Here is a 576,716-nt window from a genome sequence, read left to right on the forward strand (position 1 = left end):
GTACTTTTCTTCAACTTATTTATGGCAACGGTGATAGACACATTATTTTTGTTCTCTGTTAGATGGCATGTGGGTGCATTTAGATGAGCTTAGTCTGATTGCATTTATTTTAAGCACATACAACACTCTAAAGCAAACACTGAGGCTACCAGCTAAGTGCATGTGTGTGTGTGTGTGTGTGTGTGTGTGTGTCTGTGTGTGTGTGTGTGTGTAGATAAATAGATACATAGATACATAGACAGACAGACAGACAGACAGACAAACACACACACACACACACACACAGAGAGAGAGAGAGAGAGAGAGAGAGAGAGAGACAGACAGACAGACAGACAGACAGAGAGGAAGAGAGAGAGAGTCCAAGTTATTGTATTTTTTTCTGTCATCATTCCAAATATTGTCCCTATTTCTGGTTCTCCCTCTACGAGTCCATTACTTCATATTCTTTACTGCTGAGAGGGTGCTCCACAACCAACCTAATCCAACCTAATCCAACTAGCATTCCTCTTCTTTAGAGCACCATATTTCTACAAGATTAAGCACATCCTCTCTCACTGAGGCCAGACAAGGCAGTTACCAGATATGTATGTAGCAAAGGCCATGGAACAGCCCATGTATGTTCTTTGGTTGGTGGCATAGCCTATGGGAGCTCTGAGCTGTCCACATTAGTTGATATTTGTTCTTCTTAAAGAAGTGCAATTCCCTTCAGTTCCTTCTTTTCTTCCATAGGGATGACCGTATTCAGTCCAGTGTTTGGCTCTAAGTATCTAAATCTGTTTCAGTCGGTTTCTGGTATAACGTCTCAGAGGACAGCCATGCCAGGATGCTATCTGCAAGCAGAACATGACATCAGTAATAGTGTCGGGGTTTGATGCCTGCATGCGAGATGTCCCAAGTTGGTCATATCTCTGGATGGCCTTCCCTTCACTGACTGCTCCACTTTTGTCCCTGCATTTTCTTTAGCAGAAACAGTTATTGTTCAAGTATTTTGAAGATGGGTGGGTGACTGAATGCCTCAGATGTGGTGCTATCTACCTACTGGAGATGTTTAAGTTTTATTTTCCCACTTTTGGGCATTTTTGCTAAGGTCATCCCCATTGGGACTAGGAGGCCTTTCACATCCTTGTTGTCTGTGAGTTTCTAGAGCACCCCACACATGCACATTCTGTGGTATATTTTTAGTCATTCGCTTGGCAATCCAGACTTCTCTCCTATATCTCTCCATACCTGATCCTACCATCCCTTCCTCTAAACTCAGATAATTAATCAAGTGATACAAGATTTAATTTTTCTAATTTTGTCTTATAAAGGTTAAGATACTTCATTTTAACATAAGAAACAATATTTCAAATATTTATGAAAAGTTTTAAGATCAATCTTATGGGCTGAATAACTACCAAACTTACCAGGGTTAATGTCAACAAGTCATAAAATTATATTATAAGAATAAATATTTTAGCCATATAAAATGTTCTAAAGATAAAGTCTAGGAGCATATATGTTCGGTGTAGGACTCTATCATTGTGCTAAATTCCCAGCCTAGGAGCTAGATAGTTTTCAAGGCTAGTTTAAATTATAGATCTTGAAAATTATCCATATTTGGACACTAAATAAAATCAATGATATCCTCTTTTTTTTTCTTTGATAACAAGATAGAATTTATTATAATCACATTTTAGAGATGAAGAGGGCAAGTGTTTGAAGATCAGTATAAAAGAAGCATAACCATGATTCAATCTACATATTTAAAGGCAAAGTCATTCCTCTTGAGCAGTCCTGGAATCACATGCAGATTTTCATAGTTTTTGGTTCGGAAGCAAGGCATTTTCAACATAAAATGTTAAATAGCATTATGTATCCACATTTGATGCACAGCATTATTAAATTGCTGGCTAAAATAAAATTCCCTAAGTTTAAATCAATCCACAGTGTGTCTGTGTGTATATATATTAGTTATATATAAAGAATTGAAAACAGATAAACATGTCTCTATGAATGCCTGCTTTTATTTGATTGGTTTTTAAGGTTTTAGAAAATCGATTACTAAAGACACATATAGAGGGGTTTTCAGGTGTTAACAACAACATAAAGCAAATCCACACTTAAAACAAAGCAAATCCCATACTTAAATAAAACATTTCAAAGTTGCAGTACACTTATGACAAGGGTGCTGATCTAGTTCTGTTATGTGAGGGCAAGAGAAGATCTCTCTTTAATGTTCATGAGATTCTACTTGCAGGTAAAATATACTTTTTCTTATACTTTGATGCTTTAGAACAAGAAATATTCTTTTCTTAATTGAACAACTTTATTTTAAAAAACAGAGATAACTGTACACATTTTAAAAGCATTTTGAATAAAGTATATAAATACATTTTTATCAGTACTTAATTTTTTAAAGGTTTGTATAGTATGCATTAAAGTCTTACTAGTTACAATGAGCATAAAGTACATGTAACAGAAGATGTAATCTGAAAATAGTCAAAGATTTCTTGGTGTGTAAAGATTAAGTATAATGGTTTTTCTTTTCTTTTTTGTTTTTTTTTTTTTTTTTTTTTGGTCTTTGTTTTTCTTGAACTTCATATAGTCTGTGAGTTGTTTCTGGGGTGTTCAGAGCTTTCTGGGGTTATTAATCAATTATCAATGACTGCATATTATGTCTGTTCTTTTGTGACTGGGTTACCTCACTCAGGATGATATTCTCTAGATGTATCCATTTTCTTAAGAATTTCATAGAGTTATTGTTTCTGATAGCTGAGTAGTACTCAATTGTGTAAATATATCACAACTTTTGTATCCATTCATCTACTGAAGGACATCTAGGTTCTTTCCAGCTTCTGGTTATTATAAATAGGGCTGCTATGAACATTGTGGTACATGTATCTTTGTTGTACGTTAGAGCGTCTCTGGGGTATACGCCCAGAAGTGGAATAACTGAGTCATCAGGTAGTACTATGTCCAATTTTCTGAGGAATCACCGCACAGGTCTTTCACTTGCTTAGTTAGAGTCACACCAAGGTATTTTATATTGTTTATGACTAATGTGAAATTCCATAATTTCTTTCTCTGTATCTTTGTACTTTGAGTAGAAGAAGGCTACTGATTTGTTTGAGTTAATTTTATATCCAGCCACTATGCTGAACTTGTTTATCAGCTGTAGAAGTTCTTTGGTGGAATTTTTGGGGTCACTAACATACACTATCTTGTCATCTGAAAAGAGTGATGTTTTTATTTCTTCATGTTCAATTTGTATCCCTTTGATTTCCTTTTGCTGTCTAATTGCTCCAGCCAGGACTTCCATTACTTTGTTGAATAGGTAAGGGAATAGTGGTCAGCCTTGTCAAATCCCTGATTTTAGTGGGATTGCTTCACGTTTCTCACCATTAAGTTTGATGTCGGTTATTGGTTTGCTGTATATTGCTTTTATTATGTTTACGTATGGGTCTTGGATTCCTGTTCTTTCCAAGACTTTTAAGATGAAGGTATATTCAATTTTGTCAAATGCTTTCTCAGAATGTAGTGAGATGACCATGTGTTTTTTTTCCTTTGAATTTGTTTATATGGTGGATTGTGCTCATGGATTTCTGTATATTAAACCATCCCTACATCCTAGGGATGAAGCCTACCTGATCATGGTGAATGATGGTTTTGATGTGTTGTTGGATTCGGTGTGCAAGGATTTTGTTGAGTATTTTTGCATCAATGTTCATAAGTGAGATCTTTCTGAAATTCTCTTTTCTTGTAGGTCTTTGTGTGTTTTAGGAACAAGGGTTACTGTTGCCTGGAAAAATGAGTTAAGTGATGTTCCATCTGACTCTATTTTGTGGAATAGTTTGGAGAGTATTCGTATTAGGTCATCAATAAATGTCTAATAGAATTCTGCACTGAACCCATCTGGACTTCGGCTTTTGATGAATTCTTCTATTTCTTTAGGTGTTATGGGATTATTTAGATGGTTTTCCTGGTCCTGCTTTAACTTTAGTATCTGCTATCTGACTAGGAATTCATCCATTTCATCCAGATTTTACAGCTTTGTTGAGTATTGTCTTTTGTAGTAGGATCTGATGATTTCTTGAATTTCCTCAATTTCAGTTGCTATGTCTTCACTTTCATTTCTGATTTTGTTAATTTGGATACTCTCTCTTTGCCCTGGATCTCTACTGTTCCTGGTGGCAAATGGCTTGAGCATTTTTTCTGTATGCAAGGCCATTCTGGGTGGAAACCTAGTCCCTAAGGCAGAGTTCCTGCTCCTCTGAACCAATTGGGAGACCGTGCTTTCTGCGAGGTTCACCCAGAATTCCCTAAGCCCTGGCTACTTACAGCTCAGTCTCACCAGACCTGTGTCCCTGGATCTCTGCTGTTCCCTGTGGCAAATAGCCTCCTATGATATCCTCTTAAGATTGATGCCAGAGAAAGCATTCCATATAATAAAATCAAAATAAAAATGGTCATATTCACATACTTTGAGAGATACATACACTAATCAATGAATGATGACAGTCTCTAAATGGCAATATCTTTAGTAAATTGATTAGAGTTTGATTACATCTGTGGTTACTCAGAAAATGTGGCTGACTAGAATAATTTCATAATATTAGGTAGAAAGTCACAGTGTCAACATCTCTCTCCTTTACTAGATAACAATACCATTGTAGGCATACATTGAAGGAATGGCAAATGAAATACAGAGCTAAAGAGAGAATTCTGTTTTGATTGTTTGTTTGGTTTTTGTTTTGTTTTGTTTTTTTCCTGTCCTTGCAATTTTTTTCTTAAAATTTATTTAATCTTTTTTTTTTTACACGGTGGAGAATTTTTAACAAAAGGACTTTTAATGTCTGAGAAGTAATTAAAAAATGTTCAACATCCTTAGTCACCAGCAAAATGCACATCATAATAATTTTGAAATTCCATCTTATACCTGTCAAAATAGCTAAGATCAAAGACTCAAGTAACAGAACATGCTGGCCAGGATGTGGAGTTCAGGGAGATTCCTTTATTACTGGTTCGATTGCAGACTTGTAAAAATACTGAGGGAATCAATTTGGTGATTTCTCAGAAAATTGGGACAACTGTTCTACTCCAAGACTCAGATACACCACTCTTAGACATATACCAAAATATGCCCTACTATACCACAAGGAGGCATGCTCTCCCCTGTTCATAACATAATTAATTTTAAGATTCTATTAACCAGACCATTAGATCATTGAAAATACTTTCCTTAGAGTTAATTCCAAATGAAATCACACTACCAATTTTTCTTATCTATTTTTCTATAAAATAAATCTCTTGCTTCCTGTTCCCCCAAAATAGACTTTAGAAATGATCTCCTTTATTCTTAAATATAAATTACTGAAATTGTGGAAACCAAGGAATTTAAAAGATATCATCTTAACTGGATACAAATGGAATGCATGATAGGCATGAACAAGCTTCTGTCATAAAATACACAGCATAAAATAATTGGTTAGAATTTACTACCATTTACAAGAATTAAGTTTGTTGAAAATAATATGGTTTTAATTAAAATAAGAAAATTAGACAAAAATCCTATAAAATTGGTTTCTATTGCAATTTAACCATAAATTTTAGCTTTTTTTCCTGTTGCTGGGTTAAAATATCATGGGAAAATAATATAAGAAAAGGAGAGTTTAATTTTTCCATAGTGAGGTTTCATCAGTGGGAAGCTAAGAAAGTGATGGGTGTTTGAGGTGCTGATGACATTGTACATTCATTGTAATCAATAAGATTGTGTTTCCTAACTCTTAAATCTCTCTCTCATTTTTATTCACTTAAATATCCTTACCCATGGTGGAACAGTGATGTGTATAGCACCTTTCTACCTCAATTAACTAATCATGATAATACCGGAGAGACATATTCACAGGACAAATTGCCTGGAATATCTTTCGATAATGTTCACAGGCTTGTTTCCCATGTGAATCTAGATCCTATGAAGTCAAAAATATTAAGTATGTTAACATAAAAGTGATTAAAATTTATGTGAAAAAATAACAAAGCAATCTCTGACTTATGACTAATATGTAAGACAACATGATCATAAAATCAAATTACAGTTATAGTTTCCAAGCAACAAGTCCTTGATGTTTTCCAAAGATTTCAGTATGAAAATACAGTAATATTTGAGGTTATCAATTCCATAACAAGTGCCTATGAATAATATTTATTACCCTCTATATTATTACCTCATGTTCATTTTCTCATTCTACAGCTCTTTATATCCACGGCTAACAATAATCCAAAAATATTAAATTAATGGAAAGTTCCAAAAACAAACTTTCATAACTTTACAATAGCCTCCTCCTCTGCACAGTTCAATTGAATATGGCAGTGCCTCAATGTTTCTTTTTCAGAATGTGAATCTCTCTTTTGTCCATTGTCTTCTAAGTATATATCTTAGCCACCAATTTTCCTTTCCTTTGCCACTTGAAGAAGCAGATGGATACAGAAACTCTCCCAGTATCTCAGTGCCTTTGTTGAATAAACAGTGGTTTTATCTAAAAATGGCTCTAATGGAAAAGAGAAGGGATCTGAGTGACTCAGGCTTGCCACAGAAAAGGTACAAATTGTTTCTTTAAGTGAGTTAAGAAAGTCTTCTTATTTAAAGGTGTAAGAAACTGTACCCTTATTTCAACAACTGTGTCTAGTATGCAAGACATTCTGAGACAGAGGGACAATATTCCTAAGTGTCCCTTTTATTTCCTTGGATGAAGTGGTAGGATCAGTGTTAGACCCAAGCTGTATGAATACACAATTCTAGCTGAGCCCAGAGCATTTCTTTCTCTATTCTGTGGGTGTGGAATATTCAACCTCCATACAATCTACTCTTCCAAACTGACTGACTCAATCTGGTTTCTAGCAGTAACTGACTGAATTGTTCTGTCTAGCCTCAGACTCAGTTTGGTAATATAATCTAATCTTCTGGCTCCTTCTCATTCTCTGCCTCCTTTTGTCTTCACCTATGTCTTGATTTTTCTATTACTTTTCTCAGTAAAACTGTCCTTAGAAAACTGCCTTACACACACACACACACACACACACATACACACACACACATACACACACACATACACACACACACCAGCACCACCTGTTTTTCTCTCCCACACTGTTTTTAAATAGTTTCTCTTTCTTGGATGTGTTCTCCTGTGAGTTTGGCAATCCTATATCTCAATCATTCTGCCAAATTATTTTTGAATTGTCACACCTCGCTGCCCTTTGATTAGACTTTCAAACTTGAGTACTTCCTTCAATAAAACAAGATTTCCTTTATTGTTAGGTTTTAAAGGTATATACAAAGCAAGTCTGTATTCTAGCAAGATCATACTGTAATCCAAGGTGTATCTGCTTTCCTGTCAGATACACATTGCCATGGCCAGAGCAGCCATGTTGCTTAATTAAAATTCCTCTAAAATTCCTTCCCCATCCACCTACTCCCTTCTGCCTCCCCACCCTGCACTCACATTCCTCTAAAGTGGGACACGGAACTGTGACAGAACCAAGGCCTGTCCTCCTATTGATGCGCGATAAGGCCATCCTCTGTTACCTATGCCGCTGGAGCCATGAGTCCCTCATGTGTACTGTGTGGATGGTGGGTTAGTTCCTGGGAGCTCTGGGTGGGGGTGAGGGGTCTTGTTGGTTGATACTGTTGTTTGTTGTTCTTCTTATATGGTTGCAAACCCCTTCAGCTCCTTCAGTCCTTTCTCTAACTCCTCCATGCGGATCCTCATGATCAGTCTGTAAGCATCATCATTGGGGACCCCCTTCTTGGTCCAGTGGTTGGCTGTGAGCATCTGCCCATTTGTCAGGCTCTGGCACAGCCTTTCAGGAGACAGCTGTGTCAGGTTTCTGTCAGCAAGCACTTCTGCAATCTGCAGTATTGTGTAGGTTTGGTGACTGTATGTGGAATGGATTCCCAGGTGGGGCAGTCTCTAGGGATTTCTGGAGGGGAAACTAGAAAAGGGGATAACATTTGAAGTGGAAACATAAAAGCTATCCACTAAAAAATAAAATAAAACAAAAATTAAAAAAATAAAAATCACTGATAAAAAATCCACCAAAAAAAAATTTCCTCTAAAAATGTTTTACTGAACTTTTATCATGGTTCACTTTGTTTTTAACTTTGTATTGGTTCTTTGTAAATTCCATATTATGCACCCTAATCCCATTCATTTCCATCTTCCCTAATATGCAGCCCCCAGTTTACCTTGCTTACCACCAACAGAGGGAAAAAAAGGCTCTTTTTGGGAGCTGTAGTGTGTCTGGGATCTACCTAACCTGATCAGCTCACCAGTTCTTCTACTACCATGCCTTCAGTGCTGTCTCACCTACAACACCCACATCTAAGAATAGCTCTATCCTGCTGCCCAGGCAAGGAACAGGACCAGTTCTCCCAAGTGCTACAGCAGATTAGGCTAGGACCAGGTATTTAGGCTGCATATACCCAGGGTTGCTTTCCCTGCAATTTCTGTAGCTTGTGAAGTTCTACTCTTCTGAATATGCAGTTGGATAGAGGCTGTGAGTCAGCTTTCATACTCTTATGCCCTCTGGGTAAGATCTCCCATGATGCCCCGTGGGAGGTTGGTCTAGTTCTGCACACCCCTTAGACATCAACATCAAGAGTAGTCTTAGGAATGCTGTGCCCTCCTAGTCCATTATCAGCTATGGGAAGGGGTAATCTTAGGTGTGGTTTGCTAGTCTAAACCTTTGTACCACCAGACTAGTGGTAGTCTCAAGCTAGCTTCCTACCCAAGCCCCATTGTGCTGTTGTGTTAGTTGTTTGTAGTTGTTTCAGGCTTTTTCTCCCCTAAGGAAAGTTTAGGCTCCTAATTACCCAAATATTCATAGGTTAGAACATTGAGCATAAATTTAGCTCTCTTCTCTCTTTTACATACTGACACACATGTGACACAGCAGACACACCTGCAGTGTGCCTCAGGGCAGGTACTATACATAATTTTACTGTTGTTCATTGTTTACTTGTCCCTCCAAGGCTTCATTTTCGTATACCTGAATAACTCACCGGTCTGCCACTGTAGGAAGTTCCCTCTCATACACCAAAGACAATGTTATCTGCTTCTATCGTCACATGATGTACTTCACAGATATCTGTTATTTGTATGATTTGGGGTTTGAAAACAAACATGAGATTCATATATTCTAGTAATTCATGTGTATATCCTTACCTGCTATTAATAGAATAGTAAAAAAACATGGTAGTTCAATATTTCAAATATTTCAAAATCTACCTTGAACTGTATCTTGTAACACATATCCAGTTATATTGAAAAATATTTGGCTTACATATGGCTCAGAGTTCACATTATTAACTTCTGCACGTTTTTCAGGACTTATTGTCACATATTAATGGAGAGTATTAGCTCAGCTTTAGACTGGTGGCTTTAGAGATTTAATGGTGAATATTATGCCTTCTTAAAATAAACACACTATTTCAGGAGGCTCATTTAATACTAAATGTCATTAGGCAGTGGTTTAGACTGAATTAATGTAGATAAGATTATAAATGCTATTTTCTTATCTGTCATAAATGATTAATTTATTAATCTATTCAACAATTTACACCAGTACATTCTGATATCATTTCCCAATAATTTGTTTGTTATCCATTAATTTATTACCACCACATTTTGCTGTTTTAAAATGCATAGGTATTATATTCTAAAAGCTTGCTATTAAAAACTTTTATTTATGGAATATGCCAAAATATTTGGATGTCTTCCTTAGAGATCTAAATTTTTTATGAATTTCTTTCTAATTTTTATTTGCTATGCTCCAGAACTTAAGCATACATTTAATGATTTCAACAAAGCATTATTAAAAAAAGGATAAACAAAAAGGAAACCTTTAAATTACACTTTATTTTGAGGTAGTTCCTGATATCCTTTGAATTATCATTTTGAAGTACATAACAACATCTATAAGTACACATTTAGAAATGCTAATTAATATTAAAGAATATATGAGTATAAAATCTGAATTACAAGGTATAAATCTCATTATGAAGATTAAAGTTCATAAGGCATAAATCATTATGCATTTATAAAATTTATTACCCCTTATTTGTTAAAATATATATATAAGTTATAGTACCAATCTTAAAAAATATTAAATTTTTATACAAAAATGTATAGTAAAAGTTAAAACTATTCCAAAATTTATAAATTCCTCTCATGTTGACAGATACATTGTTGAAGAATGAAGATTACAACAATTGCCCAGTAATTTTATTTGATGTATAATTTGTTGATTGGATTATACAATCTGTATAATATATAATTCAGAAGATTATACAATCTTCTGAAGAGTAGCAAAATCTTTAACATGTAACGTTTATTTGCCTGAAGTGATGGTTGTCTCAAAGGCTAACTGCTATATAACCTCAGCCATTCTAGTTCTTTCTTAACTGGCTAGGTGGTTCAACTCAGGTGTTTTGGCTCAAATTCCTCCAAGCTGACTAATTCAAATTGGCTTCTCAAAACTTCTGATTAAATTGTTCTGCTTGTCTCCAAAGGAACTCTAACAATCTGTACTAATCTTCTGGCTCATTCTCCTCTGCCTTATTCTGTCTTCAGATATGTGCATGCTGTTCTCCCTTTAACCTGTGTATGTAACTCTGTCCTGGTAAAACAAAACTAAACAAAACTAAACAAAGCACCAAACTACCTCTGACCTCTACACACTGAACCACCCCAAACTCCACTATCTTTCAAACTAAGCAACTTGGCTGACTAGACCTCAGAGATCTGCAAATCTCTGTCCTGTGTGCTGGGATTAAATATTTATACCACCAGTCCTGGACCTAAGTGTTTCTTTACTTGAAACTTGCTTCAGAATAGGCTGATATTGAAGGCAGAGATCTGCTTGTCTCTGCCTTCTGGATCAGAGGCTTATCTGTATTCCAGCTGAATGATTCCTTGCTAGGCCAGCACTGTTGCTGTATTCAAATGCCTCTACAAATTTTAAATGTATTGTTAAATTAGAAATGACTTGGCATAAAAATTGTTGAAGTTTTTGTGCTAGTTTCAATGAGGAAATTTCCCCATTAACACAGAAAGTTGAGTACTTGTTCGCCACTAGGTAATGTTAGTTTCCTATGAGAATGTGGCTTGTAGGATCAAATACTGTCTTAATTGTTGTACTTACATGGCCATTGTTATTAGTGATATCAAAGTATGATACTCCGCTCCTCAGAATTGTCCTTGATGGCATTTGTATTGCTAAGTTCAGAGGGGGAAAAAACCTCCAAATTATGAGTTTTGTTTTACTTTATTATAAGGTATCTTAATTTATTATGTCAATGTTTTATTCATATAGATATTCATAGACTGAGATACTAGACAATAGTTAAAGGATATCGATTGAAGTAATTTGGAGATTACTCATTAGTATTTTAATAACTATATATTAATTTTCTAAAGTCAGTCGTATAATTTGGAACCTGCATTAAAATTCTTGTTATAAGATGTAGACATCTGACTCATTATGGTGTTGGCATCAGTTAATTGTGTTTTCTTTTTCAAGCTGTGATTTCCATTTTTGTTTCTGAGACAGATGATAGTTCTTTTCTTTTTTTTTTTTTTTTTCAAAGTTGACATCTGGTTTATTTAAGACATACTTTTTGAAAAAGAATAAATCTTCATAAGAATTTTCACAGCTTTTTAAAATCCAACATGCAAATCTGGTCCAGTTTCTGTGTGGTTGGTACAGGTTAATGTACACTGCAGAATATAGGCTTACATGGTTCCACTGTGTTTCTCTTCTACTCTTGGGCTATATAATGAGAGAGAGGGTATTACCTTGGCTGTCACAGGAACTATTCAAGCTCTGCTGTATCCTGGAGGAACAGAGCATTGGAATATCCTCAAATTAGGTGTCATCTCAAGTAGGAGGCTGTTCTTAGGATCTGAGTGACCAAGAAAACACAAATTGGGAATGAATGGGACTTAGGGGCTTTCTAAACCAGAACTTCACCTAGTGTCAGGCATCTCCTCCCTTCTTGGCCTTTCTAGGTAAATGTAAAATAGTTTCACATTTTTAGTAGATACCAAGGGCAGTAGCAATAGCCTGTATAATGTTTGGACAGTTTCATGTGTATATAAATGTGAATTTCCTAAGTTAAATCCTTCAGTAAATTTATGTTTGTTTATCAAGAATATGCATCCATATTCACACAAACACATATGCACATATGCATAATGTATATTTAATTTATGATTAATGTAGATATTACTTTCTAATTAAGTTATAATGGAAATATTAAATATAGAAAGGTTAGCTTATAAAATGCTGTATTAGCGGCAATCAAAACTATCTACATGAACTTGTAGCTTTAGTGAAAAGTCACACATACACACACACATATAATGTGCACTATAATGACATATATAGATATGTGAGACATGATACACAAACATACAATATATAATAAAATATACTAATGTATTTCAATGGAGTTTGATATGTGTTTGATAATGGTGGTAATTCATCATCCTAAAGTCCTAATCTATCAAAATCCTTAATGTCAGACATAGGGAACATCATTTTGAATTTTTTGTTATGGTAGTCCAAGAAGCTGAACAAACAATACCGGCTATTACTACTGACCTTTTTGTCTTCCTAAAATGTGAAACTATTTTATATTTACTTTAAAAGGCAAAGAAAGGAGTTGATGCCAAACAATAGTTAGAAGTTCTAATTTAAAAAACATCTAAGCACCAATTCGTGGTCTCTTTTTTTTAAATTACCCAGACCTTAGAAACATGAATGTATATCTTGTTTAGTGATGAGTATTTGGCGTATGCTACTCTAAATTTAGCTAAATACTTATAATTGGAGAGGTCATAAATCCTAGAGGTAAACCTACTACTACCATTTTCCTAAAGCAACAAAATTCTTACGCTGTTAGAAACACTTATTCTTAGACCTAAATGTAAATATAAACTCCATCATTTAATTTTTTTCAAAAGATTCTTTTGTAGCAGTTGGCTATTATTACAAAGAACTACAACTGATAAAAATGCAGAACATACATGAGTCTAGTATCAGTACTAGTCAGTACTTTTAGATTACAATCATTATACCTAAACCTCCTTGGTCATCACAGAAAAGGCAAGTGACTGTAGTAGCTAGAGTGTATGGATACTACTGTAAGTTAGTGATAGGAAAGCTGAACCAATGAAATCACAACAATATTGCTGCATAAACTAACCTGATTAAGACCACAATAATTGACATACTGAAACAGCTGAGCAAATCTCAAAGGACCATCCAGAGATAAAGAACTAGGAAAGAAGCAATGCCTGCTGAGAGAGGGAAAATCTCTTCTCTCTCTCTCTCTCTCTCTCTCTCTCTCTCTCTCTCTCTCTCTCTCTCTCTCTCTCTCTCTCTCTCTCTCCTTCTCTCTCTTTCTCTCCAGCCCTCCCTCCCTCCCTTCCTCTCTGTCTGTCTGTCTGTCTCTGTCACACACACACACACACACACACACATACACACACATACCATATTAGAATGAGACAAACATATACACAAACAGACAGAGACACAGAAAAAATGCAAGGCAGAGCAAGATGTGGTAGAGAGACAGAAGAGTAGTAGTGGGACTGGTAAAGAGACACAGAGAGAAATTCAGCAGACTATGAAATTCCAGAAGAAACTTCTTTATTGTATATGTTGCCTTACATTATTAAATGTAGAGATGATAGATTTGAGAGGAAATGCGGGTTAGACAATGGAAGAGCTGAATCATAAGAAAGAGAACTGGAAATTATATTTGCATAGGAAATTCTTATAAAAATAAAGTAAATAACAGTAAAACTTTAAACCCAACCTATTAGGGAAAGAAAGAATTCTATCTAGAGAATCAGGACAGATTTGTTACTCAGGGAGTAAATGAGTATTATTTTGACAATATCAAACCAGGGTCCTCTAGGATTATAGGAGGTACTCCAGCTTGGTATGAGAAACAAATGAAAGTAATAGTGATTTTGTGGTGGATCTTGGATCATGAGCACATAGCATATGCTACATCCACATTGTCATCCACTATCAAGAAGAGTATATAATTCAGAAGTTGTTTGACTCCTTCCAGAAACCTCAGACTAGTTTGTCTATGCTTTCATACTTTCCATTTTTTTAGTTGTTTCTGAATGTTTAGAGACTATAACATTACTGGATGTGAATGGCAGAACAAAAGAAATCTGCACAAACTTGCCCAGGCTATATGCTTTAGAAAATGTAAACAATGGAAGTTTTGCAAAAGGCCTAGGTTTCTGTCAATGGGTGAATTGACTGAAATAAATAAAAATGGGACATTCTTAAACAAGGACTGTTTTTTGTAATGAATGGAGATTATTACAGAAAAACACAAGTAATAAAAACAAAACAAAACAGAGTTGTCATGTAGTCCAATCTCAAAGAAATAAAACAATACCTAAACCTTGTGAATGTCCTCTGAAGTGTTATAAAAACAAAAGAAGAATAAATTTGCTCTGTGATTTTTTTTCTAGAAATACCATAACATTTCACCAATATGACTTTACAAACTTGAACTGAAAAAAGAACAACATATTATATATATATATATATATATATATATATATATATATATATATATATATATATATTATACATACATACATACATACACACACACACACACACTTTGGAATCAAATCCTTTCAGAAAGAACTCTAAAGCATCTCAAGAATAATAAAAGAAGGAGAAATAGATTACCATAAGAAAACTAATTAATTAGCCCATACTAAAGAACAGCACTTAAAATATAAACAGGAGTTATCACTATAGAAACTTGACCTTGTCTTATTTAGGAATATATGTGTATTTGTTTGTGTATGTCTGTTTGCCTGCCGGCATCTATGTATGCATGCATATATACATAAAAATTAGTAAAAATCCATGAATAGTAGAGAGAAACAGATAAAAATGTATGGAAGAGTTTGTACAGAAGAAAGAGGGAGATTATGTAATTATAGTATAATGTCAAAAAAAAAATCCTTAGTCATCAGGGAAATGAAAATCAAAACAGCCCTGAGATTCCACCTCACAACAATCAGAATGGCTAAGATCAAAAACTCAGGTGACAGCAGATACTGGGGAGGATGTGAAATAAAGGAACATGCCTACATTGTTGGTGAGATTGAAAACTGTTACAACCACTCTGGAAATTAGGCTGGTAGTTCCTTAGAAAATTGGGCATAGTACTACCTGAGGACCTACTTATAATAGGTTTGTGCCTGCTCCAAAATAAAACAAGGGCACATGCTCCAATATGTTCATAGCAGCCTTATTTATAATAGCCAGAAGCTGGAAAGGACCCAGATGTCTTTGAATTGAAGAATGGATACAGAATATCTGGTACATTCATGAAATTGAATACCACCCAGCTATTAAGAATAATGACTTCACAAAAATATTAGGCAAATAGATGGAACTAGAAAATATCATCTTCAGTGAGGCATGAACACACATGGTGGATATGTGCCCTAAAATCCAGAGTATCCAAGATTCAATTCACAGATCTCCTGAAGCTCAAGAGTAAGGAAGACCGAAGAGTGGATGCTTCAGTCCTTCTTAGAAGGAGGAACTAAATATTTACAGGAGGAAATAGAGAGACAATGTGTGGAGCAGAAACTGATGGAAAGGTCATAGAGACAGCCCTACCTGGGGACCTATCACATACACAGTCACCAACCCCAGATAATATTGTGGATGCCTAGAAGTGCATTTTGATAGGAACCTGATATAGCTGTTTCATGAGAAGCTGTGCTAGAGCCTGAGAAATACAGAGTCAGATGCTTTCAACTAACCATTGGACTGAAAGTAGGGTCCTCAATGAAGGAGTTAGAAAAAGGACAGAAGGAGCTGAAGGAGTTTGCAACCCCAGAGGAAAAACAACAATATCAACAAACCAGACCCCACAGAGGTCCCAGAGACTAAACCACCAACTAAAGAGTGCACATTGGGGGACCCATAACTCCAACCACATATGTAGCAGAGGATGGACTTATAGGGAATCAAGGAGAGGCCCTTGGCCCTATGAAGGATCAATGCCCCAGTGTTGGGGAATGCCAGGGCAGGATATGGGAAGGAGTAGGTGTTTGGGTGATTGGAGAAACACTCTCACTGATGCGGGCAGCAGGGAGAAATAGGGGGATTCCAGAAGGGAAACAAGGAGGGGGGCAACATTTAAAATGGAAGGAAAAAAAATATCCAGTTAAAAAAAATCATAAACAAAAAAAAAGAAAAATAATAAATTTTATTACAGACTTATGGAAAAAAAAAAACTTAGATGATGTTGTGGTTTGAATATGAATGGCCCCCATAGCCATCAAGATTTGAATGTTTGGTCACTGGGAGTAGAATTGTTAGCAAGCATGGCCCTGTGGGACTAGGTTTGGCCTTTTTGTAGAAAGTATGTCACTGATGTTATAGGCTTTAATTTTTGAATGCTTAAGGCAGGACCAGTGGTTGTGTCTCTTCCTGCTACCAGAACATCTGGACATAGAGCTCTCAGTTGATCTCTAGAGTTGTGATATATGAGGAGGACAGGCAAAAGATAAGGCAAGGCTTATGATTAAACAAAAAAAAAAAACAAATAGATAGTTGGGAACAAAGTTTTGGAAAGGGGAGAAATGAGAAAACAGGAGGAAAAAGGCAAGATAGAGGAAGACGATGAGGATCAATCTCCATGTGGCTTCAGTTAGCCACAGACAGCTATGAATAACATACAGGATGGATTACTAAAAGACAGTTTATCTTATTTAGGTGGACAAATTATATCACATCAATTGTCTCTAAGTTCATTGTGTGGATTGTTTTGTGAAGTGTAAATTTACTGATATAAATTACTAAGATAAATCTGATGTTTAAATTACAAAAAAAGAACTTAAAATGGAGAAAATTTTAGTTAAAAAATGGGATACATGCACACACAGTGAAACTTTTTTCTATGCTAAACTAGAACAATGTTATGTGATTGGTAGAAGGATGAATAATAAAATTTAAATACAATATATCAGACTGAAATTCAGGTCTATCATGTTTTACCCTTAGAGCAGAGGTGGGGGTGTGGATTGAAAAGGAAGGCTTTCAATGTGGAGATTGATTTATGATACTTAAAAAGAGAGGACCAACATGAAATCAGCATTAGAGAAAAAGTAAGGCTCTTCAATTATGTAAACATAAGCAAGGACACATTTGTGAAATATAATAAAATACATTATTCAGGATGTGTAAGAAGGAAAAAGAGAAGGAGAAGTGGAAGACAGAGGAAGAAAAGGAAAAAAAATGTTATTAACTTACATGGAAATATTTGTACTTAATGTATATGGACTATAAGATGTTTATGTGGTAATTATCATTTTGAAAAGGTATTAATATACCTAATCATTTTGACAAATTTGTAGAAAAATGAAAGCTCTATTAAGTTAAATATATCTCTTTTTCAATTGTAATTCATGTTTTTAAAATCTAAGTCATAACAAAATTACACCAGGATAGCTGATATACTTAACAGTAACCCATTGACAATTTCAGAAAGTGATCCGCATGTTAATAGACATAATTAAAATGCAATTTTGGTTGTGGACATTGGAAAGAAAGTTCTATTCATCACGGATGCTAAATATGTTTTTCTAGCATGTGTATGAATTTACAAATTTACCAAGTGCCAGCAGAACCTTTATTTATTAACAGTGTATTTCTACACATATGACAACATAAAAGAGCAGCTGTTATACCCATATCAAGTTATGATATTGAAGCTTCTATAAAACTCACCCAAAAGAAAACCCTAGATGTGATAGATCTGAACAATTTTTTGATAAATTTTTATCAAACGTTTTTCATAAAACATGTTGAATTATGGCTATTGTAAATTTCAAACGTTTACTCTATTATTGTTGTGAAAGAAAGCATAATGCAGAATCCAAATTCAATGCTCCCAAACCAATGTTATACAAAAAGAATGAACCTTTCCAATATATTATATGAAACTAGTATAATCTTCATAATAATATGATGAGGATATTCAGACTAATTACTTTAATTTCAGAATAACAAACTTTATTATCTTATATTCAAAATCCTCAATAAAATATGTGAAGAACTACTTCAATAATAAACCACAATATTTATGCTATGACAGAGGACCCAGATATACAAGTATATACTATATAATACAGAAATCAATCGTTAAGAGGATAACAATATGGATGACGAACAAAATTATAAAATTGTTTCAAATAATGTAGAAAATGCCTATAATAAAGTTCAAGATTTTTGTATTAAAATAATCACACAGAAATTTGTTAATTACACATTAAAGTTACAGAAAATAGATTCATATCTATTGAAAATATATTAGAAGACTTTAATGTAAAATCTATAGTAAGCCAAATGACTCAAATGCCACATGAAACATAATAGTTTTCAATAGAAAATTTTATCCAGAATAATTAGGAAAGAAGCTGAAACAAAGGGAATGAAAACAGGACACAAACCAGTGTGGTTGCTATCCTTTGTGTGATTCTTTGCTTACAATAATCTAATGATGGAATGAAAAGACATTTTGGTATAATAAAATAGAAAGATACAAATCTGCATACTAAAATCCATATCTCATCAATTTAAAAAAAAAAAAAAAAGTTGTGTCCAGGGCCTAAGTGAGAAAAGATGCACCTAACCCTTGAGAGACTTGAGGGAAGTCCTAGTTTGGGTCGGGCATCCTCTTGAAGACAGGGAGAGAAGGAATGGGATGAGGAACTATGGGAGGATGAACCAAGAGGGAAGCAAATATTGGACTATAAAAAAAATAAAAGTAATTAAAATATAGTAAAAAAAAAGATAAAGAAATCAAAACCGTAATCGAATTCTAAATAGTCTACTGGGAAATGAAACTAAACAAGCAGGTTAAAGAGATCTATACTGAAACAACAAACATTTAAGGAAAAGAACTATAGGCTTCTAAGAAATTCTGGTTGTGGGAGAGTCTTATGCCAGAGAAGCACAGCAATTGGTTAACCAATAGCAAGTGTACATCAATGTAAACACATTATACAGAGTAGGCAGTGTATTTTTCTAAAAATGTGTTTAACATGTATATGTGTAATATCAAAGTGATACAAAGAGATGAGTTTGAAAAATTAAAAATTTTTATGTAGAAACTTTTGGAGGGGCTGTGAGAAGGAACATCTTGTGTAAATACATCAACATGAACATAAAATAATAAAGTATATTAGAAAGTAGAAGAATATCCATATGACCACAAAACATTATTATTAAGGTGTCTCAAAAAATGTCATCTAAAGACTGAGTGTCATTACATCCAAGTTCTGATGTGTTTATGGAAATAGTTCAAAAATCTAATGTTAATATACAAACCAAAAAGACAATAGGCAGAACCATCACAAACAAAAAGATAAATAACTCAATGAGGCATTATAATATCTTTCTCCAAAGTATACTAGTGATTTGTAGTTTTGAAAGCAGTATAGCTTTGTCATGAAAACAAACGTAAACAAAATCCTTATAATAGAAATAAAGCCAATATCTGCAGCTATCCAACTATAGAAAAACAGGTATTGAAAGATACTAAACAAAAGATTATCAAAAGTTAAGTATACATCTTTTCAATTTTCCAAGACTGAGTACTCCTTAATGCACAAAACCATATACTATTTACTTAATAATTAATTCATAAAAAATATATTCACTTCCATCAGCAGTGGCCAAATCTAAGGGTTTAGAGCTGATCTTTTTTATTAATTTATTTATCTATTTTATAAAATATTATTATTGCTCATAGAGTTTGTTTCATAATAATATATGATGAATATTTTTTCTTTTTCCTTTTTTTTTCTAAGAAGGACTGAGGTTTCCACATCTCAATTGGAAATATAAAACACTGACCAGCCTAGAAGATACAGAGGAAACATTTCAAGGTATTGCTTTAGGAAAATAAAATTTTCTGATTGTATTCAAATACTCTAGAAAATTAAATAATAGTAATTATTGAAATTATATTGAGTTTAAACATTTTTAGACCAAAGGAAATGAAGCTGTGTAAGTATTTATTTCCTCAGATAAAAGGGTGAGATTCAAGCTGTAGGCAAACCATGCTAATACATAGCTTGGGCTGGCCACAGAGGGTTTTTCTCTTTCTGTTCTATCACTAAGGCTTGGCTTAGAAACCTCTAGCCCCTTAGCATCTAATCTTCCATAATTTCTGATCCAACCCGGCTACTCTTGGCTTCTGACTAAATTGCTCTGCCTGACCTCATTCTAAATTTGTCAATATTTTCTAATCTCTGTCTCTTTCTCACTCTCTGGTTTATTCTTTCTTCACCCGTGTCTCTCTGAAACTTGTTTCTGTAATAATGTCCCTATAAATCTGACATCCTCTCATGTTACACCCTTCAATAGCCTCCCTTTCCTGTGCAGTTATCTTGTGAGTTTGGCATAGCCAGCTGTGAATCAGTCCATCAAATCTTTCACTGATCCATCACTTTTTTGCCCTTCAATTAAATGGCACCTTTGAAGATGGCAGCTTCTTTCTACCAGCTACCCTTACCTTAATTGTTAGGAATTAAACATATGTAATAATTCATGTCTGCATTCCAGCCAGATTACATAGACAGAGATAGTCTTTGAATGTGCACTCTTGGCAGATTAACCATGTGGCTGAATTAAAATTTCTCTAAAATGCAGACAACATAAACAATGTTCAGTATAGGAGAAATGTATAGACCACTCACCAAAGTTACTGAGAAGTGATATATGTCCACTATTATATATTTATATAGCAAGCAAGGGGGCCCACTTAGGAAGAACCTAAATCTCTTTGTGTTTATCTCTTACTCCCTCATGTCTTCCCTCTCCCCTCTCTCTTGTTCTAACTCTATCTCTAACTCTATTTGATTCTTATGTTCTGTCTCTAATTATTACCTCAATTTATCTTTTACATTATTTAACTCTTGTTTTTAACTTTGTCCTTCTTTATTGTTAAGCATTTCATGGTCTGTGTGAGTTTTACTTTTTTTATTTTTTATTGTTTTTTTTAAATTTTAAATCAATTTTATTTTTCATTTTCACTGTATATACTCTTATTTTCCATTTTTTTATTAGATATTTTATGCATTTACATTTCAAATGTTATCCCTTCCCCCTTCTCCTATACTCCTTCCCCTGCTTCTAGGAAGATGTTCCTACTCCCACCTACTTTCTCCAACCTCATCACACTGGCATTATCCTATACCAGGGAAAAGAGCATTCACAGGTCGAAAAGCTTCTCCTCCTATTGATTCTAGACAATGCCAGCATTTGCTACATATGCGGCTGGAGCAATGGGTCCCTCCATGTGTACTCATTAGTTTCTTCATTGGTTGAATTGCTTAATCAAATAGTACTTCTATTTCTTGTTAGCTTACATTATTGACAAACCATGAAATCCTCATGGAAGATTTTGTTTGCTATCATGGTAAGTATTATCTACTTTGGAGAGTAGTGGAAGTGCATTTTGAATTTCACTAAAGTAAAATTGTTAATAAAAATTTGGGATGATCTTCCAAAGTATTTACTTAGATGACTTTTCCTGGATTATTAAATTTTAATGAGGCCATAGGCAGTATTTTCCGTTTTCAAGCAAAACAAAATCATTAATTTAAATTAATTAAATAAATAAATCATTAATTTAAATTAATTAAATAAATAATATACCATGCTCAAAGGAGAAACACACCATTTCCTCCTGATTCTTTACATACATCAATGCTCTCTTTTTTGTTAGTCAGAAAATGTTCCCAAAACCTTTCTGCTCTTTAACACATGAAATTTTTGATGGTAATTATTTTTTTTCTTTGACAGGCTACCCAATGATGCATTTTCAATATATTAATTACTGTCATGATGAGGACTTCCATGACAATAAAATAACTTGCTTTCCCACCGGACAAGTTAAATCAACTGCCAAATGTCCAATGTAGCTTTTTATTCCTCAGTTTAAGAACAAATTACACATTTAATGAATGTCTGTTATTATTTTACTTCATTCTAAATATTAGCTATATTCTTATCAACATGAATGCTATTTACTGTGGTTGTCTTATTGGCAATATATTTACCACAGTGCATATATGCAACTGTACATATGTTAACAAAACCGTATTTATTTTTCACTGTTTTAAAATACTTTACCCATACACTTATTTTTTTATATAAAGGAAGCTATTTGTGAAGACATTCGTTTTTCCTTCATTTCATTTATGGATCTCAGTGCCAGTAATGAAGCTGAACACTGCCTTCATCTTTATAGCAATAAAACATTTGGGTCATCTCTAACTCTACAGTGGAGGTTACCCTTTATTATGCACTAAATCCTTCCATATTCCTGACTCTGGTTTAGGTTTATTTTCACTTTGATTTGCCATTGCATCTCTTCAGATATGCCCAGTGCTGCCTGCTCTGTGAAAGTATCATAAATAAGCAGCGAGCGCATCACACTCAAGTTTCTGTCCAGGTCTTCCCTTTGTCTGTCTAGATAAATAGCAGGCATGTATTCTTCAGTCTTAAAATATCCAGTAATAGTTATAATTAAAGCCTTTTGAATTTATAGGTTAATTTAGAGAGATGAAATTTTTACAGCATTGAGTGTTTCATCTATAAACAATACTGCTTTGCCTTTCTAGTTTTTTTTTTTTCAAGCACTAAAATAGAGTTTTTTTTTTTTTTAATTGCCATACATAGATTTCTAACACTTAGTAATTTTACATTTATTCCTGTTATTCCATTTTTGGGGATTCTTGAATCTTAATTAGTGAAATGTTAGACACTTCTCTTCAGACCCATAATTAGGAGCTTTCAAAATTAGTTAAATTTAGTAAGGAATTTTGAGTGACATAATTGAATCTTGAAAGCTAATTATAACTTTCCTTTTTACTGCCAACCTAGCACTTACATTAACAATGTATGTAGACCTCAACACTCATTTTAAATCTCAAAATATTTTCAAATGTAATCATAACTTTGAAAGTGAAAGTTTAATACATTTTATCCATTTTGCTTGTGGTTTCCCCATTTTCATGGGAATGAATACTACCAACTAAATTAACTGTTCTTATTTCATTTTCTGTTTTTATATATCTTTAACTTTCACTGATTTTACCTATCTTAGTTATTTTTTAGGAAGAAGGAAATAACTTAAGATTCTTAATGAAGAAAATGTACTTGAGATACATAATGTCCTTTAATGGCAATGTAGCTACTTTATAAACATTAGTAACAACAGCACAATATTTATGAAAAAATAATTTATCTAAAATAGTTTTTATTCAGTACTGTAACAAACATATACATGTAACATTGCTGCTAGCTTTTCTTTGAAATATTTAGGTTGACAGGTTCTCTAGGATGCACAACACTTCTTGTTGTTCCCCAAAGTGTAGTATTTCATTTGCTGGTATTGTGACTGCAACTGTCTGGGTCTAAATAAGGCAAACATATTCTCCTCTGCTCTTTTGGCATAAAATGGGTGTAGCTTTAAACCTGTCAAGCAGCAGTAACTTTGCCCTCACTAGTGCCCTCCTATGGAATATGATTTCAAAGTCTTAGCCATCAGTGTTGTCCGTTCCAAAGGTGGAATATAAGGTTCTTTATCTGTGCTTCTGACAATGATGATATAAGTGCAACAACTTAATAGACTCAGAGAATAAGGGAGTGAAAAAGGAAAAATTGCCCCCTGAGTATGGGCAGTATTTAAAAAGGATACAAGCCATGAAATTCAGTAACCTTACGGAAATATATACATTTCCTAAATGACTGCTCTGTGCCACATCTGTACTCTATCTGCAGAGGCCAAAGGAGGGCATTGCATCACCTAAGGGTAGAGTTACAGACAGTTGTGAGGAGCCATGTTGAACCAGGCTCCTCTGAAGGAGTAGCCTTAGCCACTAAGCATCCTTTCATACCCTTTAATAAATTACTTTTAAATATATCTACCTCAAATTGCACAAACATCAATTTGATATGATTTAGGAACACTCATATCTTATTAAGTACATTGCGACTTTATTGGGATTGCTTTTAATGTAGTTGGACCATATGTAAAAAAATAAAACTTTAAAATATATTTTCCCACTTGAGTCAAAAGCATCAATTGAAAAGCAAATCTGGACCACAGTCACTCATGATGCCTTTGTTGTCCTTGTCATAAAACGCATACTGCTGACACGTACCATCTGCCTTCTGAAGGACTCTGTTTATTATGAACATGGGTTCTTTGGATTATATTTACATGAAGATTTTCTTTTGAATTTTACAAGTATTTCCTTTTCTTATTCAAATACTTATTATTTCCTTCATTTGAATTTTCATAAAAATATTCTTTTATAGTCATTGTTATTTTTTCAGAATGCTTATTTAAACAAATATAGAAATAAAAATTTATGTCCATAACTTAAAAAAACAAACTTTCAGTGAATGAAATCATAACTTACTAACTTAATAAGGCTAAATAACCAACATATAACCAATGTTGTATTGAAAGTACTAGATGCATTCTTTTAAAATTAGGAATAAGACTAGGGTTTACACATTTCCTTCTTATTAATTTGGTATTGAATTTTGTGACAGAGAAATTAAGCAAGAAAAAGAAAGAGGGGATAAACATGAGATGAATAAAATAGATTATCTCTCCTTAATATGATATTGTCCACTTTAAGAAATCTAAGGAGTACTGAGCAGGTTGCTGTGTCATTAAAACCTCTGGGATACAACCAGGAAGGTGTGACTTTAACTTTTCAGCACCTGTTTTTAAAAATACGCAAGGAGGAAGTTATTCTATGTAAAAAAGAATTGAATGTTGTAATATGATTTATTTTACTAATTTACTAATTAGCTTTAGCAGCTCTTATGAAGTCAAGCCATATGGAAATAATTACAGTGATTTAAAGACTAGATAATTGTTATTGCATGATCTCCATTTCCAGTGAGCCATTAAATATCTAAAACCTCATAAGAATCATTTCTGGCTTTTCTGAGTAAAATTAATACTTTCATAAAAGGCCTAATTATTTTTAATAATTATTACAAATACTGGTCATCTCAAAATAAATACCCAGTCAGGACTGACAGTCTAAGCTTTCATGCCAAACTGCTTGGAAGACTGAGGCATGTATCTGCATGAATAATCAAGGTCGGCTTGGCCAGCTGCAAAGTTTCCACAAAGTTAATGCTGTCAAAAAATTGGAGACCCAACCCAGCAGTAGAGAAGGAGGGAAAATGGAGTAAGCAAAGGAAGGAAAAAAGAAAGTTTTTTTGGGAGGAGAAATGTGTTTGTTATGTTAAAATAATAAAAACTTGAGTAAGACTCCAAAGTTTTACAAATTTGAACTGTAAAAGAACATAATCTTGTAAAGAGGGCATGAAACAAGTAGCTATGAAGACGTATGAAATCTTAATTACAAAATAAAACTAAATTTGTATGATCTCATACAATTAGCATTTACAGATAAGTCTGGTAGACCAAAATACAAGTACAGAATTATAGTCCAATTTATAAAACTTATGAATAATACTATTCTATAGTTGAAGATCTTAGCAAATATACTGTGTACAAAAATTGAAACTGTCTTTAATATAATATATTTAAAAATCTATTTTAGTGGATGACTTTAAAACCTTGGAAAATTCTATGACTAAGTAGAAGCCTTTGCTACAAGTATAACTTTTCATGCAACTTGGGCCATTCCACATTCAGTGAATCACAGTAGATTAAAAATAATCTATGTAGTCACATAACCTGGACACCGAGGAAGAAAGATTGTCATCTCTGATTAGTGTAGTCTACTATAACTTGTAATCTAGATTTTAAAAAATTTTTTATGTTAAATTTTGAGAAGGTAAGTTGGCCCCTCCCCCAACTGGAAGCCTTTCTTAACCTCTGGATATGGTCTCTTCTTTTTGTGCATTTCAACAAATTTCATTACTATTGGGTCCTGGGAGACTCTTTCTTTCCTAGCATCTGTGACTTTCTCATGGCTACCCTTAGTTCCAAATCCCCCATTTCTTCACACCTCTGTTCAAATTCCTGACCCTCTGTATATAATCTCATCTCCTCTCCAGTATAAAAGAAATACAGGGACAAATTGTGGAGCAGAGACTGAAGAAAAGATCATCCAGACACTGCCCCATCTGGGGATCCATCCCATATGCAGACACCAAACCCAGTCACTATTGCTGATGTCAAGAAGTCCTTACTGGCAGAAGCTATATATGGATGCCTCTTCAGAGGCTCTGCCAGAGTCATACAAATACAGTTGATGATTCCTGCAGCTAACCATTTGACTGAACACAGGGACAACAAAGAAAGAGCTACAGAAAGAATTGAAAAAAGCTGAAAGGGTCTGCAACCCCATGGAAAGAGAAACATTATCAACCAACCAACCAACCACCCTCCCCAGAACTTCCAGGGACAAAATAACCAACCAATGAGCACATATGGAGAGACCCATGACTCTAGTTGCATATTTAGGAGAAGATAATATTGTCTGCAATCCGTGGGAGAAGAGGACTTTGGTCCAGTGAAAGCACGTATTCCAGTGTAGGGTAATGCCAAGGCACTAGGTAGGAGAGGGTAATTGGGAGAGGAGTACCTTCATAGAAGTAAGTTTAGGGGGAGGGAGGATTGGAATGGGGGAAAAGAAGATAACATTTGTAATGTAAATACATAGAATATCCAAAAATAATTAATTTAAAAAAGATGCTTGAAACATCAGGATGAGCAAGGGAACCCCAATAATGGAGTTAGAGAAAGGACTGAAGGAGCCAAAGGGTTTGCAACTCCATAAGAACTAACCCCATATCAACTAACCATCACCCCCCTCAAAGTTCTCAGGGACTAATTTATCTACCAAAGTGTTGACACCCATGGCTCCAGCCCTATATGTAGCAGAGGATGGCACTGTCTGGCATCAATAGTAGGAGAAGCACTTTGTCCTGTGAAGGTTTTATATCCAGTGTAGGGGAATGCCAGGGGATTGAGGTGGGAGTGGGTAAGAGGGAGAGCATACTTAGAGAAGCAGAGAGAAAGAGGAAACAGGAGATGTTAAAATTTGAAAGGTAAATACTTAAAATACCCAATAAAATATCGTCTTGTGTATTTAAGGCCTTAAATATATTAGTCTTTAAGTTGTTAATGGGCACCTGGAAGCTACTTGTAAATGAGAGGTTTTGTTAGTATTCAACACATTTGAAATCTTAGTTTATATACATAAGTGAAAACAGTAAAGTATCTCAATAATGGTTTTATTCTACATCAATGAACATATAAATATATATGCCAAAATAAAATGCATTATTAAAAATTTATTTTTTAATTTTTATATGACTCCTGAAAATTAATATTACATAATAGCTATCTTGAGTTGTCATTCAATATCCAAACTATAAACAACTGTACTTTTCCAGAAAATGATTTGCTCATGTAAGAGAAGCTTGTTCTTAGTTTATATTGCATCTCTGTTGTGTCTACATATTTGTTTGAATGAGGAAAAAAATAAAAGTAGTTGTTTTTTATTTTGATAGAGACAGAAAACTTTATTCACTGTTGGTTTCTAACTTTTTTAAATAGAAAAGCTTAAGTATTCTCGATTCATGTGCTTTGAAATGTTGTAATCTCATCTGGAAATACAAGAAGTCTAGATTGAAGTTAGCTTTATATATTAACACATGTATAATATCAAGCTTTATTCCTTAAGAACCATATTCTCATCCCTTGAATTTTAAGGAAAATAAAACATCAATCAACAGGAGAGTTCAACCTCAACTTTTTGAATGAATAGCAATCAGAAAGGATTTTACAGCAGAAATCTTATGAAGGGCATAAGTATCTTGTCTTCTTTTTCAGGTGGCTTAGCAAAGGTGAAATACTTGTTATAATTATGTGCATTGTGATGAAAATGTCAATGGCTGTTCTCCAGGTGAGAACAGGTTTAAGAAGAATACATTCTAACAAAGCAATACTTGTCATAGTGAAGACAAAGAAAGAAAGAAAGAAAGAAAGAAAGAAAGAAAGAGAAAGAAAGAAAGAAAGAAGAAAAGAAGGAAAGGAAGGAAGGAAGGAAACAAAAGGAAGAGGCAAAAGTGCCAGTGGCTGGTCTAAAGTATTCTTGTTTGGACATCTATACAAGGCAAAATGTACTGACTTAGATTCTAAACTTATTGTCACACATATGTGGTTTCCTCTTAGCACTAGGAAGTACTGCATCTGCATCTTATGTTTCCTTGACTTTTGATAAATGCATACAGCATATGTTAATTTTTGTAACATTCATTTTTATATACAATAAAGTTTCATTCCAATGTTTATCAAACAAATATGTACTATTATTTTACATTCTGGCCACTTGTGAAGATCTACTAAATCCTTCATTCTACTAAAGGACTGGCTTTCATAAAAGATGAGTGTTTTTCAAAAATAAGTAATAACCTGTATGAAAGTATAATTTCCCCCAATACCAATATCATTGATATTATTAATATTAACTCATAAGCGGTCTCTGGAAAGGAAGAGACCAGAGGCCAATCTGATATGTTTCACAATCTCTATCATCTTAGCTTTTAAAGTAGTGTCTGTTGGTGGACATAGAACCTACCTGTTCAACTAGATAAACAGTCGAGGGAGATCCAGGGTTTCCTATGTCTCTACAGTAGATTTAGACTTACTAGTGTGCATCACACCTGAGTCTTGTTGAATGTGACAGACAGAATTTGTGTTTTCATGTTTGTGTGACACCTGCCTGCTGTAATGAGAAATCTACACACACAAACACACACACACATAAGTAACAATAATAAATAATATATATTATTTACCAGTTCAAATACTTCAAGTTAGCTCTGTGTGATGCCATCAGAATCAGAATAAAATTTTATTTATTATTAACGTTTTATAATAACGACATGTTGCAATGAGAGACACACATTTTGGTGCTGCTCTAGGATGAAGACCTGGCAACTGTACATGTGGAGACAACAGAAAGGACAACTAGAGCGCCAAGACTGAGAGGTGAAATATAAACTGTGATGGGTGAAAGAGATATTTACAGATTTTCTTTTATAGATTCAGTTCAAGATTTAGTAAAGGAGCAACATCCTTCACTAGGAAGTGGAAATCTGGAGTGGAAGCTGGTACATCTAGCTTTCCTTTAAGATTTCAATGATAGATCAAATAAATAAGTAAATAAATAAATAAATAAAATGCCTGTATAAAAAAATGAAGTACTCCAAATTAACTGTAAGCAAGTGACTTTTAGAGGGGTACTTTGCCAAAGATAAGCACATTTGGGTGATGACTATGCACTTCTAAAGCCTGAAGTCAATATTTAATGCTGGGCATATCCGTAGAGATTCGCTTTGCTTGCACACTCTAAAATGAAATGTTAAGCAACATAGTGCCAAGCCAACATTATTTCACTTTAATTTGAATTTAAGTAGGGTCTAAACACATATACAAGGGCTGAAATTAGGTTCTATAGCTTAACAGAGTGGTTAACAAATAGTTATTAAATGCTGCCTTATTCTATGCAAAATGCTAATTATTTTAAGGAGGAAACTGTACAGAATAGAAGATATGACAAGGAAGCCTGCTGTTAAATACCATATACAGGAAGTATTTAAATAGCTACATAATCAAATGGAGTACAGTTGATAAATACTATAAATGTTTTAAAGTTAAACAGATGAGCACTGTCAGCTAAAAACATAATGGCTGAGTCACGGATGCTGAATGAGTTGTTCAGGTAAACACAAGTTAAAGATTATTCCATGCAAAATAATCACAGTCATGGATATGTGCTGGAAATTTATCTACAGAGTTACCATGAGCTACTAAATAATACCGTAACATAAATAACTACTATACAGTGAAAGAATTAAGGCTGATTTGTAGTAAGAAGGCAATTCATAGATGTTCATTTATTGTTAATACTGTATTATGAGTGTGGTTATATATTGTTCTGGAGTTATAGGCAGTCTTGAGCTTCCCTTTTGGAAAAGTAGAATCTGAATTTATATTGCTAGAAAATCAGTACATGGTATTAACCTCAGAGCCATCCTCTATTATGAAAAGTAATATTTTGAAAATATCATCATAAATTATTTGACATTTTGTAAAGAATTACACATAATTTGAATACATAAATAAGAAAAGTTTACCAAGATGACAACAGATAGATGTTCTTCTACATATGGAGGTTATGAACAGGCGATAGAGCTTCCACATCTGTTCTAGCTTAATTTCACAGAGCTATACACATAAATACAGGGTGTTTCTATCAAGGGTCTAAGCATAAAAGTTCTGAATGGTAACCAAGAACCTGTTATATTTAAGACCTCATTTGCTAGCAGCTTTGGAAACAAGTAACTCTTTCACATCATGGTGCTTTCTATTGTCTAGTAGAGGTATTGCTGCCATGTTATAGTAACTCTATTTTAACTCTTTTTTTATTATCCATTTATTTATTTATTGATCTATTTATCTATCTATCTATCTATCTATCTATCTATCTATCTATCTATCATCTATCTAATCAAGTGTCCACAGGGAAGCTTTTACAGTAATAAGTTTCCAGACATAGTTTTATTTATCCTTTCAAACAGTCTGTTTTCAACCACTTCTTTTGCTCTCTCTCAAGTTTGTTTAAACCTTTATATCTAAGTATATTTCTCTATGCAAATATCTGATTAGATATAGCTTTAAATATAGTTCTGAAATGAAAGAAAATTGAAACACTAAAAATTCTTACAAGTTTGTACAAAGATTGATCTCACAAAGTCAGAAATCACAATAAAATCCACAATTTAGAATTTTAGGTATTTTATGTATGTAGAGGTTTGTTAAATTTCTCAAACTCAAAAACTGTTTTATTCCATTACTTAAGAAGTTTGTTGGGTATTCAGAACTTTCTGGGGCTAGTATCCAGTTATTAGTGACTGCATATCTGGTATGCAACTCAAAGACCTTATGAAGCTCAAAAAGAATGAAGGCCAATATGTGGAAGCTTCAGTCGTTCTTAGAAAAAAAATCATCATATATCATTATGTAACAAATTTTGTGAGCTATAATACTATTTTATAACAAATAAATTATAAAAAGTTTGTTCTTTGTTGTCATGTTATCATTTAAGTTGTTTTTTTCCCATCAGTTGAACTCTAATATAATCAATTTATGTAGCAGATTTGGGGGAGGCAGGACAACAACATCGAGGGTGTCTCCGTTATTGCGGCTTTTTGCCTGTGCGGAGCTTGCTGGCTGCCAATCTTCAGATATAATGGAGAGGACAGTAGAAGTGAGAGCACTTCTGAGATCCCTTGAACCTGACACTACCCACCCATGTGTTAGAGCAAAAGACGGATATTTGGGAGGGGATACCTCCCTCCCCTATCCCTCATGCAATCCAGCAAAAGGTCGACATTGGGAGGGGAGATTATGACAAAAATTAGTCTTCATAGATATTAGGTACATTTCAGGGCTGCTTTTGACTTGAAGGGATGGGTTCATCACTTTCCCTTTTGACTTTACAGATTATAGTAGCCCCAAAACTATGGGAACGTAGACACTGCAAAAAATAGGCTGTTCATAAATCTGATGAATTAATTTTAAATCTAATCTACAAGTCACATTATTGAAAATTGATGAAATGCAGCATAGTTTAAAGCAAAAACCTAAGATTAAGTATTATTTGCATCTCTTCCATCGTTTTTCAAAGTGAAGGGTGGATTTAACATTATAACTTCCATAAAGCTTTAGTATGAAGAATAAAGAAAGAAATTAATATACTGCTAAGAAAAATCTTCAAAATAACTGGAAAAAAACCTACAAGACACAACAGGCTTTCATGCATTCATCCTTGCTTACAGAAACTGCCTGATAGCATATCTGTTTTCTCTGAAGTTCAGTATGATAGCTTATATATCTGACAGGAGCTTTGCAGGTAAATACAGGAGTGGTAGGTTCTATATTAGTCTCCTGGGTGGTTTACAATAATAGTACAGCACCACACAACACTCAAGAACAGAGCAAACTGTACTTCTAACTATCATTCTATACTCTTTACATTTCCAGCCTCTTGTACTGTGAAATATGTGAAAGCAAAAGCAAAAGCAATCCAGCATTTTTCTCCCTATACTCTTTGTTTCAATAATTTGCATAAAAAGAAAGAAAAAACAACAGAGTTCTAACAATCAAACAAAAATGTTTTACATATATTTAACTTACTACAATTTTAAATAAAGAATGATACCATAAACACATGAACTAAAATTTTATTGCAATCTCTGTTAGCAGCAGAGTGAAATAAATTCATTGATTTCAGCCACTTTGAGTAAAGGGAGTGGGGGATGAATTGGCACGAGTTTATTGGGACCAAGAGGTAATAGGTCTTCATTTTTGTTAAATGGATAACAAACTGATTTTAGTAACATTATATAAACTATGGAAGCATTAAAGAGAAGAAGAATAGTTTTATTTTATTTTTTTAAAACGACTTTATTTTACAAAACAAAGATAAATGTACAGATTTTAAAAATTTTTTCCTTAAAATTATACATTTTTGTCAGTACTTTTTTTGAGATTTTAACATAATTTTTACATAAAACTATATGAATATATTTTTTAGTCAGTACTTGATTTTTTTCAAGGTTTGATAGTATGCCTTGAGAACTTAATAGTTACAATGAGCATAAAGTACATGTAAAACAAAATGTAATATGGAAATAGTTAAAGTTTTCTTGTTTTGTAAATATTTTTTTGTTTTGTTTTGTTTTCTATATTTCTTGGACTTCATACAGTCTGTGAGTTGTTTCTGGGGGAGTGCAAGCCTCTGGGATTAGCATCCCACTATCAGTGACTGCATATTATGTCTGTTCTTTTGTGACTTGGTTATCTCACTCAGGATGATATTCGCTAGATGCAGCCATTTTCTTAAAATTTGGGTTAAGTCATTGTTTCTGGTGGCTGAGTAGTATTCCATTGTGTCTATGTACCACAATTTTTGTATCCAATAATCTTATGAAGGGCATCTGGGTTTATTCCAGCTTCTGGCTATTATAAATAGAGCCGCTATGAACATTGTGGTGCATATATCTTTGTTGTGTATTAAAGTGTCTCTGGGGTATATGCCCAAAAGTGGAATAGCAGAGTCTTCATGTAGTACTATATCCAGTTTTCTGAGGTATTGTAAGACTGATTTCCAGAGTGGTTGTATTAGCTTGAAACCCCACCAAAAGGGGAAAAGTGTTCCTATTTCTCTGCAGCCTCGCCAGCATCTGCTCTCATCTGAGTTTTGGATCTTGGCCCATCTGACTGGTGAAAGGTGGAATCTCAGGGTTGTTTTAATTTGCATTTTCCTGATGGCTAAGGATGTCAAGCACTTCCTCAGAGTTTTCTCGGCCATTTGGTGTTCCTCAACTGAAAACGTTTTGTTTAGCTCTGTACTCTGGTGTCTAGCTTTGTGAGATCCTTGTATACCTTGGATATTAAGCCTCTATCTGATGTGATGTTGGTAAAGATCTTTTCCATTCTGTTGGTTGCCGTTTTGTTTTCTTGACGATGTCCTTAGCCTTACTGAAACTTTGCAATCTCATTAAGTCTCATTTGTTAATCTTTGACCTTAGAGCTTGAGCCATTAGTGTTTTGTTCAGGAAATTTTCTCCTGTGCCTATGTGTTCTAAGGTTTTCCCTACTTTCTCATCTAATAGTTTCAGTGTATCTGGTTTAATGTGGAGATCTTTGATCCACTTACACTTGAGCTTTGTACAACAAGATAAGTAAGGGTCTATTTTCATTCTTTTGCATGCTGAGTGCCAGTTGGACCAGCACCATTTGTTGAAAAGCTGTCCCATTTCAATTGAATGTTTATGGCTCCTTTGTCAAAAATCAGGTGACCATATACATGAGGGCTCATTTCTGGATCTTCTATTCTATTCTATTGATCCACATTCCTATTTCTGTACCAGTACCATGCAGTTTTCAGCACAATTGCCTTGTAATATAGCTTGAGGACAAGGAGATTGATTCCCGCAGATTTTTTTTTTTTTTTTTTTTTTTTTTTTTTTTGTTGTTGAGGATGGATTTCGCTATTCTAGGTCCTTTGTTATTCCATATGAATTTGCACATTGATCTTTCCAATTCCATGAAGAACTGGGTTGGAGTTTTGATGGGTATTGCATTGAATCTGTAGATTGCTTTTGGTAGGATGGCCATTTTTAAGATGTTGATTTTTCCAATGAATGAGCATGGGGGATCTTTCCATTTTCTGAGATCCTCCTCAATTTCTTTCTTTAGAGGTTTGAAGTTCTTGTCATACAGGTCCTTCACTTGCTTAGTTAGAGTCACACCAAGGTATTTCATAGTTTTTGTGACAATTGTGAATGGTATCTTTTCCCTAATTTCTTTCTCCACATGTTTGTCCTTTGAGTATAGGAAGGCTACTGATTTGTTTGAGTTAATTTTGTATCCAGCCACTTTGCTGAACTTGTTTATGAGCTGTAGAAGTTCTCTGTTGGAATTTTTGGGGTCACTCAAGTACACTATCATGTCATCGGCCAAAAATGATGTTTTTATCTCTTCCTATCCAATTTGTATCCCCTTGATCTCCTTTTGCTGTCTAATTGCTCCAGCCAGGACTTCCAGTACTATGTTGAATAGGCAGGGGGAGAATGGGTAGCCTTGTCGAGTCCCTGATTTTTCTGGGATTGCTTCAAGTTTCCCGCCATTAAGTTTGATGTTGGCTGTTGGTTTGCAGTATATTGCTTTTATTATGTTTAAGTATGGACCTTGGATTCCTGTTCTTTCCAGGACTTTTAACATGAAGTGGTATTGGATTTTGTCAAATGCTTTCTCAGCATCTACTGAGATAACCATGTGATTTTGACCTTTGAGTTTGTTTATATGGTGGATTACGTTGATGAATTTCAATGTTTTACCATCCCTGCATCCAGGTATAAAGCCTACTTAGTCATGATGAATGATCGTTTTGATGTGTTCTTGGATTCGGTTTGCAAGGATTTTGTTGAGTAGTTTTGCATCAATGTTCATAAGTGAGATTGGTCTGAAGTCCTCTTTCCTTGTAGGGTCTTTGTGTGGTTTAGGTAAGAGGATTATTGTAGCCTAAAAAAATGAGTTGGGTAATATTCCATCTGATTCTATCTTTTGGAATAGTTTGGAGAGTATTGATGTTATATCCCCAATAAATGATAAAATTCTGCACTGAACCCTTCTGGACCTGAGCTTTTTTTGGTTGGGAGGCTTTTGATGACTTCTTCTATTTCTTTAGGTGTTATAGGGTTATTTAGATGGTTTACTTGGTCCTGGTTTAACTTTGGGATCATGTATCTGTCTAGGAATCATCCATTTCCTCCAGATTTTCCAATTTTGTGGAGTATAAGTTTTTGTAGTAGGATCTGATGATTTCTTGAATTTCCTCAGTTTCAGTTGTTATGTCACCACTTTCCTATCTAATTTTGCTAATTTGGATACTCTCTTTTTGCCCTCTAGTTAGTCTGGCTAGGGGTTTATCAATCTTGTTGATTTTCTCAAAGAACCAACTCTTAGTTTTGTTGATTTTTTCAATGGTTCTTTTTGTTTATATTTGGTCTATTACTGCCCTAATTTTTATTATTTCTTGCCATCTACTCTTTTTGAGTATGTCTGCTTCCTTTTGTTCTAGGGCTTTTAGCTGTGCTGTCAGGTTGCTGATGTAGGCTCTCTTTAGTTTCTTTTTGGAAGCACTTAGGGCTATGAGTTTTCCTCTCAATACTGTTTTCATTGCATGCCATAGATTTGGGTATGTTGTGCTTTCGTTTTCGTTGAATTCTAGAAAATCCTTAATTTCTTTCTTTATTTCTTCTTTGACCCTGCTATCCTTTAACAGAGCGTTGTTTAGTTTCCATATGTATGTTGGCTTTTTGTTGTCTTTGTTGTTGTTAAAGACCAGCCGTAGACCATGGTGATCTGAGAGGATGCATGGGAGTATTTCAATCTTCTTATATCGATGGAGGCTCGTTCTGTGTCCAATTATGTGGTCAATTTTCGAGAAGGTGCCATGGGGTGGTGTGAAGAAGGTGTATTCTTTTACTTTAGGATAATATGTTCTGTATATATATATATATTAATTCTAGTTGGTTCAAAGTCTCTGCTAGTTTTGCAGTGTCCTTGTTAAGTTTCTGTTTCCCTGATCTGTCCATTGGTGAGAGTGGGGTATTAAAGTCTCCCACTATTATTGTGTGGGGTGAGATGTATTTTTTGAGCTTTAGTAGGGTTTCTTTTATGAATGTGGGTGATTTTTTATTTGGAGCATATATGTTAAGGATTGAGAGTTCCTTCTGACAGATTTCTCTGTTAATGAGTAAAAAGTGTCTTTCTTTATCTTTTTTGATAACTTTTGTTTGGAAATTTACTTTATTCGATATTAGAATAGCCACTCCAGCTTGCTTCTTGGAGCTGTTTGCTTGGAAGATTTTTTCCCACCCGTTTACTCTGAGATAGTGTCTGTCTCTTTCTCTGAGATGAGTTTCCTGTATGCAGCAAAAGGCTGGATTTTTTTTTATGTATCCAGTCTGATAGTCTATGTCTCTTTATTGCAGAGTTGAGTCCATTTATGTTAATAGATATCAAGAAATTGTTGTTTCTGTTTCCTGCCATTAATGCTTTTGTGGGTTGAGTTGTGTCTTAGTTTTTTTCTTCATTTAGTTTTCTTGTTTAGGAGTTTTCTTGTTCTTACTAGGCTGTATTTTCCCTCATTGTATTGGGTTTTCCACCTATAATTCGTTGTAGTGCTGGGTTTGTGGTCAGATATTGTGTGAATTTTGATTTGTCTTGAAGTATCTTCATTTCTCCATCGATGGTGATTGATAGTTTTGCTGGGTATAACAGCTTGTGTTGAGGGCCGAAGGCTGTGCCCTTACAAGATGGTACTGGTTTCAGGTGGAATGAATCAGCTAAAGTGTGGTAAATAACCACTGGGCACATGTGCAAAGAGTGGTGCGATCCAAGTCACCGCCCATCTCGGGGCGTCACGATGAGACCACTGACGGGCAGCCAATCATACTACGACATGCCACCCTTGGGGGTATATATTAGGGTGCCTTTTCCTGCCCGGTGTCTTCCTCTTCAACATACAATAAAGGTTGTTCGCAGAAGAATCCTGTTGTTGCACGCCTTTTCCTGCCAGCGGGAAGTGGGGTGCGTGACAAGCTTGGGCTGGCACTTGTGCTCTCTTCGGGAGTGCATGATATCTGTCCAGGCTCTTCTAGCTTTCATAGTCTCTGTTGAGAAATCGGGTGTGTGTCTGATTGGCCTGCCTTCATATATTACCTGACCTTTTTCCTTTACTGCTTTTAGTATTCTTTCTTTGCTTTGGGCAGTTGATGTTTTTACTATTATGTGTCGGGAGGTATTTCTTTTCTGGTCCAACCTATTTGGAGTTCTGAAGGCTTCTTTTATGCTCGTGGTCATCTCATTCTTGAGTGTAGGGAAGTTTTCTTCTACAATTTTGTTAAAGACATTTACTGTGCCTCTTAGTTGATACTCTTCTCCCTCTTCTATTCCTATTATCCTTAGGATAGGTCTTCTCATTGTGTCTTGGATTTCCTGGACATTTTGGGTTAGGAGCTTTTTGTTTTTTGCATCTTCTCTGGCTGTTTTGTCTATGTTTGCAATGTTGTCTTCTGCCCCTGAGATTCTCTCTTCGATCTCTTGTAATCTATTGGAAATGCTTGCTTCTGTGACTCCTGATTTCTTTTTTTGGTGTTTTGTCTCTAGGGTTATCTCTTTTAGCGTTTTCTTTATTGTGTCAATTTCTGTTTTAATTTCCCTCTTCTATTCCTTTATTTCTTTGGTTCTGTTTTCCTCTAGTTCTTTGAGTTCTTTGAGGTTTTTTCTTGTTTCTTCTTTAAAAGCTTCTGAATCTTTTTGCTTTTCCTCCCTTTCTTGTTTAAGTATCTCTATCAGCATTTTGAGGTATGATTTCAGGTCTGTGTCTTCTTTTTCTGGAGTGTTTGGAATTCCGATGTTTGCTGTTATGGGAGAGCTGGGTTCTGGTGTTGCTAGATTGTCTTGGTTTCCTTGGGATATACTCTTTTGCTTTCCTCTTGCCATTTTGTTGTCAGTGATATGTTCTTTCCTTTCCCTTGTATCTGGTCTGTGTCACTGGATCTCCACTGGTCCAAGTGTCAGATGGGCCAAACCCTGTTCTATGCCTCAGAGTCGTCGGGTGTGAACAGAAGTTCCAAAGTTCTGTTCCTGGTCACTGGCTCAGGCAGGGCAGGGCAGGGCAAGGCAGGGGGTGCACTTTCCGTGTGCAGTCCTCAGAGAACACTCTGCTCCCTGGCAGCCCAGGTCTCCCACCCACCAGTTGCTCAGCCTCTATGAGCCGCTGTTCCGGGTGGCAGATATTCCAGCCTCCGCTCTGTGTCCTCAGAAGAATAGTTTTAAATGCATGTTTATAAACCTTACAATACACATTTTCTACTTTTAATTAAAATAGTTTCTCACATAATAGATACTATTTACAGTTTTCCCTCTTACTACTCCATCCAGCTTCTCCCCTCCTCCTCTCTGATCTGGATCTACTTTCTTTCTATCTCTCAGGAAATTAAACAGAGGTATGTAGCAATAGGGGGTGGGGAACTATTGGTAGCCAACAGCAAGTTTCTAATATCAGGAAAGCAAGACCAAACTTAAATGACATTAGCTAAAATGTTCAACACCAGGGAGGGGAACCTGTAGAGACCATATCAAGAGGTTAGAATGCACCTGGCTAGGGATGGGACCAACCTTCTCCTCTTCTCAAAATTTTAACCTGTAATTACTCTTTTATAAAGAAAATATAGGGACAAAGTGTGGAGCATATACTGAAAAAAAGGGCCATTTAGAGACTACCTCACCCGGGAATCTATTTGCAGGCACTAGATCCACTTTCTATTGCTGATGCTAAGAAGTGCTTGCTGACAGGAGCCTTTTAAGGATGTATCCTGAGAGGCTCTGCCAGAACCTTATCAATACAGATGAAGATGTCTGCATCTGATCATCTGACTAAGCACAAGAACCACAAAAGTGTTAGAGAAAGGACTGAAGGAACTTAAGAGGTTTGCAACTCCATAGGAAGAGTAACAATGTGGGGCAGGTGGGTACTGAGTGCCCTGGTATTCTGTTGGTACAAGTGAAGCCTCAGGAATGATAAGTGAGATGGTAGAATGATTCCTAGTTGGAAATGCCCCAAGTCCTTCCTCAGCAGGTAGATGTGACCACAGGTCATGTAAGCTCCAGGCAGAAACAGGACCACCCCCAAACATGTAAATAAGGTCTTACCAAGCGCTCAGGCTAAGCCAATAGGAAATAATGTTTGTCAGACTCTGAACCATTTCAAAAGTGTATATATGGGGTCTTGTGTTGAGAGTAAAAAAGCATGTAAGAATCATTCCTCCACATGAGATCCATAGTTCTAAAGAGCTGATAAGACCTCCTATTGGGAAAAGATTTCCTTTCCAGAAGCTTCTTGCATCCAGCCTTGAAACCTCTCACTGGCTTGGTTCACCCTGGCCTAGTGCCCAGCAGAAGCAATGGAAACACAAGCCAGCCAAGCCCAGTAGTGGAGGTGGCAAAACCGTTTTCCTGTACTCAGTGGCAAAGCTGAAAAACCGGTTATCCCTTTTCCATTCAACTGAGCTTGCACTCAGCCAGCCAGACCCAGAGGCAGAGGTGGCAGAGGTCACTCTCTTCTATAGCCAGAGAGCTGCTTGGGACTTCTGGATGAGGTTCCACAGAACAAGATCAACCAACCAGAACCTCCCAGGACCTTCAAGGGTCTAAACTATAAACCAAAGAATTCACAGGTAAGGACCCATGGCTCCAGTCACATATGTAAGAGAAAATGGCATTGTCTGGCATCAGTGAAAAGAGAAACCCTTCGTCCAGTGAAGGGTAGGTTTCACAGTGTAGGGAAATACCAGGACAATGACTTGGGAGTTAGTATATAGGAGAGAAAGGACCCTCATAGAATCAGGGGAAGGAAGATGTGGTAGGGGGTTTCCAAAGAGTAAAATGGGAAAGAGAATAACAGTTGAAATGTAAATATAGAAAATATCCAACAAAAATAGAAAATAAATATTGGCTGGAGAGGTATCTCAGAGGTTAAAAGCACTGACTACTGTTACAGAGACTCTGAGTTCAATTCCGAACAATTATATGATGTACTCTACTGAAGAGAGCAACAGTGTGCTCACATACATAAATAAATGAATCTTAAGAAATAAAATAAAATAGATAATAATAAAATGAAATATAATGAGTTAAAACAAAAGCTTACACATTGGAGTTGAACAAAAACCGGAAAAAAGCAAACACAAAAGAATATACAATCTTCTCATTACCTGTCTTAGGTTTTCGATTCCTGCACAAAACACAACCAAGAAGCAAGTTGGGGAGGAAAGGGTTTATTCAGCTTACACTTCCACATGCTGTTTATCACCAAAGGCAGTCAGGACTGGAACTCAAGCAGGTCAGGAAGCAGGAGCTGATGCAGAGGTCATGGAAGGATGTTAGTTAATGACTTGCTTCTTTTGGCTTGCTAAGTTTGCTTTCTTATAGAAACCAGGTCGATCACCTCATGGATGGAACCACCCAAAGTGGGCTGAGCCCTCCCCCTTGATCACTAGTGGAGAAAATGCCTTACAGCTTGATTTCACAGAGGCATTTCCTCAACTGAGGGTGCTTTCTCTGTGATGACTCCAACTTTTGTCACATTGACACAAAACCAGCCAGTACAGCACTTTATGAGATTTCTCCATACTTTATCAAATCGTGAATATACAGCAAATCTCAACTGATACTACAAAATCAAAATAACACATTGCATGTTCTCAGAGCACCACTGATTAGAACCAAATGTCAGTACCAACACAACAGAATGTGTAGAAAATTAAAGAAACTCAACAACTCACTACTGAATGAAAACCATGTTAGAATAGAAATTAAAGACATTCTGGAATTAAATGAATGTAAATGCACAGCATACTCAAATGTATGGGATGCAATGAAAGTAGTTCTAAGAAACAAATAACACATAAACACACAAACACACACACAAGCATGCACACACACATGCACACACACATACACATGCACACAAATGTACCCCTACCTAAATGTGATTCTAGTAACTTAGTACCCCAAAAGCTCTAGAACAATAAGTGTATACGAGTGTAAATAAAAGGAATTAAATTTTTCTCTTCATATGCCCACACTTTCATCTATAAGTTATTATTATTTTGGAAATTTTTTAATTATAATTCTGTGTTTTATACATTTCCATTTTACTATATTCTGTTATTTCCTATTCATCACCAATAGTGTGCAATAAATAATGAATCTTAGAGCAAGATGATCGATTGATTCCTGATCAATGTCCAGGACTGTTCACTGACCAATATGGCTGCTTTCCTGCTATACAAGTTCCCTGTCCATTTCAAGGATAACTCATAAATTCAGGAAGGGCTAATCATTCATGAGTTAATCACAGCAGCTGTTAGAAAATAACCACAGTGTCACTATTTACACTTCCTAGGCTTTCTGCCCCTCTGACAAGCTGTACTAGATATTAGCAGAAAGCCTACAATCACTTCTGCAGTGTTAAATACTTTTTTTACTACCCCATCATTTTATTTATTTTAAATAATTTTAGATATTAATTATTCAGTTGTATAGGCATATCTTCTCTCACTGAGGCTAGACCAGGCAGTCCTCTGTTATATATTTATCAGAAACCTGAGACCAGCCAGTATTTGCTGCTTGGTTTGTGACTCAGTGTCTAAGAGATCTTGGGTTCTAGCTTTCTTAAGACTACTGGGGGTACCCTCCTCCTTAACTTCTTCCAGCCTTTTCCCCATTTCAACCACAAGGTCCCTGACTTCAGTCCATTTGTTTGGTGTTAGCATCTGCCTCAGTCTCAGTCATCAGCTTGTTGGCCTTATCAGAGGTCAGCTCCTGACTGTAAGCACACCACAGCATCAGTGAGCACCAGGTCCTGGAGCCTCCCATGAAATGAATTCCAGTTTAGATGGGTCAGTGGATTTCTTTCCCCCAGTCTACTTTCCCTCTTTCTATTTATCCTCCCTGAAGTTCTCCCAGACAGAAACAACCCCTGGGTTAGAGTTCCTGACTAGGATAGCAACTCCATTCCACATCCCTCAACCCCATTTCTAAACCCCATTCCCTGGCTTTATACTTGGGGTGACCTCCACAACTCCCTTTCACGAATGTTGGGCTTCTCACTTGAGGACACTCCCTTTGAGTCTTGAGATTCTCTCACCTCCCAGGTCTGTGGTACATGCTGTACTGTCATGCCACCTTCCACTCCCTGAGTATGTTTATTTTCATTCATTCTGCTGGTGCTCAGGGTTTCACTCCTGTTACCCCCACCAATACCTGATTAGGTTCCACTTTTTCTCTGCCCCTATCCTCCCATTTCTAATCTAGTTCCCTCCTTCCCTCTGCCCTCTGCTTTCTTCTCCCTCCCAAGTGGGATAGAAGAATCCTTACTTGGGTTCTTTGGCTAGTTAACTTCCTAGAGTTCTGTGGATTTTATCCTGGGTATTGTGGACTTTTATGGCTAATATCTACTTTTTAATGAGACCTTGAATATCCATTTGAGTCTGAGTTACTTTTCTTAGGATAATATTTTCTAGTTTTATTAATTTGCCTATAAAAGTCATAATCCCATTATTGTTAATAGTAGAATAGTATCCCATCGTGTTAATGTACACCATTCTCTCTGTTCATTCTTGGGGCATCTGGCTTGTTTTCAATATCACAAGTAAGGCTGCTATGATCATAGCAGAGCCCGTGCCCTTGTGGAATGGTGGGTTATCTTTTGGGTATATGCCCAGTAGTGGTATAGCTGGGTTTTCAGGTAGATCTATTTCCAATTTTCTGAGGAACTTCCAGATTGATTTCCAGAGAGGTTGTACCAGTTTGCAATCCCACAAGCAAAAGAGGAGTGTACCTCTTTCTCCACATTTTCACCAGCATCTGCTCTCACCTGAATTTTTGATCTTAGCCATTCAATTTCCATTCTAAATCTAGAACTGATAATTGCTTCAGAGAATCATAGGTTTATATTTCAAATGCTCAGCCGCAAGTGAGCCATCAATAAATCTACAGATCCAACCAAATATCAGGCAGCATGAAAGATGAGAAGACAGAAAATATCCATAAAAATGTAGTTTTTAATAAGTAAGGCCTGAAAATATATTTCTGGACATGGTATGTAAGAAAAAAACAGTCATCCTGTAATAAATAAATAAATAACTTGCTTACATAATTATTGGAATATTTTTCAATTGCAATATTTTATTTCTGTCTAATCAACAATTGACTATATCATTTAAAATGTATCTTAATTTGTTTTATTTTCTACATATAGTTTTCAGGAAGATGCCCATATGTATAAGAGAGTATGAAATAAGTAAAATATATTAAACATGGTTCAGGTCTGTAAAGTGATTTTGGGAGCCTAGCTCTGTAAACCCAGAAAAAAAAAATCCGTGGAAAAATGATGCTACCTAAAATTAAAAATAAAAGAACAAAGAAAAAAATTACACAAGAAAAAGAAACTGTGTAATTGCTATTATATCCCTTATATGATATACAATGCCTCCAATCCAAAAATGTTAAAATTGTGTATTGTCTAATGTTTTATTCATTGTGTCCATTGCTTATTTTGGAAAATTCACTAAATGAAAATAATTAATTTCAAACTACTAATTAACTATTTTGGAAACATATTAATGAAATTCAAATATTGATGAAAAATCTGCAATGCTATTTTCTCAGGTATATTAGTATCTATAGCAAAGAATGTTCATAATTGAATTCATATTTAAGAAAAACAAAACCAAAAACCCCTAATAAGTCAGGCTCTAGAAATGTCTCTTCTATATATAGTGTAAACAAATCTGAAGAAAGAAAATTATCCATGCTATATTCTAGTTGAATTACAAACTAAAATGAATTCCTCAATATTTATAACATCCTGTGCCAGACTCATTATTTTTGCTGTTTACACTGGATATTGAACGCTTTGAATATTTAAAACTATACATACTGTGTTCATATGACATAAATACAAATATACATATTTGTTTTATTTATTGTATTTTTCATTACAATTACAAACAAGTTTTAATATGTAATAATTACAATACTCTTACAAAAGTTTTATATTCCTATCAGAAATGTTTAAAATAATATCAAAGTAAAAAGGGTTTTGTATTGTGTGTGTGTGTGTGTATGTGCGTGTGTGTGTGTGTGTGTGTGTGTGTGTGTGTGTGTGTGTGTGTAGAGGGGGTGGTAGGGTTTAGACAGGTTCATTGTAATGGTTGGCCCAGGGAGTGGCACTATTTGAATGTGTGGTCTTGTTGGAGAAAATGTGTCACTGTGGGCATGGGCTTTAAGATCCTTGTCCTAGCTGCGGTTAAGTCAGTTTTCCTCTAGCTGCCTTCAGATGAGGATGGAGCACTCTCAACTCCTCCTGATCCATGCCTGCCTGGACTTAGTCTTTCTCTATATACTTAGAACTTGCTCTTTTTCAGGCTGGCTTAAATTCAGAGATATGTTTATCCTTGTCTTTTGAAAGTAAGACCTGTACCACATTGCCTGGACTTAAGTTTTCCATAGCCACTATGCCTCAAGATTCAGATCAAACCCTGTGTCTTTAAAGTTTTGATTTAGTTCATTCCAGACTAATTATTCAAGTAAAAAAAGTATCCAACTAATAAGACCTGATATGATATAACTGTTTCTTTTTCAGTGGCAAATGCATAAACGATAGGCTTAGCTGTGTAGGATCTTGCCATAAAAATAACAACTTTCTTAATCTGTTTATCACCTTGAATACCAGATTCAGCTCCATTTCACTTCCTCTTGCCCCTTTATTACTTGGACCATACATTTTATGTTTTTCCTGTCTTCTTGCTATGCTTGTTCAAAATGCTCTTTTGGAGACTTAACTGGAGAACAAAGTCTCTCTTGGGCTTTTTAGAACCTTTATTTGTCAATGAAAATAAAATAACAACTCTTTACACTACCCTAAGGTAGATGCTTCAGCAAAGGCAGAGCAACCCACATTTTTCAGTAAAAGAGCACAAGAACATTCTCTTGGTTACATATCAAAAAATTGTCCTTCTGAGGCCAGACAAGCCTCTGAGAAACTTGATTCAGCAGCTTTGGGAATACCCAGGAGGGCCCCACTCACTAAGAGAAGGGAAAAAGAGATGAGTGGAAACATTGTGGGAGAGACAGACTGAGAGATTGGCCGTGAGTGGGATATGTAGTAAAAAAGAAAAAGAAAGTAAAACTAAATTTAAAAATGAAGCCAAAATATACCTTCCATAGCCTTCAGCTGAAGTTACCATGTCCTGTCCTTAACTTTTTATCATCACATTTCTTTAAACCTGTTAATGTGCAGTTGCCACCTCTACTAGGTGAAACATACAATTTTATATCATTAATAAGGATTCTTTGCTGTCATTATAATTAATGTGTTTTCCCAGAAAGTTTAGGGACGTCATACTTTATTAAGCATAGAATTCTACATATATCCCTTATCGTGTTTTTCAGAGGGCATGATAGATATTCACAGCTCTTAAACCAATGAACCTAGCTTGGATTTAATTTATACATTGCTCAATTTATATACTGCCTTCTCAAATCTTAGATGTATAAAGATTAACAAAGTAATGCATAATTTGATTAATATACATATTTATTTTGTGACTTAAGAAAAAAGAATAAAGAGATTGCTTAAGTAGACCAAGAAGTCTCATCCCATTTAAATTTTAGTTAGAATATAATGCTTTAGGGTAAATAAGTTAATTATAACATGAGGACACAAAACATAAAACATTTGGCCTAAACAGATGTAGGGATTGAAAAAAAAAGCAGAATTATGGAGCTGTGGAAGTAGTGTGGTAACAATTTTATGAGGCATGTTTGGAAACAGTATTAAAATGACTGCATAAAATCAATCATGGTAAATTTTTTTGGTACAAACTATCATTGAGGTATTTATGAAATAAAAACACTTGACTAATATTTCCTAGTACCAAAGGAAATAAATGTTTTTGGTGAAAAGAAGTCTGCATTTATCCCATTGTGTAGGCTATTTTTTTCTAAAGTTTGAAATCTGTCCTTGAATTTCTTGGTGTGGACTTAATTAACTTATTTGTGTTTTCCCAAGTGGTAAAGGGAATGACATTGGCTTTCAGAAGTAACTGATGGCGGGGAACACAATGGAAACTGGCACAGGAAATAGAGGTCACCCTGTTACTTTCAATGGCTTGTTCAGCTTGCCTGCTCATGTGCACATGACCTCCTGCCCAGGGGTGGGTTTGTCCCTTCTACATTAAAGATTAATTGAGAAAATGCTATGCAGACTTGCCTCTAGACCAATCCAAAAGAGGAATCTTCTCAGGCCAGATATCTTATACCTAGATGAATTTATTGTGTGTCAAGCTGATAAAAAATTAACTAGCACATAACCCACAATTTCAAAGTCGACAGGGTAGTTCTTCCTCACACTTCATGATACAAAGTTAATATGCTTTGATGACATCAACCCTCTGATATATTTCCATAAGTACATAAAGATTCTAGATGAACATTATTAGATATTAAAAAGTATATACAATTTCAAACTACTATAAACTCTTTACATACATGCATGTGAGTGCGCACACACACAAACACACACACACACACACACACACACACACATGTATATCCTTACATTACCTAATATTTCTTGAATACATTGTAGACTGATTTTATTGAAAACCTTCTTAATGGTATCAGCCTTCAGGAATTTGGAATTGATTCTACTATTGATATACAAAAGTAAATGCTTAAATTATCTGAAGAGAGCTAAGGAAAGGGAAATTTGCTGATTATCTGCCTGAAGTTTCTCTAACCCAAGATGTCAGTGCACTCAATAATCATTGTAACAGAAGACAAATTGTTCTCCAAAAACATCTTTTAAAGCAGACTGGATCTACCAAGTCTTTTTAAGAGAGTATATACTTAATTACATAGTGAATGAGAGATGAAAAATACATGAGGTAAAAGGAAATAGGACATGGTATCACCTTTTAATGACTAATATTCCATCATTGGAATAAGATAATATATTCTACAGTGAGTCATATCATGGGGGTGATGCTTAATTATTTCACACTTTCTCTCAAATTATCTGTGAAAACATTAAAAATACTTCCTACATGTTTATGAAACAGTGCTAAGAGATAATCTTTTGTATCTGGCAAAACACTTTATAGAACTCGTTATGAGTACTATTGAGCAATTGTTCAATGCAGATTGCTTGTCTAACATGCACAAGGTTCTGGAATAAATTCACAGAATAACCAAATATTCCTAGGAAAATGGATGTATCTAGTGAATATCATCCTGAGTGAGATAACCCCATCATAACAGAACAGACATAATATGCAGTCACTGATAATTGGATATAACCCCAGATAGCTCTGAACACCCCAGAAACAACTCCCAGATGACATGAAGCTAAAAAGAAATCAACGAACCAAAAAAATAATAATAAGTGTATAGCACCGTCTCAGAGTGGAGTACACCTAGACCTTAAATCATTAATAACTTAAGAGCTAAGGAAATAGCCTTGTGGCAATTTTTGGTATTTAAAAATCATTATGTTTAATCTTTATACATCAAGAAAACATTGACTATTTCCATGTTACCTTTTATTTTACATGTACTTTATGCTGATGGTAACTAGTAAAATTTCAATGCATACTATCAAACCTTTAAAAAATTAAAGTACTGACAAAAATATATAGTTTTATACAAAAATGCTTTTATTTTTTTTAAACGACTTTATTTTACAAAACAAAGATGAATGTACAGATTTTAAACATTTTTTGCTTAAAATTATACATTTTTGTCAGTAATATTTTTTCAGACATTGAAATAATTTTTACATAAAACCATGTGAATATATTTTTTTCGTCAGAACTTGATTTTTTTCAAGGGCTTGACAGTATGCTTTTAAAATCTGTACATTTAACTCTGTTTTTTAAAATAAAGTTGTAAGAAAAAAAAAGAAAAGAAAACAATATAAATTTACCAATCTATAACACTAAAAATGTTGTTTATTTAAACTTTCTTGCACACTCTTATATGTGATTGTCAATAAGACCACCAAGACATTGTACAATTGAATGGTTCAAAATAGTTTGAATATTTGAGAATAGCATCATACAAGATCTGAATCTCCAAGCATCTTATTAAATCATTAAACTATAATTAGAAAAGGTGAAACCAAAACATTAAAGACTTATTACAAAAAAATCAGTTAGTATTTACTGTGGTAGATATAGGTTAAGGAAAAAATGTATGTTTAAATAAAGAATAAAATTGAAAGCATAACTTATTCATATGCTAAAAGATTATTTTATTGTTGACTTTCCTTATAAATCACAGGTCTATTGCAACAAACCCAAAGAGAAATTTGAGGGAAGTACAACACTATGTCTTCTGGTAACGTGAGTGCTGGCTTGTTAATAACAGAGAGAATGGTATCTTGCAAGCTGACCAGTCAAGCATTGAAGAAAAATGACTCAATATATTTTAAAAATCTGTGCAGTTTCTCTCCAATTATTTTTTAATGTGCCTTTTGAAAAATTGTCAGGAGTGAAAGTTAGCAGACTTTTTTTATGACCATTACATTTTGTATCCTGTCAAATGCTGGGTAGCACAGTTGTGAATAGGAGAGCAGAGATGGGGATGGTTTGCAGGATGGAACTGCGGATGGCAGCTCATGCTCTTGTCAGACAGAAAGCAAATGTAAAAGCTGGTATGTGATTCAAAATTAAATGTCTTCAGAATGTGTGGTCAACATGACCTGCTGTCAGAAACGGGATTTAAATACAAGAAAAACAATATTTTTGAGAAGCCAAACACTAAAACATGTATTATTGTAAAAAGATTTAGTTACCTTGTGTTTGACAGTTTTGTTTGGTTTTGTTTTTGCTTTTTTTTTTTTTTTTTTTTTTTTTTGTTACAGTGAAAGAATTCAAGTGGTAATTTTCACACTGCTAGTAAAGTTCATTTGGTCTTATAATTGTGGAAGTTTCAGTTCAAGATAGTATAAACCCTTTGTTACCAGGCTTCCAAAAATGTACCTCGTTGACACGGGAGTATGTGATTAGATATACTGTCTGAGGTACTGTTAGCATGCAATAAAGCAAAAGGAAGAGGTGGTATTTTCATATCCCCATTAATCATACCCTCCTATCTCCTAATGTCTCTACCAATGCCCAGAGATACAACACTGAAAAAGGAAACGTTAATACCTAAACACTTAAGTGAGTTTGAGTGTCAATCTGTATCAACTGGTATGTGTTATTATATTTTACATTTGTACTTCATCATGACAGACTTTAGTGCATTTAAAGTTGTACATATGAGTACATAATATGTGTATATAATATATTTACATGATTTGTAATTAATATTTATGATATTAAGAGTCTAAGACACTTTGCTTAGGGAAGCACATGATTTATTCAATACCAATAGGTTATTCAATAAATTTGTTTGTCTAAGACCAATTAGTCTGACTTAAAAACAGATAAACATGTGTACATGTAACACATTACATATGTATAATATGTAATATAAAGACAGAGTGGGTATATTTAGGAATATATACATATATACAACATGAGTATGAATGCATTTATAAAACACTCTGTTATCCTTAAAAAATACATTATGAGAAATAAACTAGAGCTGATAAAACTAGGAATTTTTATTAAATAGTATCGAGACAATGATTTCCACACAAAATAAGAAGATGTTTTCAAAGAAGCAAATATCTGATGTTCTCCATTTGTAGATTAAACAACTTAATTACCCTTTTAACAAAACTCCAAAATAAAAACTCATGTTTCTTAAAATGTAATATTACTAATAAAAAATCGTAGATTCTAACAAAAATATCATTAATTAAAACTAAAAATTGAGTAAATAAGCAAATAAACTATAGCTAACTACCTTGTCTTGTTTACAATGTGAGTTTATTATACTTTGCATATGGTTATTATTTCACCTAATATGCCAGTTTAGCCTACTTTACTACTTCTACCACCAAAGACACACACACACACACACACACACACACACACACACACACACATACAAATACTGACTAAAATAATTTTAGCTCAAATCATTCAGATACAAATGCACAATTTATAACAACATTAAAAATCCAGGAAAAAAATTTAAAATATTGTTATTACTACATCCCACTACAACAGTTTCTGAGTCACCAATAGGAACAATCCCTTTTGTACTAATGACAATGATTAAAGAAACAAAGTAAAAGTCAGTATGAGTACTTGACAAGGTGTAGCACTTGAAATTGGATAGGTCTAAGATTATTTCCAAACAGAAACACACTAATTATACCAGGTGGTGGAAGAAAGAAATATGCAGAGGCAGTAGTATCCACACAGGACAGAAGCAGGAGGGTTGGTGGAGTAAACTGTGTCTGAATTCTTAGAGGTTTCCTGGAGTGACTACATCATGGAAGTTGGCACCAGTGTGGGATAAAAGGTTAAGCCACTTTTTAATATTTACCACAACATATGTATGCATCATGTTGAATCTAACACTATTCTTATAGTTAGGCAGTATAAATGTATTATCTTAATAAAAGCCACATTACCACAATTTTATTTTTTAAACACTCACTTTAGAAATGATATTTTTTAATCTGTAAACAAACAAGTAGACATATTTTAAATTGAACCTTTGAAAGATAAATTAATCAGAATAAATGATATAAAAATCAACCTGTGTCTTAATTTGTAAATTATAGAAACTAATATTTCTTTAGTTTACAAGAAGTAAAAATTAAAGGTGGAAGTAAAAATTAAAGAAGGCAGTTACTGAAGAGCCTGATATTATTAAAGTATAGGAGGAAACTAAAATATACAGAAAAATTGACTCAGCCTAATATATACTGAAAAAAATCACAAAATTATTTTTGGCATTTCCTCTAGGCCAGGTGATCTTAATGACTTAATTGTGTTTTCTCATTAATTCATTTTTTTACCTATGCATTTTCATATAGCATAGTATCTTAGTTTTACATACATACTCAACCATATATATTTTGTAACTATGGTCATCATCTCTCCTACAAAAATCTACATGACTTAGCTTCTATACTAAGCAAATAAATTGTGTGTGTGTGTGTGTGTGTGTGTGTGTGTGTGTGTGTGTGTGTGTGTGTGCACGCGCGCGCGTGCCTATTGGTCAATCTTTTAAGGAGTTATATAAAACTATGTGTAGCAGTTTCGCCTTAGAGTTAGCTATGTCTTTCTACAAAGGGGTGTTTAAGTCTTGAAAATTTTGTCTTAACATTCAGAGAAGCAAAACATGGTTTTAGAATGTGCAAAAAATCTGAAAGACATAATATACTTTTAGAAGAATAACTTCACTATACTTTGTTTCTATTAGTTCTGATATATAGGGGGAAAAGCAGCAATCAACATGTTTCAGAATGGCAAGGTTCATAAAAACTTAGGTAAGGAGAGATGTTTCAACCTTATCAAAATTAAATATAAACTCTTATAAGATACAAGAATGATTTGCTGTTTAGAGGGGAAAACATGATCCAAAACCCAAAGGAAATTTGAAATTTATCATAGTTTTAAATAGTTCATTGTAAATCCACCTCCACCACCAAATAAAATACTTAGAAACAACCTAACCAAGGAAATAAAAAATCTTTATAATGAAAACATTAAGAAACCAAGGTTGATTTCGTAGTAGAAAAAGGCCAGACCACCTTCAGAACTCAGGATGTTAACAGATATTAAGGAACACCAATTGTTGTTTCTTGTTATTTTTGTTGTTAGAGGTATAATTATGTTTGCGTGACTTTCTTCTTTTGTTTTTCTTGTAAGAAAGAATCTTTTCTTGCTTTTCCTAGGGTGTTGTTTCCCTCCTTCTGTTGGGTGCTCCCCCAACCAAACACCCACTCCCACCTTACTGCCCTAGCATTCCCGTACATTTGGGCATCAAGCTTCCAAAGAACTAAGAGCATCTCCTCTCATTGATACCAGATAAGGCCATCCTTTGATATATATGCATCTGGAGCCATGAGTCTCTCCCTGCATGCTCTTTGGATGATAGTTTAGTCTCTGGGCCCTCTGGATCTTTTGGTTGGTTGTTACCCTTGATGTTCCTACGGCTTCTTCAGTACTTCCTCTGACTCCTCCATTGGGCTCCCTGTGCTCAATCCAATGATTGGCTGTAAGCATCAACATCTGTATTGCACAGGCTATGGCAGAGACTTTCAGGGAACAACTCTACCAGAATCCTGTCAGCAAGTGCTTTTCGGCATCAGCAATAGTGTCTGGGTCTGGTGTCTGCAGATGGGATGGGTCCCTCTTGTTCATATATAATAAGACAAAAATCATAAGATTTCATTTTTATCACTAAAGTAATCTGATGTCATGCCATTTTATAGTTGAGAATGGTATATATATATATATATATATATATATATATATATATACATAATATACATATACATCATATACATATACATATACACATACACATATACACATATACATATATACACATATACACATACACATATACACATAAACATACACACATACATCATATACATATACATCATATATATCTATATCTACATATGCATATATGAGTAATCATCGCATATTGAATATGAGTAGAGCTAATTCAAGCATCATCACCACCATGAAAATCTGCAAGGGTGATAGAACAGAAAATAGAAATTTTAAGATGATGTAAGTATGTTTATAGACCAAAATACTCAAACAAAACTACAAAATAGCATAAGAATACATGAAGAAAATATTAGGAAAGTTCTTACTATCCTGATAGTATAAGTATTGAATTTAATTACCACATTAGACATTATAGATATTATTTAATATTAACCTTTATCCTATTACCTCTTAATAAAACCATAACCGTATATGCACACATACACAGCTAAACTGTCACATGAACTGCTAAATGTGTTTTACTATTTACATAATTCCAAATGGCTGAAAGTTTTATAGTTATCCAGAAAAAATAGAGCTTACTATTTTTTATTATTGGATTAATATTTCTATTCATCAGATCATATGAAGACACTAATGTAGTGTCTTCATTTCATTCACCACAACCTTGCTTCTCAAACTGCCAGCAATATACACACATCAATGACAGGTTAATGTTCAAGCATTTCCCCAAACAAATTGTCTCTATAGAGATATGAGTCACCTTTGAATTTCTCCATGTAAAATAATACCTTATTATTCTCAAGTGGGGAGGAAAATTACTGTTCATGAAAATAAAGCTTACTATGTGCAAAAATATGATATACTGTAAAAATTATTTTATATGGTCAATGCAAGATTAAAATTTGAGTATAATAATTTATTTCCATAAATATAAGGAACATCAGGTTTCTTTTTTTAATGACTTTATTTTACAAAACAAAGATAAATATAGAGATTTTAAACATTTTTTGCTTAAAATTATACATTTTTGTCAGTACTGTTTTTTCAGATATTAAAATAATTTTTACATAAACCTCTGTGAATATAATTTTTAGTCAGTACTTGATTTTTCCAAGGGCTTGACAGTATGCATTGAAAACCTAATAGTTACAATGAGTGTAAAGTACATGCAAAATGCAATGCAACATGGAAATAGTCAAAGTCTTCTTGTTTTGTAAATATATTTTTTTTTGTTTTCTTTATTTCTTGGGCTTCATACAGTCTGTGAGTTGTTTCTGGGGGAGTGCAAGCCTCTGGGGTTAGCATCCCAAAATCAGTGACTGCATACTATGTCTGTTCTTTTGTGACTGGGTTATCTCACTCAGGAAGATATTCTCTAGATGCAGCCATTTTCTTAAGAATTTGGTTAAGTCATTGTTTCTGGTGGCTGAGTAGTATTCCATTGTGTATATGTACCACAATTTTTGTATCCATTCATCTTCTGAAGGACATCTGGGTTCTTTCCAGCTTCTGGCTATTATAAATAGAGCTGCTATGAACATTGTGGTGCATATATCTTTGATGTGTATTAAAGTGTCTCTGGGGTATATGCCCAGAAGTGGAATAGCTGGGTCTTCAGGTAGTACTATATCCAATTTTCTGAGGTATCGCCAGACTGATTTCCAGAGTGGTTGTATTAATTTGCAACCCCACCAACAGTGGAGAAGTGTTCCTCTTTCTCCGCAGCCTTGCCAGCATCTGCTGTCATCTGAGTTTTGGATCTTGGCCAATCTGTCTGGTGTGAGGTGGAATCTTAGGGTTGTTTTGATTTGCATTTCCCTGATGGCTAAGAATGTGGAGCACTTCCTCAGATGTTTCTAGGCCATTCGGTGTTCCTCAACTGAGAACGTTTTGTTTAGCTCTGTACCCCATTTTTTAATAGGGTTATTTGATTATCTGGTGTCTAGCTTTTTGAGTTCCTTGTATACCTTGGATATTAGGCCTCTATCTGATGTGGTGTTGGTAAAGATCTTTTCCCATTCTGTTGGTTGCCTTTTTGTTTTCTTGACAATTTTCTTAGTCTTACAGAAACTTTGCAATCTCATTAAGTCCCATTTGTTAATCTTTGACCTTAGAGCTTGAGCCATTGGTGTTTTGTTCAGGAAATTTTCTCCTGTGCCTATGTGTTCTAAGGTTTTCCCTATTTTCTCATCTAATAGTTTCAGTGTATCTGGTTTAATGTGGAGATCTTTGATCCACTTACACTTGAGCTTTGTACAAGGAGATAAGAAAGGGTCTATTTTCATTCTTTTGCATTCTGAGTGCCAGTTGAACCAGCACCATTTGTTGAATAGGCTGTCCTTTTTCCATTAAAGAACATCAGGTTTCTACATACATCTAAAATATGTGAACAAAAATGTTCTAAATACTATACTCTAAGACATTCTTTCAGGTTAACTAAAATTTTAGTTACAGAAAGAAATAATGTACCAATTTCCAAATTAATTGTGTTACAAATTGATGACTTACAGATTAGTTTATTTATCATTACAAAAATTTAAATTACTTTATTGCTTATAATACTTCCAAAATACAGTTATAAATGATGGGTATTTTGATTTTAGAAAGTTGGTTCTCATCCATATTATCAATTTTCATCTCAAGTTTCCATGCATTCTTTTAATTTTATGGGAAGAGGATACCAGTGAGAATAATAAAATTCTTTTAAAAAATACAAAAACAAAAGTTGGACCAGGCAAGGATACCAAGAAAAGGCAAAAGAATAAAGAATCCATTTCAATATCACACTCAGAAATCCTATAAAGAACACCAAACTGAAAGCCATAATATAAAGGCCACATATCAGACAAAAATCTGTGCAGACCCTGTCCTTGATGCTTCAGTCTATGATTCATGTGCTTTTTGGCTTGGCTAAGTTTGAGGGCCTTATTCTTGGTTTCTCCATCTTTTCTGGCTCTTAATATGTTTTTGCCTCTTCTTCTGTGGGTTTCCTTGTGGTCCGAGGTGATGTATCTGATGCAAATATCACATTTAGAGCTGATTGTTCCAAAGTCTCTGTCTCCTTCTCCCACCTGACTCTTTCTCTCTCTACATGACGTCTGACTATTGTTCTCCTTATTCATGCTCACTGTTGCAGGGAGAAGTGTCATAAAAAATGGAGTAGGAGGAGGAAGATGTGGAGCAGGCAAAGAAAGAGAGAGAGAGGGAGGGAGGGAGGGAGAGAGGGATGGAGGGTTAGGGAGGGAGGGAGATGGGAAGGAGGGTGGGAGGAAAGAAGAAAAGAAGGAAGGAAGGAAGGAAAGAAGGAAGGAAGGAAGGAAGGAAGGAAGGAAGGAAGGAAGGAAGGAAGGAAGGAAAGCAGGCAGATGGAAGGGAAGAAAGGGGGAAGCCTAGATTTGCTAGGTACTGCATTTTGATACTTTTATCTACAAACAGTTACATACTTAGCCCGGTTTCCAGATATCTTTTCTTCATGCAGAAACACCTGAAAATAAAATATATATAAGTATGTTTCTACAATATCTATGCTTATAAATTGATAATATATTGCATCTACCAAGCTGAATAATGTGTTAACAAGACAAAATATCATTGAACATATAAGACACATCAGAAATTTGTCCTTAGGGAAGAACCTTTCATACAAAAGGCAAAAATTTCCTGGTGTTGTTTACTTTGTTTCCTTCCTGGGTTCACTCATAAATGTTGATCAGACCCACTGATAGCTCTTAATCTCTGAAATCAATATTACTAATATCATACAAGTATATGCTATCATTATTTCTGGTGATATATTGGGTGAGCGAACAAAATTTTAAAATGAAAGAATTGAGAATTGCTCCATTTAATGCACGAATTAAAAGGATTCTACAGCTGTATTCTCTTCAGTACTGAAATGGTGCCTATCTGCACATTATAGTGACTGATGAGCTATGAATGGTGCTATACTTCCAAAGGGTTCCTCCAATGACAAATAAAAACAGTGACAAACCAATACTGGAGCAAAAGCCTACAAATAGACTATAAAATTTCTCATCCTTATGACAGATCAGGTGGGTTTGGAAGAATGCAAAATAACAAATACAAATGTAAATTCTCACGCTTATAGAAAAAAAATATACACAGAGAGAAAGAGCCCTGATATCATTGGAGGAAAACACTAACAATACCCTGAAATCACTCGTGATACTGGTGATAGTTTAGACAAAGGAGAAGTAGAGTCTAGCTTGTTGCAGCAGAGTGAAGTTAAACACAAGATTTACAAGGTGAAACCTATATATGTTCCCAAAATGTGAGAAAAAATGTTACATGATCTTCTTTTATTTTTCAAGGCAAATGCTTTCTATGAAGGTAAAACAGTCCAATTCTGGAGAATTTAATAACCTCCCAGAGGGTATAAAGTTATGATCTATGCATTACAGAAAATATGTATTTATAAGGAAAAGTACAGTATGTAAGATTTACTTGTATTTTATTATTGAAGAGAAGACAATTTAGATATGATAAGTCTAATAAAAACGAAGAAGCTAATAGGTTCTTGAAGTAGTTGGTCATCAAGTATCTTTAAATTCATTCTTAATATCAGAAACTTTGTTGTAGTAAAAATGTAGTGAATTCTGGCAACAAAACTAATGTGCTGAACCAGAGTCTGATGATAATGTAGAATGAAGAAGAACGTCATCTAGATCTATGGGATTCTGTAGCTTAGTGGCTATTTTAGCAATGTTGATGTGAAAACTCATAATCCATACATCATGTGAGAGATACTCACAAGCAATAAAGTAAGCATATGTTTCAAAGTGTTCTTGAATCCAGAAATGATAAACTCATTAGTAGACAGTTCAAGATGTCTGTGGTTAGACAAATACAGTCTTTTTTTTATTCCTAAATACACAATGTTCCTAAATGTGAACATACTATTCTTAAATATAAATTTAGAGCATCCTGAATGCAAACACCTAAGGAACTGCAATTGTGCCTAGCCCTTATGTTGCAATGTCTAAAAACAGTGAACTCGGGAATCTGGGCAAAGCAAACTAAAGAACTTTGTTTAATCTTTACACACCAAGATAACTTTGGCTATTTCCATGTTATGTTTTGTTTTACATGTAATTTATGCTTATTGCAACTAGTAAGATTTCAATGCATATTGTCAAGTCTTTAAAAACATCAAGTACTGACAAAAATATATTCATATAGTTTTAGGACAAAATGCTTTTAAAAATCTGTACATATATCTCTGTTTTATTAAGATAATATAAAAAATTGAAAAAATAAAAGAACTATGGTGTTCTTTGTAAAAATCATTTGATATGCTTGATGTTTCATTGAGATAAATGTGATTTTTAAGACTGGATATCATTATTTAAAGGCACATTTTATGACCCTAATTATCCCTGTGGTATCACTGAAATATTAGAAAAGGGGAAAACTTAGGCAACATTCCTTAAATTTTCTGATGTTACTATTGGTATTTTATTAGTTTTACTGAAAAGGCATTCATTCCAGAACAGTTTGCCTCTCAGCAGAATGTCATAAATGCTACCTGAAGGGAAAATACTGTGGCTCATTTATGAACTCCTGTTAATGAACACTGTTAGTAAAAGGTAAAAACCAAAAATTATCTTAGACTCATATTAATAGTGTTAAAGGGGAATGAATAATAAGCAAATTTGACCCTTTCAAAATAATAAAAGTTTCAAAATATTTTATCAATGTAAACCTGAAAATCTGAATTTTTGAGTAATGTTCCAAAGACAATTTCCATTGGTTTTATTATAGTTCAGTAGATTCTTTTGGTTCATAGTGACCAATGAATACATGTTCATAGTTAAAATTTTGAAATAAAAATTACAAGTTAATCCCATATCAATTTGTTTTATAGGTAACTCTCAAAAAGTTCTTCACTGACAATGAAGAAATAATAATTAATAAAACTATACATAACTAAAACTCGGTTTAGTGAATGATTTACAATTCTATAAGAGAATACAGTTACAAAAATATACACATATATTTGTATATATTGCATACCCTTGACTAATGTACATACTGTATGATTATTATATTGTATAATTAATATATTATGTATAATAGATAATATATCATAGATATACATATTAATCAAGAATATGTATGCCACCATGGATTGATAACTCTCCCAAGGAGCCATTGAATATCTAACAAAAATCCCTGTGATAGACTGTGATGCCTCTAGTCAAGTTGATTTTCAGGGTAACTAAAAATGTATTGATTGTTCTTGTGCTTAGTTGCTTCCAACAAGTTGAAAGTAACTTCTTGCATGCTGTGTGTGGAATAACACACTCCCAACTTGGGACTCAGAAGATCAGAGAATGGTATGACTCAAAGGAACCTTCTCCCTGATATTAAGCTCTCATAGTCCTTGAATGTCTGTTTCTAACTTTAATAAGTCATCCAACATAAATACTCCTGTCTTTGGACTTGTCATGCTCCCAAAGGCTTTTGTTAACTCACAGTAAAAAATTAATAGCCATCATAGCTTCTGAACCAAGAATTATATCATGGAATTCATTTTTGTATGGGAATATTTCTCAAATCACAGTGGAATTGACAGATGAAGTTATATATATATATAGCCATATAAAGCTACTAGTATTAATATACGATATATTTTTATATACCTGAAGATATAAATACTAAGGAAAGGTTGTCTTAGTTTGCTTTAAATTTATTTCACCATGATCAGATGTGAGTTGGAAATTTTGTGTGATCCCTTCCAGACACTTGAAATTATAATATTTATCACTTCTATAATCTACTTTTTTCTGGTTCAAAATAAATTATTCTCTCATACAATATATCCTGAGCACAGTTGCCCCTTCCTTCCCCCTTCAGGCTCTCCACTCCCTCCCTGCTTTCCCAAATATTCACCCCATTCATGTCCCTTCAGAATAGATTGACTAGGCCTCGAAGAGACAAACACCAAATGGGACAAACCAGATCCAATAATTCAAGGCAAAGATCTCATTTCAATGTTGAAAAAGGCAACCCAACAAAAGTAATAGAGTCACAAGAGTCAGAGATATAGCCACCCCTCCTGTCACTAAACAAGCAAGCTAGGAGCCATAACATAAGAAAGGAAAATCTGCTGCACACTCTCAAAGGGCCTGTGCATGTTAGGCAATGTCTGTTAGGCAACTAAGCGTATAAATCTGCTTAGTTGATTAGGTGAGTCATGATGTCCTGGTATGCTCAATCCCCTCTGACTCCTACAATATCTCCCCCTCTACCTCAGGATTCACTGACAATAATCTCTTTTTAACACACTCCTGGTGCATTCCTCTCTTCCTCTTGATTTCTTTTTTCTCTCCTCTGTTTTCTTTTTCCCCTTCTTCCGCCCTTTCTTCCTGTTCTGCTTCAACCTGTCACCTCTGTCCCTTCATTCTTTATCTCCTTTACTCATCCTTTCCCCCACTATTCCTGCTCTCTACCTGAAATCCTGCTTTTCCACAAGTAACTTTCACTGTGAGTTCACTTTCCTCCATATTTCCTAAGACTTTCCACACTTTGGATAATGCTCACAGGGAACATAGAAAACCCTCAGCAGTAATCACTCTTTCCCTCTTCAGGTGTGAAACAATATTCCCTAGTACATTTCAACATTTCCACTTACCGCTATGAAATAAATATTCTTAATTCATATATTTTTTCCGATTCCAAAGTTATAGAAAGAGTAGAGCAAACTACAAATGAGGAAAAAAAAAACTTTAGCAAGATCATTAGGTAAAATCTGTTCAGAGTGACATTAAGGGACTTTTAATGTCAGGATAGCATAATTTAACAAATAAACTGTCAGAAAGCACAGTATAAAAGTGTTATGACATTTAAAAACATTTTATATGATTCTAAAAGCAAATGAGAGAAAACAAAATTATAGCAATTACAGTTAATATAGACTTTAGAGAAAAATCTCTTTTTAATAACAACAGAGCCTTTTCTCACAATCCATCCCAATCACAGCTTCCCCTTTGTTCCTCCCAGCATCCTCAGGTTTCCAAGCACTTCTGTCTCCCACAAGTCCCCTCGCTGTCTCCTCCAGCAATCATATGAAGCTTGGATGGTCAAGGAGGGCCAAGAGGAAGAAAAGATTCCCAAGAACAGGCTAATAATTAAGAGACACTCTCATAAATTTCAAAAAAAAAAAATATGATGTCATTAAAGTTAGCATATTTAAATTTTGTTATTGTTAATTAAAATAAATATTTTTTTGATATTTCCTCCTAATCTGTCTGTTGCCATGACCTCTCTACTTTGCTTTCTCAAATGTTTCTGGTTCTATTTTTATTATTATTGTTATACATGTGTCAATAAATTAAACTTGCAGAGTTTACTTAATGTGGTTTACATACATATGCCTGGATAGATATTTAAGGGGCCCATGCTTCGTGAAGAATGATTTTTCCTCTTGGTTGTCTAAAATTGCCTGGGGTCCTTAGTCTAGGCCCAATGATATTTCCTCTTTCACATTAGGATTTGAATTGGTGTTTCATTATTCAGGATATGTTTAGACAGCTATATTAAGATTTCTTGGGTACTTCTTTCTGGACCTATTTTAGGAGAAATTCTAGTAATAGCATATTAAGTACTTTAACTCTTGTAACCCTTTCCCATCCTTTTTGATCCCTCCTCAATGATGTTCTAAGCCTTAGTTTAGGCATCCCATTGTAGATGTATCAGTTGAAACTGAACAAACCATAGTGAACATTTGTTTTGTACATTTGAACAGGTATGGCATATTGACTGAGCTTAATCTGCTAAAAAGAAACAAACAATCAAAACCCCTCTTTCATGAGTGATGAGACAGATTTATCTCTGTGTACAAGCATATGTAAATTGGATTAGTTTAATAAATTAATGGCAGCTATAGACTGTATCCTGTGATAAAACATTCTGTTGCCAAGTTTTGTGGCTGGGTTGATGTTTTAGTCCATTGTTAGAACACCTGTCTCGTAGGGAAAGTTGGTTGATTCAGAATCTTCATCCCCCTCTAGGAAGTGCTGTCACTAGGGACACTCTCCTAGATTCCAGGGCGTTTCCACTGTACTAAGTTTCCACATCACTCCCAAACACCTCCCAATTCCAGTTATCCTTATAAGGATTCTGTCCCTACACACTGCCCTACTCATGATCCCTTCCCATTTTCTAACAGTTCACGTGAAGATTTTATTCTATTTATCATTTCCTTGGAAGACTTCCTTTTGGGGCCTGGAGTGAAGGAGTGGATCTCAGGAAAATTCGGCCTGGGAGTATTAATGGCTGGAGTATAGGAAATGAGACAGCAGTAGGAATGTAATGCATAAAAGAAGATTAACCACTCACCAGAAATCCTAGTCACAGAATGTAGGAGTGAGAGGCAGGTGTCTCTCTATAACTTCAAGCCTAAACTGTGTTACAAAGCCAGTTTCAGGACAGCTTTGGTACATATATAGACCCTGTCTTAAGAAAAAATTTAAAAAGTTGAGTGACAGTTACAAATTAAAAATAAACCCATATAAAAAGGAACTATAAACTATCCATTTTATTTGAAGAAAACTGTCATTTCATTACATCTTCATTCACTGATCTTATGTATGATAAGAATAGGAAATGGAGGATTGTAATCATTTCAGTGATGCTGAAGAAAGTGGATGAACATCACGAGGAGAGAGATTCTTCATTTATTTCTGCAGATCAGCTGCTCTTAACTGGGCATTTTCATGATTCATACCTGTGTCAAACATGATAATTTATAGCATGTTTTAACACTCACATAAAGTTTTATGTAGTTCTAATTATAGCATAAATGCTTTTTATTATTTACCATAAATACAGGTACACACAACTTATGTTGTGTATAACTTTATGACACACAAACATGCTCAAATCAAAAAGTCTGTAAAAGTATTGAATTTATATTTACAACACAATTTTCACAATGTTTTCTTTAAACTGAAAGTGTGTTCTTTCTTCGTAATGCACTCATAGGAAGAATTGCAGCATTTACACTTACAGTTAACTGCCACAATTATTCCACATGCTTTGCAAAACTATTATATTTCTAGCACTTGTATGCATGTATTAATATAAATTATCCATTTTACAGCATGCGCCATGAAGAAATTAAGCTTTTCCATGGGAATCTTTTGTTTTATTATTGATTCAAAACAAGGCAATAAGACAATACAATACAATACATATATGTGCAAATAGCATTGATTCATGATAAAATATCTTATTAATTAAAATATTATTAAACTTAAAATTACCTTCATTGGTGGGAGGAATGACAGGCAAAACTTTTTGTCATTGCACTACTTATTTCAAACAATTTCTCAAATATTTAGTTATTGTATTATTTATCCATGATATAACATAGCAATGTCAAATGAAGTTCAAACAATGAAGATGACTTCTGATTTTGTTCCAAGATCTTAAATGTAAAAGTATAGATAGAGTTACAGAACAGAACTAATGTGAAGACTCCTGGATTAGTGAACTAAGAATAAATAGTTTCTGAACATGAAGACTTAGAAAGAATAAAAGGAAGAACCACTTGAAAATAAAAGAAGCTAGTGCAAAAAAATTGGTTAGAATGCTCAAAGAAAGTAAATATGATTTAGTTGAAATTTCAAAAACTGTTGCTAACTGTCTCTATTGCTTTTCTCCTTGGTAGTTATATCAAATGATGAGGATAGATTATGAACAGATTTGACACTGTAATGGTGTTATAGCATTATTATTTATTAAATGTTTCAAATATTTACACTGCCAATTATATCTGTAACATTCCACATTACATCTACCATTGAAGTAAATATATAGCTAAGTTGCATATTTTAATGCAATGTCATAATTTTATTTTTCCATTTAATTTTTTGGTTATTTTATTTATTAACATTTCAAATGTTATCTACCTCTCCATTTTTCCCTCCCACAACCCCCTTCTTCCCGTTTTTATTCCCTCTGTCTCTATAAGGTTGCTCCCCTGCCTGCTCACACACTCTGCCTCAGGGCCCTAGTATTCCACTACCCTGGGTCATTGAGTCTCCACAGAACTGAGGAGATAACCCACCTCAAAAATATGCCAAAAAGTGATTGTGGACAGAAGCGTGATATAGTGGATTCCTGAGAGTTTATGCCAGAGGCAATACAGATGCTGATGCTGGCAGCCCAACATTGAAAAGACCATGGGCATTTCAATGGAGAAAATATGGCAAGGACTGAAGGAGTCATAGTAATTTTTATTAAATAAAAGATAGTGGAGAGTTAGTTGGTCACACAGTTTTCATTCACTTTAAAGAGCAAAAGGCCTGGTGAGAACAAGTTCCAACTAGCCAGGGGGGCAGAGAGATCTCTATGGAGCTCACAGAAAGTGTGCACCTGCCTGTCTTGTTCTAGGGACAAAGGAACCTGGCATCGAGGCCTTTGTTGCCAGCCTGCATCTTTTGGGTGCACAACAGGCACTAAGACCATCTGCCACCAGGAATGATGGTGACACAGGGACACAGGACAGGTACAAGGGAAAGGTGAGAACCAATAACTGAAAACAAGATGGCAAGAGGAAAGTGAAAGAACATACCCCAGGGAAGTCAAGAAAACCTGGCAACACCAGAACCCAGCTCCCCAATCACAACAAACAGAAGAATACCAAACACTCCAGAAAAAGAAGGCTCAGACAAGAAATCCTACCTCAACATGATGATAGAGATCCTTAAACAAGAACGGGAGGAAAAGCATAAAGAATTAGAAGCTTTTAAAGAAAAAACAAGAAAAACACTCAAAGAACTCAAAGAACTAGAAGAAAACAGAACCAAAGAGATGAAGGAATGGAAGAAAGAATTTAAAACAGAAACTGACACAATAAAGAAAACACTAAAAGAGACAACCCAAGAGGTAGAAATCCTAAAAAAGAAATCAGGAGTCACAGATGCAAGCATTTCCAACAGACTAAAAGAGATGGAAGAGAGAACCTTGGAGGCCAAAGACAACATTGAAAACATAGACAAAACAGTCAGAGAAGATGCAAAAAGCCAAAAAGCACCTAACCCAAAATGTTCAAAAGATACAGGACACAATGAGAAGACAAAACATAAAAATAATAGGAATAGAAGACGGTAAAGAATATAAACTAAGAGGCACAGAAAATATCTTCAACAGAATCATGGAAGAAAACTTCCCTACCGTTAAGAATGAGATGACCACAAGCATAAAAGAACCCTACAGAACACCAAATAGGTTGGACCAAAAAAGAAATTCCTCCCGACACATAATAGTCAAAACACCAAATGCCCAAATCAAAGAAAGAATACTAAAAGCAGTAAGGGGAAAAGGTCATGTAACTTATAAAGGCAGACCAATCAGAATAACACCTGATTTCACAACAGAGACTATGAAAGATAGAAGAGCCTGGACAGACATCATGCAGAAATTAAGAGAGCACAAGTGCCAGCCCAAGCTGCTATGCCAAGCAAAGATTTCAATCACCATAGATGGAGAGATGAAGATATTTCAAGACAAATCCAAATTTACACAATATCTGACCACAAACCCAGAACTACAAGGAATTATATGGGGAAAACCCAATACAATGAGGGGAACCACCTCATAGTAAAAATAAGAAAACTCCTAAGCAAGAAAACCATAAGAAGACATACAGGCAAAATTCAACCTACAAAAGCAATAATAGCAGAAAACAGCAACCACTATTCCTTGATATCTATTTACATAAATGGACTCAACTCCCCAATAAAAAGATATGGTCTATCAGATTGAATACATAAACAAAACCCAGCATTTTGCTGCATACAGGAAACTCATCTTAGAGACATAGACAGACACTATCTCAGAGTAAGAGGTTGGGAAAAAATCTTCCAAGCAAACAGCCAAAAGAAAAAGGCTGGAGTGGCCATTCTAATATCAAAGAAATTAGATTTTCAAACAAAAGTTATCAAAAAAGTTAAGGGGGGACACTTTTTACTCATTACAGGGGAAATTTGTCATTAGGAACTCTCAATCCTTAACATATATGTTCCAAGTACAAAAGCACCCATATTCATAAAAGAAACATTATTAAAGCTCAAAAATTCATTTCACCCCACACAATAATAGGGGGTGACTTTAATAACCCACTCTCACCAATGGACAGATCATGGAAACAGAAAATAAACAAGGGCACTGTAAAACTATAAGAGACTATAAATCAACTGTAATTAATAGATATTTACAGAACATATCATCCTAAAACAAAAGAATATACCTTTTTCTCAGCACCTCACAGGACCTTCTTGAAAATTCACAGCATAATTGGACACAGAATGAGCCTCAATTGATATAAGTAGATGTGAAATACTTGCATGCAGCCTTTCTTATCACCATGGTTTAAGGCTGGTCTTTAATAACATCAAAGACAATAACAAGCCCATATACACATAGAAACTAAACAAAGCTCTATTAAACAATAGCAGGGTCAAAGAAGAAATAAAGAAAGAACTTAAGGATTTTCTAGAATTCAATGAAATTTTGTCTAGATTTTCTAGAATTCTAGACATACCCAAACCAATGTGATGCAATAAAAGCAGTACTGAGAGGAAAACTCAGTTCTTGAGTGCTTCCAAAAAGAATTGTGAGAGAATATACATTAGAAATCTGACAGCACAGTTGAAACCTCTAGAAAAAAAGGAAGCAGATACACCCAAAAGGAGAAGATGGCAAGAAATATTCAAACACAGGGCATAAATAGACCAAAGAGAAACAAAAAGAACCATTCAAAGAATCTATGAAACCAAGAGCTGGTTCTTTGAGAAAATTAACAAGATTGATAAACCCTTAGCCAGACTAAGAGAGGGCAAAGAGAGAATATCCAATTTAAGAAAATCAGAAAGGAAAGTGGAGAAATAACAACTGAAACTGAAGAAATTCAAGAAATCATCAGATCGTACTACAAAAGCCTATACTCAACAAAGCTGGAAATTCTGGAGGAAATAATGAATTCCTAGACAGATACAAGATACCAAAGTTAAACCAGGACCAGGTAAACCATTTATATAATCCCATAACAACTAAAGAAATAGAAGCAGTCATCAAAGTCTCCCAACCAAAAAAGAGCAGGTCCAGATGGGTCCAGTGCAGAGTTTATTAGACATTTATTGACAACCTAATACAAATACTCCCCAAACTATTACACAAATAGAATCAGATGGAACACTACCTGTCTCATATTTTGAGGCTGCAATAACCCTTGATCCTAAACCACACAAAGAACCTATAAGGGAAGAAAACTTCAGACAATCTCACTTATGAACATTGATGCAAAAATACTCAACAAAATAATTACAAACTGAATAAAAGTACACATCAAAATGATCAGTCACCATGATCAAGTAGGCTTCATTCCTGGGATGCAGGGATGTTTAAATATGAGGAAATCCATCAATGCAATCCACCATATAAACAAACTCAAAGAAAAAACCACATGGTCATCTCTCTAGATGCTGAGAAAGCATTTGACAAAATTCAACACCCCTTCATGTTAAAAGTCTTGGAAAGAACAGGAATCCAAGGCCAATACCTAAACATGATAAAAGCAATATACAGCAAACCAAGAGTCAACATCAAACTTAACAGTGGGAAACTTGAATCAATCCCACTAAAATCAGGCACTCGACAAGACTGTGCACTCTCCCCCTACCTATTCAACATATTATTGGAAGCCCTGGCCAGAGCAATTAGATAGCAAAAGGAAATCAAAGAGATAAAAATTGAAAAGGAAGAAGTAAAAACATCACTATTTGCAGATGACATGATAGTGTACTTAAGCGACCCCACAAATTCCATCAGAGAACTCCTACAGCTGATAAACAAGTTCAGCAATGTAGCTGGATATAAAATTAACTCAAACAAATCAGTAGCCTTCCTATATTCAAAAGACAAATGTGGAGAAAGAAATTAGGGAAAAGATACCCTCTACAATAGTCACAAACAATATGAAATACCTTAGAGTGACTCTCACTAAGCAAAAGAAGGACATGTATGACAAGAACTTCAAATCTCTCAAGAAGTAAATTGAAGAAGTTATCAGAAAATACAAAGATCTCCCATGCTCATGGATTGAAAGGATCAAAATTGTAAAAATGGCCATCATACCAAAATCGATCTACAGATTCAATGCAATCCCCATCAAAATTCCAACCCAGTTCTTCATTGAGTTGAAAAGAGGAATATGAAATTTCATTTGGAATAACAAAACCTAGAATAGCAAAATCCATCCTCAACAACAAGAAAAAAACTGAGGGAATCACCATTTCTGACCTTGAGCTATATTACAAGGCAATTGTGATGAAAACTGCATGGTACTGGTACAGTAATAAGCACGTGGATAGATGGAATAAAAAATAATATCCAGAAATGAGCTCTCATAGGTATAGTAACCTGATTTTTGACAAAGGAATTGTAAACAGTCAATGGAAAAAGAACAGCCTATTCAACAATTGGTGCTGGTCCAACTAGCTCTCAACATGCAGAAGAACGAAAATAGACCCTTTCTTCACCCTTTGTACAAAACTCAATTGTAAGTGAATCAAAGATCTCCACATTAAACCAGGTACACTGAAACTATTAGATGAGAAAATAGGGAAAATCTTAGAACACATAGGCACAGGAGAAAATTTCCTGAACAGAACACCAATGGCTCAAGCTCTAAAGTTAAAGATTGATAAATGGGACTTAATGAGATTGCAAAGTTTCTGTAAGGCTAAAGACACTCAAGAAAACAAAACAGCAGCCCAAAGAGTGGTAAAAGATCTTTACCAACCCCACATCAGATATAGGCTTTATATCCAAGGTATACAAAGAACTCAAAAAGCTAGACACCAGAGAATCAAAAAACCCTATTAAAAATGGGGTACAGAGCCAAACAAAACGTTCTCAATTGAGGAATATTGAATGGCTGAGAAACATCTAAGGAAGTGCTCCACATCCTTAGTCATCAGTAAAATGTAAATCAGAACAACCCTGAGATTCTACCTCACACCAGTCAAATTGGCCAAGATCCAAAACTCAGAGGACAGCAGTTTCTGCCGAAGATGTGGAGAAAAAGAACACTTCTCCACTGTTGGTGTGGTTGTGAAATGATACAACCACTCTGGAAATCCGTCTGGCGATTTCTCAGAAAATTGGACATAGTACTACCTGAATATCCAGCTATTCCACTTCTGGGCATATACCCCAGAGACACTTCAATATACAACAAAGACACAAGCACTACAATGTTCATATCAGCTCTATTTATAATAGCCAGAAGCTGGAAAGAACCCAGATGTCCTTCAGTAGATGAATGCATGCAATAATGTGATATATTTATACAATGGAGTACTACTCAGCTATCAGAAACAATGACATAATGAAATTACTAAGAAAATGGCTGCATCTAGAGAATATCATCCTGAGCGAGATAACCCAGTCACAAAAGAACAGACATAATATGCAGTCACTGATAATGGGATACTAACTCCAGAAAGCTCTGAACACCCCAGAAACAAGTCACAGACTGTGTGAAGTTCAAGAAAATAAAAGTAGGTCAGCTTTTCACCCTGTGTATGCATTAGCTCAGCTACACTGCTTTGTGGGATTGTGATGCTTTGGCTGTGATCTGAGAATGATACCTTTATTTCATGTTTGTGGACCAAGATCTTACTTTCTAGACAACAACTGTGCTCTTCTTATTGTTTCAGCTTTTAACTGTTTTTTTTTTTTTTTATATTTTAAAGGCACTGTACTCAGATTAGCTTTTAATTTTCATCAAAAAATAAAAAGTTCATTTCTAATTACAAAAAAGGAATTTGAAAAAAGGAAAAAAAAAAACTTAGAATTATTTGACCTAAACACACACACACACACACACATTCACACACACACACACACAAACACACACACACACAGTCATGAATTTTTATTACATTCTCAATATTTGTAGATTGTCATTTTAGTGTTACATAATCAATCACATATATAAAATAATGACAAAGTTATTAATTTTAATCACTTAGAATGTCTTCAGTCAGATAAACTAAAACATATCTAATGTTATTTTAAGTTAGTGGTTAACAAACTGGGGGCCACAAACCGATTTGTGAAGAGATATTTTCACTTGGGTTACCTATTCTACATATCAGCTAACTACTATTTACCACTTATAAAATTTGCTAAACTACAGTCATAAAGTAGCAACATAATAATTCTATGTTTGGGGATTAATAAATCTTAAGGAAGTATATTGGAGTATAGCAGCCATATAAATGATGAAACAAGTTATTTAAAGTGATATGCTACCAGTCATTATTGCCCTTTTGTTCAAGAGGTTTCATCATACATATGTTTCGAATGTATAATATTTTGCTTTATTATATAGACATTGTATATGATACATATGGATAAAATTAGATTCAGATCTGAAACATTTGTTTCTATTTTATATTAATGATTCAGTGTCATAGTATTACTAAACAAGAGAAAATTACAATAATAACCATAAATTTTGCTGCATTAATGGCTCTTCTAAGGCTGGAGAACTTAAGTCATAATCATTTGCTTCTATCTAGAGACACTATTTTTCCTCATGTGTATCTTAAAATTGGACCTAATATATCTAATGAATCACACTATGCTTAGTATTAAATAGCACCCATGGGAACATGTGTAAGAATTAAGAGCTACCATTTCTCTAACTAAAACAATATTATTTTATAAAGTGTAAAAATTACAAAATCAAAAAGAAAATTGAAATCTTAGCAAAGATAAGTGGATTTAATAATTAGTGACATATTCCATCATTATTATTTCAATAACATTTAAGAAGTACTATAACTTCACTAAAAATCTCTTCCATAAAAGAGAAGTGTTGTAAATTTTCTATAATTGTTTTTCCTTGATGTATTAAAAGGGAGTCAACCTCTTTAAACCCTAGATTCAAAACTATGAATATCAAAGAAAGACAATAAACAGACTATAATCAGGTAAATTCAAAACTAAATTATAAAGAAATTATGTGAATTGCATATTCAACACTAAAAGGAACAAAGAAAGTTGAGGCAAAAAAAATGCATCAAGGATAGACTGGGATGTACCAATGTAATATATCTCTAGTTTAACAATTCTGAGCCCTAGTTTTACAAAATACTCTTTATTGTTCAAAATTATTCCTGGGGAGACATGAGAAAATCTCTACATATCCCAAATAGAGAATCAGGACCAGAACAACTTAAGTTACCAATGACTTTGATTGAGATGATTTACAAGAGACAGAATAACCCAAAAATGTCTGCATAAACAACAATAATAACCTTCATTGGAAGTTATATCTAATTTAATAATAGTGGTGCACATGTCATAGGAGTAACCAATTATTCTCTGTTTGAACTTAAGGAATCCTTGTCAAGATGGCACAGTTATAAGGTCTGAGAAACTGTAGCTAGTCAGGTCTTAGTCCCTACAGAAGTCCACACTCCTATTACTCTGCTAATGGGACATACTGTTAAACTGGCTTCTTACAATTTCTCACTATACCCATAGATTATTGCATCTCTCAAATCACACCAAAGAGGCTTTTTTTTCCTATAGAGATGGTGACTAACACAGTATCCTGCATCTGGTTATTGATTGTTGCCTGTGAAAAACTCTGTACTATTAAATACTCCGCCTCCCTCCCAAGCCTCAGGGATAACTGTGGAAGAAAGGGAGGAAAGACTGTAAACAAAAGACAAAGATAAAAGGCTATGAAAGAAAAAGAGGCTAGGAAGTTAAATGTTTTCTAAATGGAATAATCATACTTGTTAGTCTATAGCAGCTGTGGTTGAATGCAAAAATTCTAAACATGCTTAAAATTTCCAGAGAAATTGAAAAGGTAGACATAAAGTCATATCCCTACTTAAGGAGATACTGGTAATTATAGCAGCTGAAAAAGAGAAACTTACTTTAAGGTATTAACCATGGTAATAAGTGCAACATACTCCAGTGATTGGCCACACAACCAAGAGTATATAGACAGTGGTACTTTGAATTTAAATGAGTTTATATAAAATATCTTAAAAGAGGATAAAATATTTGATGAGTAATGGAAATGATAAGACAAATTGGAAGAGGAATGGAAACAGGGCTTACTACGACCAAAGTTATGTATGAAATTTTCAAGGACTAAAAAATAATTCACAAAAGAAGCAAATTCAAAAAATTCAAAATAAGACAAGCTCACAAATTAGTAAAAGCATAGAGTAGTATTTGCTTCTCAAACATTTAACTTTTTAAAAATTTTAGCTAATAATGTCTAGCTATACTTTATTCAAATCATGTTTTAAAGAACTCATCAAGGCCATACCTCCTCAAATTGTCATTCCCTGGGCCTAGCATATAAAAGTGATTACACTGGTGAATCTATTTATTTAAAGACTTATTTCATAGTATTTTTAAAAGGGTCACATGGCTACCTCTTGCATCAACTTGTTTGAGAGGGGGTAGTACCTGATTTAGATGTGTCTGGGCTGGTCAGATCAAAAAGCGTATACATTAAGCATATCTATCTGGTGCTATATAACAAATATAATAATAATAATAAATTTAATAATGTCTACATTCTCAATAGTTTAGATGGGTTCATATGCTATTGCACATTAATAGTTATAAAATATTCATGTCTCTTTTTATTCATTCAGCTCATTCTTGTAACAGTTGCTTCTTCTTATATTACACTTCAAATCAATTTAAGTAAAAAGCAATTTAACCAGAAGCCAGTGATAAAATATGACTTATTTAACATTTCAAAAGCAATACAAAACATTACTACCTCTGAAAACCATGAAAAGATTAAATCTTAACTTAAGAGAGATAATAAATAGCATATTCAAAGCTGAGGCATAAAAAACAACTTAGAAAGATATTACGATAAAGGTAACCTCTCAAAGAGTAAAATCATCTTATGTCTAAGGAAAATCACTTTACCAATATGCATCATCTAATTGCAAAGAGAGTCATTTACCCTATATTATGCATCCTTTGAAATCTAAAGATTTCATCCATAAATAAATCTACTTTACATCACAAAAAATGAGTGTAATGTTTTGGTGGCCATATATTGAATTCACATAAATAAACTGAATCTGTCATGAAATAAATATATAAAATTCATTTGTAATATAACTGAAAGGCCAGAGAAGAGCAAGCAATTCATCTGATGCTGGAACATTGTTTTTCAATGCTCACATATTGTCTTCATCTACCTTCCAAAGTAATCAGAAATTGAAATGATTATGAGGTCGTATATTTTTATTTTGTTACATGTACAAATGATTGTCTCATGTTTCAAATCTGTTCTTAATTCTGAAAAACATATATATAATACTTTATATAGATAAAAATAATAATTTGGTAGGAAGTTAAAATTTTAAATTGAATATCATCTTCCTCCAGATCCTTGATGCTCAACCTGTGTTACAGATTTGCACTATACATATAGCCTAAGAGATCATGACTGTCTCTCATGTCAGCGAAACGTTAGATAATGTCAAGTATGGATCTGCCTAGGTTGCTTCATTATCACTCATAATCTCCAGAATATTCTGCTGAGTGAAATACATCTATTAAATGAATTGTTTTCGTCATTGAATTTTTCCATCTCTCATCAATTAATTGACAAAATCTCATCTGTATTTCTCTCTCTTCTTACACAAAAAAATAGGGCTGCGGATTCTTACCACAGATGGTTAAATTTCAAATTACCTACTTGATAACAATATTATGTAAAGACACTTTCTGTATCTACATTTATTTTCTATTATTTGATTTTAAGAAATAATTCAATGCTGCATTTTTGATAAATGGAGCTTCCTCAAATTCTTCTCTCATATATTATATATCAGGATGACTGTTTCCCCTGTGTGCTATCCCATAGTTGGTCTCTCTCACATCCCTACTGTTCCAGATCCACTCTGTCTTCTGTCTCCTCTCACACAAACACACATTTCCCAGGGACAGCAACTAAATACTGCATAACAAGCTACAAGAAGACAAGGCTGCCATCATCACATCAAGGCTGAACTAGACAACTCAGAAAGGAGAAAAGAGTGTCATATATAAGAAAAGAGTAAGGGATAGTCTGTAATTGGCTGTAAGTTCACAGGTAAATAAATTAAGGAAAAGAAAAAAATTCAGGGACAACCTTCCCTCTCCTGCTATTAGGATTCTCACAAGAACACCAATGTAGTCAGGTATAACATATATGCACAGGACCTAGGTCGGAAATCTACAATATTTCTGATCTCTGAAAATGCCCGTGATGCCTGGTCACTAGATTTTATGGACATGTTCCTTTGGTATCCCTGATTTCTCTTGTTTCTGTAATCCTTCCTACCTTTCCTTAGATGGATTAACTGAGTTATGAGTTCTGTCTAATATTTAGCTATGGAACTCGGCATCTGTTCTCACCTATTGCTAGATAAAATCTCTCTGAGATCTTTGATAATGATTATTCTAGGCTCTGGTCTCAGAATACTTTGTACACATGACAAACTGTTGTATAAAAAGTTTGAGCATTACTCAGGTGTTAAAAACAAGGACATCATAAAATTTATAGACGAATGTATAGGACTAGAAAAATGATCCTGAGTGAGGGAACACAGTTGTCAAAGGACAATCATGACATGTATTCACTTATAAGTGGAAATTAACTGTAAAATAAAGTAAAAGAAAATCATGCTATGGTTCATAGTACTTTTTCATGCAACATACATTAATTTTATAGTACTTTTTATTGGATATTTTCTCTATTTATATTTTAAGTGCTATCCCCTTTCAAGGTTTCCCATACAAAAACCCCTATCCTATTCCTCCTCCCACTGCTTTTATGTGGTTGCCACTCAATCTCCCCCTCTTACCTACTCTCCTCTGCCTCCTGACCTGGCATTCCCCTATGCTGAGGCATAGAGACTTCACAGGATCAAGGGCCTCTCCTCCCACTGATGCCTAACAAGGCCATTTCTGCTACGTATGCTGCTGTGAGCAGAGTTCCCTCCATGTGTACTATTTGGTTGGTGTTTTAGTCCCTGGGAGCTCTGGGGAATATGAATGTTTGAAATTGTTGTTCTTCCTGTGGATTGCAAATGTCACTTCCTAAGGACAATTTGTTTATATCAATTATTTTTAATCAGAGATATAATGGTAAGGCTCATCCTTAATATTTGACACCTGACCTTGTCTGTTTCACCACATTCATGTATGTTTTTAAGTAGGTGCACATTTGTGTGTTTGATTTGGATGTAAGATCAAATGCTACTCCAATTTCACTTGCTCAAAATATATAATTTATTTCATGAACAACATGATAAAACTGCCATTATTTAATTTGTGTTTATTCACAGTATTGCCTCTGTCAAAAGATGAATAATGAATAGTTTTGTTTACTTTTCTACATGTATACTGCATTAACATCATTTCCATCCATACATTACTTTAATTCTTTCCATGTCTCTCTAATTCCATTTTAAATTCATGATACCTACTTCCTTATTGATTATTGCTACACATGTATGCACAGAGGCACATGTGTACATGCACATACACACATCAAACATACACAAGCATCCTACTGAGTTCATTTAGTATTATATGTATGAATAAATAATTATGGCTGACCATTTTGCGTGGGATAATCTATCAGGAGATTTCTCTCTGAAGAGGACAAATTCTCCTTTCATAATAGCTGTTAATTACCTATAACACTTAATCGAGGGTGGGGCTTCAATGATGAATGGTGAGAGGTACATTTATCTGTTGATGTAAGAGTAAATCTTAGACTGGAAGGAGACATTATACTGGTTTAGGTGAGTTATTTTATATTGGATATAGACATAATGGTTTGGGAGAGTGATTTTAAACTGGAAGTAGACATTGTACTGGTTCTCAACCTAAAGGGCCAGTAAATATCTTCACCAAAATTATAAAAGAAAACTTCCCTAACCTAAAAAAAGACATGCCTATGAACATAAAAGAAGCCTACATAACTCCAAATAGATTTGATTAGAAAAAAAATTCTGTCTGACACATAATAGTAAAAAAAAAAAAAAAAAAAAAAAAAAAAAAAAAAAAACAAATGCACAAAACAAAGAAGGAATATTAAATGTAGTAAGGAAAAAACAGATCAAGTAACATAAAAGGGCACATCAACATAAAATTGCACCAGAATTCTCAACAGACTCTAAAAGGCAGCGATCCTGGGCAGATGTCATACCGCCCCTGAAAGTACAGAAATCACAGGGAAGGCTACTATACCCAGCAATACTCTCAATTACCATAGATGGAGAAATCAAGATATTGCATGACAAAACTAAATATACACAATATCTTTCCACAAATCCAGCTCCAGAAAAGATAATAGATGAAAAACTCCAACACAAGGAGGGAAAATACACCCTTGGGGGTGGGACAAAACAGTAATCTTTCTACAAACTCAAATGAGGATACCTGTACAAACATTCCAACTTTAATAACAAAAATAACAGGAAATGGAAATAACAATCACTCTTTCTTAACATCTCTTAACATTAATGGACTCATTTTTCTAATAAGAAGACATAGACTAACAGACTGAATAGATAAACAAGACACAGCATTTTGTTGCATGCAGGAAAAGTACCTCAGTGACAAAGACACACAGTACCTCAGAATAAAAGGCTGGAAAAAAATTTTCCAAGCAAATGGTCCCAAGAAACAAGCTGGACTAGCCATTCTAATATTTAATAAAATTGATTTTCAATCAAAAGTTATTTTACAAAAAGATAAGGGTGGACTCTTCAAACTCATGAAAGGAAAAAAAATCTACCAAGATGAATTCTCAATTCTGAACACCTATGCTCCAAATGCAAGGGCATCCACATTCATAAAAGAATCTTTACTAAAGCTCAAAGCACACATAGAACCTCACACAATAACTGAAGGATATTTTATCACTCCACTCTTACCAAAGGATAAGTAATGGAAACTCAAATTTAACACAGACAAAATAACACTAAAAGAAGTTATGAACCAAATGTACTTAATAATTATCTATAGAACATTTCACCACAAAGTAAAATAATATATCTTCTTAGCATGCCATAATACCTTCTACAAAATTGATATGATAGGACACACACACACACACACACACACACACACACACACACACACACACACGCATCAAGCAATACAAAAATATTTAAATAATCCCTTGTATCCTATTAGATCACCTCAAACGAATGCTGGTCTTCACTAACAGCAAAAACAATGGAAATTTCGCATATGCTTGGACACGTGCTCCACTATGTTCATAACATCTTATTTATAATTGCCAGAAGGTGGAAAGAACCGAGATGTCCTTCAACAGAAGAATGAATACAGAAAATATGGTACATTTACACAGTGGTGTACTACATATTTATTAAAAAGAATGATTTTAGTAAATTCTTAGGCAAATATATGGAACTAGAAAATATCTTCCTGGGTGAGGTAGCCCAGTCACAAGAAAACACACATGGTATGCTCTCACTGAAAAGTGGATAGTAGCCCAAAACCTCAGAATACTCAAGATACAATTCACATACTATAGGAAGCTCAAGAAGAAAGAAAACCAAAATGTAGAAGCTCAAGTCCTTCTTAGAAAGGAGAACAAACTACTTACAGGAGGAAGTACAGGAAGAAAGAGTGGAGCAGAGACTGAAAAAAGGGTCATCCAGAGACTGCCCCACCTGGAAATCCATCCCATGTGCAGCCACCAAATCTATTCTTTACTGTCAATGCTAAAATGCGCTTGCCGACAGGAGCCTGATTATCTCCTGAGAGGCTTTGCCAGAGCCAAACTGATCCACAAGAGGATGTTTGCAGCTAAACATCAGAGTGAGCATGTAGGATCCCAATGGAGGAGTTAGAGAAAGGACTGAAGAAGCTTATGTTTTTGGCAACCCCATCAGAAGGACAACAATATCCAACAACTAGACCTCTCTGATCTCCCAGGGATTAAACCAGCAACCAAACAGTGCACATAGAGGTACCATGACTCTTGCTATATATGTAGCAGAGGATGGCATTGTCAGGCATCAGTAGGAGTAGAAGTCCTAGTCCTATGAAGGTTCATTTCCCCTGTGTAGGGGAATGCTAGAATGTTTAGGTGGGAGTGGGTGGGTTGGAGGGGAAGCATACTCATAGAAGCAGGGGGGTGTATAGAAGAGGGTGAACCAGGAAAGGGGATTGCATTAGAAATGTAAATACATAAAATAGGTAAGAAAAAATAAAGAAAAAAAGAAAAATCCCAATTATAATTTCTTCTCCTACTCTTATGTGGTTCTCTGCCCCATCCCTCTGTCAGATTCTATTCCTGTTTCTTGCTAAATAGCAAAGAACAGTCTTCTAAAGCATAACAACCTACTACTACAACATAAAATGCAGTAACATGAAGCGGGAAGCAATAATTTAAAAATCAATGTTTCATGTGGCAACTCAAAAGTAAACAAGTCTCAGGTATAGACAAAAGTTTCCAAGACACTCTTGCTCTCATGGTCTAGTCCCATCAAAATACTTAGTTAAATAACTATTATATATACAAATAGGAGCTGGAGTTGATATATGTAGGTCCTGTGCTTCCTGCTTAAATCTCTGTGAGCTCATAGATGCCTTTCATTGTAAAGTTGAAGTGTTTTCTCCTGATGTCCTTTGCATTTTCTAGATCTTATAGTCTTTCTGTCTCCTGTTTTGCAAGTTCACCTAAGTTCTGAAGGGAGGTATTTGGTGGAGACCTCTGAACTAGACACACAGACACAAATCCATTCTCTGGGTGTGTCTGTCTGTCTCTGCTTCTCTCTCCTCTTTCTCTTTCCACCTCCTCTGCCACCTCCCACTCTCCCTCCTCCTTCTCTCTCTGCATACTATCCAGTTGTATATCTCTACAACTGGACCCATCATCTAGCAGAGTTAGTCTCTGTGATGATGACTAGTTAAGGCTCAGATATATGAGTATAGAAGAATATAATTAAAAATCATTATAGAATGTGAGTGCCGGTGTTTGTGCATGCAGGAGTGTGTGCGTGTGCATGCATACCTGTGTCTGTTGTTTTGACCTGTCATGTTAGTTTTACCCTATGTCTTCTTGTTATCTAGTTTCTAGTTCTTGATTAGAAAACTAATGTTGGGTATGCAATCCTTTTGTTGGAATAAGTCTTAAGTAAAAATTGTCCTCTGAAGGCTACCGACAGAAACATGTACACGAACCTAGGCAGATGGGCAGAAAACAGTTGACCTACAATCTTTTCTCAGGTTTATGTAAAAAAAAATTACTGAAACCTTTCTGAATTTTGTACTTATTCAATTTTTGAAGCTGTTAATACACTTATAATAAGTGAAAATTTGCCATAGTTTTGACAGCAAATTGAGTAAATTATGGCTGCCTAAGGAAAGTATGCAATTTTATAAATTGTAGGATATATATGAAATCTGAGACGAGATGAACATGGGACAATTTTTATGGCTTCAAGAAAGCAGCCATTTAGCTCGACAATAACATTTCTCTTTCATAGCAAAGTGTATAACTATAAAATTCTGTTGCTTGGAATAACTTAAAAACATTATAAATGACATGTGTTAAAATATTAAAGAGCTTTTTGTTGAAGTAATTTTAATCTTTATAATTTTCTGGTAATAAAGTTAGCATAGCCATTGTAGAATAAAATGTAAAGAATGTATAAAAACTAGTGCCTTTCATTGCTATGTCTCCTCCCAATGTCCTTGTCGAATATAAAAAAATAATTTAACATAACATTAGGTTTTATGGTGTTATAAAAATTATATGAGAGGCTTGTTCCAGTTTTGTAAAAATTAGCTCATGTTGCGAATTTCTACAAGGGGCACTGATTATGTTCACCTTAGACTCCAAAAGACAAAATGCAGGTCTCTTTAGCTTACCTGCTGAATTCAGCATTTATACCTGGCTGGATTTCTAATTAGAAAAATAAATAAAACATGAAACATAAATAAGAAGGGTTAATGAAAACCACATACTGTGACTAATCTAAAAGACTATTTCAGAAATAACACTCCCAGGTTAACAAAAAAAAAAAATCTGAGGACTAAAGTGAGTAAAACTATACTTTAAGAATAAGTAATTTCCATGTAAAGCACAAACTTAATAATGCCACAGATTATATAATGTTATACTTTCTGTTCAACTTCATGGAATGTATCATTTTACAGTCTTGAATAAAAAGTAGAACAAAATCTTTTCTGGATTTTCCCCATTAGCTCTATAATGTCCTGTGTGTCATTCTTCAAGATAATTTTGAGTATACACTTGTGAATCATAAATTTCTTTCTTATATGTGAAATAGTAAACAGAATTTTGTACTAGTTTGATTTTTCTCATTCTTTTGACCAAATAACTAATAAAAACAAATTAACAAAAAATTAGTTTATTATGGATTAGTGTTCAGGGAGATATCATGGTCATGATGGTAAAGAAATTGTAGTGAGAATTCCAGGCGCTGGCTCACACTGTATAGACTCCCAGGAAAGAAGGAATGAATGAACCCACCTTGTTTTTTTTGTTTTTTTTGTTTTTTTTTTTTTTTTTTTTTTTTTTTTTTTTTTTTTTTCTCTAAACTCAAACTGGTATTCCATTCTAAGGGACTGTATTATGTACATTCTTTGAAGTTTTTGATTCTTTTGATGAACATCCCTGGCAAAAAAAAATTATATTGTATTCCTATAAACATGTGTATTTTCCTGGTTATTGTAAATCCAGCCATTTTGACATGATTAACTATCACAAGATCTAAGATATAAAGAGTAGTTTATACAAAGGCTATTTTTTACTTTATGGCTAATACCCACATATAAGTGAGTACATTATATGATTCTGAGACTGGATGACATCACTCAGGATGAAATTTTTTTTTTCCTTGCAACTTTATTTTTAAAAGACAGAATTACAAGTACAGATTATTGGTTTTGTTGATTCTTTGAATGGTTTTTTTTGTTTCTATTTGGTCAATTTCTGCCCAAAATTTGATTATTTCTTGCCATCTGTTCCTCTTGGTTGATTCTGCTTCCTTTTGTTCTAGAGCTTTCACCTGTGCTATCAAGTTGCTAGTGTATGGTCTCTCCAGGTTTTTTCTTTCTTTCTTTTTTTTTTTTTTTTTTTTTTGAAGCTCTCAGCGCTATGAGTTTTCCTCTCAGTACTGCTTTCATTGCATCCCATAGGTTTGGGTATGTAGTGTTTTCCTTTTCATTGAATTCTAGAAAATTCTTAATTTCTTTCTTTATTTCTTCTTTGAGCCTGCTATTGTTTAATAGAGCATTGTTTAGTTTCCATGTGTACAGGGGCTTTTTGTTGTCTTTGTTGTAATTCAAGACCAGCCTTAGACCATAGTGATGTGAAAGAATGCAGAGAAGTATTTCTATCATCTTATATCGATTGAGGCTTGTTCTGTGTCCAATTATGTGGTCAATGTTCAAGAAGGTGCCATGGGGTGCTGAGAAGAAGGTGTATTCTTTTGTTTTAGGATGATATGTTCTCCCCAGAAACAACTCACAGACTATGTGAAGTTCAAGAAAAAAAAAGAAAAAAAAAAAAGGAAAGAAAAGAAAAGAAAGGAAAAGAAAAACATTAAGTTTACTCCTTACACACCAAGAAAACATTGATTAATTCTAGGTTACATCCTGTTTTACATGTACTTTATGCTCATTGTAACTAGTAAGATCTTAATGTACACTATCTAACCTTTAAAAAAAAAAGCAAAACAATGACAAAAATGTATTCGTATACTTTTATGCAAAAATGCACAAAATTTGTACATTTATCTTTGCTTTTTAAAATAAAGTTCTTCAATAAAAAACAAGTACAGATTATTAAAAGCATTTAGCATAAATCTATATGAATATATATTATTTTTTAAATTATTTAAATTTTTAGTCTAAAATTAAAGGCTTTTATTTTGACATTTGATACATATCTTTTTATTTTATTCTTTTCTTTTTTTACAAATTTTTAAAAACAAAGACAAATATAAAGATTTTAAGCATTTTTGCATAAAAATATGTAAATACATTTTTGTCAGTACTTGATTTTTTTTAAAGGTTTGATAATATGCATTAAAATCTTACTAGTTACAATGAGTATAAAGTACCTGTAAAACAAACTGTAACCTGAAAATAGTCAAAGTTTTCTTGGTGTGTAGAGATTAAGCATAATAGTTTTTAATTTTCTTTTTTTTTCTTAAACTTCAAATCCTCTGTGAGTTGTTTCTGGGATGATGAGAGCTTTCTGGGGTTAGTGTCCAATTATCAATGACTACATATTATGACTGTTCTTTTGTGACTGGTTTACATCACTCAGGATGATATTCTCTAGATGCATCCATTTTCTTAAGAATTTCATAAAATCATTGTTTCTGATAGCTGAGTATTACTCCACTGTGTAAATATACCACAATGTATCCATTCACCTGCTGAAGGACATCTGGGTTCTTTCCAGTTTCTGACTATTATAAATAAGGCTGCTATGAACATTGTGGTGCATGTGATTTTCCTGTATGTTGGAGCTTCTCTGGGGTATATGCCCAGAAGTGCAATAACTGGGTCTTCAGGAAATACAATGTCCAATTTTCTGAAAATCACCAGACTGATTTCCAGAGTGGTCATACCAGTTAACAACCTGACCAACAGTGGAGAAGTATTCCTTTTTCTCCACATCCCCGCCAGCATCTGCTGTCATCTGACTTTTTGATCTTAGCCATTCTGGTTGGTGTGAGGTGGAATCTCAGGGTTTTTTGGATTTGCATTTTCCTGATGGATATTGATGTGCAGCACTTCCTTAGAGGCTTCTCAGCCATTCAATATTCCTCAATTGAAAACTTTTTGTTTAGCTCTGTACTCCATTTTTTAACAGGGTTGTTTGATTCTCTAGTGTATAACTTCTTAAGTTCTTTGTATACCTTTGATATTAGGCCTCTATCAGATGTGGGGTTGGTAAAGATCTTTTCCCAATATGTTGGCTGCCTTTTTGCTTCCTTGACAGTATCCTTAAGTTCCATTTTTCAATCTTTGACCTTAGAGCATGAGCCGTTGGTGTTCTGTTCAGGAAATTTTCTTTTGTGCCTATGTGTTCAAAGGTTTTCCCTACATTCTCTTATAATAATTTCAGTGTACATTGTTTAATGTGGAGCTCTTTCATCCACTTGCACTTGAAATTTTTACAAGGAGATAAGAAAGGGTCTATTTTCATTCGTCATCATGCTGAGTGCCTGTTGGACCAACACCATATGTTAAAGAGGCTGTCCTTTTTCCATTGAATGTTTGAAGCTCCTTTGTCAAAATCAGGTGACGATATACATGAGGGCTCAGTTATAGATCTTATACTCTACTTTATTGATTCACGTGCCTTTCTCTTTACCAGTACCATGCACTTTTAGAATAATTGCCTGGTAATATAGCTTGAGGTCAGGGATAGTGATTCCCGCAGATGTTTTCTTATTGAGGAAGGATTTCACTCTTTTAGGTCTGTTGTTATTTCAGATGAAATTGCACATTGCTCTTGCCAACTCTTTGAAGAATTGGGTTGGAATTTAGATGGGGATTGCATTGAATCTGTAGATTGCTTTTGGTAAGATGGGCATTTTTACAATGTTGATCCTTTTGGTAGGATGGCAATATTTAAAATATTGATCCTTCCAATCCATGAGCATGGGAGATCTTTCCATTTTCTGATAACTTCCTCAATTTGCTTCTTTAGAGGTTTGAATTCCTTGTCATACAGGTCCTTCACTTGCTTAGTGAGAGTCATACCAAGGTATTTCATATTGTTTGTGGCTATTGTGAAGGGTATCTTTTCCATAATTTCATTCTCCACAAGTTTTTCCTTTGAGTAGAGGAAGGCTACTGATTTGTTTGAATTAATTTTATATATGGCCACTTTGCTGAACTTGTTTATCAACTGTAGGAGTTTTTTGGTGGAATTTGTGTGGTCACTTAAGTACACTATCATGTCATCTGCAAATAGTGATGTTCTTACTTCTTCCTTTCCAATTTGTATCCCTTTGATTTCCTTTTACTGTCTAATTGCTCTGGCCAGGACTTCCAGTACTATGTTGAATAGGTAGGGGGAGAGTGTGCAACCTTGTTGAGTCCCTGGTTTTAGTGGGATTGCTTCAAGTTTAACATCATTAAGTTTGATGTTGGCTGTTGGTTTGCTGGATATTGCTTTTATTATGTTCCGGTAAGGGCCTTTGGTTCCTGTTCTTTCCAGGACTTTTAACATGAAAGGGTGTTGAATTTTGTCAAATGCTTTCTCAACATCTAGTGAGATATCCATGTGTTTTTTTTAATATGGTGGATTTCATTGACAGATTTCCATGTATTAAACCATCCCTAAATCCCAGGGGTGAAGCCTACTTGACCATGTTAAATGATTGTTTTGATGTATTTTTTGATTTAGAATGTAAAAATATTGTTGAGTTATTTTGCATAAATGTTCATAAGTGAGATTGGTCTGAAGTTCTCTTTTCATGTAGGGTCTTTGTGTGGTTTAGTTTAGAGGGGTATTGTGGCCTAAAAAATGAGTTAGGTAGTGTTTCATCTGACTCTATTTTGAGAAATAGTTTAGATAGTATTGGTATTAGGTCATCAATAAATGTCTGATAAAATTCTGCACTGAACCCATCTGGACCTGGGCTTATTTTGGTTGGGAGGCTTTTGATGACTGCTTCTATTTCTTTAGGTGTTTTGGGATTATTTGAATGCTTTACCTGTTCCTGGTTTAACTTTAGTAACTTGTATCTGTCTAGCAATTCATTCATTTCCTCCAGATTTTCCAGCTTTGTTGAGGATAGGCTTTTGTAGTTAGACCTCGTGAATTCTTGAATTTCTTCAGTTTCAGATGTCATGGCTCCAGTTTTATTTCAGATTTTGTTAATTTGGATACTCTCCCTTTGCCCTCTAGTTATTCTGGCTAAGGGTATATCAATCTTGTTAATATTCTCAAAGAACCAGCTCTTGGTTTTGTTGATTCTTTGAATGGTTTTTTTGTTTCTATTTGGTCAATTTCTACTCTGAGATTGATTTTTTTCTTTCCATCTACTCCTCTTGGGTGTATCTGCTTCTTTTTGTTCTAGAGCTTTCAACTGTGCTGTCAAGTTGCCAGTGTATGCTCCCTCCATTTTCTTTTTGGAAGCATTCAGAGCTAAGAGTTTTCCTCTCAGTACTGCTTTCATTGGATCCCATAGGTTTGGGTATGTGGTGTTTTAATTTTCATTAAATTCTAGAAAATCCTTAATTCATTTCTTTATTTCTTCTTTGACCATGCTATTGTTTAATAGAGCATTGTTTAGTTTCCATGTGTATATGGGCTTTTTGTTGTCTTTGTTGTTATTTAAGACCATCATTAGACCATGGTGGTCTGTTAGGATGCATGGGAGTATTTCAATCTTCTTATAGTTATTGAGGCTTATTATGTGACCGATTATATGGTCAATTTTGGAGAAGGTGCCGAGAGGTGCTGAGAAGAAGGTGAATGCTTTTGTTTTGGGATTATGTGTTCTGTAGATGTCTATTAATTCTAATTGGTTCATAACCTCTGCTAGTTTCACTGTGTCTTTGTTCAGTTTCTGTTTCCATGATCAGTCCATTGATGAGAGTAGGGTGTTGAGGTCTCTATTATTGTGTGGGATGCAATGTATTTTTTGAGCTTTAGTAGGGTTTCTTTTTGACTATGGGTGCTCTTGTATTTGGATTACATATGTTAAGGATTGAGAGTTCCTCCTGACAAATTTACCCTGTTATTAGTAAAAGACCTTATCTCTTTTGATAACTGTTGGTTGAAAATCTGCTTTATTTGATATTAGAAAGGCCATCCAGCTTTCCTCTTGGGGATGATTTCTTGGAAGGTTTTTTCCCAACCTTTTACTCTGAGATAGTGTCTGTCTATGTCTCTGAGATGAATTTCCTGTATGCAGCAAAATGCTTGGTTTTGTTTATATATCCAATCTGATAGCCCATAACTTTTTATTGGGGAATTGATTCCATTTATGTTAACTTATGATATTAAGGAATACTGGTTGCTGTTTCCTCCTGTTTTTGCTTTTGGAGGTAGATTTGTGCCTGTGTGTCTTTCTTCTTTTGGTTTTCTTGCTTAGGTACTTCCTTGTTTCTACCAAGATGTAGTTTCCCTCCTTGTATTGGTTTTTCTACCTACAATTGGTTGTAGTGCTGATTTTGTGGACAGATATTGCGTAAATTAATTTTGTTTTGGAATATCTTGGTCTCTTCATCTATGGTGATTAGGAGTTTTGCTGGGTATAGCAGCTTGGACTGACACTTGTGTTCTCTTAAGGGTCTGCATGATTTCTGTCCAAGGTCTTCTAGCTTTCTTGGTCTCTGCTGAGAAGTTGGGCATGATTCTGATTTGTCTGCCTTTATATGTTACATGACCTTTTTCCCTTACTACTTTTAGTATTCTTTCTTTGCTTTGGGCAGTTGGCATTTTGACTATTATGTGTAGGGAGAAATTTCTTTTCTGGTCCACTCTATTTGGAACTCTGTAGGCTTCTTTCATGCTCATGGTCATCTCATTCTTAAGGGTAGGAAAGTTTTCCTCTACAATTTTGTTGAAGGTATTTACTGTGTCTCTTAGTTGACATTCTTCGCCCTCTTTTATTCCTATTACTGTTAGGTTTGGTTTCTCATTGTGTCCTGTATCTCCTGAACTTTTTGTCTTAGGAGCTTTTTGGCTTTTTCATCTTCTCTGTTTTGTCTATGTTTCCAATGTCGGTCCCCGAGATTCTTTCTTCCATCTCTTGTAGTCTGTTGGAGATGCTTGTATCTGTAACTCCTGATTTCTTTTTTAGGATTTTTACTTCTAGGGTTGTCTCTTTTATTGTTTTCTTTATTGTTTCCATCTCCATTTTAAATTCCTTCTTCCATTCCTTCATCTCTTTGGTTCTGTTTTCCTCTAGTTCTTTGATTTTTTTTTTTTTTTTTTAGTTTTTTCTTGTTTCCTCTTTAAAAGCTTCTGATTCTTTATGCTTTTTCTCCTGTTCTTGTTTAATGATCTCTATCATCAACTTGAGGTATGATTACAGGTCTGATTATTCTTTTTCTGGAGTGTTTGGCATTCTTCTGTTTGCTGTGATGGGAGAGTTGTGTTCTGGTATTGCCAGGTTGTCTCAGTTTCCCTGGGGTATGTTCTTTTGCTTTCCTCTTGCCATGTTGTTGTCTTTGATTACATGTGGTCTTGTTGTCAGTAATTGGTTCCTGTGTCTTCAGTGTACCTGGATATCCTCTGGCCCTGGTGGCAAATGGTCTGAGTGCCTGTTCTTTAATTTCCATCCATGTTCACCTCCACAGACACAAAGATCCTATGTAGCAATGAGAGCTCAAGGAAAGAAACTTGAACCTCACTGAGAAGGGGAAATCCATTAGGCCATGTGGTTGGGTGGGATGGGGGGGACTGGATAGGGGAGAGGATGGGAATAGGAACAGGGAAATCAGGTTTGGGGAGGATGAAGGAGAGAGTATACAGAGAAACAACTGGATTGGTGGCATTTATAGTATAATCTAAAAGGTCTTAAAGCAATGGAGATGCATAGGAATCAGTGAGGGTGATCTTAGCTAAGCCTCTAAGAATAAAGTATATGGAGGCCAAAACAGCTATCTCTTTTAGCCTCACAGGACTTTTTTTTGGGAGAAGGGGCATGGATGAGATGTGTCAATTTAATACTTGATCAATTTAATACATCACATTAAGTTGGTAAATAAATCCAACTTTAAAATATTTTAGGTTTCATTGCTTTTGTAATTAAAGAACTTTATTTAAAATGACAGAGATTCATGTACAGATTTTAAAGGCATTTTTGCATAAATCTATATTAATATATTTTTGTCAATACAAAATTTTGATTTTTTTAAAGGTTTGATAATATGTATTGAAAACATACTAGTTATAATAAGCATAAAGTATGTATAATTCAGAAGGTATAAAACATGGAAATAGTTTAAGTTTTCTTGGTATGTAAAGATTAAACAAATGATTTTTAAACACCAAGGATTTCCCCAAGGTTATCCTCTTAGCTCTTGAATTATTAATGATTTAAGGTATAGGTGTACCTATCAAACTCTGAGAGGGTGCTGTACACCCTCTTATTTTTTTCTAAGAAGAACTGAGGCTTCCATGTTTTGGCCTTCCTTCTTTTTAAGCTTCATATAGTCTGTAAGTTGTTTCTTGGGTATTCAGAGATTTCTGGGACTAGTATCCAATTTCCAGTGACTGCATATTATTTCTGTTTACAAAATTCCTTGGCATCAAGTGGATGGAACTAGAGAATATCATCCTGAGTAAGGTAAGGCAGTCACAATGAACAGACATAATATGCAAGCACACAGGACTTTTAATGAACAGTTTGGTTCACCAGCCTAGGCAAAAAACATTCACCCTACAATTTTTCCTGACTATAAGATGTAAGGGGTGGCGGTAATGGATCAGAAATTAAGGGATAGAACAAGCAGTCACTAGTCTAGCTTGAGACCCATGTATTGAGAGAAAACCTGCACATCACATTGTTAATGATACTCAGCTGTGCTTGTAGACATGAGCCTAGCATATCCATCACCAGAGAGACTTCACCCAGCAACAGGTGGAATCATATTTAGAGACCCACAGCCAAAAAAAGAAAAAAGAGCTTGAGAAATCTAAGATGGGGAGAAAGATTTGTTAGAGTCAAGGAGGTAAATGAAAGCACAAGAAAATCAACTCAATTGACTAACAGCAGCCCAAAGGGGCTCACAGAGACTGAACTGCCAACCAGAGAGCATGCTTGGAATTGACTTAGGCCCTCAGCACATATCTAACAGTTGTGTAGCTTATACTTCATATAGGAATCTTAACAGTAGGGACGAGGCTATCTCTGATCTCTGTTGCCTGCTGTTGGTATGATTTCTCCTACGTGGGCGGCTGAGTCTAACCCCAATAATAGAAGATAAAGCCAGTATAACAGCAACTTGATAAGACAGTGATGTTTATATCCAGAAGAGGTTTCCCCTTTTATGAAGAGAGAGAAGCAGTGAATTTGGGAAAGGGGGAGGGGCAAGTGGAAAATGTGATTAAAGAGAAGGGCAATGGATCAAGTTCAGAATGCAAAGTAAAGTAAGTAAATTAATTAAATAAAACAATGCTTTCAGATTGTGTGATTAATAAAAGCAGTCATATTAATGCTTTTTACAAAACTAAAAAGTGATGGTGGATTCTACTTTGTAAATCATTTGCAACAAATGAAAGCCTGGCGCTTTATGAAATTAATGTGTGCATGTTTGTAAGTGTTGTAAACATCATTTTAAATTTTTTTGCATATTCTCTGTATTTACATTTCAAATGTTATACCCTCCTCCCACTCCCCTCCCTCCTCTACCTCCACTTGGTTCCATGAATGTGCTCCCTCTCCCAAATACCCTCTCTACCTTATTGCCTTAGGTAATGATGATGTTGTCCTTCCCATGAGGGTGCAAATATTTCAGCTATTTCAGTCCTTTCTTTAACTTTTTATCATTGGGGTCCCCATATTAAGTCAATGTTTAGCTGCAAGCATCCACATCTGTATCTGTATGATTATGAAAGAGCCTCTAAGGAGACATCTATGTCTCGTTGTTGCCAGTAAACACTTCTTGGTCCAATAGTGCTTAGGTTTGGTGGCTGCATATGTGGTGGTTCTTCAGGTGAGGCGGCAGTCTCTTTAGATCTTTCTTTCAACTTTCAACCCCTGCTCCTCTATTTGAGCTTGCATTTCTTCCCTTTTTTGTTCTCCCTTCTAAGAAGGAGTAAGGTATCCACATTCTGCTCTTCCTTCTTTTTGAGCTTTCTAAGTTCTGTGGATGGTTTCTTGGGTATTGCGAGCTCTTTTTTATTGGGGGAGGGGTCTAGTATCCACTTATAAGTGGATACCATGAGTTTTCTTTTTTGACTGGGTTACCTCGTTCAGGATGATTGCTTCAAGTTCTATTCATATGTCTAGGAATATCATGAATGTGTTGTTTTTAATAGTTGTGTCTGTGTACCACAATTTCTGAATCCATTCATCTGTAGGGACATCTGGGTTCTTTCCAGGTTCTGTCTATTATGAATAAGGTTGCTATGAACATTGTTGAGCATGTGTTCTTGTAGCTAATTTTGGGTGTATACCCAGGAGTTGTATAGCTGGGTCCTCAGGTGGCACTATGTCCAATTTCTGAGGATCTGCCAGACTGATTTCCAGAGTGGTTGCACGAGTTTACAACCCCACCAACAGTGGAGGATTTTCCATAAAATTTATTGAAAGTTCTTTAGTAATAGTCTCTCATCTACTTTGCTCTCATAACCATAACATCTGTGAGTTAGCACATTCATTTTCTATTTATTGACAAAATTTCATAACGTTTCCTAAGGACTTAACATTATATACATAGATTGGTATAAACTCTCCCTAGCAAATGTTTTTGTGCACCATATGGTGATTATATGGAGACCTATTATTTCTGAACAAGGTCCAAAGAAATATAGGCTACAGCACTCTATGTAAAATATTTTTATCCCATACCATTTTTTCAAGACTTGGCGAGTGTTTCACAATGGGAAATAAAGAGATTGTAAAGGGCATAGGTCATGGCAGACAAAAAGAAAAACCCATTTTTCAGACAAATATCTATTTTACATATCAATGCACAGTAGTGTACATCATTCACAAGACTCATGCAGTCACAGATCATAATTAAAAATATAATAATAATGTGCATAATGTTCTACCTCTAATCCAGAAAAACTGGTTAGTGATTGATGTTCAGAAGGAAGATAAGATTTCTTTAACTATGTGGCACCTGGTGTACTGCCTATACTCCAGTGGAAGGTAACAGATTCAAGTATGTATTGGAATTGATTTTAACATCAAGAAAAGACATAGAACATAAGGTAAGGTAAGAAAAGGAGAAAGATCTAGGCTTATTGCGATTAGGTACATTTTGATCGAAGTACATACAATAATTTATCTACTTATATTTAAAATATTATATGCTGCTTTCTATTTCTAGAACATGTATATAAGGAAATAAGCTGCAATTATGATTATATATATATATATATATATACAGAGAAAGAGAGTAACATTCTATAATTTTTACATTCAAGTTAAACAAATATATATCAATACATCTGTCTCTTTGTATCATACTGTATATACACTTTAATCATTTAAATGAACATGTCTATCATTTATTGATTAACATTTTAATATAAACATAGTGTTTTAATTTTTAGTCTTTGTACTGCTTTATGCATGAACTTAAAGTCGACTTACTTTAGCAGATAGACTTAATTCAAATGTCGTGTAATTAATAAATTTTGAATGATCTTACATAAATATACTATTTTAAAATGATTTTGTTATCAAAATTTTCAGATTTTTTCATTATATTTCTGTATTGTACTATATTATTGATGCTATTTTTTTGTATTTTTCTAACAATGTAATAGTTATGAAGCTAGAAAACTTCAGGCAATGTCATGATTATTTAATTTTAAATATTGTAAAATTATGCATGCACAGTTATAAATCAAAATATGCATCACAAAAGAAAAAAATTATCCAGGCTTGATTTTCTGATATATATATAAAATTCTTGCTTGCAATTGTTAATGTTTTAGTATGCATTGAAAATCAATCTGACAAAAATTTTGAACTTCTTGATTTAGCAGCCTAAGTAAAGATACAAAGTTTTCAAATAACCACACACCAATATATTGTATATTTTTAATATTTTGATTATTACAATAGCTACTCATTATATAAAGTTGAAATTAAAAAGTATTTGCTCCAACTGAAACCTAACTGTGAGACTTTTCAGTACAATATGGAGATATTTTCATGACCTGTTTATATATTAGGCTTGTGTTGTTAGATTTTGCTCATATACATTGTAAAATGCTCATTAAATAGACTTATTCTCACAAAATTCAAACTACTCTTGTAATTTTCAGCAAAAATGATTTGTAGAAAATGTAATCAAATATTGCATGTAAATGAAGAAAACTTGTGGTTTATATCATAGCCTTAAAATGGATAATTCTGCTTTTCTGTGTTTTATGGACTTTTTAGATTTAGAATGAAATTTCATCTTCCTATCTTCCCAGAATATTATGAGAAAGAAAGTGAAATCTACTAAAATAACAAGGCTTTAATAATGTAGCTGTATATTTTCAATTCTAATATAAAATTTATCTTTTGTACAGACTGTTTTTACTTTCTTTTGCTTATAACTTGATAAGTATAAAATAATGAATAAATTAAACTTTGATTTGGAACTATGATCCTGATTGTACAAAGCCAAACAAGCAATACTGTGTGTGTGTGTGTGTGTGTGTGTGTGTGTGTGTGTGTGTGTGTGTGTGTTTTCTTTTGGATCTATGTATTCTACTTTTCTGTGACTTCTGTAAAAAATTTCTAAAAACACAGTTTCTTATAATAACAGAGATCTATCAGTTTATACTTCGACATATTCAAATTATACTACAAGTATCACTGAACTCAAATCTAGGTTTCTACAAGACCTTTAAAATTCCTTTAGGAGACAATCTTTTACTTTTTTTTCTACAGGATGTAAAGTTTTCTATATCTATAGGCTCATTATCCTGCACCAGTATATTCCCATTGTCACTTTTTAAAACCCTTTTATTTATTGGATGTTCTCCACATTTACATTTCAGATGTTATCCCTTTCTCACAATACCAACCCCTCTCCCCCTTCCATTGCCTGCATGAAGGTGCTCCATCCGCCAACCTCCCTCTCCCACTTCAGCACCTCCGCTGTCCCCTGCATTAGGAAAACCAGCCTTCACTTTACCAAAGGCCTCTCCTCCCATTGATGACAGAATATGCTACCCTCTGCTGAATATGTACTTCAGACCATGGGTCTTTCCATGGAATTCATTGGTTGGTGTTTTAGTCCCTGGAAGCTGTGGTGGGTTTGCTTAGTTGAAAATTTTGTTCTTCCCATGGGGTTCCAGACCCTTTCAGCTTCTTCAGTCCTTTCTTTAGGTCCTTCATTGGGGTCCTCATGTTCAGTCTGATGGTTAGCTGCAAGTATCTTCCTCTGTATTAGTATGGCTCTGGCAGAGCCTCTGAGGAGACGTCCATATCAGGTTCTTGCCAGTAAGCACTACTTGGCATCAGCAATAGTGCTTGGGTTTATTGAGTTCATGTGGTGTGTATTCCCAGGTTGGACATTCTCTGAATGATCTTTTCTCCAACCCCTGCTCTTTTATTTGTCTATTTACTCCCAGGAATGTTTTATTCTTCCTTATAAGAAAGACTGAAGCATCCACTTTCTGGCCCTCCTTTTCTTTGAGCTACATAAATTCTGTGAATGGTTTCTTGGGAATTCCGAGATTGTCACTGGTTTCTAACTCTCTTTGTTTTGAAAAACCTATGTGGTGTAATTGGTTCGATAGAAATTCCAAGAAGGTACTTGCATCTGTGTGATTTCTCTGCATCACACTGCCAAGATTCTATATAACACATTCAGGAGCATAAAACAAGTAGAAACTAACACACAAAAATACATAACTTCATTATTGCATCTATAGCTGTCGTTGAAAAAAGAAGCCATGAGCAGAAATGACATAAATAGATCTACATATGGGCAGGTGTGAGGCGATGGTGAAATAATACTCCACTGTTGAAAATTTTGGAAAGATTATCTGTCATTAAAAACATTCGATCTAGAGGTTCCATAGCATAGGTTATTTAGAGTATTGAAAAACAATAAAAAATAATATTTCAAAAAGTCTTATAAAATATGACAAAAACTCAGTAAGGTAGGAGTAGCAGCAATGGTGGGAAAAGTAAAAAGGTGGTGTTGGGCTGTAAACAGGAATGAAGTAGTTTTATGTCTTTTATAAAGACACTACTGTCATTCATGTGACTTTTGAATTTGGGATGGTCTATAAATGTTCATTCTCTATCACTGAGCTACTGAGGACAAGTAGAAATTGGTCACCTATAAACTCAGAGATATTTCCTTCATAGCAATGCAGATATTTTAACTTGATTAATAGACCAGAACCAGGGAACTGAATTCAACTTGGAGACAGTTGGCCTATGCTATGACCATTCATAAAAGTTCTGACAGAAACAAATGTTATTTACAACAGGGACGTTAGCAAAGTGTGTAGAAGTTCATTATATTGTGTGAAACAGATAAACAGATTCTCACTCACTGCACACAACCTGAGCTGAAGGCTGAGACTCTGTTACCTGAACAAATTTTATTTTTTACCTTAAGGGTAAGCTGGCATTTTTAATGCCAACTGATAGAAGAAATGATTAGTAAATTTTCCCCTGAAAGATACTAGTGCCAATTCTTTATCAATTACTTGTTATGCACGGTTCTCATTTGTTGATGTTAATGATAAATATGATTCCACACATAATATTTACCAAATCTGCAGATCTTGAGAGAAATTACTCACTGTCTCTAAGCCTTTGTGATTCTTCTATTAAGAATTAATAATAATCCCTTCGCTAAAGGATAATGACAAAGATTAAAACAATTCATATAAAAATCATTTATCAACTTCCTGACCACATGATGCATGTAGCTATTAAATGCCACTGTTATGTCACTTGTTGGTTCATTATTTGATCCTCCCGGTAGCAAGGTATTTTTATTTTCTGTAAATTTGACAATGAATGACAAATCTGAATATGAGGACAGATTTTGAAGTGCAGAAGACCTCTTTTCTCTCTTTTTTTGAGAAGAGTTAGCTAATATCTATTGACTGACATGCTGTGAAATTATATTTTCAAGAACATGTATTGCTACATTTAAAATTCCTACTTTAAGTATGACATAAACAATTGGCAGAGAAAAGAATATAGACCAACTTCTGTCATGGCCATAGATGCAAAACACTCAGTTAAGTGCTTGCAAACAAGAACACATAAAAAAAAATACCCTCTACAAGGAGCAAGTAGGTTTCATTGCAGAGATTGAGAGATGGTTCAATATATGAAACTTTGTCAATGCAAGAACCACATAAGCATTTCATTAGGCAGAAAAAAGAACTTTGTTAAAATTTAATACCACTTTAATGAAGAGATTAGTGTCATACCTAAACATAATAAAGACAATTTACAGTAAGCCTATAGCCAACATCAAAGTAAATGGAGAGAAACAAAAGCAAGCCTATATTAAAATTAAAACAGGAAAGTATGTGCACTTTCTTCATAACTATTAAATATAGTGTTTGAAGTTTTAGCTAAAGTAATCAAATAACTGATGGAGAGAACAGTGATACAAATTGGAAATAAAAAAGTCAAAGTATTCTTCCTTGCACATGATAGGATAATATGTAAGTGACCATTAAGTTCTAACAGTGAGCTCCTGCAGCTCTTAACACCTTCACCATGTATTATTAACTAACAAAAGAAAACAAAAACAATAGTAGCAACAACAAAAGGAGCCGTAATATGTACAAATGACATACCACAGACTGACAGAGAAAACAGGGAAATGCAGTAGTCTCACATATTATAAAATATCTTAGAGAATCTCCAGCCAAATGGGTGAAATGTTTGTATAATAAACACCTCAAGCTGTTGAAGACACAAATTAAAAAAAGATATCAGAAGAGAGAAAGATTTTCCATGCTCATGAATAGAAATTTTAACAGAAAAATTGGCTATCCTACCATAGCTGACTTTTGATACCTTGAGGATCTTCCTTTTTTCCAATCTTTTTCTGCCACTTTTTTAACCCCATAACTAGATAACACACAAAAAAGAATAGAGAGGATGGGATGAAAGCATCATCCTTGAATGAAGTCAGGGGTGAAAAGGGGGTAATGACATTATGAGACTACTATCTGCTGATTAGAGACATCACGTTTCTTGTGGCAAGTTTGATTTTACAATCAGGATATATACTTTTTCTTTGTTGTTTCTCCTCTGCACACAACTACTTAACAAAACCATGATCACCAGCAACCAACAATGCAACATGCCCCTGAAGCCATAGCATTAATGTACACTCTAAAAGGTCCATAGAATTCCAAATGTCACACAATCACAGAAACCAGCTGCAGCAGGAAAAATCACAACATGATTTTGTTCACAAGGCAAATCATATTTTTGCTGCTTTGGAAAATTTGGAGACACATATCCCACTCCTGAGTTTAAAACAAAAATATATTATCATAATTTCTTACTAATTCCTACCAAAAGCAAGCTAAAGATTAAATACAAACGCCACCATAATTCCAACCCAATGTTTATAGACCTAGAAACAACAATTATATGTTCATAATTCTCAATTCTCAAGTCAAATGTAAATAACACATGAATGCTAATACCATAAACACAGATATTGGAATTGAACTGAGGATACAGACATAAATTTAAGGATCAAAAATTAAGATTACAGCAGATGCTGGAGAGGATGCGGAGAGAGAGGAACACTTCTCCACTGTTGGTGGGGTTGTAAACTGGTATAACCACTCTGGAAATCAGTCTGGCGATTCCTCAGTAAATTGTACATAGTACTACCTGAAGACCCGGTTATTCCACTTCTGGGCATATACGCCAAAGAAGCTCCAACATACAACAAAGACACATGTACCACAATGTTCATAGCAGCCCTATTTCTAATAGCCAGAAACTGGAAGGAAACTCAGATATCTTTCAGTAGATGAATAGATACAAAAATTGTGGTATATGTACCCAATGGAGTATATATTAGCATCTAAAGAGAGGTGGATCTACCATCCTACAAAGATGTCATATTTGATTGTATCAAAAATATCAAAATAAAACCATATACACTAAACCTGATAAGGAGAATAGCCTTGTAGAAAAACCTTGAATGAACTGGCACATCAGACAACAACATTTTTTTAAAAGAACACTATTGGCACAGGAACTAAGTATCAACATAAATAAATGGGACCTCATGAATCCCAATGGCTTTTGTAAGACAAAGTACATTATCAGTTGAACAAAGTGGAACCCTACAGAATGAGATTCTTTTTTTTACCTACTTAACATCTGATAGAGGACTAATATCCAAAATACATAAAGAACTCAAGAAATTATATATAAACAAAATGAAATAAACAAATTTAAAAAGAAAGAGTAATGCATCTAAAGAGAATTCTCAATAGAGGAATCTCAAGTGGCGGAGAAACACTTAAAGAAATTTTAGGAATTCTCTATCCATTAGGAAAATATAAACCAAATCTGCTTTGAAATCATGTCTTATACCTGTCACAAGTTATTGACTTCATGCTGTAGTGGTTGAAAATGAGATTACTACTTCATTCTTGGTGGAAATGGAAATTTATACAGCCAGAATTGACATCAATATGGTGGTTGTTCAGAAAGTTGAGAATTGATCTACTTGAAAACCCATAATATTCCTACCCATATACCAAAGTGTGGTCTATCCTACTACAAAGATACTTGCTAACCATGTTCCTTGCAGCTTTACTCAGAATAGCTAGAAGCTGAAAACAAACTCGATGTCCCTTATCAGAAGAATTGATTAAAATAATAAAAAAACAATGTGGTACATATACACAATGTATATTGCTCAGGTGTTTATCAAAAATCACATCATGAAACTTTCAGGAAAATATATGGAACTAGACATTACCATTCTTAGTGAAGTTACACAGACACAGAAAGATAAATTACATGCATATTCACTTATAAGGGGATTTAGATGTTACGTAAATGATAGCCATGCCACTATATGTAAACCTACAAAGGTTAGGTAAAGAAATCAGGCAGGTATCTCCATGTAAGGGAGATTATACAGAAGATTTGGCATATGTAATGTAGGCAGCAGGAAATCCAAGCAAGGAAATTAGGTGGGACCAATGATGGGGTAGAAGAAGAGTGGGGGAGAGAGAGTTGTGATTAGGGAAGATTTTGTGGTAGTATTGAAACTTTCTGGAAACTGCCAATGTGATTTAAAGAAGACTCTTCAAAATGGGGGAGACAGAGCCTCAACTGGATATGCCTTATACATTTAGTTAAGTTGTAGGCCAAGAGGCTTTGCATAGAAATTATAAAATAATCCATCCTGTATGCAAAGATAACTTCTGCATAGAGGAGGACAAGATCAACACAATTCATTGAGCACTTTGAAGTCCAGAAAGTCCTCATGCCTAAATACTAGTCTCTTTGGTGCAAAAGGATAGATAGAAAACTTTGGGCACAAATGCAGCCACAGAACCTTTGATTTAGAATCTGTTCTCTTACAAAAAAATATGACAGTTAAATGGTGACACAGATTTTAATACATGTGTGTTGCCAACCAATGTCCACTACAAGGTCCAGTACACACCTATACACACACACACACACACACACACACACACACACACACACACACACACACAAAACCAACACTACTTAAGATAACCAAGAGCCAGAGAATAGATAGCAGAAAAAATTGGGGTAAAACAATCGCAACTTTGTAACAAAAGAACTTGATAAATTAACCTAACTACAGTCTGCCTTACTCAAATACCAGTGTTGTGTGCAGTCATGGGAACAGATGGAGATACCCACAGCCAGATGTTACATGGTGAGAACATATAAATTGGAGGTCATCATCACATTTTTTCCCTAGACCTCAAGGAATCCCATGGAAGAAGACACAGAAAACTTGTAAGAGGATAGAAGATACCAAGAGTACAAGTGCTTCTAAATCAACTAAACAAGATGCATATGAGCTTATAGAGAATGAAGCAACAAACACAGGCCTCATATGTGTCTCTGTCAGGTCCTCTATATATCATATGTACATAAATTCATATATCTATATGCATATATACACAAACATATTCATATATATATATGTGTGTGTGTGTGTGTGTGTGTGTGTGTGTGTGTGTGTTTTTCCTCGTGAGATATAGATTACAATCTTGGTCTAGATATGCTGCCTAGGATAAACACAAAAATTTTTACATTCTGGAGAAACTATTATTGTGTATTTGCATGAGATTGTCACTGATGACAGTGATGTATGTTTTGCTTAAGGCACGTGCAGAGTAAAAACTGGGTTAAGTTTACAAATTCAACTTAGAACAGGCAAAATTCAGATGTAGTCAAAATTCTGTGTTAATTGTTTTAGAAATTTAGGGTTATGTGCTCAGTTGAGCAGCCACCTCATATGACCCATGCCCAGTACTCGTGAATGATGAAAAGTGGACCACCCTGCATATTAGGTATGCATGTTTGTACTTAAGAAGGAAAGAAAATCACTATAACAAGAGGGCTGAACCACTCTTTCCAGGGCAAAACCACAGCTTTTCGAATCACTTGGAAATAGAAGTTTAAAGGCATATATTAATCTAGGTACTGAGCTTACCATTTGGTTTAGAACCAGATTGGATCAGGAATATTGTAATCTCTAGGACTCGGTTGCCTACTGTACTCTCGTAGATGTTATTCTTGTCTTTTTATAGCTTTATGAAGTTAGAATTGGGAACTAGAGTGTACAATTTGAATTTCTTATATGGCTGTGAAATAATCACCGCAATCAAGGTAATTGACAGCTTGTCACTTCACATCGTTATTACGCCACTTTATTGTTCTTTTTATGGTTCTGGAGACGTGTCTTACAATATCAAATGCAGCTCAATGTTGTTAATTACAGTTACATTGCTATACATTGATGTTCTGATTTTATTTGTCTTTATAGTGAAATCCATGTATCGCTTGACCAAAATTTCTTGTTCCCCTTGATTCTGGTTCTACTACTGTTCACTTCTGAGACTAGATAATGTTCAGTCCACATACAAGACAGATAACTATGATTTGTCTGAGTCTCATTTAACTCTTCCTGTGTATTGTTCTCCATGTTCTCCTTGCTGTACCATACCAGGGAATTTCCTCCTTGTATGAGTCTGAATGGGATTCTCTTATTTGGTCAACAGCATATGCTTTATACACCTCTGTGATTCTTAGACACATTCTAAATCCTGGCAACTGAAAATAATGCTGTACTGAACTGGAAAGACAGACATCTTTCTAAGATGTTGATTTCATTTTCTTTAGATCATACCCAGGAGGGCATCATGATGTTTTCATCACAAATGGGGGAACACAGTCCACATTGCCTGCTATGTTCCCCATATCATTAGATTTTCTCCCTGGGAGCATAGAAGGTTCTTCTTCCATTTCATCCTCAACAAAGCATAAAAACTTGGTCATTTTTATGCTTGTGACTTTATAGGAACAAGGTGATATTGCATTAAATTTTTAATTTGCATTTTCTTGAAAATTAATGATATTTAGTTGTTGTATTAATATGTGTGTTAGGGAAATTTCTTTGAGCTTTTATATCTTAAATTGTGGTTTATCAACTTCAGAGTGTGTGAACTTTTGTTATAACTTTGTATTACTAATCTTTATCACATACAGCTGCAGAGATACTCTCTGCCACTCTGCCACAAAGTACACATTTCTTCTTCCTGTTGATTATGTGCTTTGCAGAAGAGCCTGGTAATTTAAAGTGATACAGATCATTCATTTTGTCCTTAACTTCATTGGTTTTGAAGTTATCCTTTCCACAGAACTTTGCCAAATGCTCAACCATTAAGCTTGCTTTGGTTACATACTTTAACACTCTAAGTCATGCATTCAAGTAGTCAACATGTATTTAGTTATCTTACATTGAATTTTTAAGGTCAATTCTTCTCCATGTAAATATTCAATTTATGTAATTTTATTCATCAAAAAGATTATCTTCCTCACATATTTAATCCTGAATACACTAAGTACCCAAATCATCAGATGACTTCGCTTTGAACTTCCTGTTCTGTTCTTTAATGTTTTAATCATAATAGATCTGCAGCATATATTGCATCCTGAGATATAACAATAGCTTTGTTCCTATTTTTCAATATTAATTTGCCTATTATGATCATACACTAACACACACACACACACACACACACGTGTGTGTGTGTGTGTTATTTATTTATAATATGGAAATTAAATTTTAAACATTTGTAAATCTTTTCAGACAGCCTTCATGGTTAATTATTGTTACTTATTATATGATACATAATCAATATTATCATTTGTCTCTGTGCTTGGTTTGTTTCACTAATATACATGTTTCAGTGCAGCAGTCATTTGCCATTAGGTAATGCTATACCTGTAGATTTCATCATTGTGTATACTATAAAGAGGACTTTAAAAAAATTGTTTTATGGTCTATTTTACTGTTTACAATAAAAAGGAAACCAATTAATGGGGTTATAACCTTAAAATTTACTCATTTTATTTAATAGCTCCAAAACTACTGTTTTGCTTCTTTATTTTCTGATGTGTAACAGATCACATGAAAAAGGATAGAAGTGTATATTTGTGCTTATTAGTAATTTTTAGAGTGTTTTGGCTATGTTTTCAGATACAGTGTCAAAAATGTGAAGAATTGACATTCATGTTTGTTTTATTCTGAACATTTGATATTAAAGAGGCAATAGGTTTGTACACATATATTACTGATTAGACAATCATGTATATGTATATGTGTGTGTGTGTGTGTGTGTGTGTGTGTGTGTGTGTGTGTGTGTGTATGCTGCTTCATTGTGAATAGTTTTACTCAAAATGCAATGATTCAAAAAAAAAAAACTGATTACCTTTATGTTATCATTAAGCTACATAAGTTTTCAATTTTATTGTTAAGAGTGAACAAAATCCCTAAAGTAACTTGTGGATTCAAATCTCTTAAATGAAATAATTTTCAAGTGTTGTAATAATTTCCAAGATTTATATATTAAAATGTGTGTCTTTTTAATGCATGTTTTATTTATATAAAACAGTGTATTCACAATGCTGTGGGGATAGGTCAGAGAGTCAAAGCACTTGCTTTTAGTGCAGAGTACATGGGTCTGGTTTCTAATATGTATAGAGTAGCTCAAAAGTACTAAGATCTAATTTTAAGTGTTACAGTATGTGCTGATCTACCAAACATGCACATAGTGGACATAAAGTAGATTAATGACAACAATTTAAAATGATTTATTACCTCAGATATTTTAGTAAAAATGAATAAAATCCTTTGATCCCATGCAGTTGTTTATTAGATTTTCTTATTGTATATCCATTTTATCATCCTTTTATTGTGTCCTTCCTTTTCTAATATGTTTCTGTGTCTTCTTTCATATTTTAATCTATATGTCACACATGAAATAAAATGTAATATTTCTGTCTTTTATGTCACATTTTTCTTTTTTTCCCATTTTTTTAAAAAAAGATTTATTTATTTTTTGTATGTGAGTACACTGTAGCTATCTTCAGACAAACCAGAGGAGGGCATTAGATTCCATTACAGATGGTTGTGAGCCACCATGTGGTTGCTGGAAATTGAACTCAGGACCTCTGAAAGAGCAGCCAGTGCTCTTAACCACTGAGCTATCTCTCCAGCCGGACCATTTCCATTTTAAGCATAAAATTTTAATGTCTCTCCTTTGAGGCAGGCAAAGTCACCTTTTACAGTTCCCCAAAGGTTACCTGACACCTTTGTACACAAGGATCTGATTCAATATTGTGCTGGCTTAGGATACAAAAAGGCACATAAAGTTGAGGCTTAGACTACCCTGGGCTGGACTTGGACAGAGGGGGAGCAGGGAGTGGTTTGGGGAGATGGGAACCATGTGGGCTTGAGCTCTTGTTGACAGAGGTAGTTGGTCATGGGTAGGTCCTGAAGTGCAGAAGGCACGGCAAACCCTCAGGCAGGGTAGCAGCTGCTGTGGTGACCACCGTCTGCCCAGTTCAACAGTTCGTTACTCTGAAACCATAGCTCGATCTCCCTCTGGGCTCCGTCCACAGAATGGATGGATGACATTCCTGCTGATGTGAACACTGAAGTCACCCCTGATTGTACCAGGGGCTGCCTCTGTTGAGTCGGTATGTCTTATCATGGCCCTTGAGATGTGGACCACATTGTGGCCTTCCCAGACCATGGCCACCACAGGCCCGGAGCTCATGTAGCTGATAAGGGTTGGGTAGAATGGCTTCTTCTGTAGGTCTCGGTAATGCTCAGCAAGGATGTTCTCTGGTGCCTGCAACATCTTCATCCCCACCAGCTTGAAGCCCCGCCTCTCAAAGAGCTGAATCACAGTTCCTACTAGTCTCCACTGTACCCCATCTGGCTTCACAGCAACCAGGGTTCGCTCTTGGGGCCAGGGGGGCCCTCCGGAACTGGAGCACACCAGCAGGCACTGAAAGCGTGGCCAGCACAACAGCACCCGCAGCGCGGCGCGCCCGAACAGGCAGCCACATTTTTCTGATTATAAACTTCGGATCCATCTACTTTGCTACATAACAGACACTTATTTCTAAGGCTATGATATGTTTTCTAGATGCAGCACAGACACTAATATTTTTGCCATTTATCCATTGATAATGGCCACCTTCTGTGAGCACACCACAACCTCAGTAAAAGGACTTGGGGCCTACCCTTGAGATGGCTCCCACTTTGTCCCAGTTGCTGGACCTTCTTTTCCTCAGGCCCTTCTTCATTTCTATCCATGCAGTTCCATCAGACACGAGTGATTACAGGTCAGACGTTTGACTGTGGAAGAGCAACCCCATACCTCACTTGATGCCCTGTCTTTCGGCTGGAGATGGGCTCTACAAGTTCTTTCTTCCACTTAGGGCATTTCATGTAGAGACCTTCCCTTTGAGCCCCTCCCCCCACTCAGTTTCCCTTTTCTTACAGGTCCTTCCCTCTCTCCCCCTTTGTGGTTGCTTTTTTCTCCTACACAGGTAGGACAAAGGTGTGCTCACTTGAGCCTTTCAGCTTCTTCACCTTTTTGATTTTGTGGACTGTATCTTGGATATTCTACACTTTTTTTTTTCATTTTTATTTTTTGGCTAATATGTACTTGTTAGTGAGTATATACAGTGCATGTCCTTTGGAATCTAAATTACCTCACTCGGGATATTTTCTAGTTCCATCCATTTGCCTGTAAAACTCAAGAGTTCCTCATTCTTAATAGCTGAGTAGTATTCCATTATGTAAGTGAACCACATTTTCAGTATTCATTCTTCTGTTGTGGGACACCTGGGTTGTTTTACAACAACTAAGGCCACTATGAATATAGTGAAACAATTGCCCCTGTGGTACAGTAGAACATATTTTGTCTATATTCCCAAGAGTCGTGTTGCTGAGTTTTCAAGTAGATCTGTTTTTTGATTTTCTGAGGAACTTCCAAACTGATGTCCAGAGTGGTTGTACCAGTTTGCATTCCCACCAGCATTGGTGGAGCGTTCCTTTTTCTTCGTATCTTTGCCAACATGTGCTGTCTCCTGAGGTGTTGGTATTAGCCATTCTGATTGGTGTAAGATGGAATCTCAAGGTTGTTTTGACTTGCATTTCTCTGATCACCAGGGACTTTGAACATTTCTTTAGGTGCTTCTCAGCCCTTTGAGATTCCTTTGTTTTAAATTCTCAGTTTAATTCTATACCACATTTTTTGATTGGGTTCTTAGTTTTATTTTTGGTGGTTACCTTCTTGAATAACTTTATATTTTGGATATTAGCCTTCTATCCAATGTGATCTTAGTAAAGACTTTTTCCCAGTCTAGAGGCTTCCAATTTGTCTTATTAACCATGTCTTTTTCCTGGGCTGGCATGGCTGGCATTTGTGTTCTCTTAGACTCTGCATGACCTCTTATCAGGTTCTTCTGGCTTTCATAGTCTCAGGAGAGATGTCTGGTGTAATTCTGATAGGTGTAACTTGTATGTTACTTCGCCCTTTTCCCTTGTAGCTTTTAATATTCTTATCATTTTAACTATGACATGATGTGTAGAGATTATTTTCTGATCAAATGTATTTTCCTTATGTGTGGTATGCATATCTTTTTCAAGATATGTTTTTCTTTTTTTTAATTTTATTTTTTTTCAGTCCAGACATTATTTCCCTTCTGGTCCATGCTCTGTTCTACATCCCACACCTCCTCCCTTCCCCTGCTGACCACCATGACGATGTCTCCCCACCCCCACCACAGCACTGAAATCCCTATGGCTTCTAGTCTCTTGAGGGTTAGGTGCATCTTCTCTAATTGAGCCCAGACGCAGTAATTCTCTACTATATATATTCAGATCCTCATATCAGCTGGTAAATGTTGCCGGTTACGTGGCTCAGGGTCTGAGAGATCTTGTGGGTCCAGATTAGCTTTGAAGGCTGGTCATTTTATATGTTTGGCTTTCTTCTCAGCTTCTTCCTATGTTTCCCTAATTCCACCACGGGAGTCAGCAGCTTCTGTTCATTGTTTGGGTACAAATATCAGCTAAAATTTCATTGAAAAATTATTTTACTTTTGCATTGAATTTATACTTCTACTTAATGAAGTTGCAGATTTGCTCTTTCAATCAGTTCAGAGACTTCCTCACAGCTATAGTAATATTGCTTTCCATATTGATACCTAAATATAATTACTCAATGATTTTTCCATCACTAATTTTCTTTCTTCTAGTGGATCTATTTGAATATGTATATAAGTGCTATTTTTTATTTATTGTGCATTTAATTTCCAATAGTTCTTATTTTCCCATTCCTAAACCCTTTGTGAACTCCTCATCTGTAATGTTAAATCTCTTTCAGATTTTTAATTAGATTCATACCTTATTTATTTGTTTAAATCTTATTAAAAGCAGTGGTACATTAAAATTCCAGTCAGTACAATTATTTTTCTTGCATTACAGCCATATTTCTTGCATTTTTTACTTAAAGATTTTTTACTTAAGGGGGATGTAGATTTGTGATGTAGTTATTGTTTTGGATAGATTTTTTTTTTCAACACAGTGAATGAATGTTGTGTTGGAAAGATTAAGATACCTAATAGTCAAAGTTTCTTTACTGCTAAGGATAACCGTATTTTTTTATTTAAAATCCCTCAGAGGATAGAAAGCATTTTATTCAAAACTATTAATTATACATTTTTCGGGTATTGTTGCCTAGATTTATTTTTTTCTTTCGTTTTTACTTATTTTATTATAAGATAAATACTGGCTTCATGGTAGTTTTGAAGTGATTCTTTTAGTGCTTTGAATACTTTAAGGATGATATACTATAGATCTTCTTTGAAGTCTGGTAGAATTATGCTGTGAGTCCATATGGTTCTGTTCTCTTTATTTAGCAAGATTTTTGTTACTGTTTCAATCCCCTCATCAATCATGAGTCTGTTTAGATTGATGATCTTTTCTTGGTTTAGCTCTGGTTGTTTGAATGAATCAAGAAATTGAATCATTACTTTTAGATTTTCAACATAATAGAGAAGAGGTTCCTTATGCTATTCGGACTCTCTTTGGTGTGTCTGCTTCACTGTTTCCCTATTCATTTTTGTTTCAGCTATTAAGCCAAGAAACTGTCAATCTTATTTATCTTCTCAAACAATGCTAATTTGATTCTGTGTTTTGTTTTTATTTCATTAATTTCTTCTCTAATTTTGTTAATTAAAGAATTAGATTCCATAATACTGAGATAATAGAGGACCACTTCCAAAAAACTACAATAATATGTATATTAATAAAATATGGTAATTTGTTAAAAATGACTATTTGGGTCAATGTGAAGAATGAGCAACTTAGTGAAAAATTAGCAACTTTGATCTATAAGCATGAATAAGAACAAGCCAGATAGATCTTGAAGCAGTTATGGAAAGACCTTGTGTCACTCAAAAGCATGGAATTAGTGAAGAGGTTACAAAATGTAATAAACTTAGAAACACATTGTTTGAAAGACCTTGTAGAGAGAATTTCTCATGCACTGTTAATAAAAATCTGACAGCTCTTTAGTCTTCTTTAGCTCCTCCATTGTGGTCCTCATGCTCAGTCCAATGGTTAGCTGCAAGCATCTTCATCTGTATCAATATAGCTCTGGCAGAACCTCTCAGGAGACATCCATACAGGTTCCTGTCAGCAAGCACTTCTTGGTGGATGGCATTGTCGGGACAGGTATGTGTATTACACAGAGAAACCCTGTCATGAAATAAACAACTAATAATACAATACAGTAAAATTAAGGTATACTATTTTTGGTAATAATAATGCTAGGACCTGTATGCTCTCTAACAATTTCCCATAATCCCAGTACCATGGTTGAAAAATCTCCTGTCACATAGTTGATGAGAGAAACATTACCAGCTCTCTAAACAGTATAGGATAATGCCATTGCCTTTGTTTGCCTTCCAGACCTAGAACCTAAGTCCCTATTATATTATATTATTTATGACACACTTCAAATACAGCTGTCATACCTATAAACCACTACCTATAATGACCACCATTAACCTGAAGCATTTAGTACATAAAATAGAAACAACATTTTCAAAGTTGAAGGACAAATATACAGACCAAACCCAGACACTATTGCAGATGCCAAGAAGTGCTAGCTGAGAATAGTCAGCTATAACTGTCTCCTGAGAGGCTCTGTCAGAGCATGGCAGATACAGAACAACAATATCAACCTACCAAACTCTCCCAGAGCTCCCAGGCACTAAAGCACCTGCATGGCTCCAGCTGCATATGTAGCAGAGGATGGTCTTCTTTGACATCAATGAGAGGAGAAGCCCTTGGTCTTGTGAAGGCTTGCTTACCCAGTGTAGGGGAATGCCATGGTGATGAGGTGGGAGTGGGTGAATGGGTGGATGAGCAACCTCATATAAGAAGAGGTAGGTCTTATTGGATGGGGGTTTGTGGAGGGGAAATCAGGAAAGTGGATAACATTTTAAATGTAAATAAATAAATTATCCAATTAAAAAAAGATGTGTGTGTGTGTGTGTGTGTGTGTGTGTGTGTGTGTGAAAATATTGAAACACATATATAAAGGTCATGGGTGCTTTGGAAAGAATTTAAAACAAACAAACTAAAGAATAAATACAACCAGATGTTTCTGGAAGAGATGTAGGGCAGACTCTAGAAAGAAAAGCAGCAGGGGAAGTCTGTGGAGCTGCAGTCAATCAGTCTTATGTTTTTGCTTCTCTGTGATAGATGTTCAAAGGCACATTTTCTTAAAAGTATCAGTGATAACCAGTATGAGTTTATTTGCAAATGTTAGCTTGTTTGCTCATCCTCTTACTATGTCATGGCCATGGCAGCAAATCTTTTATACATACAAATAGGCATTTTTCTTCATACTCCATGCTTCATTAAATAGAAAGAATCAGTGTTAGAATGAAATGTCAAAAAAAAAAAAAAAATCATTCACTGTCTTATGATAAACATGTAAAAGGTAAGACCATCAAGCTTATGGTAGCAAACTGAATGTTGCATTCTTATGCAAATATAAGAAATAATAAGCAACCAAACATAGACTTCCATTCTAAGAATGTGTGAGACAAATGAACAGAATGTGACACAAACTAGGGCTGTGCTTCTAGGAGATAAGGAGTGAACATCCTTTGATAAAAGTAAAATATGTTAGAAATAATACGAAAAATGAAAGGATGTCATATAAATTGTACCAAATTCTATCTGTGAAACTAGGCAAATTACATTATTCTTTATAGCATTCTTCTCGTTCCTTCACAATTCATTCCATTCTTCAGGGTTTAGTGTCAGAACTTATTTCATATTTACTTCTGGCCAAAGTTCTGGAAAAAATCTCTTGCTTGGGTGGAGTTACTCTTTTTAAACACACACAGAATCATAATTAAATCAAATGACACGGCAATGTATCAACACTGATATCAGAATATAGATTCAAGTTAGCTATTGAATTCAAAAGGAAACACAAATGGCTGGAGGGTACAGAGGGCCATGAAGGAGGAAGGACAAGGACTTTCAGAACTCAAGGAATGCAGCCCAAAGGTTAGTCCAAATCAAAGAGGGGGCCTTTCAGTTGAGGTAAGATCATGAGAATTATATGCCCTGAGGACTTCCTGTTGTTATGGAGTTGTGTTCTGGTTGTGGCCCTCAGTCTCCTCTTAATCCAAGTACTATAGGAAAACTCAAGGGGACTCCGAGCAGTATCTCTGACACTCAAACTAGTAGTGATTGATCTCTTTCACGCATTGCTGCTGGGGCAGATTTATGATTCAACCACCACCTTAAGAAGAATTTAGAGATATAGATTATCATCAATGACCATCACGCTTAGAAAGCATTTAAAAAATTTAGATTGTTAATGAAACTAGGTTAAGGTGGTCTTGCTACTGGCACTGAGGTAGAACATCTTAGGCAAAGATTTTAAATGCCAACCTCAGTAAATTAAGCTTCATTTCCTCAGAGTAAAGTCTGCTCAGTAACTTCCATAATTGCTGGCTAAGACTCTTCCCTGACCCCCATCAGTTACTCTCAGCAAGGAACCCTACCAACTGCATGACATTGTTTATCCACTCCTCTGGATGTCCAGCTGGGAATTTGCAGGAAGAATTGCTCAACAGTTAAGAGCAGCAACTCTTCTTTCTGACCCAAGCTCAGCTCACAGCAGCCACTTTAATTTGCAACTGCTATTCCAGAGAATACTGGAACCTCTTCTTACTACTGGTCTGAAGTCACAAACACAGTTTGAAATACGAAGGAGTGAATGAATGAGTAGACTGATTTTTGTTCCTTCTTGATTGCAACAGCTTCCATTCAGTTCATCCACTAGAACATAGTGCCCCATACTCTATTACCTGTTCTTGAATCATGGATTGTCTTTCATCAATTTTAACAATTCTATCCATTTCACCTATGTGGGTAGGATTGGACTGTGCAATCTTTACTGTGACTAATACAACAGGTGACAGAGAAGGTTACCTCTATGTAAATTACACTTTGTGGTAACTGTTAGAACAGCTGTTTGAAGCCCTCCATCCACATACCTGTTCTCCATTCAGATCTCTCAAGCTTTTATCAAATATCATACTGCTATTGTCCAGTACTCTCTGGTAAAAACAGGGTCCCCATAATGATGAGTGGTCTCCCCATTGTCTTATTTACCTCCCAGTTCTCTCATCTTCCTCTCTAGGGTGAGTCTGAGGGTGCTTGTGTCTTGCATCTGTTTCTCTTCTGCTTTGAGTGCTATGTATACAATGGTATTCCTTCAGCTCTACCATTGAGTCTTCACTTGTGTTGGTTAGGTTTTGAATCACAGCCTGTCATCTCAAGCACCTGCATGTTTTTTGTTTTTTTACTTTGATTAATACAAAACTCATCCCTAAGTTGTTTCCTTTGTTTCAGAATTTTTGCTTCTAATAATTCTGGATGGCAGATGCAGAGCAATGTAACTGATACTCCTCCATATTTGCATAGTCCCATTTTCACTAGCATTTAAATTATTTGGACTGACTGATAAACTTGAACTTTATTTGTATACATGTATCTATTTCCAGGATTGAACTACTTGGATAGTCAATAAGCAGACCAGTTCGTGTGAAATACTGATTCTTCCTCTCTCAGCAGTCTTTAACTTTCTGTTGCTGTTCATCCATGGCTTGTGTCACCTGCTTTTGTCATTGTTCCAATCCTGTTCAGGCAGACATATTGCTGAGCTTGCATGGAGGTAGCTTCTGTGACACATTAAGGAGACACCACTTCACAACAGATTCTCTTGTCCTCTGACTTTTCTAATCTTTCTCTCCTTTTTTCATGACAATCTTTCTGCACCTGCTTGAGTGATGTTCTCTGAGTCTCAGATATAGATGTATGTAGATGTTTCAGCTGGGGATAGGCTCCCCATATCTGCAGCTATTGTTTATAAATCTTCTAGATGGGAAGACCTGATGTCTGTGAATCCAGCAATGGAGCAAAAGAGGTGCATGAGTGAAAGTCAGTCTGGAATAAATTAGAAGATTCTTTCTGGTCACTGCTACTATTACTACTATTAGTACTACTAATACTGGTAATGATAATAATAAATTTACAAAACATAAAATGGCATAAATCATAAAACTGAAAGAAAATATAGGAGTAACAACAATAGGACTTCAGTATACATTAGCTTACCACTATTTAAAGAATTGCACTGAAAGAGACTATCCCATTCATATGACACTGTAGTAATAATGTTATTTAAATATAGTCACTAATTTAAATTTAACATATTTAAATAACATGTAAGAAAGTAAATAGATGATAGAAACACATTTATGTCACAGTATTTGTGAATGAGTACATTCATAAACTAAGTCTGAAATGTTACTTTTATAATGCTCAGTCTTCTGTGTTTTCCATAACCTGAGAATGATTTTTCTTTATTTGTTGAATCACTGCCTTTTGCATCTAATTTGTGCTATGGAACAAAATTCATGTAACAATAATGTTAATTAGCATTTAAAACACAACTAAGGCTAAGACAAGTGTTTCAAAGGTAGCCAAGGCTAAGCTTTGCTTGCCAATAGTAATCACGTACATACAGACATTTAAATACCATAAAACAAAGATCTGTGTTCATGTTTTCCTTTGAGAAAAGTGTGGATTAAAGTGACTCACTGCTTCTCTTTTGTGATTTCACCCTGTTAATGATCTTCTCAGTCCCACACAGAAACCAAGTACAATGGAGAGAAAAGCTACATTGCTGTGTTTAGAAAACTCATGACATGTTTCTTTTATTGAGGTCACAGTCAAGAGTAAATGTAGCTGTCATTCAGAGTCATGTAGGTGTTTACATTCAGTTTTATTTAGGTCTTCATGACCTAATCTCCACAGTAACGTAAGTGACAAGCTGACATCTTATTGTAATAATAAATAATACCATAACAAGTATGTGGAGTGTAATTCATTACTAATTAAGTATAGGTTTGTTAAATGGACTTTTGACCATTAGTATTTATAATCAGAGCAATGGCTTTTATATTAATTGGCAGTTAAATTTTTCTTAAATAAAAGTCATTTACAAGTGTTTTGAAAGTTTAAACTACTAAGCTTATTGTGATAAAAGATATAGTTTGTAAGTTAGACATATTATAAGTGGTTAAGGCAAATTTCTTTTATTTCTTAAAATGAAGAAATATGTCACACTCCTAACCTTCTCTAATGCTGCAGAAATGCAGCATTTTAAAACAGCAGTATAGCCTTTGGGTAATACAATTGCTCAGGAGAATTTACCTCCATCTCCGTGAGCAGCTATCCAATTGGATTACTGTATGTCATATTAAAATTTAAGAGCATTTAATGCCTCAAAACAGAATTATTTGTCATTTTAACTGATAATAAATAAATCTCAGTTCATTGAATTATGCCTAATAAAAGCAATATTACACATAAATAGCAGTCTCTGTTCTACACATTTGCATCTCTTTGCAATCTGAAAAACAACTGGCATAAAATAAATCTTCATCAATTGAATTATTTGTGATAAAAGCAATATTGCATAAACACCAGTGTCTGTATGATGAGATCTCTTAATGCAAACCTGACTTTGGAAATTAGTTCAACATGAAAGGAAAAAAACATCAAAACTATATTGAGGTAGCATGTCTTATACATTTACAAGAAAGTAAATCAGGCATTACTGGGTAAAGAAGACCTTTGGGCAGCTTGAAAGATGTCTTTAAAAAATAAGATGAAGCCACAGAGCTAAATAACAAATTAGAAATAAGATGAAAGTAGTGATCTTTATTTTTATCTTGCTTATAGTTATTTCCACTAAAATACACACACACACACACACACACACACACACACACACACACACACACATACCACATGCACTATCTCTTTGTTTCTTACATTCACACACATAAAAGTTTGGAATACCAAAGTCTCAAATTTAAACTTTAAACTTTGAAAAATAGAAAGTATAAATTGTTTTCCTTGGATAACAATTGGATACAAATAAAATTACCATAAGTTACATTTTTATTTTTAAAAAATATATGTGTTTTTAATGGTACATTTAGTATTTTGATGATGGTCTGCTATTTCACAGTTGGGTTTGTCTATGGACAACCTTTATGAACAGAGAACTGATGTATATTCTGAAAGCTTGACAAACCACTAACCAGTTATCTAGCTTTTCAGTAACAAGAGGCAGAAAGAAAAATGTCAGTGCTCTCAATCTTGTCCCTTGTAAGACTTGTGTGAAAAAAAATTGCAAATAATTTATTGCTTTCTTCTACATTTTCTGGCACCTGCATCATGATAAAAATGTATGGGAATTTCTACTCTTTTATTCAAAGTCATTTGTGAAAACTGATTTGTAATATACAGTTAACAATGAAACACAACTCTTCAATGTGCTTTAAAATCCAGCAGAACAGTTTGTTTATCAGAAATTTCTAGGTTTTGAAACTCTGCCCATCATCTATATCCCATACCATGTGGGAATAAATTAACATTTTTATAATGTTTAGAAAGAACTTTCTGCTGCATAATGTTCAATTCCCCCCCAAAAAGAGAATAATATTATTTACCTTCTCTAAATACACTTTTCTTACTGTTAATTTTTGATTATCTTTAATCTTTTTTTATACTGCAGTTGTTATTCACCCTCCTGTTCTGCCTTCTAACAGTGCCTCATCCCATTCCTCCTCTTACCCAAGTCTCATGAGGATGCCCCTGTGAGGCCTCCCCACTCCCTGGGGCCTCAAGTCTCCCACTGAGGCTAGACCAAGGAACCCTCTGATGTTTATGTGTCAGGGGCCTCTAACTAGAGCCTTTATACTGCCTTGTTGGTGGCTCAGTGTCTGAGGGATCTTGGAAGTCCTGGTTAGTTGAAACTGCAGTCTTCCTGTGGATTCTCCCTCCTCCTCAACTTATTCCAGTCTTTCCCTAATTCAACCACAGGGGACCTCGAATTCAGTCCTTTGGCTGGGTATGTAAGTAACAGCATCTATCTTGGTCAACTGTTTATCTGGCCTATTGAAAGGCAGTCATGTCAGCTAATGTCAGACTTTTGTCTGTAAGCACACCATAGCATTGGTAATAGTCTCAGGCCTTGGAGCCACCCTTTGAAATGGGTCACAATTTGGACTGATCACTGGAGCTCCTTTCCCTCAGTCACTTCTCCATGTTTGTCCCTACAGTTATTTTAGACAGGAACAATTCTGGGACAGAGTTTTTGACTGTGGGATGGCAACCCCATCCCTCCACTTGATGACCTATCTACTATAGGTGGATTCTACAAGTTCCCTCTCCCCATCCTTGGATATTTTATCTAAGCCCCCCCCTGCCTTTGAGTCCTGAGAGTATCACCTCCCAGGTCCCTGGTAAATTTTAGATGCCCCCCCCACCTCTCACCTCCTGAGGTTGTATATTTCCATTCATTCTGCTGGCCCTCAGGACTCCACTCCTGCCACCCCCCCCCACACCTGATCATGTTTTTAATAGAACAAAGTTAATATTTGAATACCTTAATTCTTTTAAATCTATGAAATAATAATATAAAATTAGGTGTACACTACAGGTAGATTTTAGAAAATACATATTGTCACATGAAACAGTTTCACTTATGAAATATTTGATAACAAAATAGTTCTATATGCATCATAATTGAAAACATTTTCATATTTTATTTGAAGTTTATATTCAGCATAATATATTGTTACCCAAATAATCAACTTATAATTTTTCTTCTTTTTTGAAAAGTTATTTTTCCATTTAAGTGTGTGTGTGTGTGTGTGTGTGTGTGTGTGTGTGTTTGTATGCCAGTGTATGTATGTGCCTGTGTGATGTGAGTGTATGTGTATGCATGTAACCATATTGGATAATGGTTCTTGTTAGTGCCTGCAACCAGAGGCAAGAATCAGTCAAGAAATATGCTGGACCTAGTGATTATGAACTGCCCTATTTGAGTGTGAGGAAACAAATTGTGGTTCTATAGAAGAGAAGTAGTTGTTGACAATAACTGGGACATTCCTCCAGGATATCTTCAAATTCTTTCCATAAATTTACCTTTTATTATTTTACATCATTTATTGAAACTGGCATATTTCTATTTTTTTCTTTAACTTGTTTATGTAACAAAAGATTTTGATGTACTAAGTAGTGTTCACTGATTCACTATGTCACAGATAATCTGTAATGCTGACTTTATCAGTACTTAATATCAGATACATGATTTTGTTGTGGCAAGTACAAAAATTTTCAGAATGACAACTTGTTTTCAGGTTCTCTGTGATAGTTATTTGTTCAGAACAATTGAATAGCTGGTGAAATGATTTTTGGTCATAGTAACTTCAACAGTAATTCTGATGAACAATGCCGACATTGATGTTTTGAGTGAATTTATATCTAGATGAAATAAAGTTGCCTGTCTAAATTATTTCCTTTAGAAATAATTATACTCTTTTTAAAGCCCCATCATAGAAGCCTTGGATACTAAGCTTTATTTTCTACCAGCACCAGTCAACTATCTCTAAGTCTCAGACCTCTAATCATTAGCGATTCCTCTGTAACATCATTTTAGAAATGGTTTCCAAGAGTGAGATTGCAGATTGCTCCTGTTAATCAGTGGAAGAACAGGAAGAACAGGTGATAACAACAACCACTGTGCAGAGTGGAGGCTCCCACAAGTAAATGGCTGCAAGTAAGGGCACAGAAAACACAACCCCGAGGCAGTGCTGGCAGACAAAAATGATTCTTAGCATAGGATATTGGCTCTAATGTTTGGGTCAATGCCAAAGAACTTGGAAACAATGTTCAGAATAAAAACCCACTTAATCAACCTACAGCAGGACCTGTAGATTAAGAGCTGCCAGAAATGGGAAATTGGACTGGGAACTGTGCGCACCACCCTTCCCTTCTGTTTCTGCTTGAAAATAGAATCTGGAAACGTTGCCAGGTGGAAGTAGAATTCAAGGTCAGGCCCCTCATGCATCCTATTAAGGCATGAACTATACATCCTTCCATGATGAGGAAGAATGTGGAAAAGAAGCAGTAACTGTTTTCTCTAAGGAAAAAAGAACCAAAGTTGGGAAACTTAGAACTGGCATACTTAGTTTGTTGCCAGTACTACATAAAAGAAATAGGAGCAGACAGGAGAACATGAAAAGATGGCCTCTCCATGTACTATTCTCTGTACGGAAGGATTCAAAGAAAAGAAGACACAAATGTTAAAAAAAAAGACACATAGTGAATCCAAAGGTAAATCTTAACAAACCAGATCTAATATTGCTAATAGTCAAATGAATTGTATTATTTAAAAAAAACATGCAAAAAACCAAATACTTTCCTGAATATTTTAAAATTTACCATGCCACTTGCTACTACGTTTGACAAAAAACTATAGAGTATTATAATTGAAAATTTTTGAGATATCCCTAGTTGTTAAAATCATTTAAAAATATCCAAACTTAAAAATCAAATGCAATTTAAGAATATGAAAAAACTTAATCTTCATGTGTCTATGACAAATGTGGGCCCAAAGAAAACTTCAATTTTAAATACAATAGCATAAAACCATAAAATTATTAGCTAGGTTATTGATTATAGACACTCATATGTTTAAACAACTCTACATATGCATGTATGAATAACCTATGCAAGAAACCTCATTTTAATTTCTAAAAATACACCTTAAGATGATAGTGTCATAATTATATTTTAAATTATCTTTTGAACTTTACATTGTTTAATTTCATTCTTTTCAATGCCTTTACTTTCTCCCAGAGCCTTGCAAAAGCTAAACTTTTTTTGACTAATAAGCATTTATAATGAGATTTAAGTCAGTCTACAATATATAAATATATAGTTTGCATAGAAGATTTAAAATAATCAATAGTCCTGGACTTACATAGTTCAAACATACTTTACAACTGTATTATCAGTATAATGCAAGATATATAAATACAATATAAAAAAGTACATTGGGCTTCTGTAGAATCAATAGTCATTTAAAAAAGCAACAGTATTTTTAAACCTCAACTATAAAACAGACATTCTCAAGGAAATAAATGTTAGAGCTGAATTCAAGCTGAATAAATTCTAATACAAAAACCATTAATGATTCTTCATAGATATTTTGGTAAATGCCTTAGTTACTCTTCTGTTGCTCTAAAAAGGCAATTATAACACAAGAAAGTATTAGTGATTACTTACCATTAGAGGATTAATCCATTGTTATCAAGACAGGAAGCATTGTGACAGACTGGCCTAAGACTAACAGCTTGATCCACAGGCTGTGAACAGGCACACACACACACACACACACACACACACAGAGAGAGAGAGAGAGAGAGAGAGAGAGAGAGAGAGAGAGAGAGAGAGAGAGAGAGAGAGAGGAGAAAGAGAGAAGAAAGGGAGAAGGAAGGGATGGAGTGGGGGAAGGATAGAAATGGGGAAGGGAAAGCAAAAAAGAGAGAGACCTTGAACAATATCTTACCTCTTATTCCTTTCCAAACAATATTAATTCCAGTTATTGAGGACCAAACATTCAAACCTTTGACCCAGCTGTGGGGTATTCTCATTCAAACAACAATATTCTACTATCTGGGTCTATAAGCCTAAGGCATAGAAAAATGCCAAATGTTTTTAGTCCAGTTTCAAAATTCCCCATGGTCTCTTCCATCTTTGACAGACTCAAGGCAGTTTAAAAATCAAAAATGTTTTCTGAGACTTAAGGCAATCTTATAACTTCAACGCAAATATAAAACTTTCTATGTATAATATCAATTATCCAAAATACACATTACTATTTCTACGGGGAAGAAAAAAGTTATCAAGAGGAAATACTGAGCTGAAACAACAACAAAACCCAGAAAGAAAAACTATAAAATCTGCTGCCTTCATATCAAGATGTAAAACTCTCAACTACTGCTCCAGTGCTAAGTCCATGTGGTTCTAAAACTGTCAACAAGACTCTGATTAAATGTCTTTTACATTGTTGTTGATGTTTTGGTTTGTTTTTGGTAGTAGTTGCTTTGGTCATGTTATCCCTTCAGAACAGATTTGCCTTAGTCATGGTATCCCCTTACAATAGAGCAATTACTACAACAAAAGGTGATATCAGAGAATTGCATACTTCTGTGACAGGTGTGATTGTAGTGTTGTTTGAAGGACAAAGGAGATCTGGGGGATTTTGCACTTGAAGAGCAGTTGAAATCTTTTAACTGATCTTAATGCTTAATGGGTCATCCAAGTAGGAGCCTCCAGGACCATTGTGCTTTGAATGATCTGGAATGATCTAGATTTCAAAAGGCAGGTTGAACTGGTTTCAGAGGTAAACATAATAAAAATTCTCCTGCATCCTCTTGCTATTTCGATGGCAAAAAAAAAAAAAAAAAAAAAAAAAAAAAAAAAAAAAAAGCTTTGATGCTTGCCCTAAAAGTATGCCTAGATGTGAGAGTTGGCCTACTACTGATTACTTAACAAGTTACTCTTATGCTAAAGTACAATGAAATGAAAAAAAATTATGCCAAGAGGAATACAAAATGTACATTTTGAGGAGGAAAGAAAGAAGCAACAGAAGAACTAAGCCTTGTGTTCAATGAGTTAATAAAGTTTAAAAGAAATGCTAGTTCAAAACAGAATGAAGGATAAGGATCTCTCAAAGCAAAACCACATTCAGCTAAGCCTCAGGCTTATGAAAAGGAATTAAAGGAAAGCTTAAGCAACAAAGAAAAACATGAACAACTGAAAGTTTGTGCAAATGGAACTCAAGGATTAACCCAGGTTCCACATATAATAGGAAGAACTCAGAGCTTTGGACATGTGATTATGGATTAGGAGTCAAGTAGGATATCCATGAATTATCAAATATGCCTTTATGTTTCTGGCAATGATGATTTTTAGAGTATGTTTCTGAAACAGTAAACAAGTTCCAAATTAAATAGTTTCTTCTTTAAGTGTTGCCCTAGTCATGGAGATTTCTCACAGCAATAGAACAATTAAGGCAATCAGTAATTAACTAACAAAAATTATCTATCTACAGAGGAGCAATGTGATAATAAAAAAAAAATGGAGCTAACTGGAAAATATATGTTCTATTCTTCAAATTGGATTAAGCCAGTCGCAAATTGGTATATAAAAAGTAAAACAATTTTCAAGTGTTATTTTACACCTTATTTTGAGCAATTTCTGTATTCCTAATTGAGTCCAATACTCAGAAATAACTTGTCAAATTTAAATATACTGTTGGCTACATTAAAGTGAATTGAACTATATAAACTTAAAATGAATGTAACAGTTGGGTCAAGAACTAGAAATCTGTGAAAACCAAAACATTTCCAAAGTTAAGAGATAATGAGGTGGTTAAATACAATTGCCCAGCAAGGGATATCTTTAGGAGTCAAGGAGGAATGGCAGAAACTTTCACATACATGGTATCTTAGCCAGGGTTTCTATTCCTACTGAAAACCTCATGACAAAGAAGCAAGTTGAGGAGGAAAGCGTTTATCCAGCTTACACTTCAATAATGCCCTTCATCACCAAAGGAAGTCAGGTTTGGAACCCAAGCAGGTCAGGAAGCAGGAGCTGATGCAGAAGCCATAGAGGGATGTTGCTTACTGGCTTGCTTCCCCTGGTTTTCTCAACCTGCTTCCTTATAGAACCCAGGACTTCTAGAGCTGCTTCCTTATAGAGCCCAGGGATAGCACCACCCACAATGGGCTGGGCCCTCCCTCCTTGATCACTAGTTGAAAAAATGCCTTACAGCTGGATCTCATGGAGGCATTTCCTCAACTGAGGCTCCTTTCTCTGTGATAAATCCAGCCTGTGTTAAGTTGACACAAAACCAGCCAATGCACATGGTGTCACTCTTCTGATTCCAATGGGCTATATAGTGCAGTTAAATTAATATTAGAGAGTTTTTCTTTTTCTTTTTTATTTTTTTAATCTCTCAGTCTGAAATTCAAGTCTAGGCTTTAGGATACCCCCCACACCTTTATTATTTATAAGTAATAAATTTTGTTCTAAGACCAGTTGTTGCTTTAAAAGTCACTCACAGAGTCCAGAACATCTGCCCTGCCCCAAAAGTATTTTTTTCCAACTGACAAATTATTTAGCCTGGTCTATGTTACATTTTAATCTTTGAAATTAAGCAATGATTTCATTATTTCCCCATTCCCTGTGCTCCTTCCTACTTTCATGAATACCTACCCTGGCGCTAGCTCAATCCCTTGTACTGTATCCTATGTTATACAGAATCTGTGTTTGAAATGTATTCCTCCTTGTTCAGGTTAGAAATCTCAGCAATTTATAAATAAAGCCTTCTTACTTGACTGCAAGTAACAAGTTCTCACAGTTGACAGGTGACAAAATGCAGGTACTGTTATACTTATATTAAACCCTGTCAGATCTTTACCCACCCACACTCAAAAAGAATGTCAGAGTGACAGAAGTGACAGCAAGAAAAGGCAAATCAGGTGACCAGGCCACTGGGAGTGACATTTGCCATGTCCCAGTGGGTGCCAGTTGGTTTGGCATCTAGGGCTGCCAGGTCCCATAAGGATCATCATTGCCTTGTGAATGCCAGATGATGAAGTTCCTAGGTCATTAGGAAGGAATACTGTCACTGAAGGCAATGCCCAGAGAGGACCTTAGCACATAAAGTCCTTTTTAAGAGGTTAAAGTTTAATTTTTATTAGCATCTACTCTCTGATTCTAGAAGTATTAACGTATTAGAAATATAAGCTTGGATTGTAATCACAAAGAGTGTATAATTATGTCTAAAGATACAATGGAAATGAATGAGATCCTGGAAAGTAAAATTGGTTTTGTACATGCAAGAGTTAGGAGAGGCCAGTGAAATTTAATTAGCAAAATTCTGTGCTTCTCAGAGTAAAAATGCTATCTAAAGATTCCAGGATCAAATCTTCAGACTGAAATCAACTGAAAAGTATATATGAAAAAATCCTCATAAGAGGTAATAAAAAAAGAGGTAATATAAACTGTTAGATGAATAACAATAAACTATTAAAAATTACATATTTTAGCATAACAACATAACATAGGCAAATGGTGAGATATATATCAAATTCATTTTGTACATAAGAATGGCCCTTTGCTATTAAATTCACCCAATTATTCAGTAAAATCTTTAAAAATTCCAGAGTATATTCATTTTGTGTGAAAAGTATAAATGGCTGAGTAGTACTCCATTGTGTAAATGTACTACAAATTTGTATCCATTCATCTACTGAAGGACATCTGGGATCTTTCCCGCTTCAGGCTATTATAAATAGGGCTACAATGAACATTGTGGTACATGTATCTTTGTTGTATGTTGGAACATCTCTGGGGTAAATGCCCAGAAGTGGAATAACTGGGTCTTCAGGTAGTACTATGTCCATTTTTCTGAGGAACTGCCAGATTGATTTCCAGAGTGGTTGTATCAGGTTACAACCCCACCAGCAGTGAAGAAGTGTTCCTCTTTCTCCACATCCTCTCCAGCTAGTTAATCCATAGGGGTCAGCAGCTTCTGTCCATTGGTTGGGTGCAACCTTGACCTATTTTTAGTAGCTGAATTTTTTATTAAATTTTAATAAAATAGATTTTGATTATAATTGCATTTCTGATTTAAGTTTTACTTTTTTTGCTTAAGTTTGCTTATTTTAGAGAAAGAGGAAGAGAGAATGTAAAGTTGTCTGTAGGCTTTTGATGGAAGTGATGAGGTCTGACAGAAGGTGTAAAGAGAAGAAGAGAATGAAAGTAGACAAAACAAACAATGTTCTGCCTCTTCTCTTTCCTGAACCTACTTTCTACATTCTCCCCATCTCTCTTCAACCCTCTCTGTGGAATTTTGTGTTGTCCTCCTGAGATCTCAAAGTGTATTTATTTAGTATGACCTTTAAGAGGTTCTACCGTGCTAACTAGCATTTGCTTCCTCATCCCTCTTCTCTCCAAGACACTTGTAAATATGCTCCCTCTCTGCACAAGTGCACTTGGGTCTGTTTGACTTTTAAAATCATTTCTCTAGCTGTTTATCTTTTCTCACCACAACTGAATATTTTAATATAGACCTTATACATGGTCCTATTTTAAAAGGCTCTGAAAATGAGTTTCTCAGCTTTTCTATCATCAGTCCCTGGGCTAGGGAGTATTCTACACAGTTTTCATATACATACATACATACATACATACATACATACATACATACATACATATATGTGCATGTGTGTGTGTGTGTGTGTGTGTGTGTGTGTGTGTGTGTTGTGCTATTATTCTAATCCACAAGTTTTTTTGCCCTTAAAACTTAGGACATTTTTAGGAGTTAGCCATTTAACCATGGAATTATGACTGGAAATAACAACAGCTTAAATGATCATATCAGTTGACAAGCCATTTTGACATGTAAAAGGAGTTGTTCTGACTAAAATATTTTCAGTTTTCCACTATGGATAATCAGAGTATCATAAAATAATGTCTGTTTTTCTTCCATCTTATATTTTCCTCATTTCTAGCTATAAGGGCAATTTATCAAATGATTATTTACTCATTTCCTTACTTTCGTCTTGGATTTTTATATTTTTCTCTCAAAAGATGATTTTACTAATTATAAAATGTGTAGGTTTTGAATCTGATTAATTGCAATATTCCAACACTAAAATCACATGTACATTGATATCTAAAGATATTATTCGGTATCAGCACAAACTGTCATTGACCTATTTTTTTAGCATTATTTTTTTGCATGTAGAAATAATCAAAATTAGCTTAATGAAACATGAGTTTCAGCTTCTGGTTTTGATTCTTTCAGGAAATATAAGAAAATTCACTAATCCACAAGGTACAAACAAATTTCTGTCTACAGTTTTTAATTCTGTAACTAATTTGCACCTATTTTAATTATGTGGCAATTTACATTTTTACACAATATTTTAAGCTATTTTCATTTTTTACAATGTCATTATACTTAAGCTCATCTCAGTGGTTGTTAGACATGATGCTTCTGGAGGACATATTCCTTAAACTATTGCTGTGACACCATGTAGGATAACATAATTGAAAGTGGGGCTAGTGAACATTTTGCAAGAAATATTTAGTTTGCAACAGTCAGTAGTTAATCGAAATCAAACATGTAATGCATATGAATTGCTTCTGGCAGAACTGAGAAGTCTTGCAATATGGGACTTGATTGTAACTTCAATGCACACAGCAAGGACACTGTGCACCTTTGTGCTGCACATTGTTGCCCATAATATACAATGCCACCTAAGGTTATCAAAGCACCACAACTAAGATTGAGACTGTTGCATCCTAAGGCTTACAGTATTTTAATGTACAAAAGGAGCTACTGTGTTCAATAAAAAGAATGCTGGTTATGGACAGTGCAAATAGAAACATTTAAAAAAACCTCTATAAAGAAGGAAAGAGAAAGCAGCAGAAGATGAACTGATAGCAAGGTGTATAAAGGCACATCCGTTGGGAGAGAGCACTGAACCAGGTACTTTTGTGCCAGGAAACATTCATGAACCCCAAAAACACTCCAAGGAGCTGATTCCTATGAGGTCACATTTAGATCCCTTTATTCAAACTCCAGCTTGGGCCGCACACTGTCTTTGATGCACAAGAATGTGAGGGGGTCCCGAGCCCAGTTTCAGGCAAGTGTTATAGAGGCAAGAAGGAGATATCTAGACTGGCACATATCTGATTGGGAGTCTATTAGGGCCTTTAAAATTATTAATTGGTTGATTCTTGGACCTAAACCATATCTTACTTCTGTTTTCCTCCTGATCTGCAGTTGTTAGGAAGTGAACTATTAGGGGTAGGCTTGTAACCTGGAGGTGAAGAGTTGTTGGGGAATAACCTGGAAAACTGGTGCTAGACTCAGGTCTAATTAGGAGGTAATCTGGAAACAGGTTTTAGGAGCTAGTTTGTTAGTTAACCGAAGTTCAACCTTATCTCAAGTTCTCTAAAATGGAGTCTGAACCCAAACATTCTAGTCTCTTCATAACAGAAAACTTTGTCTTTTGAGGATGAGTTGGTGTGGAAAGTGTTCTTGGATGGCATCATCCTTTGGCCTGAAATATGTAGTAGGAAAAAACAAGTGGAAAGGGAAGAATAATTGTTGACATCTGGTTACTTCTGATAAATTCCATAGTGAATAAAAGCCATTCTTCAAGCCTCAGAAATTCGTGTATGTGCATTAGCTAGGTGAGAATGTTAAAACACATTTATTTGGTCTCAGATCCATAAATTAGCATACCTGCCCCTTAGATTCACCATAAACCTTACCCTACCTTTCCAAAAACGTTCCTGTTGCATTTCTAACTAGCAGTGGAAAGCAAGATAAAGGTTGCTTTTTGAATGTTTTGTGTTTGAAGACTTTTTCAGGCTCTTCATGAATCTATCCCGTCTTTTAAATCTCTGAGTTCTTGTCTACTTTATCATTTCTCTCAGTCCTTGACACGGATCATTTATTTTTGATCTCTAGAAGTATATATGGCCTGACATTTTTTTCACATCGAATCAAATAAACACAAACAATAATGTAATATTTTCAAAGTTTATAAGTTAAAACTTCAATCCCTTTTAGTGAAAGGCTAATGAAAATTATATGCATATGCAAATTCTATCAATGTTTCAGAAAATACATATTATTTCAAGTTTAAGGACCAAAAGTAAAGATACTATGAAAACTCACTCTAAAACTCACATTTAATTTGTGTGTGTATGTGTGTGTGTGTGTGTGTGTGTTTGTGTGTGTGTGTGTGTATGTGTGTGTGTGTGTGTGTGTGTGTGTGTGCATGTGCAGTGGAACTTTATTGCTGGTATTCAGGAGAGTAGGAAGGCCATTAGGTCCACTACCATGTTGTTCTAGCCATATTCATTGTCATCCTAGGAAATGAGTTTTGCAAAGTTGTCATTGAAAGCAACGCCAGCTTCGGCATCAAAGGTGGGAGTTGATGTTGAAGTTGCAAGAGACAACCTGGTCCTCAGTGTAGCCCATGATGCCCTTTAGTGGGCCCTCAGCTGCCTGCTTCACCACCTTCTTGATGTCATCATACTTGGCAGATTTCTCCAGGCAGCATGCTGGATCCATAACATATAAACTGGGGGTAGGAACATGAAAGGCCATGCCAGTGAGCTTCCCATTCAGCTCTGGGATTACATTGCCACAGGCTTGCCAGCACCTTTGCATGCAGGCATGATGTTCTGCACCCCGCACCCACAGCTTTCCAGCTAGGCCATCCTCAGTCTTCTGAGTGGAAGTGATGGCATGGACTGTGGTCATGAGCCCTTCCACAATGCCAAAGTTGCCATGGATAACCTTAGCCAGGAGGGCTAAGCAGTTGGTGATGCAGGACGCATTGTTGACAATCTTGAGGGAGTTGTCATATTTCTAGTGGTTCACACCCATCACAAACATAGGTGAAGATGATGACTCTTTTGGCTCCACACTTCAAGTGGGCCCTGACCTTCCTCATGGTGGAGAAGATGACTCCATGACATACTTAGCACCAGCATCACCCCATTTGATGTCAGTGGGATCTCGCTCCTGGAAGGTGGTAATGGGATTCCCATTGATGACAAGCTTTCCATTCTCAGCATTGACTGTGCCCTTGAATTTGCCATGGGTAGAGTCACACTGGAACTTGCAGAACATGTATTTGAGGTCAATAAAGGAGTCATTGATGGCAACAATCTCAGCTTTGCCAGATGCAGAGCTGAAGGCAGCCCTGATAACCAGGTGTCCAATTTGACAACATCTATCTACACTGACCTTCACCATCTTGTCTAAGGGATGAGGCTGACACTGAACAAGAAGATGCTGCCGTCTTTGGAACAGGGAGGAACAAAGCACTTACTGCATACTTTCTGTGGTTTATAGTTTTAATTTTCTTTCTATATACACTTAGCAGGAAAACTGCACCCTCATGTTTTGAGTGTTTGAAGTTCAGAGTTCAGAATTTTAACATAGTTCAGAATTTTAATATAGACTTTTAAAATATTTGCTTTACCTTTTCACTCTAAAGAAAGCACATATAAAAGAAACCAAGTAGACAGAGCTCTGTTGTCTGTCTCTGGTTTGCTTTACTAACTTAGTTGGTTTCTGGTAGATCCTCTTCACGAAGCTTTCTTTCATTATGCACTGTTTTGTATGGAGCATGTGTGTTTCTTTGCCATTAACTTTTCCCTTCAGGTGACACAAATGTTTCTTAGAGTGGCATTATGAGACATGGTAGACTAGTTATTAGCCTAGAAAAGGAGGTTGGGTCTTCAGGAGCCCTCTAGATGGATAAGCACATCCTTCCTAGTATGGTCAGGTGGTTCACATAAGTGGGAATTATTGCATTGGAGCAGGTCCAAGTCTTCAACACATCCCAGTTTCCTATCAAGTGAGAGCCTTCTGTAGGCATACAGGAGCATCACATCCCTTAGATCTTTCTTTAAAGTGTTGGTTAGATTATTTTTTCTGTCAACTACAATCCATCGCTTCAGTAAGCATACACCTGCAATGGTCAAAATGTCTGTGTTTGGTTCCATTAATAAAGACTATTTGCATTCAGAAAGTGCCAAGTCTTAAAATTAAGGATGTTTTCCAAATATAGTCTTCTGGGAAAGACCAAGCAATATAATAATGGAAAACCTTGAGGACCGAGGCTGTGAAGGAACCCTTCCTTTAGCTTGTAAACCTCTCTCTACTGACAGCCTGAAGGATTTTTGCCAAGATTCTCAATGCCTTGTTTGCAATGAAATCATAGTTCTTAAGAGGGGCTTGGAAATATATACGCTTAAACTGTATGAAATCCACCAGCAAATATGACTTTCAGACTTTTTCTTAAAGAAATATATTTAGGTTTGCTGAAAAACATTCGTACATAATAATTCTGAAAATTCATATTTGGTTTTTACTTCTTTGTTTTGAATTTTCATGTTGCATTCTTTGCGAATGAAGGGATTATCAGGGATTCTTTTCTGAAGTGCTGATAGTATCAGGACACATGCTTTTGAAGTGTCATTCGATTACGCCTTTTTCTATTACTTTTTTTTCTACCTTTGCCTGGCAATATAATTGCTAATATAGATCTGCCTATGTATTTATCTTACACATAAGATTATACAATACTTTACTTATAATATGCTTGCCATTTATCATACTTTTTCTTTTAAAATTATGCTTTATATTGTTTTTATTTTTAGGGAAGAAAAGTTTTTCAGTTTACAACACAGGTGATATTTTCCTGTAAATTTGTGAATTAAACTGTATAGTTTCAAGATACACAGTATTTTATTCTAATTGTTATGGATGTAAAATTTGATTTTTATTTTATCTTGGTGAGGATTATTTGAAGGTTATTTTGAATAACTTTAACAAAGAGAATGCTGTATTAGGTAATGTAGAAAATGTCATATACTTGGCAGAAAGTGAAAAATTTTTAAGTTCTGAAACTAAGTAGAAATCAATATAGAGAAACTACAAAGAAAGAATCACATTAGAACCAGGTAACATGTTCAGTTACAGAGAATATGTTCTTTTCCTCACCCTGTGACACATTTCCTATTGTTATTTTGTTGCTTGTGGACTTTCATTGTGTATGACAAGTTTGTCATTATAATATGAATATTTTTATTTTAGTACACTAACCTATTTCTGCTTTTCTAAATGCTCTACATGGTTATTATATTTTAAAAGCTTATTAATTTGAATGAATAGTTAGTTGTTATTTTTTCTTTCCGTCCTAGTTATTTTAAACACCATAAAATATGTAATATGTATCAACATCAGTATCTCAGTTTCTGTAGGCTCAAAGCAATAAAGCCAAGGCACCAGCATATGGAATATGGAAAAGGATATGGAATAAAGAACTCCTTTCTTCTATGCTAGAGTTAAATTCCTCATATTTACTAATAGCTCATGTATGTCATTTTAAGAAGCCTTTGTTTCTGATCACAATCAGGACCCCTTTCCTCAATCTGTTTTTACCTCAAAAAATGCTTTGCTATTTGATTGACTCAAGGTTTTTGTCTTTCCTCTTTTAGTGTGGATGGCAATCGTGGTTTGGTTGTATGTATTTCAAAAAGACAACTGTGAAGGAGAAAGAGATGGAATTTGATACTTAGCTCCAAGGTCAAAATGCTCCATAGCTCCCTATAATTACAACTTCAAATGACCCAGTATCCTGTTATGGCCTCTAAAGAAAAGCATAAGGTGTACCAATGCACTCTTTTCCCCTCTCCAATTACAAATATATTTATTTGTTCAAGGATTATAACAATTTTTAAAATATGACTTTTTTATACCGTATGTTGGTCCAATGTTCTTCTCATCAAATTTTTAACAGTTTTGACTCAATGACTCACATCTGTAAAACAACAACAAAATTTATAAAAAGAAACACAAAACAATATTTTATTCTTTTCTTTTATTATAGATAAGTTTCTTTCCATTTAAAGCAATCTTTGTGGTTTTAAATGAGACAAATATCTGTGGTATTTTATGTTAAAGATGGTGGCAAGACTAAGTGTATTGTTTGTATTCCTGTATTATAGAACTAGTTTTTTAGGCTATGTTCAACCCTTAGCAACTTTTATAAACCCCCAAATAGTCAGATGTGGTTATATGGGAAAGAAACCATGTATAAAACACAGTCTAAGCTTAAATGTTGAAATGAGCATTGTCGTATGAGACTCCTTTAAGTACTCTCTCTGTGATTCCTTAATAGCTTCTGTGAGATTTTAGGCAGTGTTTGGTAATTTGGTCATGGAGCACTGGAGTTGCTGTTGTCCTAGTGGCGAATACGGTAGGTACTATCATACAGCCTGTGTTTAAGAGGAAGATTCAGTTGCAGTTCATGACTTTCTGTATTTAAGCTCATTTATTAAGTTATTGTTAAACTTTGAAATGTATCTGGAGGGTAAGGATCTCTGTGTATCTTGTTCACAGTGCGAGGTGAGTGAGGAGGAGTTGTCCGCCACTCCTGGGATGATCATTTAGCTGGGGTCTGAGTTCAGCACATTTCAGATATCTTTCAGTCTACTTTCAGCTATGTGAGTCCTGCTGTGCTCCCACTACTGAGCCCCCAGGTTCATGTTCTACTTATTTTAGAGGCACAGTAGAGACAGCCTGATACCACACACATTCAAGAGAGGCTGAGCTCCAATGAGACTCTAGAGGAAGGAGGCTCTGAATGCAATCTATGGTCTTGTGTGTTCTTTTTCAGGATCCTTCTCATTAGGATTCAGTACTGTTAAAGATACAATGTGTATTCTCAGATTAATGTGCATACATTTATGCTGATACTCTTCATAATTTTAATTAGTTTTTTTAATTTAATTACATTTAAATGTTATCCCCATTCCCAGTTTCTCCACTGCAATATCCCTATCCTCTCTCCCCTTATCTTGCTTCTATGAGGATGCTCCCTTTCCCACCCACTAGAGCAACCTAGTCATCATGAACTATAAAGAATCCGAGAACTGAGCTAACATTTACTTTTTCTTCACTTACAAGAGAAATTGAATTCCGGCTACCTGAGGTCTTCCTGTAAACCAGGCTGCTTTGGGCTCAACCAGTAACAGGTAGTTCTTCTATCTACTTTTGTATCTCCTTCCCTACTTTAATTCTAATTCATTCATTTTTTAAAACTATGACAAAATTATTTAACTCACCATATGGTTGATAAGAAGATTTAAATAGTTAATCATAGAGTCATAGGAAATCGAAGACCATTGATAAATCTTTTATGCAAATGAAAAGATCAAGGAATTTTACAAAATAACATTAATTACAAAATTTGGACTCAATTTATAACACTGCAAAAAAGAATAGCTCTAATTTTTTTAACTATTAGAATTCATCGAACTCAATCTTTATCTATACGAGCTATATTACATGGTTGCAAAAAATTTTTTTAAAGTGTTATTGTTCTTAAGTATTTACCCAAGCATTATATAATTTATTATAATTATTATTTTATATGTCTGCTATACTGAAACTGACTCTGACCTTTCATTGAAAATGTCATAGAATATTATAAAGCAAACTTCATGTAAATTGTCCACCATCATTATTTAAATTCTCTTGCTTAAACCAAATTAGTTATCCTATATAGAAAAATAACTCTCGAAATCTTTCTCATAAGTCCTATCACAGTTTATATATTGCTTCTCCCTTCTTTTTAGAGAGAATTTAGGACTCTATTACTCTTTTATGAAGAGTGATTATTAGCATGTTATTATTGCTTGTTGGTGTTTACTGTGCAAGTGCCTTTAAACCAAAGGGCTACAAAGACACACTGCTTTTGTAGCACATACTTGGTGCTGCTGACAGGCAGTCAGCCCACAGCTACTACTAAGTAGACATCACTAGGATGTCTCTAGAGGAACCTCTTCTCTTTTGTATGGAACAAAGCTATTTCAGTGACATTCATTACAATATCAGATTCAATGTCAAGTTTCAATTAAATACCTTGCCTCCGGGACTGTCATATGACTCAATTCTACCATAGGTAATTTTAAAGATGTTACATGAGGGAATGGGGAGGAAAATTCTTCACTTTCCTCACTATTCAGCCACAATGTTTTCTCTTCCCTCTGGGCTATATACTTTTAGATGATAATAGCTTCCAAAAAGGTTCTATGAAGGAACTGCGGGTTTGGACAATGAGAGGAAAATAATTATGTATCTACTGATAATTATCATTACTAGAAGAGTTAATATTTGGATTATCTTTCATTTTTCTGTTTCTTGAAAATAAATTTATTGTGAATAGATTTAATTTTATATTTTTATGATTTATAGATACAATGTTCTATTAAATAACAAGTAAAATGCTTTTGATTTAGTACTTACAAATTCAATGGTGAATGATATAAGAATCTTACATATATAAATGTTTGTACAATGGTAGTCTGCTTCTGTAACCATAAAGATTTTTATTATCATCTCTTCCTAGCTTGACATACATTAGCTCAATTTTAAAGTTGATGTATTAATAAAAAGTAGCGAAGTACATTGAATTTTTATTGAACTTTATGGTCAAATATATATTTTGAGAAATTTGGTAAGGAGTACCTAGGAAAGCTCTGGCTCAGAACTTTTAGGGTATGAAGATGAAGAGAAGTGAGCAGAAGCAAATGGACAATGAAGGCATTGAAATGCTTCACCGAGAATGGATACATTGTAACAAAAATACATTATTTTCTACAATCAGAGATACATTGTAACAAAATGCCTTACTTTGTACAATCAATAGATACAAGAAAAGAAAAAGATAAAACATGGGCAAATTCACTATGTCAATTCCTTTGACATGCTAAGGAAAATGATATAGAGAATATTTAGAGGAATTGTTATTGTTTTACTTTTACTTAATGATGATTTTGACTCACTGAACAGGCAAGCCAAAGAGGCAGGCAATGGCATAAGGATTAGAGTGTGAGTTTCCTATTACAGGGAACTGAGAAAACTCAGAAAATTAGTATTAGAGGGAATTACATATGTTTGTGTATCATTAATGTCAAAATACTTTAATAACAGTTAAATTATGTAGGAGATAACACATAGTAGTCTTTCTTAGATTAAATTATATAGTATGCATACTAATACTTTTACTGTAATAGATTGAATTAAGTATGAAATCTGTTTTTTTTTATTTAACATGGTTCTTGTATGAAATGCACTCATAATAAATTTAATGCATTTAATCCACAATAAAATGCTTCTATATACAAAGAGCCTTTTCTTTTATAATAGTGCTGATGTCACCTTCCCATGAGCACAGTAGTGATATTTATGTGAGACAAATTGAGAATTTTCTCATTAGATATTTCAGCAGATTAATCTCCATATCATCACTGACAAAACAGAAGTCTCATTAGAACTGCGAAAACAAAACTGTTAGTTATAAAGAAGACTTGGGCCACACACTGACATCGAGCTGAGCCTATTTGCCATTTACTGCGCTTAGCAATGGTCAGTCGAACACTATGTGGCTATTCAAGGTGTTTTGAATCTCGGTTGTGTCCCTTACTGCCGCAGAGAGTGCACATTTCCATTAAGTTATTCTCAGTCACTCAAGCGACATTCCAGAGACTAGATGTTAATTATCTGTTTCTGCAGTTTGGCTCATAGCAACTTTTGACAAGAATGAGAATACCATCCAAGTATGAGAAGCTAATTATCACAGTCAATATCCTGTGGGTAAATCAGATGAAAACAAGTATATGTAATGCCACAGTAAAGTTGCAACCTCTTTCATTACAGTGAGCTAGTCTGGTAGTACAGATATTTATTAATTAAAGATATCTCTATAAAAATCTGCAGAGCTTAAAAGGAAAGGAATCTAATTTCCCTTTAAGTCACTCACCAGAATAAAGATGGAACATGATTCTGAAAGATAACTGTATTCCCAAAGTAAAATTATATCTAAACATGTTCTAAATATTTGTTGTATTTTTCTCATATATTTTATCAACGATATATAAAATTTAAACATACATTTTTATGATAATTTTATCAACATATTTAAAGCTATACATAAGCACTGATAGAGTGACTATGTTTGTAATATGTGGGGACATATCATATTACCTTACATGTTCTAAACTGTAGGTAAAAATATTTTGTATCTTTTAGTTCTTAATGACTTTCACAAAATTTGGACTTATTTATTCTGTATTGGATATATGATGGTACAGACACAAGTAAATATATAAAAATGTGTTTGAATCTCTGGTTCCCTACACTATACACATATGCTCACACATATTCATGTACATTTATATACACATACAACACTTACATAAAATGATACTGTCATTTTTATTCAAAATCATGAAAACAAACAATTTTATTGGAAATTATGTCAGGCAGGCAAAAAAAAACCAATAATATGCTAATTAATGAGGACTGATGGAATAAATAATTTTAACAATGAAAATTATATTATTTCATAAGAGAGTACTTTTGAACTGTTTTAAGGAAAAGAAAATCATTCTAATTTAGAGTTAATACAAGTGCTCATATGGTGAAAAATAAGTCATAGAACTGAGTGCATTTTTATAATCACACATGGAAATATTATTGAGTTTAAAATATAAGCCGGTAACCTTATAGCATTCCACATGCTTTGTCCTTTAAATATCCACAGCAAGATCAAGAATAATAGTAAAACAATAATAACATGTGCCTTTTGAGGCATAACCTGATGTCTAGCTCCTACTGCTCATTAGAAAATACAAAATTATCAAGAGATATTTTTACTTTCACTCAACCCCACAAGTCAAGTTTGGAAGCACATGATTATAAGAATATTTTCTATTTTTCAACTGCTATCATAGCCTTTGTTGGAATATAAATTCTTCATCAAGAATTTAAGTTTAGGATTTAGGTTCTTTTCTTAATTTTTTTTTTCTGTTTTCGTTTCTGTTGCTGTGATAAAGCACTAGTACCAAAATCAACTTAGATATTTAGCTTCCAGATCCAGGTCACTGTTACCACTGAGGGAAATGAAGACAGAAATTCAGCTCAGGAACTCAAAGGCAGATCCACATGCTACTCCACTCAGCATGAGCTCTAAAGGAAATCTCATTTCCCAGGTAAAGATAGAACACAGGAAGCGTGAAGGATGCTGATTGCTGCTGGCTCATGAAGGCTTGTCTTTAGCTAGTTTTCCTTTGTAACCCAAGACCATTGTGGAGGGAAATTTTGCTGCCTATAGAAGACTGGTTCCTTTTATGACAGTTACAAAATAAGGCAATTCTTCCACAGACATTCCAGACATGAATCTGATCTTGCCTGTTCTTCAGTGGAGGGTTTCTTCTCAAATTAGTTTTTGGCTGTGTGAAGTTGAGATCTAAAGTGTATGCCTAGGAGCTGTACAGCTGGGTCCAGTTTTCTCAGAAACCTCCACTCTGTATCAGCTTGAAACCCCACCAATAATGGAGGACCATTTCTTTTTGTCTACATCCTTACTAGCATCAGCTGTCACTTGAATTTTTGATCTTAGCCATTCTGACTGGTGTAAGGTGGTTTCTCAGGGTTGTTTTGATTTGCATTTCTTTGAAGGTTAAGGATGTTGAACATTTCTTTCGGTGCTTCTCAGCCATTCAAGTGTCCTCAGTTGAGAATTCTTTATTTAGCTCTGCACCCCGTTTTTAATAAGGTTATTTGGTTTGCTGGATGATAACTTTGTTCAAAGAAGAAATAAAGAAATACATTTTCAACTCTTTGACTTTAGTTATAATTACAATTTTAGCAACAAATCTAATTAATAGCTATCTCCTCGTTATAAATACAAATACATCTTTGGAACAGGACTCTCAAATTGAGATTATTTACATTGATACATATGTGTGTGTGTGTGTGTGTGTGTGTGTGTGTGTGTGTGTGTAATTAGTTTATAATTTTGTACTTTTGATTATAGCACTCAAGAGAAAGTATATCACTATGAGTTCCAGGTCAGGAAGGTCTCCAGAGTGACACTTTTTAAAAATATATGTTATTTAAATTACAAAATTATGACTATACTTTACCCAAACTTTTAAAAAAGCTTCTCATTTCAGTGGAGAACTGTTTAAGGCCTTTGTAAAGTGACTGTCTTTGTTAAATAACTTTTAAAACTATTCTAGGATCATAGCTGTTAATTTTTATAGTGTTACTTATTGAGTTCTTTAATTCAATATATATATATATATATATATATATATATATATATATATATATATATATATATAATTTTATATGAATACCATAATACAGCAATTCTTGCAAGTTTTTGTTGGCTATACTCTGTGCTTTATTTCAGAATTCTTAAATATTTTGGGAGTACTGCTTAATTTATGCTGTTAGTATGCACACACATGCTTCTAAGGGTGCAAATCAATATGCATGTATTTACATCAAGGTCAGAGACCAACTCTGTGGATCAGTTTCAGGAGGCCTTCCTATCTCCTTATGAATAGCAGCTCCAGTTACCCTGGAGACCGCCAGCTGGGTGAGACTGGATGGGCTGCACACTCCAAGGATTTTCCTGTGTTTGCTTTACCAGTGCTATGACTCTAAATATATACCATCCTTCAGTTTTAAAATGTGGGTTCTTAGTGTTGAATTTAAGGTCTTTTTAAATTGTAGGTTACATGCGTTTTACAGGAGTCATTCTCCCAAATGTGTAATGGTCCTTATAATTTATTATAATGTTTAAACATTACTTATTGTTTTTATAATCTAAATTTTTCTTGTTAAAAATTATAAATCTAACCATTACTAATACTAACTAACATATAAGAAGTTATAATTTTATACAATGTATATGTAATGATCATTTATGTTTCCTTAAGGTCGAGCTGATTGATTTTCCTTTTTTTTTTTTTTTGTTTGTTTTTGTTATGTTTTGTTTAGAATCAACAGGTAATTCAATCGCTTGGTACAGCAACTATCATCCTAATTTTGTAAGCTTTACTAAATACAACTCCTCTGGTGGTGAATCCTGGAAGGTCCGCTATCTAAACCGGGGATAAATTGTTAGCTACATTTTGTCATTCAAGTTCTCCCTGTTCAAAAACCAAGTTCTTTTCCCTGCCTCTTCATTTCACCTCTCAATCCCGGATGGCCTCACTCAGTGATTGGTTCCTAGAAATTTTTATTCATTAGGGGAAGGTTCACAGGAAATCAACTATGTATGTCCTAGGCTTGCCCTCTTGGAAAAACAGAATTAGTATCAAAGTACAAACAGCACCAGGGCTATCACAACATGCCCCTCTCCCTTTTGGTGCAGTTAGCAGGTTATTTTCTCATAATATAAATTGAGAATAGTTACTACCATTTTGTAATTTGAAATACAAAATACACCTAACACCCAGTCCATCATTTTAATCAATTTAATAGAATACTCTCTTATTGATCTTAACTTAAAGAAGGCTTAAAAATCTATGTTGTGTCCTGGTTAGCTTGTATACTATCTGAAAACCAACCTCTTAATATATTGTTTCAATGCTAAATAGCTTGGGTTGGCTATGAGACTATAACTAGTCTTTCAACCTTGTCAGATATCCAAGAATGACCAATATTATCTGAAAATACAGGAAGCCTATGTAACACAGTTTCCAGAATTGAGACAAATTGTAGTGACAGCTGCCTACCTATATTGCCTCAGTATGTCAGATAGTTAGAGCATCAGTCTTCAACCTTCTTGTCCAGGATATCTGACAGGCCTTGAAAAACAGGAATTATTAATGACTAACTTATTCTGTCACGGCAGAACTAAGCTGTCCTAACCTCTAACCTGTGTTCTCTCAAGAATGGTACAGATCTATGGGAGAAATAGGCAATTACTGTCCAGTGGCCACTAGCCATAAGATACAACCTCAGTAAGAGGTCCAAATGCTCAGCTGTTTCTCTGAGACAATGAATTGGGAGCTGTTCAGAGCAGATGTGTCTGAACAACATTTGAATATATAACATTAAATGTCACATTATGTGGATTTCTGATGTTTTAGAAAACTATATGTAAAGTGATCTGAACTGTTGTCTGTTAACTCACTCAGATATTTATAAATATATCTTGCAAACACTTTAACAATTACCTCGAGCTTAAAAAACAACACGTATATAAAGAGAGGCCTAGGTTTAGATGGTGGATCTGCCAGAATTAACCACCAGAGAAGTTATATTTAGTATAGCTTGCAAAATTAAGATACTAGTTACTGTGACTAGTGGTTGAGTTACCTGTTGATTCTAAACTAAGTGGTATATTCCTTCATACAGTGACTCAAAATGAGTTCCAGAGAAGGGAACTTTCAGCCTGATCCAGTCAGAGCAGATATCAGAGAGAAAAACTATTATTGGTTTGGCCATTTTAAGGCCAAACATCTCCCTCACTTTCCCTACCTCCCCCAAAGATCCATCAATGCCCATATACAAATGGAAGTTGTTATAACAAATCATTGCCCCATTCCCTGAGCTTGGGGGTTTGCAGGTAGTTATTCTAAGTTTTCTTTCTAGGGAATTTAGAAATGGGCATAATTTGAAAAAGGAAGAAGTAGCTAGAATTGTTTGTGTAGAGATAATCTCATTTGATAAAAATCTCTATAACAGTTACTAAGTTGAAGTCATCATTTCTTATTTTGGTACAGAATTTATTTTGATGCAAATTTAAGGTTTTTATTGGTATAAATTTTGTATTGATGTACATTGGGATTGATATTCTTACTCTCATGTAACATTGTGCTTATATAACACATTTAGGAATACAAGGCTTAGACTCAGTCCTTCTATAACTATTATTACAAACTATTTTTAAATGATTAAAAAATATGTGTTAAGGGCCAAACAAATTCTTGGCTTTGGGTTAATTGCTAGGGTGCTTGATTTGTTTTTCTGCATGAAAAGACCATTTTTAGGTTGAATGTTTTAATAAAAAAAAACCCTGAATTTGAATATATATACATATAGATATATACACATATATACATACATATATCTTCTAGATATATTTTATCATTAAGCTGTCTAATGGTTACTATTATAAAGCTATTTTTATCTGAGTTAATTGAAATTCCAATTAGGTATCTAATTTCTGTAGAGCAGGTCCTATAGGAGCCAGGTTACTATTCCAAATACATCTGCTGAGATATGCGCACATGGTTGTTTTATATAACCATCCTAGATTTTCAGTTTTCTTACGTGTTCAAAATATGCTTTGAATTAAGAAGCAAATTATGTAAAAAGTATTACTAATAAATTCATTGATAATTTATTAATTTTTATTAAACTTATTTCACTCTGTTTTTATTAAACTTGAAGGCTGTGACCTCTCTGTAAATTCTACTTCCATTAAGTTAATTAAAGAATGGAAATAGCAAAGGTGAAGGTGGAATGCATGTAAATTGCTTATTGTATGTTAAATAAGTGGGTAATGTTAGAAGTGCCCACATTGTTAAAAATTAATGCAGATCTGTCCTTTGCCCATAAAAAGTCATAATTATCAGATTTTTAGGAAGTCTGTATTTTAAAATTTAATGATAATTTTAATACAGCCCATTCTTTTGGACTTGTATAATGAGTTAGTTTTACATATGACTATATGTTATAAGTTATATTGTTTTCCACCAATAACTAAGAAATTCTTTACTTGGGCATCTAGTCAAAAAATGATTAAAGAAAACTTCCAGCTGTTATATTACTGTGCCCATACGCATCCTATTCTACCTTGCCTAGGTTTTTTGTTTGTTTGTTTGTTTATTTGTGTTTTTTAACATGGGCATGCACACATTTTCATAATTTTTTAAACAAGGGAACATAACAGATATTTACAAAGCATTTATGTGTTTTTAAAGAAATAATAAAAGCATCAGTGTAAGAATTATATTTTGTATAATATACAGATACTAAGCTATTTTATAAAGAAGCCTAAGCATCCTTGGATTTGAGTGTCTTTGAGGGTCCACCCCATCATTTCTCTGTGAAAACAAAGGGGAGAGATTTTGTTAAACAGTTTTTGCCTTTATACTAATAGAAATCACTCATTTTGATGTTTCACAATAACTTTTTCATTATTAATACATATGTATGCTTAAAATACTTGTTTCACATAAAAGCACAACTTCCTTTATATACAAACATGCTATATAAAGGTGTTCTGTCCTACTTAGAAGAGGGAACAAAATAATCAAGGAAAGTAGAGGGCAGGAGGGACTTTGGAGGAAGAGAGGACAGGGAGGGGAAAAAGAGGGGTGGAATCAGATATATGAGGAATTGAAGAAGATGTCAGGAAACTGAACAGAGGTGTATAGCAATGGATGATGGGGAACTGGGGATAGCAACCAGAAAGTCTCAGATGCCAGGAAAGCAGGAGCATCCCAGGACTCCAGGGGGAATGTCATTAGCTAAAATATCTCACAAAGGGGAGGGAGAACCTGTCAAGATCATATCTGGAGGTTAGCCATATTCTTGGTTAAAGGATGGGGCCATTCACCCATCTCCAAAATTTTAACTCAGAATTGCTCTTGTCTAAAGGAAATACAGAGGCAAAGAATGGAACAGGCATTGAAAGAAAGGCCATCTAGAGACTTCCCCACCTGGTGATACATCTCATATGCAGATAGATACCAAACCCAGACACTATTGCTGATGCCAAGAAGCGCTTGCTGACAAGAGTCTTTTATAGATGTCTTTTAAGAGCTTTTGCCAGAGCCTGACAAACACAGATGAAAATTCAAGCATCAGCCATCTGATTGAGCAGCTGCATCGGTAGCAGAGGATTGCCTTATCTGGTGTCAATGAGAGGGGAGGCCCTGGGTCCTGTGAATGCTTGATGCCCCAGTGTAGAGAAATGCTAGGACAGGGAGACAGGAGTGAGTGGGGAATACCCTCATAGAAGCAGGGTAAGGGGGTTGGAGATACGGGGTTTGCAGTGGGGCAACCAGAATGGGGATAACTGTCAAGAGCTATAATAGGGCAAGCTAATAGCTATCAGGTGATCATCCTGAGATGGCTGGCCTCAGATTATTATATAATCTGTGTCAGTTGAGCCCTTAATCAGCAAGGCTATAAGGAGAGTCATTTTAGGAAAGATTCCCGCTATCAATCTGCCTTTCCTGTTATTATTAATCGTTTATAATGCTCACTAAGTAGTAAGCACACCCATTTGGAGCAGATCTACGAGAAGATGCACTGCCTTGTAGCTATGCTGTAGGGACAACAGGTGACATCCTCAGTCTTAACGATGATTCTCTAAGAAGTCCTAAAATTATAACTGATCTTTTGTAGTGAGACTGCCAGTAGGTCATTTCTGATAGTCAGAACTGCAGTGAGAACTCTGCCAGTCTCCCAAGTGTCAGCAGTTAATTGCTCTTAGATAGTAACCAGACCTTCTCCTAGTCAGAGCACATTCCAAGAGATTGCGAAACAATTAACCAAAGGGAATAAAAAGGAACTATGTAACGATTTATTGTAAGTGCTAGGGGAGAAGAAGAAGAATTGATTGGGTTCATCTATATGGAATGACACTAATAACTTAGTTATGATTTTAGACCTACAGGGAACCTGTGGAGCTGAGACAGGTGATGGATGTTTAGCCAGATAATTACTCCTAATGGATATGCATATAAAATTTCCCTGTTGTAAACTTCTATTACAATTCATGATTTGGTTTTTTTGTGTGAACTTGTAATGAGCTTTTTAACATGTGACTATGCATTCTGAAAGACATATAAGTACTAAGGACTAAGAGAAAAGTATACTTATTCCATTGCTAGAATTCTTGCTTATCCCCACTTAAAGGAAGTTTTCCCTTTCTCGGCTTAGGATCTTTCTGTTTTTAGCATTAGATAGCTCTCATAGGAAACATTTTATAACATATTAAAAATAATATAATCACATTTTAAAAATGATTTTATTTGATATTACGTATTTACATTTCAAATGTTATCTTTTCCTCCTCCACCATTTTTTTCCTCCCTATCCTTTAGTTTTATGAAGATGCTCTTACTCCCAACCACTCACTCCTACCTCATTACCCTGGCATTCCCCTACACTGAACCAAAGGCTTCTCCTCCTAATGTTGCCAGTCAATGCCATCCTCTGGACATATGTGGCTGGAGCCATGGGTCTTTCCATGTGTACTCTTTGGTTAGTGTTTTAGTCCCAGGGAGCTGTGGCGGGTTTGGTTGGTTAATATTGTTCTTCCCATGGGGTTGCCAACCTTTTCAGTTCCTTCAGACCTTTTTGAAGCTCCTCCATTGGAATTCCTGTACTCACTCTAATGATTATCTACGACCACCATCACCTGTATCAGTGTGGCTCTGGCAGACCCTCTGAGGGAGACATCAATATTAGGCACCGATTAGCAAACACTTTTTGCCATCAGCAATAGTGACTGGGTTTGGTGGCTGCATATGGGTTGAATTCCCAGGTGAGGCAGTCTTTGGCTGACCTTTCCTTCAGTCCCTGATCCATTCTTTGTCCTTGTATTTCTACCCATGAGTATTTTTTTTTCCTCTCTAAGAAAGACTGAAGCACCCACATTTTGGTCTTCTTTTGTTTTGAACTTTATATGGTCTGTGAATTGTTTCTTGGTTATTTCCAGTTTGGGGGCTAGTATCTGCTTATCAGTGAATGCATACCTTGTGTGTGATTTTGTGACTGGGTTACCTCACTCAGGATGATATTTTATAGCTTCATCCATTTTCTTAAGGCAAATGGGACCTCATAAAATTGCAAAGCTTTGGTAAGGCAAAGAACACTGTCAACAGGACAAAACAGCATCCAACAGATTGGAAAAGATTTTTGCCAATCCTACATCACATAGAGAGCTAATATCCAATATATATATAAAGAATTCCAAATGTTAGACTTCAGAGAATCAAATAATCCTATTTAAAAATGGGTAAGTAACTAAATAAAGAATTCTCAACTGATGAATATTGAATGGCTGAGAAGCACCTAGAAATGCTCAAAATTCCTTAGTGATCAGAGAAATGCAAATCAAAACAACCAGAGATTCTACCTCATACAACTGAGAAAGGCTAAGATAAAAAAACTCAGGTGACAGCCGGTACTGGTAAAGAGGTAAAGAAAGAACACTCCTTCATTACTGGTGGGATTTCAAGATGATAGAACCACTCTGGAAATCAGTCTGGGAGTTCCTCAGAAAATCGACATAATATTAACTGAGGACCAAGCTACACAGCTCCTGGGCATACAACCAAAAAATGCTCCAACATAAAACAAGGACATATGCTCCATCATGTTCATAGCCACCTATTTATAATAGTTAGAAGCTGGAAAGAGCCCAGATGTCCTTCAACAGAGGAATGTATACAGAAAATGTGGTAAATTTGCAAAATAGAGTACTACTCAGCTATTAAAAGCAATGACTACATGAAATTCTTATAATCACTGTTCTAAGTGTCCCTTTTTTCTTCCTGAGACTTCTGACTAGCAGGCTGAAGGTAAGAGCCCAGGAGTTCCTGCTGAAAGTTTGTTAGGGTGCCGGTGTCAGTCCCCTAAACCAGCCGCTTTTTATCCTCAGAAAGTGCAAGAAAGGTTTTAGTACTTTTGAGAAGTAACCATCAGCTTTTCGGAGCAGTTAGAGAGCTAGGATACCCTGAAACCCTCAGACTTTTAAGCCATCCCCAGAATTCTACTCTGTGCTCTCAACCACTCCCCTCCCTGGGCCTGGGGTCTCTCAGCAGATACCATTTGAAATGTAAATAAGTAAATTATCCAATTAAAAAAAAGAAAGTTAGATTAAAAAGTTAGCTTAAAAGTATACTAAAATCTGATGTCTAACTAAAAGTTACAATTATTTAAAATATATAGTTGCCAAATGGACTAGATATAAACATTAATTTTAGAGCTAAATTCTGTTCTGATGTTACCTCCAATGTTTACATCTTCAGGTACATCCATGTACACAAGTTGAATACATTTTAATAGACTGTATTTTCAGTGTTAATAGCATTAGACCACAAATTTCTATTATTTCAGCTTTTTTCTCATTCAAATTAAAATGTAATTTTTTTACCCATTGTCATTTTTATGATAACCATGGAAAGAATATCAGGCATTATGAAACCTTCAGTAATCCCCCTTCTGGATTGTAACTTACTTTCAACTGGTCTCTAAATAGTGCACAATTTTCAAACCTCTCTTTCCAAGCAATCAGCTGAGTTATATTTCAATGTTGTGATCTACACTAGCCAAACAGTCCAAAACTGATCGTACATTTGGACTAAATTAGCACTATTCCCTATGGGTTTCAGTTGTATATGGTCAGACACTTTCTGAAAACTCTAAAGGAGTATTTCCAGAAACATATTCCTTATATTGTGTAATTCTGTATCCTTCTTATACAGCTTAATGAAACTACATGTCATGCCATTTCTTCCTGTTGGGAACAAGTCAATACCTCTCAGCACATCCATATGGTTTGCACTGTCTTCCATAGTGACTTGGTAGCCCTTCAAGGAAAGCTGATTTTACTTAAGAGTTCTGCCAAAATACCAATATAAATGTGATAGTGAGTTAAATATGCTACAGTGAATCACACAGGACTTCTTTGATCAAATGTCGAAATTATCTCAGGAAAAAATTAAAAAAAAATAGCAGAGTGAGTTTGCTTATATTTGAAGTAAAACTAAGCAACTATACGGAATCAAAACTTATATGTCAACACAATGCAATATAATATTACAGTTTTATCTATTTTGCTTTTAATCTGTCATGGACCCTGTCTAATTGATTTATTTATTATAGGATATGTACAAGATAAATATTCACAGTATTGGGTATACCCTGGTAGTGGGGAATCATTGAAATGTATTCTCTCAGAAAAATAGGTTTATGGCTTAGATTAGTGTGTTCACCTTTTAACATAGAGAAAATCAAAATGATATATTTACATGAAAATATTTGTTTATAATTTATGTTCACTTCTGTCACCTAATTTTGAATGTTTGTGATTACCTGAAACTGTACAATGTTTCAATGAAATTCATTGAAATGTTATTTTTATTGCTGTGGATGAATTATTTGAGATATTTTGGGGTGATTCTTTATTTACTGTTGAATTTTCAGGGTTTTTTGTGGATTCCTCAATAATTATGAACAACTATAGAATTCTTCTAGTAGTCATTATTTGTAATTCTTTGTTTATAAATCAGACCCTGCCAATTTTTCTTCCACCATGTTGCCATGTCCGATATATTCCCATTGTCCTACTCATTAAATGCATCCATTTCTGAGTAAAGCTCTTTTACATCAGATTGCTTGATATCCTGAGGATTATATTACAATGGATTCAGGAGATTTTATGCTACTATAGCTTGTGTTGAGCTTACCATGTGCCATTTAACACTGAACTGTGTCTAGTTGTGCTCTCTCTCTCTCTCTCTCTCTCTCTCTCTCTCTCTCTCTCTCTCTCTCTCTCTCTTTGTGTGTGTGTGTGTGTGTGTGTGTGTGTGTGTGTGTGTGTGCGTTTTCTATAAAGAAGGGCTTTTCCTGAGAACTGATAGGAATACTTATGTGTGATATAAAGTTAATATTTATACTGTTATAAGGAATGAGGCTGGACTAGCAATATGACAATAATAGTTTCTTTTCCAATGCCTATGATTTCAGTACTCACAGGAAGCTGGCTACTTTTCCATAATGAGATAACATTTCCTTCATGTTTAAAGGGCAGTCTATGTAGTTAAAACAGTCACTGACCACCCCTGATGTATGAAAAGCTATTAGCTTCCATAAGAAACAAGTTCCTTTATTATCTGCCCAATGAAGAGAAGTCAGTCTTGGAACCATATACACACCAGCAAAAATTGACTCAGCACACACACACACACACACACACACACACACACACATACACACCCACATAAACACACAATCATTATTAATAATCATAAAAATGAAGCTGTCAAGTTGAAATTGAATAGCATGGACAGGGTTCAAGAAAACGGATATAAAGTGTGTGGACACAGAAATGAGAAAGGAAAATTATGTAGCTCTACTTCAAACAAAAGCATCGTAAAAATGAATCAACTCTTATAATAAAGGTTTAAGGACACCAAAGGCCTCTTCTCCCATTGATGCCAGACAATGCTATTCTCTGCTACATATGCAACTGGAGCCATAGGTCTCTTCATGTGTGCTCAATGGTTGGTTGATCCAGTGAAGGCACATTTTGCCTGTGTAGGGGAATGCCAAGGCACTGAAGAGGTGAGGGTAGTTGGAAGAGAGAGCACGTTCATGAAAACAAGTGGAGGGTAAGGGGAGATGAGAGCAGGGGGAGGAGAGATAGGTGCAGGGGGAGGAAAGAGGCTAACATTTGAAATATAAATACAAAGAATTTCAAATAAAGTAAAAGTCAAAAATAAAATAAAAGATGTAAGGACACTTTTCTCTCATTTGTGAAAGAAGATATATTTTATTCATTTACATTTCAAATTATATTTCCCTTCTAGGTTACCTTTCCACCAACCACCCCATCCAATTCTGCCTCCTCCTTGCTTGGTCTCTATGAGAGTGCTCTTCCCATTATTTACCCACTCCCTCCTCACCCCTCTATCTTGGGGCATCCTTCTCCATGGATGTCAGATCAGGCCATTCTCTGGGGTATCTGCATGTGGAGTCCAGGCTCCCTCCATGCATACTCTCTGGTTGATGGCTTAGTCACTGGGAATTTTGGGTAGTCTAGTTAGTTGATATTGTTCTACCTATGGGGGTGCATTTCCCTTCAGCTCCTTCAGTCCTTGCACTAGCTCTTCCACTGAGGTGCCTGGGCTCAGTTGGATGCTTGGCTGTAATTTTTATCGATATGCTTAAGAACGTAGGTCTCTTCCTTCTACAGAAGACATTTCAGCACAGATACTATTTTAACTGTTTCAAGGACTATATCTGTCTATCTATATCACTTTTTTTAAACAACTTTATTTTAAAGAGCAAAGATAAATGTACAGATGTTAAGAATTTTTTGCATAAAAGTATATAACACATTTTTTCCAGTACTTGTTTTTTTTTTTTTTTTTTTTAAAAGGTCTGATAGTGTGATGAATATCCCACCAGTTACAATGAGCAAAAAGCACATGCAAAACAAGATGCAACCTGGAAATAGTCAAAGTTTTCTTGGTGTGTAAAGATATTTTCTTTTTAACAATGAGCAGACAGTACATGTAATTCAGGGTACAACCCAGATTTTGTCAATGTATTCTTGGTGGGTTAGGATTGAGCATGACTATTTTTTTTTGTTTTGTTTTCTTTTTTTCTTGGATTTCATACAGTCTGTGAGTTGTTTCTGGGGAAGTGCGAGCCTCTGGGGTTAGCTTCCCACTATCAGTGACTGCATATTATGTCTGTTCTTTTGTCACTGGGTTATCTCACTCAGGATGATATTCTCTAGATGCAGCCATTTTCTTAAGAATTTGGTCAAGTCATTGTTTCTGGTGGCTGAGTAGTATTCCATTGTGTAAATGTACCACAATTTTGTATCCATTCATCTTCTGAAGGACATCTGGGTTCTTTCCAGCTTCTGACTATTATAAATAGAGCTGCTATGAACATTGTGGTGCATATATCTTTGTTGTGTATTAAAGTGTCTCTGGGGTATATGCCCAGAAGTGGAATAGCTGAGTCTTCATGTAGTACTATATCCAGTTTTCTGAGGTATCGCCAGACTGATTTCCAGAGTGGTTGTATTAGTTTGCAAAGCCACCAACAGTGGAGAAGTGTTCCTCTTTCTCCACAACCTCGCCAGCATCTGTTGTCATCTGAGTTTTGGATCTTGGCCAATCTGACTGGTGTGAGGTGGAATCTCAGGGTTGTTTTGATTTGCATTTCCCTGATGGCTAAGGATGTCAAGCACTTCCTCAGATGTTTCTCAGCCATTCGATATTCCTCAGCTTAGAATGTTTTGTTTAGCTCTGTACCCCATTTTTAATGGGGTTGTTTGATTCTCTGTTGTCTAGCTTTTTGAGTTCTTTGTATACCTTAGATATTAGGCCTCTATCTGATGTGGAGTTGGTAAAGATCTTTTTCCATTCTGTTGGCTGCTGTTTTATTTTCTTGACAATGTCCTTAGCCTTACAGAAACTTTGCAATCTATATCACTTTTTATTTCAATTATTGTTACTGTCTTTTCATGAAACGATATTTTATTTTAATGCTATAGAAACTCAGAGTTCTCTGAAGTTATTTTTTTTCCTAATTGGAACTGAAACAATCAGTTACATACATAAACACATAAACATCTTAGATCACAACATAAACAAAATACAGGAGTTTAATCCTTTGTCCTTATTTTCCCCTAAGCATATTCTTTCCTGCAGTGAATGTGAACTTCAGAGACACAAGCTTCTCAGTAAAGTCTTGCTCATCACAAAACACATATTTTATACATGATAATAATTAATAACCATGTGGTAGTTTTAAATAGGTATAATCTCATTTGACTCATATGCTTAAAATCATTGGAACATAGGGAGCATTTCTACTAGAATATGTGGCCTTTTTGGAGTAGGTGAGGCTTGTCAGAGTAAGTGGGTCACTGGTAGGGCCTTGGTGTCTTATATGCTCAAGCTCTGCTCAGGGAGACACACAGTCTCTTTGTGGTGTTTCAGATCAAGATGTAGGACTCTCAGGTTTCTACAGCACCATATTTTCCTGCACACTGCCATGCTCCCATTATGATGATGATGGACTAAACCTCTGAAGCTGTAAGCCAGCCCCAATTAATCCCCTCCCCCCCTTTTTTTAAATAGTAAGAGTTGCCTTGGTCATGGTGTCTCAGCAATAAAACTAAGATAAATCCTATCTCTTGTTTTTTCTACAAAATTTAATTAAATATGTTTAATTATTGAGTACTGATTTCACAGTTTTTTTTACTATAAACATTTTATTGGAAGATACAAATTATATTTATATATGTATCTCTCGATCAGTGAGATGAAAGATATACTGAAATTGAAAATTATTTTTTATTTCTCCCTTTCTGCCTCTGCCTCTTTCTTCATCTCTATCTCTCCCTCTACTCCCAGTCTCTCTCTCTGTATAAGCAATGTGTATATATATATATATATACACAAGTGTATCTAGGTACAGTTATGCATGCTTACATGGACCAGATAAAGGTGCCAGGCACTCATCTCATTTGTTTGACACTTAATTCCTTTAAAATAGATTCTTTCACTGAATCTGGAGTTAGGTTGGTCAAGTAGAAGTACCAGCACTTTTCCTGGCTTTGTGTTTCAGAGATCTGGGGTAACAAATGCAAACTTCAATACACTTGCCCTTTAATATGGCTTCTGGGTTTGAACGGAGATCTCCTGCTTCTGCAAACAGTGCTCTTATCTGTTGAGTCACCACCCATTTCTCCCCATATTCTCCGAGATCTTTATAAGAATCTGAAGCTTATATTCAAATAGCAAAGGGTATGAATGAAATATATCACGATCAATATTTAACAATACATGTTACGAGAAAAACGTTTACAGACTGTGTGAAGTTCAAGAAAAAAAAAATAAAAGAAAAAACCATTATGTTTACTCCTTACACACCAAGGAAACCTTGACTAATTTCAGGTTACATCCTGTTTTACATGTACTTTATGCTCATTGTAACTATTAAGATCTTAATGCACTCTATCAAACCTTATTAAAAAAAAAAACAAAAAACCCAAGCAATGACAAAAATGTATTTGTATACTTTTATGCAAAAATGTTTAAAATTTGTATATTTATCTTTGTTCTTTAAAAAAAATTCTTCAATTAAAAAAAGAAAAAACCATTATTTTTCGGGTGAGGTATCATATACTTTGCTAGGTGATTAAAACTGCATTTGGCAACTCTTAAAAGCACCTGGGAAAAACACCTAAAAATAGAAAGCAGTCACACTTCACACTTTCCATCTCAATTTGGAAAAATGAATTTGAATGTAATGTTGAAATGAAGCAGAAGACACATTTCTCCTTGCTACACAGAGGATAAGTAAAAATATAAATGGCTGAACCTCAGGCGTGCAATACATTTCAAATTAAATGCATGCTTGCATGGTGAAGAAGGAATGGACTTGACGCACTATCCCTTTAAGCTTGCTTTAACACTAACTAAAAGTTCACACATCTTACAATATAAAAAAACAACAATTCTATCTATGGTTTGCATTTTGAAATTCTATTACCTCAGTTACTGACTTTACATTTTATTCATTGGGAAAAAAGTACAGATTTTTATAAACAAATATTTACTTTATACAAACAAGCCTTTAAGGTTTTTTTTTTTTTAATTTTTATTGCCAACCGTCTACATTTGGAGTCCCCTGCCCACTCTATCCAAAAGATTCATTCTAATTCATGTTTTTTCCTCTCAGTAACTGAACTTCACTGCCTCAAACATTTTTCCTCTCTTACAATTTTATTTTATTTCTTTTTAAAAACAGGATACATTTACAGATTTTTAAAGGCATTATGGCATAACACTATATGAATATTTTTGTCAGTACATATATCCTTTAGAAGTTTTATAGCATACATTGAAATCCCTCTACATGCCTTTAAGATTCTTTTTTTAATTGAACAACTTTATTTTAAAAAACAAAGATACCCTCGTACCTAAACCACACAAAGACCCTACAAGGAAAGAGAACTTCAGACCAATCTCACTTATGAACATTGATGTAAAAATACTCAACAAAATACTTGCAAACCGAATCCAAGAACACATCAAAACAATCATTCATCATGACCAAGTAGGCTTCATCCCTGGGATGCAGGGATGGTTTAACATAAGGAAATCCATCAACGTAATCCACCATATAAATAAACTCAAAGACCAAAATCACATGGTCATCTCACTAGATGCTGAGAAAGAATTTGACAAAATCCAACACCCCTTTATGTTAAAAGTCCTGGAAAGAACAGGAATCCAAGGCCCATGCTTAAACATAATAAAAGCAATATACAGCAAACCAACAGCCAACATCAAACTTAATGGCGAGAAACTTGAAGCAATCCCACTAAATCAGGGACTCGACAAGGCTGCCCACTCTCCCCCTACCTATTTAACATAGTACTGGAAGTCCTGGCTGGAGCAATTAGACAGCAAAAAGAGATCAAGGAGATACAAATCGGAAAGGAAGAGATAAAAACATCACTCTTTGCAGATGACATGATAGTGTACTTGAGTGACCCCAAAAATTCAACCAGAGAACTCCTACAGCTGATAAACAAGTTCAGCACAGTGGCAGGATACAAAATTAACTCAAACAAATCAGTAGCCTTCTTATACTCAAAGGACAAACATGTGGAGAAAGAAATTAGGGAAAAGGTACCCTTCACAATTGTCACAAAAACTATGAAATACCTTGGTGTGACTCTAACTAAGCAAATGAAGGACCTGTATGACAAGAACTTCAAACCTCTAAAGAAAGAAATTGAGGAGGATCTCAGAAAATGAAAAGATCTCCCATGCTCATGGATTGGAAAAATCAACATCTTAAAAATGGCCATCCTACCAAAAGCAATCTATAGATTCAATGCAATACCCATCAAAATTCCAACCCAGTTCTTCATGGAATTGGAAAGATCAATGAGCAATTCCATATGGAATAACAAAAGACCTAGAATAGCAAAATCCATCCTCAACAACAAAAAAAAATCTGCGGGAATCACTATCCCTGACCTCAAGCTATATTACAAGAAATTGTGCTGAAAACTGCATGGTACTGGTACAGAAATAGGCATGTGGATCAATGGAATAAAATAGAAGATCGAGAAATGAGCCCTCATATATATGGTCACCTGATTTATGACAAAGGAGCAGTAAACATTCAATGGAAAAAGGACAGCCTGTTCAACAAATGGTGCTGGTCCAACTGGCACTCAGCATGCAAAAGAATGAAAATAGACCCTTTCTTATTTCCTTGTACAAAGCTCAAGTGTAAGTGGATCAAAGATCTCCACATTAAACCAGATACACTGAAACAATTAGATGAGAAAGTAGGGAAAACCTTAGAACACATAGGCACAGGAGAAAATTTCCTGAACAAAACAACAATGGCTCAAGCTCTAAGGTCAAAGATTAACAAATGGGACTTAATGAAATTACAAAGTTTCTGTAAGGCTAAGGACATCATCAAGAAAACAAAACGGCAACCAACAGAATGGGAAAAGATCTTTACCAACACCACATCAGATAGAGGCCTAATATCCAAGGTGGACAAGGAACTCAAAAAGCTAGACACCAGAGAATCAAATAACCCTATTAAAAAATGGGGTACAAAACTAAACAAAACATTTTCAGTTGAGGAACACCAAATGGCCGAGAAACATCTGAGGAAGTGCTCCACATCCTTAGCCATCAGGGAAATGCAAATCAAAACAACCCTGAGATTCCACCTCACACCAGACAGATTGGCCAAGATCCAAAACTCAGATGACAGCAGATGCTGGCGAGGCTGCGGAGAAAGAGGAACACTTCTCCACTGTTGGTGGGGTTGCAAGCTTATACAAACACTCTGGAAATCTGTCTGGCGATACCTCAGAAAATTGGATATAGTACTACCTGAAGACCAAGCTATTCCACTTCTGGGCATATACCCCAGAGACACTTTAATACACAACAAAGATATATGCACCACAATGTTCATAGCGGTTCTATTTATAATAGCCAGAAGCTGGAAGGAACCCAGATGTCCTTCAGAAGATGAATGGATACAAAAATTGTGGTACACATACACAATGGAATACTACTTAGCCACCAGAAACAATGACTTAACCAAATTCTTAAGAAAATGGCTCTATCTAGAGAATATCATCCTGAGTGAGTTAACCCAGTCACAAAAGAACAGACATAATATGCAGTCACTGATAGTGGGATGCTAACCCCAGAGGCTTGCACTCCCCCAGAAAAAACTCACAGACTGTATGAAGTCCAAGAAATAAAGAAAACAAAACAAAACAAAAAAAAAATATTTACAAAACAAGAAAACTTTAACTATTTCCACGTTACATTTTGTTTTACATGTAGTTTAGCTCATTGTAACTCTTAAGTGTTCAAGGCATACAACCAAACCTTGAAAAAATCAAGTACTGACTAAAATATATATTCATATAGTTTTATATAAAACTTATGTTAAAATCTGAAAAAAAGTACTGACAAAAAATGTATAATTTTAAGCAAAAAATGTTTAAATTCTGTACATTTATCTTTGTTTTGTAAAATAAAGTTGTTTTAAAAAAATAAAAAAATAAAATGCTATTCCTAGGTTTAAAAAAAAAAACAAAAAAACAAAGATATATGTACAGATTTTAAAGGCATTTTTGTATAAAATTATATGAATACTTTTTTGTCAGTACTTGATTTTTTTAAAGGTTTGATAGTATGTATTAAAATCTCACTAGTTACAATGAGCCTAAAGTACAAGTAAATCAAAATGTAACCTGGAAATAGTCAAAGTTTTTTTGGTGTATAAAGATTAAGCATAATGGTTTTTAATTTTTTTTTTTTTGGCCTTAGTTTTTTCTTGACATTCATATACTCTGTGAGTTGTTTCTGGGGTTTTCAGAACTTTCTGGGGTTAGTATCTAATTATCAGTGACTGCACATTATATCTATTCTTTCGTGACGGGGTTATCTCACTCAGGATGATATTCTCTAGATGCATCCATTTTCTTAAGAATTTCATAAAGTCAGTGTTTCTGATAGATGAATAGTACCCCACTGTGTAAATATACCATAATTTTTGTATCTATTCATCTACTGAAGGACATCTGGGTAATTTCCAGCTTCTGGCTATGATAAATAGAGCTGATATGAACACTGTAGTGCATATGACTTTGATGTATATTGGAGTGGAATAGCTGGATCTTCAGGTAGTACTATGTCCAATTTTCTGAGGAATTGCCAGACTGATTTCCAGAAAGGTTGTACCAGTTTACAACCCCACCAACAATGGAGAAGTGTTCCTCTTTCTCTGCATCCTAGCCAGCATCTGGCTGTCATCTGAATATTTGATCTTAGCCATTCTGACTGGTGTGAGGTTGAATCTCAGGACTGTTTCCATGTGCATTTCCCTGATGACTAAGGATGTCGAGCACTTCCTTAGATTCTTCTCAGCCATTTGATATTCCTCAATTAAGAACATTTTGTTTAGCTCTGTGCCTCATTTTTAATGGGATTGTTTGATTCTCTGGTGTCTACCTTTTGAGTTCTTTGTATACCTTTGATATTAGGCCTCTATCTGATGTGGGGTTGGTAAAGAACTTTTCCCAATCTGTTAGCTATTTTCTTGACAGTGTCCTTCACCTTACATAAACTTTGCATTCTCATTAAGTCTCATTTGTCAATCTTTGACCTTAGAGCATGAGCCATTGGTGTTCTGTTCAGGAAATTTTCTTTTGTGCCTATGTGTTCTAAGGTATTCCCTACTTTCTCATCTAATAGTTTCAGTGTACCTGTTTTAATGTGGAGATCTTTGATCCACTTGCACTTGAACTTTGTACAAGGACATAAGAAAGGGTCTATTTTCATTCTTATGCATGCTGAGCGCCAGTTGGACCAACACCATTTGTTGAATAAAGCCATTTGCCTTTAAGATTCTTTATTCTTCAAAATTTATTTTAGAATTTTTATCTGTTAGCTACACCTGATGGCAGTTACATAACTAACCTTTGTTTGTCCAAATCTTTTTACTGTGCCTTTATTTTATGTTTTAATTAGGTGATTTGTGGTTTCCAGAACATTGGTACTGTACTTTTCTATCACATGATATTTACAAAGATAAGCAGTCATTACCCAATGGGAGCTATTAAAATTATTGCATCAACAGCAGGTTTTATGTGACTACATCATTTGCACGTATTTAAGGGATAGTGCAGAGAAAGAACAAGTTTTTGCACCATTCTTTTGCAGAGACTGAATTAAAAAAAAAAAAGAAAAGACTTTTTGTAAAATGTTTAAGGCACCATATTCTAGTCAACAAAAACAGGAACAATACACTATATTTTCCTTATCATTGTTGTATCTATAGCACGTTTTGCATGAATAAGTGAAAGATAAATCAGCTGATGGTATTGGAAACACAGAATACAGAGAAAGCTGTGAGATGGAGAAATTAGGTTAAAATGAGTGAAGATAATCTATAAAATCTACTATGTAAAACAATACGACTTTGAAATTTAACATTTGTCAAAAAGCTATGTACCAAATTAATTTGTTGATTCTTATTCCATACTTCCAATATTACTAAAGATTTTCAAGGGGATTTCTTCCGAGTTAAGAAATGCACAGTAAGCCAATAACATGTTATTCTTAATATTTATGCATGAGTATACAAGCAATGGGCTAAGCCAGAAAGATGGTTGAGCTCTTGATACTTCTGTTGCCCAGGATTTCTGCACAAATGGCACAACACAAACTCTCCATAATTGCCAGAGCATCAGCAGGCACTTACTCAAGGGATTGCTATAAAGAGTTTGATGTCTCAGCTTTTCTCCCCTCTGCAGAGAGACCTATGCTTGAATTAAAGCTGGCTAAACAGATAAAGCTTGAACTTTTCAACTGCAAGGTAGGTACAGGAATTGCTCCTTTTTCTACTGAGACAGGCATTAAAATTTTACTACATACCACCAATTGAGTTTTTCAGTACTAAATAGCAGGAAGGCCATTGTGCAACTGTCTGCAGTATCAATGAAAATGAGAGAGATAAATAGTCATCCAAAATGGCTCACACAAAAAATCTTCTATCAAGTGGTAAAGTACTTGTTTTGCTTTGGTGAGGTTTCTGACCCTTTGTTATTTCCACCACCCTGGAACAGAAGTGCCTTACGTTAAAGAAGGAGAATAAAAGTCTTGAATGGAAATTACACAAGTAAAACTCTGAGTCTACATGGCTAGGCCAGATGTGCATACTTATTATATTTATCTCAATAGTAGAATTTTATGGAAAATGGTAAAAGTGTATTAAAGAATGCAGATAGGTCACTTCACATTAACATCAAAACCTATGTATGTTACACTGAGACTGTGACAGGGTGTATGCAGAAGTAGTTTTGTTGTAAGCTTTATTTTTATTTCTTTACTTTTTTTGTTCATGAAGTTAATGGTGCTGATAAATGGAATTGAAGCCCTGACACTAAGTGACAGGCTGCTTCTGTTAAATCTGCTCTCTTATCCTCGGTACCTTGAATCCCTAATGTGCACAGATATTCTAATAGTCGGCTTTGGTGATTTTATGTGATTCCGAAAGCATAATAAAGGAAATGCCACTTCTGCTCAAACAAAGAAATATAAAACGCACTAGGAAAATAGATACTTTTTTTTCTTAACAAACTTTACCACAAGAAGTTTAATATGATCAATTTCTTTCAAAACAAAAACCAGTAAAAAGAACAGTGCTGTTCAATAAAGGTATTTGTTTCTTTTTAAAGAACTGATTTGGAATATCAAGGTATTATATTTTTGTTCAATCATACTTGTTTCCAGGGAAGAGCACCAAGCACAGGTGTCTGTACATTACCAGGAAGCATCGTGGAGATTTTCTATGTACTTTCTAATTCAAATTAACAATATCTATAATATACATGGCTCAAATTTGTCTGTTATATGTTAAAGAACCATTAGCAACACAACTTGATCAAGGCTGCTTATGACATTTTCCTATTAGCTTTACATGTGGGGATAACAATATTTACACCTCATTTCCCAAACATTTTATTGGGTGATAATAAATATATGGAATTAAGCAGATAATGATTTAAAGCTATCATTTCAATCCAATTTCGTCTCCATAATTTTTATTTGGAAAACTACTGTAAACTTTGTTAACTTCACATCTCCGTTGCAGCTTTTAATTAAAACATTTATTTAATTAAACACGTTCTTAGGTAACTATACATATATATGACAAGCATCCTGATTGCTCCCACCCCTACAGGCTCATCACATTGTCTCTCCCATCTACAAATCATTTGTAAGCATTCAAATTTATTTGTTTTGTTTTATGAGCAACTGGGTTTAACCAAATTATATGTGAACATTAGTTTGGAGCTATCCATTGGTCCTAGTGTGCTAAGTAGTGGGCCCACAAATGTATACATATGTATTTCATTCCCTGCAACCTAAAAATAACCAGCATTCCAAAAGGCAGGATAGGCCAGTTCCTCTTCAATCTTTGATATGTGAGGGGTAGGGCCCAGAGCATGTAACCACATTTGCTATAGGTTGACAGATGCAGTGGTGGTGTGTAGTCCCTAGAGTGGCATTTTGTCCTACCTTATGCTATCTTCTAAATTTTATATAATTCCCACCCCTTTATCTGTAATGTTCTGTGAGATTTTTAGGCATGAAAGAAACACCAGTTTTAGGACTAACCCCACAACCTTTTGCCCATTATGTACCTTGGGCAGTTGTGAGTCTCTGAATTCATTATCATTCATTGTATGAAGAGACTTCCCAGATGAAGGTTGGGAACTTCTTTTATGAGCGTGAATATTTAGAATGTAATTTATCACTATGTCACATTAGTTAAAAACATGAATAAAATGTATCCTGCCTGGATCTAACAACCTCCTTAGAACAGGGTTGTTACCTGAGGTTATAGAGTTATCCCCTTGCTGGACAAATTCTATGCTGTCCTTTCTCTCTGATCAAACACATTATAGGGGTACAAATGGAGAACATCCCTGGCTCAATTTGAGCCTTCATTGACTCTATCCTATATAACCAAGGATGTGCTGTGTTCTGCAATATAATCTTATTCTCTCTGTCTTAAGGGCTGCCTTATGCTTTAATACCAATGCCAGTTTTAGATTTTTTTTAACGAGAGTAATAAGGATGATGGAGTTTGTTGAATTTTATATTAATATTTAAAAAACGAGATTAATGCCATGTAGGAGTGCGAGAGTGGGTGCATTTTATCTGCTGATTCAAGAATTAAAAAGACAGAAAAATTCATTGCAAGAAATCGTGTTGGGTCATAACATAGACAACAGAAAATTCTAGGGGACCTTGTAAAGCTTAGTCTTGTTATTAAGGAACGGTAAGAGTAGTCCTCAAGTGGAAGCTGAGAATTATATTTTAGAGTTTGAAAAAAAAATTTCAGTACGGATAAGCTGTCAGTTTTACAGTTTCCCAGGGAGGGACAAGGAAGAACATAGGCTGGCATGGAGATCAGGGCCATGAAGGGAATAGGACCTTAATAAAGGAACAAGGTGGCTCAAGGGGTTAGTTAGGAAGTTTAAAACATACTTAGAGTATGGTCAGCATCGGAAATAAAAATGCATTAAAAAATACTTTCACACTTCAGGGTCCTTACTGAAATGATGGGCCAATCGTTTCTGACCTCTTAGGAAGTCCACTAAGCAACAGAGAACCTGGGAGAAAAAGTGATTATCTTTGGGACAACTCAATTTGCAGGGGGTGGTTGTTTATCCTGGTGCTTGACATGCCCCACTGGATTAACCCCCTAAAGTGTGAAGGGTTTAAAGTCTTTACAATATCGCCCCCTCAACTAATGCTGGCTTTATTTCAAATACAGATGATTATGGTGGAGCGGTGTATGCTTCAGAAAGGGGTAGCAGACTTCAAACCTGCTTCTGAATGTGGCCTTTGAACTTAGGCCAGGATTTTGCTGCCCACGTTTTTTCATTTATCTCAACCAAAAACCTGGAAAGTGATTGGAACATCCACATTTTTAAAGAGAACCTTATTATTTTGAAAAATGGCAAAAGATACAATTTCCAGGGTCACCAACACTGTCATGTTTGCATAAAATATCCCTCTAAGAAGGGAATCCTTTATGATATTTCAATACATCTTTGAATAACAGTTTTATAAGCATTGTGAATGATTTTAAAAACCATGCAAACCAGGCATGAAGGCACCTGCCTGTAATCCCAGTACAAGTTAGAAATTATAACAATTAGTAAAAAATCAGGCCATAAATTTGAGGAAGAATGGGGAGAGGCCTATGGGAGTGTCTGGAAGGAAGAGTGTGAAGGAAGAAGCTTCGTAATTATAATCACACACTCACACTCACACACATATACACACACACTCACACACTCACACTCACACACATACACACACACTCTCACACACTCACACTCACACACACACACTCACACACTCACACTCACACACATACACACACTCTCACACACTCACACTCACTCACACATACACACACACACATGCATACACACACAAACAAATTTAACAAAGAATAATATGTGCCTTAAAAAGAGGCAGAAATGCAAATTATTTTATTTTCATATTCAAATTACATTTTTGTAAGAATTATGTCTTAGTGCAATATATGTTATACTCTGATAAAATTAAAAATTTTCCTTTGCCATGAAACTTTTAAATATCAAATATTATATGTGCATAATTAATAATTAATAAAAATATTTTTATATTTTGAAATATATTGTTAATTGTAAGGACATACAGTTTCACTGGAATGGACTTTTAAGAAAGAAGGGTTCAGACAGGTGTGGAAGTCAATACCTTTTTTTTACAATTTTATTGGATATTCTCTGTATTTACATTTCAAATGTTATGCCCTTCCCACCCCCACTCCCCTCCCTTCTCCCCCTCAACTTCATTCCATGAAAGTGATCCCTCACCCAATCACCCTCTCCACCTCAGTGCCTTGGCTGGGTGATGGTGTTCCAGTGTGCAGGATGCCGAGGCAGGCATATCTCTGAGAATTTGAAATTAGCTGATCTATAAAGGCATTTCCAGGGTAGCCTTGGCTGCAGAGTTCACAAAAAGGAAGAAAAGAAGAAAGAAAGAACAAAGAAAGGAAAGACAAAAGAAGGAATGAAAACAAAAATGAAAGGAAAAAGAGAAGTAAAGCTGAGAGGTCTCTTTATTCAATATAACTGATTGCCAAGGCAACACTGAGTGTGACACCAGTTCTTTCTCAACTCTGTGTTTGCATAGCATTCTGTGGCTTTCATAACTTCTAATAACAAGCAGCTTAGCCCAAGAAAATGAGTCACTAGAAATAAAAAGTCATTTGTTACACAACTGCCATTCTGTTTTTTCAACTCTGTTATGAGCTACACAAATTAATGTTGTATGCCAGCATCTCTACTGCTTGCTTTCAACAAAATTTAGGAATGCCAACTAATTATTCAGTCGATTAATATACCACCAGATTGAAAACAATATTTTACATTTAGAAAGTTCAAGTTCTTAAAAATAAGACAATAAATTAATATGTAAAGGGAAAAGGAACTCAAGAATGTCCCTGACAAAAATTATCTACAAAGACCTGTATTGACCATACCAAGACACCAGTGAAAAAATAAAAAATCTAATCCTTATCCAGATAAAGAAGAATTGAAAGCATTCATCTCAAGTGTTATAGCTGCTAGTGAGTAGGATACATTGTCATAAACATTTTATAACACTGCATTAAATAAACAATAGCTACTGTTGGCAAAGTTAATCAATAAGTAAATGTGTAAGTCAAATTGACTAACGACATAATAGCCTGTTTTCAAAGGATGTTTTAAATTAACTGTAATTCATGGTGGTACAATTAGCTAACAAAAACAGATGACTTAACAAGTTAGCAGGATCGATCAGCTATGAGGAATGCAGACATGCTGAATTTGGTTGTATTGCTCTCCTCTGGCTTTAATAGCACCCTTCTGTGTGTGCTACCTAGTTGCCATCTTATAAACACTGAGATGATATTTGTTGTTTTGTTCAAATAGTCATCTGTTAATTGAGACTCAATATGAGTCTTTATAGATTGTTTTAGACCTTCTATGGCTGTGAAGACATACAATAGACACAGAAACTTTGAAAGAGGGAAGTATAAAAGTGATAATAACTTACAGCACAGAGGATTCATCCATTGTCATCATGGTGGGAAGCATGGTTGCATGTGGATAGGCATGGTCTGGGAGAATTAGCTAAGATTTCTATATCTGGGTTTCTAGGCAGCATCCAAAAAGAGCAGTGATACACCTCCTCCATCAAGGTCATACCTACTAGAAGGCTGTGCCTTCTAATGCCACTCCTTAAATATTTAATTACAATTGCCAGAGTGCTTTGGGGACATTATTAGGGCTATTCAAGTTACCATATTGATTAACTATCATTTTAACCCTGTATTTTTATTATATATTATTCTATAACAGAAAAGTCATTGAGTTATTATATAACAACTGGCTCCTGTTTTTTGTTACAATTAATTAGTAGGAACTAAAGTCAGCTGGACTCCTGCTAGGTGTTCCTGGTTCATGATGATGGACAGGCAGGGCTGAAATCTCTGTCTTATTAAGAAAACTAATGTAACATGCTTCATTGTATTATCTCAGATTTTAGAATGTAAACTCACATGGAAATACGTCTCTTCCACGGAATAAATATGTTAGAATAGACATTTATTAATCCATTAATAAATGATGGGGTTGTAAACTGGTACAACCACTCTGGAAATCAGTCTGGCAGTTCCTCAGAAAATTGGATATAGTAATACCTGAAGATCCAGTTATTCCACTTCTGGGCATATACCCCAGAGATGCTCCAACATACAATAAAGACACATGCACCACAATGTTCATAGCAGACCTATTTATAATAGCCAGAAGCTGGAAAGAACCTAGATGTTCTTCAGTAGATGAATGGATACAAAAATTGTGGTATATTTACACAATGTAGTTAATACTACTCAGCTATCAGAAACATTGACTTCATGAAATTCTTAAGAAAATGGATACATCTAGAGAATATCATCCTGAGTGAGGTCCCCCAGTCATAAAAGAACACACATAATATGCAGTCACTGATACTTAGATACTAACCCCAGAAAGCTCTGAACACCCCAGAAACAACTCACAGACTATATGAAGCTCAAGAAAAACAAAGCCCCCCCCCAAAAAAAATATTAAAGCCTCAGTCCTTCTTAGGAAAAAAATAAATGTATAGTAACTTCTCAGAGTGTGGTACACCTGGACCTTAAATCACTAATAATGCAAGAGGTAAGATAATAGCCTTGTGGCAATTTTTGGTAACCACAGATGATACTGCTTTCTCTATACTCAACAAGAAATCTGTTTCCATGTTATGTTCTGTCCTAAATGTACTTCATGCTTAATGCTAACTAATGGGATTTCAATGCATGCTATCAAATCTATAAAAGAATTAAGTACTGACAAAAATATTCATATAATATTATGCCAAAATACCTTTAAAATATGTATATGTTTCCCTCATTTTTAAAAATAAAGTGGTAAGAAAAATCCATCAAGAAAAAAGAGACTATGAATTTGAAATAGGACAAGGAGAAGAACATGGAAACACTGAGGTGAATAAGGGGTTAGGGAAGCTAAGTAACTAGATAGATAATAGATAGATCAATTGATCAATCAATTGATCGATAGATAGACAGATATATGATAGATAGATGATAAATAGATAGATGATAAATAGATGATAGATATATACATAGATGATAGAAGAATAGATAACAGATGATAGATTATAGATAGGTAGATATATTGATTAATTGATCAATCGATAGATTGATGGATCAAACTATTAATAGATAGATATGTGATAGATAGATAGGTAGATAGATTGATCAATCAAAAAATTGATAAATTGATCGATCAATTGGTATATACATGATAGATAATAGATAGATGATAGATAGATAGATGATTGATAGATAAATAAATAGATAATAGGCAGATAAGTAGATAGATAGATAAATAAATAAATAGATATTTAGATAGATAGAGATATTGTTAGGATGAAGCCATATTCTGCATTATTAATATTTAATTGTATTAATGATTGTATTTGCTACAGAATCTCAAAGCTATATGGTTAGAAAAGATAAGTCAAGTTTAATGGAACTAAGTCTCATATTGGGGCATCTCAGTCAAAGAATGATTAAGTTATAGTCAACAATATCACAACAGGTAAACAAATAATCACAGAATATAAAGTTTTGGTGGACACTATAAACAGAATATTAAAAATAATTTTCTTATTTTCATTTTTAATTGACTGAGTGTACCAGGACAAACTTGAGAAAAATGTTTTGAAATTTCTTTAGAAATAAAGATTATTCAAAATAATTCTAAATAAGTTATGTATCTTTAATTAAGAGCTCACAATACTTTTGAGATGCCAAGTTGAAAAGAGGTATCCATTAGATAAAGAACAACCTATAGGGTGATGATTTTACAAATAGCCCAGAAAGTAGTGAGGAACAGAACTTCCGGAGCAGTACGGGGAAGTTGGGTGCTGGATTCTGGAGTCACTTTTATGTATATGCACATATGCACACAGAGATAAATGTTCATACACTTAAATAAAAATATAATTTTAAAATAAATGCATATTAAACATACATTTTCACTGAAGAAAGCACTTTATACTGGATGCATGTATTTTTTTTAACATGGCAAAAGTTGTATTCGCTCTTATTTGGGTGGTGTTATGTATGTATCGCTGCTTTATTTTCTGTTGAATCTTTCCTCAGTATTGGATTCTATTAGGCCTTGATATGTAAGTTCACATTTCCTATGCATCTTTATTAGGTGTTCTGCAGGTCATGTGAGAGTGCTAGGATTAAAGTGATATGCTACCCTCCTGGATATCATAGTTCATTATTTTTTCAACTGGACACAAAGCTAAACACATGTAGGAAGAAGTAATCTAGTTGATAGAATATCTCCCATCATTGCCTTAAGGCAAGTCTTTAAGACATTCTGTTGATTTCTGATTGATGTGGGAGCACAAAGTCCACTATGGGCACTTAGGTAGGTGATTCTGGAGTTTTAAAAATATGTAAATTGAAGAGTCCATGGGCACATATATGCTTCATAGTTTCAATTTCTGCCTAGCGTTTCTACCTTAATTACTCTCAGTTATGGAGTTTGGCCTAAGAATCATCAAATGAAATGAAACCTTTCCTCATCAAGTGGCTTGTCTTCCTTTTTTTTTTTTGTTTGTTTGTTTATTTATTAATTAAGTCACTTATTTATATTTAGATTGCAGCTTCTTCCTTGTCTTCTCTAAGTCCCTCCCTGTCTCCTCCCCCCCTACCCACTACTCACTTCCTTCTCTGAAAAGGGAGGCCTCCCATGGATATCAGTTTGCCCTGGCAGACCAAGTTGCAGTATGTCTCCATGCATCTTCTCCTAGTGAGGCTAGAGTATTCAGCCCATTTAGGAGGAAGATCCAAATGCAGGCAACACAGGCAGAGATAGCCTTTGCTCCCACTTTAGGAGTCACAAAGTAAAATCTCTTACATATTGGCAGAGGGCCAATTCTTTCTCATATATGCTATCTGGTTGACAGTTGGCCTCTTTGAACCACTGTGAACTCAGGTTAGTTATTTCAGTAAATTTTTTTGTAATATTCTTTATGATATGATCATATAAGTGCATTTCTTTGAGGGCCAGCTGTGTGCAAGCCTGTTTAGGACCATGTTCTTCCTCTTTCCATTTTTCCCCTCAGGGTATTCAAACACCCTGCATACCAGGGTGGAAGGATAAAACAGAGTCCAAACAGGTGAGGTCTGCAGGATCTTCCCAGCTCATCCCTCTTGTTCCAGTTCCCACCTTCTCCCCAAACCAGTTCCCTCCCTTCATTCACTCCAGACACCTAATCTATTTGCAATTATCAGTGAGATTTAAGTTTCTTCTCCTTAGTGCTTCCCTGTTACTTAGCTTTTTTGGGTCTGTGGTTATCTTGTACTTTTTATGATTAATATACATTTTCTAGTTACAACAATGTGCCTGCAAATTTCATGATGCCAATGTTATTAATGGCTGAGTGGCACTCTTGTGTAAACTTACCAAATTTTTTATTATCTATTATTCAGTCAAGGTAAATCTAGGTTGTTTTTAGTTTGGAGCAATTACAAATAAAGCTGCTATAAACATAGTCAAGCAACTGCCTTTGTGGTATGGTAGAACATCCCAGTGGTGGTATGAAATATTGAGGTAGAACTATTCCAACTTTTCTGAGAAACTAGCAAAGTGGTTTCCAAAGTGATTGTATAAGTTTGTATTCCAACCACATAGAAGTGTTCACCTTGTTCCACATACTCTACTCACCAGTAGGAGCTGGTGTTAGTTTTTGATGAGAGTTATTGTGATTAGTATAAGATGGAATCTCTGGGTCGATTTGATTTGCATTTCCTGATAACTAAGAATGTTCAACACTTCTTTAAGTGCCTCTCAGTCATTAGAAATCTCTCAGTTGAGAATTCTGTTTAAATCTGTATCTCATTGTTTAATTGGGTTTTTCTGTTTGTTGATGTCTAGTTTATTGAGACTTAAATATTTTGGATATCAGTTCTGTGTCAGATGTGGAATTGGTGACAATCTTCTCCCATTCTGTAGACTGCCATTTTGTCCTTATGGTGGTATATTTTGCCTTACAGAAGTTTTCAGTTTCATGGGGTGGGTCCCATTTAATATAATGGTCATATGACTTTTTATTGTATTGCTGTTATATAAATTTGTATAATGGATAGCAATAGTATTAGATATAAAGCATGTGTTTTTATATTTTTAATATTTTAGTATCACTGATGAAGATATTGATGTTGGTGTTTTACATTACCAATTAACATATTGTAGAAGTGATATGTATTAAATGGACTTTAGGTTATTTTTATATCTGTTATTTGCAAACAGGAAGTACACCTAAATAACAAATATTACTGTTGAGGGCCAAAGGCTGCGCCCTTACAAGATGGTGCTGGTTTCAGGTGCTATGAATCAGCTAAAGTGTGGTAAATAACCAAGGGGAACATGTGCAAAGAGTGGTGCGAGCCAAGTCACCGCCCATCTCGGGGCATCACGATCAGACCACTGGGGGGCAGCCAATCACACAGCGACACACCACCCTTGGGGGTATAAATTAGGGTGCCTTTTACAGCCCGGTGTCTTCCTCTTCAACATACAATAAAGGTTGTTCACAGAAGAATCCTGTTGTTGCACGCCTTTTCCTGCTGGCGGGAAGTGGGGCGCGCGACAAGTGGTGCCAAAACCCGGGAGTGCCGAGGGGACCCTTCAGTTCGCTGAAGTGGATTCAGAACTACGAAAAGATAAATGGTAAGCACCGAGAGACATGTCTATCTCTGCAATTTACGGGGTGCCAAAAGAACGTGCCAAAAACTTAGGCATGTCTCTTCTTGGATTTTCTCCGGAAATATAAGGGTTATTAATTGCATTTATGGTAACTGTCGTAACATTACTGTTGTGGAAGTTATCTAGACAAAAAGTTATCACGCAGCACCAACAGGGTGGGTCAGAAATGGAGCGTAATGAAAGAGGGAGTGCGCAAGAAAAAATTAAAAGAGGTAGGCTCAGAGAGACATGTTCAAAACAAGTCAGAAACGGAGAGATGGAAGAAAAAATTAAAAGAGGTAGTCTCCGAGAGACTACTTCAAAACAAGTCAGAAATGGAGAGATGGTGGAAAAACTGCCGAGAAAAGAAGGGAGCACACCAGAAAAAACTATAAGTAGTAGTCTCTGAGAGACATGTTCAAAACAAGTCAGAAACAGAGAAATGGCGGAAAAACAACTGAGAGAAGAGAGGATTTCCTCTGGGGAAACAGAGTACAAGTTTCCCGGAGAGGATACTTTGTATCCGCTAAAAGAGCAAAAAGCTTTAGAGCTCACAGAAGAAAAATTAGAGGATGAATTGTTTGAATCTGTGGAGGAAGATTTAGAGGAGGAAGCAACAGAATGTGAGGCGGAGCGGTTTCAGCCCGGACTGAGGACTCCTGTTGCACAACCGGAAGCTCTTAAAGCAGCCACCGCCTCTGTTCCTCCGCCTCACTCAGAGAGGAAGTGTGAGTTCTTTTGTACGCCAGAGACATGCCATACCATCAGGCAAGTGTTTCCCATGTGCGAGGATGATCACTCTGAACACAAGCAAGTTAAAGAGTTGGCAGAGTCAGTCAGAGTTTATAGAGTCATTGCTAATTATATAAAAAACCTGGATAGGCTAATGCCAACTGGATTGCCGGTTGCTGGCCTATTTCCCAGCCAAAGAGTAATTTGTTTATTCCAGCCCAACCTAAGTGGTCACATTTTTGTATAAGAAAAAGAGATTCAGCCCTGCATCCTTAGACTGGCTGTCAATCTCGGGAAGTACGTTGGGCAGTTAATGGCCTCTTTAATTTTTCTCCTAATATAAAAACTGTTTATTCCTGTTCCAGTGGATGCCCCCAGTAGCTTAAGTTTGTTTAGGGAAAGGAGAGATTTCGAGATTTCTGCCGTCATTGTCGGCTTGATTGTCAAAGTTGCGGTGGCTGTCTTGGTTACAGCCTCGGCTCTTGCACTCTCAACATCAGTACAAACGGTGCAAACTATCAATGAGCTTTACCAGGCACAGCCTTAAATCAATTGTCAGCCACAGAGGCAGATGCTGTTGATTTTCATACCTCTGCTAGTGCCCAGTTAAAGGGCAGATTAATGATTGTTAATTAACGCCTCGACCTGGTAGAGGAAAGATTAGATTTTCTCTTTCAATTGGGCCAATTGGGACGTGAGAGAAAATTGGGGGCGCTTTGCATTACCAGCGTAAAATATGAAAATTTTACCCAAGCAGCTAATCTGTCTAGATTGTACCTTGCAGAAAATTGGTCAGCAGGATTTGAGGAGACTCTCGAGGCTTTGAGGGCAGCAGTGTTGGCTATCAACTCAAGTGGACCTGTCTTTGACAGAAGGCCTCTCCACCTGGATCTCTTCGATTTTCTCCTATATTAAGGAATGGGTGGGGGTGGGTCTTTTTTGTGCAATATTTTGCTGTGGGTTGGTGTTCCTGCTGTGGTTGGTTTGCAGACTCCAGTCTCAACAGAAACGTGACAAGGTTGTTATCACTCAAGCACTTGTGGCCATTGAACAAGGGCCCTCCCCTAAAATTTGGTTATCTATGCTCAAGAATTAGTCGGCTTCTGAGTTCTCTGCTCTTGCACCCCACGGATTTATGGATCCATTGCACTGGGACGAAAGAGACTCAGCGGTCATTGATCAGCCCTTGCACATCGCTGAGGTTTCCTCATTGCATGCGATAGGGTGATCATGACTTCCCCACTAATTCATTTTTTGGCTGGCTGGCATGCACCCCACTTCCCGCCGGTAGGAAAAGGCATGCAACCACAGGATTCTTCTTCGAACAACCTTTATTGTACAATACTCTGAGCAGGGGATATCCCTGAGCAGGGGAATTCTCCTTTGAGTAGGGGACTTCTCATCCTGGGAGAGAAAAGCATTGCTTATATATGCCCAGGAGACTCGTGTCGCTACCTGATTGGTGCGCCCTCCAGTAACTCAATAGTATGCCCCGAAAGTGGGCTATGAGGTACGTGGCACATGCACATTAAGTCTCTTGGCTGGGCAACAGCTGTTTGCTGAGTTCTCGGCGGGAAGCCGGCGCCATGTTTGGGTGTGGCACAAATGGCTCCCTACAGCTGGCCTCTTTTGTAGAGTTCGCCCTAGGCCATTTAGCAGTTGTTGTCGCACAGCACTGTGGTATCCAGAGATGGGCAACTTTCCTCATGCACAGACCAATCTAAGACATAAGGTCACCCTATGACGGATAAGGCTGCAACATTGGAGGAATGACCTAAGACAGGAGCCACAGCAGATAGACATAACTACAGAGGCCTAGACCAGCCTTGTTCTAGTAAAACAAAAAGGGGGAAATGTTGAGGGCCAAAGGCTGTGCCCTTACAAGATGGTGCTGGTTTCAGGTGCCAAGAATCAGCTAAAGTGTGGTAAATAACCACTGGGCACATGTGCAAAGAGTGGTGCGAGCCAAGTCACCACCCATCTCGTGGTGCCATGATCAGACCACTGGCGGGCAGTCAATCACACAGCGACATACCACCCTTGGGGGCTATAAATTAGGGTGCCTTTTCCTGCCCGGTGTCTTCCTCTTCAACATAAAATAAAGGTTGTTCACAGAAGAATCCCGCTGTTGCACGCCTTTTCCTGCTGGCGGGAAGTGGGGCGCGAAACATATTACTAAAAATAACTAAGAGGAGGAAGATAAAAAGCCATTTATTACAAAGTAAACTATGATGCCATTTTTGTTTTTAGTAACTGTAATGTGTTAATTGTGTCTGTTTGCAAGTGACTCTTTCTAAGAAGCCTGGATTCACTTGGTGCTGCTCTTTGCCCCCAGCTGGCATTTTGCCTTACTTTGTGAACAAAGAGGTCCCAGGACTTACTTGTATTCAAATGTCTTTATCAATAATTTTTTTTCTCAGAAAATAATCTAGATTGATATTATTTGGCTAACACTGGACTGAGACTTCAGTTATATGTCTGAAAAATTACACCACTTGGGATATAAGTTCTCTTAGCTTCATGTAGCTGTAACACAAAATCTAAATTAGTTGACCTAAATGGGGAAAGAAAATTTTGATCTACAGCTTTGGTGTTTCATTCCTTGTCTGATTTATTTTATTTTTTATTTGTCACACAGCTGCACATAATGCTAGCAGCATGTAGAAGAATAAAGTTACTTAACCTTTTTTAAAGAAGAAGAGAAAGATAGACAGAAATCCCACAATGCCTTGTGAAGGCCTTTCAAAATCTATATTATTATGTGCAGGGCCTGAACTTCAGTGATCAACACTAACAATGCAACAAGAAAGATCATTTAAAGTATTAATTTATAAATGTCTGAAGGATCAATGAACCTAAAAAAAAAAATCCTATAAGAATCTATAATCTTGTGCTATACATATTGTATTGGGGTTTAGAGAAAATATGGTTGAAAAGGAAATGTTTGAATAAACCAAATTGAGAATCAGCTACTGAAACATCATCCTGAATGTGATGATCAGAACAGCATCCATATTATCTAGGAAAGCACACATCTGATAAAGATGAAAGTAAGTTTACCATAAGCAATTTGAATTTTAATATATGTACAATAGTAAACCACGGAGGATGTTCATATCTTCATAGTTTACTATCTAGGTTTTTTTTTGTTTGTCTATAGAAATTTATAATTCTGAACAACATAGCATTTCATAATGCTTGACAAAGCAGCTTACATTATTTACTCTGAGTTATATACTTGTTAAATAATCTCTAAGAAAAAGCATGCCATTTATTGACATTTTCAAACTAAAAGCATACGCTTTTGAATTCCGTATAAGTTTATGTCCTTTTATGGTTAGAGAATTTTCTAAATGTGAAAGTTAGGTTTCTTAATGCATATCTGTAATGTTAACGTCTTGAGTAGTGTGAGAGACATACTTAACTATGTATATTCGGAGAGGTCTTTAGAATGCAGTTAAGAATTATGATTGTTTGGTAAATTTTAGAATTGGGTTCTTCTCTATGTCCTAGACCTCTTAAATCATGGTTTTAACTAGTTTACCATTACCAGAAATTAGTTCTCATTTATTGAGAGGACCTAAAGTCCAATTTAGATGGCTAATCATTTTCCATAGGACATGAATGTAAATGCCAATTTTATTTCCTCAATGAAATGATGCAATGGTCGCTAAACCCAAGCTGTGTGAATACATCATTCAGGTGAACCCAGAGTAGTTCTTTCTTTGTTATCACTATTTCTGTTCCTAGACTTGGAACACTCTAACCCCTGTACAATCTAATCTCCTAAACCAAGTGATTCAATAAGGCTTCTTTCAGCTTCTGACTGAATTGCTCTGCCTGACCTCATACTAACTTTCTTCTGATATGCTGGAAATACTCTGTTTTTCTGTTTTATCCTGTCTTCACCTGTGACTAGCTTGTGGCCTCTGCAAACTGTGTATAAAACTGCCATATAGACATGTTGTGTCAGATATATACTTCTAGCTGTAGCCCCATGTCTCAGCCTTCTGGTATGGTTCCACCCCATCCACTTTCTACAGATAATGATGTATATACCTGGGTAGAAAGATGAAGGGGAATCAGGAATTGTTGGAATTTACAGGTTCCAGGGAGTGGACAGAAATAGGGGAAAACTTTTCTGAGTCTCTTAGTGCTACATTACCTTCTGATGATCTTCGGTAAAACTGCCCTCTTAAAGGATTTTATCTTGTGCACATACCTTTATTCGGGTTGGGTATGTATGTATACACGCTATGGGCAATGTAAAGGGGCTATATATAAAATTTGGAGAACAGGAAGGAGTTTTCAGATTTTTCAGGGTTAATGAAATCATTGACTAGAGTTTTAAGTACTGATTGCCACATTTGTATGGAGAGGCATTTCAGAAATTCCAGGTACTTGCTGATCTAGTTCTTAATGGGAAAGAGAACAGGTAGATTTGAAAAGGCCTATATGACCATCCTCAAGTAGAGTGTGTCGGGAGCAGGAAAAGTTCTGCTAGATAAAGGAGACTTCCATTTTGTGATAATCTCAGAGGAGATATGAGGACATGGTAGACTGTGATCTTAATGATCAGGGGTTTCCACACACATACACCACCACTTTCTCTTTCTTGCTGCTATTAATTAGCCCCTCTTTCCTTTCCTGTTCTAGAGTGAGTTCTACATATCCTATCTCTGACTCATTTGGTCAAATCATTCTCTGATTTGTCACTTTCTCCTTAGTCAATTATAGGTTACCATGTCTGCTTCTTTAGCTAAACTAACTTTACTTTCATCATTTGTGGTTAAAGTTGTGTACTAAGGGTATGTCTGTATCCCAGCCATAGGGATTAAAGGTATCTTTATATTCCAGCTGGATCCCACAGAACTAGATGGTTCTTGGAAGTTATCCTCTGCCAGAACAGCCATGTTATTGCATTAAAATTTCTCTGCACATAAATGCTACTATATACCCTTGGTTATATTTTGCTGTTGCATATAAGAATATAAAACTTTCCTCCACTGTACCTTGGCCATGTAAGTGTCCATAGCTCCATTAGCTGGAGTTCAAACCTTTATCTCAAAAGTCTTTGTTACTGAACCACTAAATCAAATTACACCATATAAAACCCTAGGTTTTTAAAAGTCTATGTCCTTGTCAATTTGTAAACACAGTTGCATCATTCAGTTCATCCCAAATTCTCCTTAATATTTTAACTGCTAAAACATTGTTGGTGAGATTGCAAGCTGGTATAACCACTCTGGAAATCAGTCTGGCAGTTTCTCAGAAATTTGAACATAGTACTAATTGAGGACCACCAACTATAACAATTCATTCTTCAAAGCCACAATTATGCTTATACCTAGTCCACACAAACACCCTACAAAGAATGAGAACTCCAGACCAATTTTCTTCATGCACATTGATGCAGAAATACTAAATAAAATTCTTGCAAACCAACTCTAAGAACACATCAAAATGATCATTCAACATGATCAAGTAGGCTTTACCCCAGGGATGCAGGGATAGTTCAATATAGAGAAATTCATCAATGTAATCTACTATATAAACAAACTAAAAGACAAACACACACATAAACATGATCATCTCATTAGATGCTGAGAAAGCATTTGGTAAAATTCAGTACAACACCCCTTCATATTTAAAGTCTTAAATGATCAGGAATTCAAGGCTCATACCTAAACCCAGTAAAAGCAATATATACATCAAGCCAGTAGCCAACATCAAACTAAATGGTGAGAAACTTGAACTAACCCCACTAAAGTTAGGGACTAGATAAATCTGCCCACTCTCTCCCTACCTATTCAGTATAGCACTAAAATATTAGAGTAATAAAGAGCAAAACTAAGTCAAAGGGATACAAGTCAGAAAGGAAAAAGAATCAAATATCACTATTTGCAGATGAAATGATAGTAGTATAATTAAGTGACCCTTAAAACTTTACCAGAGAACTACAGTTGATAAATGACTTTAGCAAAGTGGCTGGATATAAAATTAACTCAAACAAATCAGTAGCCTTCCTTTACCCAAAGGATAAACAGGCTAAGAAAGAAATTAGAGAAAAGACAACCTTCACAATAGTTCCAAACAATATGAAGTACATTAGTGTGACTGTAACAGAGCAAGTGAAATATCTATATGACAAGAACTCCATGTCTCTGAAGAAGAAAATTGAAGAATATCTCAGAAGGAAGAAAGATCTCCCATGGTCATGGATTAGAAGGATCAACATTGTAAAAATGGCCATCTTGCCAAAATCTATCTACAAATTCAGTGAAACCCCCATCAAAATTCCAACTCATTTCTTCAAAGAGTTAGAAAGAGCAATATGAAAATTCATTTAGAATAACAACAAAATAAAACAGAATAGCAGAAACAATTCTTTGTTAAGCTCTTAAATGTTTTCATTTTTATTCTTTTTATTGGATATTCTTGGTATTTACAATTGAGGTGTTATCCCCTTTTTACAAAGCCCCCCTCTCCTTCCATTGACTCCATGAAGGTGCTCCCTCTCCCAAACTCCCTCTTCTACCTCAGTGACTTAGCATTCCCCTACAATAAAAAAACCTCCAGGGGAATCACAATCCCTAACCTCAAGCTATAGTACAGATTGTTCTTGATAAAAACCACATGGTATTGGAACAGAGACAGGCAGGTAGATCAATGGAACAAAATTAAAGACCCAGAAATGAATCCATACACCTTTGAGCACTTAATCTTTGACAAAGGAGCTAAACCCATTCAATAAAAAAAGGACAGCATCTTCAACTGCTGGTTTAACTGTCAGTCAGCATGCTGAAGAATGCAAATCAATCTGTTCTATCTCTGTTTAAGAAGCTCAAGTCCAAATGGATAAGAGATCTGCACATGAAACCAGGAACATTGAAACTATTAGAAGAAAAAATGGGAAAGAGCTTAGGACACATAGGCAAAGGGGAAAATTTCCTGAACAGAACACCAATGACTTATGCTCTAAGATCAAGAATCGGCAAATGGGACCTCATGAAATGTTTAGGTAAGGGTAAAGACACTGTTAAAAGGAAAAAAGGCAGCCAACAGATTGGAAAAGGAGCTTTACCAATCCTGGGTCTGATAGAGGGCTAATATACAAATCAGGAAGGTATACTTCAGAGAACCAAATAATCTGATTTAAAAATGGGGTACAGAGTTTAACAAAGAATTATAAACTGATGAATACAGAATGTCTGAGAAAACCTAAAGAGAAACTCAGAATTTCTAGTCATCAGGGAAATGAAAAGCAAAACAGCATTGAGATTCTACCTCACACCTGACATAATGGCTAAGATTAAAACATCTGGTAATAGATGCTGGCGAGTATGCAGAGAAACAGGAACACTCCTCCACTGTTGGTGCAGTTTTAAGTTGGTACAACCACTCTCAAAATCAGTCTCGCAGTTTCTCAGGAAATTGGACATAGAACCACCTGAAGACCCAATTTTTCCACTCCTGGGCATATATCCTAGGAAAATAGATGGAACTGGAAGCTTTTGTCCTGAGGGAGGTAACCAGTCCAAAAAAAAAAAAAAAAAAAATCATGGTATGCACTCAAGGAGAAGCGGATACTAGCCCCAAAAGCTCAGAATCCCCAAAAAATAATTCACAGACCTCTTAAAGTTCAAAACTAAGGATGTCCAGAATATAGATGCCCCCATCTGTCTTAGAAGCGAGAACAAAAATAATTATGGTAGGAAATACTGGGACAAATAGAGGATCAGGAAACGGAGAAAAGATCATCCAGAGACTGATTTATCTGGGGATCCATCCAATATGCAGCCATCAAATAAATGCACTATGGCTGATGCCAAGAAGTGCTTACTGATAGGAGCCTGATGTGGATGCCTTCTCAGAGACTCTGTCAGAGCCATACCTATACAGAGGAGGATGCTTGCAGCTAACCATCTGACTGAACCCATTAAAGGAACTAGAGAAAAGACTGAAGGAGCTGAAAGGGTCTGCAACCCCACAGGATAAACAAAATGTTCAACTAAAAAAAAAAAAAAAAAAAAAAAAAAAACTCAACACTACTCCCAGAGACTAAAATACTAACCAATGAGTTCTATGGTGCGACCCATGGCTGCAGGTACATATCACTTTCTGGCATCAATGGGAGGAGATTTTTTTGGTCCAGTGAAGCCTTGTTTTTCCAGGGTAGGGGAGTGCTAAGGTGCTGAGATAGGAGTGGGTGGTTGGACATAGGAGCACCTTCATGGAAGCAAAGGGAGGGGTAGAGGATGGTATTAGGGGAAAAAGGGATAACATTTGAAATGTAAATACAGAGAATATACAATAAAAATTTTAATTAAAGAAGAGGAACATTTCCATTTTGAAAATAGAAGAAAAGCAAAACAATGTAGCATCATAGCTGTTCTTTGTGGAACTTGGCTAAAAAAAATTGGAAACCAAAGCTTGAGTTGTTTTGTGTGTATGCCTTTCTACGGGCAGCTCTTTAGACACTCTCAATGGGCAGCTATGCTGTCTGCTTACGTCTTACTCTGGAAGCCATTCATGTGTGTACCCGGGGGCTCTACTATTGCTCTGGCTTATTTATATAATATCACAACTCTCTCAAGCTTGCTTATGAGATTCTATTGCTGTTAAATCTTTCTGACTGCCAAATGAATTCACTAAACAATTCCATAGGTGGTAATGCCTGAAAAGGGAATGAGTGACCCAAGGACCTTTCATTGTAGGATAACTTTGGATCTTTAACTTTCTATGTAGGTTGACATTTGGTTGATACCTGAGGTGTCTTAAAGTCACCTATTGTGGTGTAAATGAATTGGGTTTATTTCAACAGTGCCAATCTCCATAGTAATCATACTTTCCTTGGACTCAACATTAAGCCTTCTTATCTTCTGGATAAACTTCAAGTTTTTCAAATTATTCTGCTTAGCTTTCCTTTTCAAAATACCTCAAGATATCCAATAAAAATCCATACAATTGTTTGAATTCTGTGTTGCCTTGAAGTTTTCTCAGTCTGATTAATAAATACAGCACAGTTAAATTAAGCCTCCTATTGAGAGATTCTAACTCACTCCACTGTGGAACAGGAAGCCAAGTTAGGCTATAAGTTACAATTTTTCAGATAGATAGTCCAGCCTTCCAAAACAAAAGAAAACAAACAAACAATAACAACAAAACGGCAAATGTGCAACCAATCTGCAGCTGCCCAAATGTCTGGACAGGGGCATAGAGCAGGTAATCTAACTTTAATCCCAGGAAACGGCAGGATGCAAGGATACAACTTACACTAATAAGTTGTACTCTGATTTCCACATGGAGCCATTTTATATGCAAACACACACACACACACACCAGTAAGTAAGTAAGCTAGAAAATACAAGTAAATAAATAAAAGAGGAGATTTTCTCAGCTTTGCCTAGATTGCCTTTCATCTTAACAGATAACCAATGAAGGTTTCCTTTGCTGTTCACAATTCATTCAGAATTTTTATCTTTTAGGTTAGCACAAAAACTATTAATTAATCTTTGATCAAAATATTATATTATTTCCATAGCCAATTACTATAAGCTTTTCTACTCCCTAAAATGAATTTCAAAGAGATTTAAGCAACTAATTTTTTTTTGCTAGTGCACTTATATGTCTGTTAGGAAATACCCACAAAAAAACTAACTCCAGAGGCAGGGTAGAAATGTGCCTTTCCAAGTTACATTTTGTTTTACACGTACTTTATGCTCATTGTAATTATTAAGTTTTCAATGCATACTATCAAACCTTTAAAAAAATCAAGTACTGACTAAAAAATATATTCATACAGTTTTATGTAAAAATTATTTTAAAATCTGAAAAAAAAAGTACTGACAAAAATGTATAATTTTATGCAAACAATGCTTAAAATCTGTACATTTATCTTTGTTTTGTAAAATAAAGTTGTTAAAAAAAAAAAGAAATGTGCCTTTCACCTAGTGAGTAGATGTGTTTTTACAAGTGTGCAGGTGTTAATCCAGAACAACATGACACTCTGGAGGGAATAGAATTTCAGAAAAGCTCACCAAAGCATTGCTTCTCTTAAGGTAAGATGGAGAACAAGAGTGGGAACTTAAAGAAGAGTACAAGCAAGAGGAGGGGGTGGAAGAGGGAGTGGGAGAGGGAGAGGGAGAAGAGAAGAGAGCTTGGTGATGGGGAGAAATGAACCCATCTATGGAGAGTTCAACCAGTTCCCTGCAAGATGATCTACTGGGTGACATTTCTTTATAATATGTATTTTGGGGTTACACTAAACATCAAAACAAAAGCAAATAAATACCCAATATCTTGTCATAATGTATTTGATATATAGATATATCTTAACAGGTAGATATGTAGATTGATATATATATATATATAACTTTTTCAAAGATTCTTGAGAGTTTTTCAAATAAGGACTATTTTTCTCTAGCTCCTGGGAATCATCTCTCACATGCCAAACAGTCACAAAAGATACCACCCTGTAAGGCAGGTTATTATGGAAATTGGGGTTACAGATTGACCCAACCCTCCTTTTCAAAGACTTGAAGTTAGTTTTAGTAAATTCACTGCTGCCCATGCTATATTCTCTTTCTGCTATTGGATTATTCCTAAATAAATGTGTTACCTGTTTACTTTTCCTGCTGCACCTTTTAATGTCATTAATTCACAAAATTATGTTCACAAATTACCACTTCTACTTCAAGATTTTGACAAGACTGTTAATATAGAAAATACCAATAAATAATATCAGAGAAAAACTGTGTTAGAACAGTCACTTCTTGTTTTCATTAATATGTCCTGAAGTGGGTGTTCATATTCATATATACTCCAGACCTGATTATAATAATTTTTAATATTTTAGAATGATAGGAAATATTTATTTCAGTAGCAGTGGCCTGTGATGACTGTGTTCATTTTATCCTTCTGTTTTACTCATAATTGTTTAAATTTGCCATGAATATAAAGCAAATACCTTGCAATGAAGATCAATAATAACAACATTGAGAATCACATTCTATTGATACGATTCTGCTTTCAGAAGCAGACTTAGCCCACAATTTGAAACTCTAAAGTAGAATGAAAACAGTTCACAATTACTGTAATTTAGAATTTAACTCACATTCAGTTTTAGAATGGGTAGAAAAATAGACGCCTGCATGAAATTGACCTCACTGCATGTGTTTGGAAGTATCTTTTAAAATGTAAAATCAACATTGCTATTCTAGTCACAGCAAAGCATTTTCTAAAATGTCATATTAGACTCATTACCTGCAGAATGACAAGGCTCTCAAATGTGATTGTTTTTTTTTCCCTCATAAGAAAGGCAAAAATTACCAGTGCTTGTGAGCTTAAAATAAGATATGATTGGAGTGAGATAAATTAGTTCTGATGAATATGCATTATGCATATATATATATATATATATATATATATATATATATATATATATATATATCAAGAATGCTTTATCTCCATTTTAACCGTTATTTAGCAGAATAAATTTTAATTTTGAACATACTTATATTAACTATATTTATACACGAATGTTGTTACTAAATTATAATTTAAGGAAACTGTTAACACCATTTAATAAAGATAAAAATTCTCCCTCCTCCTACTAGCTATTTGCTTTAGTTATGCTCATAATTTTGTCAAAGTTTTATCCCAGTTTTGTGATAATTTCCATGAGAACACAATTAAACTTTTCATATCTGGTCTATATTTCCCTGGGTTATCATTCAGTATGGTGCTGTCTTTGCATTTAGTTTCCCAATTCAATTCAGAGTTAATAGAAAGGAAGAATGGTGACCACTGGAACTGCATTTTTAAAAAGAATTTAAAATGAAGCTTTACATTTCGAAGGAATTCTTTTTTTAAAATTTTACTTTTTATTAATTGTTTGTCTTTTTAACTCAATATTCTCTGTATTTACATTTCAAACGTTATCCCGTTCCCACCACTTCCATCCTTGCCCCTTCCACTTGCCTCCAGGAAGATGTTTCCTCTCCCAACCACCCTCTTCTACCTCAGTGCCCTGGCATTCCCCTACACTAGAAAAACAAGCCTTCAGTGGAACAAAGGCCTCTCCCCCCATTGATGACAGATAATGCTATCCTCTGCTGCAATGTAACAAGCCACGCTCTGTCTGCAGCACACATTCCCCACCATCTGTAGGCTGTCTAAGCTATTGCTGTCTTTGGGTTATGCTAACAAGATTTTTCTAGCCCATGAAACTACTGGTGCACAGCAGAATGCTTAGGCAAGTTACAGAAAACATTTTCAAATCAGCTAAATATTTAAAGAAAATAGAAACACTTTATTTGAAGTGATTATGTTTTCAAAGTAAGAATATTACAAGGTTTGATTCACCTTCAACGGCTGAATGAATAATTGCCCACTTTCATTACCTCCAATCTGTTTTGAAATTATTTCACATTTTGCCTCTTTTTCCCACCATAAGAGTTTACATGGACTTGATCACCTGTTCCTTCAGATTTCTATATTGTTTATCCTTCGTTTTGTGTTGCTTCTTTACCTGTTGCAAAGTACTTGCCCAATTTCCTATCCTTAAAAATGTATGTTTTTATTAATTTTTCATAAAATATATTTTGATCATATTTTCCCTTTATAACTCATCCAAGATTTTTCCCTTTTCCCCATTTACCACAAATCTTTCTGCTTTATTTTCTTTAGAAAATAGTCAAACAAACAAAACCAATGAAAAATGACAATGAAATAACAACATCACAAATACACAGCAAACTTACACACTCATAATAAACATCTGTAACAGAAACCACAAAAATAAAATTAAAAGATCAATGGCACCAATAATTGACTTAGTAACTATTATCCACATACATGTATATATATATATATATATATATATATATATATATATATATATATATATACACAAATTTTCCATTCTAGGTCTGTGCTATTCCACTCAAGGTAATTATTTTCTAGTTCAAACAGTTTATCTGTGGATATTATTTTTGGATTGATTGATTTCCACTTTTAGGTATTGCACTACTTTACTAATTTTTCCACTTCTTTTTGTATTTTCGTGTATATCTTTAATGAATTAATTTATTTCCTCTTCAACTATCTCTAACATATTTATTAAAGGCCATTTTGAAGCTTCCCTCTTGAGATGTATTTATGTTTCATTTGTTAGGGTCTAAAGAAGTAGAGTTCCTCGACATGCTTTCCTAGCTGTTGTTGATTGTACTTTTACTCTAGATTTGGATAATTGTTTCTAGGCACTGAATTCTAGAGCATAGAGTTCTCATGAAGCTGTGATGGCTATATGTTGCCTCATAAGAAATTCTTCTTGGATCCTGTTAGTTGAGGCCACTGAGTGTTCTTAGAAGAATTTCTAATTATTGGGAGCTGACATTTTAAGAATATGACTTGCTTAGAAAGGGGAGGAGCTCAGGATTACATAGTGTGGAAGGGGGTAAATTTGCTAGATATTTCTCATCATTTTACTAATAGTGATGAATTGCTTGGAAGACTAAAAGAAACAATCTGTGTACTGTGCTTTCAACTAACGTTCTCTGAGCTCTGGGAAAACACACAATACTATAGGATGCCTATGTTGTATACCTCTCACGAGTATCGAAGAAGAATGGGTATTCCAGCATGATCTGCTTAGTCCCTGGGGAATAAAGGCAGAGACTGAGGCAATCAGCTCATAACAGGTAGTCTTCAAGTCAGTGAGGATGGAAGTAATGAATTACATTTTGAAAAGAGGAGGAATGCTGTTTTTTAAAACGTTATTTAATCTTTTATTTACACACCAGATTTTATCCCCCTTCCAGTCCATCTCTGACTGTTCCACGCCAATGCCTCCTCCCCATGCCCTGTCTCCAAGAGGCTTCTACCCCCTCACTTTCTCCCATACCCCCATGCCACCAGACCTTCCCACTCCCTGGGGCATTCAGTCTCTTGAGGGGTAGGTGCATTTTCTCTATCTGAACCCAGACACAGCAGTCCTCTACTATATATGTGTTAGGTGCCACATAACATCTGGTGTATGCTGCCTGGTTGATGGCCCAGTGTCTGAGATCTCCATGTCCAGATTAATTGAGACTCCTGGTGCTCTTACAGGATGGCCCTACTTTTTCAAGCTTTTCCCTAATTCAACGACAGGGATCAGCAGCTTCTGTCCATTGGTTGGATGTGAATATCTGCATCTGACTTCTTCAGCTGCTTGTTAGGTAATTCAGAGGGCAGTCTTGAGAGGTTCCGTTTTCTGAGCACTTCATAGCCTCAAAAATAGTCTGAGGTCTTGGGGCTTCCCCTTGAGCTGCATCCCACTTTGAGCCTGTCACTGGACCGTCTTTTCCTTAGGCTCTTCTCCATTTCCATCCCTGCCTTTCTTTCAGACAGGAACAATTATGGGTCAGAGTTTTGACAGTGGGATGGCAACCCTATCTCTCACTGCTCTACAAGTTCCCTCTCCCCACTGTAGGGAATTTCAACTAAGGTCCCTCCTTTTGTGTCCTAAGAGACTCTCACATCCCAGGTTTCTGGTATATTCAGTAGGATCCCTCCACCTCCTATATCTTGCAGGTTGCCTGTTTCCATTCTTTTTGTTAGCCCTCGGGGCTTTAGTCCTTTTCCCCCACCCAATACCTGACCATGTTCTCCGGATCCCTTCCTTGTCCCTTTTCCCACTTAGGTTCCTCCCTCATTCCTACCTCCTGTGATGGCTTAGTCCCTTCCAAGTCAGACTGAGGCTTTCTCACTTGGGCCCCTCAGCTTGTTAAACCTTTTGAGTTCTGTGGAATGTATATTGGATATTCTGTACTTTTTTGACTAATATTCACTTAATAGTGAGTACAGACCTGTACTTTTTTGCAGGTCTACGTTAACTCACTCAAGATGATTCAAAACATAAAAGACTCCTTCATCTAGGAAATCTAGGACATAATTATAGACAAAATCTAAGAATAATTGAAATAGAGAAATGTTGTTTTTTATTATTTATTTAAAAGAAACTGACTTTATGAATTTTTTTAGAAATCTTGTATCAGCTGTTTTAAAATCAAAAATCCTAACTGTTCAATTTTACCACTAAAGACTCAGAAGCCAAATTGCTAGGGTGAAAACCTGCTCACTCAGAGAGGCAGAGACAGCACCCAAGTGACAAATGCCCTAAAGGAAATGGCCCTTTCTCTTCTACAGTATTCTAAATACCCTTCAACTCAAATATCTTCCTTTCTATTTCCAGTGTTTTCTTATGTTCACTTCCTGACTCTCTGTCAACTACTTTCTTGCTCTGCCTCTTGCCTTTTTATTGACTTTATTTAGTTTGTGCTTACAGAAAGTGAAAGGTATGTGCTAGGCTGGATCCACACTACATCTCCATGTTTACAGTAAGCAGAGAGCTCTCGGGTTAAAGGGCTGCTAGGGCTGAACCACAGGAAAAGAAGCTATTGACAGTTCACAAGCTTGGCTTTCACAATGTGATCAAGTGTTCTGTAACAAGGGAGAATGCGGATCTGAAGGTCTCTTACCTGTTTTGCTGGTTTACTTGCTTCTCCACCGGCTTGGCAATTAGCTGGCTGAAAATTATAAGGAACTAAATGCAACTTTTAGACTATTACAAACAGAAATGTGTTTGTTCTATTAAATACATGCAATAAGTTAATTTATTGAAACAACAGAATGAATAAATCTGTAAATTATACAGTGATAATAACCCCAAAATACAGGATCTCACCCATGGGATTAACACAACACAGTATGCAGTGTATTTGACACTGAGACTAGAAGATGTGGATTGAAAACATGTGACAGTATTTTTCTCTGTTAGTGTTCTAAGCAATTCATCATTTTTCTTAAAATGAGGAGAAATATCCAATTTATATTTGTAAGTATTATTCTTTTTCTTCATTTAAATCTCCTTTACCCATTTAAATCTCCTTTACCTAATTACAAGTCATTCAAAATCACATATAATTTTCATTCTGTTAAAGTTTTGGGTAAATTTTCTTTCTATTTCCAGATTTCAGGGGTAATTCCAGGTAAACAAATTATTGTCAGTTTTACAGATTTTAATCAATCACAGAGCTATTCTCTCTTTTATACTTTTTAGTTATACAACATAACTTTTCTATAGATATAAATGAACTACATTATAAATTATCTACTTACATTATTATACTTGAAAAATACAGTCATAATGTCAACCTGTTTAGGTACAGGTGCCTTCACCGCTTTGACATAGCTTCTGCAATGTCATTTAAAAGTGTGAACTATGAATCATTGATAATCACATGCACATATTTTAGTCAGCACTTGCTTAAGTATGTTAAATGTTGAATGACTAGATAAAAGAAGGTTAAAATAAAAAGTCATTCCAATTAAATTCTGTAGCACCTTCAAAAGTAGAGTTGAAAACTTTTATATTTCAAACAGGGATATTTGCATATTTAAACAGGGTATTTAAAGATGAATGTTAGTAGCTTTTCTCTAAAAATTTGCTTTTCCATGTGGAACAAAGAGACCGGAAATAATTGAATTATATTATATAATATTCAGATCTCCCATCCAGAAAGCCAAGAAAACTATCCTTGAGACCTATGCCAGAGGATGCATAAGCTATGCCACATGCTAATAGGCATAATATTAACGTGGCAACCTCAGTACAAAGCATATTTAATGAGTGACCATGTGAGTTGTTTTGATACAGTAAATGCTTAAGATAATAATCTTTTTTGAAAGGGTTGCTATAATTTTGATTTTTAAGAAAAATTTGCATATTTTAACATAACATGTCTTTAAAAATAAATAATAATTAGATCTTATTAATTAATTCTAGATATGCAAGATCCTACTTTTATACAAGTTAGATAATACAATTTTATATTCACTTTATAGATGTAGAAATTTGGGAATTAAACTTTTCCTCAAAAAATATAGAGTTAGTAAGCAATAAATTTCAGATCTAAAAATAGAAAGTTTTTGAACCACTTTTTCTGTGATACATGTAGCCACTGCCTCTCACCTAATTAGCTTCTTTTTGCAAAAGAAAAAAAAAGAGAAAAAAACAAAAAAAATGAACATCAACACAGGACACAGTGGAACAAAATGCAGAGAACAACAGCTCTTGGGGACCCTTGCTCCAATGGTTATAGCTACATCATATATATTTGCCATTTTGTCTGAAATAAAATTGCAGAAAACGGAGTAGAAAGCCTGGCAGAGCAAGATTATTAAAAAGTCTTCTGTGAAAGTCTTCCATGTATAATAGAACTGGAACTATATCAACATTAATGGATATGTTGATGTAGAAGAGGAAATTTTTCATGGAATTCTATTTCTATACCAAGAGCTACAGGCACCTACTGAGTAAAGAAAGAACAATTAGCCTCTCCCAGGAATGAGCCTCTTTAACAGCTGCTTAGTTCAGAGATATTGATGTTGAACCAATAAACATGCAAACAACAGAAATGGACTTAGCAATCTACATGTTTGTGAATATGTACAACAAATATGAGTAATAAATATAATCAAAGAGAAAGAGTCTTTCAGTGTGAGATTAGAATGTGGAAGGGTTTGAGGACAGTTACTGTGAGGAGATGAAGGGAAGAGTAGAGAAAACATGATATAATTCTGTATCATAACATGAACAAAAGGAAATAACAACAAGGTTAATTTTACAAATTGTAGACTTCAACAAAGAGAAAATGATTTTAAATAGTTTACAATTAAGTGGAAAATAAAATATAACTGAGTGATAATTAATATTAAATTAAAACATAATAAAAATTCAAAATTATATGCAGTATTCACACACATTTTCATTACTGTGCTTTTATATTCACTGTAGTCATAGAATAAATGGAGAATTATCATTTTGAAATAATGTATCATTATTGAATATATTAAATAATATAAAGTTCTGTTTAAGTAATAAACTCTAGATCTAAAAATAGGGCCAGGAGCTATTTGAATCATCCTTTTGTGATAAATGTAGCTACTGCCCCTCAGCTAGTAAGCTTCTTTTTGCAATAAAATGGAGATCATCACAGAACACAAGTGGATAAAATGCAGAGACCATCAGCTCTTTGGGACTTTGCTCCAATGGCTATAGCTACACTGTATGGATTTCCCATATCATGTCTTCCCTCCATTTCCTTCTTTAATCTCCTCACAGCAACCTCTCTAAATTATCATATAAAAGTAAAATTCTAAGTTGATACCAAATATTTGTGTATGATCAAGAGATGAAGAAGTGTGGAGAGAAATAGGTTGAAGTAACTTGATTTTCTTTTTACTCTTATAAAGACAATTTGTTATAAACTTGTTATGATCACTTTCAACCCTCAATATTTTGTATATCTGTATATCTGCATCACATGCCTGCTGATCACCTTTTTATTCAGACAAATCAGACAAATATTTCTCTGTCTTTAACCTCTAACACACACACTCTCTCTCTCTCTCTCTCTCTCTCTGTCTGTCTGTCTCTCTCTCTGTGTGTGTGTGTGAGAGAGAGAGAGAGAGTATGTGTGTGTGTGTGTGTGTGTGTGTGTCAATTTAGGTCTTGTGTAGAAAATAGCAACTTACATTTTACTGTGGGTAATGATTGGGGCAAGGACTTAGAACTATTCAAAGTTCTAAGAGTAAGTGACTTGTGTATTATGAACTCTAAATGCAAATCTATATTACCTACTCCAAGACTCAGGGACTATTATGGAAGAAGGACAGAAATATTGAAAACGAAGTCAAGTTTATGAAAAAATGTCATTTCATGTAGGAGAAAAACTAGTAAAACTATCAAAATATGAAGAAGCAAGATTGTCAGTCTTGCAGCAGAGCTGTTCAGACATGGAGCCAGCAATGTATAGGAAAGCAAAAGATATTAAGGTATAATTGAAACAAAAGGAAAAATACAAACATGTATCCAGTTGGATAAATGGTTGTGAACCTTCTAACTTCAGACACTTAGATAAGAAGAAGGGTATGAAGAAAACTGAAAAACACTATTAAGGATATAGACAACTTTTTAATGAATAAACAAGGTTGTTCAAAAAAAAGAAAGAATGTAGCATGAAGACATTGAATCAAGAATAACTGAATATTATACTTCATAATAATCATATTTATGGTATCAATTTCCAAGTATAAGTCAGTAAGTTTATATTTATGTTTTGAAACTATTTTAATTCATGAATATAGTTTATATATATTTGTTGGGTAAAAAATACATTAAATAAAACTAATATTAAATCACTTTACATGCTTGCAAATATATGAACCTAAAGTATTTAAAATCTATTACACTGTTTTTAACTATGAATCTCTAAACAGTTTAACCACAATGTTATATTTTATTTTAATTATTAGATTTATATGATGAAAATGCCAAAGATATTAAGTATTTATCCATATTCATAGTATAGGGAACATTTCACATTGTTAACTATGTAATAAAGTCATTAGGTTAAACAATATGGAATTTCTTATATGTTAAAATAGAATGATCATATATCACACATTGACACTCCTGAGTTTTTATGAAAAAACAGTAAATTAATATATAAACCCATACCTGCACTTGATTTTTTACTCAATACAAGGTATACAATATACTTAATTATTCATTAATGAATAAATTGATGATTGCAAAACGGTTGTGTGAACAATACAGTATTATTCTTTCTTCAAAATGAAAAAAAAAAAAAAAAAAACTACCACCATACTAAAGCAATAGGATGAAGAATGTAATTTTTTACTAGTTGAAATAAGCTAGAGAAATAATAGAAATAAATAAGATCAAGTTACTTATAAAATACAAAGTAATAAAGTTAAATAGAGATCGAATGATGGTTCATATAGTCTGGGTAGCAGTAAGACACAGACATATACTGAATAAATGTTGAAATTGTTAGACTGACTTAGCCCTGGATAGGAATGATTAGATTGGTTTATTTAAAGTTAAGATATTCATTCTAAATATGGGCAGGAGCATCCTATGGGCTTCCAGTGATAAAAAGAGAAGAGAAAAACTAAACACAAGCCTTTATGTTATTCTGTTTCTTTATGGCAGAGCTATTTAGGATCATCATCCTTTCTCAAAAAGATATACTATATTTTCAAATTTGAACCAAGATGAAATGTTTTCCTTAACATTTTTTTCAGGTATTGTATCATAACAATAACAAATCAAATTGATTTAAAATGATATTAAAGCACTTAACACTATAAACTCTTAGCATAGGTTTCATTGGGTCTCAGGTTTCATAAGTTTGGGTATGTTGTACATTTATTTTCATTGAATTTTAAGAAGTCCATTATTATTTTTTCTTTATTCTACCTCGGTTTGGTAATCATTTAGTAGAAAGTTTTTCAGTTTCTATATGTTTGTAGGGTTTTTTGTTTGTTTTGTTTTGTTAATTTTGATGTCTCCTCAGAGGATCTCCCAGAGTCATGCAGGCAGAGATGAGGATGCTTGCAGGTAAACATCAGACTGAGCACAGGGACTGCAATGAAAAAGCTAGAGAAAGGAGCAAAATAACTGAAAGATTTGCACCCTCATGGAAAGAACAACATCATCATTAGCAAAGGCACTGAGGTGGAAAGGATGATTGGGAGAGAGAGCACCTTCATGGAAACAAGTTGAGGGGGAAGAGGAAAGGGAAGGTGGAAGGGTATAACATTTGAAATGTAAATACAGAGAATATCAAATTAAATTAAAAAATGTTGTTGAAAGAAAACTTTATTTTGCATTTTGTGATTGTTTGATAGGATGCAGGGAGTTCTTGTAATTTTCTTGTATCTTTGTGAACTGATATATGGTCAGCTAGGACAAATTTCTGCAAGATGCTAAGAATAACGTATATTTACTCGAGTTTGGGTAAAACTTCTGCAGATATCTATTAGGTTATTTTGTGATATAACATTATTAGATTTTGCTATTGCTTTGTTTATTGTGCCTGGAAGACCTGTCTTTGGTGAGTGTAGTGTATTGCCTCTCCCATTATTAATGTATGAGGTGCAATGTGTTACTTAAACTTTAGTACTTATTATTTTGGAAATGTGTGTGCTCTTTGGTTTGGAGGATATCTATACATAATTAAGGTACAGGCATGGTAGTTTTCTTTTATGAAGATAAATGCCATTTTGCATCTCTTTGGATTATTTTCTAGATATATAAATAGCACATCAACTTCCTTCTTACAACCATTTACTTTAAGAAACCCATTTGAGAGAAATCAACAATATAGAAATGACCTTATCCAAACTGACTAAAAGCTACAGGAAGGATAATAGCACAGGAACACAGTGAAAGAGCTAGAGAAAGGACTGAAGGAGCTGACAGAGTTGGAAAACCCATGGGAAGAACACCATTATCAACTAACTAAGCCCACCACAGCTCCCAGAGACTAAAGCACCAACCAATGAGTTCACATGGAAAGATCCATGGCCTCAGGTGCATATGCAGCTGAGGTTAACATTCTCTGGCATCAATGGGAGAGGAGGCCTTTGTTCAGTGAAGGCTCATTTTCCCAGTGTAGGGGAATGCCAAGGTACTGAGGTGAGAGAGGGTAGTTGGAAGAGAGAACATCTTCATGGATGCAACGGGAGGGGGAGGGGGGTGTAATTGGGGGAAGAGAATAACATCTGAAATGCAAATGTAGAGAATATCTGATAAAAATATACAGAAAGAATATACAAATTAGCAAAATCAGAAATTAAAAAGAGACACACACAAAGGAAGTCAAAGAATAATTATGTTATACTTTAAAAAAATCTGTATTCCATAGTATTGGAAAATCTAGTAGAAATTAACAATTTTCACAGTAGATAACAACACTTAACAAAGTCAAGTCAGGATCAGAGAACTTAATTAAACTTATAAGTCCCAAGGAAATAGAAGCAGCTGTTTCAAGATGTTTGAGCAAACTGTAAACAATACGATTAAGATTGTATACTGGAAAATCTTGCCTGTAGTTGTGTTGTGCCTCAGCTCTATCACACACCTATAATCTAAGAATATCAAATTCATCTTCAGATTGTGTACTAGGAAAACCTGTTTCCAGCTGTAGTGTGGCCCAGCCCTAGTTTGTATCTTTATTTCAAGAAATTTGTCTTTACTTTAAATCAGTTTAAAGAAGTCATTCATAGGTCAAGAAGTGGAGCAAGCAACCAGTTTACAGGAGAATGAAATAGAAAAACACATAGAGTGAGAGGGATTTAGAAGGACAGATTGAAAGCTTTACAGGAAGTATAACCAAGGGACATTCAATTGGAGGTACTTTTAAAGTAGTGTGGACAAGAAGAATGGGCTTCTTCCTTCTGGGATGTGAGTTAGGGAGGAAGGTCAAGATCATGTGTTCTTTGCCATATCTTAGATAGTGTGCTTTCACCCCATCATCTGTTTCTTGAGTCTTAATTTTGTAAAATAGAGTCTTTGGATTTTATCTAAAAAAATAAAAGCAGTCATTGAAAGATTCTCAAGAGATAAAAGGCCAGGGCCAAATTGTTTTAGCACAAAATTCTACCAGATTTTTAAAGAAGAGCTAATACCAATACTTCTGGAGTATTCCACAAAATGGACACAGAGGGAACATTGCCAAATTATTTTTTTTACTCCACAGTAACACTAATACCCAAACAATAAAAAGATACAAACAGATATAGAATTATTGACCAATTTCCTACATGAATATTAATGCAAATACTCAAAAAATACTGACAAACTGAAACCAAGGATGGGTAAGGTTAGCGTAGTAAAAGAAAAAAAAAAGACCATCCTATAAAATAATCTACAAATGCCTACAATGCAACCCCCATCACAATCCCCAGCAAAATCCCCACCCAACATTTTATAGATGTTGAAAAGACAATAATTAACTTTATATTTAAAAAATACAGTAACAACTTATACAATCTCCTATAATAAAAGAACTTGCAGAGATATTACATCCAGATTTCAAGCTATACTACAAAGCTGTGTTAATAAAAACTGCATGGTACTTGCATGAGAACAGCAGTTGATAGATGATATCATATCAAAGACTCAGACACACATCCACACATTTATAGACATCTGTTTTTGATAGAGAAGCCAGAAATATACAATTGAAAAGAAGAAAAAAATCTTCAACAAATGATAGTGGTCTAACCGAGTGTAGGCATGTAGTAGTATGCTGGTAGGTCTATATCTATCATATTGTAGAAATTTCAAGTCCCAATAAACCCAAGTCCCCAATATAAAAGCAAAGACACTGAAACTGATAGAAGAGGAAGTGGGGAATAATCTTGAACACAGAAGTCAACTTCCTCAACAGAACACCAATAACATAAGCACCAAAATAAAACTGATGAATGGTACCTCATCAAAGTGAAAAGATGCTATGAGGCAATAGACACCATCTATAGAACAAAATGGCAGCCTACAAAATTGGAAATATATTTTTTATCAACTCCACATGTGACAGGGGATAAATACAATTATATAAAGAAGTCAATATACTATATATCAACAAATCAAGTATCATGAATTTGCAGGTTAATGAATGGACCTAGAAATCATCACGTGAGGATCCTGTTCATATACTTGTTTTTCTCCTACTTCCTTGATGTTGTAGAAAAAAAATGAAAAAAGAAGTCCAAGAAATAAAGAAAACAAAACCAAACAAAACAAAAATATTTACAAAACAAGAAAACTTTAACTATTTCCATGTTACATTTTGTTTTACATGTACTTTAGCTCATTGTAACTATTAAGTTTTCAAGGCATACTATCAAACCTTGAAAAAAATCAAGTACTGACTAAAGATATATTCATATAGTTTTATGTAAAAATTATGTTAAAATCTGGAAAAATAGTACTGACAAAAATGTATAATTTTAAGCAAAAAATGTTTAAAATCTGTACATTTATCTTTGTTTAGTAAAATAAAGTTGTTTTTAAAAAAATGAAAGAAGAATATAACATTTTCATGTTTGGGATGATTAAATAATTAGTTAGTAATAGAGACCATCAAACTACTATAAGATTTCTAAACTAGCCTTCAGATTTTATAAAAATACATAACCGACAGAAAAGTGTATTAGTTAGCTCTCGTTACAGGTCTTCTGTCCTAAGTAAAATTAAACTGATTATCATATTTCTCAACAGAGACAGAAAATAATATTTAAATATATTATTAGATAATTGCTTATATTTGAAATTATCTAACTTTTAAAGAGAGTTATTATGATGCTAATGGCATGAATACAGTGATCAATATTCTGAAGGGTGAGTGTACCAAAGACAAGTATCTGGAATCAAAGACAAGAAAATAAAAGGATATTGCTGTTCCATTTCTATTACTGGTGTTAGATTGAAGACAGAAAGAAAAGAAAAGAACACAGAAGCACTCTGTATGCCTTCAATAAAATATTTCTCAAGAGAGATGTTGTCAATTAGATGCAGTGCTGAAAGAAATAGAGATGGTTAATGATATAATGCAATTTAATTATATCTATGGCTGTTATGTGAAAATTTAGAAGTGTCTGTGATTAGATAAGAATATGTGCAGAACCACTTAGAAATTGGTTTTGCAGACTACGTGAGTATTGAGATTTCTAGAGATTATAGAACAGCTATTGGAGTGGTAATCCACACTCTCTGGATAGTTTCCTATTCCAGTTGAGATATTTAGGGATAGATGTTTGTGCCTATAGGTCATTAGAAAGATGTGAATAGTTCTTACTATTTCTCTGTACTTTCTTGCTTGAGGGAAAGAAGTATAGTGAAAGATGAATAGTTCTCCACATTTTAGGGGGGCAGTGATGGTAAAAAGACAGCTGTATCTAGAATTGTCATGAATCCTGGAAATGATTTTTGTACCTCCTCAGACTCTAAGCAGAATGATGTCAGTTGTGCCTAGCAAATAATAAATAAGGTATTCAATATACTTGTACATTTATTTTGATAATAATGTACTAATTTTTGGTATATTTATTTTTCTATCTATTGAGACATGGATTACTTATTACTAATGCTGCCCTGGACTTTTCTGTGACCAAGGACTGTCTTGCTATTTTAAAGCTGATTAAACTTACTCAGTATCTGACAATACAAGCTTGAGCCAACATACACAGCTTTAAGTCTAATATTAAGAAAATTATTATATAATTAATGCCTGTGCTTATTAACAGAGGTAATATAATTTTATTTAAAAGGAAAATTATGTTTATTATTATATCTGTATTCTCACATCACTGTTTTCCATAAATTTTTATTTCATATTTATTTCTTTTTTTAATTTTTTAAATTTTTAAATTTTTTAATTGAACAAGTTTATTTTAAAAAAACAAAGATAAATGTACAGATTTTAAGCATTTTTGCATAAAGGTATACAAATACATTTTTGTCAGTACTTGATTATTTTTAAAGGTTTGATAGTGTGCATTAAAATCTTACTCGTTACAGTGAGCATAAAGTACATGTGAAACAAGATGTAACCTGGAATTATTCAAAGTTTTCTTGGTGTGTAAAGATTAAGCATAACGGTTTTTCATTTTCTTTTTTTTTTTTTTTTTTTTGGCCTTTGTTTTTTCTTGAACGTCATATGGTCTGTGAGTTGTTTCTGGGGTGTTCAGAGCTTTCTGGGGTTGGTATCCAATTATCAGTGACTGCATATTATGTCTGTTCTTTGTGACTGGGTTATCTCTCTCAGGATGATATTCTCTAGATGCATCCATTTTCTTAAGAATTCCATAAAATCATTGTTTCTGATAGCTGAGTAGTACTCCATTGTGTGAATATGCCACAATTATTGTATCCATTCATCTACTGAAGGACATCTGGGTTCTTTCCAGCTTCTGGCTAATATAAATAGGTCTGCTATGAACATTGTGGTGCTTGTGTCTTTATTGTATGTTGGAGCTTCTGTGGGGTATATGCCCAGAAGTGAAATAACTGGGTCTTCAGGTAGTACTATATCCAATTTTCTGAAAATCACCAGATTGATTTCTAGAGTGGTTTTACCAGTATACAACCCCACCAGCAGTGGAGAAGTATTCCCCTTTCTCTGCATCCTCTCCAACATCTGTTGTCATCTGAATTTTTGATCTTAGCCTTTCTGGTTGGTGTGAGGTGGAATCTCAGGGTTGTTTTGATTTGCATTTCCCTGATGGCTAATGATGTTGAGCACTTTCTTAGATATTTCTCAGCCTTTCGATATTCCTCAGTTGAGAACTTTTTGTTTAGTTCTGTACCCCATTTCTTAATAAGGTTGTTTGATTCTGTGTTGTTTAACTTCTTGAGGTTTTTGTATACCTTGAATATTAGGCCTCTATCAGATGTGGGGGTGGTAAAGATCTTTTTCTAATCTGTTGGCCACCGTTTTGTTTTTGGATGGTGTCCTCTCCTTACAGAAACTTTGCAATCTCATTTGTCGATATTTGACCTTATAGCACAAGCCATAATGGTTCTTTGTGAATTTCACATCAAATACCCCAATACTACTCTTCTCCCATTCACTTCATACTCACCCTATACCATTTCAAACCTCTCCCTAACAGAGAAAAATAGATCTTGATGCTGTAATGTTACAGTGTGTCCTGAAGTATATCTTTCTGTTTACACTTCGTTGCTTGCAAATGTTCATAGTCAGGTATGAGGTCGCAGGCTTCTGTTACCCCAGCAACAGTGGAGCCTCTTTGGGAGTACCCTTTTGATATTCTACTGTTGTCCTGTGTTGTGCAAAGCCTGCGATTTTTGATCTGGAGGCTGGTTCCTTCATGTGCACTCTAAGTTTATCAATGGTGTAGATGTCTGCGTGGCTGACTTCACTGACGGCACTGGAGATGTATCTGAACTGGTCTGCCCATTGACTCTCTTTCTCCCACACCCTCAGAGCTGTGACTTCTAGACACCAGAGACAGATCTACCCTGAAACAAGTCCCACTCTGCAGAGTGTTGTAGCAAGTGAGGGATAAGGCAAGTTCTCCTATTTCCATGGAATAAGGGACAGATCTCTTGCCTTCCATTGGTGGCAAGGGAAAAGGGTGGAATTATCCCTCCCTCGCCAATTTTGCCCCATGCCAGACAATTTGCAGGACAAGCTATTCCGTGTTTGTGCCCTCCAGACCTGCTCACTCGCAGACCCACCATGCCACCAGAGTCAGCTACACTTTGCATTTTCTGGCTGGCTCACGGTCCTGACAGCCATGAAACCTTTCAGAATCCAGTCTCCTGCGTGCTTCAGGTGGTAGAGGGCAGGATCCACTCTTCTACTCTCCCGTCCGCAGGGCCAGATCTCCTACCTGCTGCATGTGGTGAGTTGCTCCGGGAAGGAAAGGTATCTCTCTTTTACCCCATGTTACCTCACAAGAGATGAGTAGTAGGGCCCGGTCTCCCAAGCTCTTACCTCAGGCATTGGCTTTCCCACACTGCCATAAAGAGGAGTAGCAGAGCAAGCTAAGTACAGAGTAAACTCTCCTGCATTCATGCTCCCAAGGACATCGCTCCCATGATGCACTGCTGAGGGGTGGGGCTGGTTCACCATAGCCTTCAGGCATCAACATTCCTGGTTGGTAACCTTTGATGGTAATGTAGTTTGCCTCTACATACCAAGATGTGGTCCCTGGTGACAGCACAGGACAGAACGATGGCCCTAGGTGACATTGCTGGTTACTCACATTATGCTGTTCTCATTACTTTTGAGTCTCTACTTGTGTCTTTCTTCACTGTGCCCACATCCTTCTGTTTCTCTTTCTTTTTCTTTCCCCACCACTTGCTTGCTACTCTCAGAGGCACCCCTGGTCCTAGAGTGTCTAGGTTCATCTCAGGAGTGGTCTGAAGAGTGTTATGGCCCACACATGCTGCAGTACGGCATCTGAAAGGTGTCAACTCTGACTTGGTCTACTCCCCAAGGTCTTTGCAGTGTCCAGTACAATTGAAAGTCACGTCAGCCTAGCACCTCACTTAGCCCGCTTCAGTAGTCTCATGCACGTGTTGTTGGTGTCCAGGTCCCACAGGAGAATCTTGGTTCCCGGTATGGTTCTACTAGTCTCTGGCTGGCTCAAGGTCCTGGAAGTTGTAAGAGCGTTTGCAACCTAAGACTGATAGTCTTCTCAAGCTTGCTTTCTTCCGGTAATGCTAGACTAGATGTTCATAGGACAGAACACTTTTTAGACATTAGCGTCCCTCCTCTCTGCTACCCACTGATGCCTATGTGACACAATAGCCAACTTGTAATGCTTCTAAGGACAAGTTTATGAATTTTAATTATTATTTTCTCCATTATTCCTCTCCTCCTAAAGCCTCCCTTTTTTCTTTTTCTCTTTGATTTCAAATTAAAACGTTTCTTAGTTAAATAATTTTATACCTCAAAATGACTCAATAATTATTACTAATAACAGTAATAATAATAATAATAATAATAGTTATGATAAAATGAGTAAGACTAATTTACACAGAAGAAACTAAGAACTATTTTGTACATAAGAAAGACAGCAATAGAAGCTGAGTTTTGATCATCAAATTCATATATTATCATTTAACTATCTGCTTTAAAAATAGCCAACTAGTATCTTACTTTTAGCAAAAACAAAAGAAGTAAAGAAAAATCAAAAGGAAAGACAGGGGAAAAAAAGAATAAAAACTGTTGTTCTGAATCCTAATACGTCTAAGAATTCAAGATGAGTCTCTAATAACGTTTTTATACATAAAATATTCTACATAATAAAGTTTAAATAAATTATATCTTACCAATTAATTTATGTTCTTCAGTGTTCCAACATGGAAATACATAAATAAATAAATAGAAATTTTTAAAACATAATTATTGTCCCTTCCTACTGTGGAAAGCAATTCTCATTTTCTATTCTGTAAATATGTGTAAGGAAAAATAAGATGCAGCTCCACTAAAAGCAAATGTTCAGCAGAGGGAGGAAAAAACATAAAGTGAATATTTTAGTTGAACCTAACTGACAGTGACTTATACAGCTCATGATTCACCGACGCATTTTAGAAAATTGTAGCTGCTTTTTCAGAATACCCTAGAAGGTTGATGTTAGTAGAGAGAGAGCATTTTGTTTATTGCGTTGCAATTTTAATCGTTGTATTCTCCCTGCGTGATGCTGCCCATAGCAGGTGCTATGCCACAATTAATGCAACTAATAATGACCTTTAAGTAAGGCTTTGGTAGGCACAGGCACTTTACATGTATAATCTAATTTAATTTAATCACCACATCAAGCTACTTTTATTAGAACTGCATAAGTAATGAGGAAAAGAGCTGTATCTGAATACCAGGGACTTTGCCCCCACAAGCTGTTTGGCATCAGGCTCTCCAGTTCTGGCATCATTAGGGTCAGAAAGAGGTCAGAGAATGTTCTAAACTTGATAGAGTATATTCTATTGTGCTTTTTGCCTTCTTGTTTCATAGCATTTTACATTTTATTATCTTAGTTCCCAAAGCTACATTACTGTTGAACTTCATAGGACATTTCATTATGATAATATTCCATGATTAATAAAATGAATTAGATATGTATATGTCCAACATTTTTTTCACATAATTGTGTTTCATTATTTGGGTAGATAAAAATATATGTACATAAATATATTTAACACCATTTAAAGAGAACAAGGCTAAAACATCGAAAAGAGCAAGAGGAAGATGTTTAGGGCAGGATTTGAAAAGAAAAAAGGGAGACAATGATGTAATTAAATTATTATCTCAAAAATGTTTTAAAGAGTATTTTAATATAACTTGTTTTGGAAGAAAATGACAGTAAACCCAGTGTTTAAGAAGTGAAGACAAATCTGGAGGTCAAGGTTAAACTCCAATATGCAGAACTGTAAAATCAAACTGGTATATCTGAGAAAATTCCAAAGCAAAAAAAAAAAAAAAAAAAATGAAAAAAATGATTAAACACGTAAAAACTTAACAATATTTAAATTACTATTTTTAATTTTTATATATTCATATTTAAGAAAAGCAAAGAACGGTGGTCACAATATGTAACTCCTAAAGTTTCATTTGTTACATGTATTTAGTTTGCTCAAGTGGGCAGCAGTAAGTTTTACCTGTTGGGCAATCTCACAGACCTCCAATTAAAAACCCATATGCTACAGCAAGCTCATCTAAGGTAAATTCACTACATTCTCTTTAATAATATAGTTGAAATTCCAAAAAACTAATACAAATTATATGATTCCATGTAAATATGGGAGCAGTCACATTATTGTTAGACTGTGAAGGGTCAACACAAAGGCGGTTATTCTTTAAGACTTTCTTGTGGAAATAAATTGTTCTATAAAGTACTGGGCTGCGTGTAGTGTAGATTATTTACTACTTAAATGATTTTTAAAGGTCCCTTTGATTAACTAAACATAGTGCAATGTTTACTGTGTATTGATATATATGTATATATATGTATATATGCATATATATATATATATATATATATATATATATATATATATATATACACTTAATATGAAGGAGGGCATTTTTATGTAACTACATAATGGAAGACGTTTAAGGAGAAGTAAACAGCAAAGCAAAGTAAACAATGTAACAAAGAGGGAGTGACTGTAACAGTCTAAACTTTTGGTAGAATTATTACTAGCATCAAAACCCTATAATATATTTTATTATTAGCAATTGTTTTCTCTTCTTAGGTTAATTAATTCATCTTATTAATTAACTATACTTTCTTCAGCAATTAGCATCTTATTGGAAAGAAGTATGTTCCCATTATTGTCTCTAGGGGTAACTTTTATGTGCCTGAAGTAATTGTAGTCTCAGACGATGACTGTCTCCCTCTGCTAGCTTAGGCCTGGTCTTGAAAACTTCTAGCCTTAATGTCATCTTATCAAGGCAGATAATATTTTCAGCCACTGAGACTTACTGTTGGATGAGATCACCCTTCTGTTTCTTTTTGAACTATGGCTGGCTGGTTCAACTCAGCTGTTTTGCTCTAACTCTTCTCCAAGCTGATTCAATCTGGCTTCTCTTAGCTTCTTACACAATTGCTCTGATTGGCCTCAACGGAACTCTAGCAGTTTTTTAAATCTTCTGGCTCCTTCTCATTCTCTTCAACTGCCTTTGTTGACCTGCACTGAACAGCATGAACTCACAGAGAAACTCAACTCTTCTGTACTGTCCCCACTGCTTTGACTTCCAACTCACTGAACAGAACCCACTGAGAACAACCCACTGATTATCCCTGCACTGCCCTTAGTTTCCCTTGCAATGTGCTGTTTTCATGAGAGCTGAGCATATCCTAGCTCTGACATGTTTTATCAAATCTTTCTCTGATTCATCACTTTGTCAGCCCCTCAATCAGACATCTGAAATGTAAATACAGCGAATATCCAATAAAAAAGAAAGAAAAGTTATTTTAATGAAAACTTGTTTCAGTAAAATGGAGAGCCACTGAGAATAATTCCCAACATCTTTCCTAGACCTTCATATGCAAATGAACCTCTGTGCATATATAACCTCACAGACCTCTTGTGTAGGACACGTGAGCATGCGCACACACACACACCATATATATATATATATATATATATATATATATAGAGAGAGAGAGAGAGAGAGAGAGAGAGAGAGAGAGAAAGTTAAATATTTATCACATGCAAGCATGATCTCTCTGTTGGGCCATCTCCAAGTGAAGAATATAGATGATTAAGTAAATATTTATGTATTCTGATTTTACATTTGTATCAATTTCTGTTAGTTGAAAGCCATACCAAACTCAGCCATAAAACCTGTGATCCACAATCTTTTTAGCCTTTTTAAAAACACCACTTCTGTGGCAATGGTGCTTCAAATCTCTTTATTCTTTCCTATAAAATTTCACAAGCAAAGCCTCCATTTTCTGCACTCTTTTCAATATTATCTTCCAAGCTTCTAAAGACATCCCACAGAGCTCTTAACATCCCAATTGCCCTTCTAGCTTAAAGTTCCAAAGTTTTTCCACAGTCTTTCTCAAAACATGGTCGGGTTGCCACAGGAATACCCCACTATGCTGGCAGCAATTTGTCTTAGTCAGGGTTTTTATTCCTTCACAAAACATGACCAAGAAGCAAGTTGGGGAGGAAATGGATCATTCAGCCTACACATCCTACAGTGATGTTTATCACCAAAGGAAATCAGGACTGGAATCCAAGCAGGTCAAGAAGCAGGAGCTGATGCAAAAGCCATGAAAGGATGTTATTTACAGGCTGGATTCCCATGGCTTGCTCAGCTTGCTTTCTTATAGAATCAGATATATCAGCCCAGGGATGGTACCACTTACAATGGGCTGGGCCCTCCCCCCTTGATCACTAGTCGAGAAAATGCTTTACAGCTGGATCCCATGGAGGCATCTCCTCAACTGAGTCTCCTTTCTCTGTGATAACTCCAACTTGTATCAAGTTGACACACACACAAAAAAAAAAAAGCCAGTACACCTCTAGAATGTACTTGAGACCTGGGAGGTGAGAGACTCTCAGGACTCAAAGGGAAGGACCATAGATAAAATGTCCTACAGTGGGGAGAGGGAACTTGTAGTGTCTACCTCCAGCAGAAAGACAGGACATCAAGTAGAGAGATAGGATTGTCATTCCATGGTTCAATACGCCTACCCAGAATTGTTCCTGTTTTTAAAAAAAAGCTTCAGGGACAAAAATGGAGAAGAGATTGAGGAAAATGAGTTGAAATGACAGGTCCAAATTGGGATCCAGCTCAAGAGGAGGCTCCAAGGCCTGACACACTTATTCATGTTATGGTGTGTTTGCAGACAGGAACATAGCTTATACGCCGTCCAAGAGGACCAAGAAGCAACTGAAAGAGATAGGTGCAGATATGTATACCTAACCAATGAACAGAATCCAAGTACCCCTATGATTGAATTAACGGAAATCTGGATGAAGTTAAGGAAGAGGGTGACCACGTAGGAAGATTAGCAATCTCAACTAACCTGCATGCCTGAGATCTTTCAGACACTGAACCACCAACCAGACAACATATACCAACTGATATGAGGTCTTGCACACATACAGCAGAGGACTTCCTGGTCTGGACTCAGTGAGAGAAGATGTGCTAAACCCTTGAGAATCTGAGGCCACAAGAAGTGGGTAGGTAGGTTTAGTGGAGGTGGGACAATCTCTTGTAGACAGAGGAAGAGGTATGGGATGATGAACAGTCAGAGGGCAGGCCAGGAAGGCATAACTTGGACAGTAAAAAAGGATTAAATAATAATAATAATAATAATAATAATAATAATAATAATAAACTGTTAACTATGAGATATGAATAAATATGTAATGGAACCAACAAACCAGTTCTTACCCATTTTAAGTATTATAAAACAGAAAAAAGAATGCCAATTACATCAGGGTATTTTTAAAATTATTTTATTAGATATTCTCTATACATTTCAAATGTTTTCCCCTCCCCTCTTATCCTACTTCCTCTCCACATGCTTGCATGAAGGTGCTACTCTCCCAGTAACCCTCTCCACCTCAGTGCTTTGGCATTCTACTACATGGGAAAATGTGCCTTCACCTGACCAAAGGCCTCTTCTCCCATTGATGCCAGACAATGCTGTCCTCTGCTACATATGCAATTAGAGCCATGGGTCTTTCAATGTGTACACATTGATTGGAGTTTTAGTCCATGGGAATTCTAGATGATTTGGTTGGTTGATAATGTTGTTCTTCTCATGAGGTTGCAAAATCATTCAGGTTCTTCAGTCCTTTCTCTAGCTCTTTTATTGGTGTCCTCATGTTCAGTCCAGTGGTTAGCTACAAGCATCCTCAACAGTATCTATATGACTCTGGCAAAGTCTCTGAGGAGGCATTTATGTATGGTCCCTGCCAGTAAGCACTTCTTGACATCAGCAATAGTGCTTGGGTTTGGTGGCTGCACATGGGGTAGATCGACAGGTAAGACAGTCTCTGAATGATCTTTTTTTTTCTTACCTGTTATAAGTATTAAAAAACAGATGAAAAATGCCAATTACATCAGTGTACTTTAATATTTCCCCATCATATAAGCTGTAATTTTATTTAATAACATTCAGAGTTCAACATTAAACGATTCTATTGTTGCTCTTTACCGATCAGATACATTGGTCCTCAGAGGTAAATGATCTGTATACAGCATTACAGTGGAAGTCAGTGAGCAGATAAGAAAGTTAAAGCCAATTATAACACTAGTCATTTCAGAAATATTGAGATTTGGAATTGTGTAGTGTCAGAATATGAACCAGTAATTACGTGTTGGTAATGCTGAAAGCCTTGAAACTCAGCCAATTTTAGTTTAGTGATATTTAGTAATACTTTTATGCCAGTATTCACAAAATATTTCTAAAGATTTTCTTAATATTTCTGACAAGCAAATTTAATAAATATGCTTTTTTTAGATTCCAGGATATTTATTTTCAGAAGTGTATTTGCTGGCATATACTTTCTGTTTTTTTCTTTATATAAATTTTTATATAAAATAAATCTGCTTTTTACTGACTAAAAATTTCTTTGGATTATCTTCCATTGCTATACAGCAATGTTTTCTATTATAATATGAGATAGTTTATTATTTGTCTATAATTTTACAACACAAAAGTAAGTTATTGGTTACTGTTGGCAATTACATGAATAAATGAGTGATTATGTTCAATGAAGATGATGCATGTTACATAGTTCTTTCAAAATATATCATATTAATAGAAATTGCATATTCAAGGAAACTTTATAAACTTAAAGGCTTATTAATGTGTAGTCAAAGGTTTGTTTGTTTCAATGATATTAATTTTCATTAAATGTAAAATGAATCTTAGATATAATTCTAGGCTAAATATAACTTATTTGACTATTAATATAAAATATTTTCTAAAAACACTGAATATATAGTTATTTATTCATGAATATTTCACATACAATTGTGAACACATGATTTTAAATAAATGACATTAAATAAATAAATATGACCTAGAACTATGTAAGTTTCATGTTAACAGATTTGTACCATTTCACAAAACCCCTAAAGACTACTAATGAAACATGTTTCTAAAGGACTATATTCATGTATATATACTACAATTTTACAACTGGTGAAATAATCTAAGTTGGACAAATATCCAAGTATACATGTATTATATAATGGAAATATCTCTAAGGGGAGAAATGAAAAACAATTTATTTCATTTTTTAAATATCATAAAGTAAATTTACAATTTTTTTCTTTTCTTCCTCCAAACAATCTTATATACTTCTTGCTTCCTTTCAAGTGAATGACCTTTTTGGTCATTAACATTTTATGACACATACATGTATATACATACATATGTTTAATAATATGTATACTTACATAAGGTTATGTGTGCATGTACATATGTGTATGCATACATTCCTAAATACATAAATATCCCTTACTTGGTATGTATATCATTATAGCTGATCATCTGGTATTGAACAACCAATTGACGTGTTCCTCCTCCACTATTTCTCCTTCTCCGAGGATTCCTTAGACATGTATATTTGGTTTGTGTAGGCTTGTCACTTTGCAGGCTTTCCCCCAACACTCTCATTTTTGTAACTATTTTCTGCCTTATGACAGATAAGTGATGTTGTTATTCTTCTAGTTTTAATAATAAAAAATGTTGAGTTTCAGAAAAGCTGTGTTTTATCCAAAGTTATGAAATAATTATATTTAAAAATGTATATATATATATATATATATATATATATCTTACTCTAACAAAAGTACACTGTATTCTCTCCCTCACTTCACTTCTTTACCATTGGAGCACATGTAAAATCCTGAACATGATAAAGCTCTCAGCACAAATAAATGGTCCCTATTTTCACTCAGTCCTATGAAATTGACCCACCAGTGTGATGAATACTTATGACTGACAGAACAGAACTGAATCCAGCAAGCAGTCTTTTAAGGATCATCTACTGAGATCTTTTCTACACTGTTACTCATGTCAGAACTATCTTAATGTTGAAGAAGCACTGGAAATAAGCATCCCAGTTTTAAAGTATCGTATGTTCCCGAGAACACAGAAGGAAACACAACTCAGACAAAGGAGTCAACACTCATAGAGGAAATGATCCTACCAAAGAGTACATATGGAAGGACCCCTGGCTCCAACCACATATCAGTCAGAGGATAGCTTTGTAGGGCATCAGTGGCGCTTGGTCCTGTTTATCCCCAAGTGTAGGGGAATTCCAGAGCCAAGAGGCAGAAGGGAGTGGGTGGGGGGCAAACACCCTCATCGAGCAAGAGGATAGGGGGTGATATAAGGGGTTTCTGGAGGAAAAACCAGGAAAGGGGATAATATTTGAAATGTAAATAACAATAATATCTAATAAAGAAAAAGGAAAAAGAGAAAGATTCTGACAGATTCAATGAGGGTGAGATAAAGAAAAGGCTTCCCTACATAGAGTTTGTCTTATTGAAATGTCTTCATGCTTAATTCTAAAAGATGAGTTTTGTCATGTCTTATTCTGTGAATATTAAGAAAATTATGTGAAAGACTAACAACATTTTGTCTGGTTTTGGATTTTTGAAACAAATCATTGAAACTTTAAGAAGATGTGAAAAATCTTGTAATTGCTTGTGGGCATTTAAATTTATTCTTTTAATCTTCAAGTTGCCATGAGAAAAAAAATCAGAATCATTAGAAAATTACCTCATTTGTCCAAGGATGTGACTGACTTATATTCAAGAAGACATGGCAACATGATGGAATCACTTCAATCCTTATAAACGGTTACTGTCTTACAGAACACTGCATTCTCTTATGGATACTTTTGGAATTTTTGGTGAGCATCTATAAATATGCTTATATCTTTGTAATTTTGTTGATTATATAAAATACATGTCATCATTTTCCAAAGAAATACATAACATTGTAAAAATTAAGAATTTACGATTATAATGAAATTAAGACTTAAAAAAATAGTATTGAGAATTATTCTTCCAAATAATCTAATTTAAAAAGTAGATGTTTGCTTCCTAAGTATCATTAACTTGTTAAAATAGCTGTATCTTTCTAATAAGTGTATATAAATATATAGAAGTAGACAAAAGCAAGTATGACTAATAGATAATTGTTTCTGTGGGGTTACTTTATATGGACAAGTAAAGGTTATCAATATGATAGTTTCAAATGAGTATACAAAGTCATTTACCACTTCCCAAATATTATCCAGGTCTTTTGCCCCCTTCCTCATCATTCTGTTGATTTTTTCTTTAGTTTTAGTCTTCACACGTTTTGAGCCTGCCTCATATTAACATATTTATAGTTTATGCTATTTTATATCAAGCAAGATGATATTAGTCTTCTTAATAATAATGTTGGCCAAGCACCATGTTTGTGGTTTTGTTAAGATTTTTTTTAAATATAATTCCATAGTATAATTTAATGTGGGAATATTTCATAGTCCTTATGCTTTTGTGTTTTTGTTGTTGTTCTTTACATATTTGCTGTTTTAATTATTGTAACTGCTTGAGATAACTAGGTAGCTTGTGTTCTTTCTGTACTTTCATATCAATTATAGGATGATAATTTCCAATTCTGTAAAGAAAATTATTGGTAGCTTTTACAGCTGTGTGTTTCTATATAGCATTTTCAAAGAGTTTCCAGGTAATCCTTCATTTTAATTCTTCTTTTATCCTGATCTCTAATCACCAGCACAATGTAACCCACTCTTTACCATAAATATCATTTATAAAATCACTCTATTCTGGACATAGATCTTCAACCAACACCTATTCTAGATGGGAGCCAAGTGTTCTACTATTGAGCTGTGGCTCCATTTATTGTTATACTTTGCTGTATATATATATATATATACATATATATATATATATATATATATATACATATATATATATATATATATATATATATATATATATATATAATTTCAGAAACAGTCTTACTAAGTTGGCTATTTAGCTCTCAAATTCAGTGTTTTGCCCAATAAACCTTTGAGTCTGCAATCTTCCTGAAAGACGCTTGAATGATGAGCACATAACTCAGGCCATATTTCTGTTTTTTTTTTTTTTTCTTGTTTTTGAAAATATGAACATGTATGCCTTCATAATCTTTCAACTTTCAGTGACTGCATTTGAAAAATTCTGAATTCTATGTTAAAATCATTTCAAGTTTCTTTCTGCTTTCTTCAGTACCACACACACCTTCAAAAGTTAGTTACTCCCTAGTTGACAACATTCCAGTAGAAAGGTATCCGAATAGTGACAACCATAGTTGATGATTTTACAAAAAAAAATAATAATAAGACAACTAGCTGTTGCAAGGGATAGGTTCACGAAGAGCCTACTTTCTGAGATGGGCTGGCCAATCCTGCTACTATCTGAGTACTGAGTCGACTAACCAAACATTCACACCATCTAAAACCTGCTTGACCTTGAATAGGAGCCAATGTTGTAGAAATATCTGGGAAAATGCCATTGCCACAAAAGAAGAAAACCTGAAGAATGGCTGTGAGCAAAGGAGTCTCAGGTTTAGGCTGGTATTTATGGTGCTTCAAGAGCAGAGGCCTTGAGCCAATGACTCTAGGCAATGAGTATTTGCTTTGTGGGTAAAAAAAAAAAAAAGAGCAAAATCAGACATACTGAGAGTAATACATTGCAGTTTTCAGGGCAGTAATGGAGTGATAGGAAGGACAAATGATGGATAAGTGCTTGTGCTGTAAAGTGAGACTGAGTTATGACTAAGACCAGAGGCTGCTCATAGAGGTCATGCTGACATCTGCCTGAAGCCATGTTAGTATCTGTGCCCTATGCTGTTGTTGTAGACGATTTCTGGATTCATTCTTCTGTTTAATGAATGCAAGGAACCTGTGTTACCACCAGAGCACGTGCAGATGTCCATGATCTATGCCACCAAATAAGGACAGGTTGATGCCCAAGGACTGTGATGACACCTAGGTAGATCAAGATGTGAATAGTCTGCACTTCCACCTGAGGATATGGTAATGTTCATAGTCCATGCCACCACTAGAGGTCATTTTGTAACCTATTCTTCAACCTCATCCAGGGTGTGTAATGATGCTGGTGGCCGATGTCTCATCTAGAAGAGCAGTGCTGAGAAAGTTACGGAAGATAGTTGAATAAGTCTGTGGGAAGTATATGGAGTTCTCAGTGATTATGTATTGATGACATAGACAGAGTCTCAAAAATGACTGTCATGACAAAAACATCTGTTGCTTAGAAATATGGAAAAAGAAAAGCCTTTCTTTAGCCCAAGTTCACAAATTTATGAGTGATTGACTTTTTGTATAGAAACTGTATGCTGGAATCTCCCCCTGCTAAGTGTTTATAGACTAAAATTTCTCCCCAAGAAAAATCTCACACTTTGACTAGTTAACTCCTACTCCTTACATTACAGATAAAATACATACATAAATATTTATATGTGTGTTTCTCCTTTCCTTAGTGTCTATATGTTAGGAATGATTCCCATTGCTATGAAGAGACAACAGGACAAAGGCAACTCTTATAAAGGATAACATTTTTTTAAACTTTATTTTAAAAAACAAAGATAAAAGAAAAAAAATTAAATATTTTTGCATAAATGTATACAAATACATTTTTGTCAGTGCTTGGCTTTTTATTTTTTTAAGGTTTGATACTCTGCATTAAGGTCATACTAGTTACAATGAGCAAATGTACATGTAAAACAGGATGTAACCCAGAATTAGTTAACGTTTTCTTGGTGTATACAGATTGAGCAAGACTGTTTTTTTTTTTTTTTTTTTTGTTTTGTTTTGTTTGTTTGTTTTCTTTTTTTCTTGAACTTCACACAGTCTGTTAGTTGTTTCTGGGGCAGTCCGAGCCTCTGGAGTTAGCATCCCACTATCAGTGACTGCATATTATGTCTGTTCTTTTGTGACTGGGTTATCTCACTCAGGATGATATTCTCTACATACAATCATTTTCTTACAAATTTGGTTAAGTCATTGTTTCTGATAGCTGAGTAGTACTCCATTGTGTAAATGTACCACAATTTTTGTATCCATTCATCTACTGAAGGACATCTAGGTTCTTTCCAGCTTCTGGCTATTATAAATAGAGCTGCTATGAACATTGTGGTGTATGTATCTTTGTTGTATATTGGAGTGTCTCTGGGGTATATGCCCAGAAGTGGAATAGCTGGATCTTCAGGTAGTACTATGTCCAATTTTGTGAGGAATCGCCAGACTGATTTCCAAGAGATTTTATCAGTTTACAACCCCAGTAAAAGTGAAGAAGTGTTCCTCTTTCTTCACAACCTCACCAGCATCTTCTGTCATCCGAGTTTTGGATCTAAGCCAATCTGACTGGTGTGAGGTGGAATCTCAGGGTTGTTTTGATTTGCATTTCCCTGATGGCTAAGAATGTGGAGCACTTCCTTAGATGTTTCTCAGCCATTCAATATTCCTCAATTGAGAACCTTGTGTTTAGCTCTGTACCCCATTTTTAAATAGGGTTGTTTGATTATCTGGTGTCTAGCTTTTTGAGTTCTTTGTATACCTTGGATATTAGGCCTCTATCTGATGTGGAGTTGGTAAAGATCTTTTCCCATTCTGTTGGCTGCCGTTTTGTTTTCTTGACAATGTCCTTAGTCTTACAGAAACATTGCAATCTCATTAAGTCCCATTTGTTAATCTTTGACCTTAGAGCTTGAGCCATTGGTGTTTTGTTCAGAAAATTTTCTCCTGTGCCTATGTGTTTTCCCTACTTTCTCATCTAATAGTTTCAGTGTATCTGGTTTAATGTGGAAATCTTTGATCAACTTACACTTGAGCTTTGTACAAGTGGATAAGAAAGGGCCTATTTTCATTCTTCTGCATGCTGAGTGCCAGTTGGACCAACACCGTTTGTTGAACAGGCTGAAAGGACAACATTTAATTGGGGCTAGCTCACAGGTTTAGAGGTTCAGGCTATTATTATGGCAGGAAACATGGCAGTGTCCAGGCAGGCATGGCACTGGAGGATCTGAGACTTCCACACCTTGTTCCAAACTAAAACAGGAGAAGAGTGACTTCTAGGCAGCAAGGAGAATCTCTCGAAGCCCCATCCCACAAGGACACACTTGTTCTAATAAGGCTAGGCCAACACCAAGAAGACACTTTCCTGAGAGTGCCACTTCACGGGCAAGCATATTAAAACCTTCTTCATTTCTACATCACCACAGTCACATCATGTAGGGTATAGCATAAGACATGAAAAGTAAGCTAGGAAAAAATGTTCTTCATGGCTTCTGCTTAAGTTCCTGCATTCAGGTCCCTGCCTTCAGTTCCTGCCCCAACTTCCTTCCGTGACTGATTATAACCTAGCTGTTTCTCTTATAAAGTAACTGCTTTCTCAATAGCTTGGGATTTGTCCGTGTTTTATCACATCAAAAGGAATCTTACAAAGACAATATCCATCTAAAACAAAGAATATATTGTAATATTTAACTTCATTATTGGTAATGTTTCATAAGTCTAAAAATGCTATTTATCTTGGAGAAAACTCCGTGCACTGTTGAGAAGAACTGTAACTTTTTTATTGGATATTCTATAGATGTTTAGTAAGTCCATTTGATCTATATTGCATTGAATTCTCAAGTATCTTTGTTTTAAGTAGAAGAGAAAATAAGAAAAGATGGAAGGTATAGATATCATAAGTATATAAATAAAATAAAAACATAAATAAGAAAAGATCCAACAACATTAGATTTGAGTCTGGGTTCAACCCACCCCTTAGCCCCCAATTTTTCATTGTATCTTGGTGACTGCATGGCTCCTAGAGGGCATTCTTTATGGACCAAGTTCTCTGTGGCCACAACTGGCTTGTCTACTTGCTTGTCAAAATGAGTTGGGTAGTCTGAAAATATTCTGGTGCTTTGCCCTATTCTCTGACACTTTGAAATATTTGATGTATGGAGGCAGAAAGTTGTGGACCATAAAAAGAAAGCAAATATAATACAAATCATTGGTGGCTTCATAAAACATAGATCCCCCTGAAATTCAACATATATCTCAGAACTCTAAAACAGATTTATTGATTCAAGGCTCCAATTAAGGCATTTCCTCTGTTTCATGCTAAATTGCTTACAGAATTAGCTCCGGGTTCCTGTACATCTCTCACCCTGTCCTTTGTTAATTGTTTGCTTCCTTTGCTTTCTTTGGTGGTACAAATCTAGAGCACAAGGCATGGGTAAATATACTGTGAATATTTGCAAAGGTATGCTAATGGGATCTCTTTTTCTAAAGATGTAGACTCAAGAGCTGCTCAGAATGGTATTGCTACAGTTTCTAAAGACTAAATGTTGAAAAAGACAAAAATTTCAAATGGAAATATTCATTGTATTCTACAGAACCATGCATGATGGGTACGGAGACCAGTACTAATTGTATTATTGTATTTTCTGGATCTCTTACCCATTTTTTTTTTTTTTTTTTTTTTTTGAGCTCTACTTCAACATTCTACAATCTACAATGTCACTTCAGTAAGTTTCAAAAGTGGAAGTTATTCCCAGTCCATTTGACCCTTTGAATTACAATAAATAATTCTCTTCTCCACTTAATTTCACCCCCATTATCTGCTTTTATGAGTGGAAGGAAGTAATCATTAAATATTATTGAGTAAAATCTTAATACTCAAAAATTTTTAACTGAGACCTAAAAGTTTTCTAATATTCTATAATTTGCAAAAAAGATGCCTTTGATCCAACCAAAGTTATCATCATTTTGTTTCTAATACTCAAACTCTAATTAAATCATGTCCATTTTAGTACATCGTGGCATAGTTGAATGATATCTTCAATGTGATGCAATTGTAACACAAACATTCTCATCATGAGTACTGTTAAATATAAATTATTATTATTCTTCTGAAAAATAAATAAGACAATAAGTGATCAGGAATCAGTACTTTTCTAGGATGTTGAATGTTTTAAGAGTTAAAAAGAACCTAGTTGTCCTTCAGTAGATAAATGGATACAAAAATTGTGGTATATTTATACAATGGAAAACTACACAGCTATCAGAAACAATGACTTTTGGAAATTCCTAAGAAAATGGATGCATCTAGAGAATATCATCCTGAGTGAGGTAACCCAGTCACAAAAGAACAGTCATAATATGCAGTCACTGATAATTGAATAGTAACCCCAGAAAGATTTGATCACCACAGAAACAACTCACAGGCCATATGAAGCTCAAGAAAAACAAAGGGCAAAAAACGAAAGCCTCAGTCATTCTTAGGGGAAAAAAATGTATAGCACCCTCTCAGTGTGGTACACATGGACCTTAAATCACTGATAATCCAAGAGATAGGAATATAGCCTTGTGGCAGTGTTTGGTATTCAAAGATCAATATGCTTAATCTATACTCACCAAGGAAACTGTCTTCATGTTACCATCTGTCCTACATGTACTTTATGCTTATGGTAACTAGTGGGATTTTAATGCATTATATCAAACCTCTAAAAGAATTAAGTACTGACAAAAGATATTCATATAGTGTTATGCCTAGATGCCTTTAAAAATCTGTATATGTATCCCTGTTTTTAAAAATAAAGTGGTAAGAGAGAAAAAAAAATCTCACATGTGGGAAAATTTACATGGACACCACCTCAAAAAAAGGGGGGGTACAGAGCTAAACAAAACGTTCTCAATTGAGGAATATTAAATGGCTGAGAAACATCTAAGGAAGTGCTTAACATCCTTAGCCATCAGAGAAATGCAAATCAAAACAACCCTGAGATTCCACCTCACACCAGTCAGATTGGCCAAGATCCAAAACTCAGATGACAGCAGATGCTGGCAAGGTTGCAGAGAAAGAGGAACACTTCTACACTGATAGTGGGGTTGTAAACTGATACAGCCGCTCTGAAAATCAGTCTGGGGATTCCTCAGAAAATTGGACATAGTACTACCTGAAGATCCAGCTATTCTACTTCTGGGCATATACCCCAGAGACACTCCAATATACAACAAAGATACATACACCACAATGTTCATAGCAGCTCTATTTATAATAGCCAGAAGCTGGAAAGAACCCAGATGTCCTTCAGTAGATGAACGGATATAAAAATTGTGGTAAATTTACACAATGGAGTACTACTCAGCCATTAGAAACAATGACTTAACCAAATTCTTAAGAAAATGGTTGCATCTAAAGAATATCATCCTGAGTGAGATAACCCAGTCTCAAAAGAACAGACATAATATGCAGTCACTGATAGTGGGATGCTAACCCCAGAAGCTCGAACTGCCCCAGAAAAAACTCACAGACTGTGTGAAGTTCAAGAAAAAAAGAAAAGAAAACAAACAAACAAACAAAAAAAAACTGTCATGCTCAATCCTTACACACCAAGAGAACGTTGACTAATTCTGGGTTACATCCTGTTTTACATGTACTTTTTGCTCATTGTAACTAGTAAGACCTTAATGCAGAGGATCAAACCTTTAAAAAAAAAAAAGGGAAAAAAAAAAGCCAATCACTGACACAATTGTATTTGTATACATTTATGCAAAAATGTTTAAAATTTTTTCTTTCATCTTTGTTTTTTAAAATACAGTTTAAAAATAAATAAATAAAGAAGGAAAGAAAGAAAAAAAATATTCGTATCTACCTATCACCAATTAAGTCCACCCGGATTCAGATCGTTTTTCACCAGCTTTATCTCGATTCTCTGCATCTTCTCTCTGCCTCCTGCCTTTACTTTGGCTCCTCGATGTTTCCCTCCATCTCTCTCCTGTACACTTATGTAGTGCCTTAACATAAATCTACATTCTTTTGTCTTGGATTAAAAATATAAAGACTTTAATTTCTCTGCACCATTAAGGAATTTATATTTTGTCCTTTCATTTGTCTGTTTTCCTACCTTTCTTTAAATGATTTATTCATTTCTTCTTGAAGAACCTCTATTATCTTCATGTAATTAGTTTTAAAGCTTGTTTTTGTGCTTAAGGCTTGGAATATTCGAGAACATCTATGGTAAGTTGGCTGAGTTATAGCAGAGATGCATTGACCTGACTGTTACTGATTTTGTCCTAATGCTGACAAGTAGGTATCCAGATTTAAGATAATTATAAATGTAGGTGCTATTTTTGTGTTTGCCTTTGTTGGGTAGTTATTTATTGTTTTTTGTTTCCCTTCTGGATTGTCAGATGAGTTCAGATAAGTTCAGATCAGTGCAGCTCAGTGCAGTTCCCTTTAAAGCAGTTAAGTTCAGTTGGGTTTCTGCAGTGACATTCAATTCTGTTCAGTTCTGCCATTTGTGCCATCAGTCCAGTTCAGTTTCTGGAATGAAGAAGCCATATGTCCAAGCAGAGTAATTCAGTAAGAAGATGAGGGAAGCCAGTTTGAATCAGTCAGGTTGCAGAGAACTTTTGACCAAAACAACTGATTTGAACCAGCCAACCAGAATTCAGTTATGACTACAAAGGGTGGGCTTATTCAGCAGTAACTTTCTGAAATAGCAATTACATCCAGTAAATAAAGGTTATTATAAAATGGATAAAAAAATTAACTTTGCCAATGACATTAAAGTTGCTACATTTTTTTAAACGATTTTATTTTACAAAACAAAGATAAATGTACAAATTTTAAACATTTTTTGCTTAAAATTATACATTTTTGTCAGTACGGTTTTTTCAGACATTGAAATAATTTTTATATAGAACCATGTGAATATATTTTTTTAGTCAGTACTTGATTGTTTTTAAGGGCTTGACAGTATGCATTGAAAACCTAATAGTTACAATAAGCATAGAGTACATGCAAAACAAAACACAACATGGAAATAGTCAAATTCTTCTTGTTTTGTAAATATATGTATATTTTTTTGTTTTCTTTATTTCTTGGACTTCATATAGTCTGTGAGTTGTTTCTGGGGGAGTACAAGCCTCTGGGGTTAGCATCCCACTATCAGTGACTGCATATTATGTCTGTTCTTTTGTGAATGTGTTATGTCACTCAGGATGATATTATCTAGATGCAGCCATTTTCTTAAGAATTTGGTTAAGTCATTGTTTCTGGTGGCTGAGTAGTATTCCATTGTGTATACGTACCACAATTTTTATATCCATTCATCTTCTGAAGGACATCTGGGTTCCTTCCAGCTTCTGGCTATTATAAATAGAGCCGCTATGAACATTGTGGTGCATATATCTTTGTTGTGTGTTAAAGTGTCTCTGGGGTATATGCTGAGAAGTGGAATAGGTGGGTCTTCAGGTAGTACTATATCCAATTTTCTGAGGAATCGCCAGACAGATTTCCAGAGTGGTTGTATTATCTTGCAAACCCACCAACAGTGGAGAAGTGTTCCTCTTTCTCCACAGCCTCGCCAGCATCTGCTGTCATCTGAGTTTTGGAACTTGGCCAATCTGACTGGTGTGAGGTGGAATCTCAGGGTTGTTTTGATTTGCATTTCCCTGATGGCTAAGGATGTAGAGCACTTCCTCAGGTGTTTCTCGGCCATTCGGTGTTCCTCAACTGAAAACGTTTTGTTTAACTCTGTACCCCATTTTTTAATAGGGTTATTTGATTCTCTGGTTTCTAGCTTTTTGAGTTCCTTGTACACCTTGGATATTAGGCCTCTATCAGATGTGGTGTTGGTAAAGATCTTTTCCCATTCTGTTGGTTGCCATTTTGTTTTCTTGACAATGTCTTTAGCCTTACAGAAACTTTGCAATCTCATTAAGTCCCATTTGTTAATCCTTGACCTTAGAGCTTGAGCCATTGGTGTTTTGTTCAGGAAATTTTCTCCTGTGCCTATGTGTTCTAAGGTTTTCCCTACTTTCTCATCTAATAGTTCCAGTGTATCTGGTTTAATGAGGAGATCTTTGATCCACGTACACTTGAGCTTTGTACAAGGAGATAAGACCGGGTCTATTTTCATTCTTTTGCATGCTGAGTGCCAGTTAGACCAGCACCATTTGTTGAATAGGCTGTCCTTTTTCCATTGAATGTTTACTGCTCCTTTGTCAAAAATCAGGTGACCATATACATGAGGGCTCATTTCTGGATCTTCTATTCTATTTCATTGATTCACATGCCTATTTCTGTACCAGTACCATGCAGTTTTCAGCACAATTGCCTTGTAATATAGCTTGAGGTCAGGGATAGTGATTCCCACAGATGTTTTTTTTTGTTGTTGTTGAGGATGGATTTCGCTATTCTAGGTCTTTTGTTATTCCATATGAAATTGCACATTGATCTTTCCAATTCCATGAAGAATTGGGTTGGAATTTTGATGGGGATTGCATTGAATCTGTAGATTGCTTTTGGTAGGATGGCCATTTTTAAGATGTTGATTTTTCCAATCCATGAGCATGGGAGATCTTTCCATTTTCTGAGATCCTCCTCAATTTCTTTCATTAGAGGTTTGAAGTTCTTGTCATACAGGTCCTTCACTTGCTTAGTTAGAGTCACACCAAGGTATTTCATAGTTTTTGTAACGATTGTGAAGGGTACGTTTTCCCTAATTTCTTTCTCCACATGTTTGTCCTTTGAGTACAGAAAGGCTACTGATTTGTTTGAGTTAATTTTGTATTCAGCCACTTTGATGAACTTGTTTATCAGCTGTAGGAATTCTCTGGTGGAATTTTTGGGGTCACTCAAGTACACTATCATGTCATCGGCAAAGAGTGATGTTTTTATCTCTTCCTTTCTGATTTGTATCCCTTTGATCTCCTTTTGCTGTCTAATTGCTCCAGCCAGGACTTTTAGTACTATGTTGAATAGGTAGGGGGAGAGTGGGCAGCCTTATGTAGTCCCTGATTTTAGTGGGATTGCTTCAAGTTTCTCGCCATTTGTTTGATGTTGGCTGTTGTTTTGCTGTATATTGCTTTTATTATGTTTAAGTATGGGCCTTGGATTCCTGTTCTTTCCAGGACTTTTAACATGAAGGGGTGTTGGATTTTGTCAAATGCTTTCTCAGTGTCTAGTGAGATGACCATGTGATTTTGGTCTTTGAGTTTGTTTATATGGTGGATTATGTTGATGGATTTCCTTATGTTAAACCGTCCCTGCATCCCAGGTATGAAGCCTACTTGGTCATGATAAATGATCGTTTTAATGTGTTCTTTGATTCGGTTTGCAAGGATTTTTTTTGAGTATTTTTGCATCGATGTTCATTAGTGAGATTGGTCTGAAGTTCTCTTTCCTTGTAGGGTCTTTGTGTGGTTTAGTTACGAGGGTTATTGTAGCCTCAAAAAATGAGTTGGGTAATATTCCATCTGATTCTATCTTTTGGAATAGTTTGGCAAGTATTGGTGTTATATCCTCAATAAAAGTCTGATAAAATTCTGCACTGAACCTCTCTGTACCTGGGCTTTTTTTGGTTGGGAGGCTTTTGATGACTTCTTCTATTTCTTTAGGTGTTATATGGTTCTTTAGATGGTTTACTTGGTCCTGGTTTAACTTTGGGACCTTGTATCTTTCTAGGAATTCATCCATTTCCTCCAGATTTTCCAATTTTGTGGAGTATAAATTTTTGTAGTATTATCTGATGATTTCTTGAATTTCCTCAGTTTCAGTTGTTATGTCCCCACTTTCCTTTCTGATTTTGTTAATTTGGATACTCTCTCTATGCCCTCTAATTAGTCTGGCTAGGGGTTTATCAATCTTGTTGATTTTCTCAAAGAACAAACTCTTGGTTTTGTTGATTTTTTCAATGGTTCTTTTTGTTTCTATTTGGTCTATTTCTTCCCTAATTTTGATTATTTCTTGCCGTCTACTCTTTTTGGGTATATCTGCTTCATTTTGTTCTAGGGCTTTTAGCTGTGCTGTCAGGTTGCTGATGTGAGCTTGCTCCAGTTTCTTTTTGGAAGCACTTAGGGCTATGAGTTTTCCTCTCAATACTGCTTTCATTGCATCCCATATGTTTGGGTATGTTGTGTATTCGTTTTCGTTGAATTCTAGAAAATTCTTAATTTCTTTCTTTATTTATTCTTTGACCCTGCTATTCTTTAACAGAGCACTGTTAATTTCCATGTGTATGTGGGCTTTTTGTTGTCTTTGTGGTTGTTAAAGACCAGCTGTAGACCATGGTGATCTGAGAGGATGCATGGGAGTATTTCAATCTTCTTATATTGATGGAGGCTCGTTCTATGTCCAATTATTTGGTCAATTTTCGAGAAGGTACCATGGGGTGGTGAGAAGAAGGGGTATTCTTTTACTTTGGGATAGTATGTTCTGTATATATCTATTAATTCTAGTTGGTTCAAAGTCCCTGCTAGTTTTGCAGTGTCCTTGTTCAGTTTCTGTTTCCTTGATCTGTCCATTGGTGAGAGTGGGGTATTCAAGTTTCCCACTATTATTGTGTGGGGTGAAATGTATTTTTTGAGCTTTAGTAGGGTTTCTTTTATGAATGTGGGTGATTTTTTATTTGGAGCATATATGTTAAGGATTGAGAGTTCCTCCTGACAGATTTCCCCGGTAATGAGTAAAAAGTGTCCTTCCTTATCTTTTTTGATAACTTTTGGTTGGAAATTTACTTTATTCGTTATTAAAATAGCCACTCCAACTTGCTCCTTGGAGCTGTTTGCTTGGAAGTTTTTTTCCCACCCTTTTACTCTGAGATAGTGTCTGTCTTTGTCTCTGAGATAAGTTTCCTATATGCAGCAAAAGGCTGGATTTTGTTTATGTATCCAGTCTGATAGTCTATGTCTCTTTATTGCAGAGTTGAGACCATTTATGTTAATAGATATCAAGGAATAGTTGTTTCTCTTTCCTGCTATTATTGCTTTTTTGGGTTGCGTTGTGTCTGTGTTTTTTTTTTTTTTTCTTCTTTTACTTTTCTTGTTTAGGAGTTTTCTTGTTCATACTAGGCTGTATTTTCTCTCATTGTATTGGGTTTTCCACCTATAATTCGTTGTAGTGCTGGGTTTGTGGTCAGATATTGTGTGAATTTTGATTTGTCTTAAAATATCTTTGTCTCTCCATCGATGGTGATTGATAGTTTTGCTGGGTATAGCAGCTTGGGCTGGCACTTGTGCTCTCTTAAGGAGTGCATGATGTCTGTCCAGACTCTTCTAGCTTTCATAGTCTCTGTTGAGAAATCGGGTGTGTGTCTGATTGGTCTGCTTCTATATGTTACCTGACCTTTTTCCCTTACTGCTTTTAGTATTCTTTCTTTACTTTGGGCGCTTGCTGTTTTTACTATTATGTGTCGGGAGGTATTTCTTTTCTGTTCCAACCTATTTGGAGTTCTGAAGGCTTCTTTTATGCTCGTGGTCATCTCATTCTTGAGAGTAGGGAAGTTTTCTTCTATGATTTTGTTGAAGATATTTACTGTGCCCCTTAGTTGATACTCTTCTCCCTCTTCTATTCCTATTATCCTTGGGTTCGGTCTTTTCATTGTGTCTTGGATTTCCTGGACATTTTGTGTTAGGAGCTTTTTGTTTTTTGCATCTTCTCTGGCTGTTTTGTCTATGTTTGCAATGTTGTCTTCTGCCCCCGAGATTCTCTCTTTGATCTCTTGTAATCTATTGGAAATGCTTGCTTCTGTGACTCCTGATTTCTTTTTTTGGTGTTCTGAATCTAGGGTTATCTCTTTTAGTGTTTTCTTTATTGTGTCTATCTCTGTTTTAATTTCCCTCTTCCATTCCTATATTTCTTTGTTTCTGTTTTCCTCTCGTTCTTTGAGTTCTTTGAGTGTTTTTCTTGTTTCTTTTTTAAAAGCTTCTGAATCTTTTTGCTTTTCCTCCCTTTCTTGTTTAATTAACTCTATCAGCATCTTGAGGCATGATTTCAGGTCTGTGTCTTCTTTTTCTGGAGTGTTTGGAGTTCCGATGTTTGCTGTTATGGGAGAGCTGGGCTCTGGTGTTGCTAGATTGTCTTGGTTCCCTTGGGATATACTCTTTCTCTTTCCTCTTGCCATTTTGTTGTCAGTGATATCTTCTTACCTTTCCCTTGTATCTGGTCTGTATCCCTGGTTCTCCACTTGTTGAGGTGTCAGATGGGTCAAGCCCTGTTTTATGCCTCAGAGTCGTCGGGTGTGAGCAGAAGTTCCAACGTTCTGTTTCTGTTTTCTGGTTCAGGCATAGTTGCTCAGCCTCTATGAGCCGCTGTTCCGCCTGGCAGGTAGGCCAGGCTCTGCTCTGCGTCCGGAAGTCGCCTCCGGGTGGAAACAGAAGTTCTAATTTTCTGTTCCCAATTGCAGTTGCAGAGCCTCTATGAGCCGCCGCTCCGCCTGGCAGGTAGGCCAGGCTCTCAAGTTGCTACATTTTATGGTTAATCTTAAGATGTTAACTTTGGTGAGCAATAATCCTTATTTTAATTCACCAATCTTGAGGCCTGATTGAAAAAAGTTTTACTAGAAAAGTAAGGTTTAAATCTACAGAAACCTGGGAAATGTATTGTTTTTTTCCACTTTACTATAATCCAAGGAGCTTAAGGCCTTCCCAGAACACAAAATTGACTGAAAATGAGGGAATGCTTTTGTACGGTGTTTTTCAGACAGAGCTGATTAGATATTTCTTAGTCCTTCAGACCACTGGCATGTCTTGCAGATTCATACTTGCCAACCTTCACATCATATGAGACAAAATTTATTGCCCTAAGCAATACATATCTTAATAATTATTCTCAGTGCTGATTTATCTACTTATCGGCCCAGTCTTCTCACTCTGAAGGTGCTTCTGAATATGGAGCCATGTGCACTGAGGCCAACTGCCTTGATCCTGGGTAGAATTATCACCCCGTGTGCTCTGTTACCACAACGCCCGACACAAACCTGACTCTAATGCCTGACAGCGTTTTTTACAGGTTCATATACACAATTTTCTTCTTAATTTTTTTATTTAAACAACTTTATTTTAAAAAGATAAATGTACAAATTTTTAAAATTATTTTTGCATAAATATGCTTATATTTTATCAGAACTTGATTTTTTTTAAAGGTTTGATAGTATGCATTGAAATCTTACTAGTTGCAATGAGCATAAAGTTCATGTAAAACAAAAAGTAACATGGAAATAGTCAAAGTTTTCTTGGTGTGTAAAGATTAAACATAATTATTTTTTAAATACCAAGAATTTCCACCAGGTAATATTCTTAGTTCTTAAATTATTAATGATTTAAGGGCTAGGTGTACCCTACTCTGAGAGGGTGCTATACAAATTTTTTTCGTATGAAGGACTGAGAATCCCACTTTTGGTCTTTCTTTCTTTTTCTTTCTTTCTTTCTTTCTTTCTTTCTTTCTTTCTTTGTCTTCTTTTTTTGGAGCTTCATATGTTCTGTAAGGTTTTTCTTAGGTATTCAGAGCTTTCTGGGGCTAGTAACTGCATAATATGTCTGTTCTTTTGAGATTGGGTTACCCTACTCACAATGATATTCTCTAGATTCATCCATTTACCTAGGAATTTCCTAAAGACATTGTTTCTAATAGCTGAGTAGTTCTCCATTACGTAAATGTACCATAATTTCTGTATCCATTCAACTACTGAAGGATATCTGGGTTCTTTCTGTACAATCAGATCACATCCAATGAAGAAAGATATAAACAGCCCCTCTATATAAGATAAAAACCTATAAAATCCTTAAAATATTCATAGCTAACTGTACAGAACAGGGCGCGGCCCATCCACCACACCGATCACCGGCATTTAAAGCTTTAAAGACTGGTGAGTGGAAGACCTGGGCAGCCAGGGAGCAAAGAAATCTCTGCAGAGTGCGCACTGTAAGCGCACCCCCAGGCTGGCCTGAAACAGGAACCAGGAACAGAACTCTGGAACTTCTGTTTCCCAGCGGCAGCGACTCCAGTGTGCAGAACAGGGCACAGCCCATCTGCCACAGAAATCAGTAGCGCCTAAAGCTTTAAAGACTGGTGAGTAGGAGACCTGGGCAGCCAGGGAGCAGAGAGATCTCTGCGGAGTGAGTACTGTAAGCGCACCCCCCGCCCAGCCTGATCCAGGGACCAGGAACAGAACTTTGAAACTTCTGTTTCCACCCGGCGACTCTGAGGCATAGAACAGGGCTCGGCCCATCAGCCACCTAGACCAGTGTAGACCCAGGGACACAGACCAGATACAAGGGAAAGGCGAGAACATATCACTGACAAAATGGCAAGAAGAAAGCGAAAGAGTATATCCCTAGGAAACCAAGACAACCTGGCAACTCCAGAACCCAGCTCTCCCACAACAGCAAACATCGGAACTCCAAACACTCCAGAAAAAGAAGATGCAGACCTGAAATCATACATCAAGATGCTGATAGAGATACTTAAACAAGAACAGGAGGAAAAGCAAAAAGATTCAGAAGCTTTTAAAGAGGAAGCAAGAAAAACACTCAAAGAACTAGTGGAAAACACAACCAAAGAGACAAAGGAATGGAAGAGGGAATTTAAAACGGAAATTGACACAATAAAGAAATCACTAAAAGAGATAACACTAGAGGTAGAACACCTAATGAAGGAATCAGGAATCACAGAAGCAAGCATTTCCAATAGATTACAAGAGATGGAAGAGAGAATCTCGGGGGCAGAAGATAACATTGTGAACATAGAAAAAACAGCCAGAGAAGATGCAAAAAACAAAAAGCTCCTAACCCAAAATGTCCAGGAATTCCAGGACACAATGAGAAGACCGAACCTAAGGATAATAATAATAAAAGAGGGAGAAGAGTATCAACTAAGAGGCACAGTAAATATCTTCAACAAAATCATAGAAGAAAACTTCCCTACCCTCAAGAATGAGATGACCACGAGCATAAAAGAAGCCTTCAGAACTCCAAATAGGTTTGATCAGAAAAGAAATACCTCCCAACACATAATAGTAAAAACATCAAGTGCCCAAAGCAAAGAAAGAATACTAAAAGCAGTAAGGGAAAAAGGTCAGGTAACATATAAAGGAAGGCCAATCAGACTCACACCCGATTTCTTAACAGAGACTATGAAAGCTAGAAGAGCCTGGACAGACATCATGCACACCCTAAGAGAGCAAAAGTGCCATCCCAAGCTGCTATACCCAGCAAAACTCTCAATCACCATAGATGGAGAGATGAAGATATTTCAAGACAAATCAAAATTTACACAATATCTAATCACAAACCCAGCACTACAAAGAATTATAGATGGAAAACCCAATACAATGAGGGAAAATACAGCCTAGTAAAAACAAGAAAACTCCTAAACAAGAATACTAAAAGAAGAAAAAGACACAGACACAACTCAACCCACAAAAGCAATAATGGCAGGAAACAGAAACAACTATTCCTTGATAACTATTAACATAAATGAACTCAACTCCCCAATAAAGAGACATAGGCTATCAGACTGGATACATAAACAAAATCAAGCATTTTGCTGCATACAGGAAACTCATCTCAGAGACAAAGACAGACACTAATACAGAGTAAATGGGTGAGAAAAAAACTTCCAAGCAAACAGCCCCAAGAAGCAAGCTGGAGTGGCTATTCTAATTTCGAATAAAGTAAATTTCCAACCAAAAGTTATCGAAAAATATAATGAAGGACACTTTTTACGCATTACTGTGGAAATATGTCGGGAGGAACTCTCAATCCTTAACATATATTCTCCAAATAAAAAAGCACCTACATTCATAAAAGAAACCCTACTAAAGATCAAAAAATACATTTCACCCCACACAAGATTAGTGGGAGACTTTAATACCCAGTCTCTCCAATGGACAGATAAGGGAAACAGAAACTGAACAAGGATACTGTAAAACTAGCAGAGACTATAAACCAACTGGAATTAATAGATATCCACAGAACATATCATCCTAAAGTAAAAGAATACAACTTCTTCTCAGCACCCCATGGCACCTTCTCAAGAACTGACCACATATTTGGACACAGAAATAACCTCAATTGATATAAGAAGATGGAAATACTCCCATGCATCCTCTCAGATCACCGTGGTCTACAACTGGTTTTTAACAACCACAAAGACAAAAAAACAGCCCACATACACATGGAAACTAAACAACGCTCTGTTAAATGATAGCCGGGTCAAAGAAGAAATAAAGAAAGAAATTAAGGATTTTCTAGAATTCAACGAAAATGAAAACAGAACATACCCAAACCTATGGGATGCAATGAAAGCAGTACTGAGAGGAAAACTCATAGCCCTAAGTGCTTCCAAAAAGAAACTGGAGCAGGCTTACATCAGCAACCTGACAGCACAGCTAAAAGCCCTAGAACAAAATGAAGCAGATATACCCAAGAAGAGTAGACGGCAAGAAATAATCAATTTGGGCAGAAATAGACCAAATAGAAACAAAAAGAACCATTGAAAAAATCAACAAAACCAAGAGTTGGTTCTTTGAGAAAATCAACAAGATTGATAAACCCCTAGCCAGACTAACTAGAGGGCAAAGAGAGAGTATACAAATTAACAAAATCAGAAAGGAAAGTGGAGACATAACAACTGAAACTAAGGAAATTCAAGAAATCATCAGATCCTACTACAAAAACTTATACTCCACAAAATTGGAAAATCTGAAGAAAATAGACAAATTCCTAGAAAGATACAAGATCCCAAAGATAAACCAGGACCAAGTAAACCATCTAAATAACCCTATAACACCTAAAGAAATAGAAGAAGTCATCAAAAGCCTCCCAACCAAAAAAAAAGCCCAGGTCCAGACAGGTTCAGTGCAGAATTTTATCAGACATTTATTGTGAACATAACACCAATACTCTCCAAACTATTCCAGAAGATAGAATCAGATGGAATACTACCTAACTCATTTTTTGAGGCTACAATAACCCTAGTACCTAAACCACACAAAGACCCTACAAGGAAAGAGGACTTCAGACCAATCTCACTTATGAACATTGATGCAATAATACTCAACAAAATACTTGCAAACCGAATCCAAGAACACATCAAAATGATCATTCATCAGGACCAAGTACGCTTCATCCCTGGGATGCAGGGATGGTTTAATATAAGGAAATCCATCAATTTAATCCACCATATAAACAAATTCAAAGAACAAAATCACATGGTCATCTCAGTAGATGCTGAGAAAGCATTTGACAAAATTCAAAACCACTTCATGTAAAAAGTCCTGGAAAGAACAGGAATCCAAGGGCATACTTAAACATAATAAAAGCAATATACAGCAAACCTATAGCCAACATCCAACTTAATGGTGGGAAACTTGAAGCAATCCCACTAAAATCAGGGACTGGAAAAGGCTGCCCACTTTCCCCCTACCTATTAAACATAGTACTGGAAGTCCTGGCTGGAGCAATTAGACAGCAAAAGGAGATCAAAGGGTTACAAATTGGAAAGGAAGAGATAAAAACACCACTCTTTGCCGATGACATGATAGTGTACTTAAGTGACCCCAAAAATTCCACCAGAGAACTCCTACAGCTGACAAACAAGTTCATCAAAGTGGCTGAATACAAAATTAACTCAAACAAATCAGTAGCCCTCCTATATTCAAAGGACAAACATGTGGAGAAAGAAATTAGGGAAAAGGTACCCTTCACAATCGTCACAAAAACTATGAAATACCTTGGTGTGACTCTAACTAAGCAAGTGAAAGACCTGTACGACAAGAACTTCAAACCTCTAAAGAAGGAAATTGAGGAGGATCTCAGAAAATGGAAAGATCTCCCTTGCTCATGAATTGGAAAGATCAACATTTAAAAAATGGCTATCCTACCAAAACCAATCTATAGATTCAACGCAATCCCCATCAAAATTCCATCACAGTTCTTCATGGAAATGGAAAGATCAATGTGTAATTTTATATGGAACAACAAAAGACCCAGAATAGCGAAATCCATCCTCAACAACAAGAAAACATCTGTGAGAATCACTATCCCTGACCTCAAGCTATATTACAAGGCAATTGTGCTCAAAACTGCATGGTACTGGTACAGAAATAGGCATGTGGATCAATGGAATAGAATAGAAGATCCAGAAATGAGCCCTCATGTATATGGTCATCTGATTTTGGACAAAGGAGACATAAACATTCAATGGAAAAAAGACAGCCTATTCAACAAATGGTGCTGGTCTAACTGGCACTCAGCATGCAAAAGAATGAAAATAGACCCTTTCTTATCTCCTTGTACAAAGCTCAAGTGTAAGTGGATCAAAGATCTCCACATTAAACTAGAATCACTGAAACTATTAGATGAGAAAGTAGGTAAAACCTTAGAACACATAGGCACAGGAGAAAATTTTCTGAACAAAACACCAATGACTCAAGCTCTAAGGTCAAAGATTAACAAATGGGACTTAATGAGATTGCAAAGTTTCTGTAAGACTAAGGACATTGTCAAGAAAACAAAAGGGCAACCAACAGAATCGGAAGAGTTATTTACTAACTCCACATCAGATAGAGGCCTAATATCTAAGGTATACAAAGAACTCAAAAAGCTAGACACCAAAGAATCAAATAACCCTATTAAAAAATGGGGTTCAGAACTAAACAAAACATTCTCAGTTGAGGAATATGGAATGGCTGAGAAATATCTGAGGAAGTGCTCAACATCCTTAGCCATCAGGGAAATGCAAATCAAAACAACCCTGAGATTCCACCTCACACCAGTCAGATTGGTCAAGATCCAAAACTCAGATGACAACAGATGCTGGTGAGGTTACAGAGAAAGAGGAACACTTTTCCACTCTTGGTTGGGTTGCAAACTAATACAACCACTCTGGAAATCAGTCTGGGGATACCTCAGAAAATTGGACATAATACTACCTGAAGACCCAGCTATTCCACATCTGGGCATATATCCCAGAGACACCTTAGTACACAACAAATATATATGCACCACAATGTTCATAGAAGCTCTATTTATAATAGCCAGAAGCTGGAAAGAACCCAGATGCCCTGCAGAAGATGAATGGATACAAAAATTGTGGTACTTTTACACAATGGAATATTACTCAGCCACCAGCAACAATGACTTGACCAAATTCTTAAGAAAATGGCTGCATCTAGAGAATATCATTCTGAGTGAGATAACCCAGTCACAAAAGAACAGACATAATATGCAGTCACTGATAGTGAGATGCTAACCCCCAGAGGCTTGCACTGCTCCAGAAACAACTCACAGACTTTAGAAAGTCCAAGAAATAAAGAAAACAAAACAAAAAAAAATCTTTGCACGACAAGAAAACTTTGACTATTTTCATGTTACATTTTGTTTTGCATGTACTTTGTGCTCATTGTAACTATTGGGTTTTCAATGCATATAGTCAAACCTTTAAAAAGATCAAGTACTGTCTATTCATATAGATTTATGTAAAAATTATTTTAAAATCTGGAAAAAAAGTTCTGACAAAAATGTATTGTATAATTTTGCGCAAATAATGCTTGAAATCTGTACATTTATCTTTGTTTGGTAAAATAAAGATGTTAAAAAAATGAGAAAACATGAATTAGAAAATTAGGAGAGAATAAACAGTGTTATCTGAGAAAAAAAATATTCATAGCTACCTATCACCAATTAAGTACATCTGGATCCAGCTCATCCTTCTCAAGTTCCATCTTGATCTCCTCTCTGTCCTCTTCTCTATCTCTTCTCCTCTGACCCTCTTTCTCTACCTTCCCCTCCCCTGCCCAATCACCAGCTGTCCATTTATTTTACAATTTAAAATGTGAAGAATGGTCTGATGGAGTCAGCTGAGTACTACGTGATTAGACAGCCCTTCTTGGAAAAGTGGAAATAACATCAACTTCCAAACACTTCCAGGACAATCCACAACACTGAGTTAGTCCATGAGAAATAAATAAATTATCACTTTTTGTTATTGTTTTTCTCGTGATGGTTATTGTTTATTTGTTTGCTTTTGTTTGTTTGTTTTTAAAGGACACATCACTAAGTTTTCTGGGTATGCTCAAATGATCTTTAGATATGTATGATGGAGTTAGGTCAAAAGAAAGTATCAAGATATAGTTTTAAAATATTCAGTCCATGCTAGGACCACCACCAGCAGTTAGACAGGTTTTAGCAGAGTTGATAAGGATTAGGTAGAGGAGAGTAATGAATGCATGATTCAAAGTCAGTGGCTGGGGGAATCTTGCATCTCTGACTGACTAACAACCAGGATATTTCATTATTTGTACAGATTCCACAAGAGAGGCAATGTTATGATTTAAAGAAAATACAGATCATATAATTTTCTCTCTGGACAGGTATTGCAAGTACAGAGAGTATAGGTATTATTGATGTTACATCATTTTAGATTATGTAAACATTTATTACATATGACATTCTTTTTTTTCCAAAAATTAAAAAATTAAGCAGAAAAATATGTATCATCAGTGTAGATGAGTTTCCATCCCTTTAACAATGCATTGTTGTTGAATTTCAGTTTGTGAATTAACCTAGCTTAAAGGCTTGAAAGCTTTATTAGGCTGAAAACTGGACTGTTCTAGTCATTTGTTTTCTTTCTATTTTATAGTTAAAATACCTCACTGTAACTTAATGTGATCTAGTTTCTGTGTGTTTAACAAATTTCCAAAGTTTTATATTAATTTTATATAATCTGGGTATATTGTTAAAGGTTGTGTTAGGCAAACTGACTATAAGTAATTAAAAAAAATTGGAACAATGTCCTGTAGACTACAGATTGGAGGAAGTCAATATCTGATCTGTTGGCAAATCTGTTGTTTCTGACTTTGCTTAGGCGGAAATGTGCAGAAAGAACTCTATAGGTCCAATTGTGAGGAGAGAATTCTGGAGCTGTCTTTTTTTTTTTTTTTTTTTTTTTTTGGTGCTTTTCACAATCATAAAAAGGAAGACTCTCATCTAAGCCCAGATACAATTACATTTTAGGAGCAGAAATAATCTTCTGGAAAAAGACATAAATGAATCATATGGCAAAAAGGGCCCCACAAGTGCAACATGTAGAGATCTGAAGCCCAAAGCAAAAGTCAGCAGGGTAGTAGGGCCAGCATTAGGCTCAGCGTTTCTGTGCTGTGTCAAGCAGCTGTGCAGGCTTGATGGCCCTCACTGCTTTGCACTCGTCAAGGCTGTGCAAAATCCACTCTTGCTGTGCTTTGAAACAAAAGAAGTCAAGAAAAGTAAAAGAATAAAGGAAACTCCCAGAGGTGAGCAAACACAAGGAAATAGACTTCTCCAAATGCCTTCTGCACAGACAGCAGTGCACTGCTGACACCTTCACGCTAGCCAATCAGATTCAAATTTGGTTTCCAATATACAGAACTGTAAAACGGACCATTTCCAGCAGGACAAACTACCACTGTTTTGACAATCCACTGAAGAATTTATGTATAAGAAAGAACCGGAGTCTTGCTTTCTTAAATGCAGGTTTAAAACTATATGACAAATGGCTTCTCTGATGAAGTACTGGTAAAAATTCTGAAAATAAAAGTGCTTTCAACTCAACATTTAAATGTTATCATTTAATTTATCACTGAAAAGTGATATCAGTGGCTGATTATAATTAAAAGAAAAAGACAATAGGCAGGGAGCAAAATATGACGTTTTCAGAATACTCTGTATCTGAAATAAAATCAGAAAATATTCAAATTCTAAAATAGATTTTATATCTGATACCCTCAGATTTCAATAGTTTCATATATAGTGGTAAACCAAAATGACCATAATTTTAGTGGTAATTGATTTTAACCTACCTTAAATCTTGAAAACATACAATTCTAAGATATAATCAATAAGTTTAAATTTAAGGGTCTACTTGCATAATTGTTTGTACAGTAATTTTTAGGGGAAATCAAAATAAAATGTTTCAGTGTTCTATTCATGTTCTATTTTCAATCCATATATTATGACAGAAATTATTATTTTAATAGCTTTTGTAATGACACATGATTTTTTCTCGTGTATTCCACTATCATAATAAATATATGCTAATGGTGACATGGGCTTAAACATAAGTTATATTGAATTGCTAATATGACATATTTACATTATTTTTGACTAATTCCAAGATCAGAACTCAGGAACAATAGACAGCGAACAAAGGGTATAAGTAAGCTCTTATTTTGAACAAAGACACTATCTTTGGTATATTAGTTATCAAACTGTCTTGATTTTTGGAGGCATCTGTTTCTTTAAATATTCCACAAACAGAATAAAAAAACTAAAAACTACCAAAACTTTAAAATCTCCATGGTGTCTTGAACTTTTTAATTCAGGACATGCTCTACAGAAGTACTGTAACTTCTAAATAGTTTTTTTTTTTTTTAACAGACTACTCAAAATAACTTGAGAAGTTACATTATGTTCAAGCCTAGTGAAAATGACAGTTGAATCTTGTTAGATAGTGATAAGAAAAATGTGAAATTGTGTGGAAGGTACAGTATCTATATAATGATTTTACTGTACATTCATTGCTACACTGGAGGCATTAAGAACTGTAAGTATGGCCAGGTTCTTTACCATTTTTAATAAGTCAATATAGTAAGACTTGGCAAACAGCACTTGGGTCTTTCCTCACTATCAAATCAGCATTTCAATTATCCTAATTTTTAAGATATACTGATTGTCTGTGGCTCTGCAAACTCATGCCATAGTATAAAAAGTGCAGTTAAGATCTGAATTCTACTTTGTTCATTATGGGATTCAGGGCTCTTTTGTCAAATATTTCACTAGAAAGAAATCAGACATGTGACAATTGTGGGAATATTTATCCCAAGAAAGAGTAGGCCTTATGAAAAGTTTCAACTCTAAAAGAAAATGTACAATATTCTACCTTGGAGATTAGTGAATAAATCAGAGAAATGGAAAGAGATGAAGCTAGAGAAATAAATAGGGTTTGACTAATGTACTAGTTTAATGAGTCTGGTCTATATCCAAGAATTTTAAAGGGGACATAAAGAGATAGATTTTTTTACCTAAGAGAGTTCACCTTACCTCAAAGCAAAAAATATTAGTGCAAGAAAGCCCTGGAGACAGAGGAGCCGTTGAAAGATTGCCACAATGATTAGTTCCAACTGAGAGACATAAGTATCCTAATAAGTTACAGTTATACTGAACCTGAGAGATGTCAATAAATTATATACATTCAAAAAACAGAAAGTAAGAAATATAGTTCTTGGCATGGCAAGATCATAAGCTAAGATCAATGACCTGGAAGAAAAGAGTTTGATGGAACCCAAAACAGGAGATTACAGAGGAATTTTTCAAATCCAGAAAAAGAGCAGTAGGCTGGGAATTAATTTTTTCACATTCAGAAAATGATAGAGACACCATCTTAGAAATGCATAGCCTATAAGGGATATAAGGAACTACAAAAAACAAAAATGACTCATGTGACCCATCAAGTATAAAGAGGAAGAAGTCTTATACATCTACAGAAGACAATAAAGGAAAATTAAATTCCTCATAAATATATTAAATTATTTTTTAAGAAGTGCTGAGAAATATTTAAACAACTTTATTTCCCATAGAAAGCTCTCGGGTTACAATATTTCACCAGTCCTATTTCTTATTGAGCTATTGAGAATTTTTTTTTTCTGGGAGAACAATTTTATAGCAACTGATTCTTTCTCAATTGTCAAAATGACATCTAAAAAAGGAAGTTAAGCAGAGCTAACAGTAACTTCCAGAATTAGTTGAGTCCCTGTAGGAAAACGTCAAGATGGGAGTGTGCACTGGGTTTCAGCAGATGCACTAGATAGATATGCAGTGCTGATGCAGATTTAAAGTTTTATGAGGCCATTTTTTTTTTACTTTATTACCACAACACTTCAGGTGAAGTACATGAAAAGCAGGGGTTTAGTTATAAAAATTTTAATACATATCCTAGTTGAGGCTTGCAGAAATATTGCAACCACACTTAAATTTTGTTTAATAAATGGAATTTGCTAGAACCAATTCATGGAATTATACTGACATTGACAGTTCAAATTTATAAATATATTATAGAAAAATAGTCATATTAGCCATAAAAGTTTTATTTTTATCAAGAGTATTCTGTGGACAGCAGTATTTTATGTCTTCACAGTTCCCAAGGACAGTGGATTCTAATGCAGTACAGCCATCATCAGTAGCTTCTACTGAGTGTCAGCAAATGCCAGTGGGTTCTACAGAAATCCTCTTAGGAAAGAATTCTTGCTTGGATATTATAAATTACTCACCATTTGTAAATGATGACACACTTGACCATACTTTTGATATTTAATTACAAACAAGAGAATAAAGAAATATGCATTATGGTAAATATCATATATATGCATCTAGCTTTGTTATATTTAGGTAACACAAGGTAAACAGAATGTTAAAACTAACCAATGAACTATCATAGAATATCATTCTTTTTTAAGATAGGAGAGTTGCTATGAAATTAATTATTATAATACCACCTTTTCAAAATAACGGTAAATATTTTACAAAGAAAAACACAATTTCTAACTTTTATGTATTAGTTCAAAATATGAATTTTAAACATTTGCTATTCATTTATCTGAAAGCCTGCTGGTATAATACCAAATTCAGTGTGAGCTAACCATCTAAGGAGGATTCTTTATATTATTAATGTGATACGAGCAAAGTATCAGTATAAACTTCACATTTAAATATACATTAGTGAGTCTCGCTTACAAGGCAAGAATACTTGCAACTTTCATGTGTAGCATACATACGCACACACACACACACACACACACACACACTGCAGTGGGTTCTGACACAGAGATAGAGATACTGAGAGAATATGCTCTAAAATTAAGCAACAAGGCCAATCTGATAGAGTAATTTTTTAGTCTTCCCAGATGTCTTTAGATTGTATCAAGGAACAGAAAACAAGAAAAAAGAAAAAGAAAAGAAAAGAAAGAGGAAATAGCATGGCCACCAACAAGCAGCTACTCCTGGTGAGGATGTGGATGAGAAAAAGCTCAGTTATAATCATGGTGACTGAATTCCTTGATACAAACTATTCACAAGAACATGCACAGAGTCCACTCAGTATTCTATATGGATACGAGTTTTTTTAGCCATCTATATGGTTTGTATATACTTGTCCTAAGCAGTGGCACTATTACAAGGCTTGGCCCTGTTGGAGTAGGTGTGTCACTGTGGTTGTGTTCTTAAAGACCCTCATCCTAGCTGCCTGGAAGCCAGTATTCTGCTAGGATCCATCAGATATTGACATAGAACTCTCAGCTCCTCCTGAGTCATGCCTGCCTGGTTGCTGCCATGTTCCCACCTTGATGATAGTGGACTTATCCTCTGAATTTGTAAGTGATCCCCATCTGAATGTTGTCTTTATAAGAGTTGCCTCCTTGTTCATGGTGTCTGTTCACAGCAATAAAACTCAAACTAAGGCACCTGTCTGAGTCAGGGTGTCTATTCCTGCACAGAATATCATGACCAAGTAAGTTGGGGAGGAAAGGGTTTATTCAGCTTACACTTTCTTTTTTTTTTTGTGAATATATTTTTTTAGTCAGTACTTGATTTTTTTTCAAGGGCTTGACAGTATGCATTGAAAACCTAATAGTTACAATAAGCGTAAAGTACATGCAAAACAAAACGCAACATGGAAATAGTCAAAGTCTTCTTGTTTTGTAAATATATGTATATTTTTTGTTTTCTTTATTTCTTGGACTTCATACAGTCTGTGAGTTGTTTCTGGGGGAGTGCAAGCCTCTGGGGTTAGCATCCCACTATCAGTGACTACATATTATGTCTGTTCTTTTGTGACTGGGTTATCTCACTCAGGATGATACTCTCTAGATGCAGCCATTTTCTTAAGAATTTGGTCAAGTCATTGTTTCTGGTGGCTGAGTAGTATTCCATTGTGTATATGTACCACAATTTTTGTATCCATTCATCTTCTGAAGGACATCTGGGTTCCTTCCAGCTTCTGGCTATTATAAATAGAGCCGCTATGAACATTGTGGTGCATATATCTTTGTTGTGTATTAAAGTGTCTCTGGGGTATATGCCCAGAAGTGGAATAGCTGGGTCTTCAGGTAGTACCATATCCAATTTTCTGAGGTATCGTCAGACAGATTTCCAGAGTGGTTGTATTAGCTTGCAACCCCACCAACAGTGGAGAAGTGTTCCTCTTTCTCCGCAGCCTCCCCAGCATCTGCTGTCATCTGAGTTTTGGATCTTGGCCAATCTGACTGGTGTGAGGTGGAATCTCAGGGTTGTTTTGATTTGCATTTCTCTGATGGCTAAGGATGTAGAGCACTTCCTCAGGTGTTTCTAGGCCATTCGGTGTTCCTCAACTGAAAACGTTTTGTTTAGCTCTGTACCCCATTTTTTAATAGGGTTATTTGATTCTCTGGTGTCTAGCTTTTTGAGTTCCTTGTACACCTTGGATATTAGGCCTCTATCTGATGTGGTGTTGGTAAAGATCTTTTCCCATTCTGTTGGTTGCCGTTTTGTTTTCTTGACAATGTCCTCAGTCTTACAGAAACTTTGCAATCTCATTAAGTCCCATTTGTTAATCTTTGACCTTAGAGCTTGAGCCATTGGTGTTTTGTTCAGGAAATTTTCTCCTATACCTATGTGTTCTAGCTGTTTATCACCAAAGAAATTCAAGACTGGAAGTCAAGCAGGTCAGGAAGCAGGAGCTGATGCAGAGGCCATGGAGGGATGTTAAACTTACTGGCTTGCTTCCCCTGGCTTGTTCAGCCTGCTTTCTTATAGAACACAGTTCTACCAACCCAGAGATGTCACCACCCACAATGGGCTGGGCCAGCACTGCTTGATCACTAATTGAAAAAGTGCCTTACAGCTGGATCTCATGGAGGCATTTCCTTTCTCTGTGGTAACACCAGCTTGTGTTGACACACAAAATCAGCCAGTACCAAAACACAAAAGTTGATCATGATCATGAGGAAATAATGCATATTTATAAAATAATACAAAAAAATATTTTGGTTATGTAGCTCCCTCACTAAGTTCTGAAACTTTTACATATACTCTTCCTAGAATGGTTAGCAATGATAACAGTGATGACGAAAGGTTAAAAAGTAACATTTAACTTTTCCTACAAGGAGTAAATCACCCAGGTTAAGTGTAGACTATATTTGTGGATGATAGTAAGTATCCATACCCTACTAGGAGACTCCTGTATGGCAGAAAATTAGCATATATTCCTGTACCAGATCTCCCCTCTGATATCAACAATCAACTCTTTTCCGGCATGCAAAATCATCATCTTTCATCTAAAAACAGATTTATCTTAAGCATCTAAATTAGTTTTGGGTCTCAATATTGACACCTGCCAGTATGTAGGAGAATAAAAGAATAAAAGAGCCTTTTTTTCTACACACACACACACACACACACACACACACACACACACACACACACACACACACAAGCACACTACTTTGGAAAAGCTGACAAAGCTTAGCCATGCATGAAAGACTGAAGAAACTGAATTAATTAGAACAGAGTTATGGAAATCCTGTTGGGTATATTTCCAGATCCTTGACTGTGACTTTGTTTTTCTGCCTGAGAATCAGTCTCCATGGCTAGGATTTCCTGCTGTAATCCTGGCTCTGACTCCTTAGGTCCTGCTGTTCTAAAAGAGCTGTGTGAGGTTTTCAAATGAGTGACTGTCCCTGGATTCCTGTATAAATTACTTGTGAGATCCGCAAGCCTCTATACTTTTCCTTCTTTCTTTCTTTTTTTCTTTCTTTCTTTCTTTCTTTCTTTCTTTCTTTCTTTCTTTCTGTCTTTCTTCTTTCTTTCTTTCTTCTTTCTTTCTTTCTCCTTCTTTCTTCTCTCTTTCTTTCTTTCTTTCTTTCTTTCTTTCATCTCCCTTTTTGTAATCCTTACTTCCTTCTTTTTTTTTTTTTTAATTGATCTAGATTTCTAATCCATCATATCTGTGCTAGGTTGTTAGAATCAGCTAAGCTTGGAAATTATTTACAGATATGTTTCTTTTTTTATAATCTGAATTTAATAGACATTAATGATAAGCCATCCCTTCTACTGGACAGCTAGGAAGAATGTTCTGAGGATATCAGGGTGTCTTTGTAGGGGCTAAGGTTTGGTGTTGGAGGATTAGGAGTTATATTTTCTCTTAGACTGAGGAGATGGAAGATGGGCATGAAATGAAGGTGGGGGTTTCAAGGCAACTGACATCTTCCCTAATCTCCTAATTTGAGACAAAAGCATAAGGGCTTAAAACATAGGTCCACTGGTTGTTTCCTCTCCCGTCCCCTCATGCTACACATACCTTACCTCAAGGAATAGCTCTCTACAGGTGTAGGCCTGTGTACCTGAGACTATCTGCTGAGATCTCTGGCCTGGGTAGGAGGGTTCAAGCTAATAGGAAAGGGTGCTAGCAGGGAGGGAGAAATGCCTTCTCTGCCTTGGCTACTGCTGCAGCCTCCACTGCTGCTGTCACTGCTGCTGACACTGCTGATTCTCACACTGGCTATGGATGGAGTAGGGACCAATCATGGCCAACATGATTGATGACAACAAATCACTCCATGGTATGCAGGCTGCAGTAACAGGAGCCTGGTGTTGGGAGCAGGTGAAGCTCCTATCATCCCTTCAGGGTCTCCTGGGATTCTAGCCTTTGTTTGACCTTACAAGGATTCCTCTCATGATCTACCACCCTGCATCCAGGTTAAAGGGCAGAACCAGGACATGTTGACAGTTATGGGCCAATAGGCCATCTGGCCCCTATTCAATCTGACCACCTTTAAATTAGAAGGGAAAAATCACATCAGAGTCTTAAAAACTTCCAGCCCTCAAATGATTTGTGTGGCCTCAGTGGGAAAGGATGAACCTAATACTGCTGCAATTTAATGTGCCTGGACATGCTAGAACCATAGGCTTTTCCTTCCCTGTAGAAAAGAGGACCTGGTAAAGAAGAGAAGGAGTTTGTGAGGGTAGGCCTGTAATCAGGATGCAAAATAAATAAATTAATTAATTCGTGGGGGGGAACAAACAAAGGGGGGGATTGGATTTTTGGCCTCTCCTCAGCTTTGCCAAGCATCCTTTTCTTTTCATTTGGGGTTGTCACCCACAATGAGAGTCTTTTTCTATGGTTGCTTCTGTCTGCTCCTGTTTTCTGTGTTCAAGATTTACCTGATGCTACCTAGGTTTGTTGTTGTCATTTCTTTCTTTCTCTGCCATTTAATATTTTTTTAATTGGCAGCAAAATAAAAACAACCTCAGTCATATCCCTTTGTTGTAAAAATCTTTAAGAATATAATTACTTGGTGGCTTTTCTACATATGAAGAACACATGTAATTACCAATGCTTTGACCAGATTTTTTTAAAAGTTTTAATGGTCTTTCTCTTAATTTTTTAAACTGTTACACACAAATTGACAATAAGAGGGTACCGTGTGTGGTTGTACTATTCTATATGTTTGATCAAGATTGATCGAGGAGACCTGAAAATTAAAGAAAGAAGAGAGAAGAAAATGACTGCAACAGAAACAAAGAGTTCTTTAGTGTGCACAATGAGGACTCTGTTCTCTCTGTAGTAGATACTGTCTGAGAGCTGGTATTTAGGGCTATTAAGGGCAAAGAAGATTCATTACAGTATAATATTCTCCTCTACTCAGAAGGTTGATAAGTTGACCTTATGAAGAGTGGCAGATGTTCTCCCTGTAGGAAGAGAGATTTCTTATTTTTAGGAGGTCTGATATTTCTTTTTTTAATCATTTTATTGGATATTCTATGAATTTACATTTTATTTTATTTTTTATTTTATTTTTTTTATCTCACATATTCTATCCAAGTATTTAATGAGAAAATCTCAAACAGCACAGTGCTGGTAATAGGGTCAGGGCAGTGGCATGAAATTCTCCTATCACAGGCAAACACTGCAGCAGCTGACCATGGTGTGGAACCTGTAACAAATTGTGGTCTATGTTTTACACTCTAACGGTAGCCATGTATAATCGACACTGTTTCAATCTGAGTCATAAATGTTCCTCAGAGGTTTATACACTAAAAGGTTGGTGACTAGATGATGGGGCTTTGAAGAAGTATTTAGATTGTGTGGTGTCCTACTTCATCAATGGATTCATAATTTGATGACATAGTCAGGTGACCTTTGACATTTTCAAAGATGATTCACAATTGGAGGAAGTAGATGATGATGTGTTTGTGAGAACTATATCTTATCACAGATCCTTTTGTCATGGGTCCTTGTTCAGTGGGTCCTTCTCTCTGCTTTCTGCTGTCATGGAGTGACTTTCTATGTCACATTGCTCCATCTCCACCTTGATTATTTGACTCACCATAGGCCATCAGCAAAGGATCCAGAGAGCATGGACTTAAAAGTCTAAAAGTGGAACACAACAGTCTTTCTTCTTTAAATTGTTTTTATTGGACACTTGTCAAAATGATGAAAAGCTGTGGATTATAGCAAGAAACCGTTCACAACCTTTTCTTTGTATTAGAGCCTTCCAAAAGCTAAATTGCCCTATGAACAACCTGGGAGGGATCTTTTTAAAATTTGATGTGCTATTCAGTTTTCTACTGGTGTCTAGATGTGTTGAGAAGGATGAAGGGGAGACAAAAAGCTCAGTATAAGTGGGGCCAGGAGATAGTTCCTGGACTTTTTTTTTTTAATGTTGTCAGTATTTTAGTTTTTGAAGTTTTGATAGTATACATTGAAATCTTACTAGTTACAATGAGCATAAAGTACATGCAAAACAAAATGTAATTTTTAAATCCCTAAAATTGCCACAAAGCTATCTTCTTAGCTCTTTTTTTTTTTTATTTTTTAAAACGACTTTATTTTACAAAACAAAGATAAATGTACAGATTTTAAACATTTTTTGCTTAAAATTATACATTTTTGTCAGTACTGTTTTTTCAGACATTAAAATAATTTTTACATAAAACCATGTGAATATATTTTTTTAGTCAGTACTTGATTTTTTTCAAGGGCTTGACAGTATGCATTGAAAACCTAATAGTTACAATAAGCTTAAAGTACATGCAAAACAAAACGCAACATGGAAATAGTCAAAGTCTTCTTGTTTTGTAAATATATGTATATTTTTTTGTTTTCTTTATTTCTTGGACTTCATACAGTCTGTGAGTTGTTTCTGGGGGAGTGCAAGCCTCTGGGGTTAGCATCCCACTATCAGTGACTGCATATTATGTCTGTTCTTTTGTGATTGGGTTATCTCACTCAGGATGATATTCTCTAGATGCAGCCATTTTCTTAAGAATTTGGTTAAGTCATTGTTTCTGGTGGCTGAGTAGTATTCCATTGTGTATATGTACCACAATTTTTGTATCCATTCATCTTCTGAAGGACATCTGGGTTCCTTCCAGCTTCTGGCTATTATAAATAGAGCTGCTATGAACATTGTGGTGCATATATGAATTTACATTTTAAATGTTGCCCCCTTTCTTCCCATTCCTATCCCCTTCCTTTCATGAAGATGCTCCCACTTCCAACCACCCACTTCCATCTCAGCACCTTGCCATTGCCCTAAACTGGGAAAATGAGCCTTCACTGGACCAAAAGCCTCTCCTCCCATTGATGCCAGAGCATCCTATCCTCTGTAGCATATGAAACTGGGGCCATGGATCTCCCCATGTGTACTCTTTGTTTGGTAGTTCTGGTGAATTTGGTTGGTTGATATTGTTGTTCTTTCCATGGGGCTGCAAAGCCCTTCAGCTCCTTCAGTCCTTTCTCTAGCTCCTTCATTGTGGTCCCTGTGTTCAGTCTGATGCTTAGCTGCAAGCATCCTCCTCTGTAGCAGTATGGCCCTGGCGGAGACTCTGAGGAGGCATCCATATCAGGCTCATATTATTAAGCACTTCTTGGCATCAGAAATGGTGACTGGGTTTGATGGTTGCATATGGGATGGATCCCCAGTAAAGGAGTCTCTGGATGATCATTTCTTCAGTTCCCTGTTCCTCTATTTGTCCCTGTATTTCCTCCTGTGAGTGTTTTATTCTCCTTTCTAAGAAGGACTGAGGCAGATACTTCAATACTCTCTAATTAGGAGCTCTCTTGATTCTAGGAGCTTTCATATGTTAACTTTCAACATTTCTGTCCTGACACCCTAAGCCTGCCTTAGACTTTAAGGGAATTAGCCCTTAATATTTACACATAATAAATGTGCCTATTTCACCAATATTCTCCACAGAGAATGTACTTATAATCCTTTCTCTATCTTTTATAAATATTTCTATAGCAACTCCAGTGTGCAATATCACACACAAGTGTAGTATACATGTAGTATACTAAGTTAATTGCAAATAGTAACAATTGATTATATTTGCCTATTATGCCCCTTCCTCCACCAGTTTGATCTCTGAGAATACTAAAGGTATAAATATTGTTAACTTAGACCCCAAAAGTAAAAGGAAGGAAAAGTGGCTTAGGGAGCTCACATGTATTCCTTAAAAATGATCACTATGATAAAGGGAAATCTTCACATCCTTCCTTATTATCTCAAGACTCACCACAACTAAATAAGGGTATCTGAAACCCTTGTGTCTGTGGAGTGACAGATAAAAAATATTTTGGTAAATAAAATATATTAATGATATTCAGTCATAAAGATGAATTTCTGGCTTTTGGGATAGGATGGAGAAAACTGGAATGATTGTGTTTACTGAAATAAGGGAGACACTGCTATTAGTTCTTACCTGGAAATCCTGCACTATGACTTAATAAAAATGCAAAGTTTCAAGTAAATGAGACATTAATCTTTTGTGTATTAGATTCTATTTACAAATGAAAGCTATATTTTAGAGTGACCTCTGTTTTTCTTTGTCCCTCTTTCTCTATCTCTCCACCATCTCAGAGCATACAAACATGAATGAACTCAGACAGAAACTCAACCTTCAGCTCAGAAATACTCTATGCAGTTAAGTGGGCTCCTTTTTTATTTTCTGCATTTTTCTGGCTATATTTAAAATTATTATTCTTACTGAGGATTTACATTTTTGACTGATTTAAGTCTTTACAATGTTGGAAAGGCATTCTGTCCCACTATTTGGCATGTCCACTGGTAAAGCAAAACACTGGGAGCTTTACTGTGCTTATCTCACACCTCAGCCCTGTGGTGTGGAAGTTTAGGTGAGTCATGAGACACCACTCTGGGTGGGGCGAAATGCAGTCTAAGACACAGGGGGCTGAAGTGAAGGTCTTCTGACTCTGAGGCCTCCGGTCTCTGCTGGAGAAAAACTTAGAAAAGTTGAGAAGCACACAGACAAGTAAAGAATGAAATGTCCGGGATCGACAGGCCCACTGCAAGGCTGTTCTGGGCACCCCCAAACTCCTGGACATTCAGGTAACACTGAGTTGCATGGAGTTGGTATCAGAATCCAGGAACACAGGCTAATAACAGTATGTAGCTAGAGGCCAGGGGGAGATGGCAACTCTAGCTTAGCTACCAGCAACGGTAGTATGGTTGTCTGGAAGCAGGGTGATTCATCTCTATAGATGAAGGCCTTCTCCTTGCTCGCCATGGTGGGAGTATATGAAAGAGACAGTCCTGTTTTTTTTTTTTTTTTTGTTTGTTTGTTTGTTTGTTTGTTTTTTGGTTTTTGTTTTTTTTTTTTCCCATCGAGGAAAATAGACGTGTACCAGCTTTTTAGGGGGGACCTAAGATTAACTACCTTTTACAGGGAGAAATGTCTGGGAAGTGAAGTATATTGGTTAAATCCTCAGGGCCTCTACATACCTCATTGACATATGGGGAACTCTTTTTTGGGCCTACATGACCAAAGGTCACATTTCCTTATGTGAGAAGTATGACATATGTTTCAGGCCAGGAATCTGGCAGAAATCAAGAAGCTGCCTACAATCTCAGGTATGTGCTCAAGTTCCCAAGGACTCAGACATGTTCTACCTTACCAAGTTTCCTGGCAAGGTCGACTACTTTTGCACACAGAACCATCCTTCTTGGCCAGCATTTTATTTTTCTTTTCTGGTGAGGCCTATTCTGCTTTGGCTAACACTTTCCCAAGACCCCTGTACATCCATATCATATGATTTAAAACTCTTTCTCATTTACATTGTTTTCCCCAGCACCATCTTAGCTTTTGCAGGATTCAGATTCAATTATTCTGCATATTTAATAAATTTTGTGGCATAAAGTGTGACTTTGTTAGACTTACACATTAAATGGAAAGACAATGCAATAAAGCATGTATGATTCTCATGATATTGGCACCCTTTAAAATGTCCTGGAACACAATAACACTAGAAACAGCATGGTGTTGGCATTATAAAACAGGGAAACACGAGAGAGACTCTGAAAACGAACTATGTACCCACAGTCAAACAATATGTTGCCAAGACACCATGACACACATTTTGGAAAAAACTTTCTTCAATAATGGCTTTGCGCGATATTGATTCCATGTGCAGGGAAGAATTAGAGTAAATTGCCACCATTTCCCAGTTACTCAATCACTCAAACAAATTCAGATGAACTTCAAACCCAAAACAGTAAAACCTTCTAGCAGAAAATACAAGGAAACTAAAACAGTGATCTCAGGAAAGATATTTTGGATATAAAAATAGACTAATGATTTATGTTGAATTAAGGTGTGCCTACATAAAAAAGGAACGCTAAATGAAAATACTTCATTAATAAGAATAAATGCTGAGATGTTTGTGTCTGACATCACTGAGCAATTTAAAGAATTCATAAAAAAAGATCTCATTTCTGGTAACACAGATAGAACTAGGAATCTTTATAATAAGGAAATTATTAATGAGAGAAGCATAGAATGTCCCTGACTGATGTGGCCCAGAGACCAATAAAATAGAGCACTGAATACAGAGGGTGGGAATAATGTAGTGATCCAATCAGCTTCTATCACAGGAAAATCTGTCCTTCTACTGGAATTTACTTTCTTTGTTATTTTTAGGTGTATTTTGCTTCTATTCATGACTTCTTTATACTTTATGATAGCATGAAATTTGAAGAGGAGACCAAAGGTCTGTGTCCATACAGAGTTTTCTGAAGGGTCTTACTGTGTCCCCCAATCAGGAAGGTCACCAAGGCAAGCAATGCTGAAGTTTCCTGAGCAGCTGGCCTGTCAAACACAGTTACACCTCCACACCTTCCTGAACTTAACAACTAGCACTTTAATCAGCTCCCACTTAGACATGCACTGCCAAAATCCTAAGCATGTTCTTTGACTAGATAATATCTGCTTGTTGTTATTTGTCTGCACATCATAGTTCTTGTTGAACAAATGTGTTCACACATCCATCCTTCTCATATTACAAGGTAAGTTCCATTACAGTGAGTTGTTGATTCCATTGGACCAGTTCATTAAGTACCATTCACAAAGCAAGCCTGGAGTTTGGAACTAGAAATTCTTTGAATTTGACTGCAAACCCAAATCCAACCAAATGTGAAGCTCCTTTAGCCATGTGCTGTGTCTTTCAAGACTATATTCTCAGAACTCAAGTCTCTGACACAGGGGGCTGAAAATTTGATACCAGTTTTGTCCATTAGTAACTGTCAGAAGCAGAGATAAATGACTGCAGAGTTTCTATGATAGGATATCAAATGTCCTTGCCTAATCATCCCTCACAATGGCAAGAAAAGCTGTAAAATGTGTTATATTTCTCTGTTTTTTTAAAAATATTAATTTATCCCGTTCTTGAAAATATCGAGGTCTGAAACTTTATCCCAAATTCTTGGAGCAACTTAACACTTTCCCGAATACATTAATGGCATGAATCAGCTTGATGAAATTCAAAATCAACACAAGATAAATTTGAGAAGAAATTTAAGGTTTTGAATGAGTGCTATTTTATTCTCTAAATTCAGAAAGTCTGTGACTAGAGGAAAGACACCTGACAATAGTTCTATTAGAAAACTCAAAGTAATCATAGTGAACTTGGGGGATTCAATAATTTTTATATGAACATATGATTTCTTTGTCTGGTGATTTTATGAAATTCATTTTCTCAAACTCTAGCTACAGAAGAATAAACAACATTCTTACATACTCCAATTATTTCTACAATTCATGATGTTAATTGTGGCTTTTCAACTCATACCAAATTAAAATCAGCAAATTAGAGCAAATAGAAATATTTTCCAGGGTACGGCATAGATGTGATGAATTCTCAGAGGACATTTGAAGTGAGTTAGCATTTCATTAGCCTTTCATGCCAAAGAATGCAGGTACCACCCAGTATAACCACTGATAGCCACCACAACTGTTTATAATTTTAAGAAAGTTTCAACAAGTTCCAGTTTCTTTCTCTGGTCATACCAAACATACTATAACATCAATACTCCTCAAGGGACTTATCAAGCATTAAAATCATTGTGCTTAGTGTTTTAATTATTATGTGATGAGAAGATTTTCTTCTCTGGCCCAATATATTTGCTGCTCTATAAGCTTTTTATACATTTGTGGTCATCATGCACAACAGAGGACTGCCTGTTCTGGCCTCAGTGAGAGAAGATATACCTAAGCCTCAAGAGACTCGAGGCACCCAGGGAGTGGAGAGGTCTGGTGGGGAAGGAGTGGACACATTCTCTTCGAAATGAAGGAAAAGGAATGGGATGAGGAATTGTCAGAGGGTGTGAGGGGGATAAAGACTGGACTGTATAAAAAAAGTTTAAAGAATAATAAAAAATCATCAATGTACCTGACTGAGGCTTACTGCTTCAAAAATGATGGCTTAGAACGGGTTCAGGTATCTGAAATTATCATTGTTTGTTTTCACTGATAATAAAAAGAAAAGGTCAGTATACTATTGGTATAAATTTTAGTGTTTCAATATATGTACAAAATGTTTTCTGTTTAAGTCGATTTAAAGATGCCTATCCACCCCACTCTTGTCACTTCTGTTTTAATAGTGTGAACCATAAACTTTAACTATTATACATTTAACGATACATATACATATATAGATATAGATAAATAGATAAATAGGTAAATAAAATATTAATGGAAATTTATTTTTATTCTTTTTATTTAATTTTATTATAACAACAAAACATAACAAAATAAATTAAAAGTAGAGAAAACATCACAATGAAGGTGAAAAAGGCAAACCAACGGAGGGAAAAAGAGCCCAAGAAAAGGCATAAGAATCAGATCTGCACTCAATCACAAATTTAGGATTCCTATAACAATATTAACCTGATGGTTATAATATGTAGAGAGAGGACCTAATGCAGACTGGTGCAGGGTCATTGCTCGCCCTTTCAGTCCTGTGAGTTCATGTGATGTTAGCTCAGTTGATTTAGAGGGACTTTGTCCTCCTGGTGTCCTCCATTGTCTCAGGCTCCCATATGCCTGCCTCCTGTTCTATGAGGGCCCCAGAGACTTGACTGGAGAGATTTTATGAAGACATTTCCTTTAGCGATATGTGCACAAAGCGTCTCCCTCTGTTTGTAAGGTGCTGCAGAAAAAAACCTCTCTGATGATGGCTAAATCAGGCACCCATCACACTTAAATCCTTCCTAAGATTAGGCAACCTGGCACAGGATGATTTTTATAGTTTTATCCATTTGATGCAGAACTATTTTTGTCAACGTTTTAACAGTGGAATAATACTCCATTGTGTAAATGTACTGAATTTTTCTTTATCTAGTCTTCTGTTGAGGAATATCTAGGTTGTTTCGAGTTAATGGTTATGAACAGAGAAGCAATGAACATAGATGAGAAAGTGTCCCTAGAGTTTGATGGCTTGTCCATATCCATACACACACACACACACACACACACACACACACACACACACACACACACACATATACAGAAGATATTCATATAGTTGGTCTTGAGGAAGATGGAGGTAGGTTACCATCATTCTGAGGAACAGCCATATAGATTTCCACAATGGCTGTACAAGCTTGAACTTCCAGCAGCAGTGGATGACTGTTCTCCTTGCTGTACAGTCTTAAAAATGTGAGCTGTTACGTGTTATATTGATTTAACCATTCTAATACAAGAGAGATGGAATCCCAAAGTTCATTTGATTTGCACTTTGCTCACAGAAAGGAAGTTGAATATTAATTTATGTGTTTCTCAGCCATTCGAGATTTCTTTTTATTGAGAATTCTATTTAGATTGCACTCCATTTCTAAAGAAATTATTTGTTTTATGATACCTAGCTTCTTGAATTCTGTATATATTTTTGGATGTTAGGTCTATACCATATGTGAAGTTGTTAAATATATTTATTTTTTTTTATTCTGTAGGCTTCTGCTTAGTCTACAGGACAGCATCCTTTACCTTACAGAATTGTATGTTCATGAGATACCATTTATTAACTCTTACTCCTATGCTTGTGCTAGATTTTCAGTCTCAAAAAATCATATTTATTAATTGTCGACCATAGTGTCTGTGCTTACAGTGTTTTTCACACTTGGCAGAGAGGTTAAAAAAGATGTCCCATTTAGAACTGAACATTTATTCTCTTATTAACAACATTTGAATACTATCTGCCACAAAATAAATCACTATGTAAAAGTCAAAAATCAACACAGGCCTGTGGCTACAAATTTAAATATTTAGAATGCAATTTGACAGGAGACAATTTATCAAAATAGCAATAATAAAAGTATGACTTTTTTTCTAGAGGCTTTTACTCAATATTACAGTAAAAGGCACCATTTCTGTCCTGTAGAACATGCCTCAAATACAATCATAAGTGGTCAATTATCCTAGAGTAATCAGGCCATTATTGTACTGGTAAGAACATCTTGTGCATCAGTGAGTTTTGTAACATGCAGTGTCCAACACTAGATAATGTAACTGATTTTCAATTTGTTTTTGCTTTTGCTCCACTAACGTGGGAACAGTACCATTCACTATTATAAAAGATAGCTGTAATCATGCAAGACATGTTCTGATCACTCTGGCACTATACCTTGCATTCATATTATGTGTATTCTTCCTCATTGTGGCCTTACCATATAGCTATTAAAGATATTATGCATATATGTATATGCTCATACTTACATACATTATACTTAACTATGTGCACATATGTAAATAAATGTGTATGTATATGATATGGATATGAATATATGTGTGTAAGTATATGTATGTCTGTATTTGTTGGTAAATATTGTATCCAAATACACAGACATTTCACATATATACACATATATATATGTATATATATATGTATATATACTTGTGTATATATATATATATATATATATATTATTCAGTGTACTAAATTGGCATCTATTTAGCTATTAATGGTTTTTTTGGTGTGAGTGCATGTGTGTTTGTTCATGTATGCAATTTATATGTTCTAAACAAACTATTTGCTAACTTTTTTTTACTCTCAGTTCCTCTAACAGATTACATCTTGGATACATATATGAATTTATTCTGCTTTATTCTTAATTTTCTTACTACATTGAAGCCCTTGTTTTCATTTCCAAATGTTGCTTTAAGTTTATGACGTGATATTTTTTACTTTTTCAAGTTGGTTTCAACTTCACATATATCTGTCTTTATCTATAGTATTTTTCCTCACAGAATTCACAAAATTTCATAAATATTTAAATTTGTGATTGACTTAACAGACAGAAGATGAAAAGCGTTTTCATATATATCATCTAGACACCTTTCTTAAATTAACAGTTTGACTTTCAAAATGTTTGTTTTTCCTCTAAGAGTTGGCATTTTCATATTGGGTTCATAATTTGTAACTGTTTTTATTCTAATTCACATGTACAAAGTAAAGTAAATTTTCATTTCCAAAAAATAGAATAAATACACGCATGCTATTTTTATTCAATATACTTGTTTGGCACAGAAAACAGGTTATATTTCTGTCCCTGACACACTGGCATATGAAGTTCCAACCCTAGAATAAAAATTTTAATTCAAAAAAGAAAAGTATGACTTTCTTTTTGGAGGAAGAAATTGCCAAGAAAAGAAAAAAAATTTTTAGAGAATTAGGAGAAGATAGGCAGTTAATATCATCAAGAGAGGCTTTTTATTTTATTTTTTTTAAATAATCAATGTTTACTGCAAAGTATTGTGTCACATAAAGATATATAATGTTCATCAAGGAAAATGAATATTCAGCTGAATGATGGAAAAGAGAATAAAATGATGAGTGACAATAAAATGGGCAAAGTTTAACTCATGCACCCAGTTTGGCTCAGGTGGACATGGTGAGTATGTGAAAAAAATTGGTATTCCTATTAGGGGCGTGCAAGAAAGAACACAAAAGACTTGGAAACACTTATGGAAAAATAATATTCACCTCATTGTGAGGTGCCATCAACAAATAGCTGAGGTGTGAATCAATTGCAACTTTAGGGCCTTGGGTTCAATATTCTTTATAATCTAAGCAATTAGAATTATAGCAATCATACTTTGTGGGTTCTGTCTGAGTAATTTTGGTTACTGACTATCCCCACACAGAAATCTCTTGAAGTTCATCTTTTGTTATGATTAATGCATAAGTCTTCTCTTAGGAACCAATGGATAACAACTGAATTCAGAGCCATGTTTACTGTAGGTACAGGATTTCTCTCAGTCTGGTAGTTGGCTTTGGTATTTGCTTTACAAATCCTGATATGTGTGTGGGTTTGTTTGATTTTATTCTTGAATCAAGACTTTGAGAATACTGGAATCCTTGTCAACTTTCTGTGATAACATATTTTTGGCAAAGGCTTTAGACAAAGGAGCAAACACCTGACTCTCTGGAAGTGCAGTTACATTCATTAAATCTCAGTTGGTTAATTTTTTCCCTCAGCCTGAATGGAAAATTCTGAAGAAGTAATATCAGCCTTTCTGACTGGGATATCAGAGCATTTTGTATACCCATTTGGTATTTTATAGAGCTGGAAAACTCTAAATAAATAGAAGATGGTAGTTTAGGTGAGAAAATAAATGATCTGTTTAAAGCCTTGATAAGTACTACAAATTTAGCTAGATCATAAAAGCTACTTCAATTAACAGTATTTAAGTATTTGTAAATAGAATTCTCACAGGGAAATAAGATGTCCTGTTCATGTTGTTGTTTATCCAATTCCACTGAATAGAATATTTTTTATTTAAAAATATACTTTAAATATATGATTACATTGTAGTTGTCTTCAGACACAACAGAAGAGAGCATCAGATCTCATTGTAGATTGTTGTGAGCCACCATGTGGTTGCTGGGAATTGAACTCAGGACTTCTGGAAGAGCAGTTGATTAACCTCTGAGCCATCTCTCCAGCCCCTAAAACAAACTTAATAAGTGTGTTTAAACACACCCATCAGAAGTATTTGAAAGGAAAGGTTAATAGGGAAAAGGAGATGAATAGATACCCTAAAAATAATTCTTTGGAGTAATTCTCATCTTCCTTGTCAAGATATCAGCAGTTCACAGAAATCAGCAGCACAGATGCACTTGCAAACAAAATTCACAAATAAACAACAACAGTTTGATCTAGAAGTAATTGAGAGGCTCTGCAGTCTTTTCTAGTCCTCTGAAGATTCCACCAGAATATCACAAGTAGTTCTTTGGTACTTTTTCTGTCTGTAAAGTCATGACAAATGATGAATCATCCACTGTCTGTTGGGTAGCACCCTTTCCAAACATCAGGTGTCCTCTTAAGTGCCCACACCAGGAAAATAATACATGCCCTTCTTCAAGGCAGCTTCCAGGAAAACACCACATATTTTCTCTCAGCAAAACATCTCCCCATGTGTCTCTTTTACTGAAAACCTCTCATAAGCCAATTTCCAGCAAAAGGTAACAAGAAGCAACCAACTCTCCAATGAAACCAGAAATTTCCAACTCTGATACCCATGAAGAAGGGCAGATTGCAAAAATAAGGAGCACTGCAGCTCTGTGGAAGGCATTGATCAAAAAAGTTGTTATCTGTGTTTCCACTGAAAGTTAAAATACTTCATAGAAAAATATAAAGATAAATACCGAGCCAAAATAAAAGCCATATACATAGCAAGAAACATCAGCTCTTTAGATGCAGAATTATTAAAGTTTATAGCCACTGGTAATGTTTATATCAGTGGTAAAATGTAATGAGAAAACAATGGAGGTGTGAATAGAAATATTTAATTTTCTAAATGAAGAATTCTCAATTGAGGAATATCAAATGGCTGAAAAGCATCTAAAGCAATGTTCAACATCTCTAGTCATCAGGGAAATGTGAATCAAAGCAATGCTGAGATTCTACCTCACACGTCAGAATGGCTAAGATTAGAAACACAGATGACAGCAGATGCTGGAGAAGATGCATTGAAAGGGGAACATTTCTCTGGAAATCTGTCTGTCTGTTTTTCAGAAAACTGGACATAGTCCTATGTGAAGACGCAGTTATTCTACTTCTGGGCACATACCCCAAAGATGCTCCAACATACATTAAGGACACATGCTCCACCATGTTCATAACAGCCTTATTTATAATAGCCAGATGCTGGAAAGGACCCAAATGTCCTTCAGTAGATAAATGAATACAAAAATTGTGGTATATTAGCAAAATGGACTACTACTCAGCTACTAGAAACAAAGACTTTATGAAATTACTAGGAAAATGGATATATTTGGAGAATATCATCCTGAGTGAGGTAACCCAATGACAAGAGAGCAGACATAATATGCAGTCACTGATAATTGAATACTGGCCCCAGAAACTGAATACTCAAGAAACAATTCACAGATCACATGAGGCTCAAAAAAAAAAAAAAAAAAAAAAAAAAAAAAAAAAAAAAAAAAAAACAAAAAAGAAAGAAAGAAAGAAAAGAAAGAAAGAAAGGAAAGAAAAAAAGAAAGGCCAAAAAGTGAAAGTCTAAATCATTCTTAGAAAAAGAAAAAACACAACAACAAATCAACAATTATATAGCACCCACTCAGAGTGGAGTACACCTAGACTTAAATCATTGATAACTCAAGAGCTAAGAAGATAGCCTTGTGACAATTTTTGGTATTTAAACTCATTATGTTTAATCTATACACACCAAGAAAACTTTCACTATTTCCATGTTATGTTTTGTTTTACATGTACTTTATGCATATAGTAACTAGTAAGATTTCAATACATACTATAAAACCTTTAAAAAATCAAGTACTGACAAAACATATATATTCATATAGTTTCATGCCAAAATGCTTTTAAAAATTTGCACATGTATCTCTCTTTTTAAAGTAAAGTTGTAAGAAAAATATATATAAAAAGAAATGTTTAATATTAAGAATTAAATTTTGGTTATGACAAAAATACAAATTCTAATCTCTATGCCATAATGCTTCACATGCCATTAGATTTGTGACAGAGAAGTTGAAACTAAATGATTATTTGCAAGACTCTGAAGACTACTTTTATTCTTATTTATTCAATTAATTGTGTTTTCAGAATCTCTTATTATTTAGTCTGGCATCAAATTTCTTATCTTAGTTTTCATAGAACTGTTCACCATTGGAAGTCTGGGGAGACGGGGTTAAGGGAGTTTGAAACAGTAGTAAAGCTTCATTTCCTGGTGAGATTATTTCCAGAAAATTAAGTCTATAGTGACAAGGATTATTCTAATTAGGGCTACTATTGCTGTGATGAAACCAAAAACAACTCAGGGAAGAAAAGCTTTGTTTGTTTTATACTTCCACTGTTCTTCTTTAAAGGAAGTGGGTACAGGTATGCAAGAGGGAAAGAACCTGAACACAGTAATTAATGTTGAGGCCATTGAGGAGTGCTACCTTCTGACTTGTTCATCATGGCTTGCTCTGCCTGCACGTTTATTGCAAACAGGACCTTTAGCCCAGATATAGCACCATCCACAATGGGCTGGGCCCTTGCTCATCAATTACTTGCTTTCTTAAAAATGTTGTACAGGCTTACTTACAGTCCATATTATAAAGAAATGTTCCTAATAGCAATTCCTTCCGCTTATATGTCTTTAGCTCATGTCAAACTGACATCAAACAAGAGATATGAGGACTGTAGCATGGCTTAAATGGAAGACTTAGAGGGACTCAAATCGATCACGGTATACAAGAATGTCTCAGTTGCCCAGTTTAATTAGAAACCCCAACATCACTGGAAAACTGGAAAATTTTATCCATGTTAGTCAGCTGGCGGTTTATATGGAGACTTAAGGAACAATACCTTTGAGAAATTCAGGTTAAGACTGGCCACCACTTTGTCTTGCTTTAAACTTATTGCTTTGTAAGCTCTTTAACTCTAAAGGATAGTGGGTAATTTTACCTGATACCTCATGTCTCTTTGGAGCCGATGCTTGATATTAATATGGGATGTACTTTTTGTAGTAGAAATAATAGATTTATGAAGAATAAAAGAAGATAAATAACTCTCAAGAGTGGGAGAGTTTCCAAGAGTTTCAGTATTAGGTATCCTGCAAAAAATAAATTACGTGCTGTAAAATAAAGGATGTCAGATTCATATTAGCACAGGGTTGAATGGAAAGTATAGATCAGCTGCCTCACGTTTTTATTTAAATTCCCAACAAAGAAAACTGGATTGAATTACCCAGTAAAATAATTACTTAAGTTTTATTATCTTCTGTGCCATAATTTTATTTAAAATTTAGCATCTTTTAACACCAATATCTATAATAAATAAATACACAAATCCTGAAATATGTAGTTTTATTTTCCAGTGCAATTGTGACAGGGATTAAGAAATTTAAGTCTATAGAGGACATAGTTCTAGTGAGAGATACAGTCCAGTAATTATGGTTAAAATGAAATGATACCAAATGGTCATATAATTGAATGCTTAGTCCCTAATTGATATAACAATTTTGGGGAGGATTAGAGATGTGACCTTGTTGGAGGGGGTGTGATACTGTTGGTAAGCCTTGAGGTTTGCAAAGCCTACACCATTCCTTATTGTGTTTCCCTATCTGTTTCTGTCTCTCCATCTTTGTATCTCTATCTCTATCACTCTTTCTTCACACCTCTTTCCCTCCATCCTTCCCTCAATCCTTTTCTCAGTCCCTGCTCTCTCTACCTCCAACCTATGTGTCAGATTCGTAAGTTATCATTATGTTTTCAGCTGCCAGCTATTGCTTCAGGCCCGTGCCTTCTTACCTGCTGCCATGTTTCCCAACACAGTGGCCATAGACTCACTCTCTGAAACTGTAAGCAAAACAACTAATATCTTTCCTTAAGGTCTGTATAAATTTTCCTGACATCTAGGAAGTCAAAGCTCTCCATTCTCTGCTTACATCTATGCCTTTTCCTACGTTCTCTATCTTGACTAATAATATGCCAAGCACTAATTTATGCACTGATCAACCTGCTTCTTAGTAGACTTGCGCAGATCATAACTGAGGACTGCTTCTTCAATTTTCATTGTAATTTTTTGTTACATTTAATTTAAAATACAGTAGCATAATGAGTTCTGTCATAGTCGCTTTTGCTTAGCCATGGCTTTAACTCTACCACTGAAGAGATCTATATCCCTATTCCTCATATTTCATTTTGGCTCAACGTATGTATATGTACACAGTGCTTGTTTGCATGCACTTGCATCTTTGCAAATACGCATGAACATATATAGAGAAAATAGGTTGCCATTAATTAATGTTAGCTGAGTACCAAGTATTGTACTAAATAATATTTAAAGGTATTTTTATAAGGCTTGATGGTTTATATTGAAAATGAGGCTAGTTTAAATTCTGATCTGTTTTTACAACAGTGTTTTTGTTTAAAATGTTACATATCATCTATTATTTTCAAATTTAGCTACTTCAGATTTTCTAAACTATAATTAATTATCCATACTCTCATAGTTTCTAACTGCTATACTAACAAAACCCCATTGCCAGTCATGGAAAACCTCCCTTTGAGTTGTTGGTCAGAGAAGTTCAAGAGACTCACCAAAACTATAGGCACCACGTTTGTTATCATCACCCTCCTATAACTTGGAGGTAAGTCTGTATTGCTAAAGACACCACCTACTTCAACACAAGATTTACAGAAACCATACAGATTCTGAAATGCTAGGCTCCTCCCCAAAGCAGGTGATTTGCAAACTATGGAAGGAGAGCGTACATCAATGGTTATATTTAGCAATGATATGAGGAATGACAATGACGAGAATAATAAAATATTGCCGAGCATACTACAGTGACACATACACCCTCAAGATAGCAAACAGCCATCTAAATGAATGGAAGACCCTCTCATTAGGAGGAAAGTAAGCTTTTATATTGAAATACCAGCTTACAACTAATAGTGGATGAGGTCATAGATCCTAGAAGAGAACTCAATACTGCCATTTTTATAAGCCTATATAATATCATACTGTGACTTAAATATTTCTATTTATACTTACAGATAAGTTTATCTCTAACATACACACATAATTCACTGATTAATGCTTTTTTTTTTTTTTGCACCCAAAAACATTACCACAAAAGCCCAAATTGGTCAAAGCACAGACAAAAAAAATCAATCCTCCACCTGATCAGAATTTACAATTTAATTTTTAAAAGGGCGTGTATAACTATCTTCTTATATGTGTTTACAGAAAGTTCTTTCATAAAAATATAAACATACATTATAGAGCAAAGTTCTTTTCTCTCCCTAGGCAGATACAATTCTTTTAGTACTAAGTATTTTGCCTCTCTTCAGAAATATCAAGAATCTTTGTAAGCTACTTTTTGATCACTCTTTGCTTTTCTTGAATTTTCCTGACTCTCTTAGGTGAGTAAGGGCTACTTTTCTCTCCTTCAATCAGACATTGCTGTGTGAATTGATGTGTAAATAGATTTGTTATTCTAAAGTCTTAGATACATTACATAAAGTGACACTTCAGAGATATATCAAAATACACATTTTCTGATTATTTGTTTAAATAATTGTGATACAAAGCACTTTTTAAAACAGTCTTATATATCTTAATATTTAGTTATGATTTATGTACATATATTCATTTTATCACACATTTCAGTTTAAATTTGTTCAAATATCAAAACTTAATAATTCTAACAATCTGTTTATATTATTTTTAGTACCTTTAATAAAATAAACTTTTTATGGATGATATAAAACTATTTACTTCTTTTTAAATATTAATTTTATATACTTTTTAAAGTACCCTACATGTATTGTATTTTACCTCCATATAACTCCTTCAATATCTTCCTATGTCCTCTTACCAATCCCATGTCCATTTATTTTAACACAGAATCTAATTAGTACTGCTAGGTTGTGCATAGATATACTGCCATACACTGGAAAACAGGCAACGAAGTAGGAGTAGTATACCAAAGTAAATGTAAATACCGTCTTCTGCCAGCATCTGACACACTGACCTGTTCAAAATTTACATTTACTAAAGTGTAGAAATAATCTTTTAAAAAATGACAAACACAAATGTCTGTATTTTACATCATTTCAAAATAGTATATCTATCTATCTATATAAATAGATAGATAGATAGAGAGAGAGAAAGAGAGAGAGAGAGAGAGAGAGAGAGAGAGAGAGAGAGAGATTACAGTGGTAAATGGTTCTGTTGTTAGCAGCACCACAGTTTCACCCCACAGAAGCAGCTCTACTGCAGCGCTGGGCACCCAGATGCTATTACATGATCTGCAAGCCTTCCCCTCCACTGGGTTCACTTCCCAGGCTGTTCCCTCTGCCTGCCTTACTTATGTCCTGGTGGTCCAAGACTGCCCCAGCATGTTGTTTTCTGCTTTCACATACTATCTTCCATAGCGAGTAATTTCACGTTTCAATAATCAATAAGTTATCAAACAGGTTTATATGTTAAATTCTCAATCCCCAAACCTGCTACACAATAAACAATAAGGAATTGACAAATTTATAAACTGCCCACCTAAATAAGAAAAACTAAACCATAGAAACCCTTAGAAATGACCATCACAACCTTATCCATACAGAGATGAGCTGAGAGAAACATCCAAATCTGCTTCCATGTTGCCTCCTCCTGAATCTCCTTGCTTTTCCCTTCTCTTCTGATTTACCAGAACTTCGTGCCTGCCCACTACTATTGGATCATATATTGCTTTGACATCATCTTATAAAGAGATTAAAGACTTATTAATAAAATCTTTTTGTAAACCACATTTAAATCTGATCTTAGAAATTTTAAAATTTAAATAAAAGGAAAAATTCAATTACTGTTTTATAAATATATGAACCTTAATATTTAAAGAATACATTTTTTTTCTTTTTTTAAACATTTATTTATTTAATATATATATGAGTACATTGTTGCTGTCTTCAGACACACCAGAAGAGGGCATTAGATCTCATTACAGATAGTAGTGATCCACCATATGGTTGCTGGGATTTGAACTCATGACCTCTGGCAGGACAGGCAATGCTCTTTTTTGTAAAACTTTATTTTAAAAAAACAATGATAAAAGAAAAAAATTAAACATTTTTGCATAAATGTATACAAATACAATTGTGACAGTGCTTGGCTTTTTTTTTTCTTTTTTATAAGGTTTGATACTCTGCATTAAGGTCTTTCTAGTTACAAAGAGAAAAAAGTACATGTAAAACAGGATGTAACCTGGAAATAATCAACGTTTTCTTGGTGTGTAAGGATTGAGCATGACGGGTTTTTTTTGTTGTTGTTGTGTTGTTTTCTTTTCTATTCTTTTCTTTTTTTCTTGAACTTCACACAGTTTGTGAATTATTTCTGGGGCAGTCCAAGTCTCTGGAGTTAGCATCCGAATATCAGTGACTGCATATTATGTCTGTTCTTTTGTGACAGGGTTATCTCACTCAGGATGATATTCTCTAGATGCAACAATTTTCTTAAAAATTTGGTAAAGTCACCCTTCACAATCGTCACAAAAACTATGAAATACCTTGGTGTGACACTAACTAAGCAAGTGAAGGACCTGTATGACAAGAACTTCAAACCTCAAAGAAAGAAATTGAGGAGGATCTCAGAAAATGGAAGGATCTCCCATGCTCATGGATTGAAAAAATACACATCTTAAATATGGCCATCCTACCAAAAGCAATCTACAGATTCAATGCAATTCCCATCAAAATTCCAACCCAGTTCTTCATGGAATTGGAAAGATCAATGTGCAATTTCATATGGAATAACAAAAGACCTAGAATAGCAAAATCCATCCTCAACAACAAAAAACATCTGTGGGAATCACTATCCCTGACCTCAAGCAATATTACAAGGCAATTGTGCTGAAAACTGCATGGTACTGGTACAGAAATAGGCATGTGGATCAATGGAATAGAATAGAAGATCCAAAAATGAGCCCTCATGTATATGATCACCTGATTTTTGACCAAAGAGCAGTAAACATTGAATGGAAAAAGAAAAGCATATTCAACAAATGGTGCTGGTCCAACTGGTACTCAGCATGCAAAAGAATGAAAATAGACCCTTTGTTATCTCCTTGTACAAAGCTCAAGTGTAAGTGGATCAAAGATCTCCACATTAAACAGATACACTGAAACTATTAGATGAGAAAGTAGGGAAAACCTTAGAACACATAGGCACAGGAGAAAATTTCCTGAACAAAACACCAATGGCTCAAGCTCTAAAGTCAAAGATTAACAAATGGGACTTAATGAGATTGCAAAGTTTCTGTAAGGCTAAGGGCATCATCAAGATAACAAAATGGCAACCAACAGAATGGGAAAAGATCTTTACCAACACCACATCAGATAGAGGCCTAATATCCAAGGTGTACAAGGAACTCAAAAAGTTAGACACCAGAGAATCAAATAACCCTATCAAAAAATGGGGTACAGAGCTAAACAAAACGTTTTCAGTTGAGGAACACCGAATGGCCGAGAAACATCTGAGGAAGTGTTCGACATCCTTAGCCATCAGAGAAATGTAAATCAAAACAACCCTGAGATTCCACCTCACACCAGTCAGATTGGCCAAGATCCAAAACTCAGATGACAGCAGATGCTGGCGAGGCTGCGGAGAAAGAGGAAAACTTCTCCACTGTTGGTGGGGTTGCAAGCTAATACAACCACTCTGGAAATCTGTCTGGCAATACCTCAGAAAATTGGATATAATACTACCTGAAGACCCAGCTATTCCACTTCTGGGCATATACCCCAGAGACACTTTAATACACAACAAAGATATATGCACCACAATGTTCATAGCAGCTCTATTTATAATAGCCAGAAGCTGGAAGGAACCCAGATGTCCTTCAGAAGATGAATGGATACAAAAATTGTGGTACATATACACAATGGAATACTACTCAGCCACCAGAAACAATGACTTAACCAAATTCTTAAGAAAATGGCTGCATCTAGAGAATATGATCCTGAGTGAGATAACCCAGTCACAAAAGAACAGACATAATATGCAGTCACTGATAGTGGGATGCTAACCCCAGAAGCTTGCACTCCCCCAGAAACAACTCACAAACTGTATGAAGTCCAAGAAATAAAGAAAACAAAACAAAACAAAACAAAAATATTTACAAAACAAGAAAACTTTAACTATTTCCATGTTACACTTTATTTTACATGTACTTTATGCTCATTGTCACTATTAAGTTTTCAAGGCATACTATCAAACCTTGAAAAAAATCAAGTACTGACTAAAAAATATATTCATATAGTTTTATGTAAACATTATGTTAAAATCTAAAAAATAAGTACTGACAAAAATGTATAATTTTAAGCAAAAAAATGTTTAAAATCTGTACACTTATCGTTGTTTTGTAAAATAAAGTTGTTTAAATAAAATAAAAAAAACAAAAAAAAAAACCCAAAATGTATAAGGAACATATTACATTTCTGTACAATGAAAAAAAAAATTTTGGTTAAGTCTTTGTTTCTGATTGCTGAGTAGTAGTCCATTACCTTCATTTTATTTCTCAGTGATTTTGTTACATTTTGTACAAGTATTTAATAATAACAATAGCAAACAAATTTAAATATGTTATCAATCTTTATTTATTCTACTACCCAACTGGTTATCAATCTTTAAACATTCCAAGACCAATATCATTTACGGATTTACATACAATTGTTTAGAGAGTGCATTGACATGTAGTTGATTTTTGTATCTTCGTTTTACATATTTGTAAAGAGGCTAATATTACAAAAATATATCTTTTGAAAGATCAAGCATAGGATATTCAAATAGAATCATTAATAATGACAACATGACTATTAAAGGAATATACAGATTATACTTATCATGAGAACAATGATTTATCAAAGCACCTATGTTTACCAAAAGAGGAAGAGAATCCTGAAAAAGAATACTGGGTTGCGTGCATCATCTCTTAGTTGAGCTAGAATCCTAGGACTGTGGAAACTACCAGAAATCATTGAGGGTAACCTGACATAAGACTTCTAGTGATGGGAGATATGAGGCCTTCTCATTTAACTAAGCAAGGCTTCTCATGGATATATTAAGATATCAATCTAATCACAAAATGTTACACCCAGAATGTGTTCTGTCAACAAGATGTGCAGTTATCAAGGATGAAGCACAATTTAAATGAAGGGCCAACGAATCACTTCAAACCCATCTTGAAACCCATGGCATGAGAGGAAGCCTGCCCCTGAAACTATTAATTATATTCTGTTATGCATGGAGACAGGAGACTAGCTCAACTGTTGTTAGGGTGGCTTTACACAGCAATTGAAGGAAGCAGGAGTAGAGACCCAGTGCCAAACATTAAATGGAGCTTGGGCAACTAATAGAATACAGAGAAGAAGAATTAGAGGCACCAAATGGATCAAGAACATCAAAAGAAAGCCTAGACTATCAAGTAACTTGGGTCCACAGGGGTTCATAGATACTGAATTGCGAACCAGAGAGAATGCATAGGCCCTCTGCACATATGTAGCAGTTGTGCATCTGGGTCTTTATGCAAGACTCCTAAAGCAGAAGGAGCTCTTTCTGACTAACCTGACTGCCTTTAGAGCCCTTGCTCCTAACTTGACTTGACTAACCTCAATAGAAGAATATGGACCTAGTCTTGATGCAACTTACCATGTCAAGGCAGCTTGATACCACTGAGACATGTCCAGTTTTCCAAAGATAAGCAGAGTCAAGGTGAATAAGAGTGGAAGAAGGGGAGGAAAAAGAAATGGAAGAAGAGAGAGGAGTAAGAAAAGTCAATAAATAAATTATAATAAAAAGATACTTGTTTTCTGTTTTTTGGTCTTCAGTGTTCATAATTCAGTAATCACATGTAAAGAAAGATCTTAACTTCCCAATGACATGTACTGAAAGTTGCATCATGAACCAAATGATCTAGAAAATGTGCTATATGAAGCCCATTTTTTGTTTTGTCTTCTGAAGTGTTTCCTGCTAAGAAAAGGGATAAATGTCTTTAGAACCACATAATAAACATAACTTTGTTTCCACTATATATTATATTTGTTATATCTCAAAAAATACTATAGGGTTAATAACTTGTATAATTAACTCTTGAAATCTCTAAATATAATGAATGTAGTACCAACATTAATAAATAACTAATATTCATTCTTGATAATTTTCTTCTCATTTTGAGAATTTTTTAAAGTTTGATTTATTAAACAATACAATATATAGTTCATCAGCTAATAATAAGTAATGTACTTCACGCTTTTTATTTTGCAAAATAAATACTGAGAAATTTCTATAAAATCAAGTTCATAACATGAAAGTATACTTTATTTTAACAATTTTGTCATCTTCTAATTGTATCTTATAATTAAGCAATGACTTTATATTTCTCTGACATCAAGTTGCACAAACTTTAACACACTTTATTTTAACAATTTCCTCGCATTGCAATATATCTTATAATTAAGCAATATCTTATAATTAACTTTATTTTTTCCAAAATACATTCATAGAGTGAATTATCTGTCTTTGGCTGTGCTATGACACTCGTGTGATGAGATGTGAAAAACAGACTGTGTACAAGGTGCTGAGAATATTCATGAAGTTCACAGTAATTGGAAATGTCCAGATATTTTCCTCCGACTTAATTAGCAAAATCAGCAAGAAGTCTAATGTCATTAATTAGTATTCCTGATAGATTTTTATACTATTTAATCTATTCTGCTGCAATTACCCTCAAAACAATCTAGAAAATAAAATTTCTACTTGAAATTGAACAAATCAAATATACAATTTCAATGAAAGATAGATTTATTGTCATTCCCATAATCAAGGTATATGACCTCCTCAAAACATAAGATTCATACCAGTCAGAGTTTCTGTAATTGAAACATAAACCACTTTTTTTTCTATTAAAATAATACATTTCTAAAGTGACAACTTGAGTATCAATTGATCTGTGAAATTAATTTCTTTAACAGAGTAAAACAATGTTCACTCAATAATATAATGCTGTATATACAGCAACATTTAATATATACCTTTGCATGACTAAGCACAAAAATCTAAAATGAAATAGGTCCTAATACTTAAGTACCCCCTAACCTAAGAGAATCAAAACAACAGCAAAGTCAGATTTCGAGATCCAGTGGCCTAAATTAAAATAAAATAACCTATATAACACCTAGTTTATAGCTATTATTTTATTAAAATATGGATAAGTTCAAACTTATGTTTTAATAGCTTTACTCAATAAAAATAATTTAAATAAGTATTATCTTTGAAGAATAATGCAAAAATATGTGCGTATGTTATTATATAAGCATTTTATATATTCATGTAAAAGCTGTTGTAGATAATCATGAAGAAAGTAAAAAAATACTAATTCTCAACTTTGAGTCACTTACTATAATGATTACAAGTAGTACTAGAAGTTGTTCAAAAGTGAAAGATTATTATTTTTTAAATAAGTAATATAAAAATTATGTGGTGATATTTAAAACTATAAATGTATGAGTTTAGATCAAATGAATTTTGATGTTAGCATAATAAAGTCATCATAAGAAGCAGTAGCCTTCCTATACTCAAAGGACAAACATGTGGAGAAAGAAATTAAGGAAAAGGTACCCTTCACAATTGTCACAAAAACTATGAAATACCTTGGTGTGACTCTAACTAAGCAAGTGAAAGACCTGTACAACAATAACTTCAAACCTCTAAAGAAGGAAATTGAGGAGGATCTCAGAAAATGAAAAGATCTCCCATGCTCATGGATTGGAAAGATCAACATTTTAAAAATGGCCATCCTACCAAAAGCAATCTACAGATTCAACACAATCTCCATCAAAATTCCAACCCAGTTCTTCATGGAATTGGAAAAAACAATGTGCAATTTCATATGGTACAACAAAAGACCTAGAATAGCGAAATGCATCCTCAACAACAAGAAAACATCTGCGGGAATCACTATCCTTGACCTCAAGCTATATTACAAGGCAATTGTGCTGAAAACTGCATGGTACTGGTACAGAAATAGGCATGTGGATCAATGGAATAGAAAAGAAGATCCAGAAATGAGCCCTCACATATATGGTCACCTGATTTTTGACAAAGGAGCCATAAACATTCAATGGAAAAAAAACAGCCTATTCAACAAATGGTGCTGGTCCAACTGGCACTCAACATGCAAAAGAATGAAAATAGACCCTTTCTTATCTTCTTGTACAAAGCTCAAGTGTAAGAGGATCAAAGATCTCCACATTAAAGCAGATACACTGAAAATATTAGATGAGAAAGTAGGGAAAACCTTAGAACATATAGGCACAGGAGAAAATTTCCTGAACAAAACACCAATGGTTCAAGCTCTAAGGTCAAAGATTAACAAATGGGACTTAATGAGATTGCAAAGTTTCTGTGAAGCTAAGGACATTGTCAAGAAAACAAAACGGCAGCCAACAGAATGGGAAAAGATCTTTACCAACTCCACATCAGATAGAGGCCTAATCTCTAAGGTATACAAAGAACTCAAAATGGTAGACAACAGAGAATCAAATAACCCTTTTAAAAAATGGGGTACAGAGCTAAACAAAACGTTTTCATTTGAGGAACACTGAATGGCTGAGAAACATCTGAGAAAGTGCTCGACATCCTTAGCCATCAGGGAAATGCAAATCAAAACAACCCTGAGATTCCACCTCACATCAGTCATATTGGCCAACATCCAAAACACAGATGACAACAGATGCTGGCAAGGTTGTGGAGAAAGAGGAATACTTCTCCACTGTTGGTGGGGTTGCAAACTAATACAACCACTCTGGTAATCAGTCTGGCGATACCTCAGAAAATTGGACATAATACTACCTGAAGACCCAGCTATTCCACTTCTGGGCATATACCCCAGAGACACTTTAATACACAACAAAGATATATGTACCACAATGTTCATAGCGGCTCTATTTATAATAGTCAGAAGCTAGAAAGAACCCAGATGTCCTTCAGAAGATTAATGGATACAAAAATTGTGGTACATATACACAAGGGAATACTACTCAGCCACCAGAAACATTGACTTAACCAAATTCTTAAGAAAATGGCTGTATCTAGAGAAGATCATCCTGAGTGAGATAACCCAGTCACAAAAGAACAGACATAATATGCAGTCACTGATATTGGGATGCTAACCCCATCGGCTTGCTCTCCCCCAGAAACAACTCACAAACTGTATGAAGTCTAGGAAATAAAGAAAACAAAATATATATATATATATTTACAAAACAAGAAGACTTTGACAATTTCCATGTTGAGTTTTGTTTTGCATGTACTTTACGCTCATTGTAACTATTAGGTTTTCAATGCATACTGTCAAGACCTTGAAAAAATCAAGTACTGACTAAAAAATATATTCACATAGTTTTATGTAAAAATTATTTTAATATCTGAAAAAACAGTACTCACAAAAATGTATAATTTTAAGCAAAATATGTTTAAAATCTTTACATTTATCTTTGTTTTGTAAAATAAAGTTGTTTAAAAAAAGTATTCTTACTGTATACTTAAACTACTTCTAAATTAACTGCTTTGAGAAACTGTAAGATTTGTCTATTTTATGTGTGTGTTAATTTTTTATTAAATATTTTTTAATTTATATTTCAAATATTATCTCCTTTCCTCTTTTTTCTTCTGAACTCTCCTATTGTATCCCCCTACTCTCTCCCTCTATGAGGGTGCTCCCCACCCACCCATTGCCTTCTGCCACCCTACTCTGGCATTCCCTTACACTCCATACCTTGTCTCTGTATTTCCTTCTATGAATAATTTTCCCCCTTCTAAGAAGGACAGAAGCTTCCACACACTTTGGTCATCTAACTCCTTGAGCTTCATGTGACCAATGATTTTATCTTGGGCATTAAGAGCTTTGGGGCTAGTATATATTTATCTGTAGATATTCCTGTGTTGAAATAAATCAATATAAATGGCATCCCTTCCAGTTTAACTGGCTTATATGAGTCATTAATAGCACTAAACCACCACTAACTAAAGACGCATTGATATTAGAAACTGGTTAGATTCAAATAACATATATATATCAGGATGCATGCCAGATTTACATAAATATATTAAAACAATCAAAAGGGTTAAATAAAATAAAATTAAAGCAGACATAGGACACATCTAATCTATGCAAAAGTTGTTTCAGACGGATTTGTGTTGGAATGGAGCTCATAGAAAATATATTAGTCCAGTTCCTAAAGGTTTAAGGACTGGTGAGAAGGAGATCTGGGCAGCCAGGGAGCAGAGAGATCTCTGCCTACTGCACAAAAAAAGCATGTCCATGCCCTGCCTGATCCAGCGACCAGGAACACAGCATTGGGACCTCTGTACCCAGTTGGCGGCTTTGGGGCGCAGAAAAGAGCTTGGCCCATCCATCATCTGAACCAGCAGTTCCCAAAGGCTTAAAAACTGGTGAGAAGGAGATCTGGGCAGCCAGGGAGCAGAGAGATCTCTTCCAATTGTGCACAGAAAGCGCACCCCTGCCCTGCCTGATCCAGGGACCAGGAACACAACATTGGGACCTCTGTTCCCACCAGCGGCTTTGGGGCTCAGAACAGGGCTTGGCACATCTGCCATCTGAAGCAGCAGTTCTCAAAGGTTTAAAGACTGGTGAGGAGGTGATCTGGGCAGCCAAGGAGCAGAGAGATCTCTGCTGAGTGCACATGGAAAGCACACGCCTACCCTGCCTGATCCAGGGATGAGGAACCCAGCATTGGGACTTCTGTTTTCACCAGGTGACTTTTGGGCGCAGAACAGAACTTGGACAATCTGCCACCTGGACCAGTGGAGATCCAGGGACACAGACCAGATACAAGGGAAAGGCAAGAACATATCCCTGACAACAAGATGGCAAGAAGAAAGAGAAAGAGTATATCCCAAGGAAACCAAGAAAACCTGGCAACACCAGTACCCAGCTCTCCCATAACAGCAAAGATTGGAATGCCAAACACTCCAGAAAAAGAAGACGCAGACCTAAAATAATATCTCAAGATGTTGATAGAGTTCCTTAAACAAGAATGGGAGAAAAAGCAAAAACAATCAGAAGCTTTTAAAGAAGAAACAAGAAAAACACTCAAAACCTCAAACAACTAGAGGAAAACAGAACAAAAGAGATGAAGGAATGGAAAAAGGAATTTAAAACGAAAATAGACACAATAAAGAAAACACTAAAAGAGATAACCCTAGAGGTAGAAAACCTAAAAAAAAGGAATCAGGAGTTACTGAAGCAAGCATTTTCAATAGACTACAAGAGATGGAAGAGAGAATCTCATGGGCAGAAGACAAAATTGTAAAAATAGACAAAACAGCCAGAGAAGATGCAAAAACCAAAAAGCTCCTAACCTAAAATGTCCAAGAGATCCAGGACACAATGATAAGACTGAACTTAAGGATAATAGAAATAGAAGAGGGAGAAGAATATCAACTAAGAGGCATACTAAATATCTTCAACAAAATTTTAGAAGAAAACTTCCCTACTCTTAAGAATGAGATAACCAGGAGGATAAAAGAAGCCTTCAGACCTACAAATAGGTTGGATCAGAAAAAAAATTCCTCCCGACACATAATAGTCAAAACACCAAGTGCCCAAAGCAAAGAAAAAATACGAAAAGCAGTAAGGGAAAAAAGTCAGGTAATATATAAAGGAAGACCAATCAGAATCACACCTGATTTCTCAACAGAGACTATGAAAGCAATAAGAGCCTGGACAGACATCATGCACACCCTCAGAGAGCACAAGTGCCAGCCCAAGCTGCTATACCCAGCAAAACTATCAATCACCATAGATGGACAGATGAAGATACTTCAAGACAAATCTAAATTTACACAATATCTGACCACAAACCTAGCACTACAACAAATTATAGGTGGAAAACCCAATACAATGAGGGGAACTATAACCTAGAAAAGAAAAAAAAAAAAGAAAACTCCTAAGCAAGAAAACCAAAAGAAGAAAGGCACACAGACACAACTCAACCTACAAAAGCAATAATAGCAGGAAACAGAAACCACTATTCCTTGATATCTATTAACATAAATGGACTCAACTCCCAAATAAAGAGACATAGGTGATCAGACTGGATACATAAACAAAACCCAGAATTTTGCTGCATGTAGGAAACTCATCACAGAGACAAAGACATATATTATCTCTGAGTAAAAGGGTGAGAAAAAAACTTCCAAGATAACAGCCCCAAGAAGCAAGCTGGAGTAGCAATTCTAATATCGAATAAAGTAAATTTCCAACCAAAAGTTATCAAAAAAGATGAGGAAGGACATGTTTTACTCGTTACCTAGGAGATCTGTCAGGAGGAACTCTCAATCCTTAACATATATGCTCCAAATACAAAAGCACCCACATTCATAAAAGAAAACCTACTAAATCTCAAAAAATACATTTTACCTCAGACAATAATAGTGGGAGACGTTAATATCCTACTCTTTCCAACGGACAGATCATAGAAACAGAAACTGTACGAGGACACTGTAAAACTAGAACAGAGTATGAACCAACTGCAATTAATAGATATCTACAGAACATAACATCCTAAAGTAAAAGAATACACCTTCTTCTCAGCACACCATCTCATCTTCTCAAAAATTGACCACATAATTAGACACTGAATGAGCCTAAATCGATATAAAAAGATTGAAATACTCCCATGCATCCTCTCAGATCACCATGGTCTAAGGCTGGTCTTTAACTACATCAAAGAAAACAAAAAGCCCCCAAAGATATGGAAACTAAACAACTCTCTGTTAAATGATAGCAGGGTCAGAAAGAAATAAAGAAAGAAATTAAGGACGTTCTAGAATTCAATGAAAAAGAAAACACAACTTACCCAAACCTATGGGATGCAATGAAAGCAGTACTGAGAGGAAAACTCATAGCCCTAAACACTTTCAAAAAGAAACTGAAGAGAGCATACATCAGCAACTTGACAGCACAGCTAAAAGCTCTAGAAGAAAAAGAAGCAGATACACCCAAGAAGAGTAGACAGCAAGAAATAATCAAATTGAGGGCAGACATAGACCAAATAGAAACAAAAATAACCATTGAAAAAATCAACAAAACAAAGAGCTGGTTCTTTGAAAAAATCAACAAGATTAATAAACGCCTAGCCAGACTAACTAGAGGGCAAAGAACAAGTATCCAGATTAACAAAATCAGAAAGGAAAGTGGAGACATAACCACTGAAACTGAGGAAATTTAAGAAATCATCAGATCTCACTTCAAAAACCTATACTCCACAAAGTTGAAAAATCTGGAAAAATGGACGAATTCCTAGACAGATAAAAGTTCCTAAAGTTAAACCAGGACCAGGTAAACCATCTAAATAATCTCATAACACCTAAACAAATAGAAGAAGTCATCAAAAGCCTTCCAAACACAAAAAGCCCAGGTCCAGATGGGTTCAGTGCAGAATTTTAACAGACATTTATTGCAGACATAACAACATCTCTCCAAACTATTCCACAAGATAGAATCAGATGGAATACTACCCAACTCATTTTTTGAGGCTACAATAACCCTTGTTCCTAAACCACACAAAGACCCTACAAGGAAAAAGAACTTCAGACCAATCTCACTTATGAACATTGATGCAAAAATACTCAACAAAATCCTTGCAAACCGAATCCAGGAACACATCAAAAGGATCATTAACTATGACCAATTACGCTCATCCCTGGAATGCAGGGATGGTTTAATGTAAGGAAATCCATCAATGTAATCCACCATATAAACAAACTTAAAGACCAAAATCACATGGTCATCTCACTAGATGCTGGGAAAGCATTTGACAAAATTCAATACCACTTCATGTTAAAGTTTTGGAAAGAACAAGAATCAAAGGTCCATACCTAAACATAATAAAAGCAATATACAGCAAACTAACAGCCAACATCAAACTTAATGTTGGGAAACTTGGAGCAATCCCACTAAAATCAGGGACTAGACAAGGCTGCCCACTCGCCCCCTACCTATTCAACATAGTATAGGAAGTCCTGGCTGGAGCAATTAGACAGCAAAAAAAAAAAAAAAAAAAAAAAAAAAAAAAAAAAAAAAAAAAAGAAAAAAGAAAAGAAAAGAAAAAGGGAATACAAATCGGAAAGGAAGAGGTAAAAACATCACTCTTTGCAGATGGCATGATAGTGTACTTAAATGTCCCCAAAAATACACCGGAGAACCCCTACAGCTGATGAACAAGTTCAACAAAGTGGCTGGATAGAAAATTAACTGAAATAAATTAGTAGCCTTCCTACATTCAAGGACAAACATATGGAGAAAGAAATTAGGGAAAATATACCCTTCACAATAGTTATAAAAAGTATGAAATACCTTCGACTGACTCTAACTAAACAAGTAAAGGACCTGTATGACAAGAACTTCAAACCTCTAAAGAAGGAAATCGAGGAAGATCTCAGAAAATGGAAAGTTGTTCCATGCTCATGGGTTAAAATGATCAACATTTTAAAAATTCCCATCCTACCAAAAGCAATCTACAGATTCAATGCAATCTCCATCAAAATTCCAACCCTGTTCTTCATTGAGTTGGAAAGATCAATGTGCAATTTCATATGGAATAACTAAAGACCTAGAATAGCGAAATCCATCCTCAGCAACAAGAATACATCTGCGGGAATCACTATCCTTGAGCTCAAGCTATATAACAAGGCAACTGTGCTGAAAATTGCATGGTACTGGTACAGAAATAGGCATGTGGATCAATGGAATAGAATAGAAGATCCAGAAATGAGCCCTCACATATATGGTCTCCTGGGTTTTTACAAAGGAGTCATAAACTTTCAACGGAAAAAGGACAGCCTATTCAACAAATCCTGCTCTTCCAACTGGCACTCAGCATGCAAAAGAATGAAAATAGACCATTTCTTATCTCCTTGTACAAAGCTCAAGTATAAGTGGATCAAAGATCTCCACATTAAAGCAGATACACTGAAACTATTAGATGAGAAAGTGAGGAAAAACTTAGAACACATAGGCACAGGAGAAAATTTTCTGAACAAAACACCAATGGCTCAATCTCTAAGGTCAAAGATTAACAAATGGGACTTAATGAGATTGCAAAGTTTCTGTAAGGCTACGGACATTGTCAAGAAAACAAAATGGCAGTCAACAGAATGGGAAAGATCTTTACCAACGCCCCATAAGATAGAGGCCTAATATCCAACTTATACAAAGAACTCAAAAAGCTAGATACCAGAGAATCAAACAACCCTATTAAAAATGGGGTACAGAGCTAAACAAAACGTTCTTACTTGAGGAATATCGAATGGCTTAGAAACATCTAAGGAAGTGCTTGACATCCTTAGCCATCAGGGAAATGGATATCAAAACAACCCTGAGATTCCACCTCACACCAGTCAGATTGGCCAAGATCCAAAACTCAGATTACAGCAGATGCTGGTGAGGTTGCAGAGAAAGAGGAACACTTCTCCACTGTTGGTGGGGTTGTAAAATGATAAAACCACTCTGGAAATCAGTCTGGCAATTCTTCAGAAAATTGGACATAGTACTACCTGAAGATCTAGCTATTCCACTTCTGGGCATATACCCCAGAGACACTTTAATATACAACAAAGATACATGCACCACAATGTTCATAGCAGCTCTATTTATAATAGCCAGAAGCTGGAAATAACCGAGAAGTCCTTCAGTAGATGAATGTATACAAAAGTTGTGGTACATTTACACAATTGAATACTACTCTGCCATCAGAAACAATGACTTAACCCAATTCTTAAGAAAATGGCTGCATCTAGAGAATATAATCCGAGTGAGATAATCCTGTCACAAAAGAACAGACATAATATGCAGTCACTGATAATGGGATGCTAACCCCAGAGGCTCGGACTGCCCCAGAAACAAGTCACAGACTCTGTGAAGTTCAAAAAACAAAACAAAACAAAACAAAACAAACAAATAAAATATAAGAAGTCATGCTATATCATTATACACCAAGAACACGTTGACTAATTCTGGGTTATACCTTGTTTTACATGTACTTTTTGCACTTTGTAAACAGTAAGACCTTAATGCAGAGTATCAAACCTAAAAAAAAAAAAAAAAAAAAAAAAAAAAAAAAAAAAAAAAAAAAAAAAATACCAAAAATGCTAAGCACTGTCACAATTGTATTTATACACATTTATGCAAAATGTTTAAATTTTTTTTCTTTTATCTTTGTTTTTTAAAATAAAGTTTAAAAAAAGAAAATATATTAGTCAAATTCAATGATTATTACCCTCTGAAAAACAAAGACTTAAGCAACAGTTTATAGAAGACTTAAGTAAATAGAGCAATTGAGATTCAAAATACTCTATTTGTGTGAGTAGGAAATTGTTTTTCTGAGAAAACACAGTGTGAGTATTTCACAAACATAACGAAAGATTTTGCAAGTGAAGTGGGTTTTTTTGTCATTGTTTTGTTTTGTTTTGTTTTTGTTTTTGTTGATTAATCTGACTTAGGACACTTCAGCAACCATGCCTTTCTTACCACTGGCAGAAACTAGTCCAGAATTTGCAAGACTTAGGGGAAGAATATCAATGCTTGGCATGAAAGGTAAGAAGAAGGACCAGCATCCAAGGTGAACATACTCAGCTGAATTGAGGTGGGGAGAGTATAGAGAGCATTTCTTTTCTTACATAGCCATTAGAAAGAGGTAGATTTCAACCTACCATTTAGTATGAGTTATAACCTGAAGTGACACATCAGAAGAAGCCTGAATCCCAAAACACTGCAGAAACTGATGAACTTCTAGGGCACAGAGCCACCAGCAGATCTGTTGCATATATCATGAGTTCATGGAAGTTGGCAAATAAAACAGGGTCAGTGAGAAGAAAAAAAAATCATTGCCAACAATGTGCCAATGACAAACAGAGTTTCTACATTACATGGAATAAAACATAGCTTATTCTGAGCTAATGCCCCATGGCTCATAGACATGATTCAGAATAGTTTATAAATATAAATTTCAAATGTTATCCCATTTTCCAGGTCCTCCTCTTCCATTACTCCTTCCCTTGTTTCTATGAGGATGCTCCTCCTCCCAACTACCCCCTCCCAGCTACCCACTCCCACCTAAACACCCTGGCATTCCCCTACCCTGGGGAATCTTGCCTTCACAGGGCTAAGGGCTATTGATGTCAAACAAGGCCATCCTCTGCTACATATGCAGCTGGACCAATGGGTACACCCACTTGAACCATTTGGTTAGTGGTTTAGTCTCTGGGATCTCTGGAAGGCTCTGGTTTATTGATATTGTTGTTCTTCCTATGAGGCTGCAAACTGCTTCATTTCCTTCAGTCTTTTATCTAACTCCTCCACTGGGATTCCAGTGCTTATTCTGATGGCTAGCTGCAAGCATCCTCATCAGTGTGACTCTGCCAGAGCCTCTTAGGAGACATCCATACTTAGCTCCTATCAGTAAGCACTTTTTGGCATCAGCAATTGTCACTGGGTTTGGTAACTGCATATAGGATGGATCCTCAGGTGGGACAGTCTCTGGATGGCCTTTCCTTCTGTCTCTGCTCCACTCTTTTTCCCTGTATTTCCTCCTGTGCCTATTTTGTTTGCCTTCTAAAAAGGACTAAAGCATACATATTTAGGTCATCTTTCTTCTTGAGCTTCATATGGTCTGTGAGTTGTATCTTGGGTGTTTTGATCTTTTGGGCTAATATCAACTTAACAGTGAGTGCATACCATGTGTGTTCTTTTGTGACTGGGTTACCTCACTCGGGATAATAGGTGAAGAAAATCTGGGTTCTTTTTAGCTTCTGGCTATTTTAAAAATTATTTTATTGTATACACTCTGTATTTACATTTCAAATGTTATCCCCTCCGCTCCATTCTAATCCTCCCTCCTCCTCATGTCCATGAAGGTGCTCCTTCTCCCAATCACCCTCTTCATCTCAGTGCCTTGGAATTTCCCTACATTGGGAAAATGAACCCTCATTATAAAAATGCTGCTATGAATATGGTGGAAAGTGTGTCCTTATTATACGTTGGCACATTTTTGGATATATTCCCAGGAGTGGTATAGCTGGGTCCTCAGGTAACACTATATCCAAATTTATGAGAAACTGCCAGACTGATTTCCAGTTGTACCAGCCTGCAATCCCACCATCCGCTGAGAAGTGATTCTATTTTTCTACATCCTTCCTAGAATTCAGCTGTCACCTCGAGTTTTTAATCTTAGTCACTCTATTTGAATAGGTTGTGGTTTTATTCTTAATTTATTCTATAATTTTATTAATTTTCTTGGTTTCTTTCAGTATAACCTTTCAGTTCATTTTATTGTGTTCAACCTATATGACTTTATTTATGTTCCATATTTTCTTGTTATTGAGGTATGCTTTCGTACACTCACATTTAATACAGTGTAATAGTTTATTTCCTTCCTATGACAGCAAGATTTGGAGTTTCCCCGCCAACAGTTTTATTGACCGTTTTACATATTTTTATTTGAAAATCTGTACTTTATTGTCGACATTCATAGAATTTTTCTTTTGATTATGTCTGATAGATCAGTGTGTTCTATTCTTGAATCCTTATTGTTTTATATGGTCACTGTCTGATTTATCAATCTTCTCATAATGTTCTACCTATCTAACTGAGAATCAAAATACTTTTAAAAAGCCTGGAAAGAGAAAGAAAAAAAAAAGGAAATCATAATGCCTCTGCTAGGATGGATGAAGTAGAAGACATTTTGCTAACTAATCATATCCACGGACACAAAAATAAATAATCTACTTCACATTGCTTATGTACAAAAGCCACATATATTGATCTCAGATAAATGCATAGTAAATCATTAGTCAAAAATTGGAAAAAATGAGCCAGGAAGACAAAGATAGAGGAAATTGAATAACGACTACAATAATGCAGCTCTAGAATAAATCCCAATGTCTTATTCTGCCATAGATAACATTCATACTCTTCTATTATTAAAACTACTCATGTGTTTATAATAAAAGTCATAGCACTTTATTTGTATTGGCTTAGGATACAGAAATTTACATATATTAATTATCAACTTAATAAATTTATTAAGTTTACCAACTTTCATTGTAGCAGATGATAATATAAAAGTGATTCAAAAAAAATATGAATCATTTAGGAACAACATTAAAATGTTGTTATAAAAATGTTAAAATTTGTATTAATATTTAGATGTGTAATTATAACATAAATCTTATAGTTATTTTATGTATTTTTAAATTTGTAGACTGTTTCAAGTTAAAAAGAACATAGTCAAATATATGGGTTTTCTTTTACTATGCTTCAAATTTCATTGATAAAGATGAATTTTATAATTTACTATATTCTGTTGATTTATCTTACTGTAAAAATCTCAACTACTCATTACATTTTATTGTCTAACTGCCTTAATGTAGCAATTAGAAGTCAATTAGAAATGTCCAGTAACTATAATACTTACAGATCAATTAGGAACCCATGCTGTTAGGAAGATTAAATATTTACTAAAATAACAAAAGCTTTGAAACTAATGGTTCCAACTTCATTACTTGAATACATTTTTTTGAGCTGCTATTTTCTGCCTCACTTCACTGTAATTGCAAAAAGCAATAGAAGCAGTAAACATTTCAGACTAACATGCATAAAAATGCACAAAGCTTTTAGGTCATAATGACACTTGTTTACATATTGTACAAAGAACCGCAAACCACTTTTGGTACAAGTATGTAAAAGTCTTAATTGAAAAGAAAACTTTGCAATTTTATTATTCAGCACTAATTATTTAATGTAACTGATGGAAACCAAAGTCACGAAGTTTATTCCTTATTAGATAAACAAAATTGAAATGTGTTTAATTGTACATTATGTCCTGGTAATTAACATGGTAACTGGTAATGATACAGAAAGAGTTGTGTGAAAATTAACTCAATCCTTTCCAAAGAAGTTATTTCCACATTTTCACATTTATAAATATTATGGTTATAAAAATAAGTTTATCTATAAAAATTTATATGCTATAAAGTTTGTATAAGAGCTTATGGTCTTTAATAAAAATTATGAGTTCTTAGTATGAAGGGCAGACTATAGATATTCTATGGTAACATTTCTGAGGAAAAGTTTTACCTTCATAAAGAAATGTCCATGGAGAGAAGAATTGTCAATTGGTCTTGTACAGAAACAAAGATCACCACAAGTTCACTTACCCAGGCTTATTGCTCAGATACTCTTAAAGTATCATAACAAAATAAATTTAAAATGAGATAATAAAAAAGGGAAGTATGGAGTAAAAGAGAGTGTGGGTGGGGGAGGGCAGCAAAGGGAAATGAGGAAACAAAGAGGACAAGAAAAAAATGAAGGAAGAGGGAAATAATGAGAGAAGAATAAAGCAATAGAAAAAGGAAAGGAAGAATAAAGGAGGGGTGACCACAGGGAGGGATGGGAGAAAGAAGGTAGGAAGGAAAGAAAAGAAGTTTGTAATGGGCAGTGATCACAAACATTGAATTTGACAGTCTTACTCTAATGATTCATGTAACAATGGTGTTGAACTCTTCCATTTATACCAAATTAAAGGTCAAAATTGAGATAAAAACAATAACATAAGAGAATACATTAAGTATGTTAAAACTCTTTAAGTGAAGAATTTTTTTTCTTGAAAATTAAAGAATGTATAACACAGTTATATGGCTTCTTTCCTTCTATGTACAAAATTACTTTAGAAGGAAGTGATGATAAAGAGCAAATACTTAATGATATGATAAGAAAAGAATGGGAAGAGACCATTGAGGACAGGAAGACCCTATTAACAGACCAACATAATGTATTATGTGTTTCCAAAGACTGGTTAGAATTACGATTGCAATATAAAATAAACAGAGAAGGTACATATAGGCAATGAGCATGCATAGCACACAGTATTGGATCAGGAATATTGCCCAAAAGCCAGAGTAATTGGGCAGCCTAGAGGAGGTATTGCATTTGATATACTCTACCATATAAAACAAGATCTGGGGTAAAACTTCTTCATTTTACTTTATGTCTCTGAAAAGGTGAGGTATGAAGTGTTAAGGGATTTTAAAGTTTAGCTAAATCTTTGGCTGGGTTTCAATTTAATGCCTGCTTGGGATACATGATACCTGTCTAGAAATATGTTAAAAAATACAAAAATATGGTATCCAGTATGCCTAACATCCACATTTTATATACCACTAAATATATATTTTTAAAAAAATGGCTTATATAAGTCCCCTCTGAAATATAAAAAATTTATTTCAGGCCTAATTAATATTTTTCATCATTTAGTGTTTTTGCCAGTAGTGTGTGTGTCTATGTGCATGTGTCTGTGTGTGTGTGTGAGAGAGAGAGAGAGAGGGGCGGGGTGGAGAGAGAGAGAGAGGGGGAGAGAGAGAGAAAGAGAGAGAGAGAGAGAGAGAGAGAGAGAGAGAGAGAGAGAGAGAGAGAGAGAGAGAGAGAGAGATCTAACTCAGGTTTCCAGATTTATGCAAGAATTGTGTGAATTTATTCAAAGTGGTCAGTTTAATTTATTAGACTTCGTAATTTCACAAAATATGATTTTGTGGATTTAAACAATTCACCAGCATACCTATTATCTTAAAGTCAAAACTATAAGTGACCACATGAAGCCCGCATCTCCTCATGGTAGTTTATCTACAGTGTGTGCTGATGCATCTGATTTATATCTTGGAGGTGACAGCATTTTACTGAACCATGTTCTGATTCCTAACATGCAACCATTCCAATAGTCTCAAATATAAAATTACGTATCCACACTTGCAGCTTGTTCTATTCTCTAGCAAAAACTGGCAGGACTATCTTGTTAAAATGTAAATTAGAGAAATCTAGAAGAAGTAAATTTGAGCACAAACCACATAACTATGTTAAGCACAGTAAAGGAACGTTTTTACTTCAGAGATATCTGTGTTTGAACAGTATGAATGAGTCTTTATAATATAAGTAGTTTGAATTCTAAAGATGAAAACTTGCTCTTATATATTTAGATATCAGATTCACTCGGGATCTATATTTTATTTTATTTCTTCCCAAGAATCAGAGTATTAAGCCACTCTTGGCAAGAAAAAGGATAAATTATGGGAAGCAATATTTAAGTTCTCCAAGTTTTTGTTATGAAAATAAAATGTTTGTATTTCAATAATAAGGTGGTTGTGTTGGCTTTACAGTAACAAGAGTGATATATTACAGTATAAATATTTAATTTGTCAATAAATTAATACATTTTGTCAATTACATGCTCATATTTTTATATTTACTATTTTGTAGGTCTATTTGCTTATTTATTCCTTTGATTTTTAATCAGAGAACTAATAAGTTATAAGTATAAATGACATAAGAGAAGCGCTCAGGTGTGTCTTGCGAAACAATCTACAAACACATTAAATGAGTGTACTTAAAGCAAGGGAAATTTTAAAAATTGGAAAAGTTGTTTTCAAAGCTTTAAAAATATATGTATTTTGTATGAAGTTGAGAAATGTTGTTTCTATCTCTGAAGCATTGAGTTAAAATTTTACTGGAGATTTCATCGAATCTCTGATCGCAAACAGTACCACTGAGAAATAGTGATAAAAACCATGTGGTATCTGCACACATACAGGCAGGTTAATCAATGGAATAGAATTTACAATCCAAAAATAAATCTACACATAAATGGTCACATCAGCTCTCTCAAAAAAGCCAAAACCGTACTGTAGAACATAGAAGCTTCAACAGATAGTGCTGAACTAACTAGTGGTATGCCTGTAGAAAAATGCAAATTAGTCTATTTTTATCTCCTTGTATAAAGCTCAATTCCAGGTGTATCAATATCTTCCACATAAAACTAAATACACTGAATCCTATAGAAGAGAAAGTTAAAAATTGACTCATACATATTGTTATAAAGGAAATTTCTCTACATAACACTAATGGCTCAGGCTCTAAGATCAACAATTGACAAATGGTACTTTTTGAAACTTAAGGCAAAGGGATAAAATAGGATAAAAGGACAACCTACAGATTGTGAAAAGATACTTACTAATATCCATCTGATAGAGGGCTAATATCCAAAATATACAAAGAACTCAAGTCTTCAAAAAACCAAATAAACCAATTAAAAATGGGTACAGCAGGGAAATGTAAATCAAAACAACCCTGAGTTTCCACATCAAAACAGTTAGAATGGCTAAGATTAAAAAACCTCAGGTGACAGCAGATGTTGGTGAGGATGTGGAGAAAGATGATCACTCCTTCACTATTGGTGGGTTTGTAAACTGGTAAAACCACTCTTGAAATCAGTCTGGCTGTTCCTCAGAAAATTTGCCATAGTACTTCCTGAAAACCCAGATATTCCACTCCTAGGCATATACCCCAAAGATGCTCCAACATATAACAAGGACACCTGCTTGACCGTGTTCATAGCAGCCTTATTTATAGTAGCCAGAAGCTGAAAAGAACCCAGATGTCCATCAACCGATGAATGGATACAGAAAGTGTGGTACATTTACACAATGGAGTACTACTCAGCTATTAGAAACAATGACTTCATGAAATTAATAGGCCAATGGATGAAACTAGAGACTATCCTCCTGAGTGAAGTAAACCAGCCACAAAGAAAACACATGGTATGCACTCACTGATATGTGGAAAAGCCCCAGAAAGCTCTGAATACCAATACCCAAGAAAACAATTCACTGACATTAAGAAGCATTAAAAAAAAAAAGAAGGCCAAAATGGGGATGCCTCAGTCCTTCTTAGGAAAAAGAACAAAACTCAAATGAGAGAAAATGCCAGGGCAATTAGAAGAACAGGAATTTATAAAAGATCACTCAGAAACCACCTCACCTGGGGACCAACCACATATGTGATCACCTAATCCAAGCACTATAGCTGATCCCAAAAAGTACTTACTGGCAGAAACCAGACAGAGATGCCCCTCCAGGGACTAAGCTAGAGTTATATAGATAGAGCTGAGGATGCTTGCAGCTAACCATTGGTCTGAATTTGAGGATTCCAATAAGGTTTCTAAAGAAAGGACCTAAGGAGCTGAAAGGGGTTGCAACCTCATGGGAAGATAACAACATTATCAATAAACCAAACCCCCCAAAACTCCCATGGAGTAAAATACCAACCTTTGTGTGTACTTTGAGAGACCTATTGATCCAGTTGTGTATTTAGATGAAGATAGAAGTGTGTGGCTTCAATGTGAGGAAAGATTTTTGTTCCAGAATGGGCAAATTTTCCCAATGTAGGGGAATACCAAGGCAATGAGGTGGAGAGGGAGATCAGAAGAGAGTGCATCTTTGTGAAGGCAAATGGAGGGGGAGGAGGGATTGGAGCAGGGGCACTGTAAAGGGATATCATCTCAAATGTAAATACAGTGTATATAATTTAAAAAAGAAAAAAATAAACATAAAAATATGTACTTCTAAAAAAATGTGGTATAGAGCAAAACAGAATTCTCAACTGATGAATCTCAAATGGCCAAAAATCACCTAAAAATATGTTCAGATTCCTTTCTCACCAAGGAAATGCAAATCAAAATTATAATAACTCTGAGATTCCACATAACACTAATTAGTTTGACAACGATAAAAAACAAAGAGATGCTGACAAGGGTGTGGAGAAAATGAACACTCCTCCACTGCTGATCCATTGTTGGTGGGACTGCAAACTGGTATAACCACTTTGGAAATCAATTTGGTGGTTTTTCAGAAAACTGAAAATCCTTGTACCAAAACACCCAGCTATATAACTTCTGGGCATATACACAAAAGATACTCAATCATATTACTATGACATGTGCTCCACTATGTTTATAGCAGGTTTATAATAGCCAGAAATTGAAAAGCACCCTGATATCTTATTAAAAAAATAAGAGCAGATATAGGGAATGTGCTTCATTTACACAATGGAATACTACTCAGCTATTAGAAATGATGTCATCAGCAAATCTGCAGGCAAGTAAATAAACTAGAAACTATAATCCTGAGTGAGGTAACCCAGACTCAAAAGAACATTTATGGTATGCACTCACTGATAAGTGAGTATTAACCAAACTCTCAGATACCCATAAAACAACTCACAATCCATATGAAGCTCAACCAGAAGAAAGGCCCAACTGAGGATGTGTCAACCATCTTAGAGGGGTGAACAAAATAATCCTGGGAGGCAGAAGGTGGGAGGTAACTGTGAGGGAGAGGGAAGGAGGAGAGAAAAAAAAGGTGACAAGAACAGGCATGAATGGAAAAGGGAGGGAAGCCCAGAGGGCCAGGAGAATAAATAGAAATATGGAGTAGTGTGGGTGGGGAGTGAGGTAAACCACTAGAAAGTCCCAGACACTAGGGATGTGAGAGACTCCTAGGATTCAATGGGCTGACATCAGTCTCCTATGACTCAGACTTTTAGGATTCTGTGGGCTGACATCAACTGAAATGCCTAACAGCAGAGAGACAGAACTGGTAGAGACCACCTTCAGTAAATACATATGACCTCCAGTTGAGGGATGGTACCACCCACCAATTTCAAAATATTTAATCTAGAATTGTCTGGCTAAAGTAAATGCAGGGACAAAAATATGAGCAGAGAGTGAAAGAAAGGTCATCCATAGACCATGCTACGTTGGAATCCATCCCATAAGCAGACACCAATGTCAAATCCTGATATTATTGCTGTTGCCCACATACTCTTGGAGACAGGAGCCTGGCATGACTGTCCTCTGAGAAATTCTGCCAGCACTTGACTTAGGCAGATGTAGATACAATATAAACTAATCAGACCTTTCAGAGCTCCAAGGGACTAAACCAACAACCAAAATGCACACATAGGTCAGGCCAAGACTCCTGTTACATAGGTACCAGGTATCTTATGTGCTCTCAGTAGGAGGTGGTGTGTTTGGTTCTGTGAAGGCTTGGTGTCCCAGAAACTAGAAATGCTTGAGGGGTGAGGTGGGAATAGGTAGGTACGGAAAAACTCTTTGAGAGGTTAAATAAAAGAGGAAATATGGAGGGACTACATTTAAAATATCATTAGTAAAATAAGTAATAGAAAGAAAAGCAATCTATTAAAAACACGATTATTGAAATTAATGTAAATGATAAACATAAACTCAAAAATGAGAAACAGTTCTACCCAAGAACCAGCTATACCACTCCTGGGTATATACCCAAAAGATGTTATAACATATAACAAGAACACCTGCTCCGCTATGTCCTTAACAGCCTTATTTATAATAGCCAGAAGCTGGAAAAAATTCAGATGTCCCTAAAGAGGAATGAATACAGCAAATGTGGAACATTTACATAATGGAACATTACTCACCTATTAAAAATAATGATTTTATGAAATTCACCGGCAAATGGATGGAAGTTGAAAATATCCTGAGTGAGGTAACACAGCCACAAAACAACACACATTGTATGTACTCAATAAGTGAATATTAGTCAAAAATAAGCTCAGAATACCCACAGTACAACTCACAGATCATATGAAACTCAAGAAGAAAGAAATTAATAGCAAAGTGTGGATGCTATAGTACAGTACAGTAGGGGGCAGAGAATAAAATCTGGGAATAATGGGAGAGAGGGATCAGAGATGAAGAGGAGAGGCAAGAAATGGGGGCAGTTCAGATAATGGGAGGATATGGAAGAGAAATATGGAGTATCAGGGATGTGAAAGTAGGTGTGTAGCAATGGGGCAGGGAGAACTTGGGTAGCGACTAAAATGTCTCAAATGCCAGGGCACCCAAGTGCTTCCCAGGACCCAATGGGAAGGACTTTAGCCAAAATACCCAACAAGGGAGAAATATTTAGAGACCATATCCAGTGGGTAGGCATGACCCCATTTGAGTGAAAAAGCCAGCCACCCACCTCAAAAATATTATCCAGAATTTCTCCTGTCAAAAAGAAATGAAGGAACAAAGACTATAACAGAAACTAATAAGAAAAGGCCATCCAGAGACTGCCCCACATAGAGATCCATCCCATCTGTTGGCACCAAACTCAGACACTATTGTTGATGCCACAATGTGCTTTCTGACAGTAGCCTGGTATAGCTATCCTCTGGGAGGCTCTACCAGTGCCAGACCAATACTGATGTGGATGTACACAACCAAACATTGAACTGAGCGTAGAGACCCCAATGGGGAAGTTAGGGCAAGGACTGTAGGAGTTAAAAGGGTTTACAACCTCATAGGAAGAACAAAAATATCAACCAATTATACCCCCCAATGATCCCTGGAACTAACTCACCAACAAAGAGCACACAAGGGTACCCATGGGTCCTGCTGGATATATAGCAAAGGATTACTTTATCTGGCACCACTGGGAGGGTTGTCCCTTGGTCCTGTGTAAGCTGGATGACCCAGGTTAGGGGAACACTAGGCTTCTGGGTCAGGAATGGGTAGACAGGTAGAAGACTGACACCCTTATAGAGGACTGAGGAGTGAGGAAAGGATAGGTGACCTGTGGAGAAGAAAGTGGAAAGTGGGATAACATTTGAAATGTAAATAAATGACATAGCCAATAAAAATTTTTAAAAAGAAAGCTGCAGAAATTAACATCATCTTCCATTTATAATTTACACTCATGAAAGTTTTTCTGACTAAGGTTACTCTTCAGCATGGAAACTATTTTTCATGGCCATTATGATGACATATTTTAGTTAGTGAATGAGAAGAAGAAGGTGGGTTACATGGATGCAACCACATAGTTGAACTTATAACAATAGACAGTTATATAAAATTTACTAGTAGTTTATTTTAAAAAATTTGAAAGTGAACAAAGCCACTCAACACTCTTTCCACTCAAGTGTAAATTACTACAAACAGAATTACAAGGGAACATTGATTCCTATTGTTCTATAAACGTTAGAGTAAATACATAATAATGAATCATGATGTTCATCTACAATATGATAATATCAATTACCACAACACAGCCATACCAATCAGATAATAAATGGTTAACTTCCTGTTATAAACAAACAAATCAAAAAAATAGTGATACATAGTAGGCAATTTAAAAATTATATATATTTTTTGTTCATTGTTTTTACACTTGTCATTATCCCCCTATGAGTCAATCCTCTGACTGTTCCTCTTCCCATAATCCACCCAACTTTGAAAAGATGTCTCCAAGTCCCCACCCCCATCATACTAGACCTCCTCATGCCCTGGGACCTCAAGTCTCTAAAGAGCTAGGTGCATTTTCTCTCACTGGGGCCAGACAGTCCTCTGTTGTATGTGTGCCAGGGGGCTCATATCAGCTGATGTATGCAATCTGGATGATGACATAGTGTCTGGGAACTCTCTGGAGTCCATGTAAGATGAGATTTTTGGTTTTCCTTTGGGGTCACCCTCCTCCTCAGCTTCTTCTACCTTTTCCCTAATTCTACCGGAGGAGTACCCAGCTTTTGTCTATAGGTTGGTAGTAGTATCAGCACCTGACTCTTTCAGCTTCTTGTTGGGCCTCTTGGAAGACAGCCTTGCTAGCCCCCTATCTGTAAGCACAACATAGCCTCAGTAATAGTGTCAGGCCTTGGAGCCTCCCCTTGAGCTGAATCCTCATTTGGGTCTTTCACTGGACCTCCTTTTCCTCATGTTCCTCTCTATTTTTATCCATGTTGTGCCTTCAGACAGAAACCCTTCTGGGTCAGAATTTTGTGACTGTGGGATGGCAAACACTCCATTTAAAAGTCGATAAATTTATAAATATTTATAATAGTAAATTTTAAACACCTCATTGAAATGAGTATTTTAAAAGCTACTTCCCAATATCAGTCAGCAGATCTTCCTTACCCACAAATCTTCCAAATACAAATATAGCAATTTTGTTAGAGAAAAAGACAGTGTATATAAATTCATACGTAAGAACATAAATAATTAAAGTAATACAGGTTAGAATCTTGGGTTTCTCTGAGAGAAAGTAAAAAGACCTTACATAACGAATCTCATTTTCTAAAACTATTTTTATAAGTTCTAAATTCTATGACATCTTTAAAATTTATGTAGTTGAACTTCATTTGTTCCACTCATATTGAGATCTGCAAAGACCAAATCAGACATTATAAGTCAATACATACAACTAGCCAGATACCTTTACTTAGATACAATGCCTCCAGTTACTTTGTATTGGAACATAGCCAACAGAACTGGCCAAAGTGAGAAAGTAACCTAAGCCCTACTGGCTTTCTTTTACCAAATACAGTGCATCAAGCCTTTTCTAGAGAACTGAGAAGGAAACTGAAAAGCATATGAATAGGAAAACAATATCACTTTTATCTGGAAATCATATGATTCTGTGTTAAAGACCTAAAGACTGAACCATCATATTGATAGCAACACCTACCATTCTAGGTCCAGAAATTAAAAGTACAAGCACAGTTCTTTTCTGATATTCAAATAAGAGTCATTTTCTTCAAATCATGAAAAAAAAACTTTATACAAACCCTCTCTGTTTGTTATTAGAAAACAAATAGCATCTTAGGACTAATAATAAAATAAAGATGAATAAAAAACAAAAATTGGAATATAACAAACAAAGGACCACTCATAGACATATACACAGAGATACCCACTGATACACACAGCAATACCATGAAACAATAAAACAAGAAGCCAAAATATATTTTAAATATCATGAAACAAATAACTTCAAAAGACACCTTTCTTTGAATTCATTTGTGTTGGCCATTTGTTACTGAGCTTAAGACCCATCTTTAAGAATTGTTTCCACAATGGGACTCCCTTGAATAAATGTAACTTTTTTTTTACTACTTATTTATTTATTTATTTATTTATTTTTTCTTAAATAACAATTTCTTTTTTAAAAAACAACTTTATTTTACAAAACAAAGATAAATGTACAGATTTTAAACATTTTTGCTTAAAATTACACATTTTTGTCAGTACTTTTTTCAGATTTTAACATAATTTTTACATAAAATTATATGAATATATTTTTTAGTCAGTACTTGATTTTTTTCAAGGTTTGATAGTATGCCTTGAAAACTTAATAGTTACAATGAGCTAAAGTACATGTAAAACAAAATGTAACATGGAAATAGTTAAAGTTTTCTTGTTTTGTAAATATTTTTTTATTTTGTTTTGTTTTCTTTATTTCTTGGACTTCATATAGTCTGTGAGTTGTTTCTGGGGGAGTGCAAGCCTCTGGGGTTAGCATCCCACTATCAGTGACTGCATATTATGGAATATTACCCAACTAATTTTTTGAGACTACAATAACCCTCATACCTAAACCACACAAAGACCCTACAAGTAAAGTGAACTTCAGACCAATCTCACTTATGAACATTGATGAAAAATACTAACAAAATCCTTGCAAACCGAATCCAAGAACACATCAAAACAATCATTCATCATGACCAAGTAGGCTTCATCCCTGGGATGCAGGGATGGTTTAACATAAGGAAATCCATCAATGTAATCCACCATATAAACAAACTCAAAGACCAAAATCACATGGTCATCTCACTAGACGCTGAGAAAGCATTCGACAAAATCCAACACCCCTTCATGTTAAAAGTCCTGGAAAGAACAGGAATCAAAGGCCCATACCTAAACATAATAAAAGCAATATACAGCAAACCAACAGCCAACATCAAACTTAATGGCGAGAAATTTGAAGCAATCCCACTAAAATCAGGGATTCGACAAGTCTGCCTACTCTCCCCCTACCTATTCAACATAGGACTGGAAGTCCTGGCTGGAGCAATTAGACAGCAAAAGGAGATCAAGGGGATACAAATCGGAAAGGAAGAGATAAAAACATCACTCTTTGCCGATGACATGATAGTGTACTTGAGTGACCCCAAAAATTCCACCAGAGAACTCCTACAGCTGATAAACAAGTTCAGCAAAGTGGCTGGATACAAAATTAACTCAAAAAAATCAGTAGCCTTCCTATACTCAAAGGACAAACATGTGGAGAAAGAAATTAAAGAAAAGGTACCCTTCACAATCGTCACAAAAACTATGAAATACTTTGGTGTGATTCTAACTAAGCAAGTGAAGGGCCTGTATGACAAGAACTTCAAACCTCTAAAGAAAGAAATTGAGGAGGATCTCAGAAAATGGAAAGATCTCCCATGCTCATGGATTGGAAAAATCAACATCTTAAAAATGGCTATCCTACCAAAAGCAATCTACAGATTCAGTGCAATCCCCATCAAAATTCCAACCCAGTTCTTCATGGAATTGGAAAGATCAATGTGCAATTTCATATGGAATAACTAAAGACCTAGAATAGTGAAATCCATCCTCAACAACAAAAATACATCTGCGGGAATCACTATCCCTGACCTCAAGCTATATTACAAGGCAATTGTGCTGAAAACTGCATGGTACTGGTACAGAAATAGGCATGTGGATCAATGGAATAGAATAGAAGATCCAGAAATGAGCCCCCATGTATATGGTCACCTGATTTTTGACAAAGGAGCAGTAAACATTCAATCGAAACAGACAGCCTATTGAACAAATGGTGTTGGTCCAACTGGCACTCAGCATGCAAAAGAATGAAAATAGATCCTTTCTTATCTCTGTGCACAAAGCTCAAGTGCAAGTGGATCAAAGATCTCCACATTAAACCAGATACACTGAAACTATTAGATGAGAAAGTAGGGAAAACCTTAGAACACATAGGCACAGGAGAAAATTTCCTGAACAAAACACCAATGGCTCAAGCTCTAAGGTCAAAGATTAACAAATGGGACTTAATGAGATTGCAAAGTTTCTGTAAGGCTAAAGACATTTTCAAGAAAACAAAACGGCAACCAACAGAATGGGTAAAGATCTTTACCAACACCACATCAGATAGAGGCCTAATATCCAAGGTTGTACAAGGAACTCAAAAAGCTTGACACCAGAGAATCAAATAACCCTGTTAAAAATGGGGTACAGAGCTAAACAAAACGTTTTCAGTTGAGGAACACCGAATGGCCGAGAAACATCTGAGGAAGTGCTCCACATCCTTAGCCATCAGGGAAATGCAAATCAAAACAACCCTGAGATTCCACCTCACACCAGTCAGATTGGCCAAGATCCAAAACTCAGATGACAGCAGATGCTGGCGAGGCTGCGGAGAAAGAGTAACACTTCTCCACTGTTGGTGGGGTTGCAAGCTAATACAACCACTCTGAAAATCTGTCTGACGATACCTCAGAAAATTGGATATAGTACTACCTGAAGACCCAGCTATTCCACTTCTGGGCATATACCCCAGAGACACTTTAATACACAACAAAGATATATGCACCACAATGTTTATAGCGGCTCTATTTATAATAGCCAGAAGCTGGAAGGACCCCAGATGTCCGTCAGAAGATGAATGGATACAAAAATTGTGGTACATATACACAATGAAATACTACTCAGCCACCAGAAACAATGACTTAACCAAATTCTTAAAATGGCTGCATCTAGAGAATATCATCCTGAGTGAGATAACCCAGTCACAAAAAAAATGTAACTTTTTGTTTGCAACTGTTCATCTGTTGGAGGTAGCTTCTAGAGAGGAATGGGTACATGTGTCTATTTTTGCTGTCAACTCTAGGACCTTATATAATAGAGACTCATACCTTTGACTTGCCCTCAACCTTGACTGGAAATGCTGCTTTTTGCACTGGAAATTAATTAATGTAGAGACTTGCAACTGATTAAATTGGAAAAAGTGAGTGGTCATATGTGCTCTGCAATAAATATGTGATCTACATCAACATCTTTTTATCCAGAGATCATGGAACATCTTGGAAGAACAACCTGATCTTTTTGACAAAACTGAAAAATAAAGAAGCTTCTGTAGATTGATTAATACACTTAAATGCCTATAAATGGACAAATGCACCATAATTCTGTGCTTTATCCTGTGTAACTATCAACTCATAATAAATGAAAGACCTTAGCATAACACTTGAAACTATAATATTTTTCATGCATTGCTGCTGTACATGTGAACTCAAGCATCTACTTTAAAATTCATTATAGTAAGTTCTCAAGTAAACTAAAAAACATGGTGTTGTTTTACCAATTTTTAGTATTTACATAGCAGACTCAAATCAACGTGTTATAGAGTTTTTAACAGTTATTTTCATTTTAACACTATCTACAATGTCTAGGATGCAGAACATCCCTAATAATCCATCAGCTGAGGAAGGAATATAGAAAAATGGTTATATGTATAATACAATTTTTCCCATCATAAAGACTGAAACTGCGTTATTTGGTACATACAATAGGAGACAGTATTAAACTAATTGTTTAAGTCTCTAAAAGATAACATAAAACATTTGGATTCCAAATAATATATAGATAGATAAAATGATAATATAAAGCCATACTTAAGTGTGTACCTAAATATTAATATATTACACAAAGAGAAAAAATTAAATTTTTATTGTAATTCTAAATTTTTCTCTAATTGGAGATTACAGACCTTAGAATTTTCATTTTTTTGGATGGGGGTGGTAATGTGAATGAGCACTGTTGTTGGCTCTGATGGTGTTTCCCTGGGATGTGGGGTGGTGATGTGAATGCACACTGTGGTTGGCTCTGATGGTGTTTTCCTGGGTTGTGGGTGGTGATGTGAATGTACACTGTGGTTGGCTCTGATGGTGTTTCTCTGTAGCTCTGCAATCAGGTGGCCAAGAAACTACAAAGGTCACTTTCAAATACTTAATGAGTTTGAGATTATTCTGTGTTAAATGAAATCCTTCTTAAAATTAAAATAGAGCAGAACCTAAAGTAAACATTCAAATTCCCACATCTTAAAATACTTTTCTTTTACAATCCCTCTGTGCTTCATCAATATCTGACAGGATATACAAATCATTCTTACAGGAAGATTTGGTATCAATTGCACATATCTTGCTAAAAAAGGAAACAAAACAAACAAACAGAAACCATTAGCAATGCAATGTAATTCCAATCCATTTGCCTTGCTTTCTTAGCTGGCTGAGTTTTCCTGTGACCAGATGACAGTTTTCAGGGACCTGAATCTGTGGTTTGGACATCATGGTCTGTGGTTCAGAAACATATATTCAAACTGTAGGTCTGCAGGCTCCAAAAGACCACACCCCCAACAAGGGAGGTAAATAGATTTTCATAGATAAAGATGAAATAATAAGGTTGACTTGGTATTAAAGATATCTCCAGAATTTAGGAAAAATAGGGAAGGAATCACTCTCTATAAAATTAGCATGAACTCAATAGGTAGTGGTCTTAATTCATTTTACAATCTAATACATATTTCAGTGACATTAACAATTTGAGGTGTGCTGTTAATAGCTGTTTATAATAAATTATAAATTTAATTATCTTTAATACGCATAACCTTAATTGAGTATACTTCTTTTGCTACCCATTAGTGATACTTTTATGACTTGCAACAATATGATAAATAGATGAAGATAGGTAGATGGCAGACAATAAATGCATATTTAAATTGATCGATGCATATATAGATCTATTGATTCATATGCATATATATGATATAAAAATAGATTATAGAGTATAAGTAGATAGATAGATAGATGGTAAATAAGTAATATATAATTTATCCATACATACATTAGCTTAATTTTATTTCAGATAATGCAAGAAGCCTATTGATATTTTTTATGCTAATTGGTTTGCTAAGTCACTATGGGTTGAATGTATAAGTTTCCCAAGGGGACATTTCTTTAAAGAAATGAATTTGATAAAAAAACATTGATTCTCCATCTGACTGAAACAGGACAATTTTATTTAATATATTCAATGAAAACATGCTTAGAAATTTAGTGGGAATACTAAAAATTGTGGTTGGCTTGTATTTATATTACAAGATGTGCTCCAAGACAGCAGAAATAAAGCAACATTTTTATGGACCATTATTATTTTGGGGTGCTGCAGAAGACTGCTCCTGTTGCCCCCGAGCTGTACCTCTCTGATTGTTAGGTCAGATTGTATTTCCAGAGAATAGTTTTCCTTTTACTTAAAGGTCTATATTAAGATAAAAAAATGTTGAACTTTATTTTATTAATACTTAATATTATATAAGAGCTATTTTGAATTTATAAACTTTGTTTTTTTATTTTATAAGTAAAATAATGCATTATTTCTGTTTTTCTTTATAAAACAAATTATATAATGTTTTAAATAATAACCACAAATATATTATATAAAGTATTGTGACCAGTTTGTGTATGGATATGCATGCAAATTTTATGAGAGTTCACTAGCATGACGCATGGATGTGTGTACAATCAAGATGTCTTGGTGTCTTTTTCAGAAGCTATGTGTCTGCCCAATTTTAGAGACAAGGTTTCTCACAGGGTTGGGATTGTCATGTAAGCTCGGCTAAAGGACCTGTAAGCTACAGGTATTTGCCTGACTCTACTTCCACATCACTAAAATTAAGAATGCATGCTACCACATTCTCTTCTTTTTAGCTAAGGTAACTGAATAGAACAAGTGGGCATGCCTGTGCAGGAACCGTTTTACTGATTAAGCTATATGTCTCATGAGACTTGATTTTTCTAACTTATATTTTAACTTAAATTTGTAGCTAGTTCTATATATTGTAACATTTCAAAGTTAATTAAGTTCATTCATTAATCAAGCTATATTATCTTTAAAACAACTTATATATGTAATATATTTATTCATGTTTAGCACCACTGAAGATGAAAAAAGTCTATCCATAAAACTAGGCAAAATACCAAATTTCATGAATTACTATACCCTTGTATAAAATATAATAAAAGAGAGGGATATAAATAAAAATAAGAACACTTAGAATAATACTTCATGAGATAATTATATTAATTTGATCAAACTAAGGTTCTATTTAGTCTTTTGATTAGCCTGGTTGTGCAGTTAAACTTTCAAATTTAAAGGAAATTGGATTGGAATGGTGAAAGGGAAAATACTTGGTTTATATGGTGATGTTTTAGTAACTATTCATGCTAATTGTGCACATCAAATACTGTTGCCATATTATAATCTTTCTACAGACATATATACAACAAGTGAGCTATAAGAAATGCTGAAAAAATTACCACTAACATATTATTTAATATAAACACTTTGTCTTTGAATTAATTTTTAATAACTTCAAAACCAATAACTATACATGCAGTTATATCTCTTGATGAGAAAACTTGCCATATATTAGGTACATATAAAAGACATCAACCTGCTCCAAAATAATGTTTATAGGATCAACATTTCTTCAAGATAACAATTATAACCCCTGTTCTGGAAAGTGTGTGTAATGTTTTCCTTATTTCTGACATATGGAACCAAATATGGAATATATGTATGTTAAAATTCTCTATACTTCATAAATAAACTTTCATTTTAAACTCATTTACTACAGACAATTTGCAATATTGAGATGGCTATTAAGGAACACTTTAGGTCAAAAAAATTATTACCTTTAAAAGAAAGGTTGTTAAGATGCTCTGATTTTTATAAAATTCAAAACCCGTCTGGGGAGATGTTTCAGCAAACACTTGCTGTGCATGAAGGAGAAAGAGTTTAGGCTTCCACAATCCATATAATGACAGGTGGGTTTGCCGTCACTTGAGAGGAAGAGACAAGGGAGTCCCGAGGCATGCTGTGGAAATAGATTAATTCAATGCATGAGCTCATGCTTCAGAAAAATTCCTACCTCAGTAAATAAAGTTAAGAGTGGTGGAGTTAGACCTCGTGCAAAAAATGTCTTGAAACCCATGTTTATTCATCCATATCCACATGCAACAATACATATACAAACACACAGTCCTATATGAATACATATATGAATAAATAAGAGATAGAGAATTGAGAGGCCATCTTTGTATCTTGTAAGCTGAACATTCATCATTTTTTTTTCTAAAAGGCATTCACACAAATACTGAGCATAATGTAGTCATAAACACTTAGAGATGAATTGCAATTGAAGATGATATACTCTGAAAACAGCTTGTTAATAGTAGGGGGGAAAAAAGATCGGTAAAATACATAGATCCTTTCTTGTGCTTTATGAGCTTAAAAGAACTTGACTCTCATGATGTTTAAATACCCGAGTCTTGAGGAATTGAAGTTAGAGGTCATACTGAAGTGACACTGTATCTATATGAATTTGTATTGATTTTTATCTCAAGATAGCTATGGGAGAGCATTTGATGAATTATAGGGTCCACAGTTCATTTACTTCATATACCTACTACGTTTTTAGTAAATGTCCAAAGTCTCTTCACTTTTTTATCTACACATCTGTAGCTGAATGAGAAAACACACATTTATCTGGCCAATGTAGTTTTATTTCAATACATTACAGACAATAGTTACACAAAATAAATTTAAGTAGTATGCATCCTAATCATTATGTATTTTTATTATCATCTCTTAAAATAGCATAAAATATATTTATTTATTTGAAATAGCATCATAATTTATCATGCTTTTTCTTAAAACATTGAGCTTCATAAATTTTTCTATTTATTGATAATATTGATTTGCATAAGGATGCTGTTAGTTGGTATGATAGTATCAAGTCTCTAAACATTTTCACTTATGAAAATGTCAGTTTATGTAGAATTCTAAACACAATTTTATTAAAATATATTTTATGAAAAAATTTCCCTATCTAGCAAGAGCTGAAGAATTGTGATTTACATCATTGTTACAAGAAAAGCATGGACTACAGTGTATGATAGTTGGAATAAATTATGTGATGTAGACATTGTTCGGGTTACTAAGAATTTAGATTGGCCAGGGACCTAAAAGACAAGAAAATAATGTAGCTCTACTTTGAAAATAAGGTAGCAAAGATAGTGATAATATCCCTCATAATGGCAGACTAGTAACAATCACCAGTGCCTTGCATCATTAGAAGGGTTTCCTACTGTAGCATATCAGAACATGTAGTAATCATTTTTTGACAATGCAAAATATGGCTTGTACATGCAGATTTTTATTATTTAACAAGATAGTTATTAGTATTCTAAAGTAACTTTCCACAGAAAAAAATGAGTTCCTGTTTATGGCTTAATCTACTCAGACTTTCTTACATTGTATGAATGTGCATTATCATTTATCATTGTAGTAAGTGAACCTTTGCTCTTAGTTGAGTAATTTTTTATCAGTTAATTAATTTATTTTACATTCTGTTTTTAGGTTCCTCTCCCTCCTTTTCTTGCAGTCTCTCCCTCTTATCTTTTCTCCTGCTATATCCCCTCCCTTCCTCCTCAAAAAATGGGAGGTCTCTCAGGTATGTCAATCAATTCGACAGATCAGTATTTCTAGATATAACTTCTTTTACTGAAGGTAGGACAAGGAAGCTCAGTTAGGAAACGGGATCCAAGCAGTGGAGTTAGAGACAGCCCCTACTTCAACTGTTAAGAATCCCACATGAAGACCCAGTTGTAAAATATTTACATGTATGTTGGGAGCCTAGGTCCATCCCATGTATCTTCTCTGGTTGGTGGTTCAGTCTCAGTGGTCTCCAATGTGTCAAGCTTAACTTATTTTGTAGGTTTTCTTGTGGTGTCCCTGAAGTCTCTGTTTCCTAACATGCTTCCTCAACCTCTTCTACAAGAATACCATGCTCTGCCCAATGTCTCTCCATCTGTTTCCATCAGCTGCAGGGTAAAGCAGCTCAGATGAAAGGAATGCTAGATTTCTTTCTGCAAGTAAACTGAATATCATTAACAGTGTCAATGGTGAGCTATCTTTTTTTCCTGGCATGGGCCACAAGTTGGGCCAGTCATTGATTGGACATTCCCTCAATTTCTGCTTCTTCTTCATTCCTTCACATCTTGTAGGCACGAAAAATTGTGGGTCTAAGGTTTTGAGGCTGGGTTTTAGTCCTCATCTTGCTATTGGTAGTCTTCTCTGGTTATAGGAAGGGGGTATTTCAGATTCTATATAAACTATTGTATGTTTTCTTAGCCTGAGTCACCCTCATAAATTTCTATGAGCTTTCATTGTCCTAGGTTTCTAGCTCTTTCACCCATCCTGAACCATTTCAGCTTTCTTTTCCAGTTGTCCCTCCATTTTCCTCATACTTGATAACTCCTGATACCCACCTCAATCTCTCTCCTATCCAGATCCTTCCCACATTCTACCTCCAATGTTTATTTTATTTCCTCTTCACAGTGACATTCTAGCATCATTTCTTAGGTCTTCTGTATCACTTAGCCACTTTAAGTTTGTAGATTTTAGCATGACTATTCTGCATTTTATGGATAATATCTCTAATAAGTGAGTACTGATAAAAAAAATGTTAGTGATGTCAACGACCTGCTTCAATATCCAGGGGTAAACTGAGGAGTCAGTGAGGTATGGAATTAGTGATTGAGGTCATTGGATGGGGTCAGAATTAAAAGAACTGATATGAGTCAATACACTGTCAGCCTCTGCTGCCTATGGAAGCCTGTGATTAGAGAATTACTCAGCAGAACTTGCTATCTGAGAACAAAGCTTGATTTATTGGGGCTGCCACTCCCTTTGGCCAGCAAAAAATTCTGAACTCTTTTAACTCTTAGGTGCCAGCTAGAAATAAATGAGTAAATATTCATACACACACACACACACACACACACACACACACACACACACACACACACATTGCATTAAATACTAAAAGGGTAGACACCTGTTATCCCAAACTAGTGCTTACTCCTGCAGGGCCACAAGGCAGTGCAGGGTATCTTTATTTTCGCAGCTCTATGCCACCACTAAGTATTTGACCCAGGTGGAGTCCAGTCCACTCACCTTTGCTTCTTCTGCCCTAGGAGGACACAACCACCCCAGCATGTTGCTTTCACACACTGTCTTCTGCCAGACAGTAAAACATGACTCCACTAACATTGATCTATCAAACAGGTTTATGTATTGAATTCTCATTCCACAATATATATATATATATATATATATATATATATATATATATATATATATATATATACTTTAAATTTACTCCAATTAAAAAAATATATAAACGTCCCACCAAAACAAGATAAAACCAGTCTGATCCACCTTGATCTGAACCATCTTCCTCTGCTGCCTCTATCTTGAATCTTTTCTTTTCTCCACCTTCTCTCTCTTTCTCAGAATCATATCTCTGGCCACTCTATGCAGTCTAATCATGTACCACCTTGCAATCAACCTACATGCATATATATGTATATGTATATAAATATAAGCATATATAATTATAGATACAGGTATGTGTATATTTACACAAAGAAATATATGTGCATATATATATGTATATATATATATACATATACCTGATGGTTGGATGAAACTCCAACAAAACTATTTTTTCCTTTATAGATTATATATCTCAGCAAAATTTTTCAACCAGTATAAAATTAAATGTAATAACAGTTTAGTTTTGTTATAGTGAATGACTATGAAAAAACAATATTCCCTAACAACTTTAAAAAGAACATTACATTCTGCAGGTAAAGAAAACAAATTATTTTTCAGAACCCAATACATTTGTAACTAAGCAACTAGTTATAGATTTACAAAGTGTGAGCAAGCAAGATAGATGTCTTAGCCAAGTTCTCTTGCTGGTAGGCAGCAATTCTCTATTACAAAGGATTAATTATTTTATTAATAATCTTTAAAGAATACCTAATAAAAATCTTAAAGGAATCACAAATCTAAACTTAACATTAAAATCAGTTATATCATATTACCAGAAGACTCAGATATACAACTCCTGGGAATATACCTAAGAAATACTCCAACAGGTAACAAGGACACATGCTACACCATGTTCACAGTAGCCTTATGTATAGAATCCAGAAGCTGGAAAGAACCCAGACATCTTTCAGCAGAGGAATAGATATAGAAATTGTAGTACATTTACACAGTGGCATACTATTCAGTTATTGAAAACAAAGAATTCATGAAATGCTTAGGCAATGGATTGAACTAGATACAAATGAGAATGCTTGGGGTAACCATCAGACTGAACATGGGGACCCCAATGAAGGAGCTAGAGGAAGAACTAAGGGAGCAGAAAGGGTCTGCAACCCATGGGAAGAGCAATATTATCAACCAACCAATTCCTTCAGAGCTCCCACGGACTAAAACACTGACCAATGAGTACACATAGGGAAACCTATGGCTCCAGTTGCATATGTAGCAGAGGATAGCACTTTGCTTTCTGAAAACCAACAATCAGAAGGAAAACAGAAGTTTATGGTTTAAGTCTGAGCCCCAGCCAATTTTTTATAGGGCAAAATATTTCATAAAAGGGCCAAAATGTGTAATTTTACTCTCCTCCTATTCATGTGCGGGACATAATGTATAATTTAAGCTATACTAATGCTTCCTTTATGTTGATCAGTCTTCATTTGGAGTTCAGCTATTCAGAATTGAGACTTAATGTTGGTGACTTTTTCTTTGGATGAGCATGAAATGCCCTTTGCTATTTCTTTTAATTACTTTTAGTTGGAAGCCTTTTTTTATTAGATATTAGAATGGCTACTCTGGCTTTCTGCTTATGTCTGTTTGCTTAGAAATTCTTTTCTTCAGCCCTTTATTCTGAGATACTGTTCATCTATGATGCCAAGATGTGTTTCTTGTATGTAGCAGAATGATGTACTCTGTTTTTACATTGATACTTTGAGTACAGGCATTTTTAAGGTTAATAATTTTCTTTTTATTTTCTTCTCCAATCAGGTTACTCTTGTCTCTAACCATGAAAATCAAATGATGTTTATACCCTATTCAAACAAACATCTGTATATTATCTATCCCATATGGATTTACCTAGGTAGCATAAAACACACGGCAAGATCAATCACTTGAATGCTTCAAATCTTCTAATCATTTTCACTTGTGCAGAAAAAAATGAGTTTTTATTACAAATCTCCTACATCTCTTACAAATTTGTCAACCTGAGATTTCTACCAAAGTCTTTCACATTTGTGGTTTTAGCAGAATAAATAAATAAATAAATAAATAAATAAATAAATAAATAAATAAATAATAAATGACTTGCAAGTGATTAAAAATTTATATAAAAACATGAGATACTTAACTGCAAATTTTCAAATATGTAATAATATGTTTTATTTTCTAAGAAAATCTATTTTACCTGGAATATTGTAATTTAGGTAGGTTTTAATTAGATGAGACCTAGTCCTAATCAAAATTTTTGCCACTTAAAATATTTCCTGAATTACAAATGCTACATAGTTTTGAAAGGCACTTTTCCTTATGCCACAAGTTCTAATTTTGCAGTTTTTTTATATGCAGATCGCAAAATTCCAGCAAATTGAAGCATATAAGAATAAATGGTAAAAAGTCATGTCTGGTTTTATATGAGGTACAGTGAAATAGTTTTATAAGAAGGGAATTAAAATATTTGATCATATTAAAAGAATATATGCTTATGTTATGTTTGTTTTTATTCACAAATTAGGATATCATAAAGAAAATTCTTAGAAATAAGTAAGCCAACTGTAAGCAGAGGGAAAATTAATGCGTCCATTGTGGTAGGAAGAGTAATGGGGTCCTAAATATGACTATGTCCTCATATAGCAGAAGGGATTTGCTGGATATAAATAATTCATTTTATTGGAGTGACTATTATCCTATGATACAGGATGTCAGTGGTGATCATCATGGGCCTCTTACCTTACTAGAATTTGGAATGTTACTGGACCTTAGAGTATTTTTACAACTTTCAATAGCTGAATACAATGATTAGATACCAATACAAACAAAGGTCAAACTTTTCACTATAGTCTTTAGAAGGCACTTCAGTAGAAATTTTATTAATTTATGTCTTAACTATTTTCTTGTAACTACAAACTGTTTGTTTTCTAACCTTGAGGTTGGAAGAGAGGTTTTAACCATCAACATAGTTTTAAAATACTTAAAATTCAATATTTTGAGGGGTTTTAAGAAGGGAAATAAAATACATTCAATATTTTCTCTAAAGAAACCATATCAGTAGACTGCAGAAAATTCCTTTAGGTACTCCTTTGATAATATACATATTTTTTGTCTGTTCTGGAAAACTTGAGCATATAAAATTAATGTAGACTCCCTAGATGTATCCTCAGAAACAACAAAAAATATGGTTAAAGTCATGGTAAAATTATTATATAGAATATTCTAAAGGAAGCAGAACTACAGGAAGATATTATTTTTCTAATGTAAGAATTGCAAGTAAAGGGGTGTACCTGTGCATATGAGCACCATGGGAGGAGAAGGAGAAGAGAGGGGAAAGAATGAAATCAGACTGAATTGAAACTGAGAAGAGAGAGAATATTTCTCTCATTATTAAAATCAAGACTGTTCAGTATGCTTTGCTACTTAAGGATGAATAGACTGATAATTTTTTTCATAGACAGCCTACTGGATGAATTCAATATTATAATATCATTAACTATGTTCAATATGGCAATCGCATAGAGAGGGAGACAATTTTTATATCTCAAGGAAGCGCAGTCACATACTATTTACAGATATTATCAAAATTAGTCTAGTCCTGCTGAAAGTGTATTGTGATACCTATAATTATGAGTGCCCTATCAATAGAAAAGAAAGCAGTTATGCCAAGTAAGTTGTTATGTTACATCTCCCTTTCTTCAGGCCCAGAGCTACTAACTTGTTTAATTTTGGGGACAATTCCAAAGCAGCACATGTAAAACCTCAAAAAATCAATAGTATTCATCTCACTTCATCTTGTTTAAAGAAAAATTATATTTACTAATGTTCAAGTAAACAGTAGACTTCTCGACATTCATGTTTCTTTTCAATTATATTAAAATTAAAATCTGGTATAATTCATATACATTTATGCAACAATGCTTAAAATTGTTCTTTTATCTTTGTTTTTTTAAAAAATAAAGTTAAAAAAAATAAAAAAATAATTGGTATAAAAATAAAACTAAAACTCTTCAGAAACCTGTTGTTCTCCCCCAGTAATAAACTTGATGAATGTTATTTAATGATTGTCATTTGCCAAAGTACTGAACTTCTGGGAAATATTCTAACTACTTTTCTTTTTCAACATCTAATCCTTTTCTAGTCAAGCCCATCCTGTTCACTTTAATCTCACTACATATAAGCTCACCCTCAGGCTGGAGAGAGGGCTCAGCCGTTAAAGGATGGGCTCACAACCAAAAATATAAACTCACCCTCTCCTTTTTGACTCAGGGTAAGTCAGTATTTATTGGCCTTATAAACTTGGTCTTAACTTCTCATCGCTCAGAGGACTGGACACCCATAGACCATCTCAGTGCCTAACTAATTCCAACCATTGACCTAATAAAACAAAACTGCCTAAAGGTAATGCTCTTTCCTTTGGAGACCTCAGCTGCTCATTTGCTCTGAATAGCTTACAAATTATATTTACTTTCTCATTAATAGAGAGTTGATGTCTCCTCTCTGAAGCTTTTGCTCCTACAGGCAGAAACAAGTGCTCTATTACAAGCATTATCTTTCTATTGTGTCTCATTTATATCTAACACCAAAAGATTTACTTGGAAGCAGCAGAAAAAAGGACTAACTTCTATAGCTGACATATGTAGGTTTTACAGAAAGGTTTTCCACAAACAAATAAATTAATTAAAATAATATTTAATGACATCCAAGGTATCAAATAAGAGCAAAAACTTGAAGTCCGTCAGCAAGAGCCCAAGGCAAGACAAATGGAATGTAGTCAGCCATCTCATTTCAGGTTTCTGGAGAATGAAGAAGAAAACTAATCAAACTTCAGACTAACTTCTGTGAACATTTATAATGCTGATTTTGTGAAATAGAAAACAAAAATAGTAAATAGTAAATAAGTATAATAAAAGTACAAATTACAAAAAATACAAAGAATAAATGATTGCAGCATGCATTGTGATTAATTAAATAAAAACACATTTGGACACACAAAATTTACCACATACACAAAATAAAGGTATAGTATTTACATTCTGAAAATTGAATTCTAGAGCATATGAGAAGCACTGAAAGTTAGGAACAGGGCAAACTGAATGTATGAATAAAATGCAGCACAGAAGAGGTTAAATATAGAAGGAGCCTGCAGGTACCATCAACAGCCTTGTGCACAGAGTGAGAAGACTTAAAATGGGTTTACCATAGTATAGTCCAGGATCTGTAAGAGATGTAATACAGATCTCGGGCAATGTGTTATTGGAAATTGTAAAACCTAAGGATTCTGCAAAGCTACTGGAAGGAAACTGAACACAAATGGCTTGTCAGTTGGTGATGGATGTCCTTTCTGTATTTCCTGCGTGTACTCTAATAGTTGCAGGAATTTAAGTTTTTCAGGTCAGGCTTGGCTTTCCTTGACAATGTAATTCTCAACAATACAATCTGTAGCAGATATAAAACTGTTGTCTCTTTGTGTCAGGTCACTTCTTTATGAAGGTAACCACATATCTTTTCTGTGTGTAGTTGTTAAGCCAGAAGGCTTTGTTTTATTTGTTGCTCCCTGAACCCTATTCACTCTTCTCTCATCTTAAATGTTATTGTACCTGTGTGAAATATACAGCAGGGAGACAGTGATCTCTCTCCTTTGCTGACTCACTGTGATGTGGCTTCCACCACAAGACAGAAAACTGGCAGTGCAAAATGTGTCAAAAAGAATTTTCATCAAATATTCCTCTCACAATAAGTATACTTCTAGGTATTGGATTACAGAAGCTATACCATGTGATATGGACCCAAAATATCCCAATGAGCAAATACTCTGTAAAATTATATTGCAACAGCTTTTGTTAGTCAACTTAATTAACTATTGTTCATTGATTTAATTAAAATTTATTATTTTTAATTGAACAACTTTATTTTTAAAAAACAAAAATAAATGTACAGATTTCAAGCATTTTGCATAAAAGTATATGAATATATTTTTTGCCAGTACTTGGTTTTTTTTTAAAGATTTCATAGTGTGCATTAAGATCTTACTAGTTGCAATGAGCATAAAGTACATGTAAATCAAGATGTAATCTGGAATTAGTCAAAGTTTTCTTGGTGTGTAAAGATTAAGCATAATGGTTTTTCATTTTCATTTCTTTTCCCTTGAACCTTGAACTGCATAGAAAAATATCAAAACAGATTCAAACATGGAAGTGAAGATAGGCAAACATATACTTATAGTTTCAAATTATTTTTTAGAAAACTAAACAGTCTTATTGATTATTTTATAGTAAATCATGTAACGATGGATAGCTTGAGTCTGAGGATAAATGTTTGAGGTAGAGTCTTATGCGATGTCATCTAAACCTGACACTGTTCACTATTAATTGAACAAATATTATTGGGGATACAATGGAATGAAGCTGTTACATGGAAAGGTCAATGTGTAAATTATGTAATGATTGAAGGGTATTATGTAATTTTTTTCTGGAGAGAGGTGAACAAATATTATTCCCTAAAAGGCTACAAAGAAGAGACCTAAGAAATTATTCCACTCATGATAAACCTAGTAAGCTATTGCATTAGCATGCAAGGTATTACATAAGAGCATGAAGGCTAAAGGGCAGCTGTGTCATCATAAAAACCATGCCAGCATGTGGGACCCTCACACAAGATGTGTCCTATCAGGTCTTGTTGTACTTTATTAAAACCCTTATACTAATGGTATAAGCTCCCGATCTACCATGCAATCTTGTAACCTTCAGGAATGTACTGATTTTCATGACATGTTTCTTTTCTGCATTTATGTTTTGCTTACTTTCTGAGCCTGAGTGAGCATCTTTCCATGATAGACTGCTTCAATATGGAAGAGATTATTACCCAACGCTTCTTACTCGCTTCCAAGTTTCACTCTATATGCCATCTTCTTTTCAATATTCCCTGATTCATTGTGGTTGTAATTTATAGATTTCTGCTGACTTTGTCCTATGTGTGGATGGGTATTGGATCACTGTGCCACATAGTAACCTAGTTTGTGAACTACAACCGGAGATGAGTCTTTTCTGTACACTTCCCATTGCATGAAACGTTTCCTTCTATGACTAGTTAGGCTTACAAAAATAGTTAGCTACCAGTGTAGGCATGAATATTAGTAGTCAGTTCCATATTCACATAACAAAACAATAGCAGTGCCTATGTCACTGGGGAAAAATGAATCTTACCCCTAACTATTGACTTTAGCTTTAGTAATTATATTGCCAGGTGTTAGTTTTCTCCTAGAGAAGAAATCTGACCAGAAAACATGTGGATACAAGAATTCCAATTATACCACTTTAGCTTCTTTATTGTTAATTGTTTTATTGAAAATGAATTCTTCTTTTATACACTCTATCCTAAGCACTGATTTCCTTCCTTCCACTCCTCCAAAATCCCCCTACCACTTAACTAATATATTGGCACTTTTATGGACAGAGTCCATAGCCAAGCAGGACACATAATGGTAATTTTTTTCACCCTATGGAGCTTCCTGGTACTATTCCAGCTACTAGTATGTACGCTTTCCGAAGATGTCCCATTGACAAATTATACAATGTCTTTAGAAATAGAGAAATGATTTCTGGTTCTTTCATGAAATTAATATTATTAACAATGCTTTTGATGATTCATACTTGCTCAGGTATCATTTTTTTTCTTGTATACTGTCTTTATTTACATTTCGAGTGTTATTCCTTCCCAGGTTTCCCTCTAGAAACCCCTGTCTTATCTCCCCTCCCTGTGCTTCTATGGGGATGCTCTCCCACCCACTCACTCCCACCTTCTCACCCTGGCATTCCCCTACTGTGGGGCATCAAGCCTTCACAAGACCAAAGGCCTCTCCTCCTATTGATGCTAAATACGGCCATCCTTTGCTACATATACAGCTAGAGCCATGGGTCACTCTGTGTTGGTTCTTTAGGTCTCAGGTATTTTTATTCACAATAATTCTTGGGTGTGGAGAGCAGGTGTGGAGAGCAGGTGTGGCGGCAGTCCCAAGATGGTTCGGGGGCCTCCAGCCAAGTCTGTGACTAGCACCTGACTTCTTCCTGCCCCCGAGATTAGCCACTCCCACTGTGCAAGCTGTGCAGGTGCACCCATGACTTGAGATCAGGCCAGATGACACGGACCTATGAACTGCAGCCACGCAACATGGACTGAGATGGTGGAGTTGAGAGAGGATAAAAGGGACAGCGCTTGGGGGCAGAGGGAGAGAGACTAGAAGAGAGAGAAGGGGAGACAAAGATTTTAACTTGCATGCTGTAAGGTTCACTTTGCCAAGAATGCTGTGTTGTCGCTCCTTTTCTGCTGGACAGAGACAGTAGCGGTAGCGACACTTGGAAAGTTAACCACGCTTAGCATTGGTAAATTTATCCATCTCTATGACTTCTTGTATTGTTATATCACACACATATATGAGACCTCTTACTTAATCTCCTGTGAGGCTACTACTCTTTCATTCAATTAATCAAGTCCCAGTAGAGATATAAAATATGTGGATGTATAACTGAATTTGGTTTTTCTCAACCTATTCCTTCATTGCACTTTTCATAATGACTGCTCACGTAACTGTTAATTCTCTATGAAAACTGACTTAGGTGAGACACTTCCTGATGGATTTATCTACTGCCCCATGAATTGGAATGCTTGCATAGAGGCAAAAGGAGGTGTGAGGGGACTGGGGCTTGTGGAAGGAAAACTGGGAAGGGGATAACATTTGAAATGTAAATAAATAAAATAACCAATAAAATATGCACAAGACAAACAAAAACAAAGAAAAACAAAAACAATCCAAACAAACAAAAAAACAAAACAAGAAGGCTCGTGAGAGTCTACACATTGATGAAGCCACATGTGTGCAATTATTTTGATGAGCATACGCCTGTCTATTTCACCTGTCAATATCAAATTAGAAAAGGTGACTTATGTGGATTCAATAGGAACCTACTGGTCCTGGTCCATATCAGTTTGTTTAAAATGAATGATAAGATATTGAGTTTCGTGATGCACTAAAACCCAAGCATTTTACACATTATAACGGGATCAAGAAATCTACTATGCATCGTGAGGTTTCTAGTTACCATGCATGTATCCAATTTGTAGGGAACTTTTGTCACTAAGTTAGAGGAAAGACTTGGTAGCTCCTCATCTCAGGCATCTCTTTTCTCCACATCAGGAGGTTCATTGAGGGCTACCTGTAACCCTGTCTGGCTTCCTTTGCTTAGCTAAATGTTTGTCACAGTTTATAGACTTCCAAAGTCACTTAGCACAATGTCTTCTTCATTGGTTTCCCCCTAGAATCTCCAGCTTGACACAAATCTTGCCATATTTGCATTTGAATAAGCACAGATGAATCATAGCATCTGTTTCCTCAATTTCTAGTCTATTCTTCGGTGATTTAGTACTTTACAAAATTAATTTGTACTTTTTTATAAATTGTACTTGTCTTCCCAAACATCTCCTATGTTAAATTTAGTGGGTCCCATTATGAGACTCAGCAAAGCGTCTAAAGCTCCGTACCAGTCCCATCGTCCCCAGTAAATCAATTCCTTCCCTCTCTCCCTTGTAAACACAATCCTTGCTCATCTGTGGAAAATTGCCTTTCATACCCAGTTTCACAATACTGTCTCTTCTTCCTGTATCCTTTCCAACACATGATACTCATGGGAACCTTAGACAATAGTAGTTTTTAATAAAACCCAATGAACCAAAATGGGTTTTATTCACATTTCCTCGGGTTATACAGTCTTTTCCTTATGGAGATATGGGTAATTATATTACTGAGATTTTCTGCTTCCACATGGTCCTTGGCCCCTTGTGCCAAGCTGTGAATGGCTTTCGTAATTGTTTATTTATATTCACTCCACCAATGCAAACAGTTAGAGGATGAAATGAGTATTTTTTCAGTTAGCACATTTTTCTTTGTTCGTGTTTTATTTTTAACTAGATCTTCATTAATGCTTGCAAGTACACATTAAATTACAAATTTCCTCTTCTTCTCTATTAATAGTACCTGAAGATTATTTTCCTTTACATTTTATTAGATACTCTCTGTATTTACATTTTAAATGTTATCCTCTTCTCCACTCTCCCATCACCCTCCAACTCCACTTGTCTCCATGAAGATGCAGACTCTCCCAATCACCCTCTCTACCTCAGTGCCTCTACATTGGGAAAACATGCCTTCATTAAAGCACTTTTTCTCACTACTAAATTCTGTCCTTGGGTTCCAAGGTTTAAGCACACAATAAAAGACACTTTAGTTGAAGTATAATTTTAATCTTATTTTTGCATCCTTTCAACCATAAAAAATATCAAAACAAAAAAAAGGCCCATATCTTCCTCTCCTTTATGTACATTTTTTTTGTTGGCCAAAACATAGGTTATTGGATTGAACAGGATCTTCATTCATATTTTTTTCTCATTGTAGCTATTCCATTATGCAGATAAGTTCCTACCTCCCCCAAGAAAATAATTTAGTTACAATTATATGTCTTATTTCTCACAACAAAGGGTATATAATATATGTAATAATTTACTTATAATCTTATCCTATATATGTTACTTTCAATGAATGTGTTAACTTTTCTATTCAATTATTGGATTCAGAGACATCCTCATATTGGTGTGGTGGATCCCATTCATCAGTAAGGCATGCTATGCATAACAAGTACAAGAAAAGAGCCAGCCCAAGATTCTGAAGACACTCCATTCTTAGAAAATTTTGACTTGATTATATGTTTGATTACATGTTTGATTAATACTGCAAGGCCCATACAATCATGATTACAGATCATGGAGATGGGATGTATTTCTGTTTAAGAAAGAATGTACACCCTCATGACCACAGTACTATGTGTAGCATGCAGGAACCATACATTACTCTTATGAGTTATCATTGGTATTTTACTGTTTATGTCAAAATTGTGGTACGTAAACTCATGGAGGCAATGGGAGAGGGAGGGGAATGGGATTGGGGAGGGGCCTAACATCTGAAATGATAATGCAGAGAATATCCAATAAAAAATTTAAAAAAATAAATGACCATTTGAAAACCGATATATGTTACGGTAAATATTAAAAGAACAGTGGTTCCAGTGAGCCACTGCTCCCACAATGCTCCTTTAGGTCCCTCCTAGGTTAATTCTCGCACTGGTAGAGCACACAGAACCTCACTGCCTCTCTGTATCTCTGTCTCTCTTTCTCCCCCACCCTCTCTCCCTCTCTATAAATATCTTTGTGTCTCTCTGTGTGTCTCCCTGTGTCTCTCTAAATCTCTCTGTCTCTCTGTCTCTGTTTTTCTCTTTCCTTCCCTCCCTCCCTGTTTCTCTCTCTCTCTCTCTCTCTCTCTCTCTCTCTGTGTGTGTGTGTGTGTGTATGTGTGTGTGTGTGTCTCTGTCTCTGTCTCTCTCTTTCTCTCTATCTTGGCAGCTCGATACCACACTAGGCCCACACATCCCAGTTCTATGGTGGGTTTGGTGTGTCCTACCACTATACCTTCTCAATTGATTTGTTGCATGAGGGAAAACACCACACAAAAAAACTTTGATCCTATTGATTTGATATAATTTTCCCATCTACACAAGAAAAACCATCTATACAAATTCATCCCTTATAAAATATTACTAACAACCGGTCGTTATACAGAGACACAGCAGGTTATCTTCCTCTTCTTCTTGCTCCCTCCCTGTGGCTTTTTCTCTTTCTTTCTAAAATTCTGTTCCCACCTAGATAAAACAAACTGTCCTATCACAGGCCTTGTGCCAGCCCTCTTCGCATAACAAGACAACACAAAAACCTACAGGTGTGATTTTTTTGTTTAACAAAAACATAAATTTTAAACATTTTTCTATGATAAAACCACAACCCAAATTATAAAGAATGGCTTACCTATTTTTTAGTTCTCTCATAACGACTGTAAAATTGAGGTAGTTAGTGAGAGTTGGTGGGAGGAAGTAATGATAACACTTGGTCAAATAGAAATGTACACCTAGACCTTCAGTCATTAATAATTCAAGAGCTAAGAATGCAGCCTTGTGGCAATCCTTGGTATTTAAAAATCATCATGTTTAATCTTTACACACCATGAAACATTTGATTATTTCCATGTTACATTTTGTTTTTCATGTACTTTATGCTCATTGTAACTAGTAAGATTTCAATGTATACTCTCAGTTCTATTAAAAAAATCAAGTACTGTCAAAAATTTATTCATATAGTTTTATGCAAAAATTCTTTTTAAATCTGTATATTTATCTGTTTTAAAAATAAATTTGTTTAATTAAAAAAGAAAAATATATTTAAAAGAACTCCAGCAATAGTTTACATATGGATAATTTCACATAAGTGAAATGCGGATATGAGCAAACAAGACAATCTGCAGATAAGCCTTCCTAAATCAGAAAGCTCATGGTACAAGTTATATTTCATGTAAAGTCTCTAATTCTTCTAGATGATGAAAGCATACTTGCTGATGTAAAGAATTTTAGAGATTTAGGTGATTAAATAAAGGACTACTAGGAGATACTTTGACTACAGTTTAGGAGACTGAGAAAAATTGAGCCTGCTTTTTGTTTGGAAAAAAAAAAGTTCAATTAGATCAATGTTCTGGAACCTTTGGGGAAAGTCAACCACTCACTATATAGTGTTTGGATTCTATTTCAAAGTAGCTCAAAGTGTTATAAAAAGTGGTAATTAGGTTTATCAAACTGATTTGTATAGAATTTCTTCTCCAGCTAAGGCTATATTTGTTTCAATAAACTCAATGATAACAGGCTCAAATCTTTTTTATTTTGCTAAGGAAAGTCTCCAAACTATAATACAGTCTGACATGAATTGTAGCAAAATTCTCTGGCTTGATTTTTTTTTTTTTTAGTTCAAAGAGTAGAAATGTTCAGTGTGCAATTGGCATTACTGGCACAAGCCACTAATTCCAGCTCCTCAGGAGGCTGATACAAGAAGATGGCAAGCTCAGAGCTGCCCTGATCTATTGAATGAGTTCAAACACAGTCTGGGAAACTTAATGAGATCCTACCTTAGAAGGGACTAGGACATTTGTGAGTAATTTCTATTATAAATACATTGTAACAGAGTGCTAATTTGGTTTTACCTGGCCATATCTCTTATATAAGCAACAATTTAATGGAAGTTTTATATGTATTGGTGTTATCAAGAAAGTGAATAGCATACTAGATATTCATATAAGCTACTTGAGTTTAAGTCTTCTATTTTCTGAGCTGTTACAGTGTTAGTTTTGGAAGAAGAAGAATGCTGACTGGTGAGACAGAGATCTGGGCAGCCAGGGAGCAGAGAGATCTCTGCCAAGGGCACACGGAAAGCACACCCCTGCCTGGCCTAATCCAGGGACCAGGAACACAGCATTGGGAACTCTGTTCTCACTCGGCAACTTTGGGGCGCAGAACAGAGCTCGGCCCATCTGCCACTAGGACTATCAGTTCCCAAAGGTTTAAAGACTGGTGAGTAGGGGATCTGGGCAGTCGGGGAGCAGAGAGATCTCTGCCGAGTGCGCATAGAAAGCATGCTCCTGCCCTGCCTGATTCAGGGACGAAGAATCCAGCACTGGGACCTCTGTTTCCACCTGGCAGCTTTGGGGTGCAGAACGGGGATCGTACCATCCGCCACATGGACGAGTGGAGATCCAGGGACACAAACCAGATACATGGAAAGGCAAGAACATATCACTGACAACAAAATGGCAAGAGGAAAGCAAAAGAGCATATCCCAAAAAAACCAAGACAACCTGGCAACACCAGTACCCAGCTCTCCCATAACAGCAAACATTGGAATGCCAAACACTCTAGAAAAAGTAGACACAGACCTAAAACCGTACCTCAAGGGGCTGATAGAGATCCTTAAACAAGAATAAGAGAAAAAGAAAAAAGAATCAGAAGCTTTTAAAGAGGAAACAAGAAAAACACTCAAAGAACTCAAAGAACTAGAGGAAAACAGAAACAAAGAGATGAAGGAATGGAAGAAGGAATTTAAAACCAAAATTGACAAAATAAAGAAAACACTAAAAGGGATAACCCTAGAGATAGAACACCTATAAAAGAAATCAGGAGTCACAGAAGCAAGCATTTCCAATAGACTACAAGACATGAAAGAGAGAATCTCAGGGGCAGAAGACAACATTAAAAACATAAACAAAAGTGTCAGAGAAGATGCAAAAATCAAAAAGCTCCTAACCCAAAATGTCCAGGAGATCGAGGACACAAAGAAAAGACAAAACCAAGGATAATAGGAATAGAAGAGGAAGAAGAATATCAAATAAGAGACACAGTAAATGTCTTCAACAAAATTGTAGAAGGAAACTTCCCTACCCTTAAGAATGAGGTGACCAAGAGCACAAAAAAAAGCCTTTAGAACTCCAAATAGGTTGAACCAGAAAAGAAATTTCTCCCAACACATAATACTCAAAACACCAAGTGGCCAAAGCAAAAAAGAATACTAAAAGCAATAAGAGAAAAAGGTCAGGTAACATATAAAGGCAGGTCAATGAGAATCACACCCAATTTCTCAACAGAGACCATGAAAGCTAGAAGAGCCTGGGAAGACATCATGCAGACCCTAAGAGAGAACAAGTGCCAGCACAAGCTGATATACCCAGCAAAACTATCAATCACCATAGATGGAGAAATGAAGATATTTTAAGACAAATCAAAATTCACACAATATCTGACCACAAACCCAGCACTACAACGAATTATAGGTGGAAAACCCAATACAATGAGGGAAAATACAGCCTAGTAAAAACAAGAAAACTCTGAAACAAGAAAACTAAAAGAAGAAAAAGACACAGACACAACTCAACCCACAAAAGCAATAATGGCAGGAAACAGAAACAACTATTCCTTCATATCTATTAACATAAATGGGCTCAACTCCCCAATAAAGAGACATAGGCTATTAGACTGGATACATAAACAAAATCCAGCCTTTTGCTGCATATAGGAAACTCATCTCAGAGACAGAGACAGACACTATCTCAGAGTAAAAGGGTGGGAAAAAAACTTCCAAGCAAACAGCCCCAAGAAGCAAGCTGGAGTGGCTATTCTAATATTGAATAAAGTAAATTTCCAACCAAAAGTTATCAAAAAAGATAAGGAAGGACACTTTTTACTCATTACCGGGGAAATCTGTCAGGAGAAACTCTCAATTCTTAACATATATGCTCCAAATAAAAAAGCACCAACATTCATAAAAGAAACCCTACTAAAGCTCAAATAATACATTTTACCCCACACAATAATAGTGGGAGACTTTAATACCCCACTCTCACCAATGGACAGATCATGGAAATAGAAACTGAACAAGGACACTGCAAAACTAGCAGAGACTTTGAACCAACTAGAATTAATAGATATATAAAGAACATACTATCCTAAAGTAAAAGAATACACCTTCTTCTCAGCACCCCATGGCACCTTCTCGAAAATTGACCACATAATTGGACACAGAACGAGCCTCAATCGATATAAGAAGATTGAAATACTCCCATACATCCTCTCAGATCACCATGGTCTAAGGCTGGTTTTTAACAACAACAAAGACAACAAAAAGCCCACATACACATGGAAACTAAACAACGCTCTGTTAAATGATAGCAGGGTCAAAGAAGAAATAAAGAAAGAAATTAAGGATTTTCTAGAATTCAACAAAAACGAAAACACAACATACCCAAATCTATGGGATACAATAAAAGCAGTACTGAGAGGAAAACTCATAGCCCTAAGTGCTTCCAAAAAGAAACTGGAGAGAGCTCACATCAGCAACCTGACAGCACAGCTAAAAGCCCTAGAACAAAAGGAAGCAGATATACCCAAGAAGAGTAGACAGCAAGAAATAATCAAAATTAGGGCAGAAATAGACCAAATAGAAACAAAAAGAAACATTGAAAGAATCAACAAAACTAAGAGCTAGTTCATTGAGAAAATCAACAAGACTGATAAACCCCTAGCCAGACTAACTAAAGGGAAAAGAGCAAGTATCCAAATTAACAAAATCAGAAAGGAAAGTGGAGACTTAACAACTGAAACTGAGGAAATTCAATAAATCATCACATCCTACTACAAAAACATATACTCTACAAAGTTGGAAAATCTGGAGGAAATGGATGAATTCCTAGACAGATACAAGACCTTAAAGTTAAACCAGGACCAGGTAAACCATCTAAATAATCCCATAACACCTAAAGAAATAGAAGAATCATCAAAAGCCTCCCAACCTAAAAAATCCCAGGTCCAGAAGGGTTCAGTGCAGAATTTTATCAGACATTTATTGTGGACATAACACCAATACTCTCCAAACAATTCCACAAGATATTACCAGATGGAATACTACCTATCTCAGTTTTGGAGGCTACAATAACCCTCTTTCCTAAACCACACAAAAACCCTACAACGATAGAGAACTTCTTACCAATCTCAATTATGAATATTGATGCAAAAACACTCAACAAAATCCTTGCCAACTGAATCCAGGAAAACATCTAAACGATCATTCACAATGACCAAGTAGGCTTCATCCCTGGGATGCAGGGATAGTTTAATATAAAGTAATTCATCAATGTAATCAACCATATAAACAAACTCAAAGAACAAATCACATTGTCATCTCACTAGATGCTGAAAAAGCATTTGACAAAATTCAAAACCGCTTTATGACAAAAGTACTGGAAAGAACAGGAATCCAAGGTCCACACCTAAACATAATAAAAGCAATATACAGCAAAACAGCCAACATCAAACTTAAAGGTGGGATACTTGAAGCAATCCCACTAAAATCAGGGACTCGACAAGGCTGCCCACTCTCCCGCTACCTATTCAACATAGTACTGGAAGTCCTGGCTGGAGCAATTAGACAGCAATAGGCGATCAATGGGATACAAATAAAAAGGGAGAGATAAAAACATCACTCTTAGTCGATGACATGATAGTGTACTTAAGTGACCCCAAAATTCCACCAGAGAACACCTAGAGCTGATAAACAAGTTCAGCAAAGTGGTTGGATACAAAATTAACTCAAACAAATCATTAGCCTTCCTCTACTCAAAGGACAAACATGTGGAGAAAGAAATTAGGGAAAAGGTACCCTTCATAATTGTCACAAAACTATGAAATACCTTGGTGTGACTTTAACTAAGCAAGTGAAGGACTTGTATGACAAGAACTTCAAACCTCTAAAGAAGGAAATTGAGGAGGAGCTCAGAAAATGGAAAGATCTCCCATGCTCATGGATTGGAAAGATCAACATTTTAAAAATAGCCATCCTACCAAAAGCAATCTACACATTCAATGCAATCCCCATCAAAATTTTAACCCAGTTCTTCATGGAATTGGAAAGATCAATGTGCAATTTCATATGGAACAAAAAAAAGACCTATAATAGGGAAATCCATCCTCAACAACAAGAAAATATCTGCAGGAATCACTATCTCTGACCTCATGCTATATTACAAGGCAATTGTGCTGAAAACTGCATGGTACTGGTACCGAAATAGGCATGTGGATCAATGGAATAGAATGGAAGATCCAGAAATGAGCCCTCACATATATGGTCACCTGATTTTTAACAAAGGTGCTGTAAACATTCAATGGAAAAAGGACAGCCTATTTAACAAATGGTGCTGGTCCAACTGGCACTCAGCATGCAAAAGAATGAAAATAGACCATTTCTTATCTCCTTGTACAAAGCTCAAGTGTAAGAGAATCAAAGATCTCCACATTAAACCAGATACACTGAAACTATTAGATGAGAAATTAGGGAAAACCTTAGAACATATACGCACAGGAGAAAATTTCCTGAACAAAACACCAATGGCTCAAGCTCTAAGGTCAAAGATTAACAAATGGGACTTAATGAGATTGTAAAATTTCTGTTAGGCTAAGGTCATTGTCAAGAAAACAAAACAGTAGTCAACAGAATGGGAAAGATCTTTACCAACTCCACATCAGGTAGAGGCCTAATATCCAAGGTATACAAAGAAATCAAAAAGCTAGACACCAGAGAATCAAATAACCATATTAAAAAATGGGTAAAGAGCTAAACAAAATGTTCTCAATTGAGGAATATTGAATGGCTGAGAAACATCTAAGGAAGTGCTCAACATCCTTAGCCATCAGGGAAATGCTGAGATTTCACCTCACACCAGTCAGATTGGCCAAGATCCAAAACTCAGATGACAGCAGATGCTGGCGAGGCTGCGGAGAATGAGGAGCACTTCTCCACTGTTGGTGAGGTTGTAAACTGATACAACCACTCTGGAAATCAGACTGGTGATTCCTCAGAAAATTGGACATAGTACTACCTGAAGACCCAGCTATTCCACTTCCTCGCATATACCCCAGAGACACTTTAATTTACAACAATGGTACATGCACTACATTGTTCATACCAGCTCTATTTATAATAGCCAGACGCTGGAAAGAACCCAGATGTCCTTCAGTAGTTCAATGGATACAAAAATTGTGGTACATTTACACAATGGAATACTACTCAGCCACCAGAATATCATCCTGAGTGAGATAACCCAGTCACATAAGAACAGACATAATATGCAGTCACTGATAGGGGGATGTTAATCCCATAGGCTCGGACTGCCCAAGAAACAACTCACAGACTGTGTAAAGTTCAAGAAACAAAACAAAACAAAGAAAACGTCATGCTCAATCTTTTACATTTACTTATTGAACATTGTAAATAGTAGGACCTTAAGGCAGAGTATCAAACCTTAAAAAAAAAAAAAAAGCCAAGCACTGACATTTCCCATGCTACTGACTCACCAGAAAGAATGCATGCAAAACACCAGGATCCTTCTGCAGCAAAACCTTTATTGCATCTTTAAGAGGAAGAAACCGTGCAGGAAAACCTCCCTAATTTATACCCGAAAGGGTGGCGTGTCACTGTGTGATTGGCTGCCCACTAGTGGTCTGATTGTGATGCCCCGGGATGGGCGGTGACTTGGCTTGCACTACTCTTTGCACATGTGCCCAGTGGTTATTTACCACACTTTAGCTGATTCATGGCAACTGAAACCAGCACCATCTTATAAGGGCGCAGCCTTCGGCCCTCAACACTGACACAACTGTATTTGTATTCATTTATGCAAAAATGTTTAAATTATTTTCTTTTATCTTTGTTTTTTAAAATAAAGTTTAAAAAAAATCACGTACTGACAAAAATACATTCATACAGTTTTATGCAAAAATGATTTTGGAAATATCTCTGTTTTGTAAAAATAAAGTTGTAAAAATGAAAAATAAATGATGCTAGTTTAAAAAAAAGAAATTATATATTCTTTTTTCCTGATGCTATAAATAAAACGGTTTAATCCTGAAAAGTAAATAACATGGATAAATGAGACTAGAGAGGGGACATCATTATTTGCATTATTTCTTTTTATTTCCATTAATCCTTTGTGAGACTGAATGTGATATGTTACTATCAAGTTTATCTGAGGAATAGTTTTTTGAAAAACACTGAATTAATTGGAAAATGAACCTGTTAACATCATTATAATTATAATCTCAGAAATAAAATAAATAAAATCAATGTCATATATGTATACTTACAGCATGATTCCTGAATGTAAGACTCCGATGTCTTTATAAACAATATTGAGGGTGGGATTAGAAGGGCTAGAGGATAAGAAAGTTTGCTGTGTGATATGCCACTTACAAGTATCATAAGAAACCTCCCAAATATGGTTGCCAAAACAAGACCTGAAAAAACAATTATACAAATTGACTTGCTAATGTAGAAGAAAAGCTCAGGAGTCCTCAACCCTGGACAGAAAAATATAAATAACAATAAGTAATGCATTAAAGAGTACATAAGTTGCTTATCCAAGAACAAATGGTCATCAATGAAGACATGTATATTAAAGACATATTATACAGATTGAGCAGGTAGTATTCATATATTGTATTCATTTATCCATATATAATATATACATAAAATTTATACAGAAATAAGATGTAAATAATTAAAGAAAAGGAGCCATAGGTTTGGGAGAAAGAGGGGTTAGTGAACACATACTAGATGTTTGGGCAAGGAAAGGAAATGGGAAGTGCTGTACTTATACTAAAAGCTCAAAACTAAAAAAGGAATAGATACTTAAAAACAATGAACTCTTCCATCTTGAGTTGATGTTCACATCAATAGAAGAGTTTACAAATTAGCTATGAACAATATAGTAGTTGATGTAGAATCTTATTTGAGGCAATTTCCATTATTGAGAAATTAGTAACATTTATTAAATCATGCTTATCAATCTTTTACCACCCACTCCTGATAGCATGTAAAAAATATGTCCAAATTTGTGCTTTGGTTGCTCTGATCATGTACTATCCTACTCACGGACCCTCAGTGGTAAAATGGTTTCTAGAGGAAATGACCAAAGGCAAAAAACAAAACAAAACAAAACAAAACAAAAAAAAAAAAAAAAAAAAAAAAAAAAAGAAGTTGAACTTTACAGTCAACTGTTTGGGCATTTGTTTGAATTAAACATTGAAGTGTTACTAATTAAGCCATTAACCTTTATATTAAAAATTCCATTTCACACTGTGCTCTACACCAGAGTTCAGCTGTAGTTGTTTAATTAAATCTAAGGCTAAGATGGATTTTCATATGTTCCTTTATGTTTGTTACTAAGGAAACATAAGCATTGGAAACTATTTTAGTACATAATTTACTATTATTTTGTTATGAAATGAGTAATGCTCTCATTAGCACTTGTAGTATTAAGTTGATGAAAACTCATCCCTATCTATACTACTAACTAAACATAAAGCTGAGGTTTCCACATGTAAACACACTTAAAAGACTCTTTAGTCTTATTTATATTTTATATAAATTTTGTAATTTTATATCCTTCTATTCTTTCCATTAAATAAAATTCAAGAAAATAATTAAAATTGCATTTACATAAGGAAATATTTATAAATTGTTACCACATTGGTAATAATAATGTCTCCCCATGACACTGTACTTATATTGTTTCCAAAGGCAATTTTTATTGTTATAATTTAAAAATAGAAATATTTGAATCATGATGGGGTTTCATAGAGCAGACAGTACCTATTTCTGTTATCTCTTTTCCTAAATAGCTACTTATATTTTATATTCCTAATTCTAATTTTTCTTAGACTGTCTTTTCCCAAGTTCTGAACACGTATGCTGTTTTTACTGTGCTTTTATCATTTGTCCTGGTGGCAAAATCTGAAATCATTAAGAGTTTATTTCATTATGCAATTTACTCTTCTATATTTGTCATAAAATATTGGAAAAATGTTGGAGAAAATAAAAGATTTTCAGGAAATTAGCATGGAGTAGGACTTCCTAAAACTCAAGAAGCAGAGGCAAGAAGAACAACAAGCTGGAAAAAAACCCATATGTCCTTCAACTGAGGAAACAAAAACTTTGGTACATTTACACAATGGAATACTACTCAACTATTAGAAACAATGACTTCATGAAATTCTTAGACAAATGGATAGAACTAGATGCAATCATCCTGAGTGAGGTAACCCAGTCACGAAGAACACACACAGTATATACCCATTGATAAGCAGATGATAGCCCCAAAAGCTCTGAATACTCAAGAAGTTATTCCCAGATGTTATGAAGGTCAAAAAGAAAGAAGGCCAGAATGAGGATGCCTCAGTTCTTCTTAGAAAGGAGAACAAAACACTCATGGGTGAAAATACAGGGACAAATAGAGGAGCAGGAACTGAACGAAAGATCATTAGAGACTGCCTCACCTGCGTATCCATCCCATATGTAGCCACCAAACCCAAGCACTTTTGCTTGAACAAAGAAGCACTTACTGAAAAGAACCTGATATGGAAGCTCCTTCAAGGTTCTGCCAAGAGCCATACTGATACAGTTGAGGATGCTTGCAGCTAACCAACAGACTGAGAACTGAGACCCCAAGAAAGGAGTTAAAGAAAAGACTGAAGAAGCTGAAAGGTTTTGCAACCCAATGGAAAAAACCCATCAGAACTCCCAGGATCTACAACACCAACCAATGAGTGCACATAGAGAGACAGATGGCTCCCATTATACATGTAACAAAGGACAGCATTTTCTGGCATCAATGGGAGAAGAGGCCATTAGTCCAGGGAAGGTACCGAAGTGGAGAGTGTGGTTGGGAGAGGGAACACCTCCATAGAAGCAAGGGAAGGGAGGAGGGGGAGGGGAATGGGGGTAGTGTAAACTAGGAAGCATTTGAAATGTAATACAAAGAATATCCAATAAAAGTTTAAAAAGAAAAACCTTCAAAACAGGCTTAGCAACAACCATTTTACCATTATTCTCACAACGAATTGCTCTTACTCTCAGTCTTACTTTTGTTCATGAACTTGCTGTTTGGCTCTCTTGCTCATGCTCTCCCTTTGTGTGTGTGTGTGTGTGTGTGTGTGTGTGTGTGTGTGTGTGTGTGTATGTGTGTGTGTGTTTATGTGCATGTATGTGTGTGTGTGTGAATATATATGAATTATTTCTTTGACTTACATGTAGGGATATTTTACCATATATTTAAGAGAGAGATGATATATGTTGTTTGCCAGATGATGAAAACTTGAACATCAAATCCTCCCCTTAAGTAAAACAATTCAGTGAAATAATATTTACTAGTAGAATTAGACATAGAACTTTGTCTTTATATTTTAAAGCACATATGTAATAATCATTATTTGAATGAGCAAAAGTTTTTGTTGTTTTTAGAAGGATGAAAAGGAAAGACTGTCCCGAATTGATGCTAGCTCATTTTCTAAAAGTGTTTTTGCTGCAAAACCAAATGAAGAGAAAAGTAGCAGTGGAGCTGTAAGTGTTCATACCCTACCATCCTACCATTATAAAGGGATGTACATCTTCATAGAATCAGGGAGAGGTCAAAGGAGGGATGGGAGAGGGGGGAAAGAAGACAATATCTGATATATAAATACATAAAACATCTAATTAAAAATAGAGAGATGTATGTAATACAAATTCTTTTTTTTTCTAATCCTTAGTAATATTAGAACTAGGTTCTCGACTTGGCCAAAAAAAACTCGATGGTGGCACCATGCTATGTACTCATAAATTTTCTTTTTTGGAACTTTGGGTAAATTTTGGTTATAAAAGTGAAAAAGTGACACAAAGGATGAAACAGTTTTACATGCCCTGAGCATACTTGCGATGAAATGTCAAAATGCAACTTTGAGGCAATTCTCAAAACATAAGTTTAGCACACATACATACAAACACACACACACACACACACGCACACACACACACACACACATACACACAAATGACCAAAGAAACAATGAAGTCTATTAAAATGTAAATAAAAATATCTGTGGCCAATTTATATTTTTTGGCATTTCTGTTGAAACTTTCATTTATGAAGAGAGAAAAGAGATTAATCTAACTTAACAAAATGAGAAGTATGCTCGGTAATGAGAAGAATTGGGCATTCTTCAAATTTATTAGTGATTCTATATGTAAGAATCAATGTCATAGGCAACTCAGTATACCCTGCAGAATCTATGACACTAAGGTATGAACCTCCAGGTACCATCAGTCTATGCAGAATAGAAATGAAATTTTAAAGAAATCAAAGCCTAAAATAGATGACAGTGAGCTTTTTGCAAGCTCAGAGAGTGTTTTAGCCCTATATTAGAGAAAAAAAATCTGTTTCGTTGTCGCCAGACAAGAGAATAGTTCTTATTACTCCTTAGTTCAATTCAAAAGCTCCATTGATAGAACTCAGTGTATTTGTCTCATAGAAAACACCTTGATTCTCTGCTGGTTATAACAGGTGTTTCCACAACTACTCCAGCTGTGGTAACATGGCAAAGGTTGTTCAAAAGTAGAGCAGGAAATGATCAGTGAAATGTCATCATGGTGGGCAAAACATTGTTTTCCATTGAAGCTTCAAAGTGAAACAAGACTTTATATTATGTTTAAATGAATTGAAAAATATTATCACTTAATAGTTATACAATGTTTGAAAAGAATTTAGTAAAAGCACACACAGTTTCACACACACACACACACACACACACACACACACACACACAATTCTATGAGAACATTGTTTGAAAAAAATCATCAATGGTAGTATTTTGTAGAGTTATTGCCAAATGTTTTGAGACTGAAATAATTCAGAATGTATTTTTTGTCTCTACATTCTATGCCTAAGGCTCAGGGAATATCATAGAGAGAGATACAGAAAAATGTTAAGAGCCAAAAGTTCAGGATGACTGTTGTTAGACTGCATATTCTACATAAGAGAGGGAGGTTGCACCTATGAGATCTCAAGAATAGTTACCTAAGGAAATGCCACAAGTCAATAATCTGATGTAGGTGGGAAAATACCAGATGCTCACCCCAGGATGAATAGCTGCAGGCAGTCAATGGCTTTTGAAAGAAGACTTGATTTTTTACAAGGATTAGTTCCCTGATATGTTAACCAATATCTACCATGTGGTTATCAGCCCTGAGTCCATGTACATAACAACACTAAATGGGTTCTAGAGGTCAATATATACATGTGGTTGCATGCACACGCACACATACACACACACACACCATTCTATGAATATTAACAATAATAAAAAAAAAGATTTTGTCTGTACAGCAATAAGGATTTTGGTACTTTGACTCTTAGAATTATTCTGTCTCCTATGACATTCCCTGAGCCTTAGGTATAAAGGGAAGAGTAGAAAATGTGTCCTCAATTATTTCAGCTGCTTAAATAATTGGACAGTAAACAAGAGGCTTATAAATATAGTTAGAAAAGAAAAGGTAGGAAAATACTATAAAATAAAGTAATTGTATATGCATTTGTTTAAAAGTAAATATTGGTATTTTTGGAATTTTTTTATCATTCTGTTTTGAAAATTTTGACTCTGCTTTCATATTACCCAGACCCCTGCTTCACTCTATATGAACCCAAAGTACTTCCTATATACCAGTAAATGAAGGACAATCCTATATAAAGTGTTAGATCTACCAAAGTGTCACACTTTTAAATATATTTTTTTCTTCTCTAGACAACAGTCAATTATCAATAGCAATTCAACAAAGGGAGACTTTTTACCCTCCTTGCCTCTCCACTCTGAGATTCTGTCTAACAATAATTTGCGAATGGTTTTCATGCTGTTGCAGTCATGGTAAATGCATATAAGCAACTACTATATTTCTTCTGGAAAACACTGTTTACTTGTAATTATCTACCATTTCTGGTTCTCACTGTCTTTCAATTACCTCTTCTGCAAGGATCCATGAAATTTCGAAGGAGTCAGATATGTTAGAACATTACATTGAGGACTGGGCACTCTGGATCATTAATTTACTGTACTATGTTGAAAATCCCTTAGGTGCTTGTCAATTAATATGAAAAGAAGGCTACCTGGTGTCCTGACATTTTTCCCAGTTTATATTATTGGTTTTAGAGTTACTATAGTTTATATACAAAATCAGTAAACCTGGAACCAGTAAACATGGGAGAGAACATGAGGTGTCAGACTTCATAGGTCTTTGTAATATATTAATTTATATATTATTTTATAGTTTCATCTGTGTATTTGCAAATTTAAGGATTTTACTTTATCATCACCTGGAACATACACATACACATATACATATATATGTGTGTATGTATATATATACATATATATATATATATATACACATCAATATATATAATGTATACCAATTAAATCTTGGAAAGAGTAAAGGTAAAAAAAGAAACTATATTTTAATATACATGTATATTGGTATTCATTTTTTCTTGAACTTCATATACTCTATGAGTTGATTCTGGGGTGTTCAGAACTTTCTGGGGTTAGTATCCAATTATCAGTGACTTCATATTATGTCTGTTCTTTTGTGACTAGGTTATTTCACTCAGGATGATATTCTCTAGATGCATCCATTTTCTTGTGAATTTCATAAAGTCATTGTTTCTGATAACTGAGTAATACTCCATTGTATAAATATACCACAATTTTTGTATTGATTCATCTACTTAAGAACATCTGGGTTCTTTCCAGTTTCTGACTATTATAAATAGGACTGCTATGAACATTATGGTGCATGTGTCTTTGTTGTATATTGGACCTTCTCTGGGGTATATGCCCAGAAGTGGAATAGCTGGGTCTTCAGGTAGTACTCTGTACAATTTTTTGAGGAATTGCCAGACTGATTTCCAGAGTGATTGTTCCAGTATACAACCCCACCAACAGTGGACAAGTGTTCCTCTTTCTCCCCATCCTTGCCAGTATCTGCTGTCATCTGAATATTTGATCTTAGCCATTCTGGTTGGTTTGAGGTGAAATCTCAGGGTTGTTTTGATTTGCATTTCTCTTATGGCTAATGATGTCAAGCATATCCTTAGATGCTTCTCAGTCATTCGATATTTCTCAATTGAGAACTTTTTGTTTAGATCTGTACTCCACTTGTTAATAGGGTTGTTTGATTCTCTGGTGTCTTCTTGAATTCTTTGTATACTTGGATATAAGGCCTCTATCTGATGTGGGGTTGGTAAAGATCTTTTCCCAAGCTATGAGTTTTCCTCTCAGTACTACTTTTATTGCATCCCATAGGTTTGGGAATGTTGTGTTTTCATTTTTATTAAATTCTAGAAAATCTTTAATTTCTTTCTTTATTTCTTCTTTGACACTGCTATGGTTTAATAGAGCATTGTTTAGTTTCCATGTACATATGGGCTTTTTCGTGTCTTTGTTGTTAGTAAGACCTGCCTAAGACCATGGTGATCTGATAGGATGCATGGGAGTATTTCAATCTTCTTATATCTATTGATGCTTGTTTTGTGACCGATTATATGGTCAGTTTTGGACAAGATGACATGAGGTGCTAAGAAGAAGGTGTATTCTTTTGTTTTAGGATGTTATGTTTTGTAGCTATCTATTAATTCCAATTGGTTCATAACCTCTGCTAGATTTACTGTGTACTTGTTCAGTTTTGGTTTACATAGTCTATCCATTGATGAGAGTGGGGTGTTGAGGTCTCCCATTGTTATTATTTGGGGTGCAATGTATTTTTGAGCTTTAGTAGGGTTTCTTTTTAGAATATGGGTGCTCTTGTATTTAAAGCATATATGTTAAGGATTGAGAGTTCCCCCTGACAAATTTCCCCTGTAATGAGTAGAAAGTGTCCTTCCTTATCTTTTTTTGATAAATTTGGTTGAAAATCTACTTTATTCAATGTTAGAATGGCCACTCCAGCTTGCTTCTACAGGCTGTTTGATTGGAAGATTTTTTTTTAACCTTTTACTCTGAGATGGTGTCTGTCTTTGTCTCTGAGATGAGTTTCCTGTATGCAGCAAAATGCTGGGTTTCGTTTATGCATCTAGTCTGATTGCCTATATCTTTTTATTGGGGAATTGAGTCCATTTATGTTAAGAGATATTAAGGAATAGTGGTTGCCATTTCCTGTTATTTTTGCTTTTGAAGGTAGAATTGTACCTTTATGTCTTTCCTCTTTTGCTTTTCTTGCTTAGGCATTTGAATGTTTTTACTAGGATGTAGTTTCCCTCCTTGTATTGGGTTTTCCACGTATAATTCATTGTAGTGATGGGTTTCTGTTCAGATAGTGTATAAATTTAGTTTTATCTTGGAGTATCTTGGTCTTTCCATCTATGGTGATTGAGAGTTTTGCTGGGTATAGCAGCTTGGGATGACACTTGTGTTCTCTTAGGGTCTGCATGGTGTCTGTCCAGGATCTTCTAGCTATCATAGTCTCTGTTGAAAAATCAAGTGTGATTCTGATTGGTCTGCCTTTATGTGTTACATGACCTTTTTCCATCTTTGCTTTTAATATTTTTTCTTTGCTTTTGTCAATTGGCGTAATGATTATTATGTGTTGGAAGGAATTTATTTTCTGTTCCAACCTATTTGGAGTTAGGTAGGCTTGTTTTATACTCATGGTCATCTTATTCTTAAGGGTAGGTAAGTTTTCTTGAAGATATTTACTGTGCCTCCTAGTTGATATTCTTCGCCATCATCTATTCCTAGTATTCTTAAATTTGGTCTTCTCATTGTGTCCTGAACATCCTGGACATTTTGGGTTAGGAGCTTTTTGCCTTTTGCATCTTCTCTGACAGTTTTGTCTATGTTTTCAATGTTGTCTTTGGTCCCTGAGATTCTCTCTTCTATCTCTTGTATTCTGTTGGAGATGCTTGCATCAGTGACTCCTGATTTCTTTTTTTAAGCTTTCAACTCCAGGGTCGTCTCTTTTAGTGTTTTCTTTATTGTTATCATTTGCATTTTAAATTCCTTCTTCAATTCCTTCATCTTTGTGGCTCTATTTTCCTCTAGTTCTTTGATTTCTTTGAGTGTTTTTCTTGTTTCCTCTTTAAAAGCTTCTATTTCTTTTTGTTTTTTTTCCCTTTCTTGTTTAAGGATCTCTATCATCATCTTGAGGTATGATTACGGTTCTGAGTCTTCTTTTCCTGGAGTGTTTGCCATTCTGCTGTTTTCTGTGATGGGAGAGCTGGGTTCTGGTGTTGCCAGGTTGTCTTGGTTTCTGTTGGGTATGCTCTTTTGTTTTTCTCATGTCATCTTGTTGTCTATGATTATACATGGCCTTGTTGTCAGTGATTGGTTCCTGTCTCTCCCGTGTACCTTGCCTGTGTCCCTGAATCTCTGTTGTTCCCTGTGGCTAATGGCCTGAGCGTTTGTTCTGCACAAAGGGGCCCTCTCGTTGGAAATCAAGTCTGTATGGCAGAGTTCCTGCTCCCCTGAACCAATGGCGGTGTCGCTTTCCAGGTGCCTGTCCCAGACCTTTCTGGGCCCTGGATAATCAAAGTGCAATCTCACCAGACATGTGTCCCTGGATCTCATCTGTTCCTGATGGCAGATGGCCTGAGTGCCTCTCCTGCATGCATTGGCCTGCCTGGTGGAAACCAGGATCCTATGGAAGTGCTCCTGCTCCCCTGAACTAATGGGGGTACACTTTCCGGGTGCTTGGCCCAGACCTCTCTGTGCCCTGGCTACTCACAGCACAGTCTCAACAGGCCTGTGTCTCTGGATCTCCTATTTTAATAATATTAATCATTAAAAATGCATTATACATGCCAATATATATGATTTGTATTATATGTTACGTAGTTCTTATATACATCCATATATGTTTAATATATACATACATATATATGTGTGTATATATATATGTATATGTATATATATATATATCAACTAAAGCTTGGAGTAGAAAAAAACTAAAATGGTATAATTATGTATTAATTTTAGAAAATATTATAATAAAAACTAAACTGTAAAAGCAAATCATAAATCACTAAAATCATTGAATGATGGGATGTTTATTTGTGGTTTGTGAGTTTCATTAATGAATGGTATTATAAGAAGTCTATCTACAGGCTTTTGAATAACAAAACCCACAAACAGGTTTCAATTTTTGAAGGGGGCCTTAAACCCAATAACCGAATTTTTTTCTCACCATTATTTCACAAGTGGACAAATATTTCTAGATCTTCCTAGTTGCTCACAGAATTGGCAGCTGAATAAGACAATGTTCTTTTCCCCTATAGCAGTATGGACAATTTTTCCAGCACTGTAAAAACTGTTCAGAGTGATTGCAACAACACTTTTAACAGATGGTGCTGGTCAAACTGGATTACCTCATGTTGAAAAATGAAGCTAGATTTTTATCTCTCATTTCCATAAACCATAAATCCAAATAGATCAAGACCCTTCACAAGAGAATTGTTATTTTTATCTTAGTAAAGGATAACATAGGAATAAGGTTAAACCTTTGTGCTCAGCAAAGAGCATATGGAGGGGATCCTGGTAGCCCAGGTATTTATAACAAGCAAAAAAAATGGGACTGCATTAACCAAAAACCTTTCATATATATAGTGGTTTAAATACACTTGGCCCTAGAACAGAAGGAAGCAGATATACCCAAAAAGAGTAGATGGCAAGAAATAATCAAAATTAGGGCAGAAATAGACAAAATAAAATCAAAGAACCATTGAAAAAATCAACAAAACCAAGAGTTGGTTCTTTGAGAAAATCAACAAGATTGATAAACCCCTAGCAAGACTAACTAGAGGGCAAAGAGAGAGTATACAAATTAACAAAATCAGAAAAAAAAAGTGGAGACATAACAACTGAAACTGAGGAAATTCAAGAAATCATCAGATCCTACTACAAAAATTTATACTCCACAAAATTAGAAAATCTGGAGGAAATGGATGAATTCCTAGACAGATACAAGATCCCAAAGTTAAACCAGGACCACGTAAACCATCTAAATAATCCTATAACACCTAAAGAAATAGAAGAAGTCATCAAAAGTCTCCCATCCAAAAAAAGGCCCAGGTCCACACAGGTTCAGTGCAGAATTTTATTAGACATTTATTTGGGATATAACACCAATGCTCACCAAATTATTCCAAAAGATAGAATCAGATAGAATACTACCTGACTCATTTTTTGAGGCTACAATAACCCTTGTACCTAAACCACACAAAGACCCTACAAGGAAAGAGAACTTCAGACCAATCTCACTTATGAACATTGATGCAAAAATACACAACAAAATCCTTGCAAACCGATCCAAGAACACATTAAAGCAATCATTCATCATGACCAAGTAGGCTTCATCCCTGAGATGCAGGGATGGTTTACCATAAGGAAATCCATCAATATAATCCACCATATAAACAAACTCAAAGATCAAAATCATATGGTCATCTCACTAGATGCTGAGAAAGCACTTGACAAAATCAAAAAACCCTTCATGTTAAAAGTCCTAGACAAAACAGGAATCCAAGGTCCAACCTAAACATAATAAAAGCAATATACAGCAAACCAACAGCCAACATCAAACTTAATGGCGAGAAACTTGAAGCAATCCCACTAAAATCAGGGACTCGACAAGGCTGCCCACTCTCCCCCTACGTATTCTACATAGTACTGGTAGTCCTGGCTGGAGCAATTAGACAGCAAAAAGAGATCAAGGGGATACAAATCGGAAAGGAAGAGATAAAAACATCACTCTTTGCCAATGACATGATAGTGTACTTGAGTGACCCCAAATCTTCCACCAGAGAACTCCTACAGCTGATAAACAAGTTCAGCAAAGTGGCTGGATACAAAATTAACTCAAACAAATCATTAGCCTTCCTATACTCAAAGGACAACCATGTGGAGAAAGAAATTAGGGAAAAGGTACCCTTCACAATCGTCACAAAAACTATGAAATACCTTGGTGTGACTCTAACTAAGCAAGTGAAGGACCTGTAAGACAAGAACTTCAAACCTCTAAAGAAAGAAATTAAGGAGGAACTCAGAAAATGGAAAGTTCTCCCATGCTCATGGATTGGAAAGATCAACATCTTAAAAATGGCCATCCTACCAAAAGCAATCTACAGATTCAATGCAATCCCCATCAAAATTCCAACCCAGTTATTTAAGGAATTGGAAAGATCAATGTGCAATTTCATATGGAACAACAAAAGACCTAGAATAGCGAAATCCATGCTCACAAACAAAAAAACATCCTGGGGAATCACTATTCCTGACCTCAAGCTATATTATAAGGCAATTGTGTTGAATACTGCATGGTACTGGTACAGAAATAGGCATGTGGATCAATGGAATAGAATAGAAGATCCAGAAATGAGCCCTCATATATATGGTCACCTGATTTTTGACAAAAGAGCAGTAAACATTCAATGGAAGAAGGACAGCCTATTGCACAAATGGTGCTGGTCCAACTGGCACTCAGCATGCAAAAGAATGAAAATAGACCCTTTCTTATCTCCTTGTACAAAGCTCAAGTGTAAGTGGATCAAAGATCTCCACATTAAACCTGATACATTGAAATTATTAGAGGAAAAAGTAGGGAAAACCTTAGAACACATAGGCACAGGAGAAAATTTCCTGAACAAAACACCAATGGCTCAAGCTCTAAGGTCAAAGATTAACAAATGGGACTTAATGAGATTGCAAAGTTTCTGTAAGACTAAGAACATTTTCAAGAAAACAAAATGGCAACCAACAGAATGGAAAAAGATCTTTACCAACACCACATCAGATAGAGGCTTAATACCCAAGGTATACAAGGAACTCAAAAAGGTAGACACCAGAAAATCAAATAACCCTATTAAAAAATGGAGTACAGAGCTGAGATTCCACCTCACACCAGTCAGATTGGCCAAGATCCAAAACTAGGATGACAGCAGATGCTGGCGAGGCTGCAGAGAAAGAGGAACACTTCTCCACTGTTGGTGGGGTTGCAAACTAATACAACCACTCTGGAAATCAGTCTGGCAATACCTCAGAAAATTGGATATAGAACTGCCTGAAGACCCAGCTATTCCACTTCTGGGCATATACCCCAGAGACAGTTTAATACACAACAAAGATATATGCACCACAATGTTCAGAGCAGCTCTATTTATAATAGCCAGAAGCTGGAAGGAACCCAGATGTCCTTCAGAGGATGAATGGATACAAAAATTGTGGTACATATACACAATGGAATACTACTTAGCCACCAGAAACAATGGCTTAACCAAATTCTTAAGAAAATGGCTGCATCTAGAGAATATCATCCTGAGTGAGATAATCCAGTCACAAAAGAACAGACATAATATGCAGTCACTGATATTGGGATGCTAACCCCAGAGGCTTGCACTCCCCCAGAAACAACTCACAGACTGTATGAAGTCCAAGAAATAAAGAAAACATATATATATATATATATACATATATATATATATATATATATATATATATATATATATATATATTTACAAAACAAGATGACTTTGACTATTTCCATGTTGCATTTTGTTTTGCATGTACTTTAAGCTCATTGTAACTATTGTAACTATTAGGTTTTCAATGCATACTCTCAAGCCCTTGAAAAAATCAAGTACTGACTAAAAAATATATTCACATAGTTTTATGTAAAAATTATTTTAATATCTGAAAAAACAGTACTGACAAAAATGTATAATTTTAAGCAAAAAATGTTTAAAATTCGTACATTTATTTTTATTTAGTAAAATAAAGTCATTTAAAAAAAAAAAAAAACCAAGATGTAGAATATTGGGTCCTCAAGCCCCATGCCTGCCTGGACTTTGCCATTCTTAACTCCCCCTGATGATAATAACAGATCTTAAGAACCAATAGGCCAGAAGCAATTAAATATTGTCCTCTATAAGAATTCCCTTGGTCTTGGTGTCTCTTCTTCGCAATGGAAAGCTCAATTTAGACCATAGAAGAAAATCTATAATAAGAGAAAAATCAGCTTACATTTTTCCTGTTACATATCTGACAAAAGGATTTGATCTATGAAAATACTGTTTATAAGTTGAAATTTCATAAAAAGTTATGTACCCCGTAGATGTAGAATAAGGTTTCCTATGTAGATAATCTACTAATTCACACATAATATTGGTTTCTCTGGATTTCAGTAAAATCATAGCCATGGTAAAGTATTCTATAGGAATAAAATATATTTTTCTATAGCTTGAATTAAATGTTAGTGTATTTTCAATATTTTACTTCTAAATAAACGTAACAATGTAATACAGTACAAGTAATATATTAATATTTCATTAAAGTTTTTTTTTTTTATTTCACTGAACATTTTTTAGAGGAATACCATGGTGGTTAGATGGGGTTGTTAAGTTGGTTGGATCTTAATGAACAAGGATACATTTGTTTCCCCCAGTGAGGAAATTTCCAGGAGACTTAACAAGATCAGAACGACCCTCCTTCAAAGTAGGAGGCATTTTCTAGTAGCAACTCATAGCAAAGACACTCTAAACCAAAGCAATGCTGTTTGTTTATATGCCTTTGCTTCTTGCTATTGAGTACATCTACCCCAATACCATTATTATTCATATGGCTGCTGCTATGTCTGCCACATTTGGAGCTGCTATTGTTTCCCTTCACTAAGGGTAAAACCTAGCAATTCTGCCTTGAGTTTGGAATATTCTCCAGAAATCCTCCAAGTCTTCAGCATGATATTAGGACTGCTGAGGTACTAGGTACATGGACAGATTTGTTACCAGGTTAGCAGATGTTCAACTATACTGATAGCTATTGATGAACTACTCAGCCTGTTCTGTGTGATCCAACCACTTATATCTCCTATTGTAATACATAATATTCTGTTAGAGATGATTATTTACAGAACCCTCATTTATACTTATTCTTAGACTATGAACCCATCAATATTATGACCCGAATCTTTTTATGACTCTGATTTGATGCTTGTACTTTGGAAAAGTAGAGTAACTAATATAAATTCATGATGCATGAATAAATGAGCATTTTATACTGATACTACTTAATTATTTACATTAGATATTTAAAAATATATGGTAAAACTTATATTTCCATTTTAACAGATAACTTTGTGTAGTTTGTTGTCTCTAGAATTCGAGGACATGACTTTTTATGAATAAAAGATCAATATCTAAAAAAAATAAGAGAGAAAAAACATGGATTTCTATAATCATTATGGAAAAAATAAATTTGCTGTGATCTATGGTATTAAAACCATTTGGTTGTTAATCATTAACAGGTTCCCATTCTTTCTTCAATGATGTTTTATTAATTAGTGAAAGCCAGGTGTCAAGCTGAAGTTGGAATTTTTTAAAGTAATTACAGTAATTAGATTTTTCATGTGCACAACAGCCATGCGTATTAGTGATAACTCTTATGATACACATCACCAAGTGGATTCATAACTAGATTCCAAATTCTTTTCTCTTTTCAATCAACTGTGTTCTGATGTTGTTATTGAAATCAAAAGGTTTTGCTTCACTTACGTTTTATACTTGTATTATTTTAAGTATCACTTTTCAGACATTCTGTTTTCTGTTTAACAATTCATCATCTGAGTTCATTCAGATTTTGGAACTTCTTAGGTCTCCTGTTACTTACTTTGGTGTGAGTTCAGACTTTTATAGATTTTTCTAAATCCAAGGCAGTGTTAGATCATTTTTACATCTTAGGCCATCCATTTCATCTTTCGGAGCTGCACACACATATGTCTGAAAACAGGAAAATGTTGATGCCATGAACTTAATGATATATAGCCTTCTGAAAACAAACAAATCCTCATTACCTTTGTCCAGAATGTCAGCATTATTACTAAAATGCTGTTCATCTCATTATCTCAAAGGAGACACATTTCATTTTTTTGTGATTTTTTTTCTCTTGTTTGAGAGAGTTATTAATGGTTAAAAACAGTTAGTTGAATGGTTTAAGGCTCCCATTACTGGAGCCTTGAAGACTACAGAAATCTTATAAATATGATTATTGTTTTCACACTGACATCAGAAGACTTGTGTTTGATATTCATTTTTTAAGAAGGATTTTTAACAAATTTGAAGCTGTCATAAAAGTTAAAACCAAGTAACAGTGAAGATGTACAAATTTCCTTTTTATTATATTACCATAATTTTCTCTACAGCAACATTTATTTTTGAATCTGGAAGTTTTATTTATAATAACTGTGTTCATGAACAATCATATTAACAAAATAGTGGTTTTAGTCTATTTTCCATAGTATGTATATGCATTCGGTTGTAATTATTTAGATGAATTTGACAACTTAGTATAAATTTTTGTGATGTTTAATGATTTGATTTTTATAAAAATTGTCGTGAGTTTCAGAAATTACTGTTTTATTTCATGCTTCTCCCTTAGTGATTGAATGGATTTGTTTGATTTCATGATAACCACTCATTGATCATGGTTCAAATACAGTTACCTGTGAGTACAGAACAGTGCAATGAAGTCATTACCCATTTAAAAACATTTATAATCAGTCATATAATTGCTTAGTTGTAGCTTTGTTGGTCTCAGAATTAATTTGCTCAACTCTATTTCCAATAACTTTTATACACCCTGGAGCTTACAATAATAGTACTAGTGAATTTTATGTCTTCAGTTCTAAAAACTGAGTGAAACTAGCTATATCAGGCAAACATTTCTGTGGCTGCCTTCCTATTTGGTATGTTCTTTAATCAACTAGTTTTTATTTGAAATTCAATAAAGTGAATATATTTGCCCATTTCTGGGTACTTTTTTCCATTTAACTAATTTCTGAACATGTTTTTTTTTAATGCCTATATGATCTTAATTAGGAAAGCCTTAATATAAATACTAAAATTGTGTGAGAATCATGCAGTTGCTTTTTTAAAAAACTTTATTTTATAAAACAATGATAAAAGAAAAAAATTTAAACATTTTTGTATAAATATATACAAATACAATTGTGTCAGTGCTTGGCCTTTTTTGTTCTTTTTTTTTTTAAGGTTTGATACTCTGCATTAAGGTCTTACTAGTTACAATGAGCAAAAAGTACATGTAAAACAGTGGTAACCCAGAATTAGTCAATGTTTTCTTGCTGTGTAAGGATTGAGCATAACGTTTTGTTTTTGTTTTTGTTTTTGTTTTTGTTTTTTTGTTTTGTTTGTTTTTTGTTTTGTTTTGTTTTGTTTTGTTCTTTTCTTGAACTTCACACATTATGTGAGTTGTTTCTGGGGCAGTCCGAATCTCTGGGCTTAGCATCCCACTATCAGTGACTGCATATTATGTCTCTTCTTTTTGTGACTGGGTTATCTCACTCAGGATGATATTCTCTAGATGCCACCATTTTCTTAAGAATTTCATTGTCATTGTTTCTGATGGCTGAGTAGTACTCCATTGTGTAAATGTACCACAATTTTTGTATCCATTCATCTACTGAAGGACATCTGGGTTCTTTCCAGCTTCTGGCTATTATAAATAGAGCTGCTATGAACATTATGGTGCATGTATCTTTGTTGTATATTGGAGTGTCTCTGGGGTATATGCCCAGAGGTGGAATAGCTGTATCTTCAGGTAGTACTATGTACAATTCTCTGAGGAATCGCCAGACTTATTTCCAGAGTGGTTGTATCAGTTTACAACCCCACCAACAGTGGAGAAGTGTTCCTCTTTCTCCACAACCTCGCCAGTATCTGCTGCCATCTGAGTTTTAGATCTTGGCCAATCTGACTGGTGTGAGGTGGAATCTCAGGTTTGTTTTCATTTGCATTTCCCTGATGGCTAAGGATGTCTAGCACTTCCTTAGATGTTTCTCAGCCATTCGATATTCCTCAATTGAGAAAAGTTGCTTTTTTATCTTCTATTTTCCTATTAATTTATTAATTCACTTTACATCCTGATCCTACTTCCCTTGTCTTCTCCCAGTCCCCTCCTCACATATCATGTCTCCCTATCCCCTCTCCCATTACTCTCTGTGAAGGAGGAAGCTCCCTATTTGAACTAACTCATGATGGCACAACAAGGCAGTGACATAATGCAATTGACTTTAAAAACTTTTTTTTTTTTTTTTTTCTGGATTTCCATGTGTCTTTTAAAGTTGGCTTTTGGATGACTAAGAAGAACTGGAAAGTACTCTGATGAGAGTTGCATACCTAAATGTGGATAGGTTTAATAATTCAATTAACTTGATTTCCAAAGTCTGTGAACACATTACCTTTTCTACTTATGGCTTTACTTATTCCACAAAATTTTATAACATTTTGCATAAATTTATGTATATGTTCTGTGTGATTCATAAAGCAAAATTGTAGTTTTATACTATTGAAGTTAGATATTTTTGTTTAAAATTTTATTATTTTAGAAATATTTCTATGAGTACTTTAATAGCTATTCTTAGTTGTCAATTTGACTATATCTGGAGCTAATTAGAAAGCAAATATTGTAGGCACTATGATGAAGGATTTTTGCTTATTAGGAGTAGGGAGACATGCCTTTAACCCAAATCTAATTAGTACTATGCCTTCTGTTGAGAGTCTATACAATGACATGGAAGATGAAAACGTTTGCTCTTGCCTACTTGCTCTCACACTGCTATAAAGACCAACACTTTACTGGCACTAACATCTACATATTTGGGAGCACAGCATATACTGAAGATGACAAAATATCAATTTTGAGACTCTGAACTAGAAAAGCATTTGAACTTTTATAAGTGGCACTTACGGGGTCATTCTAGTAGGAGCGTAAAACCTGGTGCTGCCTAGAGCAATGCAGAATATAAAGGCAAGAATTAACAGGTTCTAGAAGAGAAGAATATTAGTTAGAAAACCATTTTTGTCATTATTTGTTGAAGGATGAGGCTGCTTTCTGCCCTTTTCCAAAAACTTTTTTTTTTCTTAAGACTAAATTAAAAAGTTTTGAATTAGTGGTCTTGACAGAGGAGTTTTCAAGGATAGCTAAGTACTGAATATATTATGTAGCTATTAGTGGTCACTTCTACGCATATCCACAATAAAACGGATCAAGCTGAACAAGGGAAAATACAAAATGGGTGAGAAAATGAGCACCAGAAAGTATAATAAACCTAAGTCAGGTGTTCAGGAAGACTAAAAGTTTAAAGAAAACCCTGAAGATAAATGAGGAAAAAAGCAGTGGTGACCTTGGGTCAAGAACTTGAATGTTTAAACTTCTAACCCATGAGAATCAAGTAAAGAAAAGCTTAAACAGTAAAGTATGCCATTATAAACAGATAGCTAATGAAAATGTATTTGAACAAGGGGGCTGTATTCTAGCCCGAACAAGCAAGAGATTTTGGTGGGTCCATCCAAGTGGTTCAGACTTATAGTTGAGAATATAAAACAGGGGGTTTTATAAATATTGCCTCATATCTAATCAAATCTACTGTGAAATGTTTCAATGTTATCCTTGCATGTACATGCAGAAAGGCCATTAAATAATGCTACAAGGTGATACCTAGATTCCAGTAGAGATCCCAAGGTGTTCAAGTTTCCAAAGCCCTAGAATAATTGCCAAGAAGAGATACAACTATGTTTTATAACCAGCTCAAGGGACATAATTGTGTTTCAATCAAAGAAGTTGAAAGGGGTTTTAGATGTGAAAAGTGCTTTGACGTTTGAAATATTGACACATAATTCAGAGTTTCCCCTGCTAGGTTTCATTCTTGTTTTGGTCCATTATGTCCTCACTATCCTCCATGTCTTAGGTTGCATTTCATTTTGGTGAAGAGACACCATGACCATGCCAACTCTATAATGGACAAAATTTAATTGGGGCTGACATTTCAGAAGTCTAGTCTATTATCATCATGGAGGGAAACATGGCAGTATCCAGGCAAACATGGTGCTGGAGAAGGAGCTGAGAGTTCTACATCTTGTTCTGAAAGAATAAAAAGAAAGACTGGCCTGGTCTTTCATAGGCAGGGAGGATGAGGCTCTCAAAGCCTACCCCAAAAATGACACACTGCCTCCAACATGACCACACCTATTACAGAAAGGCTACACATCCTAATAGAATCATTTCCCCTAGCCACACACATTTAAAACACTATACTCCTTTTCCTATCTTTTTAAATAGTTATGCATAATCTGTGCCATTGTATGTATAGAGTATGTGATCTAGTTTTTTAATTTTGATTTTATAAGGTGGTACACGTTGATTGCTATAGTCTCAGAGAAAGCTCTGTACTTTAAACTATTTTTATGCATTGTTTTATTTTTAAAAGAATGTGTAATAATTTATTGCTTCACTTCTGTGACCCTATATTTCCATGTGTAAAATGGAGATAAATAATATTAGTTCATGTAAGGTTGAGGTAAATTAATCTCATGTATATAAAAGGATATATAAAGGCTAAAGGGATTGCTCCATTAATAAATGTTTGTCCTACTAGCTTGAGGATCCAGGTTTGGATCTTTATTAACCATGTAAAATGCCAGGTCATGGCAGTACACATTTGTAATTCTAGTGGTAGAGAGGCAATGAGAGGCAATCTTTCAGACTCACTGGCCAACTAAGCTAGTCAAGCTAGTGAGCTCTGTGGTCAGTGAGAGGCCCTGTTTCAACAATTAAAGTGCAGAGCCATTGAAGTAAAACCTGTCCTGAAACTGGAAGGAAATTACATTCTAGGACTAAGAACATTGTAAAACAAGTCCAGGCATGCCCAGCTAAGCCCATTGTTAAAAACATCCCTGAGGCTAGGTCAGCTGACCTTAAAGATAAGATAGGAATGCAGAATGTGGCCCAGGCTATCTTTTACAATTAAGTTGCCAGTCAAATGTAAACTAGATGTTAACCACAGGTTTCCTGACTTAGATAAGCATCTGCCCCATCAATCTCCTAACTTCTTAACTGTACTTCCAAACTGTTGGCTATGGGTATTGGGTAAATTTTGTAAACTTTGTACTTCCCAGCCCCCAACCCTCTCTCCCAACCTTCTCCCTATAAAACCCCCCAGCTTTCAAGCCTCATGGTCGGGACCTCTATCTCCTTCGTGAGATACTTATCGACCCGAGTGGGGGTCCCTGAATGGGGGCCTACAAAACCTCTGGCTTCCCCATTCCACTGTAGACACATATTCTTCACCATCCCCAATGAACATACTGAAATGGTAAGGTTCAGACCAACAGATAGGAGTGTAGATAACATATAAGGGCACATGGAATTGGTATCTAACTGAAGCAAATTAAGAAAGGGGGTATAGATGTTCAGACTGAAATTTCATCTTGGTAGATGTTTTCTTTGATGTATATAAGGTCCCATTCCCTATTTCATTTGATTACTTTAGGGTGAATGTCTATTTTAATGGAATTAGATGTATTCCCCACTTGTTTCTAGGGATTTGTTTGGAAAAAGCTTTTTCCAGTTTTTTCCTCTGAGGTAGTGCCTGTCTTTGTCATTGAGAATTAATTCCTGAATTGAGGAAAATTCTGGATCTTACTTGGTTATACAGTCTCTTATTTTATTTTATTTTATTTTATTTTATTTTATTTTATTTTATTTTATTTTATTCTTTGGTGAATTTTATCCATTGATGTTGAGATATACTAAAGACATTGAAGAGTAAAAGGTTGTCAAAGGACACTGATTCCTTGCCCTAGGGATTTCCTCTGCCGCTCCCAGGAAATCCCACCCAGGAAATCCCACTTTCTTGAGATTTGAGTTCCCAAAATACCACAGAAGGTCCGGATGACCTCTGTGGAATGTCCCAACGCCCTAGGTGTGCCTGGGGGTGTACTGATAAAAAAAATGTATGATTCTTCCCCTTTGAATTTCCTCATTCCACCTGTCCTCCCCCTCCTTTGTAATTTTTGCCTTTATAAGCCTGTTACAAGTTCAGGCCGGGTTCGAACTCCTCTACCCCTGCGTGGTGTATGAGTCTCGACCCCAGCATGCTGGCCTGAGATCTCACTCTTTTACTTTCAATAAACTTCCTCATGCGATTGCAGCAAGTCTGGTCTCGGTGCCTCGCTGGGTGCGCGCCTCTCCTGAGATTTGAGTGAGGGTCTCCCTTCGGAGGTCTTTCATTTGGGGGCTCGTCCTGGATTTGCGCGACCACCCAGGGGTCCTAGACCTACTTGGAGGTAAGGATTTTCTTTCCTTTCTTTCCTTGTTGTCCTGTTGTGACTCTGTGTTTGTGGATTGTCCAGATTGTGATTCTGTGTTTGTGGATTGTCCAGATTGTGATTCTGTGTTTGTGATTTGTTCAGAGGTCTGGTGTGATCGCAGTTCGGTATTCGCAAACGCTCTAACTGAGTCTGCTCTTCCAAGGGAGGAGTGGAGTGGACGGGGATAGACGTGTCCAGGGTCCACCGTTTGCTCACCCTGGGAGACGTTCCAGGAGGACAGGGGGAGGACCAGGGATGCCTGGTGGACCCCCACGGGAAAAGTCAGGAGATCAGTTTTTCTCCTTGACGATCTGTGTCAGAGGGCCAATTGTGGGCCATCTGGCTCTTTTCGGGATTTCGGGTCGACTCGTGGTCGGCGACTGACTTTGTCTCTCTGTTTTGTAGTATCTGTGAGTGTTTTGTGTGTGTGTGTCAGAACTAGAAATGGGCCAGACTGTGACAACCCCACTAACACTGACTTTGAACCATTGGACGGACGTTAAGACAAGGGCCCATAATCTTTCTGTTGAAGTCAGGAAAGGACCTTGGCAAACTTTCTGCTCCTACGAATGGCCGAGTTTTGGCGTAGGATGGCCTTCGGAGGAAACTTTTAATCTATCTCTCATCTCCGCTGTTAAGCGAATTGTTTTTCAGGCTTCAGGGGGATACCCCGATCAGGTTCCATACATCATCGTGTGGGAGGACCTGGTCCAAAACCCGACATCCTGGGTGAGACCCTGGACAGCGGGGGCAGAAACGGCAACGGTGGCCGTGGCCTCGAACAAGCTGGCACCTGCTCCATCGGCCCCCACGCAGATCTATCCTGAAATTGATGATGGTTTTCTTCTCCTCGACAACCCTCCACCCCCATACCCTCAACTGGCTTCTCATGCAAGTCCCCCACAGGCGCCAACTCCCACTGACTCCCAGACGGCCTCTGAAACAGGACCAGCGGCCAGGACCCGAAGCCCCCGGGTTCGAAGCCCAGGGGGAAATGGCGCGGGGCTTGGCTCTGCTATTGCCCTACCATTACAGGCTTATGGACCAGCCCCAGCTCCGGGAGAAGTAGTCCTGCTACAGTATTGGCCGTTTTCATCAGCCGATATGTATAACTGGAAAAATAACCACCCCTCTTTTTCAGAGGACCCCTCGGGCCTGACGGGACTCCTTGAGTCCCTGATGTTTTCTCATCAGCCCACTTGGGACAACTGCCAGCAGCTTTTGCAGGTCCTCTTTACTACGGAAGAGAGGGAGAGGATCCTCCTGGAAGCTAGAAAAAATGTTCCAGGACCAGATGGGACCCCCACCAATCTCCCTAATCTTATAGATGCAGCTTTTCCCTTGATCCGCTCTGACTAGGATTACAACTCTGCAGAAGGTAAGGAGCGTCTCAAGGTCTACCGCCGGGCTCTAGTGGCAGGTCTCAAGGGAGCCGCAAGGCGACCCACGAATTTGGCTAAGGTAAGAGAGGTTCTTCAGGGACCTGTTGAGCCGCCGTCTGTGTTTCTTGACAGGGGTTATACCTTGACCCAACCTCTGAGGGTCAGCAGGCAGAGGTGGCTATGGCCTTTATACAGCAGTCAGCATCAGATATTAAGAAAAAGTTACAATGGCTAGAGAGGTTCCAAAACTATACCTTGCAGGATTTGGTGAAGGAATCAGAGAAAGTGTTTCATAAGGAGGAGACTGAGGAAGAGAAGCGAGAAAGAGAGAAGCAGAAGGCAGAGGAAAGAGAGGACCGGAGGGTAGTAGACAAAAAAGGAATTTGTAGGATTTTGGCCACAGTAGTGAAGGGCCAGGGAGTTAGGAATCAAGTCTGGCACTAGGAGGGAGCCTCTTGGCAAAGGTCAATGTGCTTACTATAAAGAAGAAGGCCACTGAGACAAAAAATTGCCCCAACAAGAAAAAAAGGGGACACCAGCAACAGAAGCCCCGGACATGTGGCTCCAAAGTTTTAAATATTTATGGACTACCCGAAGATCTGTGGATCTCGGAGTGGGCCGGGTATCCCACTTATTAATTGTAATGCCAGACTGTCCCTGCACCCCGTTGGGGAGAGACCTCATGACTAAGATGGGGCACAGATTCACTTCCACTCTGATGGACCACAGGTTAGAGGTCCAGAAGGGGAGCCTGTGCAGGTTCTAACCATCCAGTTGGAGGACGAGTACCAACTCTAAACAGTCTGCCTCAGATCAGACGGACTGGTGGCTGCAGGCATATCCACAGGCCTGAGCGGAGACTGCAGGAATGAGAGAGGCTAAGAACCAGCCCCTGCCCATATGGAGCTGAAAGTCCAGGCTAGTGGTACGTTAGTACCCCATATTAAAGGAGGCATGAGACGGGATCAAGACACTCATCATTCGGTTACTCCAACAACTTCGTATGTGTCCATCATCCTGAGGTATGCCTCTCCTACTGGTGCGGAAACATGGAACCAATGACTGCTGGACAGCTCAAGATCTCTGGGAGGTAAACAAATTGGTGGCAGAACTCCAACTCACAGTACTTAACCCCTATAACCTGTTGAGCTCATTGCCCTATCCAGGACCTGGTGTACAGCACTGGACTTGAAGAAAATGCATCAATGGACTCATCTAGAGGTAGACAAACTTGTAAAGACTGTCTTGAGGTCAAATTCTTTTGTGCCAGATTTGACTAGATAACTGTGTGCCATGTTAGAAAGCAAATGTATGTAGAAGGCTGGGAGGAGAGAAGATAGACCTGAGGTTTACTGAGAAGTGGATTTTACAGAACTGAGCCAAGAAGATATAGATATATAAGTATCTATTAGTCTTTATAGATACATTTTCTGGGTGGGTAAAAGCCTCCCCACAAAGAGAGAAATGGCAGCAGCGGTCATAGCTAAGAAGATTCCAGAAGAGATCTTCCCTAGGTTTGGCACCCCTAAGGTAATTGGATCAGACAATGGGCCATCTGTGTTGCCCAGGTAAGTTAGATATTAGCTTGTTTATTGGGGACTAATTGGAAATTACATTGTGCTTACAGACCCCAGAGCTCAGGACAGGTAGAAAGAATGAATAGAACTCTAAAAGAGACCCTTACTAAATTAGCTATTGAGACCGGCGGTAAAGACTGGGTGACCCTCCTCCCCTTTGCGCTTCTTAGAGTCCGAAACTCGCCGGGGCGTTTCGGCCTTACCCCTTATGAAATCCTACATGGGGGACTGCCCCCCTTAACGGAGTCGTGCGGGATATTGGATCCTGGCACTAACTCCCCCTCCTCCTCTGCTCTATTTGCCCACTTAAAGGCCTTAGAAGTTATTAAAACACAGATCTGGAGTCGAATCAAAGAAGCCTACACTCCAGGAACCACCGCGGTGCCCCACAGGTTCCAGGTCGGAGACTCAGTCCTGGTCAGACGACATCGCGCTGGCATGCTTGAGCCCCGGTGGAAGGGACACTACCTGGTGCTGTTGACTATCCCCTCGGCAGTCAAGGTCAACGAGATTGCTGCTTGGGTACAGTGGCAGCTGGTGACAATTCTCTTAAGCTGCACCTTCGTCGTAGCCCCAACCTTGGGTAATAACCCCCATGCCCCTCAAAAATTAACCTGGGAAGTGCTTAATGAAGTGGGCGACAAGGTGGCCTGATCTTGCACCCGATGTCTGTAAGTTAGCAGCCGGCTCTATGGCCTAGGATCTTTCCAGTTATACCAATTTAGAAAAGCCACCCCCAGAAGAACAGTGTGTCCCTCATGGCATAGGGATCACATTGGGGTGTTCAGGACAGTTTTACTGAGCCAACCTTCAGGCAGCAGACTTCTATGTCTGCCCCGGACAGGGACACACCAGGGAAATGAAGAGAGGGGCCTCAGACTATTTTTGTAGTAAATGGGGATGTGAGACCATGGGAAAAGCCTACTGGAACCCTTCCTCTGCTTGGGATCTAATTATAGTTAAAAAGGGTTGTAGGCCAGGGGAGCCAGAGAAAGGGGAAAGAGATCCATCCAAATACCTGGCTTATAGGACTGGGTGTGCCTCTGAAAGCTCCGGTAGCCCTCAGGGACCGTGCAAAGACAGTTATTGTAACCCTCTAAATATCAGCTTCACCCCATAGGGAAAAAAAGATCGTCAGTGGGTAAGAGGAAACCGTTGGGGATGGAGAGTCTATACTGGCAGAGGGGACCCTAGATTCATTTTTTGTTATTAAGATAAAGATAGAGAGTCCACCCACATGACCCGTAGGCCCCAATTCGGTGCTTGATAACCCTGCACCCAGGCCTGAGAGTCCTCCTTGTCTCACTCTGTCACCAAAGGAGGACTCGTATCCCCTTTTGACCACACCCTCCTATCTCCCTATGAGAACTGAGGACCGCCTGTTCAATCTGCTTGATAGTGCATTTGTTGTTTTAAACCGCCACTACTTTGACCTTAGCTGTCTTGTTAGGACTTGGAGTGGCAGCAGGAATTGGAACAGGGGCAGCTGCCCTCATCCAACAACCTTACTACTATAATGAACTCAGAGCAGCTATGGACATGGACCTGGGAGCATTAGAACAGTCCATAACCAAACTAGAAGAGTCATTGACTTCATTATCAGACGTAGTGCTACAAAACAGGAGGGGATTAGATCTGCTTTTTCTAAAGGAAGGAGGGCTCTGTGCTGCCCTAAAAGAAGAATGTTGCTTTTACGTAGATCATTCTGGTGTCATAAGAGATTCTATGGCAAAGCTTAGAGAAAGACTAGAAAACAGAAAAAAAGAAAGAGAAACATACCAAGGATGGTATGAAAATTGGTTTAACCGGTCACCCTGGTTCTCTACCCTAGTCTCTGCTTTAGTCGGGCCTTTACTCATTTTAATGCTAATCCTAACCTTTGGGCCATGCATCCTCAATAGACTGGTGACTTTTATAAAAGAAAGGGTGAGTGCTGTACAGGTAATGGTCCTAAGACAACAATACCAGATATTACAAGAAGCTGAGGGATCGCTCTAAGATTAGAGCTTTTTACAAAAAGAAAAACGGGGGAATGAAGAGTAAAAGGTTGTCAAAGGACACTGATTCCTTGCCCTAGGGATTTCCTCTGCCGCTCCCAGGAAATCCCACCCAGGAAATCCCACTTTCTTGAGATTTGAGTTCCCAAAATACCACAGAAGGTCCGGATGACCTCTGTGGAATGTCCCAACGCCCTAGGTGTGCCTGGGGGTGTACTGATAAAAAAAATGTATGATTCTTCCCCTTTGAATTTCCTCATTCCACCTGTCCTCCCCCTCCTTTGTAATTTTTGCCTTTATAAGCCTGTTACAAGTTCAGGCCGGGTTCGAACTCCTCTACCCCTGCGTGGTGTATGAGTCTCGACCCCAGCATGCTGGCCTGAGATCTCACTCTTTTACTTTCAATAAACTTCCTCATGCGATTGCAGCAAGTCTGGTCTCGGTGCCTCGCTGGGTGCGCGCCTCTCCTGAGATTTGAGTGAGGGTCTCCCTTCGGAGGTCTTTCAATTCCACTCTGCATTTTCTATTCTCGCTCTCTCCTCCAGCTCTGACATCACAATAATGCTTTTATTTTTAATGCCTTTTCTCCAAATATTATGCCTATACTTCTAAATTATTTTTGAATTCAGTTCTGTCTAAAATGTGCTTTATCTAAAGCCTTCTCAGATCACTTTCTCTGATTTTTCTCTTTTGTCCTACATGCTTATATTTCTTTTCAGAATATATGATCAAATGGTAAAAGTTCATCACAAATTCACATACAAATTCAAATCATAAATGAAAGAGAATTTTACAACAGAGAATGTTTACATGCATATATGTTAAGAAAAATTATCTGGCTAAACATCCATCACTTGTAACAAATATGGAGGTTCACTGAAAGTTGAAAACAATAACTAAGTTATTAGTAACGTTTAGTATAGGTAAACACAGTCAAAAATTTATCTTTTATCCTAGAATTTATAATAAATCTTTAGTTCCCTTTTTATGATATTTGATATTTAGCTGATTGTTTTATAATCTCTGGGAATGTGCAATCAGTAGTAGGAAGTCTGGTTACTACCTAGTTGCATTATCTAATTACCTATCAGAGATTGACAGGTCTCTCATTGCAGTTTTGACTATCAGAAAAGGATCTTATAGAAGACCCACTATAATAAAGCTGATATAATTACTGGCTTAATTTTAAGAATTTTTACAGGGTTATCATTATGACTTAAAAAGTCATTTATCTGTCTATATATCATCATTAAATGGCAGCATAGCTTTTTAGATCTGCAAAAAGAAATTTGCTCAAAATTGTGGACTAATACCTAGTGAAAGTTATATAATGTATAATACAAAGCAGACCATCTTCTGCTCCCCCTGACCCATCCTTCTCTCTCTCTCTCTCTCTCTCTCTCTCTCTCTCTCTCTCTCTCTCTCTCTCTCTCTCTCTCTCTCTCTCTCTCTCTCTCTCTCTCTCTCTCTGTGTGTGTGTGTGTGTCTATGTGTGTTTGTTTGGCTGTCTCTGTCTATCTGTCTCTGTCTTTCTGTCTGTCTGTCTGTCTGTCTGTCTCTCTGTCTCGATATATATACATCACACACACACACAATTCCACCTCCAAAAACAAATAATACAGTCACTAAACAATCATATGTTGAAAGACCTCCGAAGGGAGACCCTCACTCAAATCTCAGGAGAGGCGCGCACCCAGCGAGGCACCGAGACCAGACTTGCTGCAATCGCATGAGGAAGTTTATTGAAAGTAAAAGAGTGAGATCTCAGGCCAGCATGCTGGGGTCGAGACTCATACACCACGCAGGGGTAGAGGAGTTCGAACCCGGCCTGAACTTGTAACAGGCTTATAAAGGCAAAAATTACAAAGGAGGGGGAGGACAGGTGGAATGAGGAAATTCAAAGGGGAAGAATCATACATTTTTTTTATCAGTACACCCCCAGGCACACCTAGGGCGTTGGGACATTCCACAGAGGTCATCCGGACCTTCTGTGGTATTTTGGGAACTCAAATCTCAAGAAAGTGGGATTTCCTGGGTGGGATTTCCTGGGAGCGGCAGAGGAAATCCCTAGGGCAAGGAATCAGTGTCCTTTGACAACCTTTTACTCTTCAGAATAACTTAGAAATTATAGGTAACATAAAAAACTAAGAACACAATGTGCAGAATGAGGAGATAAAGAGGAAAAAAGAAGAAGCTGAAGAGAGAAAAAGCAGGCCAGCTTCTTGTTACCATGGAACAGAACAGATTTTTTCTTAATAACAAGGCAGGCTTAGTCTTGTATAGGAACAAAGCTTTCTTCTTACAAACTTGGGGTTATTCATTTATCGTTAAGAGGATAGAAGATATTTTCTTTGCTATGCAATAAAGATTGGAGTTCATTTATCATCCAGAAGGAATGAATTCTTTCTTCTCTGGTGCTTGGTGATTTGTTCCATATGCATATATAAGTATGAATGTGTGTGTAGGAACAGCTATGTAATTGTGAGAATACAAGCATGTATGTGTAAGTATGTAATTGTTTGAATTCATAAAAGTTGAGCTCAATTGGTTTGGATGGAAATGTATAAATGCACATGTGTGACCCTGTGAATTTATGTGTTTGTGAATATTTACTTACTTAACACTTTTTCCTTCTGTGAGCATTACTCTCTTCTTCCAGCTTAATCCCCCCTGGACTGCCAAGCAAGAGACATCTGGAGAAGAGGAAAAAAATCCCCAACAATTAATCTTTTACTTAATCTCCTGCTGTTTTAGGATGAGGTGCTAAGTGCCAGAGACTGCAGTTTCTGGCCTCAGAGGAACACAGGAGTTCAGCTACAGTAGCAAAGTAACTTAAGTAAGTAAACATTTTATTATTACTATACAGCAACCTTAAAAAGCCTTACCCTATGCTGACACTCTTTACCATCCACTGCATCAAGGAGAACTGACAAGAAAGAAGACCCTGATAGGGGTGTGTCTCCCCACCACCACACAGTCCAAATGCTGGCCACCTTCTGTTTTTCCCCTCTGCAAACCCTCTGTCCTATTTCCCACTCCCGCTTCTATGAGGGTTTTGCCCCACCACCCACATATTTCTGCCTCATTGCCCAAGCATTCCTTACACTGGAACAATTAAGCCTTCAGAGGACCAAGGGCCTACCCTCTTATTGATACCAGATAAGACAATTTTCTGCTGTATATGTGACAGGAGCCATGGATCATTCCATATGCACTCTCTGGTTTGAGCTTTGAAATGTTTTTAAGCTTCACTTTCTTTTTTTTTTTTTAACAACTTAATTTTACAAAACAAAGATAAATGTACAGATTTTAAGCATTTTCACATAAAAATTATACAATACATTTTTGTCAGTACTTTTTTTTTTAAGTTTGATATACCAACACTCTCCAAACTTTTCCATAAAATAGAGTCAGATGGAACACTACCTAATTCATTTTTTTTCGAGGCAACAATAACCCTATTTCCTAAACCACACAAAGACCCTATAGAGAAAGAGGACGTCAGACCAATCTCACTTACATACATCGATGCAAAAATACTCAAAAGAGAAAGCATTTGACAAATTCAACATCCCTTTATGTTAAAAGTCACAAAAACCAAACTTCAGACAACAGATTGTGAAAAGATCTTCACCAACCCCACATCTGCTAGAGGCCTAATATCCAAGGTATACAAAGAACTCAAGAAGCTAGACACCAGAGAATCAAACAACCCCATAAAAATGGGGAACAGTGCTAAACAAAAAGTTTCCAATTGAGGAATATCGAATGGCTGAGAAGCATCTAAGGAAATGCTTGACATCATTAGCCATCAGGGAAATGCAAGTCAAAACAACCCTGAGATTTCACCTCACATCAACCAGAATGGCTAAATTCATAAATTCAGATGACAGTAGATGCTGGCAAGGATGTGGAGAAAGAGGAACACTTCTCCATTGTTGGTGGGGTTGTAAACTGGTACAACCACTCTGGAAATCAGTCTGGTGATTCCTCAAATGTTGGACATAGTACTACTTGAAGACCCAGTTATTCCACTTCTGGGAATATGCGCCAGATTATCTCTAACATACAACAAAGACAATGTTTATAATATCCATAAACTGGAAAGAGCCCAGATGTCCTTAAGTAGATGAATGGATACAAAATTTGTGGTATATTTAGACAATGGAGTACTACTCAGCTCTCAGAAACAATGACTTTATGAAATTCTTTAGAAAATAAATGCATCTAGAGCATATCATCCTGAATGAGGTAACCCAGTCACAAAAGAACAGACATAAAATAAAGTCACGGATAATGGATACTAACCCCAGGAAGCTCTGAACACAGCAGAAATAACTCACAGAATATATGAAGTTCAAGAACAAACAAAGGCCAAAAAAAAGAAGAAAATTAAAAAACATTTTGCTAAATCTTTACACACTAAGAAAACTGACAATTTCCAGGTTACATCTTATTTTACATGTACTTTATGCTCATTGTAACTAGTAAGATTTTAATGCATACTATCAAACATTTAAAAAAATCAGGTACTGACAAAAATATATTCATATACTGTCATGCAAAAATGCTTAAAATCTTTATATTCATCTTTGCTTTTTAAAATAAAGTTGTTCAATTTCAAAAAATTGGAATGGAAGAGTTAAAGTTCAACTTTTAGAAGTAGAGCGCTCATTTATGCTAAGCTTCAGGTCACAACACTGAACATCAGTATTGTGAATAAAGTCTCATATATAAAAAAATGATAGTTAAAAAATGTGCGCATATTTTGTTTTATGCTTTTTTGTCATTGAGTATTTCTGCAATAACTACTATATAATCAATTTTGTTATGTTTCTGTATTTGTTTGTATCAAACTTTATTGTTTAACATGAATTTATTAATGTATTGTGGATAATCTCTGAATAATATAATAAATATTTAACAGATGGCAATGTTACTGTAAATATTGCCAACTACAATTGTTCATTATGATAAATACTCCACCAACTACATTTAAAATAAGAGTTTCAAGTGCCATTCATTCTAATTTTGCAATTTAATTAATTCAATATATCTTCCAATTAAAAGTCATTATAGCAGAATATACACATTATATTTATTGATTCATTTATTTAAATCCCTTGTTTTTTTATTCAAATACTGCCTTGAAGTAAATAGAGGTCTGTATTGCTTAAGCATTTAACAATCTGTCTTAGGTGTCTTAGGGCAAAATGGCAGAGTTGATGGTAAAAACACATAAGTAAGTAAAATCTTTTTAGTACATTTTAGGTTTTTAAATATAACTTATCGATTATTAACAATTTATTGGAATGGTTTGAATATGGTCCTCTGGAAATACTGAAGCTTGTTAGTATTTACTTTTGTGATCTGGCAATACTAAAGGGATATAGGAAAACAGTACAATGGAAGTTATTTACTTATGTTTGAAGAGTAAATGATATAACTCTACAAAATTGCCTGTATTTGCTTATCTGTACTAAATAAAAAACTATAATGGACATGTAAGGACAGAAAAATGGACTGACCATAATTTGAAAAATCCCTATCCATCTATCACAAACCAACACTAATATTTAAATGGTAGAACTGGGCAAATAGTTATGCTATAAAAAGCTCCAGAGGAAGCTGTACAGCTAAAGTGAAATTTGCATTCATTTTTGAAACAGAATTCTGACAAATGATCTGAACTTATCTCTTAACTCAAGAAGACACTCAAAAGCTGACAAAATAATCATGATATAACCATGGAAGACCTTTTTGCATCTCAGGGATCAGCTGCCTATCCAGCATAAAACTGGTATATAGCCATGTTACATTTATAAATTTCAACTGAATCTTTTCCTGGTTTTAATACCTCTTTTCTAAATAACTTACACATTAAAAATTATAGACGTAATAAAGCCATGAATAACTTATCTCTTCTAATGTCACACTTGTAAATTTGAAATGCACTGCCTATATATATGAGGAAATCATTATTGTAGCTTTGTCTGTATTTTCTGAGATAAATCTTGTGGAAAATTTAATTTACTCTCATTAGATTTTGAAAATGTGTCACAATATCTTGAATGACTCAGAAATAATAATTGGAAGATTTTTCTTTGTACTTCTATCACCTGAATTTAGAAGTCAGTAGCAAAAAAAATTAAAAATACTTAACTACTGTTTTGGCTAGCTTAATTCTAACTATTAGACACACCAATATTCGTATAGAAAGTGTTGACTTAACCAAATTCTTAAGAAAATGGCTGCATCTAGAGAATATCATCCTGAGTGAGATAACCCAGTCACAAAAGAATAGACATAATATGCAGTCACTGATAGTGGGATGCTAATCCCAGAGGCTCGCACTGCCCCAGAAATAACTCACAGACTGTATGAAGTCCAAGAAATAAAGAAAACAAAACAACAAAAAAATAGTCATGCTCAATCCTTACCCACCAAGAACACATTGACAAATTCCGGGTTGTACCCTGTATTACATGTACTGTCTGCACATTGTAAAATAAAAAAAAAAAAAAAAGAAGTCAAGCCCAGACTATCTGCCTCCATAGGAGATAAATGGAGAATCTCCTGGAGATGGAAGTAAAATATTGTCATGAATAACTGCCTTCACAGCAGTGCTGAAGCTTTTAATTTTCAGCATTGTGGTCTGCAGGTATGTGCAGTGATTAAGAGTCAATAGAAATTTAACTCTACAGTACTTCATGTTAGTGCAGAACACTGTTTTAAATGACTAGTCTCTGCCCTTATCTTCTCTTCCATTTTCAACTCTCATGTTTCTAGCTTTATTCTTCCCTTCAAAGAATATAGATGGGATGATGTTAGTGTGTCCTGAAGACAAAAGCAAAGATATGTTCACTCCAAGTTAGGGTAACAACAATAGAAATAAAGGAACGATTCCACCCCAAAAAAATTTGTAATACCAATCATTTGAGTACTGCAAAATCTTTTATTAAAGATAAAAAGGAGGTTATATGTATTTTATTAACTGGAGTATATGTTCAATCCACATGATTAAAATTCTCATTACTAACTCAAAAAAATTTTTTCTTCTTCTTCTTCTTCTTCTTCTTCTTCTTCTTCTTCTTCTTCTTCTTCTTCTTCTTCTTCTTCTTCTTCTTCTTTTTTTTTTTTTGAATTTCACACAGTTTGTGAGTTGTTTCTGGGGTGTTCAGAGCTTTCTAGGGTTAGTATCCAATTATCAGTGACAGCATATTATGTCTGTTCATTTGGACTGGGTTATCTCTATCAGGATGATGTTCTCTAGATGCATTCACTTTCTTAAAAATTTCATAAGGTCATTATTTTTTCTGATAGCTGAGTAGTACTCCATTCTGAAAATGTAACACAATTTTTGTATCTATTCGTCTACTTAAGGACATCTGGGATTTTTTCGGCTTCTGGTTATTATAACTAAACCTGCTATGAACATTGTGGTGCATGTGTCTTTGTTGTATGTTGGAGCATCTCTGGAATAAACGCCCAGAAGTGGAATAACTAGGTATTCAGGTAGTACTATGTCCAAATTTCTGAGGAATCACCAGATAATTTCCAGAGTGGTTGTATCAGTTTACAGCCCCACTAACAGTGGAGAAGTGTTCTTCTTTCTCCACATCCTCACCACCATTTGCTGTCATCTGAGTTTTAAATTTTGGCCAATCAGACTGGTTTCAGGTGGAATCTCTGGGTTGTTTTGATTTGCATTTCCCTGATGGCTAAGGATGTCGAGCACTTCCTTAGATGTTTCTCAGCCATTCGATATTCCTCAATTGAGAACTTTTTCTTTAGCTCTGTACCCCATTTTTTAATAGGGTTGTTTGAATCTCTGGTGTCTAGCTTCTTGAGTATCATTAATATCTTGGATATTAAATCTCTATTTGATGTGGAGTTGGTAAAGATCTTTTCCCATTCTGTTTGCTGACATTTTGTTTTCTTGACAGTTTTCTTAGCCTTACATAAACTTTGCAATCTCATTAAGTCCCATTTGTCAATCTTTTACCTTAGAGCACTAGCCATTGGTGTTCTGTTCAGGAAATTTTCTCCTGTGCCTATGTGCTCTAAGGTTTTCCCTACTTTCTCATCTAATAGTTTCAGTGTATCTGGTTTAATGTGGAGATCTTTGTTCCACTTGAGCTTTGTACAAGGAGATAAGAAAGGGTCTATTTTCATTCTTTTGCATGCTGTCTGCCATTTGGACCAACACCATTTGTTGAATAGTCTGTCCTTTTTTCATTGAATGTTTACAACTCCTTTGTCAAAAATCAGGTGACCATATACCTGCGGGCTCATTTCTGGATCTTCTATTCTATTCCATTGATCCATGTTCCTATTTCTTTACCAGTACCATGTAGTTTTCAGCACAATTGCCTTGTAATATAGCATGAGGTCAGGGATAGTGATTTCTGCAGATATTTTCTTGTTGTTGAGGATGGATTTCTCTATTCTAGGTCTTTTGTTATTCCAGATGAAATTACACATTGCTCTTTCCCAATCAATGAAGAATTGGGTTGTTATTTTGATGGTGATTGCATTGAATCTGTAGATTGCTTTTGGAAAGATGGCCATTTTTACAATGTTGATCCTTCCAATCCATGAGCATTGGTGATCTTTTCATTTTCTGAGATCATCCTTGATTTCCTTCTTGAGAGATTTGAAGTTCTTGTCATAGAGGTCATTTACTTGCTTAGTTAGAGTCACACCAATGTATATCGTATATTTTGTGACTATTCTGAAGGGTATCTTTTCTATAATTTCTTTCTCCACTCGTTTGTCCTTTGAATAAAGGAAGGCTACTGATTTGTTTCAGTGAATTTTGTATCCACCCACTTTGCAGAAGTTGTTTATCAGCTGTAGGATTTCTCTGGTGAAATGCATGGGTCAATTAAGTACACTACCATGTCATATGCATATAGTGATGTTTTTATTTCTTCCTTTCCAATTTGTCCATTTTATTTTCATTTGCTCTCTAATTGCTCCTTGCAGGATTTTCTGTAGTATGTTGATTAGGTAGGGGGAGATTGGGCAGCCTGGTCCAGTCAATGATTTTAGTGGGATTGCTTCAAGTTTCACACCATTAAGTTTGATGTTGGCTGTTGGTTTTCTGTGTATTGCTTTTATTATTTTTAGGAATGGGCCTTGGATTCCTGTTCTTTCCAAGGCTTTTAATATGATGGGTTATTGAATTTGGTCAAATGCTTTCTCAGCATCTAGTGAGAGGAATATGTGTGTGTTTTTTTTTTCTTTGAGTTTGTTTATATGGTGGATTACATTGATGGATTTCCTTATATTAAACCATCCCTGCATCCCAATGATGAAGCCTACTTGTTCATGGTGAATGATTGTTTTGATGTGTTCTTGGATTTGGTTTGCAAGGATTTTGTTGAGTATTTTTTGCATAAATGTTCATAAGTGAGGTTGGTCTGAAGTTCTCTTTCCTTGTAGGGTCTTTGTGTGGTTTAGGAATGAGGGTTTGTAGCCACAAATAAATGAGTTAGGTTCTATCTTATTCTATTTTCTGGTATAGTTTGGAGAGTATTGGTATTATGTCATCAATATATGTCTGATAAAATTCTGCACTGAACCCATCTGGACCTTGGCTTTTTTTGATTGGGAGGCTTGTGATGACTGCTTCTATTTCTTTAGGTGTTATGGGATTATTTAGATCATGTACCTGGTCCTGATTTAACTTTAGTATCTTGTATCTGTCTAGGAATTCATCCATTTTCTCCAGATTTGCCAGCTTTGTTGAGTATAGGCTTTTGTAGTAGGATCTAATGATTTCTTGAATTTCTTCAATTTCAGTCATTATTTCTCCACTTTCATTTCTAATTTTGTTAATTTGGATACTCTCTCTTTGCCCTCTAGTTAGTCTGGCAATGGGTTTATCAATCTTGTTAACTTTCTCAAAGAACCAGCCCTTGCTTTTTTTGATTCTTTGAATGGTTATTTTTGTTTCTATTTGGTCTATTTCTGCCCTAAGTTTGATTATTTCTTGCCTTCTACTCCTTCTGTGTGTATCTGTTTCGTTTTGTTCTAGAGCTTTCAGTTGTGCTTTCAAGTTGCTGGTGTATGCTTTCTCTACTTTCTTTTGGAAGCACTCAACCTTAAAAGTTTCCTCTCAGTACTGCTTTCATTGCATCCCATAGGTTTAGGTATGTTGTGTTTTCATTTTCATTACATTTTAGAAAAGCCTTAATTTCTTTCTTTATTTCTTCTTTCACCCTGCTAGAGCATTGCTTAGTTTCCATATGTATATGGGCTTTTTGTTGTCTTTGTTGTTATTAAAGACCAGTCTTAAACCATAGTGATCTGAAAGGATGCACAGGAGTTTTTCAATCTTCTTATATCTATTGAGGCTAGTTTTGTGACCAATTATGTGGTCAATTTTTGAGAAGGTGCCTTGATGTGCTGAGAAGTTGTATTCTTTTGTTTTAGGATTATATGTTCTGTAGATACCTATTAATTCCAGTTGGTGCATAACTTCTGCTAGTTTAACAGTGTCCTTGTTCAGTTTTAGGTTCCATGTTCTGTCCATTGGTGAGAGTGGGGTATTGAAGTCTCACACTATTATTGTGTGGGGTATAATGAATTATTTTGAGCTTTAGTATTGTTTCTTTTATGGTAATTGGTGCATTTGTATTTGGAGCATATATGTTAAGGATTGACAGTTTCTCCTGACAAATTTCCCCTATAATGAGTAAAAAGTGTCCTTCCTTATCTTTTTTGATATCTTTTGGTTGAAAATCTACTTCTTCTATATTAGAATGGACACTCTACCTTGCTTCTCGGGGCCATTCCCTTGGAAGGATTTTTTCCCAAACTTTTACTCTGAGATAGTGTCTGTCTTTGTCTCTGAGATCAGTTTTCTGTATGCAGCAAAATCCAGGGTTTTGTTTGTTTATCTAGTCTAATAGCCTATATATTTTTATTGGGAAATTGAATCCATTTATGTTAACAGGTATCAAGGAATAGTGGTTGCTGTTTTCTGCTATTTTTGCTTTTGGAGGTTGAATTGTGCCTATATGTTTTTCTTTTTTTGGTTTTCTTGCTTAGGAGTTTTCTTGTTTCTATTAGGATGTAGTTCCCTTGTTTTATTGGGTTTTCCACCTATAATTTATTGTAGTGTTGGGTTTGTTGTTAGACATTGTGTAAATTTAGTTTTGTCTTTGAATATCTTAGTCTATCCATCTATGGTGATTGAGAGTTTTGAGGGTATAGCAGGTTTGGCTGGCACCTGTGCTCACTTAGGGTCCTCATGATGTCTGTCCAGGCTCTTCTATCTTTCATAGTCTCTGTTGAGAAGTCTAGTGTGATTCTGATTGGTCTGCTTTTATATGTTACATGGCCTTTTTTGCTTTTTGCTTTTAACATTTTTCTTTGCTTTGGGCACTTGGTGTTTTGACTATTATGTGTTGGGAGGAATTTCTTTCTTGTCTAACCTATATGGAGTTATGTAGGCTTGTTTTATGCTCATGGTCATCTCATTCTTAAAGTTTGGGAAGTTTTCTTCTACAATTTTGTTGAAGATATTTATTGTGCCTCTTAGTTGATATTCATTGCCCTCTTCTATTCCTATTATCTTTAGTTTTGTCTTCTCATTTGTATCCTGGATCTCCTAGACATTTTGGGTTAGGAGCTTATTGTTTTTTGCATCTTCTCTGACTGTTTTGTCTATGTTTTCACTGTTTTCTTAGTCTCGCAGGATTCTCTCTTCCATCTCTTGTAGTCTGTTTAAAATGCTTGCATCTGTGACTCCTGATTTCTCTTTTAGGTTTTCTACCTCTAGGGTTGTCTCTTAGTGTTTTCTTTATTGTGTCCATTTCGTTTGAATCTCCATCTTCCATTTCTTCATTTCTTTGGTTCTGTTTTCCTTTAGTTCTTTGACTTCTTTGAGTGTTTTTCTTGTTTCCGATTTAAAAGTCTCTATTTCTTTATGCTTTTCCTCCCATTCTTGTTTAAGGATCTCTATCATCATCTTAGAGGTATGATTTCAGGTCTGAATCTTCTTTTTCTGGAGTGTTTGGCATTCTGCTGTTTGCTGTGATGGGAGAGCTGGGTTCTGGTGTTGCCAGGTTGTCTTGGTTTCCCTGGGGTATGTTCTTTTGCTTTCTTCTTGCCATCTTGTTTTCTGTGATTATATGCGGTCTTGTCAGTGATTGGTTCTTGCCTCTCCTTTGTACATTGCCTGTGTCCCTGGATCTCATGCTCCCTGGCTACTGCAAATGCTTTCTCACCAGGCCTATGTCACTGGATCTCTGCTGTTCCTGGTGTCAGATGGTCTGCACGCCTATTCTGCCATTTCTTTCCATTTCTTTGTGGTCCAACATAAACGTGTTATGCTGCTGTTCAGGATATTTGTCAAGTGTTATATCTGTTTTGCACCATAGTTGTAATACTTTGGATCTGTAAGCCCCAATGAGATTCTGTTATTCTGAAACTTGCCTTGATCAAGGTTCATCATCATAGCAATAGTAAAAGTACCTAATCTTCTGATAGAATAAGATACATAATATCAGGGAGAATGGTACAACCAGCATTTTCTGAATAGGCTATGTGGTAGAATTAGGAATACTCAAAGCCAAGTGGACAGATCACCATTGTTCTTTCCACTGATTGCCATGGCCTGAAAGTTAGTGTACTTTGTGTTCACTTTGGATTAGAAATGGCCAATGTAAAAAAGTAACTCCATATGAATAGTTATACCTTTCATATGATACATCTCTATCAAACACCATGTTGAAGTGAATGAATAAATGGATTTGATTTTCACAGTGATGTCTTTGGATGTGGTATCTTCAATAGAAAATTAGGTCCATTAGAATGAAATAACACCATTTTTATGAGAGTGAGATCTTGCTCTTGGGAACTGGTATACTCACTATATGTGAGGCGACCCACCTGCCTCCAGTCTTTCCCATGGTTTCCCTCCCACACTGGCATTCTGACATAAACTTGAAAAATAAAATATCTCCCAGGCATTGAAAAAGTTGTATATCTAAGTTGCAGAACTGTGATGGGTCAAGTATGCATCTTTTATAAACCACAAATCTAAAGTATTCATATTTTTAGCTCAATATGGCCATTTTAAGATACTATGAAATGAAGCGAAATAGATTTCTACTATTGAAAACCTCCTCTGCCTCATATTAGTCAGGAATAAAGCCATTTAAATTTGAAATAGTTTCTCTGTAATTTCACTAGAAGTGAAATTATTTATGAAAAATTGGCTAAAGTAAATAGATGTAATTTACATTGTGAATTACTTGATTTAATAGTTATTTTAATAATTTGTATATTAATAATTTTGAATCCATCTAAAGTTTATGCCTAATTTAAGCCATGAGAAATGTGGCCAAGTTGGTATAAAACCCACTTAATTAAAATTTATAGAAATTGTAAGGAATAGATATAACTAAAAAATTTATAAAACTATTCCCATCTCCACTTTCTGATAATAAAACCTATATTAATTTTCAATTTTCTTAAAATCATGTATGTTTGAAAATTGTCCTGCCTTGTCTCCATTGGTTGAGTTAAGGTCTTAGGTAGCAAGTGAATTCTCCTACTTGTTTAATGTTTGGTTTTTCTCCTGAACTTTTCATTTTACACTGAACCCTAGCTTTCATAGCTCCCATATGTCTACTCTCTTGTGTGAAACTCATTTTAGTTGGAGTATTTTCACCATTTTACATATCCTGTCTAAGGACAGATGACTTTTTGTTTTTTAATGTGATCCATCATCTTAGAAAGGTCTTTCAAATATTCACCTTTCTTTTTGCTTTGCCAAATTTTTAAGTCTTTTGAAAAGTTTACCATTATCTAGGGAGTGAAGAAATAGCACTGGCCACCTTTTAAAGAATTATCAGCTTAAAATGCAGTGTTCCTGCTCATCAATTTGCTTTTTCCACACTGATCTCTGACTTGAAATTTTCAGGCTATCTTGAAGGTCAGGGAACAAAATAGCACAATTCATTATAGGGAACATCACTCCTGCCCTTTACTTTGCAGGACCCTGCTGTTCCTGCAAAGGTATGGCATCAAGGGGAGGGGCAGGAAGGATCTATCTGGCCCTGACCTTTGTAAGCTTCATTGCAGTGGAAACAAAGATTAATGTAGAAAAAAAAAAAAAAAAAAAAAAACTCTATACTTTTGAAAACATCTTGTTAAAATTTTCCATCTCAAAAAGGTGTTCATATGACCCATCTATTTTAAGAAATCTAAATACAAAGAAAGAAAGAAAGAAAGAAAGGAAGGAAGGAAGGAAAGAAGGAAGGAAGGAAGAATTACATGTCCAGAATGGTAACAATATAAAACTTCTCTCAAGGGAAAGCTTTGTTAGTATTTAAATTGCCCTTTTACATTCTAATCTTAAGCTACCATATACCTTTGGGCAAATTGCAGTTATAGCCTCTGTCCATTTTTTATAGATGTACTAATTGTATTTCAAAACTCCTAAAGGCCAATTATTTGAAAAATTCCTTTCACCATTACTGTCTTTGGTATTGCTCAGTGTGGTGACAACTAATGTACTTCATACATCATCAACATTTGACCTACATAAACCTGACCTAAACTGATATACGACCATAGACATGACTGTAAAGGTACCAAGATATAACATTTTATTTTATGGGAATCATTATGGATTTTTACATTCTTTCGTGAGAATAGCCTCCTCGTGATTTAATTCATGCCTGAAATTTGGGTTAGTAAAATGTCTTAAATGCAAAAATGGAAGCATTTATTTTTCAAATATAGAAATAATCTGCTTAAAATGTTCGTGATTTTGCAATTAAATTATAATAGCTGAAAATTCATATTACAAGATAATTTTGCTAATTTAATATTAGAAAATTGTACTCACAATAATCTATTAATATGCAAACTGCATTAATTTGCATGAACAATTTGCTGTAATATGTGTCATAAAAAGAATAGATAAATCAGCTTAATCTTCAACATTCATTTCTATGCATCTATTTTCTATCTGCTCATATTCTCTGTAAGTTTTGCCTTCTTTGATGTGATAGAGTATTATACTTTAAATTTAGAAATTTTGTCTTGTTAACTTTCTCCAAAATTGTTTTTGACCCAGACTTTTCAAAAAGCTCTGCATTTTCTAACTGTTAACATATATTCATCTTCTAATAAATTTCAAGTTTGTCACAATATCTTGAGCATTATTGACCCAAACTTTTTAAATATCACTGATACTGTCATCTGTCTGTTTCACATCATTCAGTTCTTCCAGATTATTCTAATGCACAGAAATTGACACAAATGCCATCTTGAAACACTGCTCATTTTGAAATATTTTTAATTAAACTACTTTATTTTTTAAAAAAAAGAGATAAATGTACAGATTCCCAAAGCATTTTTGCATAAAACTATATGAATATATTTTTTCAGTACTTGATTTTTTAAACATTTGATAGTATGCATTGAAAATTCACTAGTTACAATGAACGTAAATCTTAAATCATTAATAATTCAAGAGCTAAGAATGCAGCCTTGTGGCAATTCTTGGTACTTAAAAATCATTAAGTTTAATCTTTACATGCCAAGAAAACTTCGACTATTTCCATGTTGTGTTTGGAAATAGATTTTAACTCTTTAATATAATTTTATTTTCATCTGTTAAGCATTTGCCCAATTGCAAAATGCCCCATGTTTAATCTCCTGCCCCTAGATGCCTTATGAGATATTCAATGTGGTATATGTATAAAGGAAATTTAATATTGGCTCTCTTTTTTTTCTCAAAGCATAGCACATAAACATTTGACAGTTTGATTTTCACTGTGTAATAAGCATTTATATATTTAGAATATAGCTTCATTATTTAATCAAGAAAAGAAACTGAGACATTAAAAATAAAGAATTCTATATGTAACAATTAAATTATTATTAAAAACATTTAGCTCTTCTCATATTTTTGTATTTTTATTGAAGAAGATTGCCTAAAAGTTATATTTAAAATACAAATTTATACTATTCTGATATCGCACTCATATCTTATTTGGTAAAAAAAAAAAAAATATCCAGATGATTAGAAGAATGAAAGTAAGATATTGGATGTAAACATTCAAAGTTGAATGTTGAAGATATCAAGCAAAATACAAATTATATGAATAATCATCTGCATGTATATATTATCATGAATAAATGAATGGTGCTTTGCATAATTTTTATTTACAAACCACCACTTTTTTTCTGAACTGTAAGAGATATTATGACTGGATTTCTTCTTTCTAAAAGCTGCAGACTGAAAGCTAAAAGCAGAAAAATTGATGCTGAAAACATCAGAGGCAACAGAGAAAGATGGAAAATGACAGACAAGAGAAAATAAGTGTATTGAGTATAAGGAATGGTGAACTAGGATGTATCCCCAAATATTGTGATTTAGAAAAAAATGAAGAAAATACTAAAACCTTTGTTTTATACATGAATCAATATCATACATTCTCATGATGGCCTCTTGAGGTTTGATCTGTTAGGAAATAAAAACTTATTTTATAAAAATAAGTGTGGGTTCCCAAGTCCTGGTTGACACAGGCCAAGAAATTTCACACCTAAACACAAATGGAACTATGCAACCTAGCCTCCAAGTTATTCCTGATTGATAAATAAAAATGCCTACAGCCAATAGCTGAGCCAAAGAGAAATAGGCAAGGAAGAGAAATTTTGGGTCCAAGGAGACCAGGAGAGACTGAAGAGAGAGAGAAAATGAAGCCATGGGTTAGGAGTAAAGAAAAGTATGGCAATAAAGGCTGGCCAGTTGGAGGTAAGAGCAACCCAGATGAAATATAGTAAGTAATAGCTTGGGGTTTTCAATAGAAAATATATTTTAACAGCATGGTAGAAAGATATATGCCTAGCATCAATGCTAATAAAGGTTTGTTATAAGTATAAAAGTCTCTCTCTCTCTCTCTCTCTCTCTCTCTCTCTCTCTCTCTCTCTCTCTCTCTCTCTCTCTCTCTCTCTCTCTGTGTGTGTGTGTGTTTTATCTGGGAGATAAATGGTCAAACTTGTATACAAGCCCTGGATTGAGATTTAATAATTATACAATGACTTTACATACATTTTGACATACATGAATACAGATAAGCATACAGGCAGACAGACAGACAGATAGATAAATAGATAGATAGATAGTTATAGATATATATTCAAATATATTTTAATTGTAGGACAATGGATAGATAAAATGTTAATGTTAGTCAGTGTGCTGTATAAGACATTAACACATGCTGAGACCATGCTTAGATCATTCCCCAGCTCTTCCCAGCTCCTCCAACCTGCCCAACTCCAAGATGTTGCTCTTTCTCTTATTCAAAAACCAAAACAAAAATAAGAAACATATACACAGGGACAAACACAAAAACCAGAACACAATATGGAAACCAAAACGTATTAAGAAAAAACTAACAAAACAATATCTATGTATCTATATCATATATCTCTATCTATCTATATGCAAAGCAAAATGAGGTAAAAAACGTACATGAAAGCCATTTAAATTAATTTAGTGTTGTCCAATTACACATGGCAAGAACATATATTCAGTGAGATTCCACTGGAAACAATGCTTCTCATTTTATCCAAAAAATTAAATAATTAAACATTTTAAAGTATATAAATCTGAAATTGGAAAAGGACATATTAATATATGTGGACACATAGAAATAATAAAGTAAATAATATAAGGAATAAATTTAAGCAGAACTGGGTCAAAGGTAGAAGCAGGGCGAGAGTGTGAGGGAGCAGAATATAATAAAAGGGGACTGATGATGTATAAGATGTGATAAAAGCCATTATTTTGCCTCATTAAGATATGCCAATGCAATGAAAATGTAGAATAATATAGCTTTTGATAATTTTTTGCACTGAGTTTCTAAGTAACTTTTTCTTACTGTGCTAGCACATATGATTTCATACTCATTATTTTTAGCATTATTCTTAAATTTATCTTTAGCTTTAAAAATAATTTAGCTTTGGGATTATAATTACAGCATTTCCCTTTCCCTTTATTGCATCAAAACCTTCTATAAAATACTTTACTCACTTTAAAATCTATAGCCTCTGGTTTCAGCACCTGTTGTTTTATATACATAAATACATATACATACATACATACATACATACATACATGTGTGTACATGTATTTCTAAATATAAAAATACAATCTACTCAGGCTTTATTTTTTACTTGCATTCATGTTTTCAAGTTTCAATTTGTTTATTAGATAATCTATCAATGTGTTCTTCCCTGATGAATACTACTTCTCATAATGTCTGCATTACTTAGCTTCCCATAGCTCTTTGGGTAGATTTTATGTCTCCTAGGATTTCTCCAGTATACTTTAGCATCTCGACTATTACATATGTTCAGTTCCTATTTAGCCAGTTATGTTATGGTGAGATTTCAGAGATGTACCTTCCTTACTAGGAGACATAATTTCACAATGCTTCTTCCAAGAGCCAAAAAAAAAATCTAAAAAGATTAATACAGTCTTATGGAACTAGATGTCAAAACCTTCATTTGAGTTGTTGTTCAGGGATGTGGAAGAGATTTTTAAAACATTATAGGTAGTTGGTATTAGCCTTGATTGCCTGCTAGGGTAATAGGTTAAGTCCCAATTGCTGAAGACACCATGCATTTCATTAGCAGGGCCCAGAGGCACTTGGAGAAAACTAGCCCGAATGCCTCCTTGGCTGAGGACTAGTTTTCACGGTATGATGTAATTCCAAGCAAGCTTCCAAAGGATAGAAACACCCACTAGCCCTATCTTGATCTGATGCCTATGAGTATAGATAATGAGCCTGGCATCATAACCCCAATGATAGAGTAATGGCATGCATTCCCAGAGAATTACCAACAGCTGTCTAGGTTCACTTAAGGCCCAATTCAATAAGAAATAAACCATGCCTGGAACTAGAAACCTGGCCTACTATCCAGCTCTAATGAGTCATGAATCTTGCAGTAGAACCTACAAACCTGCAAAATTTCATAATCCTTCACTACATTGCCAATATTTGTTCTCATATCCACAGATTGCACTCCTCATCAAGAAAGCTTTTCTCTTTTGTGTTACAGAGACCTATCCACCCTTTCTTCCTGGTGAATTTGAACTTCCATAGCTTGAGAATGAAAGCTTTAAGGAGCTCCACTGTGACTACTTTCTAGTAGAGGAAAGCAGAGCATCTGCTAGATTATATCTGTCATGAATTTATGAATTTAATGTTTCCTAAAAGGCATCCATCGAGCCAGCTGCCCCTTGTCTTTTTGAAATTCTTCCTCACTCTATGGCATTTGTTGAAACAAATGTCCATGGGGTATAACAAACCCATAGCTTATAACAAAAATGTATTTTTAATTTATAGATGTCTGTTTTCATTTGAATATCCCCTGGAAAGCAATGTAAAAGGAAGGGAAAATGAAAATTTAAAAAAAAATTAAAGTCAATTTTAATTTTATCAAGTCTCTGAAGTCCTAAATAAAAGCAAGTTGAGTAGTTCAAATACTCAATCTAATGATGTATCTTCCAGCATGACGTTGAAGACAATCTTAAGGAAACGCATGTATCACATTTGCTCACTAGCATAGCTGACATATAAGCTACCATTATGTCCAAACTTCATGATTGCAAACCAGGGTGAGGATGATGGTTCACTATGTAAAAGTACTTGCCCAAGCTTTAGAACCTGGGATAGATCGGCCATTCCCACATAAATTCAGACTACCATAGCTGGCAGGTATCATATCAGCATGTCTATAAGAAAATGAAAAGATAAACAGAAGAATTACCTAATAGTTTGCCACTCAGATAACCAGGCATATTTATCTGCTAAACTTAAAAATGACCTGACTGGAAAACAAGGTAAGAAAGCCAGAACTAACTCCTGAAATTATCACCTGACTGCCATATAAGACATGGCACAGCATGCTTGTCCTTGTTCCTCTCTCTCCATTCCTGCCCACCTATCTCTGTCTCTCTGTCTCTGTGTGTGTTTGTGTGTGTATATGTGTGTGTGTGAGAGAGAGAGAGAGAGGGCGCGTTTGTGTGTGTGTGTTTTGGAAAAGGAATGGTCTTAAGTAACTGGGCAGACTGAATATAGTAAGTCAACTAAATTTCAAATTTCATATTTATGAACAAAAGAATTACTTTTCTTCTATGATGTGAAAAACACATTCTGATCTCTAGCTTGTTCACTGAAATAATGAAGGTTATAATGATGTTGGAAAATGACCTATACAATCAATTTTCATGGAATGAAATGTGTAATGTAATAAATGCATAACAACCTGGGTTACTAAGGAGGCATGACACAGCTGTGAGGAATGTCACCTATGGTTTATGAAAACAAAATTCATCTGAACTTGAAGTGAAGATGTTTAGAAGTAGGTCTCAGAAGGTGCATGCTATCACCCAAAGAAAAATGCCAAATTAATAAGCAGATGACATTGAATTATTGATATTTTCATAGGTAAGGCATTTGGTGATTGCATAGATATACCACACTTGTAGTTCAGACATATCATATTTATCATTAGAAATAAAAGAAATAAATATAAATTATAGAGGCAATTTCCAAACCTTTAATATATATATATATATATATATTTATATATGTATATATATAATTAAGTGATCATTTCAGTCTACCTGTTTAGAAACAGAAAGCACAGCCATAACAGCAAATTAATGGGTCTGGAAAGTGAGAAATAAAGTTGAAATTGTAACAGATAGAGGAAATGCAAAATATGCTTTCATCATATAAGGTATTAGACCTTTCAAAATTTAAATTGCATATAAATATCACCTATTCTAAAGAGAGAAAATGTGAAGGAAACAAATTAATTTGTGGATTGATTATACACAACTGATTTTTTTAACTAAACACATAAAAATTTCAGAGTGTGAAAATTCTTCTTTAAGTTTTCTAATCATAATTATGGTGTGTTTGTACACAAAATCACTGTATGCCTTACCAAAAGGCCTTTGGTCCAGGGAGGGCACGTTTTTCCAAAGTAGGGGAATGCCAAGGCACTGAGGTGTAGAGAGTGATTGGGAGGGACTTTGCACCTTTATGAAGACAAGGGGGGATGGGAGCAGGGTGGGCAAAGGTGATAACATTTTAAATGTAAATACAGCGAATATCTAATAAAAAATTTAAAATTGTTAATCACTAGATTAAAAACAGGATCCATCTTCACTGAATCCAAGCTGAGGCCTCACTAAGCCATCTCAGAGATGGAGTTTAAGCACAGCACTTGTGGTATTCTCCCCCCCTCCACTAGGCAAGGAATGATAATTACTTTTTAATGGAATCTTTATTTTTTATGGGATATTGTTTTACTTACATTTCAAATGTTGTCCCTTTTCCTGGATTCCCCTCTACCACTGCATTTCTTCACTATATGCTTATCCCCAATTATTCTGAGTTCTATAAATCCTGAATGCAGTTGGTTGAATGAGAAATCTATCCTATAAATTCAAGCATTTGAACACTTGCCAACTGCCCAGAGATGCTGGTAGTGCTTTGAGAAATTCACATGTGGCCTAGGGAGAAGGAGTAGTCACTGTTGGTAAGTTTTGAGTATTCATATCCCTTCACTCTTTTCAGTGCTTGTTAAAGATGTGATCACTTTGCCTTCTGCTCCTGCCTCGATGCCTGTCTCCTGCTTTCATGACTGCTTCTTACTATACAAGACGTTTATCTTTGTGGAACCCTAGGTGGAACTAAAAGTTGCCTTTGGCCATGACTATTTATCACAGCAATAGAAAAGTAACTTATGTACTGACTTACCCAAGAGGTATATAAAGCAACTTTACTGTGTAGTTATCAATACACACAGAGAGACAAAATAGGTCTTGAACTAGTCTGAACCTCTTCTCTCTTTTTATTCTCTCTTATTTTATTAGATGTTCTATATTTACATTGGAGATGTTATCATTTACCCTTCCCTGTTCCCATCCCCCTCTCCCTCCAGGAGGCAAGATCTAGTATTGGCTATTTTTGCCCAATTATCCCTTTCTAGATTGTATACCACAGTGTCACTTGGTTCACTAGGCAAAGTAATTTCTGAATGACAGATTAAAAATGGCTAGGCTATCATAGTCAGTTGTCTGTAAACCAAGATGTTTGACTTACTACGAAAGACGGGCCAATGATATAGCTTTAAAGGCTGTTTCGCCCAACCTCATCCTATGCTGTGTAGTGCTCATTATATTTACTGAGCATCACAAGTGAAGGAAATTAGATTAGTTTAAAGTTAATAGGGATCAATTCTGACAGAATTCCATTTAATCAATTGGGCCTATGTAATTCCTAATTCAAGAGTATCATAACAAATACAATTGTTTGGCTAAAAAAAAAAATCTTTAAATGATTATGAAGTTGTGGTTCACAAAGTCAGTGAAAGGTTTGTTTGAAGTTAATGTGATAGGATACAAACAAAACTTATTAATAATATGATCTGAGTTAATGAAGGTATTTCAATAAGTACACTTTGAATTAAATCAGTATTTGATGTCACCTGTCTATTGATCATTTATTTATATAAGTAGATATCTAAAAATTAAATTGATATTTATATGTTGATATAGACACATTTATTATATATTTAACATTACTATCTGTCATGTTAAAATGTAATGTATATATAGATATAAGTACATAAGAATTTTAGGTCCCTTTTACTGTTCTTAAAATCCCTTCAATATCTGGCTTGGAGTCTCACATTTCAATAACCTATGTATTTGTTTGGTCATTTTTATCTGCTATTTACAACTCTTCAAACTACATTAATACATTTCTAATTTTATGTTTTCTTAAGGTATATTGTGGTACTATGGGCCTTGTGGTTTCTTAATGAATCATGTTATTCAGAATGATACTTTTTCATAAGTAAAATAAAATAAATTCCCTACAAAATTGTAAATTCTAGCTGCTTCCAGAATATTTATGAGAAAATGTGTTTGGGTTTTCATTTGTGTTGTCTTATTTTGCTTGTAAGTTGGCACATCAACCACATTTGCATTTTGTGAGTTGTCAGTATGGAAGTTGTTTCTAGAAAACCAGTGCAATTGCATTGTTTTAATTGCACACTAGTAACATAAATTGGAATTCTATTTCATAAAATCAACTTTATTTTATTAATACACCAAATCTGATGTTACCACATAATAAATAACAGTGAAATTATATTATTTTTTCAAAAATTCAAAGTAAAATATCATAATATGCATTAAAATGTATCCCTTCATTACTTACTATATGAAGCTGGCTTTTAAAAGTGTGAATGTTCTCAACTGTCAATCAAAAATAACTACTTTTATTCCTGGTGATTTTCTAATAATTTTAGCTATTATCTTCATTGTGTGAATGCAAAATTAAAGCCATCAATCTTGAAATTGTCCTGTCAATATAATTCAGCTCAATAATTAGTAGTCTATTAATAATTTGTTGTAGGTTCATAGAAATCAGCTTCTCAACTATTTGAAAAGCCTTTGTTTAATCAGCAAGGACCAGTTAGGCTTTATTTAAAGTACTACTTTTCATTAAAATGATATGAAAAGGTCATATTTTCTGAAACACATGATATGTTTACTCACCTGTATTTTTCGGCTTATTGTGTTTTCCATTAAGCATATTATTACTATTTTACTTAATTATAGATGTAGCAGTAAATCAATAAAAATTAAAATTCATAAACACTTGATATTTAGGGTAAAATAAATATAGACTTTGGAAAATTTTACTGAATCTAATATCATTAGAAAATTTCTTTTCATTTTGTTTTGATTAAAGATTCTGAAATGTAAACACACTTGCCTAAATCATGTTTAAATGATCTACCTCGGTAAATCAAGATCTTCTACTAGTAAAGCACCAGTTATTAGACTGTTAAATTAAGCTTCATATTAAAATTTAAATATTTTTGTAGCATATCTTATCATAGTCAATATATATATATATATATATAGATAACTTCTTTACTCACTTGAATATCACAAAAATCCAAAAAATTAAATTAGAAAATGAATTTAAAAAATATCCTTAGGTTTATTAAACATGAAAAACATTTAGCATCACTAATTGAACTTAATGGGTTATTACTAGACTTGGGAGAAGAAACAGTTGTGAAGTTAGAAAAAGAGTGGAAGAAAAAAATAGATATTAAGAACATTCTTTACTAAATACATAATGAAAAATTTTAAAGATAAAAAAATTGAAACTTGTATTCTATGACTATTTTTTTATTTTATATTATTCCAATCTATTTCTGTTCGTGTAAAAATGTACTTTATCAGGTGATATATAAAATTGTTTTATATAATATATATTAATTAACATACAATGAAATATAACTGAAAAAATATTGTATTCAAAATTTTAACCAACTATTTGTAAATCTGAAAGGTCAAAGAGGACTATTGAGGCATTATTAATACAGAAATTGCTGAAAGAAACTGCCATTCAACACAGGATAATAAAAAAGTATTAATATTTTTAGTGGCATACAATATGAAGAACAGTCACTTCTCGTGCTCTATACAGACTCTTAAGTAGAGGAGGCTGTGATCAGCATGTATGTGTGAGAGGGATGGCAGATCTAGGTCAGGTGCAGCCAACATGCATGCCAGACAGATCGCATCGGCTATAATTAACTGTTCCTAGCAGAATGGATAACCATGACTGTGTTGGGAGGACACTGAGAGGAACAGAAAACAAATGCAAAGAGTATGCCATTTCTTTAATGTTCTATTGTTCTTCAGAACCCCCAGCTGCTTTCCCTAAGAAGAAGCGAAAGAAAGAAAGAAAGAAAGGAAGGAAGGAAGGAAGGAAGGAAGGAAGGAAGGAAGGAAGGAAGGAAGGAAAAAAGAAAAAAGAAAAGAAAATATATGAAAGTGTAGGAAGTTATGAGTGTTCTTTTGTGACTGGGTTACCTCACTCAGGATGATAGCTTCAAGTTCCATCCATTTGCCTAGGAATTTCATGAAGTCATTGTTTTCGATAGCTGAGTAATTACTCCATTGTGTATATTTACCACATTTTCTGTATCCATTCCTCTGTTGAAGTACATCTTGGTTCTTTCCAGCTTCTGGCTATTGAAGATAGCATTTTCTGACATCAATAGGAACAGAGGCCTTTAGTCCAGCAATGGCTTGTTTTTCCAGTGTAGGGGAATTCCAAGGTTCTGAGATGGGAGAGGGTAGTTGGGAGAGGGAGCACATTCATGTAAGCAATGTGAGGGGGAGAAGGAAAAGGGACTGTGAGAAAGGAATGAGATCTGAAATGCAAAGAATTTCCAATAAAAATGTTTTGGAGAAAAAAAAGAAAATATGAGAATGGGAAGAAATCAACTTGAGATTCAAACTGCTCTAGAAATTTCAAGTGGGAGTTTGAAATGTAAATAGTCATACTATTTTTACTCATATTAGCAAAAATGCAAAGATGTATACAAATCTCCAACCAAGGGAAGGATATAACTGTAATCTTGTACAATGTCTTCAGCTGACTCTAACCAACAAAAGGTTTCTATCTTCCCTCAGTCACCTAAACAATTCAGAGAGAATTCTATCAGAGAACTGGTAAGGCATATAACCACACATGGAAAAATCAGAAGTTACAGAAATGGTGTAAACGCACACTTCTTATGGATGTTCGTAAAATATTGGCTCAAACAAAAAAAAAAATAATATGGAATTCTGGAAAGGAGTTTCAAAAAACAAATATCAATGATGATTTATATTAAGGCATGTGAAATGGTTCAAGTTAAAGAAATACAGTTGGGCTGCTAGTGAAAGAAACCAAAGCCATCAGATTCTCAACAAAGACAATTGTGAGCATCTATTCCAAAGGAATGAAACTTTATATCAAAAATATCTCATAACCAAACTTGTAGCAACTTTAAAAAATATTACAAACTGGAGTCAGCCCAGAAATACTTCAAAAGTTGGATACATAAATAAACTCATTTTATAACCTTATTATGAATGAAAATTCAATTTATTATTATTATTATGACCATTAGATGAATCTTAAACTCTTATGCAGTGAAGAAAACAATTGGAAATAGCTACATGTCCTATATTTCCTGTAACAGTAATTTTATATATAATTATATAGAAGAAAAATAATTAGAGTATATCAGTAGTTTAAGACCACTGATATATCAGATGTTGGTTGATAGGAAAAAGATGAAGAAAGTTGGAGAATATGGTCTATGGAGGGGAGACAAGGCACAGGGACAAGGGGGATGCCTCTGGTGCTCCAATGTTGGGAATCCCTTCCCCCTGAGGGACAAGCCACACAACAGTATAGTATAGAATAGAGTTTATTCAGAGCATGAGGAAGGGTATTAAGAGGGTAGTAGAGGCAGAGAGAGAAGAGAGAGAGGAGGAGTAGAGAAGTAGAGGTGGGCATGAGCATGCGGAGAGAGAGGGGAAAGGGAAGAGAAAGAGGAGGGACAAAGGAGGGAGAGAGTGAAAGGCCAAGAGAGAGAGGAAGGGGCAAGCACCCGCCTTTATAGTGTCAGGTAACTGGGGCAGAGCATACCTGGCTATTGCCAGGTAACTGTGTGGTGAGAATTCCAACACTGGTAATAGGATATGATTATAAAGTAGTAACAAAGTGTAACAGTGCTTTCCAGTCTCTTCAGTATCTCTGTTTTCATTGGGCTAATAAAACTAAAACAGTAAATCATGTAAAACATATATACATATACACATATACATATATACACTTATAAACATATACATGTATACATATACATATACATCATGTACATATACATCCTATACATATACACATATATAAACTTTATATCTGGAGAAACTTGAGTATGATTGGTGATTGTAAGAATTCTAACATCTTGTTAAGATATAGGAGAAACTGTAGTAAGAGAGAAAGTAATCACAAAGTCAAATGTACATGTTGTGTGTCTGCTATCAAATGGTGTTGAATCAATTGTGAATGTTAGTCAAGACACTTTACAGGGACAAGGCATGAACTAGTAAACAGTGATAAATTAGGAATAAAAAATAATAGGAAGATAGGAAGAAAACTTCATCTACAAAGAAGTTCACAGACTCTTTCATGATCTAGTGACTAAAGCTATCTTTACTGTGAAAGAGTCAAGTGTATACTGTGAGTTCTGAATTACTTTCTGACAAGTTAATCCATTGATACTTAAATCCTTGTCCTTTTTTCTTGGTATGGTTCACTTTATTATTATTATTATTATTATTATTATTATTATTATTATCATTATTATTATTAGTATTTATTCTCAAGCTGACCTATAACTCTTTGCTCCCCTCCTCTGCCTTCAACTAATCTAGGTCACCTTGGATTGTGTCAAGATGACAATGATATCATAATATTTATTTAATTTATATTAGAATTATAATAATAAAGCATCTCTTCCTCATGAAGACAAGGGAAAACTGGAGATTACCGAGATCACTTACAGACATGAAAATCTGACATTACTAACTGTCTTAGCGCTGCTGAAACATGGTGCCATTTTCCAGTGAGGACAGTGACTGAAGCCCAAAAGACAATCCCTATGAGAATGCAGGATGCTAAGGGCCGAAGTGCTGCTCTGTGTTAATGAAAGAGCCAGGACTGCATGAACACATAAATGTAAAGCAGCCATGTGTTGTGTCCAGGTTATTTCTGGTAAGTGCATTTCAGGTCAGCCCACTGTTCTAAGGGAACATGAGGTGTCTGCTTGTCAGAGCGCTTTCTGTCTACTTTAGAAAAGCTTGAGAGGGTGAGACTCAAAGAACCTACTGCTGTTTTCTTGTTTATATTTTTCAGTTTTTATGATACTTTACATCTCTAAGGGCTACCCTATATTGATATTGTGATTGGGTTAATAAAATGCAATCTATATGGAAAACAGTTCCCCATCTGTCAATGATTTGGTTTCTAAAGATAATGAGATAATGACATATATGAAATACCCGGTAAATCATTCAGCACTTTGTAATATCTTTGTTTGTTTGTTTGTTTGTTGTTTGTTCGGCAGGGCATAAAAGGTAGGGGAAGAGCTGGGGAGGAAATAGAACATCAAGAGAATGCTTCTAAGAATACATTTTGTAGTGGCCTCCTCAGATATTTCCTTGTTCTCAGCTTCCAAATTTTTATAATCTCAGCTCAATGGATTGAACTCTTTGAAACTGATTGCAATATCATTCCTTCTTCCTTTGAAGTTGCTGTCAGGTATGTTTCTAAGTCTTGGGAAGCAAGGTGTATAAGTCAACTTATACACCCCAGAATGTCATTTTTCTTTCAAAACCTTGATAAAATATGAGATGCATTAAGGTAATATTTTAAATATTTTTCTTTTTCTTCTTTTATTTTTTTAATTGATCACTCCATTTGTTTACATCTCAAATGATACCCCCCTTCCCAGTTACCTCTCCACACCCCCTTCCTATCTGTCCTTTTCCCTTCTACTTTCCCTTTTTGAGGGTGCTCCCCCACTTTCTCACCCAACTCCTGTCCTACAGCTCTAGTATCCCCCTATTCAGGAGCATCAAACCTTCACAAGACCAAAGGATCCCCCACCATTGATAGCAGACAGGGCTCTCCTCTGCTACATATGCAACTGGAGCCATGGATCCCACCCTGTAGACACTTTGGTTGGTGTTCTATTTCCTGGAAGCTCTGTGTGGTCCTGCCAGGAGACATTTTCCCTATGGGGTTGCAATCTCCCTCAGCTTCTCCAGTTCTTAGCCAAGCACAACCACCAGGGTTCATGAGCTTAGTCTGATGGTTGGCTGCAAACATCCCCATCAGTATTGTTCAGGCTCTGGCAGAGCTTCTGAGAAGACAGCTATAACAGGCTCCTGTCAACAAGTGCCTCTTTGTAACAGCAATAGAGTAGAGGTCTGATGTCTGCAATCAGGTTGTATCTCCAAGTGGGACAGTCCCCTATGGCCCTACCTTCAGTCTGTTCCATTTTTGCCCTGTCTTTCCTTTGAAGGACAGAAACACTTCCGGGTTAATAACTTTGAAATGGGTGTGTGGCTCTTTGAGATAGAACCAATACTTTGGTCTGGAGATGGAATTCATCTAGACAGGTAACCAGGATGTACAGAATTTGAATTTGAACCATACTCTGACTGACATAAATTCTCTGAATTTGTAGGCAGTGGGGCCAAGATTTCAAAATCATTCTTCCAGTTCCTAAAATATTAGACATAATACTAACTTAAGACCCAGTTATTCCACTTCTGAACATGTACCCAAGAGATGCTCCAACATATAACAAGAACACATGTTCCACTATGTTGATAGCTAGTGTGGGGCAGTAGGAGTGGGTGGGAGGTTGGTGGAGCACTCTTATAGAAGCACAAGGGGGGGGGGAGTATGGGATAGGGTGGTCTCTGGAGGGAAAACAAGAAAAGGTGATAACATTTGAAATGTAAATAAATAAAATACCTAATAAAATATATCAGAAAAAAACAAACAAACAAAAACCCAAAAATCATTCTTCCTGGGTATATTTTGCTTTTGGGCAAGACAGAAACATATTAGACTAATTTCTCAAATAAATGCATACTAGTAAAACTATTAAAAACAACTCATGCTGACTGAAATGGATAATCAACTGTCAGTTCAACTGGATCTTAAATCCACTGGGATAGAAATAGGTGAACAATGCTCTGCAGCTTTATTTATCAGAGATTTTGAAATAAGAAAACCTATGTTAAATGTGAGTAACTATTTGTGGAGGCAGTTAAGATTAAGAGAAGTATAAAGAATGTGGGGAGTTTTGCTTTTTACCTGCTTATTTTCACTCTTGCTGCAAAGTTTCATCCTATTGCTGCTGTTGAACATTGTTGGTGACACTGGAACACCTACTTTGAACTCACAAGGTAGGCTGAAGAGACCAGGAGCTTGTCTGTCATCCTCTAAGCATAGTGAGACTGGTTATTGATCCAGTTCTCTGGAGGAATTGCAGGCTTCCTATGTGAGGCAGCCATTGTTGAACCACCCAAAATATGCTGTGTGAGTCAATCTCATAGTTCCTCTTAGGTTGTATTAATATCAATTTTATCATTGTGTTCCTTTAGAGAATCCCGGTATATATACTATTTAATATCTGGGTGTCACATGAAAATTCAAAAGAAAAACTATAGTATGAAGTAAATATATATGATAGGTGTAATATAGTACATATACTGCAGTAGTACCACATCAAATGATATCTTATCCCCTCAAATTAAATGCAATATGCATACAAATTTATAAATATGGACACCAGCTCATGGATATTTACATCTATGGGTAAAGAATATTCCACATATTCATCTGTCCCAAAAGCATAGAATTTAAACAATAGGATGATATTTAAACTGAATATAAATGCAGCAAGAGAGAGTTCACTGACTGCGAATTCAGTGATCTGCTATTTCAGTTCCTATAACATCAGTGCATGATGATGCTATTTAGAGAGACCTACAAACTGTAATGGCTGTGATTAGCGCTCCATTTGCATAATTCATAAGGACAAGTTGCAAACATTTCTGGTGCATGAAGCAACTCTACTTTTTATTTGCATTTCTTTCAATGACTGTCTTGAAAGGGGTTTTAATTTTGTTTGTCTGAGGCTGGAAAAGAATCAAATTTTGTATTTACAAATCATTAACCATATGCAATACCTATTGAAGTGATGCATTCTTTTAAATGCACTATAGACTAAGAAGACCAATGAGCCACTTATAATTATTACTCATTTTAAAGTGTGTAGAATGCATCAAAAAGGCAACTATTTGGAAATTCAAAAAGGCCAATTTTGATATGCACAAGTTAACTTTAAGTGTTTAAATGTGTTTTTATTTCTTTTATTTTTCAGGGAAACTATTCATGAGTCAGAAGTAATAAAGCTACCTGCCAGATGATCTATCAGACTAAGTATTTCTCTTGTAATATTTATATAACTATGACATTGAGTGTGTTAAAAGATCACGGTTTATAAATTCAAAAAAACTATAGGACTGATTTACATCAATATTCAAATATTAATTGGCTTTTACAAATGCACTCTGGAGAACATTCTCCTCTTATGCTTCTTTTTTATTTTATTTCATTTGTTAACATTCTGGGATATGAATGACAGTTTCAGCTACATGCACATATGTGTACCATATGCATGCATGTAAGTGTACCATATGCATGCATCTATGTGTACCATATGCATGCATGTATGTATACCATATGCATGACTATTTTATAGCTGAAACTGAAGTTACAAATAGCCTGATATTCAAAGTCATTTTTTTTCTGTGTAATTTTTATTCTAATTTGGCTTATATAGTTTTCTCATTTTCTATATTTTGGAAGTTACAATTTAGCCACAATACTTTTCCTGTCAATTTACCTTCTCCAAATGTTCCTATATTTCACTATTCATTTCCTTCTTTTTATTTCACTACTTACTATTTGCACTCCTTTGTGTGTGTGTGTGTGTGTGTTTGTGTGCATTCAGCATGTGAGTAATTAACACTAAATTGAGTTCTCTGCAGAATAAGCAAATACTCTGAACTTCTGAACTATCTCTCCAGCCTCCCAAACCAAACAATACTTTTGTACATAAAATAAAGCAATTTTTGTGTTTATGTTTGCTGAATGTAGGCCTGTTGCCATGGGTTGGATTTATTATTCCACAACTCAGTGTTGTCCTGGATCCCTGCATATATTTTTAAAGTGTGGTTCTAAGTAGTTTTAAGGTATTCAGAATCTCCAAGTGTGCTATTTTCAAAGACAGGAATAAAAAAATAGAATAAAATAATTAAAATTTTAATGAAAAGATGATAATTCAGAGGTGAATTTTGAGGTACAGTGATATACCCAAATTGGGATCCAGCTCAAAGGAGTCTCTAAGGCCTGACAGAATTATGGATGCTATGATATGCTTATAGATAGGAGCCTAGCATAGCTGTTCTCTGAGAGGCCCAACAAGTAGCTGGAAAAGTCAGATGCAGATACTTACACCCAACCAATTGCCAGAAGCTGGGAACCCCTGTAGGTGAATTATATAAAAGCTGGAAGAAGTTGAGGAGGAGGGCAACCCTATTTAGGAAGACCAGCACACCCCTGAGATCTCTTAGACAGAGAGCCATCAACCAGGCAGCATGCACTAGCTGATATGAGACCGCTGACACATATGCAGCAGAGGACTACCAGGTCTGAACTCAGAGAAGATTACCACACACTAAAGAGACTTGAGGCCCCAGGGAGTGGGGATGTCTGGTAGGGTTGGGCTAGGGAGTCAGGGAGAGGAGGTATAGGAGGCAGAAGAGTTAGAGGGCAGACCAGAAGGGGGATAATGGCTGGAGTATAAAAAAATAAAAAGATTAATTTAGAGAAAAGAATTTCAAAATAAACTAGTTACATGCTACATTTTTCTGGAGTTATATTTTTCTACTTTTCATACCTTTAAAAATACCCTTGCTAATTTTATCCATAGAATGAAGACTAAATAACATATCTACATTAGAACATCTTTAAAATGTTCCATATTTTTTAATATAAGAAATGTAATTTCACGGCTATCTTGTACATTAAGATGCAGCAAATTTTCAGTACTTACAGTTTAAAAGTTTTTTTTATTTTTGTATTTTAACATTACAAAGATTATGGAGATAAAATTAAAGGCACGTATTGATTTGCCATGACAAATCAAATATAAAATATGTGGGCATTCCTGTGAGTTAAAATTAGGCAATATTTCTGAAAATATGCTTTAAGTAGGATTGTTCAATTTATATATATATATATATAATAGTGCATTTGTCTTAACTAACTCAATAATTTATATGAAATTATGTGCATGTGAATGTGTTTGAAATTAATTTATGATGTTACCACCTTCAAGTTTTATTTAGAGAGGATTTTCACCAAATTTCATTTTTTCTTTGCCAAGGGCACCTTCCTGGAATGACAAGTACTGAAGAGGGACACAGAGTTGGACCAACGCCAAAGACTGGTCTATGATCTATGGGCTCATAACTCCTTACTGTTCTGTGGGTTACACGCTGGTGACCTCTGGAACTTAGCTCTTTCTTACTGTTCTGTGCTAATGCATACTGGTTTCTTTTCTCTGTAAACACCTCTTACTAGTTTTGTTTTTTTTTTTTTTTTTTTTTTTTTTTTTTTTGTGTGTGTGTGTGTTAGTTAATACATTTTTTTTCTCTATTGCTTAAGGCAATGTGAAATGTGACAATATGAAAGTCTTAGGTTGAACTCCTTAAGAGAAGAAAATAAACAAAATCTTTTACATAGACACACAGACAATCTGATCTGGCCTGACCACCTGTCTCATCAGATCCACAAGTGTTCGTATGTCATACATACTTACATACTTCCACAAATACCTTCAGATGTATGTATATTCATACATATAGAAAGAGAGAAATATGACAGGAGACAACATCTTTGTAATTCAGAGTTTACCCCATGTAGCTTTGCAAAGATGCGGCCCATTTCCAGAAAACAGACATATTTGTCTTTAGCTTTTCCTAAGTGGTTCCTGACACTACCTAAGGTAGTCAAACTTATTTCACAATATGTATGGATTCCACATAAATATATTTGAATTTAATAATAAGTAACATTGCTTTTACTTTGTTAATAGTCAGTATAATTTATAAAAACATGAATTTCAGCATAAAGCATGTCTTATGTAATGTTTCATTATTGGTATTTATTACCATTCTGATTATATATTTCTCCACCTTTTATATATAAGTGAGTTTTATATATAGTTGAAAATAAAAACTTTACATGAAAGATTTGAAATACATTCAATCAAATTTTTTACAGTAATTTTAGTAATCTTCTATGTGTCAGAAAACTCTTAGCACCTTTTGCAAGATCAAAAACAGATGTCCTATGTGTGCAATGTTTAATAGACAATCAGTACCATATAGCAAGAGTTAATATAAAAGTTAATATTTATGACTTATCTATCATTTGTAATATTATTGTGAGGTTTTCCATAAAATGGTATATTTTAAAAACTAAGTTCATCCTAAAATTCCACTATACTTTTAGAATTTCAGTGACTAACATTTAATACTATTTTAATAACTTACAAGTATCTATCATTATAGAATATTGTATCAATGTAACAAATATATGAAAAGAGGATTGCATTAATATAGGAAATTCTATAAATATTATACTAATGAAACATATGTTGTAGGAAAAAAAGTAAATATGGAGAGGACGCAGAGCGGAGCCTGGCCTATCTGCCACCCAGAACGGCGGCTCATAGAGGCTGAGCAACTGGTGGGTGGGAGACTTGGGCTGCCGGGTAGCAGAGAGATCTCTGCATATTGCACACGGAAAGTGCACCCCCTGCCTTGCCCTGCCCTGCCTTGCCCGATCCAGCTACTGGGAACAGAAAATTAGAACTTCTGTTTCCACCCAGAGGTGACTTCAGGACGCAGAGCAGAGCCCAGCCCATCTGCTACCCTGAACAGCAGTTCGTAAAGGCTGAACAACTGGTGAGTGGGAGACCTAGGCTGCAGGGGAGCAGAGAGATCTCTGCGGAGTGCACACGGAAAGTGCACCCCCTGCCTTGCCCTGCCCTGCCGTGGCTGATCCAGCGACAAGAAACAGAACTTTGGAACTTCTGTTCCCACCCGACGATTCTGAGGCATAGAACAGAGCTCGGCCTATCTGACATCTGTACCAGTGGAGATCCAGAGACACAGACAAAGATACAAGGGAAAAGCAAGAACATATCACTGACAACAAAATGGCAAGAGGAAAGCAAAAGAGTATATCCCAAGGAAACCAAGACAATCTAGCAACACCAGAACCCAGCTCTCTCATAACAGCAAACATCGGAATTCCAAACACTCCAGAAAAAGAAGACACAGACCTGAAATCATGCCTCAAGAAGCTGACAGAGTTACTTAAACAAGAAAGGGAGGAAAAGCAAAAAGATTCAGAAGCTTTTAAAGAAGAAACAAGAAAAACACTCAAAGAACTCAAAGAACTAGAGGAAAACAGAACCAAAGAAATAAAGGAATGGAAGAGGGAATTAAAACAGAAATTAACACAATAAAGAAAATGCTAAAAGAGATAACCCTAGAGTCAGAACACCAAAAAAAGAAATCAGGAGTCACAGAAGTAAGCATTTCCAATAGATTAGAAGAGATTGAAGAGAGAATCTCGGGGGCAGAAGACAACATTGCAAACATAGACAAAACAGCCAGAGCAGAAGCAAAAAACAAAAAGCTCCTAACCCAAAATGTCCAGGAAATCCAAGACACAATGAGAAGACTGAACCTAAGGATAATAGGAATAGAAGAGTATAAACTAAGAGGCACAGTAAATATCCTCAACAAAATCGTAGAAGAAAACTTCCTAACCTCAAGAATGAGATGACCACGAGCATATAGGAAGCCTTCAGAACTTCAAATAGGTTGGACCAGAAAAGAAATACCTCCCGACACATAATAGTAAAAAATCCAAGTGCCCAAAGCAAAGAAAGAATAATAAAAGCAGTAAGGGAATGAGGTCAGGTAACATATAAAGGCAGGCCAATCAGAATCACACCCGATTTCTCAACAGAGACTATGAAAGCTAGAAGAGCCTGGACAGATATCATGTACTCCTTAAGAGAGCACAAGTGCCAGCCCAAGTAGCTCTACCCAGCAAAACTATCAATCACCATCGATGGAGAGACGAAGTTATTTAAAGACAAATCAAAATTCACACAATATCTGACCACAAACCCAGCACTTGAACGAATTATAGGTGGAAAACCCAATACAATGAGGGAAAATACAGCCTAGTGAAAACAAGAAAACTCCTAAAAAAGAAAACTAAAAGAAGAAAAAACACAAACACAACTCAACCCAAAGAGCAATAATGGCAGGAAAAAGAAACAACTATTCCTTGATATCTATTAACATAAATGGTTTCAACTCCCCAATAAAGAGACACAGACTATCAGACTGGATACATAAACAAAATCCAGCCTTTTGCTACATACAGGAAACTCATCTCAGAGACAAAGACAGACACTATCTCAGAGTAAAAGGGTGGGAAAAAAACTTCCAAGCAAACAGCTCCAAGAAGCAAGCTGGAGTGGCTATTCTAATATCGAATTAAGTAAATTTCCAACCAAAAGTTATTAAAAAAGATAAGGAAGGACACTTTTTACTCATTATCGGAGAAATCTGCCAGGAGGAACTCTCAATCCTTAACATATATGCTCCAAATAAAAAAGCACCCACATTCATAAAAGAAACCCTACTAAAGCTCAAAAAATACATCTTACCCCACACAATAATAGTGGGACACTTTAATACCTCACTCTCACATATGGACAAATCATGGAAACAGAAACTGAACAAGGACACTGCAAAACTAGCAGAGACTTTGAACCAACTAGAATTAAGAGATATTCACAGAACATATTATCCTAAAGTAAAAGAATACACCTTCTTCTCACCACCCCATAGCACCTTCTCGAAAATTGACCACTTAATTGGAAACAGAACGAGCCACCATTGATATAAGGAGATTGAAATACTCCCATGAAACCTAACAGATCACCACGGTCTATGACTGGTCTTTAACAACAACAAAGAAAACTAAAAACCCACATATACATGGAAAGTAAACAACGCTCTGTTAAACGATAGCAGGGTCAAAGAAGAAATAAAAAATAAATTAAGGATTTTCTATTATTCAACGAAAACGAAAACACAACATACCCAAACCTATGGGATGCAATGAAAGAAGTACTGAGAGGAAAACTCATAGCCATAAGTGCTTCCAAAAAGAAACTAGAGAGAGCCTACATCAGCAACCTGACAGCACAGCAAAAAGCCCTAGAACAAAAGGAAGCAAATATACCCCAAAAGAGTAGACAGCAAAAAATAATCAAAATTAGGGCAGAAATAGTCGAAATAGAAACAAAAAGAACCATTAAAAAAAATAAACAAAAACAAAAGTTGGTTCTTTGAGAAAATCAACAAGATTGATAAACCCCTAGCCAGACTAAATAGAGGGCAAAGAGAGACTATCCAAATTAACAAAATCTGAAAGGAAAGTAGCAACATATCAACTGAAACTGAGGAAATTCAAGAAATCATCAGATCCTACTACAAAAACTTATACTCCACAAAATTGGAAAATCTGGAAGAAATGGACGAATTCCTAGACAGATACAAGATCCCAAAGTTAAACCAGGACCAAGTAAACCATCTAAATAACCATATAACACCTAAAGAAATAGAAGAAGTCATCAAAAGCCTCCCAACCAAAAAAAGCCCAGGTCCAGACAGGTTCAGTGCAGAATTTTATCATACATTTATTGGGGATATAACACAAATACTCTCCAAACTATTCCAATAGATAGAATCAGATGGATTATTACCCAACTCATTTTTTGAGGCTACAATAACCCTCATACCTAAACCACACAAAGACCCTACAAGGAAAGAGAACTTCAGACCAATCTCACTTATGAACATTGATGCAAAAATACTCAACAAAATCCTTGCTAACCGAATCCAAGAACACATCAAAACGATCATTCATCATGACAAAGTAGGCTTCATACCTGGGATGCAGGGATGCTTTAACATAAGGAAGTCCATCAACGTAATCCACCATATAAACAAACTCAAAGATCAAAATCACATGGCCATCTCACTAGATGCTGAGAAAGCATTTGACAAAATCCAACACCCCTTCATGTTAAAAGTCCTGGAAAGAAATGGAATCCAAGGACCATAATTAAACATAATAAAAGCAATATACAGTAAACCAACAGCCAACATCAAACTTAATGGCGGGAAACTTGAAACAATCCCACTAAAATCAAGGACTCAACAAGGCTGCCCACTCTCCCCCTACCTATTAAACACAGTACTGGAATTCCTGGCTGGAGCAAATAGACTGCAAAAGGAGATCAAGGGGATACAATTCGGAAAGGAAGAGATAAAAACATCACTCTTTGCCAATGACATGATAGTGTACTTGAGTGACCCCAAAAATTCCACCAGAGAACTCCTACAGCTGATAAACAAGTTCAGCAAAGTGGCTGGATACAAAATTAACTCAAACAAATCAGTAGCCTTTCTATACTCAAAGGACAAACATGTAGAGAAAGAACTTAGGGAAAATTTACCCTTCACAATCGTCACAAAAACTATGAAATAAGTTGCTGTGACTCTAACTAAGCAAGTAAAGGACCTGTAAGACAAGAACTTCAAACCTCTTAATAAAGAAATTGAGGAGGATCTCAGAAAATGGAAAGATCTCCCATGCTCATGGATTGGAAAAATCAACATCTTAAAAATGGCCATCCTACCAAAAGCAATCTACAGATTTAATGCAATCCCCATCAAAATTCCAACCCAGTTCTTCATGGAATTGGAAAGATCAATGTGCAATTTCATATGGAATAACAAAAGACCTAGAATAGCGAAATCCATGCTCAACAACAAAAGAACATCTGCGGGAATCACTATCCCTGAGCTCAAGCTATATTACAAGGTAATTGTACTGAAAACTGCATGGTACTGGTACAGAAATAGGCATGTGGATCAATGGAATAGAATAGAAGATCCTGAAATGACCCCTCATGTATATGGTCACCTGATTTCTGACAAAGTAGCAGTAAACATTCAATGGAAAAAGGACAGCCTATTCAACAAATGGTGCTGCTCCAACTGGCACTCAGCATGCAAAAGAATGAAAATAGACCCTTTCTTATCTCCTTGTACAAAGCTCAAGTGCAAGTGGATCATAGTTCTCCACATTAAACCAGATACACTGAAACTATTAGATGAGATAGTAGGGAAAACCTTAGAACACATAGGCACAGGAAAAAATTTCCTGAACAAAACACCAATGGCTCAAGCTCTAATGTCAAAAATTAACAAATGGGACTTAATGAGATTGCAAATTTCTGAAATGCTAAGGACATAGTCAAGAAAACAAAATGGCAACCAACAGAATGGGAAAAGATCTTTACCAACACAACATCAGGTAGAGGCCTAATATCCAAGGTATACAAAGAACTCAAAAAGCTAGACACCAGAGAATCAAATAACCCTATTAAAAAATGGGGTCAGAGCTAAACAAAACTTTTTCAGTTGAGGAACACCTAATGGCTGAGAAACATCTGAGGAAGTGCTCCAAGTCCTTAGCCATCAGGGAAATGCAAATCAAAACAACCCTGAGATTCCACCTCACACCAGTCAGATTGGCCAAGATCCAAAACTCAGATGACAGCAGATGCTGGCCAGGCTGCATAGAAGGAGGAATACTTCTCCACTGTTGGTGGGGTTGCAAGCTAATACAACCACTCTGGAAATCTGTCTGGCGATACCTCAAAAAATGGTATATAGTACTATCTGAAGATCCAGCTATCCCACTGCTGGGCATATACCCCAGAGACACTTTAATACACAACAAAGATATATGCGACACAATGTTCATAACGGCTCTATTTATAATAGCCAAAAGCTGGAAGGAATGCATATGTCCTTCAGAAGATGAATGGATACAAAAATTTTGGTACATATACACAATGGAATACTACTCAGCCACCAGAAACAATGACTTAACCAAATTCTTAAAAAAATGGCTGCATCTAGAGAATATCATCCTGAGTGAGATAACCCAGTCACAAAAGAACAGACATAATATGCAGTCACTGAGAGTGAGATGCTAACCCCAGAGGCTTGCACTCCCCCAGAAACAACTCACAGACTGTATGAAGTCCAAGAAATAAAGAAAACAAAACAAAACAAAACAAAAAAAATTTACAAAACAAGAAAACTTTAACTATTTCCATGTTACACTTTATTTTACATGTACTTTATGCTCATTGTAACTATTAAGTTTTCAAGGCATACTATCAAACCTTAAAAAAAATCGAGTACTGACTAAAAAATATATTCATATAGTTTTATGTAAAAATTATGTTAAAATCTGAAAAATAAGTACTGACAAAAATGTATAATTTTAAGCAAAAAATGTTTAAAATCTGTACATTTATCTTTGTATTGTAAAATAAAGTTGTTTAAAAAAAATAAAATACCAAATCTATGAAAAAAAAAGTAAATATGGATTGTTTGAAAGGATAGAATAAGGAATCAGGAAGAGTCCAGTATTATCACCACTACTTATTTTTCTCACAATTTATCTTACATAAATAAATAAACCAGAGAAAGTGGACAAATGATCACAAACATGAAATACACAATAACGTTAGTTTAGTAAATTCATTCAATATTTTACGTTTTCTTACATTTTTACAGTATATTATTTATATTATACACTGTGTACTTTACATTTGTTAATAACCTCATCTTTACACATAATATATATTATATATATATATATCATACATGTATAAACACAATATATATTATTATATATAACATGTACATTTCACAAATATATCATGTAATACACATATGCTTCATATCACACACATATATGTACATATATATGTATATGTGTGTATATATGTATATATATGTATATGTAAACTAAAAAGAAATTCATGATTTTGAGAGAGAGCAAAGGCATATTTTGCAGGAATTAATAAGCTAATAGGAAGTGAATACAATGTTTTTATAATTTAATTGAAATAATAACAATCAAATATAGCAAAATCTGCACTGAGCAAAATAACTGTTTCTTCTTTGTAAGCTGTTTCCATCATGTATTTTGTCACAATGACACCAATGATTAGCACAAACTAAGACACATTACATTTAGAATAAGTAGCAATATGAGCATATTCTTTGACAATTGTATACATGTGGTTATACTATAAATGACTCCATGAGAGTATGTTTTCCTTTTTTGTGAATTAAATTACTCTTTAATCAATAATTAGTGAAGAAATTGTGCCACTTTTTAAACGTGTATGTGTGTGTGCACATACACTAGTGTGCACACACCAATGTCATGTCAAGGTCAAAAGATGAGTGTTGATAGTAGGTATGCTTTCTCCTTCTACAAGGGATTCTGGACATAGAACTCTGGAAGTCTGACCACTGTGGCAGCTGATCAAGTTCTTTATCAATATCCTAGGTGTGTCTGTACCAAACCAATGATAAAATTAATAATGTTACAGGACTTGGTCACATGTTTACTCCATAAAGCTTTGTGACCTTCACTTCACCCCAAGAACTTAGAAAGGTGATGTGCCCTGCAATCCTAGAGGAGGAAGCAGAGACTGGTAGATGCCTAGAGCTCACTGAGCAGTCAGCCTACCTTATTCAGTGAGCTGATTTCTCCTACAGTAAAAGATACTGTCTCATGTGCCTGGAAAACAACACCTTGATGTATTTTGTGGTCTCCATGTTCAGGTTCACACATTTATACATGTGGTATTACATGTGTGTGCAAACACATCAACAAACACAGTTGCTCTCTTACCAACTTAGGATAATAAAATCATTGGTGTCTTTACTTCCTCGTACATAATTTCTCTCTTACCTTTCATATCTCAGCAGCAATTTTGTTTCCAATGTTATTAGGCTTTTTGTGTTCACTTTTTCATCATTTTCTATGATACACATTTCTATTTCATATTAATTGTCATGAAGTTCACTGCATTTACAGAATAAAACGCATCACATTTGAACTACAATTGAAAAGTTGGAATCGTTTTCCTTGAATGTATCCTACAATGTTTGCACAACTCCTCCATGTTTTGAAAGACACACACACACACACACACACACACACACACACACACACACACACATATGATTTAATCACTGTATAAAACCAAACTAACTTTTCAGGGTAATTATGTATGTCAGGATATGCAAGGAGGTATTTCTGCTTGAATGGCACTTATTCTCTGTTGCAAAATGTCCTTGTTTCCAAGTCAATGCAAGCATTCCAGAATAAAATGCATTAGTATTAAAGAGCATCCTCCTATCATGATGGCAACAATTGAAACCATTAACTATTTGAAGCATTTATACGTCAGTCAATTTATCTACAATCTAAATCTAATGATGTATCCTTAAAATAACAGAAGAGAACATGACACTAGACAGGTGCTGCCGAGACTCCTACAGTCTGGTTGGTATGTTTTCTTCACAAAGAAAGGATGGATTTATATGGTTCAATAGAAAGCATCTGTTCAGTGTCATGCTGTGTACTTTTGTAAGTAATTTCACACCAGCAAGCTACTCAGCCTTGTCTTTTCAAAAGCTGATGCAGTAGCAGGTGAAAATCACAGATATAGACATCTAGGGGAAGATTCGCTGGACTTAATCATCTACCCAAGTATTTCAGCATAAAAGACAAGAACTAACAAAGCAATAGTGATCATGTAGTTGATGCAAAGTTAACAGAGTACAGAAAGATCTTCTTGCTTTAAGTGAGTAAAGTCGTCTTGAAACTGAATAACATTCTTAAAGCTTTAAGGCTGAATAATCTTGTGAAAAGAAAAGGATGAATAAATCTACGATTTCAGAAAGACGTTAGGGGAAACTTCCTAGTAACTATAGAAAAACATAGCAGGGAGAAGCATGAGAGATATAAAAAGAGAATTCATTCTTGGTAACTCTGAATGGAGAGAATTATGGGAAATGAAATAGTTTCCTACAGGGACTGAAAAATGCACAATTTTGAATCCTTGCTGTTTTTATGATATTAAAACTAAATATAGTTCATTTTCTCCATGACATCAGAGATAATATATCCCAGTGTGAAGGAGGAGGATGATTGTGTGTATTCAGCTGTTTTGTTCTGGATTCTCCATGTTGCTATTCCTTTACATTTTTCCATTATCTTAGAGCAGAAAGTTGTGCTTTTAAGGAACTAGGTTGTTCTTTTAAATAGCAGTGTAGGTGACCCAATAATAAAATAAAATGAAAAGTTACATATTGGAAACTTGTTTTCTAACTCAGATTGATTATTTTGTAGAACAAAATACTCCAAGGGTGGATATTACAAGGCCTGAGGTGAGGTCCAAATCTATCATCTACCATTTAAGGCATATGTAATGGCTCTGTACAACTGAACAGAAAATGGTTGCGCAGATCCATAGTTGGAGGTAAAGCAATGCTAGCTGGAAGGCAGAGAAGTAACACAGTCTCAGCATACCGGCAAAAGGAGGAAAAACAAAGTGATGTGAATCTACTAGCCTGATATTTCAAAAGCCATGCTCCTTCCCAGTGAAATTATTTTTAAGTTTTTACATACTCATATTTTAGGTGTACAAAAATTTGGTGTGCATGTATGTCTATGCTGTTTGTTTACCTTATGGCCAGAAAAAAAGTTTACAACCCTTGGAATTGGAGGTATATATTACATATGGTTGTGAATGCTATGGGTACTGAAAACTGAACCTCAGTCCTCTTTAAGAGCAGAAAGTGCACTTAACTACTTGAAGAGCCATAGTGAGGGGGTACACCCACCTGCTCAGAGGAGAAGGGGAGAATAATGGGAGGAGGATCATGGATTGAGTGGGATGTAATGGGATGTAACCTCCGTGCCTTTGACACATCCTCTAAAAACTGTTTCTAAACAAATATTTCTTTTCTTCTGTAACATTCAAAATGGGAAAATCACAGAATTTTCTCTATGGCACCTCACTAAGGAAGATAAATATAACCAAATGTGATTGGGATAACCAATTCAGTTTTAACTAAAAGGAATGTATAAGCTGTAATTTAATGATATAATCGCAATAACTTTCAGATGGACAGTTGGTAGCTGCAGTGTTCTTACTCTAGCATACGTCCAAGGCAGGGAATTTAAATCTCCATGATGGTAGATGGACTATTATTATTAATGTGTTTTTCTTTTCTGGTCTCTTCCCTGAAATAGAATTCAAGGCTCACGCTGCGACGCTGAGGAATATTGTTCCCTGCAAGAAATGATTTTGTTCTGCCTCAGAGGCAATATGTTTTTCTGCTTAATTTTGCCCTGGGTAACCACATTGCTTGTTGATGTCCTTAAAATGTCTTTTAGTAAAATTGATTTCCATGAATCATCAATAAATCTTGCTTCTTCTAGGGTTTAATTCTTTCAGTTACAAACTAAAGGGAAATTCATATTTTTTTTTACTCAATGGCATGCTCATTACTTGTGATTAAACAGTAGCATTTAAATACATGAGAAGAATATACAAATCACAATTTTCATATGCAACAATGAATTTAATCATATTATACCGTTTACAGTTCTATCACTGGCTTCAGATCAGTTTCATGCAAAAGTAATTAAATAGTTTATATTTACACTGCAACAGTGTCAAGCAAGTAAATTGTGACTTCTTCAAAAAACAAAGCAGGGCTCCTAAGAGAGCAATCCATGTTTCGGCAGGTGGAAAGACAAGGAACATAGCCAGTGCCCACCCTTGAATGTCTCCATACATTTGAGATGCACTTCCATAGTTCACACTGTAAGGCAATATAAAGGAACTGCTGTATATTTCTGAGTAACAGAGGATATTTTCAAAAATCATACTTTAGAGATAAATATATTAGGTCAGGTAGTGTTTTGAACTAAAGCTTCAGATGTTTAAGTAGAACAGATTATCATGTATTAATCTTTGCTTAAAAAGATGATGAGATTAAATATCATAAAGTTTCCTTTTACTTTGAAATTAAATATATAATTTAAATAAATAAATATTACAATATTTTACTAGAAGAAAAGGGGAATTTAAACATTTCTTTCTCTACCCTGACAAAACCTGAAATTGATAATAACTGAATAAGAAGTTTTTTTTTTTCTAAAGCAGAAGCTTTAAACTTGACTTTCACCCTGACAAACAAATGATTAGTAGACAGAAGGCTTAACCTTGAAGTTTAACATTCAACGATGTCTCCCTCCATGTCTTGAACTATTATGTTATGCAGGTTACTTGATGAAAGGTTCTAATTGAGAAAGGAAAGCTTGGTCTAACATGTTTGAATACACTGATAGCTTTGAGGAAATAAAGATGATTCAGTTTGTCATGTTACTCTTCCCATACTTTCTTAACAATTGATCCCATAAACTTGGTGTAGCCAACAATGCATTGTTTCTTATTAAAACAGTTTTGGAGATCAATATACTTTCTTTCATTTGAGAAATTGTAGAGTTGCTTTAGTATAGAATCAATTGCAGGAAAAGAAATTATGATGTTTTTCCCATTGGACTCATTAATCAATAAGAAGCATTAAACTCAGAAACACTGCTTTCTCTAGAAATAACATACATTACATATGAGTATGCTATTGAAATTTGTACAAGTTTTACTGTGCATAATGAATTTGGGTGTGCATGTTCATCTTGTAAGTATAGTTCCAGTCACTAGAGGGTAATCATGATTATGTGACCCCCAGGTATTTATGACTCTACTACCAGAAGAACAAGCAATGTTTCCCTAATGGAGACTATTATGAAAATTACTTAATCTCAAACCAGAATTTCTACCTCACCTATGATGATTTATTTCCTGGTTAAAAGACACACCATCTTTATATTTGCAATAAACCTTAAATAGCACAATTAAACATCACAAGAGCTGGTCAGATATCTATCTGCTATGCTCTTAAAATGTACTTTTCATATCCCCAAGTTAGTACTTGTTAGGTTTCATCTGGGCTGCTCTTTTCTCCAGTTGACCAATCCTCCAGGCCATGTTTTCTTTTCTTTTTTATTTTTTTAAACAACTTTATTTTACAAAACAAAGATAAATGTACAGATTTTAAACATTTTTTTACTTAAAATTATACATTTTTTGTCAGTACTTTTTTTCAGATTTTAACATAATTTTTACATAAAACTATATGAATATATTTTTTAGTCAGTACTTGACTTTTTTCAAGGATTGATTGTATGCCTTGAAAACTTAATAGTTACAATGAGCTAAAGTACATGTAAAACAAAATGTAACATCGAGATAGTTAAAGTTTTCTTGTTTTGTAAATATTTTTTTTGTTTTTTGTTTTCTTTATTTCTTGGACTTCATACAGTCTGTGAGTTGTTTCTGGGGGAGTGCAAGCCTCTGGGGTTAGCATCGCACTATCAGTGACTGCATATTATGTCTGTTCTTTTGTGACTGGGTTATCTCACTCAGGATGATATTCTCTAGATGCAGCCATTTTCTTAAGAATTTGGTTAAGTCCTTGTTTCTGATAGCTGAGTAGTATTCCATTGTGTATATGTACCACAATTTTTGTATCCATTCATCTTCTGAAAGACATCTGTGTTCCTTCCAGCTTCTGGCTATTTTAAATAGAGCCGCTATGAACATTGTGGTGCATATATCTTTGTTGTGTATTAAAGTGTCTCTGGGGTATATGCCCAGAAGTGGAATAGCTGGGTCTTCAGGTAGTACTATATCCAATTTTCTGAGGTATCGCCAGACAGATTTCCAGTACATCTAATGGAATTTAAGTTTTGACTTGTGAAAAATCTAAGTATTCAGCATAATAAAAGAGTAGGGACCATTTTTGGTGCCGAGGGCATAAAAGATTAAAGATTATGATAAAAGGCGGAAAGTCCCAGCAAGAAAAGAGACAATAATTTGTGTCTTTCTCCTGGTATCATGGGAAGCTCCCAGGGTTAAAAGCAATGCCTAAATATTTATTTTAAGGTTCTTTGTTGTATTAGAAAATTAGGCTAAGGGTAGAAAAATGACTTTATTGCTCTAAGTTCTACTGCATATGAAGCTTAGTTGGTTTCTGACGCAGACTAGGAAATTCTGTTGTGTTGACTCTGTTCATTGGTCTTCCGAGAAGTCCAGGGTAGAAGAAAATGCCTACAATTTAATTTCCTACTCTCTGATGTGAAATCATACTCCCTATGTATGCCTCCATTAGCTATATTGTTATATAATTCATTGTTCACAAGTTAAATGGGCATTCCAGCAGGTATATAGGACCACAGTTCAAGTTTGGTTAGATCCTAGCTATCCAAAAACACTAGTCCATATTACACATATAATTTTGTTGTCTTAATAACATACTATTTTAATAGAATTTATATAAATAATTATATATTTATTATATATAATATATATTATATATATAATTATATATTATATATTATTTATTATATATAATATCTATAAATAATATACTATATATAGATACATATTTATATAATATAAACAAAGTATATTGTATAATTTTTATATAACATAATAAATATGTAATATATATTTATATATAAATATATAAAATATAATATTTTTATAATTAAAAAGTGAAGAGAAGCAATAGCTGAAAGAACAAGCTCTAAGGTAAATTCTGCCTCACGGGGCATAAAGTCCAGTAGCCATCACTAAATAGTGTCAAAGCATGTATAATTATTTTAAGTATCTACAATGCAATATATTTCTATATTAAATTTAATTTATTATTATGGGATATAAGTTTTTATGTGTACCATACAAATGGCAGGCAAGGAACAACTTCCAAGATTTGTATTTCTACTTCCGTCGTCTAAATTCTGGGGAATTAACTCAAGTCATCAGCTTGGTGGGCTAGAGGTTTTGTTATATTTTACAGGATAACGTGTTAATAATTTGAGGCCACTCGGAGAACCGTCTCACTAGGCCTGTGCCCCTGGATCTCCACTGTTCCTGGTGGCAGATGGCCTGTGTGCCTGTTCTGCACCTAAGGGCCGCCAGCTGGAAACAGACAGCCCAATGTAGGGTTCCTGGTTCCCTGAACCAAGCGGGGGGGGGGGGGGGGGTAAGTCACTTTTTCTGCACGCTCGGCTGAAATCTCTCTTCTCCCAGACTATATGAAGTTCAAAAAAAGAAAAAGAAAAGAAAAGATAAAATCATTATGCTTAATCCTTACACACCAAGAAAACTTTGACTAATTCTAGGTTACATCCTGTTTTACATGTACTTTAAGCTCCTTGTAACTAGTAAGATCTTAATGCACAATATCAATCCTTTAAAAAAAAAAACAAGCACTGACAAAAATGTATTCACATACTTGTATGCAAAAAAGCTTAAAATTTGTACATTTATCTTTGTTCTTGAAAATAAAATTGTTCAATAACAAAAGAAAAAAACAAAAAAACAAAAGAAAAAATAAAAAAAGTAAAATAAAATAAATTAAAAAAATAAAAAATAAAAAAGTAATTTGAGGCCATTCGCATATACAGACACTGATTTTTGAGGAGAAAAAAATTTAAATGAGCTATTACTAAATAGAACTCAAAAGTACTAAGACATATTAGACTTATTTGTTATTAACACATCTGTCAAATGGGCCTCTAGGAAAGATACCTTATGAAATGTTATACCTGTGAATTTAGACAAAGGAGTCTTGACTGTTTAGCTTTAATTTTCATAAACCACTAAATAAGAAGACTAATATTACCTTTTCTGAATATATCATTTATAATCATATACACATGTAGACACACTTACTTACAGCATATAAGTAAGTAGTATATAGTATATAGGTACACATATTATATATGCATATTCATATTTGGATTTGTTGTTTTCTTCATTGAGAATCACTCTAATTATATATATATATATATATAGATATAGATATAGATATAGATAGATAGATAGATAGATAGAGATAGAAATAGAGATAGAGATGATAGAGATAGAGATAGAGATAGAGATAGAGATGATAGAGATAGAGATAGATAGAGATAGAGATAGAGGTAGAGATAGAGATAGAGATAGAGATAGAGATAGAGATAGAGATAGATATTGTTGTTTAACAAGTTGGGATTTGGTTTACTTCTGTTTTTGTTTTCTTTGAGTTCTGAAGATGGAAGCTTGGGCTATTATAGTTATTATAGTTAGGGTTTTACTACTGTGAAGAGACACCAAGACCAAGGAAATTCTGGTAAGGACAGCTTTTAATTGCGATTGGCTTACAGGTCCCGAATTACAGTCCATTATCATCAAGGCAGGAACATGGTAGCATCCAGGCAGCCATGGTACAGGAGGAGCTGAGGTTCTACATCTTCATTTGAAGGCTGCTAGTGGAAGACTGACTTCCAGGTCCTTAAGTCCATGCCCACAGTGACACACCTACTACAAGTGCCAGTCCTAACAGTGCAACTCCCTGAGCCAAGCATATACAAACCATCACAGTGAGATTGCTATTAATGAGATACATATATAAAGACTCTTTTCTCTTTCCACATGGAGACAAAGTCTCATGTGTATGTTAAGCATGAGCTTGCTCTCTATGCTGGGTAGATTTTGAAATTACAATTCCCTTTCCTTAACTTCTTGGTAGTTGTATTACCCATTTCTCAATGTTCAGCTATTATACACTAAATACTCATTTGCTAAGCTTTCTACAAGAACCCAAGAGAGCTAGTCAAGGGACTGCATCAATTACAGGAGACAAGAAAGTCTATGGGATAATCACTCTATCTTTCATTCTTTAATATTTTTTTCATCATAAATCCAATATTTATAATGAGTTTTCGATTTGTGTGGTAGTTTTTTTTGTGTGTTTGTTGTTTGCTTTCTGTTTATTTTCTCTGGAAATATTTATAATATTTAGTAACATCCAGTGGCATCTTTTTCAGGCATGGTGTGCATGTGTTTAGTATTTGTCCTAGTTAGGTTTTTACTGCTGTGAACCAACATCAAGACCAAGGCAATTCTTACAAGAACAACATTTAATTGGAGCTGGTTTACAGGTTCAGAGGTTCAGATCATTATCATCATGGTGCAAACATAGCAGCATCCAGGCAGGTATGGTGCAGGAGGAGCTGAGAGTTCTACATATTCATCTGGAGGTTGCTAGGAGAAATTTGACTTCCAGGCAGCTGGTAGAAGGATATTGAAGGCCAAGCCCACAGTGGTAAACCTACTCCAACAATGCCACACCTCCAAATAGACCAACTTCCTGGGCCAAGCATATACAAACAGTCCCAGTAATGTTATGTCCAGTAAACAGTGACTATGAACACTTGGAATTAAAGTTTACACCTTCCAAATCTGATGTGTTACGATTTAAATATGAATTCTCCCATAATCTAATGCTTCAGGTGCTGATTCCAAAGTTGGTTCCTTGGTTTGTGGGAGTGATGAAGCCTTCAGTAGGAGAGAGGTAGTGATCCAAGTTGGGTTTCTGGGAACCAAAATTCTCACTTTGATTCTCACAAGACAGTTAGCTACGTAATCTACTAGTAATTACTAGCTGCCTCACACTTATGCCACTGGAGATTGTGTCACAGCCTCATGTAACATGACTGCCTCAAACCATTTTAAAACCAAGCTATAGCTTTTCTTATTCATGAAGGAATATTTCACAATACAGTTCCTGTACCTCTAACTCTTAAGCCAGGGCTTTATGGCCAAAGCTTCTAAGATTATCAACTTGCTGGGGATAGAACTTTCACCACTCCTTTGTAATATATTTACATAAACACAAAGAAAATCATCACATATTGATGAGTGATGATTTTCTTTGCTACTTATACATTTAAAAATTCATTTTCATTAATTGCAAACACAGTTTCTATGTTGGTTTGACTAGAATTGGCCCCCATACCCCATAGGCTCATAAGTAGTGGCACACTATAATGAGGTAGGGCTTTATTAGAGAAGGTGTAGCCTTGTTGGAAGAAGTATATCACTGGGATGGGGCTTTGACATTTCAAATGTTTCGGTCAGGCCCAATGACATTATCTCTTGCTACTGACTACATATCTAGAACAAGAATTACCTAGTCCTTCTGCAGCACCACGTCTGCCCACATGTCACCATGCTTCTCACAGTGGCAATAATAAACTAAAAGTATGAACCTGTTAGCCAGCCAAAATGAAATAATTTTTCCCTGTGATCATTGCCATGGTCATTGTGTCTCTTCACAGCAATAGGACACTAACTAAAACATCTGGGTCGAGTCTTTCCCTTTATTCCATTTATCATCAAATTTTTAAAACATAATATCCTCTTGAATATAGTGCACTTGGTTCCAGCATCACCTGTTCTGATGCTCTTTTCCTCCTCAAACTGTAATTTTGTCTTTCTCCTTACCTTAACTGCTCCTTTTTATTATAGCTTTGCATGATGTGACAAAATCAATAAGGGGCTGTTGTGAAATCTCCTCTGGCAAGGTCATTAACCCACAACTCTTAAATTTAATATCCAGAAAAATTTAAAAACAAGGGCAAAAAGCAGACACATTCTTTGCTAAACTATAAAAAGACTAGTCTCTAGGTTACTTACAAATGTCATTCCCTCTAAAATCCCTTGAGCTGTATTCCTAACAGTCCAAATACTCTCAGCACCAGTCTTTCCTGCTTCTACTAAGATGACCTCATAAGGCTTGCCTTAATTATTCAAATCCTTTTCTAGTCCAGCAACCCAGAGTCTTCCATATTCCTCCACCATACAGCATGACCAGGTCTGTCACAACAATAGTCCATTACTGGTACAAACTTCTGTCTTTAAAATGCCATAAAAAGACATCATGATCAAAGCAATTCATATGAATAAAAACATTAGCTTGAGCTTCTGTTACCCTTTCAGGGTCTTAGTCCTATAGCTTCATGACCTACAGTATGTCAGCATACCAGCAGGCATAGTGCTAGAGAAGTAGCAAGAACTTTGCATCCTGATCCTCAGCAGGCAGGGAGAGTGATATAGGGCCTATCTACTATGGGCTTTTGAAAGCCCAAATCCCACCACCAGTGTCACACTTCCTCCAAATAGAACATTAGTATTTCCATAAGGTCATTAACTTTTAACCCTTAGCAACAATCCACCAGCCAAAAAATAAAATAAAATAAAATAAAATAAAATATATGGGCCTATGGGTGAGCTTTTATCATTCAAACCAAGAAATACACACAGACACACAGACACACACACACACACACACACACACACACACACGAGATAGATATATAGAGACAGAGAGAACTCTGTTTATTCCTCCCTATTTTGTCTATCTCTATTATAGTTGGTGTGGATGAATGGATTGATTGGTTTTCCTTCTTTGTAGACTATGTCTCATTTTTAAGGTCAGGCATAGAGATTATTGGCATGAGCTTCTATGACCAGAGATGTTTGAATTTGTAGTGAAAATAATATATGAATAGAGTAGAACATATTAGAAAACACAGCTGATTGGGCAACAATCATATTATTCTCTTTAGGACATTATGCTACTATAAGCAAATGCATCTATTTTCTTAGAGAAACCTGATTATGAAACACTAATTATGTTGTGGTAACTATAAAAATAGTTCTGTTGTTATTGGCACTGTGGTCTCACTCTGAGGACACTGCTCTAGTGCATAGCAGAGTGTAGCTGGCAGTTCACTCAACCATTTCTAGCTGCTTCTGTCCAGGGTTGACCAAGACTTCCCCATGGCATGTTGCTTTCACACACTGTCTTCTACCATCTGGTAAAAAAAAATGACTCTACAATCAGTAACTTATCAAGCAGATTTATATGTTTGATTCTCAAACCACAATCCCTCTACAAAATAAGCTTACAACCAGTTGATAAAGATATAAACTGCCCACTTAGATAAGACAAATTGACCAATACAACCCCTTAGAAATAATCATAACAACAGTATCCATCTAGAGATGTTCCAAGAGAAACATCAACATCTACTTCCATGTTGCCTCCTTTCAAATTTTCCTATTCTTCCTTCTGTCTCCTCTTTCCAAGACTTTTCCCCACCTATCTTTCCTTCTCATCCAATGATAGACTGGGCCCATCCTGTTGTATAATGACATCATTTCACAGAATTATTTCTTAAATCTTCCTTATTTGAAGTTAAAAATACAAGATACTTTTTTTTATTAGTTACTTTGGCAATGTTGTAATAAAATCTGAAATAAAGGGAATACCTTGAGTCCTGAGGAAGCAGATTTGTCTCTGCTGGTCCTGAGGCAGTGCAACCAGATGGAGACTCCTATGTAAACAATAATGGTACCAAAGTGCTTCGAATTTGCTAACTCTTTATGCTAGAGCCTTCTTGAATTAGCAAGTAGTTTCTTCAGATAACTTCTGTTATAAAGACCCAATAATACTGACATTCTTATGGATATATACCAGCAAAAACAATCCCTAGAACCCCTCCCTCTGTCTTTAGTGTCTGCTTTAGTGTTTATCATTGCTACCTAGTTCTGCCCAAGGCTCCTGTTCCAACCTGCAAGGAGCCTTGCTACTAAGACTGTTGAAGTCTCTAGGTCAGTGCTCCAGGTAACTGCTTTTAGACCAAGCAGGTCTGGAATTACTCTTTAGTGTTACTGCTCAAGGTATTTGGAAATTGTTCTGAGCTTACGAAAATTGGACTGTCAGTTGTTCATGGTGATGTACACAAATACATTTCATTCCAGGAACTACAGACCTGTCAGTGTTCAAATCTTTGCTTATAAATTGGGTACCTGGTGATTTTGTATCTAACCCTAGTTTTGTGAAGACAAGAAGTGTTCCCAGTGCTCAGCCGGTAGCACTAGCTCTACCTGCAATGCTTTAACTACCTCCCATAGCTCCACCCAGAGGATCTTGCAGCTGTATAGGAATACTGGCTCTACATTTTCCTAGTTCTCCAGTGTAGGCCTTCTTGCTCCTAGTCATGGTAGAGGCCAGCAAGGAATTCAGAAGCAGAAATGTGGCACAACTCAAATTCTTCATCTCTATAGGTACTTTAACAGCCCTATGGAGAAAAAATTTAGAGATGCAATGAAATTATTAGCAACAGGATTTCTGTCCCCCACCTCATTTCATTCCCCAAATCAGAGAGCTCTAGTCAAGTAAATGGATGATTTCACTGTTGGTTCAATAAGCTAGAAAGCCATATTCTTGTTTTTTTATTTCATCAATGAAAACTATTTCAATAAGAAGAAAGCTTTGTTAGTTTCAGTCAACAAACTCTTCAAGGACAAGACCCATGGTACTGCTACATCAAACCAAGAAATGTCATATACCACTCAGTCTCATCATAATTCGATTCTGCCTGCTGTAGGACTTTCTTTGCCATAAATTTACTCAGCCATGACCACAGCCTGTTATAGCATTAACTTCACCTTGATACCCAACATTACAAATCTAACTTTCCTGTCTTTGTCCTTAGTACAGAACCCGAGACCTCTGTGGCTAAGTAGATAATTCAAACCCTGAGGTTTTTAATTGAAAAAAATATGCTGTCTTGTACCTCTTGTGTACCCATTTCTGAACTTAATTAAGTATCTGCTATAGAAAGCCTCTGACCATTCCAGTTCAAATACAAAGCAACAACAGCAAAAGTACCCAATCATCAACTAAGCAGAAAATGTTAGCCTGGACACTCTCACTTTATGAGAAAGTATGAAATGCACAGGAAAAAAGTAAAAATAAAGAAAAAAAACATGAGCACATGATGTGTTCTGACTTCTGCTCTTTCCTGAGTGCATAGGTTAATGCCCCACTTCATCAATCCTGAAGCAAGAGGGTGGAGGTGGGGTGATCCCTGGATGAAAGAGAATTTTGATTCCCCAGAGTGTTCTCTCTGGGCTGGCAGCCTTTTAAATGATGCACCATTGAAGAATCAGCTGTCTGGCCAGCATGTAATACCAGTCTGCATTGTCAGTGAGCCAGATCCAGAAGACTTATACTGTCAGCCTGGCACTACCAATATGCTACTACATAAAATCCAACACTTATTTTAAATTCCATCCAAAGAGAAAGATGTCAAAGAATGTAAGGGACCTCTTGGAACCTTGGTATGTGTTACATAGGACTTGGAGAAACAGTTAACACCTTTAGCTCTAAGGAACTCAACTGTTGGCAAATGTTCATTGGGATGAATTAGGCTAAACATGTGGCCTGAGTAAGTAGCTGATTCCATATGCCAAATGCTTTTGAGGGTACAGCAGGTGGCACAGGGTTTGGATGTGATTGCATCTAAGTATAAATCACAGAAGCAGAAGAATCATTTAATTTTGATTTGAGCCAGCTCCCTACCAGGTGTGCATATTCTAAGATTCTGAGTGCATTATGGGTCAGGACACTAACTCTGGGGCACTTTGTCAGTTGTGATGGAACTGGGACTTCCTAGGCCAGATAGTAGGCTTCCTGAATCTAAAATAAAATTTTAGTTCAAGTTTGAAGTCATTTTTGCATATGTCACAGAAAATAGATGTGTCACATCATGTTATGCAAATAAACAAATCACAACCCCTCCCCCAAAAAAAAGTTTACAGGGAAAAATTTTTATCTGTTTTGTAAGTTTTAGCAGATTCAGTTCATTATCACTTGACATGTTTGGGTAGAACATCATGATGGGAAGTCTGTTCTGACCATAATAAAACTTCAACAACAAAGAAACAATATTGGAAGTTAAAGAGAGCAGAAGCATCTACTCATTATATCCAAGGAATTGTAAAACAGCATGAACATCTAGTGCAGAAATTCTCAACCTATCAACCTATCACACAACTCATGTTGTGTTGTGGTGACCTCAAAAAGTCATTTGTATAGTAGAAACATTTCTATAGTGAAAACATTTGTCTTTTTTTTTTCCCCCTCATGGTCTTAGATGACCCTGGTGAAAGGGTCACTGATAACAATGGAGTCATGACCCATTGCTTGAAGACCACTGATTTTGTGACTTATCAGAACCCATGGAAGCAGGAAGGATCTGGACATAACCATCCAGGTAATGAATGATGAAGACTTGCCACCAGCAAGTCTGTGCACAGCACTATTCTTCCAATGGGAAAAGGAAGGGACTATTTCATGAAGAAGAACAAAAACAAACAAACAAAATAAAAACAAAACAAAACACATACACACACAAAATAAAAAAAAAAACACAGCTGAAGTACAAATTACAGAAATAATTGTGGAATACATAATAGATCTGTGGATATTAACTTTTGCTACATGTTAAAATGCAAAAATAATTTTAACAATAATGTTGCAAGCCTGCCTGCCCCGGGCCCCATCATCTCCAGTTCATCTGCCTCCCTTGTTTCTATTTACAAACATAGGAGGGGAGATTCTACCACCTGATTCTAGGGATCAAAATTGTAGATGCATGGGTTAAAGTGCTGAAAAAACTGGAGTTAGCATCTAAAATTTAATTTCATGTGCTAAGAACTTGATATTTTTTGCTTGCTATCAAACTTGGAGAAGAAGACACACACCATATGTACATTTTCTCAAGATGACAATATTTTCTCAAGAAGGGTAGGCTTAACATCTTGTCTGAATCTATGTGAATGCACAAATTATGCACAGGGAATATGTCTGTAAGGGAGACCAGGCAGGGGGAAATTGTGCGTGGTTTTAGAAAAGCTCAGATTATATTTTTAATCAACTGAGAACTTGTATGAAATATGTGAAGGAAAACTTTTAATTTACATAAATATTATACTAAAATAACCAAAGAATGAGAAATTAGAGAATAACTAGGGAATGCCATAATTGTTAATGAAAAAATGTAGAAACTCACAATTGATGAGTTTATCTTTCCAAGTATCTCACAACTTAAAATTTTCCACAATAAACAATGAAGGCCTTAAAATAGGTAAAGTCAGATTTTATGTTTTTACTGTGTAGCATTAACCATCCTCCTGTACCTAGTTGACACACACATTATAAAAGTGATTTTAGTGAGTGATAATACTGCCCTTAACTGTTTCCCATTTTCACACTTTTTAAAATCAGTCATATGTTAGAAATAGTTATATTTCTTATAATTAGGATAGAGTAAGTGGATCCAATTCAAAAATCTAAAACAAATGTTAATAGGACAGTGTCTTTTTAATATTTACTGCAATTTTAATCTAGCAATATCGTTGCTCTGGCAAAGGATCACATCCAAAGACCTTCTTGGTCTGTATAAACCAGCAGGAATGACCCTCCTTTAATTCTTCTGGGTGGAATATAGACACATCTTTTGTATACACCTTTAATCTATGACAAGGAAGTTAAAATTTGTTTGTAGAAGGAAACAGCCATGTTTGAAGGTGACATCTAATTGAGGGCTAGACAAAGTGATGAATCACAGAAAGTTTGGAAAGAATGAGTCAGAGATAGAGTACTCCCAACTCCTTCAAGAGTAGCAAAGGAAAGATAGTTTATTTACAGCAGTCTAAGGTGAAAGAGTCAATTGTTTGGGAGTCAATGCAATTTAGTGGAGCTGGGTGTGTTTGAGAGTTCATGCAGTTTAGTTCAGGAGAAGAGAGGCTATTGAAGCCAGAGAATAAGGAGCCAGAATATAAGAACAAATTGCTAAATTTAGTTTTAGGCCAAGCACAGCAATTCAGTCAGAGCTGAGAGAGGCCAAGTTGAATCAGTTAGTTTGGAGAAGTATTTGAAGCAGAATATCTCAGTTAAAACAATCAGCCAGAGGTCAGAAAGAGCTGGAAAAGGTGATCTTATTCAACAGTAAGCTCCTGATATGACAATTACATCTGGTCAATAAAGGTTTTATATGATGTGAGCCTTTCTGAAAATGCTTTTAAGTAAAAATTTTCATATAATGTCTAAAATAAATACCCTTTGAAAAAAATCAATAATAATGGAAAATATTTGAAAATATTTTTCATACCTATTTCCAAAGTAATTTGTGCCTTCTAATACTTCTTCCTTACACATTGTGTTTAAAATTTATGACAGTGATCACATCAACAGCACAAATACTGAAACTATATACCCCTGTGCAAGGATGACATGTAAAATCATAAAGGGTCCCATAATTTTTTAGCAGATATGCACCTTGGTCTTCATATGGGTCATAAGGAACTGAAAGGGGGCTATCCCAATAGCTGTTGCTTGTATATGGGATATATTCTTCTATCTGGGCTCTCTTATATGGCTTCAATGAGAGAGGAAGTACTAATATCACAAAGACTTGACTCGCCATGGTTGGGGGATACCCAGTGCAGCCCTATCCACTCAGAGAAGAAGATAGAAGAGGTTGAAGGATTGTCTCTCACACTATGGACATTGTCAATTGTGAGGTTTTTGTTAACTCTCATCTACTACAATGAACCATTTCTCAGGTTAGTGCTGTTCTATGGGTATCACAGTATTTCCTTAAAAGTTGTTTATATATTAATTTAGCTGCATAATGATAGTAAATTTCCCCTTAATGCTCATGACATACTGAGTCTAATGGTTTTACCCTTATTATTTGTATAGGTATAAGTTTTCTCTATTATCTATTAAACCCAATAAATATCTGGTTGTTTAACCTCATAAAATGTTGCCACTGTTGATGCAGTAGGCATATCTTGCAGGGAAGGCTGCACTGTAGCCCATAGTGTTCAGATCTGCATGCGAATGATGATTACCCTTTTTTTTTCCTGCTGAGTTCAAAGTGCTTTACTGTACTATGAACACTAGTCAGTAATGAGGAGCCTGAAAAATGAGCAGCATTTTGATATCTTCATGTTAGAAGACATAAGTTCATGGTATCTCCTCCAATGGTGTTTTAGCATCAAGGTTTGGAAAAATAACGAATAGTATTAGCCTTAGCCTGTGATTTTGCTGTGGAAGGATTGATGCCAACACTTTGACTAATGACTCTAAATATTTCTTGTACTACATATTTTATTTGGTAAAAAAAAAATTGTGGCTAAATGGGATGTAGCTTCTTTCATTTAATAGACTGAAGCAGTGAATTAAATAATGTTTTCACTCCTGGATGGTCACATATGCATCATCTGCCCCAAAATATTCTTGATTCACTAATGAAAGACACATGTGTGCCAGATAATTTTGAAATAGCTTGACGAGTTCAAGGACTAGGCATTTCCACTCCTCACCACAGCTAGCATACATTTCCCTCTAGCATTCCTGGCTTAACACCTTCTAAATCTATGTTTTAATCTTTGCAGCCTTGGGGACCCTCCCTCGTGGACCTTCTGGGACCCTCCTCTTTCCATACAGATGCTTTGCTTTTTCACTCATACTGCATGATGATTTTGCTTCTGCAGCTCTTATATCTGATCCTTCTTTCTATGAGTCATGATTCTCTCCCTCCTTCTCTCTTTCCCTCCCTCCCTCCCTCCTTCCCTCCCTCCCTCCCTTCCTCCCTCCCTTCCTCTCTTTCTCTCTCTCTCTCCCTCTCTCTCTCTCTATCTATCTATATCTATCTCTCTCTTTCTCTTGACTGCTTAATCTAAAAGCCCCCCCAAACTGCTCACCCCCCCCACTTACTACCCCTGGCTTTCTGCACAGTCATTTGCTGTGTGGCAATTCTTCAGTGGAAGCCAGCAGGGGGTGGAGACCCTGAAGTCTAGAAGCATGGCTTTGAGAGCCAAATTAAGACAAAGTGTTAGAACCAATTCCCAACCACAGCCCTTTATAAATGTCTGTATTTTAGGGATCTATGTGGGTAGTTGAATTCTACTTGCTTTTCAAAAGGCCTTTATTGTTAGTTGTCCCTCCCCAAACTACCTGTTTTCGCTGGTTTTGTGTCAACTGGTATAAACTGGAGTTATCACAAAGAAAGGAGCCTCAGTTGAGAAAATGCCTCCATGAGATCCAGCTCTAAGGCATTTTCTCAATTAGTGATCAAGAGGTAGGGCTGAGTTCGTTGTGGGTGGTGCCATCCCTGGGTTTGTAGACCTGGGTTCTATAAGAAAGCAAGCTGAGCAAACCAAGGGAAGCAAGCCAGTAAGCAACATCCCTCCATGGCCTCTGCATCAGCTCCTGCTTCCTGACCTGCTTGAGTCCCAGTCCTGACTTCCTTTGGTGATAAACAGCAATGTGGAAGTGTAAGCTGAATAAACCCTTTCCTCCCCAACTTGCTTCTTGGTCAAGATATTTGTGCAGGAATAGAAATCCTGATTAAGACATTCTTTTACCCTGTGCTTTTCTTCTTCTTCCTTTAAACATACCATTCTACTATTTTTTGACCATTTATTAATATAATATTCTATTTCTCCTTTCTTGGATGATTCTCTGTTCCCTACTCATCTTAATCACTACCTAAACTTTGTGGATATTTGAAATGAAACAACTATATCTGAAGCTTAAGAACTAACATGCACATATAATAGGACACATGCAATATTTGCTTTTCGGTGTCTGAGTTATGTTACTCAGAGTTAGTTTCTAGTTCTATCCATTTACCTGTAAAGTTCATTATTTCATTTTTTATTAACACTTGAATACTATTCCATGGTTTTACTACACTAAATTTTCATTATCCATTCATCACTTATTCTAGAACACTTTCAATTTCTGCCCTTTATGAGTAAAGTTGCTACAAATATAAATGAGCAAGTGTATCTGCAGCAGGATATAAAGTACTTTTGGTAAATCCTCAGGAATAATATATGTGGATATTGAAGTAAATCAGTTTTCAGCATTGGGGAAACCTCTATGCTTATTTCCATAACGGTTTATTTCACTGATGGTCTCAATGCCTGTACTATTGTTGTCAGTTTAGAAAGTCCCTTTCTGTGTCAGTGAGTTTAATCCCATTGCCTACATTCTGTTTCATTAGATTTAGGTCATCAGATCACGTGTAAATGTCCTTGACCCATTTGTATTTACTTTTTGTGCAGTTGACTGAAACATTATTTTGACCTCCAGGTGCTCCCTTCTCTTTAGATTTATTATCTTTGATGCCTCATCTCACAGACTACACAGCCACTGATATCCCAACCCCTAGCCTCTGGTTCCTCAGCTTTGTGGAAACATACATTCCTGAGACTTTTGCTGTGAGTTGTGGGATGATTGTATAATTATCAAACATCAGTCTTGAAGTCTTTGTTGGATATTGCCATTGTGCAGTGAACATAGACTTGTACTGTCTTTTCCTTGCTACTTGAAAGCAAATGTCTCTCTTGTGGTTTTTTTATGGTGGTGAACCTGATTCTGTACCTGTTACTGCATTCTCACTACTTTATATAATCAGTTGTGACTCTCCTTACAATCTGAATACATTAGTTTAAATTACCCAAATGTGATGTTAGTTACTCACTGAATTGATCCCATGTGAAATTTTTAGCATAAATGAATTGTTTTTTTCATGGTTTATATCAAAACATATATTATGATGTGTTTTTGGAAGAACTCTTTGAGCAATTTATAAAATTCTTAATATTCCTGACAATTCTGTAATGTTTCAAATTTGAAGCTAACCCTACTCAATAAGAAGGATAAGAAAAATTGGATTATTTGAACACCCTAAGGTTGAAATTGTACAGTGACAGAAATAACAGCAAATGGAAAAACTCATCTAAAGAAGTAGAGCATTCAACTGGAGGCAATGATTAGGTAATACATAGCTAATTGGAAGAGGATGAAGTGAAGTAGTTGTAGGTACATTAAAGTAGCAGCAGAGGACTCTAGGGTCTGCATTCAGTCCAAGAAGATGCACCTAACCCTCAGGAGACTGGAGACTCCAGGGAGTTTAGAAGTCTTAAGGGTCGATACGGTGGGTACATATTCAGGTTGGATAGGGACATGGAGACAGGGGGCAGGGGGGATGTATAGGATGTGGCACAGTCGGAGGGTGTACTGGTAGGGGAATAAAATCTTGAGTGTAAAGAAAAGGCTTACAAAGAGACAGAGAAAAGAATAAAGCATTTTCCTAACAAATCCATTCTCCCTCTTCTTCTTCAGTTTTTAGAGTGATATAATAGCTTATGTATTATAGAGAAAGCTGATACCATGTCTTCCTTATTACCTAGTAAACTCTAAAGCTATGTGGTTTGTTTAGATGAATCAGTTGTTTCATGGAGCAAGTGATGCTGCCCTATTAGAATAAGTCTCAGCTATCTAATAAAAAGGGCTAAAACTTTTAAGGAAAAAGACTGACACATTAAAGGGGTACGTGTTCTTGAACAGGACAGAACTACAGAATCTAGTCTTTTGGAAGATTCTCATAGAACAAACTCCTCATCACAACATCAAGAAACTAGATAATATTACCTCTTTCAAAATATAAAATAAGTAAACAAATAATCTCAAATTCTACTCTCTAGAAAGAGAGAGTAAATAAGCAATTTTAATTTAATTTTTATGGATTGGGAACTTTAATTTAACTGTGCTTACTTTTATCTAACTATTTTTATCAGCACTTTGAAAATGTTACTGAATTTGATTTATATCCACCCTCCATCACTTCCCTCCATATATACTAGTACGAAAACTATTTTATTCTATGTATATGGGCATTTTTTTCTGCATGTGCTTGCTTAGCTCCAGTGGGGGCCAATAGAAAATGTTAGATATCTTGGGAATGGAGTTAAACAAAGATATGAGGTGCCCTGGGGTCCCTCAGAATAGAACCAAATTCTGAAAAGGAAGTCACTACTCTTCACTGCTGAGCCTCCCTATTATGTCTTCTGATTTTTGTAGGTTATTAACATGTCTTTAGCCCAACCAGTATTGCCCACATATACACAGGATGGGGGCCATCTATTATGACATAATACAAATAGCCAGCAACCAGGAGTTGCTAGTGAATCCCCTTCCAGGAATATAACATATATGGTTCCTCCTTTATTTGTGCTGCAATTTTGACTTGCTTGAGCTTGTGCTGGTCTTGGGCAATTAATCATTGGAGATGAGCTGATGTGTTTAGCAGCTATGTCATGTCATGTCAAGAAGGTTGTATGTCATAATTCTCTTCCCTATCTGATGATTTTTATATTTTATTTGTATGTGTTTACTTTAAACACACACAGACATACACACACATAGATATTCCTAGGTTTTGACTAAAAATATTTTTTACAAGTTATTATGTTTGTGAATTTCAGAAACCCACATTTAGATACAAGAAAACATGTAACTTTTGTTATTAGTTTAGATAGATTTTGAAATTTGAAGTATATATTTTATATATAAAATTAGAATCAGCAACTCATAAAAATATTAATAATCCTAAATATAATCAACTAAAAAATTATTACTTAAGTTGTTAAATATCTGAGGCAGAGAGGAAAACGATAAAATATAAAAATATAGGTGGTTAGCTATATAAACATTTATCAATATTTAGCTATTATAGGAACATACTATGTTGAATATTAATATAACATTAAGTAGTTAAGACATTATTCAGCCACTTGAGAAATCCTGACATCCCACAACTAATTTAAAGTGAAAACATAACCAATTTCTGGATTCCTATTTCTAAGCTAAAGTTGTAGTCTCAAAGTGCATTCTAGTAATTTTTGCAGGGTGTTTAAAAATTAAAGCTTTGAAATTTTTATGAAATGCTATTTATATATTAAATACCTCTATAGTTGACGTGATTAAACCAGAGAGTCTACAAATTAATCACATTGGAAGATATTATTTGAACATCTGTGAAATTCTTTTCCAATTATTTTTAATTTTACTTAAAATTGCATCAAAGCATCTTGTGACTGCCCATTCACTCTCCTGTAGGCTTCCTGTCGCCATCTCAGTCTGCAAGTCCCTCTCATATCGAGATGTCAGGATCGGTTAAAATCAACTCATGTCTGCAAGCCAAAATCAATTTTCACATGGAAGGGCAAACTGCTCGTTGAGATAGAATGTATGGTTCTTGTAATTATAAAAACTCAAATATATTTCACATAGAAATCATCATTATGTTTTTTTATGTATTGCTTTTTAAAGTACATAAAAGCCTGCACATATTGTGAGTACATGTATGTTCACATTCTTTTCAATTCATCTGCTGGTCTGAGTATCCAAAATCTCCAATGATGTTAAAGCTTCCAGCAACTGTTTGGCTTTCTTTTCAATAGTTAACAGGTTTGCTACCTACCTAAGTAATCACCTACCTATTTACCTACCTACCTACCTAACTAACTAACTAACTAACTAACTAACTAACTAACTAACTAACTAACTAACTCTCTCTCTCTCTCTCTCTCTCTCTCTCTCTACATATATATATATATAAATATAATGTAAAGATATGAAAATTAAAATGCCTCATATATTATTAAATTTTTCAAGATTACAAATTTGATTTCTGATGTCTTATGTATAATTCAAGATATACTAATTAGAAGAAAGTGAGACTTTCCAACAAATTAAACTGTTTAAGGATATGCAAATATGTGTTCCACTGGTTTAATAATATTGATAGTATATAATTTAAATTATCATGCTCTTTTTAAAGACAAATACTATGTATTAATTAAATATTTGTTAAAAAATACAAAGCAAAAATCTCTTCATGAGGTGAAAAATATAAAAAATATATACAATAGTCTATTAGGAGACATTGTAGTTAAAAGAAATAGTTATCCTTAAAGAAGACAGGAGTCATTTCTCGATATAACTGCTACTTCTGTTTGTTGATGGTGATTATTAATGGTACAAGCTTAGTAAACATTTTAGAACATACAATTTAATAGAACAAAGTACTTAAAAAGAACTTTACTGATAAGTTATCTTTTCATAAGCTTCTTTATGTATTGGAACTATGAAATAAAGTAGACAAGCCATTGTATATTTTTAAATTATTTATTTGAAGACATCTATAAAATTTTAATTTCAAAAAGTAGGAAATGTTCCTCATACCAATGTTCAGGAAGCTGTACTTTCAATCCTGACTTTTATATGGTGTTACAATCAAAGACATGCTAGTCCTCTAAGATGTCCATGTCTTACAATGACAGAGGATGAAACCACTGGAACACAAAGCTTGAAGTTTTATTTGGTCAATAACCAATGGACCCGATTAAAACACATTTGAAATATGGTATAAATGTGCTTATATACATATTTCTTCAATTTATGGACTTTAAATTATGTCAGGTTTTCTTTATTTTTCTTTTCTTTTTTTTTTTGTAAATATATGTATATATATATTTTGTTTTCTTTATTTCTTGGACTTCATACAGTCTGTGAGTTGTTTCTGGGGGAGTGCAAGCCTCTGGGGTTAGCATCCCACTATCAGTGACTGCATATTATGTCTGTTCTTTTGTGACTGGGTTATCTAACTCACGATGATATTCTCTAGAAGCAGCCATTTTCTTAAGAATTTGGTTAAGTCATTGTTTCTGGTGGCTGAGTAGTATTCCATTGTGTATATGTACCACAATTTTTGTATCCATTCATCTTCTGAAGGACATCTGGGTTCCTTCCAGCTTCTGGCTATTATAAATAGAGCCGCTATAAACATTGTGATGCATATATCTTTGTTGTGTATTAAAGTGTCTCTGGGGTAAATGCCCAGAAGTGGAATAGCTGGGTCTTCAGGTAGTACTATATCCAATTTTCTGAGGTATCGCCAGACAGATTTCCAGAATGGTTGTATTAACTTGCAACCCCACCAACAGTGGAGAAGTGTTCCTCTTTCTCCGCAGCCTCGCCAGCATCTCCTGTCATCTGAGTTTTGGATCTTGGCCAATCTGACTGGTGTGAGGTGGAATCTCAGTGTTGTTTTAATTTGCATTTCCCTGATGGCTAAGGATGTGGAGCACTTCCTCAGATGTTTATCGGCCATTCGGTGTTCCTCAACTGAAAACGTTTTGTTTAGCTCTGTACCCCATTTTTTAATAGGGTTATTTGACTCTGGTGTCTAGTTTTTTGAGTTCCTTGTACACCTTGGATATTAGGCCTCTATCTGATGTGGTGTTGGTAAAGATCTTTTCCCATTCTGTTGGTTGCCATTTTGTTTTCTTGACGATGTCTTTAGCCTTACAGAAACTTTGCAATCTCATTAAGTCCCATTTGTTAATGTTTGACCTTAGAGCTTGAGCCATTGGTGTTTTGTTCAGGAAATTTTCTCCTGTGCCTATGTGTTCTAAGGTTTTCCCTACTTTCTCATCTAATAGTTTCAGTGTATCTGGTTTAATGTGGAGATCTTTGATCCACTTACACTTGAGCTTTGTACAAGGAGATAAGAAAGGGTCTATTTTCATTCTTTTGCATGCTGAGTGCCAGTTGGACCAGCACCATTTGTTGAATAGGCTGTCCTTTTTCCATTGAATGTTTACTGCTCCTTTGTCAAAAATCAGGTGACCATATACATGAGGGCTCATTTCTGGATCTTCTATTCTATTCCATTGATCCACGTGCCTATTTCTGTACCAGTACCATGCAGTTTTCAGCACAATTGCCTTGTAATATAGCTTGAGGTCAGGGATAGTGATTCCCACAGATGTTTTTTGTAGTTGAGGATGGATTTCGCTATTCTAGGTCTTTTGTTATTACATATGAAATTGCACATTGATCTTTCCAATTCCATGAAGAACTGGGTTGGAATTTTGATGGGGATTGCATTGAATCTGTAGATTGCTTTTGGTAGGATGGCCATTTTTAAGATGTTGATCTTTCCAATCCATGAGCATGGGAGATCTTTCCATTTTCTGAGATCCTCCTCAATTTCTTTCTTTAGAGGTTTGAAGTTCTTGTCATACAGGTCCTTCACTTGCTTAGTTAAAGTCACACCAAGGTATTTCATAGTTTTTGTAACAATTGTGAAGGGTACGTTTTCCATAATTTCTTTCTCCACATGTTTGTCCTTTGAGTACAGGAAGGCTACTAATTTGTTTGAGTTAATTTTGTATCCAGCCACTTTGCTGAACTTGTTTATCAGCTGTAGGAGTTCTCTGGTGGAATTTCTGGGGTCACTCAAGTACATAATCATGTCATCGGCAAAGAGTGATGTTTTTATCTCTTCCTTTCCGATTTGTATCCCCTTAATCTCCTTTTGCTGTCTCATTGCTCCAGCCAGGACTTCCAGTACTATGTTGAATAGGTAGGGGGAGAGTGGGCAGCCTTGTAGAGTCCCTGATTTTAGTGGGATTGCTTCAAGTTTCTCGCCATTAATTTTGATGTTGGCTGTTGGTTTGCTGTATATTGCTTTTATTATGTTTAAATATGGGCCTTGGATTTCTGTTCTTTCCAGGACTTTTAACATGAAGGGGTGTTGGACTTTGTCGAATGCTTTCTCAGCATCTAGTGAGATGACCATGTGATTTTGGTCTTTGAGTTTGTTTATATGGTGGATTATGTTGATGGATATCCTTATGTTAAACCATCCCTGCATCCCAGGGATGAAGCCTACTTGGTCATGATGAATGATTGTTTTGATGTGTTCTTGGATTCGGTTTGCGAGGATTTTGTTGAGTATTTTTGCATCAATGTTCATAAGTGAGATTGGTAATGAAGTTCTCTTTCCTTGTAGGGTCTTGGTGTGGTGTAGGTATGAGGGTTATTGTAGCCTCAAAAAATGAGTTGGGTAATATTCCATCTGATGCTATCTTTTGGAATAGTTTGGCGAGTATTGGTGTTATATCCTCAATAAAGTCTGATAAAATTCTGCAATGAACCCGTCTGGACCTGGGCTTTTTTTGGTTGGGAGGCTTTTGATGACTTCTTCTATTTCTTTAGGTGTTATAGGGTTATTTAGATGGTTTGCTTGGTCCTGGTTTAACTTTGGGACCTTGTTTCTGTATAAGAATTCATCCATTTCCTCCAGATTTTCCAATTTTGTGGAGTATAAGTTTTTGTAGTAGTATCTGATGATTTCTTAAATTTCCTCAGTTTCAGTTGTTATGTCCCCACTTTCCTTTCTGATTTTGTTAATTTGGATACTCTCTCTTTACCCACTAGTTAGTCTGGCTAGGGGTTTATCAATCTTGTTGATTTTCTCAAAGAACCACTCTTGGTTTTGTTGATTTTTTCAATGGTTCTTTTTGTTTCTATTTGGTCTATTTTTGTCCTAATTTTGATTATTTCTTGCCGTCTACTCCTCTTATGTGTATCTGCTTCCTTTTGTTCTAGAGCTTTTAGCTGTGTTGTAAAGTTGATGATGTATGGTCTCTTCAGTTTCTTTTTTGAAGCGCTCTGGGCTACGAGTTTTCCTCTCATTAATGCCTTCATTACATCCCATATTTTGATATGTTGTGTTTTCGTTTTCATTGAATTCATGAAAATCCTTTAATTTCTTTCTTTATATCTTTTTGACCCTGCTATTGTTTAATAAAGCATTGTTTAGTTTCCATGTGAATGTGGGCTTTTTGTTCTTTGTTGTTGTTAAAGACCAGCCATAGACCATGGTGATCTGAGAGGATGCATGGGAGTATTTCAATCTTCTTATATCGATGGAGGCTCGTTCTGTGTCCAATTATGTGGACAATTTTCGAGAAGGCGCCAAGGGGTGGTGAGAAGAAGGTGTATTCTTTTACTTTGGAATAGTATGTTCTGTATATATCTATTAATTCTAGTTGGTTCAAAGTCTCTGCTAGTTTTGCAGTGTCCTTGTTCAGTTTCTGTTTCCCTGATCTGTCCATTGGTGAGAGTGGGGTATTAAAGTCTCCCACGATTATTGTGTGGGGTGAAATGTATTTTTTGATCTTTAGTAGGGTTTCTTTTATGAATGTGGGTGATTTTTTATTTGGAGCATATATGTTAAGGATTGAGAGTTCCTCCTGACAGATTTCCCCGGTAATGAGTAAAAAGTGTCCTTCCTTATCTTTTTTGATAACTTTTGGTTGGAAATTTACTTTATTCGATATTAGAATAGCCACTCCAGCTTGCTTTTTGGAGCTGTTTGCTTGGAAGCTTTTTTCCCACCCTTTTACTCTGAGATAGTGTCTGTCTTTGTCTCTGATGTGAGTTTTCTATATGCAGCAAAAGGCTGGATTTTGTTTATGTATCCAGTCTGATAGTCTATGTCTCTTTATTGGGGAGTTGAGACCATTTATGTTAATAGATATCAAGGAATAGTTGTTTCTGTTTCCTGCCATTATTGCTTTTTTGGGTTGAGTTGTGTCTGTGTTTTTTTTTCTTCTTTTAGTTTTCTTGTTTAGGAGTTTTCTTGTTCTTACTAGGCTGTATTTTCCCTCATTGTATTGGGTATTTTTCTTTCAAAATATCGTTTGGCATAATATTCTTGTTAATATACCTTCACATAAATCAATAATATAAATGCATTTATATAGCAACATATTCTATAGCCATACTAAGAAATAAAATATGCTAATACACAAAGAACTGCACCATAAAATCTGAGGTAAAAATGTGTAATAGATAATGTGACTGACAAGCTTATATTACTATATGACTTATAGTTTTGAGCATGCTGTAGCGCATTTCTATCCTTTCTTAAGTCAGTGTGGCTTCCTATTGCTTTCTAAAGGTTTTTCATCAACATGGAATAGTTATATGTAATAATGGTTTTCACTGTGTCATTTTGAATGCCTTACATGATGCATTTGGGGAACAATTATTCCCTAAACATTATCTGGTCTTTATCCTGCTCTTACAGACCCCTTCCTCCCCTCACATGCCCTCCTTGCACATTCGTGCCTCATTGATACTTCTTACTCTCCATTTGTTTTTTATCATTTGTTTTAATGTCCACTGCTTAATTTATTATTAGAATTTATAGAAATTTTGTTTTCTTTGCAGGAATGACCTTCATTATACTGCTTTACTTGGTCATAAGACATTTTATTTTTCCTAATGTATTGGAATGTGTTTACTTAAATAAAAATCCTTTTCTGAGTTACAGCCAAGAATGTAAAGATCTTTTTGAAATCTATATTAACTGCACTGTTATGGAGATAAAATTGTAAAAATATTAGAACAAAAACTAATTACTCAAATGCCAAGAAATATGCACAGCCGAGAAAAATGTCTTTAGGTTGGACTCTTGGTTTTCTTATTAAATTTTATCATACACCATAAATATTAGAATTATTAAAACCAAATTAATTATAAAATTGTGTTTTCAATGTGGTGATTAAAGATGAGGATTTAAGGCATGATAGTTGGTAAATATTGAGTCACAATACACTTCAATCTTTCTGTTTCAAATTATGTAGAAGAAAGTTTGAAATCTATATTATAAACAAACATGGCTAATATGTGTGTGAAATTAGAGTCATTCTCTCCTGAGTGCTTCACACATAATTTAAGTAGAGTGTTTGCAATAATGTAAAATAACTTGTGAAGCATCATCTGCTGCTCTGTGCCTTTGGTAAGACTGATACCAAAGTTTAATTACAGATGCAACAGCATCTTTTACTTTAAAATTCTACATTCTAGACACATTTATATGCAAAACTATAGATTAAAACTGTGCCTTCTTGCATTTTTGCCTAATAAACTTCCTTTTCCATGCCAGTTAGCAAATAACAGAATTCTCTAAATATAATGAATATTTTATAGACTCCATGTATCGCTTTTCCTTCTTCCTGCTCACAATTTTCTCTGAGTAGAACATACATCAGGTGTTTTTGAGAAAACAATGGAACACATAGTAGTTGGATAAGTAAAATAGTACAGATTTTCACTTTTCATATTTATGCAGTGTTCCTTTATTATTTGACATGTTTTTATTGATATGATAAAACACCATGACCAAACTTGACTAGGAAAGGGTTTATTTTAGGTTACAAGTCCACCTTAGAGTCCATCAGTGAGAAATATTAGAGCAGAAACTCAAATAGAGCAGCGACCTGTAACTAATGCAGAAGCTATGGTGGAGTAATGCTTATTACATTTACCCAATGGCTTGCTTAGCCTACTTTCTTATAGTACCCACGACAAAATGACTTGTATCACTCAGAGTGAGCTGGACCCTCTCACATAAATTATCTGTGATGAAAATGTGCTACAGGTTTGTCTTCAGGACAATCTGGTGAAGAAATTTTCCCAATTGAGGTATCCTTTTAAAGAAAAAGACTCATGTTTGTATAAAGGTGACAAAAAACTATGCAGGTTAACTGTCGTATAATTTGCTTATGGTTTAAATTATGTTTTGTCTGGGAATTTATGAACATTTTCCATCACATGATTTAAAATATATGATAGTTTCGAACTTTTATAGAAGTAGTTTTATTTTTTCATGTCGAAGCACCCTTTGGAAGGGATACATGAACATACTTGTATGATCACATTATTTCAGAGACTGGCATATCTTAGGCTAGTTACTGACTCCAGATTCTTGAGAATCTTAATGATTAATCCTGATATAGACGAGTGAAAGATGAAGAATTTAGACTTGTGAATTCTTTCATGACTTACATTCTTTAAAATATTAGTGAAAAAAGCATTTAGTGAATAAATGAATAATTATTATTGCATGTTGTAGTTTGAATAGGTTTGCTCCCCAGAGAGTTAAGTGTTTGAAGCTTGGCCCACAGGGAATGACACCATAAGGAGAGATGTTCTTGTACAGATAGATGTGACCTTGTTGGATGAAGTATGTCACTGTTGGCTTGGGCTTTGAGGACCTACACTCAAACTCTACCAATTGCAGAAGAGAGCCTCCCTCCTGCTGTCTGTGAAAGAAAGTATTTCTTGGTTGCCTTTCCATCTAGATGCAGAAGTCTTGTCTCCTCCAGCACCTGTGTGTCTGCATGATGCCATGCTTCTCACCATGAGAATAATGGACTGAACTTCTGAAACTATAATAGCCATAAATAAATGTTTTTCTATATTAGAATTTCCTTGGCCATGGTGTCTCTTCTTTAGAAAAGGTAGAGGAAACTCTTCCTAAAATATTGTACTTTAAATAATATTTACACAGTAATTTTATATTTTAAGATTTATTAATTTTTTGTTTGGATGTTTTGCCTGCACAAGGGTACTAGGTACCATGTATGTATAATAGTATAATAGTACATATATGTCATAGAGAACAGAAATAAGCTTTGGATTCTATGGAATTATAGGTACAATGCTTATGTATGTTGATGATTGTGTGCTGGGACTAAACTTGTGTCCTCTGCAAATTCAGCAAATGCTCTAAACTGTTCAGATATGCCTCTATCCTTCATCCTGTTTTGAATATAAATAATTCTATACTTAATCACATTAAAATTATTTTTATATTAATACTTTAACCATAGCTTTCAGATAGCTTGTTAACTTGAAATATAATATCAACTGAGTAAACTTTTGTTTCCAAGAAATTTAAGGATATATTTTTCTTTATAAAATTTGTTGGTTTTTAAATTTGCTTTAAGCATATTTCATCAAAATCATCTTTCTCAAATATAGCTAACAATTTAGAGAAATAAAAATTGTTAATAGTCGTAGGTTTTGTCCATGATTAAATCAAGAAATAATAACTAGAGACATTATTTTCTTACAGTAAAATGTGTATCAAATCAATTTTCCATTTGACTTGCATCACTCTGTATTTGTATAGACATTGTAAGGTACAGAATTTAAATAAAAATATGTAGTAACAAAAGATGGTTCTGTTGCTCTATGTCTGCTATTGCTTTCTTCAGATTGAAATGTAATAAAATTAACACCAACAGTGTTATCTATACGTAACTTTTATAGCAGTCACTACTAAATCACTTGATTACAGAAATTTGACATCAGATAAAATAAAATATGTGGCAGAAAATTATCTACAAAAATATCTCAGGTATTTCACTATGATATAAAAATTAAGAATTTGGTCTGATTCCATTTTGAAATTTTAAGTAACATTTTTCATGGTGTCTCAAATATTCTTTAATACTGTTGACTTGAAAATTTTTAATAAAATACTAGAGTTTAACATTATTTGAAATTCATTCTAAGTCAGTCACTATTACATCAGTGTGAAGCTACCTCAAGAAGCAAAATTTAATTCTATCATTAGATCAGCTATACTACTTTTGGGCATATATTCAAAAGACTCTGTGGTTTACTGTTTGGTTCTGGACTCCTGGAAAAGAAATTGAGGTGAATATTTTACATATTAAAGCAGACCCTAGAAAAGACTAAAGGAGCTGAGTTTTCAAGCCCAATGGGAAGAACAACATTATCAACTAACTAAAACCACCACAGTTCCCAGGGACTAAAACACCAACCAAGAGTTCCATGGCTGCATATGTAGCAGAGGATAGTATTTTCTGGCATCAAAGAGAAGAGAGGGCTTTGGTCCAGTGAAGGCTTGTTTCCCCCAGTGTAGGGGATCATCAAGGTAATGAGGTGGAGAGGGTAGTTGGGAAAGGGAGCACCTTCATGAAGGAAATGGGAGAAGGAAGGGGTATGGGAGTGGGAGGAAAGGGAATGACATTTAAAATGTAAATATAGAGAATAACCAATAAAAAAAAAAGAAGACAGAACTTTACATTTTAAAAAATGTAGACCCAGCCTATAGGTTCTCCCAAAATCCCTCAGTCCCTAACAGTCCCTTCCCTTCCAAAAAAATAGAATTTTTCATTCATGTCCACTGGTATTCTTGTTGTAATAACCAGGGAGTGGACCTGCCAGCACAGGACTGAGCCCACAGTAAAGCCTTGCAAGTACTCACCCACCTAAGCCCCACGGTAAGCCTGCCAGATACCCTCATCGGCTATCTGCTGAGAGAACACTTGATGATCTCCTGAGCAGATAGGGAGGTAAACTGTGGGATCAGGCCCATTCTGGACTAGTAAGAGGGAATGGAGACCGCCATTTAGACTCAGGACCCATCTGCAAATGGCTGAGCTCAAAGGGCTGTTCTACCTGAGCCAACAGGAGCTTGTCACATACCCTGAAGGCTGCCCCCATGAGTGTAGCCTGGAGGCCTTGTAGACCAGTGCTTGCAGCACTCTGGGATCTGGCCCTCTACAGCCCTGTGAGGATCTGGCAATTGCAATCAAGACTCAGGACCCACCTGCTGAGTCCCCAGAAAAGTCTTGCAAGAGCTCTCCCATCTGAGCCCACAGAGACAGAACAGCGTTACTGTAGTCAGAATTCACTACCTTCCCGCAAAGAGACAAACATCCAGAAGCAATATCCTTCCTGAGCCTACAGGCCCTCAGATCCACAGGAGAGACAGGCTCCAGTCAGAGACAACAAGACCACCTGTAATCACAGACAACAAGATGGTAAGAGGAAAGCAAAGGAACCTACACAATGGAAACAAAGACAACTTGGCAACATCAGAACACAGTTCTCCCATCACACAAAGTAGTGGACTGCCAAATACAGCAGAAAAACAAGTCAGACTTGAAATCATATTTCATGATGATGATGGAGATCTTGGAGAAGCACATGAATAACTCCCTTAAACAATTACGGGAGAAACAGGAAAAAAATCACTCAAAGAACTACAGGAAAACACAAACAAACAGATAAGGGAATTGAAAACAGAAATAGAAACAATAAAGAAAACACAAAAAGAGACATCTCTGAAGATGGAAATCACACCCCCCCCCCCAAAAAAAAAAGAAATCAGGAGTCTTAGATGCAAGCATCACCAACAGAGACTACAAGAGATGGAAGAGAGAATCTCAAGGCCTGAAGACAACATAGAAAACATAGACAAAACAGTCAGAGAACATGAAAAACTAAAATGCTCATAACCCAAAATGTCCAGGAGATCCAGGACACAATGAGAAGACCAAAGCTAAGGATAGTAGGTGTAGAAGAGGGCTAAGAATATTACTAAAAGGCAGAGTAAATATCTTCAACAAAATCATAGAAAAAAACTTCCCTGCCCTTAAGAATGAGATGAACATGAACATACAGGAAGCCTACAGAACTCCAAATAAATTGGACCAGAAAAGAAACTCCTCCCAACACATAATAGTCAAAACACTGAATAATCAAAACAAAGAATCCTAAAAGCTGTAAGGGAAAAATGACAAGTAACATATAAAGGTAGACAAATTAGAGTTACACCAGACTTCTCAACAGAGATTAGGAAAACCAGAAAATCCTGGCGAGACATCATGCAGACACTAAAATAACACAAATGCCAGCCCAGGTTACTATATCCAGCAAAATTCTCAATCATCATAGATGGAAAAACCATGGTATTCCAGGACAAAACCAAATTACACAATACGTGTACATAAATAAAGCCCTACAAAGGATGATAAATGGAGAAATTCAACACAAGGAATGAAACTACACCCAAGAAAAAGAAAAAAAAATCATTCAAGGAAAACTAAAGAAGTAAAGCATGCAAATATAAATCTACCTCTAACAACTAAAACAACAGGAAACAAAAATTACTATTTCATAATTTCTCTTAATGTCCATGGATTCAATTCCCAATAAAGAGATATAGACTATCAGACTGGATACGTAAACAGGATCCAGCATTTCTTTGTCAAACATCAATTGGGCATAAGAATGTTGTTTTATTTCTGGGTGTCCAATCGGGATCCCAGATGTAATGTCCTACAGTGGGGAAAAGAGGACTTGTAGAATTGACCTAGGCATTCAGTAAGGGGTTGCTATGCCTCAGTGAAAAACCTGATCAATAATTGTTTCTGCTAGAAAAAAACTGAAGGAACAGATATGGAGAAGAGTCTGAGGAAAAGAAGGCATAGGAAAAGGCCAAAAATGAGTTCTGGGGTTTGATACCATCACTGAGGTTATGAAGCACTCATTAAAAGCGACCTATCATTACAGCCCTCTGAAAAACTCAGCAAGCATCTAAATGAGTCAGATGCAGATATTTACACCCAACCAACCAACAGATGCTGCTGATCCCTGTGTTTGAATTAGGAAAAGCTAGAGGAAGCTGAGGAGGAGGGTAAATCTGTAAGAGGACCAGCAGTCTCAATTAACCTAGACCCCCCAAGATCTGTCAGACACTGGATAACCAACTAGTCAGCAAACACCAGCTGATGCAAAGATACTGGAGGTCCCAGGGAGTGTAGAAGTCTGGCGGGGTCAGTGGGGTGGAGACAGCTTTGTGGAGACATGGTGGGAGAGGTATAGAATGTGGAATAGTAGGAGGGTGGACTAGGAGGGGAATAAAATTTGGAATGTAAAAATAAAATTAAAGTAAAGAAAAAAAGAGGGAAAAAAGGAACTTATTTTAAAAAGTAAAACTAATTGATGAGTTTGCCATTAACTTACCAAAATAATTAGACTTTTGTAATCATAACCTGAATCTTTCAAATATTTTGTATTAGTGGCCAATCAACACAGTAGACTGCATTTTATACTCTGTATAATGAACATAATTGTGAACAAGAATTAAGTTACTTATTTGAGATCTCAGTTTTCTGTTTTTGTAGGTATTTCATAATATGAACTCTTAGGGCTGTTTTAAGGTATCCTAAATATTTTGGTGTATTGGGTTTATATTTTGTTTTACTTCTAGGAACTTTTACCACCCTTCCCCATCCCTGGTTGTCAGTGGAATCCAGTTACTCCATGCATGCCTTCCATTGTTTTAAATTTCCTCTCCCACACCCCACTTCCCACACCTGATCCACATCTCATTCTCTTCTTTACTCCCACTTTTATCCAATTCCCTCTCTCCATCCACCTCTGATGAATATTTTATTTCCCCTTCTGAGTGAGATTCAAGCATTCTTGCTTGGGTCTTCCTTGTTTCTTAGGCTCTTTGGGTCAGTGGATAGTATCAAAGTTATCCTGTACTTTATGTCTAATGTCCAATTTTAAAGGAGTACATAACCTGTTTGTCTTTCTGAGTTTGAGTGTTTACCTGACTCAGGATGATCTTTGCTCATTCCATACATTTGCTTGCAAATTTCATGACTTCCTTGGTTTTAATAGCTTAATAATTTTCTGTTGTATAAATGAAGCACTTTTCTTTAAATTAATTCTTAAGTTGTGGGACATTGGGTTTATTTTCAGTTTCTGACTATCATGGATAAAGCTGCTATGAACATAGTTGAGCAATTGTTCTTTGGTTATGGTGCAGCTTCTTTAATGTGTACCCAGGACTGGTAATGTTGGGTCTTTGGGAAGAAATGGTCCCAAATTTCAGATAAACCACCAAATTGATTTCCAAAGTATAAATTTCCTTTCCCCCCAGCAATGAAATTACCCTTGCTTCATATCCTTGCCAGCATAAGCTGTCACTTGAGGGTTTGTTTGTTGTTGTTTTGTTTTCTGTTCTTTTTTTTTGGGTGTGGTTATTTTTATTTGCATTTTAAATGTCCCTCTTCTCAGTTTTTCCTTTGAACCACCCATACCATCCCCTCTCCCCATACTTCTATGAGGATGCTCCCTTACACCCCTACCCACTCCTGCCTCACTCCCTAGCATCCATGTACACTGAGACACTGAGCCTTCACAGGACCAAGGGCCTCCCCTCTGACTGATGCCAGATGAAGTACAACTGAAACCATGTGTCCCTTCATGTGTACTCTTCGGTTAATGGTTTAGTCCCTGGGAGCTTTGAGGGATCTGGTTGGTTAATAATGTTTTTCCTTTGGGGTTGTAAATACCTTTAGCTCCTTCAATCCTTTCCCTACCTCCTCCATTGGGTCCCCAAGATCAGTCTAATGGTTGAGATGGTCAAGCATCTGCATCTGTATTAGGCTCTGGCAGAGCCTCTCAGGGTTTCACAATCCTGATGGGTATAAGATGGATTCTCAGAGTAACTTTGATTCACATGTCCCTGGTGACTTAAGGATCTTAAACATTTCTTGAAGTGCTTCGCAGTCATCAGAGATCCATTAGTCAGAAATTCTCTGTTTAATTATGTACCTTATTTTTGAATTGAGTTATTTGGTTTGTTGGTGTACAATTTCCTGAGTTCTTAAAATTTATGGATATCAACTTTCTGTAGGATGTAGGGTTGATAACGATATTTTCCCATTCAGGAAGCTGCTGTTTTGTCCTGTTGATGATGTCTTTTGCCACAATTATTGACCTTGATATCTGAGTTATTTTTTTTCTGATCTGAAAATCATTCCTTTGTAAATGTATTCAAGATAGTTCCCCAATTTCTCTTCTGTAAGATTTAGTGTGTCTGGCTTTATGTTGAGGTCTTTAATCCACATGGACTTTGAGTTTTGGACAGAGTGATAAATATGTTTCTACTTGCATTCTTCTGCATTAAAACATCCAGTTAGACTAACACCATTAGTTGGAGATTCTTTCTTACATATGCTTCTGGCTTCTTTTTCAAAAGTCCAGTGTCTGTATATGTGCGGATGTATTTCTAGGTCTTCAGTTTTATTCCACTGATCAACCTGTCTGTTTTTATGTCAATAACATGTGGTTTTTATATTTTAAAATTATTGTTATTTATTCTTTCTTACAATATAGTCATTATCCTTCTACTGGTCAGCCCTTCAAAAATCACTTATCTCACTCATCCTCCCCAGTCTCCAAGAGAATAAAGCTTGAGATCAGGCAAAGAAATATCTCCAGAAGGTATTCTTTATTATCCAGAATTGATTTAACTCTCATGGGGTTTTTGTTTTCCCTGTGACATTGAGAATGGCTCCTTCAAGGTTTGTAAAAAAAAAAAAAAAAAAAAAAAAAAGTTGGCATTTTTATGGAAATTGCATTGAATTTGTAAATTGCTTTTACAAATTGTAAATAGTAGAATGACCATTTTAATTATGTTAATACTACAAACATATGAGCATAGAAGTTCTCTTCATATTTTTTAAAACAACTTTATTTTACAAAACAAAGATAAATGTACAGACTTTAAACATTTTTTGCTTAAAATTATACATTTTTGTCAGTACTGTTTTTTCAGACATTGAAATAATTTTTACATAAAACCATGTGAATATATTTTTTAGTCGGTACTTGAATTTTTTCAAGGTTTGATTGTATGCCTTGAAAACTTAATAGTTTCAATGAGCTAAAGTACATGTAAAACAAAATGTAACATGGAAATAGTTAAAGTTTTCTTGTTTTGTTAATATTTTTTTTGTTTTGTTTTGTTTTCTTTATTTCTTGGACTTCTTACAGTCTGTAAGTTGTTTCTGGGGGAGTGCAAGCCTCTGGGGTTAGCATCCCACTATCAGTGACTGCATATTATGTCTGTTCTTTTGTGACTGGGTTATCTCACTCATTATGATATTCTCTAGATTCAGCCATTTTCTTAAGAATTTGGTTAAGTCATTGTTTCTGGTGGCTGAGTAGTTTCCATTGTGTATATGTACCACAATTTTTGTATCCATTCATCTTCTGAAGGACATCTGGGTTCCTTCCAGCTTCTGGCTATTATAAATAGAGCCCCTATGAACATTGTGGTGCATATATCTTTGTTGTGTATTAAAGTGTCTCTGGGGTATATGCCCAGAAGTGGAATAGCTGGGTCTTCAGGTAGTACTATATCCAATTTTCTGAGGTATCGCCAGACAGATTTCCAGAGTGGTTGTATTAGCTTGCAACCCCACCAACAGTGGAGAAGTGTTCTTCTTTCTCCACAGCCTCGCCAGCATCTTCTGTCATCTGAGTTTTGAATCTTGGCCAATCTGACTGGTGTGAGATGGAATCTCAGGGTTGTTTTGATTTGCATTTCCCTGATGGCTAAGGATGTGGAGCACTTCCTCAGATGTTTCTCGGCCATTCGGTGTTCCTCAACTGAAAACGTTTTGTTTAGCTCTGTACTCCATTTTTAATAGGGTTATTTGATTCTCTGGTGTCTAGCGAAATTCATCCTCAACAACAAAAAAACATCTGCGGGAATCACTATCCCTGACATCAAGCTATATTACGAGGCAATTGTGTTGAAAACTGCATGGTACTGGTACAGAAAGAGGTATGTGGATCAATGGAATAGAATAGAAGATCCAGAAATGAGCCCTCATATATATGGTCACCTGATTTTTGACAAAGGAGCAATAAACATTCAATGAAAAAAGGACAGCCTATTCAACAAATGGTGCTGGTCCAACTGGCACTCAGCATGCAAAAGAATGAAAATAGACCCTTTCTTATCTCCTTGTACAAAGCTCAAGTGTAAGTGGATCAAAGATCTCCACATTAAACCAGATACACTGAAACTATTAGGTGAGAAAGTAGGGAAAACCTTAGAACACATAGGCACAGGAGAAAATTTCCTGAACAAAACACCAATGGCTCAAGCTCTAAGGTCAAAGATTAACAAATGGGACTTAATGAGATTGCAAAGTTTCTGTAAGGCTAAAGACATCGTCAAGAAAACAAAATGGCAACCAACAGAATGGGAAAAGATCTTTACCAACACCACATCAGATAGAGGCCTAATATCCAAGGTGTACAAGGATCTCTTCATATTCTTATGCCTTCTGCAATTTCATTTTTCCAAGATTTAAAGTTATTGTCCTACAGTTCCTTAGCTTATTTTACATTTGAATGAAGGCTACTGCTATCTTTTTTTTTTTTTTTGAGTTAATTTTGTATTCACCTTCTTTGCTGAAGGTGTATATCAGCTGTATGAGTACTCTAGTAGAATCTTAGGGGTCACTTTTGTGTACTATCATAACGTCTGCAATAACAATACTTTGACTTCTTCCTTTCCAATTTTTATCCTGTTGATCTCCTTTAGTTGTCTAATGGCTCAATCTGGAACTTCAAGTACTACATAGAATAGATAGAGAAAGAGTAGCCCAATTTGATTTGTCCCTAATTTTAGTGGAATTGCTTTAAGATTCTCTCCATTTAATTTGATGATGGCTATTGGCTCCCTGCATATTGCCTATATTGCGTGTAGGTATGTGACTTATAACCCTGATCTTTCCAATACTTTTAACATGAAAGGGTGTTGGATTTTTTAACAGGGCTCTTCAGCATCTAATAAGATGTTCATGTGGATGGATTTTGTTGTCGTTTTGTTTTTTGATTTTGTTTGTTTATATGGTGGATTACTTTCTTGAATTTTCATATATTGAAATCATCTAATGCATCACTGGGATGATGTTTTTTTATCTGTTCTTGGATTTTCTTTATATGTTTCCATTAATGTTCATAAGAAAAATTGGTCTGAAATTCTCCTTTCTGTTTGTTGAGTTTTTGTGTGGTTTAGCTATTATGTGGCTGTGGCCTTATAAAATGAGTTTGGCAGTGTTTCTTCAGTTTCTAATCTGTGGAATTGTTTGAGGACAATTTGTATTAGTTTTTCATTGGTAGTTTAGTAAAATTCTGTTCTAAAACTATCATCTGGCCCTAGGGATTTTATGGTTGGGAGATTTTAATGTCTACTTCTATGTCCTTAGTAGTTATAGGCTTATTTAAATTCTTTAACTGATGTTGATTGAACTTTGGAAAGTGGTATCTATCAAGAAAATTGTCCATTTCATTTAAACTTTGCAATATTCCAGCTTTTGAAATAAATCTAATGAATCTTTAGATTTCTTTATTGTCTGTTTTTGTTTGACTTCCCATTGTATTTCAGATTTGGTTGATTTGGATGCTGTCTGTCTGTCTGATTAATATTTTATTTATCTTGTTGATTTTCTCAAAGAACTAGCTCCTGGTTTCACTGATTCCTTATATTGTTCTCATTTCAAATTTATTTTTTTAATATTTTATTGGATATTTTCTGTATTTACATTTCAAATGTTATTCTCCCCACCCCACTGCTCCCATCCCCCTCTCCCTCCACTTGTTTTCATGAAGGTGCTCCCTCTCTTGATCACCTTCTCCACCTCAATGCTTTGGCATTCCCATACACTGGGAAAATGAGCCTTCACTGGACCAAAGGCCTCTCCTCCCACTGATGTCAAAAAATGCCATCCTCTGCTACATATGCAATTGGAGCCATGGGTCTCTCCATGTGTACTCAATGGTTGGTGTTTTAGTACGTCCTGCCAAACCCTCCAGATTCCCATGGACTAAAATTTATTGATTTCAATCCTGAGTTTGATTATTTCCTGGCTTCTATCCTTGGGTATATTTGTCTCCTTTCTTTCTTTCTTTCTTTCTTTCTTTCTTTCTTTCTTTCTTTCTTTCTTTCTTTCTTTCTTTTTTCTTCCTTCCTTCCTTCCTTCCTTTCTTTTTTCCTTTCTTGCTTTCTTCCTTTCTTCCTTCTTTCCTGCCTCCCTCGCTTCCTCCCTCCCTCCCTCCCTCCCACCCTTCCTTCCTTCCTTCCTTTCTTCCTTCCTTCCTTCTTTTCGTTAATTTTTCCCAGAGTTTTCATGTGATTTCTAAATTGATAGTATGACAACATTCCAATTTCTCTATGGGGACACTATGTGCTGTGAACTCTCTCTCCCATTAGCACTGTTTTCATTGCGTCGCATAAGTTGGGTATGTTGTGCCTTCATTTTCATTGAATTTGAACTTTGGGTTTTTCCTCTCACCCAGTGGTCATTTACTAGAAATTTCTTGAGTTTCCATGAGTTTGTAGGCTTTCTGTTGTCTCTGTGGCTGCTGAATTCCAACTTTCATCAATAGTGGTCTAATAAGATACAAGAGGTTATCTCAAATTTGGTGTATCTGTTGAGACTTGCTTTGTAACCAAAGTCAGTTTTGGAGAAAGTTCTGTGAAGTGCTGAGAAGAAGGTTTATTCTTTAGTGTTGGGTGAAATGTTCAGTAGTTATTTGTTAGGTCATTTATTGTTCTAAAATTTATTTCTTAAGACTTCTTGCATATTTTTCACTTCTTAAAATAAGACTGTACCTTCTACTTTTTGTAGAGCTGGATTGATAGAAATTGCTTAAGTTAGGTTATACTGTAGAGTGGTTTTCATTAGCCATCAATTATGACTGAAAGTTTTGCTGAGTATTCTATTTTGAGCTGGTGTCTGTGGTCTTTCATGTTTGGTTTATTTTGTTTTTCAGAGTCTCAACTGAAAAAGCTAATGGGCTTGCATTAATACATTTTTTGTTCTTTGTCCTTGCTAGATTTTTATTTATTTTTTCAATTAATTAAGTATTTTAATTATTATGCATTACAGATAATTTGTGTTCTTGGCCTATTTGGTATTCTGCATGAGTTTTGTATAATGATAGAAACCTGTTTCTTTATAGGGGGGGCAATTTCCATCTATCATTTTGTTAAAAATATGTTCTCTGTCTTTGAACTGAGGTTTTGCAACTTTCTCTATGCATTTTATTCATTGTGTCCAAGGTTTTCTGGATGGTTTATGCTGGACTTACTATTTAAGACTTAACATTTTTAAAATGTACTTTCGTCACCTCAGATTCTTTTTCTATGTCCTCTAATTGTTGCTGAAACACTTACCTCTGAAGGTTATACTTTTTGACATCTTATATTTTTGTTTTCTTTTCTATGTTGGTGAAAGAAGAATCTCAAAGTTGTTTTAATTTGCATTTCCCTGATGACTAGGGATGTTGAGCATTTCTTTAGGTACTTTTCATCCATTCGGTATTCCTCAGTTGAGAATTCCATTTTTTAATAAGATTGTTTGATTCTCTCGAGTCTAACTTCTTGAGTTCTTTGTATATATTGGATATTAGACCTCTATCAGATGTGAGATTGGAAAAAATTTAGTATGTTGGCTGCTGTTTTGTTTCTTGACAGTGTCTTTAGCCTTACAGAAACTGTGCAATCTAATATCTAATGAGGTCCCATTTATTAATTCTGGATCTTAGAGTATAAGCCATTGATGTTCTGTTCAAGAAAATTTCCTCTGTGCTTATGTATTCTAAGTTTTCCTCTACTTTCTCTTCTAAAAGTTTCAGAGTACCTGGTTTTATGTGGAGATTTTTGATCCACTTGCACTTGAGCTTTATACAAGTAGATGAGGATGGATCAATTTGCATTCTTTTGCATGCTGACTGCCAGTTGAGCCAACACCTTTTGTTTAAGAGGCTGTTTTTTTTTTCCTTGAATGTTTTCAGCTCATTTGTCAAAGGTCAAGTGAACATAGGTGTTTGGGCTCATTTCTGGATCTTCTAATCTATTCCATTGATCAACCTGCTTATCTCTGTTTCACTTCCATGCAATTTTTAGCACAATTGCTTTGTAATATGGCTTGAGATCAGGGATGGTGATTCTTCAGAAGCTTTCTGGTTGTTGAGAATAGATTTGATATGCAGTCACTGACAATTGGATACTAGCCTTAGTAAGCTCTGAATACCCAAAAACAACTCTTAGACAATATGAAGCTCAAAAAGAAGGAGGGCCAAAATGTCGAAGCCTCGGCATTTCTCAGAAAAAGAAAAAGGACAAAAAAATGTTTATTCATCATATAATATTATGTAACACATTTTGTGAGGTATAGTAATATTTTATAAAATAAATGAATTAATAAAAAAAGAAAAAAATGAGTTGAACTTGGAGGAGTAGCTTCTGCAAGTAGGCTGCTATCAGATGGCAAAGAGGCCTGGAAATCTAATCATTAAAAACAAAAATAATAGCAAAAGTAGCCTACCTAATTTGAAACCCATTGTGAGCACTAAAGGTCCCTGTTTCCACAGATTAGTTGCTGACACAAAGCTATGAAGATGAGCTAAGAGAAAGCTCAGAGGGATGGTAGGAAAGAGCTGAAAGGTGGATATGTATCAAGAGACAGTGTCCTTTGGAAGAAATTTGCTTTGTATGTGTATTCTCTCCACTAAGAAATGAAGTTCTCATGGTCATATAATATCTCAGTATTATATGCTATGCCATTATGATTCTTTTCTGTATGAAAACAGTACACCACTTAATGCACCATCCATATTTCTAAGTCCGAATTCTGACTCTTGTTATTCTACACTTCAGTGTAAATCATGAACATTTCATCAACACTTAAATATTATGACTTTATTTATTATAATAAAAAGACTACGGGGTTTGTGTATTTTAAGTATCTATGTACAAATTGAAACCTCACAATCATCTTTAACTCCATTTCCAGTAAACTAATGCTACCTTCTTGCTTCTGAGGTCACCAGACATATAAGTGATATATAGACTTACATGTAAGCAAAACAACAAAAAACAAACAAACAAAAAAAAACCAAAAAAACAAACAAACAAAAAAAACAAGCACATTAAATTAAAAAAAATAAAATTAACCAGTGTAAATTATCTATTTTTTTTTTTAAGTAATGTAGATGGCCAAAATAATTTCTGTTGTTTCCAAGTTAAACAAACATACATTTCACATACAAAGTACCACCAACAAACCCAATATCAAAAGCAACTGAGAACATAAAGAATTAACAGGAGATATTATGCTATTTTACCTAAGAATATATTGTAATGCTATCAATCAAAATAGCATTTTCTTTGAAGAAAACTGCATACATGAAATAAAGAATAATAACAGAGAGCCTAGAATTCATGTTCTTATATCCACAGCCATTGATTTTTACCAAAAGTGCTAAGAGTAATCACTGGGGAAAAAAAGTTTCAATACTCAGTCTTAGGAAAACTAAATATCCACACAGAGAAAGTAGCAGTATCACTGTTGCTCAACATTAAAAAGTACATTTTCAGGAAATAGAAAGGGAGGGGGAATGAGAGTGGGGGGAATGGAGGTAACATTTGAAATGCAAATACAGAGAATATCTAATTAAATAAAAGTTACAATGAATTAGATTTGAAGACAAACGTTAAACTATGGTGACGGAAGGCCCAATAGCGAATATTTGAGAACTCTTGAAATAAGTCTCCAAAATAGAAGAAACAAACAAACAAACAAACAAAAAAAGCTGAAATCATTTATATTGATTGCAATAAAGCATACAAAGAAAAGAAAATAATGCACTACCTGAAGGAAATATTTGCCAAATCTATAGGTGATCAGAGTTATCAGGAAATATAAAGAAGTGAAATAATCTATGTATTTTCAAAGATTTCTGTGTTATTTTAGCAACTATACTATATAACTTATATCTGATTTATTTTTACATTTTAATGTTTATGAAAAATAATAGGGAAAACGTTGCATTTATTTTGATTACATTTGGTGTCCTACCATTTTTTTAAACGACTTTATTTTGCAAAACAAAGATAAATGTAAAGATTTTAAACATTTTTTGCTTAAAATTATACATTTTTGTCAGTACTGTTTTTTCAGACATTAAAATAAATTTTACATAAAACCATGTGAATATGTTTTTTAGTCAGTACTTGATTTTTTTCAAGGGCTCCTGTGTAGCCAGATTAAGAAGAAAGACAAAAACCCAATGATCCTCACTCCACACCAAATTCAGTGTTGGAACAAAAGAGATGCACATAACTAAGTAGCCTGGCCAAGTGAAGTCCACTTGCCTGTCACTGTGCCAACTCCTGTCATTGTTTCAAGGCAGCCAGACAAACTGTCAATCTTTTTTTATGAAACAAGTCCTTTCTCTGGCTATATGTTACTCCTATGGCTTTCCATAGGGTTTCTGGTTTTCTCCTGACACATGATTCCTGTGAGAACTCTAATTATTGTGGTCCTATATATTTTTTTAATTTATCTATACTCTGATAGCCACATGGAGTGGCAGAAAGTAGGTTGTTTCTATTTCACTACTTTTAGTTTTCTCACCTCAATCTTGAGGTGAAACTTTTTTTGCTGTGCCTGGCACAAACACCATTAATAGAATATAAGTAGGGACAAAGTTCAGAACCATTGTCAACAGTGCCAGCTAATAGTACATAAGAACCACTCTGGGTTACCTCTTGGCTTTTAGCTAGTTCGGAAGGGCTGGTTTTAACAATTCCATCTTACTTCATTGAGTCAAAGACTCACCAATAATTTCAGGAGCCATGGATTCTGAAAAAAAAAAAATAAAACCACAAAAGAGTTAAGTGGATTTTATATTCTATGCCATTAATGAGTTTAGGAAATAGGTAAGAAAGAAAAATACATAAATCCATGAATCCTTATTATGATCTAGAGTTCTGAAAATTACATGAAGAAAAAAAAAAAAACACTCTTAGATTTGAGGTATAATTTCACCAAAGACTATAAAGGAAACATTCATTTTCACTATGTATAAATAGGTCATATTCACACATTTGTGTGAAACAATACATCTTCTTTGTGGAAAGTTCTTTAGAAACTTAGTAATTGATACTGCTGCTATATTATGTACACAGAAACATATAACTAATTCTATTAATTTTTAAATTACTTGTGTACATGTACTTAATTTTTCTTTGTAATGAATGTCTGTGTTCTGTTCAACATTAGTATTTTTAAATATAAACTTGCAATGTGATAGATGCTGTGGGGAAAAAATAACTGGGTCATAAAAGTTGAAATTAATACAAATTGAATTAATTATGCCATCAATGATGCCAAATTTGCTTGTTCACTCTCTTTTAATCATATGGCCAGGCAGAAACATTAGAGTATATGCTCAATTGCAAATAAATAAGCAACATTTTAAATGAGCCAGAAACTGTCAGCAGATACACAGATCTATAAATGGCTGGAAAGGCTACTCAGCAACAGCTTGTCTGTATGCTATGTTCAAAGGCATTGCTTTTAATTCCATACTTACAAGGAAAGAAAACTTTTTTTTAAATTGATGATTGTTACTTTTTAATGTCAAATTGATACTATCTAGAATCACCTGGGAATAAAGTCATGAGGATTTGTGGGCATTAGATTGACCTACAGAAATGGGGAGAGAAAGAGGTGGCTGGGGAGAAACAGAGAGACAGAAACAGAGAAACAGAGACAGACAGAGTCATACAGAATCAGAGAGTTAGAGGGATACAGAAGCAAAGACAGAGAGAGATACAAAGAAACAGTGAAAGAGACAGAGGTAGAGACAGATTATAAGTATGCAAACATTTGCATTTTCACTTCCTTTACTGGATGCAACAAGACTTTGGTTTTTTGTTTGTTTGTTTGTTTGTTTTTGATGTTCCTACTTTGATTTGCCCACAATGATGAACTATAACCTATAATTTTAACCTAAATTTAAGCATTTTTCTATGAACTTGCTTATGATCAGGGCATTTTTTTAACACAAGTGAAAACACAACAGGAAACTAATATATTTTCAAGAATCTTTTCAGTACTCAAAATTTCAAATTAAGAAGCATATCTGATCCCTCCTCCCATTTCTTTCTACTGGCCTCTTTCTCTTTCTTTAGAACAGTTCTCAGATTATCTACCCTCTCAGGTTTTGGTAATATATTTCTATTTTGTAAAAGGGTTTCTTGTACCAGGATTTGCATCTTCACTGAATCTGACTGACTTCTATTTTCCTTCCCAAAACCAGGTTTTTGTTCTCGGTCCTCTCTCTCCCCGTCATGTCCAGTCACTGTTTTGGTTTTGGCACCATCGATATCAAATAAATGGTTCTCGCTGACATACCAGGTACATCCTATGTTCAGATGAGTTCCAATAAAAATTTTTTTTCAAAAAAATAGAAGCATATCAGAATGGTTAAACAATACATGTTTATATTATGCTTAAATTATAAATATAAAAGCACTAATCATGTTCAAAATACAATTAAAAAGCACCTAGAGGCTATATATTAAAACCAGATAAGCTGATAACTTAAGCCAATACACCTTCTCAGTTTTAGATTTTAAATAAGTATAAAAGTATTTTATTATTGGTTTGATTAATGACACAAGAATGACTTCCATTATTCACACTACATGGAATTATTGCAAAGTTCCTCAGGATTATATTTGTGGCAACCTTCTTGTCATGACATCAGTTATTTTAGATTCTTGTGTTAATTATTAGTATTTAATTAATTCAGTAACATTGCCAGTCAAACTCATAATCCTACTGTTTGATGATATTTGGCACCGATGTGAGTCAACATGAATCTTCAGTGTGTAATATGTGCTGATCCTTGTACTTCTCACCTAAACCAGACTGGATATTCAGCTGCAGTCACAGCCTGAATTTTTCTAGGAGTCGTTCAGGATAGGAGCCACGGTACTGGAGATATATCTGAATCATAAATATGAATTCAGCCAACTCTTTCTAAATGAAAATTCCCGAGGCCGCTGTCTTTTCATGTGAGTATCCACAATCCCTCATGCACCTGAATACACCATATGTGATTTAACCCATACTTTGTTTTCTCTCCTTATTTATATCATGAATTGTGTGTTTATGCAGCTCTGATTTTCTTCTATGTATCACCCTTTTGAATATACTACATAATTATGGCCAATACATTGTTATTCAAAAGTTTTTGACAGAAGCAGTAATAGCACATTATATAAGAAATGGCTGATGGATTGGAAGTAAACCTATTTGATTTTTTAAGTCACCCATTACTATATAGACTTTTCTAAGGTTTAGTGAGATATAATTGTCTATTATAGTCTAAATATAACATCAAGGCTTATTGCATGCATACTGATGCATGTTTTCAGGAGCACAAAAAAATCAGCCTAAGTTGGGAATGAAAAAATATATAGTTTACTAATTGTATTATGATTGTATTTTTCCTAGATAAAAGTAAAACATACTCAATAAGAGTATATGTATCAACAAAAATTGACTATGTGATTCTCATAAAATTCAAACCCAAGACAAAAAAAAACTATTGAATGCAAGTGATGTGGTGGGGAGCAACTCTTACCATTTAGACCCCTTTCTCAGCTCAATGGAAGAGAAACGAAAGCATAAACATGTTCAGGTAATTTAAATAGAGATTGTAGTATAGACCAATTCTGCTTGCTGCACTAAACAGTGTCTAACTTGGTTGTAGGAAGGGGAAAAAAAGAGTAGTATGCTAGGTTTTAAATAAAGTCTTCTACAAATAAAATTACTATGGGCATAGGTAGTGATTTAAAAGTCCAAGTAATTCTATTCAAACTATTCGTCTATTTATGGCAAAGAAGTACAGGGAGACCTCATTTGAAAGCCTATTGGAGGAAGCTTATAGCTTTCCCTAATATTGTGAATGGACATGTTCCCACTTCTCAAACATTAGAAGGAAAATGTCAAGAAGGTGGGAATCACCACACCTTCACCATGGTAACTTCTGAACCCTTTCAATTGGAAAATGTACGTTGTAATATTGTACCCTCCAGCAGCAGCAGATGGGTGGTTATAAATAAAAAAATCAATTGATTATAAAGTTTTACATTGCTCTGTTTATGAATTCTTATATTTCACTTTGGAGAAGAAAATTATTGAGTACAGAACATAAACTATAAAATCAGAAATACTCTGCTTCGTTTATGATATGCTCGGGATTTTATCAAATGAGTTTTTTTATTTCTCTTAAAAACATAGCTGTTTTGCTACATCAAAATTCATTATCACAAAATATACTATTTAGCAAGTGTTTTTCCAAAAGCACGTGCACAGAGTAATCTATTTATGCACATAATCCAAGAACTAAACTCATGTTGATATACTTTAAGACATTTTATAAAGGAATTATCTATTTGTTATTTTTTTTCTGTATGAGTCACACAGATGCAGTTGAGGATGCTTTCAGCTAACCATTGAATTGAACATGGGGAGACCAACGAAGGAGCGAGGGAAAGGACTGAAGGAGCTGAAATGGTTTGCAACCCCATGGGAAGAACAACATTATCAACCAACCAAACCCTCCAGAACTCCAAGGTACTAAACCATCAACCAATGAGCACACATGGAGAGACCCATGGCTCTAGTTCCATATGTAGCAGAGGATGGCATTGTCTGGCATCAATGGGAGAAGATAAAGTGAAGGTTTATTTTTCCAGTTTAGGGGAATGCCACGGCACTGAGGTAGGGAGGATGATTTGGAGAGGGATTCATGGAACCAAGATAAGGGAAGGGGGAATGGGAGCAGGGTGGAGAGGGAGAAGGGAATAACACTTGAAATGTAAATACAGATAATTTTCAATAAAATTTTTTAAAAAAATATCTAACTTGATCATTTTGTAATGTTTGCTATAAGTTATCAACTAGATTGTCTGCAATCATCTGACCATTGACTTCTTGTGGGAGAGGGAACTGTGTCAAGACATTTTATAAGGCTGTAAGGGTTCAGAGAATCTAGCACATATACACCACCTGGGACTTCAGGTATCTTCCTGCTTCCTACTAGATTCCTGGTCAGGAACACATGCCACACCCACCACATAGACCAGAACAGAGTTCTTTATGCTAATGAGGTATCTAGAGGTTGAAAGGGTTTAGCCAGTAAGAGAGGGTTTAGCCAATTAGCTTTCCTTCCTTGACATTACTTTCTGTAAAAGGCTTTGAATTAAAATCTTTTAATGTGATCCATCCTAAAGAGCTGGTAGCATGGAGTTTTCATGATGAACAGTCAATAAAGTGTATGCACAAGCTTCATTGTCACTTTCACCAAGACTGCCATGATCCTGTTCTCTTACTCTTTTGTCCCTTTGTCCTTTCTCTTCCCCTCCTCCTCCCTCTTTCCTTCCTCACCCTCCTCCCCAACCCACTCTCTCCCTCTCCCTCTCCATCTGCAGACCATTAACCACCTGAGTCTCCCGCTGAAGGCACCTCTGTGCTCCCAGGCCTCCACCACCACAGCTGAGCTAAGTTGGAGTTCCCCACTTCTCTGGACCTGGGCTCAGCCTGTAAACAGAACTCTTTTCCCAACTCCCCTTGAACCAGAAGTGTCTGCATGTCCAGGAGTTTGGGACCCACCAGCCCATGAATCTCACTGCAGGCCCCAAGACCCTAGATCCTCTATTCCTGACTCTTCTGCACAGTTTCCAAGGACAACTGGAACCCACCTTTAGTCTCCCATATCTTAAATTGCATTTTCCAATCCCCGTGTAGTGTATGAGTGCTTTGGAGCCTGGCACTGCATGTTGGCACAGGGAGAATGCAGTCTAGCACCTCACGTTGTTTATGCTGCCCAGTGGAATTCCTACACCTCATCAGCAGGACAAAGCAGGAAAACACAGTTTCTGAGGACACATATAGGAGTTTTCCTGATTATATTGGTTGATGTAAAGTACTCAACTTAAAGGTGAATGTATATGTATATGTAAGAACGGAAGCCAGGCAAAGCACACATGAAAACAATTCACCTTTCTACAGATAGTGGGTATATTGTGACCAGATAATTTAATTTCTTAACACCTAGCATTTCCCTCCGAAGAGACTACAGTCTGGAGCTGTGGGCTAAAATACATCCTTTCTTACCTGGGTTGCTTCTCTTGGAGAATTTTAATACAATAATAGATATAAACTAGCATATATGTTCAAGTTGTACAGAGAAACATCTAAAAAGTCCATTTCATATTCTAAAAGTAGGTTTTTGCTATTGGGTTTGCTACTTACATATAATTTGACTTTCTGACTTTAGAAAATACTCTTTCAATTCTTACTGCAGAGAATTTTATCTTCTTACTGTTCAGAATTTGTTTGTCTATGTCAACACATTCAGATTGAAATGTTGCAGATATTAAATAACAGTCTAACTGTAGATTTATAACTAAGTCAATGGAAACCACAGGATTTGCAGATTCTGCTATGCTCACTAATAATCACTACTGTGCACACATCAAATAATCACACATAAAAGAGGATTGTTTGGTAAAATTAAAAGATGATATATGTCTCAGGATCAGGTGTTGCTATATTACAACACACTGCGTTGCCTACTTCATGTTCACAACCTGTCTATGATAGAGACATTTTTAAAAACTTTTTCTCAAGAAAGAAATTAACACCTCCACTAAATTCATACCTCTATGTATGTCTTATATTTTTCTTCCTCTGCTTTTTGAAACATATAAAAATTATTAAAAATTTTAAGAAATCAAAGCAAATGTTGCAAGTATATCATAGAAAGTGAGCTTCAGAATATGCAACTTCTATATATACTTAATCCTGTAAAGTAAAGATTGTTTTGTAGAAAATATTCCTTTGTTGACAAATATTCATGACATGCTGAGACCTATATTTTATGTTTATTTTTTTAACTTAGCTTTTTAGGGATTTTCTACTTAAATGCTTGAAATTATTTACATAGACAGTTATCTTGCACATAGAGAAATAAAGTCTGTCTTTCTAATATGTTTTTTATTCATTTTTAATTTTACAATAATAATAAAAATTTTGGAGTGCTTTGTAAACCAATCCTCTCCATTTAAAAAGAAAGTATCTTGGCTTTCTATCAGTAAATGGAAATTAAGAGGCACTTTGTTGCTTTGGTCTATGACCTTCTATACATAATCAGTTGAGAAAATTCCTCTTTTTTAATCAACAGTGTTAATAAAATACTATTATTTATATAAAGATGTTCTGTTACTGGTTTTTCTACTTTGTGTGGTAGAGGAAATGTTATCCCATCACATCCAAAGACCCTCTAGGACTCTGTAATTTAATTGGAATGGCACACCTTTCATTCCTCTGACTGAAATACAAAGATTCCTAGTACATGCCTGCAATCTGAAACAACGACATTTAACTGAAGGGCAGAGAAAGTGACAAATCAAAGAAAGATTTGACAGAACGAGTGAGAGTTAGGATATGCCCAAGTCAAGTCATGTTAAGAACAGATTAAGAAAAGAGGCTGTTTCAGAGCACTTCAGGGTGAGTGCGGGGGAGTTGAGGGTTGTGAAGTTCATTGAGCGCAGCTGAGTACAGGGGAGTTTGTGCACATGTGCTGGTTAATTCTGTTCCTGTAGGCAGTGCGGTTCTGTTCATGGAGTTCAGAGGCAGACACAGTTTTCCCAAGCAAAGCAATTCAATCAGAAGCCAAGAAAAGCCAACTTGAGTCAGTAGGCTGGGAGAGGAGTTTGCACCAGAACCGCTGATTTGAACCAGTCATCCACAGTTCAGAAAGAACTAGAAAAGGTTCCTTTACCCAACAGTAAGCCTCAGCGGCTAAAACATTCTAGGTGAGCAGACAGAGGCTGAAAGCTGAGGCCTTCAGGATCCAGGTTTTCATAGGATTAGACTGCACTGAGATAGAAACATCCAGGTCTAGGCCTAGAGCTAGTTAAAAAGAAACGTTCTGGGCTCAGCCCAAAACACGTATACTTTTTTTTTAAAAAACTAGTTTCTTATAAGATATTCTCTGTATTTACATTTGAAATGTAATCCTCTTTCCTTATACCCTTTGTTCCCATCCCCCCCCACTTGTCTTCACAAAGATGCACTCCCCCTAATCATCCTGAGCATGCTTGCAGCTAACAGTCAGACTGAACAAGAAGACCCCCAATAGAGGTGCTAAAGAAGGAACTGAAGGATCTGAAGGGGTTTGCAACCTCATGGGAAGAACAACATCATTATCAACCAACCAACCAAACGCTCCAAAACTCCCATGGACTAAAACACCAACCATTGATCAAACACTGAGAGACCCATGGCTCCCGGTACAAATGTAGTTGAAGATAGCATTCTCTGGCATCAATGGAAGAAGAGGTCTTTGGTCCAGGGAGGGTGTGTTTTCCCAGTGTAGGGGAATGCCAATGGCGTGGAGAGGGTGATTAGGAGCTAATGCACCTTCATGAAGACAAGTGGAGGGGTAAAGGGATGAGAGCAGGGTGGGGGAAGGGGGAGAACATTTCAAATGTCAATACAGAGAGTACCTAAGGAAAAAGAAAAAGAAAGAAAAACCCACAGAAATACTTTTCTAAAGCAAAATAGTAATGTTCTCAGCTAAACACAATTCAAACTCGAATCAGTGGAACAATCTCACAAACAGAAAAACAGAATTCTTCAGGCAGAAGCAAGTGGTGCCAGGGAAAATGAAAGGGTCAGAGAAATGGAAAGGACATAGCAACCTCAGCATCCAGATTCATCTTAAAGCCGGGGTGGAGCTCTCATCTCAGCCCTTCCTCTGAGGAAATAAAACCAACACTGTCACTTTAAACCACCTCATTTAAATGTTCATGTGTTCAGGCAGTAATGACAATATACGTTGAATGTTACTCAATTACATTTAATCTCTGTTGCTTCAGTTTCATCTATCTTTTAAGAAACAAGCGAATCAGGTTTCGATGCTGCTGACCTTCTCTTATTTTCTTGTTTTAATCATATTTATTTTTCCCTAGCTTTTTTTTTTTTTTTAACACAATTTGCCTTTCACTAGTTACTTGGGAACAGTTAACTAATTTAAATTTATATTCTTTGCAAACACACACACACAAAAAAACACACACGAAGCTACAAACTTATTTAATTGCTATTTTCAGTGAATCACACAGAATATAATAGCATATGACATTTTCACCTTGCTCAAAATCCTATTTTTTTTTTTTTTTGAAATTTCCCCTTTGGTCTGAAATATTATGAAATGTACTGTCTGTATTTTAAGTATTTAGTCAACTTCCCTTGAATTATACAATTACAGAGTTTATTTGGTACTAATTTAATCCCATTGTTTACATAAAAACAAAATATACATCCATTTTTAAATTTGTTATAAAGTGGTTTATTCCCCTTATATTCATCTTTGTCGGGAAATAACTTATTTAGTTTGAACAAGATGTGCTTTTGCTGTTGTCAAACAGAATATTCTCTAAGTGTCTGTGTATCATTTTGACTGATAGAGCACTAAGGTCAAACACTTCCTTACTGATTTTCTGCCTCCATGATCTATCAATTAATGAAAGAGGTGCTATAACTGTCACCTTGTATAAAGGATTTCTCTGTTCTTTACATCTGAAGGTTTTCAGTTATGTTTCAGGTTTAGGCTCTCTGGTTTGCATGAATACAATTATAGAGTTATTGTGTCCCTGAACAAACTGCCTATTTTTAATTTTGCTTTCTGTTCCTTTACTGAGATGTGCATTGACATCAATAACTTGGATACTTAGAAATGTAATTATAAATTGTTTTCAAAAAGTTATCCTGTATAAATAAAAACCAGCATCCAACTCACTTCTTAAAATAAGAAAACCACAAATAAATAAATAAATAATAAAATTGATCTGTAACAGAAGTATTCACTGCATTTCATACTCTAAACACAAAAATATCTCAAAATTTATGCTCAGGAATTTTTTATTCCTTCTAAAACTGAAATTTCCCATGTATGGTGGAACTCATTTAAAATAGAAAATGATACAGTATAAAAGAGAGCTTAAAAAGTACAGAAATAATTATCTGATAGTAGGCATAGTTGTTTCATAAATATTCAGCTTTTTAACATTTTAATTTTTATTATATTAAGACACTTTTCAAAGAAATATATTTTCTTTTACTTTTTTTATATTTAAATAAGAGGTCAATGTTAACATTTGTCCATAACTATAACATTAATGTGTGATATGAATTTACATAATGACCAAATAGGAATTAAAAATAACTATATAATATCATTATGTTGTAACAATTTTAACTTTATAAATTATAATTTTTTCTACAAAAAGAATGATTTGTAAAGATTAAATGAAATTAAATTTTGTGATTACGAGCTCAATTTATGTAATGAATTACATCAACAATGTTATAGTAACATAAAACAAAATTTTTTGGTCCATAGCAAACAGCACACACATAGACCCTATCTGCACAAAAGTAAAAGAACAAAATAATTTTAAAAGTCCAAGAAATTATGGAGAGATATATAAAATAAAAATAAATCAAATATTAAATATTTAGTCAATACTACTAGAATAAAATCTTATATATAAGCTGACTCAAATATTATACTATATCCTCAAAATTTGTATACAATTTATAAATATAACTTTTTAAAAAGTTAAGCAAATCAAACTAAACACCATGAGAGAAAGTCTAGTAGGAGGTAATTTAGCTATGTGATCTTATACTCTATGAAAATTAATACAAATATATTGTATGTTGTTCAGAAAATATAAACCAATGTAGATGAAATTACTCTAAATAAAAATCTTGTCCAATAATTACTCTATCAACAGATTTTGACACTTGGCAAAGTAATGTTGAAAGAATGGACTTTTGTTTTCATAGATCTCTTTGGTTATGAGCCTAATATTTAATGTCTGAAATATTTCTGCACCCAAAAATTTACTTTATTTTAAACAGTGTGTATATTTCATCTTTGTGCAATATGTATAAGTTCGGGAAACTGTAGAGGCAAGAAGAGGGTATTAAATCCCTTGCAGCTAGAGTTACACTTAGTGAGTCATCTGATAAGGATGATGAGAATCCAGTCTTCTGTCAGAGCAGCCAGATTGTTAGCCACTCATCCTTTAATAATAAATTAGAAAACATTTTACGATGAATTAATTGTGCCTAACAAACAAACAAGGATATAAGTAAAAAAAAAAAAAATGAATCTTAGAGTTTTCATATAATTCTACTAGAGAACTCCCAAACCTTACAGAAAATTTTAGCAAAGTGGATGGATATAAAATTAACTAAAACAAATCAGTAGCCTTCTACTCAAAGGCTGAGAAAAAAATTAGGAAAATGACACTGTCATAATAGTAAAAAAAAAAAAAAATATATATATATATATATATAATACCTTGGTGTGACATCAGCCAAACCAGTGAAAGATCTGTATGACAAGAATTTTAAGTCTCTGAAGAAAAAAAAACAGGAAGATCTCAGAAGCTGGGAAGATACTCCATGGTCATGGATTAGCAGGATTTATGTAGTAAAAGTGGCGATTTTGCCAAAAGCAATCTACAGAATCAAATCGGTTCCCATACATATTCCAACTCATATTCTCATAAAGATAGAAATAGCAGTTTTCACATTCATTTGGAATAACAACAAATACAGAATAGCAAAAACATATTCTCAATAATAAGAGAACTTCTGGGAGAATCACCATCCCTGACCTCAAGGTGTACTACAGAGCACTAATGAAAAAGGAGGGGAAAATCCTGGAACACATGGACATGGGAAAATATGTTCTAAGCAGAACATCAATGTCTTATGGTATAAGATCAACAATCGACAAATTGCACATAATAAAATTGCAAAGCATCTGTAAGGCAAAGGATTCTGTCAATAGGATATAATGGCCACCAACAGATTAGAAAAAGATCTTTTCAAATTCTACATTCAATAGAGCACTAATAGCTAATAGAGTCAAAGAACTCAAAAAGTTAAAGATTCCAGACAAACAAATAATTCTATTTTTAAAGAGGGGGGATAAAGAGCTAACAAATAATTCTCAAGTGAGGATTATCAAAAGGCTGAGAAACACCTAAAGAAATGCTTAATATCCCTAGTCATCAGCAAATGCAAATCAAAACAACCCCGAGATTATACCTCACACCAGTCAGAATGACTAAGAAAAAAAAAATAAAACTCTGGTGACACAGATGCTGGTGAGGATATAAAAAAAGAGAAATACTCTTCCATTGTTGGTAGGATTGCAAGCTGGTACAACTACTCTGGATATCGTGGAGAAAGAAAAACAGACAGACAAAATGAAGAACCAGTTAAAAGTATTTCTATGGTTAGAAGTGGAACTTAATCTACAAAGTAGAAGAGCATTACATTACAATCCATATCATAAATCAATAAAATACTCTATTCCCATTCATACAAGTATTTTAATATATTAACAAGTCTGAGAGTGTAGAGAAATTTTAATCCAGCAACATGGCTACTCTGGCTGGAATCCAAACATGCCTTTAATCCAAGGAAACACAGCCAAGAAGATCTTTGAGTTCAAAGCCAGCCTGTGACAAAGCAAATTCCAGGATCAGAAAAACTCAGGTCCAGGATTGGTGGTGGTGCATTCCTTTAACTGTAGGACATAGGAGAAAAGGCAGTTCATTTGTGTTCAAACAATGCTGTTCGTCTGAATTTGTGAAGTCAGGGTAGTCAGTTGATTCAGTTCAGTGAGGTCAACAGAGGCAGTAGAAGCCATAAAATAAGAAAGAGCCAGAAGATTAGATCAGATTATCTGAGTTAGTTTGAGACCATGGCCATTCATTCAGTCAAAATTGAAAGATGCCAGATTAGTTATGCCATCTTGGAGGAATTTGAACCAGAAGAGCTGAGTTGACCCAGACAGACACAATTTAAAAATAACTAGAAATAATGAGTTTACTCAGCAGTAAGCCTCTGAAATGACAATTACACCTGGTGATTAAAAGTTACTTTTACTTGTGAGAGTATAAGTCTTATGCATAATTCAAAAAATATTTGGTTATGTCTTTCTGCATAACAAGGGGACAGAGTCTCAGTCCTTAATTGGAAACTTTACATGGTGCTATTCTATTCTACTCTAAAGGCTTGATGCCCAAGTGTAGGGGAATGCCAGAGAGGGGGTGGGTCAGTGGGAGAGCACTATCATAGAAGCAAGGGGGAAGAGAATGGGACAAAGGGTTCCTGGATGGGAAACCAGGAAAGGGGATTACATTTGAGTTATGAAGAAAGAAAATATCCAATAGAAGAAAAGAATAAATAGAGTAGAACCTAATTTACAGGTGAGCAGTCTTATCAAGATACTACATAGTCAACTGATGAGTTCAGCTGATGAATGTTAAAATTATCCCTAAGTCATGTTTATGTTAATATTATGGTATGTTTATGTTATATCAACTAAAATAGTTATCATGAAAAATTAATGTAATGCAATAACTCCATCATCAACCTTATCTTTGAAACACATACTCTGTTCTAATTACAGAATTCAACCATATAAATATAAATTAATCCAGCACACCTAATAAATTATTTTCAATTTTCTCAAGAAGAAAAGAATAAGAAATCACTATGCAAAAGCACCATGAAATGAGAATATATTATGGTGTAACTTAACTAAATACATATATTAAACTAGGAAATAGGCATAGAATATGAACTTCAGTTAAGGATCAATTTTTTTCCATATGACAATATGAGTAGTCCATATGAAGCATTTGGAATATCTTCACAAATTTCTTATAAATTTAAAGCAGCTCGAAAATAAATGTACATTTGAAGTAAAATCTTCAAATAACATCTTTCCTGGCCAAGTGCTCATCATTTTTAAAAATTTAAACACGAATTTCCTTGACCTTCGGCTTTTCGATTTTCAACAAGGATTAAATTCATGTTGAAAGCTTTCATTCTCCCAAAGTGCATTTTTATACTGAGAACTTATTCTTACACTAGTTTAATCTTTCAATAGTTGTTATTTTAAATAGAAGAGATTTGGCCATGTTCACGAAGCTTCACTTACTAAGCAGTTTAAATGGATTTGTGAATAATAAAAATGTAAATCAATGAGTGTTTTAAACTAGAAGTTTGTTGACTAATGTCCATTTTTTTTGATCACCCAGAACTTAATAAAATGTCATGAATGACAAGGATGGTTGAATCAGCACTTCAACTATTTATTCAGTTCAGTATCTATTATGAATCTCTTTAATAGTTACACTGGAGCACATCTTAAAATTCAAAACAGTAGAATTAAAGAGTGTTTTATATGAGCCAGACTAAAAGCAGTCTCTGAGATATTTCAATCTGGGTTTTCCCTGTTTTAAGTTATGCTCACTGAGGTTTGTGTTTTTGTTTATTTTTAATACATGCTGTTGGGAAACCCAGGAAAGCAATTTACATTGAGATAAACAATGATCTGACTACAAGGTGTATTTCTTGAGCAACTTTCATGAAGCCCTCAATTGCAAACCTAGATTTCCACGTATTCAGTTGGAAATTGTACAACATAATAATATCTTTATACTGTTTTATGTTCAGTTTCCCTTCTGTTCTACTATACATACTATAATGTGCAAAACACAAATTTTGGACTTTGATTTTCTCGAAAAGGAAGTTTTGTAACTTGCAATACTGTTTCAGCTATAACTAAAGATATGAAATGTGGATAATGGTGAGAAAAGCAATCATTACTTTATGACTTTTTATGTACTATTCAGGTATTCAATAGTAAAAGTTATGATTTACTATTTGGCATTTAAGTTAACATGAATTATCTTTCTTAATTTTTCTTTTTATTATTATAATTAGTACTGGTAGAAGTAGCATTAAAATTATTAGTATTTATTTATTTATTTATTTATTTATTTATTTATTTATTTATTTATTTATTTACAATCCAGCCATTGAACCTACCTCTCAGACTCCCTCCTACAATCCTCACTCCATTCCTACTCTTCCCTGTCTCAGAGAGGATTCCTTCACACCATCAGGGCTCCCCGCTCCCTGGGGCCTCAAGTCTCTTGAGGATGAGGCTCATCTTCTCCCACTGATGCCAGACTAGGCAGTCTTCTGCTACATATGTCTTGGGGACATCTGACCAGCTCCTGTATGCTGCCTGGTTGGTAGTTCAGTGTCTGGGAGATCCCAGGTGTCTGGGTCAGTTGAAACTGCTGGTTTTCCTATGAGGTTACCCTCCTCTTCAGCTTCTTCCATCCTTCCCCTAATTTATCCATCCGTGTCCCCAACTTTAGTCCAATGGTTGGGTATAAGTATCTGCATCTGTCTCAGTCAGCTGCTTGTTGGGCCTCTGACATGACAGTCATACTAGGCTCCTGTCTATAAGTATATCATAGCATCAGTGATAGTGTCAGCCCTGGATCTTCCCCTTGAGATGAATTTCAATTAAGGCCGGTCACTGGAACTCCTTTCCCTCTGTCTCTTCTCCGCTTTTATCTCTATAGTGCTTTTAGACAGGAACAATTCTGGATCAGAAATTTTCACTGTAACTTGACAATCCCATCCCTCCACTTGGGGCCCTGTGTATCTACTAGAGGGAGACTCTTCAAGTTTCCTTTACTCACTGTCAGATATTTCATCGAAGGTCACTCATTATTTTTCTGTCTTGTTTATTAGTTGTATTACATATTCTTGTTATTTTTTGAAAGAGGTGAGTCGTTAACTCTTTTTATTCTCAGAATGAAATTCTGTAAGTGTTCCTTGAACAAGGAGAAGTTTTTTTAATGTTATTGTTATGAAGAAAAATATTAATAGTATTGAGAATTAAGTTCACTCTTTCTACCAACACATGTCTTTCAGGATCATTTTACTTGTTTCCTTGTTTGTTTGTTTATTTGTGTGTCCTAGAATCCCTAAGGAGACAAGGCTGGTCTGCATCTGTCTCCTGGGGGTGGGCTTCAAGGCATGTGCCAGTCTTTCTGTCAGCACTATTATCTACCACATGAATTTTGTGTGGTGCAGCTAAAATCAATACACTATGCAGAAGTAATTTCTCTTTGAAATAATGTGATAAATGAAATGAAATAATTAAAACATGTCCTTCCTCTAGCTGCAAAAGACGACAACAGTATTTACTGAGATGGGATGCACCTGGAACAAACTTCCCTTGCCAGATTTCTGAACAATGGGGTCTGTGTCTATAATGTTCCTACTATTTATAGGGAAGACAAGAAAAGGACGGAGAGACAGCTAAATGCTTATTGGAAAACAGGGAGGGAAAGGGATATGCTTACTGAGGACTCTGTGTGTTCTTCAGGAAAACTGACCAAGGTGGACTGAATCAGTCATAATCAGTGACCTAAGAGGCACAATAAAGAGCTGAAGCTCCTTGATTTGTCTGGGCATTTTGTCAGGGAAGATGAATCTTCCTTTTTGGTCATAAAATTGGATACAACTACAAGGGATTTTATTGATCTAATAAAATTTGAAATCTTTTCTGATTTATTCAATCCCAATTCAAAAGTTACTATAAAATCATCAGGACAATTTGAATTTTCTAGATCTTTTTTCTCAGTTGTCTATTTCATATTGACATTTATGAGTTTCAAATGCAATGGCTGATTTTATTATCTCAAAGCATGAATATATATATATATATATATATATATATATATATATATATATATATATATATATATATATATATATATATATATATACATATATATATATGTGTGTGTGTGTGTGTGTGTGTGTGTGTGTGTGTGTAATTTAGCAGAGAACTTTGGTACATTATCAAAATACTTAATTCAGTGAAAAGTATAGTGATTTCTATAACATACAAAAAATTGGTTTAAAACAACAAAACACATTTAAGTCTAACAGAGCACATCAGTAGTCCCAGTATGTTAAATTCAAAGTCAGAAGGATCACATAGTCAATGTCAACTATTTAAAAAGTCTCTATATTAGGAATCTCACTATTAGTGATTGGAAAAAGGATGATTTGCAATGCTTCTAAAGAGTTCAGGCAAAGTAACTTTGAGTGAAAATAAAGATGTTACTTGGCTGGGAAGATAGCTCAACAGGTAAAGGTCTTTTCTACATAAACCCGATGAAGCAAATTCAATCTACAGGGCCCACATAAAAACTGTGGTCTAGGTAGTGTGCCCTAGAATAGCAGTATTCACATGGTAAGATGTGGACAGGTGACTGGAGAATCCCTTTAAAGGTCTTGGTCCAGCCGTCCTAAGTAAGCAGCACAGTGTCACAAAGAGCAAGGCCCTGTTTCATGCAAGTGCAGGAGTGGGGGTTAAAGTGGGGACAGAGAGTGGGTAATGTGGAGAGTCTTCAACAAAGCTGTCCGCTGGTCTCCACACATGAGCTATGTCACAAATAAACACACAACACACATGGTTGCATACACATACGGAATAATTAATGCAAAATAGTATTTGTTTGTTTGTTTGTTTTTCTTGACACTAGGGGACACTTTACTTCCATAACTTCAGGTATTGGAAAGACAGCTTATGTTCCTTGGTTCAAAGCGCACTTTGTCCTTCTAAAAGAGCAGAAGATTATGTCTCTGGGACATTTTCAGTAATCACATGTCTCTGGTAACACCTTACCACCTTTAAATGATCAATGTGATCAATATGAATACTTTGTTACCACAAACATTTTTTCATTATTTTCTGCATATAGGATATATCATTTTAATGTTTGTAAAGTTTATTTTGTAAAATAAAGTAACGTGTTCATAATTTGAGGGACTTTGAAGATGGACACTTTTGGATTTCCTTTACCTACTGTGTACCTGAGCTTTGGGTAAGCTCTATATTTACTATTCTACTGACTTCACTCTATTTTCATATGACATCATAGAGATTTGCATTATTCTTCCTGACTAAACATTTGTATCTCAGATTTATCCTTGATGCAAATGAGCAGATTTCATCCCTCATAGAAATAAGGGTTTCGTTGTTTATATATACCCAATTTCATTTTTATTCATAAATTTATAGATATTTTGCTTGATTTTCAACTTATTATTACCAAGGCTGTGATAAAACGAGAATTCAATAAATTGATATATATGTATTCATGATAGAAATATAAGTATTACATAATATATTCATAATATAATAATGTAATGTATGTGTATTTGTTAAAAATTTTCCACAGTTTTCTATAATTTCTGTACTAATTTACATTTTTATTGGATATTCTCTGTATTTACATTTCAGCTGTTATCTCCTCTACCCCAATCCCATGCCCCCCTTCCCATTGTCTCCATGAAGGCGCTCCCTCACCCAACTACCCTCTTCCACCTTAGTGCCTTTTCTCCATTCCCTGCTCCTCTATTTGCCCCATTATTTCCTCCCATGAATATTTTGTTCTCTCTTCTAAGCAGGACTGAGGCACCCACCTTCTTGCCTCCTTTCTCTTTGAGCTTCATGCTTTCTGTGAATTGTTTCTTTGGTATTCTGACCCTTTTGGGCTAGTATCCACATATCAGTGAGTACTTACCATGAGTGTTCATTTGTGACTGGGTTACCTCACTCACACTAGAAGGATATTTACTAGTTCCATCCATTTGCCTAAGAATTTAATAAAGTCATTGTTTCTAATAGCTGAGTAGTACTTCATTGTGTAATGTATCACAATTTCTGTATTCATTTCTCTGTTGAAGGACATCTGGGTTCTTTCCAGCTTCTGGCTATTATAAATAAGGCTGCTATAAACATGGTGGAACATGCGTCCTTGTTAGATGTTGGAGCTTCTTTTGGGTATATTCCCATCTTTGTTGCAGTTTGAACTTTTGTGCTTTGTAAATAATAGCGTTTTTTACTGGAATGGAGATAACTCATTGCTCATTTGATTGAATTCCCACAGAAATCAGTGCTATTAAGCCACTTTTCCATATACCAGGATTCAATTTGTACATTTTTTTCAAACATGGTGATTATTAGGTTGCTTTGGTCTGGCCTTAGATAAGAGAGCTAAGAAAAGAATAAGAGACAGAAAAGGGTAAAAACCAACAGTTCATTCTGACACTCTATTTATTGAAAGGTCAATTATCTATGGCAAAAGATAATACATGAGTTTTTCAAGACATCTCGAAGAAAGGAATTTGAATTGTTTTACTATAAATAACATAATTTGAAGGGATATTTGCTAATTACTCTGATGTTCTATTTATATAATATATACATGCGTCAAACCACGACATGATATTTCATTTTGTACAGTGTATATACCAATTAAAATGATAGTGAAGGTAATAAATAATAATAAAGATGTAAGTTTTAAACTGATTATGATACTTGGCATTGACTATAATGATCAATATAAAATGTCAATTCAAATATTCCTTTAGGTTAATATATTTTAAATTATATTGTGCATTTACTTACATCTTTTATTTTCCTATCTTCTTTATCTGAAAATTTTACACCCTGATACATGAATCTACATACACTATACATTTTTTGTAACATTTATTTGTCTTAATATTCTATTTAGGAAAGGTGAGCATGATTAAATTTTATAATAAGATAGTTTACTGTTTTCTACATATCATGTCATTTTATATTCATATTCTCTGGCATTTAACTTTATAACTAACATGCTTATATACATTTAATTATTTTTTTGAGAATTTTATACAATGTATTTTATAAATTTTATTTCATTATTTTATCTGATATGGATGTGTGACTAAGAGTATATTGGAATATTTCTGCAGGTGCTCTTGGAAGTCAGAAGAGGGAGTTGAAAAACCTGGTACTAGAGTTTCTGTTACTAGTGGTTATTTTTCCAGTAGGTGTGGAAAATAGAAACCTGGTACCCTGAAGAGCAAGTGTTCTTTACTTTTGAGCCATCTCTCTTGTTCCAAAAATTTTATATTGTTATTAATATTGTGATATATGATTGATCAAATTAATCACACTTCCCAAACAACTCACAGATCTGTGCATAATGTCACAATTGCTTTGAATATATATATTTATATATTTAAATATATATTTATATCTATATCTATATCTATATCTGTATCTGTATCTGTATCTATATCTATATTTATATTTATATCTATATTTATATTTATATTTATATGTATGTATATAGATATATATGTGTATGTATATGTGTGTGTTTATATATATAAATATACATATATACATATATACACCCATACACAAACACTCTCACATTTTTGTTTTCCACTGCCTCTGGCTCTTACACTCTTTCTATCCTTACAAATGGAACTTGGGGACCAGAGGTGTGATGTGTTCCATTTATATCTGCATCTTTCTTTGCTTCTCATTCTCTGCCCCAGATAAGTTGTGTGTCTCACCATTAATAATCACCAAAAGCTGTGAACACAAGCTTCTCTAATGAAAGGTAATAGATTCTCTTAGGATAAGTCATAAGTATTCAGTTGAATATTCTGACCATTTTGGCCAATAATAATATGAGATTCTCCCCTTAGTTCTATGAACTTACTGATCAAAAATTCTTGACCTATCTGTAGTAACATATATGGGTTTCAGCATGTAGTGTGTAGATAATAGATCCATTCATAAAGGTTTGACTATTCCGACAATAGCTCTGCCTCTATTGAATCCTATTGAATCTGAGGTTGTATTTTGCCAGGCTAGTTGTTAATATAGTGATAGGGTTCATAGCTGTGTATGATTGATGACTACTTTTTTTTGAATATGTATTCATAGCACTCTTAAGTATCATAAAAGGTGGTTCATAGGGATGAAACTTTTAGGAGAATACCTGCTTGATTTCTCCGTGTTCTGGAATTCAAATATATTATGTCTTTATAAATAGGATTTACACTCAAGGTCAAAGGGGAAATAAAGACCATTGACAATAACATGTAATGTGTGAAGGTGTACAGGAACTTATTGGCCAATAAACCCTAAAGAAGTAGCCCATTACTGGCACTTAGATTTTTAGCCTCTGGTTTCTATTATAGACATCCTCCTCATGTTATATGGTAACCCGAGTTAAGCTCATTTTATACATCTGTATTTATCTATTTTAGAAAGATTCCTCAAATAAGTTAAAATATGACTTTTTCAGAATGTTAAATATTAGTTTCTCTTTCTCAGAGCCTCTCTTCTACACTGGACCCCAATTAATCACCTCTATTCCATTATTTCCCATTATACCATTATACCACTGTATTCTTGAAAGTGTACACAATTATGACCTCTTATTAATTTCCTGTCCTTTATTAATATCCCAAAATAAACATATCTAATGATTCCAATCTAACAAATAAAATTACAGAATATATGCAATATTTAATGTTCTAGATTTAAGTTACTTCACAATAATTGTTTGGACCTCTGTCTATTTACCTGAAATTTTAGGCTTCTTTACAATTTACACATTTTACAAAGTGTTTTATACAAACATTATTTTTTGTAAACTCTGCATTTATTATATATATAATTGTTGTAAACATATAAGTAAATCATTTTTATTAATATGCCTTCAATGATTCATTTGCTTTGTCTATGGATATCTATATTTTTAATGGAGTGTGCTTTGAGTGTAAGGTTAATATATTTGATAAATATTGTCTGAGTGTCAAGATATTTGAAAGCTTTATTCAGAAGATTGAACCCTTTTAAGAGCAAAGATTCTATGAGAGGATAGGTTTGCACTCTAGAAAGTGAGCTTTATTTTGTTTGTCATAAAAGGCTCCTTTGCTGGCTACCTACTTGCTTTCCATTAAGCTTGTGCATTAGATAAGAATGTTTTCCCGCACACTGTGGGCTGACATGGAAGTTATCATTCAGTTCCTAAGTGTTATTCTTCTTCTTGCTCTATGTTTGTTTGGTTTACTTTACCTCACTTGCTAAATGCTAGAGAGAGCAATGCCAGGTCTAGTGGTTTTCCATATTGTGGTTCAAAAACACTCGGTATTATTTTTACATTGCTTTACTGAGCTTTTATTCCCATTTGTTCCATGAGCCTAATTCTGAGCTTTTACATGCTTTGTTGTAGAGATGTCACCACTTTTGGTACACAGATGACCCTGTTGACCACGTATGAGCCTTAGATAAAAAGTTCTATCTAAAAAGACTTGCCATGCATACTTTGGATATGCCAGATAAGTAGGGAATCAATGATCCATGAGGGTGAAATAAATATGCTCTCTCTACTTTTGTGTAACTAAGTGAAAGTAACAGAGAGTTAGAGATACTCAGTCCTAAATAGAAGGTGTTTTTTTTTTTATATAAATTGAGCAACTTTATTTTTAAAAAACAAAGATAAATGTACATTTTTGCATAAAAGTATATGAATACATTTTTGTCAGTACTTGATTTTTTTGCATGGCAAGACTTTTTAGATTACACAGTGTTTTGTTAATTACGACCATGATGTCAAAAAAACATAGTATTTCATGATTTTTCATATTTTATTTAAATCATTTTGATAAATAACTTCAGGAATAGAATGGAAAGAAAATAAGAAATAAGGGAAAAGGCAGAAGGAAGGATTTACTGGCTGGTTTTGTGTCAACTTGACACAAGCTGGAGTTAATCACAGAGAAAGAATCCTCAGTTGAGGAAATGCCTCCAGGAAATCCAGCTGTAAGGCATTTTCTCAACTAGTGATCAAGGGTTGAGGGCCCAGCCCATTGTGGGTGGTGCCATCTCTGGGCTGGTAGACCTGGCTTCTATAAGAAAGCAGACAGAGCAAACCAGAAGAAGCAAGCCAGTAAGTGACATCCCTCCATGGCCTCTGCATCAGCTCCTGCTTCCTTACCTTCTTGGGTTCTAGTCATGACTTCTTTTGGTGATGAACAGCAATATGGAAGTGTAAGGTGAATAAACCCTTCCCCCAAAAAAAGTTCTATCTAAAGAAAATAATACCCTTATAATTTTACTTCTGATATTATTGAAGTTTTTGTTACTACAATAACTTGAAATATTGCCATGAAATGAAAACTTACACAGGTACATGCTGCATCTTATCCGTATCAAAAACATTTCTCTTTAGTGTCCCAAACTCACAGCAACTAATACTCCCTGATACAGATAAATTAATTCTTAGGTAAAATTACACAATTTAAGATGATGCATTATAGATTGAGAGAGGAGATTTAAATAAAATAAGAGCTCATTTCTTTGGGAGAAGTGACACAGGGATAGGTAAAAATTAAATGGGATTGTGAAAGATGGAGGACATCATATAAAGTCAGAGGTATATGATTCCAAGCAGTGACCAGAACATCAGTAACAAAGAAGAAATGTGGGGGAAATTCTTCCCTACAGCATTGGATTTACTGTGACTCCTAAGGTAACATAATCTCACACATTTTTGAAGCTGATTTTGATTTATTTTCTTTTACTTTTGATTTCACTTGACAGCTAGTAGTAGTTCAGGCTATCCGAGAACTCTCTATGTAGACCAGACCAGTCTGGAATGCACAAATATTTTCTTACCTGTTCCTCCCAAGTCCTGGGATTAAAGGTATACTTCAGTACATTCGCATATAATCTTGTATTTCTGATCCCACAGCATTGAAAAATAAGCTTCTGCAGACATAAACTATATGGTGGGTCATTGTTTGTTATGTGTATTTTATGAAAACATTCAATGTACTCTACTGAAAATAATGTGGCTTCATTTAAGCAGAAATATGAGTATGATATTAATAGCTAACATTAGCCCATTGAATAAATACCATATAAAACCTAAAAGCAGGAAGTGATTCATATTACATTCAAAGTAAAGTACTGTTTAATAATAAAATTGAAACAACGTCAATGGCAATAATTATACCTTCCTCAGTGAAAGAGACCAGTATGCAGACATATTATAAAATTGTACTTCAATACAGCTATGCCTTATTGGTTCATGCTTATACACACTTGATCCTCAGCTGGTGACAATGTTTAGTAAGCATGTAGCACCTTTAGACATGAAGTCTTGCCATAGCTAGTTGGTTATTGGAGGTGGAACTTTATAGGCCAGACTCATTTTCTATTCTCCACTTGCTTCCTGTTGATAGAGACTTTGAGGACATCTGATCTGCTCCTGTTGTCATGACTTCCCCAATGGGATGACATGTTTCTCATATAATTGTTACCCTGAAAGTAACCTAAATTCCTCAAGTTTTGTTTCTTCAAGTATTTTATTGGTCTCTGAAGGTAAGTCTTGAGTTGTATCTCTCTCTCTCTCTCTCTCTCTCTCTCTCTCTCTCTCTCTCTCTCTGTATATATATATATATATATATATATATATATATATATATATATATATATATATATATCTCCCTCCCTCTCTCCCTCTCTCTTTTTCTGTGTGTGTGTGTGTGTGTGTGTGTGTGTATGTGTGGTAGGTATATGTGTGTGTATGTGTGGTGTGTATGTGTGTGTGTGTGTGTGTGTGTGTGTGTGTGGTATGTGTGGATTTTCTTCTACCATATAAACCCTAGGGACTGAATTAAAATCATCAGTCTTGGAGTCCTTCTGGGTACAGAGCTAGTCCTGTTGATGTTTACTCACTACTTCCTGACTGGATAAAATATTACTAACTATTCTTTTATTCCTGCTCCCATGACATTTCAAAGATGGTAATGAATGTACCATTGAACTATTAGAAATAAAGTACAACCTTTATTATCCTTAAACTGAGACTTGTCAGGTGTCTCCTAACAGCAGACAACATACTGTATGACCCCAATTTCATGACATTCTGCAAAAGGCAAAAATCAAAATGTAGAAAACATTAGAGCCTCAAGTTTACACAATGAGATAGGGGGATTTTAAAACAAAGTATCTCTTGATAATGTAAAAGATGACTACATGCCAATGTGAATACATGGTTATAAATTTGTATTAAAAACATCAAGGGATATTTTTTGTTTAAATTTGTCATATTTGGATTTTAGATTAAGATAGAATACATAGAGGTGATTTAAATTTATTGTTAATGTATATGGAGGAGTAAGAAAGGTGTTGATATGAATGAATTAGGTTAAATATAGTGTGTAAGATTAAAAGTAAATGTCTTGGCATACAAGAATGTGTTTAGTACCTACACAAAATCTCTGTGTGGTAACTCTGTAGTTCTTGTCCATAATCCCATTTATCTAACAGTGGGGAGTGGGTTACACAAACACAGGCCAATCTCTAGATTTTACTAACCAGTCATGTTAGCAAAAGATCCAGTCTGAAAAATAGTTAATAGGCTGCCCAAATATGGTATCCAAATCAGCATTTGGCTGGCAAACATTCATGAATACCCATTTTAACATTAAATTCACAATAGGTTAAAGGAAAAATAAAATATATGGAGGCTTTTTGCTGTCATTTCTTAAAGCATTTTCAAAAGAAGTATTTAACAAGTATTAAGATATATTATATATTCATTCATATTTTGACTAAGCAATTAAGTAAAGAGATAACAGACAAAATCACATTCTTTGGCAACAGAAAATGGGAATACAGAAAAAGTCAGAAATGAGACAGATTCATGTAATTGTGAATTAGAGTAGACATATGAGCTTGATTTCATATTAGCTTATGTAGATACTGATAATTACATCTAAAACAAATCCAAATACACAAGTCATTACAAATAAATATTTGGTCTTTCAGTATCATCTGAGAGAACCTGTAAGCAGAAGACAAAGTATCAGTGACAATCACTAGAACACCAATATTGCTTTTCACTAACAGTCTTCAGTAGAAGAGCTGATGTCATCGGAAAAATACTGACCGTTATGAGGAGGAAACAAGCATAGCATGAGCCAGAAGGAAGTTATTATTCTCAAAGAAGAGAAAAAATAAAAATAAAACCAAGAGTATGTCAACAAATGACTAAACTGAAAGAATTTCAGTGTGACAAAAGTTGTAGCATCAGAAGCCAGTGGTAACAGAATTAGTCTTTGATTCAAAAGAGAGAAGGGCAAATTAAAAATGGGAACACCTGATAACATTATCTCAAAGGACCTAATAATCCTGATTTTGTGCTCACAGCATGTAAATTTTATGAGATAAGATAAAAATGGCATATTCCTCATCTCTGCAATCTTACATTTTTTTAAAAAATATACTAATACTAAAAAATAAGGGACTAATATTAATTAAGTGAAATCTACAATATTTCTCACAAATGGGCTTCAGATACAGAACTGTGATGAGAAAAACATGCAAGATGTCTCATGCCTTAAATTACAACACTTTAGAGACAGAAGCAGGGTGAAATTGACTTTGCAATCTAACCTGGTCAACTTATCAAGCTGTAGGTCAACTTGTATGCACTGTGAGATTCAAAGTTAAAATCAAAACAACGCAAAGAAAAGCAACTTAGAAATTGTCACAAGAGGATCTTAGGAAAGCATGATAACTCAATCATGTATGGAACACTAAAATACCATCCTGAAACAGATAAAAATGCACTGTGCTAAGTCTAAACCAATACGATTGAGGCATAAAGTTTTACCAATTTAACGAAGACCTCTTACTGGTGGATAAAATTCAGTGAGACATAGGCAGTTTATTGTATTATGAATTTTCCTCTAAATTTTAAACCATTACAAAAACAAACATTTGTTTAAAACTAGCATCCTATTCACTTTTTGACATTAACATGAAAACAGTCTTCATTGGTCTAATCAATCATAGTTACAAGGATTTCGTTCACCTGGTTTTCGATAATCTTTTCACTGAAGGATAGTCATCATGCTTGCATTAGACACTGGTCCCATGAAGAACTGCCTTAAGGAACACAGAACAATGGTGTTATCTTGTTAAGGATTTGTACATTTAATAAGGAAGGAATATACATACCCATTTACTAAACTAAAGTTTGATAAAGAAATTTAATCTAGACAAATAATGATATGAAAATTCTGAAAAAAACTATCTGTCCAAGAATGTCAATCATTACCTATATAACTTAGGTAATAATTAGAGCTTTAAATCATCTCTTTTTGACCATGAAATTTAAATGTTGTCAAGTGCTATGAATATGGACAACACATTACAGAAAGACTATTAAGTTGAGCCAGTAAATTCATTCAGGGGACTGCAGAAATGCAAAATTAACTTGTAGAGACCTGAATTGGAAATGTGACTTCACTAAGTAGCAGACTAACCCCAGCCAGTATCATTGGAATGAAGGCTTGTCATTTCATTCTTAGGGTTGTCATTAGAAGTTTTATAATAAGGATGAATTAGCATTTTCAGGCTTTCTGGATGAAATTGTTGTTGACTTGCTCTCAGACATGAGAGCAATCATTTTTTTCCCAAGTGTTCTCTTTCTTCACTGTAATTAAAGATTGGCTACTTGACAGTGACCCTGATCTCTTATGTAATAGGTGGCACTGCTGTTCCACACTCTGCTATTGTTTAGGAAGAATATTGTGACCAGTGTCCAATGTCTGAGCATTTTCTCACAAATTAACTATGTCCTTGAGTAACTTCATCTCTTTTCATATCCCATGTTTAGGTCTTCCAAAGATTCTGCCCATAGGATATTTTTTTTCTTATTGTATAATGCATTTCTGAAGAGGCACACTTACCCCAGGGCTTGCATCTTGTTTAATTTGAAAGTAGCATTGATCCAGAGGAACAGTTATTTAGAAATAGGGCACTGGCAGCCAAATGATATGCATTTAGATTTTAGCTTTCTAACTTATTTAATGCCCTACCTTGATAATTGTAACTTATTTGTACTCTATTATAAAATAGTAGTAATTATTATGCAGGAATGTTGAATTAAATTCCTATGTCAGATTCTTCTTCTTCTCCTTCTCCTTCTCCTTCTCCTTCTCCTTCTCCTTCTCCTTCTCCTTCTCCTTCTCCTTCTCCTTCTCCTTCTCCTTCTTCTTCTTCTTCTTCTTCTTCTTCTTCTTCTTCTTCTTCTTCTTCTTCTTCTTCCTCTTCTTCTTCTTGTATAAAAATGTGGATCTCTTATCAGACCACATGGGAGGAGGTGTATGGCTTGACCTCCCAGCAATCCCACATTTTTAAATATCAATGAGCCTGGGACATCTGTCCAGATGGGGCTGCTGTGCTCTTGCTAGCCTAAAGCCTCAACTCACATTTTTTGCACAAGTACTTCCAGGGTCTCGAGCTCAGCCAATACCTCCTTGGGCAGATCCTGGTTGCCTTGTTCTTTCAGGCAGCTCCTAATATCAGGAATCTCCTTTTCCCAGAAATCCTTGGGGATGAAGATCAGCTGACTGTCCTAGTGCTCTGAGGCCACTGGGATCCAGGGAATCTTTCTGTGTTACTAGTCCAATCGAAGTCTCTTGGGCAATGTCTTCTCCTTCTAATCTTTGGCAGATCCAGTCTAGCATACAAGCATTCTCCCCAAAGCCTGGCTTTATCTCTCCAGAACCAGATGACAGGGAAGATAAGAGTCAATGGGCACCTTTTTGTACCTCTATGTTCAGCCAGTATTCCAGGAGGTTTCCAAAGTTAGAGCCAAAATAACAACAACAACAACAATAATAATAAGCTGCATTGCAAAGGGATTATGCATAATGGTCTTCCTTTTGTGTTCAGCAGATGCAGTAGACTCATGAAGCTACCTACAAACACCCCATGATGCCAATTGAGGGCTCATACGCCAGTGTTACCTCTTTGGGTCTGTGATCCCAAAAGATGACAGCATTAATAGGACACTTTTGGGTGCTTCCCTGGCACACTGGTCCATGATGGTACACTGGTGAGTTGGAACACAAAATCAAGAGTTTGGATATGCACAGGGTTCCTTGTCACCATGTTTCCAGGGATTTCCAGCCAGGAGGTTATGGTGACACCAGATGGAAGAGGCTAGTCAATTGCTTCCCAATACATACCGCCATTTCCTAAGTTCTGTGTGTGCCAGCCAGCAGTTCTAATACTTGAGGAGCTTCCGGATAAGATCCCAGTCTTCCAGCAGGGCCAGTGTGGCAGTGTTTTCAGCCTCAGTCTCATCACAAATGTGGATGTCCTCTGGTTGGCAAAGATACGCACTGCACTCCACAAAGTCTCAAACTCCAGCCAGCAGTTGGCTCATATCTCCACTGAGCACACTCAGGGTTTGGGTGTTACAGCACAGTGACCACCACCAGGGACTCATTCCGCACCAGCTAAGCCGCAGGAAGTTAGGTACATAGCAGCCATGCAACCTGTACTAGCATTGCCGGATGGCAACAAGAACCTCTGCAGTCATGGAGATAAGGAAGGAAAGAGCATGGAAAAGCCAGAAGTTTCTACTTCAGATTCTTTTTCTTGTTCCTCTTTTATTTTTTATTAGACACTCTGTGTTTACATTTGAGATGCTATCCCTTTACCCAGCCTTGCTCCCATCCCCCTCCCCCTCCATTTGCCTTCACAAAGGTGCACTCCCTTCTGATCCCCCTCTCCAACCCCATTGCATTGGCATTCCTCTACATTGGGAAAAAGAGTAAATCTCAAAGAGCATGCCTTTCCAGTTCTCATTTAAGCAGAGAAAGGTATTTGGTAAAGATGTGATATGTTATATGTTGGAATTTGGATCAATTTTCCAACTAGAACAAGTCTGAATGAAACGAATCATGAGTTCTTAATGTCTTTTAAAATCATTTCATTAAAGAGAAACATATGACAATTGTAGAAATGCCTCTTAGAACACATGTGTATGTATCCAAACGAGTATGCAAAGAATATTCATACATCAACAACATACCCAGCTTCCTCATTATTGATACATAAGATTCAACATAATAAATATTTAAAGTATTATTGCATAACTAGATCAACATGCCCTTCTCACTCAATATGCTTTCTCCCTATGTATCCGATGTATTCTAGAAAAAATTGCCCTTAGCTGCCTTTTCCTTATGTTTTAGTGCCCATACATCATCAGGTTTTTATGCATCAGCATGTTGTATATATATTTCTTACCTGTCCAGTGAAAGTTCTAAAGTCGATTCTATTGTATGTTTTTATTGATAACATTTTACACTATGCCATTCTCAATCATGTCTTTCAAACATTACCTCCACAGAACAGCAGAGATTTTGCATTTTAATAGAACATAGTTATGTCACATTAACTCTTTACTGTTTCTTGAAAGTCAGCAACAATCTCCCTAGTCGACAAGTTCCACTTTTGAAAAACTGAAATCTAAGCTTGCTAATACAGTTTTCAAGGTTTCAGTGCATCTGAACTTGCAAGCTTTATTCATAGTATGTCTTAAACTTTCCAAAGAACAATGGCGTTCCTGTCTTTAAGACTCAAGTATGTCCTTGTTTTATGTAGAGGACCATTATCTTCATTCTTCCCTGACCCAAGGTCTCATCTTCTAAAATGTACAGCAGAGGGAAAATGTATCCACTTGGGAGGGAAATAACTGTCTGCCTATTCCATTTCATGCCTGTTTTCAGCCTGGATAGCTTGTATAGCCTTTGTTCCTGTTTATAAAAAACGGAAAAAATAATAGTCTACCACTTGATAGCATGTCTTAAGGGAACAATGATTTAAAATGTTGCTGAAACAAAATAGACAATTATTCTAATCAAGAAAATATTTGAAGGAGTAAGATGCTCCCGTACATATCACAGGAACTTAAAAGGCAAGTTTCCTATTTAGTGAGTAGATGATGAATTTAAGGGTACAAAAACCAATCTGTAGTAATATGTAATGTACATATTTCTTTGAATATTATAAAAGTGTTCTGACTGATCAACTGTGTTACAATAAAGAATGTAATATTCCTCCAGGTAAAGATATATTATTGTTTCCTCCCAAAGAACAACTTCAGTCAGACAGGTCAAACACTTCTGACCTCTCATGAAGGCTCTTATTTTTAAGCTATGCTAAAGATATAGGAAGAATAGTTAGCCCTTTATTGAGATAACCCATTTTTTCTTTTCATAATGCCCCCATCTCAATGAAAGCAACCATTCTTATTTGTCACAGGATTGTATTGTTTTGCCCACATATCTGAACACTGGTTCATTTTTTTTTTAAATGCTAGTCAGAAACTGCTTTCTCTCTTACTTAGGGCTTACCAACTCTTTCTCTAAAGCAATCTGAGAAACATTGGCTGTCTGCTGCCATTTGATTCTGCTGTATGAGTACTTTGTCAAATATCATTTTCCCCCTGATATTTCTTCATTCTCTTCCTTTAAGTAGTTGTAGAGATTCATACCTTGCCTACCGTCTTAGTTATGGTTGTTGTTGCTGTAATGAAGCATCATGACCCATAGCAACTTGGGAAGCAAAGGGTTTCTCTTCCTCACTGTTCCATAAAATTACCATCAAAAGCAATGAGGACAGGGACTCAGGCAGAGCAATGGCTGGAGGCTAGAGGGAATACAGAGGCCATGTATTGTGTTTTTTGATGTACTCTCTCTGGCTTGCTCTGCCTGTTTTCTTAGGGACCCCAGGCCAAGCCAGGGATGATGCCACCAGAACTGTCTCAGTTCTCCCCACTTGAATCACTAATTTAAAAATATCCCACAGGTTGATTAAATGTTTCAGGTTGAGCCAACTTGATCAAATGGAGTAGTTTTCTCAGTTGATCCTCTCCCTCTCTGATGGCTCTCCAGCTTGTGCCACATTAACATAAAACTATTGACCTTGTTATTTCACTAACAAAAGAAATGGTTTATTAGCACTATTTTATGAGAATAGTAGAAGTCTATAACACATTCATTCATTTTTATAAAAATATTTCTTTTTGTATAATACACTTACATGTGTATATGCATGGTTATTAACATATTTCTATATTTCTATATAATATAAAACAAATATTATGTCTCGGTTATTCATATTCAAATAATTAAGTCAATATCTATTAAAAACTACAAATGATAAAAAGTACAGCACAATTTTTAAATGTTTACTTTGCACAATAGCTTAGTTACACAGACTAAAAGTACAATTGTTTATCTATTCTTTTTCATAAATTCACCTAAATAGAGAAAAATAATTGAACTTAATGATTTTTGGTCTTATATATTTTATTTCTGTGAATATGCTGGAAATGAAGGTAGTTAATTTTTCCATGGGCTAGTGCAAATTAAAGAATGAATCTTTTTTTTTAAAGAAAAGGTTAGAATAGAATATGATCCATTCTCAAATTCTGACCTTTCTGAGTAGAGGTTCCCATTATTCTAAATCAGCAGGGAGAGTGCTAATTACTCATTTAAAGATGCTAAGGTAGCTCTGGGAGGTAGATGAGAAGAGGGAAAACCATACTAGAAAACAAGTCCCCCACAGGGACAGCTTGTTAGCAGCTCTCCCCTTTGAAAACTACAGATAGGAAGTTTTTGAGTCAGAAAATAAATGCCCTGTTATATTTTAAGTAGAAACAATAATTATTAGAATTTTAATATTAAAAATTACTTCACTGAAGATTGCTATAGAAGTGCAATGTTATTGATGTAATGTGCAAGTACTTGTGAACATTCCTACTAGAAAAGCAAAACAACACCACCAGAGTAGGTGAAGAGCACACAGACTAAGATAAAAATACAATCAATTGTGAAGGGTGAAGTTACTAAGCTTGCAGTAAAAGAAACAAACTGAGACATGGTAACACAATCAAACTTTTTGTTCTTCTCTAGGACAGATGACTAGCTGCAATAGTATCAATTCAGGAAAACAAGAAGTATTGTCAAAGTTCTGGCTGCTTTATCCTACTTAGTGAAGATTTGTGAAGAACATTTTTATACTATAGTTCTTCCAGGAACTCTGAGTCATAGTTTTCAGTTGTATATACAATGTATATACATGGGGGGGGGGGAAACGCCTGTGTTTGTTCATGTAAAATCCAGCACTTAAGCTCAAAGTGAAAAAATAAATGCATATTTTTTCTATTCTGCAGCTATTTATGGGTGACTAGATTCATATTACCCCAAATAGAAAGTATCAAACTGATAACAGTTACATGAGGTAATCAAATTATAAAACAAAATGAAATCATGAATGAATGAACTTCTCAAATGCAACAGTGAGAACTTCAGATAGACAAGTTATTGTGGGAAAGGGATTTACAGGCACTGACAACACTCTTCCCTTTAAAATATATTTCACACCTTAATTTCAGTTATTTGAAAACCATAATAAAGAGATGTTTTCTTGGCAAAAAATATTTCTTTTATTTTTGACACATAATACATTACATGTATCATTTAATTGCATAAATTCTCCCTTCGTTTTTCTCTCCAAACTACTTCATATACCTTTTCTTGTCCTCTTATGAATTTATGACCTTTTTCATATACATATATTGTAAAAAATGTAAGTACAACCTGATCAATCTATATAACCTTATTTGTATATTTGCTTTAAGGTTGCCCATTTTGTATTAGATAACCATTTCCTTACCTGCTTCTACTTTACATTTTTATATTAATTTTTTTCACACACTATATTTTCATCAAGAATTCCCCCAAACTCCTTCTAGATCTTCCCCCACCTGTCTATGTAATGTCATGTTCTCTCTCTCTCTTTCTCTTTCTCTCTTTCTCTCCCCATTCATTCTCCCTTCCCCCCTCTTTCTTGCTCTCTCCCTTCTCTCTCACTTCCTACACTGCCCCCTCAAAACACAAGAAAATAGTTATAAACAAACAATAAAATATTAAAATGGAAATTAAATTAAAAATTGAAAGTATTTAATATAACCTGAAATGGCAAAAAAAAAAAAAAAAAGTCCTTTGGTAGAGTTGAGGCCCAATGGACTTCCCTCCCTCCATATTAGAATGTATATCCAGCTAATGTTTAAGTCATCTTCTTCATAAAACATCATGGATTTAGTTTTTGACAACTCTGGAATACATGATCTCACAGGAAACCTCCAGTTCCTCTGACTCTAAAAACCCTTCTGCAATCTCTTTTACAGTGATTCCTGAGTTTTAAGTGAAGAGGTTACATTGTAGATGTTTCCATTGGGACCAGACTCCCCAAATATGAATTCTGATTGGTTATGATTTTCTTAAGTTACACAGATGAATATATTTTGTGTCACATTGACGAAAAACTAACCAACATAACAGAAAAAAAATAGAATATTAGTGTTTCAGCTTGTACTTTCTACTTAGGAATATATTTAAAATAAAAATAAATTAATAGTTACTTAGAAGAAATCTATACATGTAAATAATACAATGCAATTATGCAATGATATATTAAACATTGATTAAACTGTCAAATGAAAAATTAATGGATTAGAGATGACGAATTAAAAACAAGAAATGAGAGATTAACTATGAGAAATTGGGGCTATATTCAATGCCATTGCAGCTATAGTTGTTCTTAATAGTATGTTTGCTAGCTTATACAGCCAGGGACATATGTAACCACATTAACATATACAAAGTCTGAGGAAAAAGAAGTAATAAATTGATACAGATAGAAAGGAAAAGAGGGATTTTATTTTTTATGATGTTAACCTTATTCTCAACTACCTATTACCAAATACTTAACATAAACACCAAATAAGTGGATAAATGATTTAACATTCTTCCAAAGAGTAAATAGTTGAGATAAGACAAGGTAGTGCAAAAGTTCCTTCATCTTGTATTCTTACTGAGGCCATTGTAACTTTAACTAAAATTTGATCATTTTTTTTTCTCCAATAATTTTATTTTTGCTCACATTCTTCCAGACCACAATCATAGCCAAGACATCAAGACACCTCTCCTACCAGCCCCACTCTTACAAACCCCTCTCCATTTACCCTCCCCTTCTCCTCAGAGAATGGGGAATCTTCTTTGTATGCTACCCAACCCTGTGATATCTAGTCTCAGGAGGACTAGGTACATCCTCTCTTACTGAGGTCTCTGAGGAAAATTACCAAACTCTTATTTTAGGAACCCAAGGTTGTGAAACTCCACCCAACTTAAGCCAGCTTCTGTTAAATTATTTGGTTATGTAAACCTCCTCCTCCACTGAACTGCTTATCTTTAGTTTCTGCTAAGCTTCTTGCTTTTGCAAAACTGCATCTTACAGCTACTAAGCAAGATAACAGGATGTACTTTTGCCTTTAGCCTTTTATTCTTAATGCTCAGAGATACATCTGGGTCCAGAGCATCTGAGAATAGTCCCATCTGGCTAGAATAAAGGCTTTCAATTGGCTGTAGCCTGTGTCTGACTGGTGTTCTTTGGTTGTTACCAATAACAATGTTGCTAGCCAAAATCTATAATTTTATATATTCTTCAGGTTAAATTAATATTGTAAGTATTACTGCTGGATAAAATGGTTTTGTTTAGGAAACAAATGTATGTTTGTGTGTGTGTATAAATATTATATGCGTTTATGAAATTATTTATTTATTTATAATCAGCTAAATCCAAGGGAAAACTTCTCGGTGTTTCTATTTAAATGTTATGCATGTATTAAATGTATACATATATACATTTATTATACACAGCATAAATGTATTAAAAGAAGTTAGATACTATAATTTTTAGAGTCTTTATATTAATATCTGATTAGTGAAGGACCTTCAGAGTATATTACTATTATTTAAAACATATATATTACATTTTATGGAACTATTATGAAGCTTTGGCTATCATGACAAAAACCGTTAGTAAATTTCTCAATACAGTAATTGTACATATTCTCACTTTACATAGTTTTGAATTTTATATTATATAAAAACCTCTAAATTCCCTATTTTATACTATCTAGCAAAAATTAAACAGAGTAGCTATAATTGCATTATTTGGAATTATTGCTGCTTTGAGATGCGTCAGAATTTGGAACAGGAATTATTTGTAATAGGAACTCACAAAATATTTTACTTTATTAAGTTGCAATGAGAAGCTCACAGAATAGAGCACATTCTACTAATATATTACACTTGTTTCTTTTTCTGAGAGTTACTTGAAATTCCCCTGCCTCACCTAAAAACAAAACTTGAAGTGTAGAACATTATTGAGGCTCATCCTAGGCTTAATCTTTTCTAAAAGGTACTAAAAGTTTAAAATTATAGTTCTTGATTATAACAGTGAAAATAAGCTCAAGGTCAAACACCAGAAGTTCTTAACTTAAAAAAATAAAATCTAATTGTAGATAAATGAAACATTTTAAATGTAAGCAAAAAAATCCATTAAAATGTGAAAAAATAATTTTAATAAAGAAGGCATTTTAGGATAAAAATCCCCAAATATTTTCCACTATATGAAAACTTAACAATCACAAAATTACCTTGTTTATTTTTCAAAATGATTCAGATATTGTTGTCACAAAACCAAAATTCAGGAAAAAGGAAAAGGGGAATTTTTTAATAGTATAATGGATTAAAGGATTTCTGACATGAACCTAATTTAAATATCTTAGCCCAAAAGCTGGGAATACACAAAATGCAATCCACAAACCATATAAAGCTCAAGAAGTTGGAAGACCAAAGAGTGGATGCTTTAGTCCTTCTCAGTAAGGGAAACAGAATACTCACAGAAGAAAATACGGAGACAAATGTGGAGCAGAGACTGAAGGAAAGGCCATGACCCCACCTGGGGACACATCTCATATACAGTTACCAAATTATACAGACATTATTGTTGATGCTAAGAAGTGCGTCTTGAGAGGCTCTGCCAGAGCCTGAGAAATACACAGGTGGATTCTTACAGCCAGTCATTGGACTAAGCACAGGGTTCCCAATGGAGGAGTTATGGAAAGGACTGAAGGAGCTGAATGGGTTTGGAGCAGCGTAGGAAGAACAACAACATCAACCAACCAGACACGCCAAAGCTCCCAGAGACTAAGCCACAAACCAAAGAGTACACATGGAGGGAATCATAGCTCTAGGCACATATGTAGCAAAGGATGGCCTTATAGGGCATCGAGGAGAGGAGAGACCTTTGGCTTTGTAAAAGCTCAAAGCCCCAGTGTAGGGGAATGCCAGTGTGGGGTGATGGGAGGGAGTGGGTGGATAGCAGGAGTAACATTCTCATAGTGGCATGGGAAAAACAGAAGGGACGGGGGGGGGAATTCTAGAGGGGAAGCCGGGAAAGGGGATAAATTTGATATGAAAGTAAATATCCAATAAGACATCTTACATCATTATTTATTTTGCACTAGTCAAAAAACATGAACATTTATAGCAATTTCAAATGTAACAAATATATTTTATATAAATGTGAGTTTAACAAATGTTCATTGTTTATATCAATTTTATGTTCATAATGAACATAAACATCAAAACTCAGAAATGTAAGTATTCTTTTTAATAATTTAAAATGCCATAGTAGTAATGCTTCCGGAACTCCACACTTAAATATCTAGATTATGCCACAGAAATGATATGTGCATGTTTTCTATGTTGTGATCACACATTTTTCTATAAAAATCATTATGAATATTTTGTCTAATAGTTTTACCAAACTAATTTGGAGAAAGTATTTTTAAAAGAAGACATTTTTCTATATAAGTCAATCTGTGAATACTTGACTTTAGCAACAACTTATTTAGAAAATATTGTTTGCATTTCTAGCTTGAGTTTCTCCACATTGCAATAGAATGTTGTTGTGCTTGTCTAACTATAAGCAGCCAAAGATTATGTGAACAGGGAAGTCTTGTGGATCAGTCCTCAACCGAGGGACTGTAAAGAAACACTGTAGTAAAGGTTTCATTTTTCATTTCTTCCCAGTGTGGCAATGCCTAAAGAATTGTTTTAAGCTGTTTGATACAAGAACCAATTCCAGTCACTAGGTGGTACTTGCTTATTAATGCCGTAACGTGGGGTGGAGTGGGAAGATGGCTCGTTACATAATCTTTGCAATCCTGGAACACAGTATGTAGCAGGGCTATCCTTTTTATTTTTAACATATTCTGAAAATTCTTTTTTTTTAAACAACTTTATTTTACAAAACAAAGATAAATGTACAGATTTTAAACATTTTTTGCTTAAAATTATACATTTCTGTCAGTACTTTTTTCAGATTTTAACATAATTTTTACATAAAACTATATGAATATATATTTTTAGTCAGTACTTGATTTTTTTCAAGGTTTGATAGTATGCCTTGAAAACTTAATAGTTACAATGAGCATAAACTACATGTAAAACAAAATGTAACATCGAGATAGTTAAAGTTTTCTTGTTTTGTAAATATTTTTTTTGTTTTGTTTTGTTTTCTTTATTTCTTGGACTTCATACAGTCTGTGAGTTGTTTCTGGGGGAGTGCAAGCCTCTGGGGTTAGCATCCCACTATCAGTGACTGCATATTATGTCTGTTCTTTTGTGACTGGGTTATCTCACTCAGGATGATCTTCTCGAGATGCAGCCATTTTCTTAAGAATTTGGTTAAGTCATTGTTTCTGATGGCTGAGTAGTATTCCATTTTGTATATGTACCACAATTTTTGTATCCATTCATCTTCTGAAGGACATCTGGGTTCCTTCCAGCTTCTGGCTATTATAAATAGAGCCGCTATGAACATTGTGGTGCATATATCTTTGTTGTGTATTAAAGTGTCTCTGGGGTATATGCCCAGAAGTGGAATAACTGGGTCTTCAGGTAGTACTATATCCAATTTTCTGAGGTATCGCCAGACAGATTTCCAGAGTGGTTGTATTCGCTTGCAACCCCACCAACAGTGGAGAAGTGTTCCTCCTTCTCCGCAGCCTCTCCAGCATCTGCTGTCATCTGAGTTTTGGATCTTGGCCAATCTGACTGGTGTGAGGTGGAATCTCAGGGTTGTTTTGATTTTCATTTCTAGTAGGGCTATCCTTAAACTCTCAGAGATCTGCCTGCTTCTGGATCCCGACTGCTAAGAATAAAGCTTGCCCAACCAGTGCTTGACATAACAGTCAAGTGAATTTGCTGAATCCAGTCTTCTCAAATGTGATTTCTGTTTCCATACTAGTAACAAGTCCAGGGGAACGAGGAAGTTGTAAGAGAGCTGGAACCGATATTGGGAACAAGAGCTTATGAATGACCTATAATTATTGAAGTGCAAGTAGGAAATTGCTTTAGGAGCACATTGAGAAACCAGACTAAACAGCTCCATGAACTAACCATACTAATATGAATGTACCGCGCATTACCAAAGAACGGACAGCTATATATGTACCTCAGAAAACACTAGGGGCTATGCCTTAGGAACATTTTAATTAGAACCAACATATACCAGTGTCACTGAGAAACTGGAGATCATGCATGCTTAGCATTGTTGAGGTCGGGTTAATGCATCATTTCTATTAGCGACCAATAGGAGATGTCCTAATATTCTGGTGGTTCTGACAATCCTTTAGCCTCTTTTTTTTTAATGACATTCCTTTAGCGATAAATGTAGACATGTAATATATTTGGACTGTACCCCTCATGGTCCATTGGCCAAGTTCACTTGCTGTTCTCTGTGATCCTCTTCCTTGTCTGTGATCATAAGACTTTACTACTGGGTGAGTGCTGGTGCTGTGTGACTTGAGCTAGGCCAGTTGGAGCTGGTAGATGACACCTTTTACTGATTCAGTCAAAGATGGTTCCAAAATCATAGATCTGGTCTGTGAGTATAGAGACAGCAGCCCGCTGAGGGAAGAAGAAAGGAGGGTGGTCTCTGTACTCAAAGGTAGCTCTTGAACATAGCAGGTTTGAGGCCCCACTCCAGACCTAGGCTTATGGGTATGGAAATGGCCGTAGTCATTTCCACATGGTGGAGATGGCGGTGCATGGGGAAAGAAAGAAGACTAGGTGACAAGGCAAATGTGGCTCAGCAACAAATGATGATAGAACACATAGGTCCAGACCCAGGCTAATGGGTTAGCAGGTGGCAACTGTTTCTCAGGAAGGCAGACAGAGGAAAGAGGTCTTTCACCCAGCAAAGTTGGTGTGCAATTCTCAAATAATTTTGAATTCTATTTCTGGGAAATCCTTACCATAGTAACCCTGTGGTTTAAAGGTAAAATAAATTTTACTGAATTCGTTATGTTCAATACATAGTACGTGTTAATATTTAATTTTCTTTAAGCATTTGAAAGGTCATTAGAAAGCTCTATGAACAGTTGAAAAATGAAATGTACTGAAACAAGAGTGAGGCTACAGTAAAAATAACATCTTCCTAGGACACCATATCTATTGGTTCATCTGTCTACATACTGATCTGTCACTGAAAAATAATCTAATAACTACTTTCTTTTTTTTTTTTAATAACTACTTTCTTATTTGTGGAAAGAATTTACTGTATAAGTGGAGGAGCTGGTAAAATAGAAGTATTGATTTTCAAGAAGTGAAGCATTTCTAGATGTGCTTTAGAATGATCAAGACCTAAAATATGTTCCAGAAATATTTGTACATTAATTACTAAAAATAGAAAATTTAAGTTGTACATTTAGGGACCATAAAATATGTTTTGCCTTCATTTCTCATCTTCAGGTTCTCCTGAGATTAACAGCAAATATAAAAAAATATATTTAATGTTGGCTTTCTTTAAGAATTGTTTTGTTTTGCATTCTTTTGACTTGTTAAGTATTTAAGCAAATAATGTATATTTACATGTAAAATTATGTTAAGTTTCATAAATTGTGGAAAACATCGTACTCAAAACTAAAATAAGATCCAGGAAAATCTCAGTAATGTATAAGATTTTATAGCAAACCATAGTCTTTTCTATATATTAGTTAATCTAATTTATTAAATATGACAAATATTATGTCAAGTTTCCAGATTTGTTTAGAGTAAACATTACATCACACATTGGCCATTGATTTCTTAGTATTATCTAGTTATAAACATCAGAAATTTTAGAGTACAAATAGATTAATTATTGATATTATTTATTCTACATTAATTTTTAAAGGAATATTAATCAATTAAATATTATTTTAAATAAGTAAAAAAGTTATATAGAGATTTTATAAAATGTACCATATTTTCTTAGCATGCGTAAATTGAACTTTATTGAAAAATAAAATTTACATAAATATTAGTTTGTGGATTTACTATATATATATAATTAAATACCAAAGATCACTGTATAACATAAATGTTTAAGAGTTTCATAGAAAACAAAAAACGTTGTTTATTACAAACTCTTTTGAGTTATTTTATTTTGATAATCAGCATGTCAGATTTACTATATTATATGAGAATAGATTATTATCCTCTGTCTACACATTTTTAATTGCTGATATTAGTTTGCCCTATAGAATGATTGAAAGTAAAATTTTCCTTCATTTAAAAAGAACTCTCTTCAAAGGCACAGTAATCTTCACGTTAATGTAGCCTCGAACTTCAAGGGCATACCTGATAGAACAGTGTGTTGTCATAAATACTTCTGACGTTTATTCACTCTGCTTTATATAAAAGAAAGTTAATATTTCAAAAATAAATTAATAGTAACATCATTTCTCAGCTCAATTATAAAATATGCTAATGTGTCAGATATTCTTAATGCACCAGGCCTGGCGAGGGACTGCAGTAATCTAACTGAAAAGAATTTTAAAAAGGAGAATTCCATGGTGAATCCTTTAACCATGTGGTCATTTGCCTTTGATTTAATTCAATGATCCGTGTTTGACATTTTATTGTGCACCGGAAAAGAATCTATTACTTCTAAGAAAAATATTTTACATAAAAGTAGATGTAAATAGTACAAACACTCTTTTGTTATATTTCCTTACAAATTCTATACTAGCATTTCAATCTCCCCATGGAAACATATTTGCTTTGATATATTAGAAATGACATATCCAATTTAGCTGCAATCCAATTCCTGATATCATTAATGCACAATCATTATAGTTTGGATGAACTTTGAAAAATGAGTAATTAGCAGGAAAATTTATCACAATTAAATTTTAATTATACCAGATACAAGAGAAAAACTAAGCCAAAAAGAGTTGTGGAAGTACATAATTGTCCTGCCCTGATGAAATAAATTCTGTATGAAGGTGCTCTTTGGGAAAATCCAGCAATGAATATTCTTATTGTATGTAAATATGTAAGTATCCTTATTTTATGTGAACATGTTTGCCTCCCTTCCGCGATAATAACATCTATGGTCAGACACAGTAGTCACTAGGTCTATTTGCCAACACTGACTGAATGTTTTTCTTAATGGAAACTGTCGAGAGTTCCCAGGCTAGTGATTTATAATGCTGAGAGATGGAAGTAGGGCATGCCATAATGATGGTAAATAAAGTTTCATGAATAATGGCGGGCCCCTGAGAGGCTGCTTATGCTAACACACATGGATGGCCCTACATTATTGTACACACAGTCAGTTCTAAGAGGACATTTATGTGTGTGTGTATGTGTGTGTGTGTGTGTGTGTGTGTGTGTGTGTGTGTCCCCGCACGTGTATCTGCAGGTTTCTTTTAAAAGAGCACAAGCATATGAAGTTGGGAAAAATGGTAAAGAGAATATAAATAAAGGCAAAGTGTAGGGGTTAGGTTTAATTAATTACAGAAAATTATATACACACAATAAATCAACCAAAGAAAGTACAAAACATAGACTAAGCCAGTTGTAGATTTCAGTAACTTTGTTTATATATTGCAGAAAGGTTTATGTACTTTCTTTACAGGTAGCATCACATTCTGAGCATTCACATTTTCATTTATAAAACAGGAATAGCAATGAATACCTTATATTCTTCATGGATTTCTGACAAGAATGAGAATAATTGTAAACACCTTATGTTTAATATTCCTTCTATTTCTGATTCCATCTTTTTTTTTTTTTTTTTTTTTTTTTGGTCGTCAAAATCTTCTAGGCCTGCATTAGAGAGTATGCAGTATTAAACTGGTGCAAACAAAAGATATAAATTAATTAGAATCACCATATATAGAAGACATAAAATGCATTGTAAACTTACATTTCCAAAGGAATAGAAGTGAAGCAAGTAAACATTCAGTATATTCCTTGCTGCTCTGTGGCCAAAGAGAACAAACAGAAAAGATATGTATGTGTTGTAATCTTGGAAGTATTCTGAACTATTTAGATGATCACATAGGTTATAACTATGCTATTCATATAACAAAATTCTAAGCTATGAAGCCATGTTTGAAGAATTATCATCAGAATTATAAATTTAATTGCAGGAATATGATACTTTATTATTCCCTAAACTACCATTGATAGTAGAGTCATTAAGCTAATGAAAAAAGATCAATAGTAAATTGTACATAAAATAGTTTGCTTATTCTTTCTCGACAATATTGTGCAAGCAACATTTCCTGTCTCTTTTGACCTTCTGTTAATACATTTCATGTTCTATCTTTCTGCTGATATTCATTTTCACTGCTCTCACTGTCTTGTGGGTGTTTTCCTCCTAATTGGCACCAATGTCAAATCTATTCACAAGGTGACACTTTCAAGAGCAGCTTTGACACCTGTGTCACCATGAGCATTCGCTCTGTTAACTCGTACACTAGCACCTGCCATCTATTTTTCAGATGGCTTCACGCCAATTAAAAAGGTTTTACTGCAGGTAAATTTAGTGCAATATATTCGTGTTTTAATAAGGGAATGAGGGTATCAAAATTGCTTGATGAGACAGGAAAAATTATCTTTCTATCCTCATAGTATGTGCTCACGTTAAACGTTTTGTACTATGTACTATTGGTGGTATACACATTCTTTCTCTTAGCATCCATAATTATATAAACCTAGTTACATAATTAGTATTAAGACTGTGATATTCATCGTATTTGACATGTTCTCCAGACATTCTGGCCAATATTATTTTGGTCTCATTACTTGGTGTACGTGGCATCTTAATATAATCATGATTTTTCTACCTTTATAAATATAAAAAACTTCTTTGCATTTTTGAACATACTTTCTAGTAGTCGAGATTGTACTGTATGTTTTCTTTATAGTATTTTACTTTTATATTTGCTCTGTTGTTTCCTTTTTATTGATTGGTTACTATGTGTTGTCATCATTAGACCATATATTCCAAGACCAAAAGGCCACATAGACCTCTAAACTTATATCATCATGTCTAGCATCGTGATCATACTCAATATGAATGTACACAATATGTGCAAAAAAGTCAAATAAGTAGTTAATCTGTCACTTACATAGGAATTTTTAGTTGATACAAATTTCTGTGCATACTGAATACATCCCCCTACCGACATCTAGAATCTATATTAAGTATGTGAACATAGCAGATCATTGACTTGGGCGAATATGATCTGATTTATGACAAGTCAAGCATCAACTCACAAGATTAATTTTGTTTCCTACAAGGGTTGTATACTGTGAGTACAGGCATAAGGCAGATGGAAAAGAATTTGCTTCACTTTGGTCAAATATCTGTAGAGAGTGGAGGAAGCTCTCAATGAGTGAAGTCCTGGGTAAATGTGTATTGCTTATATTGGTATGAATATGAGCAGGTCTAAGACTTCAATACTATGAGATATTGATAAAGGCTTTCTGTGTGTCAGGGTCAAAGGGTAAACCATTTTCCTCTGGCCCATGTGTGCAGGAATGAGTATTTACAAATGTTTGGTGAGTGTTTTTTGATATGAGATAATTATGACTGTTTACAAAAGATGTGTATGTCAAAACCTAACAACTACAGTTACCTCCTAAGTGGTGTGTACAACGAGAAACACCTTAACTACCAAAACCTCCTACCTAGATTAGACAATCTTCACAACATGCTGAACTGAAAAATAAGCTGAAGTGGATGTGGATTTAACTGGTGAGGGTACATTAGGGTGTGTGCACCCACTTGACTCCAGGTTTTCCGCATGTATGTCTTGTCTGTCATTTCTTCAATCTCACTGTGAGTTTTGATTACTTCACAACTCTTAGGTTTCCAGACTCCTGCTGCATGGGTGGTAATGCATATTTCTAACGTCCATAAAATATGATTGGAATCACAGATTAAAAGTTTTATCTAGGGTATATTTGTTTTTGCTCTGTTTGTTTCTAAGGATTAGATGTGCTATTTATGCTCAGTTCTCAACATGCAACATTCTGTTTATTCCCTCTATGTCTATGTCTGTTGTTTGCTAACTTGCTATGATATAGCCTTCTTTAAGGCTCTGATACTTACAGGTCATGGAGGTGTTTTGGGGGTGTTTAGGCTTGTAGCTTTCATCAAATTGCAAATTAATAAATGATTGCTTACTCAAACATTTGCTCACATGTTTACACTTCCTAGAGACTGCTTATGTTGTGTATGCTTACTGACATTCTTCACAGATTTTATTGGTCTAGTAAATTAGTTATTGTGGTTCCTTTTTTCTCCAACACTTTTGTACTAGCTAAGTTTCCAGCAACATAAATGACACACCTTTTGTTGATATTTGATTCCATTGACTAAGAATAATAGACTGCATTTACCTCATGAGCTGAAAGAGAAATCTTGGTCCATTGTATGCTAGACCACTCTCATCTTTTGCTTTGAGTGGATGTGTTCTCAGAAATTGAAGGAAATCTGTTCCAACCTTTAAACTCCTGGTGTCTTTTGAGTTTCTGTATTTATTGATCTATAATTTACTCTTCTTTTGCTGAAATGTATGTGGTTTAAGTGATAATGCTGTTGAGTACTTGCATATCTTGCCTGGATTCTGTAACTCTGTTTCTGAATTCTACTGACGCTTTGGATGGCAAACATATATTCCATAGTGGTGGTCATAAGAGACTTCTGTTCAATACAACTTAATATTCTTTTCAGAATTTATAATTCTGGCATCTTTGACTGAATATTGCAACCCTCTCCTCACTCAATTCTTTTTAGCAAGAACCATACAAAGATTTTGTTGACCTCTAATATCCTCAGTAATGTCTAATAATTTACTATCTACTGCCTAAAAATTGACCTCTATATAGAACTAAAGCATCAGAAACCTATATTAGAAGCTCGACAACTCAGAAACTAACAATAACAACACATAAAAAGAGATGGTTTGTCTATACATTATGGGTTCTAAAGAAGTATTTTTTATTGTTTATAGGTTTTGTGGTATAGCAAATAAAATATTTAATGGTGTATGATGATTGTACTTTGTGTTAGTGGGGCAGAAATTTTCAGAACATTTTTATAAGAAAACAAACTGGTATTATTCTAAGGGATAGCATGTACTGCACTAATTAAGACTGATGTACCCAGATATCATCAATTACTGAAATTTAAAATAAGTGATAAATGAGTGTTTTGGGGAGATTATTTAAAAAAGAAATCAACAGAGAAATTATGCGAAAATAGAAGTGGTATTAAGGCACTAACGTTTGATAGGGGTGATCTAGCTGTAATTATTCAAAAGGAAAATGGTAGAATTATGTTGTAAGTATACTGAAGGAATGCAATTTAAACTATAGGAATATTGATGAGCTTAGGTATCACTTAATATTTAATGGAAAACCATCACATAATGTTGTGCTTATTCAGTCTTGGGGGGGCACTCTGCTCCTCCAGGGAAGGTAACTTCTCGCACTTCAGGTCTCAGGGAAGGCTGCTTCTGATGCACACTCTGCCTGGCCCAAAGGAGTTAAGGTTGGGAGGTGGGAACGAATACCAGCAGGGTTCTGCCAGGCCTGTGAACTCTGGCAGGTCAATGCTCAACCAGGTGCCAAGATTATAACCCTGCTGACCAGGGCCATAAATCCCTGCAGGACCGGTAGAAAAGTGCAAAGCCTGTCATAAGGATCTGGGATAAAGTGTTTACAGAGGACGAAGGAGTCAGGTCCATAAAAGAGCCAGGACCGTGGGGAAGGTTTCAATGTGGGTCTTTATTTTTCGTGCCTCTCTCCTTTGTTCTGTTCTTTTTAATTAAACAGCCTGGGGAGTCCAACCACTCGATTTCCATACTTTTGCCTCTAAGTTTGGCCATAGTTGTTTTTCTAATGCTAAGTATATGTGTGTGTGTGTGTGTGTGTGTGTGTGTGTGTGTGTGTGTTTGTGTGTGTATGTGTGCAGGGGAGGGACTTAGGGAGTGGCTGATTTGGCTAGAGTCTAGGTCGTTCTCTCCTGTGGAGGTGGGGTTTGGGGCTTGCCTAGAGCCTTGTAGATCTGCCCCATTGTGTTGTATCTAGGCAAAGTGGATTTGCAATCTGGAATTCAGGAAGTACCTGCAGGTTGACAGTCACCTGTCTCGGGGCTTTGACCGAACTGGACATCTCACATTTCCAACTTTGATCCTTTAAACCCACAATATAATTTTAATATGATTTAACTTTGTGTTTCTGCATTTTTAACATATATCTGTGTTTATTATAGATAAGAAATAATAAAAATAATTTGTCAAGAATTAAAAACGACTTCTATAGTAACACAGGAAAAATTGTTCCTAATACTTTCTTTGAAAATAAATAGTACTTTTTATTTACTTTATGTATATGTATGTGCTTACATGACAACCATAGCATTCATGTTTGAAGGGCAGGGAACAGTTCTTTTCTTCTACTATGTGAATTGCAGTAGTGAACACAGGTCACCATGATTGATCATAAGTGTCTGAATAATTTTAGGTTTTACATCTGTGAAGAGACACCATGACCAAGGCAACATTTGTAAGGATAAGATTTAATTTAGGCTGTCTTACAGGTTCAGAGGTTCAGTCAATTATTGTCAAGGTGGACTATTGACACCATCCAGGCAGATATGGGGCTGGAGGAACAGTGAGTTCTACATCTTCATTGATGCTAAGGCTGCATGTTCTCCAATGGCCTCCCTTGTCTTCTCACAGTGCCAGCCTCAGCTGATCTCCATGATTCCCTCATTCCTTCAATAACAGTTCCACCTAGGTGATTCTTACATATTACTAAATTCATGTGCAGTATGACATACAACTTTGGTTGTCTATGGCACACAGCTTATTGTATTTTTAGAAAACACTTCCCAGAAGGTTTCACCTCAATGATACTGGTCTCTTCTTAATAATTTCTAATTTCTTAGTTTCAACCATCCACCATAAACTTTCCCAGTAGTTCCTTTATTCTGGACTCTAAATCCAGTCCCATGGCCAAAGATGCTTAGTTCTAATGTTAACTGGGCCTGTAGCATGCCCTCCCACTCCGATTCTATTGCCAGATTTTTGTTTTCCAAGTCTGACACTGTGTAAGCTTGACTGTCCTGGCACTTCCAATGAAAATTTGCTCTGTAGATTGATCTTGAACTGGGACCTGCATGGCTCTTCTCCTGGGATTACAGGTATGTAACCACCATCATGTCTGTGTCTAAACATATCTGGGTAGGATCTTGTCTCAAAGTCTTACTCCCTTAATCTGTTATCTTCTAAAACATAGAATACAGTTCCATTCTTTTTCCTGATACACCTTTAATACTTGAACCATATATTTTGTATTTTTTCCTTTCTCAACTTTCTCATTTTCACTAAAATGTTCTTCATAAAAGTGAACTTTAGTATCCCACAACAGAATTTATAGCAGACCTTTTGAGACTTTCTTTTTCAATTCAACAATCTAAATCACTTAACGTAAGCCTCAGGCAAACTCATTTGCCAATGGCAAAAAGCAGCCATATTTTTTTTTTTTTTTTTTTTTTTTTTTTTTTTTTTTTTTTTTTTTTTTTTTACCAAACTACTCCGTACTGAAATACTTCTCCTCTGAAATATCTTGGGCCATGTCTGCACAATTCAAATCATTCTCACCAATAAAGACGTTCATATCTCTACTAGGATAGCCCATTGTGCTCCACATAAAAGATTCCATTGCTTTTCAGATCCCAAATCCCCAAATTTGTATTCTACTAGACAAAGCATTATCAGGCTTTACATATCTATACCCCAATCTTGGTACCAATGTTTGTCTTAGTTTGGGTTTTACTGCTATGAACAAATAACATAACCAAAGCAACTTTTATAAATACAACATTTAATTGAGGCTGGCTTCCAGGTTCAAAGTTTTTTTATATTATTATCAAGGTGGAAATATGGAAGCATGCAAGCAGATGTGAGGCTGGAGGATCTGGGAGTTCTACATCTTTATCTAAAGGCAGACAGTAAAAGACTAGCTTCCACAAAGTTAGGATAAGAGTCTTAAAGCCAATGCCCACAATAGCACTATTCCTCCAATGTGGACATATGTAATAGTTCCACTCTCTGGGCCAAGCATATTCAAACCATCACAGCATCTTTATTGCTAACTTGTCCATCTAGCATCTGTGAGTGAGACCCTAATGAATAATAAGTATGAATGTGTAAATAATAATTTAAAAATAGAGTAAAGACTCACTCAGGAGGAAGAGAACAAGAAAGTAGGAATTTTGTAAATAGGTTACTTATAATACTTATATTTAAAATTCTCAAAAATTAAAAATTTGTGTAGGTTTTAATTCATATTTTATGAGAGAAATAGAAAAAATAATGGTGTTATTATTGCTCACTTCTCATAGCTAAATCTTAATATCTAAATATCAAAATGAAGTACGAAAATTATTTTCTGCTAGGTACAATTGGAGTTCACCCCATCATTTTTGTCATTACTTTTCAGAAATGGTGTGCTTATTAAATCTTTTAATTTTTTTGTATTTCCGTAGTAGTGATTTTAAATATTGTGTGAGACATCCTGTTTACTGTATATATAATATACCTTACCACAACTGTGTATAAATATTAGTTTGATTATATATAATAGAGTGTTACAAAATAAATAATTGAAAACAATGGCCGAGAATTCTGCAGAGGTTTTCATTTTTCCACTGTTGCTTTGGTATATTGTTCATCATCACATTTCAACTGTTACATTTAAGATCTTGAAATAACAAGATAAAGGTCATTAAAATACTGTAAATACCTTATATCTTTCTGGGAATCTTATCAAAAAGAAACACAACAGATACATGCTTAGAGTTCAGAAGAATTGCTGGAAGGCAGTTTGATGATGGACAAGAAAAAAATTCTGTGAATGCCAGGTAATCCTGAGTCACATAGAGAGTTTTAGGCTAACTATGATGACCTACTAAGTAAGACACTGCCTCAAAAACACAGAAGCAACACTGAGAAACTTATATGAAGTTAATCCACTAGAACTTATTCTGTATAATCTTATCTTCTGATTTATTGCTTTAAAACTAAAAGTATTTCAATAGGGATATGTGATAAACTTCAGGACTGCTTAGGCAGGTAGAATACTTCCAAAGTATCAACATACACATGGATGTAGCCATGTATTTCTCTCTAAGACCACAGACTACGCTAATTAAAACCCATAAACTTTATGTTATGTGCTCAGGAAATAGAATTTTTCTATGAAAACTTGGATACATATGTATATCTCCAGAGATATGAGGTCATAAATTTGTATGGTTTGTTAACAATCCCATAAATATTTGTAAGTTCATTAGAAATTTAATACTAGGCTTTAAAATAAGATTTTAGCACAAACTAACTCCAGAATTTAGATTTTATGTTTTATTTTAGTTTTCTAAAATTATGTTCCTATAACCTTTTTAAGAGTATAGATTTTACAGTAGTTTCAGCACTATCTATACCTTTATGGAGTTTATAGTCATATGTACAGAAAAATCTCTTGGTTACCTAGATTTAAAATTGCAAAAAAGCTATCAAGCCTCTGCACTATATAACATTGAGTAAGATTTTATTGATCTACAAATTCAGATATGTTCTGGATAAGACCTGTCAAGAATGTAAATTACTGAAAACATGAGTGTTTTAGCAAGGGAGTAATAACTAAGTTTAATTTTATGAATATAAAGCCAATTAAAGCAAATTTTGCTTATTAAACATAACATGACCATTCCTTCTCATATCAAAGCTACAACTGCTACTATAGGACACAGACATCATCATATCATTTATTGAATTAGAGTAAGGAAACTTAGGTAGCTGTAAAATAAATGGGAAGCATGAGAGGGTTCGAATACCCTCACTGCTTCTTGTAGAAGTGTCTAACATAGTTAGTGAGAACTCTGTTTTCAAATTCCTTTTCATTCTCACACTGTCCCACTGTGAAACTCATGCATGGCTAATATGGTCACAGGAAATAGAAAGATGGCAAGAGAGTGCTTATAGAGGGTGCTTACGGAATTTACTAGAAAGCATGTCTTTTTCCCTCCCTATTTCATTGTCCAGCGTGCTGTCATAGGACCTGACTTCAGCAGCCTGACAAGTTAAACTTATTCTTATAGTACAAAGAGAAAGTAATGTAGATATCCTAATACTAAAATGTTTCATTGTTTGTGCAGGCAAAATGGCTCTTGTTGTCCATGTGAAGAACCTTCCCTTGTTCCTAGTGTCCGTAGGCTTGTAGTGAACCAATGACTGCTCCATGAGCAGAAAGAGGTCTATGGAACTGCTGAGACTATGTGCCATCTAAAGAGAGAAGATCAAAAATTGTGGAAAGAGAAAGTAGTTTTTAGATGTCAACAGGGCAGGGGTAAAAGAGATCCCCGAATATTGGGGAGCTCCCTTTTAGACCCCCAATTCTTCACAAACCACATTCAAACATCTGTTTCACAAGGAGATTCTTTTTTAAAAGCAAAGAAAAAAAGGAAAACACAAAAAAACAGCTACTTTCTGACACGGGCAGAAAAAGAGCAGATATGACCTTGCCGGTGGATTTTTAAAATATAATTATATAGTTCAATGACAATTAAAATTTAGTAACAACAATTAAAGAAATAGAAAGCATGAATTTGAAAGAGAATAAGGGGGAGGGGCTGGGGGATGAAGGAAAACTAAAGTGATACATTTGTAAAATGACCTGGAATTTTAATGCATTATTTGTCTAATGTCAGAATCCATGTACATTTTTCTATAATAGTGAAATATTGGAGTGTGTGTGTGTTTTTCCTGCACCTGAGTGTGGGCATATGCGAATATGGGTGTGTACATATGGAAGTCATGGGGAAACTTCAGGTATTATTCCTTGGGTAACATCCACCATGAATTTTAATTTGTTGTGTTGTCGTTGTTATTTTGAGACAGGGTCTCTCCAGGTTCTGAGCCCTACAAGTAGACTGGGCTGGTTGGCCAACGAGCCTCAGGGGTAGCAAGTACAAGCATGTACCACAATACTCAGTGCTGTACCTTTCTCCAAGGAGGCTGGGGACCAAGTTTGGAATCTCATGCTTTCCTGGAAAGCTCTTTACCAGCCATGCTATGTCACCAATCCAGTTTAAATTTTCTTTAAAATAAAAACACATCTTGTAGGCCAGTGGAAGACATGGCAGAAATACCATCATGTCTCTTTGTTTTCTCAAAATTTCAGCAAACTAAGTATACTAGCTGAGGAGTCTTTTGTGCAAGCCTGAATATCTTAAATGGGATTCCTAGCACACTGAAAAAGTGAAGAGCTATAGTGTGTCAATGATCTCAGTGCCAGAAGATACAGACAAGAAGATCTGTGGTGCTTACTGACCAGACAAGCTAGCTAAGTCCATTGACCTTAGATATTGGCAGATTCGGTACTGGGCCAGGCATGTCAAAGATGCAGCTGCGTACAGATATCAAGTCACCACCCAGGAGTACTCAGCCAGGCTGGACAACCTTCTGTGTGACACCCAGTCCTTCACTTAAATGGGAGCTGGGTGCGGACCCTTCAGTGATGTGACAGAGACTTCAATTGTAGATGATTATAGAATACTATAAATACAGGTTAAATCTTCTTGTACTGGGACTGTTCTCTGTTTTCTTTGACCATATGATAAGTTTGTCTGTTCTCAGATATGGACAATCTTCCCAATCTCTAGCCTCTCCTTTACATTTTTCCTATGGAACCCAGTTGCTTTAAGGAATCGAGGTGTCAACCATCTGTGGTTAAATGGGGGAAAGAATGCATTTGTTTTGTATGTCTGGGATTGCGGACTAGGGCATCACCTCCTGTCTTCCCTGTGACTGAACAGAGAAGGGTAATTCCGTGGATTCTCTAGAACCCATGGGAATGCATTTGCATTGGCTGTGTATGCTTTAAGAATAATGTTGAAGACCCTGCCAGTGATAATGTACATGTTAAAGCATCATTAAACATGTCTAAGTTGAATGTGCCTCAGGCCCTAACATTGAAAAATATAAGGCATTAAGAGCAAAACGAATAATACTAGCCAGCCATTTTTATCTTGTATACAGTCTTTATTTACATTTCAAATTTTATACCATTTCTTAATTTCCCCTCGAGAAAGCCCTTATTCACCCCCACCAGCTTCTATGTGGGTGCTTCCACACCCACTCTCTCACTCCCTCCTGCCTCCCTGCCCTGTAATTTCCATACACTAGGTCATCAAGCCTTGACGGACCAAGGGCCTCTCCTCCTATTAATGCCTGGCAAGGACATCCTCTGAATCATATGTGACTTGAGCCATGGGTTCCTCCACGTGTACTCTTTGGGTAGTGGTTTGCCCCTGGGAGCCTTGGTCATCTGCTATAGTCTGAAAGATTAGATTGCTCAAGATAAAACTCATAGATCACATGAAGCTCAAGAAGAAAGAAGACCAAAATATAGATGCTTTAGGCCTTCTTAGAAGGGGAAGAGAATATACACAGAGGGAAATACAGAGACAAAGTGTGGAGCAGAACCTAAAGGAAATGCCATGAGGAGATGGCCCGATCTGGGGATCAATCTCATCTACAGTCACCAAACATACAATATTGTGGATGCCATGAAGTGCATGCTGACAGGATCCTGATATAGCTGTCTCCCGAGTGGCTCTTCCAGAGCCCCAGAAATACAGAGGTAGATGCTTTCAGCCAACCTTTGGAATGAGCATGGGGTCTCCAATGGAGGAGTTCCAGAAAAGACTCAAGGAGCTGAAGAGGTTTACAACCCATAGCAAGAACAACAACATCAGCTTGTGTAACCTTTAAGAGGAAAAATGATAAGAAAGGGGCCTGTGTTATAATGGGCTAGAATGTAATGATATATTTGATTGATCATGTCAATTATGTGAAATGAAGTGGGGTTTTGTTTTGTGGACTTAGCCTTAAGAATGAGTCTTAGAAAAGAAAGTTTCCAAATAAGGAATAAAGTCTGATGGTTAGCTTTAGGGATATCATCTATGGATTACAAGGAGAGTTAAAGGAGGAAGGATAAGGCTTGTTAGAGACATCTTTGCCAAACCTGTCCCTGTTAGAGCCCTTTATGTTGCATTTTTTAATTGATCTTAAAACTCAGTAGATGCCCTTTCCTGATGTAGATGACTTTGGGGGCAGATTATGAAAGGTTCCTACTAAGTAGAAATACCGTAAGAGATCTGCTCTTCCAGTAAACAAAACCCTATTGCTAGACTTTGTTTATGCAATATATCTCAAACAAAGTCTTTATGTTTGGAACAATGGGTGCTACTACGGGTCTAGGAGGCTTTTGACCTAACACCTAGTACCCACACAATAGAAAGAGAAAATCATTTCCCATAATAGTTTTCAATATCCAAACTTATGCCATGGCATGCATATTTGCATACATATAAACAGAATTAGTTAAATAACTTAGAGCCCTATACATGCAATAGAAAAAAATTGTGTTGTCACTGTCAAAATGAGATTTCAAGAAAAAGTGACATTTTCTTTTAATAAACTGTACCTGAATTATACTTTCATTATAATAACAAAATATTCATGTTGCAATTTTATAGAGTTTGAATATCACACATAAACTTCAGTGCACTTAGTCCTACGTTGGGAGGTTCAATAAACTTTAGGATGTGGAGCCTAGTTTAGCAAAGTACATAACTGGAGATGTGGCTTTGAAGGCTAGGCCTGGTCCTCTGCCCCTTATTTACTCTGTCTCTAGTGTTCCCTGAAGTGGATTTCCACTGCCTCACACTGTGACTCATCATAGTGCTCTGTATGAATGGGATGCAGAATCCATGCAATGATAGACTACAGGCTGGATATCTGAATGTAAGAGACAAGCAATAAATCTTTTTCCAACTAACATCTTTTCCTTGGGTGTTCCTCAAAATGACACAAAAGTAACTTAAAAATCTTTAGGTTGGAAAGATGCCTCACTGAGAAAAGGGTTTAACACCAAAGTGAAGTAGAAGAGCTGTCTCTTCAGGATGCACACACCATTAGAGAATAGAACAAACTCCCTATGCTGAACTCCCACCTCACCACACTTAATAATGAAAATAAACTTGAGGTGTTTGTTTGGTTTTTTTTTTTTTTTTTTTTTTTTTTTGGCTGTTTTCAACATATTAGAGTTAAGAGTCTTTCCTAAATTTCAGGGAAAATTTGAATATCAATATTTGAGCATTATTAGGCCTTTTAATTTTTTTTATTGAAAACAAAACCAGAGTGAGACCGTTGATCTGACTTTGGATCTGGTTTGTGTGAGGGAATCTGAGAAATGCTGAAGAAGGAGACTACTAAAAGCCCAAAATGCTGCTGTTAGAGCTTCTTGGGTGATCCAAGTGGCAGCTCAGAAGCCAGAATGTAGACAGAAATTTGAGGAAATGAAACCTGGTTCATGGAGTTGCATATGAGAGAATGAACTTTATTAAAAATTATCTAGAGGCCATAAATACTCATTTCTGCTAAACAATGTGCCTGCATGATGTCCAGGCCTTAAGTCTTTGAAGGAAATGGATTTGAAGGTCACAAGCAGTAATCAAGTGGCTTAAATCTCCAAGCAGTCAAAATTCAGCACGCAGTATGTTTGTCATTACTTCCTAAGGTAGATACATGGTGAGAATTATGGACAATAATCAGAGAGAAAAGACATTTAAAAAATCACACATGAGTCCTAAAAGAATTTATAAAGTTAGAGCTAAGTAAGTTTAGGTTTCTAAAGAGATTAACACTATTAAAAATAAGCCAAGGAGATTGCATTGGGAAAAGATGGTATGTCATGTACTATCTAGACCCTACTTGACTATGACCAGATGTTATTAAATAGCAAATTCCTAAAACACTTTCCCCTGATAAAGGCTTGTCAACACAGGGCTGCTTAGAAAAATATTTTCTTCAAGATGCAAAAATAAATAAATGAAAGTAATCATGGCTCAAGGTACTCTATTATTAAACAACTTGGTATCAGACTTTGGTCTGGTGCATGCAATGCTCATTTTCCAAGCTCTAGAATGCAAGATACAAATTCACAAAGAAGTAATCAGCCTGTGTTACATACAGTCCTTAAGATGTCTGCCTTCATTTCAGTGAAAGATCTGGGAGGATACTCAACATATAATGGCAACACATGAAAGCACAAAATTCAAACCTGAGATACCATGTATAATGTGAAAGATTTGGAGATGCAACCAATGAGAAACATCTGTCAAGAAAGGCTATATGTAGCAAGAAGTTCAGCCAGGGATTCTGGCAATCTGGGCTTCATGTGGCAAAACCATAGGGACTACTATGTTTGAGAACTGACATTAAACAAACCACACTGACAGGATGCTTGACATGGATTTATTGTTTGTCCTGCTGGTTTTCAGTCTGTTTCTAGATTTACCCTTCCTTACTAGTCTCCTATAACCCACTTTTGCAATGGAAGTTCTATATTGGAAACATGCATGTTGACTTTGTTTTTATTTTCAAATGTTGAACTTAGAACTTAGAACTAAGAGGATCCTTTTTTGTTAATTTCAGGGTAAATTTTAGACTTAATTTTTTTGCAGTGTTCCTTTTCTCTCTCTTTTTAATTAGATACTCTGTATATACATTTGAAATGTTATCCCTTTACCCTAAGCTGCTCCCATCCCTCCTCCCCCTTCATCTGCCTATACAAAGGTGCACTCCCTTCTGATCCCCCTCTCCACCCCATTACCTTGTCATTCCCCTACATTGGGAAAACATGCCCTCTCTGGAACAAAAGCCTCTTCACACAATTGATGCCTGTCACTGCTATCTACAGGTACATGTGCAACTGGATCAATTTTGACTCTTAAAACACAGGGACTTACGGAAATGGACTAAATATCCTTAAACTAAGAATAAGTCATTAAACTTTCAAGATTAGAATGAATGTTATATTTTAATTATGAAATATTACCTAAAGGTCCATTAATGAACACTGTTTTCACATGATGAGGACACACTGGAACACTAGGAAGATTGCCCTTAATAAAAAAGGTGATGAGGCATGCCTGTGAAGAGTATCCTTCATTTTAAGTCTACCAACACTCTGTGTACAATCTAGCAAGAGGTGAATACACTAAGTCAGAAGTTCGACTACCATGGTGCTTCACCAGCCCATGAACCTAGATTTAGTGTAATCAAGAACTAGAGAGAGAGAGAGAGAGAGAGAGAGAGAGAGAGAGAGAGAGAGAGAGAGAGAGAGGAAGAGGGAGAGAGTCACACACACATAAGTATTATCATTGTATGTAAGTGTGAATTATTTTTTATAATGCCACTTTGATCTCTAAAACACTTTTCATATAATAAAACATACTTGTACTCACAGACTTAGGAAAGAGGAAGACAGAGAGGGAGAAGTGTAAGAGAAATGAAAGAAAAGTAAGCGAAATGAAATTGTTGTACAACACCACATTGAAAATGCATATTTGAGAAATGAATCAGACAGAGAGACAGTGGGTGTGCTAAGAAAGTGCCTGTAGACCCAACCATATGTCTGAGACTGATCCTATAATGAGATTTGAGGCATGTGAACAAAAGCGCGTGGGTGAACAGAGCTCTGTTATAGTACACTATAAAGTGATAAACTGTTAGTTTAACAGTTTTGCATGAATGTCTAATGTTTTCCTGAAAGACTAGATTTCCTGAAACAAAGAGATAGATAGGAAATAATTAGAGAGTAAGCTAAGATAACTACTTTCAGATATAACGTGTCTGTACACCATATTGCATGTGAAGAAAGATAACAGGCCTAGCTTCCACAGAAAAACATTAGCACCTTTACAAGTTAACTAAATCTTAAAGGATAAAAGAACCCAAGCAAAATCTCTTGTAGGGACAGGAATACAAAGTTGCATATAGTACCATCCTGAATTTTTTTCTAATGAATTAATAGTAGATAATCATCTTACTGACATAAATTGCTTCATATTTAATCAATCATTATCATGATGTTTAGTTACATTCTCAGGGGAAAGACTTTTGAAAGTGGCTCCTGTATTTTATTAAGCCTTTTGCATGCGAAAGTAATCCTTGTTGATGTGTGGAATAAGTAGATCCCTTTTAATAAAACTGAAATCTTACATTGCTGAGTCAGAGACATGATTATATTGTGCATCTTCAGAAAGGAGAGAAAAACACATAGTTAATGTACACGGATAAGGGGAGGCTCTTCCTAGTTGGTGATACATTTCTATACAAAAGAAAGTCAAAGCTGGAAAGTGATTTTTTTCCTTTAGGACATAAAGTAAAAATGGATTTTTCCATGTTTTTGTTAATTAAAGTTCAATGACCTTATACTTTATGGCTTTTTGGTTTTGTGAAATAAAATACATGCAGAAGATATAAAAGCAACTTACACAACATTTGCCATGCTCTGCAGTTGTGAGAAAGGTAGGAGTCATGGCAGTGGAGCAGCCATTGCTACTGCCTCTTTATTCTTAGGCATGGCAGGAGGCTATGTTGGAAGGCTGAGAACATGGACAAGTTAGAGGAAGCTATGATAAATCAAACAGAATCAGAATGTATAATGCATAGATAGTCACTACTTTTAAATCGGAACATAAGCAACAGTTGTCTAGACTTTGACTTGAATTTAACAACAACAAAAATGGGTTAGAAGGGAATCTCAAATTTTCTTAGGGGTTGCCATTGCTTTTATTAGATAAGTGGAATGTGTCAGGCATTGATAAATGTTTCTCATCACTCCACAACTAAAGAAATGAAGAGTCAGTTTTAAAAGCACCCAAGAACTGTATGTTGTGTAGAGAGACCAAACAACCCATGAAAATGTGTATCCCAACTTCAGTCATTTGGAGAGGAGCAGATCACAGGAAAATTAAGATAGAAAGTTGACTCTCCTGACCATTGAGGGCTGGTGAGTTTGTGGAGAAATGGAAGCACCTGGGAATGGCTGTGGGGAAGGGGAAGTGGTAATCTGCTTTCAAAAAAGCACCAAAACAGACTTCTCAATTCCCCAACTACTGGATCCGTATCTCAATTAACATTGAAATAGTCATAGACTTACTTCTACATGTGTATTCATAGCAGCAGTCTTTTGAGCAAGCAAAACCTGGAAGTATACTAACTGTCCATCAGCAATTCAGTGGTAAACAATGTTTGCATAGGTGACAGACTATTGCTTAGCCATAAAAATGAGATAAAAACACAAGTTATGTTTAGGATGGAGAGCAACAACATTATAATTGTGAATGAAACCAAACTTAAAGTGTAAATCTTATAGTATTTCATTTTGATAAAGCCATGATACATAGTTATCTTACAGACAGAAATCATATTAGTGGTTGTCACATGCTTAGGGCTTTCAGCTGTGACAAGTTCTTGAGCATGAAGTCAGGAAAATGATGTAGTGTCTTCAGTAGCCAGAAATTTATTTGAATACTGCTACTAAGAAACTCCATGAATCATAAGAAAGGCAGTGAGTGCTATGTGAATATATGCTTTGTACAGTTTGGACATAGGCAAAGTTAATGAAGTTAACTTATGAAACTACATCTTGAAGTTACTGAATAAAAGAGGATTTATGTTAGTGCTATGTGTCAATGGGATTTAACAATCAAATGTGTGTGCATGAGCGTGTCTGTATGTGTGTGTCTACATTTGCATTTACATTTTTATCTCAGCAGTTTTGATGAAGTGTCTGATTCCTACTAGGCCAGAGTTTTGCCCTGCAGATCTATCAGTGGTTATAAAAATGACAGAGGGTTAGTGAAGATTTTAAAAGTGTGAACAAAATAACTCTTTGAGCAATTAGTCAGAAACTATTTGTCAGTATCATCTGCCTAGATAGATAAGGTCACTGGTAGTGTAACTAGGTCATTATAACTAGTGTGTATAAATACATATACATACACATATACATATATATGCTAGACTAAGGGACCTTTGACTCTGCATATATATATATATATACATATATATATATATATATATATATATAAAGTGAACATACAGATAAATGTAATTCTTTTATTCATCTGTTTTTAATTATTACTTTTAAATCCATTTTCTTTTAAGTTTTTATTCTTTATTTCTGAGTGTTCCATTAATTTCAGTTTATATGTGTGAAGAATCATCAATCATATTCTTAGTGGTTTCATAAAACCTCCTGAATCTAAGAGTCTGTGTGACTTACATGGGGACATTATCATTTGTATCTGCAAAGTTGTTCAGTATTCCATTCCAAATATGGCAGTGCAGACTTTCCTTATATCTATGGCTAGATTGTCAATCTATCATCCTGTCAAAAGAACTTTGGATCTGAGTTTATCCTCTTATTTACAGTATGAATACTTGAAGTAAGGTTCTGTCAAATAATTTTGAGCAATATAAGGCACAATGGGAGCTCCTGCTTGTAGGTTTCAGATCCACAGACTCATTAGTTTTTGAACACTGAAGTCAACCATGACTTCAGTCAATGATCTGTTGAAGGACTCCTAGAAACTTCCCTAGTGGCTATCATGAAAGCAGTTTATCTTAAAGTTTCTGTGCAAGTGCTTGTGAGTGAGTGTGTGTGTGTGTATGTATGTGTGTGTGTGTGTGTGTGTGTGTGTGTGTGTGAACAATTTATGCAAACCCTTCCAATGACACAAGGGAAAAACTTGTACATATTTTCAACAACAGGTTACCAGATAGTGAAGTAGAAATAAAGGAAGCATATTCTTCACAAGCAGATAGCTAATAAGAATGGGAGGAAATGATTCATGCAGCTGAGGGAAGTGTTAATAGAAACATCAGGTCTTAAGAAAACAACTTTGACAAAGGAGCTGTAAACATTCAATGGAAAAAGGACAGCCTATTCAACAAATGGTGTTGGTCCAACTGGCACTCAGCATGCAGAAGAATGAAAATAGACCCTTTCTTATCTCCTTGTACAAAACTCAAGTGTAAATAGATCAAAGATCTCCACATTAAACCAGATACACTGAAACTTTTAGATGAGAAAGTAGGGAATACCTTAGAACACATAGGCACAGGAGAAAATTTTCTGAACAAGACACCAATGGCTCAAGCTCTAAGGTCAAAGATTAACAAATGGGACTTAATGAGATTGAAAAGTTTCTCTAAGGTTAAGGACATTGTCAAGAAAACAAAACAGCAGCCAACAGAATGGGAAAAGATCTTTACCAACTCCACATCAGATAGAAGCCTAATATCCAAGGTATACAAAGAACTCAAAAAGGTAGACACCAGAGAATCAAACAACCCTATTAAAAATGGGGTACAGAGCTAAACAAAATGTTCTCAGCTCAGGAATGTCGAATGGCTGAGAAACATCTAAGGAAGTGCTAGACATCCTTAGCCATCAGGGAAATGCAAATCAAAACAACCCTGAGATTCCAGCTCACACCAGTCAGATTGGCCAAGATCCAAATCTCAGATGACAGCAGATGCTGTCGATGTTGTGGAGAAAGAGGAATACTTTTCCACTGTTGGTGGGGTTGTAAACTGATACAACCACTCTGGAAATCAGTCTGGTGATTCCTCAGAAAATTGGACATAGTACTACCTGAAGATCCAGCTATTCCACTTCTGGGCATACACCCCAGAGACACTCCAATATACAAGAAAGATACATGTACCACAGTGTTCCTACCAGCTCTATTTGTAATAGCCAGAAGCTGGAAAGAACCCAGATGTCCTTCAGTAGATGAATGGATACAAAAATCGTGGTACATTTACACAGTGGAGAACTACTCAGCTATCAGAAACAATGACTTAACCAAATTCTTAAGCAAATGGTTGCATCTAGAGAATATCATCCTGAGTGAGATAACCCAGTCACAAAAGAACAAACATAATATTTAGTCACTGATAGTGGGATGCTAACCTCAGAGGCTCGGACTGCCCCAGAAACAACTCACAGACTGTGTGAAGTTCAAGAAAAAGAGAAAAGAAAACAAACAAACAAACAAAAAAACATTATGCTCAATCCTTACACACCAAGAAAACGTTGACTAATTCTCGGTTACATCCTGTTTTACATGTACTTTTGGCTCATTGTAACTAATGCAGAGTATCAAACCTTAAAAAAAAAAAAGCTAAGCACTGACAAAAATGTATTTGTATACATTTATGCAAAAATATTTAAAATTTTTTTCTTTTATCTTTGTTTTTTAAAATAAAGTTAAAAAAAAAACTTTGAAGATAGAAATCTTAGTACCTCAGATATTTTGTGCATAAAAGAGACCTATACATCCTGCCCATTTGAAGACAAATATGTCAAATCGACTAGCTTATGTTTACTTCAGAATAAGTTTATATCTTTGTTACACTTCCACTTCTGTGACAAAACACTAGTCAAAGCAGCTGTAACCTTTCTATTAATAATCTTTTGCATTTTTGTTTTTCCAGACAAGATTCTGTCTATATACTCCTGGCTGTTGAGAGGCTCATTCTGTACACCAAGCTGACTTTGAATTTAAGAGATTTTCTTGTGTCTCTGCCTCTCGAGTGCTAAGGTTAGAAGTGTGCAGTGAATCATTCTGTACTTATATTATATTGGTATGTGTTGACTATTGAAAGTTCTTCTCTTTTCAGTTCGGAAGATTAATTTCCAATGCATTCAATGTGAACATTGAAATGATTGTCCTAAGGTATCATATACTTCGATGAATTATATATTAGAAATAAGAAATAATATTTTCATGTCTGATAACATTTAGATTTTATTCTTAACACTGAAACTGTGCAGAGTATCACTTTAAGACTTGTATTTTAAACAATCTTTTAAGATTTCAAAACAGATATTTTCCATAAAAATTATATATGTCCTAAGATCTTAAGTCCTTCCTTTTAAATACTTCTATCTTAGAGCAATTATTTTTTGGAATTCTGTAAATCTGTGTGTTACTTGAACAATACATGATGCCAAAGGAAAGATGTTAGTTAAGACTGGCATTGGCATAAAACACAAGCAGACTATATTCACTCGAAGTGGTCCATAAAGGGAGCTCTTCACTCAAATAGGAGATTTGCTGGAGAAAACTTCTGAAACAGTTGCTCTTCAGTTAGGCAAAGGAGGAGATAAGGGCTGTGGATTACATGGAGACATCAAAAGTCTGCTTGTGCCAAGTTGGGTGATATTCTGAGGCAGAAAAAAAAAAAAAAAAAAAAAAAAAAAAAAAAAAAAAAAAAAAAAAAAAAAAAACCTCTGCAGTGATGTGTCTCTGAAGCAAAATTCAGGATAACTTGAAAAGGGATAGTAATTAAAGTCTGGGATCCAGGCCAGGGTTAAAAAGGGAAAATTTTAGATTATTGTTAAAATTCATATGAAGCACATGGATGATATTTTTCTCCAAAGGTTTAGTATTGTATATATTGAATAACCCAATCTTTCCCCAAAATATCTCTCCCTTTTTCCTCTTAAATTTATTTATGTGTAAGCCATTGTAACATGTAATTGAATCATCATAACAAATGCTAATACTAAGGGAACAATGACTATGGATATAAAACCCTAGATCATAAAAAGCAAACAGTTAATGTAACAGTCATTAAGGAGACCAAGCTGCCATTTGTGAGCATTTATATTCTGGGTGCTATAATTTTCAAAAGAGGGGGAAAAAGAAGCTATAGTGCATAACAACCAGTGAGCTGTGTCATTTAATAATGCACAAGTTATCTGTGAGAGACAAAAATGGAATAGAGATGCCGTGCTGAATTGTCACTCCTCTCTGAGCTCCTGATAGGCAATCTCAATGAAAAAGACATGAATATACATAAGCAGGAGCTGCCCCCACCGCATGCACACACACACGCGCGCGCACACACACACACACACACACACAGACACACACAGAAAAATGCACACATACCACACACCCTTTATATTTTTATATGCCTTGACTAGCTCAATGGCTGGGAACCTCCAAATTTCCTTTGCTGGCAGCTAGCACACACTCCCCTTCTGTATTCCTAAGCTAACAGTTTCTAAATCCCTATTTTATCTTCACTACCCTGTTTATTTCTGGGTAGCCCTTCCACGGGGCCAATATCCCTTTGCACCTTCATTGCTGGATGATTTTTCTCCCACAGCTCTTCAATGTAATCTCTCCTTCCACCTTATGGAGATTCTGTTTCTTCTCTCCTCTGTGATTCTTGCCTGGGAATCCTCAAATCCCACCTCTTTCAACCTGGCCTGCCATTGGCCATTGGCTCTTTATTGCTTGGTCACAGACCAATTACAGACAGGGACCGTCAGCATCTAGATATGCACATTCCCATGTTATTTGGGGAGCCAAATTAAGACAAAGAATTAGAACCTATTACAAATACATAGACTATATAGCCATGCAGGCAGACAGACAGACAGGCAGATGTTAGTTAAATAGAGAGATAGACAGAAACATACATACATACATACATACATACATACATACATACATTTATGGTTGATAGATGGAAGCACCAAAGAGAAAGAGAAGACAAGCCCATACTCCATTTATTTTAACAGACTGAAATATGATAATAATAGATTTTACAAGCCTGAGATAGAATATCATGAAGAGATAAATTGAATTATTATCCTGCAAATCAGTTTTTCATCAAAGACAAGTGGCCACATTGTGTACCAATAAAATTCTAACAAAATTATTTTACAGCAAAATTTCCTCAAAACAAAACATTTCTCTAGATGGAAAGGGCATATCAAAGGTCTTCTATCTATCAAAGAATGTTTATCTCACAAATAATGGACACTGTTTGTATAAAAAGGAAACATAGGATGGAGAAATGGCTGGGAATTTAACAGTATTAAGTGCTCTTACACAGGAGTGCAGCTCACAGACACCTATAATTCTACCACAGGGGATACAATGCCTTTTTCTGGCTTCAGCAGATACTGTGCTCATGTGCACAAACCTGCACACAATACGTGGACTCGCATAGCTAAAGCTTAAATGTGTGTGTGTGTGTGTGTGTGTGTGTGGTGTGTGAATATCCTCAAAACCCTTCTGTATAAAACTCAAATTACCTAGAATCTTCTTACTGTACATCAATTTTCTGTCATAAGTTCTAGGTAAGTAAAATCTGTCATTTGTTAATACCACCATAGGATAATTATCTCCCATAGTGTAATAGAATGCAGACATCAAACAGCCCCAAGCGGATCCAACACGGAGGCATCTCACAATGCCAGGCCTCAGCTTTCTTCACCTTACATGGGAACCACTACCAGCATTCCAACTGTCGTAATTAATGTCAATAATCACATACACAACATCATGCTGGCTGCCTCTTCACCTACATGCTGATCATCCTGTGGTCTGTCTTGCTGCTTTGTCAACCTGATAACTGCCCTCCAGATACCCTGCCCATCTGTTCATAATTTATCCCCAGAATTCCATCCTCTACTATTTGAAATTGAAGAAAAAAAAAAACTATGATAATGATCACTTTTAATCCCAGGCTTATAATATCGAACATTCTTTGGCTGGTTTGTCCTAATTCACTAATGATAGCATTAGGATCTTTCCTTATTTGGAAGGGAAAAAAAAACAAAACAAAACAACAACAACAACAACAAAAAAAAACAGCCTTTCCTCTTGTGTGGAGAAACCTAATTGTTCTTACGGATGTCCTTCGTAAAGTACTAGAAGTGTATATTCTCCAGACAGGAAGCCGCCTCCTCTCTGCAAATGCTCCTGGGACTAAGAAGAAGAAACATGTAGCAGGTGCGCTGAGGGCCAATTAAAAATCAAATCTGCACTAACTGATGGGTAATCCGCAGTCAAGTCACTGGTGACGACACCAGATGCCTGGGGAAAATTGACATTGAGCGGATCCGTTTATGGCTGGAGGGCTTTGATTCATTGGCTCCAGGCAGCTGCTGTAAAGGTGAATGTCTCATGCTCCCATTTTCTGCTTTTATGAGTTTGTTTTGTCGTAGCACTTTTAACAGTGACCCCCCATTTTTTTTTCCATCCAGGCTTCTAATAGATCAGCTGTTAGAATTTTCAAATAGCCCTACTATCTTTCATCATTTTCCAGAGGCCCGAATTTATAAGTAGATGACTGCAGCGTTGTGTTGATCACAGTGCGAATTACTCAGTAATTTGGACATAGTTGATGAATGCACATTTACCTAAAAGACGAACCAGGCAAATTAGAAAACACAAGCCTTTGACCTACTTTCCCCATCTATAAAATTGAATTCCTGTGCAAGTTGCTTTTCATATTTGAAGCTGACTTTTTTACACGCTTTATTTTTTACATAGGTCATTGCCAACACGCAGCAACATAGACTATTACTTCTCGGTGACTAAGCAGACACTGCAATATTTCTTTCTAATAAGTGCCCATATTAGGACATTATATTAAATGCTTCAAAGCTTAATTCCTTCTGTTGTGTTAAGTATCATCTCATGTATCTGCGTCTCTGTCAAATGTGACATCTCTGTACTTGATGTAGTCTCCAGGTTATATAAAAATATAGAGCACTACTGTAAGTCTGCTGAAACATCCAACACAGCTTGTAATGGGAGGTAAAATAAAACCTGCACTGAAGCGTAACTAAAGTGTTCATGCAAACTGCAAATTCAAAACTCAGGCATCTATGTTTTTCTGGATGGGGGGAAGATGAGGCAAGGCAGTCCAGGAAATGTTTCTCTCATCTAGTCCTTCAGAACTCCATTAAATTCAATCAAGTCAGAACTGTATAGATTATTACAAGACATTACATAACTTACAAAAACACCTTGGAACTTCTGCTCTCACGTCGTCGTCATCTTCTGCAATCTTATAGCTCACGGGATCTCGGTTGTATTAAGAATCATATAAGTCAACATGAGTGTCTCTCAGTGTGAAGATCCATTTCTTTTGCCACATTTTTGTCACTTTGAGATTTTGTTTCTTGTAGCTATCACAGCCCCACAGGATATCATTTCTAGATCAGGTTAGCCTGACCCTAACAATTCTCCACTTTCCTCTTGCTTCTGAAGTCTCACCATCAAATTTGAAATGAGTTTGCTTGGCTTAGAAATTTCCATTGATAGTCACTTCAATGACGCCTGCATAATAGTTGGAAATGCTGGAGCATTCTCTTTCTTGTTTTCTGATGCTTTCTCCAATATTATAGAGCTAACAGGTATTTATGTAATTTTCCTGTATTATAATCCCAAAAAACAACATCATACTTTCTTCTTTTTTTCTTTTTCCTTTCTCTTTTCTCTCTCTGTGTGTGTGTTGTGTGTATGTATATATGTGTATATAATATTCATATATATATATATATATATATATACATACATACATTTACACACATTCTCCATGTCTGCGCACCTCCACTGTGGCTCCCATTAATAGTCATGGATACTTCCTGTCCCTCAGGCTACAACTCCTGTTGTTCAGAATATGTGCTTTCCATAAGTAATTTGATGTATGGCCTTTTATCCTTGTTATTTCAAATATACTCATTTGTTTTTATAAATAATAGGTATACCTATCTTCATTTCAAAATTGATTTAATTTTCACCAAGCAATCAACTAATAACAATAGAATCTGCTTAATAAACCAATTAAAATGTGAGGGCACACAGTCTCAGCTATAGAGGAGTATACTCTCGATGATAATTTAGACAAAAGTATGCATGTGTTAAACAAGCATTTGTTTTATACAATAACTTGTGTTTTAGATTTCTGGGCAGTGTTTTTAATAACAAAGATGAAATCTGAAATTTTCTTTTCTTCTTTTCTTCTATACATTTTATTTCTCTGTTTCAGCTCAATCTTATTTAAAATAATAAATTACATTAGCCAAAAAAGGCACTGTTAATACAATTCTAAGACACAAATAATTTTTATAAGTCTATGTATGCAATGCCCCAAAGGACTTTAAGAGATCTTCCCACAAGCAGATGCTCAATACAACTGGTCAGGAAACACTGCCCTTTGAAGTAAGAATATAAACGTAGAGGCTATGCATGATATAGGCTTAGAAATCTAGATTGTCAACTTCTCAATACTATTCTATAAGCAGTTGCAAACATTGACTGAATATTTACTATGTTATACAATATTTACACCCTGAATGTCATTGTCAACACATTCAATATAAAGCTGTCATAATTTACATCAAAACACATCTATCTTGTCCACTGTGCTAGGCTGTTACATGTTAACAAATACACATCTTTGATTTTCCTTTCTCCTGGTTGTCTATCCATACTAGCTCCCTCCTTGGTGTCCTGTGTCCCCCTTATCTTCTTTTCTTGAGGTTAGAGCAGGCACTGAATAAGCTTGGCAACAGGAGTAAGAGCATCCTTTAAAACACCCAGGATTTTCAGAATTATGTTCAAATATTTAACTATTTTACACATATTTGTTTGAGTGTAGCCTTAAGTGTCTTGTGACGTGAGTGTTTAGGTCACTAAATACCTTCTAACAGTGGATTTGCTCCTATCTCCATGTAGAATCCATGGAGTGTGCCTAGTGATCATTCTTGGTGGCAAGAATTCGTAGACACTGTGTCATCTCATGGGCGCACAATTAATTTGAAAAATTAATTGTAAACTAGCCTCAAAATTACATGTTAAATCATTCTAAAGACAGTGCTTTTTTTCTTCCTAGAAAAAGTTTTGGTAAGAAAAGATAGCATGGGGGAAAACAAAATGCGGGCTCAGATCTAGAAAGAAATTACTTTGTTGTGATCATGATGTTCACACACACACACACACACACACACACACACACACACATGTTTAGAATGTTTTACAAATGCTGGTTAAAAGTTTTAAGTTTATTGTCTTCTCATCTTGAAATTATGCTTCTTTTTATATTTGACTCTTTCTGTCTACTCTTTACAGCAGACGATTCTTAGTTCCTCCTTCTGGTTACAGAAGGTGAAAACCAGGTCTCTTTCTTCTTTAATCAAAGCAAGCTTCAGCTTGAAAAACTCCTGATATGTTATTTGAGATGGTATCCTACCCTCACCCCCCATGACTATAGACTCTGTAGCCTAGGGGGAGAGTGCTGTTAATTGAGAATGACCAAAACTACTGCCAATTTGATCCAGCAAGTCTGAGAACTTGGAAAGAGCTAAAAAGGCTATTCTCCTTTGTATTGATCCTTCTATGAAGCACAATTACAGGTCGCCAGCAGTTTTTCCTTCTCTTGTTTAAAATCAGATGTAATTTACTGTTGACAAACAGCAGTGTAAGGTCTGTTCGATTGGAGGTCACTTCTCTCCACTGTCTGCTTTGATCCTATATTGAACACACAACAAATGCTCAGTTATTTTTAGCTGACTCAGATTGTACCAGCTTTCCTTAGGGACTTTCAGCTTTATCTTGAACTCCATTTAATATCTACCTGTAAATAAAAAAAAATACAACTGCAACCCAAAAGCCATTCAAAGTTAGCAGTTTCTATTATGTTCTTATAAAGACAAGAGCATAGGAATTAAAGATTGGGGGAATTTAATGTTTGAGATTATTTACTTAAATATCTCTTTTACTAAGAAGAAAATCTCTGAAATTAAGTGAAGAAATTAAATTAAAGGAACAACTTGAGGTATTATATAATCTTCATATAGGACACAGTCTGGTCATTAAAATGGGTTAAATAAAGAAGAAAGACCATGTAGTAGAAAGAGCAAACAAATGAAGGTAATACTGTAATCATAGACTTCATGAGGATAAACAAACTTTTTCTGATTACAATATGAAAGAGATGTTTTGTTGGACACAAAGACTCCTGAATATTGAGTCTTTCACGACAATTAGATAAATGCCACTTAGTAAAAGAAAAATGTATGGCATGCTTCATGTGAGTCAAAGTTTGACTTTATGAATAGAGACCAGATGAACATGTAATTCACTGAAGGAAAATTTACAAAAGTCCAGGAAGAAAAAAAATGAAAGTGTATTTAGAGCACACATTGCAAAAGCAATAATATATATTAGGAAAGAGATTGTAGTTCATCTTGAAAGCTGAGGGGACACATATAATATGTTATTGTATAATAAAAACCACCAACTATCTCAAAAGCTTATAAGAGCTACACTCTTTTAAGTGCCTTCCATTTATTATTTCATTAATCCTCATATTAACCTTATGAAGCAGGCACCATTATGATTTTTATTTTATGGAGAAGTGAACCAAGACTCGGAAAGGTGAAGTAATTAACTTGTCAAGGCCTCAGAGGTAATAAGAGAAGGAGCTCATATCAGTAACCTTTAGTCCAGAGACTGCTCTTTATTAATCCTTCTCTGTTTCCAAAGCCAGAATGTAGCATACCAAATTCGTCTTTAGTAAACATCACATAGCTGACAATAGAGATCAGATATTATTAAGAGTGTTTAGTGTCTTAATATCCCATATCAGAGGGAGGTGGTTAGTACAAAATGATATAATATAAATGCTCAGTAGTGAAGACATGAAATGGAGACATGATCATAATAAGAGATTATATCCAGAGAGTGTTAAGAAATATATGTGACAGGTGATTGGATATCTATCTAGTCCTGTACTAAATTTTTCTGCTGAAATATTTACATATCTCGACTCATTGAAGACAGGTCCTGTGAAGAGGGTACAGAGGCTTAATGCTAAGACAGAAACATAACCTCTCAAGGCTGATGATGTTTTAAGCAGAAAAAAGACCTTGTTCACTGACTTAGGCCTCCTGCCCTTGCATGGCATGAGGACACGGCAAGAACCTGTAGTGTGCAGGTAGAATGAGAGTTACTATGGGAACCGAGTTAGACGTTACCTTGATCTTAGAGCATCCAACCCTATAGAATGTGACCAAGTACCTTTCTATGATTGAAGCCACGAGGTGCATAATATTTACTATGGCAGCAAAAGCATTAATACACCAATTAATTTCAAACCGTAAAAAAATGAGAGACATCAGAGTACTTATTTTCCAGGAGCAGTATTTTTACGTCCTACAGTAGGAACTGCAAGAGGTAAACTTATTACATGAGAAGTATAATTCATGGAGATTTCTGATAACAGAAGACAGCTCTGGTAAAATCTCATTAGACAGTTTTCTGATGGGAAAATACAAGTATATGAATAGAAAAGATAAATTTTTCATCCTTATAAATGGATTATATACATAAGCATGTCTTTTTAGTGGTGCATATTTGATATACACACATTGACACATGGAAACACACACATTTTTCTTTACAGTGTGCATCGTAGTGGCAGAAAAGAGTATAAAAGATTATAAAACAATTTCCAGTTTCTATTGAATGAATATAACAGAATCTTAACACAAAACTGATGTGGCATAATTGAGACCTGGATATTAGGTATTTGGTAAATGTTCTACCCACTTTTTCAACTTTTTAACATAATCATGTGCTCATTGATATATTGTCTTCATATTTTTCACCAATGTCATCAAATTAAAATGATTTTTTTGCTAATTTATCTCTGCTTCTTCTCTCTTGCTTTCATTTCAGTGGCCTTGAAGGCAAAGCAACTTCTGACAACATGGAAAATAGAGTTTGTGGCTCACATCATCATGGTTTGACTTCCCCAGTATTTCTAAGAGATTTATTGAGGTGTTCAAGTAAGAAGTTAAGCTCATATTTTTTCATCATTTTTAATACTGCCCCTATACGTTTTGAGAAGCAAACCTCTATGTATTCTAGTACCAAACTGTGAGATTTTTTGTTTTGGTGTGTTGGTAAAATCAATTATCAGCAGCTTTGCCTTCAAAGTGATGCTACAGCTTTATAATAAAAATTAACATTTATATGGTTCTTTCCTTGTACTGACTTTTCATAAGTTTAAGAATGATACTGGCTGAGAGAAAATTTAATTTTTTATGAACACAAGCACCTGAGGGGATGATATGTCTTCACAGTGCTTTAAGACAGCAGGACAGCCCACCACTATAGATTGAGCAACAAGGGCTTATGGAAAGGAAATCACAGCAGGTAAGTTGTTAGTGTTGGGAAGAGCTCTAATGTCTGTTACGTTTATGTTAATTTGGAAAATAGCAGTCCCAGGGGCCATGGAAATGGTCAGATATCAGTAGAAACTGCATATTATGGAACAAACTGCAAAGATTAGGCCAGATACAGTGTTATATGCCTATAACTCCAACCCCTGAGAAGATGAAAGAAAAGATGATTGGGTGTTAAAGACTTTCTTCAGCTTCAAAGTGAGAACTTATCTAAGCAGAAAATAAAATTAAATTAATGAATGAGAAAATGAATGAATTAATGAAACGTTAATATACTAAATGAAGACAGGGTATTACCACTCTCTTGTGTCAATGGAAGAGAATTATACCAAAAGCTTCCACAAAGTTAAAGGAGAAAAAATGTAAAAACAAATGCATATTAGTGTAATTAACAAAGGAATATGCAGAAATCCTTGGTAAGTATGAAAGAGATTTAGGGTTGAAAGTGACAAGTAGATGATAAAATAGAAGAAACATGAAAGATTTTAAGAAGCTTCGAAGAAAGGGGAAAAAACACTTTGCCATTGTAATATATAGAACATATATTGTTCTCTAACTATTCCAGGTATAACAATAGAAATAAAATAATAATAATAATAAATGTCAATAAAAGAGTTGCAAGTTTAAGTAATATGAGAATATTTCACAGACAGAATACACGGCATGAAAGCTCGAATTCAGACAGACAGTATTCATCACGTTCATGATGTATTATTATCATGACCCCTTTTGGTAGTAATGAAAATTCAGAACACTTAAAGAGAGAAGAAATTTGATATTGTACTAAGCACTATGTAATCATTCATAAAAGTAAAGCTCACAAGCTGGGAAAGTGCTCACTCTGTTGGGGTTGAGGTCCTACATGAAAATCTCCAACAACTAGTATAAAAGCCAGTTGTGTGCACATGTGTATCTGTAATTCCAGTACTGGGCAAGAAAGAAGAGAGACAGGAGGATCCATGAAGTTTGCTGGATGCCATCTTACCTCCGTGTTCAGTAGCTGGCTCAAGGAAATAAGGGAGAGCATAAAGTAGCATGCCTGACATCCTCCTCTGATCTCACACTTTGCACAGGTATATGCACCCTTCTACAAAAGTGTGCATAGATAACATACACACACTTAAGGAATATCATCCGAAATTCTTAAAACATATATATTAAATAAATAGTTTTAAGTTGAATTTTTTATTCATCTTGTTCTAAATCTTTTTGAAGTCACACATATCTATGGTTTTCTATGTATCATACATGTTTCACATATAAAACAGTTTCAATATTGTAACCATGATAGTTAACAAATAGCATTTGCAAATCTTCATAGCAATTGCAACAATGCTATATCATACATAGGTACAGCACAAACTACATAGAGATTGATAGGAGCATCCAATATGCTTTGTTAGGGACACTACCAACATTTTTGACAAAGATAGATTTTTATAAAAACAAGGACAAGGGTTGAAAGAAAAGGAAAATTATAGATTAAATTTGTAATGAATAAGAACATTGAAATTATCAAGAAATACTTGAGAATCATAATTTACCAATACATGAAAATAGCCAATGAACATCAAATCTACCACATCAAGATGGCTTCATTGAAATTATTCAGGAGCACAGCACACAAATATATTTAAGAAATAAATTACAAGATGATTACAGTAACCAAGTGTCCCTTCATAACAACAATGACACCAAACTAAAGAAATTAGGAATTAGAGAATTGTTTCTCAAACTAATTAAACAATACCTGATAAAACTCTATCCAATGTAACACAAAAGAAAAATGGATGTCATTTCCACTAATGTCATGATAAAAACAAGCATGATAACTACACTAATTCATTCAATATAATACTACAAATATTAACCAGAGAATAAAGTGTGGGTGAGAAAATAAGAACAGAATCAGGAAAGGAAGAGGTCAATTATCTCTTTTTGTAAGCCATGGTCTTATTGTTGTCTAGAAACATTCAAAATTAGGCTTAGCTCACATTCTGGTGACTGTGGACACCAGTTTCTCAATATGAGCCAAATATTTCAGTGGAATTTCTTCAAACAAGGACAACCAGTGCAGCAAACGACTCATCAAAAATAAGAAGCAGTTTTGAAGATGGCTACGAATTACTTCTAGGAAATATGTGGTCCATCATGAGATCTGTTTGAGAACTTAATGCATAATTTAATACATTTTGATAAATGGTGGATTAGAATCCAGAGGTCGGACCCAAGTGAATGGTAAATATAAATCATGAAATGCACAACATATGCAACAAAACATGTATAGGTATCTGCTCTAATAGTATCCAAGTCTTCCAGACTAACTAGAGGGCAAAGAGAGAGTATCCAAATTAACAAAACCAGAAAGGAAAGTGGGGACATAACAACTGAAACTGAGGAAATACAAGAAATCATCAGATCCTACTACAAAAACTTATAGTCCACAAAATTGGAAAATCTGGAGGAAATGGATGAATTCCTAGACAGATACAAGGTCCCAAAGTTAAACCAAGACCAAGTAAACCATCTAAATAACCCTATAACACCTAAAGAAATAGAAGAAGTCATCAAAAGCCTCCGAACCAAAAAAAGCCCAGGTCCAGATGGGTTCAGTGCAGAATTTTATCAGACTTTTATTGAGGATATAACACCAATACTCTCTAAACTATTCCAAAAGATAGAATCAGATGGAATATTACCCAACTCATTTTTTGAAGAAACAATAACCCTCGTACCTAAACCACACAAAGACCCTACAAGGAAAGAGAACTTCAGACAAATCTCACTTATGAACATTGATGCAAAAATACTCAACAAAATCCTTGCAAACCGAATCCAAGAACACATCAAAACGATCGTTCATCATGACCAAGTAGGCTTCATCCCTGGGATGCAGGGATGGTTTAACATAAGGAAATCCATCAACGTAATCCACCATATAAACAAACTCAAAGACCAAAATCACATGGTCATCTCACTAGACGCTGAGAAAGCATTCGACAAAATCCAACACCCCTTCATGTTAAAAGTCCTGGAAAGAACAGGAATCCAAGGCCCATACATAAACATAATGAAAGCAATATACAGCAAACCAACAGCCAACATCAAACTTAATGGCAAGAAACTTGAAGCAATCCCACTAAAATCAGGGACTCGACAAGGCTGCCCACTCTCCCCCTATATATTCAACATAGTACTGGAAGTCCTGGCTGGAGCAATTAGACAGCAAAAGGAGATCAAGGGGATACAAATCGGAAAGGAAGAGATAAAAACATCACTGTTTGCCGATGACATGATAGTGTACTTGAGTGACCCCAGAAATTCCACCAAAGAACTCCTACAGCTGATAAACAAGTTCAGAAAAGTGGCTGGATACAAAATTAACTCAAACAAATCAGTAGCCTTCCTGTACTCAAAAAACAAAAATGTGGAGAAAGAAATTAGGGAAAACGTACCCTTCACATTCGTTACAAAAACTATGAAATACCTTGGTGTGACTCTAACTAAGCAAGTGAAGGACATGTATGACAAGAACTTCAAACCTCTAAAGAAAGAAATTGAGGAGGATCTCAGAAAATGGAAAGATCTCCCATGCTCATGGATTGGAAAAATCAACATCTTAAAAATGGCCATCCTACCAAAAGCAATCTACAGATTCAATGCAATCCCCATCAAAATTCCAATTCAGTTCTTCATGGAATTGGAAAGATCAATGTGCAATTTCATATGGAATAACAAAAGACATAGAATAGCAAAATCCATCCTCAACAACAAAAAAACATCTGCGGGAATCACTATCCCTGACCTCAAGCTATATTACAAGGCAATTGTGCTGAAAACAGCATGGTAATGGTACAGAAATAGGCATGTGGATCAATGGAATAGAATAGAAGATCCAGAAATGAGCCCTCATGTATATGGTCACCTGACTTTTGACAAAGGAGCAGTAAACATTCAATGGAAAAAGGACAGCCTATTCAACAAATGGTGCTGGTCCAACTGGCACTCAGCATGCAAAAGAATGAAAATAGACCCGTTCTTATCTCCTTGTACAAAGCTCAAGTGTAAGTGGATTAAAGATCTCCACATTAAACCAGATACACTGAAACTATTAGATGAGAAAGTAGGAAAAACCTTAGAACACATAGGCACAGGAGAAAATTTCCTGAACAAAACACCAATGGCTCAAGCTCTAAGGTCAAAGATTAACAAATGGGACTTAATGAGATTGCAAAGTTTCTGTAAGGTTAAAGACATCGTCAAGAAAACAAAACGGCAACCAACAGAATGGGAAAAGATCTTTACCAACACCACATCAGATAGAGGCCTAATATCCAAGGTGTACAAGGAACTCAAAAAGCTAGACACCAGAGAATCAAATAGCCCTATTAAAAAATGGGGTACAGAGCTAAACAAAACTTTTTCAGTTGAGGAACACCGAGAAACACCCGAGGAAGTGCTCGACATCCTTAGCCACCAGGGAAATGCAAATCAAAACAACCCTGAGATTCTACCTCACACCAGTCAGATTGGCCAAGATCCAAAACTCAGATGACAGCAGATGCTGGCGAGGCTGCTGAGAAAGACGAACACTTCTCCACTGTTGGTGGGGTTGCAAGCTAATATAACCACTCTGGAAGTCTGTCTGGCGATACCTCAGAAAATTGGATATAGTACTACCTGAAGACCCAGCTATTCCACTTCTGGGCCTATACCCCAGAGACACTTTAATACACAACAAAGATATATGCACCACAATGTTCATACCGGCTCTATTTATAATAGCCAGAAGCTGGAAGGAACCCAGATGGCCTTCAGAAGATGAATGGATACAAAAATTGTGGTACATATACACAATGGAATACTACTCAGCCACCAGAAACAATGACTTAACCAAATTCTTAAGAAAATGGCTGCATCTAGAGAATATCATCCTTTGTGAGATAACCCAGTTACAAAAGAACAGACATAATATGCAGTCACTGATAGTGGGATGCCAACCCCAGAGGCTTGCACTCCCCCAGAAACAAATCACAGACTGTATGAAGTCCAAGAAATAAAGAAAACAAAAAATATACATATATTCACAAAACAAGAAGCCTTTGACTATTCCCATGTTGCGTTTTGTTTTGCATGTACTTTACGCTTATTGCAACTAGTATGTTTTCAATGCATACTGTCAAGCCCTTGAAAAAAATCAAGTACTGACTAAAAAAATATATTCACATGGTTTTATGTAAAAATTATTTCAATGTCTGAAAAAACAGTACTGACAAAAATGCATAATTTTAAGCAAAAAATGTTTAAAATCTGTACATTTATCTTTTTTAGTAAAATAAAGTCATTAAAAGTAAGATAGCTTGTGCTATCTTAATGAAAAAAAAAAAGAAAGAAAGTTATTAAATGTTGAGAGCTGGTTAACAAAAAGTATCTTCCCATAAATACTTGGACAAGTTCCATAGCCAATAAAAGCATCATGATCCAAAAAAAAAAAAAAAAAAAAAAAAAAAAAAAAAAAAAAAAATATAGTATCCAAGTCTTTAAAAGCTTATGAAAAATATGTTGAGCAGGAAACAGACACAAGAGGAAGAGTTTATGAGGAAAATGGCATATATGATAAGACTATGTATTTTGTTTGGTACGTATTCTATTAAAGAAAATGTGGATGAAGTCCTTGGAGCCAAAAGCTTTTTGAAAGTAGACTACCTTACCTGAAAACAAATCATAGCAAAGGCACACACTTGTACCAAACACAGAAAGATATCACCAACAACAGTTCAGTCCCCGAGACTTCATAAGGGTGATTTTTAAAGGAAAAGTTGTGAACAACATGCAAACAGTTTGAGAAATATTCCTTCATATGCCTTGGTTGTTCACAAACATATGTTGCATTCATAACATGAATTTGTTATCCTTCAGTGTGTTAATTGATCTAATTTTTTCTCAGACACTTTCAACATATATAATATCAAAGCAAAGAATAAAAGGGCATTTTGTGATCTATTCAAAAAATATTTCCTCAGAATATGTCTCAACAAATCTCTGAGCATTAACTAAAGCATTTGTAAAAGATGTCTGGATAGACATCTTCAGCTTTCTCTGTGGTGGCTTTGAACATAGTTAACTGTTTTATTTTTCCAAACATAATTTCTTAAAAGAAACCTGGAATCATCAGGTTTTAAGCGTTTTTGGTAATCTTGCAAATTTTATCAAATGATCTAAAATAAAGAAAAGATATATTAGAATAATTTTAAATATTTTGCAACTTTTATTATGAAACAAGGTATTTATTACATAATTAGAAAATGTTTTACATGTCATTTCAAAAACTCAACTCAGACCTCAAAGGAAGTGCGAGACAGTTCATTCTAAACTCAGATATATGTGAATGCAACGTGGAAACACAAATTCCTGTTTCCTCAGATTCCCTGTCTCCAGTCGATAACAGTTTTATAAAGTTTTATACTAACATAACAAATAAAATCATACATGAATGTATTTATTTCAAGTATATTTTCAGAAACATCAGGTTGGTTCTAGATCAGTGAAGTGATCTCCACTGTAGGTCTCAGATACTATATCACCTCTGAGAGGCTGACTCAGTCAAATGCAGACATCCTGAGCCAACAGTGAATGGAGCTTCGGAACCCTTATAGAAAACCAGAAGGAAAAATTTCTGCCCCGAAGGAAATAGGAACTTCATGGGAAGAAAAACATAATCAACTAATCTAGACCCTTGGAGCACTCAGATTCTGAACCACCAAGCAAAGAACATACTGGGCTTAAGTTAGGCCTCCTTGGCACATATGTAGCAAATGTGCAGACTGGTCTTCATGTGGTTCCCTAAAAACTGGAGCTGGACCTATCCTAAAACCTGTTGCATGTTTGTGGGATATGTTCTTCTAGCTGGGCTAGAAGTTGGAAAGGGTGAGTCTTGATTGCTAGTTTGGGGGAGTACAAAAGGAGACCCACAAACACTCAGAGGAGAAGTGGGGGATAGAGGAGAAATTTGGGAAAGGATGATGGTGGGAGGCAGTAAGCAGGATATAAAGTGACTAATTAAAAATAATAACAAACAAACCACAGCAAAGATCACCCAAGAAAAACAGTAATTAGGCACTGGACCTGCAATTTGCCAGCCTCTCTACAGTCATTAAAGTTCTAGTCAATCAATCAGCCTTGTGAAATGTGCGTTTCTTTCCAGGACACTTATTCAAACAAAGAAGTCTCTTTATTCAGCTGTGTCCTAGTTATTCAGCTTTGAGACAAGAAAACATCTGTGATAAAAACGAATGCAGGGTTTTCAGAGCAGGGAGAGAAAACTGCAGTGCCTTTGGCTTACCTCAATAAATGCCCTATTGCTGCAAGCAAAGCAGTAGAAACCCTTCACTTTGTTAGCACAAGCAGGAAAAGATTAGATGGGGTCTAAGGATGTACAATGAGAACAGAGATGAAATTTTCTTAACTAGACAGTAATTGGTTCACTGATAAAAAAGAAAAGGAAAAGGAAAGGGTTTCTCTGGTAACTTTCGCTTATATTCAAAAGAACCAAAAGGTTTTAATCAAGATTTCTATTGAAAAGCATACACACACACACACACACACACACAAAGAATAATCTGTTTGGCTCACTCAGATCCTTCAATCTGGTGCTATGATAGAACACATCAATAGAATAACAAAAGAGCATTGGTGCATGATGCCCTCTGCCTGACAAACTGCTGCATTTAAGAGGCATGTTATATTTCCCATTACAATTCACACACACACACACACACACACACACACACACACACACACAAAGAATAATCTGTTTGGCTCACTCAGATCCTTCAATCTGGTGCTATGATAGAACACATCAATAGAATAACAAAAGAGCATTGGTGCATGATGCCCTCTGCCTGACAAACTGCTGCATTTAAGAGGCATGTTATATTTCCCATTACAATTCACACACACACACACACACACACACACACACACACACACACACACACACACAAAGAATAATCTGTTTGGCTCACTCAGATCCTTCAATCTGGTGCTATGATAGAACACATCAATAGAATAACAAAAGAGCATTGGTGCATGATGCCCTCTGCCTGACAAACTGCTGCATTTAAGAGGCATGTTATATTTCCCATTACAATTCACACACACACACACACACACACACACACACACACACACACACACACTCACACACATACATTCACAAACACACATATTCACATACACTCACATACCACACTCACACAGGCATACACACTCACACAGACACACACACTCACACACACATACACACATACTCTCTCACACACAAACACTCACATGCACACACACACTCACACACCACACACACACTTACATATATACACAATAACATTTTTATATCAAAGGATTTTAGAGTATGATATGAAAATAGGGCATTTATAAAATCTTAACTTAGTTAAATTAAAGTAAACTTAGGCTTTGAATATTCAAATCAGGGCACTGAATTGCTGGTCACATTTCCTGTGGCCATGATTATATTTTTCAGAGAATTATTTCTTCAATACTTTACACTAAAACAAGAATAACATTTAAGAATTATAGATGTCTAAACAACTGTAGAAAATTATGCATGATTTATCTTAGAATAAAACTTAGACAAACATCAATTTTACTTTTATTTATAAATATAATTCAGTCATTAACTTTGGCATTTTTGTCAATAATAGAATCATGTAAATTTTGTAGCAGTTGAGAGCACACTAGATATTTATTTATTTATTTGGGATTTTGCTTGACATGGTGATGTGCACTTTGTAATTACAAGTTGTTTTCAACTGGAAAATTCTTATCAATTATTCCAAGAAATATGTCAGCCAGAAACATCTTTTAAAAATAGATTCTCTTCACAACTCACGATTAAATACAGATTAAGCATTACTCTTTATCCCATTGAACATGCTTTTATTTGTGGTTTATTTAGCTTAGTCTTTCTGTTGTGATAAAAACTGTAATACAACATACTCAGAACACCATTATGTATTATTTCTTTTGTAGATATTTAGACAAACAAGGGCAGGCACCTTTATCAGAAGGAAATATTCTTTATTTGGCTCCAATCACATAAAACCCAAGCAAATCACCTCATAGACAATGGCTGATGTTACAGAATGCAGATCTACAAATGACTACAAAGGGAATTTTATGGGGGAATAGGAGAGTGTTTAAATTGTTTACTTTTAAATAAAATTTAAAGTGTTATGATTAATCTGAGCACACAGGTGTTAAAACTGGGGAGGGGGGGCGCACAGGAAACATAAACCCATTTACTTGCACACCCAGGAATCCCACTCAGTGGCCAGCTATAGACCAAACCAGGCTTTGGGCATGCCTCCTCGATAACTGGGAGTTCACATGAGCATTAAGCACGTTGACTTAGAGGGCCTTGTTTTCTCGGTGTTCACCATCCCTGAGTTTAACATCTTTTCTGTCTTCACTTCCATTTGGTTCCCTGAGCTCTAAAGCAGGACTTTGATGATGATCCCTCTGTTTAGGGCTGCATGGTCCTAGGTCTTTTATTCTATGTGTAAATGTCTTTTATTCTATGTCTTGCTGTGGATCTTTGTATTTCTTTCTAACTGCTGCATAAGGATGCTTTTCTGACTATGACAGAATAGGGCACTGATATGTGAGTACAGCAGAATGCCATTAGGAATCATTTTATTGCTACAGTTTTTTACATTATTATTATTATTATTATTATTATTATTATTATTATTACTTTTATCATCATCATCATTTACCCCATTTTTAGCTGGATTATTCATTTTCTTGATATTTGACTTTTAAATTTTTTATATGGTTTGGATATAACAACACTATTGGATGTGTAGTTGGCAATAATCTTTCACAATCTATAAATTGCTTCTTGGTTCAAATGACAGTGTCGTTTGTCATACAGTAGTTTTTCGTTTTCATGAGGTCCTATTTATTAATTGTTTATATTAATATCTGTCATAATATGCCATGTCCAGACAGTCTTTTCCTATGCTAATAGTTTCATTCCCACCAAGTTCAGTGTATCCAGTTTCTTGTTGAGTTTTGGATGTACTTATAACTGAGTTTGGTGCTAAGCATGACTATATTTGGACTCTTCTACAACTGATCATCAAGCTTTACCAAGACCATTTGTTGAAAATGTCATCTTTTATCCAGTGTGTATTTCTGGCTTCATTATCAAAAACCAAGTGTCCTCAGGGGCATGGATTAATGGCTGTGTCTTTAATTTGATGTCCTTTTCAACATGTTTGTTTTGTGCCAAGTTTTATTAGAACACGGCAATCAACATTGAAATTTTGGATTGCGAAATCTACAGGAGTCCTTTTATTATTCAGGATTGTTTTATGTACATCTTGGGTATTGTCTTTCCATATGAAACTGAAAAAATGCCCTTCCAAGGTCTATGAAGAACTTGGTTGAAATTTTGATGGGGATTTCATTAAATCTGTAGGTTGCTTTTGGTGGAATGGCCATTTTTACTATCTTAATTCTACCAATCCCTGAGCACAAGGGACCTCTCAATTTTCTAATAGCTTCCTCAGTTTCTTTCTTCAATGTCTGGAAGTATATATTGTATAAAATTTCACACACATAGTAAGAAATATTCCAAAATATCGTATATTTTTCAGGGGATGTAGTGAAAATTGTAATTTTCCCGATTTCTTGCGAGTTCTTTGCTATTTGTACATAAAAGGGTTTCTGGGTTTTGTGAGTTAATTTTCTTTTTGTTACTCAGCTGAAAATGTTTGTCAGCTGTAAAAGATACTTGGTAGTATTTTTTAGGGTCACTTAGATATGCTATCATATCATCTGCAAATAAAGATTCTTTGATTTCTTTCTTTGCAATTTGTATACCCCTGATCTCCTTCAATCTCCTTCAATGCTCATACTGTGCTAACTACTTATATTAAGTACTAATTACTTACATTAAGTAATTTAATTACTAATTTAAATAGCTATGCTGAGAGATGACAACTATGTCTTGCTCTTCATTTTACTGAGATTGCTTTGAGTTTCTCCTACATAAGTTAATGTTGTGTATTAGGTTGATATTAGATGCCTTTGTCATGTTGAGTCACGTTCTTTTTATCACCAATTTCTCCAAGATTTTTATCATGAAGAAGTGTTTATTTTGTGAAAGGTCTTATATATATATATATATATATATATATATATATATATATAATGGCACATCCATGAAGTTTGGTCTGTCAGTTTGTTTATGTAGTAGATTACTTTTATTGTTTTACATATGTTGCTAATTTCTGCATCTCCAGGATGAAGCATACTTCATCATGGTGGATGATCCTTTGATTTGTTCTTGAATTCAGTTTACAAATATTATTTTTATATTTTGCATCTATATTCATAAGGGAAATTTATGTATCATTCTCTTTCTTTGTGGAGCCTTTATGTCATTTGGGTATCATGCCTTGGAAAACAAATTGAGCAACATTGCAGCTCAACATTATAGTTGATGGTTCTATACTCAGAAATGTATAGAGAGCACAAATTGGAACTAATGAGTTATTGATTTATTTTTTAAAAGACAGTAATGGGAGTCTTAAGGGACACATAAACTGATCTGAGGTAAATAAGTTCTTTGAACTAAATTCTCAAAGAATTAATAAAATTTAAAGTGAAGATCTTGACATATATTGTGAATACTATATTTTGAATTATAATATATGATTTATTAGCTCAGAGAACATGCATATTATATGATTTTACACAGAAAATGTGAGACTTTTTTGTCATTTTCATAATTTCTGTCTGTGAGGGAGAGGAGAGAGTGTGTGAGTATGCATGTGTATGCAAATATTTCAGTGTGTGTATGTGTGTGTGTGTGTGTGTGTGTGTGTGTGTGTGTGTGGTGTATTCATGTACAGGTAAATGTTTATGTGCAAGCAAATAGAGGCTAGAATTCCACATTTGGCATCTTCTTCTATTGCTTCCAACTTTGTATTTAGAGATAGAATTTCTCTGTGAACCTGGGGTTCCCTGATGACCAGAACGGTTGTCCATAGAACTCTAGGGACACCTGTGTCTGTTCCTCCAAGCATAATAATTGCCAGAGCTCACCATCTGGTTGTCTGTTTGCATGTAGACATAGGTTCTAAACTCACTTCCACATACTTCTACGTCAGCCATTTTACACACATCCCCAACTGCTTTCTATTTTGGGGACTCTTTTAAAGAGACAACTGTATCACAGGATTCAATTTCTCTTCTGCGTAGATAAAACATGATTGAAAGAGATACATAGTAGGGGCTTTTGTATGGACTTCCTGATATAATAGATTTTTACTATTGTTTCTAAGCAGGAAACAACACTTGCTTTTCTGAGTGTAAGCGTTGTGATGCCACATGCATCATGAGATACTGATGGCACATTTCAGTTCAGGGTGTTCAAACGCAGGCAGGAGGAGATAACACACAGCTGGGGAAAAGAAAGGCCCAGCTCCTTTTGTGTTATTCTCACAGAGCTATACAAGTTGGCTCTTTTTTTTTTTTTCGCAGTGCTTTCTAATTACTGATTTGAATGGTGCTGCTGATTAAAAATAAAATTCTTAATTGAGTATAAATGAGTTTGGAAAATAGCCAAGTAGTAAAGCTCTCCTCTTCTACCATTTATTAGAATCAAGATGCTTCCTGTTTGGAGAAGCTCTGCCATCACCATAGGTTGTCTCCACTAACATGTTTACATTTTGTGAGGAGGAGCATGGAGATTTTGTGTGTAGCTTGGGAATTAAAGCAGGGTATATGTAAATATACGAAGATACTCTCAGAACAGATTTCTTAAAATCAAATTAACTACTTCAGTACTCGAAGACTCCTGAGAAAAGTCTCCCATGCATGACAACAGCTGTTAGAAAGTTTTTACTTTTAAATACATTTAAGACAAGTAATCAAAATGCCTCAGTCAGCCTCAGGTGATATGTGTACAAGGCAGGGCAACATGCCTCATTACAGATCCAGGGGCATCTACTCTCAACTGCTTTGCTGTGGCAGGCAATGAATTCTTTTCAGTTGGATGTTTAAGTGTGAAGTCCAGCCACCCTTTTAAATAAGAAAACACAATGTCAATGAATGGCAGTTGTTTGTCCAGGAAATGTCATTCCCTGGTGTCTAATAATAAAACTAATGTCGGAAGCAGAACTAACCTTACTCTCCTGAGCATTTTGTTCTCCTGCTGTACCTGTTGTTGCTCAGCACAGGTGTGGTGGAAGGAAGGCTGTTAATGTCTTTGCCTAATACCTTTGTAGGAATTTGAGTATTCATTTATGAAATGTGGCCTCTAGTCAGAGATTCAGGGCAGACCTTTCAGCTGTTATATTGTACTTAGAGTAGATAGTCTCTACTAGTTACATTTTAATTTATTTATCACCTGTGTGCTTGCACACATGCACAAACACACAAACACACACAATGTGAGTATATGTTCCTGCTTCCACATGATGGAAGTCAGAAAATCACATAAGAGCCAGTTATCTTCTTCCAAAATATAGGTCCCGTACCTCAAACACACATCTTCGGATTTGACCAAAATTGTTTTTCTGTGCTGAGCAATCTCAATACACCCAGACTTTGATTCATGCATTTTTTTGAAAGCACAATCTGATGCTCACATTTGTAGCATCAAATGTGAACAGTGAAACCACATAAAATTAAAGGTAGAGAAATGTGCTTTGGAAATTATGCAAAAATGAAATAAATAATATGTTTAAGAACCCATCTTTAATAATTGTCTTAGGAACAGAGTATAGGTTACTCGCTTATTAGGCTCTTATTAATGGGGGCACTTCGTGAATAGGAACAGAGATATCTTGTCATCATGTTGATATATAAGTTCATTATTTATCTAACCTCATCGAGTCATCCTGAAAGTTCTTTGAATAGTGAGTTCTTTTCTGTACACCAATATTGATGCCTCAGTGGTAGGAGAGATCCGTGGTTACTAGCACCAGAATCCAAAAGGCAAGCTTCCACTTTCATAGACCACATTGGGAGCTCATGGGTATTGTAACGATATATTTACTCACTTGAAAATAATTTGGCAAGTCCCATCTTCTATTCATAGCATCTATGGTTGTAAACCAAAGTGACATTATATTGAACACAAAGTAATCTGTGAATGCTGGATTTTAACTTGTACCATGTAAAATGAGCCAGCAATATTTGTATATTTTAGAGTGTAAGTCTGTCTTTCAGTTGATGTCATTAGAGAGCACTTTGTCAGTTGAGCATTTCTAAAGACATGTTACCACTGGGATCTTTTGTTCTTCTTCCAATAAAGGTTTCCTTTTGAATTTCAGCTAGTTAACATTCTAAGTAGAAAACTGGGCGTCATCCCTAATTAAATTCAGTCCTTGCAGAAGCTTTACTCAAAGGCTTACTTTAATTCTTCTGTTTCTGTGTGAGTGAATGAGATTGGCCTCAAAGCCAGCATCCAAGCAAAGTACCAGAAACTGCACTGTGTATACAGAAGAAAAATTTGAGAAACATGTTGTGTGATTAATTATCAGATTTTAAAGCTTAACTCAGTTGCCAAGGGTTACTGGAGAGATTCCTGTTTCCCCAATTCTATTTTTGTAAACTTCTCGGCTTATTGTTATTGGCATTGTTAATAATAAATTTAAATTTTATTATAAATAATGTTCCAGTGAAATTAAGTGTGTGTGCATGTGTGTAGGGGGTGTGTCCTATTAGTCAACATTTTGGCATCTTAGTCAGCAACCTAGAGGGAAATCTGTATTAAATTGTAATACAGGAATAGACTTGCAAACCATCTGTACCATTACCACTATTATTTTGTTGTCTCTCATAGGGACATCAGACATCTGGTTTCAAAGATAATGGCAGTAACAATTATTTGCATCATAACCCTAACTAACTAGACAGCTGAAAGCATCTGCTACGATCTTCAGTTGCTCTAACCTGTCCCTGGGGAGACTGAGAGCCAAAATATTCTGTTTCTTTATTTATTTTTTATTTCTCCCTGCAACATCATTTCGCAAAACATAGATTCATGGAAATATTGACTATATTTCTCCTTTCTATCTATGACTTTTAAACTAGAGAGGACTAGTAAAAAAAGACTTCCTAAAAATATTTTATGAGAGGTAAATTCTCACTATTGTAGTTGTGCTGAGTTATCTTTTAAACATGGATATCATTTTTTTCTGATATTTTCAAATATATTAATAATTATCATTTGCTGAGATTTGAGTTTATTTAACTAATATTCCTACATGTGAACAGATACATAAAAACCTAATCATTTCTACTCATTACAGATGGGTCCACTGGCAATTTTGAGTGCATGCCTTATGCAGATGAAATTAGAAATGACAATTTCTATTTCATACTTAAATATAATTTATGTTTAATTATATTTAATTCCCTAACTCATGTCATTTTTTATTTTTCTGATAATTTTATTTGTTTATTGGCTTTAGGGCACTTCACTATCGTTCCATAGCCCTTGCCTCTCCTCTGGTCAGACCCCTGTGCTGTCAACCATCTGCTTCCTACTCTATCAACTTCCACCTCTCAGATTAAATGTGGTTCTAGTTGCTTATTTCAGTCTGACTGGCCATTAATAATTGATACATAAGTATTTAGGGATCCATTCGACCTATGTGGACCATGGAATCTATAGAAGACAGTATGCCATACTCCCTTCAAAATCTATTTTAGCAATAAAACTAAGTACTTAAGCATGAAATATTTCTGTACTTACTCTCTATTCTCAACTAGGCTTTGTGCTTTTGATGAAAGATAAAATATGAAAGTCACATGCCCACTTCAAACCCATGGATTTTAATCTTATTTAATAATGTTAAGTCATTAAAGTGATTAGTAATCCAATAAAATGCAGATCCCAACTCTAGAATATTAAGTAAATTTTTAGCAAAAATAAATCCGTGTCAGCCAAATTGATATAACAAAATGTTCATTCACTGAAAATAGTACATTTCATGAGGGTAACAAATCCGCCTTGAGCACATTTAATATACTGACTAAAGGAGTAAGGGGAACCTTGAAAAAAGGTTCCAGCATCTAATTCTGTTCTTCAAATGTTTATAGTTGAAAAGAAAGAAATACAAGGTCATTGGCTTAATGAAGCATGGGTTAAGAGTTCAAGGACCGGAGGGGATTCTCCTGAGGATGGGTGGGTGGTCTGGATGATAAATTGAAGAATAAATACATGCCTAGAAACAAAACTTGTACAATATGAAGTAAGAAAAACTGTTTATTCTAATTTGGGGACACTAAGTAAGTCTGATACTTGGAGAATTTCAACGCTATTACTGATTTTAGAGTCAGATAGGATCTAAGGAACACTAACCAAGACACATTGAAGCCTGTCTGATATTAGTGAAATCTGCAATGAAATTTCCATGGGTGATTTTTATGGCTGCCTATGAAAAAGAAAGAAAGACACCAAAGAAACACACACATTAATGAAGCAAACAATGCTGATTAAGAAGATTTTGCTTAAGCAAAGGATCATTCACAATTTCTTCACCAAAATATGAGGATTAATTAGTAGAGTGACTTATATTAAATAGATACTTGTTAATTCAGTCCTACAAAGCAATTAAAAACTTATATCTGAAAACTCAGACCTTATTCAATCGCAGATGTTTTGGAATAAATATTAAGAAATCATCTTGCAGCATAATTTTTTTTAATTTAAGTTACCAGTTAATTTGGGAACATTGAAATTTTGATTCATTTCTAATTCCTTTTTATAGGGAGACAGGTTCTGAATATTTCATTGTATTAAAATATTTTATATGACCTAAACTCTAAAGTTAAAGCTATATTTTCATCAATAATTATGAATCTGATATTGTGTATAATAGTATGGATTTAAGGATCAATTAACATTAAAACATCATTTTCACAAATTGATATATAATACTTTTATATCACAGTATTTCAAGTGCTAAGTTAAAACACAAATCACGTGTTTAACTACATTTTTGGCTCCTTTTCTTTTTGTCTTTTAATGCAGTGAGAGTCTGATGAAGCCCATTCTCTTTTTAGAAATGTTCCTGAGATTCATCCTGCTGTGAGCTTAGGTGAGTATAATTGAACTCAAGAGGATATTTTAAAGTGCAAGAAAAAATAGGGCAGAGGGAAAACATATGGTTTCTTAATTATGCCGAAGACTATTTTTTATCTCTTATTTTCACAGCCTACTGTGAGAAACTGCTCCTATCACATAACAGATTTCATACGTGGAGCAATAGCGACATGCCTGTCATTGTGGGAAATGGGCACCTTAGTTTCACATTATATTGTATCATGAAAAATTCGAAGTTCCACAAGATTTGGAAGTTTCACCAAAATTATGATGTCAACCAAAGGTTATTTAATAAGTGGCCAGGCTGAGACTAATTTAAGGATTGACTCTAATAAAAATAGCTGTGCATCAGCAACACGCTTTCATGTGGGAAAGATCCGGAGTTAGTACAAAATCGAAACAGGTCTTGCTTTATCTTGTGCCTGCCTTCTCCTGCATATCAACAACACAGATAAAGGGGACTGAAACCTTATAGGAGGAATTATATATACTAACTGGACCTCACAGAGCTCCCAGAGACCAGCCAACCAAAGAGTACACATGGGTAGGTCCATGACTTCTGTTACATATGTAGCAGTGAACTGCCATATCTAGCGTCAGTGGGAGGGAAGGCACTTAGTCCTGTGGAGGCTCATTGTCCCAGCTCAGTGTGAGGCTGGTAAGGTGAGCCTGGAGTGGAAATACTTTAAGATATTATGTACTCTGATACTATTTCTTTTACTTTTTATCTGTCAAAAATGCTTGTATTTATTTACGTGTCATAATGTGATTTTTGATATATTATATATGAAGCAGTGGCTATGTTACATATAAATCAGTGGACATGTCCACAATGTGATAAAAACAAATTAATTAACAACAAAAATGTGCATAAAAGATATTCCTTAAAAGGAAAATTAAATAAGAGGATGAAACATTAAAATTTATTCTACACAAAACCTTTAAATATAAAGGATATTCAAATGTACAATGGGAATTGAAAAAAAATCTTTCAATTTATATAACATTCTCTCTTTTTAAAATAAAATTTATTGAAATGTGTGCTGCTCTCACACCTTCTACAATCAATAATATTTATAATGGTGATGTGGAGAGTAGTATACCAAACCATCATAGTTCAGAAGAAACAAAAAGAGGCATTACGAGACCAGAATCACTAATCGCGATCTCTACGTGTTATAATATTTTATTCATATCTATAATGGTTTTGTTAGGCAATATGACTCTGAAATCCCAAAAGACTAGAAGAAAGTATTTCTATTAGCAATGGAGGGAGAATTGCTTTACTGTATTTGCATTAACCCATACATATTAACGTTGTGATAAAGTAACATTAATAGGTGCATTAGCTTAGAATAAGTGAATTATCTATTATCAGGTAAACTAAAATCAATATTAAATGTTTCTTCTACAAAAGTGTCTTTATATGGCCCTTCACAGAATATAAGCATTATATGCTTTCAAACACATAAACTAAAGGGACACATGGAATCATACTCAGTGTACAGGTTTGTTTCTTAATAGTTAAAACTAAAGATAATGTAGAACACCTAGGGAAATATTCTGACTTAAAGACAGAAACTATGATTTTAAAAAAAGAAGATGCATGATTGTGCAGGGCTTAATGTTATATAATGAACATCATGATTGCAATTAGAGGCCAGGTCTCATTTTTATCTAGTTCTTTTCTCAGCCCAAAATAAGACTATGCTTATTCATTGTATAAGTAAGCAGCAATATCAGAATGCCATGCAAATTGAGGTTGTCCTTCTGATGGCTATCCTTTTTGTCAACTTGCATATATCTGGAAGTTACTAAAAACCCATGTTCCTCAACACATCTGTGAGAACAGCTTTTCAATTCATTTTTAAAATTTTTTAATTTATTTTTTATTACAACTTTATTTTAAAAAGAGAGATACATGTACAGAATTTTAAAAAGCATTTTGGCATAAAACTATATGAATATATTTTTGTCAGTACTTGATTCTATTAGAGGTTTTATAGTATGCATTGAAATCTTACTATTTACCATAAGCATAAAGTACATGTAGAACAGAACGTAACATGGAAACAGTCAAAGTTTTCTTGGTGTGTATAGATTAAACATAATGATTTTTGAATACCAAAAATTGCCACACTAGATCATATGCAGTCAGGAAACACACCTTAAATATGGGCCATACTTTCTCATGGAACTTAAGGAACATTGGTGAAAGATTCATCCATCTGAGGCATTCAGTTTCAGAAACTGAACTATGACAGGATTGTCTCTTCTACCAATGTGTCTGGATTCTTGGATGTTCTATGAGATATATGAACAATGACTGGATTCTTGGACATTCTGGTGGGAGATAGGCATTGGTGGATTAGCTGGAGCCCAGCAGCTATGCCTGTCTAATAAATGCCTCTTTGAAATAGAAAAAGTCATTCTATCAGATCTGAACCCTGAGTAATACAGACCAGGTCTTATTTTTGTCTAGACCATTTTTTTTTCAGTAAAAGACTGTGATTATTCATTGTGTACATAACAATGCCAAGAAACGAAGTAAAATGGAGGACTCTGAGTTTCAAATGAGGGCCTGCACAGAACATGTTCTTTACATACATAAATGATTGCCCCCCACCTTTATCTTTTGTCTCTGTTGTGTATGAGAATGTATGAGATTTAGAATGTCGTAAGTGATGATGCTAGTCAAGATAATATTCTTGTGTGAGTTCCATGACCTCACTAGCTCTGGTTAAGGTGGCTAGTTTCAGAGTAACTGGGATCATTTCCCTCTTCAAAGTGTGACTTGAGTCCAATTAGACAGCTGTTTGTTGTTTCTGATGAGTAAGTGCCACTTATTGCACCTCTATGCCAATAATTATCATGCCAGTAATTATCATGGTTCATGCATGTGATAACTGGGTAGGGCTGCTTAATTGCTTTCCTCCCATAGACATTTTTGTAGTATTTTTATGCACAATTATTCTTAATGTTAAGAACTCAAGAGAAGACTTGGTGTTTACAAGTGCTCTCCAGAGGACTTAAAGTAAGTTTTGAGAACCAAGTCATCTGTAAATCCACCCATAGATGATTCAGCAAACTTGCCTGGTACATCAAGCATCCACAAACATGTGGCAGATACACAGTCACATCAACACAAATAAAATATAATAGATATAAATATGAATAAAATATTAATTATGCTATACATTGAGGAATGATATCTACATTATTGGGCTTTGTGATGATTGTGAAACTGACTTTTGAATTAATAAATATTAATACATATATTAAAAATTAAATTTTACTCAAGCTCTGAGTGAAAAGATATTTTGACAGTCCCAACTGTCTGGTTCTGCCATTCACTGCAAAAATGTTTCATCTCACAGGTTCTACACCACAACTGCTGTCCTTGGTGGACACCCAACTTTGAGATACCACCAATTTCTTGGGTTATTTCTGCGACTTAGGCTTTACCCCTGCCTCTGCTGGCCTGTCCTCGGTCTGTCAGAACAACATCCACTGTCCTCTCCTGGCCTGACCTCAGCTGTGAGAACACGGTCCAGGAATGCATTTCCATGAGGAGGACTCTGAGAACTAAATCTCAGTTTCTTCAACACGTGGAATTGTTCTTGAAATGATATTTGTGTGTGTGTGTGTGTGTGTGTGTGCTCTTCCCAGGTACAGTGGATAGAAATGAGTGTACTTCTGAGGCTCTGAATAAAGTTGGCTATTGCATGAGGCTTTTGTGCTCCTCTCTTATTGGCTCCATTCTCCCAGGCCCTGCCTCTCATAAAGCAGTGACAATCAGGGAGACTTCAGCCCTTTCAAGTGTGTCAAGCTTCACTAGTCTGTCATGGCCCCTTCATGTCTTCAAAAGAAGTACCACCAGGGATATTTTTACACATGACACAAGTCTTTCTGCCAGCTCTAGATACAGCTATGACCTCCGTGAACTATAGATTCTGTGTGGTGACCCTGAGAAGATAAATTCCAGAAGTCACCACAAAAATGCTGCTCTCTTTCTTCCCACTAAATTTTTTTTATGTATTCACTTTACAACCCAATATTATCTCCTTACAGTACCTCTCACGTAAGTACTACTCCCATTCTTGTTAGAAGGGGAAGCATCTCCTGGGTATCAACTCCCGCATGCCCCTCCCCTTGCCTGTGCCAGCTTCTGGTGGTTTACAGTATCCGTTAGTTTGTGACCCTTTCCTAACGTGGTTCTGACCATATTTTGATCACAGAAAAAATTCAAGATAATTTCCTCTTGTTTATACTTGATCACATATTCAAAATTGCTTTTGGCAAGAATGAAGAGAGCAGGGAATTCTTTGGGACGAGACTATACACTGCTTGGTCACACATGGAGGCTCTTAAAATGGGTGAAAGGAAAAATATCATGTGGCCCAGCTTTCCTGAATCTGCTGTGATTTGGTACTAACATGTCTCCCACTCACTAAAGCTTTGAGTTGTTCTTCTCTTCAGCCAATTTCCCAATTTTGAGAAGCTGAGAAAACCTTAGTAAGTGGATCATAATTGGTACAAACTAGTCCCTACTAGTCTGGAGTATAGGGCCTCCAGATTCCTCCATCTGTCCCTGATTCCTAACTTGTTGTATTGAGACCTGCCCTGCTGCTGAGAATTGAGCTGTCTTATCATACCTAGCCCACTATGATGAATTTTCTAAGACCATCCTGAAAAACATGCTATCCTCTTTTAAATTCTTTAACTTATTGGTACCTCTGAAATGTAGAAATAATGAACACACAACTAACAAGAGACCTGATTGTGCAGCTTATAAGCCTTGGAAGTGGGTTTGTAAAGCAGTTTGCAAAAACATGAAGAGTCTTTGTACAGAAATCTTAGAATGCCAAAGGAAGACCTCGGTGAGAATTACTGAGAGTTTGGAAGTCTGTGATTTCAGAAGAAACATTTACAATAAAGCTGATATTCATATTCTTTCAAATGAGACCACCAATTCTATGTAAAACTGGCCTAAATGTAATGTTGTGCTGCATTCTGTCAATTTTTAAAAATATTTTTGGTTCATATCATGAGGATGTGAGATTTAAATGAATAAAGTAATTAATTTGGTGAAGCAGATTCCAAAGCAGTTTAGCATTGAGGGTCTGACATGATTATGACTCAGTCCAGTCGCTGTGATTTACATTGAAAATAGAGTTCAGATTGGCCCAGAAATCTGTAGAAAACATACTTGCCCCTAAAGGAACTTGTTTCAACTTCTGAGCAGAAGAGCTATTAGCAACATTACATGGCACTATTGAAAATATACCAAGAACTTGGCTCTAGAACAGTAAGAAGGCTACATTAAGGTCCTATTAGGAATTACCCAAAATAGACCCCAAAGGCCCAGGTTGCAACACTGCAAACATATTTGGACAGTTGTCTTTAAAAAATTTTTCCTTCAAGGTGTCATGTGTAAGTAGGGCCCACTAGGGTTGTCATTTTTTGAGACAGATACTCAGAGTCTCTGAAGTCGAGGTTGATAAAATTGATGGAAGATGTCTTCTTCTCTAGCTTGCATCAACCCCTGACTTTGTCCAAGTCTCTCCTCTCTGCAGGCACACAGAGGTAAAGTGATGTGAAAGCCTCTGCAAAATATTTTGAGAGGACTAACAAGCAATGCCGAGTTGTTTAGATTCTCTGTTAGGAACTCATGATAATATCTCATGATAATATAACACACGGATTGTATAGGTGTTGTCTACACTGCAGCGGCAGCAACAGAATGATGGGGAAGGCAGAGAAATGAGTCACTTGCTCAAGAAAACACATGTGCTACAGAGAACTGCAGAAGAGTAGGGATGTAGATTACAGCATAACACTGCATGCTCCATCTGCTTTGGGATAATGACTTTCAATGGGAATGAATATTGATTTGCTCCTATGTCCCCATTTTGTGACTCTCATGTGAAATGGGAATGTTTTACCCTTCCAATATGCACTCCAAGGTTTGTATTTCTTTTATGTTTTTTTCATCTACAGGGACTCAGTGCTAAGAGTTCGAATTGAGTGTCAGAAATGATGGTGAAAGTTGCAACTGGTAAGTCCACACAGAGAAATAGTTAGACTAAATGCATTCTGCGTTATGAAATGGCCAGAGTACTATGGAAACCAGCAGCATAATTTTGTGACTTAAATCTAAAATCTTCCATATGGTCCACACTTTGTATATTTTCCCAGAAATTTTACTGTAAGACTATTTTGGTGGCACTATTTAGAAATTTGAGCCTAGCTATACATATCTGAAGGTGAAAACCAGACAGTAGTTTTTCCCTTTGTATGGAAGATTCCTGAACAACCAGTGAGCACTAAAACATGTCATATCTGTCACATATTTTTACAGTCATGAGCTGAATTGTTTTACTATGCATCTCCCAATGTGATATACTAGAGATTCTGAAGTGAAACCCACAGTAAAGACTTCTCCCATGTAAGCCGTTTCATCTAGTTTTACTTTGTTTTATTTTATTTTTTGTGGTCACAATAGCAAAAAAGAATGAAAACATGATTTTAAAGATGTTTGCAGAACTGCCAGCCGGAAAGGCGTCTCCTACAGGCTGAGAAACTGCGACCTGGAACAGATCTTAGGAACTTCTGTTCCCACCCGGAGACGACTTCAGGACGCAGAGCAGAGCCGGGCCCAACCGCCAGCCGGAAAGGCGGCTAGTACAGGCTGAGCAACTGTGACCTGGAACAGATCTTAGGAACTTCTGTTCCAACCCGGAGACGACTTCAGGATGCAGAGCGGAGCCTGGCCCAACTGCCAGCCGGAAAGGCGTCTCGTACAGGCTGAGAAACTGCGACCTGGAACAGATCTTAGGAACTTCTGTTCCCACCCGGAGACGACTTCAGGACACAGAGCAGAGCCTGGCCCAACTGCCAGCTGGAAAGGCGGCTGGTACAGGCTGAGCAACTGGTGAGTGGGAGACCTAGGCTGTGGGGGAGCAGAGGGATCTCTGCGGAGTGCACACAGAAAGGGCACCCCCTGCCCTGACCTGCCCTGTCCTCTCCGATCCAGTGACTGGGAACAGATCTTAGGAACTTCTGTTCCCACCCTGAGACGACTTCAAGACACAGAGCAGAGCCTGGCCCAACAGCCAGCTGGAAAGGCGGCTCGAACAGGCTGAGCAACTGGTGAGTGGGAGACATAGGCTGCGGGGGAACAGAGAGATCTCTGCGGAGTGCACACGGAAAGGGCACCCCCTGCCCTGACCTGCCCTGTCCTCCCCGACCCAGTGACCGGGAAAAGATCTTAGGAACTTCTGTTTCCACCCTGAGACGACTTCAGGACACAGAGCAGAGCCTGGCCCACCTGCCAGCCAGAAAGGTGGCTCAGAGAGGCTGAGCATCTGTGACCAGGAACAGATCTTAGGAACGTCTGTTCCCACCTGGACGCAACTTCAGTACGCAGAGCGGAGCCTGACCCAGCTGCCACCCGGAACCTGGGCTGCCGGGGAGTAGAGAGATCTCTGCGGAGTGCACACGGAAAGTGTACCAGGGACACAGACCAGATACAAGGAAAAGGCTAGAACATATCACTGACAACAAAATGGCAAGAGGAAAGAGAAAGAGTATATCCCAAGGAAACCAAGACAATCTAGCAACACCAGAACCCAGCTCTCCGATAGTAGCAAACATCGGAATTCCAAACACTCCAGAGAGAGAAGACACAGACCTGAAATCATGCCTCAAGACGCTGATAGAGTTACTTAAACAAGAAAGGGAGGAAAAGCAAAAAGATTCAGAAGCTTTTAAAGAAGAAACAAGAAAAACACTCAAAGAACTCAAAGAACGAGATGAAAACAGAACCAAAGAAATAAAGGAATGGAAGAGGGAAATTAAAACAGAAATTGACACAATAAAGAAAGCGCTAAAAGAGATAACCCTAGAGTCAGAACACCAAAAAAAGAAATCAAGAGTCACAGAAGCAAGCATTTCCAACAGATTACAAGAGATCGAGGAGAGAATCTCGGGGGCAGAAGACAACATTGCAAACATAGACAAAACAGCCAGAGAAGATGCAAAAAACAAAAAGCTCCTAACCCAAAATGTCCAGGAAATACAAGACACAATGAGAAGACCGAACCTAAGAATAATAGGAATAGAAGAGGGAGAAGAGTATCAATTAAGAGGCACAGTAAATATCTTCAACAAAATCATAGAAGAAAACTTCCCTACTCTCAAGAATGAGATGACCACGAGCATAAAAGAAGCCTTCAGAACTCCAAATAGGTTGGACCAGAAAAGAAATACCTCCCGACACATAATACTAAAAACATCAAGTGCCCAAAGTAAAGAAAGAATACTAAAAGCAGTAAGGGAAAAAGGTCAGGTAACATATAAAGGCAGACCAATCAGACTCACACCCGATTTCTCAACAGAGACTATGAAAGCTAGAAGAGCCTGGACAGACATCATGCACTCCTTAAGAGAGCACAAGTGCCAGCCCAAGCTGCTATACCCAGCAAAACTATCAATCACCATCGATGGAGAGACAAAGATATTTCAAGACAAATCAAAATTCACACAATATCTGACCACAAACCCAGCACTACAACGAATTATAGGTGGAAAACCCAATACAAGGAGGGAAAATACAGCCTAGTAAAAACAAGAAAACTCCTAAACAAGAAAACTAAAAGAAGAAAAAAACACAGACACAACTCAACCCAAAAAAGCAAAAATGGCAGGAAACAGAAACAATTATTCTTTGATATCTATTAACATAAATGGTCTCAACTCCCCAATGAAGAGACATAGACTATCAGACTGGATACATAAACAAAATCCAGCCTTTTGCTGCATACAGGAAACTCATCTCAGAGACAGAGACAGACACTATCTCAGAGTAAAAGGGTGGGAAAAAAACTTCCAAGCAAACAGCTTCAAGAAGCAAGCTGGAGTGGCTATTCTAATATCGAATAAAGTAAACTTCCAACCAAAAGTTATCAAAAAAGATAAAGAAGGACACTTTTTACTCATTACCGGGGAAATCTGTCCAGAGGAACTCTCAATCCTTAACATATATGCTCCAAATAAAAAATCACCCACATTCATAAAAGAAACTCTACTAAAGCTCAAAAAATACATTTCACCCCACACAATAATAGTGGGAGACTTTAACACCCCACTCTCACCAATGGACAGATCAGGGAAACAGAAACTGAACAAGGACACTGCAGAACTAGCAGAGACTTTGAACCAACTAGAATTAATAGATATATACAGAACATACTATCCTAAAGGAAAAGAATACACCTTCTTCTCACCACCCCACGGCACCTTCTCGAAAATTGACCACATAATTGGACACAGAACGAGCCTTCATTGATATAAGAAGATTGAAATACTCCCATGCATCATCTCAGATCACCATGGTCTACGGCTGGTCTTTAACAACAACAAAGACAACAAAATGCCCACATACACATGGAAACTAAACAACGCTCTGTTAAAGGATAGCAGGGTCAAAGAAGAAATAAAGAAAGAAATTAAGGACTTTCTAGAATTCAACGAAAATGATAACACAACATACCCAAACCTATGGGACGCAATGAAAGCAGTATTGAGAGGAAAACTCATTTCCCTAAGTGCTTCCAAGAAGAAACTGGAGAGAGCTCACATCAGCAACCTTACAGCACAGCTAAAAGCCCTAGAACACAAGGAAGCAGATATACCCAAAAAGAGTAGACGGCAAGAAATAATCAAAATTAGGGCAGAAATAGACAAAATAGAAACAAAAAAAACCATTGAAAAAACCAACAAAACAAAGAGTTGGTTCTTTGAGAAAATCAACAAGATTGATAAACCCCTCGCCAGACTAACTAAAGGGCAAAGAGAGAGTATCCAAATTAACAAAATCAGAAAGGAAAGTGGTGACATAACAACTGAAACTAAGGAAATTCAAGAAATCATCAGATCCTACTACAAAAACTTATACTCCACAAAATTGGAAAATCTGCAGGAAATGGATGAATTCCTAGACAGATACAAGGTCCCAAAGTTTACCAAGGACCAAGTAAACCATCTAAATAACCCTATAACACCTAAAGAAATAGAAGAAGTCAGCAAAAGCCTCCCAACCAAAAAAAGCCCAGGTCCAGACAGGTTCAGTGCAGAATTTTATCAGACATTTATTGGGGATATAACACCAATATTCGCCAAACTATTCCAAAAGATAGAATCAGATGGAATATTACCCAACTCATTTTTTGAGGCTACAATAGCCCTCGTACCTAAGCCACACAAAGACCCTACAAGGAAAGAGAACTTCAGACCAATCTCACTTATGAACATTGATGCAAAAATACTCAACAAAATCCTTGCAAACTGAATCCAAGAACACATCAAAATGATCATTCATCATGACCAAGTAGGCTTCATCCCTGGGATGCAGGGATGGTTTAACATAAGGAAATCCATCAATGTAATCCACCATAAAAACAAACTTAAAGACCAAAATCACATGGTCATCTCACTAGACGCTGAGAAAGCATTCGACAAAATCCAACACCCCTTCATGTTAAAAGTCCTGGAAAGAACAGGAATCCAAGGCCCATATTTAAACATAATAAAAGCAATATACAGCAAACCAACAGCCAACATCAAACTTAATGGCGAAAAACTTGAAGCAATCCCACTAAAATCAGGGACTCGACAAGGCTGCCCACTCTCTCCCTACCTATTCAACATAGTACTGGAAGTTCTGGCTGGAGCAATTAGACAGCAAAAAAAGATCAAGGGGATACAAATCGGAAAAGAAGAGATAAAAACATCACTCTTTGCCGATGACATGATAGTGTACTTGAGTGACCCCAAAAACTCCACCAGAAAACTCCTACAGCTGATAAACAAGTTCAGCAAAGTGGCCGGATACAAAATTAACTCAAGCAAATCAGTAGCCTTCCTATACTCAAAGGACAAACATGTGGAGAAAGAAATTAGGGAAAAGGTACCCTTCACAATCGTTACAAAAACTATGAAATACCTTGGTGTGACTCTAACTAAGGAAGTGAAGGACCTGTATGACAAGAACTTCAAACCTCTAAAGAAAGAAATTAAGGAGGATCTCAGAAAATGGAAAGATCTCCCATGCTCATGGATTGGAAAGCTCAACATCTTAAAAATGGCAATCCTACCAAAAGCAATCTACAGATTCAATGCAATTCCCATCAAAATTCCAACCCAGTTATTCATGGAATTGGAAAGATCAATGTGCAATTTCATATGGAATAACAAAAGACCTAGAATAGCGAAATCCATCCTCAACAACAAAAAAAAAAAAAACATCTGCGGGAATCACTATCCCTGACCTCAAGCTATATTACAAAGCAATTGTGCTGAAAACTGCATGGTACTGGTACAGAAATAGGCAAGTGGATCAATGGAATAGAATAGAAGATCCAGAAATGAGCCCTCATGTATATGGTCACCTGATTTTTGACAAAGGAGCAGTAAACATTCAATGGAAAAAGGACAGCCTATTCAACAAATGGTGCTGGTCCAACTGGCACTCAACATGCAAAAGAATGAAAATAGACCCGTTCTTATCTCCTTGTACAAAGCTCAAGTGTAAGTGGATTAAAGATCTCCACATTAAACCAGATACACTGGAACTATTAGATGAGAAAGTAGGGAAAACCTTAGAACACATAGGCACAGGAGAAAATTTCCTGAACAAAACACCAATGGCTCAAGCTCTAAGGTCAAAGATTAACAAATGGGACTTAATGAGATTGCAAAGTTTCTGTAAGGCTAAGGACATAGTCAAGAAAACAAAATGGCAACCAACAGAATGGGAAAAGATCTTTACCAACACCACATCAGATAGAGGCCTAATATCCAAGGTGTACAAGGAACTCAAAAAGCTAGACACCAGAGAATCAAATAACCCTATTAAAAAATGGGTTACAGAGCTAAACAAATCATTTTCAGTTGAGGAACACCGAATGGCCGAAAAACATCTGAGGCAGTGCTCGACATCCTTAGCCATCAGGGAAATGCAAATCAAAACAACCCTAAGATTCCACCTCACACCAGTCAGATTGGCCAAGATCCAAAACTCAGATGACAGCAGATGCTGGCGAGGCTGCGTAGAAATAGGAACACTTCTCCACTGTTGGTGGGGTTGCAAGCTAATACAACCACTCTGGAAATCTGTCTGGCGATACCTCAGAAAATTCGATATAGTACTACCTGAAGACCCAGCTATACCACTTCTGGGCATATACCCCAGAGACACTTTAATACACAACAAAGATATATGCACCACAATGTTCATAGCGGCTCTATTTATAATAGCCAGAAGCTGGAAGGAACCCAGATGTCCTTCAGAAGATGAATGGATACAAAAATTGTGGTACATATACACAATGGAATACTACTCAGCCACCAGAAACAATGACTTAACCACATTCTTAAGAAAATGGCTGCATCTAGAGAAGATCATCCTGAGTGAGATAACTCAGTCACAAAAGAACAGACATAATATGCAGTCACTGATAGTGGGATGCTAACCCCAGAGGCTTGCACTCCCCCAGAAACAACTCACAGACTGTATGAAGTCCAAGAAATAAAGAAAACAAAAAAATATACATATATTCACAAAACAAGAAGACTTTGACTATTCCCATGTTGCGTTTTGTTTTGCATGTACTTTATGCTTATTGCAACTAGTAGGTTTTCAATGCATACTGTCAAGCCCTTGAAAAAAATCAAGTACTGACTAAAAAACATATTCACATGGTTTTATGTAAAATTTATTTTAATGTCTGAAAAAACAGTACTGACAAAAATGTATAATTTTAAGCAAAAAATGTTTAAAATCTTTACATTTATCTTTGTTTTGCAAAATAAAGTCGTTTAAAATTAAAAAAAAAGATGTTTGCAAATTTGGGTTCATTGTATTATGAATAATAGCCAAGGTATGGAAATAACTTCAATGCCCACTAAGAACAAATCAATAAACAAACTTAATCATATGTATTATTATAATGTTAAATATGATATTCATTATTCCATCTTAAAAATAGAAGAAACTCACCTTATGTATTTCATGTGTCTTTACTGTTATGAAATTTAAAACTTTAGTAATAGATTTTCAAGATATAAGTGTACATATATTAAAATATGAAAATATCTTATTGCATAAGAACATGGATGAATCATTAGCAGCTGAATGAGCGAGAAAGTGAAAAAACATATTGTTGGATCTCACCCATATGGGCCACCTAAGATATTCACACACAGAAGTAAAGTGTTAAGTTAGGATTAGTAGAAGATGAAGGAAAGACAAAGTTGGACATAATAAAACAGAATCAAAGTTTAATTTATCCAACATGAATAACTCTAGAAAAACTTTGCTTGGCCCAGTACCTTTAACTTGTAATATATTATGCATAAAGTTGATGATATTATACATTTTAATTTAAAAATTTCTTTATTAATTATAATAAAAAACAAAGGGGTTAGATTCAGATGTCAGAGATATGTTTGTGTTAATGATCTTGTTATTGAGAATAATTTAAAAGCACAAAAGAATTGTATATGTATGTATCAAATCTGTGTGTAAATGAGTATGTGTGTACTTGTGTTGTTATGTTCCAGTAGCATACAAGTTTGCAGTATTAAATTACAAGTATTCTGTGTAGAAATACTTAATCTACTGTGCATATTCATAAGTTATATACAGGTGTAGAATGAAATCCCAATGATTTTAGAATAAAATATAAAATATGTACTTTGGCATTAGTATATGTTTTAGAGAAAATACCCAGAGATTTTACAGAGATTGCAATAAAATATCTGCCACTTTAAGAAACAAAATATTCACACCATAACTGGGTTCCTGATATAATTTATATATACATACATATATATATATATATATATATATATATATATATGTATATATATATATATATATATATATATATATATATCACAATCTATAAGTGTACACCACAATATTTCAAGAACTTTTCAGAAACCAATGCTCATTTATCTTGATGAATTATTCTCCAAGTTTTACTTTATAAAATGTTGTTTCTTAGTATTACATTAAGGTTAAGTCCCTATATTTCTTTTTCTTTTTGAATTAGAAAAGAATAATCATTTTAAAATCAAGATATAATGCCCACAGTGATTGAGCCTAAAGTAAAGAATGCTTTATAAGTGTACCATTGGCATACTTAATGCAATTATATATTTAAATGGTTTGCACATTATTGACACATGTTACCCTAAAAATATATGAAATATTGCAGTCAATGTTTCTGCCATTTTTCAAAGTCGATTTCCAAAGTCAATATGTTTTCAAGAAATCAATCATAAAAGCTTACATTGGTCTTAATAATAAACTACAATTTATGAGAAAATAAAAATATAAATCAAGCTAAGATTCATAAAACAGAACTCATTAAGTGTAAGAAAAATACGCAGCGCTATGAACAGAAAGAATAGATCTATATTGAAATAGAGTACTGATAATATAGAAAACATCTAATTCTCTTTTTGATGTTTTGTGCTGAGTTTTAAAGCTAAATTTCAAGCATTTCAGCACATTTAGTGACATTTGTTTGTATATGGCATTAAGGTATTAAGTCAGCATAAAATATAACCTCAGAGAATAACGAGAGGGCAAGAAATCACTTATTTTTTTACTAAGTAGAGTAAAATGTCCTTTTTAACCTTCTTTAAAGCACCCTCCCTCGTTTCAGATTGAGTCATTCTGAGTACCTGAGTTTTATGTTTTATAGTTTCATAATTTGTAACGTCTGGCAAAGATCAAGGATTCTCACTTTCCACCTCGCAGATGTCCTTGCAGACTGGAACACGATTTAAATGGTTTACCCACATATATTACTCCATTAGTGCCTAATTAAAAGTATGTCTGACAGCTGGCAGACGATGAGGTGTTTCAGATAATCTGAGGGAGCTGATCAAGGCGAGAAAAATGTGCTCGTTCTACTTATAAGATTAATAGAAAAGAAAAAGTTGGGTTAATTTAAGAAATGTCTTATTACCCCAAGTCATATTTTGATCCAAGTTGTCAGTGACACATTGGCTCTACATTGAGATTAAATGGAATTTATTCTGCAGAATTATATGCTTTGTTTTTTTATTCTCCTAAGGTTAGAAAAATAGAAGACTGAATGAGTCTTTTCATGCACGAAAGGAACTTGATCCTTTGTGTTCGATAGGTTTGTCTTCTTTACATGTCACAGTTTTACTTGGTACTTGCCTTTGAGTATTTGTCTAACTGCACTGCTGATGAGATAGGGCATTGCCATGGTCACTGTGTTACATGGAGTTCTCCAGAGAAATGGAACAACAGGATGTGCTGGTGCGTTCATTTTGAGATTTATTTTAAGGAATGGCTCAGTTGATTATGGATCTTGCAGACAGAGTGCTGGCATGGCAGGCTGAAGGACAGACCTGGGACAGCGGGACAGCACCGAGGCAGTAGATGATCGAAAGCAATCCGAAGGAAGGCTTTCTCCTAACTTTGATGACCTCATTCTTTGCTCAGATGGCCTTATAGGAAGGAACGCTACATTATGGAAGATAACATAAATATTTGCAGCTTCACAGATATAGAATTTAAATGTTAATCTCATACAAATTATACCTTTGAAACAAAATCTATACCTGCATTTAGACAAAATCCAGGTGTATGAGACTACCTAGGTTGACATCAAAATAACATTACACAGGAAGAAACAAAACATGAAAAAATAGAGAAGCAAAATTATGCAATCTAGAACATTTATACCGTAAAATAATTTCAAAATAAAACAAGTTAAAGAGTATGGAATATTTGTATGGATCAGAGATCTGAAAAGCAATTTATTGTATAGTTAACATAAAGTAAAACATGTTCTAATAGTCTCCTATATCATACTCTTCTTTCTTTCAACATCTATGTAGGTCCTCATTCCAGAAATATCTGTTCTTCCAGAAGTCACAAGTCACTTATAGACAAAATATCTCCATCTATGACCCAGTGAAGATAAGATGAGAAGTATTCCTGGAAATTTTGGGGGTGGGGGATCTGGTTGATTGACACTGTTGTTCTTTCTATGGAGTTGCAAACTCTTTCATCTCCTTCAGTTCTTTACCTAAATCTTCTATTGGGATCCATTGTGCTCAGCCCAATGTTTGTCTACGAGCATTTGCATCTGCATTGGTCAAGCTCTATACTACCAACCTGAGTACACATGGGGGTACCCATGGCTCCAGCTAGATATGCAACACAGGACTGCCTTATCAGGCATCACAGGGAGGAGAGCCCCTTGGTCTTGTGGAGGCTTGATGACCCAGAGTAGAAGAATGCTAGGGTGCTGACATAGGAGCCGAAGGGCGAGTGGAGGAGCACATTATAGAGGCAGGAGAAGGGAGGGGGTTTGTAGAGGGAGAACTGGGGAGTGAGATAACATTTGAAATGTAAATAAGTGAGCTAACCAATAAAAATGAAAAAAGCAATGTACATTGTACAGTTAAAATGGAGAAAAACAACCCTTTTATATAATATTAAAGCAAACTCAGTGACTACAAACTAAAGCTCCAAGTATCCAGAGCTCTAAATTAGCAGTTCATTTTTAATATTCCATGAAAAGAAACATGACCTTATTCTAGATACTACTTACCAGTTTTGTTGTAGCACAGAATCAGAAACATTCAGTACATTTTCATAGTGGTTAAAATCCAGCTGGAACATAAGTCTTATTTGGAAAGAAAATGACTGAGTTAAACTGATGGCAGATTCGAATAATTTTGTGAGTCTTAAAATATGCATTGAACCCATACCATGCATGTTCTTTGTGACTGGATTACCTCAATTAGGACGATATTTTCTAGTTTCATCCATGTGCCTAAGAATTTCATGAACTCATTGCTTTTAATATCCGAGTAGTACTCCATTTTCTGTATCCATTCCTCTGTTGAAGGACATCTGGGTTCTTTTTAGCTTCTGGGTATTATAAACAAGGCTGCTATGAACACGGTGGAACATGTGTCCTTGTTAGATGTTTGAGTGACTTTTGTGTATATACCCAGGAGTGGAATAGCTGGGTATTCAGGTAGTACTGTGCCAAATTTTCTGAGGAACTGCCAGACTGATTTCCAGGGTATTTGTACCATCTTACAATCCCACCAATAATGGAGGAGTGTTCCTCTTTCTCTGCATCTTAGCCAGCATCTGTTGTCACATGAGTTCTTATCTTAGCCATTCTGACTTGCATGAGGTGAAAGAAATCTCAGGGTGGTTTTGATTTGCCTTTCTCTGATAACTAAGGATGTTGAACATTTCTTTAGGTGCCTCCTGGCTATTTCATATTCCTCAGTTGAGAATTTTTTGTTTAGCTCCATCCCCCAATTTTTAATAAGTTTATTTGATACTCTGCACTCTAACTTCTTATTTGTATATATTGAATATTAACCCTCTATCAAATGTCGGACTGGAAAATACCATCTCTACTCACAGGGAACCATTGGACTGAGAACAGGGTCCCCAATGAGGGAGTTAAAGAAAGGACTGAAGGAGCTAAAGGGGTTTGCAATTTCATAGGAACAACAATACTATCAACCAACCAGGTCCCCCAGAGTTAACAGGGACTAATCCATCAACCAAAGAGTACACATGGATGAACCCATGGCTCTAATTTTATATGTATCAGAGGATGGTGGGCACCAATGGGACAAGAGACCCTTGATTCTGACAAGGCTCAATGTCCAGTATAGGGGAGTGCTAGGGCTAAGAGGAACTGTGTAGGAGGGGTAGCACCCTCACAGAATCATGGGGAATGGGAGGGGATAGTGGGTTTCTGGAGGGGAAACCTGGAAAGGGGATAACATTTGAAATGTAAATATAAAAAAATTTCAAAAAGCACAATGTCTGTATTACAATAAATTTAGTCGAAAACTAACAGGGTTGATAAAAATGTGCATTGATTTTAATATGTATGTAAATTCAATCATTGAAATGTATCAAAATATGGGCATTGCATATTAAATTGTGTGCTGTTGTTACAAAGTGGCACTGTACAGGGAGCTAAAAAGAAGAGAAAGAGGAGAGGGAGGAGGAGAAGGAGAAAAGAAAAAGAAAATGCAGATGCAAAAGAAGCAGAAGGATCTACCCTTTACATCATAAGCATCTTTTTCCATCTCTCCCTTCAGAAGTAAACATAGTTATCTTATGACAAACAACAAATGCACATTGATTTATAGATACTGTATTAGTACTCATCTCATTGTTTGGGCAAAGCAATTGATGAAGGTAATTTAAAAAAGAACGGGTTTATACTTGCTCAGAGTCCTGGGGATGTAACTCAGCATGACAACCATGGCAGCAGGCACAGAGACAGCTAATCACACTATATCCATACCTAGGAAACAGACAGATAGATAGATTTCTCTATCTTTTTATGCACTACAAAACGTCATAACATAGAATGGTACAGCTATTATTGACAGGACATCTTCCCACCTCAGTTGAAGTGATCTAAATAATCCCTCACAGATACTGCAAGAGGTTTGTCTCCAAGGACTCTAGATCCTTTCAAAATTAACAATCAATGTAGTTAGGCACTTGAGGCAAGTTTTTAATCAAAGGATTCTGGAGGCAGAGGCAGAGGCAGATGACTTAGATAAGTGCAAGAACACTCTGGTCTACAGAGTAGTTTTCAGGAGAGCTGGAGCTACATACTGAGGCCCTGATATACAAAAACAAAAACAAACCGAGTCAATGTAAACTATTATAAATCTACACGGTTTAAATGAAAATACATACTGAGACTGTAACGTTTAATAGTATGATATACATAGGCGACTTCCCTTGCACTTACATTGCTATTAGATTCTGAAAATTTTGAAAAAGATGTAGTTACATCAAATGTTTCATTGTGATGTAAGCAACCACTTTTGGGGGGGGGGTTGTTTCCAATTTAAAACTACGTTGACAGATTATTCTTGTTCCTTACATTTGGCTCTTCAACCTATGCTGGCAATGTTATCTAATGTCTCAAAGTGAGGATTGTCAACATCAAAATAATGAAGTCTGTGATTAGAAGGTAGACTGTGAACCACGAGAGATCAACTTGACTTTCAAGACAGCATGGAGACTGAGTCTAATCACAAGGGTCATTGTATTATATCAAAGAAGCTTCCCTGAAATGATGTTCATGGTAGGCTCCCTAGCATTTTCATGACTTTTGCTCTCCACTGATTTGTTTGGAGAGTGAAACACCATGAGCCATGAGTAGCAGTAACTGAATATTCAAATCTGAAGCCTTCTGAGACCTCACTCCAGCATTGTCATTTTTAAGGCATGCCTTTTATTCTATTTTGACTATAATAAAACCTTAATTACTATATATATATATATATATATATATATATATATATATATAATAAAACCTTAATCACTAAGTATAATATATATTATACTTAATATGTAATTGTTCATATATATATATATATATATATATATATATATATATATATATATATATATATTCTAAAGGACTGTCAAACCTAAGGGCAAATTGTAGGGTGTAGCAGAATTAATGTTTTTTCTTATGAATCATCATCAAGGCTGGGGACAAAGTGAGAATAGCCTTACTCAACTTTTCGGTTAGTTGGTACTATGTGTACAGTCCTTGGGTTATCCAGGTTGTTGTGTAAGATTGGGCTCCTCTCCTTGGGAGTTCTTTGTGATTAATTCAGTCATAAATTCTGGCTGAAGCATGAGTATCCAATGTCATAATTCTATTATACATGATGAGTATGAATAAATTAAACAGTTGTGGGTAACAGAACATCAAAATGTATGTTAGAGTCATGTTATCATTCTTTTTTCTATGTAAACTGTAGAATCAAGAATTAGGTTGAGTTGGTAATGATTATACCATGACCTTTCTGCATTACTATGAACATTCTGTCATAGGTTGAATCCTGGATTTTCTTTTTTGTTTTATCTGGCAGAGCATGGGGAGTCTCGAAGCAGAGTTAGGGATAGAAGTGAGCAAGTCAGAGAGAAGGCCTAAAAAACAAATAACCTGGGAACATAGGAGCTTAAAGAGCCAGGGCCACCAACCAGGGAACATACATGAACTAAGCCTAGACCTCCTCCACATGTGTAGGAAAAGTGCAACTTGGTCTTCATGTGGGTCCCCTAACAAGTGGAACAGGAGCTGTCTCAGTCTCTATTCCTTGCCATTGGATCTGCTTCTCCTACCTGGACTGCCTGTTTGGGTCTCTGTGGAAGAAATGTTCCTAGTCCTCCTGATACTAGATGTTCTATGGTAGGGTGGTACACAAGGGGGCTCTGCTTATCTGAGGGGTAAGGATGGGGACAATAGTAGGAGGGAGTTGTAAGAATAGACCTAGGAAGAGAGGAGGGGTAACGTCCATGATAGGGATGTTAATTGAGCAAAAAATAAAAGTAAGAAAAAAAAATAGGTCATGATATTCAGAATATAAAAGATAGGGTACGCGGGCAGGATTAAAAGGAAGAGAAAGAAGGGAAAAAGTGATTTTTAAATTAAAAACTAGAAATATATCTTTAAGTTTCTTTTATTCCTGTATCTCAAAAGCTACTTGATGGATTTTGGATACAATGTCAATATAAAAAAAATGTTTGTGGCTTTCATTCAAAAGCCTTTTCTAAATGATGTGATAGAATACCATTATCAAGCACAGATATGCCCATCAAGGAAACTTTCTGAACAGATATTCATTCAATTACCATATCTTAACCTCACAAATTGGCAAACCCGTAAAATGAGCCGAGTATCAAAGAGGAATTGCACAGTGCACACAGATGCCCCAGCACATGGTATTGCCTAGGCCTAAACAGTTGATGCAGAAAGAAGGTAGTAGTGGAAAAACTGCAGAACAGCTAAGGTTAATGTGAAAGGTGCCATATTGGAGTTGCCTTTTAAATGGGACTTTAAAACTATGAATGGATTTAAAGATATGAAGAAGGACGTTAATTCAGATAAGAAAATGTAATTTTATTTGGAGTTTAATATGTACTCTTCATAGTCTACGAATGACTACTTTTTGCAGTCTAAGCCTAACCGTAGCTGTGCGTATGATTGATACCTTATCAGGCCAGAATAATTGCTCAACGTTGCCAAGTTCAGAAAGAGTTTCCTTTTCTTTAGCACTCAAGTGGAAATATTAACCTGCTCCAGGTATAACTTCCTTTCCACGCAAAGGGATGAAAATGTGCAATTAAGTTCAAACATTTCTTTAGAAAATGTGTATCCTACTGGGCAATTTCAAGGCAGCAAGTGTCTGATACATTTCTTCTCGTCCGAGTTTTAGTTCCTAAAAACATTCTTGGAGCTTTTCGAACCTGTAAGTAGAAACGTGTGGCTCTGTTAGAAAGACTGGTAATGTAAGCTCTGAGATGAAAGCTTACAAATGTTCAAGAACTGGGGTGTGCTTGAGCAGGTTCAAAGGCTTCTCCTACTGTCGAACTAGCCCTATATAGATTTACAGTTAATAGAAAGTCCTGGATCCATGTGTAAAGAACTACATAAGAACAGGGCTGAAGCAAGGTCACGTGAGAAAGTTTCCAGAAAAAGAATGTATAAAAATGTTCATTTATAATGGTCATAAATATCTCCTGAAGCTTTCATTTAAGAATATTAGGTTACAGTGTTTTTAATGACTTATTTACAGGTTTAATGTTGAAGTGCTTACATGTGCATCAGAGATAATTGAGGAGGATTATATCTAGTTAGTTTTGGGAGTATTGTTTATTTATTTGATTTGAATGTGGGTGTTTGTTCTTGTTTTCATTTGTATTATTGTTTTGTTTTTCTTTTGGCAGGCATGGACATCTTTGAACCCCATGCATTTAATGCCAACAGAGCCCAGTGGGCAGTATGGAAATTACAGCATTGTAGACTGGGTTCACGGGAGACCAGCTAGTGCTCTTCATCACTGAATCTCACCAAACCCTTTGTTGATATTTATTTGGTTACTGACACCAATTACCATCAGAGTAATTTGAAGAAATGCCTATATTTCCTATATGTGAATTTGAACTGACCCCTTGTGACCAATAGAACAGAGTGAAATTGACACTATTGTATAATCGCTGTCACGTTCATGAAGGTCAACAATTCTCATCTATGATAAACGTAATAAACATTGAAAGAAGTTACTAGAATCAGTTGGTTCATCTGTGGCTAAAGGCCTCATAGCCAATCACAATGCTAGACAAAGACTTATGGAGCAGGGCCGAGCACATGTGAACACTCTGGTTAATGTCTGAGGCTAAACCTATCAACGTCTGATTATTACACTAATGATAACATATGTATAGGTTGAGTATATAGACTTCTCAATGCACAGGCATAAAATATCCTACTCCCCTATCTTCCAGGCCAAGTCTCAAGTATCTTAAAGTACAGAATACTATCTCTTCCACACTTTTGCACTCCCCCTTCCAAAAGCAAAGTCTGCTGTAAAGTTAGTATCTTGGCATTCTATTCACCCCAGTACTGTGGTTATATGACATATAGAAACAATAGGGAAGACAAGTTTTACAAAAGGTCTTTTAGTGTCAATCTTGTGGTACATAAACTCTATTGAATTATTTTTATTAAGCATCACTATAAAAACAAAAATCTGAAGTTATTTATGAGGGTTTATTTATATTAAATGTATTAAGGTTGAAGTAACAAATGAATTAAGGTTGGAAAGTTACACTAAAAGTTGGCAGAATGACTCTATGTTCTAGGGTTTCAAGCTGAGTAAAACTGATAAATCAAGATGACTAGAGGCATCTCTCTCTCTACTTCCTGACAGCAGAAACATAATATGTTCTCTTTCTGTTGCTACGTTTTTCCTAGGAACCCTAGCATAACCCAAAATAAACCTCCCCTTCCTACAAATGCTTTCTCTGGGAGTTGTGTGACAGAATCAATTCAAGTAATTAACATAGCTAATAGATAGTCTACTTATACCTAATGTAGGGAGTATTCTCCCAGCATCTTTTAATCAAATTTTCTATTCTTTCGTCATTTTAATTTTACGTTCTAAATTATACTCTATTTTTGCTTATTCAATTTGCATAAAATGACTTAATCTTTTGTATTCTGTAATACTGACCAGTAGAATTTATCTCGTGTAGTTTTGCTATAACTACAATATGACTGTCTCTGAATAAATATTTCTATTAGGATACTGTGTCATTGCAAGGATAACTTAAGTGTTTTAATGAACAGACTGATATTCTCTAAATTGAAGCTGTAACTGTACAATCATTGGTTATTAACTTATACCATTATATCAACTTTAAGGTAATATATATATATATATATATATATATATATATATATATATACACACACACACATATATATATACATATATATACACATATATGTATGTATAAAATGTATATTTAAATCTCTCAAAAATGTTCAATTTTTCTATGAACACCTAGTTTAATAGATTGGAATACATTGATGTCACATACTGATTTTAAAATATTAAAATATATTCATGAAAGAAAAAAGAAAAAAGATATAGAAGAGAATCAGGTGATGGAATTCAGATTTGAAACTCCTTTGGTGTAGTCATAGTGACTATTTTTTTTAGAGGTAGAAGCCTTAGTAAACTGAAAAGGTCTTGATGATTGCTTCTCTGGACATTAGTGACAGATTTTACCTGTTTCTTTCTTCTTGGTTTCAGCTTACTTTAAGTAGGTCAATTTGTTTCCTTTTTTCAGTTGTTGATTATTCCCAGATCCTGATATAAGAGAAAAACAATAGGCAATATTGAGAGTTGTGTCTTACTTTTACAGGACCCAAAGAAATTGGACAATTTTAGCAGTATAGGATGCTAATGTGAATTGTGTGTATGTATGCACATATCTGTGTTTCCCATCTCCAATTAAAGTGATGAAATCATGTACCTATGAAAATATAACAAAACTAACAAAATGTCTCACCAAACTTACTGGCCTTGCTAAATATAACATGTTCACACATTTTTTAAAACTTCCTAGCAAATCTATTTGAGTGATATAATTCCGGAAATATTATTTGATTTTCTGTACTTTTCTGAACTTCCCTCAGTTTATATATCTGTTTTCTCATCTTTTTTTTGACCAAAATTTGTTCCAAATGTCCCCAAAACCAAAGCAGTAAACAAACTGACAAAAGTGCAGACCAACTCTGTCCTGCTGTTAATAGCCATTGATGCAGGCAATAAACTGATTAAAATTGTTTTACTGCTGAATCAAGAAACAAGCTATTTAAGGACAGACATTATTTCAGCGCCAAGAGTTTGCAAATTTGCAGTTCTGGTTTTTTCACATTAATATAATGTAAACAGCTACTTGGATTAAAAATGACCTGTCATAGTAAAAAACAATTTAGGAAATCAGCATGATTACATGAAATTATAATGACTTTCTTCCTCCATTACCAAAGAACTTGGGAATGCAGCAGTTTTTAAAGAATATTATGTGAATCTAATGGAAATAGTTTCTGAGAAAGATTCTTGGCTTTTGTTCATTACATTTCCATATTATTAGCAGTTGTTTCTAGTTAGAAGGCAAATTTAAATTAGTTTATTCTGTTTCGGGGAGGAACAACCTACTGTTCTAAATAATGAGTTGTAAAACAGTGTGTGGGTTACACATAAAATGATAAATATATGTAGCAAGCATTAAATAGAGTGCTGGAAACCATTATTGCAATTTGCCAATCTGCAAACAATTTTCTTTGTTCTATTCATTAGGGTAAATCTAGAAATAAACATAAACATGATTTAAAAACCATCAAAGAAAAGCTATGGCTTCAATTAGTATCATCATTGTAGGGAAAGAAAAATTATCCTTGTGTAAATGCAAGCCTATATCTCACTGCCCTGAAATGCATTGCAAGGAGTTAAAAACCCACAATAACAACAAAAGGCAAAGCAGATATAGAATAAAAATGTAAATATAATAGGAAGTACCACATACATTCATATATATTATAACATGTTAGTCAAAGATGAACACATCTCTAGATGAAATATAAAGTTACTTTAGAAAGATACAAATGAAGAATCCAACATCAGCAACAGAAGACAAGAAAATATATGAAAAGAAAAATTCAGAAAATCTCATATGGAAGGAATATTCTTTATGGTAAGCAGCTGAGGAACCAGGCAGAAAATAAAGCATTGTTCTTTGGTATTTATTCCAGTCTTACTAATGTTAAGATAACCAAGACATTTTATCTATTAAATTAAGGCAGTTAATTATCTCTGGAACTTGTCTTCGTAGAATGTATTTCACAGGGATCTAGAAATGGCTTAGTGTTTAATAACACTGACTCCTTTTCCAGAGGTCCTGGTCCTGAGTTCAATTCCTAGCAACCACATGGTGGCTCACAAACATTGGTAATGGGATCAGATGCCCTCTTCTTATGTGTCTGAAGACAGCAGCATTATCTGTCATCAATAGGAGGAGAAGCCCTTAATCCTGTGAAGGCTCGATGTCCCAGTGTAGGGGAATGCCAGGACAGTGAGGTGGTAGTAGATGGGTGGGGAAGGGAACACACTCATAGAAGGAGGTAAAGGGGGAAGGGGATTGTGAGATATGGATGAGGACAGGGGTAGCAGATCCCGGAGGGGAAACCAAGAAAGGGGATAACATTTGAAATGTAAATAAAGTATACAATAAATAAATAAATAAATAAATAAATAGACAAATAAATAAATAAATAAGTTGCATTTTATAATCTTTAAAAGAAAACAATCATGAACTTACAAAATAATACCACTTAAACTCCACAAAATGAATTTTTATGTCAAGAAAAGTTTATTTTCAATTGTGGAGGCCAGAAAAATGTAGGAGACATGAGCGAGACCTATAGTTTAGAACGTAGATTGAAGTTGAAAAGGTTTTGCCTTCTTTCTCTTTTCCATTTTCTTTCATTTTCTTCACTTGAAGTCCTGGGAGTTAGATTCTACATCAGCAAACAGATAAGAAGATGGACCAAAAAGACACACAATAAAGAAGGCAAACTTCTGACATTTCCTCACATTCTTTACCAAAGAAGAAGGATTGTTGCAGGATATTTGATTACATTGTGAACCAAAGATTGTATACTGGTCAAACCTGTTTCTAGTTTTGCTGTTGCTCAGCCCTATCACACAGCTTTATTTGAGAGGTTTCTGTTTATTGTAAACAAAGTTAAATAAAGTCAACCATAAGTCAAGAGGTAGAGCAATCAATTACTCAACAGAGAGTGAAGCTAAGAGGGTGGTGGTACCACAGATAGTCAGAGGAAGTCAGGAGTAAGGATAAAGAGACACACTGGAAGTAGAATACACAGTTGAAAGTGTTCTGAAGACAGTGTGAAGAGAAACTCTCTTTTTCCTTCTAGTTCAGTTGAGGAGGAAGGTCAGCTGAATAATTTTTCTGCCTTGAGCTAGCAGGCTTACACCCCAGTATTTGGCTACTTAGTCTTCATTTGGTAAAATCAAACATGACTTTGTAGGCTTTCTCTGTGTCTGGTAGTGCCCTCCTTACAGTGGACTGGTGCTACATTTAAGACCAGATCAATATGAATTAATGCCAAGTTGTGGGTGTTGCATCAGTTTACCTGTCTTTGTTCAAACTAACCAGTCCTAAAGCAGGGAAAGAAGACACCTCAAAGACCCTTAAATCATCCAGTCCTCAATGAAGGACTGTACTTCAGGCTACGGAGTCCCACATTTTCTGCTTTGTAGGTCTCTCTCTCTCTCTCTCTCTCTCTCTCTCTCTCTCTCTCTCTCTCTCTCTCTCTCTCTCTCTCTCTCTCTCTCTCTCTCTCTCTCTCTCTCTCTCTCTCTCTTTCTCTCACTCTCCCTTTCCCTCCCCCTTTCTCTCTCCCCTCCCCCTCCTCCCTCCCCTCCCACTCTCTTTGTCACTTTATCCATTGCTCTCTCCTCCTAGTTCAGTAGCTGAATATGTTTTATCAACCCTCTTAAATGTCCTTTCTTCCCCCATAGGTTGATTCTGTCTGGTGTGTCTAAGATTTGCCCTGTAGTTACCCAGTGAACATGATATTTTCCTTTCATACTTTTAAGGATTTAACTTGAAGAGATCATGGTCATGATCAAAGACCTTAGATGCTAACATCTTTATTTTCATCCCATTTCTTTTACACTCTTCCCTTTCACATGCCTACTCTACCCCTTGAATTCTTTCTCTTTTGAGGAAGTGGGAATGAATCAAATGACACATATAATTATTCACCATCTGCCATTTTCACCACTTATTTGCAATGTGGCAATATTTTATTCACATATAGAGCTTTCTTGCTCTGCATAATACCAACATAGGACATGCTCAGATAAATTGTGTAGTTATTGAAAGCCCTAGAACAGAACTCTGGAGGCGGCATTCATGTCCCAAGATAAAAACTGATATGGCTAATGAATGCTATTTATGAATGTTCTAACAAGAAACAAGGAAATTTAGCATTTTATGCATACAATAAGATGTTTTTCAGTATTCCAATTATTTCTTCCAATCAACCTTATTTTGTCAATTGAAAGGTATTATATTTCATTATATAAGATATGTGTAATTATATTTTCAACAAAGCCATAATATCCTGTGGAAAAGAAAGAGAGTGAAATTTATTATGATATAGTGGACAAGTATAAGTATTAAAAGGTGATCACATAAAATTTAATTTGAGGCTGATTCTCCTTTACTACAGTCTTACTATACAATATTATTTAAGCTATGGCCAACTTTTCTCATTAAAATGATGCTAAAGAATCTATTTCACAGAGTTTCTGTATTAACTGAGATGACACATACAACTGCCTAACAGAGTCTAAAAGGCTTGCTCAAAATCTAGGTCTAGGACTGGATTTAAAGATGTGCATAAATCACGGAAAACTTTCTATCTACCAGAAGTGTTATAAAATATTGTGTATGAGACCTTTATAAACTTATTGGACAGAAAATGTCACAGTGGATGAATGCAAATGGTAGAAGGAATGACAAAGCTTTAATCTTTGCACCTTCTCACAGTACTTCTTTAAAAGAGCATTCCTCATACAGCATGAGGTATTTTCAGTAAATTTCACTCCTTCCCCCCATTATCAGAAAAATAAGGACAAGAAGCTAGAGAAAGAAGGTGACTCCTGATACTCATCCATGAGGATAAATTGGGGCTCTGAGTTTTAATGTAGATAATCTCTCTAGGTACCAGCATTCCACTGTGAGGAAGCCAGAACCTAATATATGGACAAATATTCAAACATAATAAATATATTTCTGGAACTTTGAATTTGAAACTGCTACATTTCTCTTGAAATATGTCATTAATTTTATTGATTGATTTTTATGTTATGTGTATGAGTGTTTTGTGTACATATTTGTCTTTGCACAAATTGCACATGCATATACACAGAGACAAGATAAGGATATTTAATTTGTCAGATCTGTAGGTATAGAGGTTTTAAACCATCATTTGAGCATTGGAATGGCCCCACAGAAATATTAATAAGGTTCACAACCCCTTTTTTCTATTAATCTTTTTTCTCTCATAATTGGTTCAGTGAACTATAACATAGGTTATAGTATTTAAGAATCTTAAATAAAGTAGGTTTTTATAAAGTCTAAGTCTTCTCTCTCTCTCTCTCTCTCTCTCTCTCTCTGTGTGTGTGTGTGTGTGTGTGTGTGTGTGTGTGTGTGTGTGTGAGAGAGAGATAGAGAGAGAGAGAGAGAGAGAGAGAGAGAGAGAGAGAGAGAGAGAGAGAGAGAGAGAGAGAGAGAAAACAAGAGAGGGGGGGATTATATTGCCTTGCCTATGGAAATCACAAGAGGATATTGAATACCCTGGTGATAAAGGTACATTTGACTGGCTGTGAGCCCCTTAAATGGTGTTAAGGAATTAAACTCAAATTCTCTACAAAAACCAAAGAAACTTTACCAGTGAACTATATCTCCAGTTCCTTAAAGACTAGTTTCTGATAATAAATATGGGTGTATTTTTTTCTTATTCAACATTTCCATTAATCATAAAACAGAAGACACATTATAAAATTCAGGTTTAGTGATATATACATATACATACATATACATTTATATATAGTCACCTTTGGGGTTTGAAGCCATTTGCAGTTACACACTGACTTGATGACTATACTACATCCTAAGCTACAGGAGGTCCAGACCTCAAAAAGTCCACTTGGGAATAAAATGGGCAGAAAGGAAGAACTTCAGTGTTGCTTATAAATTTCATGAAAACTGACATAATTTACTTAAAATATTAACTTTAAAATGAAGGTATGAGGGAGAAAGACAGCCAGAGTTGAGGGATAGTTGAAAAATGGTATAAAAATCTAATAGAGCAAAAATCTTCCTAAAATATATTAAGGCTATCCTAATGAAGTTGAATCTTCTAATAGCTGGACTAGGATACATCTAATTAACTTGTTGGCCAAAGGGATCCCATGGATGTTCTGATTCCAAATCCAGGCTGTTACCAGGACTATAGGTTGTTCTTCACAAACTGACAGCAAGAATCACTTGCTGAAGAAACCATCCACATAACTCATTGAACATAAAGATAACAAGCTGTCACTTCCACCCCAAGGCTCCAATGTATTTAGCACAGTAAGATATTTTACAAGTACCAAAAGAGAAATTTAAACATTAACCCAACCACAAAACTTTTGATCTGTATCTCTTTCTAGAAATTATGCTAGGGCAATGTTGGCACAAAATTTGGGAGCATGATATTTGGCTTAAGGACAAGTTCATGAATAGGAAATATATCCTTCACTGCTTGTGTGATGAACAACTAGAAACTATATAACCCACATATGTAAATTCAAACTAATAGTACTGCTTTTACAAACAAGCAAAAACATTAATAATAAAAGGACTCCTAGTGAGATTCTGCTGTACTCATAGAGTCGTCATTAGAGAAACTTCTTCCTACAGCACATGGAAGAGAGAGAGAGAGAGAGAGAGAGAGAGAGAGAGAGAGAGAGAGAGAGAGAGAGAGAGACAGAGAGACAGAGACAGAGACAGAGAGAGGGAGGGAGGGATGGAGGGAGGGAGTGGGAGAGAAAAAGAGGTTGGAATACATATTTCTAAATGAGATATCTCCATCAAATTCCTCTCCTCAGACTTCACTGACCTCTCCAGAAGAAGTTGAAAGAGGACGGGTATCAGAGGAACAGAGGAAATCAGAAGAACAAAACCATCTAAATCAATTGAGCAAAGCACATATAATCTAATACAGATTGAAGCAGCAAGAACATGGAAGACAATGGTGTACATCAGGCTCTCTGTTTCAGTTTAGTATTTCTGTGGGACTTCTGAGAGTGTAAATAAGTAAGTGTCTGATTTTTGTATCCATTTCTTGGGCTCTTTTGTTCTCTTGCTTTACCTTGTCCATCTTCAGTATAATGTTGTTTGTTTTACATTATTATTTTTATTTGGATTTATTTTGTTGTTGCCACTTGGAAACCCATTATTTTCCATTGAGAGACAGAAAGATAGTTTGAATAGAAGAGTCAGGAGGGGCAACTGGGAGAGAAAAAACAAGAGAAAAGGAAAACAGCATCGAGGGCATATTGTGTAAGAAAACTCTATTTACAATTTAAAAAATTAACAAAATTATAATTGGAAATTATAATCTAAAGGATAACATAGAGTAAAAGGTTCTAGATGTGATGTGAATAAATCCAGTGTAACGAGTCATATTTAATCTGTCATAAAATACAGAAAAATCTTAAACACTATTACAATTAGAGGGTAGAAAATGCTTGACTCAAGTAGCTTTAATCTTTTAATCATGGATATAATTTTGTGGTGCAAAAGGAAATTACATAACCACAATAGCTTTCCAGGTAGTTTATTATTTCATTACTTCAGAACCTTTGGAACTACACTGCTTGCTGACAACCTTGGAAAGGTTATTTAATTCTGAATCTGAATAGTTTTTGATGAAAAAGAAGTAGAAAGGATAAAATATATTCTTCTTTCAGCTATTGAACAAAGTAATCTACTTAAATCCATAAAACTCGCATATATTAATCATGAACAAATGCTATTCATTATTTTAAAAATTATTTTAATATTAATATGAATAACATTTCCTGACATATATACAGGCTCTCAATAGTTAGAAGGCTTGAGTAATGACATTTGTCAAAATCACTAATGATTTTGAAATTTACTCCTGAATGATTTGATAGTAAGTAGATTACCATTAATAGCTATGTGGTAAAAGAAATATCTCATGATTTCACATAAGCCCTCCTCTATAAACCAGCAATGAGCAATCCAAATTACAATTTTCATTTACTAAATGTATATCTAAATTAAATTAATCTCATATTTTGCAAGCAAAATTGAATCATTTACACAATATGTTTTGTACCAATAGAATCAATAGGTAGAATGAAAAAGATAAACCAAGAAAATATCTTTAAATAACACAATTCATAATATAATCTCTAAAGAAATGATATTGGGTTTGCAGATGAGGATGAGATTGAGACATCCAAACAGTTAAGTTGGAACCAGTTATTTGTCAATCTTTGACTTTAGAACTCAAGCCATTGGTGTTCTGTTCAGGAAATTTTTTGATGTACCTATGACTGCTAAGGTTTTCCCTACTTTCTCATCTAATACTTTCAGTGTACCTGGCTTAATGTGGAGGTCTTTGATCCACTTACACTTGATCTTTGTACAAGGAGGTAAGAAAGGGTTTATTTTCATTCTTCTGCATGCTGAGTGCCAGTTGGACCAGCACCATTTGTTGAATAGGCTGTCCTTTTTCCATTGAAAGTTTACAGCTCCTTTGTCAAAAATTAGGTGACCATATTCTTGAGGGCTCATTTCTGGATCTTTTATTCTATTCCATTATCCACGTGCGTATTTCTGTACCAGTACCATGCAGTTTCAGCACAATTGCCTTGTAATATAACTTGAGGTCAGGGATAGTGATTTCTGCAGATGTTTTCTTGTTGTTGAGGATGGATTTTGCTATTCTAGGACTTTTGTTATTCCAGGTGAAATTGCATATTGCTCTTTTAAACACAATGAATGACAGGGTTGGAATTTTGATGGGGATTGCATTGAATCTGTAGATTGCTTTTGGTAAGATGGTCATTTTTAAAATGTTGATTTTTCCAATCCATGAGCATGAGAGATCTTTACATTTTCTGAGATTTTCCTTAATTTCCTTCTTTAGAGGTTTGAAGTTCTTGTCATACAGGACCTTCACTTGCTTAGTTAGAATCACACCAAGGTATTTCATAGTTTTTGTGACTATTGTGAATGGTATCTTTTTCCTAATTTCTTTATCCACATGTTTGTTATTTGAATATAGGAAGGCTACTGATTTGTTTGAGTTAATTTTATATCCAGCCACTTTTCTGAACTTGTTTATCAGCTTTAGGAGTTCTCTGGTGGAATTTGTGGGGTTGCTTAAGTACACTATCATGTCATCTGGAAATAGTGATGTTCTTAATTCTTCCTTTCAAATTTGTTTCCCTTTGATTTACTTTTGCTGTCTAATTGCTTAGGCCAGGACTTCCAGTACTATGGTGAATAAGTAGCGGGAGAGTTGGCAGCCTTGTTGAGTCCCTAATTTTAGTGGGATTGCTTCAAGTTTCCCACTGTTAAGTTTCATGTTGGCTGCTGGTTTGCTGTATATTGCTTTTATTTTGTTTAGGTATGGGCCTTGGATTCCTGTTCTTTCCATGACTTTTAACATGAAGGAGTGTTGAATTTTGTCAAATGCTTTCTCAGCATCTAGTGAGATGACCATGTGGTTTTTTTTTTTTTTTTTTTTGAGTTTGTTTATATGGTGGATTACATTGATGTTTCTGTAAGGCTAAAGACACTGTCAAGAAAACAAAATGGCAACCAACAGAGTGGGAAAAGATGTTAACCCACCCCACATCAGATAGCGGCCTAATATCCAAGGTGTACAAAGAACTCTAAACGCTAGAGACCAGAGAATCAAACAACCCTATTAAAAATGGGATACAGACTTAAAGAAAAAGTTCTCAATTGCAAAATATTGAATGGCTGAGAAACATCTAAGGAAGTGCTGAACATCCTTAGCCATCAGGGAAATGCAAATCAAAACAACCCTGAGATTCCACCTCACATCAGTCAGATTGGCCAAGATCCAAAACTCAGATGACAACAGACGCTGGCGATGATGTGGAGAAAGAGGAACACTTCTCCACTGTTGGTGGGGTTGTAGACTAATACAACCACTCTGGAAATCTGTCTTGCGGTTCCTCAGCAAAATGGACATAGTACTACCTGAAGACCAAGTTATTCCACTCCTGGGCATTTATCCCAGAGATGCTCCAACATACAACAAAGATATATGCACCACAATGTTCATTGCAGCTCTATTTATAATAGCCAGAAGCTGGAAAGAACCCAGGTGTCCTTCAGTAGATGAATGGATACAGAAATTGTGGTACATTTACACAATGGAATACTACTCAACTATCAGAAACAATGACTTAATGGAATTCTTAAGAAAATGGATGCATCTAGAGAATATTGTCCTAAGTGAGATTACCCAGTCACATAAGAACAGACATAATATGCAGTCACTGATATTGGGATACTAACCCCAGAAAGCTCTGATCACCGGAGAAACAATTCACAGACTGTGTGAAGTTCAATTAAACAAAGAACATATTTTATTTAAAATAGAACTGTATCACATTCCCCTTTCATCCTTACAGCCCCTCCAAGTTTCTCTCCTATCCCCTCAAATCAATAACCACTTTTCCTATGTTATTGTTACATATATACATATGTGTACGTATATGTTTCCACAAATACTTAATTACAACCTTAAAAAATGTATTCTATACTTTCATGCAAAGATGCTGAACGTTTGTACATTCATCTTTGTTTTTTGAAATAAAGTTTTTCAATAAAAAAAGAAACCATTTAAAGGGAAGGGAGCAAATATCCACACACATGGAAGATACTCAATTGTAGTCCCCCAAAACGATAAAGGGAAGCTAGCGTTTTTAGTGAAGAACAGTTACACATTAAGTAGAATATAGGAATGTAGATCATTCCCCAGAGAGTTGATTTAATCTTTAACCGGTCAAGCAATCTTTGTAAGACAGAATCTAATAGAAATGGGGTAGTTTGAATTTCTTTCCTGAAAAATGTGCTGGTGAGGTACACATCTGAAGACCTGAGGATATCTACAAAAGCATATGATCAGGGTAAGGCTCTAAGCAGTAGCGTTAGATTCAACCTGAAAGAAAATCCCCATGATAAATATTGAAGCAAGGTAGTATAAACAACATCACTTAAAGAATTTTGATTGGGTAGTGAAAATATATTTTTCAACTGTTCTTTATATGAAAAGTTGGTGGGTGTGGATGAGGTTTATTGTGCCAAGATACGACTGAAAGGTATAGGACAAAGAGTTCATTTATAGTCTATTACATTGAGATGGTCTATAGTCAAAAGGAGATAAAAGACTGAAGGTTATTAACTCCAGATGTTTCATCCTTTAATGACACAGCCAGTGTTTTGGTTTTTATTTATTTATATTTTTTCTGAGAACAGTGTCACTGCTTACTGAGAAGGTATCTTGTTTTTCTATGTAATGAAAATGAGTCCCTGTTTTTGTATACATTCTGAAGTTAAAAGGTCATTCAACATTCAATATCTGTTAAATAGGAAGTGTCAAGATTCCTGCAAATATCCAAATTTTATACATGAAATAAGTCACTATTATATAAAAATTACTACTATTATTTGAAATTGGTGTTTACATTATATTATTTAAACAACTCAATAATCACTAATATTATTTAATTGATAAAACTTATCTTGTTGAATACATGTATTCTATAGGTTGATACTTTTTAGAACATTATTAGGTAATTATAATTCAAAAACTAATTGATTTTAAAAATAATCATTATTTCACTGAGGCTACTAAAACCACAAAATATTCAATGAATTTTAATGGCTAATTAAAAGTAGAAATTCTACATCTAAATGTGACCTACTTTCTTCTGATATTTAAAGAACATATATTTCTTATTTTTCCTTTGTATGCTTTATGGAGCATAAGAGTCAGGTATTATCTGAGGTCTGTTGGATTAGCATACAAACTCATGGAACTCATTCATGCTATAAAACCTGGAGATATGACTCTTTTGCCCTTCACACTTACAAACTCTCTCTTATTAAAAGAAAAGTATAAATGGAATTCTTTGTACTTGTTTCACAGTTTTAAATGATAGTATGAAATTAAGGTTTGGGAGTTTCTCAGGAAGTATACATTCTACAAAAATTGCCCATTGAAAATTTTTGGATTATCTTTGTGTTATTGGATATTTTATTTATTTACATTTCAAATGTTATCCCCTTTCCCAGTTTCTCCTCTCAAAACCGCTTATTTTATACTCCCTCCCCACGCTCCTGTGAGGATGCTCCGCAAACCACTCACTGACTACTGCCTCCCTGCCCTGGCATTTCTCTACGTTAGGACAATGAGCCTACCCCAGGACCAAAGGCTTTTCCTTCCATTGATGTCCAACAAGGCCATCCTCTGCTACTTATGGGGTTGGAGCCATGGGTCCCTCCATGTGTACTCTTTAGTTGGTCATTTAGTTCCTGGAACCTTGGTGGAGAGTTTGGTTGATATTGTTGTTTTTCCAGTGGGTTGCAAACCCCTTCAGTTCCTTCAGTCCTTTCTCTCACTCCTCCATTGGGTCCAGGTGCTCAGTCCAATGGTGCTTAACTGCAAGCATCTACTTCTGGAATTATCAGACTCTGCCAGAGCTTCTCAGGAGACAACTTTATCAGACTCCTGTCAGCATGCACTTCCTGGCATCCAGAATCTTTTCTAGGTTTGGTGTTTGTGTATGGGATGAATTCCCAGGAGGGTCAGTCTCTGGAAGACTTTTCCTTCACTCTCTGTTCCACACTGTCTCTTTGTTTCCGTTCTTGAGGATTTTGTTCCCTTGTCTAAGAATGACAGAAGCATCCACATTTTGGTCTTCTGTCCTGAGATTCATGAGGTCTGTGAATTATATCTTGGGTATCCCAAGCTTTTGGGCTAATATCCATTTATCAATGAGTGCTTACTATGTGTATATTTTCTTACAACTTTATTTTAAAAAAATATAGAAAGATGAATGTACAGATTTTTAAAAACATTTTGGCATACAACTATATAAATATTCTTTTGTCAGTACTTGATTTTTTTTAAAGGTTTGATAGTATGCATTGAGATCTTACTAGGTACAGTGAGCATAAAGTACATGTAAAACAAAACATAACATGGAAATAGTCAATGTTTTCTTGGTGTGTATAGATTAAACAATGATTTTTAAATACCAAAAATTGCCACAAGTTAATCTTCTTAGCTCTTGAGTTATGAATGATTTAAGGTCTAGGTGTACCCCACTCTGAGTGGGTGCTATACACTTGTTGTTGTTGTTGTTGTTGTTTTTTTTTGTTGTTGTTGTTGTTTTTCTATAAAAAACTGATGTTTCTACTTTTTGGCCCTTTTTTTTGAGCTTCATATGATCTGTGAGTTGTTTCATGGGTATTCAGAGCTTTCTGGTGCTAGTATCCAATTATAAGTGACTGCACATTATGTCTGTTCTTTTGTGACTGGGTTACCTCACTCAGGATGATATTTTCTAGATACATCCATTTTCCTAGGAATTTCATAAAGTCATTGTTTTTACTAGCAGAGTAGTACTCCATTGTGTAAATATACCACAATTTCTGTATCCATTCATCTACTGAAGATTTTTTATGATTTGGTTACCTCACTCAGAATGATATTTTCTAATTCCATTCATTTACCTAAGAGTTTCATAAAGTCATTGATTTTAACAGGTGAGTAGTACTCCATTGTGTAAATGCACCACATTTTAAGTATTCATTCCTCTGTTTAAGGACATCTGGGTTGTTTCCAACTTCTGGCTATTATAAATAAGAATGCTACAAATATAGTGGAGCATGTGTCCTTTTTATATGTTTGAGCATTCTTTTGGATACATGTCCAGGAGTGGATTTTCAATTAGCTTATAGTCCCAGAAATCAGAACCTAATATTTATCTGTAACCAAGGAAATAAGAAATCTGTGAGAGTATTGTTCATGAATACATGCTATTTAAAAGTTCAAACATTTTTGGTTTGCATCTTGATTATAAATAATTGCCATTTGTCCAGTTTATACCTTATTAATATGGCAAAAATAAACAAAGCATATTGTTTTAGTTTAATAACAACTTAAAACTGATACTTTGTTTCAAATGATTTTCCTTAATATTCTAAATATTTAATCAAAATTAATGCACAGAAGCTGAAAGAATTCTTCCCACAATGCAATATCAAGGGAACTCATGGCTGCTTGTAGGGGGAAGGGAGAACTTCATTTCTGAATAATAATCTTAGTCATGAAAATCAAAGTCAAGGCCAATGGGATACCTCTGTGTTAAATGTTCTGGTCACAAAGAATGACATTGCGAGATCCATCCTGGGACACATGTTGAAGAAACCCACCAAACAAACAAACAAGCAAACTAAAATCCTCTTGTAAGTTGTCCTGAGAAAATTATATACACATAAAAATGTTCCCCTAGAGACTCTGCCAGATCCTGACAAATACAGAGACGGATGCTCACAGCCAACTATTGAACCAGAAACAGGGTCCCCAATGGAGGAGTTAGAAAAGGGATTGAAGGAGCTGAAGGGGCTTTCAACCCCATAAGAGCAACAATACCAATCAACCAGAGCTTCCAGGGTCTAAAACACTAGCCAAAGAGTACACATAGATGAACCAATGGTTCCAGCTGCATATACAGCAGAGGATGGCCTTGTCGGGGATGAATGGGAAGAGAAGCTCTTGGCCCTGCCAAGGCTTATTGCCCCAGTGTAGGGAAATGTCAGGGTGGGTAAGTAGGTGGGGTAGGAGGGTGGGAGACCCTCATAAAAGCAGGGGCTGGGGGAAGGGGATAGGGGATTTATGGAAGAAAAAATGGGAACGGGGTTAACAAAAATAAAGGATGTTCATGCAACTCCCTTATGCATACACACCCACACAGAGATGTGGGAAGAGATGGAATAGAAGCATGAAGAAGAGAAAATAAAGGATTTAATATTTTTTGAAATTATATTAAGGTTGTGTGTGTGTGTGTGTGTGTGTGTGTGTGTGTGTGTGTGTGTGTGTGAGAGAGAGAGAGAGAGAGAGAGAGAGAGAGAGAGAGAGAGAGAGAGTTCACACTAAATAATCTCAAAATTTGTAATTCTTAGGAAAGAAGATTACCAGGAATTAGAGAGCATCTGATCCACACAAAGAGTTCATTCCAGCATGAATTACAGGGTAGAAATCTGCCTCCATAAACAGAAAATATGTCAGATAGACAGTCAAAAGAAGAATGCTCACACAGTTTATAGTCGGGTAAATATTTGCACTGAAACAACAGCCAATGGAAAATAAAATATGAAAGCACACCATGATATCTGTGATAAACACGTATCTCATAAAATTGGTGTATAATGGTAATACCAATGGACATGTGAATGTGGGAGGGGAAAATACTCATAATGCCCTACCAGGAAGCATAGAATGATAAGTGACTGATGACTATAGAGGAAAAAAGAATTATCTCCTCCTGGGAATGAGCTTCCTTATGGGATGTCCAATGAATAGTAGTTAGCCTTGGAAATATAGACACACAAATAAAAAACGTGACTCAGGTTTACAAACACATACACATGCGTGTATGGTTACACACAAGTATATATATATATATATATACTTGTGTGAAACATATATACATGTGTAAAACAATTATAAAAAAAGAACTGTAGTCTATTAATTTTAAACTAAAAAGTGAAATTTAAAGAACTGGCAAGACTATCTGAGAAGGGCTAGTTAATTTCAGTTCAAATACCAAAGTAAGAAAATTAATGGTACAGCATAGTTTATTAAATATTATTCTTTTTTTCTATAGAAAAAATGAGCAAAACTGAACTGAAACATTACTCCCTGGCTTCCACATATCTCTTAGAGTTATCCAAAACCTGTGTCATATAGAGTACAAAGAATAAAATCACAATCTCTGGGGTTAAATTCTTTACCAATGAAATATAGAAATTTCTTTGGTGAATAAAAATGTAGAATGTTATATAATATCAAAATATTTCTATTTCAGCAATTTCTTTATTTGAAAAAATGAAAGAAACTTAACATTGCACTCTGAATGACATTGTGAGTTTCTATGTGACAGGATTGTTCCTGGGGAGGTATAATATAGATCTGCACTTACCCCTGATAGGCACATGATAAACCAAACTATGAAACCCACTAATATACAATACATAAATCACTGTATGATATGAAGATTACTTACAGAAATTATTCATAGCACCTTGAAGGAAAGACTCAGTTTTTGGTCATATTTACCAAAGTGGCATGACTTATTTCTTAATTTAAAAACTATCATATTAAATATTTTATGTAGTCCAATGTGGTAATGGATTGTATAATATGCAACAATCAAATTGGGCCAAGTAACATTCTATATCTATAAATATTTATTGCTTTCTTATGTTGGAAGACACTGAAGACTTGTTATCTAATATTTTACAAACTACAGAGTAATTTATTATAAACTATAATCCTCCTACTGCACCATCCCCCCTGAAATGTATTTTTCCTATTTAAGTGTTTAGAAAGTTCTTCTCTTATCACATACATCTGGAGTAACACCTAGGGCAAACTCAAGCATACTTAGGAAACAGATTTATATTTTGTATTGAAACTATTCTCAGTATCTTTTAGTCTTACTGTCAGAGATACCCTGTGGAGAATTTCCCTGCTAGCTAAGTACTCTACATCCATTTCAAAAAATCTTCAGAACTCTCAAACATGTTTGACTATTTTAAAAATTACAAGTTTCATACATACCCCGTTTCACATCGGAGTAGGTGCACCAGAAGAAAGAAGAATATAACAAAAATAAATTGAATGCATGTACAAAGTTTCCAAAGCAAACATTTAATTTTGATTATAAATATAACTGTATTAAGTTACCAGAAGACATATAAAATATAAGGTATTCTAAAAAAAAAACATAAGACATAGAAACTATATTTTTCCACATTTAATTGCAGGAATTCCTAAGTGAAGAAAAACTTTGAATTTTATTTAATTAGAATTGCTTTTTTCCCCTCAGTTAAGCCTTAAACTTACCAAGTATTCATCTGTTGAATAACAGTTTTCTCAAGATTTAAAGATTCCATTCTTCAGGGAAGCTCCAAAAATTGAAACTTAAGCAACTCAAAATACATTTTGGAAGTCCCTGAAACTAGGTCCATACTTACCAGAATAATCAGTAAAGGGTGATGGTCTCCTTCCAGCAAACAAATCTAAAAACAAGATGCTAAAGAGACCAGAAGAGTGGCCTGAAAGAACAGAAATCAACTGAGCTGCCTGGAGGGTAAAACCAATTCAGGCACCTAGACAAGACACTGTCCAACCTGTGACTAATCTACAGGCTGTGAAAATATCTCCAGGTTCTCAGCTTTATGAGCTGTCACCTTGCTGAGTCTCTTTTTAATATACCTGCCAGTGAATTATTTTTGGTCCTGTAAGAAAACTCTCACCATATTCCTAGGTTGAACCTGATAAAACTCATGATTCATCAAGTTTACACTATGATAGTATCCATACTTTGGTCTGTATTGAGATCCCTACCTGAAGTGAATAAATGTTTATGTAACCACAAACTTATGGAAGCCTAGGAAACTTGTCAGTAGTTAGGAGATCAGAGGATTCTTATATACTTGAGAGATTCCTCCTTAAAGTACCATTAGATAGAAGAGAAAGGTGCCTAGACTATTTATTGTCTCCCTCCTATCAGAAGTTCCAGACTACTTAGACTGACAGTTTTTGGCAGAAGAGGTCTTTGGGAGTGTGAATGAAGACAAATTTCTTAATGTCCTTGAGCATCAAATTTGTAAAACCGTGTAAAATAGAGTACCAGTGGAAGTTGGGCCATGGCTTGCAAGTAGTGTGCACCATTTAGAATGGTTTCTAGAACATAAAAAGAATTAGCAAGCATTATTTATTATTATTAATTGAAAAAATAACAAATAAGAAACAGGTTGGCCTAGTGCAAATATTTTCTCTGCCTAGAATATAAACCAAGAACCCTGACAGAGTGGGTAACCATAATCACCTACTATGCTGTTTTGGCATTTGGATAAATACTAGATTCCCATCAGCACCTGACAGAAAACTATCATTGTCTAATAATCAGCAGAGTACATTGAATAAAGCTAGAAATAAAACCAGGTTGAAATATATACTAATTCTACTCCAGACTATAATAGTTCAGTATTTCCATGTAGGAAAATAAATTAGTGTCATGGTGTCTAAGTTCTGAATTTGGTAAAGAAAGATGAAGCAGATGATAGACAGTGAGTATAAAACCATAAAGAAGAAATTCTGAAGACAATGGTTGAGATTCTGGACCAAAGTGCCAAATGTACTGTTCCTGAAGTCAGGCAAGGATCATCAGTTCTTACTCTAGGGAGATGGCCTATGGAATATCAAAAATCATAAACATATATCAAGGCATTCTAACACCAAAACTGTGGTGTTGCATCATAAATCATCAAGATCCTAAACAAAATTAAGCAAGAGAAAGGCAAAAAAAGAATTCCTCAATGTAGACTCAACTGAGGAAAAGAAAGAAAGAAAGAAAGAAAGAAAGAAAGAAAGAAAGAAAGAAAGAGTTCAAAATTGGTGCAGAGACTTTGGTTAATCTTTAGAGCACACACACACACATGCACACACATCTGGTATATATCACTAGAATTTTCATTGTATATATATATATATATATATATATATATATATATATATATATATATATATATATTCATGACCCACTTCTCATGCAGGACTTTTAAAAAGCTCAGCAAAAAGAACTCTGAAACATTCTAGGTAATGAGAAAAATAAAATGGACACGAAATGATATTTAAAGATATTATAAGCAACAATTGGGATAGAAAATAATTTTCTCCCTAACAACATGTTTCCATGGTGCTACTTGAAAGTTCTTTCAACTGTGTTGTTAAGAATTTGTGCATTGTTTCTCCAGAGCAACACTGAATAGAGGAGACAAAAGGATGTGGCAGTATGTGTCAGCACATCATAAGATGAAAACAGCATGTTCTAGGAAACGCCTGTAAATTAGAATGGTAAAAGGGAGGCTCCTTCAGATGTGACAAGAAGGGTAATTAAGAGAAAGATCACAGGGTGCACATCCCAGAGCCATAGATACTGAGGAACTGAAAAGCTCCCTTCAGGATGGAAACTAGGACCTAAACAAATAAAATTTCTTCTTTTTCAAATGAGGCCATCCCTGAGTATTTGGAATTACTTCATAATTGCTTTAGTACCAGTCACTGCTGTGTGACTCCAACCCTCTATTAATTTCCTTTCCAGATAGGAGTTTTCAGAGCACTGATTCTGTCTCACTTTTCTTACTAAACTAAATTTCTTCTGTGCCATTTGTAAACCTCCATCTAATCATAAAGATGAACAGCTGACTACAAGTTGCTAAAGGTTATACTTGAGTCCATGAATGTATAAAACACGTGTGCTCATCTTCTTTGGTAGGAGAATGTATATATTGGAGATATAATTGAAGAAAGATATTGTGATTACTTCTTGCCAAAGGAAAATAAATAAACAAGTAAAATATTTTCAAAACATAAGACACACAAATCTACTAAAGTGCATTCAAACATTACTGTAAAGGAGCTAATTTAAAATTTTAATTGTAACTTTTATTCATTCCTTAGGAATAAAGGTATATGCTAAGGGTGTATTTGTAGTCCAGACCAATCCCACAGACCTAGAAGGTCCTTTAATGTGATCTCTCTTACCAGAGCATCCATGTTTCAGGATTAAAATTCACCTACATATTTCTCTATTTTCTTGACGCTAAAGAGAGTGCATAGTTCAATGTTTACTGTAAAAGCAACATTAATTCAACAAATTTCATAGTTCAAATATTCTTATGAAGATCTAGAGAGGCAATGACCCTTTATAACTGCAGTCCTTCCAAATGTCCATTTCATAAGATGATTTTTAGTCTGTCAGTCTGATGAACGATTTGTCCTTCAGCTTGTTTGTTGAGCTATACACATGCAAGGGCACCAGCTTTCAGTGCTAGGAGCATTGCTGTCTCTCTGTGTCTCTTCCTTCCTAGAGCAGTGACTTTTATGTGGAATCTTCTCTTACTTAGGTTAGATATTTATTAACTTTGATGGAACCCATAGACTTCCATCACACGTGGAAACTTAGGATAAACTTCTTCCCCAATGTAACACATTCTCTGACTGATGCTATAAAAATATAGCATCTTTAAAGCATACATGTTGGTCCAGTTCTATAGTTTTCTACAATCCCCTGTCATTCTGGTAACCGTATTTTCCCTATCTGTTTAGCAAGGTACACTTTAATTTCTATGAAGCCAAGCATGAACTGGACACATTCTCTGCTTGGATCCATGCTAGTGAGCTGAAATTTAAATGCAAAACAATTATAACATATTAAACAAGTTTTAATATACAGTGTCTCCAATACATGGTTGAGTTTTCTTTACTTGCTCAGTGAATTGCTGACAGGAAATTGTTTGTTGCTGAGATAGGAGCTAACACCTTTAGGAATTACCTAGAATATCTTTTGCTGATCTGTATTCAATTGTCAAATGCCTACACTTATCGCATGTTCTACAAACTCGGAAGGCTGAGGTCTTCTAGACAAGTTACTGGGAATTCTTTGTCTATAGTGCCTTCTCAAATGACCTTGATTCTCACAGTCAAAACAATGAGCATTCTGATATCTAGGAATACTGGCCTCTACTAGTCTAATTATATAGTCATAGGGTCCTCCATGTGTACTGATTAAGCTTTGAAACATATTACATTCCGCATTTTCATTTTTAAAAGTTGATGTTTCAATTATTTCTGTCTGGATCTAATATTGCCTTGTGTACAGCAGACATTAATCAGTATAAGAAGTTAGTCAAAGTTTCTCTGGTACATTGTGTAATCTTTCAGAAGGACAGAGAACTTTTCCCTTGTTCTTGCACCTTAGCACAGGTTCTTAAAGCTACTAAAAAACATTGTATATAATAGTCATCTAATTGCATCTGCTGTCTTAAATCAGCAAATTAACCTTCACCTAACAACTGGTCTTTCATGATATTAACACCTTTAGATACATTACAATTTTCCATATTCACAACTTATTCTGGCCACAAAGTTAACCCCTGTAATTGAGAACCAGCTTCCAGTACAGATGTAGCTAAATCTTTCCAGGGTTGGAAAAGAATCCTGTTTTGGGTAGCTCGGCATTTAACATCTGTCTCACAGAGAATGAATACATTCTATAAGTCACTACTTAATTTGTAAAATATTTAACATCTTATATTTTAACAAAATTCCAGACTTGTTAATTTTTTGTTACATTTTTACCATATTCTGGAATTTGTTTCTATATTGCTGGCAAAATCTGTGGAGGTGGTTGCCTTTTCCAAGTTTACTAAGATGTGAGGCCTTAGGACTCTCTTGATTCTCAATTTCAGTAGGTGCTCTAGGTTCACAGTTAGGCAATTAGTATTCTACTTTTTTGTCTCTTGTTTCTCAAGCCTTTTGACTATTATATATAATTCTCATTTTATAGTTATCTTTCAACCATTTTTTAAGGAAATGCATAAAGATTGCAATTAAAAGTAAGGAGGTCTTTATTCTGGTCCCAACAATTGTAATAAGTACTGGAATGGTTATTTCAAGATGTTTCTATCTCCTCAAATTCTACCCTTGGTCTTAAGGGAACTGAAATGGAGATTTCCAGTTTTTAATGCAGGAAAAGTCTGTTAGTAATTATTAACAATGTGTTTTGGGACAACATTTTATTATTTTCTATTTTTGAGGCTCCTGCTTACTTCCTTGTTCGGAGTCTCTCTGGGCATCAAGCCAAACTCTAAGAACTGATGCTTTCTCTTGGAGATGATTCCAGGCAAATTTCTCCTTGACAGCTTTCTGTCAAATGCCCTCAGTTTTCTGCAATATCAGTGGGCTTTCTCCTTCTCCAATCATATTAGGCTCCAGATATAAAAGTAACTACTTTCCACATATATTTGTCATTCCCTGTCTCCCACTGCTTCTGCTGATCTGTCTTGCACAAGCTGCACAAACTGAACAGAACTCACCAGTTAACTCAACTACACTAGATGAACTACACTGACTGAACTCAACTGAACTCCAGTGCAGTGACTGAACTCAACTGAACTCTAGTGCAGTGATTGAACTCAACTGAACTCCAGTGCAGTGACTGAACTCAACTGAATTCTACTGCAGTGAATGACTGAACTCAACTGAACTCCAGTGCAGTGACTGAACTCAACTGAACTCTAGTGCAGTGATTGAACTCAACTGAACTCTAGTGCAGTGACTGAACTCAATTGGACTCTCGTGTATTGATTGAACTCAACTAAACTCTGGTGCAGTGACTGAAATCAGCTGAATTGCACTCTTTAAACTAGCCTCTTCTCTGTCTTTCTGTGTCTCTGCCTCTCTGTTTCTGTCTCTGTTTCTGTTTTCCTTCCATTGCTCCGTCTCTCTGTTTCTGTCTCTGTCTGTCTGTCTCTCTCTCTTTCTCTGTCTCTCTGTCTCTCTGTCTCTGTCTCTGTCTCTGTCTCTCTCTGTCTCTCTCTCTCTCTCTCTCTCTCTCTCTCTCTCTGATTCTTTTGCCATCTCTCCTTCTTTGCTATCCTCTTAACTATCCACTCTCTTATGTGTTGTCCTTTTGAGGGTTGACCATGTACTATCTCTAGTTCATTTTGTCAAATCTTTATCTGATTATTTATGTTTTGTGCCTCTCAAGTAGACTTCTCTTTCAAACATGGATGTTTCCTTCTACAAATTCTGTAACTAAAGGTGTGTACTAAGGCAGCATCTGTTTACAAGCTGGTTCACAGAGGCTTAGAAGGTCTTTGGAACTGATCTCTTGCCAGAGCAGCCATTTTATGCTGATGGAATAGAATTCTGCTACAAACCATCACATTTCCAAATTCAAAATAAAATTTATGAAATTGTGAGGTCACTCTAACAATAATATAGAATATAAGATTATTTGAAATTTTTTTCTTTGTTTTGCAACTTTATTAAAAAAACAGTGATACATAACCAGATTATTAAAAGTAGTTTAGTGTAAATATATATAAATATGTTTTTACAGTACTTGATTTTTTAAAGGTTTAATAATATGCATTGAAATCTGACTATTTACAAAGATTTGTTTTTTTTTTAAGAATATGTGGTGGAAATTGTGCTATGCCTTTCCAATTTGATTTTTTAAAAGAAATACAGTAGTTTGTTGAGAGTATATTGAAAATTTTAAATTATTTCTTCTTCAGAAATAGCTACTATTGAAGAAGGTCATCTAGCCCAATCACAGATTGCCATGTCTACTGATTTGCAGCTTTAACTATGTAAAAGACTGGCTGTGTCTGCCAAGTTGCAATGACTCTTATGAAGGGATAGGGCTTTGTGGAGGGGAAACTGGAAAGGTGGATGGTATTTAAAATGTAAATAAATAAAATATCCAATAAAAATTAAAAAAAGAAATAATGTAGCTCTAAACATCTAAAGTCATCATTCTTGTCTATTACTAGTCTCATGGAGAATCTGCTTCTTCGTTTCTTTAACCTTGTCTCCTATCCTTCACCCACACAAACATTAACCACAGTATTCCTCTTAATGACTATTTCACATACTCACTGTATGTCAAAAAGTGATCTCTAAAGGAAAATTACATAGGATGTGTGCTAGTTAATGTTTATCAACCTGACACAAATTAACACCCAGTTAGAGGAAACTTTAGCTCAGAATTGCTTCCACCAAATTGGCAGACTGGCATGTCTGTGGAAAAATATTTTAGTTCCTTTTTTGTTGTTTTGTTAATGACTGTAGGTACTGCTATTTCAGCACAGATGGTGCTGCCTTTTATAAAAACAAGCCAAGTAAGCTAGGAAGAGCAAGCCAGTGAGTAGCAATCTTCCATGGCCTTTCTTCAACTTCATCTCTAGCTCCTTACCTTGAGCTCTTTCTTTAGACATGATAAGTCTGGAAGAATACATCCTTTCTACCCCAGTTGTTCTTCATGTACCCCATGGTCTTCACAGCACAATAACTGAAATGCACATTACCATTGGAGAGGATACTGCTGTAATTCATCTGTTGTTGTTGGTGGTGGTGGTGATGGTAGTTTTTGCTGTTTTTATTGTTGTTGATTGTCCTGTAAAAATCATAGAAAGATTTTTGAAGCTCTGAAATGCTTCAAAGGAATGTAGTCATTATCAGAGCCATTTATGGGATATTTTGGATTAGGATTCTATGTAAATGACATATTTGTTTCTCGGCTTTTGCCTTGTGCTACTACCCTGGGTTCAGGAGATAAAAGACTGAAACTTGTAAAGTGAAAAACACATTTACCTCCCCCTCAAACACTTTTGAAAATGGTGTTTATTTCAGAAACAAAGGAGCAAACTGATATGGAAAATTAAAAAAAAATGATCAGAATGTGTTTTGTTTAACGAAGACTCATCAAAAGCAGAAAGAAATTATTTATCAGATGAGGTTACATATCCAATAACAACAAAGGCTGAAGTCTACAGAGACTAATAATCTTTTAAACATTACCAACATCAATAGTATGTTATAGGCTAAATAATGAAGAGTTGAACGTAAATCAAGAACATATCTTGGAAACAGAGAACTATTCTCCCACGATATTTTTCTATTACACACACACACACACACACACACACACACACACACACATACACACACTCACATTCACTAAAAAGCTTCTCTCTCTCTCTATATATATATATATATCTATTTATCTGTTGTTTTTATAGAATGTTTAGAAAAAGATTACATACCGGATATTGTCACCGATGTTAGAAAAAAGATGAAGAGAGTTTGGGGGATATGCTTCATGGAGGTTTGACAAGGCATGGAGCATGGGAAGGAAGAGAGAGAGAGAGAGAGAGAGAGAGAGAGAGAGAGAGAGAGAGAGAGAGAGAGAGAGAGATTGGGAGAGAGACTTGCACATCATATTTTGTCTCAGTATGGAAAGAGACATTTTTGTGAGCATAAAGTAAGAGTTGGTGACATATCTTCATGATAATGCTAAAATATTTTATGTAGATTGGATTTTCAATGAACTCAATAAGTCAAAGTCTTCCAGATCCTACATATGTTAATAAGCAACTCTAAGATATTCTGCTTAAAGTGTTATATATAAGGACCACATAAAGACTCTTTTTAGCAAAAATGTTGCAGAAAAGGTTACCAGGAAAGGATTTAAGTGATTTCCATGTTTTTAAGATGGTCAAACCAGGATCTGCTACCCGGAACGGCAGCTCGTAAAGGCTGAACAACTGGTGAGTGGGAGACCTAGGCTGCAGGGGAGCAGAGAGATCTCTGCGGAGTGCACACAGAAAGTGCACTCCCTGCCTTGCCCTGCCCTGCGTTGCCTGAGCCAGCGACCAGGAAGAGAACTTGGAACTTCTGTTCCCACCCAACGACTCTCAGGCATAGAACAGGGCTCGGCCCATCTGACTCCTGGACCAGAGGAGATCCAGGGACACACACCAGTTACAAGGGAAAGGCAAGAACATATCACTGACAACAAAATGGCAAGAGGAAAGCAAAAGAGTATATCCCAAGGAAACCAAGACAATCTAGCAACACCAGAACCCAGCTCTCCCATAACAGCAAACATCGGAATTCCAAACACTACAGAAAAATAAGACACACACCTGAAATCATACCTCAAGATGCTGATAGAGATACTTAAACAAGAAAGAAAGAAAAAGCAAAAAGATTCAGAGGCTTTTAAAGAAGAAACAAGAAAAACACTCAAAGAACTCAAAGAACTAGAGGAAAACAGAACCAAAGAAATAAAGGAATGAAAGAGGGAAATAAAAAAAGAAATTGACACAAAAAGAAAATGCTAAAAGATATTACCTTAGAAGCAGAACACCAAAAAAAAGGAAATCAGGAGTCACAGAAGCAAGCATTTCCAATAGATTACAAGAGATCAAAGAGAGAATCTCGGGGGCAGAAGACAACATTGCGAACATAGACAAAACAGCCAGAGAAGATGCAAAAAACAAAAAGCTCCTAAACTAAAATGTCCAGGAAATACAAGACACAATGAGAAGACTGAACCTAAGGATAATAGGAATAGAAGATGGAGAAGAGTATCAACTAAAAGGCACAGTAAATATCTTCAACAAAATCGTAGAAGAAAACGACCCTACCCTCAAGAATGAGATGACCATGAGCATAAAGAAGCCTTCAGAACTCCAAATAGGTTGGACCAGAAAAGAAATACCTCCTGACACATAATAGTAAAAACATCAAGTGCCCAAAGCAAAGAAAGAATACTAAAAGCAGTAAGGGAAAAAGGTCAGGTAACATATAAAGGCAGGCCAATCAGACTCACAGCAGATTTCTCAACAGAGACTATGAAAGCTAGAAGAGCCTGGATAGACATCATGCACTCCTTAAGAGAGCACAAGTGCCAGCCCAAGCTGCTATACCCAGCAAAACTATCAATCACCATCGATGGAGAGACGAAGATATTTCAAGACAAATCAAAATTCACGCAATATCTGACCACAAACCCAGCACTACAACAAAATATAGGTGGAAAACCCAATACAATGAGGGAAAATACAGCCTAGGAAAAACAAGAAACTTCTAAACAAGAAAACTAAAAGAAGAAAAACACACAGACACGACTCAACCCAAAAAAGTAATAATGGCAGGAAACAGAAACAACTATTCTTTGATATCTATTAACATAAATGGACTCAAACCCAAATAAAGAGACATAGACTATCACACTGGATACATAAACAAAATCCAGCCTTTTGCTGCATACAGGAAACTCATCTCAGAGACAGAGACAGACACTATCTCAGACGAAAAGGGTGGAAAAAAATCTTCCAAGCAAACAGCACCAAGAAGGAAGCTGGAGTGGCTATTCTAATATTGAATTAAGTAAATTTCCAACCAAAAGTTATCAAAAAAGATAAGGAAGGACACTTTTTACTCATTACTAGAGAAATCTGTAAGGAGGAACTTTCAATCCTTAACATAAATACTCCAAATAAAAAAGCACCCACATTCATAAAAGAAACCCTACTATAGCTCAAAAAATACAACTCACCCCACACAATAATAGTGGGAGACTTTAATACCCCAGTCTCACCAATGGACAGATCATGGAAACAGAAACTGAACAAGGACACTGCAAAACTAGCAGAGACTTTGAACCAACTAGAATTAATAGATATATACAGAACATATTATCCTAAAGCAAAAGAATACACCTTCTTCTCACCACTCCATGGAACCTTCTTGAAATTTGACCACATAATTGGACACAGAACGAGCCTCCATCGATATAAGAAGATTGAAAAACTCCCAGGCATCCTCTCAGATCACCATGATCTACAGCTGGTCTTTAACAACAACAAAGACAACAAAAAGCCCACATACACATGGAAACTAAACAATGCTCTGTTAAAGGATAGCAGGGTCAAAGAAGAAATAAAGAAAGAAATTAAGGATTTTCTAGAATTCAACGAAAACGAAAACACAACATACCCAAACCTATTGGATGCAATGAAAGCAGTATTGAGAGGAAAACTCATAGCCCTAAGTGCTTCTAAAATGAAACTGGAGAGAGCCTACATCAGCAACCTGACAGCACAGCTAAAAGCCCTAGAACAAAAGTAAGCAGATATACCCACAAAAAATTAGAAGACAAGAAATTATCAAAATTAGGGCAGAAATAGACCAAATAGAAACAAAAAAAAATTGAAAAAATTAACAAAACCAAGAGTTGGTTCTTTGAGAAAATCAACAAGATTGATAAACCCCTAGCCAGACTAACTAGAGGGCAAAGAGAGAGTATCCAAATTAACAAAATCAGAAAGGAAAATGGAGACATAACAACTGAAACTGAGGAAATTCAAGAAATCATCAGATCCTACTACAAAAACTTATACTCCACAAAATTTTGAAAATCTGGAGGAAATGGACGAATTCCTAGACAGATACATGATCCCAAAGTTAAACAAGGGCCAAGTAAACCATCTAAATAACCCTATAACACCTAAAGAAATAGAAGAAGTCATCAAAAGCCTCCAAACCAAAAAAAGCCCAGGTCCAGAGAGGTTCAGTTCAGAATTTTATCCGACATTTATTGGGGATATAACACCAATACTCTCCAAATTATTCCAAAAGATAGAATCAGATGGAATATTACCCAACTGATTTTTTGAGGAAACAATAACCCTCGTACCTAAACCACACAAAGACCCTACAAGGAAAGAGAACTTTAGACCAATCTCACTTATGAACATTGATGAAAAAATACTCAACAAAATCCTTGCAAACCGAATCCAAGCACACATCAAAACGATCATTCATCATGACCAAGTAGGCTTCATCCCTGGTATGCAGGGATGGTTTAACATAAGGAAATCCATCAACAAAATCCACCATATAAACAAACTCAAAGATCAAAATCACATGGTCATTCTCACTAGATGCTGAGAAACCATTTGACAAAATCCAACACCCCTTCATGTTAAAAGTCCTGGAAAGAACAGGAATCCAAGGTCCTTACTTAAACGTAATAAACCAATATACAAAAACCAACAGCCAACATCAAACTTAATGGCAGGAAACTTGAAGCAATCCCACTAAAATCAGGGACTCGACAAGGCTGCCCACTCTCCCCCTACCTATTCAACATAGTACTGGAAGTCCTGGCATAAGCAATTAGACAGCAAAAGGAGATCAAGGGGATACAAATCAGAAAGGAAGAGATAAAAACATCACTATTTGCCGATGACATGATAGTGTACTTGAGTGACCCAAAAATTTCACCAGAGGACTCCTACAGCTGATAAAAAAGTTCAGCAAAGTGGCTGGATACAAACTTAACTCAAACAAATCAGTAGCCTTCCTATACTCAAAGGACAAACATGTGGAGAAAGAAATTAGGGAAAAGGTAAGCTTCACAATCGTCACAAATACTATGAAATACCTTGGTGTGACTCTAACTAAGCAAGTGAAGGACCTGTATGACAAGAACTTCAAACCTCTAAAGAAAGAAATTGAGGAGGATCTCAGAAAATGGAAAGATCTCCCAAGCTCATGGATTGGAAAAATCAACATCTTAAAAATGGCCATCCTACCAAAAGCAATCTACAGATTCAATGCTATTCTCATCAAAATTTCAACTCAGTTCTTCATGGAATTGGAAAGATCAATGTGCAATTTCATATGGAATAACAAAAGACCTAGAATAGCGAAATCCATCCTCAACAAAAAAAAAAAAAAATCTGCAGGAATCACTATCCCTGACCTCAAGGTATATTACAAGGCAATTGAGCTGAAAACTGAATGGTACTGGTATAGAAATAGGCATGTAGATCAATGGAATAGAAGATCCAGAAATGAGCCCTCATATATATGGTCACCTGATTTTTGACAAAGGAGCAGTAAACATTCAATGGAAAAAGGACAGCCTATTCAACTAATGGTTCTGGTCCAACTGGCACTCAGCATGCAAAAGAATAAAAATAGACCCTATCTTATCTCCTTGTACAAAGCTCAAGTGCAAGTGGATCAAAGATCTCCACATTAAACCAGATACACTGAAACTATTAGATGAGAAAGTAGGGAAAACCTTAGAACACATAGGCACAGGAGAAAATTTCCTGAACAAAACACCAATGGCTCAAGCTCTAAGGTCAAAGATTAACAAATGGGACTTAATGAGATTGCAAAGTTTCTGTAAAGCTAAGGACATCGTCAAGAAAACAAAACGGCAACCAACAGAATGGGAAAAGATCTTTACAAACACCACATCAGATAGAGGCCTACTATCCAAGGTGTACAAGGAACTCAAAAAGCTAGACACCAGAGAATCAAATAACCCTATTAAAAAATGGGGTACAGAGCTAAACAAAACGTTTTCAGTTGAGGAACACCGAATCTGAGGAAGTGCTCGACATCCTTAGCCATCAGGGAAATACAAATCAAAACAACCCTGAGATTCCACCTCACACCAGTTTGATTTGCCAAGATCCAAAACTTAGATGACAGCAGATGCTGGCGAGGTTGTGGAGAAAGATGAACACTTCTCCACTGTTGGTTGAGTTGCAAGCTAATACAACCAGTCTTGAAATCAGTCTGGCGATACATCAGAAAATTGGATATAGTACTGCCTGAAGACCCAGCTATTCCACTTCTGGGCATATACCCCAGAGACACTTTAATACACAACAAAGATATATGCACCACGATGTTCATAGCGGCTCTATTTATAATAGCCAGAAGCTGGAAGGAACCCAGATGTCCTTCAGAAGATGAATGGATACAAAAATTGTGGCACATTTACACAATGGAATACTACTCAGCCACCAGAAACAATGACTTGACCAAATTTTTAAGAAAATGGCTGCATCTAGAGAATATCATCCTGAGTGAGATAACCCAGTCACAAAAGAACAGACATAATATGCAGTCACTGATAGTGGGATGCTAACCCCAGAGGCTTGCACTCCCCCAGAAACAACTCACAGACTGTATGAAGTCCAAGAAATAATGAAAACGAAACAAAACAAAAAATATTTACAAAACAAGAATGTTTTAACTATTTCCATGTTACACTTTGTTTTACATGTACTTTATGCTCATTTTAACTATTACGTTTTCAAGGCATACTATCAAACCTTAAAAAAAATCAAGTACTGACTAAAAAATATATTCATATAGTTTTATGTAAAAAGTATTTTAATATCTGAAAAAAAGTACTGACAAAAATGTATAATTTTAAGCAAAAAATGTTTAAAATCTGTACATTTATCTTTGTTTTGTAAAATAAAGTTGTTTAAAAAAAAATCTCAGGATAGCTAAAACCATCCCGAACAATAAAATAGCCCCATTTCAAGTTGTATATTTAAAGCTGTAGCAATAAAAACAGCCTGGTCGTGGCACAAAAATAGACATGTTGGGTAATAGTTGCAAATTGAAGACCCAAACACAAATCTATACAACCATGAACACTCTAAACAAAATTCAACTGCAAATGGATCAAATTGCTCAACATAAATTTTATATACACTAAGCCTAGTAGAAAATAAAGTTTAGAATATTCTTGACCTCTCTGGCACATAAGAACACTCTCTGAACAGAACATCATTATCACTGTTACTAAGACCATTAGTTAATAAAAGGAATCCAATGAAACTGAAATTTTCTGTAAGGTAAAGGTTGCCATCAATAAGACAAAAAACAGCTTACAGAATCGGAAATATTTTTACCAGCTCCACATCTGACTGAGGACTAATATCCAAGATATTAAAAAACTCAAAAAATGTGATCTCAAAATAGCAAATAACCATTTTGTTTACTCCTTACACACCAAAAAAACTTTAACTAATTCCAGGTTACATCCTGTTTTACATGTACGTTATGCTCATTGTAACTTGTAAGATCTTAATGCATACTATCAAACCTTTAAAAAAAAAAAGCCAAGCAATGACAAAAATGTATTTGTATACTTTTATGCAAAAATGCTTAAAATTTGTACATTTATCTTTGTTTTTTAAAATAAAGTTCTTCAATAAAAAATTAAAATAAAAAAAAGATGGTCAAACCAGGACAGACAATCTCTTTTTCTTTGTACAATTTCCATTGCAAAACATATTTAAGTCTCTCCTATTCAGGTAGAATAGGAAAGATTGTAAAGATAAAAAGAGACAAAAAAGTCTGATGGACTATCTGAGAATTAGTGAGGTGATGATTCCAGACTATTAGAATTTCTTCCATGGTAGATGGAGGCATAGAAAGATACATAGTACAGACCCAAATTTTGCTTTTATAAGAAACTAGCATGTCTAGATACTTACTCAGTGGTTCTTTTTTTTTAACATATTATATTACGTGTGAGTGTGTGTGTGTGTGTTCGTCTCTGTGTGCACATGTGTACAAGTTTATATTATATTTGTATACCTGCAAAGAAAAAAAAAACAGAAAAAGTTATTTAATCTCCTATACTTGGTCTTATGGGCAGTGGTATCTGATTCCAGTCACTTAATCCAAATTTGATTTCCCTAAAAATGCACCATTTGCTCGAAATCACTGAGTCAACTTACTATAGCCTAGGAAGATACTACACAAACTGAATTAAACAGGCTTATATTTCCAACTCGATGACTGTCAGCACAATGTTTAAAATGATTGAAGTATTCAAACTTAGTTGTTAAAATTGTCATTTGCCAATAAAAATCATGATAAATTATAATCACATCACACTTAGAAAGACTATTATCAGCACACACACACAGATTTTTGTAGAGGATATAGAAACAGGAATGCTTAATCACTACTGGTGAGACTGGAAATTAGTACAAGAACAATGGAAGACATTATTGAGTTTCCTTGAACATGTAATAAGATTGCAATATAACAGGGGCTCACCCACTACTGAGTATGTAAAAGTAAGGGGTTAGGGGAAAGTTTCAGGAGTTAAAAAAGGTTACTCAATGCATGATAACTAGAAATAAAATCACACATTTCTTTACATGCATTTTTGTCTGCTGCTAAAATCCAGTATAAACAGCTTTGTTTGAGGCAGGAGATCCCTTCAGCAAGTTGTCATGGTAAATCAGCTGTACCAACAAATCTGGGTTGAAATAATGAGTCCTGTTTCAATATGCAAGGTACAGAGCAATGAATGAAGGCTCTCAAGGTTAACCTTTGGTCATTACATGCTCATTCTAAATATGCTGTGTACACACACACAGACACGCACACACACATGCTCACACACAAATACACATAATTAAGACGAAAATATACATACAAATATTGAAAGGTTGTTCAGCTATTGGTTATAAAATTGGTTCATTTACAAAATCTTTTAGGAGTCCCAGAGATACTGATTTGTGTTAAGAACACATTGTTTTGGCAGAAACTCTGTTTTAGTTCCCAGTACCTTCAACTGCCTCTAGTCTTGATTTCTGCAGATTTAATACTTTTTATGAGAGATCTGTGAATAATTGCATTCAAGGAGTTCATATGAACTCATACAGAGTCAGATAAATATACACAAATAAAAAGCAAAGAATGGTTAGAAGCAGAACAATTTTACTGAAATAATCAGGTCTAGAATAAATGGATAGGAAAACGTTTTTAGTTCTTATAAGTAAGATTTTATAAAAATTAATGGACTTGCTGGAAGGGCTCAGAAGGAGAGGAAAGAGGCACAAATGAACACAAATGGTAGCAGAGTCAGGGTTACAACTGAAAAGGAAAAAAGTGAACTATGAAGTGCAATAAATATATTTTCTAAAATAGCAGGTATGGACAATTTTAACATGTTGAACAGGAAGAAATTATGAATTGTTGAAATAATAGACACTCTAATTTTTCTGATATAATTCTAACATAATGTGTAAAACACTAGAATATCACACTGCTGCACAAATACATTTGAAGTTAAATGCTTTAAGAATTTCTGGGAACTACAGTACTGAATGGTATGACCTTCATACAGTGACAGATACTGACCCAGCGAGATAAAGGATAGAATCTCCCACCTAATTTAGTACTTTGCAGTAAAATTCTACTGGTAAATCTACATATTAATGGCAGAACAATATTATTACCTTGAGTTTAGTAATGACTTTATAAACATGGTGTAAAAGAATCAGTGCCCAAAGAAGAACTGATAAATTGTACTTCATTAAAGTTAATTGAATTTCCTTCACCAAAATGCATTATTGAAAAGACTATAATAAATATAATTTCATTATTTAGTTATCAAATTTATTGTGTGTGTTCAGCATTTTCAATTTGATTTGTGTAATGCATTGTATGGGCAATAAATAATTATGATAAAATTCTGACATGTTTCTGTTATATTGGTATGGCTGTAAACTCCTGACAGCTTGAAAGGGAAATTAATTATCTTCAAAGTATATGTTGAGTAATACAGTAGAAAGTGGGGCCCCTCTATTTGCTTAGATAATCCAGGCAAAGTAAGAAAGACCAATGTTACCTTCCCTCCTTTGTTTTGTGTGAACCTAGAGTCGACCCAAATAAAAATTGTTTATGATAGGTTGTGTTGGATTTAAACAAAATCTTTTGTATGTAGATGTGTGCCCATCTCAAGGAACTTTATATGTACACTTAAAATATATTATATAAATATTAAAATAATAAAGGAATAAAATGTGAGCCATTAGGGAATGTGTTTGTATGAATATATATATATATATGATGTAAAAGAGAAATTGAACCACTAGATCTACAAATTGGAAATAACAGTTTGAGGAAACAAGAAAAACAAAAACCATCTGAATTTTCTATTCTGATTTTAAATTTTCAAAAAAATATCCTTGTGTCAAGGTTTTAATAAAATGCCTTAATTCTTTGTAAAAATGTGCACCCATAATTCTCAAAAATTCTTGGCTTTCATGGTACCGTGTGGCTGATAGGTACCCACTACACAGTATAGCACTAGGTTCTCAGAAAATAGCTTTCAGAAGGGCTTCCCTCAGTACCAGGTGAGTAAATGAGATAAGAGATAACAGATAGCCTGCTTCTTAACTAATGCAACAGCAAATCCAAATTTAGCTCTTAGTTTTCTCTTCTAAGATATTTAGATCAAATATAACTACAAATTTCATAAGAACTACTTCTTAAAAATTAAAATCATTGAAATTATTTAATAAACTACTTTCAGGGGACCAAGTTCAGACTCCGTGTAGAGAACCTGACCTAAGGTCAAACTAAAGTGAACTAACAGGTCAATTTTAACCTAAATGTGTGTGTGTGTGTGTGTGTGTGTGTGTGTGTGTGTGTGTGTGTGTGTGTGTGTGTTCTAAGGGTGTGTCTGTATCCCAGCCAGATTCCTCAGACCTAGGTCTTTGGATGTGATCACTTGACAGAGCAGAATGCTGGAAAAAATTTCTCTACAATAATAAAAGAAGAGAACATTTAAACTTTATAATGACAGTGAGTAAGAAACACAGAATGACAAAGGTCTAAAAGTATCCACCAGAAATTTTCAGAAATAGTCATTTAAAAAAAAGAAATGTTGAGTAAATAGAACTTTTAAGACATAATTTAAAACTCAAATAAGATTTTTAGTTTTGTTCATTGTTAGACATACATTTGTCTATACATTTATACAAATGACTTTTTAACAGATGAAACATTCAGAATTTTCTATTCAAAATGTGGTCCATAGTATTGCCTCAGACATTTTGAAAGCATAATATTTATTTTATAAATAAAACTGCTATTCAGAAAATATTCTTTCAAAATTTATTTTAAATGTATAGTTTAGCTTTTGTCATATTATTAAAATACTTTAAAAACACTTTTTGAGAAAAACATTTAGTTATTAAATAATCTATCTACCTAATATCTACTTTATCTATTTTCAATATATCATCTATTTATAATCTATCTGTTGTCTTTCTATATAGCTTCCATCTATTTATCTCACTCTACTTTAAAGTATTAAGAGCCATCTCTAAAATATAATAGTAAATTACAAAAATGTTCCATTATCACTGAATTTCTTCAAAAATCTGTGTTCCAAAGAGAGCCTTCAGAAACTGGCATAAAGGTCCCATTTTTTTTCTATTCTTTTTTTTCCATATAGTATAGAATAGAGTTTATTTAGGTCATGGGGGAGTTAAGAGGGTAGTAGAGGCAGAGAGAGAGAAGACAGGAATAGAAGAGTAGAGGAGTAGAAGAAGGAGTAGAGGAGTAGAGGCCTGTCATAAGCATGGGGGCAGGGAAGGTGAAAAGAAGGGGTAAAAGGAGGAGAGCAAGAGAGAGAGAGAGAGAGAGAGAGAGAGAGAGAGAGAGAGAGAGAGAGAGAGAGCGCAAGAGTGCAAGAGAACAAGAGAGGTCTATTCTTGATCTTAAAGCATAAGCCATTGGTGTTTCATTTAGGAAAATATTCCCAGTGCTCATGCGTTCAAGGCTCTTCTCTAATTTCTCTTGTATTAGTTTCAGAGTACCAAGTTTTATGTAGAAGGCCTTGATCCACTTGCATTTGAATTTTGTACAAAGGAGATAAGAATAGACCGATTTGCATTCTTCTATATGTTGCCTGCCAGTTGGACCAGAACCACATGTTGAAAATGCTATCTATTTTCCACTGGATGGTTTTAGCTCCTTTGTCAAAGATCAATTGACCATAGAGGTGTGTTGTGTTCATTTCTGTAACTTCAATTCTATTTGATTGATCTAACTGCCTGTCTTTGTAACAATACCAAACATTTTTTATCATTACTATTCTGTAATTCAGCTTGAGGTCAGAGATAGTGATTTCTGCAGATATTCTTTTATTGTTGAGTATATTTTTCTTTATCTTAAGTATTTGTTATTCCAACTGTATTTCAAAATTGCTCTTTCTATCTCTATGAAGAATTAAGTTGGAATTTTGATGAGTATTGCCTTGAATATCAACAAATGGGACATCATAAAATTGCAAAGCTTCTGTAAGGTAAAGGACACTGTCATTAAGACAAAACTGTAACCAACAGAATCAGAAAATATCTTTGCCAATTCTTCATCCAACAGAGGGATCAATATATTTGTATTCAATATATACAAAGAACTCAAGAAGTGAGGTTCTAGAGAATCAAATAACCCTATTAAAAATTGGGAACAGAGCTAAAGAAAAAACTTTCAGCTGAGGAATATTGAGACAAACCGAAAGAAATGTTCAACATAATTAGTCATCAGGGAATTGCAAATCAAAACAACCCTGAGATTCCACCTCATACCAGTCAGAATGGCTAAGTTCAAACACTCAAGTGACAGCAGATGCTGGCAGTATGTGGAGAAAGAGGTACATTCCTCCACTGTCGGTGAGGTTGTAAGCTGGTCCAACCACTCTAGAAATCAGTCTGTCAGTTTCTCAGAAAATTGAACATAGTACTACCTGAGGACCCAGCTATTCCACTTCTGAGCATATACCCAAGTTCTAACATAAAACAAAGGCACAAGCTCTGTCATATTCAAAGCAGCCTTATTTATAATAGACAGAAACTAGAAAGAACCCAAATGTCCTTGAACAGAAGAATGGATACAAAAAATGCAGTACGTTTCCATTAGAAACAATGACTTCATGAAATTCTTAGGTAAATGGATGGAACTAGAAAATATCATATTGAGTGAGGTAACCTAGTCACAATAGAATACACATGGTATGCACTCACTGATAAGTGGATATTAGCCCAAAAGCTCAGAGTGCCTAAGATAAAATTCACAAACCACATTTAATTTAAAGATTTAGTTTGTCAGTCCTTCTTACAAGGAGGACAAAAATATTCACAGGAGGAAATACAAAGACAACACTTGAAGCAGAGACTGAAGCAAAAGCCATAAAGAAACTTTGACTATTTCCATATTAGGTTTTGTTCTACATGTACTTTATGTTCATTGCAACTACTAAGATTTCAATGAATACTATTAAACCTTTAAGTCAATTACTGCCAAAAATATATTCGTATAGTTTTATGCAAAATACCCTTAAAATCTGTACATTTATCTCTGTTTTTAAAAATAAAGTTATTTAATAAAAAAAAAAAAAAAAACTGCCCCACCTGGAGATCCAGCCCATATACCAAACCCAGACAATATTGGTGATTCCATGAATTGTATGCTGACAGGAGAATGATATAGCTGTCTCCTGAGAGGCTCTGCCTGTTCACGACAAATACAGAAGCATATGCTCACAGCCAGCTATTGAACTGAGAATAGAGTCCCCAATGAAGAAGTTAAAGAAAGGATTGAAGAAACTGAAAGGTGTTGCAACCCCATAAGAACAACAGTATCAACCAAGCAGCGCTCATAGGGATTAAACCACTATCCAAATAGTAGAAATTGAGAGACCCATGGCTCCAGCTCTATATTTAGCAGAAGATGGCCTTGTTGGGGATCAATGGGAAGATAAACCCTTAGTCCTGCCAAGGCTTGATACCCCAGTGTAGGAGAATTTAAGTAGAGGGAGGTGGGAGGGGACCCACATAGATGTAAGGGGAGGGGTTATGGCATAGAGGATTTATGGACTGGAAACCAGGAAAGGGGATAACATTTGAAATGTAAATAAAATATATGCAATAAGAAAAGAAACTGGAAGAAAAGTAAGAAGCAACCAATGAAGCACTTCCCTATATTTTTGTATTCTGATTGTGTGAGAGTAGCACTCAAATTATGGGAGAAATGTTGGTATGTGAATTCTCACTTCAGTCTCATGTTTTAGCACAACGGAAAATAACCTCCAATTAAGCACATAAACTGATAAAAACATATTATTTGAAGATTAGAATTCTAAATATGAAGAAAAGTCAACATGTTTATTTTTTTTCCAAAGACAGAATTGAACCTGGCACCAGAGAAAGTCTACAATTCGACTGTGAAAAAGTCTTATCTATGGGTGAGTGAGTAAACAGGACATAAACTGCTTCATAGAAGAAGAGAGCATGGACCATCAGTCACAGAAAATGTCTCACAGAGACCAAAGAAGCCAGTTGTTCCTGTAGCTCTTTGGGGAATTGCTGAGGTCTCCTTTGAACACACCCTGGCAGATGGGATTTCTCCCTGTCCTCTCTTTCTCCTGAGGGACAGTTTGTGTGACGTGGTATTTTTGTTGGTTTGTTTTTTGTTTGGTTTGGTTTTTTGACACAAAGCATTATTAGCTTAGAGGCAATTCGACTAGAGACATGACAGCAGCTTATGTCATCAACTGCCACCATCACCTCCTGCTGCCAGTTGGACCAGGTGTACACTGTGTATAAACGAACGCCACCCCCTCTTTTCTAGGCATTCTCTCCCCTATCCTGTTCTCAGAGACCCACTCTCTCTCTGCCTCTATGGCTTGCTTGTCTGTTTCTACCCTTTTCCACATCCTCACTCCTCTACAACCCTTTATATCATGTCTGTTGTATGAAATAATTATTCAGGGCACACCTTGGCATGGCTGCACCAGTTTCCCTCCCCTCCATTGCCATATTGTATTTTGTAAGAGGTTAATCAGTGAACCTGGAGCTCATAAGTTGTTCTAGATTGGCCCCAAAACCTCAGGTTTTCTATTTCCTGTCTCTACCTTCTCAGTGTTAGGATTTTATGTGCATAGCCCCACACCTCACATTATCATGGATGCTGGAACTAAACTTAGTCCCTCACTTTTGTGATACAAATACTAAACATATAAGGCCATATCTCTAGAACCACTAAATTATTTTCTAAGAGGTTATCTAAAAATCAGCAATGACAATTGTGTTTTCCAACAAAAATCTAGCATATGACTGTGTGTGTTTGTACATGTGTGTGTGTGAGTGTGTGTGTGTGTATGTATGTGTGGCATGTTTGTGTTGGGATTGTGGGTATTTATTTTGTATGATGTGGTTTCCTAAGCTGATGCTTCCCAACTCAAGTTTTAGAAAAATAATTGTCTAATTATCGGTTATATTTTGATTTTGATGCCATTTCTAGATGTTCTATCATATATGAAAATATACTTTTTAGCAGCAGTGTTGACTATAATACAAATTTGAATAATCCTTTTATACATCAATTTTTATGTGTAAAAGTAGAAAATTTCTCCAGGGACACAGTGGAGACAATGCATCATTTACCTAAAATGCTTAATTTTGTGACCATTTTAAATCAAGCACTTACATAATATGGAAAATAGTAAATGTTTTATGTCACTACAGCTCTCTCTTCTTAATGAGCTACACTGCTCTCACTCTGCGTGACTTAGTAGCATCCTAAGGCATCATGTAGAAGACATAGGCCTTCTTTATCTACTCACTAAATATGATGACTTTTTTCTTCTGAGGGAATTATTTAGGGCACTTTTAAAATTATTATTTAAGTATTACTTTCTCATAACATGTATGTAGGTTTTTACTAAGTATATTTACTCTTAAATCCTTCCTTGCTTCCAATAATATATGAGACAGTTGTGTTAGTCATCAATTTACTTCATACCTTAATGTTCCAATTTCTGCCCACTTGACTTTACCCTTAATTGCTTTTTTAAGTTTCTTCTTTTTTATACCTTCGTTTACTTTCCATTGTTTCTTTAATAATTTCTTCTCCTCTACTAAACCCTTAAATTGATGTGTTGCCTCTGGATCTAGTCTTAGTTTTATTTTTTTCTTTACATATTTAATCAACGAATGATCTTGTTCAAATCCACAGTGGCTTAAGAAATAAGTCAATAATAAAAATATGTTGCTGTTGTTAATTCATTTCAAGTTTCCAGACGTCCTATAACATCTAAAAATATTGTTTAAAATCTATTTCAGATTTTCCTCAAAACATCTCAGTAACCACAAGAATAATATGGGGCTTCGCATTTCCCAACTACTGTGATCACCACACCGTGAATAAACAGTATTCAGACATACATAAGGCATCTTTAATCTATAGAAAGATCATCACCCACACCATAACCATGAAATTAGGAATTATGGTATTTACAACCACATTGTCAAAAATATTTACCCAATAATTTCTTTTTCAGAATTTATGTGATTACTTCCTCAAAATATACATAGAGAGAAATATTTATTCATATATTTAATAATATAATTGCATACTGCATATTTAATTTTTCCTATTTACTGTCATCCAGTGCTGAATTATATGAGTTCCCAAACACACAAAGAATAATGTCCATCTTGATAAATATGTTTTATTTGGCTTATTACAGTTTATTTTCACTTTAAAATGTATTTCAAGACTTTTTTTCCTTTCTTTGTATAAACTGCCACAGAATCCAAATGCTTAATTGTTAGATCATAGGCCAGCCATGAAAGGACCTGTTCAGTGTATGAGGCTAGATCATACAACCTTAAATATTAGACTTTAGCTCTGGCTATGCTCTGTCTCTGGAATAGAGAGCTAAAAGGTCATGCTGTGCCTGAAATTCATAGTATCTAATTTGTGGTCCTACCTGGTATACTGGCTACTCTATCCTCTTTGGGTTACAGGCAATCCCAGACTAGATCGTGTAGTGTCGCGCCCAACCTCGACCAGCAAGGGAGACACGACCCCGGGAAGATCTTCTTCAAGCAGTTTATTCAGGATCCTTGAACAAGCTTCTGCCTCTGCTTCTGCCTCTGTCTCCGCCCCGGGGGGAATACCTGCACAGGCTTAAATCCCCTAGTGCCTACCAAACCCCGTAAGCCACGTGGGCCCTGCAGATAGGCTTCTTCAATATGGAAACAGGGACGCTGAACAGGCACAGCCAAATAGGGACTTGTTTATGACTGAGAGCACTCGCCATCAAGGAGGTGGAAGGCGGAAACCAGCGCCATCTTCAGGGTGGGGCACCTCGCAGCTCTCCACAATGTAGTATAGAACTTCCTCCAGATCTATAAGCTAAAATTCAACTTTGTTTGGATTTTTTTTTCTAAACGCTCTCTTCTGAACTTCTGCCATCTTAATGGCCAAGAAGTTTGTCTCTGTGTTGTTTTGAGTGTTCATGCATAGTGAACTTCTACTCCTTTTGGAAGGAAACGCAAATTTTGTATTAAGCCTCTGTCATCTAATCTCTGTTAGGGCATTCTGTCCTTTTATATGATTTGTCACTTCAGGCCTGATTAAGGATCTCATGGTTGCATATATTATCTACCTACTAAAGCTCAGTTCTGTTGTCACGTAGCATCATTTCTCTTCCCAAAGCAACCAACTTGCTCTGATTTTTAATAATCTTGAGAGTTGATTGTTCTGGTCTAAAATTCATTTCTTTGACATTTTTATATACTATTACTAACCTTATTCTTCTTTCTGTTTACATGCTGATTTCAACATTTCTTCAATATTGCTGGTATTCTTCATCTTGGTAGTTAAATTTGAGCTGATAGTAATATTAACTTTTTATTTATATTTACAATTTATAAATATATTTAATTTGAAACTGAAGTAAAGGAGATAGCCCTAGTAAATCCTACCAATGATTCTTCTGGTGTCTTTTTCTGTGATTCGATTAAACCTAAATGCTACACAGCTCATATAGTTGTTTTTGTTGTTGTTGTTTTAATGATCTTTCATATTTTTTTACAATACAATTGTTATCAACCTCCTGGTCCAAAACAAAGAAAAAGATCCATATATTCAGTGCCACAAGGTATTCAGTAATTGAAATCACAGTGCAATTTGGAAATTCCTAATATCAATAATTAGGCTTCTTGAGTTCTTAGAATTAATCTGCGATGTACTGCACCTTTTCTTCATTCTGATGCAGCAGTTCCCTCAGAAATGACTGAGATTAATAGTCACAAGAGGTAAAGTGCATCATGAGATCACTTTTTTCAACGAAGAGACCAATGGCTGTAAGCATAAAGGGTAGGCACATTCTTCCTAAAACTAAAATCATCATAAATACATGTAACATTTTCATGTCTGTATGAAACATATGGCACCTTTAAATCTGAAACATATGACAGATATGCAGAAGATATGGCACAGACCAGTACACGTCCTTTGTTTGTAGGTTCAGTCTCTATGAGTTAATATGATCATTTGATTTGAAATATTTAATGGAGGCAGCCCCTTTAGGGAAAGTGCTCCAAGTTTCTTCTCTTTGGGTAATGTCTTCCTATCGTCTCTCTATTTCTTTTATCTGCCTCAGGATAAAAGTTCCCT

The 576,716-nt window shown here is 35.3% G+C and overlaps 1 pseudogene across 1 annotated transcript; it reads right to left on the reverse strand.

The window, feature by feature from the left end:
• Positions 1-102,552: 102,552 nt before the first annotated feature.
• LOC308422117 (nucleoside diphosphate kinase, mitochondrial-like) lies at positions 102,553-102,901 on the reverse strand (annotated as a pseudogene). The gene has a single exon. The product of its transcript is annotated as a nucleoside diphosphate kinase, mitochondrial-like (transcript).
• Positions 102,902-576,716: the final 473,815 nt, after the last annotated feature.

The sequence above is a fragment of the Micromys minutus genome, assembly GCF_963924665.1.
Source record: "Micromys minutus genome assembly, chromosome: 6".
Taxonomy (NCBI): domain Eukaryota; kingdom Metazoa; phylum Chordata; class Mammalia; order Rodentia; family Muridae; genus Micromys; species Micromys minutus.